Source organism: Mauremys reevesii, linkage group 7, assembly GCF_016161935.1.
Source record: "Mauremys reevesii isolate NIE-2019 linkage group 7, ASM1616193v1, whole genome shotgun sequence".
In the NCBI taxonomy this organism is placed as follows: Eukaryota; Metazoa; Chordata; order Testudines; family Geoemydidae; genus Mauremys; species Mauremys reevesii.
This window is the reverse complement of record NC_052629.1, coordinates 28,372,354-28,892,365: the sequence shown is the minus strand read 5'-3', so window position 1 is coordinate 28,892,365 and position 520,012 is coordinate 28,372,354. Positions and strand designations below refer to the sequence as shown.

Here is a 520,012-nt window from a genome sequence, read left to right as displayed (position 1 = left end):
TCTGATCAGGTGGAGAAAAAAGTTAAGAGAGAAAACTTTAAAAGTTGATTTTTTTAAATAATTTTGAAATTGACAACCTACATTAAGGCCTAAACTTGCTATATTCTATAAAAATCATTTAAATTAAATATACAAATAACATTAAGCAGTACATGTTTGCTGCTAAATTTTAAAGAGAGTCAGACCACTGAATGGGTGGAAGTCACTGGCTAAGCACCTGGATCCAGAATTTGTTGAAGTGTTAAACCAGCTTTTGATGTAGTATTTTTTTCATTTCACTTTATTCAGCTAGTTCACTTCAGTGGCTAGTTTATTCAAAGTTAAGTACACCTACTGGGAGCTGAAAAGCAGGAAAACTTGTTTTCTTCTAATCTATGAATAAAAACTAGGTGTGTGAGGACAAAGTCTACTAGCTCTAAAATCTGGAAAGACATGGCAACTAGAAACAAATTCAGTCAGTTCAATCCACCACCTACAGATAATACATCCTTTGTTTTAATAAATCAGTTAGTTTTATATGCACGTTTTGATCATTTTTTTTCTTTGTGTCCAGATGTAGTTTTATTTAATTTATTTAAAATGTTGTTTCTGCATTTTTAATTTAATATACATCTAAATAGAGCTTGAGATAAGTTACAAGTAAAGAACTAATCATCTATTAAAAAAGAAATGCATCATTATGTTTTCTAACATAAAAATGATAGAATAAGAATAAATGTAAATTAAGCTATATAATTGCTTAAGTAAGTGTATAGATCTCATATATCCTTCCAGTTAGAAAAAAAGAAGTACCAATTTAGCATGAAGACTATATTTAGTTGCAAATCAACATGTTTCAATAGTTACCAAATCAATGAGATTCAATCTTTTTTTAGGAAAACCTCCCACAATGATTTAAATAAAGATTTCCTGCTTGCCAACTTAAATTATGATTAAATTGATTTAAATCAATCTACCTTGTTTCTAATCTCATTATAGGTGGTTCAAGTCACAAAATATAGAGGAAAATATTTCCCACTCAAGCTTTATTTTACATAAATAAGCGAACCCGTACTCTCCTCTCTGAATATAGAATTCCTCTCTGAGGGGAAAATTCAGCTCAAGACCTATGCACCACTTAAGTCTTACCTAAAACCTCCAAATAGTGTGTAAGTGGATTTAAGTTGTGCCTTAAGCTAGCCCAATGCACAAGGAGGGCTCCCTCGAACCCTCTCCAGACCTCACTGCCAGCCCTTTATACTGTCCTTTCCCCCAGTTCTCAGCACATGAGGGGTTCTCCAAGTCAAGCAAACAGACAGAGAGGGGAGAGAACCTGTCTTTTCTTATGAGAGTGGAATCTGAATGAAAACAAAGAAAGGCAAAGGTGGTCTGTCTCTCAGGCAGTCTTTCTGGATTCAGTTCTTTGAGCTTGGTCAGTCAAGGTCTATTGCCCCTTAGTGGGGTTTACCCTCCCCTTGGAGAATAGTTCTTTGCTGCTAGGCCATGCAGCTTTGGGAGCAGTGCTTAATTTATGCCAGGATTTGCCAGGACTGAGCACTGACAGTTCTAAGCTTGGCAGCTTATAGCCCCAGCCCCTCTGGTCTTATCACATCAGTTATGAAAGTAACAAAATTGCTTGACCCCCGGCACCTCTCTCATTACAAATTAAACACTGGTTGTGAGGCTTGCAACTGTCTCCTTCTCAGCTGACCCATCTCTGTTGTCAGCAGCCTCTGAGTTTTGCCGCCCCAAGCAGTCATGCGGCGAGGCGCCCCGCCCGCGAGGAGGAGGACCTCTCCATGGGACATGACTGCAGAGGTCCCCGCTGGCTCTCCTCTGGACCTCGCGCGGCGCGGATGGCGGGCGCGTCCGGGGCTGCTCTGTGCCCTGCCGCATGGGCATGTGGGTCGGGAGGTCCCACGCGGCGCCCGCTCGCCTCTCCGCGGTCATGTCCGGTCCAGTCGCAGTGGGGCCTCCGGACCTCCCGCAGGCCGCAGGGCGCCGCCCCCCCCCCCGCCCCCCCCCCCTGCCGCCCGCCTTTGCCCACCACCCCACCCAGCTTGTGCCTTGGCCCTGGCCTGCCGCCCTCTGAGGTGGAGTAACTCTCCTTCTGTTTACCACCCTTTCCTGTGGCAGATTTTCTCCTTTTAAGCTCCTCCCCATCCAGGCAGAACAAGCCTTCCAGGGGCACCACATTAGAGGTGAATAGGCCCAAAAGAGTTTGTTAGTCTCGCCACCAAAGTGAGGACGTGTCCCTTCACACCCTAGTTTCTTAACTTTCAAGTGCTAGAATTTAAAAGGTCTTTAATTTCATGTAAGAGTGAAACTTTAGCTCTTAGCCCTTGGACATTTGTGTCTAGCTCTTTAGAGGTGGATAAGGGGTCAGTTCTCAATTTGGAGCACACAGTCAAAATCATGAATTAGCTTTTCAAATGCAATATTTGAACATTTACAAAGATTGTCAAAGAACCATAACAATATGATGCAAAGAGAAATATTTGAATAAAGAATGTTTAACATACACTATTACATTCAATTCAGTCTAAAACCTCAGGCAGGAAATCTTGCAAGACAGACGATGTAGAAATATATAGTACTTAGCTTTTTCACAGTCATACCCAGAGATCAGCTATGTTCCCTTTAACAGTCTCTGCCAGCTCAAACACATAGAAACAGACAAACACATTTTGGGTCTCTCTACCTGACTCTATGTCATTTGATGCACAGACACCGGAAGCATTCATACTCCTGTGTGATACTTCAGTCTCCATTTCTTTCCCTCCTACCCTAAGAAGCCTTCTCCTGTCAAAACTCTCCATTCAGAATTCTCTCCAAACATTTCCTGAGCATTTCAGATAGACTATACAAGGCATTCACTGGTCAGTGTAGTGTAGGGAAGATAAAGATAAACTAGATGACCTCATAAGTATCATGATGTTCTGACATTGATTTATTAAGCAAGGTTAAAATATTTTATATCACATTGTACTTAAGGGCTGGGGCTTGATCCAAACACATGTGGATTCTCTGAACCCGTTTACTAAGGGAAAATCATCACTGTCCCTTAAGGCCTCATCTGGTATATGCAAGTTCCCAGCAACAGGTCCCTTGCTCACTGCTTCTGGCTGTCCAGTGACTACCCAGTGGAATAGGTGCAATTCAAGGTGCTATGTGACTTGTTCAACCCCTGTTCAGTCTACATTGTGGGCACCGGGAAAAGAGCATGTGTTGAATGCCAGTGTCCAGGCTCAAGGGGAGATACTCAGCAGGACATGCCCCCATATTGGCCATTACCCCATTGTCATCAATGCAGGCTCTCTGATGTTCACTTTGGGGCTAATCTAGGTACCACATCACTCACACATTTCATTAAAGGTGAAATGGAAAGCAAAAGCATTGTTTTCACCCTTCCACGCTTCTACAAGCTGTAGTAAGAGGGCTGCAGATTTTTCACCTTTCCCCACCCCTTTTCTCAGAGTCCTTGGCATGGTCTTTGGGAGGCCTTCAGACAAAAAGGTGAAACTTACCATGCAGCTTTCCCAACTGCCAAACATGGGAGGAAGAGATGGTGTAGTGCAAGTATCAACTTGCAGAGTTCCCTTCTGATTCTTCTAACCAGATGTGAGGTTCAACACCCTGCCCATCCTTCACAGATGCTCCCTGGCCACTGCCCTCCCATCTCCCTGCAGCCTGTTGACAGCACAACTGCTATAGGAGTCGGTGAAGGAGGATGCTCACCACCTAGTGGTGGTGAGGGTGTGGCAGATTGTCTTCCCAAGCATCGCCCTTTTCTTACTGTGACTGTGCCCTACACTGGTCTGTCTTTCCAATGCCTCTGCCCTTCAGACAGGTTACATGTTCAAGTTTATCCCTTTCAGGGGATGTATCAAGAGTCCAACAATGGAGGAGCCTTTGGGATTAAGCAGGAGGCTTCAGGGCACCCCTCCCTCTTTGGGTCTAGATCTCACAGCCCGGACCCTTTTATCTTCTCCCCTCAACTACATTCCCTGCATCAGGGATAGGCCTCTATAGCTGTCCATGTTTAGGGGTTGGTAAGAAAGCCTGTCCCCACCACTCCACTAGACTCCAATCCAGGGCCCAATGTCCTGCATCCTGGGGTACTATATGGCTACTTCCCTGGATACCAGTCCCCTCTCCTCCCACACGGTGAAATAAACAACTAAAACACAAGGGTAAAGTCTCTAACCTTCAGAAAGCCACAGGTTAGGCTTGGTCAGGTCACTGTAGCCAGGCCACAGGCAGCAAGAGCTACTGCGGGGTTCTTCCTCAGGAGCTTATTGTGTAGGTCAGCTCACCTCCACTATCTGCCTTCCACTACTCTGGTCCCCCTTTTAAGCATCTCCTCTGGCCTGTGCAGGCTTTTCTGGTGCAGTGGAGCAAGACCATCAGGGCCTGGGGTAGGGCCCTTCCTTTCCAGGGTGGCATTTGTACACCCCATCACGGAGCCGCAGTGCCAGGGTTCCCTAATATAGCTACTGTAGGAACCCATGGACTGAAGTTCATGACATGGAAGGGGAAGCAGTGCATATATCCCTGCAGGCTTGAGACGAGGGAAGAGCACAGTGGACACCTGCCAGCCTGATCCTCCCCATACCAGTCACACCTACCCAACCCACCGGGGAGCACTCACAGAAGAAGTTCCATGGGGTTGGGGAAATGGTAAACATGGTATGGAAGCACCATTCCTCTTTTGTCTTCCCCACTCCCATCATCTGCAGCTCAGCTAACACCGGCAGAGGGAAGCATTAGGGGTCATGACTTTTATACTTGAATTAAAAAAATTAAAAAAAAAATCAGAGATTTGCTTTTGCTCCAGAAAAGTGATAATCGATAATGGCAACAATGAGGGAAAAAAGTTAACAGACCTTTTTAAAATGAAGAAACAACATGAGCAAAAGTGATGAGACATTATAAAGCTGAAATTAGCCACCAAAAAACGCTCATTTGATCCAATATGCTCAGTGGCAACTGTTACTTTGACGAAGACACAGACTAACTAAAATTGTTTACAGGAGCAAACAAGCTGTTGTTGAAATATTATGATGCAGTTGGCGGGGGGCAGGGAGGAGGAAGCTATGAAGAATTGTGTCTCTAAATATTTTACCAATAATGCAGAAAATTTACAAGAATAGCATCTGTGAGAGAGGAAAGCCGCTACTACAAAATGCCAGAAAACGCAAAACAAATGGAGCCCATCCCATAGGTGTTAGTGCAGCAGTGCAATAATAAATAAATAGAACAGATGAGGAAGACCACGAGCGCCAGTTTAAACATCTGCAACCTCAATTTCTTACTGAAATGGGGAGAAGAGCTAAAAGGTGATCCCATTCCTGGCAGTTCCAATGTGCAACCTCTGGGACTTTGCAAAGCTTGAATGGCAACTCCAAGCACAGCTCCCAAGGCATATGAAAATGGCTTTGAAATATAAGCCAAACATGGCATCCAATAGGCTAAAAGACTTTGGTTAACAGCACAGGGAAATATAAAAGTGACTTTTTAGTCACAAATAGAAATTAATGTCATTCCTGAGAATGATGAGGAAAACATTTTTAAAATGGATAAGCCTACTAAGGAAATATAGTATGTCCATTAGTCTAGTTAATGATATATCAGTGATACAAATCAATAGTCTAATGTTTTAAAACAAAGGCTCATGCTAGTGGTGACAATGCTGAGTTACTTGTAAAGATGGGTATAATGTTACCACTAGCATGGAAGGGGCAATGCAAATAATGGCATGTTTCTGTGGAGATAACTATTCTAATACCTGCATCAGGCATCTGAGCATTATCTTCTGTAAATTAGACATTTCTAGAAGCTTGAGCAGAGTCAGATTGCTCCTGGTTGTCACGCCATTAATCAAGTGGAGTGCCTTCTCTCCACCAACCTGACTCCTCTCAAGTGCTTTGCTAAATATCGAACAGCTGTGTAAATTGAAATGCTACGTAACATAGAAAGCTGCACCATGGCTGCCTCCTGAATACAGCAGAATGTTACAGTGAGAGTAAAGCACCCAGAAAAGAAATACATTTTCACAATTAAATCTCCTTGACAGAATTGTGGGACAACATGGCTCAGAGGAAAAGCCACAGAAGTTTACAACTGTTGTTTCTATAAAATGGCAGAAGGTAGGTCTGTGGGAGGATCCCTTTGGTGTGACATGGTCCCGAGAATGAAGAAACCCTGGTCTAAACATCAGATGGAATTAGGAAGAGTGAAAACAACTGTGCTTGAAAAATATCCTGGTCAGATTTATGGCTTTCTGAATAAAAATATGGACTCTAAGGAAAATGTGCTAAGGTGTTTTGTAACTTCCACTTGGTTATTTTTTTAAAATTCATTTGAAATATTTCCTACCAAAATACCAGCAGCAAGAACTTCAATTTTTCAACAATGAAAATCTAACTCCCAAACAGTCCAGAATTTTTTTAAAAAAAATCCAAATTAGAAAAAGAAGAATTCATTCCTGAAAAAAGTGATACGGTGCCTATAAAACTAGGTTATAGGCAAGTTAGAAATGTTTTGTTAGCTTCTTGAATTCTTAAGTTAACCAAGACACAATAAGGGGTAACTTGATTTTCCTTCATCAATTCATGACTCCTATTTATGTGTGGATTTATGAGCCCATAAGAGAGGGACAAATTAGCCCTAACTGTTCTGGCTGAATTCACCAAATCACTACATTGTGACAATTTAACAATAAAGATTTCAAAAGTTCTCGGTTGATATAGACTGAGACATTAGAGAGGGAGGAAAAGCCCTGTTAAGGGGTCCTCTGTCTAGTCTATCCCTGTCAGTTCAGGATTGTCCCTATCAGACATTTTTTAATGCTTTGTCCATTCTCCTTTACAACTATCTCCAGGGATGGCACTTATATCACTTTTCTTAGAAGATTATTCCATAATTTTATAGTTACAAGCAATGGCAGCATGAACCAGATAAGAACCAGTTCAAGCACTTGCTCATTCCCAGTGCTCAAATAAGGGGGATATCCCATCCCTTCTATCCTATCATCAGATTACACTAATGTATTGATTTTATTTAAGCAGAACTGCATTCCCCTTTCTTCCCTATCAGTTCAACCCTGGTCTCAACTGAATTAAACTCTTTGTAATGGTCCAGATGAATCTGGGTAAGTGTAGTGCCCCTCTCAAGAGTCCCTTCCCCCCCTCCCCATCATCCCCAATTATTTATTTACAGCAATGTCAGACACTCTGCTGGGTATGAATACCAATGGCTGGAATGCTTGTGGGTCCTGAATTGCAAAACATTCCATCAAGGGATGCCTTCGGATGCATTATGCTTTAATTCGGGAGCAATCTTGCTGACGTTGATGCTAATCTCCACAAATAAATCCCAAATGTAAGGAGACTTTGAGTGTCACTGGGAGTTGTGCTGAGCATGTTAGTGGAGGACAGGGAGGTGTATTCAGTTACTGGGAGCTTTCTGTGGAGGGAGGGTGTTACTGCAAATCTGTTTGTTGGGAGATTTTTACTAGGAGCCTGTTGGGAGTATTTTGGGGTAAAGTCACTTGGAGCGTTGTCCACGCTAGACTTTCCTCCTAACATTCCCCACTATTGCTATCAACTGGTGTGGCTTCATCAGTGGTAGGGGACAGGGTTGCCCGGAGGGGGGGCAAGTGGGGCAATTTACCCCGGGCCCAGCAGGGGCCCCCATGAGAATATAGTATTCTATAGTATTGCAACTTTTTTTTTTTATGGAAAGGGCCCCCGAAATTGCTTTGCCCCAGGCCCCCTGAATCCTCTGGGCAGCCCTGATAGGGGAGCTGCCTAGGGCATCAGAATTTTAATCTCTGTGCTGTCTAGTTCTGCTCTATGACAGTTGATGTAAGGCCTGGTGGTTTGAGTCACAGTCAAAAACAGGTACAAGGGTCAAAGCTGGCTGTAGAGTCAGGACCAGGCCAAGGGCAGCACTGAAACTGAGGCTGGTGACAAGCTGTGCGTCAGCGTCCGTAGACAAGCCAAATCAGGAGCCTAGAGTCCAGATGCAGGCCAAAGGTCAAAGCTGGTGGGAGTCAGTCCAAGGGCCTGCGGTGTCAGGAGCAAGTGCTGGGCTGGAGCATGGTCAGAATAGGGCTCAGGCGAGGCTGGAACAAGGTTTGGGGAAGAACTGGATCATGAACAGGCTGGAAACCTAAGGAGTCTGTACCACTGTGAGGCAGCAGGAGGGTTCCTGGCCAAGTACTGTTGTTGCACAGACACATGTGCAGCTCTGGTGGGGTCAGAATATTAGAGAGATGGATCTAAAATTTAATTTTCCGAAGGAGGTTTTGAACTGAAAATCTAATGTGCAGGTTCTCCTACAGCAGGGGTGGGCAAACTGCGGGCCAAATCCAGCCCGCCACCTGCTTTAACCCAGCCCTTGAGTGCCCGCTGGGGAGCGGGGTCTGGCACTTGCCCTGCTCTGGTGCTTCAGCCGGGGAGCAGGGTTGGGGGCTGCTCCACGCTGCTCCCAGAAGCATCAGCATGGTCCTACTCTGGCTCCTATGTGTAGGGGCAGCCAGGGGGCTCTGCTCTGCATGCTGCCCCTGCCCCAAGCGCCGCCCCTGCCGCTCCAATTGGCCGGGAGCTCCAGCGATGGCGCCTGCAGATGGGGCAGTGTGCAGAACCTGTACTCCCAGCTGGAGCCTGGATCTCTTCCCACACTCCAAACCCCTGCCTCAGCCATGATTGCCCTCCAAACCCCTCATCCCCAGCCCCATCCCAGAGCCTGCAGCCCCAGACAGCGCCCTCACCCCCCCCACACACACACAACGTACTCCCCTGCCCCAGCCTGGAACCCCCTCCTGCACCCTCAACTCCTCATTTCTGACTCCACCCTGGAGTCCGCACCCCCAGCCAGAGCACCCTAAACCCAATTTTGTGAGCATTCATGGCCCACCATACAATTTCTATTCCCAGATGTGACCCTCGGGCCAAAACATTTGCTCACCTCTATCCTACAGCAATAAGTAGCTAGAAAGCTGGAGACAGAGAGAGCGGAGATATGTATATGTGATATAAATCAGTATGGCGCGTAACCTTTGTGCCCATAAAGAACTCCCCTCACATGTTTTAGCAACATAGTTGGGTGAAAGAGCTCAAGTAGGAACAACAGTCAGTTCCATTTTAAAAAAAATTATCATCATCTAGCCTCAAGTCTTTTCTAAGGCAAAAGAAATAAATCTCCCTAATGTGTCCATTGTCCTATAGTAAATTAGTGGTGATCATCAAATTGCTCATTCTACTGAAGGCCATTTCCAATCCAGCTCATTAGCATAATTTTCAATCCAGTTAAAGCTGGGTCAAACTGAAGTGAGCAACTAATGGACTGAAACATTTAATTTTGGCAAAAAAAGTTTGCAAACTCAGAAAATGTAATGTCTCAAGTGCAAGATCAAATGTTATATGTGTTTATTTTGATTAGAAGAATTTAAAATGTGTATCAGCATGTATTTGTTCCAGATCCCCTCCGAAAATAATGTTGACAAAAATTTTGTCAATTATGTTGACAAAATACACCAGAGGCCAAAATCTTGCCTGATTTAAAACACAGGCTTTAACCGAGGACAGAATTTTTGCTTTTGAAAAGTATGAAGTGGAATAATTTAGATTTTTTTTTCTTTTCCCTGAACACCACAAAAATTTGCAAAAAGAAACAATCTCATTGACTACCATGAAGGTCAGAAATAGATGTAAGAGCAAAAGTACTTGACACAGTGTAGCTCAGAATGTTTATTTAAAAAAAAAATACAGTGAGTGTGTGTATTTATATATAAAGATATAGTGGAGAGGGATGTAATGTGTATGAAAAAGAAAAATGCTCAGTATTCAAACATGTGCAAGATAGTGTTAATAATTGCTATATATGCAATAACGTTTGAAGGTTCAGATTTTAAAAAAGAAGAGAGGCTCTGGGCCTCATAGAAAACATGTATCTAATTTGTTCAGGGATAACAACTGTGCATACAATACAAGTATTTATGCATGTAAGTGCCCAGTTAGGTTTCTACAGGCCCACTTGCATATTGAAGTATCCAGTCTGCACATACAATGACTGGAGTGCACAAATTGGGCACAGAAATTCACTCGCTGAGAATCTGCCCTGCTGAAAATCTAGCCACTAGTGTCTTTATATATTTAACATTTACAAATATAATTCTATGTAATGAGTAGTTATAAATCATCATGGTCTAATGCATGACATAATTAGATGGCCATATAATTGTCCATGTAATTCCTGATATTTGGAAACATCTACTTAATTATGCTCCAGTATCTAAGCTTTCCATTTTAAAAAGTCTCAAGTCCTTATTGTTGTGACGATAACCTTGAAAATGGAATTGATTCAAAACATAACGGATGCACTTATAGCTGCTGAGCATGCAGGCAGACTGGAGAAACAGCTGTGAAAGAGGAGTAACTTGCTCCAATTCATCTTAATGGAGTGTTAACTGTGAAACCTGAAAATGAAATGCAAACATTAGAATTGTTAACTGTTTCACTAGTAATAATTTTGGCAGAAGTATCTTTTGAATATGCCCATAGATTGTTGTTTGATGGGACAGATAGAGGGGTGAGGTGCAATGGGGTAGCTGGTTTATCTGAGTTATAATAAGGGTATGGAATGAAGAATTCAATCCCACTCCTCTCCAAATGTGAAGTTATCTCCACCTTTACTCAAACAGGGGAGGAAAGGAAAAGGTGCATAGATTATAAATCCAGAAAGGAACACTGTGATCATTGAGTCTGCTCTCCAGCATAACACAGGCTATAAGATTTCCCTGAATTAATTCCTGTTTGAACTAGAGCATATATTTTAGAAAAATATCCAGTCTAGATTAAAAAATTTCCACTGATGAAGAATCTACCTCAATACTTGATAAGTTGTTCCAATGGTTATTTACCCTCACTGTTAAAAATATATAATTTCTATTCTAAATTGTCTAGCTTCAATTTCCAATCATTGGATCTTGTTATAGCATTGTCTGATAGATTGAAGAGCCCTCAATTATCAGATATCTGTTTTCCATGTAAATCTTTATAGATTCACCTTTTCCTTGATAAGATAAATAGATCGAGCTCTTTGAATCTTTCACTATAAGGCATGTTTTACAATCCTCTAATCATTCTTGTGGCTGTTCTCAGAACCCTCTCCAATTTGTCAACATCCATTTTGAACTGTGGACACCAGAACTGGACATGGGTATTCAAATACCAAATGCAGAGTTAATATAGTGCTATGAGCGGGGTTAAACCTTGTTATAAGTTATGGTAAAACCTCATTGAGACAGAGAAGTGTGAACTCACCTTAATTAACATCGTTTTAAAGATAAGCCCCCACCTAAGTGAAAAAGGAGTAAATGATCCCACCTGTGACAGAGTGCTAGGAGCCTAGAGCTGACCCGGTACTTAGGTCATGGTCAATAAGGTACTAAACTATTTCCACTCTGGAGTGGACATAACTGGGGGATGGTTCTTAATGGATTAATTAGGCAGCAGGCTGATGAACTTGTCAAAGTTGATTCCGCCCTCTGAAACTTTGAGTGCAGAATGTGGCAACCCACAAGGATTCTAAAAATTAACACTGAACACTCCAGGTGTGTATTAAACTCTCAAGGTTACAGCTTTTCTCGACCTTGAATGGGTAGATGCTGCCACCACCCAAGTGCAAAACCCCTTTGAGAACCCAGAAAGGTTCACTGGGGAATTCCTTCCTATGAGGTACCCTCAAGCCCTTTCACCCGCCCCACCCCGCACCCAGAGAAGAGCTGAGAGGGAAAAAAAAATGGGGGGGGGAAGAATCAGCTGTTGCCACCAGCTAATTAAATAACATGTGCACAAACCTCTTAAGACACACAAATCCAATTCTGTTCTTAAAAAAGGTAAATTTTATTCATAAAAAAGGAAAAAATACATCTGGGCATTTAGGCTTTTGCTAGATTAAAAAAAACTACAAGAATTAAGCATCAAAAATAGCTCTCTTGAGGTCCAGCTTAAAGGTTACAAGCAAAACAAAAGCTCCTGGGGTTAGCACAGAGGAACCCACAAGCCATAAAGAAATAAAAGAGATTAACCTAATTACGTCTTCCTAAACGTTTCCTGATCTTGCATAGCTGGGGTTTTAGATGAGTGGTTTCTAGGTATGATACTGATGATTTTTCATACCTGGCCCAAGCTTCTCACAGCATAACTGCTCCCTGTCTGCCTCTCCCCAAGAACAACAACAGACAGACAAAAGGGGAGTCATTTCAATTTTAAAAAGTTCTAGCCTTCTGATTGGCTCTTTTGGCTAGGTGCCCACTCACCTCCATTTATCTATGCATAGCAGTGAGACTTTTTAACCCTTTACAAGTAGAGCAATTAGAGAACAGCTACTAAGAAGGATTTTTATAGCTACCGGCTAGCTGGGTGTCCAGAAAAGGGAACTACCCTCCCCCCCCCACCATTTATCACAGAGTTAATGAAAGCAATCAATCCATCTTCTGGGACCAGTTAAAGGACAGGAAGGAGATGCACAGGGGAGGCTGGCAGGGACTAGGGGATATGAGGGTCTCAAGATGAAGAGATCTTACCCTCTGCCTTTCTAGAGAATAGGCTTGGAGGAAGTTTACTTCCAATTGTATATGGCTGCACAAGGCTCTACTCCTGAACAGGGGAGGGAAAGCCCCATAAATAACACACTGGTATTTATAAATTCAAAAGCATTCAGCCTGTTTGTAGGAATTCAAAGAGTGGAGAAGGGAGCCCTGTCATGCCACTCAAGAGTTTTTGCTGAGTATTGTTTTGGATAGATGTGTGTGTGGCCAGAACAGAGGCAGAGGCAAAAAGCAAGAAAGATGGCAGTAGCCAGTGAGCCCAGTGTGACCCTGGAAAAAGCTTGAGAGAAAGCTTTTGGTCCGTAGGCTAAAGAGACTTGGGGGGTGTAAGCTAAGGGCTGGTCTACACTGGGAAAGTACATTGGCAAAATGGTCTCTTGGGAATGCAAAAAATCCACATGCCTGAGAGACATAGCCATGCCAACCTAACCCCCGGTGTAGACAGTGCTAGTCTGATGGAAGAATTCTTCTGTTGAAGAATATCAACTATCACAGGGGTGGATTAACTACAGTGATGGGAGAACCCTTCCTGTCACTATAGTGAATATCTATATAGAAGTGCTACAGCTGCCTCACTGTAGTTGTGCCGCTGTAGCATTTTAAGTGTAGACATACCCTATGAAACTGTTCCTTTTATCCTTGGTTCCTTCTGCATTGGGAGGAGCAGGACTTCGCACTTTCTTTGTAAATAAACAAAACTGCATAAAAAAAACCTAGACTCCATCAATTTCTGCTTGCAACTGGAACATTCCCAGGCCCTCAAACTTTGACTTCCCTCTTGGGTCAAAAGGAAGCAACAATAAACCTCCCTCTCTTCCCTACTTGGTATATCCCTGTTTATACAGCCAAAGATCTTATTAGCCCTTTTGGCCACAGCATTGCCTTGGGAGCTCATGTGTAGCTGTTTATCTTTTTCTGAGTCCCCACCCTAGTATCAAAAGCTTCTCCCTATCTCATTGAAAAATGAAGACAAATTGCAAATAAGAAAATCTAAGATGTAATTTCCTCCCCAAGAAATATGTTGACTGTGTGTTCAAATTATAACAGATGTCCTGGCTTTGTATACTGCAACTAGCATCAACAGAACTGCCCAAAACAGCCAAAATGCCCAAGAGAAACTGTCTGGAAGTTCTACAAACCAAATCTTTATCAAGCCATTTGATCGTTTGGATGATGGAGAAACTAGGATTTAGATTGCAATGAGATCACATGCCATTATAAATTGCTGTTCTCAGGAAGTAACAACTGGTCTGTACAAGTAGTTTACAGTTTGCTAAGATTGATCATAAAATGCTCAGAGCCTCAGAGGAAATGCTGTTATCCACAAGATATTTGGAAAAGACTGATGACTATTTTTAATTGTACAGCACACATAGTGTTAAAGGAAGAGTAAGCAGAACTTGGTTACGCTTTTTGGGGGGGACAGGTGCCATCTATATTTCATTTCCAAAATTTGTTTTACATTATTTCTTTTGCTCCTCTGATTAAAAAAACATCCTGGGTTTGTAATTTAAGGAAGCAATAAGGACAATTTGCACCTTTCTATGTCAATAAGGATAATTAGACCATAGCATTTATATTATGTACCACTCCAACAAGGACTTTGCCCACCATTAAGAAACATGGACCAACAGAATGGAGGCCTCTTTTAATGCTGGAAAACAGAGGGTTTGATTTTTCAGAGGGGTTCAGCACATACAATGCCTATTGACTTCCTCTGGAGTTGGTTTTGCTCAGGATTTCTGAATATTAGGCCCATAATAAGCTAAATTATGGCCTTCCTAGGATCTTTGAAAATACGAGGAACAATAATGTTATTGAACTGAACTGGAACCCAGCGGAGTGGATGGGCCTGGTTTTGCCTACCAACCCACCAAGGAACTTAAGAACAGAGTGGGATTTCAGATCCCTCTTGGATCTAGGAATTGATAGATAGGCCCACCAGACTGAGTGGAATCGGTTGCAATGCTCTGCCTGGCTAAAGGGGGGCACCATTGCACCGACACAGTGGCCCACATTTACCTTCAATCAACCAGAGATTTAATTATTCGTAGAACAATGACTTTCTTGATGCAAAACCTCTTTTGTGCTCTACAAAAATGATCTTATAATAATAAAAAACTTCAGAGGAGTGCCCCATATCTTTCAGAAGTAGAGCTGCATGGAAATTATTTTTTTCTGTGAAACCTTTCAATGAAAATGAAAATTTTTCTTCTAAACTTGTTGTTTTCATTGAAAACCCTAATACCAAAAAAAGTTCCCCTTTTCTTTGGCAAAAAATTCCATTTTGTCAAAAAGTTACTTTTTATTAGGAATTTTTTTAATGAAAAGTTTTGACCAACTCTATTTATAATATCAGTAGGAAAACTACAGAATAAATCTCCCACTTAATGGTATGGCTCAAGTTTAAAGTGTAAACAAGTTAGAAAATATCTCTCCTTCTGGTATCCATATTTCTGTCCATACTGTATCTGATTCCCTATACAATTTATCTCACTTGACATTCTTGGGAAAATTATTTACAGCGCTGAAGGATTAAAGTTGTGCCATTACTTAAACTCTTCTATTGGGTAAAATAAGCAAATCACTAGCCTGTCCTTCCAAAAAAATTCTTCATCCTGTTTTTGCCTCTAAGTTGTCAGGCATGAGCCTGTGCATGTTGGGGAAAGAGGGAGAAACAACAGCACTCTGCTATTGGCATAAGAACATTCTTTCTTTTTTCTTACATAGAGCCCTTAACATGGGGAAGGGGGGTGTCCCAAACACCAGTTACATAACTGACCCATTTGTATCAAACTTATCCAGCCTGTTTCTCTAGACTGAGATCTAGAAAAGATAAGTGCAAGAGGAACTTAGGGTAACTATAGCAGCTTTAGGAACAAGATCTTCCACACATGTAACCAAGTCTCTGTGAGCCAGCTGTGCAGTCTTATTCTTGAAATTCACTCAACTTTCTAAATGACCCAGCCCCCTGGCTGCTACACTAGCCCCTTTCACCCAACCCGAGAAAGCCACTTTTGTTTTAAACTCTGCTCACCATGTTCTGAAGCCTCCTGTCAAAAGTTTGAACTTTTCGTGCATTGCCATGAACGTGACCTTCCAGTGTGTTACAAATGACTAATAGTCCTTCAACTCTCTACTGCAGAACATAAGAACGGCCATAGTGGGTCAGACTTTAGGTCCATCTAGCGCAGTATCCTGTCTTCCAACAGTGGCCAATGCCAGGTGCCCCAGAGGGAATGAACAGAACAAGTAATCAGCAAGTGATACATTCCTTGTCACCCATTCCCAGCTTCTGGCAAAGAGAGGCTAGGGACACCATCCCGGCCCATACTGGCTAATAGCCATTGATGGAGGTATCCTCCATGCATTTATCTAGTTCTTTTTTGACCCCCATTATAGTCTTCACCTTCACAACATCCTCTGGCAAGAAGTTCCACAGGTTAGCTGTGCATTGTGTGGAAAAACATACTTCCTTTTCTTTGTTTTAAACCTGCTGCCTATTAATTTCATTTGGTGACCCTTAGTTCTTGTTATGAGAAGGAGTAAATAACTCTTCCTTATTTACTTTCGCCACACCAGTTATAATTTTATAGATCTCTATCATATCCCCCGCCTTAGTCGTCTCTTTTCCAAGCTGAAAAGTCCCAGTCTTATTAATCTCTCCTCATATGGCAGCCCCAATTAGTTTTGTTGCCCTTTTCTGAACCTTTTCCAATTCCAACATATCTTTTTTTGAGATAGGGCGACCACATCTGCACGCAGTATTCAAGATGTGAGCGTACCAAGGATTTATATAGAGGCAATATGATATTTTCTCTCTTATCTATCCCTTTCTTAATTATTCCTAACATTCTGTTCGCTTTTTTGACTGCTGCTGCACATTGAGTGGATGTTTTCAGATAACTATCCACACTGACTCCAAGATCTCTTTCTTGAGTGGTAACAGATAATTTAGACCCCATCATTGGGATTATGTTTTCCAATGTGCTTTACTTTGCATTTATCGACAGTTAATTTCATCTGCCATTTTGTTGCCCCCTCACCCAGTTTTGAGAGATCCTTTTGTAGCTCTTCACAGTCTGCCTGGGACTTAACTATCTTGAGTAGTTTTGTATCATCTGCAAATTTTTGCCACCTCACTCTTTACCCCTTTTTCCAGATCATTCATGTTAACTGTGTCTTTTCACCAATGAACCCAATACTTCAGTCCTTGCAAAGACATGCTCCCCTTGCAGACAATCAGAGTTTTGCCTCCATTAGGGTTGCAGCACTGGTCTCCTTTATTGTTAACCACTTCCTGGATTTTTCTTACTGAGGTTTGGTCTACACTAGAAAATAAGATTGGTTTAACTACATCTGTCAGGGGTGTGAAAAATCCTCCTGAGTCCTTGTGTAGACAGCATTAGGTCAATGGAAGAATTCTTCCATCAATCTAGTTTCTGCCTCTTGGGGAGGTGGATTACCTACACTGACGGAAGAATTCCTTCCATCGGCATTGGTAGTGTCTACGCAGAAATGCTATAGCAGCACAACTGCAGTGGCACGGCTGTAACATTTTAAGCATAAACAAGCCCTTAGTTACTGGAGAAAGTGAAGCTGAAGACAGAAATGGCAGCAGTCTACTGCAGAATAGCAACAAGCAGCAAGAGAGGGTTTGGGTGACTTACAGAGACGATCCTAGTAGATGAAAGACAGCCAAAAATTGGCCAATGCCAGCCATTTTACAAAATGATTAAGTAGGAACAAATGAACATACAATTTTATTAGGTATTTTACTTACCACACTCCACACCCTCGTGCATTATTCCCTATAACAGTAACCACCGGTGCTAGTGGATACTGACCTCTGTTATATTACAGGGCCATTGGCCTTAGCAATCCTGACCCAGATCAAGTAACTGAGACCAGGATGTAAAGTTCCTGGTCTCTTAGCAGTAGTCCTGTGAGCCAGGTTGTTATTACATTCCCCTTCTGGTGTTTGTAGTTTAAACCAAGTATTGAAAATGGTTCTGCCAAAACACTGCTTCTGCACGACCAAATTCACATCCAGGAAACAAATAAAAAGGAAAAAAAAACTGCACATCCAGGGCACCAGAAAAGGGATCTCTCTTCTTCCTTCAGTAGCCAGACTATTAAATTAGATTTAAAGCAGGAAGGAGGGGAGGGGGAAAGAGAGAGAGAGAAGTTGAACACATAATGTTAATTATTCTTCTCTACCACTTTGCACTTAACAAAATACCATTGATCACATCACTACTAAGGCATCAATAAAAGCACACATTCAACCCTCCCTGTAGTTTTATGAAACAGATGGTTCTGCATCTTAAATTATATCTTACTATTCAGCTGGGGCAACTTAGAAAAGGCCTCTCTTTTTAGTTTCGCTATCAACACAACCTGAATTAGAATTTCTTGGCAAATAAATCCCTACCAAATGACAGAGTAAGAGTTAAGATCCCAAAGTTGAAAAAATTATTTTGTCTTCTGTGTGGCATGCCACAGCAATGCAGAGCCTGTACCTCATATGCCATCATAGGTGATTCCTTATGGTCACAAATACTGAACCCGCTTTATGTGCATAGCAGAAAACAACCCTCCAAAACACAGCACAATAGGTTCTGTTGGTGAAGGGCAGCTTTCACTGATGATTTACTGGTGGGTGTCCAAGAAATATAACTTTTCTCCCCAGCCATCAGTTTCTTAGTTTTGAAGCTTTCCCAATGAATTCTGAATACCTGGCTTTTGGAAGATCAAGGTGGGCTCTCAGAGCAGGACAGCCCAGTTGGGAGCTGGCACAGTTAGCCCTGGGGTTTGAGAAGTGTGGTGCACTCTCGTGGTATAAATACTGGAAAACCCCAATGGTGCAGAGAGAGAGTGAATGAAGCCATGGTAGAAGGGTTATGGGTCCCGACATAGGTGGTGCCTGTGCTCCACCAATATTCAGAAACATGGTCCCGACTCCACCAATGTTTGGGCTTATATTTTCAGAGCCATCTTGTCCATAGTACAGACTGGGGCAATCACCCAAGGCCCCACACTTTGGGGGGGGACATGGGGTCCAGGGCAGCTCCGCTCTGCCTCTTCCCGCCCCTGCTCCGCCCCACCCCGCCTCTTCCCACCCCTGCTCCACCTCCTCCCTGCCCCCATTCCACCCCTTCCTCCAAGCCCCCGCTTCTGCCCTGCTTCTTTCCGGGTTCCACCCCCTCCCTCAAGCAATGCCAGGAGCCGGCGGGGAGGGGTGGGCTGAGGCCAGGTCACTCCCTGCTGCCAGTGCCAGGCCCCCCGCTAACCTCCATGCTGCCCTGAACTCCACATCCCCCTGAAAACGCAGGGTTCGGGGTGGTTGTCCTGGTCCGTCCGATGGAGGGGATGGCTCTGCTTGGACCCGTTCTGGGCACCACCAAAAATTATACAAACCTGGCACCCATGGGTCCTGATCCTGGACTAGGGAAGACCTTCCAAAAGGGGGGGAGGAAACCAGAAACCTTTTGGCATCCAGGAGGCATGGGAACCTTTCCCATACCTACATGATTTTTCAAGAGGAGGAGGTTATAAGGTCACCAGGTTGCATACCAAGAACTTGCGCTGGGATAAAGAAGTACCAAGCTTGTACCTGGACAGAGTGGTTAGGTTATTATTTTGCCTAAATTGGATTGCCCATCTCTACCACTAACTTGACAGACTCTAATAGCAGAGCTAATCGAGGTAGAGAGCATTAAAGGGTTATCACAGTTTATAGCCCTTGACATATAACATAGTAGAAGTTATTTTTTTGTATTGCATTGTTTATACTAATGAATCCTTGGACACTTCAGTGCCTCAAGGATCACTGGCACCTGCACTCAGTGTCTAAAATGCAGTTATGTGGTCACTTAATTTACCATTTTTTGGCAATTGCTAGATAATTGTGCTCCAGAATCGCAGCTTTCATTACAATCCCATGCCTCCTGGATGCCAAAAGCCCTAAATATCTGCTATCCCAGCTGTCAAAACCTACAGCTTTCCTTCGATAGCTTCTATACTGCACTTATGTAGTGTTGTACAACTGTTTGTTGCACACTGATCATTTGGGGGCAGAGTAAAATAAACTGAATTTAATAGCAAATGAATTAACTCAAGGGATAGTGTGCTGATTGTACTGGATAGAACTGGAGGTAGGAAAGAAAGTGGGAGGGTTGAGGAAGGATAATACTACATAGTTCCAGGATCCCTACTGCATAATTTAGGTCTAATGTGCCACTTAGGACCCAGGTCTTTGGCCATAGGGGACAATCCTGCAGTGGCTGGGTGCTGGGCTAGATGAGTAAACAGGGCTTTTTCATATACAGCTTCTACATTTCTATGTACTACAAGTAGGTTGTGAGATACATTTATAGGCTACCTGTAGGTGTGCTAGGGTTAGGGAGTGTCTCTTGATCTGGCAGAAGTCAATGACAAAACTCTTTATGCTATCAATGGGAGAAAGAGGAGGCACTAAGTGCTGTGCTGCAGACAAGTTGCTAGGTTGATAATTGTGCATAGGAAAACTGGAAGCTTGACATGGGACTAGAATTTTTATTGTATCTGTTTAATTAAACAGGCAAAAGAGAAGAATTGGAAGTCAAGTAAAGAGAAGCTGTAAATGATGGTGAGAATCACCCTGGGAAGATTTACTGTTCTTTGTGTAGACAGTGAAACAAGAAATGTTGTTTTGGTAGAGAATGAATTGGCCAAATCTGGCCATCCTTATTCAGGCTTCTCTGCTTATTATTCAGAGAGTTTTGCCAGGGCTAGAATTAGAATAAGTACTAAGGCTACTCTATGCCACTGGAGTGGAATAAAGCAGCCTTAGCAGGGACCAAGATCCAACCCTAAGAAACTATTAATTAAAATGGCTATTATTATATATTTACTATGCATGAGAATCATAATTGTTTGAATTATACTACAGAGTAAATATTCTATGCTTTAGAAATTCCAAAACAGTTATCAGCTGTTATGTAGTTGTAAAACCAATTTCCCATATTTTTTTTTTTTGCATAGAGACATTTTTAAAGAACCTCATGGAACAACGAAGCACACTAAACCAAATAAAAACTAGGTTAAAATAATGTTTATAATCTCCCAATACTTCCCAAAGCAAAAATAGTCAAAGATTTGTTTTAAAATCCATGCTGACTTTTTAGATTTATTTAGATTTTGACTAGGCAGATTCATGCTGTGTTGAAAGAATGATCATTACTGCTGCTTGGATCCCAATAACAGTGCATGTACATTTGTGGTTGTTTGTGCTTGGTGTCACTCCAAATAGTCCATAATCTGTATCCATTCTTATGAGAATCTTACCATCAAAAGAGAACCTTGATAAAGAAACCAGAAAAAATCATGTGACACTGTCATTTACTCAAACTGATTTATTTTGTTCAAGTACCAGCTCATGTACTGTCTCGGCCAGGGTTAAGGATTGAGCGTCAGCACAGATTTTATCCTTAACTTTAACTTTCCACAAAAGTTTGTCAAAATACTACTGTTTTCACTGAGAAGAAACTTCCGACTCTGAAATATTAACCGGACAAATATCATTGTAGGTTAGGTAACACTGCAAGGATTCCCATTACGATCACAGCAGCTAAAACTTTATTTTCCCTCCAAAAAATCTTGCAGGGTATGTTTGCAAAGTCTGCAAATTGCTGTGGAAAGCTCCTTTACAGTGAAATGACTGCTCTGCAGAACCTTGAAGAACTGTAAACAAGTCAGTCTTTAGCTGACATCTGAGTTCAGTTATAAAATTTGCATTACTACCATCCCTAGTGAGGTTTTTACACTGGTAATGTAGGTTGATATTTACTGAAAAAATAAAACTAAAAGCTGCTGACTAAACAAATAGGCTGGACAACCATGTCCCTCTGTCCTGGCAGCACGGATGCAATGAGTGTTTGTCAGCAAAGATAGCATTTACAGGTATTTCAGAGTCTTGTGAAAGACAAGATAGATCTCAAATGGACATAAATGGCTTTGCCTTAGGGAAATGTATCCTTTTGCTTTTATAGGGTGTATTTTTCACATGCCATTCAGCATATGCTCATGTGTGATGTTTATCCAACATGAAGTGTTTTTGTTATTTATATTTCATAATTTTTCAGGCCAGCATTTACTTTTCTTCCCCAGAGCCTTGGCTGAGCTGCTTGTTTGACTGCCTTAGAGCCCAAATCTAATTCCTAAGCTGAATGTTTTTTCTCACTGCTCCAATAAAGGACTTTAGCTTCAGAGTCGTGACTAGCATGGGGCTGGATATATACCCACCTTACATCATCACTGAGAGTCTAGATGACATGCTGACTCATCTATGAATGATCAAAGTACAAACTCATCATAACACACAGAACATAACTCAAAAATAACCTTCTCAATCCACAGCCCATCTCCCTGCCATGCCTTAATCACTGGCAACCTTAGGAAAAATGTGTCATGTTACTAGCTTTTCAAAATTAAGGTCTGATTCAAGACAGCATTCATAGTCAGGAAAGTACTCAAGCATGTGTTTAACTTTAAGCATGCGCTGAAATCTACCTGAAGTTACTTTTGTGGCATTTGAAGGGGCTTTAAGTGCTTTCCTGAATAGGGGATGGATTTAAGAACCTGTTCAGTGTATTCCTGATTTGGGTTTATGGGATTAAAAAGGCTGGCAATATTTTGTTCAACAGACAGATCTGGCTTTGGTTCTTAATTATTAAAATCTGCTATGTTGACTTACTTCTAGTCATAACACTAAAAGAAGAGGCAGAGAAACCTCGTTTGTACTGTTTTGCCTTTGACTTTAGCATAGTTTAAATCTGTTTTGGAAATTACTTTGCACAGGGGAAAGGCTTGCTTTCATTTTAGCTCCATTTGAAGGTGCACAATATTGTCAAGCAGTTAGGGTTATATACTTTTGACTCCGGTAAATCAGGTGCCAGGTCTTGCCAAGTTTGTAGGCATCAGCTGAGCTGACAAATTCATAGCTAGAAACCAGACCAGCTCACCTATATGCTGATATTGTTCAAAATACGTGTTAGATTTGTAAGGATGTGTTTAATGCTTAGACTCTATAAAACTGCTTGCAAGTTGCTGCATGCATTAACCTCACTTGTAAAGTCTGTATTACATGTTAGAAGGTAAAATATGAGTTTGTATTATAATTGTAAAGATGCCTGCTCTGAACTTATGAAGTCAGACAGGAAGGGTGGCTCCCCCTTGCCTACCCGGGAGGAATATCAACATTAAGTGGGTCATCATAGGACAACAGCTTTGTTAATTACACCATCCACCCATGGGGAAAACATGCTGAAGGCTTTGTCCCATTAGTTTGAATGCTGGAAGAGGGAAATGAAAATAGCTAACAAAGATTTTTCAACTCATTTTTTGGATTCTTACAAGGGCTAGAGCTAAGAAACAAAAAGCAGAGATATCCAGGGTCGACCTGGGTTAAGCCCTAAAAAGACATTCAGTGCACACAGATCACTCCATTTCTGTCAACTTTTGAATCACAGACTGAAGCTCATTTGTGTATATATACTTGTTTGCTATAACCTGTAAATAACCCTTATTTTCCCCCAGTTAATAAACCCTTAGTTAATTTATTACAGGATTGGCTACAACCATTAACTTCGGAGTGAGATCTAAGGTACAAATTAATCTGGTCTCTTGGGCCTAGAAGCAACCTGAACATTTGGTGATTTTTTATATAAGTGACCATTTATTCCTAAATCCAGCTTGCCTGGGTGGAAAGATAGATTGGAGTGCCCAAGGGAACTGCCTGTGACAGGGCCGCCCAGAGGATTCCGGGGGCCTGGGGTCTTCAGCGGCGGGGTGACCCCGCTTCAGCAGTAATTCGGCAGCGGGGGGTCCTTCCGCTCCGGGACCCGCCGCCGAAGTGCCCCGAAGACCCGCGGCGGGCCCCCCCCCCCCGCCGAAGTGCAGTCAGGTCTTCGGGAGACTCCGGCGATGGGTCCCGGAGTGGAAGGACACCCCGCTGCCGAATTACCGCTGAAGACCCGGCTGCACTTCAGCAGCGGGTCCCGCTTCGGTGGTAATTCGGCGGCGGGGGGGTCCTTCTGCCCTGGAGCAGAAGGACCCCCCGCCGGCAAAGACCGGGAGCGGAAGAAGCTCCGGGGGCCCCGCGAGAGTTTTCTGGGGTCCCCAGAGCAAGTGAAGGACCCTGCTCCAGGGGCCCCAAAAAACTTGTGGGGGCCCCTGCGGGGCCTGGGGCAAATTGCCCCACTTGCCCCTCCTTCTGGGCGATCCTGGCCTGTGACTCCTTGTGACTTACAGTGATGTAAGCGTTCACATTTGTTACTGATTGGTGAAATCTAATTATAGAACATACCACCAATTTGGGGTATCTGCCCTGCTTTTGACAGTCAGCCCTGAGGCTGGAACTCTCTGTCATGAGCTACTTCTGGAAGCATGACAGCACCCTTTCATCCAGACAGCAACTTCTCAGAGACTTGACCTGGGGCTCTGTTGGATTTATTCTCTCAAAACATAGGTACTCATGCAAGGGTCTGAACGTTTCCTCTGTTCCTCAGCTCCCATTGAATTCAATGAGCCGCTATCCTTTTTTTTTTTAAGTTGTGAAAAACTGATCTTTATTTTCCAGAAACAGACAAACTTATTCTCTTATTTCTCCATCTTCTTCTCCTACTCCTCTGATGTACAGCAGTGGTTCTCAAAGCCTGTCCGCCGCTTGTTCAGGGAAAGCCCCTGGTGGGCCTGGCCGGTTTGTTTACCTGCCGTGTCCGCAGGTTCAGCCGATCGTGCCTCCCACTGGCCGCAGTTCGCCGCTCCAGGCCAACGGGGGCTGCAGGAAGGGTGGCCAGCACATCCCTCGGCCTGGGCCACTTCCTGTAGCCCCCATTGGCCTGAAGCGGCAAACTGTGGCCATTGGGAGCCGCAATCGGCCAACCCTGCGGACGTGGCAGGTAAACAAACCAGCCCAGTCCGCCAGGGGTTTTCCCTGAACAAGCAGCAGACCAGCTTTGAGAACCACTGATGTACAGGAGGTTGTTACATCTTATCAAAACTTCACCAAGGTGTCCTGACAATGCACCATCTATGTATTCTTCTGTGTTTACAAACTACATGTTCATGTAGCTGTCAACAGACACCAGGTAGCCATTGCATTGTACTCCATCCCCGATTTCAGCTTCACCATCACCAGCTTTTCTGTCAGCCTGTTCAGGAAGGGCTTGGGTTAAGGGGCAAGGAAGCAGTAAAAACAAAAATTATTCGCCAGGCCGCACGTGTGCCTGCCGGAGTCTAAAGTCTAAGAGAAAGGCAGGAAGTGACATCTGCACCTTTGTTTTATGTGGGGCAGGTACCTTGGCCTGCCATTATTTCCCTTTACTGAGAAGGTCGGCAGCCAGTATTGTCTTCAGAATTGGATTTTGAGAACCCTTTCTGAGTTCCCAAAGGCACTAACAAAACAAGTCTAATGGAGTCTAGTTCTTGTTTCCGAAATTAATTACCAGATTTTGCTGCATTTCAAGCATTAACTGGTGCTCATTGTGTAACAGGAAACTGTAGTCCAACTGTACCTACGGCAGGACTGGTGTGTGTGCGTGGACTGTGGTACAGTTACTGAAATGTTAGGAATTATATTATTAGATTTCTAAAGTCTCTGTTGTTCCACAGAAATAAAGCAATCCATTCTTCTTCCTATCTCAGAGCCTTGGAAAATTCCATTAAATGCACCTTTCAGCTGACAGCAGTGAATACCAATCACTTCTCAACAATCCCTTGAAATAGAAATTGATGGTGGTGATGAAGAAATCTTCTAATAAATGAGTCCCTTTTACATTAACTTCAGCAATTCTCAGTTGCAAAGAACTCACTTTTGTACCAAAAGGACCAAATGAGCCCTTCACATTCATATGACAGTTTCTGTAATTTCAAACAATGTGGTAGGGTATAATCTCTTAAATACAGAGTGTAGTTTAAATAAGTTTGAAAAGACTCACTTTAATACATAATTTCTTATTGAGTAGAAAGCTTAGACATTGCCTGGTAATTGGGATAATGCTGAATGCACTTGGTAACTTTCCTAGGATAACAGTACTCTGATAGTACAGAAGAGCTGAGCATAGAAGTTATTTTTCTTTCTCAAGCTGCTCACCCAGTAGATTGAAGCCTGGTTTCCACAGAAAAGTTCTATTGGCTGAGCTACATTGGTCAAGGGTGTGAAAAAAATATACCCCTGAGTTCCCAAAGGCCACTTATGCCAACATGACCCCCAGTGTGGACACAGTTACAGAACAGGGCTTCCATCAACTTAACTACACCGACAGAAAATAGCTATGCCAACTCAACTACACCACTATAGTCTCTGTATTTAGAAGCACTCTGATTACTTTTATTTCTGTAATGTTTTTAAGTTCAGCATCCACATGGATGTTTTTATTGTATTATTAAATCACATATTTAACATCAGTCTGTAGAAAAATCACATGTCCGGACAATGTGTCCAATATTCATTAGCATTAAATGGAAAATTAGATAGAATATATGACCTCTTTAATAACAGAGTGGCATCAAAATGTCTCATTGACAGACACTTCTATGAGGCCTATTACACTATTGAATTTTGCCTCTGTTTTTTCCATCATTTACAAAAACAAAACAAAACAAAAACGAAGCAAGGTGACCTTTCATCACATAGACTGCAAAGAAGCTTAGGAGTGGCTTTGGGCACTGATATCAGCTGCACCTCAATTTAGTAATCTTATTGTCTCTCTCTGAAATAGGTCATCTGAAAGCCAATTCCTCACTCTTGCCTGAAGGGTATTGCTGTTGGTATTACATACCAGATATTTCTGTACAAAATGACTAAAATGGAACTCTTAACTCAGCATTGTGAGAATAGATTCAGATTAACAGAAATAAAATCAATGTTTTTGCAAATGCCATAAAATGCATCATTATACTGGATGCATTAATATAGTATCTGCCTTATACTGCAGGTCCATGCAGTGGCAATGTGTGGTCTTTGCAAAAACAAGAAAATTTTTTAAATTACTCAGCAACCCTCAAATTGTAGCATTTGTTTTGCTACTTAATAACCATGTTACCTATTTTATGAAAATTCGTGTGTACAAATGGTCATGTCATTATATGCAGCTATTAAAGACCTAGAGATCAAACAATGTGCTATTAACATGCAAATAATATGTTCTGTTCATAGTTAAATATTTGTACTCTTTTTGCCACATTTTAATCCCTTTTGATGCCAACTGTAACAGCTAAAATAGAACATTAAAAAATGTTATGATGCAGGGGCACAGATAGTTGCAATTCAGAGTGTCAAAATGTTTCATTTTCCCCCTAATGAATGGCAAATTGTGGGAGAAAATAGATCTTGTCAATAATACCCATAATCCCAGGTGTGAAAATGGTATTGGTTAGCTAACGAAGAATTATTTCAGATGAACATTCATAAAATGTTAGTTTGATGGAGGTCACATACATAAATAAAAGATCTGTGAGGTAATATCTTTGACTTGACCACGAGGTTGGCATATTGGGAAGCCATCTGAGTACCCATGGCTATTCCAATGGTTTGAACAAAGTGTTTATTGTTGGTGGGGTGAATATATGCATGTTGTGCATTGTCTTATAGATATTCAAGGCAGGCGGTGATGCTGTCATTGTGAGGGGTGTTCGTATACAGGGAAGTGATATCCATAATGGCAACATCTCTCACAATGATGGCATTGTCACCTGGCTCAAATATCTACAAGAAAATGGACAACACTCAGCCATCCACCCCAAACACATCTCCAAACTCATCCATTTCATTCTCACCTACAACAAATGTTTTGTTCAAACCATAGCAACAGCCATGGGTGCTAGTATGGCCTATGTCTTCATAAGCCACCATGAGGAAGAATTTCTGGATAAATGCATCATTCAACCAATGATATAGCAGAGATACATCAAAGATATTTTCATCATGTGGACAGATGACCGTGTCAAGCAAACTCACCACCTATCCATTAAACTCTTTCTAGAACACTCTCACACTAGGATCAATTTCTGGGACACACTGATCAGCTTCAGTAATGGAAGCCTACAGACAACTACATACAAGAAACTGCCTGGATCACCACCCCTCCACTGCCACTGCCCCCTTCTCCTCCTTGCTACACCTTTCAAGATCCTTGGGTACTAAACATGCCTATCACAACATGTAATGTACCTCATCCAGTGTGCTGAATGCCCTAACAACAACTATGTAGGTGAAATGAGACAATTGCTAATCTCTCAAATGAACGCACACAAAAAATGATAAAAGACAAAACACTATATCACCGCCAGTAGGTGAACACTTTTCACAAAACAATCACTCTATTTCTGACCTGTCAGTCCTCATCCTCAAAGGAAACCTGCACAATAGCTTCAAAAGATGAGTCTGGGAGCTTAAATTCATAACTTTGCTAGACACTAAAAATCACGAACTGCATAAAGACAATGGGTTTATGGCTTATTACACCAATCTACACCCACTCATCATCCCCCTACCCCCACTTTTCTCCCCTTTCCCCCACTGCAATTGGAGGTGTTAACTGGCCACTTCATCTTGAATGGTCTCCTGTGTTATACTAAAAAATCTGTTCCACCTTGTGTTTAGTTGTGACACAGAGTACATTTCCCAGACCAGAAGAAGAGTGCTGTGTAAGCTCGAAAGCTGGTCTCTCTCACCAACAGAAGTTGGTCCAATAAAAGATATTACTTCACCTACCTTGTCTCTCTAATATCCTAGGACCAACAACCCTGTCTCTCTAATATCCTAGCCACAACAACCTTGCATACAACACCCCTCCCCCCTGAAAGGTCTGTCCTATAGGTAAATTACTTTGGCCCAATTGATTTTCTGCATCTGAAGGGGACTCTCAAAACCACATTGAAATTTGCAGCCTCAGTTCTTTTGGGGGCTGAAAGGTACAGTTATTTCAAAAAGGCAGGACGGCTTTTTATGGGAGACAACACCTACTGAATGCAGTACAGACAATGAATGTGTTAAATCAACTATTCTCAGAAATGGACTAGTTTTAGAACAGGTAGAGTAGTTTGCAGATGCCATCTATCTATCTTCAGAAAAGTGTTTTGTGGAGAAACAAACTCAGAAATTAAAATAATGGGGGCAAATTCTGCCCACAGGCAACACCTGTGCAATCCTACTCTCCCATTGACATAATTAATCCACCCCAAGAGTGGCGGTAGCTATGTTGGCGGGAGAAGATCTTCTGCTGACATAGCGCTGTCCACACTGGTGCTTATGTCAGTGTAACTTATGTCACTCAGCACGGTGGTTTATTCACACCCTTGAGCAATATAAATTATGCTAACGTAAGTGGTAGTGTAGACATAGCCTAAATGTTCTGTCAAGGCCTCCCTTAGCTGTAAAGCTCCACAGTGAGCTCTTCTAACAGCCCTTGTGTCTGGCTGTTCAAATTCAGCAGACAGCTGCTCCACTTTTGCTAGGGTGACCAGATGTCCTGATTTTATAGGGATAGTCCTGATAGTTGGGGCTTTGTCTTATATAGGTGTCTATTACACCCCATCCCCTGTCCCGATTTTTCACACTTGCTGTCTGGTCACCCTAACCTTTGCCCGCCACACCTGTGGCAACTTTTCCCCCTTTGCCTCACAGATATCATGCAGGACACAGCAGGCAGCTATAACCTTTGGGATGTTTATCTCACTGAGATCCAATCTTCTGAGTAAATAATGCCATTGTTCCTTCAATCTACCAAAACCACATTCAACTGTCATTCTGCACCTGCTGAGCTGGTGGTTGAATCTTTTCTTGGTGCCATTGAGATGGCCAGTGTATGGCTTCAAGAGAGCAAGGGGTAGGCTGGGTCTAGTAGCATCACTACTGGCATTTCAACATCACCAATGGTAATTCATGGTTGTGAAAGAAAGTCCCTGCTTGCAGCTTTCTGAACGGTCCTGTGTTCTTAAAGATGCAAGCATCATGAACCTTCCCTGACCAGCCAACATTGATTCGGTGAAGCATCTCTGGTGATCCACCAAAGCTTGCATAACCATAGTAAAGTAATCCTTTCTATTGATATTCTCTGGAGTAAGATGGGCTGGTGCACAAACAGGGATATCTATCGGTGCCATCTATTGCTCCACTGCACTTTAGGAACCCCACTGGTGCAAATCCATCCACTATGTTCTGCACATTGCTAAGAGTGACAGTCCATGAGTAATGGCCCTCAACACTTACATGACAATGGCCCCCATAGTGGATTTTCCAATTCCCCTATGATTTCCCACTGACTAGCAACAATCCAGTGTTACTAGGTTTCACAGTCTGATTGCCACTTGCTTCTCCCATGAGTGCATCTCTCATTCTGTAGAAGCAGCAAAGAATCCTGTGGCACCTTACAAACTAACAGACGTTTTGCAGCATGAGCTTTCGTGGGTGAATACTCACTTCTTCGGATGCAAGTAGTTCCTGCACAGAAGGGCTGGGGTGAGCTCAGCACACTGATCCACGAATCTGGCCTTTAGCATCCAAAAGTTCTGCAGCCACCGCTCATCATCCCAAACCTGGATTACAATGCCATCCCACCAGTCAATGCTCATTTCTTGGGCCCAGAAGAGGTGCTCCACCATCTGCAGCTGCTCCATGAACACTACCAACAACCCTGAATTGGTTTTTCACCATGTCCCACACCAATCTGTCCTCCATGATGATGTGGTTCTTTTTGCAGCTCTACAAAAACTGGAGAAATTGTGCTTGCAACGCTCATTACAACAATGCAGAGCTGTGTGGGTTCCACACTTCTGTCAGAGATGGTGGACAGTGAGGAGGGCTGTGTGGCTTTATGGGATTTTTAAAAAAGGTGCTAAAATGATGGGATATGGTGATATTAGGGGATGGAGAAAGTTGCAGGCTGGAACTTGACCCCTTGCTCCCAGTCACTCCTGTGTGACTTGTTTCTGCCCAACTGTGCATTACCAACTCCTCCAACCCCCCTCCTCCCCCAAAAGGACAATGTGCTGGGCAGTGGAGAGTTGCACACTGGGATGCCTGCCCATGGTGCACTATACTGTACATGGACACAAGCACTTTTGATTCGTACATGCAGCACTGATGCAAGGAGCCAAGTATTCATGTGTACAAGTGATATACTAACTGCAGCAGCTTTATGCCAATGCAATTTGTGGCAGCCAAAATTTGTAATGTAGATATGGCCTGAGTGGAGAAAAGATATGAAAAGTAGATTTACTAGCAGAATCCAGGAGGCAGCAAGTTCATTTACATGACATTTTATCCCTCCAGGCAACTCCATAACCTACTGCTGCAGAGCTGGGGTTTTTGTCTTTTGCCATCTGCAGAAAGGCATCTTTTCTGCTGAATAGGCAGGATCATCTAGCTTCCCTGGTCTGTGCATCTCTGAAGACTCTGGATGTTTTTTGGCTTGAATGGGCCCCGCAAGACTAGAAAAACTGCTTCCATAGTAAAGAAAAAAACTGATCAGATCTAATCTCGGCTCCACAGTGCTCACTACCTCCATCTAAAACCACCTGACATTTCACCTTCAACAAAATGTGTATCTCAAAGAGCTGCTTTGCAGAGGTTTTTTTTTCTCTCTCTACTCAAAAGAAATGAAGTGCACTGAAATAACATCTCTACTTTACATAGCTATTAGGGCTGATTTTCTGCTCAGATAAAGTGTTCTGGGGAGATTTCATAGGAGTGACCTAAGGAAGGGAGGGGAGAACTAAAGGGAGATAAAATGCATGCAAAATACTTGGGACTAAAACCCAAAGTTCCTTTTCTTATATATCTGCTGGTTGAGCAAAAATGTATGAGCCACATCACCCTACACATTGAGGTGCCTTCAGAAGAGCTACAGAGGACCAGGAATATTTGTGAGACTGAATTTGACAAGTTCAAAGGGGAAACACTAGAAGTCCCCTATACTAGCATAGGTAAAGGTTGCAGACTCAGGATACTGCAGATATCCTAAGATTCATGAGGAAGGGAAATCCATCTACAGGAGCCATGCTCGCCAGAATCCTCACCCCATGCCTAGGCTCCCATGGCTATTGTGTGCTGTTGCAGCCATGAAGCTTACCGAGCAGGAAAGAATTCTGCCTTACATTCTGCTCTGATTTCCAGATGGAAAACCTAAGGTGAACAAGATATGAAGCAATGGAGAATGGCTGGACTACCAGCTCCAACCCAAGCCTAATCCCTAACTAAACAAAGGCAACCCCAGATTTTCAAGTTATGCAGGGATGTTAGAGCCACACAAGTTTTCAAGGAAACTTTTAGAGCTAAAATTCTTTAAAAATGGGGTCTTTAACACCACCCTTCTTAGCAAGGAAGCTGTGCCCTAAGAGAAGAGAGACATCTTTTGGGCCCCCGTGGTTCCATGACAGAATCCTGTACTGTTGACTTCCTCAGCAGCAGAAGGGAAGGGAAGGGGGACAGGACTCCTCCCTCCCACAAGTCACCCTGGCAACTCTTCTCCCTCACCCGATGGGCAGAAGACAGCTGGGCAGCCTGCAAACAGTCTCTGACCCTGGACAGAGCCCTGGGTGCCCAGGAAAGGAGCAGTGAGGCTATGAATAGCCCTGCTTTCCTCCACATGACAGATACCAGTCAGGAAGTGGAGGAGAAAGAAGGTTTCCCTATAGCTGGCCAACATAGCACTTCCAGGCCCAGCAACTGGCCTGTCTGGAGGGAACTGGCCTGTCAGGAGGGAACAAGCCACTACTCCTGCCCCTAGCCTGCCAGCAACAGAAGGAGACAGACCATCTCCCCTGCATGCCTTGCAGCCAGCCCACACCGGATCTGGGATTTTGGTTCCAGAGACCCAACCTGCTTACAAATGAATCTGCAGCTTCCAAGCATCAAAGACTTAGGACTGTTCCAGGTGGGATTGGATGGTTAGTTCCTCTCCAGTGATCCCCATGGAGGACCTGCGTGCTTGCACCAATCTCCTGACTGCTCAGCCAGAAAAGGAACCTGAGTGAGAACCCTGTATTACAGTTAGATTGGTAGTTAGGGTTTAATTTTGCACCATTAAAGCACATTGCATCTGCAAACGGGCTTTCATCTGCCTGCACTGCCAATTCCCAGTATAATAAAGTGTGCTTCTAACAGCATCTCCTTTCAGGCCTGTAACATGTCTCCACATGTACCACCTGGGTACCCCAAGATGTGGGGGACAGACAGAACTGAAGGGGCAGACATTTTTATTTAGAAACATTGGGGAGTGTGGGTCATGTGACCTAATGTGCTTGCCAGCATAGCTATTAGTAATGAAAAAGCGTTATTGATATCTATTGTCATTTTAATCCTCTAATATTTTTACTGATTGTATATTCCTCTCTAATCAAATCCTTACATACAGTTCCTAGTTATTGTTTTTAATTTGTTTGCTTGTGTGAGTGTGAATTATTTGCAAGCTCAAGTGTGGTAGCTGCTGCCCGAGTATGGTAAACTCCTTGTCTCACCGGGGTCACTACCAAGTAATTTTATACTTTAGCACACCAGAAGGAGGAGTCAGGCACCTTGAGCAGCACCATGAAATGATCCCAGGTGACAGAAACTTTGGAACTGTCCAAAGGCTATAAGGTACCCCTCTCTTGCACATCATACAGGTACTCAGCCAGTGCTGAAAAAGGAGTTACATGCCTTTGTCACACTTTTCTTTGCCATGAATGAACTTATTAAGAAAATTACATAGATTTAAAACTTTAAATCTTCTGCACAGGAAATGAGGTTATATTTAAGATAAAATTATTCATGACTGATATATCTGATAGTTATGATTATAAACTACAGACAGGTTCCAGTAACTCCAAAGTGGTGCCATTATGACATCAGAGCTAACTCAACTGATCAGCAGCCTTCATCTATAGATACTTTGCATGTAAGAATTCTATTGGTTGCAATGCCTCTGATATGAGAGAGTCTGGTCAGATGTTTCAAGAGTGCTCATTGGTAGATTAGTTGGCTCAGTTGGTGCTATTCTTTAAAATTCACAAGACTACATGCTGGCTTGGGTATCAGTACTTGAAAAGTGACCATGGCACCACAGCTCCTTAAACCAATAAGGTAATTGCAAATTAAGAGCTAGACACTTCAACTGCTTTCTGCTGCTTTGACAATGCAAGTCAGTCATAAACCCCAATTAACTGGCCAGGGTATTCTGGCAGCTTTGCGCTGCTCTGGTTTACTGGTTAATTTGCTCCTGCAAATTAAAAAATATGAAAACAATTTAAAGTTGATGCTACATATCTGCAAGGCATTACAAATATTGCATGGGAGCATTCCCATTGGGTTTCTTGTTTACTGTTTATGTAGGATATTTTTAAAAAAACGAAGGAAATTCACAGACAAACTAGGTGAAAAGGAAATTAAGGTTGGAAGGATGTATCAGTACTTTAAAACAATAATACGTCTGATTTTGTCAAACTTAACACAAAATGCTAGATTTCAATATCAACATTAAAAGCTGTAGTCTTCCTTCATACACATTTTTACACTAATGAACTCTCATATATTTCCACAGCGTTGTTTTAAACCAGTGTAAATGCCAGGCTATGTCTAAGCTATGAGCTAGGTGTGTGCTTCCCCTGCTTGTGTGCAAATAGTTGCAGTAGGTCAATGAGAGCTAGCACACATATAAATAGTACTGTACCGACAGTAGCACACGCAGTGGCAACAGAGATATTGCTGAGTACGTACCCACTGATTTCAGGGTTTTTTTTTTGTTTTGGTTTGGTTTTTTTTAACTTGGCATGATTCAGCCATGCCTCTCTGCCAGTGCTACTGCAGCTACACTACTATTTGTACCAGTGCTAGCTCTAATTGAGTTACCACTAATATGTGCACATAGAGCAGGGGAATCACATACCCCTAGACATAGCCAAAGAGGAATCAGGCATCTGACCTATCTGCTCATAGCAAAAACAGCTGAAGGCCAATACCATGAGCTAATTCTTGATTAAAGAGACAAGGTGGGTCAGAATATCTTTTTTTGGAGCAACTTCAACAATAAAAGATATTACCTCACCAACCTTGTCTCTCTAATATCCTGGGACTGACACAACTACAACTACACTTAATTCCTGCTGACAGAATTGGAATATCACAATTTACTTGGCAAATTGAACAGTGGGTGCAGTTTAAAACATCAAACTTTTGTTAGCAGTAAGATTTTACCACGGCTACCACTCTGAAACCCGTTACCAGTACTAGTGGTGTTCCTGTTCCAACTCAAACTAGGCAGGAAAGGGTTATTCTGTTACACATTGTTGCCTAAATATCTTAGCTCTGCACTGTGATGTAATCCTATCAGTACAAAGGCCAGCTCTGTTAAGTCAGTGCTGAAGTCAGCACTGTGCCTGAGTGGGCGATGAAGCCTAGCTTCTTTCCTAAATGGATTTTTTAAGGTCTACATCAGGAACAAAGCAGCTGGGTGCATCTCCTAGCCAGAGCAGCATATGGGGGAACACGAGAGAGAGAAAACAGAAATAAATAGAAAGGTACAAAATCCCAGTCTCCACTCCTCAGGCTTCATATCCCTGTCTCCTTGCCTAGCCAGTCTTAGTCTCCCCCTCCAGCTCACGGTCCAAGTCCCAGTTTTTCCCTCCCAGTCTTTGACCCTTCCCAGATGCACTCCCAGGTCAGTCCTTGCCCAGCCAATCCTAGGACCCCACTCCCAGCTCCACATCACCTAGGTCTCCCCCTCCCAGCTCCACATCACATCTCTCTTTCCCCTCCCTGACCACTGGATTCCAGTTCTAGTGTCCTCCCGGAGTTCATTATCCAATCTCAGTCTCTCTCCCATGCTGGCTCTTTGCTCCAGTCTCCTTTCTCCCTGTTTCCTTGTACCAGGCTCTTTGGCCAGCCAGTCCCAGTTCTCTCTCAGCACTCCAGCTCCTTGTCAGAGTTGTTGTTCTCTCCCCACAGTCCCCAGACTTCTGCCTAGCCCCAGTCTCCTTTTCTAGTCAGTCCCAGACTCTCCCCTTTTCCCAGTTCCCCAGCCGATCTCTGTTCCCCACCTCAGCTCACTTGCTCCCAATCTTCACACCATTTCCCTCACCAACTCCCAGTCCCAGTCTCCTTGCCCAACCAATTCCAGCCTCCCCTCACCATGCTGGCCCCTACTGCCAGTATCATTGCCCAGTGAATCTAGCCTCCACACCACCAACCACCAGCTTCCAGTCCCTTCTTCTACTCCCTCCCAGTCTCAGTCTCCTTTCCCAGCCAGTGACAGTCACAGTTTCTCCCCCTCCAGTCCTAGTCTCACTCTACTCCTTTGCCTCCCTCTAGTTCAGCCTTTATCCACTCTGCATTTGAATAGGACAGCTTCCTCTTCCATGCTGCATGGGCGCTTGCAAGGGGGTCATTGAGAGCACAAAAAAGACAGGCTCCCTGCTCTCAGTTCTGGTCCCTGGCCCCATCCCAGGCCAGAGCAACTGGAGGAGCCATTACATGGAAAGTGCTCCTGAACACGCATAGCCCTGGGCTGGAGCATGCTCAGTCACTCTGTGGGGATGACACATATGCAGTGATAGAAGCTGTGAGAGGCTGTAGTGTGCTCAGCGAGAATGGAATCTTTGGAGAATTTAGTTGCTAAAACTGAAGGTGTTGAAAATGTGTGACCTGCTATTTTTCAAAGACTTGGCCAAATTTGGGCAGATTCATGGGGATGGTAATTGGTAAAAGGCATTTCCTTGACACAAAGGCTACCCTCCTGCCAAATTTCAACTCTTTGCTCCAAAGCATGGGCGAAGCAGAGCTGTTCAGTGAAAAGATCACCAGAATTGTTTACCATGGGCAAAAAATAATGTTTGTCCCTAGCCTTATTTGTGGTAATGGCTGAGTGATTTTTGGATGAAATTTTCCAAATAAATTCAGGTTGAGGCAGATCATGGAAAACTTCAGCCAAAATGGTTAACATGTGGCAAAGTTACAAGCAACTGAAAACAGGGTCTTATAACAGGAAGTGTAAGGTAACCTTAAGAAATAGTGCTACCAGCTCCACCTATAATAGGATAAAAGATGGGTAATGAATGAGTGCATTCTGCTAGGAATGAGTACAATTCACAAACCTGAGATTATCATCTTCTCTTTTTCTCCCAAAGTAGCCCCCAAAGATTAGTTCTTCCCTTTTCCAGCTGCATCCTTCAGGTATTGCTTAGTCTCAGGGGGTAAGTGGATGGAGCCACCGATATGCTGAGCCAGATGACTTGTCCTCTACTTGCCAGACAGCTAGACAATGTACTGCAGGAGTGGAGGAGGAGCTACGACAGTTATAATGACCAGCCAATGAAAGAAGTTGGTTTTCTGCCTACCCAGAGCCCAAGAGTCTTAAGTGATAGATATCACAGTGATCGGTACCTTTAGAAATACATCAAAACAACCCCCAAAGCAGATAGTAGTTGGAAGAGTAGCCCCTACTGCTTGGCAGGGGGCATGCATTTAAAACAAACCTCTCTCTCTGACTTGGTATGCTGCATAGTCTTAAGGCATGAAATTTATCAGGGAGGATGGACAGCTCTAGAAACTGCAGAAGCTTGAAGGCCAAATCCTGACCTTTCCCATTAGACAGCAGTAAAAGCTGCTTTAGCACTTCAATTTCATTTATGCTGTCTGCCTGGATCAGACCAGTCCTGAGGACATTCAGGTTGTGTGGGAAGGTGGGGGTGAATTTATTCATTTTCACCTGGAGCTGCAGTAATTTCTGCAGAGAAGATATAGAGCAGGGAGAGAAGAGGGGACCAAAATATATGTCTTTTATTTTACGCGCACACACACACACACACACACACACACACACACACACACACACACACACACACACACACTTATACGTTGATAAGAATACAGCTGGCTTTGAGGAATCATAGGGGATTACGCCCTTCTACATCTTCCAGTCTCCAAGGCAAAGTGATTCACCAAAATGCTCCAGGTGACATCTCATTCTGGAACTTTTGAGTGGGTCAGGCCTTTTCTGTCAAAAAACCCATTCTGTTTTCAAAATCTGCTTAGACTTACCCAGACTGCCCCACTGATTGTCTGAAGGAAGGAACATGCTTCACTGTAGAAACAAAGAAGCACTGAGCACTAACAGGACGTCCACAACAACATCCTCAAGTGCTCACGGAGCACAGCATTATGGACTCCATCTCAGGGCATAGATCAAAGGGGGCCAACCATTGAGAAGATTTGTGGCTGAACCTCAGGGGGTGTTTCCCTCATGATATACTTATGCTTCTCTGACCGCATAGCTCTACTAGACTGTTTAGCGCCATCTGGACTCTGGATGCTCCTGGACCAGGATTTGTTCCTGAGTCTCAAAGTGAGCATGACTGTGTGAACACCTGGGAACAGCACACATGCCCCAGGCATAATTTTCAAACATTCATAATTTATTTCCATATTGAATTTCTTTACATGAGGTTAAGCAAGAATTCCTCATGCAAAACTGCATGTGTGCCATGACCCAAGTCTTAAAAGAAAGCCACTTTGGGGTGCCCAAATCTGAACTAATTAAAACTGGAAGCTGTGTACATACACAGAGTTAAGAATATATCCATCATAAGAAATTGGAGTAATAAATTTGATCCCTGTTAATTACCTTTATTTAGAGTTCAGTATGAATGTTAAAGTCAATGATTCACTGACTCTAAATGACAAAAAAAACAACAACAATGAAATTATCCCATTTATCTTGGAAAAAAAGTCAAAAGCACAGAAAGAATTTTGGTCAAATCTGATGTTATAAAACATTTTTTAATTTATTTAATATCATGTTCTCCTACTCTGTAGTTATATATTTCTGAAAAAATAATATGCAAACAGATTATTGCATAACACATCTTTTCCAAATTAGCCCCAAAATATTTACTAAATTAATATTTTAACACAATAAGAAAGGTGTTTTCATATTTAACGTTAATTTTCCAGAGAGTTTTATCACATAAGATATTCTGTGGAAAGCAGCACCTATTTTACTTTTTTGTAAGCCATTATGAAGATCATACACAAGCCTCTCAGACAAAACAACACGGGTGACAGAAACACAAGCTGAATAAAGAGCCTCACTGAGTGTGTTCTAGCAAAGTGAATATTTCACCTGGCCATGTGGGATATTTTGCATAATGGTCTAGACACCCTCTAGGATTCATCTATTACAGAATGAATATATAGTGCTGAGATACAGAGAAGTGGTATTTAGCATTATGTCTATGCTTGCTTAGGGCTCACTGTCTATGTGAAATGAGAATAAAATAATATTAAAATGAAAATAATTATTAAACAGAAAATATCGCATTATGCAAACAATGAAAATACTGTATTTTAGTTTTGAGACAGTTCAAGCACATACAGCATATACACAATAAAGCATAGGTTTTTTTAAATTCCCCCCATCATTTAAAGAAGCAGTCATGAAACGGTTGTATACTGGTTTAAAACTCAACAACCAACTAGTGCATTCTTCCTGCTCACCTTTTAACGACACACATAATACGAATGGATACATTACACTGCTGTAGTTTACAATATATATTTCAAATTTACAAAAATACAGAAAAACAAGATTTCTTGCACTCAGATACTGAGCATTAACCCTTTGAGTACTAATTCCCACCTGCAACACTGCAGAACACATTCATTTGACTTATGCACTTTTATAACATTGCAACAATTATAATTGTCATCTATATGTACACTGTTAGGAAATGTATTCCTACATAATTTAAAAAAAAGAGTAGGGACTAATAAACTGCAGCTAAAAGACAAATGATCGGCTGAAGCATGTATTTCTGCAAAATATACATTGTAAATTGATGCTCCATCAAGGGGCTTTTATTATTTGTTCTGTTCTCTATAGCAATGTATCAGCTACCCAAGCCTGTCTTAGAATATGACAGACTTGTTCACATGGCCATACAACATTGTGCTTTGTCTTTTTATTTATGGAATCACTTCTCTCCTTTCATTGCAGACATTTTTCTTCCAGCTATATGTTTCTATTCACATTATATAACTCATTCTTACTTTGCAGCCTTCTTATTTTAAAAAAACAGTTTCATTTCACATAAGGATAATTATAAATCAGCTCTATCCTGTGAGTTGACGCTTTGTGTACAGACGTTCATGGACAAAGAATTTCTTGCCAAAAGCCTTGTTAGCAGAGAATTTTACTGACCCTAAAATGCCCCATGGTTGAGCGGAATTAATGAACACAAGTAACTGCTTTTGAAGGTCAAATTTGCATTAAAGGATAAAGACAATCTGAAATTTGCTGGGACGGAAAGTGGCTTTCACATAAGATGTGAAATTAATAAATTAGTATCTGGAAAGTTATGTTTCTGGAAAATGATTAAACTTTCACTTTCCTGACAACTCGGGACTACGTTGTTCATATGATTAAACAGACAATATAGTATATACAGTCTCTCTGAACTAGATTAAGCTATTTTTAAGAAAATGACAGTAGTCCTCAAAGAGTTAATGATAAAACTGCTCTACCTAAACAGATTTTGAAAGGTTATTGTGAAACAGCTTACAGAGTTGTTCAAAAGGCATACTTTACAAAGAAGTGTAAAACTTGTTGAGACAATTGCTATTACACTGCACAGTGTCACATACAATGAGTAGTGCATGCTCTGTAAAGACATTAGAGTGGACCCTTATCAAAGCTATCATATAACCTTATACAAAGGATTGTGCCACTTAAACTAGTGCAGTAGTGATTTTTTGTAGATTCATAATGCTTTAGATTAATACCAACAGGGTTTCCACAGCCTTTTACAATACTTGTTTTTACACATGTAACACTACAACACAGCAAATGGTATATCCTGACATATGTCATGCAAAATACAATCAATACAGCACCATAGATGTAACAGACATTACCTAGTACTTCTCTCCAACAAGAAAAGAGACATAACGGAGACTGTACATTATATGATTTTACAGGCCATATGCTACAGAAGATCGTTAGAGGCAGTATCACTTTGTAGGGCTAAAAAGCTGTATCAATAATTTTATAAAATCCTGCTCCTCATTTTTATTATTGTAACTTCTGATTAAAATCCATGGCACAGTAATAATATTTTGCTACAAAAATAAATAAGTAAAAGATGCGGATATGTATATAAAAGAGTCTGAAGTTACCAGAGAGTTAAAAAAAAAACAAAATCATGAATTAAAAGTGATGTATTTCTAAAGAAATACAGTTCTTTGTAACAAAAGGATATTGCCTCTTATATTCAGTACTCTAGACTTCAGTTTCTAATTCTCTCCCAGAACAATTTTCTAACATTCTTTTAAAAATAACTTCACTTTTAAAACACTGCTGCTACTTCTCTCTTTTAGTCGCTCATTCAGAAAACAGAAATAAAGGTGGAAAACCTGTACAATTTGCTGATGTGCTACACAAACATGTAATCTTATTCAGTTTAGAATAAAAACAAAACTGAAGATGATCTGAGTTGAAAAAGACAATATAGTAGCTCATGAACTACACAGTAGTTTCATTCTTCCAAGGACCAGTTTTGATATTTCCTGTACTATCTGAACTGTATATCATGGCTTCATGCACATTTCCCTTGAGAATTCCATTGTGATTAGTTGTATTAAACGGTAATGATTGTGTTCGTGGATGCATCTCAAAATGAGCTGTATGGTGCACAGTGTCACTTTCTGGGATTTTAGCACAACTGTATATTACAGTACTTGCATCGCTACTTTCAGGCTGGTTGATAGTAGGATATGCATCACTTTTCGCACAGCAAGCCCGTCTGTGCCCCGACTGACTATCATGCGTACTGTGTGGACTGTCTGTATGTGAACTGTGGATGCTGCCATCAATGCTCGAAGGAATATGATAGGCATATTCTCTTTCTCCTGCAGATCTATGTCGACTGAAGTAACGTGGTTTAGTTCTGCTTTTCAGACATCTGTGAATGTGCATGTTGGGCCTGAAAGTTCCCTCGTTATGCACGTGTATATGAGCTTCATCATCCAAAAGTTGATCACAGTGCATTTTTGCACAACATGGTGTAACTGGTGAAAGGCAGTTAACATGGTTTTGAACAGCTTGTAGATTAGTAAGCTTGCAGTGATTAGCAGCTGGCTGATTAAAAACAGCTGATTTGTTAGGACATGGTGACTCTTGAAGACAAGGTGCATGAACCTGCGTGTCCCCATTGACATTAACCTTTGGGCGGACATTAACTTGTACAGAATATGTGCTTCTTCTAGATGGGCAACAGGACCACCAGCAATGCCATACATCATCTCGCTTTGCACAGTGATGGATGAGGATGAAAAGCCCCAAGGTCACACAAAATGCTCCATAGAGGCAACTAAATATCATATCCAAGAAATGTCCTTGAGATACAGCAAGTGCTCCAAAGGTCCAAGTGGCAGTAAACAAGAACAAAGTGAACGCCGCAGCTCGAAGCTGAGCCTTAAACGAGTGCTCGTTTTCCAACAACGAAGAAGAAATCATGGAGCATGTTGTCTGGGAAACTGACCCAGAGTCTGTAATATGACTATGGCCCACTTCAGTACTTGCCAACCTTTGCTGATCTTCTGTCCTTTCTTTTAATTCATACTTGCGTTCTGGATGACGCTTCAATTGCACATATGTGCAGAGAAAGTAAACGCAGGTGACTAGCACAATGAATGCTACTGGCCCATAAAATGCACCGAGGCTAGGTTCCCAAGCCATCCAACAACTGCAAACAAACAAACAAAAAAGTGAAAGTCAAATTAATTTTTAAACCCAAATTTGACATAATGGACAATAACGTCTCATATGTACAATACATTGGTTTTGCCTTAACAGCATGACATCCCCTTGATGTGTATGGAGAGCTCTCATTAATGTCAAACTATTAAATGTTAGCAGTGGGAGAGAGAGAATATGATAATTAAGGTTCATTATTTTGAGTCATCACCCTCAGTCCCATTAAACACGTATTTAGATTGAGATACTTTGGACTCTGGATTTACTGACTTTTTTTTGTTTGTTTTTTAAAGGAACGAATATATTGTAATATAGTATATTAAGGCTGGAGTTTTCTAAGGAGGTTAAGTGAGTTAGGCACCCAAATCCAATTGAAATTTAAGGACAATTAGCCACCAGATTCCTGCAGACTCTTTTAAAAATCCGAGCCTAAATAAATATCTTAAAGACCCAATGAAGATATTACGTCTTCATTGCAGGTACTGCATGAGAAACACAAATGAATAGGATTCACCTATTTGTATCATTACACTTTTCAGTTTTCCTTTTGGTAGGAGAGAGATAAAAAGTAACAGCAAACAGCAACAGCAAAATAAACAGGATGTAAGGGAAAGGAGAGAGCCACATTCCCAGCCATACATAAGCTCTGATCATCAGATCCTGCACTAAGCACAGCTCACTGGACTTAGTAGTTGGAAGATAAAGGTGGCTGCATATCACCTTTGAGCTCCCCCTGTTTTGGTTGCTAGGGGCTAGCTTGTTAAGTCTGAGCAGCCTTTTAGGGAATCTTTATGGACACTGTTGCTCAGGCAGTGCAAAATTGTTGTAGCATGGGACAATATCTGGCCACACTGTAAATAACACAACCGTATGTACTTTTAGAATATCAACTACATACTTATGGGTAAAATCCTAAAGATAATCTGCATGGCAGTATAGGCTGCAAATGCCTCATTTGGTTACATACACTGGCTGTAAACTGAGCAGAACTGTCCCGGGGATAAATGGAGCTTTGTGGAGATTAGGCACTGCAGGAAATGCCACCCAGAGGGTCCAGACTGACACCACTCTGCAGATTTCTGATTGGCCCCTGCTCATGATTTAACCCTGGAATGTGGCCCAGGAAGTTGTCTGGACAACCACACAGACTTCTGATCTGCTATTGTAATGCTGACAGACCCCGGTCATCGGGACCAAAACGGGAACCTCTGCAGCTTAGTGCATGAGCCTCTACAGCACGAGCTAAAAGCCAACTGGCTGTTAGCTAATGCTGTAGAGCAGACTCATTAATTGCTCTCTAAGTGGTCTCAGTGCCACTAGATGGGACAGAACACCTCACCCAGAAGGTGTGTGGGTTACACTATGACTCTAGACCTCACTTTGCTTTCTGACCTCCAGTCTCCAATCCCAGCCTGACTGACCCTGACTCAGTCCTCCTGATTCCTACCCGGTAACTGTCTCTGATATCCAGCCTCTGACCCCAGCCTGACTCTGACTCTTGTCTATGGATCCCAGGTTTAGCAATTACTCATTCCTGCTCACTAACTACCACCTTGTGGCTGTCCTTGACTTGCAGACACCAGCTCAGTTGTGACCACAAGGTCAGACCACTTATGCCCCCGGTCCTTTACACCGTGGTCATGAGGCAGCAGGAGTTACTTCTACCCTAGTGCTGTAGTCATTTAAGTATTGTGGAGAAAAGGTAACAGGACGGTGTTCCTTTTCTATTTATTTCAAACAAAACAGCAACACATGTTAGCTGAGAGAGGGAGAACGGATGAAGTCCCTTTCTGTTTGCCAATATGATTGCTATTTGGGGATTGCTATTTTCCCCCCGGATGACACTCTTCTATTTCTCTTTGACTGAGTCCCATTTCCGAAACATAAGAATTCTCTGAAACCTGCACTGACCCTTTTCAGTGTCTCTCCTGTGGCTCCCTGACATTTAAGCCAGGGAGGAGCCCACCATGAGAAAATGATCATTTCCATAGAAATGCAAACATTGAGATGGATAAGTGGTATAAGCAAGAAAGACCACATGAGGAATATGTTTGTTAGAGACAAGCTCAAAGTAACAGTCTAATGGAAAAATGAGAGCGTGCAGGCTCAGAGGATCTGGTCATGTAAAGCACAGTCCTGACAGCTATATGGGTAAGAGAGTCCAGCAGATCGAGATTGAAGACAAAGCCAGAGAGGCTGACCCAAGAATAGAGTGGTGGGATGTTATAACAGAAGACATCATCATGTGGTGTGATAGAGGATACGGTATTAAACAGAACACTTTGGAGCGAGAGGATTCAGAATGGATCCAGTTTGATGCAAGGAAGAAGAACAAGAAGGACCCACTCTCCTGCTGGGAGGTAGATGAGGTTCTACCTTCCCAGAGTCATTTTTCAGAGTTCATTATCTACATATGGTATTCAGAGTGAGAGGTAACTCAGACTATTTGATGTGGGCTCCATAATGCAAAAAAAAAATGCATGTTAACAATGGCCCCTTAGGGAAAAGAAAGTGGCATGGAAGAGGCATGATACTTTATTTACAATGCTTATTCACAGTCCACTAATAAAAAATAGGGTTAGTCATTTACAGCCAGAGGTGTGCATGATGCTTTACAGGAGAACAGAAGTCCCCAGTACTGCATGTGGTCCATCTAATAAAATGGTTCTGAAACTTTTCCATGCCAGGACTCCCTCTCACCACACTTTCATGTAGCCAGAATCCCCCTGACCATTTAGTAATATGAGTGGTTATACTCTCTGGGTTCAGAACCCCCATCATTTAACAAAATTCAGCTGTGGTGTGTTTTGGTCAGCTTGAGTAGCATTTACATTTGATTATTATATTAACATTTTTGATTCTGGACTCTGATCTTTAACAGATGCACACAATTTATTATTTATTTCCTAAGCACCTCAGGGGTTAAGTATTCTGCCCTCCTGACAAAAGACCAAGGTGATTTTACTCCCAAGGTCATAGGAAAACAGGTTAACACACCTACTTTTCATTTGATAAGGGTAAAGCATCAATATATGTGCATACATTAAATAAGTTCCAGTGTTGCACATTTGATGCAAAGTGAAAAGCGGAACATTCCCCAGTAGAACACTGTCTCAGGATGGTGTTGTTTCACGTGGAATCTCATCATGGATCACTTCAAAAATCAGTTCCCCAATTTCATAAAAAAACATGCTGAAGTTACTGCATCTATATATTTGTGTGTTAACATTATTAAAAATGAATCAGGCACATAACTCACTGTGCTGATGCTCAATTTGTATCTTTCCTAGACAATTTTATAACCATCCCTCACCTGCTTTCCGTTTTCTGTACAGATTTTGATATCTGGTATTGATTGTCTGTGATTAAAGTGATTAAAGAACTACAACCTCTGTAATTGTGCCAAAATAAAAAAATGTCTCAGAGATTTATGAACATAAATAATCAAGTCTTTAATATATTGTTGATTATAAGTGATTGTTTAATTGTACATGTTTGAATAAATATGTCTTGAATATATGACAGGGATGGTCTGAGTAGGTACCAGCTAAGCAGATTAAGTTGCCTAGGGTCTGTACTAATGTAGTCAGGTTTTACAATTTAATTCTCTCTGAAAATGATTTTGAAAGGTCAAATATTTAATTTTTATACCTTTCACTTTGTTTCCAGACAACTCTATATCTACTCATTTCCATGGCTGCTTTGAGATGTATCAAGATGCATTTTCAAAGCACCATAGCATTAATTGAAACTGAAGCCCTTCCAAGAATCAGTAACCCTGTATTGGCACAATGGACTGAAAGTTCCATTAGAGCACTGGTCACTGGCATGATGAATCATCTCCATGCAGCCAGTGTCAATTGCTATTCTAAACCACTTCCTGTTCAGCTCTTCTGGAAAAAGCCTAGTGGGGGCCTCCTTTGACACTCCCCACCCCCAGGCAACAAGAGCAACTAATGTAGCGAAGATGCCTGAAGCACCAACATGTGACAGCTGTACAGCCACCTTGGTCAGACTGGGTACTAAATGGTTGGGTCATAATTGCAAGACAATATTGCTGAGATGTTTCTGGGTTGATGAAAACCCAAGAATGTTTTTTTTAAGGGAAAAAATATAGACAGGGTTTTTTTTTTATTATAATTTTGTTGAAATTACATGAATGATTTCTTCATTTACAAAGAATAGTCTTTATTTCCTTTTAAGGTTGGGGGCTAAAAGTGTCAATAGCGCCCTTAAAAAATGCTCCGCATTAGGTATTTTGTAGCAGTCATAATGATACTAAGCAAAATATGGAGGGACAACATCTGGGCACCTGATAGGTGCATGCAATTGGGGGTTTCTGGTCAGCTCAGTGAAGTGTGGTACTTATTCCTCTGATACCAGCTGGTGTACGTGGGGGTGTCCTTTCATCATTGCCCCCTTTAGGGCTTCTCCGATGACAGTCAGACAGTCAGCACTGTGACTGTCCATTGCACAAGTGCGCAAGAAGTAGGGAAGGTCATGTTGAGCTATCACTCCCCACCCAGCACAAACCCAAGCAGAGCCAGTTATAGTCTGGTTGCACTGGTTTGAATAGGAGAATACATGGTAAATCAGACAGTAGTTAGAGACATAATTAAGATTTTGTTGTTTCTGATTGGCTAGTGTAGTCCTTTTTATACAATACATGCAACAATACATGATTACAGTGAATGTAAATCAAATGTAACTCCACTGATATCAGTGGAGTCAAGCTGGTATAAAACTGATGGTAAATGAGCAAAGCAGCAGACCCCAAAGTGAGACAATGGTCTTTCATAGCCATTATTCCATGCAAGCAAATATGAAATTTTATCTTAAACTTTTATGAAGACAGAAACATTTATCAGCATCTGACAGAGACATATTACTTATTTCTGAGAGTATTTTATTATAATGCTATATACTTACTATGGGGCATTGCTTTCAATTCCATAATTATTGATGTTGGTTGCTGCTGTAATCCCACATATAATAAAAGGAACACCTCCACTAATTAGATAAAATCTGTCAAGAGATAACAATAGATATTTTAATTTTCTTGGTTTGCAATTGCTAGACTTGTTTTAAAACAGTTTTTCTTTTTTGTAAAAAGATAACAATGCACAATATAGCCTGAAATATTAAATATCAGAAACATAAGATCAGAAAATCAAGAAAATAAAATGAAAGCCCTATATGAAGCAATAGCAGAGGGCTAATGTTTACATCGATCCATTTCAGAATTTCCTCACAATCTCTTGACTTGTAGTTTCAATATGTATAATTATACTCAAAAAATGACCTCAGTAATGAGAAAGTTATTACAACATCTCAAATAATAAGCTATTCCTCCTACTTAAATGTTTTTGCTTACACACACACACAATAAATTCAGAAAGTACAGCCAAGTCAGCTGTTTATGGTCTATATCCAACCTAAATTTTCTCAGCAGCTCCTGTTCTACAGAGTTTCTGGGGTAACAAAAACTGTTTCCTAGCTGACAACTCTGAAATGGAGGAGAAAAGAGGCAGTCCATTGGGCAGAGCTTGCCCTCCACACAGGGACACCCTGCTAACTGTGATGAGGGCCCTTTCCACTAAGGTATGGCAATCAGGATGATAAAACCTCCCTCTGGCTACTGCTCCTCACTAGTGAAGGGTGGTGGGACAGCACTCTCACTAACAATTTAATGCCCTCATCCTGCATCTGCATCCATGTGAGCAAACCTCTGAACCCCTGACCAAAGCCTCACAAATATCTAGCAAAATATACATTTTAATATCTTTCTTTGGTAACTAGTATGAAAAGATTGGAACACATAATTTCACACCCATTTAACTGGTTAAACACCACTTTACTTGGAACCAAATTAATCCCAATAACGGGAATTAATACTAATACTGTTCCAGTTAAGCAGCAGTCATTACCATTCACTATCATTAGGCTAAATCAGATTCCTAGGAGATATCCCTTTGAAGCAGCCATCCTATTTTATTATGTTTGAATTCAGCAGAGTGTACTGTAATATTATTTTACATTTGCATAGCACCTTCCCTTCCAAAGCAAACAGCAAATTATGCATATAATGCAGCACTGAACTGCTGTGACCTCTGAGATAGAGAGCAGCAGCCAACTGGTGCACAGGAGACTGCAGAATAGTTATGGTGGAAAGGAATTTTGTTCAGTGGCCCACGGAGAAAACTCAATTTTTTACAGACAGTGTTAGGCTCTTTAATATCCACACAGAAAACTTTAGTTTGTAGAGTGTTGTCTGAAAAATCCATGCAGTAAGCACTGGTGAACTCACTTTATCTACCTTTAGGATGAAGGCCTGAGATAACGCTGCTTAGCTTTGAACCTGTGGCTGCAAGGACACTACTCATTTCAAACCAGAGAACCAAGCCCCTCCTGCAGGCTCCTGGAAGCTCTGTTGTTGTTCTCTGTGGGCATCCTCCCTCATCTCCTATTTAAACCAGCTTTTCTCTCTGCAGAAAGAATTTCTTTCTCTTCTATCACCTCTCAACTGTGGAAGGCAGTAGAGTTAAATTATAGGAAGGGATATTTTTTCTTCCCCACCCAGTACTTTCTGCTCCTCCAAACAAAAGGGGAACCTCTTACTTATACAACACATTATTGTGTGAGGTTCTGATCTGAGATCAGAATCTGGTCCCTATATTTTCCAAAGCCCTGGTCAAACATTAAATAATCTCATAGTCATTGTAAGATAGTGCTTGGGCAGATCGGTGAAACAGACGCACAGTGAGTGGAAGTAACTGCCCCAAGATCACTCAGCAGGCTAATCAGAATCAGGGTTTTAATCCAGATTCTTTTGGTTCCCAGGCCCAAAGTTAGAGGTCACTTTGTAAACAGAAAGATTGCACAGCAAAGTTTATAGCACACTCTGCCCTAGGGTTCCAAGCTGTAAAAAAAAGCAAAGAAAATCACCCTGCATACACCTCTTTCATCTTTTATACCTCAAGCACAGTTCCTTCAAACTTGGCTTAACTAGATCTCAATGAGTGCTACAGAATAAGCTAAGTCCAGACAAAATCCATTCAGCCATTGCTACTTTATGATTATGTACTGTAATCATTTTGTGATCTCGGCAGATAGGACAAATGTAATGTAATGTAAAGTATCTTTTTTACACACACAATTCAAAACTGGATGAATGAAGTTTTCAGAAATGTTTAAAAAAATGACTCTGGGTAGAGACAAAGCATGAAACATTTCAGACCAATTTGTCTGAGAAAATTATAAGAAACACAAAAATAGGAATGTACAGATGTGTATAGGAAATCACATTTCAACCTTAAGTATAGTAGTCACAAAAATGTCACTATATTACATTCTATAATCTCACTTTCTAACTAGACACACATTTCTTCTATATTGAATATACACTCACACACGTATATCCTTAAACCCTATAAACACTTCTATTGTATATCTTTGAACACTATAAAATAATCTATTTTAGGTTTTCAAAATAAATACATCATGTCAATATCACAAAGGGTACTGTGCTGTACTGTATGCTGGTAATTCTCAGATGCCCTGGAAGCAGTTACCTACACGACGCTCCAGAAATGTGGCAATATCTAGCCAAATGTCTGTCCTGTCTCATTACTAAAGATAGGAAAATACATTCTAGAAGTGACATAAGGTGAAGTCAAATGCTTTCAATGCACCCGAGGTACACTGTACTGATATCCATAACAGCACAGTGCCTGCCCTGTCTCAATGCTATTTAAAAAAATAATAATAATAAACAAAAATCACAGGCTATAAATGATACTATGTACAAATGGTTCCTCAGCTATGGTATCAGGCCTCCTCAGGAATAGGAAATAACTCCCCAGAAAATATGAGGCTGAGAAATGAACCTGGGTGTCAAATGAATGGTACAAAGCAAAATGAAGACAAAATATGGAGAAACGAGAGTTAAAGAATAAGAGCTAGGTTATATGCACTTTGGGGCAGGAACCATGTATTCCTGTTTATCTGTATAGAGACTAGAACACTATGAGTGCCGTAAATATTATATTAATGAACAAACAATACGTATCTGATGATTGAACAGAGAGGAAGAGGCATTGTTCAGGATGGTCCAGAGGAATATAACTAGTAGTTTAAGAAATTTAGATCATTTTTAATGTGGTCTATGAAATATTAGAAGAGTCTGCCAAGAGAAGAAGTGGATGAAGGCTCAGTATTTGAGTCATTTAAAATGACTGGACAAAGGACTGGAGAAAATACTGCTGGGGACAATTTGTTAGGAGACTGGACTATGTGACATAATAGGTTTTTTCCAATCATTAGCGGTTATGCAATATTTTATTATTAAAAGGAGAACATTTATAAATGCAAATAATTTCTAAGAAGCAGTCAAGAACAGAATTCACAATGCAGAGGAAAGAAAAACTACAATAATGAATAAAAAAGAAGAACAGGTTGCTAACAATTAGTAACACTTAGTACTTATAGAGCACCTTTCATCTGAGGGAATTAAGGTGCTTTATAACATTAATTGATTTAACCTTACAAACCCGCTGTGTGGTCGATAAGCATTATTAACCTTGTCATACCGATGAGAAAACTAGCAAAGAGAGATAATGTGGTTTGTTCAAGGTCACACAGAAAGTCTCTCTCAGAACCAGACCTCTTGATTCCCAGTCCTGTGCTTTAAACACAAGACTATCTTTCCACCCTGTTAGAGTAAAATGAAGGGAATGGGTCACAACATGCCATCCAGGAAACAGTTTCCACATCAAGGAGCTTACAAGAAATGGGATTTGCCTCCCCTTGGAGAGAACAAGGGCATCGTCCTTCATAAAACTCTGACATCTCCTGGATTAGAAGCAGGACTGAGGATTCACAAGGAGGGCTGGGCAGCTCTGTGCTACTCCTGGGGCTTGTTGATGCCAGGGTGTCCCTGCTTATATCTGGCCATTACTCCCTGAAAGGGTTTGAAAGCATGGATGGAACCTGTGAGAGTTAAGCCGGACAGTGTTAGTACTAGCTTCCATTTGTATATCCTTCTTGGATTGCCAGGGAATGTCACAAGCGGCAGCTTCCCCCCCACTCAAATCAATGTCAGAATTTTGTCAGAGGTGGGGGGTGTTCCTCTGAGATCAGAGCAAGAAGCGCACTGATCAGGTTCAGCTCCTCTCCCTGCAGCATATTTTCTGCTATTTCAATAGATTTTCCGTTACTTTCATTTATACAGCAGGGAAAAATCAGGGGAAATATTCTTGCCCAATGACACACACACACACAATCCAGTACAGTAACCAATTCTGTGGTGTGAAATGCAACTTTTCCCCATAAACAAACACACGTCTCTCAATCACATTCTCGGCCCATGTTTACTTTCCCATTTTTTTATACCACCCGCCTTTTTTCATTCGCTTCTTCACAGTGTCCCTTAGCATTTATATACTCCCCTAAACTTACCTTATCTCCCTGTAGGTACATCTGGGTTTCAGAGCTTGGCTCTGTGCCCTTTGCCTTTTCACTTTCTAATGATCTTCTCCACCTTTGCATACATTCACTCAATTTTTTTACAATCCAGTTCTATTTGTGCTTCACCCTCTTTAACTAAGCCTGGCCTTAGCCAGTTTGTATACAAGGTTTACAGCCAAACCAGTGCCTCCACTTTGAATTTTTATTTCTCCTTTGTTTTACTAGCTCTACTTTTTATTTACTATGTGCACACTGACTCATCACCAGATTTATTTAAAGTGTCTGATCTATGGAATAGATGATGCTATAACATCTTAGCATTACTGAAAAATTGGCAGAGATATGGGCTAACTGTTAAGAGATGGATACATGACATTGGCTTGCCTAAACTTCAAACAACAGGTGAAGGTGCTTGCTGTTCAGATTGTGACTTTGTTGGATGCATACAAACTCAGCAGTTGTATCAGCTGAAGGAATGCAGATTGCTAGCTAGAAATAAGGATTCCTATGATCAGGCACTCTGCATACATTTGACATCTGCATACATTTATTTACTTGAATCATACACTCCTTCCATTTGAAGGAGCACCTATCCTTTGCTCCAGGACACACATACACACACACACAAAGTTATAAAAATAGACAAATCTTCTAACACCTTCTGTCCAATAATGCACGTATATAATAACCCATCAGCTGAAACCATATTTAAGGTCTTCCCAGTCCTTTGAAGACAGGGAAAATAAATGGCCCTTGCAACGTATCCTGCAGTTTGATAAAGGCCAATTTCAGAACCATATGAACCCATGAGAGTCTTGGTTCCATATCTGTGGCCTGGTGAAGATGGAGTTGTGCAGCTCATTAGGAGTTATTTTTCTTATCTTTCTCATTCCCAAACATAAGCTCTCTCTCTGTTTCTGCAGGAAAACATCCAGTAACATCAGAGATCAGAGCTAGTTTCACCAACTAGTGTGGCTATTTCAGAGCTCATGCAAGTTAAAGCTGATAACGTATGTTATCAGCAGTGAAACAAACCAGGAGGCAGTAAGATAGAAAAGCCATGCTAGTGGGTGAAGCCAGCCCTGGCATCACTGTGGAGTAGGCTAATGTGTGGGGTTTGGAGTGGGAATGATGCACATAAACATGCATGCTAGAAATTCTTAGCGTCTTAGAGGGGTCATTAAGAAAAAACAGAAAGCGTACCAGGAGTGGAAAATGGGAGGGATCAGCAAAGAAATCTACCTTATTGAGGAGGTGGGTGGGGGGGAGCAAAAGAAGAAAAAGGCAAGCGACGGGAGATGGACTCTAGGATTAAAATTAAAAAAAAACAATTTTTTTTTTTTTATATAAAAATAAAAAAAGAAAGAAGAAGAAGAGAAGTGGAAAAATTTAAACGGAAATGAGGATAGAGAGGATGGATATAATATACTATCTGACATATTTTGCCTTTGTATTTTTTAATGATTGGGCTAATGAAGGGGATAGAGGCTAAGGAATAGTGATAGAGGACCGATGGATGGGGGTATGGTAGGGTAGATGACGGTAGTAGAAAAACTGAACAAACTTGAACAAAACAACGGAAGTAAATCGGATCGGAAGAAAGAATATTCTAGAAATTTTAATATATTGAATTAATGATATTGATAATAATTAATTTAGCGATAATTTAAATAGTCTCTAAAAAGGGTTGATAAGTATGAATGACTGATTAGATTCCTAAAGTGTTATAAAAAGGGTGAAGGGGAAAAAGTGTGTTGTATGTTACAAATCTGTAGTAAAAGAAGTAAAAAAAAAAAAAATGGAAAAAGAGAAAAAAAAAGAGAGAGGGAATGATGGCATGGATTGGAGATCGGAGCAAATATTACAAAACCTATCGTGCCAAACCAACTGATCTTTCTCTTCTTTAGACTTTAGATGATTTTGTAACAGATTTTTTAGGAAGATAAAATATTGGATGATTATTATATCTTTGATAGTGTAAAGATTAATTACTAAAGAATAAAGAAAAAAAATTGTCCAGAGGGAAATGATGGGGAAAATGAAGGGAGAGGGGGAGGGTCAGGAGTAGGGAGACTTCAGAGGGAGGGTAGGGTTGGAGGGGAAACTGTCAGGTTGGAGGGGGTTTAGTTGGAGTTCGATTTTATTTTATTTGTTTTTTTTATTTATGACATGAGAGTTGACCTGGGCCTGGGAACCAAGAGTAGGGATGACAAGTTGGGCAGATGACAAAGAGGACAGGAAAAAGGAGATTGATATCGGACAGGATGAGATTTGGTATTTTTAAACTGGATTAAGTAGTAAACTGGAGTATTAGTATTATAAGTGTAAGATGATTAAATTTAATTGTAGTTTTATGATTTTTAGATGAGGTTTTAGTTATAAGTTGAGGTTGGGATTGGAGGGAGGAGAGGAGAGGAGGAGAGGAATGGATCGGGAGGATGAGAGATGTGGATGAATAGGCAATGTGATGTAAAATGTAAAAAGGAAAAAAAAAAAGCATTATTCAGTAGGGGGATTAGGGAGGAGTGGGAGGTGCTATGCTATATAATTAGTTTTTGGTGAGACTCATTTGGTTAGTGTTTTGTCAGTTTGAGTTTGATGAAGTGGATGAAGGAAACTGAAAGAAGTACAAGAAAAGAGACTAGAATGGAAAGGAGAAAGGAAAAGAAGGAAGAAAAGGAGAAAGGAAGAAGGGAGGAAGGAGGAGAGAGGAGGAGGAGAAGATTTAAAAGAGATAAAGGAGATAGAGGATATATATCAGAGATATAGGACAGAGGGAATAAATTAGGAGGAGAGGGATGGAGAGGAAGGAGGAATTTCAGCTCCACGAGATAAATTGGATATAAATCATCAGGAGTGAAATTCAGGTAGAGGGAAAAATTAAATTAACCGGTTAGGGTGAAATACTGGAACAAAGGACCGTGGGATACTGGAACAGAAGATGATGGATGTGATTAAGATGACTTTAAATATAAGTTTTAATAAGATTGTGTGATATATAAATAGTATGGTATGATAGGATAGGATTAGTCAATAAACTGTAAAAAATGTATGATGACAGAAATGATATGATTCCCTTTTGAGTGATGGCTATGGCTTGCCCGAGGAGTGCATGGGGCTCCAGGCCTTTTTATATTTGGGTGGGGGGGGGAATTTTTTGGCAGGGAAGGGGGGCGGGGCCCAGGGGTTTTTCGCGGTTTGGAGGTGGATCGTGGTGGGGCGGGTCGCTGGGATCAGTGGATCGTGCTATGATCCTGCATCTGGCAGGAGGGATGATCATAGATCTAGAGATGATCATAGATATGATTCTATGAAATGGCTTGAGACACAAGAAATGGCTTCACACACACAGAGGAAATGGCTTCACACACACACACACACACACACAATGGCTTGAGATTCAAGGAAAACTACAGAGAAGAAATAAGGATTTTATAGATAAAAACTGATCTTGACACACTGTAATATGCATCCGAAGAAATGAGCTGTAGCTTACGAAAGCTCATGCTGAAATAAATTTGTTAGTCTCTAAGGTGCCACAAGTACTTCTGTTCTTTTAGCGGATACAGACTAACACGGCTGCTACTCTGAACCTGTAATATTTTAGAATTGTTTTAAAGGGAATTTAATCCAGGGGGTAATTCACACATAAAGGCAATTGCCAAGCAATGTCTTCGGCAGTCCCTGAGGAATGCTTTTGAGTATTTGCACATTGTCGTTAGCATTGGGCCACATCCTTGCCATCAGTCCAACGAAGTGGGTATTCACCCACGAAAGCTCATGCTCCAATACATCTGTTAGTCTATAAGGTGCCACAGGACTCTCTGCTGCTTTCTTGGAGACAGTGAAACTGCACAGCCCCAGAAGGGCTCCAGGAGGTTCCTTTCCTGGAGCTTCCAGGAGTGCAGAGGTTGCACACTTGCTACTAGGGCCCTTTTTCGGGGTGCATCTTATATGCTACAACCCCATGGCGTAAGTCAGCTTTGTTGGCCCGTGCACGGGAAGGGCAGAGTCATGGCCCTGCCTCTTCCCCAGCCCCTTACAGACTCTATGACTCCCCACACTGCCCAAAACACAAGGGCTAGAGCAGATTCTAAGAATGGCAACTGCAACCTATGTGGTCCTTACAGGGACCATGTAAGTGGGGAAAGCTCTCCTCATGTAAGGGTCGTGAAGAATCTGGCCCAGAACGAGAGTAGCAACTGTAGAGATTTCCACTCAAGCTTAATGAATAATAACTAAGTAGCACAAATGAGTAAAGAACTAGTAATGCTGAAATAAGTAAATAAAATATTTCTACAGCCTGTTTGTGATCTGTAAAATATAAGGAAAGTAAATGCACAAAAATCATATTTTTTTAAGCAAAGGGCAAAAGTAAATGAATGCAAAATGAGGATTTAAATTACAGAGAAAAAATGATTGTGTCAATCCTTTGAGAAGAATTATATAATCTAAATAAATACCTCTTTCTCCCAAAATATTCACATTTGATCCTTACCCCACCCCTGCCCACATGCATTTTCACTGTCATCTTCTCCTTAGGAATCATAACAAGCTTGTCAATGCTGTTTAAAATGTTAATTTCTAGCAGTAAAATGGCTGATACTCTTGTCGTAAGCAATTCATTGCTTCCTCCTTCTTCCGGGCATTTGACTACATCAGTGTAGAGCTGTTATCTAAAATTCTATTGCAGCTCCAGTCTGCTGAATCAAACACAACTGCATTACCAGGCATCACAGAATACACCTTTAGAAAGTCAATTACCATCAAGATGTCCTTCTGCCTTTCAGTGAGGAGAAAAGAACCATTAACCTATCAACCCTCATCTAGGCAACAAATTCTGATAACTGCCTATTTATGACGATGCCATTTTATATCATACAAAGCTGAATGGAAAATAAAGCATACAAAGATAATGATAATAAGTTCTATGACCTTATATTCTGCACATTTAATACATGGTTCACATTATATTAGTATCAATGTTTTATAGCTGTCAATAGAATCAGCTTGCATTTTAAATAGAAAATATAGATTTATTTGGTACTGCTTGATGTAAGTTGCATTAAGTCTGCCAAAGGAACCAAATCAAACTATCACCAAAGGGAAGTGAATTGTACTTTTGATCAAGTATGCAAGCCCTTGACAATGGTTCCCAGTTTGTGTTCCTCTACAACTGAAATATGAAATAGTAGTTTTTAAAACTAATTTACTCTAATCCTGTAAGTCATTGGGGGATCAGCAGTGTAGTTCCCTGATTAGTAATAAAATTTATCTCCCATGCTACAGAGCTGCGTTTTTTTGGCCATTAAATAACATTTTGTATATTTGGCAGCAGTCTTTCTCCTCTAGGAATTCTCTTATTTAAAATCCAATGCACACATCTTAAAACACCTTTCCTCACTTGTACAAGAAGAAGCATTTGTACAATTCTTTCTGCAGTATTTTATTCACTGTTGGGGATTTTTCCTTACAATATGAAAGATGGCACCATAGATTCAACCAATTGTATTAAAAATAAATACTGTATCTGGCAATAATTACACCATGAGTTATACCACAAAATTAAGATTCCATTATCTGAATCATGGATTTCAAAGAAAATGTGTGGAACTGTTCATTTGCCATGACAAAAATGTAAAGTCTCTGAGAACAAATGAAATTTAACTTTCTGCCACTTTTCTCCTACTACACATGCATAGAGGGAAGCTGGGGAGCCCTGGAAGAGAGTGAGCAAGCAATCTAATTGAGTTACAGGCTTTACTAGTGGAGCCAGATGGTTTGTTCTTAGACTCCCACAGCGGAGCCTATAAATTAGAACTCTGAAAACAGCAGAGGAAGAATGGAAGACAACACACAGGAGGCTCAGGAGATAGGAGACCCACTTCTATTCTATTCCCTTCTCATAAGTTCATGACTCTTCTTTTCCCTCCTCTCTTACTGCAATCAATAGTTTAGCCTGAAGGGCGGGCTCCTTGTTCCAGCAGCCAGAGAGAATTAAGTCACTGAGAAGTGGGAGAGTGGAAAATATCTCAAGTCATTCAGAGAAAGGAGCCCTGACTTTCCATCCTAGCCTGCTATCAGTGTTCCAACTCTCAAAATCTGATTGCAAGTCTTGCGATATTTGATGTTTTTCTTAACCCCAGTTCTTGGAGTCAGATGATTATGTGAGAATCTCAGTTTTCATTAAAAAATCAAAGTTTCCAACACTGGTGGTTATGGAGAAAAGCTGGAAAATGGGAACCCTAGTGGTTCAAAAACCAGAAGACAAATCAAAGGAACCTCAAATTTATTATTTTTAAACCTCATGATTTTTGGCCAAGTCACGATTCTTGAATGATTCAGATTAGCAATGCTGCCTATTGGAAAAAATACTATTAGGCAAGTACAGCTCCAACAAGCTAAGAAGCACTTGGAAATTATTTTTATCTTTTTTTTTTTCAGGTACCAAAACATTTTTAGCACCCTATAAAGCCTTGTTTGATTGATACTGGCCAATAAAATAATGTAAATTAGGAAATTTAATGTTGCCCCAAGAAATTTGCCATTTTCTTCGTAAAAAAATGGGCCATTTTCAATTAAAACAAAAATTACAGTCTTACACATACTGTATATAAAATCAACTGAAATGCATCAGCTGGCTTCCTTTGCATAATGGTTAACAAATGGTACAAAGTATGGAGATTAACCTGTCACAAATATTTTAAAATTATATGCTCTACGACCATAATGTAAAACATTTTTGAGCTATCTAGCACTATACATTCCTATTTTCCAACCAAGCTCTATATTATGAAGTCACGTTTAAAGCAAAATGGTATATTTTGTCACTTTTATGGATTTGTTGTGCATGTCATATGCATATCTATTAATGAAGGCTTTTTTATACCCCAGACAAAATATCTGATTATATTATATGTGCATGTATATGGAGATATTTCCAGGGACTGTTAAAAGGTTAAAACATACCTACTGTTTCTGTGGGCATAATTCACAAGATACTAAGAAATAAATCTTTAAAATATTCCTAAAGCATAGTTGCTACATCGTCAAAATTAAATACATTTAGTATGTCAGGCTACTGCATCTTTTTTCTGCAATTATGTTCTAATCACATTTTACTTTTTCCTCCTATCTATTTAGATATTCAGATTTATTTTCAACTTCATGTATCTAAAAATCTAATCACACACAGCTACAGCAAGATGTGTCCTCAGGCAAAGTGAGAGAATAGCACTCTTTAAGGCAGGAAGTAAACCAAACAAATAAAAATATCATCATTGTATTAAGTCTAGTTGGTCTAATTGAGAAATTCAGTCACAAACCCAGAAGGCAATTCAAAATTGAGCCTTTATAGAAATGCTCCATGGATATCATCAAAACCCCAGCTGTTGAAGCTTACTAGCTGTCAGCTTTTGTCATGGACAAAGCCAGCATGCACTTTACAGAACAGATGAAACATTCTCCTGAAAAGAATGGCTTAATATCTGAAAGAAATAAGAGATAATAAATTCTTCTAAAGTCCACATTCAGTGCACCATACAGAAAGCAGTGTCGACCCCTATATTTAGGTTGCCTATCACTTCCCATTCTAAAAATGTTTCCAGTCTGTTTGGAAGGGCTCTAATGCTTCCATGGTTAGCAGTAGGAACTTGAAATTTGTCAGGGGGTAGTCTTGGGGGTGCGAGGTTCAAAAAAGTGCTTGAAACACCAAGGACATGATTTTCAGAGACGTTGGGCACTAAAAACTCCAGATGAAGTCAATAAGAAATGCAGCTGTTCAGCATCTCTGAAAAATAAGGTCCTAGCTGCCTCAACTCGGCCGCCTAATCATTGAGGCACTCCAAATTAGCGAAAAATTTGGTCTAAATGACTTGCCAAAGACCACACGATGTCATAGAAAATCATTACTATTCTCAAGGTATTTATAGGACTTAAATAGGACATCAGTTTTATTTCCCCCTTTTCATTTTCACTCTCCATTTTAATCTGTCCACTAACATTGGCTGAGCAAACATCTCAAGCTCAGGACTGAAATGAGAGAACAGTGTATCCTAGTTTGAGGAATTTCCTTACAGTATATGAAGGCTGGAAGTTTAAAAATCTTTGATGGAACAATTCTCTGTAAGAAAATGCAATTTCCTTTAACCATTTCAGGAGGACATGTTAATTTCAACAACATTTTCGATGGGAAAGTCAAAATGTTTTATTTAGACTTTCTTGTTTCATTTCAATAATGTTTAGATATTTCATTCAAATAATGTCAAAACCATTCATTTTAGTATCAACTTCTATATAACATTGATTTTATTATATTATATACACATTGCAATTAATATACAGTACATATTTTTTCTAATTTTTCTAATTTTGAAATTTCAAACTTTTGGTTTGATTTGGAAAAAAAACAAACTTTGAAATGTCAAAGTTTTCTGTGGAACAGAAATTCCATTTTCTAATCAGCCCTAGTTGGAAGATACAGAGATGATATCTGAAGTTGGAGGTCCAGATATGAAATGCTATTTGTGAGCAGACAGACACACCTATAAAGAATACAGCAGAAAGCCAAAACCTTATCTTGATTAACGATAATGTAAATGGCTACACTACTTGACCTGGTAACTTAGGTGCTATTTTAATGTTATGTCAAATGCACTTTATCATTTCCAGTCTCCCATGGTGAAGCATTAGGTGTAAATGCTCTTTATAGATACACTTGTAATGCCAACATCGCTGTGTGTTTTCCTGCAATTCAATACTATAGGCTTTAAGCCAGATTCAGTGTTTAAAACAGGACATTCTTTTATGAGCTTCCTTCTTTACATGTGCTAAGCGATGAGTGGACCAAGTCATTATTTAATACTCAAATATATAAATCCAGATGAATGTATTTTGATGGCTTTACTATGGAACAACAATGGCATCCAGTGGCCAGAACCCTTTATTGTCTAGCCTGTACGGAATATAATGCACCAGACAGTGATTGCACTATGGCATAAATTCCATACATTTAGGGTGTGTACATGTGGTGCCAAAACTGGCAAAAGTGAGTAAATTCTAAGCTTCATTGCTTACAAGGCCAGAAGGGACCATTATGATCAACTAGTCCAATCTCCTACATAATACAAGTCCAAGCTCAACGCAGGATCAATCCCCAACTAAATCATCCCAGCCAGGGCTTTGCCAAGCTTGACCTTAAAAACCTCTAAGGAAAGAGAATCCACCATCTCTCTAGATAGCCCATTCCAGTGCTTCACCACTCTCCTATTGAAAAAGTTTTTCTTAATATCTAACATAAGCCTCCCTAACTGCAACTTGAGACCATTACTCCTTGTTCTGTCATCTGCTATCACTGAGAACAGTCTAGATCCATCCTCTTTGGAACCCCCTTTCAGGTAGTTGAAAGCAGCTATCAAATCCCCATCCCCCTCATTCTTCTCTTCTGCAGACTAAATAATCCCAGTTCCCTCAGCCTCTCCTCGTAAGTCATGTGCTCCAGCCCTCTAATCATTTTTGTTGCCCTCTACTGGACTCTTTCCAATTTCCCCACATTCTTCTTGTAGTGTGGGGCCCAAAACTGGACACAGTACTCCAGATGAGGCTTCACCAATGCCGAATAGAGGGGAATGATCATGTCCCTTGATCTGCTGGCAATGCTCCTACTTATACAGCCCAAAATGCCATTAGCTTTCTTGGCAACAAGGGCACACTGTTGACTCATATCCAGCTTCTTGTTCACTGTAACCCCTTTTCCGCAGAACTGCTGCCTAGCCATTTGGTCCCTAGTCTGTAGCAGTGCATGGGATTCTTCTGTCCTAAGTGCAGGACTCTGCACTTGTCCTTGTTGAACTTCATCAGATTTCTTTTGGCCCAATCCTCTAATTTGGCTAGGTCCCTCTGTATCCTATCCCTACCCTCCAGCGTATCCACCACTCCTCCCAGTTTAGTGTCATTTGCAAACTTGCTGAGGGTGCAGTCCATGCCATCCTCCAGATCATTATTGAAGTTATTGAACAAAACCGGCCCCAGGACTGACCCTTGGGGCACTCCGCTTGATACTGGCTGCCAATTAGACATATTGGCAGTCAGTATCAAGTACAATGAAATCCAGAGTGTTATGTTCCCTCCACCTCCAGCAACACTCTTTGAGAGGCTCCAGTAACTCTATACAGTGTGTGATTTGGAAAGACATTCTGGTGGCTACAGACTCTCAGTGCAAGTCTCAGAGTAGGTCCTGTACAATGTATCATCTTATCAGCCTAGTTCTCTTTAGTTTTATTGTAGAATGATTTATTTACTTAGCGGTGGGCACATATGCACATATTGTGTTAATTGTACTCTATTACACTGCTTCACAATGCCAATAACAGATAGCATTGGGAGATTGGCCACAAAATGTAAATTGTCAGTGGCTTTATTTCAAACTGAACAGGCAACATCTTGTATTATAGCAAGCAACTATATACTCTCATATATCTAAATTTATGTGGTCAACATCAAAAAGTGGTGTTTTCCAATGGTTACCTCTTTAAAATTACCAGAATCTTCCTCTACTCTCACAATAAGAGATATCTACATGGTAACATTTGGCAAAAGGTGACTTTTTATGGTGACCACTGTAACTCATTTCCCATATCATTATATACCAAGTGATAATTTAAACGGAACCACAAGGGCTACAGATTTAAATCATTTGCTGCTAAAAACTTTATTATATGATTTTATTATTTGTTAGGCGATGACAGAGGTATGGTGCTGCTGTATTAGTCACAAAGTTAAGATTGTCCTTGCTTACAGGCTAAAAGACTAGGCTGAGTTCACTCAGAAATCCAGAAAGTGTGTTGCTTAACTTTTCTTTATTCCTTTTATTAATGAACTCATAATTTATAGGTATATAGGAGAAGTGAGTTTTATATTTCTTCCATATTCTGGCTTAGGTTTTTTCATATCTTTCTTGTTTGATTCTTGTTATCCTTTAAATCATGCCAGTTATCCCTCCTTATCAGCTGTTCCCTGTTCAATGCAGAGAGAAAGTCTCTTTAGTTCTACTCTTATTGTTCCTTTGTATGACAATGTAAATTGGAACTATGTACTATTCAGGAGACTAATGTATTTGACATACTAAGTTCAGATAAATATACATCAGTGTTTCATGTAGAAGCTATATATTAATCTTCCACTGCACAAAATTGAAAGAGGTCTTATATTACACCAGGTGGATCACAGACCTATAAGACATATCAGGCCAGATTCTTTTCTGCATTCCTACCCTTTGCGATGATTTGATAGTACAAGGGGTATGGAAAGCCACTGAATCCCCCCAGGAAGGGATCCTCCAAGTATCGGGGAATCTGTAGCTGGCACACATCTGGCAGAAGCAAATCTATAACACCTGCCATGAAACTATGAGCACAGAGGTCAGGTCAGGGCTACAGTGGGGGTCGGCAAAACTCTAGCTATTATTCTATGGTGTAATGGTCCCCCGGGACTACAGCCAGGGTGCATTAAAGTATTCCTGGGCTGGTGTTGAATTGTTCTCTGATGTGAGAAACCACAACCAACTTCTTTGAGACTCATCCCAGAAGATAATGCACACAGCTGAGTATGTAGCCTACAGCCTGTATACTTCTTGCACTAAAGGAAATGCTTCCTCTAAAGCCTATTTTTATCTGTGCTGTCTATAGAACCTCTCTGTTACAATACAGACGCAAATGTGGAACTGTTACTCATGCTGATGAATACATACTGTGACTCATGCAAGTAGTCACACTGACTTCAATCAAGCCCTATACAAGTGTAGTCTAGACACACAAAATTCAGTACTACAGACATGCATTGTTCATCATTGGGAACTCATTCATTCTGTGAAGAATGTTGGTGAGGTTTCATCAGTTTTCATGAAGAAAAACTAACTCTTCTAAGTTTGTTTTCATGGATAAAATCTCACTTTTTATTGCTGGTCCAATTTCACATTTTACAATTTATCACCCTAAAAGATAACTATAGATAACCAGCAACTCAAACCCTTACGCAGCTGCTAACTATTGAATACAATAAAGTAGTATATTTGAAGCACGAAAACATGATGGAAACCACTCTCCCTGCAGTTTCTCCTCCCTAGGTGTTCACACCTCAACTGCTAGAAGAGGGCCCCATCCTCCCTGATTAAACTAACCTCGTTATCTCTAGACTGATTCTTGCCTGCATATTTATACCTGCCTCCGGAAATTTCCACCACATGCATCTGATGAAGTGGGTATTCACCCACAAAAGCTTATGCTCCAATACATCTGTTAGTCTATAAGGTGCCACAGGACTCTGTTGCTTTTTACAGCTTTTTGCTTTTTTTTGCATTTAGCCATATGGAGTGGAAATACATCAACCTCATGAAGAAACTTGCACAAGTACAGACAGATGATATCTTCCTTTCCAAATGCAAACGGATGGACATCATACCAAATGGACTGAAGGTGAAAAAATCCATTACTATCTACATACTGCACAGACCACAATGAGAGATTATGCCATACACTATCAAAGAAACTGAGGAGCCACCTGATCAGCATCATATACAGCAAACGGGAAAATATCAAAAAAGAGCTCTCCAACCTGGAGACTTCCATAAATAACCAACCTTCCACATAGACGGGAATTACTAAAATAAGGCAGGAGATCTACATTACACACTTCACCTCTCTACAAAAGGAAAAAGGACCGTAAACTGTCTGAAAAACCTACCTGCCACATGGGGCCACAACAGTGGTATCCCTAACTCACCCAGCAATATCATCGATTTATCCAGCTACACACTCAACCTGACAGAGGAGTCTGTTCTATCTTGGGGACTCCCTGGACACACAATAGCAGATTTAAAGGTAGCCATCCTGCAGCAAAAAGACTTCAGGACCAGACTCCAAAGAGAAACTGCTGAACTTCAGTTCATTTTCAAATCTGACACCATCAGTTTAGGATTAAACAAACACTGTGAATGGCTAGCCAACTACAAAAGCAGTTTTTCCTCCCTAGGTGTTCATACCTCAACTGCTAGAAGAGGGCCTCATCCTCCCTCATTGACCTAACCTCGTTATCTCTAGACTGATTCTTGTCTGCATATTTATACCTGCCTGTGGAAAGTTCCACCACATGCGTCTGACGAAGAGGGTATTCACCCACGAAAGCTTATGCTCCAATACTTCTGTTAGTCTATAAGGTGCCATAGGACTCTCTGTCACTTTTTACACTCTCCCTGGTGACTTCTGACTTTTGACTTCTTCTTAGAGATCTCTCTCTTTCATTTCTGCTTTCTCCAGAGGGCACTGTTCAATCTGCTAATAAAGAGACAGCATAAAAGCATGCTCTTTTAAAGTTATACATGAAGGATCGATATTAGGGATTATAATGCTATTAAGTCACAGAGTAACTGTATTCAAGTAATGATTTGAATCCACAAAACCAAGGAGATTTAGAGTTAATGGCAAAAATTCAGGTTGACATATCATCCTTAGCTCACCCTACTGAAAAGTAAAAAACAAAGGTACAATGGCAGGAGTGTCAGCCCAGATTTTTAGCTTTAAGGTTGAATTCTTTTGCTATTGTCGGTTTAAGTTGGATACCTACATGGAGCTATGTGAAAACTTTCACATATACAATTAAATTCATGCATTCTGGCTTTCTGTTGTTTTTTAAAAACTGACCACACACATCTATTTTTGGTGGCTCCTGTCCCAGATTTTTAACCAGAAGCCAAAACAAAACTTTGCCATCATCTGTAAAAGTCAAAGGGTAAATTACAGAAAGTCACAAGATTGTGAAGGATGAATCCCCCCAGCATTCAGACCAACAATGATGAAAGACTTCAGAAAGAAAGAAGAGAGGAGGGAAAGAATATGGCTATTTTGATGTGTCTTGAGACACACACATCGGGTTAGAAATTAAAATTGGCTAAATTGCCTAAAAATGTTGGGCTAAATATCCAGTCAATGGGAGATTTGCTAGAAGAGGAATGAACAACTAGCACTGATATCATCAACAAAGCTGCCAGTCTCAAAGTGCGGTTTCTGCTCAGTTTCCCGTTCATTAGGCTGCTTAGTTTATAATCAAATGAATTTATTTTGGCCAGCACTCATGATCTTTTTGCATTCACTTTTCTTCATGAGATTGACTTTTACTGGCATAAATGTTCACAGAAAGCAAATTTCAAAGTGATATGCATAAACACTTGTGGAAAATAAATTTTGCTTGCATAGGTATTTGTGCTGGAAGTGCCTGCACACTCTATCCACTCAGGGAGCAGAAGCAATACCCTGTGACCTGTTTGACTGTCATGACCAACATATAAAGCAATATCAAATATTCATAGGACTTTCCATAATCAATTGGGAATTTTTGTTTTTTAAATCATGAAATAATTTAGGACAACAGATAAACCTGAGGAAATTATAATCTGCTCCTGGACATTCTGGGAGCAGAAACAGAAGCTATATTTACTAGGTCAATTATTAATTGAAAATTATATACTGTTGTACTGCTTATATACAATGAGTGTAGCTACAGATCGAGGCATCTCAGAAGAGAGAACTGTGCTGTATGCCTATAACTTCCTACACTTTCAATGTCTTTCACAATAAACAACAAAACCTTTGTAGGTAAACATATGCAGCAGTTTAGCATAGCCAGTTTTGCAGGCACTGTTGAAAAAAATCACAGGTACTAGCACAAATTATCTTATGGAACTACTATTGCACAGTACATCTATTTACAATCAGATGACTGGATCTGGATCTCACCTGGATCTCAAAAAAAAGGCCAATTTCCCTTCTTAGATGCACTGGTATAAATCTGGAGAGACTTCACTGATAGTGGTCCAATAAATATGGCATTACCCACCTAAAAAAGGAAGGGCCCAGTAGGGACATAAATTGTATACTGGACATTGACCAGTATTTTTGGAGCATGTGAGATATGTTAAATTGGTAGACTACTTGTATTTCAAACTATTTTAAACTGTACTGCTGATACTAATAAGTACAGGAATATGCAGGTAGTTACTTTTATTTATTGGCACTTGTAAAGGGGAAAAGATATGTGGATGAAATACTTCCCTGAGTTACACATGCGCAGCTGGCAATGGTTTCAGTGAGGGGTGTGCGTGTGTTTGTCTGACTCAGAGCAGAACTTGGCCTACATTTTTGTTTTGTATTGCAGAGCTCTACAGCAGTGTGGTACCTGAACAAAAATACCTGGAGGACCAGCAGCCAGCTTCTACTAGACTCACAACAAATATGCCTTCCAAACACTGCAGGCATATTTGGAACACATTAGTTTCAAAGTCTCCTCTGTCAGAGTTGGCTTACATAATAAAAGACAATAGGTTCCTACCAATTCCATAAAGCTGTAGGAATTCAGCAGGAAACGGGCTTTTGACAATAAGAACACGGTTAACAAAAATGCTTATTTTTAGATTCCTTATCCCATATTAATATACTTTCCAGAGAACATTTTTTGGCTTATTTAAAGATGCCCACAGCCATTCAATATTTTCTATCTGGCAGGGACTTGCCATCTCCTCGTTTTATTTCTGTCCTCCTTTCCCTCATTTTCTGAGTGCAAGACCTTCCTCCTTCTGCCTGCCCCTAACACCTCTACCTGCCCACTGACCCCATTACAAGCAGTCACTTGAGGGCTGAGATGGAAGAGAACTGAGGGCATAGTTCCTAAGACCAGTGGTGAGAGGCCCACACAGGCACTTAGGGACCCAATTGACCACCTCTTTCTGGAGGAAACCTCTATTCCTGTAATTGGACTGTTTTTCTTGGGGAAGGGATGCTTTGGATCCCCCTTCTCTTAACTATCACTACATCTACATTTGTAGCTGGTAGTGATATTTCCAGTTGAGCTGACATACTTGTGCTGGTGTAACGCTGACAGACCCTGGTCATCAGCGGGTGGGATCAAACCGGGCACCTCTGGAGCTTAGTGCATGAGCCTCTACGGCATGAGCTAAAAGCCAACTGATTCATTTGACTCTCTCTAAGTGGTCTTGGTGGCACTAGATGGGACAGAACACCACACCCAGGTGTGTGGGTTACACTAGCCCTAAGCAAGCTAGTGTGCTATAAATAGTAATATAGCCACATTAGCACGGGCAGTGGCCAGTGACAGCACAGTCTAGCTGCCCTGAGTATGTATGCACAGAGTGCAGGTGGGTTTGTAGTCGAGGCAGATATCTCAACACTTCCTATGGCACTGGGGCTACACTATTATTTTTTAGTATGCTAGCTCAATGAGCATCAGTGTGAGTTTGTCTACATAAGCTGGGAATCACCCCCCCCCCCCATGTAGATGTTGCCTCTATGTTGAGACAAGGTCTTTTAGCTTTCTTTTCCCTCCTATCCTCCACTATGCTCTCAATGACCTGGTCTGCAGACTCCTCTCTTAACGGCTTCCCCTTTGCTTCAACCTGCAGGGCCCAGTTCATGTGAACCTGCTCCAGCAGGGGGCCAGTTTTTCAACCTGCTCCCTATCTGGCTGTTCTAAGTAGGTGAGACCAAGCACTATCTAAATGTTAATCATAGTCATAATCTCTTGCCTTGATTTTTGCACCCCCCTAAATTCCGCCCCCGTTCTCCCTTATGTTGCTGCAGCTAACATTTTCTACCTCTTCTGTATTTCATTAGCATCATCCCATCCTCAAATCCCTTCAACTCTTCCTTCCATTTTCTGCATTATATTGTCATTATTACCTTTAAGGGTGTGGACAGTTCTCCCCGTGACCATGTCAGCCTTTGTTTCCACCTGCACCCTGTCTCAAGCCCAAGGCCTTCTCAGTTCTCTCTCCCTCTCTAAAGCTTTCTTTGCCCACTTTTGTACCTTTTTACACACTGGCCCTACACTTGAAACAGCTTCTTTTTTTCTGTGCCAAACTTCCTTCTCCCCATGTGCCTCTTCAAGCCCACTTTTTTCACTGGCTCTTTCATTTGCCCTCATTCCTGGCCCTTCAGTCCTCTGCATTGTGTCTGTCCCAATTACAATGTATGCTCCTCTGGATGGGGAACGTGTCTAAATGTGTTTGTAAAGTGCATATACTCCCATAGCATTGTATAATAAATATGGTAAGTAAAATCAATGTGAGATTATGGTTGAGAAATTCAAAAACGAATTCCATCATGTTGCACAAGATGTATAAGTTAAGGTGTACAGTTTATGGTACACAATACTATAAAAATTAAAATGTTAATGTAAACATTAAAAAACACATAGGGAAATACTACTATGAAAAACATCATGGAGTTAATGTTAAGAACACAAGAACTTTCATATTGGATCAGGCTCATCTACTCCAGTATCCTGTATGAGACAGTGGCCTGTATCAGCTGCTTCTAAGGAAGGAATAAAAAACAATGCTCTAGTCAGTTATGGAGTAATCTTCCCCCCAGATTTCCTCTTAGCACCCAATGGTCAGCGGTTGGCTTATGCGCTGAAGCATGAGGGTTTATATCCTCTCAGTACTTATGTTTTAATATTTACTATTATAAGTCTGGATATTGCATAAGAAATCTTCATTTGTCAAGGCCAGTGTTGCATTAACTTTAGTTACAGCATTTAGTTCTCCTATTTTTTAAAAGTTAAAAGAAAAGTGAATATAAATGCAAAAAGCAAGCTAAAATGCTTTAGATGTCTTTAGATGTCAAGTGCTTAAGGTAGATATGCACTAAAAGCAGTCTTAAATGCTCAGCCACCTTACACTTTAAGGCCTTAAGCACCTAGCTACCTAAAGGTGGTTTTGTTGTTTACAGCTTTAATGGTTTAAGGGCAATATAAAATGATTTGGTGCCTGCCCAGCATTTTAAATGGATTTACCTTTAGGGTGCCATGAAAATCAAATTAAAACACTCTATCATAGCTTTGTGCATATTCCAACTTGAAACATTCATAACTTTAAAACTACAGGTGCAATTTTAATTCAGATGTCTTGACATTTGGTGTCAAGGCTGATTCCCCACTCTGCACTTCGAGTGCAGAAGGTGGGGCCTGCAAGAATTCTAAAAATTAATACTGGTCGTTCCAGTCTGGTATTAAACTCCCAAGGTTACAGCTTTTCTCCGACCTTGGATGGGTAGATGCTGCCATCACCCAAGTGCAAAAAAACCCACAACACTTTGGGAACCCCTCCCTGTGGGGTACCCTCAAGCCCTTTCACTCCCCCTCTGGGGAAGAGCTGAGAAAGAAAAACAAAGGAAATCAGCTATTGCCACCAGCTAATTAAACAACATGTGAACAAACCTCTTAGGACACAAAAACCTGTTCTTAAAAAAGGTAAATTTTATTAAAAACAAAAAGAAAGAAAATACATCTGGAACTTAGGGTATTGCTAGATTTAAAAAGAGCAAATATAATAATTCAGCATGAAGAATGGTTATCTTGAGGTCCAGCTTAATGGTTACAAGCAAAACAAAAGCACCTGGGGTTAGCACAGAGGAGTCCACAAGCCATAAAGAAATAAAAGAGATAAACATAATCACATCTTCCTAGACATTTCCTGATCTACTTACATATCTGGGGTTTCAAATGAGTAGTTACTAGGTATAATTTGATGATTTTTCATACCTGGCTCAAAGCTTTTAACAGTAGTTCCTGTCCCTGCTTTCTGGGAGAACAGTACAGACAGACAAAGGGGGAGTTTTTTTCCCAATTTTAAAAAGTTCTAGCCTTCCCATTGGCTCTTTTGGTCAGTTGCCCACTCCCTCCCTTTTACTTATGGACTTTTTAACCCTTTACAGGTAAAGGAAGTAGAGAACAGCTACTAACAGGGATTTTATAGCTAACTGGCTGGCTATGTGTCCATAAAAGAGAGCTACCCCTCCTTCATTTATCACATTTGGATTCTTCAGTGAAGACTATAAAAAAGACAGATTTGCTAGCTTCAGCCACTTATAATGTACAAGCATAAAAATGCCATCTGGAACATATGGGGAAAAGTGTTTTTTCCCAAGCTCCTATAACTCAAAATCAATTGAGCTAATTTAATTCAAACCTTTTCCCCAAAACACCAAGACCAGTCAGCCAAATACACACACTTTTGGCTGGAGATTAAGCATGGAAAATTCCAGCCCCAAGTGAATTTGTCAGAGGAGGTTATGAACAACCAAATAAAAGGATGTTAAAATGGTAGATAGATTTCAACCTTAAGCATAGTATTTGCTTCCTGCCAATACAGACGTGCATACAATAGCACTTACAACAGTAACCACCACACGCTGCATAGTGTAATTAATAATCATGAAGTCCCATAATCTTCTCTGGTGACTATATGCAAGTTATGCTTTGGTTTGAATGCATTATAAGGCACCAGTGTGTAGCTATCTAATGATAATTCACATCTTCTGTGTGTTTACTTGTTCTTTAATTTTTAATTATAATTACTACTTGTGAAATGTCCTGAACTGACAGCACTTACAGACTGAAATGCTCTATTTACTCTGTTCTCAATGCAGATTATCACACAGGAAACTACACCATAAACCGCTCAACATCATTTCACCAATCTGCTTAATCCTTTTATGGAGGGAGGACCTCCACAGACTGAAAGGTAGCCAAAGTCTTCTGCCAATTTCAACTTTGGTCTCCTGGCAGAGACTGTCAAAAAGAGGCCAGTTAGCGCCAACTGTGATGTGACACCTGTCCATGTGGGATTGATCTAAAACCTCCAACTCATTTGAACTGGCAACAGACACTGAAGGAAATAAACATTTTACATGCTAGTTGTCCTCTATCCTCCTATTCACCTTGGGCCACATCCTCTGGGCTGCTAACTGTCTTAGCTGAGCAGCTGAGGATATTCCCCTCACTGGGAAATCCCTGAGTAGTGTAGAGTTGGCACAACTGTTTCTACATCATCCTCTCTCAGTCCCTCCATTAAAGGGGGCATGGCTGGTGGCAGCTGTGGCCAAGGGAAGTGGGCAATATCCAGCTGGTGTAAATACCTCTTGGAGGGTACTACCATCTGGCACAAGTTAGAACAGCCCTAAGACAGCCCTAACTTGTGCTGGAAACTGAACCAGCCTCTGATCGCATAAAGCCACCTTTGTTCCTCCAACCCAACTTGGGTTCTCAGCAGACTCCACCTGGACAGATAAAAAAACTGGGACATTTAAGTACAGTAGCACCTTACAGACAAGCATAGTATTATACAGAAATTGTGTATTAAACTGTGCCACCTAGGGAGTTGTACTATTTGCAATGATCCACCGGCCATATTAAAAGATACTGATGTTACTCCAAGTCACACTGGCTATAGCCACACATACTATAGCCATATACATATGACACTAGGGCACAGCATCAGAGTATTTTTTTTCCAGTGTATATCTCCTGACAATAGTACTATTTTCTTTTCTTGATAAAGCCAAGCAAAATATTTTTAAATATAATAGCATGTTTAAATCAATTATTGAAAAGGAAATTACATACATACACACACACACGCACACACACAACTACTTTTGATTGACAATGTATTTTTAAGATAACTCATTGTATACAATGCAGTATAAGGAACAAAAATTTCTCTTGGTATCTTATAACATCTTGAATCCACAAGTGCTTAACAAATTAACTGTAATGCATCATCAAAATACTATAATCTTTATGTATATTTATGTTATGCTACCACAAACATATAGTGCTTGCACTGTATTGGAATTATGATTGATTGCTGAATCCCATATTGTTAACTGCATTTGAAGTTTCTGAAATGTTGCAGCCTGTCAATTACATGTTATACTTAGTTCCTCGAATCACATTTTGCCACACTAATTCTTTAACCACTTCCCTGTTTAGCCCCTCCTCCCCTGCACACATACCCCTATACATACATACACAGTTGAAAATTTCTAATTGGACAATATATTGGGAAGTTTCTAACTGCATTATTCACAACATACCGGCTAGGGAGTTGTACCATCTTCTGTCACATATTCATAGTTTTCATAAGCAATACTTTTTATCCTATATTTCATTTAAAAAAACCAATATATTCATTTTCTAATTTCCTTAATAAATAGTATCTGTACTAATCACTGACAATGAATGTCAAAATGGTCTTTTCTGTAACTGTAGTGAATATTATTCCCTATAGAGAGGAATGGTTGATCATGTATGTCACAAATCTTTGTCTTTATTATGGCAATATCCGCCATATAAACATATGCAATGAATTCTTATGCATTTGTCCTTACAAATCTTTGCATAATGAAGTTTCTACCTATGCAACACTGCATTCATCACAGAAAATATCTAGAGCCTCCAAATCTGACAGGGTTTTCTACAAAGCCCCTGCTGACGTTTGAATATATTATCTTCAAGGATTTTCAGAACTTGGAACTTTTCCAATTACCCCTTTACATTTAGCCTGGAGCAGCACATTAAAGTTGTAATTTTATCTATCTTACTCTATCCTCTACAATTACATATATGACTAGATCAGAGTCTGGAAACTGTAGAGAGATGTGCCAGGATCACAAGAATTCTGAATTTCTAGGAAAAATCTAGATGTGGATTTGTGATAAAAGCACTGAAAACATCCACTCAAATCATAGTATTCCAGAGCAGCACTTTGTGGTTATGAGTCTATCCAACCTGATAAAATCACAACAGAAATTCCACTGAACCTATGTCATTTTGGTAGCATGAATTCGACTAACAACTGTTCTATACAATGATGATAGCTTTAATAGTTTCACGTTACAAGCATCCTAGGCCTAACCTTTTATCTTTTTGTTAGTAAAACGACTGTGTATCACCCATATGTTGCCTCATTTTTTCCCCTCTGCTAAAAAGTTTGTACAGATGCACTGAATGCCTTCAGAATTTGGGAGATTTTAAAGCATATCCTCCTTCAAGTCATCTGCATTCCCAACTGATAGCTCAAAGGGTCCCGGAGAGATATATACTTGACAAAGCAGTTAAGTAGCTTGTTAACAAGTAATGAATTTACCTACATAACTTTCTATTTGAAGTACCTGTAAACCATCTGTATAGATCTGTAGTAAGTAGTTTATTCACTGTTCTTCTAATACAGAGGACAAACCTCATTGTATATCCAAATTACCAATCATCTCATAAAGACATGGTATTATACCACCTTTTATTATTGCACATTATATGCATCATAAATACTGAATCTGAAGCTATTACTGAAAGGCATAATTTTGCTGAATACATTTATATCTGAGCTTTTCAAGTTTCTTTTGCTACTCTTTATTTTTTTATTTATTTATTGGTGGGGTGAGGTATTTTAGTTGGTTCTTCCACTCTTGTATTTCTAGCATGCCCATCCCCCATGATGTGAACTCCATTTGTGCTTTCAAACATAAAGTCGTGGCAGAAAAAAAATACTGTTTTACTTTGGTTATAACAACCATACTTGTAAAAATATAAATATATTATGGTGACACTGCAACATTGTGATGAATCCTCTCAGTTCTGAGAGGCCAGCCACTTATTCGATTTACTTGTTCTGTACCCCCATCTCTCGCTCTCTTTTTGCCCGAGGGACCTTTCATTTTCATTTTCTCAGCCTTTATCCTATGTCCCTGGCTAGCGATACAATGGTCCTAGGTGTATTCCAACCTCTACTGCCTATATCAGAATATACACCAGCTTTTTAAATGTGTGATCATGTGCCACATGCATGTTAAGTAGTTTGTAATATCAACAGATAACAGGGCCATTTCCTGACATCTCAGATGAGCCTAAGGATATCTTTGTTTCTGATATCCTGTCTCCCATTGCATCCACAATCAATATACTCATAAAGGTTTCAGAGTGGTACCCATGTGGGTCTGTATCAAGTACTCCTCGTTCTTTACACTCATAAAGCTGGACTCTGTCCTCTATTTGGTACCATCAGGCCTCTCTCTTTCCCTTCTTTCTTTCTTTTTCACCCTGTGCAACAGCCTCTTTTTGTCCCCCAAGATTCTGGCTATAAATCCCTCCCAGCGTGATTGGTTTTGGACTTGGTCATCATGATATAATCTCTCCGCTAAATTGCATGTTCTTATGATAACACTGCTTAACAAGAGAGGGAGGTATCTCCTAAGACAGCCATCATGAGAAAGTCAGCATTTTTGGTGGTGTCAATGTGGCACTAACCACATCATCTTTGTCTGTCTAAGCTGCTAAAAATTTGGTAGGGCTGCCTTCAAGAACGTGGAACTGTTCAAAGATTATGTTTGGTAAGTAAATTATTAACAACAAAAAATAAAAAAACAAAATACCTAAGTGGATTCAAATATAGTATCCTGGCAGATTTTCTTCTTCAATTTATATTGGTTGTTGTTGGCTACTGTAATTCATATTTCAATATATAATGGATTAATAGCAAAAAACCTTTCTTGTACAGTACTGTGCCTTCTATGATACATTTGCATCTACTGTGCTTTAGCCAGTGCAAAAATTTAAAAGGCCATATTATATTTCAGCAAACTGGCAAGGACTTTCTTGGCAAGCATATTAAGCTTCAAGGCAAGAGCTATAAGGGCTACCAAAATGTAGAGAATGTGTCTGAAAGTAGCTATTATGCATTGTGTCCTCTGAGAGGCTTCTGGGATTCAAGCAATGTGCAAGCCTGGGAATACATGAGAATTGCTAACATTTCCATTGTTCAATAATGAATTAACCCAATTACAACACAATTTGAAAATGATCTAAAAATATACATTACAATTACTGGAGAAAAAGAGACAAGTTTCTAGTATTAACTTCTTAAGATTTCCCACAGCTAACACGAGAAACATACTGTGGCATTAGTTATATTCCTTGCTTTACTACTGTACCAAACAAAAGTGGGAGTGGGAGAGACTAACTCTATTAACAACACTCCAGTTGAAGCCTAATCAGTGCGGAGTAAAGTGGAAGAATTGAGTGGGAGAGACTAACTCTACAAATGCTAGAATTCACGCTAATGGTCCAAACTATGTTGTCCTCTAAATAAAAGAGTGCACTTGGCTAGGACATGTGGTCAGGCAAAAGTCGTGCGGGAATAACATACCAGTATGCCTAGAAATTGGAAAAGTATTATAGACCATTCCTGAAAGGTGTTTGTCTAACCTGCTCTTAAAAATCTCCAATGATGGAGATTCCACAACCTCCCTAGGCAACTTATTCCAGTGCTTAGTCACCCTGATAGTTAGGATGCTTTCCCTAATGTCCATTGCTGCAACCTTCCCTTGCTGCAATTTAGGCCCATTGCTTCTTGTCCTATCCTCAGAGGTTAAGAAGATGATTTTTTCTCCCTCCTCCTTGTAACAACCTTTAATGTATTTGAAATCTTATCATGTCCCCTCTCTTTTCCAAACTAAACAAACCCAATTTTTTCAATCTTCCCTCCTAGGTCATGTTTTCTAGATCTTTAATAATTTTTGTTGCTCTTCTCTGGACTTTCTCCAATTTGCCCACAACTTTTGTGAAATGTGGTGCCCAGAAGTAGACACAACACTCCAGTTGAAGCCTAATCAGTGCGGAGTAAAGTGGAAGAATTAAGTCTTGAGCTTTCCTTACAACACTCCTGCTAATACATCCCAGAATGATGTTCACTTTGTTTTACACTGTACACTTATATTTAGCTTGTGGTGCACTATGACCGCCAGATCCCTTTCTGCAGTCATTTCCCATTTTGTATGTCTGCAAGTGATTGTTCCTTCCTAAGTGGAGTACTTTGCATTTGTCCTTCTTGAATTTCATCCTATTTACTTCAGACCATTTCTCCAGTTTGTCCAGATAATTTTGAATTTTAATCCTATCCTCCAAAGCACTTGCAACCCCTCCCAGCTTGGTATTGTCTGCAGACTTTATAAGTGTACTCTCTATGCCATTGTCTAAATCATTAATGAAGCTATTGAATAGAACTAATCCGTGCGGCACCCCACTCATTATGCCCTTCCAGCATGACTGTGAACCACTGATAACTACTCTCTTGGAATGTTTTTCAAACCATTTACGCACCCACCTTATAGTAGCTACATCTAGATTGCATTTCCCTAGTTTGTTTATGAGAAGGTCATGTGAGACAGTTTCAAAAGTCAAGATATACCATGTCTACCACTTCCCCCCTTCCTCAAGTCTAGTTACCCTGTCAAAGAAAGCTATCAGGTTGGTTTTACACTATTTGTTCTTGACAAATCCATGCTGACTGTTACTTATCACCTTATTATCTTCCAGATGTTTGCAAACTGATTGTTTAATTATTTGCTGCATTATCTTTCCGGGTACAGAAATTAAGCTGACTGGACTGTAATTCCCTGGGTTGTCTTTATTTCACTTTTTATAGATTGACACTATATTTGCCCTTTTCCAGTCCTCAGAAATCTCTCCCATTTTTCACAACTTTTCAAATATAATCGCTAATGGCTCAGATATCTCCTCAGTCAGCCCCTTGAGGATGCATTTCATCAGGCCTTGGTGACTTGAAGACATCTAATTTGTCTAAGTAATTTTTAACTTGTTCTTTCCCTATTTTAGTCTCTGATCCTACCTGCCAGTTTCACTGGCATTCACTATGTTAGATGTCCAATCATCACCAACCTTTTTTGGTGAAAACCGAAACAAAGAAATCATAAGCAACCTCTACCATTTCCACATTTTCTGTTATTGTTGCCCCCGCTCACTGAGGAACGGGCCTACCATATCCTTGCTCTTCCTCCTGCTTTGTGCAATGTTTTCTTATTACCCTTTATGTCCCTAGCTAGTTTGATCTCATTTTGTGCCTTGGCCTTTCTAATTTTGTCTCTACATACTTGTGTTATTTGTTTATATTCATCCTTTGTAATTTGACCTAGTTTCCACCTTTTGTAGGACTTTTTGATTTTTAGATCATTGAAGATCTCCTGGTTAAGCCAGGTGCTCTTTTATCATATTTCCTATCTTTCTTATGCAATGGGATAGTTTGCTCTTGTGTCTTTAATCATGTCTCTTTGAAAAACTGCCAGCTGTCTTCAATTATTTTTCCTCTTAGACTTGCTTCCCATGGGATCTTACCTTCCCAGTTAGGTAAGTTGTAGAGGGCTGGGAAGTCTTTGGGATAACCAGTCAAGGCTTTATAAATTAGGACTGGTATGGTCATTGTAGGATGAAAATGCGTTTCCATAAAGGAAGATTAGAGAAAATAATATTTAAGAACACAGAAGAAAGAGGAAAACAATAGGCAATAACTGATGCTTATCTGGTGACCCCGCTCCCTCTCAATCATTCTTTTACACTAGGGGACATAAATTCCTAAGGTTCATTTCTAATTCAAAATGCACTAGAACTTAACTGCATAAATTTCAGAGCTGCTGGTGCCAAGGGGCCTGTACAGTCTGTGTCTATCAGGGTGTGAATTATGCCACTTCATATGATTTGACCTGAAGATGGCAGGACTAAAGACGTGAACATGGCTGAGAAGATGATGTGACTCATTTGGAAAGTTCACACATCTTTGAAAGGATCCAAAATACAAAGTCTTGACATTTAGTAAAGGATTTGTCACCCTCAGCCAAAATTCACCCCAAAATAACTTCATTACATTGACTGGTATTACACTAGGGATGACTTTGCACCCATGAGCTATACATTGATAAGGGAAATTTCATTGACTCTGAGGTTAGTGACATCTCTTGCTAAAGGAACTTGCAACCCTGAGTATACTAGATATACTCGATGTACTAGATATATTGATAAGTGAGGGGTATTATTGTGCCTGAGAGAACTAACTATAAGACTCTTGAAAAGTTAAAGGAGAACCTTTTATGCGTATAGATGCTTTGACTCTTAGGCCTGGTCTACACTACACGTTTAAACCGGTTTAAGGAGCGTAAAACCGATTTAACGCCACACCCGTCCACACTAAGAGGCCCTTTATATCGATATAAAGGGCTCTTGAAACTGGTTTCTGTACTCCTCCCTAACGAGAGGAGTAGCGCTATTATCGGTATTACCATATCGGATTAGGGTTAGTGTGGCCACAAATCGACGGTATTGGCCTCCGGGCGGTATCCCACAGTGCACCACTGACCGCTCTGGAGAGGAATCTGAACTCGGATGCAGTGGCCAGGTAGACAGGAAAAGCCCCGCGAACTTTTGAATATTTCCTGTTTGCCCAGCATGGAGCTCCGACCAGCACGGGTGGCGATGCAGTCCGAAATCAAAATAAAAAAAAAGAGCTCCAGCATGGACCATGCGGATGTGATCGCAGTAAGGGCAGGCAAATCTGTTCTATCAGCACTCCGTTACAGAAGACGAAATTCAAAATCATTTTTAAAAAATCTCCACACAGACGCCATAGCAGGGGCTCAGCGCACTGCTGCGTGACAAGCGTAACGGAAAGCCAAATAATCACATGGACGCTCATGGACTGGAGGACTCAAGCTATCCCACAGTTCCTGCAGTCTCCGAAAAGCATTTGCATTCTTGGCTGAGCTCCAAACGCTTCTAGGGGGTCAAACACAGTGTCCGCGGTGGGTCAGGGCATAGCTCGGCAATTTACGCACTCCCCCACCCACCCCCAGAAGTGAAAGGGAAAACAATCCTCTCTTGACTCTTTTACATGTCACCCTATCTTTACTGAATGCTGCAGATAGACGCGATGCTGCAGCACTCAACACCAACATCCTCACTCTCCCCCCCGCCATGGGTGGCTGATGGTGAAATATGGCTGATATCCATCGTCATCATCAGCCTATTGGCACATGGGGCAGTGCAAAAGGACTGGTAACCATGCCGACTAGCATCAGTGAGGTCGATCAAGGGCGCCTGCTCCTAATTTTTCCTGGTAGATGGTGCAGTATGGCTGGTAACCGTCTTCATCATAGCAACAGGGGGCTGAGCTCCATCAGCCCCGACCCTTCATGTGTAAAGAAAAGATTCAATTGCCCTGGACTAGCAGCGGGATGCTGGGCTCCTCTCCTCCACACTGCTTAATGTCCTGTCTGGACTATCATAGCAGCTAGAGGCTGCCTTCCACTCATTTCTCACTAACAAGTCACTGTGTCTTATTCCTGCATTCTTTATTACTTCACCACACAAGTGGGGGGACAATGCTACGGTAGCCCAGGAAGGCTGGGGGAAGAACGGAATCAACAGGTGGGGTTGTTGCAGGAGCACCCCCTGTGAATAGCATACAGCTCATAATTTCTGCAGGATCTGACACAGAGCAGCTGTGCTCTCTGGTTCTATGATAGAGTGGTTCTCTAGTACACTTGCCCATATTCTAGGCAGGACTGATTCTATTTTTAGATACCAAAAAGGAGGGATTGACTCAGGAAGTCGTTCCCAATTTTGGCTTTTGCGCCCCTGGCTGATCTCAGCCAGGAGCACTTTTGACAGCAGCAAATGGTGCAGTGCAAAAGGACTGGTAACCATGATCATCTTATTACCAATTTATGGTATGGTAGATGGTACAGTATGGCTGGTAACCATCTCTGCTGTCATGCAAAAGCAAAAGCATGCTGCTGTGTAGCACTGCTGAATTGCCTCTGTCAGCGGCATCTAGTACACATACGGTGACAGTCACAAAAGGCAAAACAGGCTCCATGGTTGCCATGCTATGGCATCTGCCAGGGCAATCCAGGGAAAAAAGGCGTGAAATGCTTGTCTGCCATTGCTTTCCCAGAGGAAGGACTGACTGACGACATTTACCCAGAACCACCCGCGACAATGATTTTTGCCCCATCAAGCACTGGGATCTCAACCCGGAAATTCCAAGGGGCGGGGGAGGCTGCAGGAACTATGGGATAGCTACGGAATAGCTACCCACAGTGCAACGCTCCAGAAATCGACGCTAGCCTCGGACCGTGGACGCACACCACTGATTTAATGTGTTTAGTGTGGCCGCGCGCACTGGATTTTATACAATCTGTTTTGCTAAACTGGTTTATGTAAATTCGGAATAATCCCGTAGTGTAGACGTACCCTTAGTTACCAGAATTCTAAACATTCAACACCTTCCTTAGAGTCCAGAAAAATTGCACACTTGTGTTTTTATGATGTAGCTTAAACATACTGCATGCGGCCAAACTCAGGAGTGCCACAGGGTGGTATAAGGCAATTGTATGTAAGTCAATGTAAACAAATGTAATTTAAACAATAAAGGGTGAAACAGGAAGGGTGTAGAAGAAAAGAACAAAAGAGGGTTTAATAAGGTAAAAATAAATGAGATTCATGCATCATTCTGCATAATTAGATTCAGGTTCATCCTGCTTTATCTCAGAACCACTTCTTAGTTGCTTTTCTTGTTACTTGCTCCCCAAGTCCACTGAATTATACCCATTCACAACAATTCACTGGTGTGCAACTTACACAATATTTACCTCACTGCCCAATTTGGCTTTTTAAAAAAAAAAAACAAAAACCAACCACTTTGGCTCATAATTCTTGCTCATAAACTAGGATCTAGGGCAGCAGTAAGGTCAGGGAGCCGGCCTTCAGTATTCATAATTTGCAGTGAGTGGAGGGTTGATCCATAAGAAAGATGTGGTTTGCTCGTCATAAGGGTGGGCTCTTAGGGCACCCAGCCCTGATAGATGTGCCCTAGATGACCCACAATTTCTGCAGTGAGGTAATTACTATTGCACATTGTTCAAACTGAACAAAAAAGACTGTTCTATTGGTTTATTTGCTTATTCAATAAAAGTTGCAGCCAATTTGATTTCCATGCAGTCTCTCTGGATAGTCACATCTTGGCAAATGCCTTATAATATGGCTGTAAAACTTTAAACCCACTTGTGACAGTGGCTTAAATATTGTGCTTGTCAATATTCGAGCCATGCCTCCATTGCTTCATACGATTCACACTGAAACAAGCAGGGCTAAATCTATGGGACCAGAGGTTAAGTAAATGACCTGACCCCAATGGCATCATTTAAAGACTTGTGAAAAGAGCGGAGGTGCAAGGCCAGAGGTTTAGTGAAGGACTTGTTACAGGATGTCGAAGGGTGATTGGGGGAGATTTTTTAGACTTTGACACTCAGTAAGACTTCTCTCACTACAAAAGATAAATGCAGTAGACAAGTTTAAGTGCTAGATGGATACAGCTGGATACCAATGACTGACTTTAGGGTACCTGAGAGAACTAAAGATAACATTATATCCTCGAAAGGATTGAAGGAGCACTTATGCATATTAATGTATTTCATACGTGTGGGTTCTGGAAAAGAGTATCTGTAATTTAGTGATTTGATTAGAAATTGAGTAGGTTTTGTGGTTGATTTGCTTTAGAGTGATAATGATATGATGGGGAAAGCCCTTTTGCCTCATCTTTTAGATAAAACTGAAGAATCCAATGGAGTTTATGTAGGAACATAAAATCTAAAGTTATACTGTAACTTTTAATGAGCTTTCAGATTAGCTTTTCTCTTTGTGATCAATCCTATTTTCTAATGCATTATATGATTTCTGATAGCCTATTCCATGTCAGTCAATACTGTGAGTGTATATATTTTATATATATATCTATCTATATATCTATCTATCTATATATATATATATGCAAGCACATATGCGTGTACACAGACACACTACATATGTGAACCCATTCTCATGTATGGTAGTTTGAGTGACAGCTGGAATTAAAACTGCATAACCATTTCCATTCTAACCCACTGTTTTCAGTCATTCATAGTGTTCATTCAACTTTGATTTTTGAGTTGAAATTTTCCAGGCCTGCGCTGTGCCCAAAGGTGATTTTTTAAATGAAATGTTTATGTTCAATGTTTTAGTCATTTTCTTGGAAAGTGTGAAAATATGAACATTTCCCCATTAATTATTCTTAAATTATAAACTTATTATAAAATACACACTTATTTTGAAAATTTTAATTTGGCAGCTCAGTAGTGCTCACTGAGAAGTGCTTCTGAGTGTTCTGGTGAAAGCTGATTTAATTTGGGTGAGTTACAACCTAGGAACATAAGAATGGCCATATCGGGTCAGACCAAAGATCCATCCAGCCCAGTATCCTGTCTACCGACAGTGGCCAATGCCAGGTGCCCCAGAGGAAATGAACCTAACAAGTAATGATCGAGTGATTTCTCTCCTGCCATCCATCTCCACCCTCTGACAAACAGAGGCTAGGGACACCATTCCTTACCCATCCTGGCTAATAGCCATTAATGGACTTAACTTCCATGAATTTATCTAGTTCTCTTTTAAACCTTGTTATAGTCCTAGCCTTCACAACCTCCTCAGGCAAGGAGTTCCACAGGTTGACTGTGTGTTGTGTGAAGAAGATCTTCCTTTTATTTGTTTTAAACCTGCTGCCCATTAATTTCATTTGGTGGCCTCTAGTTCTTATATTATGGGAACAAGTAAATAGCTTTTCCTTATTCACTTTCTCCACACCACTCGTGATTTTATATACCTCTATCATATCCCCCGTTACGCCTGGTCTACACTAGTCCATTATTTTGGAATTAGCCGAGTTAATTAAAAAAATGATTCCGTCCACACAACCAAACCATTTTTTTTAATTTAAAGGGCTCTTTAATCTGATTTCTGTACTCCACCTCGGCAAGTAGAGTAGCACTTAAATCGAGATCGCAATCCTGGGTTAAAGGTAATGTGGATGCAATTCGATGTTATTGGCCTCCGGGAGCTATCCCAGAATGTTCCCTTGTGACCGCTCTGGACAACACTCAACTCCGATGCACTAGCCAGGTGGGCAGGAAAAGCCCTGGGAACTTTTGAATTTCATTTCCTGTTTGGTCACCATGAGCACAGATGACCATTCAGAGTCCACCATCACAAGAGATCACGCAGTCCCGATTCGCAGACGAGCTCCAGCACAGTCCAAATGGGAGGTACTGGATCTCACTGCATGTTGAGGAGACGAATCTGTTATGGCAGAACTACGTTCCAAAAAAAGGAATGCAAATATGTATGCTAAAGTCTCCAGGACCATGACGGAAAGATGCTACTCCAGGGACACAGAGCAGTGTCATACAAAAATCAAGGAGCTCAGGGAAGCGTACCAAAAAGCCAGGGAGGCAAACGGGTGCTCTGGGTCACAGCCTCATACATTCCGCTTCTACTGTGAGCTGCATGCAATTATGGGGGGTGACGCCACCACTACCCCACCACTGTCCGTGGACACCTGCAAGCGGGAAGTTGCATGGAGTGAGGAGGAAGAGTCATTGGAGGACGAAGAGGAGGAGGAGGAGGACAGTGCACAAGCGGCAAGTGAGGAATCCATTTCCCCCCCTAGCCAGGAACTATTCTTAACACTGGAGCCAATAGCCTCTCCCCACTCCCAAGGCGGGCTCCTGTACCATGACCCTGGAGAAGGTACTTCTGGTGAGTGAGAACCTGATCAGAGCCACGCATTGGGTGCGGGGGGGAAACCCAGCCATGCTGGGCTGTTCGTGTTTAGTTTAAAGGGCTCATCCCTGCTCAGAGCCTCATCGGAGCCAAGCAGTGGGTGCGTGAGGGGTGGGGGAGGGCGGTGTTGTGTGAAATGATCATCCCAGAGAGCCCGCAGGCCCTCCTTTTATATGGCAAACCCACCAGGCATTTGCTTGCTATGGGAAAAGGGGCCCAGCAGTTTGCAAGCATTGAAATGAATGTAGAAGAAGCAGAACCCCGCATGCCCCTAGGCTGCCTGCAAGCTGAATTCTGTTGCCCGTCCATGTGTGATGGCTTACTCACACCAAAGTGGCAGGCACTTCAGTATAAGAGGCAAAATGCTAACTTGTACAGAAAGAACATGTGCTGTGTGCTATGAATTGCCTGTTTTACTGAGAAGGAATGTCCCCTTTGTTCTCTGAAATGTATCTTTTAAAATACTACCTTCCCTTTTTCTTCTCCCGCAGGTGCAAATGTTTCAACACGGCCCCTATCTACTCCGTCCCAGAGGCTGGTCCAGATTAGAAGGCGGAAAAAACGAACTCGAGATGACATGTTTGCTGAGCTCATGGAGTCCTCCTGGACTGATAGGGCCCAGCTGAATGCATGGAGGCAAACAACTGTGGATTCCCATAAAGCATTACAGGAACACGAAGAGAGGAGGGACGTGCGCGATGAGAGCAGGTAGGATGCTATGGTCAAGCTCATGGGGGAGCAAACTGACATGCTCCGCGGTATGATGGATCTATTGCAGGAAAGGCAGCAAGACCACAGACTGCCGCTGCAGCCCCTGTATAACTGCCCTCCCTCCTCCCCAAGTTCCATAGCCTCCTTACCCAGATGCCCAAGAACACGAGGGGGGAGGCTACGGGGACCCACACACTCAACCCCAGAGGATCGCCCAAGCAGCAGAAAGCTGGCATATGCAAACTTTTGATTTGGTTTCTGTACTTGTCCTTCCCTCCTCCTCCACTCCCCTTACACAATACTTTCCCCTCCCCCCCAGTCTACATTCTGATTTCTCTCAATGTGTTGTGAAACAAATAATAAAGAACAGTTTTTAAACAATTTTGACTTTATTTCCTTTCATATATATATAGGAGGTGGGTAACTTCAAGAGAACAAACACAACTTTCACTCCATACCCTGGCCAATCATGAAACTGGCTTTCAAAGCTTCTCTGATGTGCAGTGCGTCCTGCTGCGCTCTTCTAATCGCCCTGTTGTGTGCCTGTGCGAAATTGGCCGCTTTACTCTCATAGATATTGTGGAGCACACAACAAGCAGCAATTACAGTTGGAATATTGATTGTGCTGAGATATAACCGATTCAGTAAACTGCACCAGCGCGCTTTCAAACGTCCAAAAGCACATTCTACCACCATTCTGCACTTGCTCAGCCTATAGTTGAACTGCTCCTTACTACTGTCCAGGCTGCCTGTGTACGGCTTCATGAGCCATGGTATTAAGGGCTAGGCTGGGTCCCTGAGGATAACTATAGGCATGTCAACATCCCCAACAGTAATTTTGTGGTCTGGGAAGTAAGTCCCGTCCTGCAGCTGTTCAAACAGACCAGAGTTCCTGAAGATGTGAGCGTCATGAATCTTTCCCGGCCATCCCACGTTGATGTCGGTGAAACGCCTCTTGTGATCCACCAGTGCTTGCAGCACCATGGAAAAATACCCCTTGCAGTTTACGTACTGGACGCCCCGGTGTCCTGGGGCCAAGATAGGTATATGCGTTCTGTCTGTCGCCCCACCGCAGTTAGGGAAATGCAGAGCATTAAAGCCATCCACAATGGTCTGCACATTTCCCTGAGTCACTACCCTTGATAGCAGCTGATCAATGATTGCGTTGGCTACTTGCAGCACAGCAGCCCCTACAGTAGATTTGCCCACTCCAAACTGATTCCCGACTGACTGGTAGCTGTTGGGCGTTGCAAGCTTCCACAGTGCTATGGACACTCATTCTCAGCTGTGAGGGCTGCTTTCATTTTGGTGTCTTTGCATTTCAGGGCAGGGGACAGAGTCACAGAGTTCCATGAAAGTGGCCCTACACATACTAAAGTTTTGTAGCCACTGGGAATCACCCCAGATATGCAACACTATGCAGTCCACTAGTCTGTGCTTGTTTCCCAGGCCCAGAATTGGCGTACCATGGCATGAACCTGGCCCAATGCCACCATGATGTCCCAAATGCCACATGCTGTGCTTCTAGGAATGTCTGTGTCCTTGTCCTCATCAGTATAGTAATTGCGCTGTTGTCGCTTCCGCGCCTGGTTTTGCAGGTACCGCACATACTGCTGGATAATGCGTGGGGTATCTACAATGGTCAAAACTGCAGCGGAGATCTGAGTGGACTCCATGCTTGCCACACTATGACACCTGCATGGGTAATCCTGGAAAAAGGGAGCGAAACATAGGAGAACTGTTCGGTTCAAGATGGCCAATAAAAGGCAATAAATGGTTGTCTTCTGTAGTTTTCACGGAGGGAGGAGCAAGTGACGACACACACCCAGAAACACCCGCAAGAATGTTTTTGCCCCATCATGTACTGGGAGCTTAACCCAGAATTCCAATGGGTGGCGGGGATTGAGGGAACTGTGGGATAGCTTCCCACAGTGCACTGCTCTGACATTCGATGCTAGCCTTGGTACTGTGGACGCATGCCGCCGAATTCACACGCTTTAGTGGGGACACACAACACTGAATGTATAAGTTAATTTCGTACTGTAGACAGACCCTTAGTCTCCTCTTTTCCAAGCTGAAAAGTCCTAGCCTCTTTAATATCTATTCATATGGGACCCGTTCCAAACCCCTAATCATTTTAGTTGCCCTTCTCTGAACCTTTTCTAGTGCCAGTATATCTTTTTTGAGATGAGGAGACCACATCTGAACGCAGTATTCAAGATGTAGGTGTACCATGGATTTATATAAGGACAATACGATATTCTCCATCTTATTCTCTATCCCTTTTTGAATGATTCCTAACTTCCTGTTTGCTTTTTTGACTGCTGCTGCACACTGCGTGGACATCTTCAGAGAACTATCAATGATGACTCCAAGATCTCTTTCCTGATTTGTTGTAGCTAAATTAGCCCCCATCATATTGTATGTATAGTTGGGGTTATTTTTTCCAATGTGCATTACTTTACATTTATCCACATTAAATTTCATTTGCCATTTTGTTGCCCAATCACTTAGTTTTGTGAGATCTTTTTGAAGTTCTTCATAGTCTGCTTTGGTCTTAACTATCTTGAGCAGTTTAGTATCATCTGCAAACTTTGCCACCGCACTATTTACCCCTTTCTCCAGATCATTTATGAATAAGTTGAATAGGATTGGTTCTAGGGCTGACCCTTGGGGAACACCACTAGTTACCCCTCTCCATTCTGAAAATTTACCATTTATTCTTACCCTTTGTTCCCTGTCTTTTAACCAGTTCTCAATCCATGAAAGGATCTTCCCTCTTATCCCATGACAACTTAATTTATGTAAGAGCCTTTGGCGAGGAACCTTGTCAAAGGCTTTCTGGAAATCTAAGTACACTATGTCCAGTGGATCCCCCTTGTACACATGTTTGTTGACCCCTTCAAAGAACTTTAAGAGATTAGTAAGACATGATTTCCCTTTACAGAAACCATGTTGACTTTTGCCCAACAATTGATGTTCTTCTATGTGTCTGACAATTTTATTCTTTTCTATTGTTTCAACTTATTTGCCCAGTACTGACATTAGACTTACCGGTCTGTAATTGTCGGGGTCACCTATAGAGCCCTTTTAAAATATTGGTGTTACATTAGCTATCTTCCAGTCATTGGGTACAGAAGTCGATTTAAAGGACAAATTACAAACCATAGTTAATCGTTCCGCAATTTCACATTTGAGTTCTTTCAGAACTCTTGGGTGAATGCCATCTGGTCCTGGTGACTTATTATTGTTAAGTTTATCAATTAATTCCAAAACCTCCTCTACTGACACTTCAATCTGTGACAATTCCTCACCTACAAAGGACGGCTCAGGTCCTCAGCCGTGAAGATGGAAGCAAAGAATTCATTTAGTTTCTCCGCAATGACTTTATTGTCTTTAAGTGCTCCTTTTGTATCTTGATTATCCAGGTGCCCCACTGGTTGTTTAGCAAGCTTCCTGCTTCTGATATACTTAAAAAACATTTTGCTATTACCTTTTGAGTTTTTGGCTAGCTGTTCTTCAAACTCCTTTTTGGCTTTTCTTACTACGTTTTTACACTTAATTTGGCAGTGGTTATGTTCCTTTTTATTTACCTTACTAGGATTTGACTTCCACTTTTTAAACATTGCCTTTTTATCTCTCACCACTTCTCGCACTGCAGAAAATTGCACATGTATATTTTTAATGACAATAATGCTAACCTTGATAAGATGTGTAGCAAAGGAAGGATATTGCCCATTCATAAAGAGCTATATACTGTAAAGTTCACTGTAGGAATGCAGTGTCTGAAGCAGCAATCCCTAGATGCCCTATTACATTCAGTGGGTATCCTGGAAGATGTGCATTTTGTACACTGCATAATGAACAAGACAAAGCTTCATGGTCTCATTCATTGAACAATTGGGGCCTGCGTAGCAAATAGGGTTGTATTTGATGACACAAGCAGCAATGGGACTATTTACGTGAGCTAGGGTTTGCAAGGTTAGCCCCCTGCCAGGCACCCAATGAATGAGGGGGAGGGAAGAAAACCAGGAGATCTATTTGTCTTGCAGATAATTCCCAAGTTTTTCCAAAAGGGGGTGAAGTCCTCTGGTCCTCTTCATTGTTTTATTTATTTGTTCAAATTTTTAAAATTCAACTATTGGTGCCCATCCTAGGTGCTTTAGGTAGCTACCCAATAAACTAAAATCCACACCATTAACAGAAGGACTGCCACCAAACATACATACTGAGCCCACACCCTCCCCAGCAGTCTTAAAAAAAGAAGTAAACAGATAGGCTTTGTAGTGTGCTCAGAAGGTTTACAAATCTGCAGAGGAAATAATAAATATGTCCGAGAGGAAAATAAAGCTAGCAAAAAATGGAATGAACTATATTTAATTACTAATGCAAAATAGATAAAGCTAATTCTCAGCTTTGCTATTAGTGATATGCTGCCCCTGTCGATTGTTGAAGGGAGTGGCTTTCACGCTTTACTTAAAAAAATGATTCCTAACGCCACTGTTATTTGTACAGAAACATTAAAACATAAGCTAATGGGACAATACAACTTGGATCTTGAAAAGAATTAAGAACAAATTGGCATCTGTGCCTTATATTGTCCATGAATTGTCTTCCTTTTTGGAAGTCAGCATGGGTGTTATCTGTCAGGGGACTGACCCAACTAACCTAACAGAATCAGCAGTCTTATGTTTCTCACGCTTCACTGGAACACATTCGTACAAGTTTGCTTCTCTATTGACTGAGATCCACTAACAGTTTGATCTGGACTCAATAAAAATAACCTATGTCCTCACAGACAATGGTAACAATTTTGTTAAAGCCTTCAAGCTGTTTTCAGATGTTGGAGAATGATGCTGGAAAGCAGGAGGAAGAGGATGCTGGTAAGGAAGTGGACTTACCAGATTCTGATTTATGTAGCCCTGTGAGTACTGATGAAGTTTTGTCAAGCAATATTGCTGACTGTTAGTGTATATTTTACTTGCCACCAAATAGGATCTGTTTTTCCTACACACTCAACATGGTAGCAACTACTGATGCTTACAGGGCTCTTGCCAAAAACGTCTTTTCAGAAGTGTGGCAGGTAAGTGCTCTGCACTGCAAACCAAAGCTCAAAGATTGCTGAGACTGTGAATGCCACACTTGGAAAAACAATCCCTAAAACTACCTCTACATGCTGGAACTCAGAATTTGATTGCTTTCCCCACATTTATGACATGAGTAACAGGATTTAAATTGTGATGCAGCATCTTCAGCTGCCAAAATTCCCCAACCCAAACCTGGAATTCTAGGTGGGTAGTTGGACACGATGTCCCCAATTTCTACTGCCCTTGACAAACTTCGGGAGGAGGAGAGCATAAAGTCTTTCTATGGGATGGTTCTGCCAACTGGGTTTGTGCTAAAATCCAAAACTTTACATGTTGTCTCCAAAATGCAGTTCTTCATTGGCAGATAATTTGAAGGAAGGACTTAGAAAATGGTTCAGGACTTAGAAAATGGTTTTGACCTTTGATGTGGTGGTGAGTAACAAAAGTGCTAAGTCATTTGTTATTAATCCTGTGTCACATCTATTTCTTAAGTTGCATTGGCTGCAGAATCAGGAAAAGAGAATAACTGAAGAGGAACTTAAAAAAAAAAGATCTGGTTTGTTGTGACACCTTATTGAAGCCTGTAGATCAAGCTACTACATCCAAAGCTGCCACGAATTTCTATGGCTTTGATGATTAATGGAGCATCTGCATCTGACTCTGATTTAAGAATTCTTGGGATGCAATTCCTCAATGATCCACTGCATGAACTGGCTCAACTGAAATAATATCCAACAGTTGCTATGCTTTTTAACAAATTTAATATCAAAGAGCCAAGCTCTGCTCCTAGGGCAAGAGTATCCAGTTGTACTGGACAAATCCTTTTGCCAAGAAGGAACCGTCTTCAGGATATGTTTGAGATTATGCTGTTATTGAAGAAAAATGCCCACTTCATGGAATGATATGCTGTACATAATATGTATATCTATACATATGTACATGCTGTACATGATATTCTTATATTATATACAGGAAAGGAAATGTATACATTTATTTAAAGATTTTTTTCATTGTTATTCCATGCTTATTTGTATATATGAATAAAACTTCACTGTTGCTCTTTTTCTTTCTCTTCCATTATGTACTCATATTATTTAGGTAGTAGTCCATATATTGACCAAACAATTGCAGGGAATACAGGAGCTGAAAGTACTTGAACTTATACTTGTACTTATAAATACATAAATACTATTTCCATGGAATATTTCCATTTGTATTTATAAGTGCTTCTGTAATAGTGTTCTTAGTTGCTTATACTTAAGCTCTTTTTATCAGTTCTTATGGGAACACTGCAAGCAGGGCCAGGGTAGAATAATGAAACAGAAAATTCACCAAGGCTGAATGGAACACAATCACCTTTGCTTGGCGTGTTTTTACTGCAGAGGTTCTATTTTAATGTAACCCGATACAAATTTAGCAACAGTCTCTAGCTACATGACCCTTCTATACATTTATAAATACGTCTGCCGTGTCAGTATAATTATACAGGTTAACACCTATATTTCCAGATATACTAACCCAGTTTATAGTAGTCTAATATTATTCTTCTCATCAAAAATCATTCTAACAGAGCTGTTTAATGATCAATTTTCTCCCACTCCTCCTATGAGTCTCTCTAAAATGTACCATGCAGTGTTCAAATTAAACTGATCAGTCCTAAGAGACCACACGTGAAGCCCATGTATGCACTATGTGCACAACCTGATCCTATCCACGCCTGACAGTGAGATGATGCCAAATTTCAAAGCCCAGAACCAACCAATAGAAGAGGACAAAGTCTGCCAGCTGAGTACTCCTCATGTTCCAGGACAGTGGTGGGCACTTTACAAATGCCATACATAGACAGAATAGATTTAGTTCCACTCACTCTGAAGCACATCACAAACTATGTTTATATAAACACATGAACAGCATTGACTTCATTTTTGCAGTGTTAATGGTCAGAATTTAATTGCACAAAATTCAGTGAAGCATTCATTTGATACATGTCTTGTAAGCATTCTAAAGCATTCATCTGAAGGGCAGTTTGGAAAATGCCAGAATTTTAAGAGCTAATGAGTTTCTTTCACTAAATAGTTATGGGCATGAGAGCTTGCATTTTATTTAATCATTGATCTATGCAGAAAAGAAGTCATTATACTCAAAATAATGTTGCCAAGGAGGAGTGAGTTTCAGTAAAAATGTACTAGTTTTATAGGCATGTCCTTTAAGTTCCTAAAGCATTTCAGTTTTGGTCACTGTACCTATACATATTAAGAAAATAATCTACAGATGGCCAGCATTTCTTTCAGCAACCGAACACCCATAGCCTCAGTCAAGAAGCAGAGAAAATCTGTGCTTTAAAAAAATAAAAAAATAAAAAGCCTGAGAAGGAAATACATCAAATACGATTTGTCATTTACTTTAATTCTTTAAAATTATTAAATGCTGTAGTAATAAAGCAGAAACCTTTTTGCAAGTCATATTTTAAAAAAGAATAGAATGAAAAGGAAGTCATAAAATTCAAGTCACAATAAAAGCAATAAAATGGTATTGCAAAATTTCAGAGTCTCATCTCCTGTAAAACTGACAAGAGAAAAACTTGATAAAAACCACAACAGGTCTACATTGATTTTTACATTGTTTGATTTAATAAACATGTCTTTCTGGGTCAAATGTATATTTATGAGTCATATTTTTTAAATGGCACAATTAGGCTAAAATATATACCTGTAATTGTGCACACAATTAGTATAAAACTGCATGCTCAAATGGTAAAATGTACATTCAAGTGGAAAGATAGACTCTGTCTTGATTATTTGCACATATAAATGCAGTAATTGTATGTGTAACCTCAAATGTCTTTTCACATACATAGGTAGAGTCTCCATTTTGAAAATTTGTCCCTTTGGTATTTATTCAATATTTTCCACTATTTCAACTGCTTTAAAAGGTGAATCAAGCTCTTTTAAAAATGCATTAGGTTTTTTTTTATTTCTTGGTAAATATTTGGTAAATGCTGTTCTACTGAGTTATTGTTTAATTTCCTGCAGTAGAATCCTCCAGTGAATCACAACAGATATCCTTGTCTCCTACAGCAAGAGTACATTAAGAGGGTTTATAAACATCCATATGCAAACTGGGAAGCCAGTCAATTCTACACATTCATTTTGAGGAAAGAAAAGTTTGTAGGAGAGCAGCAAACTGTGCAGTTTATGTGATATGCAGTCATAGACATGCTTGACAGAAGCAGAGATATTATATACATTTTACAAATGATAGCCCTTATATGTAATAGTAAAAAGGCCTCAACTCAGCCTCTCTTACGTGAGCATAATTATTTATGGGTGCTATAATCAAGGTAATTTGTTTTCATAATATTTCATACACACAAAGCAGCCAACGTCAGCTTTCAGGTCCAAAAAACTAACATTAGCTGGTTAAAACCTATTTCTTATTGATATACTAACAATTTAAGCATTACCAAGTAGATGTTATGGAAATATTTATGGATACATGATACAGAATACTTTAGGTATTAACTTCATTGAAATAACCAAATTAAAATGACGATGATATTATCTTTGCCTTTCCAAAAGAACAACAATTCCTAATTCTGGGTTTGAGCGTTCTCTGAATTAAAGGATTTTTCCCCACATAATATGCCCATTTTCTACATGAAATGAAATAGATCCTTCACTATTTTGAAACTAGTACTAGCCACTATGGAATCACATCAGATATTTTAGTGGTTGAATCTCTAGGACATATGATGCTCTGAGTGAGAAAACTAACTGTAGAATCATTTTAGTTAGCTATTAAACAATTATTTACATGTACTCTTACAGCTAAAAGTATCATTTCTATTACAACGTTTAAAATACCTACTATTTATTTTCACTGGCTGAGGAACTCCATACAATTGCCACAACAAAGGCTCTAATTAGAGTAATCTTTTCTGTAACCTGATTGTCTGTTGTTTTCTTCCAGCTCTAACAGGATTTGAATTTGAAGAACATACAATACACTGGCTCTGTGTAACCTGAAACAATTTTCTTCCTTAATAACCTCACTGCAGTACTTGAAAATTGACAATTATTCATTTCGCCATGAGCAAATAACTGAATGACTGAAATTCACATCTGTGAAGAATGGTATAGTAAAGCACAGTTTAGCACACTCAAGCTCTCTCAACAACGTTTCCCTTTGCTTATATCTAACACAAAGCCAGCCGTCAGTGTGAGTCTTCTCCTTTCCACCAGACAAATTTTATGTAAGTGTTAATTAATTTCATCTTTGGAAAGAAAATATTTTAAAAAGCAGAGAACTGATGACAGTAATAAAGATTTCGTTCAATGGGGTCTGGATTATAAAACACAAATCTTTTTACAGAACATGTGCACGGTGCATATTTCTATATAATGTTAACAGTCTGGCTCAGGTTCACACAGCACGGCCTATCAGGGCCATATAACAGATTTTATGTTCTCAGTAAAAATGCTGTTCTAAGCATTTTTGTACAGAATTGACTATTTTGGACTGAGTTCTCATGAAATTATGCCCCTTTGGTGAGAATTTTTTGAAATTACAGCTGCTGCAAACTCAGAAGAATTCTTTCCAGATGGCCTCCTCTACTGAGCATCTTGACAATCTTGATAGATCATCTCTGGTGTGGGGTGAGGTGGGTGGTGGGAGGACTGGCATGGAATCTCTATGGAATGAAGAGCAGGAGCAAGATTTGTGGGTCTGAGGGGAAAGTGAAGGTCATTATGGGCCAGTTTCTGATAATTGAATAGTACCTTACTCCACAAGTGGGCCACAGTATTTGGCTCAATAGGAAATCAACAGGATCCCTTGGGGAGGTAGCTGCTATCAGGCATAAATAAGGGAATCAGAATCTAGCTGTACATAACTTTTATATATTTCAATGTTTCGAGTGGAATTAGCCATAACCACCTCTGTAAAGTAGCAGATTTTTCCACATATTTAACAAACATTTCTGTAGTACTCTGAGGGATTCAGGTTTTCAGTGGCCTTACCTAAAGTTTGCACAACTGAAGAGGACATCAAATAATGCAACAGACTATTTAAAAGTTTTGAATTGTTAACAAATCTTAGGAACTCAGAAACAAAAATCAACCTTTAATGTTGTTAGTTCATACCTGAGCAATGGCTGTTTTGGATAAGAAGGTTGGTCACTATTTTGGCATGGCTGAGCTTTTTTTGTGACTTGCTTATAAATATTCCTTGCAGTTACTCCGATCCATAGCATAGTGGAGAGGGTGGAATAATGCAATACTATGCCAACCTAAAACAAGAGGGTGATAGTTACAGAAATCAGCAAATAGCCAGTAAAACAAAAATACTTTGTAACATAAGCCTATTGTACAAATGTACAAGTAAACCAGAATAATTTTATTTTAAATGAACTGAATTTATGATTGCCTTAACAACATTTTTGCATCTCTCTGGTTACTTCTAATCAGTGCAAGAGAATTAAAATGATTTAAAAAGCAGGTGGCATCTCTTACTTAAACTAATGTTTAAATTATAATTGCTAATATCTGAGACACCCAGTAAGATGTTATGAAATCAGAACACATAAAATGTGTTTTCTGAGAGCATCATTAGTGGCTACTCACTGAATCTGCAAATTTAAGTCTATGGAAGATTGGCTTGATTCTCGAAGCTTTGTTGGCAAGGAACCTGCCACTACTTTGCTAATTATTCTGCATATAATGCAAATTTCAAGTCTGGGGTCAATGAAAAGGCAAACGTTTTGTCTGAATTTGTACTATCAGTATTCATTTTAGTAAGTTTTGTAGGAGCAGTATATCTTATTTCCCTCTCAGCGAGGTACAGCCATGTATGACCTGATGAAATGAGGTTGGGATAAGATCCTAGCATCTCAGGCATGCTAAGAAAAAATTGGTGTCTTAAAAAAGTGGCCATTTTAGCCACACCAAGGCCAAAAGTAGGTGAAGAAGATCTGCATCTTTTAGAACAGTACTTAGTACACAAATAAAAGAAAAAGGAAGTACAAACCTAACAGTGTGGCTGTTCTGATCTTTCCAATAAAGTGCTGTGTATATCATTAAAAGTAAAACAAAAATACCAACACTAAAATGCTAACATCTGTACTATGCTCGTAAGTGTTATTCATTACTATGGAAACAGTAATTGGAATTTTATCCAATCTACAATGCTTTATTATATTAGCTAAGTCTCCATCTGATTATATAAAATGAGGTTACTTTTGAAGCAATAACTTGACATTTTGCTGTGACAAGTAAAATATTGCTATAATTGGAAAGCCCATAAATTTTTAAGGAATACAGAGAATTGCTGAATAAAGCTAACACAAATCTATTATAATGATTTATCTAAACTAGAGTTCCGTTTTTGCTTAATTGAAACAAAATAATTGATAGAAAAAGAAAAAAATGAATTTTGTTTAGGTTTAATAACACATCGTAATATTTATATATATACACAACAAATATTAATCAAGACAAAGGCTGTTGGAATTCTTTTCTTTTTCCTGGGCTTGTCTGACACATTAGACAGGGGAAAATATGAACTTCACAGGGGCTGTAGCTTGAGGTGAAAGAAGCAGAAATAAGAGAATGAGACATCTATGCACCATCAGCTAGCAGATGTTGCCAATTCAGTGGCTAGTGCCGTCTGGGTTTATTTTATGTGCAACTCACAGAAGAGTTTTGCAGGGACACAGTGAGTACTAGTATGAATCCAAGCGGGGAGGGAATGAGAAGGAAGAATCAGAAAAATATGAAGGACTAAATTAATAACATTGTTCTAGTTATTTCAGTGTAGGATTGAGGCTGTGCTTTGTATAATTATTCAGAAAATATATGAAGGGTTTAACAAATGCATGGGCATGAGAGATGAGTCTGGTGTCATTATACAAATGTGTGAAGTTCAGACAACATATGGGATGATAAAATTCCATTCCCTATCGATGTACCAACAGATATGACCAACAATATAAATTAATGTGGATCCTAATAAAATAGTACAATAAAATATTAATCGCAACAATTTCACTGCACTATCAAAGAAGCAACAGAAAAGGGGGACAGAACAGAATTTTTGTGTCACACGCTACCCACATGCCTTTTTGTTATACCATGCCCATCTTTCAGAGATTAGTCTCTTCAGTAACATGGGATAAAACATGTTAACAAGGAAGAGAGACGACAAATACTATTAGCTGTTGCACAACCTCTTAAATAATAAGACTATTTAATAACCTATTGGTATTTCCTGCCTTTAATAGAGGAGAACATGTTTTCAGGCCCTGAATGACTGGTACATTTGAAGGATGATGGTGGTTCTAGACTTCTTATTTAGCCAGACATATATGAAGGCATTCATAAAATAGTCTCAGTGCAGATTGGGTGAAATGCATTGGCCTTTATATTCAAGTCAAAGGGCAACAATGTCCTTTTTCTTCATAGAGTCTAAAGCCAGAAGGGACTATTGTCATAATCTAGCCTGACTGCCTGTTTGGGCCTTACTTCACTCCAGAAACACTGGATTAGAGGACAGATTTTTTTGATGTTAAATATTTATTCAATAGAACAGACGTGTTTGTCACACCGTGTTTTGGAATATGTCAAGTGTTTGTAAGGGTACCCTCACTCAAATCCAGATACAGGATATGGGAGTTCAAATGTACGTGGTGGGTACTGAAAGTCCTAATGGATTACATGTTTAAGGTGCTGAGTGGGGTTTGGGTTTATTTGTGTATACTGTGTTATTGGATTTGGGTCTAGGACACATGCATATAAAAATACAAACAAACATATTAAAAATTAAGTAGTTTCAACATGATGAAAATATGCTTGCAGTGGATGTGGTACTTGGGTTCATCATTGTGTACAGATGATGTTCATGCTTGCATGATGGGCCCTGTTTCCCGTATGGAGAAAAGGATAAAGATTGGGAATATTAGAGTAGTGATGTTTTATTACAAGAGAGTTTTGTGCTGACAGGCCTGTGTATATTTTCACCAAAAACTACAGGGCGATCAGCCAGGACTGTCTACATATGTTATAGCCAACATTTCTTATGTTGTCTAATAACTGCAGTTGCTAAAGCAAAACTCCTCATTTTTCCATAATAATTACATGGTCTCAGTCTTTTCAAGGCCTTTGTGTTCTTGGAACTGTATCAATGGAACATACACTGTTTAACTGAAAAGCTTATTACACTTTTTAAAGCAAAAATTTTGAGAAGATGATGTATTTATGTCCTCCTTTAAAAATTTGTTCAGTGTCTTAGAGGTAGCTTAAGAACCATGTGATGTTACAGTTGCTATGGTAATGACTAGTCTCTTATTGATTACCAGAACAAATACTTGGGTAAACCTATACAATACTGGTGTCTAATGCTCCCTTGGGCAGCCTTAACTTGCATTTCTTTCTTGTTGTCAATTTTTCCTTTTTAAAATGGCAGACATGTTCTGGAGAAGGTTGCCTTTAATTCACTTGCTTCTGTTTGGTTGTGGCTGCACATACCCCCTGAAGCCCCGGAGAGCTGGGAAATTGCTTTCAGTGAAATGAAGAAGTTGATTAATCTATTTTCGGTACCTATATGGTTGCCATCACCATAGTAGCTGAGTGCTTTACAATCTGTAATGTAATTACCCTCCAAATGCTGTTGCAAGGTAGGAAAGAACTATTATCCTCATTTGATCCACAAAACTTCCCCTTGGCTGTTGCCTAACCCTGTAGGCACCTACATTCACTTGGTGCCTAAGTTTTTGCAGTATAAGTTCCTAAGCATCTGTGTTACTGCCTCTGGGCATGCACACGACTGCTTCACTCTGGGTGCCCAGATACCTATCTCCAGGGCTGGCCTTACCATGAGGCAAACTGAGGCAGCCACCTCAGTGCCAGACTGAGGGGAAGGAGGTGTGCCACTAGGACTCAAAGTGTAGAAAATTGTGTCTGCTGCTGGTGCATATGTATTCTCTCTACTCTAGATGCAGAGATGGTGGAGTGCTGTGCTGGAAGAAGGAGGGCACAAGAGAAACAACAGGCAGGCAGGAGAAAAGGTGAGTGGGAATAACAGAAAGCAGTAGGAGCTACAGGAGAAAGAGAAGGAGGAGCCTTTTATGTACCTCTCTAGCACTGCCAGGAGCTTGGACTGATTAACACCAGCCTCTCATGGAGCTTCCTGTTTCCTGCTGCTTCCCTGAACCCACTTGAGGAGAACAGGCAGTCAACTGAAGTAGTAGGAGCCAGTTAAGCCCTTAAGATGCTGATATCTTCCCTCACTCAGGCTCTGCTACCAGCCTGCTTATCTGTCCCCTTCAATTGAGTGTTGAGAGCCGCTATAGCTGGCACAGAACAGCAGTCATGAATGAAAGAAGAAAACACCCCTCTGGGGCAGCATTCAGAAAAAGAAAGAAAGCAAAGGAAGCTTTTCTATCTAAACAGGAAGGAGCTCTCCTGAGATACATAGACACAAATGTTCACGATGAGCCTTCCGGCCCCAGTGAGGATGTGAGTGGTGAGGAGAAGCCTGATCTTCCAGTTAGTCAGCATGCAGGTGACCTGGCAGCTACTGCAGCATCCATATCTCCATCTCAAATGGATGTAATCATGCACATTCCTGAAGAAAACTGTAGATCAGAGACGAGTGTGGTGGAGGCACAAGAAACAGCTGCTGCTGAGTTTAGTTCCTTAAATCTAGATGATCCAGGACTGTGGACCCACTTGAGCAGTAGCCTGAGGGACTTCCTTGTACTGCATGGGCCACAGCAAGTGGAAAACTTCATGTTCCCCAAAGACAATGAAAATAGAAGTTTCCATCCAACACAATACTGGCATGAAATCCCCAATAGCAACAAAGTGGAGAGCCCATGGCTTATGTACTCAAAAACCCAGAATGCTGCATACCGTTTTTGTTGCAAACTCTTTCAGTCTAATGTTTCAGCCACATTAGGTTCTACAGGAACAAAGGACTGGAAAAATCTGGCTAGAAATCTGGCATCCCATGAGAAGGCAGCAAATCACTAGAAAGCATTCCATAGGTGGAAAGAACTTGAGATGAGACTAAGGTTAAAGGCCACCAGAGATGATCAGCATCAAGACAAGATTGCATCAGAGTCTCTTTACTGGCAAAATGTTCTGAAAAGGCTCATTGCTATTGTGAGAATGCTTGCTACCCAAAACCTAGCATGATGTGGCACTTCAGATCAGCTGTATGTTGCAAGCAATGGAAATGTCCTTAAAATTGTGGCGCTGATGGCTGAGCTTAATGCTGTACTCCAGGAGCATCGAAGAAGAGTCACCACTCAAGAAATGTACACACACCACTACCTTGGAAAAACAATTCAAAATGAGATCATACGGTTACCGGCAACAAAAGTCAAAGAGAAGATTGTGGCAGATCTGAAGTCAGCAAGTCTGTTATTCTGGACTGCCCACCTGACATCAGCCATACGGAACAAATTACTTTAATGGTGCTTTTTTTTAACAACAGAACCTAGTGAAAATGTCCCTGCAATGGTGACTGTCAAAGAGCATTTTCTAGAATTTATTGACATTGATGGTACTACAGGAGCTGGTATGACAAATGTGCTTCTTAAAAAGCTGGAAGATACGAGAATTGCGATAGCTGACATGAGAGGTCAGGGCTACGATAATGGTGCCAACATGAGGGGAAAGAACAGAGGAGTGCAGACACAGATCCGAAAGTTAAACCCTTGAGCTTTTTTGGTCCCTTACAGGTCTCATTCATTGAACTTGGTGGTCAGTGATGCAGCATCAGCTTCTAGTGAGGCTGCTGAATTTTTTAATGTAATTCAAAGCATCTATGTATTTTTCTCTGCATCAACTCACCGATGGCAAATTTTGAAGCAACATCTGGGAACATCCTCTCTGACACCGAGACCACTGAGTGCCACATGATGGACAAATCAAGTGGAGGCGATAAAGCCTATCAAACATTAAATTGGGAAGATAGATGATGCCATAGTTGCCATTATGGAGGATAATGCTATGACAGGAACTGTTTGTGGGAGAACAGTGGCAAAGGGAAATGGAATCACCAGAAACATATATAACTTCAAATTTCTATGTGGCTTAGTGTTGTGGCATGACATACTGTTTGAAATAAATGTTGTAAGCAGGAGACTCCGAGGTGTTGACCTTGTTATATCTGGAGCAATGGAACAACTGGACAAAGCAAAGTCATACCTACCACCTTACTGGTCAGATGAGGGATTTCAAAACATTCTGAAAAGTGCACAGAAGTTGGCAGAGGAACTTCACACTGAAGCTATTTTCCCACCCATTCAAGAATACAAGAGTCACCAAAGATTACGATTATGAGGCACAGGATAATCCCATAAGAGACCCCAAACAACAATTCAAAGTTGAATTCTTTAACCAGGTGCTAGATTGTGCAATACAGTCAGCTGAAGAATGTTTCATGCAGCTCAAGAAACACAGTAGTATATTTGGGATGTTGTATGATATTCCAAAACTCCTCACTATACCTGAGGAAGACCTACACCAGCAATGCAGGGCACTAGAGACAGTGATGACACGTGATGACATGCATGATATTGATACAACTGATTTAGGTGATGAACTGAAAGCCCTTTCAAGATACATTTCAGCAGGATCAACTCCAAAGGCTGTTCTGGAATATATGTGCACAAATAAGATGACCACCCTCTTTCCAAATGCTTTTGTTGCCCTGCGCATACTTCTAACACTTCCTGTAACAGTTGCCAGTGGAGAACACAGCTTCTCCAAGCTGAAGTTAATAAAAACACATCTATGCTCCACAATGACACAGGAGAGGCTGGTCAGTCTTCCAACCATCTCAATAGAGCATGAGCTGGCCGAGACTGTGGACCTTTAGGAAGCAGTTCAAATCTTTGCAACCAAGAAGGCACAGAAAGCACCACTTTGATTATTCAAACAGATAAAAATGTCAGTGTTTACTATGCAGACAAAAAAAGTTACATTTGCTGTGCAGGCATTTTAAAGTTAAGTGTTTCTTAAAATTTTTGAACAAGGCATTCTAAGCTGTTAGTTCTCCTTTATTGGGGTAGGTAGCAGAGCAGTACCATGAGAGGAGTAGATCAGGAACAAGGCAGAATTGAGACCTTTCAAAGTTTGGGCCCAAGCGAGGGGGCATGAGGGTATCATTTGAGCTCCCTGCCTCATGTGCCAAAATGTTGTGGGCCGGCCCTGCCTATCTCCTGCTTAAGTTCTAGTGTGCTCAATAACCAGGGGAAGAGAGGCACTCCTCTTCCTAAAGATGGGCGTGAAGCCCAAATCCAATAGGCAGCCTCTGAGGCTGCCTAGATATACACAAAACAGCAGGAGGGGAAGGGAGCCCTTCCTTATAACCTTTAGCCTAATGCTTAGAGCACTCACACAGGATGCAGGAGATCATGGGTTCAAGTCCCCCCTCTGACTGATAAGGAGAAGGAATTTGAAGAGGGATCTGTCACCTCTCAGGTGAGTGCTCTAACCACTGGACTATGGGATATACTGATGTGGGTGTCTCTCTCAATCTTTTCTATTGAAATTGTTCCCCTTCAATTAAATAATTGAATAATTAAGTATTAATTGGGCCTTAGAAAGAGTGAGAATGACTCTATAGCCTAGGACACGCACCTGAGAAACAGATCACTGGGAGAGATAGGCACTTCCCTGCTGCCTGGACTTAGGCACATATCTCTGAGAGGGGGTAGGGTTTAGGACACACCCATCTCTCATTGGTTATTTTAGGGGGCTCCCCACCTAGCATGCTGGCTTTGTAGATTGCATTTTAAGGTGCCTGTCTCTCCCCACTCATTGCATAGGGAACCTAGGTAAGAACATAAGAGCATAAGAACGGCTGTACTGGGTCAGACCAAAGGTCCATCTAGCCCAGTATCCTGTCTACTGACAGTGGCCAATACCAGGTGCCCCAGAGGGAGTGAACCTAACAGGCAATGATCAAGTGATCTCTCTCCTGCCATCCATCTCCACCCTCTGACAAACAGAGGCTAGGGACACCATTCCTTACCCATCATGGCTAATAGCCATTTATGGGCTTAACCTCCATGAATTTATCCAGTTCTCTTTTAAATGCTGTTATAGTCCTAGCCTTCACAACCTCCTCAGGCAAAGAGTTCCACAAGTTGACTGTGCGCTGTGTGAAGAAGAACTTCCTTTTATTTGTTTTAAACCTGCACATCACTCATGATTTTATATACCTCTATCATATCCCCCCGCCTTAGTCTCCTCTTTTCCAAGCTGAAAAGTCCTAGCCTCATTAATCTCTCCTCATATGGGACCCGTTCCAACCCCCTAATCATTTTAGTTGCCCTTCTCTGAACCTTTTCTAGTGCCAGTATATCTTTTTTGAGATGAGGAGATCACATCTGTACGCAGTATTCAAGATTTGGGCATACCATCGATTTATATAAGGACAATAATATATTCTCCTTCTTATTCTCTATCCCCTTTTTAATGATTCCTAACATCCTGTTTGCTTTTTGACCGCCTCTGCTTTTTTGACCACCTAACTCAGGCATTGTGGGTGACAGTCTTGTTCCTATGATTTTCTAGGTGCCTAAAAGTTATGCATAATGTTGCAATGCTTAAGTCCATTTGTAGATCAGGGTCAGAGAGACATGCTCAAATCACACCGCAAGACTGGGGTAGATTAGAATGCTGAATTCAGATCTCCCAAGTCCCAGGCCAGCACTCTAATCAGTAGACCATCCTTCCTCTCTTTATAAATGACAAATAATAAGCAGCGAATAGGTAGCAAAATGAGGAAAACTATTTGAATGGGATTTTCATGTCTGAAAGGAATTTTTAGACGTTTGGATTTCAGATTAAAATAAATACTGTACCATAGAAAGAAGTTGTTTTTTTTTAAATTTAGTTCAACTACTTGACATTCAAGGAGATAAAAAGGTGCATTAGTGGTCTAGTGCAGGAAACAACCCTTGTTCATATTATTAACACTTTCTCTCTAAACTCGGATCAATGTGAGACACTTAATTCTGGGGTAGAGCAACGGTTAAACTCAAATATTCTGCAAAGACACCTGTTGGCTAAGGAGGTAGCACCTGAAGGGAACTCAGTTTATTATTTCACGTAGGTGAAAGAGTTGTAATGAGGTTATGTCATGCAAAAGAAAGTGCTTGGGGTGTGAAGCTGAGAATGGTGAGAAAGCTAGAAAAAGATTCACTCCACAATACTCAGAGCAGTGACTCCAGGTTTACTCCATCAGAAAAGGCTGCATTTGGAATTTTCTACCAAGCATTGCACCATAAAACAGTGCAGGGCTGGACTTGTTTCAGGGCTGCATTTATGTTTACATTTGTAAAGCAGGGAGACACACTGAAGGTACTGTAACTGTATCCCCTATGGAATATATATTAACTTGTTTTGCTTCTTTGAGATAAATAATTTGAAATAGCATCTTTACGAAACGTATGATTAACAAGCAATGTTATGGTAACAGCTTCTTCAGATACATCCTATCTGAAAGACGACCAGATAGTTCTGTACCAGTGTTCTTTTCTTTCTGCCCAGGTCCAGTTGTGCCTGCCAGAATTTAAAAAGGGATCAGCCAATCCTCAGTCCTGCTTACACACTCCTGAGGGACACCTGAGCCAAATATGGCTATTTAAACAGGTTCTGCTCTGGCCTGACTGATCTTGACGATGTCTGTACTCATTGTGTGCACCCACTCCACAGGGCCTTGTGGGGAGCTGCTTGAGGGGCTATTGGGTATCATCATATAAATGAGCTCCCAGACACCCTGAGAAGCCATCTGCAGGTCCCCTTTCCTTCCAGCACTGGCCCCTTACAGGTTACTTCAATGCTGCTGCAGCAATAATACCCACAGAGCTGTCACAAGAGGAGACAGGTACCAGGACTGGGGGCTCTGTATGACTTTTTTACATGTGTATGTTGGCAGGCAAGGAGGTTAGGAAGGGTGGTGGTGGTGAAACAATGGCTGCAAATGGACAGTATGTTCTGCCTGTGGTATCAGCTGAAATATCCCCTTCATGGGTTGTCCAGTCCATTTGATATCCCCTGCTGTCAATCAGCTCCTCTCAGGGAATCAGAGAAGCAGTATGCATGTTCAGTGAGTCTGTGTCATCCCTGGACCCTAGGTGGAGTACGGTGCTGACATTGTCCTTAGACAGGGCATGGTCTTATGTGGGTGAGTAACCCTAATGCAGGTACCTTGGGGGGTATGTGTGTGGGCTCTCAGGATCTGTTTAGATTTCTCTATGCTTTACAATGGCTGAGGATTTGGCCTAATACCATGAGAGGAAATAACTACCATATGCACGCATTTTATGAAAATATTCCTATAGTTTATCATAGAATCATAGGACTGGAAGGGACCTCATGAGGTCATCTAGTCCAGTCCCCTGCACTCATGTTATGTATTACTCATAACAGAATTATTAATATCTCATTTAACAAAATCTATCTTTCATTATCATTTTTACTGTACAATCTGCAAGGTAAATAACCAGGCAAAAATTGTAACAACAGATGGTCATTTGTGACCATGTAATTACATGGCCATGGCTGTCCTACAAACTTTCAAACTACAGATAAAAAAAATTGTAAATTATATTTAGATTTGCTAGAACTTAGAGGTTAATTACCATGCAATTGGCTAGATATTAAGAGATATTTATCTCCGAATAATGAAATAGACAACCATGTCCTATAAAATAATGTCATGTAAGGCATATTTTACAACATAGTGTTTATTGCATCAGAGAAGCTTATAATATTTATGGGTGCTGTTTGCTGAAAGTCATACAAATGTAAATGTTCCACTTTCAGAACAGGTTACAGAAAATTAGAAACAGAATTCCTACAATTGGTTATGGGAGCTGTATGATATAAATTCCGGTACTCATTAAAGAAATCTAAATGTATAAAATGTTAAGGACATGCTTCAAACAATGTTAGAATTTTAAGTTGTGAAGAACAGGAGAATTCTAGCATGGAACTGTTGTCTTGTGGTTAGAACAAGAAAGTGTGAGTCAGGATTGCTGGGTTCTTCTTGTAGCCTTGTAATGTGACTTTCACTTAACCTCTCTGTGCCTTGGTTTATGCACCCGTGCAATGGATATAGTAGTAACAAACTCACTTGAGTGTTTTAAGGTTATTTCTGTTCATAAAGGGCTTTGACATCTTCCAGTTAAAGTATTATGTAAGTAGAAAGTATTACATCAGCAAGAACAGTCTTGCAAATCCTCATTGGTATATTACACAGATCCTAAATATTTTACCACCATTTTTAATTGGATTATATTTAAGAACTTCATAATACACTAAGCACTAACTGTACTAACTATGGGCCAAATACTGCCTTTATTTACACCCACACAGTGACATTCAATCCATTATAAAAATGGGGAGAATTGTGTGTCTTGTTTGCTTTCCTCAGACAGGAATAATTCAAAGTAAGATGTGAAACTTGCTGTCTATTTGTTCCCTGGGTCACTATTCTAACTGAGAGATTGCATCTCAATTAAAATTTTACTTTATAAATAAATTTGATCAGGAAATACAGAGGGAAATACATGCTGCTATTTTTAGTAAGCCTGCTGAGCAATCATGAGTGCTTAGAAGAACAATTGCAACGCTTTTTGATTCTCCTTGTTAGTAACAGAAATATTATAATACATGAATGAAAAAAAAATTTTTAATTAAAAGAGTGGGCAAAGAATAATTTATAAATTAGCTAAAAAAGGCAAGCAAGATTTATTACTGGTGATGTTTTTTTAACCTCTTGACTGCTAAAACCCCATGAAGCTCTGCTCACTTTTGAATTAAATGTGAGAACAGAACTTCTAATATACTAGAACTGTGGCTAGACCGTGCAGACTCAGTTTGATCATGAGTAATGGAAAGAGATCATTCACACATTCATTTTCAATGGACTGGGTTTCAAGACTATAGACTGTTTAAGTAAAGGAGAATACACATCTCATATTAGAGGTCTCAATGCTAATACCATTAGATAAAAGATGAGTGTTGCAGTCACAGATATTTTTGCTTAATGAAATTCTTTAGCAAAGGTCAGCAAAAATATCATTCATGAGAACAGGGGCATCTGTTGTAAAGAATTCCAGAAAAAAATATTAGAAATACAAGGCTGGATTTTAACTGGTCCTTGTGAGGTTTTGCTGAGAGGAGAGGACTGAAGCAGCCTTCTTCCCTTCCTCTCCTACCAAAGGACCAATCACAATCTCATTCCCTGTATCCAGGAGAGCACAGAGACTGCTCCCTCTGTGACTGTCTGGGGATGTACCTCCCCATATAAAAGGTTTCACAGGAGGAGGAGGTGGGGATAGTGCAGCCTGCACAACACCTACACCTGCATACCAGGAAGCTCAGTGAGGCTCCCTTACACACAAAAGCCCTTTCCTGGGAACAGGGTGGCATAAGCATTGCCTCCAAAGCCTGCGCTGAACTTAAAAGACATAATATATTATAAACATTAAGTTGCTAAAAAATATTCAGTGGTTGCACAGTGGGCATAAAGGGCCTACATTACAAAGCTGAAACAGGTAGTTTAGTATGATATTCTCATGGTAAGCAACCACAATAGTAATAATCCTAACTTTGCCCCTCTAATCCGAAGATCTCAAAGGGCATTACAAACATGAATAAATCATATTCCCCAACACTCCTGTAAAGAAGAGAAATAGTATTAACTCCATTTTGATTTTGGATAGGGAAATTGAGGATGGAGAAGTTAATATATTTGCCCAAGTTCACACAGCAACTCAGTGACACAGATGGAAATACAATTCAGAGTTCCTGACTCCCACTGCTGCACATTAGCCTTGACAATCCTCATAGTGATTATTAATTCTGGTACATATGCCTGAGAAAATATAGAATCTTTGATAAGAAAGAACATCATCAGTATTAAGTCAACATGTATAATTTCAGGGGCTTTTTTCTTTTTAAAATAACAATAAGGTAACAAAGGTACTTACAGCTTGACATATAATTGGGTATTTTATGCGATTGATTCCACCAGCAAAGACAGCAAAAGTAAGAGCAGTATGGAAACAGAAGTTGAGAAGCATGTGCCATCCTTTTCTACTGATTCGGATTGTGCTGTTTAAAATTAATATATTTTTTCAATTCACATCTTGATTGTAAAAATCTTAAAATGCATTCTTATATTTTTGGAAAAAATATATTTGACATATAGATTTCAAACTCTCAGATTCTTGACTACTAGACTACCTGCAGCATAAAGGGTCTGTTTTAAAGCTCATTGAAGTCAATGGGAGATTTAAAAATTTTTTTTACTGACTTCAATGGGCTTTTTAAACAGGTCCAGAATGAAGAGTGATTCATGTATTTAAAAGGCTTTCTGCCAGATGTCAAATATGCAGTAGTCTAACTATGACAACTCTGAAGGATTACATATAAGTTGAAGATCAAAATTCATTACATTAAATACATTCTTAATTAATGTTTATCAGCTTATACAGTAAAATACATTCCTGCTCTTTTAAGTAGCTAATGACTTTTAACTACTGTGTACACACACACACACACACACACTTAAAAATCTCATTCATATAAATGAAATCACAAAATATCTAAAACCAAACAAATTTAAAAGCAAGAAAACACCTTTCTGATAAGATATTTATCAAACCCTTTGTACAATGTTATTCTCTTATTCCAAAACAATTAGTGTATCCAAGAGGCTGCTGTGAAACTGTAAGCTAGCGTCCAGTAGTTTGATATCAAAGGTGGCCTTATATCACAGAGCTTTATATTGCAGTGTCAAATTATAAAGAATACAAGAAATTTTAGGAACAATATAAGACTATCTCTAGACACACATCTGCTTCTTTTTAGGGGAAGCTACAGCTTGGGAACAAGCCCACCATAATGTTTTATGAGTTTATAGTTTTCTAGTCCTTAAATTTTGTTTCTGTGTGAAACCAATATTTGAATGGATAATTTTTCCAAATGGAGTCAAGAAGGACACATTACCATAAATTACTGATTAGAAGAGTTTGTTTTGGTATGTGTTTTCACATGTAGAAAGGTTAATTATGAATGTTTTTGAGGGGAAAGTTCAATTTCCCTTTTCTCTCACAGAGCTTAGTATAAACAAAACAGATTATTTGACTTTGTATACATTTTTACTTATGAAGCACCATTTTCCATTTTTTTTACCACGTTATACTGTAAATTTTAGTATCCAGCAGTAATTAAAACATTTAAGCATTTTATCTTTGTGCAAAGAAAAGACAGAAAAGGACTGCTTCAGTTCTATTCTAACATGAATGTGTGTTTGCTGCTGTATTGAATTCTTACCTGTGATGCACAATGTAAGTGATAATGGACGCAAACAGGCACAATAACATGACTGCAGTACATGCATATACCACAGGGTGCAGGAACTCCCCTGGGTACTGGGGAAAGGAGAGCACTGTCTTCAAATCCTGCCAAGGAAGGAAAATAAAATTAGCTTTTCAAGAGGTGAGAATCTAAGACTTCGCTGCAATACTCCCATCATTCCCAATTAACCCCCTCTAGATTTTCACATGCTGCATTTTGAAACAGGAAAGTAAAATGATGAATTTATCTGCATAAAGTTAATGAATTTACAATTTCATCAAACTGCTCTCCATGATTCTGCATATACTTCTCAGGGGGAAATTAACTTTCTTCCACAGGTAAGTCTGTCCTGATTTAAAAAAAATAATCCAGAAAGAAAAATGTGCAAAATTCCACAGCAAGCAGACATCAGTAATGTCTGTGCTATCTGACAGCATGAACTTTATGCATCTCTTTTACTATGATAGTGAGTACAAAGTATCTATTTACCATGAAGGTCCCTAGATGGCACATATTCTACTTCCAACATACTCGTTTCTTCTTAAGGAAACAGAAATGTGACGAGAGACCCAAGATAGCTAACTGAGAGGATTCATTGTTAAGATACAACAGGAGTCTGATCCTCAGCTGCTGTAAATCAGCATAAATCCATGTGGGCCAATAGATTGGAGTAGAATGTCTTTCCATAAAGGAGTTAAATGCCACCTTTGATGCACAGGTGCATAGCTTCTGTTAATGTCAGTTGAACAGCAGCTGCACAATTACATCTAAGGGCAAAACCTAGGTGCAAGAGTTTTTTTTAGGGATGCTGGAGGTGTTGTCACAGTTATTCATGGAAACAGCATGTCAGTGAGAAGTGAGAATACTGACAAAGGACATTCTTTGGTGGACTCAACCATATCTGATTCCCATACCAACCTGTTGGATGCCCACCCTGGTTACACCTGGCATAAGGTCCCAAATACAAGTGAGACTACTGGAGATAACAGGAGAAGCTACCTCAGCATGTAAAGTGGATTGAAAGGCAAATGTAGCCTTTGTTATAAAGGAGGACGATGAGCCACTCTGGGTATAACTTGGGTATAACTTGAAAAAACAATAGATGTCCCACTAGGACTCACTAAAATGCACATCTGTTTGTGCACCTACATTTTTGCAAGCAACTACTACAATTGTGCATACAAATAATCACCTGAGCTAATGTACATTGCAATTTGCTGAAGTCGGTTTCCAAACACAGTTACATGAACTGTGCTTGCAAATATGCATGACCTCTGGAGCTGTAGTTATAAAAAGTGTAACCTTTTATATTTGTCAGTTAAAGGATGGAAGAAACTCATTAACAAAATGAACATTTCCCAGTACTCTTAATAAAATGAAACCTGTGTGGTAACACTCAGGAAAACTAGAGGGACTGGAAAATTGAAGTCACCTAAAAGGTACAATAAGCACATTTAATTTTTTTTTTACAGTTAAAACAATATGTAGAGACATATGGGAAAAACTGAAATACCTGCCGGTGAATATGGAGATATTTGGGCTAATAAGCACTTAAGGACAAAACATTAAAATTCTGAAAATGTCAAACTACAATGACTTGATGACTCCTCAGCTTAACAGTTAAGAGGGATTTATAATTATTAAGATTCATTAAAAGGAGTTTTTCTTATTTGTTGGTTCTAATTTTTGCCCTCTAAAGACAGTCAACCCACTTGTTGACTTGAGTGAAAGAGAGTAATCAGTGTCCTTTGCTGAGAAAACCAGGACTCTAATGCTGACGACTAAGTAAGTGGAACTTTAATCACACCTTGGCTTGGTTTATACCTAAACCTTAGATCAACCTAGCTACCACATTCAGTACTGTGAAAAATTCACACACAACCCCCCTCCAGAGAGATGCAATTAGCCAACATAAGCCCAAGTGTAAATGCCGCTAGGTCAATAGAAGAATTCCTCCACGGGGGAGGCTTCTACCTTTGGTCTGGCAGTTTTCTGGGTCTAGCGGCCTATCCTTCTGTACTTATTTATAACATAAATCCCATTTATAGTGAACTTGTTCCTTTAAATTAATTCTTAATATTGAAAGAATTTAAAAAAAACCCTGATTGGCTAAGAATTGTGTACACAGTTAGTCTGTGCTAGAACATACTTAATCCTAACTCATTATTCTCCTTCAAAACCATCCTTAAAATTCTCCTTTGCTGTGAGGCCTACAAAATCTTGATCACAGCTAGGCTGTTGGTGTGCCAAGACCATAGATTATCATGTTAACCAATATTGTTTCATTGTTTTCTTGTACTCCCTTGTCTCTCTATATCTGTCGGTTTTCTCTTGGCCTATACTTAGATCATAAGCTCTCTGGGGCAGGAATGTTTTTTTTTTTTGTTCTTTGTTTTGTCTTTTTGTTGACTGGGACTCGTAGTGCTACAATAATAGATCTAATTCAAAATAATAATAAAATAATAACAGCAACAACATCCTATTCTCCAACACATCTGTTTGTATCATTCACCTGCTATGGCTTATCTTTTAGATTGTAAGCTCTTTCAGGCATGGACTATCATTCACTACAAACATACAGTGCCTAGCAAAATGGGACTTGGGTGTTGGACAGACCTCAACTACTAAAATATACAAATAATAAAACTAGAAGTGCTTTGCTGAAAAATATAAAATAGTATCAGCTCTCAGTAATGTAGTCACATTTATGGTATATAAATACCAAAACCATGATTAGAATTTTGTTTTGAGACCCTTTATATTTCCAGAAATGTATATAACAACTACCATACCTGGAATAATAACAGCAATACAATTATTTAAACAAGTAACAAGAGATGAAAGCACCTTTCTGACATTGCTTTAACCTATTATTGAAAAAAAATTATAAAACCTAACAGAGTTGAAAACAGGAATAAAAACCCCCTCAATGTCCTACTTTAAGATATATATAGTATACCAAACGTAAAAGGATTTAACAGACATGGCATCGTTTCATATATTAAAGAGCTAGCCTTCAATCATGTGTAATAGTGTAGATGCAGGATTCTACCAATCCTTTACACTTGAGTGTTTACATGAAAGCAGATAACATATGTCTTGCAGGAATATAGCTATTTTTGCTTCCAGAAGAGTCATGGACAATCAGCCTTTTAAACCTATATCCAAGTTTAATCTTTATCGCTTTTCTGATCTTACACCAGGTCTGCTAAGGAGTGAAATTCTAAATAAAAGTAGCGTAATGTATTATTGCTACTGTAGCATATCCTTTTTTAGAGTTCTGAACACTGAAAACTGATTTCATTACAGATAAATGATAAATGTATCTTGTCTGCACTTTAATGATAATTAAAGCTTATTGATCTGTCAACCGCCCCTGAGTGATCTTCTGGGGAGACAGCATGAGAAGATAAAGTTAATTTTTTCATGCCTTATGCAAAGTAGTATAATTGTACATTATGTTGAAACAAGACTGTTTTGATTTTATTTCCTGGAGCAGATTCAAAGAATGATAATATTAAAAAATGGCAGGAAATATCTAAGGGAAAAATATATATGCGGTCAAACATTTTGACATTCTAAAGGAACCACCATCTAGAATTATACGGCCTGTAAAATGCTGCCGTAATCAGAAATCTCCAGTCACTCCCTCTAATAGTAAAGGTGTCAAGCTCACTTATCACAGGTGTAAATGGCTGCACCATATGGAAGGCAGTAGACAATCAGGCCCATAGAAACTAGAGATGGAAAAGACTTATTACAGCATCTAATTCATCCCACTACAGGATTTTTTTTTTTTATAAGTTTCACCACAAACAGGGTTTTCACCACTTTCCTGTTGGAACCCATATGAAAATAAGTTGTCTAAAGCAGATAAATCCATAAAGATGGCCTAGAGGGTAATATAAAAGTATAAAGAAGTGTTGATAAATTATATAACGATAGTCCAGAGATATCCAAGAGCAAACACTGAGAAAGGAGGGGGAGAAGTTATTTTGCTCTAGAAAACAGGTAGAGGCAACATTGTCTGTGCTTGTTCACAAAAATATATGAGTTATTAAACAAGACGGTGCAGTTTAGAAAGGTAAGTTTTTGTAATCTTGGTATTTATATTGGTAAATTCTGAATTTAGGATTCAAAGTCAGATAAAGTACTACGAATGAAGACAAATGTATAAAAATATAATTGGCTTAAGCTTTTAAAAAAATAAGTGCCTGAAATCATCCTTGTAAGGATGAGATTTTTTTAAACACCTAAGTGACATAGGAACACAAGTGCAATTTTAAGTCTATTGGACTTATGAACTTTTGGAAATCCCACTCCTGATTCCCTCTTAAAAGTAGTCTGATTTTCAACAATGCTGAACACCCAATAGCTCCCTTTGCCTTCCATTTCATACTAGAAAGGCCTATTTTCTCTGAAGAAAAGTCTGATACACCCTAATTACATTATCCTTCTAAATTACATCCCTAAAATAATCCCTTACTCTCAAAAGATTTAGAGGTTCAAATGAGTTTGGAGAAGAATCTCAAGTTCTAGAACTTTAGCTGATTCTTATTTTAACAATCTGAACTTTATTTGTTCACAAAACTGGATCACATGAATAGGCTTCATTAAATTTCTGGCACTTCCTGCTTCCACTCAGGATGAAAATATTGTGAGAGTACCCTCCCTTATAATATTGTGACACTTCTGGCAAATGAAATTCAATGTTGATAAATGCAAAGTAATGCACATTGGAAAACATAACCCCAACTATACATCTAAAACGATGAGGCCTAAATTAGCTGTTACCACTCAAGAAAGAGATCTTGGAATCATTGTGAGTAGTTCTCTGAAAACATCCATTCACTGTGCAGTGGCAGTCAAAGAAGCTAGCAGAATGTTGGGAAACATTAAGAAAGGGATAGATAATAAGACAGAAAATATCATATTGTCTCTATATAAATCCATGGTACGCCCACATCTTGAATATTGTGTGCCGATCTGGTTGCCCCATCTCAAAAAAAGATATACTGGAATTGGAAAAGGTACAGAAAAGGGAAACAAAAATGATTAGGGGTATGGAACAGCTGCCATATGAGGAGAGATTAATAAGACTGGGACTTTTCAGCTAGGAAAAGAGATAACTAAGGGGGGATATGATAGGTCTATAAAATGACGACTGGTGTGGAGAAAGTAAATAATGAAGTGTTATTTACTCCTACTCATAACACAAGAACTAGGAAGAACAGGAGTACCTGTGGCACCTTAGAGACTAACAAATTTATTTCAGAATAAGCTTTTGTGAGCTACAGCTCACTTCTTTGGATGCATAGAATGGAACACAGAAAGGAGATATTTATACATACAGAGAACATGAAAAGGTGGAAGTATGCATACCAACTGGAAGAGTCCAATCAATTGAGATGAGCTATCGTCAGCAGGAGAAAAAAAACCTTTGAAGTGATAATTGAGATGACCCATAGAAGGTGTGTTCCATTCTATGCATCCGAAGAAATGAGCTGTTGCCCACAAAAGCTTATGCTGAAATAAATTGTTAGTCTCTAAGGTGCCACAAGTACTCCTGTTCTTTTTGCGGATACAGACTAACACGGCTGCTACTCTGAAACAAGAACTAGGGGTCACCAACTGAAATTAATAGGCAGCAGGTTCAAAAGAAACAAAAGGAAGTATTTCTTCACACAATGCACAGTCAACCTGTGGAACTCTTTGCCAGAGGATGTGAAGGCCAAGACTATAACAGGATTCAAAAAAGAACAAGGTATGTTCATGGACGATAGGTCCTTAAATGACTATTAGCCTGGGTGGGCTGGGATGCCAAACCATGCTCTGAAGTGTCCCTAGCCATTATTTGCCAGATGCGGGGAATGGGTGACAGGGGCTGGATCATTTGATGATTACCTGTTCTGTTCATTCCCTCGGAAGCACCTGGCATTGGCCACTGTCAGAAGACACGATACGATACTAGGCTAGACAGAGAATTGGTTTGACCCAATATGGCTGTTCTTATGTTCTTCTCATCCTGGTCAGAATCAGAAGAGTCAAAGGATGTGTGGAAAACTCCCCCAGTTTCCCCCAAAAGAGAGTTCAGAGTTGTTCCAAGATTTATGTTGAGCAAAGATTCAGTTTGGTTCTATTGTTGTGAAATTGGCCTGGCCATGCCTAGTTATCAGGTACCAAATAGATGTCCCCGACTACGCCACTCTCCTGACCAAAGGAGAATTACTGACATTCATACAAAGAAAATTAACAATCATTTACATTATTTTTAAAAATTAGAGTGATACACTAAGTCCTGTTTTACGGTGATAAAATATAAGAAATGATAATTTCAGACTTCTCGTTTGGCAAAAATTCATTAAAAAGAAGAAGAAGGAATCCTAACAGCATTCATTAACACATTTTCTCTTCATTTAGAAGCATACTGTTTAGACAAATTGGGGGATTTCACTTCAATTTATTTACTAAATGTGTGGAAATTATTATGGACAAAACCAGTCTGATAGGGACAGGGGCGGCTCTATGTTTTTTACCGCCCGAAGCATGGCAGTCAGGGAGCCTTCGGCAGCATTTCTGTGGGAGGTCTGCCGGTCATGTGGATTTGGCGGTGGTTCTGCGCGTGATTTACCGGTCCCGCGCCTTCAGTGTACCCGCCGCCGAATTGCCACCGAAACCGCGAGACTGGCAGACCTCTCGCAGAAACGCCGTTGAATGCTCCCTGACTGCCGCCCTCACGACGATCGTCACGCTGTCCTCCCCTCCCCCCAGCTTGCCATCCTAGGCACGAGCTTGCTGTGCTGGTGCCTGGAGCGCCCCTGGATAGGGAAAGGAATGGACTGTACACAATTACAATAACATTTATCCCCATTAAATTGTGACTCTGTTCTAAGAAAAAAAGAAATAAAGAAAAACAAAGGAAAATGACAAAGATTTAATCACAGATTTCAGAGTTTCTCATTTTATCTCCTTAAGAGTTACAGTCCTCAGCTATATGCTATGATTGCAGGAAACTATAACTACTCAAAAAAAATAAATGCTGTTCTTGCAGAAATGAAAACATTAATATAACACTCATTTCGTAAGTGATGCACTCATATTTGTCTATACTTATTAAAAACTTCTGCTTGTTACAAAACAAACTTTGGTAATTAGATATACTAAGGCTTTAGAATTTGTTCATTTATAATGCTACAATAAATCAGAACAGTTTGCTTTATATAGGTGCATTTTTATGTGTATCTGAAGATCTAAAAGTGCTCTGCATAGAGTAAATAATAAAGCCTCACATCACCTCAGTGAGAAACTAAGTATTACTATACCCCTTTTATACACAGAAAAACTGAGGAAGGGAGAAGTTAAGAAGTCTTAACCAAACTCATGCAGCAAATCAATGGCTGACACAGGAATAAAACTCAAGGGTACTGTCTCACAGTCTTCAGTTCTAACCACTAGACTACACTTTTCAACAACTGATCAGGGGAAAATAATGCTATGCAAAAATCTTGATGTAACACGCTCCCCCCTTCTAGCCACTTGCCCAAGCAAAAACAGGGTACATTATACCCACTTGTATCTCACTCCCAATTCAAGCACTGAAACTTTCAAATTATATCACTTGAACAACATCATGGAGAGAAAAACAGCTAAACATAAATACCTACATAAACATATTACTCTCAGCTATTAATTATTATGGAGAAAAATCTCAAATTATATTTACTAAACAAAAACAGTATTAAAACAATCTTTCTGAAGAAGTCCTCCACTAAACCTAGATTTTAATACTTTGTGGTCATAGTCAGCAGCAACTCTAGAGAAATAACTCGATGGTCCTCTTATGATATTCCAAAAAGTCTCCCTGTCAAATACATAATAGCTATGATGAATCTGAACATGTGCTGTGCTAGCAGTACAATGCACAGCTGAATTAATTTAGGCATCTACTTCATCTTGTTCCACAGCAGGGTATACATTATCCTGATAGTAATGCAAACCTTCAGGATCACTGTTAACTTTATTGCTGCACTTCAGTTTACATGTATTAGTTCAATTCACTGATATTGGCCCACACCAGAATAGTGCTTTATTAATTTTGATTGTTCTATGTATTTTTGAATTGTACAGCAGGATTTAAAAAAAATATATCCCATACCAGTACATGGCATCCCATTCTACTGAGACACAAATACAATGCTACCTATTTTTAATTTACTGTTAGGGTAAAATACATTAGGTACTCAGGGGATCTGATTAGATGAAGCTATGTATTTTATTATTATAACTTAGTAGATCATTAGAATAATGCTTCACTATTCTGATATGAACAACAAAACACCTAGAAACACCTTAATCTAAATCAAACTCAACAAATCTCTCATTTTATTTCCCCCAAATGCCACATTAACAAATAAGACACTAACATTTACAACTATTAATACACTTAATTATGCTGCTCAAGTTTTCCATTGGTTCTTCCGGAGGATCTTGGAAGACATGTCTGGATAAACATTGCAAAAAAACATTATTTCTTTTCTTAACAGAGATTGAGAAACACAGAACAGGTGCCATATTACATTATTTAGAGCTGTACCAACTACTAAGGCAAAGTAGGATGTGAAAAATTTTATTTTGATGATGCTTTGCCCAGATCAAAAAGGAGATCCATATATAGGGAAAGAAAAGATGGAGTAATGAAACAAACAAAAAAACTAAATCAAAGTAACAAACATAAAAAGTCCTAGAAAACTCACCATGTTACATTTTACCAGATGATATAAGCATGGAATAAATTTGATACAAATGTCTAAAATAAAGATAAAATGAGTCAATCTTTAAATTAGTATATGATTTTTGTAAACAAAACAAGCAAATGAGTTACTTGTGAGTAAATGATTAGTAGCCACTTAATAACTAAGAAAACTTTAAGTATGGTAACTTGAACTGAAACAGTTCTAGAGAGAGACAGCCATTTTGGGTGTGGTACCTGCAAAGTCAACAGGTGTTTTCTTTAAAATATTTAGAAAAACCTCTTCAGAACAAAATTATGTTTCCTATTTGGGAAAAAAACCATAAATGTCCAGAAAAAATAAGTCCATATGAGCTATAAAAAGATAAGACATGTTTGACATCATCTCATCTTCAGCAACAGGATGCTAAATTCTGAGCCATTCAGGTATGTGTGAAAATATGATCAAATAACTCTGAGGGAAATCAGTTCTTATAAAGTAGACAATAATTCCGCATTTAACTACTCATTGTCACAGCTTCGTGCAATGATTGGCTGACATCTATGCTCCATCTGACAGCAGCAGATTGGTATTCTCTGCACACGTCTTCTCAATTCCTGTCGTCTATGTTTGCTGTCCTTTACAAATACACACAATGCATTATTTACTCAACTATAAACCTTTCAAAAACATTCATAAGCAGTACCAACCATGTACAAATGCACCAGCATTTAGGAAAAATTCAATATTAGGCATATACAAGTGACTAATCTATTTACAATCAGCTCACAATGACCCTTTTAAATGATGTAAAAGATTGTCAACGTGTTCTTCAATCAACAACTTTACATTTTTTCATTTGCTTTTCTTTTTCTCAGCCATTTATTATTGCATACGTGTGCCTTTTGTTTTCATTAAGGTAACTTTCTGTTAAGCGTGGTAGTTAAATAACTGCAGTGTGAACTGCAAGTGTGACTGAGAACAGATCAAAGCAGCCTGATGTGTTAGTATTGCACAGAAATATTTTTCTTCATGAACAGCAATTTAGCAAAAAGAATATTATCATCAGTATACAAACTAAAGCTCCCAGAACACCGGCAAGGACAAAAAAGTGCTTGTTTAAAAGAGCAACAGATTTTATTCACTTCCATTTATTAAATGATTCAACATTGCGGTATGCCTGCAACTAATTAGTATGATCAACACAGTGTGAGGCAGGAACAAAAGCAGATGAGCTTTCTGAGATATATTGATGTAAAAGCACACATGAGTATACAGTTAAAAAACCTTCTCCTGTAATTTATAACATTCACATACTGATCATTCCTTGATGGAACTTTCATCTGACAAGATTGACTTAAATGTCATTTACGATTGGGCCTCTCTCTAGATATTAGGCTGAGATGACCACCAGGCTTATTCACTTATTAGCAGTTAAATAATTTACTTTTCTTTAAGATTGTATTGTATAAAACATAATGAGAAATGAAACCTCAGTTACAGGCAAGCAAGGATGGTTTATGTACATATAAGAGGAATACATCTGTGTATATATAGATATATATTTATAGATATACTTGCTAAGTCATATACTCACCATTAGCACTGCAAAGTTACTGAAGTGTGTACTCTGAATGATGGTAATATTGCCTGCAGAGCTAATTATGTGGCACCCTTCTCCACACCAGCCTCCATGTCCATCCAGAAAGTCAAAATCCCAAAAGGCTGCAATGGGGTCTATACCCCTTGCAAAGTGTCTCAAACCTATAGTAAGAGGGGTGGTGAGGTTTCCAAAACTGCATCCATCTGCAAAAGCAACAAACTGAATCAGAGAAATAGAGTGGAAAATCCTTTACTGCTGAATGCTGTATATTCACAGATTCAAAAATGTACTGAACTATGGAAAACCAAGCAATAGCCACATATTCCTTTCTGTATGAATTAAAACAAATACAGAAAAGTTTACTACAATTTAAATGAATCTGAATGACTATTTCAGCCTGTTGAGGTGTCTGATTGATCTGATTATCATTAATAAAGCTGGATTTGTTGTGTAAGTCTTAAATTAAGACACGTTATACTATATACTCATGTAACAAAAAAAGAGCAGTCTCTTAGTATGATTAATAGCTAAGCAGTTTTGCACTTTTAAAGTTACATTAAAATGCTGTTTTAAAAGCAAATGTGAATAATATTCAGAATAAAATAAAACTATTAAAATTGCCTGGATGACTAATTAACATCATTAGTCACAGTTCTGTAAGATTAATCACATTGAGACAAAAGCCTCTAACAACACCTATTTTAGGTCCTTCATATCAAAAAGTATGCTGGTGAAGATTAAGATACATGCAACAGGGCATTAACACCCCCCCATCTTAATATTTATCTGAATCCAGAGTGGTGGTATTGCTTTTTTCCTTGTATAGATTAAAACAAGGTTCTTTTCTATTTCGCCTTGGTTTGAGATATAAGCTTCTGTCACAACAACATAAAGAAATTGTGAAACCTAATTTGCATTCTGTTCCTACAATAACTACACTTCTCTTATGGACAAATTAATTTGAATAAAATCATACATATATGAATAAATCCAAACACTTGTGTTAAAGAAACAGGCAGACCCCAGTCCTCAGCATACTGTACACTCTGCTGCTCCATTCTCTACATAATCAAGTATACCGTAGCTTTCAGATTAAAAGAAATAATGAATAACACTCCTCACCTATTTTAGCAAAGACAGCTGGTGTGGTAACCGTCCTACGTTTCCCGTCATCTGCAAGATTTGATGAGTTTCCCGTGCTAGGAAAGAGTTTTCCATTCCGAAAGACAATAAACTGTAGCTTGCAAGTGGAGTTATCAACAGATTGCAAGGCTGAAGACTGAGAGAAGACAGACTGTGGCAAATGAACTGAAGCTACTGCTACAGCATTCTGTACAATGAGAGGAAAAAAGAAAAATTTAAAATGCAAATCACAACAGGGTTGCTTTCAGTATGTTTTAAACTCCTGTACAAGAAATGTATGCTGCCTCCCTTTTCCAACAGAGTAGAAGCAACCAAACAAGCAGGAGCTGTAACCATGGGAATAGGATTGGTACAGCGCATATTAAAAGGAAAAACGTTTTGATTGAATGTGTGAGCCTATATGGTCAAGCTCCCTGCTGCAGAGGTGCAAATGGTTCTTACCATGCCTGCTAGAGGGTCCATCAACACTGCAGATCTGATTTAAAGAGACAACCTCTACCAGGTTTTCTCCTTCACTTAAAACAGAAACAGACAATTTACATGATTTTTTTTCTCTGAAAGGGTACTTAAAGAGTACTGGTATAATTTTATTAATACAAAAATTACATCAGTGGAGAATTCTAAAAAAGAATGCAGTGTAGTAAATATATTTTATGGGTAGTATTTCATTCTTGCTTCACATAAAGAAAATTATTCATCCAACTCCATGTTTTAGTAAATCTAGCATTATAAATATATCAAAGTACCAATGTAACAGAAGAAAGCAATGTTATTATGAAGTGAATACAAAGACTGTCAGATCACGATAATGGCTTTGACTTGTGAATGTGTTAAACACCATTATGTGAGTAGAGACTTCACTTACAAAATGAATATAAACACACCAAAATGAATGTTATGCTGATTTTTCTCATCATTCATTCCTCTTTCTCCTGCACAAGAGGGAACCTTATCAGTAAGTACTAAGATAAGTACAAGAAAAAACAAAAGGGGAGCAGAGGGTAAATAAACAGGACAAGAGATTGGCCTGAGTCTATTTATGTGAAGAGTCTATTTATTTAAAAACAAACAAATTGAAAAATGTTCCGAGTAATTTACATTCCCCCAAAGGCAAAGTACAGCTTCTGTGCACACAATTTGCATAGATTATCACACAATTTACGTATAGCACATGTGCAGTACCTCTTCGAAAATTAAAAAAGAATCATCTTCCCAATCATACAGACAAACATGACATTAATATATTTATATGTGCTGGGAAGGATACATGTGTGATAGATACATAATGCTACTCAGGTGAGTGAGCTGAAAGGCTACAATCATGTAACAGAGTTCTTGTGACATCATAGGTATGAGAGCAAAGATTGAGTGGCTTGTGATGTCATCACAACTTTTAGATGAGTGGGTATAGGCTTACTCACAATTCTCCTCTGTTGCAGTGCACATTCTGGAAGCGTATCAAGATTTTAACATGACAAAAGTGCTTAAAAATTACATAAAAGTCCTTCTGGACTGGATGGCATTTTCTTATCTGGAAAATGTCATTTGTTAAATAAAGACATATTGGAAAAACAGAACAAAAAACAACAGGAGAAAATCTTTTAGATATTTTTAATCTCACCATTAGATTTTAAAACAGCTGAGGAAGTAGCCATTGTTAGGATGCTGGAATTGTGACATTAGCAGTAACTCAGTTAATCATCATGCACTCAACTTCAGATAATTTTTATATTTCAGTCCCATTGATTATAACGCTGTAAAATTTCTCACTGGTTATTCCCTCATACTTTTAAAAAAAGTCATATTTCACTGTTATGATGTCATACAGTAGCTGTGAAAATATGAATCTCTGATGACATCACCTTAGTCACAAAACTGTTTTCAACAACTAGAAGTAAGGATTTTTACTAGGTCCATTCATCAAATTTCAGCAAGTACCTATGGAGGACTTCTCTAGGGTTGCATATGAGCGTGAGCGAGGTTATAATTTATTTATATTGTTCTTTTATTATTATTACTGTGGGCTGGAAGCAAGAAAAGCACTAAATTACACAAATTATTTAGTACATAAAAAGGAGCAAGCTAGCAGCTCTTGAATAAGATTATGATAATGAGACTGACGCCTAAAAGCATTGGGATAAATAATGATGTACATAGCTTGACAAAAGCAGCCGTGAATAAGCTGGATGAACACAAGGGGCTTTTATAGAGTATTGACTGAGCTAGAAAACTATTAAGCCAGTGTGATTCTCAAGCTCTTCCATACTGTGACTCCATGTTACAGAGGGGAAAAGAAGTTATGGATCCCCCTTTCCCAACGAGGTGTAAAGGAAAGTGGCAATAATGCCCTGGAGCTTGCTCAGAATCCCAATATTGAGAAGCCATGATCTAAGCCAATCAGACTTGGAATGCTGTCCATGTATTGCAAATGATTTGTGGAAATACCTACACTTGGCTGAGGAAGTCTGATGTACGTAACACTACAGAATGGTGAGTCAATCAGATAATAAACGAACAGACTAATTACATTGTTGTACACAGCATAATTGTAGCAGTGTTGGCCTCAGGATATTAGAAAGGGTGGGTGAGGTAATATCTTTTATTGGCCCAGGGCCGGCTCCAGGCACCAGCTGACCAAGCACATGCTTGGGGCGGCACCTTGTAAGGGGCGGCCAATCTTGGGATGGCAGGGCGGCGCTTGGAGGTTTTTTTTGTTTGTTTCCATGGGGCAGCACTCAGGGTTTTTTTTTGGTTTGGCGGGGCGGGGCAGCACTCAGGTTTTATTTTTTTTGGCAGGGCAGCGCTTGGTTTTTTTCTTTTTGTCGTTTCAGTGGGGCGGCACTCAGGGGGGTTGTTTTTGTTTTGGCGGGGTGGTGCTCATTTTTGGGGGGGGCAGGGCGGCTCTCCTTTTTTTTTTGTTTCGGCGGGGCAGCGCTCGGGGGGGTTGTTATGGTGGGGCGGTGCCCTTTTTTTTTTTTTTTTTTGCTTCGGGCGGCAAAAAAGTTAGAGCTGGCCCTGTATAGGACCAACCTCTGTTGGTGAGAGACACACACACACCTTGTCTCTGTAGGATTAATTACAGACAAATGAAATTTTGTCTTCATTAGTAGAGCTGAGAAAATAATCTGTAACAAGACACTTCATTGCTGAATTTTGTCTCTTTTTCTTTATAAAAAATGCCCACAAACAGATGGCAATTTTCAAAAATATAGCTATTATTTTGAAATTATCTACCAAAAAATCTCTGAATAATTCTTGATCTGTACTTCATTCATGAGCATTTCATTTTGAGCATTTAATATTTCAAAAAAAAGTTGTTTTGAGTGGATATACAGGGCATGTGCGTTTGGTTTTGTTGGGTTTTTTTTCCCTCCCTGATTGGAGATGTGTAAATCTAAAGAGCAAATACTCATGATTATGCATTCAAAATTTGCTTTCCATGGATATTCTGCAATGATAGATTAAAACTGGCTGTTTCAGCACACATTCCTGCCAATAAACTCATCTGCTAGAATATTCATGGAACACACACACACACATTGTGAGTGCCTACACATTCACATTGCTGTTTAAAAATATGAACAAATATTTGTGAACAATTTTTACATCTTAGCCAAGTGAGAAATTTTTTTTCAACAGCATTACTCATATGGGGAAGGTGTACTGTACATTAGAACGCTCTCTCTTCTGTAACAGAGAAGGCAGCAGAGTCTCATGGATAAAGCACTGGCCTAGTTGGAAGACTTGGCCTCTGTCCTTGGCTCTGACGTTAACCTTCTGTGTTAGTGCAGGCAAGTTATGTCACCTCTCTCCCTTAGTTTCCCCACTTGCAAAATGCAATAATGATATTCACTTCCTTTATAAGACATTTTGAGAGCTACATAGGGTGACCAGATGTCCCAATTTTAAGGGATAGTCTTGATTTTGGGGTCTTTTTCTTATATAGGCTCCTATTACCCTCCATCCCGTCATGATTTTTCACATTTGCTATCTGGTCACCCTAGAGCTACAGCTAAAAAGCATTATAGAAAAACAGTTTTAGTATTACTTATAATATTAATATTACATCTGGGGAGACTTATGACTGAATGAATCAAGTGCCAATTGCTGTACTATATGTAAAAATTGTTGTTATGGTTTAAATGAAGACATTTCCCGTTACAAATTTTATTTAATTACTATAGTATGAAACTGAATATATATGACACTTTACAAAATTCAACTAACGGTATTTATTATGAGAAGGAGCTCCACCGTTATGACAATTATAACACTGCCCTAAAAATGCCATCTGGTGTCTAGCAAGGGAACTGCAGCTTCACAATGATGTTCAGATTCAGCAATGACACCTGGCATTTGCTCAGCGAAAGGCAGGAAAAGCTGCCAGCTTGTGCAGTTTATTTAACCATTAGGATTTACACACTCGGTGGGGTTTTGCAAAATAATTATGTAGGTAATCCAGTCATGACAGCAGGGCTGTTTGCATTCCATTTCTCACGACTGTATTTAGACTAGACACACCCTTCAAAAGGGGAAATACTAGAGCGATTGGAACTAGTTCAACACAATGTTTTTCCAATGGAAACACTGATTGGTTGAAATCAAAATGTTCCATGGGAATGTGTCAACTTCGATGAAATTCTGATGGAACCGTGCCTGCCAGGAATGTTACAAAACCCACTTGGTTTCTTGCCAGCTCACCTACCTGGCTCCTCAGCAGACCACCAGAGGAGCTGAAAGCCTGCAAGCCCTGGCTCATGGCTTTTTGAAATCCAGAGTTCCTAGAGTTCCTGGCTCTTGCACAGCCTGCCAGGTAGACCCGTCCTGGAGCCAAGGCTCCCAGCCTCCTCATCAGCCTAGAAGCCCGTGAGCCCCAGCTTCCTGAGCTGCTTGGCTCCTTCATTGGCATGCTGCAACATTAGATAAGGATGAAACAAAATGCCATTTTGACATTTTCTAAACAAAATTTCAGAATTCCCATTTTGTGGAAAATTTTGACATTTCAATTTTGTTTTACTTAAGAATTTTATTTTGGAATTTCCCACAGAATAGGAATTCCAGTTACCACCCAACTCCAGAAACTCTAAAAGGGACATAGAAATCCAAGAGAACAATACTGAAATTAACAAGTTTGTCTGCAGTGTTGTTGTAGCCGTCTTGGTCCCAGGATGTTAGAGAGACAAGGTAGGCGAGGTAATGTCTTTTATTGGAGCGACTTCTGTTGGTGAAAGAACCAAGCTTTTGAACTAAACAGAGTTCTTCTTCAGACATCACCCACCTTGCCTATCAAAAAGTTTAAAATTTCTCATACCATAAAAAGTGAATGATCCTCAAAATGTTGAGTTATTGAATCTTGACTTTTTTGTAGCTCATGCATGTGTGACTCTTATTAAAAATATTTAAGGGAAAAAGTGAAAGATTTAAAGTGAATTTCTTCCCCCAGGCAATTTTACTATGGCCTGGAGCACACTTCCTCATAATTGATGCTAACATTCACAAGGAGTTTTTAAGTGTTTAGAGAACACATTGCTTAAGGTGCCTTTGTGATATAGTAACCCTCTTCCTGGTTGCCCTCTACTTTCATGACCTTTACTTCTTTAAAGAGGCCTGCTCCTGTCTTCAGCATTCGTTGCTGATTGTCCTGCTCTAGCTAAACGGAATTGGTACATTGTAAGGAAACTAAGCACCAATTATCAGAGGTTTGTTATTAACATATTTTACTGCTTGCCCTGTGCTGGAGTGACCATCCATTGGATGATCTGGTATACAAACTCTTCTTCTAGTGCTGCTTTTGCTGTTACCATTACTATATTGTGCTGCAAGAATATGAGGGTCTTTTTCCATTGTAGCTGGAGTGCTCCATCAGCTGTAGTGAGTCATGACACAACAGAAACCCTTCCCTCTGGCTGCATACATCTTGTAAGGAGTGCACTGAATGAGGCCAGGACTGTCACACACTATTTTTCAAATATTACAATAGAATATTATAAAATATTTTCTGCAACCAAGGTAATTGCAGCTTGTATGGTGAGGAGTGATTGAGGCAGAAACCTGCAAGAGCCATTGTCTTCTTCATTATGCATCTTGTATATAAATGGATTTCATGGAGCCCTGTTTGTGCTGTAAACACAGAGTAGTACACAGATCTACAAGACGACAAACACATATCTAAGAATGTATTTTATGATATTATATTACACTGCTTAAGAAACAGCATATGCTCATATAGTTAGAAATTGTGTGACAGATAATTCAAACACACAAAAGGAAAGATATAAGGCTGCCCATGCAACCTTAACTTTTGCATTTCCTGATTTTTAAGTGCTTCAACTTTGCTTGATTTAAATTCTTCTTCAACTAATTGGGAATCCACCACATCCCTAGATGAGCTGTTCCAATTGTTAATTTCCCTAACTTAAAAATTTGCACCTGAATAGGAGGTCAGAAGAAAACAATTTCTGGCAAAAATGAAACAAATATAGCCACCTCAATCCCACAATCTGAAAAAGAAGTTGGCAAAGAAATACAGAAAGTAGGTGCAGTGCTTCCAAACATTAAAGAATTTGATGATTGTCTAATGGATTGGGATGCATTAAGGATATAATACATCATACTGATACAGATCTGAGTGTGCCACCAGAAATACATGTACCACATAAAGTTGCATTAGCAGTAAGAGAGCAAGTAAAAACTGAACTTGGCTGGATGGTAATATCAGGTGTTACTGAACAAATACAGACACCAACTGACTGAGCTAGTTGCATGGTCCCCACAATAAAATCAAACAGAGGATTTATAAACAAATAGAGAATATCCAAAAGATGAAAACAAGGACCTAAAACGAGACTTCTACTCCATTAAAATTGCCGAGGAGGGCCTATAAAGACTTCAAAACAAAAGAGTATTTTCAGTTTGGGATGCATGCCAAGGGTTTAGGCAGACTGACTTGATACAAAAAGTGCAAAACTCTGCACTTTCAATTCCCCTTGTCGGCAGATATTTGTTGAAACAACTTCCCTTTGGGATTGTCTCAGCACATGAGACAGACTGAGGTATCAGATCCCCGATCCTTGTGGTTCTAGAGTGGGCAGAAGTAAATGTTGAGTTGCTGATTTGAGGCAAAAATAATTAACAATTAATGAGAGCCTTTGTAATATTCTTCAATGTGCCAATTAAAAAAGGGAAGGAGGAGGATCTGGGGAACTACAGGCCAGTCAGTCTCACCTTAGTCCCTAGAAAAATCATGGAGCAGGTCCTCAAGGAATCAATTCTGATGCATTTAGAGGAGAGGAAAGTGATCAGGAACAGTCATGCCTGACTAACCTAATTGCCTTCTATGATGAGATAACTGTCTCTGTGGATGAGGAGAAAGCAGTGGACATGTTATTCCTTGACTTTAGCAAAGCTTTTGATACCGTCTCCCACAAGTTAAAGAAGTATGGGCTGGACGAATGGACTATAAGGTGGATAGAAAGCTGGTTACATCGTCGGGCTCAACGGGTAGTGATCAATGGCTCCATGTGTAGTTGGCAGCTAGTATCAAGCGGAGTGCCCCAAGGGTCAGTCCTGGGGCCGGTTTTGTTCAATATCTTCATTAATGATCTGGAGGATAGTGGGGACTGCACCCTCAGCAAGTTTGCAGATGATACTAAACTGGGAGGAGTGGTAGATATGCTGGAGGGTAGGGATGGGAACTAGACAAATTAGAGGATTGGGCCAAAAGAAATCTGATGAGGTTCAACAAGGACAAGTGCAAAGTCCTGCACTTAGGACGGAAGAATCCCATGCACTGCTACAGACCAGGGACCGAATGGCTAGGAAGCAGTTCTGCAGAAAAGGACCTAGGGGTTACAGTGAATGCAAAGCTGGATATGAGTCAACAGTGTGCCCTTGTTGCCAAGAAGGCTAACAGCATTTTGGGCTGTATAACTAGAGGCATTGCCAGCAGATCGAGGGACATGATCATTCCCCTCTATTCGGTATTGGTGAAGCCTCATCTGGAGTACTGTGTCCAAAAATGATTAGAGGGCTGGAGCACATGATTTATGAGGAGAGGCTGAGGGAACTGGGATTGTTTAGTCTGCAGAAGAGAAGAATGAGGGGGGGATCTGATAGCTGCTTTCAACTACCTGAAAGGGGGTTCCAAAGAGGATGGATCTAGACTGTTGTCAGTGGTACCAGATGACAGAACAAGGAGTAATGGTCTCAAGTTGCAGTGGGGGAGGTTTAGGTTGGATATTAGGAAAAACTTTTTCACTAGGAGGGTGGTGAAGCACTGGAATGGGTTACCCGGGGGAGGTGGTGGAATCTCCTTCCTTAGAGGTTTTTAAGGTCAGGCTTGACAAAGCCCTGGCTGGGATGATTTAGTTGGGGATTGGTCCTGCTTTGAGCAGGGCATTGGACTAGATGACCTCCTGAGGTTCCTTCCAACCCTGATATTCTATGATTCTATGATCTTTAAGTCAAACAGAAGCAAATGACAATTTGAATAGAATGTAGTTAGTTATAAGCTTGGTGACAAAGTTTGACAGGACCTAAGAAAAGTAGAGCTAATTGTACAAATAGAAAGACCCCCATGTGAGGAAACTTTACAGAGTCATAGCCAAGAAAATTAGTCATAGTCAAATCCTCCACTTAGAATGCTGCTTGAACACAAGAGCAGAATGGTACAGGAATGATTGGCAATAAAATAAAGCTTAATTTTTTGTCAATTAAATGAGAAATATAAAATGACCTAACCTTACAACTGGTTGGGCAGTGAGAAAAAACTAGGTACCTCCAAGAATAAATATTTATTGAGACGACAGAGATGTAATTGTTGTATGACAGGATTATTGTGCACTATGGACATTATGTAACAATACTGCATAGCATGAGTTTGGAAATACTAAGCATAAATGCACATCCACCTATGTACTGAGAAATGTAAGATTAGAGTCCAAGAAGTCCCATTCTGGCCAGATATGCCATAGGGTATAGTGAAAGTGTGGAATCTACAGTAAATAAATACAGGAGATGCTATGCAAAATAACCCAACAACCCTGAAACCACATGAGAGTCCAGATCTCTTTTGTTTCAGTGCTGGTGCAAATGTACTTGAATTTAATAATAAATAATAATATATATATATATACACAATACACCAAGTAGCAATGTAAACCGTATTTCCTTCCATGAGATTCTAGAGAAGTTGCTAACAAAGAATGGCTCATTTCTCTTCGGTATATTACCTCAAACACACCAAGTCACATCCTTTTTATGCAGTCAAACATGTTAGCAGAAAAGTCAGTATGAACAGCAAAGAACTTTATTTAATTGTTCCTTTGTTTGGCTAGCTATCTAACAGTAAGACAGTCTAAACACTAGCTCAGTTCTGAAGCCCAGATAATTGTCATTTATTTTAAAATAAACCTGAAAATTCATCAGAATAAATGCACACAATCTTTCCAGAAGTGTAGGATTAGGAACCCCAGAACTGTGGTTTGTTTGGGAGTTTGCCTCCTTTTATTCATTATTAAAGGTGAGTATGTGTGCAATCCCATGTGCCTGTCCTAAGAGGGGATGTTGCAAAAGAGAAGGGGGGCAGTTGGGGAAGCTGAGAGGCCTTGCGCACTGCAGGAAAGGGGAGATCTGTCAATCGGGGTAAAGAGGTATCCAAAATGAAATATTTTTAAAATTTGAAATCTGGTTCTGTAACGGGAAAGGGCTGTAGTTTGGATTATTTCTTGTGCTCTCAAAACTAGTTTACCCATCCCAAATTGTAAGTCCAGCATAGCCTCATTGTGCTTGTCACAATGCAGTGGCCTGCTTACTGAGTGGAGTTTCACACTGAGAATGCATGTCACTGGTATTCCGGAGCTGTGCTGCCTGCTTATGAGTTTCAAAGTGGAATTGAAGGTGCTGTTTTTGACCTTTTAAAGGTTTGAGACATAGTTACCCGAGATGACATAATATCCCCATTATCGTTTGCCTCTGCAGAGAGCAGCAGAAATGCTCTCGCTGGAGCTCCCTTTCCATAATGGAAGGTAGCAGCTAGCAGTGTGTGCTCCAGAAAGCTCCAATCAGATCTAGAATCTGTTCCCCCCTTGGCCCCTTGCAGTCTGTATTTGTTAAACTCTGGGAATGATACATTTTTCCCCAAACATGTTGGGTGAAGGCTGCCTGAGGTGTGGAGATGTATTTCTATTTTATAGGAAATGTTATTTGCCATCTAAGGCATGTTGGAAGTGAAGATTTTATGGTGGAATGAGGAGACTATTTATTATTATGATATTGATGGGACTGTAACGTTAATTGTTACAAGGGCACTCAGAGGATAGGATGGGCATCTGTTGAATTCTTGGATTTTTTTTTATAAATCAAAATAAAGAAACAGACAAGTAAAGAAATATCATCAGTGGAGCTGTCTGGATGGCTCATTCAGCCACATTCCATGTTTTGCATCATGGGACATTGGAGATAAGAATCACAATTAGACCCAATAGCCACCCAGCCAATTGCCTCTGTGACTTATCATCCACAGAGTTGAATTATGGATGAGCACTGCCAATTTTGAACAAGGAGTCATGTGAATTCCAGCTCCAGTATATTAACAGATATTCTTTTTTGCACATGAACATATTTGATTTCCATTTACAACTACTTAAACCCTGTCAATACACATGCCTCATAAGCTTTTAGTTTTTATTTTCCACTCGGGTTCATAGCTTACTGACACAGACACAGAAGATTCTCAGTAAAACAAGGAAGTAGTACTTTTTATCAACCTTGACATCTTATTACTCCCACCACCCAAAAATAATAAAGTGCCACCCAAAGGTTTTACAGCATTAGGATCAAAATATTTGGGTTAAAAGAGGATGCTTATGATATGTACAAGAAAAAAATATTTAAGACTGAGACTATATTGAAAACTGTATTTGCATTTGGGTAGTATACAGAACATATAAGAAGGCACCGGTCAAACTTTTACTGAAGTCTTAAACAATTTAGATACATTTGCTTACTGAATCTAATGCAAACAGATTCAGCCATTAAGTGACTTATAAGGCCTTACTTGAACTGCAGGATAATTATCAAAAAATTGCAGCTAAGTTGAGGACAAGCCATGGAAAATTGAGGAAAATTAATAATGGACTTTATTATTTGCAGTAATAGAGTCCATTATTACTTTTCCGTGATTTTCCTCTGTCAGCCACCTGGGGCTGAGGGCAGAGGCTCGCACTGTCAGCCGCCCAGGGTTGAGAGCGGGGGCCCACATCGTCGGCCACCCCGAGCTGACAATGGGGATCCATGGCTGAGAGTGGCCACCAGGGCTGATAGCAGGGGATCCTGCTCTCAGCCCTGGAACGGCCAAGCCTCCCGCTGTCAAAACTGCGGTGGAAACCTAATATCGTGGACTCCACAACTTTTGCAATATTACAAGTTACAAAAGACCTTAGTGATGTAATAATTTAAATGACTGAATATTACAGCTCTTTAAGCATATTAGTTAATAAGATTCTAAATTTCACAGAACTGTATTCACACTTTAATTAGATAAATATAAAGTTCATCAAGGAACATGAATGGGAATTCAGTGCAAAACAAAATTCACAGAGCTCTCTCATGAAGTTTGTCATTAGAATGTTCAGACTGAAATATATAAAGAACATAGAGTGTACTGAAGTCTTGGTATTACATGATTTTTAGCATTCTTAATTATTTCATGTGGATAGAAGGGTGTTGATTACTGAAGTGAGATGCTGATATTACTACCCAATGGCTATAGAGAAATTGCTTTTTTTTGTTTAAGGAAGAACATAAAAAACTCATTTGATGCAGTCAATGGCAGCAATTCCAGTTATCTTTGTTTTTTCTGGAAGTGGGTTGAGGAAGTTCATATCAAAAAAACTCCACTCATCATTCTTCATATTTTAAATTTGATGGTGAACAATTCACAGACAGTATTAAATCAGTGTTCCCCAAGCTGCATGCACTGCCACAGTTGGGCGTGAGATTATCAAGGGTTGTAAAGGCATTTCAAGCTCCCTCTTCATGTGGTAAGAAGGGGATCTATAAAGGGAGAAGCAGTGAGGCTAATATTAAGCTTTGCCCCTATTCTAAGAGCCATATGTAGACCCATCCCCATCTTTTGCTGTACTCCAAGAAACAACAACGCTGCCACCGTCACACTACTAAGGGGCACACTCGTCCCCAAGGGGGTGGGGTCATATATTCTTTTCCCTGTTCCTGTCCCTCCCGCTTGAACCAATACAGACTCCCCATCCCAAAGATAGATAGATATCAGTCTCTCTTTTCGGAATTCCCAGAGATGACAAATAGCAGTCTCCTCTCTGGATCTCACTTAACACAGCTGATAGCTTCTAGAATGCAACTTGAAGGAATAAGTAATAGAGAGAATTGCCCTGGGGTCAAAAGGCTTCATTATCTTGTTAATGAAATTTAAATGTCACAAAGGTGGTGATTCTCACACTGGAAGGTAGATGGAGACCAAATCCTTAAGAAATGTCTTCACATTTGGGTGAACAAAAAGAGAAGACCATTGAACTGTGGGTTATATGATAATATAATTGATGAGTGGACTTTAACAGTAACAAGAGCTAGATCTGATTTTTCAGAGAAAACATGCTGTCCAAAACGTTGGTAATGGAGGAAGATAAAGACTCTGTTCTTGCTGGATGCCCATATTGTAAACCACCTTTATTTCACAACATGTGTCTTTTTGTAGTATTCTCATGAAATTCTTGAAGAACCAGTTGGATCTACTGTGAACACCGAGGAGGAAATTCTGACCCTATTGAAAGCAACAGGAGTTTTGCAATTGATTCATTTGGGCCAGGATTTCACTATAAAAAGCCTAAGGGCTTGTCTATACTACCGCTTAAGTTGATGTAATTTACAATCGCTCAGGGATGTGATGTAATTTACAATCGCTCAGGGATGTTACCTGCTGAACCATGACACAGGCCTGGGTGAAGGACCTAGCTTTGGGCTTGGGACAAGAGAACTGGAGATGCTATACTGGTAAGTGATACAGAGGTTCCAAGACTATGACTACAGGTTCCAATTATCAGCACTGTTGAGCCCAGGTTGGAAATATAAGGATGATGTGAGCCTTGCCCTTACTTTAGCTTTCTGAAGGCTTGTGGGTGATGTGGAAGAGAAGAGGATGCTTAGCTGTGCACCAGTCCATAAGATCCAGGGACAAATTTAGGAGCAGGTGACCCAGGCGACTGCCTGGAGTGCTGGGCTTGGAGGGCACTGGGCTCAGGGTGCTATTTTGGTTGTTAGTGACAAAAGGGAAAATAGAATGTTCGAAGTAAAATGTTTCATGTATTCTGTATGTGGAGTCATTTTTCACTAACTTCCTACAAGGTTCTGGACCTTTGTAGAATCTCGAGGAACCTTCGAGACTTTCTGAGAACTACATTGTCCTTGAACCTCCTGGAATGTTGTCGGCCTGCCCTCAGTTGTGTATAACGGGCCAGGCATCACCAGTCAGTCAGTGAACTATAAGAACAAAGTGAAGTGAAGTGAGAGCCCAGCTGTGATATTGTGAACCTTGTTTTATTGTGTACTTGTGTTTAAGACTTGAAGAGTGAAAGTTGTGACTAATAAAGGACATATTTAATGAGATGCTAGAGATATCTATCAAACCCCTATCTATGCAACAATATAAAAGAAATACTGTTACTTATTTTGCCATGCTTACCACATGTTTGATGACTTTCTAAGACTGCAGAACATAGACTTTTGCTCTCCCTAATACTGTCTGTTTTCCCCTGTAGAAAATACAAGATGCCCCCAAAGAAGCCTTCAGGAGCTCAGTATAGGAAGTGAAAAGCTCAATTGCAATCTAGTTTGCAGCAAGGGGCAAATTTGATGGGAAAACATCTGAAACAGAACAAAATAGAATGGACTTTAGGCAGTAGTGATCATCCTGGTGCAGAAGAAACTGAAGAGCGAAGCGTAAATGATGGAAGTCCTATTACTAAGGAATTAGCAGATTTACCTGGTGCACAGTTCAATTTATTGATGTTGATACATTTCAGTTATCCTTAACATTCAAAAGTTTCTATAGGCTTAGAGGAAACAATTTTTGTATTTGCTTATATATGGCATGAATAAATACAGATTTACAGATCCTAGCATGCAAATTTCCAGTCTTACATAACAGGGATAAATAAGGCATGTAAATCGTGCATCAGAGTCATGAAATGGGCTACAAATGCAATATAAAATAAGGTATTCAAAAGTTTAACAGATGGGGTGGTGGGGGGCGGGCACCAAAGCACTCCTCACCTGGGGCTCCATTCGGTCTTGGGCCAGTCCTGATAAGATCAATGTTCTTTAATAAACTCAGATTATATCCTTATTAACTTTTGAACAATGTAAAGGACACTTAGTATTGTCTTACAAGACAAACTTTGGGGTCCCCATTGTTAGAATCAGTCTTTAGTGACACTTGTGTTGATCCTGTTGTTTCAGGTCCTTTGTAAAGAAGTTATCTTTGTCTGCCAAATTTAGAATCACAGGGAAGCCTGGATGAATAAACTACTGCCAGAACCATGTGAACAGTGAGGAGTGAACCCTTCATGTGGTAGTACATTCTGACTGTGCTGTATGTCAGAATCCATGGTGTCAGACTCTTGATTCAAAGAAGAAAGACATTCCGAGCCACAAAATCCCTCACAGTTCAAACTCGTTCATTTGAAGTCTGGATTATCTGATCATAAATTGTTAATCAGTCTAGGTTAACTCCCTAGGTTAACTAGGCTGGATGCACAGCATTGATGGAGATGATTGACAAAATGGAAGCCACTCCTCACCCTGAATCAATCTAGCTAAGGTTTTTCTAAGGCTCTAACCACAGACATATCTAAACATCAAAGAACATTTGCTATCACTACCAACAAAGGCAATGACAAACATCCTGAGGCAACATATGCAAGATCTTAATGTTGCTTTTCTCACGCTGTGTTGCCACTTCACAAGGTGCTTTCAACTGACAGTATTTTGGGGGGAAAACAAAAGATATCTTGGGTAAAATTTCCAAAAGCACCTACGTGATTTAGGATCCTAACTGACTTTTGAAAATGGGACTTAGGTTTCTAAATCACATCAGTGCTATTGAAAATTTTACCCTGTTATTTTTGAAAAAATAAAAGGATAGTTTAAAATGCCACTTTGCTGGCTCTGTATTTTGCAAAAGTTGATTGTGAAAAATGGTAAATTTTTAACAGAGACAAAATCACCATTGAACATTCACCATTTTGCTCAAATACCATTAAAAGCTGGTGACATTTCATCCTATGTCAAATTTGAAAATAATCACAGACATCATCAATTTTCACCACAAATACTCATCATGTGAAAACTGATAGCTTAAAGTGAGGCGAGGGTAGCTAGATATTTGAGGGACAGTATGAGAGAAGATTGTGAAACAGCAGCTCCTGCCACAGACTTGCTGTATGGCCTTGTGCGAATCCCAACCTCTCTTCCCCATTTTCTAGATCTGTAAAAAGGGAAGAAGAAGAATATTGTGTAATCTTCCTCTTCATTCTTGTGGGTGGCTGATTGATTTGCAAGTGATAATATAAGGTTAAGTCATTACAGTATTCCAGAAGTGGATGGAAAGCGTTTGTCTTCTAGTTTCTTCCCTTGCTTATGAATTAATATGTTTTCACATACTAATGATGCAGGGCTCTTATCCTTCAGAGAAAAGCATTAATAACAAAAAAGCAGTTTATACACCATGCAGTACTTATTTTTTATTCTTGTATATGAGGAGCAAATTTGCAATTTAATAAGAAAAAAAAGAATTGTTTTACATTATTATATATAAGCATTTGCTATAACTTGAATATTTTTGGTCTTTCCATCTTGCTCTACTGATTTTCTAATTCCTTTCAGTAAAGGTCAAATTTTCTGGCAAAAGTATATTTAATGTGTTCACAAATTTGTACCAAAGGCCTTTAGACTAAAGGGCTTCATTTTATCAGTCAGACACATCAACATTGTGTATATTTCAGATTTACTCAAGGGCTTCCACTGCTAAATCTGACTAATCTTTATTTTTTTTTAAAAGGCAGCATTTTGTCATCCTTACTGCATCACTTCCAGTCTCCCATTAAATTGATATACCTTTTTCTATTCATTTTCTATCACAAAACCGTAATATGTTCACATTTACCCTATGCGTTACTTCCTCTTCTGGCGTCTCTAACTTTACTTTAAACAGTAGCGTCCTAAAAGAATGGGAGTGCTTTGGTAAGTTTGGTTCATGCATTTTTGCATTCTCACTACTATTACAAGAGGTTGGTATGAGGACCTGAGTGGAGGAATCAATAAGAGCCAGGAGCTGAGAAAGCATGTTGAGGGGCGGGGGAGGCAGCGGGGAATCAATAAAGAAAAAATTGGGTCTTTGATGCCAACTGAAGGGCCAGCACTGTGTACAAAATTAATAACATGCATTATTAGCTGAAAGACAGTAGATTTGAGAAAGTTTGGCAGATTCCTAAATTGCCTACCTCAGCAACTGGTCTTGGAAACTACACACCTAAGGTGATCACAAAATGCTCCTGACAAGGACACAGAGTAAACTAATGACTAACCTCCTATTGCTTTCTTCCTTTCTGACTCTGCAAGTCTATAGTATAACCTAGCAGGGAAAAAAATATCTGTCATGATGATTGTTGTGGTTAGATGAAACTAGACTTGACTAGGATCGCAAGGAAACCAGTCAATTTTGACACAGCTCCTAAAAAACGATGATTGAAGAGTGGTGCTGCACTTCCATGAAACATATAACATCTGCAAAAAAAATGAAGACAATGTCTTTCCTACAGTTTGCATTAAATAAATGGTTTAATTTTGATGAATGAAATATCATAGATTGAGGTCTCCTTCCCCTCCAGATGTAAAAACAAAAATTGAACACAATAAAAATTGATTGAGCTCTTTATGCTCCTCTGCTACTCAAAATGATGATGCTACTACATTCTTTCTATAGTACATACTAAAAATAAATTGACAAACATATTCAAAACAACACAAGACAAATTAGATTATAAATATTTTACATCTCATCTATGTATTTTACAACCATGTTAGGGCTCTTGAAAGAACCTTATTCAACACTCATTTTCTGGATTAGCTTGGGTACTCTTTAACTGGTTAGATTTTCAATGAAAATGTTCATTAACAATAGACCAAAGCGATGTGCTCTGGGGTATCTGTTTTTTTTTCTCTTTTTTCTTTTGTACCTTGACATGGAAAATGCAAGATACTTTTACTTGCTAAGCCATGGTCTATTCAGCATCATTGTGTTAGCATTACTCACCAAGTGGAATTAAAAACTGCACTACAGTTACCATGACAACCAGCTGTCTCCCACATACAGCATCAGTTTGAATTTGTGCAGACTATTTCTAAAAAAGATTTAAGTCAACAAATTCAGTCTTACCCTGAGGTAAAACCATGGTTTAAGGACAAATAAATAAAATTACTAAACTGAAAATATTTAAGATCAATACAGGTTTATCCTTTTCATATGACTTTGTTCTACAAATATCAGCAGTGACTTTTGTCAGAAATTAAAGGCAAACAGAAATCTCCCTGTTCAAACTATATCTGAGGGCCAGTGAAATTCTTGACCCAACATCTATCCAAGATTATTTAATGTGGCGAAGCTACAAGAAATTCTTGATATATTGTGCCCCCAGACATATTAAGCTTTTCCATTTAGCATTATTTTTGCAATTCAGTCACATAATAAATGAAATAAAATATAGCAACCCCAATGTTTACAACTGCATTTCAGGTCCTGAGGTTCTTGAAGCAATAGAACTATAAAGTTAGGTATTATGAATCCTTTGTGTTTCAACAAATCTGCAAATTAGCCACTGAACTGAGGAGTAGGGCTTGCATAACCAAATAAATAATTTAGGGAAAGCCAGGCAGAAAAGACAGCACTGTTCTCAATGGTCTAATATATTATACTCTAATATTTATCACCATCTGATTATGTTTTAAAACATTATACACCCTTTCCTCCAAGCAGGCTGTATTTCATTATCTATTCCGGAAAAACACTCCTACTAAATATAAATGTCCTTTTTAAGCTACCTTTTTAAAAAATGAAAGAAATTCAGAGATTAAGAACACATATAAATAATCTTTACTTAATGTGGGGGGGAGGGAAATCCTAACAAAATCAGACAATGCACAATTCAGGTTTGCACTCCCCTGGAAAAGTGTGACACTGTGACATGCAATTATGAAACAAAACAGGTAAAACACCAGAAGTTTAGCACAACTTTAGCTTTAAATGTTCTTGCTGTTGATGGTTTGTATGATAATTGCATTTAAACAGCATCAAAGTTTTGTTCTGATTAACAAAGGAGCAAAATAAAAGGAAAAGCTCTTTCACAGAAAGACATTAAATATATAGTATATTTGTATCACCTTCTCCATCCCTAACTTGTTTTCAGGTAAGAGTGTGTGTGTGTGTGTGTGTGTGTGTGTGTGTGTGTGTGTGTGTGTGTGTGTGTGTGTGTGTGTGTGTGTGTGTGTGTGTGTGTGTGCACGAGCGAGAGAGAGAGAGGGAACAAAGAATAATGTAAACAACCACTCTTCTGACCAGAATTTTTGGATAAATAAATTATTGATCTCAAACAAATCTGTAACCTCAAAGTATCTGGAAAACATACATTAATCAATCATACTAATTATTATAAAACATTTATATTGCACTATATATTTCCCATTTTGCTTTACAGAACATTAAAGACATTCCCTGTCTTGAAGAGCTTACTAACTAAGGCCTGGATGGACAAAAGGAGTTAGTCATTGTGATGCTAGGCATAGAAAAATCACTGTGATTCACAAAGCCTTAGTTAGGCACCTAGACTCCTAGAAAATGACTGAGGAAAGATATTTGCCTTTGAATATGATTCACAAAAGCCATTAGGCTAGGCATTGAGCTGCCTAAGATAGCCAATGGATGATGTTCCTTTGGTTCAGATAGATGCATAATAATGCCTTAAAAAGTGGCATATGAGATCTCTACCAATAGCCATCTTTGTAACCAAAGGGATGTGTCTAAGCCCTACCCAACTCATGGAAATAGGTGCCTAAGTCCAAACTGCAGGGAGGAACCTAGCTCAACTGGTGATTCTGAGCCGTGAACCTTCTTCTTGAGTTAGGCGCCTATGCTGATTTAGCAAGAACTGGGGGGGGAGGAGAAGGAGGAGGAGCTCCCTCATAACTTTTAGCCCAGTGGTCAGGGTATTCACCTGGGATGTGGGACACCTCTGGTTTAAATCCCCCTTTCACCTGAGGGGAAGAAGGGAATTGAAAGGGGGTCTGCCACCTCTAAAATGATTGCTCTAGTCATTGAGCTATGGGATGGGAGGCGGGTCCCTCAATCTCTCCGGTGGAAGCTGATGCACTCTGGATAAATAACTAAGGTGTCACTTTGGACAAAGTGAGAGAGTGAGAGAGCACAAGTGTAAGAATGACTCTGTAGCTCAGTGGTTAGAGCTCACTCAGGCAGCAGGAGAACCAGTATCCAGTCCCCCTACTCCACTGACACTTTCATTATTTATCCAGAGTGCAACAGCTTCAAAAGGAGAGACTGAGGGACACCTACATCAGAATATCTATAGCCCAATAGTTTGAGCACTTGTCTGAGAGGTGGCAGATCCCTGTTGAAATCCATCACTCCTCAGCTGGATGGGGGACTTGAACTGTGGGTCTCAGATATCCCAGGTGAGTACCCTGACACTGGGCTAAAAGTTATGAGAGAGCTGCCTCTCCTCTCTAACACTCTATCCCGGTGAACTCACCTGAGGGATCCAGTCTGGTAGGCATGCTCAGAAGGTGCTTATTGGATGGGGCTGTGCACATGACTCAGACAGTCAAACATCTATTTTGCCCTGGTTTGTAAATCTCCCTGAGACTAGAGGCAGGCAGCAAAATGCGTGCTGAGAGATAGAAACACAGGCATCTAGGAAACTTCTACTACAAAAACTTAGGTGCCAAATGAGTTTAGGTAGCTAAGGGATTCAGCGGGCATCTTGTGCATCGCATTGTTCCTGAAACTGGGACATATGCACCTAATTCCTTTTGTGCATCCAGGCCTAAACAAGAAGAAGGCAACAGATCCATTCGGAAGAGGCAGTGTCTCTTGGGTAGACTATTAACAGATCTTGGCCTCCATTTCCTAAGAGGTAAACTGGTAAGACTAATATTCCCTGTGCTTGCAAGGCCTCTCAAATCTTTATATATAGTTTTCTTGTTCTGTCAATTGCAAAACTCCCATTTTATAATTGGATAAACTGAGACACAGAAAGGTTGCAACACATCCACAGGAACACCTCAGGGAGAACGTAACTGCTCTGTGTTCTTAAGGTTCAAAGGTGATTGTGTGCATGTGCATGGTAAGAGTGAGATTTTACCCTGTTTCTTTCAAATCTACCGGTCTGCACACTTATTCATTTTGATAGCCTCTGATATTCACCACATTGCCCCAAACAGCTAGGTAGTGAGTGTATTTTTTTTTTTAAAACAAATTCAGTCGAAGAGACCACCTGCCCAAACCATCGACTCTTCATTGTTTTTGTGAATATAGACTAACACAGCTACCCCCGACACTCACTATACAAATTGTTCCAGTACCCCTGCTTCCACATGCACCTTCTTGTACCTAGACATCAGGGAAAAAAGCTACAAGTTACTCTGGTCAATATTACTCAAATCACTTTGCAGAAGGAAAAACAAACCCTAAAGAAAGGCACAGCCACAGCCAGGCCATTACATCAGCACTAGTGGGGGTGGAACAGCCAAGGGAGTGAGATGGAGTAGGGGCTGACTAACATTAATAAAAGTGTTTGACAAGGGGTAAGAGGGCCTAAGATGCAGAAGTTTGTAAGCCACAGGTCTAGAGGGTTAGACGTGGACTTTCTAGTCAGGGTCTTAATCTACTCAGCTCAAGTCATAACCATGGTTTCTGAAATGGTACTTCACACTGTGTCCTCTTGGTTACGCTTGCTGTTAAATCATGTTGCGCGCTGATTCAACTGCACCTGCTGGTGACATCCATTGTCAACAATGGGTAATTCTGGTAGTGAGGACAAAGCTTTATTACAGCTGAGATGACAACAGGCCCCCGAGACAAGGCTTCCATTTTATATTCTACTTTGTTATGTTTGTGCTTTGTATATGTCTGTATTTTCACATTTGAATACAAAAAAAGGGCAAACCTTGTGGAACTGGAGATAAGCAAACACTGAAGGTGTAATACAATTGCAAAAATATTTCATTTATTATTAATAAATAATAATAAACATTTATATTGTAGTAACCGCCACCGGCCCAATTGTGATTGGGCCCCATTGTGCTAGGAGGTGTACAAACTAAGGCCCTATTCCTGCAATGACTTATGCATGTGATTAGCTTTATCCAATGTGACTAGCCCCATTGATTTCAGTCAAGTTCAATATGTGTAAAGTTAAGCACACGCATAAATCTTTGCAGGAATAGAAAACGGACTCTCCCTGCCCTAGAGGGCTTCATTTCACAAGCTTCCCAGATAAGTTTGGGAACCTTTCTGTCCCTATAATGTAAACCCATGGGGTGATTCAAGTTAAAGGGAAGGCAAGAATCATCCAAAGAGAAGATCTGTTACTCTGCATTGGCTCTAGCCTATAACACCCTCCACTGCCCTGGGTTCCTGGCAGTATGTCTCCAATGGAGTCACACTACCAGGTATTCCCTCAGGCCTGCCAGTAAAAGGTGAGATGAACTCCTATGACTAATAATAAATCACCCCCACCCCCATGCCAACCTACAAAAACAAACAAAAAATGACTTAGGCTAGCATAAGTGGGCTATTTTTAATAGCACATATATACGTTATCTGTGATTCCCATTAGATTTTTTCCTCAGGTCTCCTCTCTGCTCCTTTTCCCACTGATTCTGGGTAAAACCTGCCCTTACCAAAATCAAAAGGAGTTTTAGCATGGCCAGGATTTCATTCACTGTATCTGGCTTTAAATCTGCTGATTTGCTCTATTTTTCATCCTTTCATTTTCTTTCTCTTGCTTCTTATTTCATTGTCTCCCCTGAGCACATCAGAAATACTACAACATTCCAAATCAAGCTGAATGTATGAACCCTTGGTCTCTAGGTGGGTTTGATATTAAAAGAAACAAGTTCATCTATTTCAAAATAATAATCCTTGGTGTATAAAAAGAAAAATACTTTAATTCACAGCCATCTGAGTGGCGACTGACTATTCACATAGTTTAAAAATAGGTTCTGGGTCTTTTGGTTTTACTTCTTGCTTTTCTGAAGGAAAAATGCATTTGCCTAACTCATCTACCACCCGCCACAAAACCTGAATAAACAGCATGTCTCTGTTGGCCTCATCCTGCCTGTATAGTGGCACAGACTGAGCACATAGAAGTGTGTGTCTGTGGACTTTCCCCTCTTCATGTGCCGTAGATCTACTACAATGGGACATGGAGGAAGAGGTAGGATTTGACCCTTTGTAAGTAGTGAAAGGAAAATACAGTGCTTTATTGTGAACTGAATTAAAGTACAGAAAGTACTTTTTAGAAAAAAAGAAAAATCCCTCTTTCGGTTTGTGAGATCTTCTCCCACAGTCTGCAACCAGAGATTATCTGCTCCTGGTTCTTACTTGCAGATGGAAGTGGTTAATTTCCCAAATACCATGCAAATAATGTTGCATTGTCATTTACACCTGTGCAAGATGGGCGATGGGCACCGGTGCCGCTACTAAAGCAGAGTTCTCTAGTTGATACCTCCTAAATGCAGGATACAATGTATGACAAAGATCCCAAACAAGAGCCACGAAGACATTATTCATGCAGGAAACTTAAAAGGGTGCAGGACTCATTTCTGTAGCATCAATAATGATTTCCATAACATGTTTCATGATTCTGTACTTCTACTGTAAATACTTTTCTACAATAAAAGTGCTGAGGACACACATTTTGCGTGGAACCAATGTGCATTTGGGACTAAAATAAGAGCTGTCCCTTAAAAAAGTTTGTTTGAAGCTACATCTACTCTATGAGCTAAAGATGCCATTCCTCTGCTCGTATTCACATACTCGAACTAGCTCTCATCAAGCTAGTGTAAGTATAAACATCAGTGTAGCTACGATAGCAATATAGTGGCAGCAGAGGCACAGCTTAGCTGTGCCAAGTATATACCCACCTGTTTCAGGCAACTTTTTACCCAGCACAGCTCAGCTATGTCTCTGCTGCCACTTCCATTCCTACCACAACTACAACACTATTTATACTTGCACTAGCTTGACCAGAGCTAGTGCGAATATACGACCATGAGAAGGGGAATTACATCCCTAGCTCATAGTATAGACATAGCCTGAGAGGTATGTTCTATTTGCACTAAAAGTAGGGTTTAACATCTAGTTTGTATGAATGTAAAGGACTATACAAAATTCAAAGCAGGGGAGAATCGAGATCCAGAACAAACTTTGGGATAATCCTACACAGTTCCCATATTCTGGTCAAAAGCATATAAAATTCCTCAGTTTATATCCAAAACTGTTTCTGAAAGTTCGTTGTGGAAAACGTGAAATGCATAATGAGGGCTGTGAGTCACAGTAATTTGTTCTAAGTTGCAGACATGAAAGTTGCAAATTTGTCTCTTTTGAAACATTTCTGAGCTTTGTGTTCATGAAGTGAACTAACATGCTCATTTACAATGAAAAGCTTTTCTAGTCATTCTTTGCCTCTTTTTGGATTTACATATCACCCCGCACATTTTGATTGAGGGTCTGGCTCATGATGTATAGAAAGGCTTTTGTATAAATTACACAAGAAAGGCATGTTGCTTGATTGTCTTTATAATTAATATAATATACCTTATTATGAAGCCCTACGTAAAACTAAAATATAAAAATATTAAGATTAAGATGCAGATAACTATAAAAATCAGACAAATAAGCTTGCAAAATAACTTTTATATTAGACAAGGCCAGGTCAGCAAAACATGTCCAAATGCTATCATCAAATTGTAAAACTTCGGGGTTTAGATTCTTTATTGACACATAAATGTCTTTTTAAAATAAAGTGGTCATGAATCTAATTTTTGCTGTGCTTTCCCTGTTGGATCCCAAGAGGAAATTCTTAACATCTGCTTCCTATTCAAAGGTGGTAAATTGAATTCAAAACTAGAAAAAGACTTTCTTCCCAAGAGTTGCATCACTGATTAAGATGTTGTCAAGAAGATAAGCCTTAAATAGTCCTGGCAAAGTAGTAGTTGAGAGGCATTTACATATTCTGGGACAACATCTTGAGGGTGATGGGTATTCTGATCACTGATGGGTATTTAAAAGCATCCTAACTTCTTATGTTGTACCATCAAATACCAAGTCACTGATTTCTATATGTATCACTGTACAAATGCATTATCTTCAGAGCTCTTGTTTAGCCTAGAAAGAATAATTGATAATGTGATATATATAGCTATGCAATTCCTTTCTTTGCACTGCATTTTTAATTGTCTAGGAGTTGGCTTTCTGCAAGACTAACTACCATTTGGCAAAGATGATGTGATGCAGAATGTGACATGAGAAAGTTACTACACTCTTTCATAGAGACATTTCTTTTATTCTAATGTATTTTACCACTCTTCTCAATCTAAGAGTCTTTAAAACAAAGCATATGATTACTCATTGCATATGGAAAACATAAGAGAATTGTATATTGTTCATAGCAGAGTTTGTGTGAACAAATTAATTTTAAAATCATCTTATTTAACAATTTTGTAAGTCTAGGTTTGAATCATTGTGTGTTGATTACATTAGAAAGCATAGCTAGTGTAGCCAAGCTCACCCAGTAAGGGAAGAATTTGCAATCCATGTTCATTTGAAGCATCACCAGGCAACAGCTACAGCATAGGTTAAAAAAAGTATTAGTTCCTGTAGTGGAAATTCTAAAATGGGATTTTTTTCCACTAAATCCGATGTGTTTCACTTGTAATCCAATAATGGGATTTCTACCATACTTTTCATATCTTAAACAATTTGCAAAAACAGTAGAACCTCAAAGTTATGAACTCCTCGGGAATGGATGTTGTTCATAACTCTGAACAAAATGTTATGGTTGTTGTTTCAAAAGTTTACAACTGAACATTGACTTAATACAACTTTGAAACTACTCTGCAAAATAAATATTCTGCATTCCCTTTTTGTTTTAGTTTACGTTTAACACAGTACTGTACTGTATTTGCTTTTTTCTGTGTGTCTCCGCTGCTTCCTGATTGCATACTTCCAGTTCCAAATGAGGTGTGTGGTTGACTGGACAGTTCGTAACTCTGGTGTTTGTAACTCTGAGGTGCCACTGTAAAGAGAAGGCAACTAACCCTGCCCCTTGCCACAGCTGAGCTAATGAAGAAGAGGGGGAAACAATGATTGTTTCCAGCATATCATCTTTATATTCTCTAGTGCAGTTGCAGTAAGATGAATGTCTGGTTATAGAATCATAGAATTCAAGATCAGAAGGGACCATTATGATCATCTAGTCTGACCTCCTGCAAGATGCAGGCCACATAAGCCGATCCACCCACTCCTGAACTAATTCACTTCCTTGACTCTGCTGTTGAATGCTCCAAATCATGATTTAAAGACTTCAAGTAGCAGATAATCCACCAGCAAGCGACCCCTGCCCCATGCTTCGGAGGAAGGCGAAAAACCTCCAGGGCCACTGCCAATCTATGCTGGAGGAAAATTCCTTCCCGACCCTAAATATGGCGATCAGCTGAACCCCGAGCATGTGGGCAAGACTCTCCAGCCAGACCCTCTGGAAAAGGCTAACAATATCCCAACATTGACCCTTTGTACTAATTACCAGTGTGGCACGTTATTGACCTATTGACTAAACCCATTATCCTATCATACCATCCCCTCCATAAACTTATCCAGCTTATTCTTAAAGTCATGGAGGTCCTTCGCCCCCACTGTTTCCCTCGGTAGGCTGTTCCAGAATTGCACTCCTCTGATGGTTAGAAACCTTCGTCTAATTTCAAGCCTAAATTTCCTGACTGACAATTTATATCCGTTAGTCCTCATGTCCACATTAGCACTGAGCTGAAATAATTCCTCTCCTTCCCTGGTATTTATCCCTCTGATATATTTAAAGAGTGCAATCATATCTCCTCTTAACCTTCTTTTGGTTAAGGAAAACAAACCGAGCTCCTCAAGTCTCCTTTCATAGGCTTTCCATTTCCTTGGCTTTCCATTCCTCGGATCATTCTAGTGGCCCTTCTTTGTACCTGTTCCACTTTGAATTCATCCTTCTTAAACATGGGAGACCAAAACTGCACACAATACTCCAAATGAGGTCTCACCAACGCCTTATATAACGTTATCTGTATGAGGTAGCAGTCCAGCACTCTTCAAACCCTGTTGATCACTGAATACACTTACAATAGGGAATGGATGGTTTTAATTGCCAGTACGTAAACATATAATGCAGCGACATCCCAAATCTGTTTGCAGGGGATTCGTCAATTTTGAAAAAAGAAAAACAAACTGAACAAAATCCCACCTCCAGAATACAAAACCCAGTTGATTTTGCTCAAAGGTAATATCAGCACAGGGGGCTGGAGCAAAGGGTTGGAAAACATTGAAATAATGACAGGAGAAATCAACAGTCTATTACCATTTTTTAAAATGCAATCTAATCACAGGGAATGAAATAATTTATTTTCATAAAGGAAACCATAACAAAAAAAAATCAAGGAGAAATTCTTAGGATGGAGAATTTGACAGTAGCTCCCAAAATTATTAATGGAAGTAGTAACAGTATGTGTTCAAGTCCACACATATTAATACTATATCTCCAACTCCTCACTCAGTGTTCTGCTAAGATAATGCCATGATTTAGGACATTACAGGTACCACTTTTCATCTCATGTTTAAAGTAGTAATTGAGGTGCTCCTGTTTTGGAGTCTGATATAGAACCAGTAGCATCACAGAACTTAAAATACACAACAAAAAAAGAAAACAGGTTGAAATCAATATAAAAAATTTAGCATTGTAAACACCAGAGACATTATAGGAGCAGATGCTGTTTGTGAGCAGTTGTAATCTGTGACTGAAGGCTATCAAAGCCTAACCCCTCAGCACAAAATATATTTTATCCACACTAAAGCTTCTGAGGAGTGCATACTATTGCTTGCAATTTCATATTACTTTTCTCTACTTGGAGCACTTGCCAGAGGATAAAGTTAGAAAAATAAATGAAATCTAGGAAGACTAAGGAAGGAAGTTGCACAAAAAAAGCATTTAGTCCTGGATCACTGTGGACACATTTTTATTGTGACAGGTAATGTGAAATGAAGCATAAACTGAAATCAAACCCATCTTTAAGGTTACACTAAACTGAACTGACAAGAACACTACATGGAAGGGGCGGGGGGGAAGAAATGGATTGCTCTATAGTGCTTTCATCTTCACAAATGACAGTGCACAGTTCTTAAATATAAAACCAGAAGAGGTGGAATTCAAGGTAGAGGAGAGATGGAAAACAAGAGGAGGTGTAATCTATAACCTGGAACTCCAACTCCCCAAGTCCAGTCAGATGCCAAGCTTTGTTGGTAAAGTAGATTGAGGGAAAAAAGGATTGTGCAGAAGGAGAAATAACAGAACCGGGTTACTGATATTTAACAGTGCTTTCAATATGTACTCAGTCCTATATTTAGCTTCAGCATAAGAACATAACAAAAACAAAGAATAGAGGAAAATCAAGTGGTAGCCTAGGCAGACATTGAGTTTACTCTGAGGCTGGGTTTGATTCCTGAGATTACAAATGCAGTTAAAGAGTAACATTGCTAAAAACAGCTAACAGATACTCTCTCAGGGCATTTTAGAAGACTATAGACAATGTCAGTCAAAGGAAACATTTTTCTATGTGGTTTATTGAATGTAGCAGCTCAAAAACAGGCCTCACAGATTGCTGTCTTGAAATGAGAAAAGAAAATTAAAATAGCAAGACAGGAAAATCAACCTGTTATGTTCAAACTTAATATTCCAGTACATATCTGCAAACATTCCCCACCAAAGCCAATTTCCAGAACTCCTATAAGGCCATCTGCAAAAACCAAAATGGGGAGTGGTGTTCTTTAGCAAGTCAGAACTTCAGGCATTTGCAGCTTGAGGTGGGCGGCTGAAACAGGTCTTGAATGAAATGAGTGCTGGTAGAGTGAAGTTGGTTCTGAAGTTATTTTAGACCAGATTCATTAGAATCCTTATTCCAGATTCACAATGGTGTAACTTTATTGAGTTACACCTAATATATACCAACACAAACAAGGCAGAATCAGTCATTTGTCTCTCCACAGAAAAAAACAACAGATCTTATAGAACTGGCAATGGAAAATAAAGCTAATTTCAGTCTTACCAACAGTACCTCTCTTGCATCCGACGAAGTAGGTATTCACCCACGAAAGCTCATGCTCCAAAACGTCTGTTAGTCTATAACGTGCCACAGGATTCTTTGCTGCTCTCTTAATGTGACAGCTTTGCATTTATTTCTGCGGTCCACATTCTCTTGAGCTTCCCCTGCAGGTAGAGGCGCTAGAGAGACTTGCAGTGCACTGCCGTCTCAGTACTATTCCTAGTACAACCATACAACAAAAACCACCTTAACATGGTATGTTTATAGACAGTCTAAGTCTGCAGAGACTTGGCCTACCCTTTTTATCTAGAGGTGGGCACTTCATCTGAGGATATAAATACATTAACAGAAATATCTTGGAATCTTTCAGTGCTGGAGACCAGCTGTAGATAAACTGAGTGCTTCATTTCTAGTGCTAGTCTAGTGTGCTTTAAAAAGCACAGAATTAAATATTTTTAACCAAAGATCTTGGTTTTGTGTTTTTATTTTAATCTAATAAACAAGAATTATTTTGAATTGTGAAGCATTACTTCATCCCCAGCAATGTAATGGCAGTAATCCATATGACTTGTCCAAAGATGCAAAAACAGAAAGGAGTTTTGATGTCTGACTTTCAGATTGGATCGAATCAATGAAAGAGCAAGTCAGGAATGTTTATTTTCTCCTGAACAATTTAACCTCTTCTCAGATATCTACAAAGAGAAATGCTGGATGAGATTTCAATTCCACTCACAGGAAGGAAATAACATTTTTGTTGTGCAGATAATCAAATAAGATATTTATAAGACTTGGCTGACTGAACCAATTATTCCAGTCCAAACTTTGTATTTCAGATAAATAAGTACATAATGAACAGCCTGTTCCTAAGAGAGGAGGCATGTGAACAGTAAAAATTAGTCTGAAAATGAGTATTCCTGCATTCATCAATTTCAATATCGACAGCAGTAATAATCCTACCTATCATCTTTGTCATTTCTTATATGGGTCCCAATACAAGGGAATGTTCAACAGATTTGTTTCCAGTCTATGCCCTTATTTATTCTGAATATTACTTACTACCTCATAATGTAAAGTCCTTAACTATCAGTAAAGATGTCAGAATTTGGCCCTATGTTCAAATGCACAATCAGTCACTATTATCCCATGTAGTTCATAGCCTGCTTCTGCTATTGACATGGTGACAAATATGGTTGTGATTACTCCTTTAACATCCCCACCATAATGTGGGATGCTACTATTTCAGTGCAACCCATGGACCTATCTCTATATTCTGTTATCTTACAGAGATCATCATCAAATAAATGTGCTGCAGGGAACGATGGAATATAGCCAAACTGAAGCTGAAATTGCTAGGCCATAGCCACAGATTGAAAAAAGATTGAGCAGCAACAGCCAGTGTAAACATGAGTGTGTCCCAGCTCTAAAAAGCATCATACCCAAATGTGTAGGCAAAATAACAACAAATCTTCTAAGATGCAGACAGTATTATTAAATTGATTAGAAGTTTAATGGAGTGTCTGTTTAAGAGGATATAATACTCTGCTGCTCAAAGTGAGAATCTCCTAAGAATAAGTATTCCATCCTTGACTTTGTTTTTCAGATATGATAAGAGACTATCAGATACTCCAATTCATTTAACTTATGAAGACAGGACATACATAAAAGGAATGTTGGGCGTGAAAACAGGCAGAATGCTGCTAGAGATTACTTATGTGGGCAGGATGAGGAAAACTTTTACAGAACTGGCAAAGATACCAAATAGGGTTACTTTGACAAAGAGGGTCAAATATATCAAGTGAAAAATGAACTGCATTAACACATTTAAGTAAATGTTCATAACCTAGGCTTTAGAGGAAGAACTACTTAACACTTCTCATTTACCCCTCTCAGCACACTCAGTAATCTCATTCTTCAAATATGAAATGTGAAAGCATAACAGACATATCTGCAAAATTATAACTGCCTATTCTACTTCATACCTTGAATTACTCAAATGTACTAGTATTCTTAATCCCTTTATATATATTTTTTTTTACAAAAAGGAAAGGAAAATGTCATAGCAAAATACTACTTTATGAAAGCTGTGGGCCTGATTTACAGTGGTATAGAGGACCCATAATTGCCAATGAGGTCACTGGGGGCCACAGGTACGCAGCACCTCTGAAAACAGGCCTATATCTGTACTTCATCAAAAAAGAACTTTAGGAAAATGTCAAGATCACATGGTTAAATGCTCAGTAGTAAAGAAATAAGCACACAACCTTAATTATGCCTTATAATAAATATACTTTATGATGCTGTCTTTAATTATATACTATTTCTCAAATTATACAATGTCATGCCATTTTTCTACACTCAAATATCTATGTGAAGAATATTTCATTATTTTCTACTTAAACTAACTTCCATAATAATCCTTCTAAATGTACTGATGTAAATATTTCATGTAATCTCAGTAATTCTATGATGTTTATTTCAATAATTTTGCCACGTGTTATGGAGTGTACCTTTTCTTTTCCATCAGCACTACAGATCTGTTTAGAAACAATTCAAAGAATAAAACAATTGGCTATGAAGTTAACTTAGCTACATACATAAAGCATGGATTTCCCAGCCTGCAATTTGGGAGATGAGATTGTTAGCTATGAAATCCTGCCCTGTTGCAATTTAGCCATAAAATAGCTAATACTAGTCAAGAATCTTTCTGGAATAAATGCCAAAGAAACGTATGGTCCTGTGTATACAAGGCATGCACAAAGTATCCTTTGCAATAACTGGCTTTCCTGTTTAAAAAAATGTATCATAGGTTTAGTTAGATTATACAATTGGATTTCACAAACAGGTAACTCAGGAAGAGTTGCAGAGTATAATTTTGGATTTAGTGGTATAACATTTATCCTTTTCATTGGGTATGAGGGAGAGTTAACAATTTCACATGCATACTGCTAACACTAATATCACTTAGCTGCATATACCACGTGGAAATAAATTTCTCTAACAAATGTGCAAATTTAAAATGAGAAAATGTGTATCGCTAGTAAATGTTTGCTCCAGTGAGGCTGATAAACTGCATCCAAACACTGAACGCTCAAGCTACAGTGAGGCAGATCCCCTTTTGGTGTAAACTGTCATTGTTCCATTGAAGTCTGTGGAGCCCTTACAAATTATACCAGCTACCGCCTCAGTGTCTCTCTTTTGCTTTTGACCAAAAAGGTTATAAAACAATTTAACCTTCCAGACAAACTTTATATTTCCATAACAACTTCTCGAGGGCCTCTTATCCTAAATGACTGGGGGCCTACTCCTGCTCCCAATGAATTAATAACAAACTCCCATTGATTTCAGTAGAAGCAGGATAGGACCCTGGGTGACAGAGCAACCTCCTCCCTGGTGCAAATAGCCTGTATAAATCTCAGCTCTATTTAATCCCTCAGCACCAAAAGACCAAATTTTGTCATCTTCACTTGGACAAAACAATCACTGAAACTTTTGCAAAGGGACTGCTACGTGCAAGAAAAAATAAGTCTACTCAGTGGACTGCAGACTGGGAACTTGCTGCTTTATTTAACTGCATCACAACAGAGTTGGGGGTGGGACTGACTAAACAGGAAGTAATGCAAGGGTAGAGCATGGCACCAACCTATAATACTCTAAGTAACCCAGCTGACCCTTTGATATCCACTTACTACAGAAACCAGTAGAAGTTTTGCCTGAATAAGGACTACAAGCATCACCCCAGTGATGCAAAGGGGTTTACACAGATAAGTTTACCCTCCAGATTTTATGTACATTTGCAAATCTCACTGTGATTTTAGCTTCATCCAGACACCTTCTTTGTCATATTGAATACCTGCATAAGTCTCTGCTATGCTTGACTTTGCATTGTACTTTGGTCTGGAATGTCATTAAACTGATTCAGCTTTATGAATGAACCATCGGGAATCTCTCTAGTATTACATAGGTTATAGTCTTCCTTAACGCCATGAAACACTCAAAAGAATCTGAACTTAATTGAAAAGTTCAAGAATGCATTTTTTAATTCCTTCTTAAAATCTCTGGTCCAGAAAACAAAATATTATTAAAATATTTATCAACTATTTGGTAACAGACCAATGTAAAGGGCAAAATTCTGCTCCCAGAGTTAGACATTGTTTCACTCTGGTATTCTGCTCTCTCTATACACACAGATCAAGGGATTGTCATCCATGTAGTGAGAGCACAATACTGGAATTGAAAATCACTGTGTGAATCTGAGAGCAAAATTTTGCTGATGCTTTGGTGGAGTATTTAATCAGTTGCATGGAAGGAGTATATGACAGGAGATAAAAAGACAGAGATCATCTCTATGGAAACCACTATGGTCTACTTCAGCAGTAAGGGATATCACAAGAATGAACTATTCTAACATTACAAGGAAGTCCAGTAATGGAGAAAGTGCGATTTGAAACCAATGTCTGCGTGGCCAAAATTATATAAAATTATTCACATAAATTGCATTTATGCAATTTTACCAGCAATTTCCACTAATGAAGTGATCAAAGATGAAGTGGTTCTGTTGTGCTATAGCAGAATCATGAGGTCCCTGAAGTTCCTGTCACTATTGCATATGTTTAAATGAGAAGAAGTAAAATACCGTGATAGCTGTTTTGGAAGATGGCTTAATCTTAGATCTAATTTAATACAATAGTAGTCATTGATGGACTTCAGTCTTACATAATAAAAGAAATGACCCCTCAACATGCGGTTTCACTCTGCAAAAATATCTGTGTAAAAATGGCACTGTCTTACTCAACAGATCTGCTCCCTATGTATATCTGAGATATAGTTGCTTACTTCAGTGACAACATGACATTTTTACAGATTTTTATTCTTAACCCAGATCTAATAGTTAAGGCACAGTGAACTAGATTCCGTTCTTCCTTGTGCATCATCAGCAGAATTGTTCACTGTGTTCCAATCAGTCACACCTGCACAAATCCATTGAAGGCATAAGTGTCAGTAATGGCCTAATTTGCTAGCTGCAAAATTTCAAAACTTCCAGTGTAAAATGGAAGATTTCTGTGGAAAACTCCCCCCACTTTTCAGCCAGATCTGACAGCTGGTGATGATGCTCAAGAAGGAAGGACCATAGTTTTTAGTATGATTATTATTATTATTAATTACCGGTACAGCACCAAAACATGCAATAAGCACCTTAGAGAACAGATAATTAGACTGGCTCCTGTGCCAAAGGGCTTACAGTCTAAGGAATAGCTAACATATATGAGGACTAGGGCAAGCAAGAAGAAATGGGTCAGGACAGGACAAGTTCATAAGATCATGCAAAGACTAAGTAGGTGCCAATATATTTCATGTGAACAGGTTTTATTTTCTTCCCAGTCACCTAAAGTATTAATTTGGTAAGTTTAATTGGTTCACTTCTAATAGGCTTTGTGTGAGGGACGGCACACCTCAAAGCAAGGCCTGCAAGTCCCAAGATGGTGCTCAGACCACAGCTGCCACTCAGCAGCTCACCTAACTCCCTGGAGAAGGAGGCCAATGAAGCTCTGGCTTACAAAGGACTCCACCCAACAAAGCTCCTGATTGGGGGAGACATCCTGCCTCACTAATTGGCTGGAAAGCTCTATTTAAACCAGAAAGAGACACAGGAAATTGTCTGAGCAACTGAATCCATGACTGGCTGCTATTATGCACCACACCTACTTGCCTGACTCCTGAGCCCTGCCTGTTACCAGTTCCTGCTTTCCGCCTTGCTCCAGGTCCCTGCTGATCTGTCTCTGACTCTTGGCTTGGCATTTGGCTCTGGTTCCAGGCTCTTGACTCTAACCATTAGACATGACCACCCATGCTCTGGTCTCTATTCTTTGCAGCAGTCAGCAGAGGAGCTGATTAGAAAGTAGACAAATAGCATAACTCCCAAACTGAGGTTACATTTGCAGGACTGAGTTTTAGAAAAAAAAATTTTACTTGTGAAATGAGCAAATCTAATAGGCAAAAATCACTAAAAGGGAAATATGGAACTTTACAACAGAGCCTCACAGTTTTTAGAACAGAACTTCACTTTAAACGTCTCGCCACAGTTAATTGGCTGTTGTTGTAAGTCTTTGACATTTATTATATAATTTCAGTAGTTAGGGTACTGTGGTGGGGGAGGCTCATATTAAGCCTTTTTTAAACATTTACAACTTTGGGAGAAAATTATCGCTTGGGCTAAAATTTCTAATGTTACTTTTCTCTCCTAAATATATATTTATTAAGTCTAGTAACATTCCATTTTGATAATTTTTACTAAACCAAGTATAGACGACCATGACTGAAATCCTGGTCCCATTGGGGTCAATAGAAGTTTTATCATGGACTTCGCTGGGGCCAGCATTTCACCCACTGTTTATTTCATGTTTAAGAATATCCACGTGTGCCTTTCTTGAACATGGGTGTGACGGACTGACACTATCTTGCAATATTTTGAAGGAATTTTATTGAATTAAGTTTATCATCTTTGGGATTTATTGTATTAAAAATGCAACTGTGTATGTGTGATCGCAGAATTGTACGTATGTACCTTCTCTAGGAGACTGACTAATGCAATTTCTGGAAGCTATTAGGAACTTCAAAGGACTTTTTGGGACAATATCTGTGAAGTGAATTTCATAGGAAATACCTAAGAAATGCAAAAGACCTACTTGAATCTACTCTTTTGAAGCTATGTCCTGGAGAGAAAAACCCATGGTTTACTAATTACCTGCTCCTGGAAACTCTAGTTCAAACACCCCTGAGCTGCATAAAGGATGGACTAACATGTTATGAATGTGTTTTTTCTGAACTGAAGCTGTGATGAACTTGTAGCCATATGGAATCCCCTTGGATGAGGATTTCAAGGACTTCTTCTGCCATGGTCCATATAGGATTAGGTGAACTCTGGTAAATTTATTAGCATGCAGGTTGATTCTTTTATTGTTTTTAATGTTTTCTCGGTAGTGCTTTTTACTTTAAAAATAAAGTAGAAAGAACTCTATGGTACTTATAACTGTTGCAATCGCTCTTATTAATCTCTGAACAGGAAGCAACCAGGTGTGCTTGGGTAACCTGCCCCTGCTGGGAATAACAGTGCCCAGTCAGAAGGAAGTGAGATATAGGTCTCCACCCAAGAAAGGCAATAGTTAGGGAGCTAGAAGTGTGCGAGTGGGTGCTTTGCTGGGCCACTGAGGGGAAATAGAGGTTCATTTGCCCTGAACTGTGACACAGGGATTCAAAACCAGCTACTCAAAATTTCAACTTTTCCATAGACCTAGTAAATGAGAACACATGCCATTGACATGTTCAAAGATAATTTAATATAGAAGTATTTGGAGTTCACAGAGTTTGTAAAAACATTTTCTCTAAAGGTGTTTGAAAAAAATAAAAATCTTTATGGTCACAGGTATGGTGATGTTGATATGTTCCCAAAGAGCGGTTTCTGCTTTAAGTCTATCCATCACTTGAGACATAATTGAATGTTTATTGGTTTTAGGCTAGACACAGATGAAAAGCCAGAGGATTTTGTAGCAATTAAAATAAGCTGAGCCAGTCCCCTGATAAAATTTATCTTTTAATACAGCTGAAAAATATATCTTCTGCTTTCTGACAGAGCTTCCAGTGCTTCTCTTCCAAAAATTGATAAGGAATATATTTGTTTATTTTGTATGAACATGGTATTAAGTTCCTTTAATATCCAAGAAGAATATGAAAAGGAAGTGTAAGATAAATCAAATTCAAAAGGTCCATCTAATCTGATCATCTTCCCATCAGAGAAATATAGTTATTTAATCAGAAATTGGAATATATGTTCCAAAATTAATAGTAGAAACCTTTTAAAAAAGACAGATGTTTTCTGTTACATATATGTAGAGGTTATGCTGATTCAGAGAGACACAAGTCTTTCTGAGGCAGGGATAGACTGGAGAGTTTGGAGACCCAGCTTTATATGATCTTGGAATGAGGTATGTTGTTACATTAAATCATGGCAAATAAATGGTTATGATGCAAAAATCAGTTGAAACTCAGTGGTTTAGAGTGAGTTTCATGTTGAGAGATTGAGCTCCTTCAATCAATGATCCAAAATTAAAGAGATACAAACCACTGTGGAATGAGTATTTGCATGACACGGAAGATGTGAAACAGCTAAGTTTTGAATCAGCTCTCATACTAGTAGACCTAGCTGACATATGGGGGTTAACGCAGAACAACATTTTATACTTGACAGGTATCTAGCAACTAAAAATCTATTTGTAGCATTACATTATGTTAACTATAGGAATAAAATGTCTTGGAAAAGAAATAATAAATAATAATAAAATAATAATAATAATAATAATAAGGCCTATCTGTGAGATTAGGAAGGTGTTTAGGGTTTTTTGTTTTGTAAAAGAGTTACAGTGTATCTTTTAATGTCAGTTTTGATAATGTGCAATTATTTTATTGTCACTGAACCACATCTAACAAATGTAAAACTAGACATTGTTGATTTCTTAAGTGTACCTCCCACTCCACCTCATACCAAGACTCTTGGAACCCTGCACCAAATTCAGTATAAAGTAGTAAATACTCCTAGGTTTCCAGCTGAAACAGACAAGATCGTAGGAGATTAAATACAAATTAAAAATGTAGTTTAACATTTTTGAAAATGGACAAAACCCTACACCAAACATACATGCATGCTTTCCTACTAATGCTTTGCATTTAAGCAATTGCTGTATTTGCCACATGGTGATGTGAGGGGGAAGGTATCCAATCTGAGCACACATGAATAGAAAGACAAAGCAAAAAGAGATGGTTTTGACCAAAGCAAGGACTCACACCACTAAGGGTTTTTACAAAAACAATAGAATCAATTGACCCCTATGGGGGGGGGGCAGTGGAAAGAAAGCAGGACAAGGGGGATGTGATCATGATACATAGTATGTTTTCCTTTGGATTTATCCCCACAGTGATTTGCTATAGTCAACAGAGAACTAAGGGGAGGTCTGTGTCTTTTTCACAAAGCACATACTGGATGATCCTATTTCAATAAGCTTGTGAAAGGTGGAAAAACCTCTAGGTGCCTATAGGATGGGGTAGAGAAATTCCTTCCTGACCCAAACTTCCACCAGTTCACAAGGCAATTTTACAAATGAGTTCTCAGTGATGTCAGCTAGAGGATTCTTTCTTCCATATAACAGTACGGTCTGGAAATGTGCCAAAATCAATAGGCTCTAATATTAGGAAAGGAAATTTCCAGGCCTTCTAATCTGTTGTTAGAAGCTATATCAGTGTGTGCCTAACTGGGGAAGGCTGGGAGGGGAAATGGGATAAAAATACTAGGATATAGGCCAGACTATTACCTATTTTTGGTTACCAGAAAAAAATCATTTAATTACGTTAGGTAAATTAGGTACATGGCATTTAAGATATAGAAGTTTAATAAAATAAGGCATCCTTTCATAGCACATTTTATAAGCCTGTTTGCAATATTATGCAAGATTGCTGCCATAGGATAAGTGGAGTTAATAAACTATGATGCCTTATATCTGTCTCTGTTTTTATCTGCCTTTGACTCCACTTTCAGGAGCATACAACCCTTCCTTGAACAGAAAGTACAGTGTTGTGCAGTTATGTCATGTCAATTTGGTTTGGTTTTACATTGCTATTTTGAACAATTACTCCCAGTAAGAGCATTCATGCTAATTCAGCCAAATGGAAAATGCTGTATGTGTGTCATACAGACAATGTTACATTTGCTGAATTATGCTGTTTTCAAAAATTTTATTAAAGAGAGAATTAAAAAAAGCTAGGTGAATTTGGTTGAGCTGATTAGCTAATGTCAGTCTTAAGCTTTGATTTTTACAAAGCAAAATTCAAAGGTCAGAATTTCATTAGTTTCAAGTGTTGAATTTTGTTATATTATATTCATTAGTCAGACCTAGAGAACCTCAACCTTATTTCACAATGGGATAAATCTTGAGAGGGGATGAGCACCTAAAACATCCCCTGGATTTAGGGCCACCTGTCAGGATTTGGCACAATATAGATGGTGTTTTGTAACGGTGAGTGTGATTTGTCAAGTCTGTATAAACTCTGGGACTCACTCACTTATTGCTGTATGGAAAGAAACCGCTGGCGGTAACACATGTGACCCCTCATAGAACTGAACATTCTTTCAGACTCAGGGATATTAGAAAGACTGTGGATCCAACACTATCTGTTCCCAACCACTCACTCATTCATTCATTCAAAGATCCAACATAGCTTTCGGAAGAAGTGGAGAACCTGCAGATGCAATATACATAAAGAACTGGTTTCTTTGAGTTAACCTTTCTTTCTCCTTCAAAAATTGCATCTGCAGAGCACCGCTCTGTGAGATTAATAAGCAGTACGACCCCCTAGGAGGAACAGGGATAAAGATTACTACTTGAATAAAGAATGTAGGAAAGGCTTCCTTGAGGAGTACGGGCTCTGATGAACCAGTCATTCAAGTAAAGGTAGACATACAATTCAAATCATCCACAGTGTGCAGCTGCCACAGATAAGCATTTTTTTAAAAAGACTCAACAAAGCCATAAGCAAGCCAAAGGAAAGGACTATTATACTGGTATTGGCTGCTCCTTGTTCAAAATCTGAAGTACTTGTCTTTCACTGAGCAGCCTTGATGGAACCATCAAAGATCTTCACACTGAGCAGGTAGGTGCCAGGAGTCCTATTTAAATAAAGACCGTAGATCTGCCCTACCAAACTGGGAATAAGACCTAATAGCTGCATCCAGTGAGTAGTGCTAAATAAAAGCATGCACTGGCTGCCCTTCAAATGTCTGATATAGGCTCACCTATTAGTGTTTCCTTCAGAAGTTACAATTAAATGGTGGAGGCAAATATCCCTGTCATGTCAGACCCTGTGGGCAAAACTAGCCAACAAAGAGCACAGCCTCAGTCTGAAAGTAGTGGGCATACAAGTCAGTCACAATATCTATCAATATTTAATACTTATATTGTAATAATGCTCAGATGTGCCAATCAGTATTAGATTCTCATTGTGCTGCGATGTATATGCACATAAGATGATGCATCTCTGCTTACAAGAGGCACAAAGCTTCTGGGGTTGACATTTACACGAAATTGGAAATCTCTGCCCCATAGATGGAATGCCAGTCATAGCAGACAATGAGGGAACAGAGACAACAATGGGATAGGACCCACATGGATAGGACCCAGAGTCATGCCTAGCTTTAACAAAACAAGAAATTATTAACTCACTTTGCTTCTACTTCAAACTAAAATTTCTTATTAAAGGAAAGGAAGCCCTAGATCATTTGAGAGTGTGTGTGTGTGTGGGGGGGCAGATATACATGAGCAAATGCTCCCCCACACACACACACTACTTTCCAGAAGATTCAGATCCAGTGGTGCTATGGGTGAATGCATTCCAGAATTGGAATCTGCAGAGACAATTCTCAAAGGAGAATAAGATAATCATAACAATACACCCCTTTGAGAGACATATATTCTTTCAATTCACACCTCCTTATGTTGAAGAGCATTTCACTTTCAGCCTCATGCTTACCTTCACACTAGGTTAAACTAATGCAAAACAATTCACACCCAGTCATATCTCACTACCTGAACATAACAATCTCATGTAACAGAATTCATATAAGACAAAAAAGAACAGGCCAAATCCATCTTTGGAGTAACTTCATGAACTTCAGCTGGGCTACTCTTGAGGACAAATTTAGTATAAAAATAGCATGAAAAAGTCTCCGATGCGACAAAGGACTAGTGATCTGAGAAAAGAATGCTACGACAGAAATATTAAATGCATTAGACAGTGGTTATCCTTAAAAGTTTGTCAGTTGCCTTTGAGATAGGTTTACCTCCTTATTTGGATCATTTTAGTTGTCTCGTCTAGTAAATATAGGAAAGTTTAGGTAGGACTGAAAATTCTGAGATAAAGTTATTTAATTAAGGCAAGATTGTCAAGTTTTTAAGAAGATCCCTGTAGATTTAATTTATTTAACTCACTCACTACTTTAACTGCTATTAACACATTGTTTTGCCCAATTTCATAATAAACTTAATTATTTTAACAAATGACTGTAATAAGTATTTAACATTAATGTGAACTCCCTCAACACAAGAAAATTAATGATAAATAATACAAATGCTTTCCATTTCTATAGCAGAAGATCTTAAAGTGCTATATAAATATTTAATATAGTTTCACAAGGGAGTTAAGAATTATTATCCCTTAATTTTACAGAATGCAGAACTGTATGGAGAGGTTAAATGATTTGCTCATAGTCACATAGCAAGTCTGTGGCACAGCCAGGAATAAATCCACCCGAGTCCCAGTCCACAAGACCATCCTCCCTTCTTATTCCTAGTTAAAGCATCACCACTCCTTTATCTCAATTCTACTGTTTCCAAGCATCATAGTCTGATAAAGTCTTGCATTGGATTAAATCACAATGAGTAAACTTGCATACAATGGGCCAAATTCTGCAGTCAGACATACTGGTAATACTTAAAGATCAGTATTAGCATCAGCCATCTGAAAACTGGAGATACCATTTCCTCCATTTTCTTTTCCAATCCACCACACAGACAAACAGCAATAGGGACAGGTGTGTCAGCTATTTTCACTCTGCCATACCTCGCCACACAACCCACCATTGGAGAGACCAAAAGCAGCAGCAACAAAGAGGGACATAGAACAAGCTTCTTCATGTATTTGTTGTTTTTTCCTTCTGCTCCTGACCTCTCTAAGCCTAGTCTACACCTAAGCTTAGGTCAACCTCACTATCTTGATCAAGAGTGTGAAAAAAAAATCACACCCCTGAGACACACAATTAAGCTGTTCTAAACCCCAGAATAGATACTGCTAGGTCAAAGGAAGAATTTTTTTTTTAATCAACCTAGCTATTCCCTCTCAAAACCCCCTTCCATCACTGTAGCAAGTGTCTATACTACGGCACTATAGTGGCACAGCTACAGTGCCATAACTGTGTTGATGTAGTATGTGTAATGTAGATATACCTTTAATCTCAGAACCTAGTTCTTCCCAGAGCAGGTCACATTGGCAGAGTGGAGTAGCTAGATTGATGGGCCTCCCATGCTCCCACGCAGCTCTCTATTTATTTTGTTCTGATACTAGCTAGACCTGCTGGAGTCGGGTGAATGCTATCAATAGCTTAAGTTTTTTTTTTTTGGAGGGACCAGCCAATCAGACATAGGAAAACCAGTAAGAAAACAGCACCAAATTAGAACACAAATGACAGATAAGATGACAATCACTGGAGCTGGGAGAGATGTGGGCACTGAGCTCTCCTTGTCTATAGATATTTTAACAATTACTAAAGGCACTGTGGATAATTCTGGAAGGAAACTCAATGACTCATTTGATGCTAAAATAGATGATGCTGTTGACTTTGAAACACTGGCTACTAAAGTTACAGTTAGGATTCAGGAGGCCCAGTTGTGCATTGTGATCATAGAAAGGCAGTTGGAAGAGTCTCCAATACTGCTAGACGTTGGAAAGGCTGTGGACTGAACAGTAACTATGTGTGCACCTGGTGGAGTTGTACTGTTGCACACGTGGTGGAATTGTTCTGTTGTTAAAACATTCTGGACAGCTGTTCATTCCAAGATCACCATACTGTTACAGACTGACTTGCCATTGGACCCTGCACCATTTCAATGGACTTTTAAAACGTTGAGTGTAGTCTGCTGAACATTAACAAATCACCTTATTCATGCAGCACTGTATAAAAAAGTCTCAGATAGCTTTCATATGATCATACTCAGCCAATCATCAAGAGGCTGGATGACTATACATTTACATGGAATCTGCTCAATTCTAGAACTTTGTGAGGCTCTAATCCTATATCTCTCATCCTTTCCTCACTCTGTTTACTAATGCTCACTTCTTGTTACCTAACTGCTGCTTCAACACGCTTGTCGATAGTGTTATAAGAGAAAATAATTGTGCATTCGAAAAGCACATAAGAAACATAAAAAAGAGAGGAGTGTCTCAGCCATTCAGAATATCAGCAATATCTGATGTATGTTAGGGACTTTACTTGTCATACTGTTTCACATGAATCTATTTTATGTTACATTTTCCCAAAGAGGCTTTAACTGGGTTAAAAAAACAAATGTATTAAAGACGATCTGAATGAAATTCTAGTATGAAATTTTCCATTTGGACTGAAAAGTTATCTCAGTGTATTTGGAAATGTCCAAGGGCTTGATCCTGCACTCTGGCCTCAATCCAGCAAAGTCCTTAACTTTAAGCACTTGAGCAGTTCCACTGAAGTCACTGAGTGGACAGCGATATGGAGTTGTGACCTCAATGACACAGCATGCTAAAGCGCAGGATGTCATCTCCTACAGAAAACTAATACTACTTACTCTAACTCCTCTAAATAGAAAAGGAGTTTGTGGGGAGTGGGAGGAGTGGGGGTATTCAAACCCTTTATAAAATTAGCTATGGTGTTCTTTATTCACAGAAAGAGTTAAGGAGCACAGAAATCTAGAAAGTGCTTTATAGGTCCAAAGGCCGAACGAATTCCATATACAGCATAACATACTGTTAGTAGTGGGCTGCCTTCATATTTATCTCCAGAGTTTATTTGTTTAATTACTGCTCCACAATCATTCAACAGTTAAGTAAGTACGGTTTCATAAAAAATAGTAGTAGTAAATATATTATGCAGTCAGCCAGGGGGCATGTTGTACATATACAAGATAATCCAACTCATAGGTTTGCATTCTTGAATTTCACATTTTGTGCAGTGATCCTTTGAAAAACTGTATAAAAATGTAAACTAGTACAAACATTTGGAATATTCTAATTTGATAAACCCAAGCAACCTTTAATTAACAATATTGTTAAAAGGCCCCATGATTCTTAGGAAACCCTTCAAAGCAGGTTATCACAGATTAATTTTATCATAATAATCCACATGCAATATTCAGTTTTTCCACCATCCCAAGAATACATGCCAACTTCAGGAAGATTAAATAAAACATCATTTCAACTCTAGGATTCCTCTGCTTAGTTTACTTTATTTTGAGACTGTTCCTTTGTGACTTTATAAAACAGACATTTACACTCACAAGGACACTAGTGGACAGACCAACCATCAAGATAACCCAATAAGTTATTTAAAGTGAGTACATGGACAATGCCCTGATTTTCTGTTCATTAAAAACATAAAAACAGCAGCATTTTTGTTAGGTCTTCATAGAAATGTGACAAATATTGTATTTGGATAACCATTTAGGACCAAATCCTGGATGGCTGTGCAAAAATCATGTAAATTAACTTCATGCAGTGCAGACTGAAGCAGAGCAAATTCTTCCCCCAGGGTGTGGCGCATCAGAGCAGATGTTCTGCAGCCATTACTACAGCCCATAGGCAGTGGGAGCCACAGCTGCTATGAATTACTCTAATCAGGAATTTGGGATAGTAGATCCATGTAGTACAGACCCAATGACCATGCCCCCATCTCAATAACTCCTCCTTACTGCCCAAAAACAAAAACAAAGAACCCAGAACCAAAAAACACCAGAGAATTGCTCCATAGAGAGCAAGGAGTGCAGAGTTCTCAGTATGGCCGTTCTGCAGTCTTCTCCTCAACAACAAAATTGTGCCATGCAGGAGGACAGGATTTGGCCTTCTGGAGCACATTTTAAAGTTATGACATCTTAACTGTACCCGTAAAGCATCTACTCCTCGTGCAAAAGACATATCTGCATATGCAAATGTATGTTTTGTGATTGTATCAGAGGCACAGATAATTTAAATGTGCCCCTAAAAGAAATCTCTTCAGCAGAAAAGATCCATTGATCTTATTCCCTCAAGCTTTGCTTCTCAATCCTGCTTCCCAGGAATAATCAACCACTTAGAGCTCTTGAGGGGCAGTGCACATTATCTTCATAGCACAGACCTTCTCTAATGTATATCACTACTAGGTATTTAATATTAAGTATAACCTTTATAACCTTTTCCCTTACTATTTACTGTCTTAGCTGTAAACCTCCTTTTCAAAATTTTGACATTTCCCCCCCACACTTATCTAACCACCTATTCCTAAAAAAGATCTCAATTATATTGCCACTCTGATGTCCATCCTTTTCACAGTGCAAAATTGTGATCCATTGTAAAGGGCACATGGCATCTGTGCTTACAAACTGGCAAGATTATATGATCAGGCTATAGTTGCCAAGCCAGAATATGGTTAGATGGGTAGAATTACAAATATTTAAAAGCACATCCTTGTTAACTAAGAAACACAAAGTACATGTGTTTATAAGAAAATATACATTGTCTTCATTAATTCTTGGAACGTTTTTGACTACACTATTCACAGGGAGATAAAAATAAGTAAAACACAGTATTTAGATTGATTAAGCAGAGAGTTTGACATGAAGATTCTGAAAAGAAAAAAACTGCACATGTTTACAATCAAAGACTATTAGGAAGAAATATTGCTGAGATTTAAGTGCATGGAACTCCTTTGTGAGCTCTCACAAAATAACCTGAAGAACATCCTTTAAGGGATGGAATAAGGGCATGTGTCAAACTGAGACATTCAAGAAGCTTTTGCTCAGGTTTGGGTTTGCTAGATAATCTGATGACCTTGAGAGCTCTCACAGACTCCATCTGAAGCAGTATGCAGTCATAACCTCATTAAAGGATTTTAACTTTATTTTCTGTTAGCTTTAGTCTGAAATCAGCCACTAAAAAAGGAACAGACAAATTCTGCAAACTTAGAACACAAAGGCTCTTACAACTGTATAGTTATCTTTCTGTGGTACAAATTAGGGGGAAATGTAAGCTTTATAAAATGACGAAAATTCTTTTCAAAAGCAACTGAAAATGCTTTGGAACTTTCACAGCACTCAAACATATAACTCACACTGACAGAAAAGAGCCTAAAAAAGGGAGGAACACTTCTTATGAAGAAAGAGGGGAAGGAATATGTCAGAATGAGCAAATAGTTTGCTATGTAATTCAAGAAAACACTTAGTAATTTTTATGCCTTCACAATGGGAAGTGCTCAGCACCCTCAACTAGTCAACAGAAGTAGCAGGCACTCAGCAGTATCAGGACCTTACAAATCTCCTGATGGAAAAAGCACATATCCAATTCCTAATATAGTAACTGACAGCATGCAATACATTTATCATCCTCATTCTAATTTAAAAGACACTAAATATCAGAAGCATTCTAGACACTTTGCAGAAAATTAAGAAGAGAAGGTCACCACTTCAAAAATCTTACAGATGCAGTACCATTACTCAAACTGTAATGTCTTCATATTGTACAATAGCATATTTCAAATTATTTTCCTGGCCTCAGTGTGTGTGTATGCACAGAAATAGAAAAATAAAAATCATAAAACCATAGAACCATAGACTACCAAGGTTGGAAGGGACCTCAGCACGTCATCTAGTCCAACCCGCTGCTCAAAGCAGGACCAATCCCAGGCAGAGCTTTGTCAAGCCTGACCTTAAAAACCTCTAAGGAAGGAGATTCCACCACCACGCTAGGTAACCCATTCTAGTGCTTCAGCACCCTCCTAGTGAAAAAGTTTTTCCTAATAGACAACCTAAAAATGACCTAGAGCAAAGACTATGTTAAGACTTACTTGTTTTAATGTGTTTTAGTTGATTAATAAATTATTTACAGCTAACTAAAAACATCTTAAGGTTTTAATGAATATACATCATGACAAGGTAGTTCTGGCTGCAAATAGTAAAGAGGTTTGTAATAGTCTCTTAGCTCTTTGAAAGAGCTTTCACTGCCCTGAGAATACATACAGTTCTGGTTCAATACATCTTTTATTTGTACTAACACTGCAGATTTCCTGTGTGCATTTTGCAACCTTGACGTTTCATCCTGAAACCCTTACTTTATGCAAATTATTCTAGGACTACTTGTCTGAGTACAGATTACTTACATAAGCATTTGCAGGAACAGGTCCTTGGTTTACGGTTATTGTCATAAGGTAATAATAGTCATAAGGTAAAATATAGCACATAAAAACTTTTGTTTCAGAAGCTACACTGAAGTTATACAATGCCTTTAAATACAAACAATATACTACTCATCATAAACTAGAGAATTAGAATTCCCCAACGTTTAAAAATTATTTTTTATATTCCTGGTATTAATATTTTTAATATGACAGATCTTTTCTTAAATCTTTGTTTATTCATGAGCATGGCTTCCTAAGACTAACGGTGCACTTAGTAATCTTTGATTAGAATGTTGGATTTGATTGCACATCACATTGGGGCCGTTCTTTCCATACATTAAAATCAAAGCTATTATTTTAAGGATTTCTGTCTAGTCACTGATATGAGGTTCTGGAGCAAAAGGACAGACTCTCTTTTCTATCGTTTAATTTTGCTGATGAACCAATATTTTCCTCTGGGCTCTTGTGACATTATATCTTACTTCAGTGAATTTCACTCAATATTTAATTGCTGATAGAGGCAAATTTGTTTTTCCTTGTAAATAATAGATCAGTAAAGGAGAATCCCTAATTATTTGCAATATTTATATAAATATATAAAATTTTGTCCTGGAAATGTGTATTTCTCAATTACTCTTCACATGATATTATGAAGAACAGTGGTCACCTTTGTGAATTGGCTTAGATCACAGGTTTTTAAACTATAGTAGGTGAGGAGGACTGTCCATCATCGCAAAAAATATGGGGTTACTAATCAGTTTAAAAAAAAAAATCTAATGGAACCCCACCAGCTCAAACATTACCTTAGAAGGTGAAGAATTGAGTCAATTCACATATATTGTCAGTAACATGCATGCCAGTGAGGCTATCCGGAAGGAAATAATGTCACAAATTGGCAAAGAGGCAGCTGCATTCACCAGCTTAAACAAGATTTAATCATCAAAAAAGTCTACAAGTAAAAGACCAAACTACAAATTTTTAAGTCAAATGTTATTTCCATCTTAATCCATGGACAAAAAGCCACCAAAAGTACAAACATATCAATACCTTTTGAAAAATGCTAGGTATTAAATGGAATAAATTTATAAGATATGCTAAGATTTTGTCAGAGAGCTCAACTGTTCCATCTCTCTAAAGTTATTCAGAAAAGAAAATAGAAATCTCTGGGAGCTATGTTAAGGATGAAGCCAGAGATTCTGCCATGGCAAGCATTGCCATTGGGCAACTGGATGAACAGGCAAAAGAATCTAATCCAAAGAATCCCTCCATCGAACACTGCTTAGAAAGGGAAAATATATGGAACTTAACAACATAGAGGACATGCAAAAAGCATCTCAGGATAGACAGGGATGGCATGATTTGTTCATGCCAGTGGCTCTCAATCCTTCCAAACTACTGTACCCCTTTCAAGAGTCTGGTTTGTCTTTGCATACCTCACAAATTTCATCTCACTTAAAAGCTACTTGCTTACAAAATCTTGCTTATGTGACATCTGATAGCACAGGAAGGATTCCAATTCTGAGTGCCTCATGGATGCTGAATGGTCACTAGGGTTGGTTGAAATTTTTCTGTCAAAACAGTTTGCTGACTGACATTTGGTTTGTTGTTGAAACAAAAGTTTGTGTGGAAAGTACCTGCTTTCTTCCAAAACTTATAATTTTTTTTGTCTGAAAATTGAAAACCTATTTTTTGTATCCAAAACTTGAACATGTTCAGGTTTTGTGTTTTTAACTAAAAAAATAATATTTCTGTGAAAATAAACCTTTCTGACCAGCTCTAGTGACCACAAATGGAAGCAGAGATGTCTGTGTGATTCCAGATAGGACGGGAAGTGTATCCATGAAATAGCATTTTTACAAAAATGTGATCCACCCTCTGAGAAAGTTTGAGGACCTTTGCAGTAGTTAACTAAATAATTCTACCTCAGCATTTGCAGTATTCTCCAAAGCATTCTTTATATTAAGTACTGGGAATACTTAGAAAATCTTTATATTAATTCAAGGTAAAATTGTCAAGTTTTTAAGGCTGTCAGACAAACATTTCTGTGTTAAAGAGAACTGTTGAGATTAATATTGTAGCATTATAGTATAGCTACATGACAAAGTGAAACAGGACTGAGCAGTTTGAACCCACTCATTGTCCAGCCTCTTTTATCATAGTGAAATACAGAATGAAAGTCATACAATCTGCAACCTCTTTCCCCATAATCCATGAGTGCAAAGGAAGTCTTCGCATATAATACACAGAGGTCATTATCACATTTGAATTGTGCTTTGTTAGCAGTTAGCACTGTATGGGATACTTCAGGTTTGAGAAATTTCAATATGAATGATAGCAGCAGGTTTCCAATACCAACCTTTACACATTTCAATTGAATGATTGCTGGCATTACATTAAAATAATGAATATACAATTGTGAAGCTGTCAAATAGTCTCCTTTTTCAATATTGTTTGGAGAAGATTCATGAGATAACAGCAAGTGAGAATATAGGATCTGCTGGTACAAAATGCCCAGTTCCTAGTTACCTCTTCGGAGCAAGAGTTTTATATATTGGTAAGAAGGATGGTTATTCTTTTTGACTACAGAAGATGATTTCCAGTGTACTGTAACTCAACACAAACTACTTATAGTCTACCAGAGTAAAAGGCAATATTTTGAAGTTGCTCGAAAAATGAATATGTCCAAAAGGTATAAAATATGTTTGATCCATTTCTAAGGAAAAACAGAGTGTTTTATTATATGTTGAAGCAAACATCTATCTGATCCAAAACATTTCACATTTTAAAAAGCCAAGTTAGAGAAAGAAAAGTTCTTCCATTTAAAAAGGTGACAGTTATAAAAGCTGTCATATTAGAAGAGGACTGTTTAAATGACTAAATCAAGATAAACACAACAAATAGAGCTAATTTGGTCCCTTCCTTGTGATTTGTCTTCTCTAGAGCTAAATACTGATAAAAATGTTATCACATAACTATCTGATATTATTTCTGACAACCTTATTTTTAGATGTCTGAAACTGAGGTGAACCATACCTCACACAGCAACCAAAAATTACTTTCTTAGGATATCAACATTTAAATACTTTTGCTTACGTTTCCCCTTGCCCTATTTCCTGGTCTACTAGAACAGGTAGGCAATTGCTTCTGGCAAAAATGCTATTTACAAAATCATTAAAAATAGAAATCACAAAATATTTGCTTCTGAAAGCATTTTGTGCATTTCATACATCTTAATTTAGAGGATTTCACTCTGAGATCTCCACTATACAGAATTAACAACTAGCTTCACAAAAGCACTACACAAATAAAACCTACTAATCGGAGTACCAGACATAACAAGAACTCACCATAGCCACTGTGCCAGAATGTACCTCTGTGGTCATGTACTACACATTATTGTAATAATCTTTGTATCAGGTATGCTTTGTGAGGTATTTGAAAACTCAATAACTTGCTGATCAGTAATATCATGGTAAAATGTATGTAACAACATTATGTGTAAAATTATGAACACAAGCTGAAATCATGACTGAATATTGTTTCCTAGATAAGTCTGGGGAGTGGCTAAACCAGTTTCTCAAAGAAAGTACAGTGTAACACCTCAGCCAGCTGTCAACAAAGCTGATGGGCCTTCACTTATCAAGTGGCTATTCTTTGGCAAGAAAGGGGCCAGGGACAAAGAGATCTGCATGTTATCAAATAAACGGCATGAGGTCCTGCACCAGACCCCCGTCTCTTGAGTCTCAACTGGAAATACATTTCAAAGAGGGACTGAAACTATAAAAAGAAGGGGAAAACACCCCAAAACACCCCCGTCTCTCTTCCTGACCATCTCATTCTCTGCATCTCAGATGATAAAGGAAACAGCCGTTGGACTCTGGGGGAGGGGTCCTGACCTGAAAATTTGGTCAGTAATGCTGTTGGATGCATGTGGCAAGAAACTTTGCTATGAATCTAATATAGTCCATTAGGATAGGCACTAGAAAGCGTTTTTCATCTTTTATTTCCTTGTAACCATTTCTGACTCCTATGCCTCATTCTTTGTACTCACTTAAAATCTCTATCTTTGTAGTTAATAAACTTGTTTTATTGTTTTATCTAATCCAGTGTGTTTAACTTAAAGTGTCTGGACAACTCTATTTAAGGTAATAAAGCTAGTGTATATTATTCCCTTCTAGGAATAATGGATTTAATATATTTGTACTATCTACACAAGGCTAGGCAGTACTGGACATACATTTCTGGGACTCAGAGTGGATTGGGGTCACTCTGCAGAAGTAACCAAGGCTAGTAAAAGCCAGAGTGTAACCCAAGTGTGGCTGGCAGGTTTCAGTTACACACAGACCCTCAGGGTATGGCTTGCACACTGTAGGGCTATTTCTGAGTGACCAAGGTGGGAAGTACTGCAGCAAGCCAGTATAAGGCATCCAAGGTAGCAGAGCAGGGGTCAAACAGCCCCTCACTGGTTTGCATTGCATGCCAGTATGTCATAAACACCAGCAAACCACAGCGAAGAACCAGAGAATCAAATGATTAATTCCAGCTTTCACCTATAAAATAAATTATTCAGAAATTAAAAAGCTATTAATTTAGCAACCTAGTTGTGAATAATGAACTAAGGTAAAACATGAACACTACTGCAGTTATCATGCTGCTTTAACATATTTAACCTCCAGGATGGAATTCTGCATAAAAGAAAGAGATTGTGCCATTTGAAAGCAAAATTATTTCCGCAATTATGGAACTCAGAATATACACTATAAATAAATACCTACTATACATTTGGGATTGGGAGTAAGTTTCATTTCAACTCTGTACTGCCTCTGGTGTCATTACGTTTTTTTAAAATTTTTATCCATATTTTTGGGTAGGTGCTCACATTCAAAAGCCCAGTAGAAATGAAAATATATGCTCCTTATTAATTGTCTGTGTTAAGAAATGAAACTATGGAAAGTTGCATACCACACAAGATGACCAACAGCACGACGGCATTAGCTCCTTGGATGCAACATCTGTCATGTGCAGGTCGATTTATTTCAGGGTATTGACACTGATGTATCAGGTCACACAGTGTGCTGCAAGTCCAGTGGGATATCAGTGATATTAGTCCAACACATTTTGACAGCAGTTTTACTATGCAGCAGTGAAAGTACTAGTAATTTCCACTAGTAATGGAATGGCTTTCACAAATCTTTCAAGATTCTGCCCTTGCAGATTTCTCATTTTCTAATTTATTGACACACAAAAGTTCAGTGAAGATGTGGGATCTGGTTTCCACTGGAGGCCAGCTTATTGCACAATTCCAGCTGGTTTAAGTGAGGCACAAGAAAGTTAAATGATTTGCCTAAGGTCACACATTAAGTGAGTGACTTACATGAGATGAGAAACCAGTTTTCTCCAAAGTCCCAATTCTGTCTTGTATACTGAACATTAGAATTCTTGAATAACAAACTGTTTTGAGGTACTATATGCTTAGTCAAAACTGTACAATTCCAATGCTGATGCAGCTTACAGATTTATAGGTAAGGACTTTTGTCCTTTCTCTCTTCTCAAAGCATCTCTGGAAGGTGCTCAGATACCATGGTGAGGGGTATAAGAGTGAGTAGAATCTATAAACTCAATTTTCCAGAGCCTCTACTGAGTTTAAGAAAATGCATGCACAATAAACCATGGCATAGGACTTTGGAGCGATTAATTGCTCCACAACTTTATTTTCAGTTTTAAAGAGCAAAACAACAGGCCTGAATAGCTACATGTGCTTTTATTAAACTTGTTTGACTAAATTTTGACACTGATATTTTTAAAAGCAGCATAATTTTGGAAGCTATTTGTCCAGTAATCTAGTTACTGTTGATATTATTGAAACAATACGAACAAAATCAGCAGTGTACCTGCTGTTTAAAATTTGGCTATAGCCCACTGCACACTACAGTTTTCACACAGCATATAACCCAAAACTCTACAGATACCAGTAAATTCAAACACAGTAAATAAATGTTTCATTTAAAATAATCCCCAGTTAAATCAGAAGTCTAATATCTCTTCTTGTAGTGTCTCTAAATCCCAATAAGATAATGGGGAGCCATACACATGAAACAGTATATCCAGAATACATTATAGATAAAACAATCTCCTTTGAGATAGGATACCTATTTTTCTCAGTGTAAATATTACTTGATATTTTTAGAGGTGCCCCAGAGTAATCAGTAATGTCCTTTCCATATAGCTGACTGTTCAATAAACAGTCCCTAAACACAGCCAGCCATATTCCATTAAAAGACAGTAAACCTTACCTTCACGGGTCAACATTTTTAACACGTTGGAAGAGTGAGTAGAACAACCAGGATTGGAAGAACTCTGAGGAAGATCTGTCTGTGGCCAGAGTACCACTTAGTTACTTTGCTAACTTGCCAGGAAACTAAAGGGTATGTTACAAGATTTTTCTCTGCATCTACAAGTAATGTTTATGTTGTTTTTCCTTCCCTTAAAAATACTTCAACAAAGGGCCATTACTCCAAGTAAAGTGCAGCAGACCTGCAAAATTCTGCATGAACTATTCTCAGGAGCAAATTACATAGCCAAGGATGATCGATTTTAATAGAATATGCATACATATGTATATTATATACATATATTTGAATACAAAGAAACTTAGTTGAGGTTGCAGGCTCTGCTTCCCTACACAAACCTAACCACTAAGGTCCTTGGGTTCTTAAAGGTCCCACAAACATGGTGTCCATAGAGTGGGATGGTTGGGGAGCCCCCAGTAATCCTAACTAACAACTACTGGAACTATATTCAACTGATAAAAAGTATGTACAAATGGCAGAAAACAGACAAGTTCACTTAGAAAAATTAAAAATAATAATAATAATAATTGGAGATATGCCTATCTCCCAGAACTGGAAGGGACCTTGAAAGGTCATTGAGTCCAGCCCCCTGCCTTCACTAGCAGGACCAAGTACTGATTTTTGCCCCAGATCCCTAAGTGGCCCCCTCAAGGATTGAACTCACAACCCTGGGTTTAGCAGGCCAATTAAGAGTAGTAAGGAACAGGAGATGCTAACTTTGGCCATGCAGCAATAAGAGGGAACTGGAACAGCATCATCCTGCACAGCCTCTTAAAGCCTTGGACGCACCACACAGTTGATGCATGTGTGGATCAACAGGCACTAGTACAAACAGTTCCAGCTGCAGTGCATGGCGCGCATGCGCACCCACATATGGAATCTATATAGGTAACATTACTTGAAGAAATATACATGGCTGCATCTACTCAAGGAAGAACTTCTACTTACATTCCAGAAAACCGGAAATCCTTATTGCTTCATTGTCTCTCTCTTAAAGGGCAACAAATCATCAAGTATCTTCCTCCTTTTACCTGACTTACAGCAAGATGCAAGTCCATATGATGCTCCTCTCTAAGCCCTGGATGATCATGTTAATCCTCTACTAAATGTGGTTGTTGAATGCTTCAAGGTCTATTTCTATGCTCAGATATCTCATGAGCCCATCGACCATTACATAGCTGCATTACATGAGTTGAGTGCAACCAGTGAATTTGCCAGTTTCACAGATGAAGTGATCAGATATCAAATTGTCATGAAGATGACTAGTTCCAAGATTTATGAATGACTCCTAATGATAAAAGACCTTACCTTGGAGAAAACTTAGAAACTGCCCAACAAGTGGAAAGCACCATTCACTATGCTAAGTGAACCACCTGCAACACCAGATGTCTTTCAACCTGCAGAAGTTAATGCAGTTTGATACAAGACTTCAACCCACAAAACTCCTGAGTCTACCTCTCACTCTGCTGCCAATGCTACAGATGCAGTGACTCAGGTCACAAGAGACTTTCAAGGATGTCCTGCCAAGAAATCAGTATGCAGGAAATGCAACAAAAAAGGACATTTTGCTAAAGTCTGAGAGTATGCTGTTAATGTTGTATCTGGAGTTCTCACAGATGAGGATGAATCTCAGTGGTGTTCTGAACATAACAGGAGATCACCACACCACTCCATACTGCCAAGTGAGAGTCAACGGCCATGAGATGAGGATGTTAGTAGATTCTGGTTTGCCTTACACTGTAATTCCTAACCAACCCTACACCATGCTATTTACCATCGCCCAACCTAAGTTGGGCTCTCCAGACATATACCCTGGAGGGTAAGGAGGATCTCCCATTCACATCAATGGTTATTTTACTGCTACTCTAAAGTACAAAGGCCATAATACCAAGGGAAAAGTCTATGTATCCCAGAAGGGAGCTTCTATTTTAGGATGGACTCAAAGTGATTTTAACATGCTTTTAGATCCAACTTGTCTTTGACTTACCAGAAGTTTTCACCAATACCACAGGTGTTGCAAAAAATGTCAAGCACAAGGTCCAGCTAAAAACCAACATGGTGAAATGTACCAACTGCACTGATACAACCACTGAAGGAGGAGATTCTGAAACTATGCATAGCAGATATAATTGAATCAGCTGATTAAACAGAATAGGTTTTTCCTATCATTCTCACCAGGAAGCCTAATGGTGCTATCTGCATGTGGACTTGAGAGATCTAAACTCCATCAGTGTTGTGGATTGTCATCCTCTACCCAAGATTAATGAAATGCTGCCAACCTTGAAGGAGACAAGAGTCTTTACAACCCTTAATTTATCCTTAGCTTACCACCAGATCCCCTTAATGAAAGAATCTTGTAAGTACACAGCTTTCATCACTCCAGAAAGGATGTTTCAATTCATACAGATGCCATTTGGATTAGCCTTTGCAGTGTTCATATTCCAGAGAATGATGTATCAGATTGTTGGCGAGAGAAGGGGTGTTACTTACTTTCAAGATGGCATTCTAATGTCTGACAAAGATGAATCTGAACATGATGTCAACCCAAAAAAAGGTTCTAGAAAAAGTGTCAATGTCATGGACTTACAACCAACCAAAAAGTATAAAATTGTGTACTGACTCAATGGCATATCTACAACGGAATGGCATACAACTAAAATCAGACCTAGTGCAAGCCATTCGTAATACACCAGAGTCTGACAACTATGACAAACTTCAGTCAGTCTTGGGATTGTACAAATACTGTTAAAACTTTGCTATGAAAGTACAGTAGAACCTCAGAGTTACGAATATCTAGGAAATGGAGGTTGTTTGTAACTGCAATGTTCGTAACTCTGAACAAAATGTTATGGTTGTTCTTTCAATGAGATAAACTCAATTTCCACCAGTCCTTTTGATTCTAAGGAGCAAACAACTACCACAACAGATGCTTGTGAGTATGGTCTTGGTGCTGTCTTGACTCAGCTAAAATGGCTGGGAAGTCACTATTGCATTCACCTCTAGAGTGACTAATAAAAAAAGTTCCTATTCTGTCATTAGGATAGAGGGCAGTGAATGGGTGGGTGAGGTTCTCTGGCCAACAATGTGCAGGAGGTCAGACTATATCGTGATTAAAGTTAAGATTGTGTTATTGTTATTTTTAGTAAAAGTCATGGAGAGGTTACAGGCAATAAACAAAAATTCAAGGAATCCCACAACCTGTCCATGAATTTTACTAAAAATAACCGGGGGAGGGAAGGGCTGACTGCCCAGGGGACTGACAGTCTGAGCCCAAACACTGGGTGGGGGACTGAAAGCCCCAACCACTGTCATCGGGGGACAGCTCCAACTCCAGCTCCAGCCACTGGGGTGGGGTGGTGGGCACTTCTGGCCACAGCCACTGGGGGAGGGACAGCTCTGGTCACAGCCTCTGGGGGAGGGGACAGACAGCTCCAGTCCTAGCCCTGGCTGCTGACAGCCCTGGCCCCAGCCATGGAGGAAGGGACAGCTCCAGCCCTAGCTGCTTGGGAGGCAAGGGACAACTCCATCTCCAGCCACTGGTGGGGGGACAGCTCCTGCCCCAGCCACTGACAGATCCTGCCCTGGCCCCTGACAGTTGTGGCTACAGCCCTGGCCCTGCTCTGGCCCCAGCACCAGCTGCTGACAGCTCTGGCCCTAGCCATTGGAGGGAGGGAACAGGGGGACAGCTCCAGCTCCTGCTGCTGACTGCTCCAGTCCTGGCCGCAGGCATAGCGGTGGGGGATGAAGCCAAAGAAGTACCATAGGTCCATTAAAGTCTTGGAATCCATGATCTCCATGGGCAAATAGTATCCTTAATCATGATGGCTCCTTCTGAATCTACAAGTAAGATACTTCAGAACCTACCTTTGGGGTAGATTTTTCTTAAGATCTGATCACAAACCTCTTTCAGCTTTATTCACTGCATGAGGTTCTGGATGAACACCACCAAGAATTGCCAAATGGGCCACCAAACTACTGGACTTTGTTTTCCAGTCAGTTTATTTTCCAGGTTCCAAGATCACAACTGCAGATTGTCTGTCTCGCTTGCCCATACCTTATCATGAGGGTGCAATACAGAAATAGATTATCATTTCACAAAATCACAGCTTCAGAGTTGGCAACAACCATGAGAGAAGACAAGGTACTTAAGGACATAGAGACTTACAGAGTCAATGGATGGCCTTACAAGATGACGAAACCAGAACACTTGCAACCATATAGACACATCACATGACTTGTCCCTTGCAAATGAATAGCTCTTAAGAATTGACCATCTTATTGTGCCTACATTTCTGAGAAAATGATTGATCCACGTGGCACACGAAGGACATCTTGGGGTGAGTTTAATCAAAAGTTGACTGTGACAAGATTTTTGATGGCCAGAGATGGACAAGAAGGTTGAGGAAATAATCAAGAATTGCATGGCTTGTGCTGCTAGTGATAAATCAAAGAAAACCTTCAGCATTCGTCTCACAACTGTCCATGGAAGAAATTGGCTCTCAACCTAATGGGACCATTTGAAGATCAGCCTGTTATGCAAAGGTTTGCAATAGTAGTGATAGACTATCATTCAATGTGGCCGGAAGTTACATTCATTGGAAAGGTTACCACTGAAATAGTAATTACCGGTACATCTTTGCTGAGAGGGCTTTCCCAGGAAAGTGGTAGTTGAAAATGGAATGCAATTGACCTCTACCAGAAATGAAACACCACCTCAGTAACAATGATATCAAGCACAAAATGGTGTCTCTATGCCATCTGAGAGCTAATGGTCTAGTTGAGAGAATGAACAGACTAGTGAAAGAAAGTTTGCAACTTAACAGTTTGCAAGCAAGACCATGGAATGAAGCTTTATGTGAAACACTGTTTGGTTAAAGGGCCACTCCACACTCAATGGGAGTATCACCTTTTGAACTGTTAAGAGGACTCTTTTATTGTTATATACATTTTAGGCCAGATCCTTGGCACCATTAGGGGTTTTTTTGTTTTGTTTTTTTTTAAACACACTGTTCCAGAAACACAAATCAGCCTTAGTGTTATTTTTATTAGCAACTGGAGGAGTCTCCCTACATCCCCCTGTGGTTCTATTGACAACACAATCTTGGCTCCAACATTTGCTTCAAGATGGCATGTTTTTACAGAATGTTCTTGAAGTTCAGTGGTACAAGAGGAGGGTACAGCCTACAAATGGAATAACAGAGGCTGCCTTGAAGAAGTAGCTTCCATTTTCAGCCCTACCAATGTCCATAGCACATACATATAGTATGACACAAGGCCTGAAAGGGAAATAGAGGGAGAAAATGATGTACAGAAACTCTATTGAGAATGCAGCTCTCAGGCTGTTCTTTCAGTGGTTCCTGGTGTGCATGACATGCAGATCTCACAGCTGTGACAGCCTGGCACACATGTGGTTCATGGCCATGATTACAATGTGTGGGATATAATTATGCAGGTGTAGATGCTACATGATCACATCACTTCTCACAAAACAAGCACAAACATACAGTGAAGAAACCATGGGACAGATTTAAATCAGTTGAATAACTCTGAATTTATGCCGCTGTAACTGAGATCAGAATATGGCCAGAAAGTGAAAGGGCAGTTAAAATATTTCTTAACTTTTTACTGTTAAAGATAAAGGGGATACCCACTTAAACTAGTAATATCTTATATACTGGTACAAAGATAAAATAATTTTTTTTACCTGTATCTACTCTCTCCCTCTCTCTGTGGTACAAGCACAAGTAGATATGAGTAAAAAGCTTTGACTTTCCCAATTCATTCTTTTGGAAACTGAACTAGTTTAAACCTTCAGTAAGGTGATAATTATAGTATACATTTAAGATCTGAACTAGTCATACAACAGAGTGAAGGTTGAGCTTATTACATTCTCTTCAGCACACATCAATTATACCCACCATTGAAGGTGATGTAACTATGATTCCAGCTAATTAAGTCTGTACTATTAAGATGGAGTGGTTTAATAAGGCTTAGCATGGGAGAATCAAGTTAACTGTCAATCTCCTTTGTAATAATATGTTTCATTTCTAAACAGTCAACATAGCTGTGATTTGCAATGTTGCCTAGTTCCAATGCATTTGGGTGCTTTTTGTACAAGTTTTAATAATAATAATTAGGATAGAAGCTCTTGGGGTGGCCAGATGTGTGTCTTTTGTGTTAACATCGTTATTGGTATTGTAACGAAAGATTCTCTAAAATCCAATAGGGAAAACACTTGTTTTGTATTCTACATTCTAAATCTTTCTCTGTGTTTTATTATCCATAAGAAGGAAAGCCAGAATAGTATATTGGAATAGAACTACTTTATCAGACCTCACTGAGTGATGTTACCCATTTAATGACTGATATGGTCTTGTAAGAATCACGTGAAGCCAAAACTTTTCAAAACAAACGTGAGTAGTTTTGTCTCCCGTTTTCTACTCACTATCACATCACAGTCCTCACTTACAAATACACATACAAACTCATGACTAATATTAAGCCTCTTAAACAGTAGGTTGATGCAGTATAGAGAACTCCACAGCAATTTTCTGATATCATTCAATCCTTTCATATAAAGATGCCAGGGCATAATGGATACTGATGATTACTTAATTTGGTAATAATGCAACAAACACATATTGTGCAATAGCAACAGTTTAGCTTAGACTAGAAATAGTTTACCTTAGGTAGGTCTGAAGGTCATTACATTGTTCACTTTTATTACGGATCCTATTTAAATTGAAATTTATAGTCTTTGACATTGGCTTCACTGGGAGTAGGATCTGAGTCGACAATAATGTCCATTCCAGTGTTCTCTGGCATTACAGTTTCTTAACTCTGAACGGCATAATTATTCTTGCTGTATTCATATTGACAATGAAATATATTTTAAAAAAGAGTTCCACTCTGACAAATCAGTGAGCAAAAAATGGTACCTCCTTTAGCACTGCACAGCCAATACAGCAGAGAGATAGAGAGAAAGAGAGAGTGCATGCATTAGATTCTGTTCCTTCGTGTACATCAACAGAATTGTTTATTAAGATCCGAGAAATTACACCTGAAGAAACACCCAATGAATGCTATTTGAAGACAATGGGCTTTCACAAATATAAGAGGGCCCAATTTGGCCTCAAGAACAACACTTTAAGTGAACATTGAGGGGACCAACAAAATTTGGTTCTTTTGACACACACAATCTTCTAATAGAGGTAAAGAAGAATTATTCTATGCCTAGATTTGCTCTCTTACACTGGTTTAAAGTTTGGAGTAACTCACTGAAGTTGTACTTATATGAAACATGTAAGAGAAAGAAGAATCAGATGCAACATGGTTAGGAATTCTTTGGGGAAATCTCTAGGAAGGGGTTAAATAAGAAGGGTCTTTTGTAAATTACTGTGATTTAAATCCTTAAGGCTGCATCCTTAGCTGGGGTAAAATGGTGAGCTCCACTGACGTCTGGGGTGCTATCCTCAGTTGGTGTAAATCAGGATGTGATACTAGTAATCTTCACTTTAATATCATCAATACACAGTGAATTACATTTGTATATTCATCTCTTTACTGAAAATGTCTTTATCATAAATCTCTTACATCCAGTAATCTTGGGGTTCTTTATGCATTTTTGTGAAGATTGTGTACACTTGCAGCCCTCTATTAAATATTATTTCAGTAACTTCTTACTGATAACATAGGATCCAGCATTGTCTTATTTATCTTGTGATTAATACATATGTTTTAGTATTATTCTAACTTATGTTTAATATGAACTAAATAAACTACCCTTCAAACATAAATGTAATGTTACAAAGGCATCCTGTTTAAAATACAGAGAATTCAAAAGCCTTCTATCAAGCTTCAGATGACAAATTAACATTCAACTCTTGTCACTAACAGAGTGACTAATTATGCCCAAGCAGGCACAACAGAGATAACAGGTGTCTGCAATAAGGTCATACAGAGGGCTTTATATTCAACTTGAATGAGAAAGTGATTGTTGTAACAGTCTGCATAGCAACACCCAGCCACAAGCAGCATGTGTATTTTGAAAATTGCTAATATTTCTAAACATGGGAAAAAAATCTTTATTTGATAGCACCAAGACTATCTTTGAGTTTCTGATTAGGATGCATACATAAAAATAAATGAACACAGATATTCCAAAAGAGAATCAGTATGAGCAATATTAAAACACTCTACATTATTTAATTTTGGTATTCCTTTAGGCACTCACCACTTGCTACTGGTCACATAAAGCCGACACTCAAAAGGATACATGATATGCTGTAAGTTATTTATTCTTCTGGTCAGAAGGTGCTAATGATATAAAAATAGTAACAGTAACAATACCGTATTATTTAAAAATTGAGATGGTCTTTGGTTTTGCTACTAAAGATGGAGTGGAGATGTATTTAAGTTGCCCAGGAACCATTAGCAATTATTTCCAAGAACTCACAGAAAACAGGTGAGGTCTCAGAGGACCGGAGAAGGGCAAACATAGTACCTATCAATAAAAACAGGAACAAAGAGGACCCGGGGAATTATAGATCAGTTAGCCTAACTTTGATACCTGGAAAGATAATTGAACAAATTATTAAATTATTAAATCAAGTTAATACATTAAATTAAATTATCAAATTAATAATAATTAAATTAATTAAACCGAGATGTTAAATTAAATTAATATTAAACAATCCATTAGTAAGCACCTAGAGGATAATAGGGTGATAAGGGATAGCCAGCAGAATGAATCTTGCCAAACCAACCTAATTTCCTTCTTTGACAGGGTTTCTGGCCTAGTGGATAGGGGGAAGTAGTAGATGTGATATATTCTGATTTTAGTAAGGCTTTTGACATTCCCACATGGCAGTCTCTTAAGCAAATTAGGGAAATGAAGTCTAGATGAATTTACTATAAGGAGGGTGCACCACTGGTTGAAAAGCAGTATTCATAGAGTAGTTATCAATGGTTCAGTAGCAAAATGGGATGATGTAGCTATTGAGTCCCATAGGGGTCTGTCCTGGGTTTGATACTATTAAAAATTTTCATTAATGACTTGGATAATGGAGTGAAGAGTTTGCTCATAAAATTTATGGTTGACTCTAAGTTGGGAGGTGTTGCAAGCACTTTAGAGGACAGGACTAGAATTCAAAATGACCATGACAAATTGGAGAATTGGTCTGAAATCAACAAGATGAAATTCAATAAAGAAAAGTGCAGAGCACTTTGCTTCAGAAGGAAAAAATTCAAATGCACAAATTACAAATGGAGAATTACTGGCTAGGTGGTAATACTATGGAAAAGAATCTGGGGGATATAGTGGATCACAAATTAAATCAGTCAATGATGTGATGCAGTTGTGGGTTGGACAAATACCTGTCAGGGATAGAAATACCTAAGATATGTGGCTAAGGTGCCTATTTCCTTGGTATTTAAGTACCCCTTATCCCAGGTACTGAGAGAGTGATACAGTATCTCAGTCATACGGTCACCTATATTCAAGAAGCATGCTTGTCATACAGTTTTATTAAAGCCTTCATATATTTAAAAAAAACAAACTATAAACTTTTATTATTTGACTTGGTCAGGATTAGTAATGTTCACTGTCTGCAAATAGAAGCTCTTGTTCTGGAGACTTGTAATTATTTCTACTGAGACAGCTCTATTACATTCTCCATTTCATTATCAAGATGCATGTTCTCATATTTTAATATCCATGTCAATGCTATGCTCCTGATTTTACACATTATATTTAATGTTAATGAGACCCACGGTATTATTTTAAAATGAACTATCAACACTCTTTTTAAACAACAGGATCAACATTATTCATACTTCATCTAGGAGCAAGTTGAGATTTCAGTTTCTTTCATGAGAAGAGCAAACAGAGGATAGACCAATTCCCTCCCTTCCACCCAACTGACTCTGCCAATAGAACAAAAGATACATCTGTTTAATTGAAATTCACTATATGTAAAATTCTTAAAAAACAAACAAACAAAAAACAAAAACAAAAAAACATGTGTTGTAGAGTTTATTGAAAGATATGTGTGAGTGTGCATAATGCTGAAATACTCAAGATGATAAGTGTGTGTGTGTGTATCTATATGTAAAATCCAGGGGGTTACCATTTGAATGTATAGATTTGTTTGAAAAGAGAACAGTGAATATAAGCATTCGATCTTCTTTTGCTTATTTGTATGCCAGAAACATCTGTGATGACTCTGACCATGGTTTCAAAAATTTTCCAAGCAGGGTAAACCTCTCCTGGGATTCTGACTCTGATTCCCTGTGTTCAAATTGAGACAGCTCTCCTTCTTCCTCTGAGAGTGGAGATGAGTCACAGGAATAGGAGGACTTTTGTTTCCTTTGAAATGTTTTCTTGGCATGTTTACATTTCTCCTCTTCTTTTGGGACTTATGCACTGTGATGCTGGACAGAGAAGAATGGTGATGTACCATTTTCCCTGACTGTATCCTTTTCAGAAGCACCTGGAATCCTGAACAGCTAAGCTGACCCTATTCATTTCAGAGTCAAAAAGGCTCATGGACCTGGAATAATTTTATAATTCTGATACGTCTTTGAAATCAACTTCTGAAAGAAAAATCTAATGAAGAACTCAATCCAACTCCCATTAAAGTCAATGAAAAGACTCAGATTACCTTCAATGGGTGCTGGATCCAATCATGTTATATTCATTCCAACAGTAATTTACTGTTGGAATAATTTTTGACAGAAAATCCCATTTCTGGAAAGTAAAAATTTTCCATAGGAAAATCTGATTTTGCTGAAGTTTTTCAATTTTTTTAAATCGGGAAAACCAACTAAATATTTCATTTCTTGTCAGTTCAAACAGCATCAAAATTAATGACTAAGTGGTGTGATGCTTCATGGGAGAGATTGCATTGCATCCTGAGAGATGTACTACAGCCAAAGAGTTGAGTTCATAAAAGAGAATGGGGTCATGAGGCCTGGAAACTGCAGTGAGGCAATGCACCACAATAGGGAAATGTATTTTAATGCTGAATTAACTCAAAATTAAATATTTCAGATCAAGTCAACAATCCTGTCTCCTGCTGATGAAGTTGTGTGGTGCATCATGGGAGATGTAGTCTGGCCTGGGAGTCTAGCCCTTGAGGAGAATGGGGGCAAGGAGAATACAAACTACAAAACCCAGGAGGCAATGTTACTCAATAGGGAAATGCAGTTTCATGTTGAATTGACTTGGAACAAAGTGTTTTGGGTCACTTCCACAAACGGAAATGAAACCTTTTGATTCAGGAATATTGGAACATTTAGTTTTGACTGAAAATGCAAAATTCAAACATTTTGCCCTTCTCAGCTCAAAGTTTTTTGGAATGTTTTGTTCCATAATTTTTTTTTTGATACTTCAGTTGTTTGTCCTGATTTGTGACAAAAACAAATGTTGGAATTTCCTCTGGGATGGAAATTCTGGTTTTTGTCCAGTTCCATTTATTATCATTCTAATATGTCATACTCTGTTAAATTTATTATTCTGATTGAAGACAAGTTAACATCCCATGGCTCTGATATTGCAAGATGTTCCATGGTAGTGGACCCACATGCCACTGATGTCTTCATTTTGGCTCCATGGTAAATGAGAGGAGAAGGAGCAGGGGCTATGTTGCTAACACAAGAATTTTTCAAAGTTGATACTTGTTTTGTAGGTATTGGACACCATTTCCCAATAGATATTTTCTCACTAAAATGTCTTTCCAGGGCTGGTGCAAGGATGTTTCGCGCCCTAGGCGAAACTTCCACTTTGCGCCCTCACCCCGTCCCCAAGCCCCCGCCCTGAGGCGCCCCACAGCAGCTCCCCACCCCCACCCTCTACCCTGAGGCACCCCTCCCCTGCCCCAGCTCACCCCTGCTCCGCACACGAGCACCCCAAGCATGCCATCACTGCTTCACTTCTCCCACCTCCCAGGCTTGCGGCGCCAATCAACTTAGGTGCCGCAAACCTGGGAGGCGGGAGAAGTGAAGCAGCCATGGCGTGCTCAGGGAGGAGGCGGGGCAAGGAGTTCCCCTGCGTGCCACCCCCTCCTTAATTGCTGCAGGCAGCCCTCCCCGCGCTCCCCTGCCCCAGCTCCCTCCGCCTAAATGCCAGCAGTGACTGGGGCGGCTGAAGATCCGGCCGCCACAGTTGCTGCCGAAGAAAATGGCGCCCCCCAAATCCTAGCACCCTAGGCGACCGCCTAGGTTGCCTAAATGGTTGCACCGGCCCTGTGTCTTTCCTTGGAGGGAAAGAGTTGGGAGTCAGCAGGTGCAGAGTTTTAATTTGGGCACTGCCACTGGCTAGCTGTATGTCTCTGTCTCCATTTCCCCATTTGTAAAAAAAGTTATTAAATAATATGTACCCACTAACCTCACAGAAGTATTGTGAGAGCTAATTAATTAATTTTTGAACAGTGCTTTGAGCAGCTACAGCAATATTATAACTGCTAAATATTAGTATTATCAGCAGTCAGTTTGGAAAAGGTCTTGCACTATAAAATTACCCAGATGCATCAGTGATCTCTTGAAGCTGAGATCAAATTCAATCAATTTTGTGGGAATAATCCCATTAATTTGCACTTTCAGCTATTTCTGTGCTTTACAAAATACTAAACGAAAACAAGAAAACATACAAACAATGCCTTAATATGAGGATTTGCATCAGTTTTGATAAAGAATTAGGTTGCAGCTCTATGATTTTCTCTTTTCCATAGATTTCATTTTAATCAGCCTCAGTCATAGGGTACATCTACACTGCAATGAAAACCCATGGCTGGCCCATGCCAGCCAACTTGGGCTCACGAGGCTGTGACTGCGGAACTGTTTCATTGCAGTGTAGACTTCTAGGCTCAAGCCCACAAGTCTACACAGCAATGAAACAGCCCTGCAGCCCGAGCCCAAGTCAGCTGGCACAGAACAGTTCAATAAGCTGAAGGAACAGATGGTCTCAGCCTTTGGGGAATTTTCTACTGCTAAACAGAAAGTTTTGCTTCTTCTAGGCAAGACAGATAACATGGGAAAGGGAATTGAACAGTGAAAATGTAAAGATTATTTATATTTCAAAGAGCTCCAAAGACTGATTTCTGATGAAAAACTAGAGAAGATATGGCCGCAGGGAGAAAACAAAAAGTAGTTTTCTTGATGACTCTTTTCCAAGAGTTTTTAGACACTAACATATTAAAAGGGTTAAGATTTTGACACCACTGTGTCTCATCTTAGTACATAAAAATTAAAGTTATCTTTCTATCTATGTACTGTTTAATAAACACTTAATTGCTAGAACAGAAATCAATCCCACATCAGCTGAAAAAGCAGAAACAGTTTTTCCCCTTTTGTCTGGATTTATTACTTACAATCATTTGATAAATAACTTACAAAAGTGATTAACGACTACAATGTCATTTTAGAAGGTTGAAACTTTAAAGATTCAAATTAATCAGTTATAGTACACTATTTCTTTAGTTCAGTAGCTGTGCTGATGGATGGATATATGACTAGGTGTAATTATTGCACATTTTTAAGTCTTTTGACAGGAAATTTTGCACAGTATGTTTCCTTTTCCATTTACTTACCAATTTATTTGAAAAAGCACATCAAACTTACTAGAGGGATATTGACTTTTTTTTTTCTTATAGATAAATTGTTTTTGTTCCCAATAGAGTACAACCTTCTGTTTGAATTGTTAAAATTACTATAATTTAATGAAAATTAAATTGTCCAGGAGGTAAAACCCTATGTTGCTTGGAAAATGTCAAAGATGCATTTATTCTTTTAAAAGAAATGTATCCTTTTATAAAGTAGTAACTCAGCTGCAGCTGGAGTCATTAAGCTATTTTTTCAGCTCCCTAGACTCAAAATGAGATCCTGACTGTAACTACTATAGCAGGGTGTTGAGACTTGGGATGCATGAGTGTATTATTATTATAATAATTATTATATCCCTTAGCCTCTTGGAAACAGGGAGCTGTATTTGCAGGACACATGAATAGGAGCAAGAATGTATCTAGATTCCTGTAGGTCACAAGGGAAAGAGCGAGGGTCAGAGACACTCTAATATGGCTACACAGTAGCCAGGAATGGCTCCTGAAGGGGAAGGATGTGTCCTCTCAGCTCTCAGAAGCTGGGCTACCATATAGTAAGGGTACATCCTTTTCCCTCTCAGGAAGCTGGGAAAGCCTCAAGTGGGTAAGTACCACATATTCTGAGATAATTTGCTCTCGATTTGGAACTACTACTTGTGTTCTGTAAAACTGTGCAAGCAAAGGCAGCGATAGGATATTTTAAAGTACGAGTTCTTTAAGTTGGCACTTCTACTCGCATCACCCTACAATTTTCCAATCAGTTTAACCAGAACTAGGCGAAGTTATTGACAGTGAATATTTTGAACCAAGCAAGAATACAGACTAAGAATGTTCTGTGGTGCTAATTCCAGTTTACCTGCAACAATTCAGTGTATTCTCACCATCTTGTGTGCCACATTCTTAGCACAGCCACAACAAATGCTAGAAAACAGCTCAAAATTAATGAGACTACCAGCATTAGGAAAGGGAATGACATCTGGTCAGTAGGAGCAAGGGTAAGAAAAGTAGGAGCTGTGGAGAAGACCCACCTTGCCTTCCACCGCACTCTGGAGCTCATGGTGCTTTAGAGAAGAGAACAAAGGTTGCTGACAGGGCAGGGAGTAGGGATTTCCACCACTTTCAGCATACCTATCAGTGGAGACCTGGAAAGTCTATTCTACAGTCTGGTACTATGACCAGGAAGTGCTGAGAAGTCAAGGAATAAAATAAAATTATTTCATGCCTCACCCTACTGACGGCCTGAGGAATGTTACAAGGGTGGCACATGATCCCAAATGGGTTCACTGGCAAGAAAGAATATCTATACCATACTGGAAGACATTATACATCAAAATGAAGGTAACCCAACAGATAATATCACGTCTGGATGTAAAATTTGACTGGTTAACAAGTAGTGCAGATAATACTGAAATTCAAACATGGAAACAAATGAACAGGTTGCAGTTAGTCTACAAAAGGCTTCACAACTTTTAAAACAGACATTGTAACAAGACTGGGGGTGCGGGCTCTAGGGTGGGGCTGGGAATGAGGAGTTTGGGGTATAGGAGGGTGCTCTGGGCTGGGATCGAGGGGTTCAGAGGGCAGGAGAGGGATCAGGCTTGGGCAGAGGGTTGGGGTGTGGGGAGAGGCTCAGGGGTATAGGCTCCGGGTGGCACTTACCTCAAGCAGCTCCCGGAAGTAGCGGCATGTCCCTTCTCCAGCTCCTATACAGAGATGCAGACAGGCAGCTCTGCATGGTGCTCCATCCACAGGCACCACCCCTGCAGCTCCCATTGGAGTGGGGGCCATTGAAGCATATAGAAGCCAGAGGGGAGCCATGCCATGGCTTCCTGGAGCTGCGTGGAATGGCCCCCAACCCTGCTCCCCAGTGGGAGCTTGAGGGCCAGCTTAAAATGGCTGGTGGGCTGGATCCAGCCCGCGGGCCGCAGTTTGCCCATGCCTGCATTACAGCAAGAGTTACAAAAGTCCAAATCAGACTAAGTTCAGAATTGCTCACCTGCTTATACTGTTCAAGATGCCTATATGCAGAGGTCCTCCTAGCCCAAGTTCCAGACATGATGTCCCTCCCTAGAACCAAGGACCCACTTCCCTAATGAAGCCTGGCAGTCAGTCCCTTCCTTACATGAACACTTAGTTGCCCTTTTATCCTCTTGGTAGGGCTGGTATATACATATTGTCATGTAATGCTACACGACAAAAACAACTCTACCCAATAGCAGGCTAACCTCATCTGCAAAATAAAAAATTCCTCATAGCAAAATGTGGAATCACCATTCATAAATCTGGTAATATTGTAGGTTTAACACCAGTGGGGAGAGGAAGGAAGGAGGAGAGGAGGGAGATGCAGCACATCCCAAAAGAAGTAGGAAATCTACTACAAACATTTGGGAGCGGAGATGTCAATAGCAGCCCCAAATGGGAAAAAAGTAAAATCAGAGAATGACAAAGTCTGAAAACAAATACATTGTATAGTAAAGACTACAGAACAGTGGGTATATAATAGATAGTTGTAAATTATTCTACTGTTGCTTTAAGATGCAACTCAGTAAATTGGGAGATTTTTTAATAAGATGTGATTTGATTGATTTTTATTTTGCTAGTATGTGTTAGTATTCTTCTGCACACTCTAGGTATACAGAGGCATGTGCTGGACAAATTAAAATTAATAAGGTGGGTTTTTTTTGGACCTCTTGTTCTTGCAAGCAATGAAGGGATTATATGCCTATTAAAAAGCCAATGGCTGCACAACAATATTTCTAAAAGCAGATGCCAATACTCCCACATCCTCCACCGCTGAATAGAGGTCAGACTTTGGAAAGCTGAGTTTTGATCATTTTTTCTTCTGTAAATGTTTTAAGATGGAAATTTGAATTCTCTATGTTAAAATTGACTAGAGGAATATATTTACAGTAGCTGCTGGTTTTTGTTCTTTTATACCAGTATGCTCCTTGTGACTTTTTGACATTGTATGATATTAAATGTTATATAAAAATCATTAAACATTAGAAAGAAAAAGTGAAATCACTCCAAACTGCCCAAAAATCTATGAAGTAACCTAAACATCTAGAAGAAATTATACAAGTAACATTTTTTTTCCTGTATTGGCCATTGGCCATAGTAACATGTTAATGTATGTTCAAGAATGCTACAATTTGCTATCACATAAATATTTCTCACTACAGTTATGCCAAAGACTAGAACTTGCTAAAGTATTTATAATAGACCAATTATTATGTATATTTAACTCCTTTTTTCCATCTATGAATTGTCCATTAACAGACTTTGATTTCTATTAAATATATTCATTATTTGAATTATTCAATCGGTGGTTTAAACTATTTCAAGGTATGTTGCTTAAGAGCTACTCCTACTAGAACTGTGTTGGAATCCTTGACATTCATAATTTACTAACTGTGCTGAGTGACTGGTAACCTAAATCACATGGTATTCTTTTTGCTCTTTGGTTGATGACTCCCAAGCCCACAAAGATCTTTTAGATAGCCACTAAAAGAAAAGCACTTCCAGCCCAAATATTTATATGCATACATATTTCCAAAGTATTTGCAAGACTATTTTTGTGCAAATGTTCTTGAGAACAAATATTTGCACACACAAATATTCAAAGAAAGCACATTGAAGGGGGTCACAAATACCACCTAGTGGTTCAAGTGCCCTGAAGGTGATGTAGCAGGTGACCTGAAGAATAGTTCTGTGGAGCTTGAAAGTGTCTCTCTTTCACCAACAGAAGTTGGTCCAATAAAAGTTATTACCACATCCACCTTATGTCTTTCCTATCCTGGAACCAACATGACTACAACAACACTGCAAACAACAATGGTTGATTCTTATAGGCCAGTGCAACATATGTTTGCCACTGCCAAGAAAACAGTTATTTGTTTCAGCCTCTCCACCCAAACTGAATGTATTGAATGTTTCAGCAAGAAAACAATTTGGCAAGTCAACAACTACATCAAGGTATACAACAAAATTCAATTTTCTACATGCTACAATGGTAACTGAAGCAGAAAGAAGCAGTGTTCAGTTACTGTTTGCTCTTGGTTCTGATGGAGTAAAGCTAGCATATCAAGAGTGGGCACTAATGGAACATATCTTCCTTATACTCAGTCCCTTTGCGACAGTCACTTGTGATATATTTTCTGATAATGCTGGTATAAGCCAGGTCATTCCTCTTATCAGACTCCTGAAACGCTACTTGAGCATGCTCAAAAAATCATTTAGGAAAAGTCAAGTTCTTAATGCTATATCTCTGATTGATTCCGTGCAAGAAAGATTCACATAAGTGAAAATCATTAGTTTGATATAATCTGAGCAATGTGTCTTGGATTGGCATCACTCAAAATCACACCTTGAAATATACAAACGTTGAGCAACCTCAGTTATAAACAATTATACCGAGAAGGAACGGTCTCAGCCACTCAGATGCTTTACAGGGGTTTACAGGTGCTATACAGGGGTTGACGAACAACGGAACAGCTTTGTTCACTGCTGTACAACTTCTGGACTCTGGTTGTGAAATCTGATTTACATAGCAACTGGATAGACGTATCTCAGTGACAGTATCTCAGTTCATGAGTTCTTGTATTGTAATTAGCTGCCAACACTTTGTTAGGCAGAATGTGATAGTTTACATGACCACTACCCAGTAATTTAATAATTTAGTAAAATGTACTGTGAATATGTAAATCTCTCTACTCTATTGGCTGCCATAATTCCTTTTTTTATTGGCTCCTGTACTCCGGAACAAATACTTTTATTATTAGAATACTGAACTACAATAAATAAATTTAATTTGACTTCTCTTAATTCATGTTAGAAGTAGTGGTTAATGTAATCAAAGTTTTTATTAATTCTAATGCTGCAGTTGCTGAGAGCTCTTTTTGTATGATTTATATTGTACTTGATTAAATACTGCAAAATCTTTTGTTGAGTAAAAAGGACCTACAAAAACTGAGTAATAAAAAGAATTGTGGGCTTTATCATGTATATGGCCCTCTGAATATAAATGCACCACTGTAGAGATAATCTATGAGAAAATGTGAATTCTGGCTAATAACCAAACATTGTATCAATTCTACTTTATTAGCTTGAAAGAAAATAATTAGAGCTGACAAAAAACCTCACTAGTGGCTTGAAGGCAAACAAACAGGTGGATAATTAACACATCAATTGCTAGTTGCTTAATATTGCACATAATGTATACATAATATTTTGACTGGTTTTCAAACATTTCTATTGGGCTTTAAGTACATGCTGAAGAATTTATTATAACTGCTCAACCTGAAAATGTTAGGTACACCATTGTTATCTGCTCGTATTTTTCAGAGAAATGCTGAAAAGAAGGAAAAGAGCAATGCTTCTGAACCATGGAACTGAGAAAGGATGTAAGAGTGAGAGTTCAATAACTTGTGACTGATCATTAGAACTGAAGTTATGCAAATATTCAGGTTGCTTTTGACAAATGTGAAAGCTGAATTCAAATTCAGCATAATTTGAGTGGTTTTGTTAATTTTATTTAAATCTTCTGATTTGTTTTATTACTGAATGTTATTAACTGCACAAACTGCTCCTACTTCTCAACTCTCTCTGTGTATATGACAGCAATATTTGCTCTTTACTGGAGCATTTCTCTATGAAGTTCCCACAAAGTTCAAGTAATGATACACAATAACAAACAATTTTTAATTTTATTTTACTAGTGGAGGGAACTGAGATAATAACTTGATCTGCCACTGTATTCTAATTCTACTGAAACAGCCACTAACAACGTTAGGCTCCTATCTCTTTGGGAAGGGGAAGGAGAAGGAGGGTGGGAGGAGATTGTGTTGAATCATTCCTACAAATGACATGAATCATCAAAGTGAACACCAGCTTGAAAAAAATGTCAGGGTGAAATCTTGGCTCCACTGAAGTCGATAGGAGTCTTACCGTTTACATCAATGGGGCCATGATGTATACAGGGGTTGATGTACAATGTCACACTATACCTTAAGAAAAATGGTTAAACTACCTTTGAGGAAAAGTCTGTATTATCATTTTTTAAATTTGGCTTATGTCATTAACTGCCAGCCACCGACATGTAAAATAACAATCCCCTCTTCTACCTCCCCAAAGATTTTATGTTTAACTTTGTTGTTCTTGTACAAAAGATAAGCTACTCAGAAAAAAGTTTATGTGAGGGTGACCAGCTAGCAACTGTGAAAAAACAGGACAGAGGTGGAGGGTAATAGGCTCCTATATAAGAAAAAGTCCCCCAAAATGGGACTGTCCCTTTAAAAACGGGACATCTGGTCACCCTATTTATGTAGCATGTTTAGCTACTCAAAGCCTTCCATTTAATTGGCTAAATGGGCTCATCCTCTTGAAACAGGTCATTTTCTTGTCTCCTATAGGTAGCACTAATTTTTATCTCAGAAATCTGTTCCCAAAAGTCTTGACAAAAAGAGTGCAAACTCACAGCCTTAACTAGGGTTTTTGCCACTCTGTCAAACACATCTTCTTGTACAACTTTTATAGACACATGGTAGTGAGTATAATATTATTTAAAGATGCTGTTGCACTGACAGCTAAATTGATTTTGTAGCTCAGCTTTCTGCAATAATAGAATTATATGTTTTTAACACTTTAATATATTTTTAATATCAGATGTTGTGCTGATATATGTACTGTAACTTACAATGAGATTTTAGTTGTGAACTTTTGCCATAAATTTAAAAAGAACTCCCCGCCCCTCAATATTGCATGTAATGACAGCTCCATACCCTGCTTTAAAAAAAACAAAAAACGATGAATTGAGATTAGAATCTATGATGTGCCTACAAGGCATAGTCATACCAACTTCAGAGCTCCATTGACTAACTGAAAAAGAAAATGGGCTTCAACATGCATAAGAAATGTGGGAGTGTTCTGTCAACAAACTTGCCAAAAAACCCATCGCTAATATTCAACAATAACAAAAACAAATATATAGGCTCAGGGAATCTAAATAGCATCAACAGCAGCTTTCAACAGACAGCAAAATGCAAAGCTGGAGCCTGGATAGAGTAATGGAGTCTGTTCACTACAATAGTTTTCACTAAATTAAAAATACAGCCAGGTTACTCCAATAGCACTTCTATTGAAAAGACAATAATGAAATGCCTATTATGTACTTTGAAATGAAACTTTCCACGGAGACACTTGCCAAAAGTAGCCAGTACCAATTGGCTACATCAACTGCACCAGAGAGTCCTAAAGGGTTGAACATATGGGTTAAACATGCTCTTACATCTCTATGGAGACTTGCAAAGAAATCCCTTCCAATGGATATTTGTCTGAGTTACTCTGTGTTGAGAGCAGCTGTCCGGAAGGGTAAATGTGCAGGCTCAGAGCTAATTCATGCTGAATACTGAGAACAATTAGCTCCATTGGGTCAAAAGCTGGTGACTTTGGGATGAGAGGTGTTCCAAGTGAGAGTACCAGGGAATGGATAGTGTACTGAGAAACAAGAAGACTAAAGGTGAGAAAGAGCTTTATTTCTGGCACCAATACTGGACACCCAGTTAAAAGTTTCTTTATGTGGCGGTAGTTATGTGTAGCTTTGCTGTTGTTATTGCCATCTCTTTTCAAGATAAACAGAAGCCATGTGCCTCTTGTGAATAAATCAAACTACGAAATATCTTGAGCCTCTGTGTTTGCTAAATTCGGTTCCAGTAAATAATCATTCTACCCCAGAGGTGTAATTGCTCAAAGGGACATCAGTATAAATTCATCATATACATTTATAGTGTGTTCTCTGCCTACCACTTTTGGATATCCATGAATCACTGGGGGTGGGAGGGATTTGATTTTAATGATTTAGCCAGTTACAATTACAATTCTCTGGGAATTGATTTTTGTTGACAAATTTTATTGGGCAATACAATGTTTTTTCTTTCAAGTTTTTTTTTAAAGTCTTTGGAAGCTTTGGGGGTTTCACTGTAAACCCCCCAAATAAGCTTTTTTGGTGCTCAGCACCAACAGCTCAAATTTTTCAGTTGTAGAAAATGGGTTAGTTTTTGCTTTTTTGATGAAAAACCTGAAATTTCCACACTGCAGGGGAAAACACCTTCTCTTTATTTATGGGGGAAAAAGGTTACTGGAAAATGTTTTGACCAACCCTAAATGCAATGTAATTATATAAGACATTTGGGCAGGGACAAAGCTAGGGCAGTAAGGTGGCTGAGCAGGCAATGCCATATCTAGATTTTTAAAAAGGACTGCCCCTGAAGTATAATAAGCTACTAACTCCCTGAAAATTCCTGCACTGAAAAATTGGGTGTGTTTAGTCAGCTACACAGTGCATCTTTGTCTTGAAGTGTGCTGTCTGCATTTCCTTCGGCTATGGAGCTGTGTGTCACCTTGTCTGCAGAGTATGAGCAGATGAGAGCACAAGCAGTCCAAAGGCAAGATATGCCTGACAGTTTCTGCCACAAAGAGAAAAAAGAAGAGAGAACCAGCAATGAAGGAGTAAAGAAGAGTCTAAAGGATAAACAATACTAATTTAAAGAGACAAATTACAGGGGCAAAAGTAGGAAATGCATAAGAAACTGAAGAAAATAAATTCTAAAGGAAAAAGAGAAAAAAGGAGCGAGGAAGAGAAAAGCAGAGAATTTAAAAATGGAGAATAAACTCATGCCAGAAAAGGAATAAGGAAAAAAAAAGATGGAAATGCTAAGAAGAGAGCGAGCGAAAGAGAGAAAATGAAAGATGACACTTTTCAGTGATTATTTTGAATTTGTTCTGTTGACAAGTACTTCCCCATGGCCATGTGTGAAACTTTGTTTTGAGTTTTAAAGAGCTCCCATGAGCTGACACAATGAGTATAGACCATTTTCTAGGACAGATTTTAAAACCTGGTGACAGGTAAGCCTCAGAATAAAAATGAGGGGGTTGAAGCCATTGGATCTGTCGACATGCAGAATCAACACATGTAGTGTCTTCTCTTAAAACAGAATATAAGCTCCTTGGGACAGGATCCATCTGTCAGTTGTTTGTTAGTATAGTTCTAGTACAATGAGGCCCAAATCAGGAGTGCTGGGCCTCTGGTTACTACTGTAATACAAATAATTAGAATAAGGCTTGCGAGTAGCAGGATCCACAACACTTATGCACCTCTACTCTTCCTTTGCCCCCATCCCTAATCTCCAAACCCCACAGCATGCTGGAGTGCCATGAGCCATTACAAAGGCACTGGAATCCTGCCTACTTAAGAAGTATAAGCACACCATTTTTGTTGCAGGCAATGTCCTCTGTGGCTATGGAGGAAGGAGCAACATTTTACCCCTATAAACAGTATTTTAACGAAAACCGCACTAAGTATTTCTCACGTTGCTTAATGGTTATAAAATGTTTGAACTACGAGAGAAATTCCTATAAGTCCAATATCAATACTGTAAGAAGAAAAATGGAAAGACGTAAGATGAAAAAAAGCTATGGGATATCTTGACATTGGTTGTCAGGGACACTATGAAAATTTGTTGTACCTCAGGAAAAGCTCATGATAGATAAGTTGTCCTTCATTGACATCTGTAGGCTTAGCTGCCTGTTTACCCTATCAAGATAAACTTTGAAGTACTAATATGTATTTTTGTTAGATACAACATTTGATTTATGTTTTCTCTGTTTTCCTCGTATTGTGTGTGTCACCTTTAAAATAAATACAGGTGTTCAGATTTTAGCTGCAAAAAAACAGTGACTCAACCTTTACTATCTATGTGCACAGTATTGGTTTGAGAGCTTAAGGTTTACTTCAGCATTTCTTGAAAAAAACAAAACCACCACCACCACATTTAGAAGAAAGGAAAGAAGGGTGAATTGCTTCCTGTTCAGTATTCCATTCAATTCTATGTAGTTTGTAAAATACCAAACTATGATTCAGCCTGACTTGACTTATTGACATTAAATAATCATAAGGATTGAGAAGTTTGCTTCTTTCTGGGTGAAATTAAGCTCTTTGCTTAGGTCCAACTCCAACACAATTTAAGGCCTTCCACTGGCCCTCTGCACTAGGGTGAATTCCACCTAAAACACAGAGTATTAATTTCTTTTGTAATTTATTTGGGCCAACATAAAATTCATGGATTACACAGTTTGAAGGTCTTTCTGCAATTTCTTTCTTCAAAATGTAAGTTTTCATTAAAAGAAATGTTTTTCCATAACAGAGAGCCTTAAAATATAAACAGATGCACAATTAATATAGGCTTGCAAAAACAATATTCAAAACTAAAATGGTACTCAAACAGCAGCAAAATGTGTAATGCTCCTTCACAAAATACAGATTCCTGTAGTACAAGTGAACAGTTACGTACACTTTAAAGGAAGCTTGCTGCATTTGCATCATATCACTGTCTACTAGTCTGATCTCTTGCATAACACAGGCCAAAGAACCTTATCCAGTATTTTCTACATGTAGCTCATAACTTCTGTTTGAGCTATAGCACATCTTTTAGAAAGATATCCAATCTTAAAGACTTCTAGAGATGGAGAACCCACCATGTTCCTAGGTAAGTGGTTGCAATATCTAATTACCATCAATTAGAATTTTTTTGCCTTATTTAAAATTTGAATTTGTCTAGCTTCAGCTTCCAATCATTAGATCTCATTATACCTTTCTGTGCTAGATTGAAGAGCCTCCTCTCAGGGGTGCTGGAATAATTTGTACAGTGGGGGTGTTGAGGGGCATTGAACCAAACTGTAAACCCTGGATATAATGAAAACCACTTCAAGCCAGCGGGGTGCAGCAGCACCACTAGCATCCCTAGTTCCAGTACCTATGCCTTCTCTATTATTAGAAATCTTCCCCCATGTATGTAGTTGTAGACTGTGAATCAGTCACCTCTTTACTCTCTCTTGGACAAATTAAACAAATTGAGCTTATTAAATTTCTCACTGTAAAAGCAGATTTTGCAAAATTTCAAATTAATCTTATTGCTCTTTTCTGAACCTTTTCCAATTTTTCAATATCCTTTTTGAAGTGATGACACCAGAACTGGATCTCACTACTGCTGTAAATAGAGGTAATACCACCTCCCTACTTTTACTTGTTATTCCCCTGCTCTTACATACGAGAATCATGTTCTTAGCTACACCAATGCACTAGTAGTTCTAGTTCAACAGGTCGAGTCAACCATGATCCCTAAATCCTTTTCAGTGTCCATGCATTTCAGGATATAATCCCCCAATTTGAGTGACCTTCATTCTCTGTACATGACCTTGCTTTTTGCTGTATTAAAATGCAGATTATTCAAATGAGCCTGTCTCTCTAAACAAGCTGGGTTGGTCTGTGTAAGTGACCTATTCCCATCATTACTAACTATACTACCAACTAGTGTATCATTGGCAAATTTTACTAGGAATGATTTTATATTTTCTTCCAAATCATTGATGAAGATACTGAATACCATCTGGTAAAGAACAGATCCCTTTGGCACAGAAACAGCCCCATTAAATGACGTTTTCCCACAATTGCTAATATTTTTATCAGAATGTCCTACAGGACTGACACCTTTGAGTAAGTTTCCCAGATCTGAAGAAGAGCTCTGTGCAAGCTTGAAAGCCTGTGTCTCTCACCAACAGAAGTTGGTCCAATAAAAGATATTACCTCACCCACCTTGTCTCTCACGCAGGACTAAGTAAAAAACCTTACAGAAATCCGAGCACGATGTCAACAATTACTGTTATCAACCAAATGTGATGCTTATGCACACTTCTTTGCATATGGCAAACCAAAGGAAATTAGTCATGTAAAGTCATTGGCCCTGACTCTGCTTTTAACTACAGTCCTGGTGACTTGAAATGCCTCCTTGTCCTCTCTTTTTTTTTTTTTTTTAAGATCAGTCAGCAGCAGGCAGCAGTAGGAGGCTGCTGAGAGAGGCTGTGCCTCTCTAAACAGCCTGGCGTGGCCCCACCCATGTTCCCCACCATCTCACCTTCCTGCTCCCCCTTCCATCCTTCCATTTTCTGGGGGGGGGTGCCCAGCTGACTTGGTGCTGCGGGGTGGGGTGGCTGGGCCTGGACTGCCCAGCGCTCCACTGGGGGGGGGGGGGGGGCTGGGGCTGGGGGCACTCAGGTGGTCTGGGGCTGGGGCAGGGGGGCCAGGGCTGTGGTGGGGGTGCAGAAGGGGTGTGTGAGGGGCAGGGCCCTGGGTAGAAGGGGAGGGCATGGGGGTTAGCCTCCCCCAATGGCCTGTTCATTGGCCGCTCATGATCTCAGTGTTACTCATTGAATTCATCATTGGGGCAAGCACTACATTGCAGGACACATGCAATTGTAAATGTTCAGTTCTGTGCATCAGTACTTGCCTATGCAATGAACTGGAGTTACTCCTGATTTACTCTGGCCCAGATTCTCTCCTCACTTACACCATCCCATGGGGAAAAAAATGACACATTCAGCCATAAGGGAGGGGAGAGAAATTTAGAAGTAGATAGATTTTCTCCCTGGTCTATTTTGTAGATTTGATTAGGCAGAGATATAAGGTTACTCTGTGTGGCAGACATGGCATAGGGTTAGGTTCTCACTCCAACACCGGTGAGACTATGAGAGGGAACAGAGAAGAAGCAAGTACTAGAGCAGAGTAGGGGAACAGAGAAGGTCCATGAAGACTCCTTTTTAACTGCTTCTACAATCTGTTCTATATATTCTGTGGCATTTACATGCTATGAAGTTACAAAATTTGCTTCTTAACTAAGGAAACTCAGTAGATGCCTTTGCATCTTGGTAGATTTCTAAGGCCCAAACAAATTCCCATAAATAACAGTGGAAAGACTCTCATTAACTTTTGCCAATCAGTGCAAAAGAGTCTAGGTCTAGGTTTGGCATTTCCACTTATTTCCTTATAGTTTTTTTCTGATTCTATTTGACCAACACATGCATTAACAAGCAGAAGGGTTCCTCCATGTCTATATTTAATTTCTACACAAAATGTCACGTTTGTCTCTGCTTTGCCTACAGGCTACAACATCGCCATGCTCAAAAAGACAAAAACTGAAAAGGAAAATTACATAATGAGGTTTAACTACAAAATGGTATTATTTCATGTTGTGTCCTTAACCTTAAATTTCAATTACTCTCTGGGAAAAACTCTCCCTTCAACATGGTATATAATTCCTGGGAATACTAATGGCACACACTGATGTGCAAATAGGAGAAAATATACCTCAAAATTTTGAAAATGCTTGATTATGTAAGATGAGATGCACTTACAATGTTTATAGGAACCAGCTCTATTCTTAATTAAGACATCCCAATTAAAGGATCTTAATGAAAAGAAGTGCATTTTCACCATATTCAACCTAAATGATGAATGGTTTGAAATAAGCAATAAAACGATAGTACCTTTCACTTAATGTTAAAATTTGAGGGACTCTCTAGGGCCTGATTTTGCAAACATTTTAAACAGTGAGAAACTCTATTTGCATGAGTATTCCCACTGCAGCCAGACCACACAAAGGAAGGTTTCTGGTGCCCTTCATGTCCTGAGCACCTACAAAAGGGTGAAACACAATCTGGCTATTATTTAATGATTATTAGGTGGGTAAAATGCTTTATCAATCCTTCCTCACAATAAAATAAATCACAATTGCTTGGATTTTTAAAATATGTCTAAAAACTATCATTATGCAGATTTTAGTTAGTAAATCCTTGTACAGAACAATTAAATAATTGCCTTGTACTCTGTTCTATATTGGCTCTAATATTACCCTTATCATGGTATCACCTGAATGCCTTCTGTATGTTTTGATTACTCATTTGACCTCTGAGTGACTTTCACCCTTGTGCAGAGAGTCAGCTGAGTCCCACTTACACCCTAAAACACTGAACAGGCCTTGTATCGGCCTGCTGTGAAAGGGTGAGTTTCACCTTTCTTGTAGAATATTTACTGAATGAATTAATAACATAGAAATTCTTGCTTTTCCTATGTGTCTATGGACAGTGATTTTATAATTATTTTTACATTATTTTAGATTTAGAAATCGTAGAATCATAGAATATCAGAATTAGAAGGGAACTCTAATGTTAAGATGTTATACGTTGATTTTGACTTGTCCTTTTTTTCTCATTTTCATAACTAGACATCATGCATAGAGTTGGTTAACTTATAGGTATAAAATATATGTCCTGCTAAAGCAATTATTTTCATTTCTGTTGTACAAAAATTTTCTTAAAATCATAAATACAAAGCACGGAATGTTTCAAGCAGCAAGTAGAGAATACTATAGTCAGATATTTGTTAAAATGTTAATTTACACTATTACATAATTTAATTTAAACAAGCGAGATAAATTTGCCAGTAGTCATCTGAAACTCATAAAAGTTATTTCCAGCATAACTTGGAATAATTTTACTTAAATTTAATGTATAATTATACCATAGCAGTTTCTTTAGGGGGAAAATTATTTGGCTCCTATCCAAAATCTGCATGTAAATTAAGATATATTCCTGATTCAGGCCTCCAAGCTGAAGTCAGCATGCTCTAATTAGTACACAGTTGTGGTAAATATTGAATACAAAACCAAGTTAACATACTCATTTATAAGAGAGAAAAAGCAATGAAAATCAGGATTATAACTGCTATCATGTTTTAAGGTGAGCTACATTTTTTTTTAAAGAAAAGCTCTTTTAAGATTTTAAGTCATTAAAAACATACAATTAAAAGTAGAGATAAATACAGTTAAAAGGGTTTGCAGCTTACTTTCCATCTGCCAGGATGTAAATTCCTAATCTTGCCAGCATTTACTGCTCTGACTTGTCATTTCAATGTGCTATTCACAGCAGTAAATATTAGGCCTGGCAGCAAATGTAGGCAGCATTTGAGCCATAGATTATAAAATTCCTCTCAGAAGTGCAGCACTGAACTTGCAACCTGAGTCAGGGAAGTAGGGAAAAAGGGGTGCCAGGGTGAAAGTTTCCACCATGTGGCCACGTCATTTTTTGCTGTGAGCTCACAGTTGGGTGAAGACATGAACAAAGCTGTGTATGAAATGTGTAGCCTGTTCCTTCTTTGTACTGCAGATGTTTATATTTGTGCCCTAACGTTAGGAAACCAGCTCCAACATTTGTTCAATGGGCTACACAGACATTTCTTCCCTGACTCTTCAGAGTTCTAGAACAAGTTCATGTAATAAATCTGTTTATCTCCTTGCCTTTAATCGGCATATTTCAAAGTTCAGTTGTCCCATCTATTGCATTACTTCAAAGGGGCCCTGTCACTTTTCAGGAAGTTTGTCCTCAGAGCATGATAGTGATAAAATGCTCCCGTCTCAGAGTTAATCCACCTAAGGTCAAGAATTTTTATTGTAATACTGCTCTTGGGAATATTGAGCAACATGTAAAATTTTACAGGTGAGAGCCTCTATCAGCTGCAGATGTTTCTGCTAATTGAGGACGTACTAGAGGTGATGATGCCACTCACCTCATGTTACTGGTAATGCTCTCTTAGGAGACTAAGGATTCCCAGGTCTTGTCTACTAAGCAGTGATTCAAAAGAGGCAAAGCCCAGTAGAAGATCAGAGGATCTCATAGAGTAACAGATGACTGCTATAGAGGCAATTTGTTCCATTTAATGTTTATGCAATCCCAATATGTATCACATAAACTACTTTCAATTCTGTTGAAATGCCTATTACATCAGTTTGAAGGTTATAGACTAAAGATTTTGCCATAATCACCTTTGGGAGGGACTGCACCTCTCCCTAACCCTAATCAGTTAACAGTTTTGGGGGATATCATCAACCTCAGAAAATATTTTCAGCAACTCACTTGTCAATAATTGCGCTGGCTGTGGACCAAGTTAATCACTGTTCAACTCCAGTTTTATGGTGGTCTAACTCCACTGGTTGCATACAAGCATAATATTGTGGAAACTCAGTGGTAACTCAGGGCCAGAAAGTGCAGCAGAATGGTCTCTGGGTAACTGTTTGGATAGTTAACTGTCATTAGATTTTAACACCACCTACTACTTCTCAGCTTGAGAGGTTCTATCTAACATGATCTTACAGCATGTACATTTACAATAGCAGGATGAGTAGGCCCTTTGGTTACTCTGGGGGGAAAAAAGAGCTGGCACCCCGAGGAAAATTCACAATTATCTTTATTTTAAATCATCCCTGACCATAGGAACTCAACCAACATTCTTCCCTGTTTCCTCATGATCTCCAAAGGGCCAGATCACTAAAAAGAATGAGCTAGGCTCAGTGTCGTCTGCTGAAAACCTTTTCTTAGTAATTACTAATTACTACAACTAAGATTTTCTTGTAAGAATAGTGTCTTGTTTGGGTTGTTTAATGATCCTCCCCAGGTCAAAGTGGGGATAGCTGTACACAGGGTAACATCCCTCAGTGCCTCATTTTCACCCTACCCACCCACACATAAGCAGCTGAACATAGAGTTGTTTCTGTGGTCCTATATAAAATCCGCAGAACTAGTAGTAACCAACTGAAAATTGACTGGTGAGAGGGCATGTGGTGGCTAGACCTGAACAGGTACTCCATGACAGTCCAAATTATGAAGTCCCTCTAACCCCATTTATCTGGATCTTCTGGGGTTATAATTTAACCGCCATTTGGTCAACAGATATTCCCGCTGTTTTTATAAGATGGAATCTGGGACAGAACAGGTTTGGGTCATGAAGGGGTTTTATTTTCTCTTACGCATATGCATACCTATCTACACTCTCTCTCTTCCTCTCTGTTTATATCTCCTCAACCATATGTACACACTCTCACACACAAAATCTGCTGAATAAGCTCTGATAGCTCATTGTGGCAGATGAAGCTTGTTAATGCCACGAGTGTTGGAAAATCATAGTGCTAATGAAGCCTTTCCGTATTAGGCCTGAGTAAACCAAAGTTATGTTATGCTTGTCCAAACTGTGTTGGAAAGCTTACAGAACTCATTAGACTGAAGGCCGTGTATCTACCTAAGTCAGCTATTTCGCTTATCAGTTTTGTTTGGCTCCCCAAGTATATGTTGGCTCCCCAAGTGTATGCAGCTGCGTTCACATGTATGCATCCAAAGTATCTAGTACAAAGGGTCAACGGATGTATCTTGTGTCCCTTTCAGAATGACAAATGTATCCTCAACAGCTGTATGTCTCTTGTAGCCCCCACAAAATGATATATGTATCCTGCGTACCCAATTATCCCCTAATAGATACATGTACAGGGTCTATAGGTCAACCAAATGACGTAGACAAACGTAGGCAAAGTTGTTTGTTTCGGGGTATAAAGGTAAGCCCATCTGGCCATGTAAGGTGTGTCTCTTTCTCTGGCACTAGCCGAGAGGAACACCCGCTCAGCTGACCGATCAATAAAGGGTGTGGTACTTGTCTTCCTGTCTCCGTGCCTCCTTGGTGTAATTAGGTAAGCTCCGGGGGGAAAACGAGCCCTTTTGGCTAACAAAATGGCGACTCCGCCGGGACTTCTCTCCCTGTTGGGGGCGCTGACCGGCGGCCGAGGACGGCTCAGGAGAGTGGCCACCTTGAGCTATTGGTTTGCTCGAGCTCCGGGTCGCCGCAATCGGCCGGGACGGCTACGCCCCCTCCACAGAGAACTCCAGCCGACACGGAAGCAAGACAGTACCAGAAGAGGGGAGTCCACCTGCCGGACGCGGCCACTCCGGGCGCGGTAAGTGCGTTTACCTCTTGGGTTTGAGGATTAACGCCCCCGAAGAGTGAGGGTTGGGACATTGGGCCCCTAATGGTGAAGGAACCCACAGATAGGAAGGTGTGTGGGTAAAAGTTTTCTGACTGAGGTACCTAGGTGCAGGCACGACAAATGAATAACTCCACTAACTCTACTGGTTCGTGGACCGTGCTGAATGAATATTGGAATGTAAATACTACCCTCTCTGCGTGTGTACACGGAAAATGGATAAGGGACAGTCTACACATTCCACCTCACCCCCTAAGGGTACCCCAGCATATTATATGTACGTACATTATGGTCCTAAAACCTGCAGGTATTTAGAGAATTGGAATCTTTATACGCGTGAAGATCCATCTAAACAATGCCCATTAAAAGGTACCTTTAATCTAGATAAGATCATATATCTCAGAGGAGCTTTTAATCACCAAAGAAAAGCCTCTGACACAGTGTGAGCAATTTGTCTAGAAACGGGTTAATTTAAAACTCAGCTTCGCCCAGAGATAAAAAGAGAAAGTTGTTTTATGCTCAAGGTCAAGCAAACCAAAGGCAGTACAAGTTACAGAACTGAGATTACATTTGCAAAGCTTAACTGTTTGGTGAGATCCAACAGTCTGACTTTGTGACGGATGCCGGTGCTGGTGTGGCTTGGTGACACTGGAGAAGCCAGAGGTAGCTGACCTGGACTAGAATCTCTGAAAGAGACACCGCAGGAGATTCCAGGGTGTAAAAGAACAGCCTTCCCAAGAGCGGAAGCATGTTGGAAATTCTGAACAAGCTATATACAGGATAATCTCCCGTCCACCTATTCCCCTTTTCTGAATGTTATATACAGACGTGGCCAGTCTGGATATGTGTAAGTATGGGGCATTCGTATTTTTTATGAGTGATGTGGAAGCGTTCCCAACGCTCTCCATTGTTGTTTTATCATTTTAATGAACCTTTAAAATTTGGTTATATGGTGTGCTTTCTCTATCCACCCCCCCCCCCAACCGTCCTGCAGTGTCAGTTTGATCACCTAACATGAGGGATAATTGTCACAGTTTGGTGAGCAATAGAGAATGGGGGAACCCTGTAGAATTTACACCATCTATTTGTTTTACCCTTGTTGTTTTATGTTTGTTTTATTTGGTTCTGTTGGTGTTATATGTTGAGGATTGCATAATTAAAGGTGTGCCCATTCTCAGCTGCAGTAAGTCTGAGAACTGGAGAAGGGTTTAGCATTCCTCTCTCCACCCTGGTTGACCAGGAAGGGTGGCAGGTGAATCTACCCCCAGTCGTAGCAGGACTGGGCAATAGAGTAGTTGGAGAAAAGGAAAAAAATGTGTATTTGATAACTAGAATTAAGCAATTAAGAGCATAGATCATGAACCAGGCAGCAACTCAAACCTGCGCCCAGGGCAAGTTGCAGGCCTTGAGACAGGACTTCCAGTTAGAAAAGGAAGCCCTGGCTAAGCAAGTACCAGTCCTTCAGGGACTTGTTAAAATGTAACCATTCGTGCTCAGCATATGCCGTAACAGCAGTGTGTTTGCTACAAGAGGCAATTAAATAGTTAACGCCAGTGGGCCATGCGTTTTGCCCAGGTGGCAAGCCTCACGAGGGAGGACTCGGGTCGTCTTGTGAATAAAATGTTTTAGGAAAAAAACCAGAAGGGTGGGGGCAGAAGCCCATGAAAGAAACGGTTCAGCGCAAAAAAAAAAAAAAAAAAAAAAAAGGATCGGGCCCAGGCGGGCAGGCAACAGACAGAGAGCTTGGAGAACAGGTTGGAAACTTTTGAGGGTCTAGTGGAAGGAAGAAGTAAGTGAGTGTAAGCATGGGGATTTCAAATACTCAGAAGGATATTTGGAATGGTGATTTGAATTGGTAAGTGGCTGTTGGGAGCCAAGCAAGTGATATAAGGAAAGAGCAAGTGATTTGAAGGAGAGTGAAAAGTTAACTCTGTAGTTGCTGGAGGGAATAGTAGTTGAACTTTGTAAAAATGCTAAAGAGAAAAGTTCTTGGTGTTTTTTTTTAAATGTTTGTAAATAAATTCAGGCAAAGAAATTATTAGATTGCAATCATTTGGCTATGAACAATTTTGTTGAATTAGCTGAAGAATGTATACAGTGCTATGTAAATGAAAATGTATTAGGCTCTAAGGCACTATAAGTGGTGATGTTTTCTTTCAGTGTTTAAAAGCAGGAGTTAAAAGTAAAAAGCAAGCCAGAAAGCATCTGTATTAATGCAAATTATCTAACTGATAAGGTAAAAGCCACTGAAACCTGGGCTGCCTATAAAACATATACAAGAAAATATGGGGTAATTCCCCTGTTTTGCCTAAAATCAACAAGGGTATTTGTATATTTTAAGCAATAATTGACTGCCCAGAAGGGGTAGACCTCTGTTTTTGTCTTTCAGATAATCAAAGAAAACTAATGCCAGCTAAACAGCATACAACATACCATGATTTACTGGCAGAGTAAAAATTATGTTTTGTGTTCTATGTTCTGTCTTGTGGTGTCTGTCTCGTGGTCAGAATTGTTGTGTTTAATATTTTCATGGGATGGTCTGGTTTAAAATAAAGCAAAAGGCTTGAATTGAAATGCAGATATTTGTTTTGTTCAACTTAAAATACAAAGTGTTTGGATACATCAGAAAAATGTGATATACTAAAGTCTTATGTATTTTCTTAAGTAAAAGAAAAAAACTGCATTGGCCAAATTGCATACTAACAGTCTTTGGAAGCAAGGACATCAAAAGTTAACCCACTCCCCATATTGTACATGGGATCCTTCTGGCTACCTCAGATTTCTAGCCAGAGGGCTGGGGATGGTGGGAAGCTATTGAACTAGAGCTTGTATTAAATGAACTCATCAAAGTGGGTGTGCTTGTCCTGGCTTGTTGTTCCAAAGCTCTCTAATAAGGTTATTTTAGTAGAAGGGTATATGTGGCATACATTAAATAATAAGACTAATGTACTGTATAACAGCAATGTGTATGTGTTCATTGTTAACAAAAGGTGTATAAGTAAAAAGTAAAAGTTTCCTTTGTAGGTTAAAAAAGGAAGCCAAAAAGGGGAAAAGGAAAAAGAACGAGTTAAATGAGAAAAACTTTAACTAGCAAGCTCAGTCCAAAAAAAAAAAAGAAAAAAAAAAAAAAAAGAAAAATACACTGACTTCGTTCAAGGACACTTGGCTAACAACCAGAAAAGGGGGGCTTGAATATGCCCAACCAGCTGTACAATCTGTAAAGACACTAATGCAATGTGTTAGGTTTCCTTTTTACACAGGTAAAGACGCACTACCCGAAGACCCTAGCAGCCCTGCCACTCCATGGAACCTGGAGACCGGATCAATGTACAGGTCCACCAACAAAAGACTGCTTTGGCTCCACGCTGGAAAGGCCCTTATTGAGTCCTGCTGATTACCAACACCGCTGTGAAGTGCCAAAGACTGACTGCTTGGACCCATGATTCTCACTGCAAAAAGACCCGTCCACATCAGGAGAACTCTCCTATATGATTAGCCTATTCCTTCTTCTAGCTCCACTGTGCCTTCTGGACAGCAGGGAAAAAGGACAAGGTGACGTGCTAGCTAACCTCTCCCTTGTCCGCTGACAGACCTACTGTGCCTTTGAACTTTTCTAGAAGAATCAAAAACCATTACAGGGTGATGTGCTGATAATCTCTCCCCTGTAGAATGCTAAACTACAATTGTTTTGGGAAAGGAGAAGGAACGCTCACTCCACTGACACTGCCAAAGTCCAGGAATTCCTGACTAAAAAGGACATTGAGAACTGACCCTGGTAAAGAATCAAAGACTTATACACTGGCAGGAACAAACTTGTGGGACCCCTGCTTGGGAATGTGGTATTAATTGAATGTTGGGGTTTATTCTACAGGCTGCGCCCTGTGTTTTGGATAAATCCTTTAGTATGTCTTGCCCTCCCTAATTGGATTTTAAATGACATTGCCTTTATCCAGTTTTCAGATCACTTTTACATACCCAGATTGCTCACAGGGGACTGCCATTAGATTAGCACAACAAAGAGCCTGGGTTATTTCCTCTGGAAAAAGGGGGAATGGACCTGATCCTTGTGGGCTGGGGCTAACACTGTAACAGCCATTTGGAATATTCTTAAAGGCCAAGAACATAATAAGAAATTGGGCCGACTAGAAAGGGCCACTAGCCTTATTTTTTTAAGCTCAGCTATCTTAAGTACAGGCTGGAGCTGGTGAGTTACATGTCATTTCCACCCTTAGTTCTATAACCCAGAAGTTACTGACAGAAATGGTGTTAAATATCACTAAGACTGGGAAGGCATTGCAGTGGGATCTAGTATGTTTAGAAATCCAGGATTTCCTGAATGACCAGCTGATGGCCATTTGGAGTAATCTTGAGTACCAGACTTGGCCCACTGCCCTTACAGACACATCTGAAGTGCCATCTGATCTGTGGTCATGGAAACATATTTGGACACTTTCTGGATGAAAGTGTGTACATTTACAGTGCTCCTTCCAAGCATATGGACCGGTTAGGGTGGATGTGGGCTCCCACATACCGAATCCTGCCGGGTCCATGGGGAGGATGCATATGGGACTAAATTATTCACCGAGGCATCTGGGAAATTAAACCATTGAGTATGCCTATCTGAGTTATAGTCAGTGCCCCGATCCCTTAGTTGTTAAATGAACAAGGTTCCACTCTTTTGTCCATGCATTCATTCCTGGGTTGGGGGTGACTAAGCTTAAAAGAGCAGTTGTAAATATTTCTGCAGAGCTTCATTGCTTTTTGGCCTCAAAGTGTGAGAAAACTCAGCCAAAAGGTTTGGTGAGTATTCTCAAAGGGGGGAGTTGTTGGAAAATCATAGTGCTAATGAAGCCTTTCCGTATTAGGCCTGAGTAAACCAAAGTTATGTTATGCTTGTCCAAACTGTGTTGGAAAGCTTACAGAACTCATTAGACTGAAGGCCGTGTATCTACCTAAGTCAGCTATTTCGCTTATCAGTTTTGTTTGGCTCCCCAAGTATATGTTGGCTCCCCAAGTGTATGCAGCTGCGTTCACATGTATGCATCCAAAGTATCTAGTACAAAGGGTCAACGGATGTATCTTGTGTCCCCTTCAGAATGACAAATGTATCCTCAACAGCTGTATGTCTCTTGTAGCCCCCACAAAATGATATATGTATCCTGCGTACCCAATTATCCCCTAATAGATACATGTACAGGGTCTATAGGTCAACCAAATGACGAAGACATACGTAGGCAAAGTTGTTTGTTTCGGGGTATAAAGGTAAGCCCATCTGGCCATGTAAGGTGTGTCTCTTTCTCTGACACTAGCCGAGAGGAACACCCGCTCAGCTGACCGATCAATAAAGGGTGTGGTACTTGTCTTCCTGTCTCCATGCCTCCTTGGTGTAATTAGGTAAGCTCCGGGGGGAAAACGAGCCCTTTTGGCTAACACGAGGATATGAGAGAGCCTCTGGTCAGAGGAAACTAAGGGCAGAGACAGGGATTAAAGAAAGGAAAGCCTAGGACTTTTGTTGATAAATTTTAGGCTGAAGTTCATATTTTGTTGTTATCTGAGTTACAGTGAAGACAAACTGCATGGATGGGGTGCATTTTACACCATTTATATACCATGTGTATATGTCATTTGGAATATACACAAAGATATATGTGCACATCCACTCACTCTCTCTAAAAGTTGTAGCCAGAAATTAATTAACACAAGGTGAGAGATAAGCCTTTGAAAAATAAACAATCTAAAAACAGATGGCAAATCAAATTAAGCATACTGCAAAAGCACGTCAAAAATGAAAATTTGAATGTTCTGTGTGTAGGCCTTATCCGCAACTATTAATTAAATAATTTTGCATATTAAATCCTATTTTTTCTTCAAACTAGAACATGTACATATTATAATTATTAGTATTGGTTAAATAGTATGTTTCTGACATCTCTCTAGAAGATATTGCTCTTTTCTGATTAGGAGTACTTAATGCTTAAAAGACAGATCATATCTGTAAATAACTATTCAGTTCAGTGAGTCTGATAATTACATTTGACTTTGGCAGGTTATATTTAGCAAGAGTGTCAACTCTGTTGAATATACAATACTGGTCACCAAAGTGAACTTATTAAATGCAGGATGTTTTTTGTGATGGACTCTCTTAAGGAGGTGGTGTTTTAAGTATCAATTCTTAGGCCTACTCTTTTCTTTTCCAGTCAGAATTGGAGCATATGTTGGTCAGTGAAGCATAAGCTAGACAGCTGTTAACCCTACTCTATGACCTGCACATACTGAATTAGCCATTGTGTTTTTCAATTCTGGTTCATCAAACTTTTGGTCTGAGAAGCTTTAATCTATATTTAGTAAAGGAACACAATTCAATGCTCTTTTGTCTATCCATAATTCATAGCCCCCAGTCTGCTTTATGTTTACAGCAATTGCTAAGGATTTTTTTGCAGTTACATTGGAAGTATAGAAAAATAATAAAGTACAAGGATGGATTGTAATAAACCTAAGAATAGTTCCTTTGTTAGCAGTTTTGATGAAGTAAATGCTTATGGAGTTATATATATGTACACACAGTGGTAATTAATAGATGTTTTTGGTGTCAATAACAATGAAGAAGGCCATCACTCCTATTCTTAGTTTTTACCATTTGCATGTTTTGTATATTAAGAATGATAATTTAGCACATAAATACCATACAATACAAAATAAAAAACAATAAGGGTAGAGCCCACTAAGACCAGAGGTGAAAGTGGGCTGGTACGGCGTACTGGAAAGAAGTGCCTGCCAGTACCAGCCCGTACACAGCCAATGTTAAAGTGCTGCCGTGGCAGCGCTTTAACGTTGATGGCCTTTTGCTCCCCCCACAGGGCCGCCGACAGGGGGAGAGGGAGGGACAGGGACAGCTGCCCCAGGGCCCGGCGATTTAAAAGGGCCCAGGGCTCCTGACCACCGTGGCCGGAGCCCCAGGTGGTGCAGGCTGGGCAGCGTGGAAGGGTTGCCTAGGGGAGGCCCCTTCTGCCCCTTGTGCCCGAGGCCCTGTCCCTTCCAGAGGTCTGGAGCCAGGCCCCTGTACCCTTCTTGTTACTCTGTATGTTGCTTTCATCCCTAGAATCATAGAGTATCAGGGTTGGAAGGGACCTCAAGAGGTCATCTAATCCAACCCCCTGCTCAAAGCAGGACCAATTCCCAACTAAATCATCCCAGCCAGGGCTTTGTCAAGCCTGACCTTAAAAACCTCTAAGGTCTGGTCTACACTGGGGGGGGGGGGGTTGGGTACGCAACTTCAGCTACGTGAATAACGTAGCTGAAGTCGAAGTACCTTAGCTCGAATTACTTACCGTCCTCACGGCGCGGGATCGACGTCCGCGGCTCCCCATGTCGACTCCGTACTGCCATTCGCGTTGGTGGAATTCCGGAGTTGACAGGAGCACGTTCGGGGTTCGCTCTATCGCGTCTAGATGAGACGCAATATATCGAACTCTGAGAAATTGATTACTACCCGCTGATCCGGCGGGTAGTGAAGACGTACCCTAAGGAAGGAGATTCCACCATCTCCCTAGGTAACCCATTCCAGTGCTTCACTACCCTCTTAGTGAAAAAGTTTTTCCTAATATCCAACCTAAACCTCCCTCACTGCAACTTGAGACCATTACTCCTTGTTCTGTCATCTGCTACCACTGACAACAGTTTAGATTCATCCTCTTTGGAACCCCATTTCAGGTAGTTGAAAGCAGCTATCAAATCCCCCCTCATTCTTCTCTTCTGCAGACTAAACAATCCCAGTTCCTTCAGCCTCTCCTCATAAGTCATGTGCTCCAGCCCCCTAATCATTTTTGTTGCCCTCAGCTGGAGTCTTTCCAATTTTTCCACATCCTTCTTGTAGTGGGGGCCCAAAACTGGAAACAGTACTCCAGATGAGGCCTCACCAAGGTCGAATAGAGGGGAATGATCATGTCCTTCAATCTGCTGGCAATGCCTCTACTTATACAGCCCAAAATGCTGTTAGCCTTCTTGGCAACAAGGGCACACTGTTGACTCATATCGAGCTTCTCGTCCACTGGGTCCTTTTCTGCAGAACTGCTTCCTAGCCATTCGGTCCCTAGTATGTAACAGTGAATGGGATTTTTCCGTCCTAAGTGCAGGACTCTGCACTTGGACTTGTTGAACCTCATCAGGTTTCTTTTGGCCCAATCCTCTAATTTGTCTAGGTCCCTCTGTATCCTATCCCTACCCTCCAGCGTATCTACCACTCCTCCCTGTTTAGTGTAATCTGCAAACTTGCTGAGAGTGCAGTCCACGCCATCCTCCAGATCATTAATGAAGATATTGAACAAAACCGGCCCCAGGACCAACCCTTGGGGCACTCCGCTTGAAACCGGCAGCCAACTAGACATGGAGCCATTGATCACTACCCGTTGAGCCCAATGATCTAGCCAGCTTTCTATCCACCTTATAGTCCATTCATCCAACCCATACTTCTTTAACTTGCCGGCAAGAATACTGTGGGAGACCGTATCAAAAGCTTTGCTAAAGTCAAGGAATAACACATCCACTGCTTTCCCCTCATCCACAGAGACAGTTATCTCCTCATAGAAGGCAATTAGGTCAGGCATGACTTGCCCTTGGTGAATCCGTGCTGACTGTTCCTGATCACTTTCCTCTCCTCTAAATGCTTCAGAATTGATTCCTTGAGGACCTGCTCCATGATTTTTCCAGGGACTGAGGAGAGTCTGACTGGCCTGTAGTTCCTTAGATCCTCCTCCTTCCCTTTTTAAAAGATGGGCACTACATTAGCTTTTTTCCAGTCATCCGGGTCCCTCCCCTGATCACCATGAGTTTTCAAAGATAATGGCCAATGGCTCTGCAGTCACATCCGCCAACTCCTTTAGCACCCTCGGATGCAGCGCATCTGGCCCTATGGACTTGTGCTCGTCCAGTCTTTCTAAATAGTCCCGAACCACTTCTTTCTCCACAGAGAGCTGGTCACCTCCTCCCCAAACTGTGCTGCCCAGTGCAGCAGTCTGGGAACTGACCTTGTTTGTGAAGACAGAGGCAAAAAAAGCATTGAGTACATTAGCTTTTTCCACATCCTCTGTCACTAGGTTGCCTCCCTCATTCAGTAAGGGGCCCAGACTTTCCTTGACTTTCTTCCTGTTGCTAACATACCTGAAAAAAACCCTTCTTGTTACTCCTAACATCTCTTGCTAGCTGCAACTCCAAGCATGATTTGGCCTTCCTGATTTCACTCCTGCATGCCTGAGCAATATTTTTATACTCCTCCCTGGTCATTTGTCCAGTCTTCCACTTCTTGTAAGCTTCTTTTTTGCATTTAAGATCAGCAAGGATTTCACTGTTAAGCCAAGCTGGTCACCTGCCATATTTACTATTCTTTCTACACATCGGGATTTTTTTTTCCTGCAACCTCAATAAAGATTCTTTAAAATACAGCCAGCTCTCCTGGTCTCCTTTCCCCCTCATGTTATTCTCTCAGGGGATCCTGCCCATCAGTTCCCTGAGGGAGTCAAAGTCTGCTTTTCTGAAGTCCAGGGTCCATATTCTGCTGCTCTCCTTTCTTCCTTGTGTCAGGATCCTGAACTCAACCATCTCATGGTTACTGCCTCCCACGTTCCCATCCACTTTTGCTTCCCCTACTAATTCTTCCCTATTTCTGAGCAGCAGGTCTAGAAGAGCTCTGCCCCTGGATGGTTCCTCTAGCACTTGCACCAGGAAATTGTCCCCTACACTTTCCAAAAACTTCCTGGATTGTCTGTGCACCGCTGTATTGCTCTCCCAGCAGATATCAGGGTGATTAAAGTCTCTCACGAGAACCAGGGCCTGCGATCTAGTAACTTCTGCTAGTTGTCAGAAGAAAGTCTCGTCCACCTCATCCCCCTGGTCTGGTGGTCTATAGCAGACTCCCACCACAGCATCAACCTTGTTGCTCACACTTCTAAACTTAATCCAAACACTCTCAGGTTTTTCTGCAGTTTCACACCAGAGCTCTGAGCAGTCATACTCCTCTCTTACATACAATGCAACTCCCCGACCTTTTCTGCCCTGCCTGTCACTGGGAGGAGTGGAGAAGCAGGAAGGGGAAGCAATCCCAGGGCTTGATGAGTCTCGGCAGTCTCTCCATCACATCGTGAATCCTAGCTCCTGGCAAGCAGCAGACCTCTCAGTTTTCTCGGTCAGGGCGGCAGATAGATGACTCAGTCCCCCTGAGAAGGGAGTCCCTGATCACCTCCACCCACCTCCTTCTCTTGGGAGCGGTGGTCGTGGAACCCCCATCCCTAGGACAGTGCATCCCTACTAAGACCTATTCCATTAAGACCTACCAGAACTTCAAATCTACCTGTCTGTCATGACTGGGATGTGGGCAGTCTGACCTAATGGTTGGAGCAGGAATCAGGCAGGGTCAGGTTACCAGGAGAGCAGGATCAGGTATTGCAGGGGAAATAGTCCAAAGCAGGGTGAAACCAGTTGTGTCAACAACTTCCTGTTTCTGTGCTGGGTTTAAATGGGAGCTGTGATCCAATTAGTTCCCAGGACTAGAGTCCTCTATCAGAGTTCAGCTGCTCTTCTGATGACAGTTAGCAGGTCACTGGATTGCAGGATGGAACTTACTAGTTCCACAGAACCCTTTGGACCAGGGTGGTCCCTGACATCTCTACCTCCCCCAGAGGCACTATTGAGGCGATGCGGGACCAGACTTTTCAGAGTGATTCCTATGGAATGCTTGTACAAGCGCAGGGGCATGGACTTTTTCGTCAGGTTCCTGAATCAACTCCTTAAGACCATATCTCTTCCAGTCAACAAGATACAAGAGCTTGCCACATTTATGTTTTGAGTTCAGGATTTCGTTAAACACATGTTTCTAATGGCCCTTTACCTGTATCAGTGGAAAAGGTGTCTGGCTTCTGTGAGGAAAAGGGGTTTCGATAGAGGGTTTCAAAAACGAGACATGAAACACCGAGTACACTAGTACATCTGCGATGCCTCATTCCAGTCAGTATTGGCATTGAGGCAGCGAATTGCATGGCATAGGAGGCTACAGTGCCCCTGTTGGAGCTTCCTTAGGGAAGCCTCTTCTGTTTGAGCTCAGTATTGTCAAATAGCACCGACGTGCCTTGGAGGAAGACCTCACAGGTGGACAATACTGGGCTGTGACACTCCATGCAGGGGGAAGCCCAGTCTAGTACTTCCCTGGACAGCAGGCTGATAGCCAGGCTCACCTGTGCACAATCAGTAATACAGGATCATGAGGGAGGATCATGAACAGAAGACAGCATTGGTTTATAAAAGCCTGGAATTGCTGGTGATTACTATCAAATCATTGCATCAGATATAGTGGGGAACAGGATTCTGTGAGCCATGTCTGGAGTTCAGCATATTCAGCGCACAACTGAATGAATTGCTCCTGCAAGAGTACATTCTCTGAGCAGGGGCGGCTCTAGGCACCAGCGGGCCAAGCGCCCGCTTGGGGCGGCATCCTGGGGAGGGCGTCATTTGGCTCCGGTGGAGCTCCCGCCGGCATGCCTGCGGCAGGTCCACCGGAGCCCGGGACGAGCGGACCTGCCGCAGTCATGCCGGCGGCGGGTCCCGCCTTCCCGCGGCGCCGGTGGAGCTCCCGCAGGCATGCCTGCGGCAGGTCCGCTCGTACCAGGCTACGGTGGACCTGCCGCAGGCATGCCGGCGGGAGCTCCACCGGAGCCAAATGACGCCCTCCCCAGGATGCCGGAGCCGTGGGAAGAGGGGACCCGCCGCGGGACTGGGGAAGGGCGGCGCAGCGCTCCGCGCTGCTTGGGGCAGCCTACTTTGTAGAGCCGCCCCTGTCTCTGAGGTCAGCTGGATGACACGGGCCAGCAGGGCTTGGTTGTCTGCCTGAAGGCAGGTGGCCCTCTTGAGTGGATCCGGTGCTCTCAAAGGGTTAGTCAGGTCCATTCTGCTGGTACCAGGACCAAGCCTGTGACCTAAGTGGTCCATGGAAACTGTGTAAACGATATCCAGTGTGCATGTGTAAATCAAATAGTTGCATGTACATGTGACCACTCAGCCTACAGACTCATTTTAAGATAATCTGTCTGAGTCTTTATTAAATCAGTTAGGTAAGTTCCCTTCATGCATTATTCAACACATATACATTATTGAGTAATTCCCCAAGATGCTATGAAAATAACATTCTAATCAGTCTATATTATAAACAAACTGGAAGTTTATCATCAGAAGCATAAATGATGAATCAACAGACTTACTTGTAGAAGGAATTCACTTTAAGTTCATGCAACAAATGTGTTTGGACTTTCAACTGTCTTCACAGACTATTTGTAGACATAGCATCTAGAAGTATTCTTGGAGTCAAAGAAAACTCATATATATGCATGGAGAATGAATATTTGTAGCTCCATTGTGGATTAATGATGATGGAAAGAATAAACTTCACAGTACTCTAACTCTGGGGAATATATGTAAAGTTGCATCCTGGATATATATCCTGAATTCTTAACTTTAAACTTAACTTTAAAATCAGATGTAAATGGTTCATTAGAACTATTGAGGCATTAAAACTAAGAAATATCTTAACAATATGGAAAGGTAATAAGAAAACTAGTTTAAAACAGTAGATTAATTCAGTGCCAGAAATATGGAATTTTGAAGATCATTTTTTATAAAATACATTCAGTAGATAGGCTATGATCATATCCGGGAGGACTTTTTTAGATCTCCACAATATGCACTAAATGAGAGATTGATTAATTTACAACCTCTCCTTCACATTTTATATATGATATGCCAACCATGCATAATTCAATAATGCAGGAAGTGCTCCCTATCCGAACATGAATCAGAAGATCAACATTTATTTAGATAAAATTACTTTCATTGAGATAGCCTTCTGAGATGCAGTGCGTATGTCTTCTTTGTGAGGGGCACAGGGGAATGGTAGTCATGCAATCTTCTTCATATGTTACAAACATTGTAATGTAAGAGTCTAAAACAGCAGAAAAAAAATGAGTCACAGTTTCAGTCAACTCTTTTTACTCTGACAAGGCTTCTTAAGATAATTAAAAAAAAACAATTCCTTGTTTTATTGAAAGAGACATTATTCCACCTCACTGGGGCTTTCACCCCACAAAAGATTGACTCTACAACATATTATCCTACTCTGATATCAGATCCTACTCTGATATCAGATCCTCCCCCCCCCTTTCTTGTTCATTTCTTTCTCTGTGCTTTTTTTGGTTTGGTTTTCTTGTTGTTGGTTTATATATCTATATCTATACACACAAGTTTACAATGTACTCATAACCCAAAAACTCATCATATATTCTATTTATATGGTAACTAATATTTCTTCAAAACTAACTTTGTAAAATATTGCCAGTTGAGTACTGCCAACTCCATGTATTCAAAAATAATAAGTCAAGATCCCAGAATTATGAGGGTTTTTTTTTAAATAATATTTTGGATTTTTTTATTTGCCTTGCATTTTCTGAGCCATTAAGATTTCCTCTGAAACAATGAGGGCTACAAACTTGCCCCGATTTTTAAATGAAAGCTCAGATTCTCGTGTTATTACTAGATTCCAGTACTGGGGCTTCAATAAAAAGAATTATCTCAAGATTCGTGATAAAATTGTGAGAGTCGGCAACTCTGCTAATTCCTGCCTCCATAGGGATTTACACTCTGTGTTTTGGAAAACACACAGGAATCCTGATTTGCAACCAACTGGGGCAGGAATATGCCATATATTACTTCTGGGGCTGGCAGGTGCTGATCCCACCTGTTCCAAGGAAATGTTTATATTGTGGCTGGACAAAGGAACAGAAGGTCACTTTAGAATGGTTCCATCCAGCCCTGGTTTTCCCAGTGATCTGAAAAGGAGAATGTGTAAAGAAGAAGAAAAAAAAATCACAAGGATTCAGACAGCCTCCAGAATTCCAATGAGTAACAACAACTACTGAAGTTACTAGATACTGAACCCTGTCACATGGCAGGGGCAATCAATCTTTTGCAGCCTTGACATATGTCATCATCTGACCAGGACCAAGAAATAAAGATCAGTCTCTCTTCTCAGCATGCTTCTTATTATTATTAAAACTGAAGAGCTGCCAAAAATATAACAAAAGGAAGCTGCCAATCTGAAAAGGAACTGGGCAGAATACAGGCAGAGCTAGATGAAGTATTTTCAGGTTCTCCTGGAAGTAAGGTGACCAGATAGCAAATGTGAAAAATTGGGACGGGGGTGAGGGCTAATAGGGGCCTATATAAGAAAAAGTCCCAAATATCGAGACTGTCCCTATAAAATCAGGACATCTGGTCACCCTACCTGGAAGCAACAGGCATTGAAGGCAAATCAGACAGGCTGAAATTCTCCACATAAACCCAGATGCATTGGAGATCTACAATGCATTCCAACTGGACTGCAAACAGCTAGAAAATGTCATTCAAAAATTTTAGCAATATTTTAATCCACACAAGGCAGTAACTTGGGAAAGGCCCATTCTCTTTACTTGAAATCAACAGTGAGGTGAGAAAACTGACCATTACATTTCAGACCTGTGTAATAAAGCTAAGTCCATGTGAATTTGAATATGTGTAACCCTTTGGAGGGGATGCGTCTTAAATACCACATTGAACGTTTCAGGGACTCACCCCTGGACTATAGCATTAATAGTGACAGAGGCTCAGGACTCTGTTTCCAGGTTGCCAAGAGTCCAGGACAGAGACAGAACTAGATAGCAACACTACCAGAACCAATCATAAGCCAGAACTCAAAGACAAAGGGTTTGGTTGTACTTTTGGTTTTAGCTGTATTTGGGGAGTGGAGCAGAGAGAGGAGCTACATACCTACCCTCCACATTCCTACCCAAGGGAAGACTTGGAACTCTTGGGATCCGGGAACATTGAGCAGTGTCATTTGAGCAGAGATCAGAAACCCAGGAGGCTGAGGAGAGACACAGTCAGGATACCAAGAGCCAGCCTAACTGTATGTGGGAATCCAGACCAGAGAAGCACAAAGACAGTCATACCATCTTTGGTATGGAGACTTTGGAAGAACACTCCTCTTTATTTATTTTGCTATTTTGTTCAAAGCTGGCCACTGATCTCAGTGCTGCACCATCGATCAAAGATCGAGCCTAACCTCACCATTTGCCTAGGCAGGTGCTAGGAGGGAGAACAGGGTGGTTTGTACTGGCTGTACATGTTAGAAGGGGTAGAGTTTATGTAATGTTGCTTTTGCCTTTTATTATCCTGATCCCTTTTTCCAGTGCCCCTATCCTGAGCTCCCCACACCTAATGAAGCCCCAGCTACTGTTTTATTACTCTGGGAATTGTGATTGCTATTTTTATTTATTTATTTTTGTTGTGCTCTGTCACGCCTCCGTAATAATTGTGTGTTAAATATTTTATCTAGAGACAAGCCCACTGTGTTCTCTGCACTAGGAAGGATGTCCTTGAGTGGAGGCACCAGGCAGTCTCATAGGTGAACCCAGGACCAAGGGCGGCTCTAGGCATTTTGCCGCCCCAAGCACGACAGGCAGGCTGCCTTTGGCGATTTGCCTGTGGAGGGTCCGCTGGTCCCGCAGCTTTGGCGGACCTCCCGCAGGTGGTCCTGCCAAAGCCGAGGGACCAGCGGACTCTCCGCAGGCAAGCTGCCGAAGGCAGCCTGCCTGCTGCCCTCGCAGCGACCACCAGAGCGCTCCCCAGTGGCTTGCCGGCCCAAGCACGTGCTTGGCGTGTTGGTGCCTGGAGCCGCCCCTGCCCAGGACCTATACCCCTGAAAAAGAAAAGGGAGAAGGCTGGATCCACACCGCAGGTATGGATGCAAGATGGACTATATAAAGTCAGAATTATTTAATAGTTAGTTAGTTATTGTGTGAAACTGACGTGACTCTCAATTATAAAGACAGCTGATATTTGTGGGACTAGAGAAAACTTCCCAATGAAAGACTTAGCAAACAATGAAAGAACTGTGATGCAATTAAAAGTGCACTTCACTTTATAATGTGAGCTGCCAAAAATTCATGCATCATGTAGTGCAATAAAGCTTTGATGTTTCCTGAACTTTTCTTCAAATAAATGTACATGAAAATTGTTCACTTTTTGACATTTAAATATATAAAATGTAATAAAAATATTCTCAAATGAGATGGATGGCTGATATTCAAACAGCCACTGTGCGCATATTTTCCAACTTGGTCACCTAAGTCCAATAACTGCATTTGGCCTCTCAATCTTCATTCACACCCCCAACCTATTTTAAGTTCTAATGTTCTGGTGTGAAGGTGTGAAGTTGGGCACCCTAAGTCAGTGATTTTCAACCTTTTTCATTTGTTGGCCCCTAAAAATTGTCCAATGGAGGTGCAGATCCTTTGGAAATCTTAGACATAGTTTGCGGTCCCCCAGGGGTCTGCAGACCATAGATTGAAAACCACTGCTCTAAGTCATCCAAATTTGAAAACTGAGCTTGCCTGTTGTAAATAGAAGTAGACAGCGTAGTGAAACTGCCGTGTAGAAGGAACACTTTGGATTAACTGTGACTATCCACTGGTTGCTACTGTTGTAATATATTCAGCATAAGTACATTTTGCTATTCGATATCGAGTATATTTTGATGACTGAAAATAAAGTGGGCTTTGGAAGCAAAAGCTTAGAAAGAGCAGTTGCAGTCATTCAGCTCATATATGGAACCATGATACAGCATGATATGGTATGTCTTCAAATGGGCTACAAATGAAAAACATCATTACTGCAGTAAATTGCTCCATTAGATTTAGGGTCTAGTTCTTGAGGAGCTGAGAGCTTCCTCAGAATCATGCCCTCAGGAAACTTGTACAGTACTCAGTGTTCTACTCGTTCTTCATTATAGTTAATACCATTAAGTTAACTTCAAATATATTCTAACAACTAAAATGCTATATTATTAACTGTTACAATGTCAGTGTGGTTTTATTATCAGATTTATCTTAATTAGCGTACATGCTACTATTTAACAGCACATTGCACATGAAAAAGTTTGGCAATTTTGCTTTCTTGGCTCATAATAATAATACTAACTTCTAATGCACTTTGGGAAATCATGAAAACAACTTCCCATAATAGGGGAGAACGCAAAGTGAATAGGAAGAATCTTTCTTATACACACCATTTTGAATTAGAAATAGATAGTTTGATCAATTTTTCAGATATGTCTGACAAGTCATGTAATATTTGTATGACGTTTGCATGTGCATGCATTGTATCTCATTTTACAAGATTCAAGAAAGTCAGAGGAGAGTGAAAGGAAAGAGTTTCTTGTGGGATACAATTTTACAGTGTTGTCAATCCTGTGTTTCTTATTTCTTTTTCCTACCCAAACTTCATAAATATCTATATTGGAAATGCAAACTCCACATATCTTTAATGGACAACCTAATATAAATTATACAACTAGATGAATAGATTTATTTTTGGTTTTGTGAACACTTTTGGGGAAACTGAACAATGCCAAATTTTGTTCAAATCTGGTATTTTTATCCAAAAATTTGTTGTTTTAAAGATAACTCATGCCTACAGAAACATCAGTCCAGAGCCAAACTTACAGATGTAACAACTGCTTAGCAACTGATACTACTATTTGCATAATGAACATTTTATTTGTTGCAAGAAGGCGACATAGGATGGTAAGAGGCAAGATGCAAGATTTCTGAAGGATACATTTTAAAGATGTTTCTATTATTACCATAAAAGCAAACAGAAGCCATGTATAAAGTATAGGAAAATGAGAAAATCCCTTTTCCTTTTTTATTTTTAATTTTAGAAGAATTCACGTGGAAGGATAATCAACTGCATAGCTAAAAATCTAAAAGCATACATGAAATAAACAATGAGACCATGGGAAGAGTGGGAACGATTAGTGTGTACATAATACATTACCCCTTTTGTTGTACATGTGAATCTATTATTATAGCACAATTTAATCTCCTTGGTGGTTTTGTTTGTTTGTTTGTTTTTAAAGACATTTGTAACAGGAGGGAAGCATTTATATTTAAAAGACTATAAAATAAAACTATGTTGAGGTATCATATATGAGGTGTCAAATTATCCATGTAGATGGGATCATTGTAGGAAGTATAGGTATTTACATAGATTATTTCGTTTTTTGGGCGGCAGGGCATGCATTCTGGCAATTTTTTAAAAAATGGAGGTGAGTAAATCTTCTTCTCATTAAAATGACCTGATCCATCAACTGAAAAAAGATGCTCAGTTTTCCCCACAACTGCTTCTTACTTCTCAAGGTAACTACAAACAAATTCATTCCTGTGAAGAGGACTAGCACAAGTCAATGCCCCACTCAAGTCCAATTGAAAATAGGTGATAGTTCACTCCAACTGACTATTCCCATTCTTAGTACTAGATATATTAAAGATTTAAGCCTAATTATGATTTCAGCTTGCATCATCGAATTGATAGTTGCAACAATACAACAATGACCCAGTGACTTCATTTTTAATATAGCAACTTTTCTATTTTTCCTAGATCTCCGTTCTTATAAAAAAGAATATTGCAAGTTGTCAGTACATATTTTGGCATTGATATGAATGGAATGATAAGTACGGTACATGTGTATACATTCTACTTACAACAAATCCCATTATATCATAAATCTAGAAATTGAAACCTTAATAGATTAAAAAAGCCAATCAAATGACACAGGGAGGGGAAAAAAGCGTGTAAACTGTCTATGGAATGTAACGATATCCCGGTGTGAAAGTAGCAACCAAGTACACACACACACACACACACACACAGAAAGAAGCAATAGATTCAGAAGAATTACAGTACAAACATAGGTGCAGACTATGTAGCATTTGAGCCAATTTCCTCATGAATACTCACAGTAAACATCCCAAAAGACATCACCATTTAATATTACAACAGCAGAATGCTTTTTGCACTTGGACATCACAGTGGTGGGTGATGAAAAGGTATAGAAGAACAAATTACAAAATTCTAGCCCGTAAACAGAACAATTATTACTCAATCTTGACTGAGGAAGTGCCTTGCAACACTTGGATAAGAAAATCTGAAACCAATGTAAATTACTGGTTATTGGTATATTATCTTCCCTTCTCTTTCTTATCAGCATTGAGCCTAATTGCCTCCAGATGATATACAGTACCTGTAAACTGGAAAAGTCAGTCCTCTGTTGTGTATCTGTTCTCTTGAAACAGCACAAACTAGAAAAGAAAATTTCTTACTAATCTTACCTATACTTGCATCTGGACATTTTATTTGGTGATACTGTAATAGTCCATCTGAAGCCAGCAAAATGTTTACTAGGGAACTGGTGTCAAATAATGTGGCTAAGAGCACCATATCTTCAATTACACCCTACACAGATCTATCAATTTACTAAATGTTACCATACTGCGGCATCAGAGATACTGCTGTTCTCCCTTCTTCTAAATATAGAACAGCCATCATGGTATCTCTAATACTACCGTTCATTAAAGGTTGACTTTTATGGCTATGATTGTGTTTGTGTGTGTATTTATACCCAAAGAGAATTATTAAAATCACATCACCTGTAACTGATGCATAGCCATCTCCTGACTGAAACATACATTTAATATATTATGATATTAAACAATGACTAAGTGAAGAAAATCAGTTCCAACTGAATTTACTGGGAGAATTTTATGTTGGCAGATTTGGCTAGGACAGTGTGGTTAAAGCACTCATAATCTTGTGAAAGTTGCCACGAAGTATTTATATGCCAGCAAGCAGAAAAAAATGTAATCTGAAATTCGATTCTACTAACGTTCACCATTTTTTTTCATTTTCCTATACTTCTGAATTCCCTTATCTGAATTTATCTTGCCTATATTTTATGGGTATCCAAATTTTGAGCAAAGCTGAACTGTATGTCTGTAATGGATGCACTTCCCATTACAGTCAATAGGCTTTAAACACATGCTTATCGTTATGTGCTTTCTTGATTCAGGTTGTTATGTAGTTAGAGCTTTAAGGACTCAGTTGTGCACACAAATCAGTTGTGGGCACAAATTGCAACCACAAAATGAAGGCCACTCTTTTGAAACTTTATCCACTGGAGAACTGGAAAAGCTGCTTCCAAATGCCTTCCCAGTCTTCAAAGTAATAGAGGAAGAGTTATTGTTCAAAAGCCAAGTCAAAACTGGCTGGTTTTATAAAAGTTCAGTATGAAAACTGTTTTGAAACCTATAGCTGTTTAGCCACACATGTGAAACATTCTGGGTTTTGACACTTTCAGTATAAATCATAATTATTTACAGAAGAACTAGCTTTTGCATTAATGGGAAAGTTAATTAGTGCACACTCTGCTAGGCAGCTTCTGAATAGATACAATTAATTATCCACAAAGATTCTGAAAATTTCACACATGCTGAATTATAGAGTAGAAGGCACTTTCATTATGAGACCTATTTTCTGGAGCTTATAACTTTCCCCTTCAAATTCCTCTTTGGGCTTTAATTTTCCAAGCTTGATCCTAGCTCAAAATTCCCCCCCCCCTTTTGTGGTGGAAGCAGTTGTATTATATTCCATTCTCCACTCCTTTAACTCAAGCACTTCTACTTAGTGATTTATCATCATCATCATCATCACCACCACCACCACCACCACCACATTTACTATATTACTATAATTTACACAGTATTTTTATAATTTGAAATTCAAAATTGATTCTGGGCAAAAGGAAAACTGCTTCTCACAAGATGATTGCATATTTTTCAATTTACAAGTCATTGTGGTAACAGTTCCATTTAATAATATTATTTAACATCTGAAAATATTATACCATGAACCAATAACCATAGGTTTTTGTCAAGGTACTTTAAAATACAGATATGTTTCTTCATGGTTGACATGTTTAAAGTTATAATACCAATTCAACTTTTAACAACCCAACCTACGGACATCTCCTGTAATGCAACCTGACAAATCAAAAGGCCAATCTTGCTCTGAAAACCGTAAGAAGTAAATAGAACTGAAAAGCTAATAGGAATGTGTGGAGTGCAATGAGCCTACCTTGAATTTTAAAATGAAAGGAATACATACAGGAAATGAATATTATTGTTGCATCTCTGAAGTGTTAACTCGATGATTCACTTCTCTGTGAGATGACCCACTAAAGGGAGGTAAGGCTTTTTATTGTGGTTTATACTCTGAAACAGCCATCACTTAAACCGAGAACCTGCAAGTAAAATGCTTTTCAAAGTCTATTTATGATGCTAACTCTAAGACCCTGTCTATATTACAAATTTGACTGTGATATTAAAAGTTTTTTTTTAAAAGGTTTCTGCTAACAGAATTTTAATGATAGTATAGAAGGGCTATATATTTAATGTACTGTACATGTTCAATATGAGTCATATTAAGATTAAACTGGATTTCAGGTCTGAGGATGAATCAATACTAGAATTTGGGTTCAGATTTGACAGGTCTGAAATTTCACAAGCTGTTCTCACAAGATCTGAACCCCAAATGCTGGAATATCACTTCTTGTGATAGCTTGATAGCAACCAATGCAGCCAGAGCAAGAGAGAATCAGCCCTAGTTGTGAGTTTTTAGGACAAGTGCCAACATATAAGAAGGATCAGAAGTCTGAAATTCTGGCAGTATATAATGAAGGTTAATTGATGTTCTTCAATCTCAAGCATTGTGGAAAAAAAAATCTAAACCAACTTTCCTTTTCTTGAACACACACACACACACACACACACACACACACACACTCTCCAGTATTTTTCCCTAAGCCTGAAGTCACACTAAAATACTTTATTATTATTGATTTGGTCTAATCAAATTGTATTGATTTTCTCTCTCCAGTAGTAAGAGGTTCGATGACAATAATGGGCTAAAGCTCTGTGTGCACACGTAGGGGGGAACTTCCATGGTGCCTACTTGCAATACATTTCACTCTCACTATTAGATACTCCCTTTCTTTTATTCACTCTCCATTGGATGCTGGACTTACTGCCTTGACTTACTTTATGGAAAACATCTTAAAGTTGAAATGAAAATTAAATTGAAAATCTGTGAATGAGACAGGAATGAACGGCGGGCTTTAGGACATCTTGAGAACATTACAAGTTATTCTCCCCAGAAGGGTCTTGCTGATAGTGGACTCAGAACTGGATGTTGAAATGTATTAAAAATTGTTTCCTAAACTTCTGTGAGTGACTATTCTCTCTCTCTCTCTGGTGCCGTTTTTGTAATTTAGTTTTACATTTTTTGTCCTTATTATAATTTGTTTTATTGTACCCGTTTAACTCTGTATTCAGTACATTATGCCCAGTTTGGTTTTTCTCCTTCCTGAAGGCTACAACTGGATGACCTATTCACAGCAAAGTATTTAATAATTTTGCCATATTTTTCTATTTATGAAAATAGAAATAACAGGCTCCAAATGTTAGTAGTTTATTATTCAAATGGCAATATATTTCACCCTACATCAGTAAATTGTTTTCAAACTACTTATTGTGGCTACTGCTTGAGTATTTATTACTCTTTTATTGTGTAATTGGTCGTCTACAATATGTGGGTTTTGTTTATGCTCCCTGAATTGGATGACTAAATATCTCATAAATAAATGACATGATGGTTATATATTTCCAGAACAAAATCATGCAAATATTTCTCTTTCCTCAAACATTTTTGAGGACAACAATAGTTAGTACTTATGTTGGTGGAAAGCAAATAACAGGGATTAGTAAGATTACTGTTGTAGTGATTTTGCGGCTGTTGCTTCTCCTTCCCCATCCATATTCACCCAGCTCAAATTAAGGAAATGCTAAAAGAATAATTAAAAATGGAAAAGTAGTCTTTGAAACTGAGACCAACAGCCTCCCATTACTGCCACTGATGGGCCTGATTCTCCATTTTCTTGCACCTTGTGTAGTCATTTACAACTGTACAATCACTATTGTCAACCAGTAAGGTTTGCACCGGTATAAATGTTTTTTACAAAGTGCAGGGCAGTGGGGAATCAGCGTGGATCAGATAGCTGGAATTCTCCAGCTCATTTTATTGTGAAAGAACAAAATATATAACAGGAGAAATATAGCTACTCAACTGTTTAAAAATAAATTAAAAGAGAACTGTTTAACTTACCCAGTGACTGAGAAAAGCCAGTCTATGGAAAACTCTCATGTCTCAGAATTAAGTTAAGGAATATACTTTGATGCGGCAAACTCATATCTTATATCTAAGCTCTGACTAATTTTTTAGTCAAGTAATAAACCCATGAAAATACAACAGAAACTGCCACTCAGCCTCATCTATAAACAGCAACAATGTGCTGATATAATATTTATAAATTCACATACACATTTCACATGATAGGCAATGATCCACTTAATGAAATCACCTCTTTCAAAATATCTCATATATTCCAAAATTGCTTTGCATGCTAAATAAGTAAAGCTTTCTTTTCAATTTCCATCTTCTTCCTTTGTGTACATTCAGTACTGATGGTTTCCCCTCAGTACTGCATATGGGTTTGAAAGCAAGCTTTGAGTTACCCTATAGCAGCATGGTAACAGAAGAAATGTTCTTAGACCCAGAGGAAAATAACTACCTAATTTCATACTTTCTCCTATTGACTAAGAGTTGGAGGTACAGATGAAACTTCAGACTAAAGCATAGAAATGCAATCTGAGGAAAGGCAGGGGAGAAATAGAAAAGGAGTCACTGGTGAAGCTCTTTAGTAACTGTAACGATGGCTGCCCAGTGCTCATGAGGGTGCATGGTCTGCACCATCCATCAGAACAGAGCTAATTGATCCTCCCAAACACATTCTAGTGTTAATGTCTCACATTCCTCTCTGACCCTTTCTGGATGATTGCTTATCAGGGGAGGAAGGGGTAAGAAATCCCATTTTCATAGGTAACCCTTGCACAGACAGGGAGAGGAGACTCTTTGCGTGCCTCCCCCACCCCAACACAAGGACCACTCACAATCGGGTCCATCAGTAATTTAAATTCTCTATGTTCCAAGGGCACATTTGTTTTTACACTGCTCTTGATTTGCAGAACTTAATAATTCTACATTTTCTAGATATAAAAGTGTGATGTACAAGTACTATAAAATTTAACGAGCTGAAAGAGATTGACTTGCATCTTGTTTGAAATTACATTGCAAACTCTTCTACACTGCGATCGTTTGTCTACTGCCTAGTACCATGGGACCCCCAAAACATTTGAGGCCTTTGGATGCTATGACAATAAAAATTGATAATAATGATGATAATGATAACAAAAATTAACAATAAGATGGAAGTGGAATCTTTTTTCTGCCAATGCCTGATACAAATGTATCAGATCAAACTTACAATCTTCTTTCAGGTAAATACCTTATTGACTTCAGTGCGGGTTTTGCCTGAATAAGGACTAAGGTCTGCAGGATTTGTCTCACTGTATCCATTTTACAAACGGAAGGGAAAAGTGTGTGTTTGAGCATTACTTTGTATGATTGCTATTAGAAGAAATGCATCAACTTCTTACAGAAACAGCATATGTGATCAGTCTGAGGGTACCTCTAGACTACCCGCCGTATCGGTGGGTAGCGATCGATTTATTGGGGATCGATATATCGTGTCTCATCGCAATATATTGATCCCCGAACGTGCTCCCCGTCGACTTCGGAACTCCACCAGAGCGAGCGGCGGTAGTGGAGTCGATGGGGGAGCCACGGCCATCAATCCCATACTGTGAGGACGGGAGGTAAGTCAAAATAAGATACGTCAACTTCAGCTACGGTATTCCCGTAGCTGAAGTTGCATATCTTACATTGACACCGCCCGCTACCCCCACAGTAGACCAGGACTGAGAATAAATTTCAAAACAGTTTAAAAAATGTTCTGCTTGAGACATGGAAACATTCTCACCTAACAAACACAGATCAAGAAAATGTGTCACCACTACAAAATTGTCTTTACTATGTTTAGTGGTGTTGTAGCCATGTAGGTCCCAGAATCTTAGAGAGAGACGTGGTGGGTGAGGTAATATCTTTTACTGGACCAACCTCTGTTGGAGAGAGAGACAAGCTTTCATAGAGCTCTTCTTCAAAGATATTTCCTCAGCCACCTTGTTTCTTTACTATATTTGGTATAGCTAAAAGAGAAGAAAAGACAGCTTACAATGTTTCAAGCTAAATCAGGCTTAGTTTCATTCTATTTTATTTTATTAAATTGAGAATGAAGGATGCTTACATGTACCTTTTTCAGTTCTAATATATCTTTTTTTGAGATGGGGTGATGAAAACTGCATGCAGTATTCAAGGTGTGAGAATACCATGGATTTATATATAGGCAATATGATTTTTTCTGTCTCATTATATATCCCTTTCTTAATGATTCCCAACATTGTTTGCTTTTTTGCCACTGCAAATTGAGTGGATGTTTTCAGAGAACTATCCACAATGACTCCAAAATCTCTTTCTTGACTGGTAATAGCTAATTTTGACCCCATCATTTTATATGTATAGTTGGGATGATGTCAAGTATCAGGAGGTAGCCATGTTAGTCTGTATCCACAAAAACAACAAGGAATCCGGTGGCACCTAAAGTGAGGTTTTTTTACCCAAAAAAGCTTATACCCAAATAAATCTGTTAGTCTTTAAGGTGCCGCCCAACTCCTTGTTGCTTTAGTTAGGATGATGTTTTCTAATGTGCACTACTTTGCACTTATCAACATTGAATTTCATCTGCCATTTTGTTGCCCAGTCACCCAGTTTTGTGAGATCCCTTTGTAACCCTTCACAGTCTGCTCTGGACCTAACTATCTTGAGTAATTTTGTACCATCTGCAAATTTTGCCACCTCACTGTTCACCCCCTTCCCCAGATCATTTATAAAGATGTTGAACACCACAGGTCCCAGTACAGATCCTTGGGGGACCCCGCAATTTATCTCTATTCACCGTGAAGTCTGACCATTTATTCCTACCCTGTGTTCCTTAACTTTTAACCAGTTACTGATCCATGAAGGGGCCTTCCCTCTTATCCTATGACTGCTTAGTTTGCTTAAGAGCCTTTGCTTAAGAGCTATGAAAGTCCAAGTACACTGTATCAACTGTATGACCCTTTCTCACATGCTTGTTGACTCCCTCAAAGAGTTCTAGTAGATTGGTGAGGCATGATTTCCCTTTACAAAAGCTGAGTTGACTCTTCCCAACATATTCTCTTCATCTATGTGTCTGACAACTCTGTTCTTTACTATAATTTCAGCCAATTTGCCTGGTACCGAAGTCAGACTTACTGACCTTTAATTGCTGGGATCACCGCTAGAGCCTTTTTTAAAAAATCGGTGTTACATTAGCTATATTCCACCCATCTGCTATGGAGGGTGATTTAAGTAATAGCTTACATAGCAAAGTTAGTAGTTCTGCAATTTCATATTTGAGTTTCTTCAGAACTCTTGGGAATAACATCTGGTCCTGGTGACTTATTACTGTTTAATTTATCAATTTGTTCCAAAACCTCCTCTATTGACACATCAATCTGAGACAATTCTTCAGATTTTTCACTTAAAAAAAATGAATCTCCCTCACATCCTCTGAGGTGAAGATTGATGCAAAGAATTTCATTTTGCTTCTCTGCAATGGCTTTGAGTGCTCCTTTAGCATCTTAATCACCCAGTGGCCCCACTGACTGTTTGGAAGGCTTCTGGCTCCTGAGGTATTTAAAAAAAATTTGCTGTTAGTTTTTGTGTCTTTTGCTATCTGCTCTTCAAATTTTTTTTTGGATTGCCTAATTACACTTTTACACTTGACTTTCCAGGGTTTATGCCCTTTTCTGTTTTCTGCAGTAGGATTTGACTTCCAATTGTCAAAGGATGCATTTTTGCACCTAATTGTATCTTTTACGCCGTTCTTTAGCCATGGTGGCATTATTTTTGTCCTATTACAATTTTTTTTATTTGGGGAATTAATTTAGTTTGAGCCTCTGTTATGATGTTTTAAAATAGTTTCTATACAGCTTGCAGGCATTTCACTTTTGTGGCTCTTCCATTTAATTTCTGTTTAATTAGCTTCCTCATTTTTTCATAGTTCCCCTTTCTAAAGTTAAATGCTACTATGGTGAGTTTCTTTGTTATTTAAGGATGTTAAATTTAATTACATTACGGTTGCTATTACCGAGTGGTTCAGCTATATTTACCTCTTGGACCAGATTCTGTGAATTACTTTGGACTAAATCAAGAATTGCCTCTCCCCTTGTGGGTTTCAGGACTAGCTGCTTCAAGAACAGTCATTAATGGTGTTTAGAAAGTTTATCTCCGTATCCCATCCTGAGGTGTACTCAGCCAACATGGGGATAGCTATAATTCCCCATTATTATTGCATTTTCTGGTTTTGTAACCTCTCTAATCTCCCAGAACATTTCACAATCACGGTCACCATCCTTGTCAGGTGGTTGGGAGTGGACTCCTGATGCTATATTCATTATTTAAGCATAGAATGTCTATCCCCAGAAATTACATGGAACTGTTTGAGTCATTTAAGATTTTTATTATATTGGACTCTGCTTTCTTTCACATATAGTGCCATGCTCTCTTTAGCATGACCTACTCACTCATTCCTATATATTTTGTTCCTTGGTATTATTGTGTCCTATTAATTACCATCATTCTGCCAAGTTTCTGTGATGCCTATTACATCAATATTTAATACCAGGCACTTAAGTTCATTCATCTTAGTATTTAGATTTCTAGCATTTGTATACAAGCACTTATATAATTTGTCAATATTTTGTTGTCTGTCTTTGTGTGATGTAATTAAATGGGACTCTTTCATTTGCCTGTTTCTCTTCATTTCCTACCAGTACTTTATCAACTTTCCTCTTTACTGGGATATAGAATATCCCCTTTAATAGGTCCTCCCCTAAAGAATGCATCTGTCTGAACCGTGTGCTTCACATCATCTTTCCCCCAGCCCTTAGTCATATAAAAAAGCATCCATGCATGGGACCCTGAGGCCACACAGATCCTTTTGCCTAAAATAGTATTATTAGTAAATTTTATGAAGAGATTTATGCATTTAAAAAAATACTTGCTTTCAACGTTCATTTTCTCTGATGAATTTTCTTTTGGTTTACTGATATTATTGAATAGATTTAATTTCTGTTCAATGTTCTGTAAAATCACAGATGACTTACTGCTGCATTAAGTTACAAATGCGTAAGGTATAAATAAAACAATAAAAGAACAGGAAGAATGTGATACTGAAATAACCTCTTGAGATGTCAAACCAAAATATGTAGGAGAGATTAGAGAAAAAATAAAAGAAAAAAGGTTAATTTTTTAAAGAATAATGAAACCTTGTATAGAATAATGTCCTTTTTCCTTTGGAAACTTGATGCCGTTTAGAATCGTTCATGTGTTTGACTATCCAAATCTTTCTTATTCTACACCTGTGCCTTTAAACACTTAAGCACTCATATACTTTACTGAAATAACTCAATACTACTAAAATTACACAAGTGTGTTTGAAACATCGCACTGAAGGATCACATTGTCACATAGCAGCCTGGTGGGGGCCGAGTACCTTCGCCCCAGGGCCAGTCCCTGTGCCTCATACTGTATGCATTTTAGTATGCTCTTCACTATATAGTTAAGTTAGTTATGATGATTCAAACCCTACTTAGTGATACAATTTACAAATTTAGCATAACTGCTATAGAATGTATTGCACATGATCAATTTGCACTTTTCAAAGGCTCATAACTTGGTCATATCAAACCAATGCACACTAGAACACTTACAGGCACTTTCTCCTCAATGAGGGCTATTTCTATGCCAAGTTTTAAGACTCAACCATTTTATATGTATCATTAGATCTGTTTTGATTTGATTTTTTAATATTGCTAGAATTTGTTTTTGATAATAATAAAAGGAAAACATTATCTCCTCCACTCCCTTGTATTCAAAAAACAGGTTTATTAAATCTTTGTAAACCAATTCACCTTTGAACAGTCACAAAGCCTGGAAAATTTCCACCGGAAAGGTGAAAGTTTTCAGTCATAATAATTTTTTAGAAATGGGTTAGAATGGAAAGCATAATTTAACCTTACCTACTATACAGAGGTCGCTTCTGTTCTCAGTATAAGAAGAACATAAGAACGGTCATACTGGGTCAGACCAAAGGTCCATCTAGCACAAACATTCAGTAAAGAAATGCTTGCCTCATGCCCAGCTATAATCTTTAAGCTTACCGATGCATAGGTTAAAGCAGGGGTTCCCAAACTGGGGGTCGGGACCCCTCCGGGGGTCGCAAGGTTATTACATGGGGGGGCCACGAGCTGTCAGCCTCCATCCTAAACCCCGCTTTGCCTTATAATAGTGTTAAATATATAAAAAAGTGTTTTTAATTGATAAGGGGGGGTCACACTCAGAGGCTTGCTATGTGAAAGGGGTCACCAGTACAAAAGTTTGAGAACCACTGGGTTAAAGGGACACTGTCAAATTTAATAGGGCAAAAATTTAACCTACTTTATTATTTTTATATCTGTTTACAGTGTCTCTGCCATTTTTGTAAAACAAATGCTTCAGTGCTCTTTTCTTCTCAAAAGGAATGATAGATTCCAGCAGCTCAGCACTCATGTGAAAAATACTTTTCACATGTGTTGGAAGGGAGAAATGTGTGTAAGGAAATGGTTTCATTTTCAAGGAGTTATTATAAATAAAGTGAAAAGAAAAATGAAGTATAAAGTTATGAAAAATAACTTAACAGTCTCCTTTGCAAGCCTTAGTTTGGTATCAAATTTAGCAGTACATTCCTGATAAAACCTTACATTTGGTTATAATTATAGAACAATGGGGTTCTAAAGAGCATTATGAAATACTCTATTGCACCTGCAGTTTCAAATATATTTTTATCCACTGAAACTAGATATGAAAACACAAATTTGGATGGAAATTTTGACTTGGCTGCTTTCTATAAACATGGCAAAATATGTAAGAAAAGATTATAATGACCCTTTACGCAGTGATGCACTGCCAACTTTCTATAAAAAGGGGCTTCAACCAAAATGTTCTGCCTTAGCCTGTGATAGATATTGCATGCCTGGCATGTGTGTGTTACAGACATGAAGGATGAGGGGCTGGGGAATCTATTCGTTTTCCTATTTAAACCAAAATGCTTTATCATAACCAAAGCAGGAGACATCACTTGGCAAACACACTTCTATGAACTGCATTTACTGGAAATGTTTATACTTTGTTCCTGAAAAATATACAAAGTACATTCATAGATTTATGTATTTTAGGGCCAGAAGGAACCATTATAATTGTCTTGTCTGACCTTCTGCATAAGATTGGCCAAAGACCCTTACCAGTAAAATCTGAATCAAGCTCACAACTTCTGCTTGAGTTATAGCACATTATATATATATGCTATAACTGTGCTATAGAGAGAGAGAGAGAGAGAGAGAGAGAGAGCGAGCGCACAGTGTTCAGCTTGTGTTGTTTGAAGTGTGTGTATATATCTATATTGATTGTTTTGTAGGAAGGCGCAGAAATATTAGTCCCTAGGGATCTTTCTTTTTTTTTTTCCTTTTTAATCTAATGTCAAGGATTACATTCTACCTTGTGGATTCCAAAGACTAAAAAGTTGCTCTTCAGAAGCATCTTTGTAAGTCATCCTAGGTATAGATGGTGTTCATCCCTCCCTGGATGCTGCTAAACTATCGAAGGGAGGAAAGCTACCCAATCCTTCCTTCAATTTGGTGACAGAATTTTTACAAAATTCTCCCAAGAGCTCCCTCCAGCACATCATTGCCATTACCTAAGTTACACAGAGGTTCAAAAGACAGAACTAGGAAAATAACTGCAATCAAAGTACTTTCAGAGTTCAGTAAGCTTGTAGTAGTATCCAGAACAGTATCATTTTGGAGTACTCAGCATTTCAAGGAATAAGCCTATTAAAATGAGATCCTGTTGGAGGATAACTAAAATTCAGCCCTAGTTCACTTAAATTTAATAACACGCTCAACCAAATGCAAAATTTCCATTTCTCGCTAGATAAAAATTTAATTGTTCCACTTCATTATTTGATAATAATACTGCATTCTATTAAGAGGCTTATTTATTATTGTTTTCCTTAGGCTGTTCCAAAACTCCAAGGTAATGCTCTTCTTTTCTATCAAGTTTTCGAGATAAGAACCGTAAAACAATTTAGTGGAAGTAAAGACAATTTTTCTGAAAATGTCACTATCCATGCAAGCTTAACTCATCTGAGAGATCCTGACTAAACTAAGTATTTCCCATTGACTTCAATGGGATTGCTCACATGTGTAGAAGTTTGTTGGATCAAGCCAATAGATTGTAATAGCAAAATATATACTCATTCCTGTTTATATGTTGAATTTTTACATCAAGCATGGAACACTTATGCAATATCTGTAAACACAGTACACTGGTATTGGAAGTAAAATATGCATTATAATCACACTTGAAGTTAAATATTTAAGACCAGTAACAAGTTACAATTACTTTTCTTATTAATCAATTTATATTAAATAAATATATGAGCTTTTAATCTTGTAATCAGTTTGAGTCCTGCAGTGGTAAAGTAGAAATCTGCTTTGAATACAAGATACAAATGAAATATATATATAGAGAGAGAGAGTCAGTTGTACACAACTGTTTATACCACTTACTTTGGTAGAAAAATTCATGAAAGAACCACTGAGACTCCCATCGTTGCACTTAAAATTCAAATGTTGGTCTGGGTGATAATCTGCTTCCCAGCTCCCCACATCATGGATCAGTGACCTGTCTGAATTTTCAGATATTTTCTGGAAGGCAGTGCAAGTCATTCCTATGAAGCTAGATGGCTTGATCATAAAGGCCTCCAGAGCAATATTAAGGGAAATCTGTCAAAACACATTGAGAAACTGGAATTTTGCTAAGATACTTTAAAGGGAATCCTCAGTACAAAATATGCATTTTGTATACATTGTATATTATATATATATGCACACATATGAAATGTGATAATAAACACATGAGAAGGTAAACTGATCAAAGAAGAAAAAAATAATTTCTGTAATAGTTCAGTGGTTTTGCTTGCACCTTTATTATGAATACAATAATGATAGAAGAAAAAACATCATATAAATGTACAAAAAGCCTGATGCTCCTTTCCCGTATACCAATTTTACAATAGTGTAGCTACCAACATCAGTGGAGTTAATCCAGATTTATAGCAGTGTAAATGCAAGGAGAATAGAGCACCTATTAGTAGTAGTAAATATGTTAAATAGAATCCAAGATTGTGCTCAGTTCCTCCTAACACAGATAATATAAATGGGGCAAGATCTTCATGCCTGGCCATTTGGCAACTGGCATTGTTCAGGTAGCTTTGCTGTTCCCTGATTGCTAATCCACCAAGCACCAGTCAAGTCCAAAGTAGTAACACAGAGCAGTCTGAGCATTGTTCTAAGCTACACGGGCTCCAGCAGCCCATAAAGGTCTTCTCTGGCAGCCAGAAATTGCTGAAGGGCACGTCTCTCGCCATGCCTGCTTTTCTTGGCTACTGCCTCTACATCAGGACCTAAAGATTCTCCTATGGCATCAGTTATTGGTCAGTAACTCTGAAGTCAACTCCCACCCACTAGGACTGGCTGAGACAACCCCATTTCAATAAAATGCCTAATACAGAAAATATGAAACATCCATACATATTAAATCTGATTTGTATAAAATCTTGAATGTATATATAGTAGAGCTAAGGACAGTGACAAGCTTTAGGTTTTGTTTGTAGTGAAGTTACTATTGACTGTCCTTATGTTTCTGTTCCACTCAGGAAACAATTAGACAGAACTCAGGAATGTTTAAGATACTTTCCCTACTAAAGCATATCCATGCTATGCTGTGCAGCAATAAAAGCTTAATAAAAGCTAATATGGCCATTAAGACATAGGCCTGGAAAACATGGGAAAATATTATCATTGGTGCAACTTCCCTCTCAAGTGCTGTTTTTGCACTTTCCATGTTCTGGTTCATACTATCAAAAATGGGTACATATGCATACTATAACTTCCATAGGTCAATCTAGGTCTGAAGTCATACAGGGCTGATTAGTGGGTTCACATTTGCTGAGTGCTGTCAATGGAAGAGCACAGACTTTACAAGACCTAGAGAGCAGACCTGTTTTATGTTTCATTATGCAAAGTGGTAATTAATGTTGATGGGAAAGTTTTAACAGCAGCACAGCTCAGAAGAATAGCACGTTTTCTACCCCTAGATTTTTGTCAATCAGGTATATTTGCTACTGCAAGAACACAGTTTTAATGATTTGTAGTGTAACAAACATGCACATGGCACTTTATAGATTCTTTTCATTTGTGGGGATGGGGTTGTCAGGGAAATTTTGTCCCTTGATTTGGAAAAGGAAGGGATTCTAGAGTTTATTAGGCTCTGAGCATTCCATGATATTCTTCAGCACCTCAGGCAATAGTGTTCCACAATAAGACTCAACTTCACTCAGTATTGATTAGAATGGGGTGAAATTGTCACATCAAACCCCAGAAAATTTGGAGCATGGTGCCAGTTCTGCTGAAGGTTTATTTTGCAGAAGATTTTCACATGACTTCACACTTGTGGAAAGTACTTTCTATCTGGCAGGGGAAAAAAACAAACATACAAGCAAACAGTTTAGAGCTGGCTGAGAAACTGTTTTTCTGTCCCAGGAAAATGTTTGAAAATTTGAATATATTTCCTGTCTTGATTGGAATAAAAAGCTGAAATTTTGAAGTTTTTTGCTGAATTGATATATCACAGTATTTCATTTTGGAAGCACTAAAATGTGGTACTTCTGAAGGGAAATGTATTAATCAGGATCCCTGACTTCCCACCCGGTGAGCTGCAATGGAGTTGGGAACCCTGGAAGCCCTAGCAGCTGCAGACTAAAGGTATGTTGACATGATTCTTGTCAGTTTCATGACTGCTCACCACTGAACAGCAAAGTGAAACTGACCAGACCCTGTTGTCATGTTAACAGAAGTCTGGTCAGTAACAGGGCTGCTGTTAGTGAGGACCACAATGAAACTGACAAGAATGTCAATTTCAGGCCCCTGTGGCCAGGTCTTTAAGGGTCTTCCAGAGCCCCCAGCTCCAAAGCAGCCAACCTGGTGGGGGATTCCAGGCTCCTGGTTTCCCCTCAGCCTGCATGGTGGGCTGAAGTGGAACTGTGAGCCTGGAAACACTGGCTCCTGTGTTCTGAGACTCCCAGCTCAGTGGACTGCCAAGAAGCTGGTCAAGCAAGCTGGAAGGAAACCAGGCAGGTTTATGATGGAAACCTGACTGGCAGGCAGGTTTTGAAACCTGGGGTCCACTGGAAGTTTGTAAAAATCCAACCATTCTCACAAAATGGTTTGATCTTAATGAACTGGCAAATTCCAAAAAAAAAGTTTTATCAGCATTTTTCTGATCAGCAGTTTACTCAGGATGTTGTAGGCTTGGAGCCAAAACACTAAAACCTCATTGTAAGGTGGGGAGGAAATATGGTGGCTTTGCTGCCCTTAGGTCCTGCCTTGTCAGTCTGGATTGTCTGGATTCTGTCATAAGCCAGTGAGTTGTCTCATAAGCCAGTGAGTTGTCTTCAGGGGCTGGTTTATCTGTGTGTGCTCAAAATGAAGCTATGAAGTACAGTAAATTCCCCTCGGCCACAAGTGCTGCCACCTCCAACACTCTATTTAGGCTAGCACTAATGGCTAATTATAGCAGGAGCTGCAGCTTCCACTACAGTTAAGGTTTCATAATATTTCCATTCTAAACCCTTGTTTAGTTGTTTTAGTTGTTGCTAATTTTTTAAAAACATTCACCTTTCCAGATTTTTTGAGTAAAAATGGCTGACCCAGTTTAGAACACAAGAAGCAGAACTCCCCCCCCCATTATAAAAAATATCCTGAGACTTTGTTTTGAACAGTCTAATAGCTGGAACAGCCAGACAGAAAAGCTTTAAAATTGAAACCAGGTTTTCCTGGATAGCTTGATGTACCCTACACACATAGGTTTCCATGCTGTGCACACAAATTTCACTGGCACAAGATATGCTTGTGGAAAAGTCAAAAGATGTGGGTTCAATCCCCAGCTCTGCCCAAGACTTCCGGTGTGACCTCAGGAAGTTACATAGTGTCCTTGTGCCTCAGATCGCTCTAAATAATCCCACTGAAATTGTCAGAGAATTTCAGGTTAATTGTTAATGAGGCTTTCCCTTTCTAGGCTTAGTCTTTGTGCCCTTTGGCATTGTCCTGAGCTGCACACCCAAGGAGCCATTTTTGCCATCCTCTTAAGTGTTGCCCCAAACTGCTGTTACATACATGGACACCATATTATTTTCTATATTTATAGCACTTGGAAACAAGAAGATTAGTTTGGTAGCTTTCCATAAAATGTTTGCTGTTCTGACTGTAACTTGCTATGATTGTACGAGTGGAGTAGAGGTGGCCACCTATTTTAGATATAATTTCTGAAAAATGTGCTGAGAAATTATCATAGAACATGTTATTCCATGGCAAAGAGATTGCCAACAATGTCACTATCTAGGTATAGATAGGCAGGATTATTTGCTTTTGAAAGCTAAACAATTACCATAGATAGATGATTAGATTAGATTAGATTACATAGACAGACAGACGTTCCCCTGGTGTTAGCTGGATTGGTGATCTGCTAGGTCACGCCAATCCTCGACTCTGGGAGCCAGTCTGCTGTGAGAACCGCCACTCCTGGGCTGTTCACGCACAGCCTCTGGCATATAAACTGCTTTTTGGATTGTGCAACCAAATGACACTAGCCAATATCTCCGGCCCCAGACACAAACCTAGGAACCTCCATCTTGCAGTGTCCAGTTATGCCCGCTGGATGCTGCAAGCTTATATGAGTTAGTCAATTTAACTAACAGGCTTGTGTACCAGGCTTGTTACCCCAAGTGGAGCCTCTGACACACTTCAAACCAAACACACTGCTTCAGGTAGAATAAACAAACAAATTTATCAACTACAAAGATGGATTTTAAGTGATTATAAATCAAAGAACAAGAAGTCGGATTTGGTCAAATGAAATAAAAGCAAAGTGGATTCTAAGCTGATCTTAACACTTTCAGTGCCCCTACAAACTTAGATGCTTTTCACAACAGGCTGGCTATTTGATCAGCCCTTCAGTCGCTTGGTGGTGATGTCTTTATATGGAGGTGGGAGAGGACGAGCAGGGCAAACGTCTCTCCCTTTTATCAGGTTCTTTCTTCCCTCTTCATCTCCACCCCCTTCAGAGTCAGGTGAGCATTACCTCATCGCAGTCCCAAACTGACCAAAGGAAGGGGGTGACGCAGAGCTTGTCTACACTACCAAGTTTTGTTGACAAAACTTATGTTGATACCCAAAGGTCAACAAAACAAAAATTGCTAAAGGGTGTTCACACTTGCTCCCTCTGTCGACTGATCATGTCCACATTGGGGACACCATCATCGACAGGGTGAGCAATGCACCGTGGGTACGTATCCCAGAATGCAGTGTTGTGGAAAGAAAGAGCTGATTGCTGTGCATCTTGGGATTTTCTCCGAGTTCTCCCACAGCTGCCTCAGCTGCTGAGAGCAGCAACATGAGTAGCTCTGTGAGCTCTCTGTGCTAAGGAATGGCAAAGCAGCACAGCAGCCTGTCCCCCTCCCCCTGCAGGAGCAGTCTGCCTGCTGCTGTGTTCCTAGTGCCGGGCAGAACAGGAGCAGTCCAATGATTTGCTCTTTGTTTGTTTCCCTAACAGACCCACACACAGATACTTCTCGGAGCTTTGAAAGGGGTGGGGCACATGCCTGCAGGGCAGCAGAGATCAAAACACTGAGCAGAGCAATCAGGGCAGGCATTGTGGGATACTGGCAGAAGCTAGTTCTGTGGACAAAACAATCAGCAATGTCTACATTGGCTCTTTGTCGACAATAAAGGGAGGGGAAAAGACAAAAGTCTGTCATAGGGGTGGAGGTTTTTTGTCACTCAAACTGGGCATTTTTCGTGACAGAAGTCCCACTGTAGCGTGTACACTCTTGCTGTTTTGTCGCCAAAAGGCAGGTTTTGGCGACAAAACTTGCCAGTGTAGACAAGCCCCCACTTGAGAGTCCAACAGATCCTTTGTTGTTGCCTAGGCCAGTGTCCTTTGTTCCTGTGAGGCTGGGCTGGGTTTGTTCCATACATGCCGTGGTGAGGTGTGAACTGCCCCTCTGCTCTTGGAGAGTTTTTGCCTGGGCTTGTTTTAAGCCATGAGGACACATTTTCAGCCTCATAACTATATACAGGAAATTACAACCTATAACATTACTATAATAACGATTACTATAACATTACCATAACAACAATTCTCAGAACATCATGCACCTTCTGAAAACCCCCAACATGACAAACTTTGCATTAGATATCACACAATCATAGTATAAGGATGAACATGGGGGTGTAGGACGTTCCCATGAGGTACAGAATGTCACAGATAGATACCATGAATGGAAAGGTATTGCAGACAACTCAGTAAATTTACACATGCATTAACAATGAAGTTGGTTTAATTCGAGTGTGTCAGGTTAGCACACTAAGGGTATGGCTACACTTACAAATCTGCAGCGCTGGTAGTTTGCAGCGCTGGTCGTCCAGCTGTGCAGGGCCAGCGCTGGTGTGTGGCCACACTCACAGCTACCAGCGCTGCAGTGTGGCCACATTTGCAGCATTTGCAGCGCTGTTGGGAGTGATGAATTATGGGCAGCTATCCCAGCGTTCAAGTGGCAGCAACATGCTTTTCAAAAGAAGGGGGTGGGGCAGTGTGACAGGGACCGGGGGGGGGGGAAAGAGAGAGTGGATTTTTGGAACCGACACTGTGCAAAATCAGAAAATTTTCCCACCCCCTTACTGTTAACTGCAAACAGCCTGCATCCAACATACTCTCTTTCCCCGCTCTGCTCCCTCCCCCCGTTTCTCTCAAGCAAAGCAAACACTCAACCCCTGTGAATGACTCCTTTTCTCGCTGCTGGTCAAGCAAAATGCATACTCAACTCCTGTGAATCACGCAGGGAGGAGGATCTCATTTGATTGTTCACAGATTGATCACAGCAAACAGGAGCTGATAAGCAGCTCCTGTAGAGCAGCTCCAGGAGCAACGGACCTCCGGAGGTTCACAACAAAACAAAGAGAGGCTGCATAACAAAACAAAGGGAGTAATTTAGTTAAAAGCATTCTGGGATACACCCTTATATCCTGGAGGCCAATAACAGCGCCGGTGTGTGGCCACACTTGATGACCAGCGCTGCAATCCTTATTCCCCATGCTGAGTGAGGTGTATGGCCAGCGCTGCAGCCAGGGAGTTGCAGCGCTGGAAGTGCCCTGCAGGTGTGGCCACTTACTAATTGCAGCGCTGGAAAGCCTCCACCAGCGCTGCAACTCGCAAGTGTAGCCATACCCCAAGAGCAAAAAATAGCAGCCTTTTCACTTGTTTCTGTCCCATCAGAATTTTGTGTTCACAGGAATTTATTCTTACTTTTTAATATAATATACAAAGAAGAGTTTCTTTTTCACTCTGCACGGTAATATTAATTTGAAGCTATATATAATTTCCTACCTTAAATGCATTATTATACATTGGATAAAATATCTGGAGTTTATACATTTGAGAAGATGTAACAGGCCATTCCTTATGTACAGAACAATATCTATATATACACACCACTCCAAACTCAGGGAGGCATGAGGAAATACAACTGATCTATTGCTCTATCTTTCAACTCAGGGGTTTGTTTGCCTTTGTGATAACCCATCCCATAGTGCATGAGAAAAACATGTCTGTCTTCCCCCCAAAAAAACATTGCCATTTAATGAAGTTTTCAATAGACTTAGAAAGAAAATGGCCAGGTTCATGTCATACAATTGACAGATTTAGTAGGAGCCTTAATTTTTCAGAAATTATATCTAAAACAGGTGACCACTTATCAAAGTTTGTGCAGTCTTACTCTGTTTAAAGAAACTAAAGCAATTTCTGTGAGCTAGTTAACTGACTAATTGCTTGCTGGCTGGTGTCCAAAAGGAACAGAAGTTGTTTAGTATTGCATGAGACTACACAAGAAAGTCCACAGATTTGTTTATTTACAAGCTGCACTCGACTGTGCACTGAATCTCCTACAGAAAACTGTAAGAAGAAAAAAGATAGAGCACAGCTAATAGGTTAGGGATACAGATCTACAGCTTGCATAAACAGAAAGAATTACTTTGGATAGGAATGTCAACATCCTCCCGAAGCAGTGACAAGAAAAATGACCTATGGAACTTGACATTTAAAATAAACCAGGAGTTTATACAAATAGAGCATCCCCTTAGCTGTTACATAAAAAGTCAGCCCTAGGAAGGCGCTTTACTGTCTATACGTATTCTAAATAGATACATACATAAAAATGGGCATTGAAAGTGATTCTTTTCTATATATAGAACAAAGAGTCCTGTGACACCTTATAGACTAACAGACATATTGGAGCATAAGCTTTCGTGGGTGAATACCCACTTCGTCAGACACATGTGCTCCAATACGTCTGTTAGTCTATAAGGTGCCACAGGACTCTGTCGCTTTTTACAGATCCAGACTAACACGGCTACCCCTCTGATACTTTTCTATATATAACCATTTAAATGAACAGCTTTTTTTCTTTAAAAACAGACAAATCAGTTCCTCACAGAGTATAATCTGCAAGTGAAAAAAGACTGGTCCGTCTAGGTCTTGCTTCTTTAAGGATATGTCTACACTGCAACTAAAAACCCAAAGCTGGCCTGTGCTAGCTGACTCGGGCTCGCAGGGCTTGGGCTAAAAGACTGTTTAATTGTGGTGTAGATGTTCGTGCTCAGGCTATAGCCCAAGCTCTAGGACCCTCCCACCTCACGTAAGTTGCATTGTTGAAGGGGCTAAGGATATAAGCAGGCCACCAATGTGTGTTTGCAAATACGCACTGGTCTGTAACTAAAATGAACAAGGAATTCACTTTCAAGCAATATCCCCAAACAAATTCTGTAGATAATGGACCAAAATATGCAAGGTTTGCAAGTTGTTATTGTTTTTTTTTTAAACATACCCAATAACTCTTTAAATATTTAATTTAAAATTGTAAAGGGTTTGGATTTAAGCTTCTGATTTTGGTCCATTCTACTATTTAAATGTTGAAAAATTGCTAAAAACATACTCAGTGTCCCAAGGGTGAACTCTTGTGAGCTGGAGGCTGGGCATTTTTGGTAGTAGGTCCAAGAATCTACAATTTGCTCCCCATAAAAATAAGATCAAACAGAAAACTAGCTGATATCTTTACCAAGAGCAACAAGATGCACCTTTTCAGCCAGGTCTTTCTCACCGGTTTATGCTATAATACCTAGAATGCTCTCTGACAGCCATATCAAAAGCTGCAGGCAACAACGGAGCATGTTGTCTTATCCTCTTATTGGAAATGTTGATTGACCCAATTTAAGCCTTCTAAAATGAACACATATACCAACAGCGAAGGGTAAACTGAAGTGAACAGCAATACCATATTTGAAGAACACGCCACAAACGAAACAATCCACTATAATAATAAATAGATAAATGTCAGTTATTGAGCCTATCAGTAATGTTAGATAAACCTACTGTATTTTTGCTTTTTCTGTCTTCCAACAGTACTTTAATGAATATAAAATGCTAATGCAAAAATTGATAGAAAAATGACAGCTCTTTCAAACAAACCCCAACAAAATATTTATAATTTTATTACATACCTTTGATATAACCTGAGTATGGCTGGTCAGTGTCTGATTTGTAATGTGCGCCACACATTGTACAATCCTGGTACAGGCTTTGTTTTCATTCTGGGCCATCCACAACACATGGTCATCTACCAGCATTATGTTGCTGGCAATTTCAACTATAGCATCTCCAAGCTGAAGGAAAAAGTAATTACATGGGAAACTATTATACCATTAAAACGGCAACAAAGAACACAAGAGTGCAATCAAAATTTGGCACCTTATCTCACCTAATGACAGTCATTTTAAGGAGACTAGTCATTCTGTTAGATCATTACATTTAAACAAACACAGAGACCAAGGAGAAGAGGAGACAAAAGTGCAAAGTGACATAAAAGAAAATACTTTTTTGTTCACTATTTAAGTGTAATATCCCCACAGTTTTTATTTTTTTATGTATTTATTTATTTATGTATTTCACCATTTTGAGTTAAAGCAGGTGTTATTGGTCATTTTTTTCCATTAACTAAAATAAATTAAAATAAAGTAACACAGCTCATTTTTGGTTTATTACAAATATGTTTATTGATCAGGGCTGCCCATAGGATTCGGGGGCCTACGGCAAAGCAATTTCAGGGGCCCCTTCCATAAAAAAAAAATTGCAATACTATAAAGTACTATATTCTTTATATAGTACCCTGTGGGGCCCGGGGCAAATTGCCCCACTTTCCCCCCCCTTCCCGGGCGGCCCTGTTATTGATCATTCCACTGGTTGATTTTGGTATTTTATTCTGCTCTGCTAATTTAATATGTTCAACTCTACTGTTTGTCTTATTAATGTGGGATATTTCCAAGTCTTTATTTTTAAAGAATTTCAGTTCTCCTCTTACTGTCTCAGCCACTAGATCTTCCCTATAACACCAAATATGAATTGCTTTTTTATGGATTTATCTTTTCCCAAATTATTTTTTTAAAACTAAATCTATTTGAGTTATATATGCCCAAGGAAGCATTCTGCTCAGATGAAGTATATTTTAACCAGGATTTTTAATCAGGATTAACCAGGCAAAAAGATCTCCTTCACAATTTATATAAAACCAAACCAAAATACCAGAATGAAAACCAAAACAAACACCCTCCCCCTCCAGAACTTCTTGTTTTCTGAATTACAATCCCTGTTTTCCCCCCCTTCATAAAACAAGAGACTATGATGGAAACAAGAATACAGCCATAACTGCTACAGTGCAACTTGCAATATCCCTTGATATTTTACAGCATTTTGTACAAGAAAGGAAATGCTCCATATGACTGAATACATGTCTAGCAACAGTCTGCATCAGAATTCTGGCAGTTTGTGAGAGTCTGACAAATTTCATCAGACAGCAGAGTGAACATTGCCCAAAACAAAGGTGTTCCTGAGATTAATAGTGTGGTACCCAAAAAACAATCATTTTATATTTTGATGGGTACAATGATTATTCAGAAAGTCTGAAAAGACAATCAACTTAAAAAACACATTTCCGTCTGAAAACCACTTTCCCTGGTATTGTTACAAGTAATACCTACACTTACTATAACTGAGAGAGTTTTAAGAAAACATATTTATTTTTTTATGCATTTGACAGCACTTTGTGTATAGTCAGTTTCACTCTCTCTCTATAGGGAGAGAAGGCCTAATTCTCAAAAGCGCGGAGAACTCACAACTCAATTTGAAATTAATGAGAGTTGCAGGTCCTCCATACCTCTGAAAATCAGGCTCATAGTCAGTTTACATTTTTGTTTGCTTGCTTCTATGTATGAGTACTGCAATAGTTCCAGGAAGCCCGTGAAGAGCCCCGCTGTCCTAGGTGCCTTAAATGAGTCCTTGCCCTAAATAGCGAAAGTTGAAGAGAAAAACATTTTAGAAAATGTGATTGTAATGATACTCCAAGGATTTCATCTTGAATTGAATTGAATGATGCAGTGGCTTCTTTCTTCACTTTTCACTTTGAAATGAAAATATTTTTTTTTTGTAAATTAAACTTAATTTAAATCAGATTACAAAGTAATATAGCCTTGTAAATGTATACAGCAGTTTTCAGAACCCACAGATATGGCATCCCAAAGAGTTTACTGATCATCTCACACAAAAATGATGCATAGAAGAGTGATTACATTCAGGGGCATAAAAATAACTAAAAAATGTTTCAACAGGGAAAGACATAACCTAATAGATCTGGCTATGTGGTTCAAAGTACAGATATTCAGCAGAAAGAAGAAACCCATAAAGCAATAATACTGAGACATCGCAGATGGCAGACATTAAGAAATTAAACTGGAGTTTGCAGTGCTAATGGTTGCTGAAAAAGTCAATGCAACTTTAAACTTTATATACAGCAGTCACACAACAATGGACAAAGGTATAATGTGTCCTCTCTATATGGCTCTTTTGCGACTACCTGAAATAATATATTAATTTCTGGTAATCTAATTACTAGAAGGTTATTGACAAATTGTGTTACTGATGCAGTGAAGAGTAAGAAAAATGATTAGGAGGCTGGAGGCAATGATTGATGGGAAAAGATTAAGACACACAGCTCAGCTAAGTGAGGGACAGGATAATAGCCTATAAATAAATAAGAGGTGGGAAAAGTAGGAAGAGGAAGCCATTCTTTAGCATAATAAAATGTGCTAACTAGGAGTAATAGCATGAAATCAAGAATATGAAAAATTGGGTGAATGTAAGCACATTTTCCTGGCAGCATGATGTACTAGACTGTGAAATTATGCCCCAGGAGAAGCCGTGAAAGCCCTATCATTTGGCACATTTGACACTAGATGGGACAATGCAAGAGTAAAATGTGCAGTAAGGAACCAACATGCATGATCAAATTGGTCTTTTTCTGCTTTAAGCACATCAACACAGAAGTTGCACAAATTTAACTAAAATCGGTTTAAAACAGTGCAAAACTGTTAACCCACTTATGTTAGTTTACAAGTGATTTATATCAGTTTAGCTTATGACACAAGTCAGTTGGAGATAGCTGCGTGTCCACACAGGGGTTTGCACTGTTTAACTAAATCAGTTTTAAACCACTTTTAGTTAAACCAGGGCAACTTCCAAGTGTAGAAAAGGCCGTAGATTCTATAATTCTATGGCAAAAGGAGAACAGTTCAGGTATCCACATTTTTTTTGTACATCACTAGTGAGATTAAAGTAAGAAACCAGTAGGTGTTAAGGATGGGTTTGAAGAAGAAGAGAGAAAGTGCTTAGTGAGGATGAAAGCTGGAAGCCATTCCAAGCACTGGAAGCAGCATGAAAGAAAAGGCATGTCTTCACTTCAAGTTACGGTGTGAAGGCAGGCATAGGTCTGATAGCTTTAATCTAGCAAGTGTGGATAGCAATAGTAGTGGAGATGTGGAGACAGGCTAGCAATCCAAATATGTATCAAGCACCTCCGGTGGGCTTGTCTTCAGGTGCCCAACCCAAGTACAAGTCTGTGCCACCACACCTTCACTATTCTTAGTACCCATGGTTCTCTTGATTACAGTCAGCACAGGTCTGCCTACCTGTGCAACAATCACATTTTCACTCGCAGTGAAGACATACCCAAAATGCGAAGCTGAAAGTGGAAGCAGTAAGGAGAGAAGGTGGAGCCAGTGAATGGTGTGAGGGATTATGAAAGAAACAGGTGGAGAAGTAACACGCAATGAGGGGTGGAGTTGTGTGGCTGCTTTGATAACATGGATCAGGAGTTTGAACATTACGTGGAAGGAGGGGCAAAAACAATTGGAGCTGATGCTAATTTATGTAATGAACAACACATAAGGTGCTAGTACCAAAACCAAAGAAGAATCAAAGAATTTTTTAGGAGAGCTATAACTGAATAAGGCTATTTTTTTTGTCAGAGAGAAAATTCTCACTTTTTTTTTTTTTGGTCAAAAAGCAACATCATCATATTGGGATTCTGAGCCAGGAGGTTGAAAAGCAATTGTAGCTTTGAAATATGACTATGGGAAGCACTTAGTATGCACTTTAGTTCTGGCATCTGATGATGAAATTAAAGTTGAAGGCACTCTCAAAGTGGCACTAAAACATTAACCATTACAAACCCCAAAGCCAGAATGAAATGAACAATACCAAACCAAAAGAAAACAAAATGTTTTAACTATAACTATCATGTATTCAAAAATTACAGATTATGAAATCTTTATGCAAGCAGCTACTCTGAAAATTAACAATGAAAACTTTTATGAGTATCATTGCTGTTGTCTATTAAAAGCTATTTTTTCCTTTGAGGTTTGCATAACTCTGATTACATTTCCTTGTAAAATGTCATCCCCTGTCCTAGAAGTTTCTTCAGAGAGTTATACTTAAAGAGGCATTTTGTCCTCTTCACATGAAGTGATTGATACACACACTCTTAATTCTTCAAAATGCAGTGAAAATATCCTCCATAGTTATTCTGTTGGTAATACAGAACAAACAAAATAAACATTTGTGACATTCAGATACTGTCATGGAAACATCCAGAAGGAAAGGCACCCTGGAGTTACTTCCAATACTTTAGCCACTGTATAATTTTAAAAGGCACAAAGTAAAGGAAATGTGTGTGCATGCTAAAATATTTTGTTCCAAAACAGCAATGGATCTATCAGGCAGATGAGAAGGCTCAATCCTCCTCTCAGACACTGAGCAACCCACTGCTTAATCTTTTGTACAGCGTATATGCATTCACAAGAGCAGGGAGCAATTTTAGAATCTATACTGCAATGTGTGCCTGCATATGTTAAAACAGGACCATGCCCTAAACGTACAAGTATGTGATTTCAGTTTTAAGTGGTAGATTATTCAGTATCTTACATCTTTGACGTCATCCGCGATGACTATTAATTTTTCCATTATGTAAGCCAAATATATAATATCCATCTTATCTGCAAAGTTGGAAGCACCTCTTGTGTAGGCTGTAAGTTGGCGGGAAAATTCAAGAGCATTGGTGGCGTTGACGTGCATCTGGAAATACATCAGAATTGTTATGTGTAATATCCGGCTTGGCTTTTATCACTCTTTTACAATTTCTGAGGCTATATACTTTGTTTAATGTGTATCAATTTAGGATCTGATCATAGAATCATAGAAGATTAGGGTTGGAAGAGACCTCAGGAGGTCATCTAGTCCAACCTCCAGCTCAAAGCAGGACCAACACCAACTAAATCATCCCAGCCAGGGCTTTGTCAAGCCGGGTAAAAACCTCTAAGGATGGAGATTCCACTACCTCCCTGGGTAACTCATTCCAGTGCTTCACTACCCTCCTAGTGAAATAGTGTTTCCTAAAATCCAACCTAGAAGTCCCCCACCTCAACTTAAGACCATTGCTACTTGTTCTGTCATCTGCCACCACTGAGAACAGCCTAGCTTCATCCTCTTTGGAACCCCCCTTCAGGTAGTTGAAGGCTGCTATCAAATCCCCCCCTCACTCTTCTCTTCTGCAGACTAAATAAGCCCAGTTCCTTCAGCCTCTCCTCATAAGTCAGGTGCCCCAGCCCCCTGATCATTTCCATTGCCCTCTGCTGGACTCTCTCCAATTTGTCCATATCCTTTCTATAGTGGGGCCCCCAAAACTGGATGCAATACTCCAGATGTGGCCTCACCAGTGCCAAACAGAGGGGAATAATCACTTCCCTCGATCCTGCAAAAGACTTACATATGTGAATAGTGCCACTGACCTAAAGTGAAGCATGTGTACAAGTCTTTGCAGGATAAGGGCTTTAGTCAAATGATTTTCACTAACATGGAACCATGCAGCTAAAAATCAACACCCTGCATGGAATCAGGACGCCCTAGGACCTGTGATTTTTATCTCATATACACGGCTGTGAATCTGAAATAACTTTTGACTTCAATGACATTTCTTTGGATTTACACTAACGTGAAGGTGACCAGGATACATGGCTCTTGGAGCCTTTATGTCATGAACATGTCCAGGGTTTCAGAATTGTAGCTACTGGAGTAAAAAAATCAGTTTAAAAGCAGAGAGGTATTTTTGTATTGACATTAATTTTTAGGTAGAAAAGCAAGTCCCAACTCTGAAGGTCTGGGAAGATTATAAGCAAGTGGTTATAATGGAAAGGGATTTTCATCCTTAACTATCCCATGCACTACACACATTCACTATACTCTTTCTGACATTGGCTAACTACACAGATGACTGCAATTCAAACAGACTAATAATGACTCTGTGCAGCTTGGCTCTCTAGCTTGGATTTGATAGTAACATCTGATTATTAAACAATTGTTTAATAAACTTTCTGCCTTGGCAACAGGCAGCATGATTTCTCTAGAGACCCAAGAGTCCTCCAAAAAGGGGAAGAGGTGAGACAGGAAACTAATTAATGGGGGGAAAAAAAGCAATAAAAAAAAAGTCCCATAAGCAGGGGCGGCTCTAGGAATTGCGCCGCCCCAAGCAGGGTGGCACGCCATGGGGTGCGCTCTGGCGGTCGCCGGTCCCGCGACTCCGGTGGACCTCCTGCAGACGTGCCTGCGGAGGGTCCGCTGGTCCCGCGGCTCCGGTAGGCCTCCCAGAGCGCACCTGCGGGAGGTACGTCTGCAGGAGGTCCACTGGAGCCGCGGGACCGGCGACCGCCAGAGCGCACCTGCCTGCAAGGAAAACTCACAAGTATGTGTGAGATAAAGATATTTTCCCAGGATAAAGCCAGAGTAAGGAAACAGAATGTCTGGATTCATTATCCGGAACCACTGAAACCACACAGACTAAACAGATGACCAGGCAAAAGAAAGGCATTGCTTTGCTGTAGCATTCCTGCAACCCAACCTTTTAATTTCTCTTTCCTGAGATGCTTTTCCTCAGATTAATCTTTGTTTTTGCTCACAAATAGAATTTTTTTTTTAAAATGACATTTGGCTTACCTGTCAACTGTTCTAGATTATTATAAATGGAAATAATATTTCCAGATTGAACTGTCTGGCTCGGTTATGAAAATATGCTCTGTTTATGTTTTAGTTTAACTCTGATATTTTAACTCATTGTATCTCTGATATAATTCATTTGAAGAAGTCCAAAGAGTAGAAGAGGCAAAAGATCAAAGAACAATTCTCTTCTTCCCCCTGTACCTTTTGATGGCACTGTTTGTGTGAAGTATCATTCCATCAAGACTTAATTTTTTAACAAGCTAGAATTAAAGGGGGAGTTTTGCAGGCAGTGGCTTTAACAGGCACAAGTTAAAAATACATATTTAAACTTTGCACTGAGAACAAGGGGGTGGAAACAGCTGCCTCTGTATATAATACTCCTAGTAACTTTTTCAGACTATTTATGCAGCATCGTAGGTCTGTATCAGGCGTTACAGAAATAAAAGTAGAAATGCTCCCTACTCCAGAAAACACATAATCTAAAGCCCCGATCCTGCTAATTGCTCAGTAACCTTAATTTCCAATGGAGTCTGGCGTTCAGCACCTCTGACCAGACTCTGCAATTTGCAGCATCAAATTAAGCAAACACAGGGAAAGAAAATGGACAAAGATGGTGGGAGAGAAAGGGGGATGAGGGTTTCAACAAACCAAGATAACGTGATCTGAACTGTTATGCTGCGTGCAGCCCATGAATGTATTTATTTCAAAGAGAAGCTTGTGAAAAAATGTGAAAGAGAAGCCCTAGGAGTGGAGGTATGGTAGAAATCTAGTGAACAGAAGCAATTTCAGGCTAGGTAGGGTAGATGGGTGCACTAGGAAAGGGAGGCTGTTGTCACACATTAGGGGCAATGTATGAAAGGAAGTGCATGGAAGGAGACAAAGAAGAAGAGTGGTGGCATGAAAAGAGTGAGCTGAGAACTGAGGCATGGGACTGAGATGGGAGGATGTGCAAGCAGGTACAAGCTGTGCAGTTCCAACCCCTGTCCTCCCTTCTATACACTTTCCTGCTCTCTCCCTATACCTCTTTCCCCATCTCACCCATTTTTTTGGACTATGATGCTATCCAGACAATGACTGGAAGTGGAGGAGGTGATGGCAGCTGCTTCCCTCTTACAACCTTTAGTCTAATGACTAGGGCACTCAGCTGGAATGGAAGAGACCCCAGTTCGAATCCCTGCTCTGGTGCCCTAACCACCATATGGGGTATTCTGGGGTGGGTCTTTCTCAATCTCTCCTGTTGAAGCTGTTCCACTTTGTAAATAATTAAATATTTATTGGAGCAGGGACTTCAGCTTGGGTCTCCCACTTCTCTGTGCTAATAACTAATCAAGGGAGTGCAAATGACTCTATAGCCTGGTGGTTACAACACTCACCTGGGAGGAGGGAGACTTGGACTCAAATCCCTGTTCCAGAGTGACTATTTGAACCTGTCTCCCTTACAGCCCAGATGAATGCCCTTCATGCCACGGTAAAGCTTGGGGGTGGGGGAAGGGAACACCACCTCCCATTCCCCGTTTTATGACTCTAGTCCTTTAAAAATGCTCAGAAACAAAACATTTTGGATTAATGAAACATTTTGTTCAACTCACAACAGACTTTTTTGAATTACTGAAATTAAAAAATAAATAAATCGGATTTACTTCAACCCAAACCAATTTTTTTTCTCCAGTTTTTTCAGAACTGCCACCAAACCAAAATAATCAGTTATTCACCCAGCTCTACCAAACCTTGCCTCCAGTAGGTGTTGAACACTCCTCATGCTAGTCTAAAACTTTCTCTCTTCCTGTTTCCTACAGCCTCTCTAGTCTGTGCCCTGCTTCTTACCCAACTGAAATGCTCACAGAACCAGGATCATAGCAATGAAGAGAGGCATTCCAGCTGGGGAGTCAAAGAGATAAGAATGCAAGAGAAACTAACACTACTGTGGCAAGAATGTGTGTGTGGAGGAGAAAAGACAAATTGAAGTGGTGCTCTGGTGTCTCATCGTCCTTGTCAGTGAGTACCAGCATATCACTCCATTACCAATGTTCATATAAGTTCCAGACACAGGGAGAAAAACCCATTGCAATAAAGATGCTGATATGCTGTACACACTCACATCCACAGCACAATTAAAGCACGGCATTATTCCAGTTTTACCTCAGTTTAAGTATGGTTACACTGAGATAAAATGGGAGTAAGATAGGGTATGTTTACACAGCAATAAAATACCTGTGGCTGGCCTGGATCAGCTGACTTGGGTTTGTGGGGTTATAAAATTGCAGTGCAGACATCCAGTCTTGGGCTGGAGCCCAGGTTCTGAGACCCCACAAGGCCCCGCAGCCTGAGCCCCATGAACCCAAGTCCACTGACCCGGGCCTGCCATGGCTGTGCTGTGGGTCTTTTATCACAACATAGATGTACCCATAGTGGTGAATTTGGCCCAAAACATTTTCCTATATATATATATATAATTTTTACTGTCTCTTTTGTGATAGAGAAAGCTAAGGAATAGGCCCTTTTCTTATTCTGAGAGTATCAGTTTCCACAAACTCTTCAAATGAGAATTGCCTCATTTAGATGAAGCACTTCATTTTGCCTTGCTAGAGTGTAGAAATCCCAAACTTGTGCCTAAACTCAGGTTTGCTTGCAAGCTGTGCAATAAATCAAAGCTACAGCAAGGTGGCCCCAGTTAGTGCTTTAAAGCACCATGATCATATTCCTCCATGGTATTTGGATCCTGACAGGAACCCAGTGTTGTATACCCTAGAAACAGACACACATTCTGTTTAGTGTGAAGTACCAACAACCACCTCACATATATATATGTGTAACCTAACAATAACTACAGTATATTCTATGAATAAGGACTTTGTAATATTACCTGACTAAAGGCATGAAGGACTTGAGTTACTTCTTGTGAATACGGACATTCAGAATAGTTTTCATCTGCCCAGCGTCCCGTCCGGTTACATTTACGCCATGCCTTTGACTCTTCTGCTCCATTGTGGAGAGAAATGGAGCTAAATGAATACTGAAGACAGGGGTGATAAGCAGTTATCCCAGCTAGAGTTCTGGGCCATCTATGAAGAGGATAATAAGCAATTTTAACTTGACATGCCTTATTTAGAACCAATTTACAATGTGGCAGCAATATGGCAGAACATTTAAAAAAACTGTCAGTACAAAGTAATAATTTAAAACATTTTATTTTCTAAAAATAGCTTCCTGTTTTTGTGCTTTGTGGTAAATTACTTTGTTTTCTTGGGAAATGCCAAAAATACACTAACCCAGAGTCTGGCAGTGATGAAAACTGGCAACTGATTTGTTCTAATGAGGCGTTTGGTTGTTAAAAAGTATATATATATAGATGGCATGTTTCCTCCATTTGTGTCTATACAGCTTTCTAAGAGCAGAGCTAAAGGGCACAGAGCTATCTGAAAATGCAACATCTGTTATTAAAAACCAAGTGGCAAATGCTCCAGAACGGGATGGCCATTTGTACTGTGGATTTTGGCCCAAAGCCACAGAAGGGAAGAGCATGAGTTCCCTTGCAAAGTCCACTTTCTGCCTCAAGCACATGGAAACCAATCTATTGGGGATCTGCAGAACGTGGGACCCATAGGTGAGGAGGGTGCTAGGCCCGAAGTGAAATGGGACAGTTATGCTCTAACAGGTTTCCCCTAAAAAGTATAATGGATAAGCCAGTGTAAGTTATACATGAGTTCCTCTGCTGTGCTGTCAAGTCACTCCTGGAAAGAGGACTCATAGGGCAACAGCAGTCAGCACAGCTAAATTAGGCTAGAGGGGACCAGTGGGCAATGCAATGTCTCTGTACTGCTACTGCACTCTCAAGAGGCTCACAAAACCCAGGGAATCTGAAACTGTTGGGGCTGAATCCTGTGCCTGGGGGGACAAAACATGTTCAAATGATTAAAAGGGGAAATTAGAAGGAAACATAAGTACAATCTCACAGAGTTTCAAATGCCTTCGTAAGTTTGGAGAGGATCAGGCCCTTTAGCATATGTCTAGACAGCATTTTGGAGTGAGCCGCCCAGTCTTGGTCAACAGACTCGGGCTGGCAAGGCTTAGATTTAATCATTACATCAGTATAATTTAAACTGAGGATACGTCTACAGCACATTTTGGAGCGAGTCTCCCAGCCTGGTTCGACAGCACTGTCTACACAGTTGTTGTTAGAGCACTAGTAAGAGCCACTAGTCTAAGACCATAAGAACGGCTGTACTGGGTCAGACCAAAGGTCCATCCAGCCCAGTATCCTGTCTACCGACAGTGGCCAATGTCAGGTGCCCCAGAGGGAGTGAACCTAACAGGTAATGATCAAGTGATCTCTCTCCTGCCAATCATCACCACCCCAAACAGAGGCTAGGGACACCATTCCTTACCCATCCTGGCTAATAGACATTAATGGACTTAACCTCCATGAATTTATCCAGTTCTCTTTTAAACCCTGTTATTGTCCTAGCCTTCACAACCTCCTCAGGGAAGGAGTTCCACAAGTTGACTGTGTGCTGTGTGAAGAAGAAATTCCTTTTATTTGTTTTAAACCTGCTGCCCATTAATTTCATTTTGTGGCCCCTAGTTCTTATATTATGGGAACAAGAAAACAACTTTTCCTTATTCACTTTCTCCACATCACTCATGATTTTATATACATCTATCATGTCCCCCTTAGTCTCCTCTTTTCCAAGCTGAAAAGTCCTAGCCTCTATAATCTCTCCTCATATGGGACCCGTTCTAAACCCCTAATCGGTTTAGTTGCCCTTCTCTAAACCTTTTCTAATGCCAGTATATCTTTTTTGAGATGAGGAGACCACATCTGTATGCAGTATTCAAGACGTGTGCGTACCATGGATTGTAAGGGCAATAATATATTCTTCTTATTCTCTATCTCCTTTTTAATGATTCCTAACATTCTGTTGCTTTTTTGACTGCCGCCGCACAGTGCGTGGACATCTTCAGAGAACTATCCACGACTCCAAGATCTTTTTTCTGATTAGTTGTAGCTAAATTAGCCCCTATCGTATTCTATGTATAGTTGGTGTTATTTTTCCCAATGTTCATTACTTTACATTTATCCACATTAAATTTCATTTGCCATTTTGTTGCCCAATCACTTAGTTCTGTGAGATCTTTTTGAAGTTCTTCACAGTCTGCTTTGGTCTTAACTATCTCGAGCAGTTTAGGATCATCTGCAAACTTATCACCTCACTTTTTACCCCTTTCTCCAGATCATTTATGAATAAGTTGAATAGGATTTGTCCTAGGACTGACTCTTGAGGAACACCACTAGTTACCCCTCTGCATTCTGAAAATTTACCATTTATTCCTACCCTTTGTTCCGTCTTTTGTTCTATGTCTTCTGGATCCCTCTTGTCCACATGTTTGTTGACCCCTTCAGAGAACTCTAATAGATTAGTAAGACACGATTTCCCTTTACAGAAACCATGTTGACTTTTGCCCAACAATTGATGTTCTTCCATAAAGAATAAAATTGTCAGACACATAGATTGTCTCAACTAATTTGCCCGGTACTGACATTAGACTTACCAGTCTGTAATTGCTGGGATCATCTCTAGAGCCCTTTTAAAATATTGGTGTTACATTAGCTATCTTCCAGTCATTGGGTACAGAAGTCGATTTAAAGGACAAGTTACAAACCATAGTTAATCGTTCCGCAATTTCACATTTGAGTTCTTTCAGAACTCTTGGGTGAATGTCATCTGGTCCCGGTGACTTATTACTGTTAAGTTTATCAATTATTCTAAAACCTCCTCTACTGACACCTCAATCTGTGACAATTCCTCAGATTTGTCACCTACAAAAGCTGGCTCAGGTTTGGGAATCTCCCTAACATCCTCAGCTGTGAAGACTGAAGCAAAGATTTCATTTAGTTTCTCCGCAATTACTTTATTGTCTTTAAGTACTCCTTTTGTATCTTGATTGTCCAGGGGCCTCACTGGCTGTTTAGCAGGCTTCCTGCTTCTGATGTACTTTAAAAACATTTTGTTATTACCTTTTATGTTTTTGGCTAGCTGTTCTTTAAACTCCTGGGTCTGTTGAACAGGCTGGGAGACTCACTCCAAAATGCAGTGTAGACATATCCTCAGTTTAAATTATACTGAAGTAATGATTAGACCTAAGCAGTCATACAAGTACTCAGCTTGCCAGTGATGCATGTAGCACACCTCGATTATTAACGTTTAGATTAAACATGTAAATTAACCCTTTTCACTTTTGCTCTGAAGGTTGATTTGAATGCTAGTACATAATACGCTGACAGGTTCTGAGCCATCTACATCTTTTCAATTCCAAAGAAAGCTAAGCCAAGAAGAAAAATTATCTTCCTTTTCCATAGCTAACTAACTAATGAAATAATTCATCAAATGGAGCAAAAACATTGGATTCAAAATGAAACATCAACAGAGTTTGGAAAAAAAAGAAAAAGAAAATACCACATATTTTCCTCCTTGCATTTGAACTGAATGTTACCTTTAGTGAAAGGTAGTGTACTGTATTAGCTAAAAGCCCAATTCTTACCTCAAACATAAAATCAATGAGGCTCCTCAGAAAAGTAAGCAAGGCTATCAGAATCTAACCCTTTAGGATAGGAATAATGCAACATAAGAACAGACTTACAGTGAGTGGAAAGCAAAGTACAGCATCACACAGAATATTATGCAGTTCATAGGATCAGTTCTCTCTGATTCACAATGCATAATATTCTTATTGCAATTATAAATACCACCTGGGCCTGCCAACTAAAAGGAGCAACCTTCCACCGCATTTATTGCTTCTCTGCCCGATAAAGAGGCAGTTCTTTTTAGTTTTGCTTTTGTGGATGATGTCTTTCTACCTACATATTTGCTATGATATCAAAACCTCAAAGATCTTTCCATTAAAAATTACTGGCGTGTTAGCTACATCTCAGAGGAGAAACCTTTGAAACAAGCTTCATGTGTTAATGCTAAGTTTGCTCAAAAGAAGTTCTCTATAATTTTACATTAATTCCCTTCAAATGCCAAAAGAATCCATGGATTCAAGATACTTTTGATCTATGCTTCAAAACTAAATTTGTCTGGACTTTCTGAAAGATGATCAATAAGGAGAGAAACATGCATTCCTGTTCCTTTGATTTATATAAAAAGGCAAAATGCCCTTGGAGCTAGTTTGAGACACTATGTAGGAATTTATATATCTTTTATTTATAAATAAAAGGATGACATTTACTGGCAAGTGTATAATGGGCTTCTTAAAGTTGCCATTTGAAAGCTGCATTGTGTGGCACTCAGTACTATTTTATATAATCTATTTAAAAATGGTTCATTAAAAAGCACCCAAAATTCACCCTTATGGGGCTAGGCAGAAAGGTAGTTTTGCCAGTAACAAATAAACCCAACAAGCTCTGGTTGAGACTTTTAAAGGAATCAAAGGGATTTAGCTATGTGTCTTGCATTAATTTCAACATTTTCCTTGAAATTTGTGGTGAAGCAATAATATGTTTTGGGGTGGGTTTTTTTTTTGTTTTTTTTTTTTGTAGAATTGTGAAAACAATCTTTGGTGGTAGTAAGTTCTCCTTCTCCCTCCCCCCGCCCCACTCTATCTATGCTGTACCATAAGTGAAAGCTAGAAGTGAAGTCCCAAGAAAAATGAGTCATTCGCACAGTTTAAGGATAAATTAAAGGAGAAGATATTTAGTCCAGTTGGAAGCTTGTACAGAGAGCGCTTAGCTCCCACAGGGAAAAGTCCCTGCCCACCTTACTTTTCTTTTAATTAATTATGCAACATCAACTGTTATTATAATCAACCTGGCAACAAGTTACCTTCTTGCTCTTTGGGGACTGTTACACACTGGTGTTACTGCAGGACAGGTTAAAATAACTTATCTTAGAGTTTTATACTCATCACCACCATATTTCAACTTCTCCCACTTAAAATCTCTAGCAATATAGTGGAATCCCTAGCTGATTTCATGAAGTCTCTGGTTCTCCTTCATTTTGGGAGTTAAAAACTTTTAAAAACATATCATGTGATTAAACTGGAGATAAATCATAAGTTACATTTGGTCACCACTTAGTGCAGACTATAGGATTAATATGTAATTTTAGAGGAAAAGTCTACCCAAATGCAACTAATATATTTAATCTCTTTCTAAATACAATTTGTGGGTAATACTCATATTTATTTAAAAGAACAAGTTTTTCAGAAGGCAGGTTTAAGTATTCTATTATTATTTTTTTCAAATTTTACTATACATTACCAGGTATTTTCGTAACTTGGGTGCTATATTCATAAAAAGTCATCTCAAGCAATCTGTTTGTTTATCTGAACAATTTTCACTTTACATTTTTAGTACCTCCAGTGGAGTATTCCGTAACAGTTGTAATGCTATTTATTGCTCCTACTAGCACCTGAACAAAACAATTTGAACTCGAATGGATTCAGAAGTGTATTGAAGATCATATCCTTTAATGTTTTAGTGCAGTGGTTATTGACTTATTCTTTACTACGATTCTGTGTTACAACAGAGAAAGGAGTCCCAGAAGTTTTCAGATCCTCCTCCCATTTAGCCATAATGAAAAGAAAGACAGTCACAACCCCCCTAAACCTTCCATGACCTCAGGTTGAGAACCCATACTATACTGCAAGCATTATAACAGAGTTTCTCATAATGCATTCTATAGACCACGGAGCACTTGCTGGTGGTCCTCAGACATCTGGCTAGTCAAAGGGTGTTGGTTCTTCGTCCTACTAAAGCACATTAAAAACACAGCAAAAACTAAGTGAGATACTTTCCTAATGTTCCTTTTCCACACGAGCACTTGTTGCCATAAGGATATTTATATAAACCATGGATGAGAAGGAAAATAGTCCACAGGTCAGTTTCTTGTATTAATATGAGGTCCATGCTGAGAAAATGTTTGAGAACCTGTTGTAAGTAATGTGTTCAGGATGAATGTATAGATCCATTTTATAGAGGACAAAGGCCTTTGCTTTCTTCATGTTTGTATATTTTAAACTTAGACAAAATCATACCTGAAATCTCCTTTATTATTAATTATTCTTTCTTCAGGGCAGTAGGGTGCTGCTGTTTCTAATACCACAATTTCTACGTGCTTAGTACTAGTTCCAAAGGAGTTGTTGATCAGACACTCCCAATCTCCAGTTGCACCAATGTCAATGCTGGACAAGATAAGCTCACTATATGTATATATAAAAAAAATAAAATACAAATTATTGACCACAGCTAATCTATGCATAGGTAGACATTTGTTACTTGAAAAATATGAAGTTATCTTTTAGGGATTTACTACGAAAATACAAAACATTTGTGTGTGTGTATTGCGACAGACAGAGAAACATGGTGATTTGGTATGAAGTTTTCATCAACAGGAATTTGGATTAGCTGTCCTGACCATGAGTGACAAAGCCACATATATTTGTACAGGTCATCCCAAATGAGTATCAGTTACATACAAAAAGCTACATGAAAAGAATGTTATTTACACTGCAAAGTCAAACAACGGAAAGTTAGAAAATGCCAGATTTACAGTTGCCACTGCAACCTTAATTTGGCCATGATGTTCTCCACCCCACAGATGTTTTAGCAACTCCAAGGCATTCTCAGTCCAGTGTCTAGTACTGCTGCAGCATCTGCAGGGGCCTGGATCTTTACAATTTTCAGTGGTTTTAGCAAACTGTCAACAGTTTCCTGAGTAATGCAAGCAAGAAGATGCACAATACTAAAACAATTATCATTTTCAACTCAGGGACATCTGAATGGCATTTCGAGAAAAAAAGAAAATACATTTGGATAGCCAGGGAGTTCTCATTGTTGCTGTTTCTGCAAACAGTGGAGGTGTTACTACTTGTCCCCCTCCCCCAAAACCCCCCCACAAACCCTTAGAATGGAGTGTTAAGAAACCTAAATATAGAGGTTACTATCAAGTCCCCAATACTGAAACTTATGTGCAGTACCACACCATACTAACATGTTGACTCTGTATGCCAAATATTCTACAAGGTTTGGGGAATTATTTTAGACCCATTTCTAAATTTTATTAATACTATTTTTCATAGACTTCAACATGTCAGCCCTGCTTCCCTTAGTATAATGAGTGAACCCTTTACCCCATTGAAGTCAAAGGAAATTTTACCATTGACTTCAATAGGACCAGGATTTCACCCAATGAGTGCAATTCCATAGATCTAACTATTGAATTTCTGGAAGCAAATTCAACATTTAAGTCCTTATTAAAGATGCACTTCTGCTGTGCTACATACAGCAAATATTCTTCGTTTGAGTCCTACCTACAACAAATCTACTTGGAAACAAACAAATATTGTTCCCCTTCCTTTAACTTGTGTATCTGTCCTTAGACTGGGAGATTCTTGTGTCATGGCTCATCCCTTTCAGAATTTCTGGGAGGTGCCTTGTTAACTGTAATCACAAACAAACAATGAGACACCTTTAAAAGGTACCTAAACACTTTTATTTACATAATTCATGTTGATACTTAAAGGTGTAAAGTGTCACGCTCTACCATGAAAAATTTACACCATTGAAAAAAGCTTGCTTTCTAATAAACAAATTGCAAAATATTAGACCGCAAATCTGTCACTGATCCAGAACCGAATATTGCTCATTCTGATCCTCAAGGAAGTGCATTTCTAGGAAGAAATTCTAGATTTCAAAAGGAGTTGGCAGGGTGGGAAAGACAACATCTCCCTGAAAATTTTTATTGTTTTACAAAAATGGTAGCTGTTCAAATCTGCTCAGTGACTTGGAATGTTAGTTGTTCTGGAAGAAATGGATTATGGGCAGAATGCAGGGCAGGTGATAAATATGCATGATAAAACAATATCACATAGTTCAGTAACTGTCAAAATGATATCAAAACAAAATTTGAGGTATTTAAAACAAGACAACATCGGCAAGTGTTTGGAGGTCCTTCAAGCTATCTGTAATGAGTCTGACAATTTTTAAAGGTAATGTGTAGTAAAAAGAATTATACCAGAGTTATTGCATTTTGTCATCTTAAGGTTCTTGACAAATTTCTATGCTCTTTCAACTTAAATCATGATGAATAAATTAAACAACAACACAGCTGCATGAAGACGTCCAATTTCCTCACATATAAACTAGTTGAACCAATGCTTTCATCTATATCAAAATGGACTACAACTGATTGATTCACTCAGCAACTTATATTTCCGTTTTTTTTCTCCATAAACAATGGAGGACGACCTCCTCAGCTAGTCACTTCAATACTATTAACCAGTTGATAATGATTCCTAAATTAAATTTACTCTTTCAGACCACCACAGATACTTTCACATCACCTTCACAGTCAGCTGGGGACAAAAAATTCTATCTAGTTGAAAAATGTCCATTGAAACTGTTTTTCAATAAAACGTTTTTTGAAAAAAATGACCTCGCAGTGGCATTGAGGTAGAATAACTTCTGAAATGCGTGAAATATGGGACAGATGAGCTAACCTATTGATATAATTGATAAAAAAGCATATAAGATAACTGTTAAGGTTTTGCATTTGAGTACAAATTTGATGAAGTTGCTTTTGGGTATCTGCTGGATACAGATGTGAAAGCTTTATGGAGGTACCCGACTGCATTATCAACAGATTGTGGGGAATCTGAAGCTGGAAAGGAATGTACATGTCTTTCCCCTTAACTTCTTATTTGCATTCTTTTAAAGTTCGGATTACATGAAGTTTTGCCATAATCTTAACTACTATTAAATGTAATTTTTGTTTGCTAATTAAGTTAACTTAATTTTTACACAGCTCCACAGGCAAATATTTACTAGCATAACATTAGCCCTTACATTAGAAGTACAAGAGATCAGCGTTCCCTGAGATCATATGAGGAAGCTGACATTCAGATTCATTTAGCCTTCTATGAGCCTTGACTAATGGTGGACAAAATAAAAGGCCAGATCCAGCGTTAAGCAATGCAGAAGACCCTGCATAATGACCTGGGTATGAATTACCATCTGGCCATGGCAAATTAAGAATTAATTTATATTCCTCTAGGAACATTTTGGGTAGTGAGCCCAATGGTGAAATTGTTCATTTTCTTACCATCTGGATATGACAAATGATTAACTGATTTTATTCCCTCCTGGAGGCTTTTTGGGGACTGGTCAAGTACAGAAACCTTTTACATTCTTAAAAAGAGAAGTCTGTAAATTGTCCTGCCACTCAACTTGATGCCTTAAACATTTTTTCACCTATAATCCTTAGCAACTTCAGGTTTCTGGAAGACTTTAAAGAAAGCACGGGTCTGTATAGAATTTTAAACTCCTTTGTAAATCTTTCCAGGAGATGCTGTGTCTTGGCATTATTACAGTAGACTTCTCAAAGGTTCCAATAATAATAGTGGTTTTTGGCTCCTAATAACAGGCTGCTCTTGAGCTTCCTTGAGGATGGTGGGGAGTCTTGGCAAGGGGTAGAAACTCTCAGTCTCCACATGAGCCTAGAAGAATGCTGAATTTAGGGAGCTTGATCAGAGTGGAATCAAGACATGAGGAGGATGGAGGCTCCTGGTCCCTCCTGTTCACATGAGATGCATTTACTTGTGCCTCTGGCTGCCACCTCTCCTTCAGGGACCTGGCTTATCCCACAAAGGCTGAGGATCATCCCCATGAGTTCACTCAGCAGACCTCGTGGCAGTAGTGAGGTTTCCAAGGGGTGAAGCAGAGGACAGAAAGAGCCCACTGCAGCGGGCATCATGCCTTTCCTAAAATTGGAATGTTTTTTCTCTCTCTTCTTGAGAGGTGCAGTAGTTGCCATTTCCAGTAGAAGCTCGTGACTTGCCAAGAGGTACAGTGGAGGAAAGTCTGGGTGTTCACAAGAGGGGATTACTGCAATTTGGAACTGAAGTGTTCTGACTGGAGAGCTGCCTGATGAGGTCAAAGGGCCGAGTAGCACAAATTTTGTTCATTTAGATTTCACTGTCAATTTATCATGCACCTTATATTATAACACAGAACCTTGAAAGCAAGGAAGAGGATTGTAGTGGGGTTCACTCAGAGGCCAGCTGGCACAGTGGGCATGCTGTGGCATAACAGTCTCCAAAGTCTGGAGGGACTGGGGGCCTTGTCAGGCAGGGGCGGCTGGCTCCAGGCACCAGCACGCTAAGTGCGTGCCTGGGGCGGCAAGCCCCGGGAGGCACTCTGCCGGTGCCAGGAGGGCGGCAGGCAGGCTGCTTTCGGCAGCTTGCCTGCGGAGGGTCCACTGGTACCACGGCTTTGGCGGACCTCCTGCAGGCGTGCCGCCGAATCCGCGGGACCGGGGACCTCCCGCAGGCAAGCCGCCGAAAGCAGCCTGCCTGCCGTGCTTGGGGCGGCAAAATACCTAGAGCCGCCCCTGTTGTCAGGCAATCTCAGGGTCTGGCAGCCAAGTTACAGTCTGTCCTTCTCTATGTTGGACTAGGGGCAGAGGGAAGGGTAAGGAGACCTGGGTGATCCCTCTCCACATGGTCCCAGCCCAGAGCCCAAGGGATGTGTCTGTTCCCACTGGCTGATACACCAGACCAGCCTCCTCTGGGCCACTTCCAATCCCCCCCCCCCGCCCAGGTCTCTCTTTGTTTGGGGAATGGTCACAGACCTCTGCTTGCCTCCTCACAAAAGGTCGTTCAAGCAGTCTCAATGAATCAGATAGTCAGTTGGGGCTTCCCAGCTCGCTTCGCAGTGTTCAATGATTTCCTCCTTGTCAGGGAAAAGGGGCGAGAAAAAGAGGCCAGGTCACTGGCTGACTGGTTGGGCCTTACCCACAGTCCTTCCCCTGTGTATTCCTCTTTCCTAGAAGGTACTAACTGTCTTCCTCCCTGTATACAGCCTCTCTTTCACTCTCCCTGCAGCTTGTTTGCCAGAGTCCCATTTCTAACAGGTCCCCTATTTGGAGCACACTCTGCAGCTGCTGAGGGGAAGGGCCTTCTTGGCCCAGTACTGCTCCATCACCCCTTTAGTCTTAGTGAGGGGTCTGCAAACCCCATCAGAAGGATATACATATATTCTCCTTTTTGTGCTGGGAGAACTTATGCATGATAGGAGTCCTCTCTCAAATGTAATGATTGACATGCTGGAAAATTAACCACAATATACAACTGAAACTATTCCATGAAAAGTCATTATAATACTCTACAACAGCCTGCAGCATTGGTCATTGCTAAGTGAGGAAGCTTAATACAGGCAGAAAGCATATCCATTTAATCAGTTAACCTATGGCAAAAGATTTTCATTTGAAGCATAGATTTTCTTCGTTATAGCTATGCATAACTAATTAGGCAGATCAGAACTAGGTCATGTTGTGTAGAGTTACTCATTTCTTGTCCCCAAGTAATACCTTAGCAACATTTATCTTACATTCTGATAGTCATTTACATGTCTGAAAAAATAACAACCATGGGAAGGCTACAGCAGCCTATTTTGATAATCTTTCCTTCAGAAAGGTTTTAGAATCTGACCTAATTTCCTGTATAACGCTGGAAGAACCAATCTCTGTACAGGAGAGAAACAAAAATAAATGATTGGAACACGAACAGTTTTTTTTTAACTTTGTGGCACTCTTCTTCAGGCAGGCAGACACAGAAAATTGTTTTCCACAATTTAGGCAAAAAGCCTGCATAGCCTATATCTAATCCAAGCCTCCATAAATTATTAATACTAACAAAGAATTTAAAAAATGATGATCCCTGGAGCCTGCTGCTGCTTAGAATGCGGACTTTCACAGAGGATAAAAGGTTAAAGCATGGAAAATCGAAAGAGAATGTGCAAGTCTAGGCATTTAAAACTAACATATTGCTAGCCTGATCTCTCTGACAAATTGTCAGAATTGCCCATGAGATAAATATCTTTAGAGAACTGATGGATTTTTAAAGAAAATTTGTGTCAGACAGCAGCAAGAAAAAGGGAAGATACTTATTCAGAGTCTTTATGCAACACAGAAGAGGTCTAGCAAATATATTCCAGGTGTAATCAAATTTGTCAAAGTCATAGCAAATTCAATACACTGGATGTTCTATTTCTTCTGATCAAATATATACAACACATAACTAATCATTTAATTCAATCTATGTGTTGAAAAACCAGACACTCAAAATATTTAATATATTAAACATTAAGTTTCATTGTGATTTAAATAGTGCCTAACTTGCTCATCTTTGCTTTATGTACTAAGAGGACCGGGCTACCCTGTGGATTACCCAACTATCTTGGAATCCACTCGATTGCCACAGCAGTCATTTGGTACAATGCAGTTAGACCTGTTGTACATCTTCCATTTGCTCTCAGAGAAGTAGTATTCTAGACTGGAATATTGTATCCAAAGAAAGTTTTATTCCATTTGCATAGTTCTTGTACACTAGCAGAGGTTATCAGACAAAAATATCATTGTGACAATCAGTCCAACAGAGTCAAAATTGCATAAAAAGCTTTTAAAGTAAAAACATTTCCCAGATGATTCATGAGAAGTGTTAACCTCTTTTTGATGATTCTTGATTACTTGATTACAGGCCTTTGGGACTAGCCAGAAAAAGGTAATGCTCAGTTCACTACATTAACTAATTTTTTAATTTGAAATTATTTCTCTCTCATGTTTTTCGTTCAAATGCTTGTACAGCAGTGTGGCTGAAGTGGGGCTGCTATCTAATCACTTGTAATTATGAATATTGAAATGTAACAATTTATGAATACTGTATGAAACCTGGTCAGTGAGGGTTACTGGGGTCAGAAGACTTGCATTTGTGAATGCATTGATTTAGCAAGAGAAGGCTATGGGAATAACAAACAGGGAAGCAATACTATGACTTCCCAGATAAGAACATCCAGGTAGACACTTGAAAGACAATGTGGCAAACTGTTGACTTCAAAGGTCCTGTCTCCAACATGTTATACATCTTGTTTTGCCAAAGTGGGGAGTTGACAGATCAAACGGCTATAAAAACAGTCAAAAAGTGTCTTGATTCCTGCCAGGGTCATGAGTTGCCAAGGGCTGCTCAGGATGTTCTCAATGAGGCCTGACAGGCTCAGATAGAGAGACAGAGAGGGACCATGTGGCAGCTGGTTAAATACCTGGCAAGATAGATGTATGTGACATATGACAATAGCCCGGACAGACCTTATTGAATGAAGTTAAACCCTACTGGATTAATTCACTGTATTAAAAATGCAAATGGTTATGTGTTATTGTGGGATTGTATGTAACGCCTCTAGAGAGGTGTCCTGACTAATGGAAACCCTGAGCCTCAAATGATTATTTTTTTAAACAACATGAACTTTTAAAAGTTAAGTGGGTTTCCCAGGAAATCTTTAGGGGGAAGTGAGTAAAAATGTAATTCTTCCAAGTAGGCAAGAACTCAGCCTTTTGAAGCTGACCCTTCCACCATTCCATGCTGGAAGATTCACTAAATACATAGCTAACAGTACCTATTTTCTTTAGGAAACATGATTTTTTTTTTTTAGCCTTTCAGCCAAAACTTTACAGTTAACAATACTTGTTTTGATTAATGTTCTTATCTCGTAACAATATTTCAGTATTCTCAAAATTAAGCCGTCAGATAGTATATCACAAGACAAATTTTTTCAGTTGCCTTTATTCCATCAAACAAGTAGAATGTACCATATCTGCCCCTACTGTTTTCCACGGGATTTGTACATTTAGTTCACCGATTTATTTTAAAACTATTCCCACGTCTTTAATAAGTTACAAATGGTAAATCGTCTCCCTTGTCGCTGGATTTTATTTAATCAATTCAGATTATTTCAGAAAAATCCTAACATTACTCTTCCAATTAATTAATGTGAAAACTTTCCTGTTCTTTTCAGATAATTAAGCCTTAAGTCTGTGTCCTTCCAAAAAAACGGCACTGATTTTTTAACAATATTGTTTACAGTCTAAAAATACTGTCTGAGATGAGATTCTTTTCTAAAAGTTTTAGCAATATGGACTTTTCGTGCTTTCAGTATCCTTTGTTGCACAGTCTGAAGTTTAAAGTAACCTCAAAACAGTAGAGGAGCATTAATTTACACGTTAAACGGGTTTTTGCTTTGCTAAGTCACTTTACCTAGCTGTTCAGCAATTAAGCATCAAATAGAACCCAAGATTGCTGCTCAAATGATGCACAAATAAAATATCAGCACTATACAATTTCTGCTGATTACCACTTGCCTCTCAATATGCCCTTTAGTTGCTCATCCATCAACAAGAGGTCACTGACAGCAGTACATAAAGTCCTTCTAAAAAAATCTATGGGATGAATCAGATTTCTTGGTCTCTCTTATCCTCACAACTGTTGTCTTTTTGTCTTGCCTAGATTAAGTCTCCCATCACTTTACACTCATACAGCCTCATCTAATCATTCATCCGGTTTGCAATCTATTTATCTCTAGAACGCAACTCTCAAAATACTCCTATCATATCAGCACCACCACAAGTTCACTCACATCTCTTCCACTGGATCTCAAAATTGCCATGAAACTGACAGCCTACCTCTTGGTATGTCTTGATGCCCACTGTGTGTTCTCTCCCAACAGCCACACCTTGTCCTATCCTCATTTTGTCAGCATGCTTTTGCAACTCTTCCTCTCACCCAATGAAATTCTTTTTCCAACAGCAGTATTGCCAATCCCGACAATTTATAAATAATGAGTCAGATACTAAAAACACATGAGATTGATTTTAAGATCATGATGTATTTTGTAAAAAGTGTTGAGCTTTTTATTTGCCTTCTGGTTTTTGAGTCTTTGTGGGTCCTGTTTTTGAACTTTCCTCTGCAACCACAATGATTATAAATTTACTTTAAAAAAATAAATCAAAGCTGAGATTTACATCTAATCACTTTCCTTCAGGAACAGGTGCTTTAAGGAATATGCTTTTAGCACTTTGCAGAATTTTATTTCACTCCTTTTTTCTCCTATCCTTGCATTTCTTGAAGGTTTATCAGTGGTGATTTTGTTCTGCATTGTCTCAAACAGGTGTTTCCTGTTTCCTTAATCATTAACACTCAGCCCAAGACAGCTCATCACAACATACGTAGAGGACTCTGCTGGGAAAGCATGAGGAAATACTATGTGCATGAAACGCTCAGATTCCTACTCGTATTTCCTTTTGGTAATGTATTCTAAATACTCTCAATGTACATCTATGGCAGCTCATAGCTCTATACTTTGAACACATTTTAAAATGAAAACTATCAATTGCAATGGTTCATGGTTGGGACATAGCAGCATAAATTCCAGGTGGCATTTGGATCTACATAGCATGATGATCAAATACTTAGATGATGTGAATAGTATGTCTTCTAATAGCACCTACTATCTCAGCTTCAGTTAAGGGCATGCTAGTTTTCCCGTTAACACCTACTTTCATGGGTTCTTAACCTACTGCACAAGTCACTGTTTTCAAAAAGAGCCTCACAAATCATAATAGCCCCACAGCAACTATTAAAGCCTCAATGAAATAAGTGCTTCTAAACACTGCCTAAATAAGTATTTACAGGATAGAACAAAGAATCTCTAAAGTAGTCATTAGAGTCTATTGGGTAAATAGTGCAATTATCTGGGGGAAAAAACCTCTCACTGCTGAGGAGCTGGTGGATTCTTGACAGCTACAATATTTTCTCTGAACAGAAAATCTAAAAATGATAAATGCTAATATATAATTGTAGTACCTGCATACTGGCAACCCCTCAGAACAACAAAGTAAAAAAATAGATTCAAGTTTGAGGAGATAGTTGTTGTTTGCTGTACATAACTCTTCTGTTAGCAGAAAAGGTGCTTTTACCTGGAAGTAAAACTGTCCTGAGCTGGAAGAGAATTTTTTTTTTTTGTAAAAAATAACATCTGCCCAGCTAATGGAAAACAAAACAAAAAGAACAGTTTTAGAAAAGTTCTGGTAATATGTAGAATAATGTGTAGTCTCCTAGAATTCCTATAATTTATCATAAACTGTTATCAAACCTAACACCTAAGTGTTACCAAGCCATTTCATAAGCTATAATCCTGAAATATTTACACATGTAAATCACTTTACATATGCAAATAGCCCTCAATTTTACTTGTGCGCCTAAGGGTTTGCAGGATTGGAGTCCATATGTGTAATCTCAAAGGACAGCAAATAGAATGGGACAAAAATGAGACAACACCATAAATCAGAGTGTTAATGTCTTCACTGTCTATATATCAATCCTGCTCTTTATTTTACACCTTTACTTAAAATTATCTTCTCAGTTTCATTTAATGTCCCAATTTTAAAAAAGTCCTTAAATTCTAAAAAACCCCAGTAACTAAGTCATCAGTAAAAGGGTGGCTACTATAACAAACCACTGGATTTATTTTCTCTACAAACTACGGGGCAGATTGTGGCCCACCTTGCATGTGTAAGGGGACTGTTGCCCCCTTATTAACATTCAGTGGGGGTGTTTTGGTTGGCTAGCTCCCAGCACTAAAAAATTGGGGAGAGGCCAATGCTACAGGTCAGCCTCAGCCTCTGAGCCTGATTGACAGGGCGGGCAGGCTAATCAGGGAATCAGGAGACCAGGGGGGTCCTGTCCTCCTTGTGAGCTGGAATTGCCTGGGTCAGACAGAGTGGGGCCGAGCTGATAAGGAGAAAGCAGGGGCCCAAGCTGAGCTGGGGAGTAGAGCTGTGCCAGATCCAGAGGGGCCAGAAAAGCAGCTCAGGAAGCAGGTCAGAGTTGGGAGCAGAGTCACAGAGACAAGTATCAGAGGGGTAGCCGTGTTAGTCTGGATCTGTAAAAGCAGCAAAGAGTCCTGTGGCACCTTATAGACTAACAGAAGTTTTGGAGCATGAGCTTTCGTGGGTGAATACCCACTTCGTCAGATGCATGTAGTGGAAATTTCCAGGGGCAGGTATTTATATGCAAGCAAGAAGCAGGCTGGAGTTAACGATGTTAGTTCAATCAGGGAGGATGAGGCCCTCTTCTAGCAGTTGAGGTGTGAAAACCAAGGGAGGAGAAACTGGTTTTGTAGTTGGCAAGAGACAGAGACAGAGACAGCCCAGAGAGAGCAGATCCTGTGCTGGGAGCAGAGCTGCAGCCACGGAGCCAGAGACACCCCAGGGAGAGCAGATCCTGTGCTGGGAGCAGAGCTGCAGGCATGGAGCCAGGTGTGGTGAGCAACTGGGGCCAGCCAAGGGGAAACCTTGGGCAAAGGGCCCAGCACAGAAAGACACCCCCAGCCAAGAGTCCTTGCAGGCCAGACTGGTAGGGGGATCTTAACCCAACTGGGGGCTGACCAGGGCCGCCCAAAGGAGAGGGCAAGTGGGGCAGTTTGCCCCAGGCCCCACAGGGGCCCCCACGAGAATATAGTATTCTATAGTATTGCAACTTTTTTTTTTATGGAAGGGCCCCCTGAAATTGCTTTGCCCCAGGCCCCCGAATCCTCTGGGCAGCACTGGGGCTGACACTGGGAAGAAGGGTCCCACCACCCAAAGCCCAGAGGTGTGTGGCCACCACTATTGCAAGTGTCCAACCCGCAGCATCCCTGCAGCAGAGCCAGGGCCTGAGAAAGAGACCTGAGACCTACAAGAAACAGACTGTGAAGTGCCCTGATGTCCAGAGACACTGTTTGTAATGTTCCCTGCCACAGAGCAGGGTGATGTGTTTTCCTTTAACCTTTCCCATTTTTCCTTATTCTTTTTTTAAATTAATTGTTAATTAAACAACTTGTATTTGCTTTAAATTGTATGAAGTGGGTTAGGGAGATGCCCAGTGCAGAGAGTGTACCCCGGAGTGGGTACACCCTAGCCCCTGTCCCAGGCGACCACAGCAGCCCCACAGGAATTCTGGGCCCAGACTTATTGGGGTTACGAGGACTCTGCCAGACAGGAGAGTGGAAGGGGAGCGAGGACTCAGATCCTTTCGCTAACCCACTTCACTGGGGTAGTACAGCAGCCAGAAAAGTTCCCCGCAATAGTGGGACCATTCCCCCGCTTACACATTCAAGCATCAGGGAATACGAGTATCAGTTATCTCCCTTACTCCCTTGTGCTAATGAACTGTATTATAGCTTCCTGTGAAAATGGGAAGCAGACTACATTTCCCACCCTCACCCCAAAGGTGGGTGGGAAGTGTTGAAGGGAATAGCTGGAGCCTAGACTCCACACACACCTGTAAGTTTTAGTTACGCCAGTGTATCAGTGTAACTAAATACTGTGACACCCTCCCCAGAAAAGTGAGGAGATCAGGAGAATGATGGTGCTCAAGTGAGTTAGTCTCTCTTCTGGGCTGCTCCAGAGATCGCGTGTTATTGTGCTGCCTCTTACCATGAGCTAGGTCCCAATCTAATGGTTTAGCCCTAAGAAACTAGCACTGACTTGGTACAAACACAAGTCAATTTCTCCTACATCAGTTCACTGATGATAGGAAATTAGTTCCGTATTACAGTTACATTTTCATGTACGGATATGACATATGTATATATACACATATAGGAATAATGACAGAAAGTTCAACATGAGCACAATCAAATACTATTATTGTTGGCAAGAAATGGTAAATGTGAGCTAGCAGCAGAATTGAAAACACCCTTTTGAATATCCCATAAGGAAATGCCCTTTGCCAAGAAAAATATCACAAGACAGAATATGGTTTCAAAAATCTATAATTAACACAAGAAAAAGTGTTTATTTTATTCTGCTTTACCATAGGAGACATAAATATGCATTTGGATATTCTATCTTTGCATGTTGTCAATTAATAAAATGGAAAGATTTAGTAGGATATTTGTGTTACAAATCCATGTCTACAAATATCTGAAAATCTGGAGCTACTAAATAAAATAATAATCTACAACTGTTTAAATAAGTTGCTTTTGGAGCATCACCTCTTTGTTCAAGTAGAACCATAAGCTGCTAAGCATTATGGGTCAAATTCTGCCCTCAGTGCAATCAGAGAAATGGAATGGATTTCAATGGGAGCTGAACGCACAGGAAGGCAGTATGTAGTAAGAACTACTGGAAGGAGTAGTTTTATTTATGTATTGATACTATGTGAGCTCCCCAGGGGAGGGACTTTTTGTTTAGAGTTGTACAATGCCTATCAAAAGTGGTAGTTTATGGCTGGGGACCCTAAGCACTACAGTAATACACAGTAATAATAACTGCAGCAAATATATATAAAACCATTCAATACAGCGTGCATGAAAATGACATAAAAACTTAGAAAATGCTGTCAAGTGATTTTAGGACCAAACTTTTACTAATGTATTTTTAGTACAGTAACTCCTCACTTAACTTTGTGGTTATGTTCCTGAAAAATGCGACTTTAAGTGAAAGTCCCTTTGCAAGGTCCAACTCCACATGGCTTTTGGCCTTTCTAACTTTATCCCTACATGTTCTGACCTCAATAAGGTGGATTTCCTTGCTGATCTGCCATTCCTTGTAGGCTTTCTGCTTTTTCTTAATCACCTCTCTGAGATGCTTGCTCTTCCAGCTTGGTCTACAACTCCTGCCTATGATTTTTTTCCCATTTCTTGGGATGCAGGCTTCTGATAGTTTCTGCAACTTTGACTTGAAATAATTCCAAGCTTCCTCCATCTTTAGATCCCCAAGTTCTTCAGTCCAATCCACTTCCCTAACTAATTTCCTTAATTCTTTAAAGTTAGCCCTTTTGAAATAAAAAACCCTAGTCCCAGATCTATTTTTGTTTATCCATCCATTTAGTTTAAACTGAATTAGCTCATAATCGCTCGAACCAAGGTTCAAAGCATCTGTTTAAGAGCACTCTTTAAAGTGATAGACAGAAGCTCAGTAATCTTTATTAAAATATTACTATAGGCATAGATTTGTATTTTATGATTGGACAAAAAGCTAGCAATCATAAATAAATTCAGTTTGTTTGCTCCATAAACTAACTTTTTAAAGAGGAAGCAGTAGCAATTTTGCAGACCCTAATATGATCAGACAATTTAATACTTCAGTGTACTATGACCCTCTTCCTTCCTACAAATTGCTCATATAGTATAAGATATAATTTGGTTGAAGAGTGTAATGATGGTAATTAACAGTATGTCTCTTAATTCTGATATCATGGAAATAAGGAGCACATGCTTAAATTGAAATGATTTAGCAACACTATACCAGCTCCTACACTTGGCATTACCATATTAATTGGTATAATATTCTTGTTCATTATCCATTACACCCCTTGACATTGCTATTACAAGTTAATAGATGAAAGAATAGATCACTTCCACACCTCTCCATCTATCAAAAACCAAATGGGGTCAAATCACCAATAAGGAGACCCAGCAAAAATCACTAAAGCAGGAAAGCGCCCAATGGTTTGGAAGCAATTTATTAGATACAAAACAACCCTTCCATAACCTTAGTTTGACAGTTCAAGAAGCATTTTGGGTAAATTACATTATAGAAAGTGGTTGAGGTGGAAATAAATTAATGATGTTACAAAAAGTAATTAGTATGGTTACTTTCACTGTTTTTTAGACAGAGAAAGGTGGTGGTAAAGAATACAAATAGCCTTGAAGGATTGATTCTTCCTGATCACATAGGGAAACTGGCCAGGGATCTGCTGAAAGGATATTTGCAATAGTTTAGCTTCTTTCAGAGCTAGTTTTTGCCATCATGATGGGAACCAAAAATAAATATATGAATAAAAATATATGAGGGAAAAACTAAAAGACAAAACAGAGGCATAAGCCAACACGGTAGGTTCACTATTAGGCAACCTTTTTATTAGTTGCTATTTTTAAAATGTTTTTTATGCAATCAACCTTTTACTTGAATTATATGCTACTCTATTCTTTCAACATTTTTTCACATCTAAAACACCTGAGGATATCCAAGGATGGTCATATCTAAGATTGTAGAGACCTGTAAAGACAGGTACTAGTCAGATGCAAAAGACAAGATTATCTAACTAAAATAACTATAAGACACCAAACATAATAGTATATAATGTGCTGGATCCTAAATAAATGAATCCAATCTCTTCTATTTATAGTGCTTTGTAGCTGGATCCCACTTTGCTGTTTCCGGTTGTCTCAGCAAAAAGTGGTTTGGCTAAGATTTGTACATTTAGTTCACCGATTTATTTTAAAACTATTCCCACGTCTTTAATAAGTTACAAATGGTAAATCGTCTCCCTTGTCACTGGATTTTATTTAATCAATTCAGATTATTTCAGAAAAATCCTAACATTACTCTTCCAATTAATTAATGTGAAAACTTTCCTGTTCTTTTCAGATAATTAAGCTTTAAGTCTGTGTCCTTCCAAAAAAACGGCACTGATTTTTTAACAATATTGTTTACAGTCTAAAAATACTGTCTGAGATGAGATTCTTTTCTAAAAGTTTTAGCAATATGGACTTTTCGTGCTTTCAGTATCCTTTGTTGCACAGTCTGAAGTTTAAAGTAACCTCAGAACGGTAGAGGAGCATTAATTTACACGTTAAACGGGTTTTTGCTTTGCTAAGTCACTTTACCTAGCTGTTCAGCAATTAAGCATCAAATAGAACCCAAGATTGCTGCTCAAATGATGCACAAATAAAATATCAGCACTATACAATTTCTGGCTATGTGTCAGAACCACCAATCACTACCTTGGAGTTTTCTCTAGCTCCCAATTCCAGAGCAAGTCAGAGACACCAACATTTTCTCAGTGATTCTTCAAGTTCTAATCTGAATATTGCAGCATGTAGACTAGAAAAATGAGGGTTAGAATATGCATCCACATATAGATATGGAGATTCCATGCCTCTATCTCTCAAGGTTCAACACCATGCATATGGAACACTCCATTTCACCAAATCAAACTAATCTTTCTGCACTTTCCTGTTAGGCTTGTTACTTATTTTGCATTTGTTCACACTGCCTGCAGTACTGTATATCACTAAAATGTGTATACATTACCGTGTAATTAAACAGCAGTCGTGTATTATGCTGTCCTCCACAAATATGCCACTCTCTTCATCACTTTCAATAAGATGACCATCATGGTACCAGTATACTTGGGTAGTGTTGTCAACATATGTTGCAGTGCACTGAAATGGCAAGCGGTCTCCATGAAAAACCACCTGCCTTTGTGATGGTATCAGTTCAAAAAGAGGCAGTTCCAAAGGTCCAGCTGTAGAAAAAAATATTTTCCTGTTATTTAAGGAATGGCAAACAGTCCACAGTGTGCTTTTTAAAAAGTGCTTGGATTTTGTTAATAGCTATTATTTCTACAAGTGTCAGCATGCATTGTAGAAGAAATCAAGTGTTCTATAATTTAATGCTTTCAGATAAGATCAAACATTTTTCATGCACAGGACAAAATATGCAATAAAATATCTACTCTACATATACTACTGCTTTTCTTGCATAAAACAATAAAAATACAACACTGGCTACACACCATGTATAATACTGCACCCATCATGCACAGAATTTCATTTGATCAATTTCATTGATTGGAGTTCTCTGAAGTTAATTCATTCATTGCCTCTGCAGGAAGCAATGGCACAATGGCTGCCCAAGGTGACTTTTGTGCCTCATGTGCATTGTGAAGATGGGCTCTGCACCATCCTAAAATATGCTGAGGCAGAGGGAACTGATGAGGGTGAGTTGGGGAAGGAGCTATTGGATCTGCTTACATAGATGCGGTGTTCCTCACAATTAAGGTGGATGTGGAGGGGCTGAAGCGGCTTCTCAAACCCATAGCTAGGGATAGCACCTTCTAAGGAACTGAACTTCAGCTTCATCATGATTTGCCCCACTACTTAGTTCATAGCATGAATAATCAGGTTTTTTTGTGGGGAAAGTATATTTTCTCTACAACTAGCGAAACACACAGCGTACAGCTATGTTTAAGGTCACATCTTAGACTTAAAGTTGTTGTCTATCAAGGACCATCTATAATCAGACCTGCTGAACTGTTTGTTAGCTGATGATTGTCTATGTCTGCTGGAGCTAACTTTAAAAGACATGCTCCCTAAGACAACTCACTTCCAATGTAAACTCTCCTATAGGTTAACCATAACTTGGAGCAAAAGGTAAATTTGTTTTCTTCACAGTTCACCTATGCGATCAGTTGGCAACCACAATGGCTAAATCCACAGATTGTTATAGCCACCCACGGACAGTATAAAAAGTTAGTGCTGATGTACAATAGTTGTTATTGGTGATTATTAAAGCAAAACAGGACAAATGAGAAAGTTTTTATTTAAATATGTAAATTATTACTCTTGCAAAGCTGTATTGAAAAAAGAATTAACAAAACTTTAACAAAAATTAAAGACATACAATGGTTGCCACAACCACTGAGGAGGAGGAAGAGCAAAGAAAGGAATTAAGTAGTATTTAGCTGGAGTTTCAACAAATAAGAACGCTGGGTTTTGGATTCAGTTCCATTTTCTGAAAAATGTTGCCACATATTTGAGTTAAAAGGATACATTCAAAGTAATCTGGTCATCTGAAATTCTCAAATGCTTGAAAAAAGTTTACCATCTTGGAGACTACCAGATGGAAATTTACCCAGACTAAAACAAAATTCCTCTTTTGCCCAGTAAATTGTCCTCCTATGCAATGATTTTTTTTTACCATGAATACTGTAGACTGTATGTTTGAGTGATTAGTGGAAAAGCCAATAAAACTATTCTAGAGAACCTTAGTCAGTGGGGCAATTATGGTCCAGACACCCTAAGGATGGAACAGAAGGTTTTAACTCCCAAAATGATCAGTTAAACCAACCGATTGTATATTGTGTTATTGTACAATAAAAACATATTAATGAAGGTCTTTAATGAAAGCCTGTAATGGTCTGAACTTGATGGTCAAGACTGATTATGAATGTATGTATTTTTGTATATAGAAAATTGTGCTCATAATCTCTGGCACAGATTCAGCTACACCTCACAGCAGGACGGTGAGCAGCTAAGCAGAGAGGGGCACCTGTCAAGCCAGTTAGTTACTTGAAGCCTGTTGCATGTAAACATCTATTGTCCAGTCCAGGAAAGGACAATGGTGGACCACTACAGTTCATGGAAAGAAATTTAGACAACTCAAAATTGAAAAGAATATCTTGACTCCTGGACATCAAATCAGGAGGGAATTTCCCCCATTCTGATTAACTGTGAGTCACGGTGGACTCGGGGAGAGAGAAGAGAAGGAAAAAAGCCTTTTAAAAAGCAGATTTGAGATTGAAGCTTTTTTCCAGAACTTGGGGGACAGTCTTGAGAAAGGAGGATGCTCATGAACTGTGGATCCCTCCTACAACTAGGGAACATGCCGAGAAATTGTGTTAAGGCAATAGGTAACTCTTATTAGAAAAGACATTTTATCTAAGACAGTGTAAAGCCTAAGGTTGTCTCTTTATCTTGGTTTTCCGTGCAACTTTTATGTTTGCTTTCCCTTACGGTCTCACCTTTCAATCTGTGGTTTTTTTCTATTATATAAACTTTTTGTTTATTTTTATCCCAAGCAGGTTTCTGGTGTGCAAACTGTGTGCAGTGTGCAGGGTCAGGGTTTCACACCTTCTGGGGTGATGAACCAAAGGGGAACGGCCTGAGGTCTGGTAGTTAAGAACTCACAGAAGAAATATTTGAGCAGACTAGGGACTGGAAGGGCTGTTGGAGTCACCCTGCAAAGAGTAACTGGGCTGGTGAGCACCAGGGTGTGACTTTTTGCTTGTGGATGGCTACTACTGGTGTCAGGGATCCGAACCATAACAAACAAACAAAGGCTCTCAGGGTTACAGGGCAGGCAGTGACAATTCCTTGTTGATCTGAGTAGTCCGCAAAACATCACAGTCAGCAAACCTCATTTACTGTGAGAAATAAACCACATCGCAGAGATGATTCACCAACCTGTATCCAGTACTTTGACATTTGTGTCTTTTACAGTACAAACAGGACATCTAACAACCTAAAAACAAGGTTTCAGTGCATTTAAAATGTTTTTTAAAAATATTACATAGACTGCCAAAAATGAAACCATGTTCATTTGCTGTAGCACATCTTTAAATATATTTTGGTCAATGATAAAACTACCTATGGAATGCTTCAGAATATTGGTTGTTCAAACTGCAAGCCTGCTGCCCACTAAAAGCCCCACAATCAGTGGGTTGCTGTGGAGTAGTTATTCATCTGATTAAACTAATAGATTTGCTAAATCTTTAAATGTGCCTAACTGTTTTAGTCTGGTTAATATATTGCAAATTGAACAAAGTGTATAAAATTCTAGCTTCCACCAACCCCAATATTGAAAGCACTCAAATAAATATATGCCTATAAACTACCCACATATTTTCAGTTTTGGCAGCTCAAATATCTTTAAATAGACTGAGGCAAGATTATTATATGATTATTGGAAAATACTACAGTAAATAAAATGTTCATTTCACAGCCAGGCACATACAAAGGAGATGAGAGGCCAATAATATAGAATCATAGGGTTAAAAGAGAGCACAATGGTCATCTAGTCTAACCCCTTGCCAAGATGCAGGATTTGAGTATCTAAACCATCCAAGATGGATGGCTATCCAGCCTCCTTTTGAAAACCTCCAGTGAATAGGCTTTCACAACCTCCTGAGGCAGTCAGTCCCATTGTCCTACTGTTCTTACAGTTAGGAAGTTTTTCGTGAGATTTAATCTAAATCTGCTATGCCGTAGTTTGAACCCATTGCTTCTTGTCCTGGCTTCTGTGGCAAAAGAGAACAACTTTACTCTTTTTTTTTATAGCAGCCTTTCAAGTATTTGAAGACTGCTATCATGTCCTCACTTAATCTCTTTTCCAAACTAAACATCCCCAGTTCCTTCAGCCTTTGCTCATATGGCTTTCATTCCATCCCTTTGATCATCTTTGTCGCTCACCTCTGGATCCTGTCCAGTTTCTCTACATCCTTTCCACATATTAGTGACCAAAATTGGACACAGTTCTCCAGCTGAGGCCTAACCAGCGCCAAATAGAGTGTTACTATCACTTCCTGTGACTTGCATGCTATGCCTCTGTTAATGCAACCTACAATTGCATTCGCTTTTTTTGGAACAGCATTGCATTTCTGACTCATGTTGAGGCTGCGATCCGCCACAACTCCCAGATCCTTCTCAGTAGTGCTGCTGCCAAGCCAGTTTCCCCCCATTCTGTATTTGTGCATTTGTTTTTTTTCCCCTTAAGTGTAGCACCTTACATTTGTCTTTCTTGAATTTCATTTTGTTGTCTATAGCCCAGTTCTCTAATTTATCAAGATCCCGCTGAATTTTAGCTCTATTCTCCACAGTACTGGCAACCCCACTCTAGCTTTATCTCATCTGCAAACTTGATCAGTGTGTTCTCTATACCTACATCCAGGTAATTAATAAAGATGTTAAACACCACCAGACACAGAACAGCTCCCTGTGGAACCCCACTTGAGATCTCCCTCCAATCCAACAGCATTCCATTAATAGCCACTCTTTGTTTGCAGTTTTTTAACCAATTATATCCACTCATTGGTAGCTCTGTCAAACCTGCATTTCTTCAGCTTACTTATCAGAATGTCTAGTGGAACTGTGTCAAAAGCCTTGTTGAAGTCCACGTACATTATGTCCACCTCATTCCCCCATCTACCAAACTAGTTACACTGTTAAAGAAGAAAATCAAGCTGATTTGGTATGATTTGTTCTTAGTACCAGCCATGCTGGCTGCTAAAGATTACCCCATTCATCCACCAGGTATTCACAAATTGAATGTTTTATACATTGCTCTAGTAGCTTCACAGCTAACAAAGTCAGGCTGACTGGTCTATAGTTCCCGGCTCCGCCTTTTTGCCCCTCTCTAAAGATGGGCAGTAGGTTAGCCCTTCTACCGTCTTCCAGGACCTCTCCTATCATCCATGAGTTTGTAAATATTCTTGCCAATGACTCAGATTTCTTCAGCTAATTCCTTCAGTATCCTGGGGTGAATAGCATCCAGACCCGCTGATTTGAATTCATTCAAATTCATCAGAAGATATTTGATGTGTTCTTTACTTATTCCGATCTCCATCCCTTTCCCTTTATTGCCTATGATAATTTCGCTAGTTGTCCAGTCACATATCATTTTTTGTGAGAAGACAAACAAAATAGGCACTCAGCAGCTCTGCCTTCCTATCATCTTCTCTTATCAGCTCACCTTCTCTATTGAGCAACAGATTCACACCATCCACGATCCATTTCTTTGTCTGACATATTTGAAGAATCCTCTCCTGTTGTCTCTAACATTTCTTGCCAGCTGTAACTCGTTTGCCTTAGCTTTCCTGATTTTGTCTCTACTCACTTGCACTATTACCATGTATACTTCCTTGGTGACATGCCCCTCCTTCCATTTCCTGTAGGTATCCCTTTTGGTTTTTAGATAGCTTAGAAAGCTCCTTTTGCAGCCACATTGGCCTCCTGTGGCTCTTCTTATCTTTCCTCTACATTGGAATAGCTTGATGTTGAGCCTCTAGTATTACATCTTTTAAAAACTGCCACTCCCCTTCAACTCCTTTTCTTCATCATTGGTCTTTCCATGGGACCTTTCCTCCTATTTCATTGAGTCAGTTGAACTCTAACTTTCTGAAGTCCAGTGTCCTTGTTTTGCTGTTCTCATGTCCTACTTTCCATAGGATTTTGAAATCTATCAGATCATGATCACTTTCACCCAAGTTCCACCTCCCAAGACCACCTTCAAGTTTGCAACTAACTCATCCCTAAAAGCAGCAAAGAGTCCTGTGGCACCTTATAGACTAACAGAAGTTTTGGAGCATGAGCTTTCATAGGTGAATACCCACTTCATTGGATGCATCCGACGAATTGGGTATTCACCCACAAAAGCTCATGCTCCAAAACTTCTGTTAGTCTATAAGGTGCCACAGGACTCTTTGCTGCTTTTACAGATCCAGACTAACACAGCTACCCCTCTGATAATTCATCCCTGTTGGTCAAAACCAGATCCAAAAACAGTGCTCTAGTGGTTTCCTCAACTTTCTGAATCAAAAAGCTGTCCCCTACATATTCTAGGAATTTTCAGGACGTATTATGTTTTGCTGCCATAGTCTTCCAACAGAAATGAGGGAAGTTAAAATATCCCATGAATACCAACTCATGTGTGTTAGCTAATCTTGTTACCTGCTAGTAGAATGACTCATCCACTTCCTCTTCCTGATTTGGTGGTCTTTAATGGACCCCCAACATAACATTACTACTTCTTTTTCCTTGTTATCCTCCCCAGAGATTCTCAGTAGGTCTGTCGCTCACTTCCCCTTAGACCTCGAAGCAAGTGTACACATTCTTGATGTACAATGGAACACCTCCTCCTTTCCCCCATATCTATCCTTTTGGAACAAGCTGTATCCCTCAGTCCTGGTACTCCAATTATGGGAGTTTTCCCTCCAAGTTTATGTGATGCCAATGAAGTCATAATTTTCTTCATATACCATGGCTTCCCATTCATCCTGGTTGTTCCCCACACTCCTTGGATTTGTATCCAGGCATCAAAGACTTGTTGCAGCCTGCCCTCTTGCTTTTCTTTTTGCCTTTATAATGCAGTTGTGATTCCTACAACCTTCTCCAGAAATTAGCTCCCTCCTCTTGTCTTTGATAGTTTAGCCTAGATGCGCTTTGGCTGGATTTTTGTCACCATCCCCCATAGGACCTAGTTTAAACCTCTCCTTATCAGGTTAACCAGACAACATCCAAAGATGCTCTTCTGAGTATTTGATAAATGGAGTCCATCTCAGTACAGTAATCCCCTTTCTTGGAACATCAGCTTGTTGTTGAAGAAGCCAAAGCCCTCTTGCCAACACCACCTGCATAACCACGCACTCCCTTTCACAATTCAACAGTCCCTGCCAGGGCCTTTTCCTTCAACAAGGTGGATGTACGAGAACACCATTTGCAAACTCTGTTATCCTTCTTCCCAGAGCCACATAGTCTGTAGTGATCTGCTCAAGGTCATTCTTGGCAGTATCATTGGTGACCACATGGATAAATAGCAAGGGGTAGCAGTCCAAGGGCTAAAATCACTTTAGCTTGTGTTTAACATTTTTTCTACTCTCTCTGAGTACAAAACAGAATTCAGTCTCACAGTTCAAAGATCAGATCCTGCCACACTTCATCAGGTTGAGTAGTACCAATCCATTGACCACATCCCATGCTGTGCTTCCTGAACCCTCTTCCTCTTGTTACACAGTAATAAATCAAGTGCAGGTTTGAGGCCAATGAGTAACATTACTAGAACTTCCTGTTCATCTAATTTTGAAAGCACACTTAAAATATACTTCAACTACCAAAGATATAATGCACAACCTGCTCTATGCAGCTTTTGACAGATAACTTAGATCACTCCTGATCTTATTCCATCAATGGTAATGGGATAATTTTCAATGCAATTTGAAGAGAAGGAGATGTGGAATTCCTATTAACATGGAAAATGTACCACATTGTGGCATTAGATTGTGGTGTGTCAATCTCATGAATATGTAAGTACTTTTTGTAACGTATGATGGTCTGGGTGTCAAAAATGATTTAAACTTTAACTTGCCAGTTAATCCCTTAATGCTAATAAAACAATGTCATTCATAATAATTTCCATGTTGTTGATCATGATGTTATTCATAACTTGCTATGCACTATGCATAGACCTCACACATTCTCGTCAATTATAATTCCTTCCAAAATAAATGCAAATGGTTTTATTTATTGGCAGCATTCTACAGAATTTACCACGTCAAGTGAGTTTACTAGTAATGCATCAGCACCATACTGAAAGGATTAATCATTTCACTGAGATCTTCCATGAAGCAAAAAAAGATCCTTCATATGTTTGGCAATAGTCTCTTGACATATAATTATGTAATTGAGGATATTTTCTATTTTTATATTTCTAGACAAATTCACTTAAACTTTGGAAGCAGAAAATCATCAAAATTATTCCACACCTATTTTCAGCTGACAAACCCTTTCCTTCACATTCTAATATATGCCCTTCCATCATGTTAACAGTCCTCTCACCTATGGTTCCTATCTCCCCCAAACCAGCACACTTCCACTACCTTTATTTAATACTATCCCCATCTCTCCCAGGTGTTCTCTTTTCCACCTTATTTCTCACCCTTCAGGTTCAACTGTTTTCCCCAAGACATGGCCTGGTAATAAATGCTGCACATGCTTACTCAGGTAAATGGGCTTTTGCATATAACTATACTTCACAGTTTCTTCTAAGTTTTTGTCATGCAGATCCTTAAAATTAATAAGAATTTTTATTTTTTGAGTTTGCCTCTTGAGATCAACAGTTAAACTCCTGAAGGTAAATTATATTAATTTACTGAACTTCAATTTATGCTAAAAACCATGCCCAATCACACTTGAATCTCTGCATTGGTTTCCCCTTTTTCCTCATATACTTTTAAGCTCTCTACTGTTGTACATCAGCGTATTCTATGTATAATAATTTGTACATACTCATTATATAGCTCTCGTATGCCTCTCTATTCTATGCAGAACATAGGGCCCTCATCACCACTTTCCATCTTTGTCTGTCTCCTACTATAATCTTCCCATGTCATTCTGATAGCTTTCAATTATCCTTCTATTGTGCATTTCCATGTTATTCTTGGTCTATCTCATCACCTTTTACCCTGGGGGTTCCAGTCCAACACTTGTCTTGTTATGTGTTATGAGAATATATGTACTGTTGCTTTAAATTTGTAACAGGAAGCTAGGCAGTAATGGGGAAGAGGAATGGGGAAAGTAATTTAGGCAGAAGCTCTGCAGTGAACCAGAGAGAGGCAGAGGTACTTAATTTTTCTAATATTAATTCTCATTAGGTGTTAGAAGAAAGTGACTCTCTCTACCTGTGATGCTGCTCCCGTGAATAGGGAAAGGACCCAGTCAAATCTGTAAAACCACCATCTTATCCCTGATCTCCCTCCTCAAAATTCACTTCTGCCAAAATGCATACAGAAAACGACAATCTAAGAATTCCTAAGCCAGTAGTCAGTCACGGTCACTGCTACTTGGATGGCTAAGAACTGTGCACATTCTGTTATAGTTGCTACCTTGTCTCCCCTTGCCCGCACCCTGACCTGTTGATTTATGTCATCCACCTGTTGTCTTGTCATTTGGATTATAAATTCTTTGGGGCAGGGACTGTCATTGTTATATGTTTGCACAGCACCCAGCACAACGAGGCCAGACCCAATTGTGGATTTAAGGCGCTTCCACAATATAAGCATTAAATAATAATAAGTTTAAAGCGTATCTTAAACAGGCAGCAAGAAGGACAGATACTGCTTAAAATGACACAACTTTCTTTTACATAGTACCTTTCATACTCAAGGTAGATCAAAACTCTTTATAGCGTAATGGATTAAATTCTTGTAGTAGAGGAACAGTATAAGTAAACAGAAGCCATTGTACTCTCGGTAATAACTCATATATTGCCTTTGTAATTAGAACTTGTCTTATGTACTTAGCCATTGTAATACACAGGATGTGCATGAATGTATGATATTGCTTTCTGGGGATTGGCCTGCAGGGGATTAATGGATCTGCTGATATTATCTGGTAAAATAGTAGAGGTCTATTTTGGCCATTATAGACAAGGGTTTAGTCCCCACTCCCTGTGCAGACATGTCTGTGAAATGCGATTTATGTAGTAATGGTGTCTGTTGTGTGCAGACATGAATTTTTTACACTAGGTTGCTTGGAATATACCCCAGAGTTTTAAAAAAAAGGATTGTGTGATTTTTAACATACAGCTGAACAGCTAAAAGAGATATTAGAAAGGAAGCCAATTTAACAACTTAAAGGATAGCACTGCTACTACTAAGAGGATATTGCATGCTTGCATGGTGTCAAGCAGTACATATTAGCAGAAGTCATGGCATGGGAGGAGATCGGCGGCCTGGCTGAATGAAATGACAGCTTAGCAAAATGTAAGTATCCATGATCAGAGAACATGGAAAAGTAACCTAAGAGAATCCACACAAGTTAAACATACCATCACTACAGTAACAGGAATTCATTAAACTAGCATCCTTAATTCATAAAGTGCTTTCTGTGAACGCGATCACTGTTTACTGAGGGTACATTGTACTGCTGAATTTAAGGATTCATTAGTGTAGTGACCTATTGTGTCAAAAGGCACTGAGTAGAGCATGAAATATAACACCAGTATGTCATAAATCAAGCTAAATAACTTGCATGGAGTATGGATTTAGAGTAATGTCAGAACAGCAATACTTTGAATTTACTTCTCCCTTCACAACTGGTCTTAGATGCTCTTTTCTATCAGTGTCTTGGTATTCAGCCTTGGGAATCAGACCAAAATGAGAAATTAAATAAGCACCAAATATTCTGAACAAATTTTTTAAGTTAAAGACCACAAACAAACTAAACCTTTGTTTACAGCTGGATGTCAAAAAAAGGAGAAAACAATCTTTTGTTCAACATCAAACATGCCGTGTTCATTTTCCTGTTATTTACAAACCCTGGAAAGCATTAGGAGACATGCTAAATGATGCTGAATGGAACCTGCTACTGGTTTACCACTAATTTCTAGGACAGCCTTGTAACCTTATGAACTCTTGCAGAATGTAGATGGTTTGACCAACCTGACAAAAAAATTGTGCACACCCATTTTTGAACTGAAACTGATTTAATCACTTATGAATGTCATTTGCAGTGCATGGAAGAAACATTTTAGTACTGCTTTACAACATCTGTTTTTCATTCTTACGTCTCTGGAAAAATGATTGGTATCTTTAATCCTCAACTGTCTGTTGGCGATAATCTTGATTCAAATGACTGAGCCCAATCTTGCAACTATTTGTCTCCAAGCAGAGAAAGCAGGGAAGGGAGAGGGAAGTGAAAGGAATCTTTCTCCCTCTGTGATTTGATCTGTGCTTCCCCAGGAAAGTCTCTGGAAGGAGGAGGGGGGAACAGAGGGGTGTCTCGATTCACCGAATCAATCGAGTGGTGGCAGCGAGAAGGAAACCTACCCTAAGGGTTAGGGTGGGGGGAGAATACATGCAGGTCCCCATCTTTGAACCCACAAGCTCAAAGTGGGGGTGAGACCCTATGACCAAAAAGTCTCATTGACTTCAAAGAGACTAATCACAGATGCAAGGATTATTCACCATGAAAGAGTGTCTCAGGATTAGATACTATATACTGAGTCGTAAAACGTCTGCATAGCAATAGGAGCGGTGCAGATGGAGACACTTGTTTCTAAAACTATAATCTGTCAATCCCTCAATTTTGGAAATGTGTATAATTTAAAGAGTTTATTTACTGATAGAATACCCACATTTTCAAATTGTACACTTTAAGCAAAGCACAGAATACAAAAGAATTTATTCAGAAGCTGTTTAAGGGTTTATTCTTAGTTATTTTCCAGTTATCTTTGTACAGTGCTTGGCTAGCACTTAATATAACTACAAAAATGCTAGGATAATCATATCCTGGCACTACCACAATTTATTCATTGATTAAATAATTATTGAAGACACAGATAAGTATATAATAAAAAAATCTGTTAAGCTAGTATTATGAAGACGTTGTGCCAAACTGTTACAGCCCCACTGCTGAGTTTTATAAGGCAAATGAGATTTAAAAATATTTACAGATAAACTACCAAAGAAGAGATTTTTTTAACCAATCATTAAAAAAAAGTTCTGCTTCGTAGGCTTTCCTTCCAAACAAACCCGCCCACCTTGCAAAAATTCAGGAAAAGAGAAATGTGATTCTGCTACAGGCATTTAGATCAAGAGTTGTTAAAGTATTTTAATCTCCTATCTTGTCTCTTCTGACAGCACTAAACCATGATTGCAGCGCAGCACCACAGGAATCGCTGATTACACAATGCATTCAAATATCTAACCCATCATTATAATAATTACATCTTTTTCTTTATTTCTCTACCTGATTTCAGTGTAAAACTTTTTTTGTTGTTGACTGAAGCTGTATTCTTTATATTAAAAATGACCATTATCAAATCCTAAATTCCAGATTAGCTATGGTTTAGAACACAGAGCAAAGATGGAACAGAAATTAGCCAGGTTCTACATTAAATGCAGTGGTGGTGATTTTGAATACTGCTAAAGGACCCTTCTATAATAGTACATGATGACAAGGTGCATGTACGATAGCAAAATAGAAATGATATGACATACAAGATCTTATGAATTGTATCTGAAATATGAACAGCATATTTGGAATAGCATGGACGATTCATTGCAGAGCTCTAGGGCAACAGAAATTTGGTCCCAATTTACACACACACACAAACTCTTACCTTATAATATGATTCAGAACACAAATACTTTAAATAATTTATTACTCGTACCCTTAAACCTCAATTTTGACTTAACACTTATAATATTCAAATTATAGTTCTCACTTGGTTTCCTTTTTAAATTTCTATTTTAAAAGATGGGTAAGGGAAGAATGTATGGGACATAAAGGAAAACTCTAACCTATCTTTATGCATAAAAGAAACACATGAATGTATGTGACAGACGTCACCTAGAATACATCTATAACTCTGAATTTTAATTACATTTTAAATATAGCTCTTTGTATTTGAGTAAATTAAGCATTAATGTACTTTTAATGGACAAATACTCTTTCCTGCTGGGTAAGTGGTGAAAAACAAATGTTCAAGCTCAGCAGCTGTCCCACCGAGTAGACGTACTGGGACACGTTCTAAACATTGCTCTTTGTCATTCTTTGGCGAGGCTGACCTACGCGGCATGTGGGAGCATGATCAGAGCGGGTGTAGGCATGTCCCAACACAACCTAACTCCTTCCATGCTGACTTCCACACACACACACACGCTACTACAGCATGAACAAGATAACTTCTCACAGCCAAAGAGTTGGCGAGTATACTTCGGGGTTACCACTCTATAGCATTTTCGTTGTTCAGTTTGCCATTCATTGCTATGATTCTTTTATAAAATTTAGTGAGCCACATAATATAAGAACTAGGGGCCACCAAACGAAATTAATGGGCAGCAGATTTACAACAAAAAAGGAAGTTCTTCTTCACACAGTGCACAGTCAACCTGTGGTACTCCTTGCCTGAGGAGGTTGTGAAGGCAAGTATTATAACAGGGTTTAAAAGAGAGCTAGAGGTTAAGTCCATTAATGGCTATTAGCCAGGATGGGTAAGGAATGGTGTCCCTAGCCTCTGTTTGTCAGAGGGTGGAGATGGATGGCAGGAGAGAGATCACTTGATCATTACCTGTTAGGTTAACTCCCTCTGGGACACCTGGCATTGGTCACTGTCGGCAGACAGGATACTGGCCTGGATGGTCCTTTGGTCTGACCCAGTATGGCCATTCTTATGTTCTTATGTCACATTAGCTTATTTTGCCAGTTTGGAGTGGGTGGGTATAGTAGCGTTAAAGAGAAGAAAATCCAGTTTTTGTAGGTGGCTTACCATGCTTTCCATACATGCAACTGTTATGATGCTTATGCCTCAGAATAAAACAGTGAACTTGGGCCTCTCTTTGTGTATATTATTCAGCTCATTATAGCCTACTGTGAGCTTGGGGGGCATGAAAACCAGAGTTTGGCATTTTATTTCTTGTTAATCAATTGATTTGTTGTACTGTCAATGGGCCTTTCTAGTTAAACTGCATATGCACATTGAGTGTAGCATGTACTGATGACGAAAGCTCTACTATTTGTATACAGTCTCTGTGGGAAAGAAATATGCATGGCAGAGTTCAGTGGGAAGAAACTGGAAGCCATGACAAAGTAAAGTAACATGTCCAATAATGAAGATAAATGAAAAACTGGAGGAGGACTGGAAAAAAATCAACTTTGAAAATGTTTTAAAAATTGTATTGCTGATAAAGCAAATTATCTCTAGTGACACTGACTACACAGAACCAAAGAAAATAGAAAAAACTGGAATGCTGTGAATGCAGGGTCTGCCAAGTATGGAAAGTGTTAGTAAAACAATGCCAATTTATGTACTGGAAAACATTGCTGAGAATGACACAGGATTCTGTGCAGAAGGTCAAAGACAGCACCACAGCATGAGAAACCAGAATGAATAGAGAAGTGGAGCCAAGTTTCAGTTGAATGAAATCCTATCCAGTCTCTGATTTCAACATAATTATAGAAAATGTACCAGACAAGATGTATAAAATAAGAACAAGTCAAATTTTACTGGGCTGAGGGTAAAGACATTGTGAACCACACCCGTACTGCTCACTAGAGAAGAGGAAGAGCCTCCATTCAAGTAATGGCTTCTCATTTCTACCAAACTTCATGCTACCAGCAAGGGAAATCGGGATTCCAAATCATCGTAACAACCTCTGCTTCCTTAATACAAATTCTCTAGTCAGTAATATAAAACGGAAGTTGTTTTCACAGCATCTCAAAATTAAATCACAGCTTTATGTTTGTTTCTCAATGTGCAGCTGTACTCTGAAAAGTGATTGTATAAAAATGGCAGATTTTTACTTAAGAGAGGCTCCCTGTGTGAATGCAGAGTCATACTGGCTGTCTGTAGAACCAAAGTTTTATATTTACTCCTGTTATCTCTGCAGAGCTAAACAGCTGTGCACGTGAGAGAGAGAGAGAGAGAGAGAGAGAGAGATGGACTCTAGAACTTCTTGGTTAAATTGCAGTTGGTTACATGTGTGCAAAAAACATTGAATGTAGCAAAGTTACAAATAAGGGCTTAATTTGACCTGCATAATTTTTATTGCTGGAGTTGATGTATAAAGTCAGTCTCACCCAGAGAAACACATTCTAACACTGGCTTACTGTGTGGCCTTTGGCTGGTCACTTCACATTTCAGTTTGTTTTCCATCTGTAAAATGGGGATGTTACTTATAGGGATGTTGTGAGGATGAACTAATTCTGTACAGTACTCCAAACAGAGAAAACACTATGTGAATGTGAAATCTTATCATTAAAAAGATGAAAAGAACCCAGTGTGAGTTGTAGACCCTAAATTCAGTATGCAGGGCTGGGAGTAAAGTCAAGTCTTCTCTAGCAACATTGAGACACCATCAATATTGCACCCTGCATTATCATTTTCAGAATAGAATTGCACTCTTCAGGAAGATCTGTCATTCTATTTTACTGAAGGAAATGTGTACTGTGCAGTACTTTTCATGTCTACAATGTGACAGAAAGGCCCCAGAAGAGTTAATCCCCCACTGGATTCCCTCAGGAGTTGGGAGAACTACTGCATGTCTCTCTCCATCTCTCCAAGTCTGCGCCCTATTTACACATTAGGGCTCTCTGCATATTCATCCTGGGTGAACAATTTTCCATGTTGCCCATGAGCTTTTATTTACAACTCTGTATGTAGTATTGGGAAGTAACAAGGCATTACAAAACCCTCCCTCCACCCTCCAAAAATATAGTATGTGTAAAGACACTCCCACACTATGGCAGGATTTTACTTACCTCGCACAATATGGACATGCCTCATACTACAAAATGCTGTGAAATATGGCCGTTGTAGTAAATGAGAGCCATCAGAATATCATCTAACTGGAAGAAAAACTGATTGAGGGCTTTGGATTTACAGGGGAGTAAAAGACTAATAAGAAATTCCTTCTAGATCAGAGGCATTCCACACAATACAATTAACAAGGTATTTTAGTCTAATGTGGAACTATGACTCTGGTAATGGCGTCTTGTATGATAACTGCCTGAAGCATTTTTATTTTCTGTTTTGGTTCTCTCATTTTTTTAATTTAAAAAAATGTATGTCAAAGCTACTTATTTTATTAGACCTGAGCAGAAGGTATAGTTAAGGTTCCAATGCAGTGTCCATAATAATCCACTGTTTCCAGTCACTTAGCTTGTTTCAGCTTACACCTTTTGTACTGACATTTTCCAAGCTTGGTCTCCTCACATGTGATTTTGTTTTTAAGTTGGAGCAGAACTCTTCAAACTGGTAGATGAATCAACAATAAACTGCAGGAGAAAAATCTCTCGGTGTAATTTAAACCAAGTTATCACTAACAAATCAAACTTAACATCCAGCCCTCCACAGCTGGGTGTGGAGTCGTTCCTTGCCACACACATTCTCCTGCTTTCAGTTCTCCAACAGTCTCTCCTATAGCCCTGAGCATCTGTGTAAGGGAGTTGGAAACATAGCTGGAGTTTCCCCAGAGTGAGGCCGTGCCTCTCCCTGCGCCAGACCCTTCAGCCAGTTTTGAGTAAGGCAAGAGTGAAAATATGCTTTCCCATCTAACAAAAATATGTCATCTTTATTTTCTGGGAGGGGCAAGGAACAGTTGTAACAGCTAACTCTTGAAATTTGACATGAATATAGTTCTCAGGGTATAATACATGCTCTGCTGAATTTCAGAAAAATCAGTTGTAAAATAGCTGTAGCTGTCTGAAGAATCTGCATGGATGTATGTATAATATGAAATGGTAAATTTTAACCATTTTAATCCCAAGTGTGATCTGAAATTAAGGCATTGATTAAGGGGCTCAAACAGGACCGGGGTCTCTGAAGGGACGATAGAGCAAAGGTGGCTTTATGCCACTCTTGTCACCCCCCAACTCTTGGCTTTTACATTGCCAGACCAATCTCCTGCCACACATTAAAGAAGCTGGGGATTAGCAAGTTGCAAGGATGTTCTGAGGTATGTGGCAACACATCTTTACACCATCAGAGGATTCCCCAGTAGATGAAGACTCCTCCACTGGTCAGATCAACCAGGTTTAGGATATATTTAAACTGGGAGTCTAGCGCAAATTTTCCCTGACTCACCATAGAATCTGTCCTTTAACCTTCATGTAGCCATTCACTCAGAAATAATCAGAATGACTCACAGTTTTATTTTTAAGGCAAACAAGCTAAGGCTCTCTCGGTGGTGTGTGGATATTTCAGTTTATGGTCAACAACAGTGATCAAGCAATGGCAGAGATTAGGACATGAAGCTGCACAAAAAGCTGTATCTGGGGTACTGGTGGGTGTCTGGGTTGGTGAGTGCTGAAGGATGCCAAGGTTGCTGTGGATGTCAGTGTTCTCTCTGGTTGGAACTGGATAGTGTTGGAGTGTCTAGGACAAAAACTGGAGTTCGTCCTGGGTGCTGTCTGGGAGAGAAACTGAGGTCTCTCACTGGGCTGTGATCTGGCTAGGTACTGTTTGAAAAGGTAGCTGGAGTCTGGTTGGGAAGTCTGGAGGTAATATTGATCGCCACTACCTTATGTCACTACTAGCCAGCTGCCCACTGCCACCATTGCTTCTGACTCCTTCCATGCAGAGATCCAATTGGGGGATCAGCAAGAGGGGAAACAGAAAGGCACCAACCCCCTTTGCCTGCAGTCCAGTTGGCTGCATGAGGATCCAGCTGGGCTGCTGGAATGAATGCCTTACAGGGCTGCCATATGCATTAATATCATGTGAGATGTGTAACACTTGACAGTCCTATCAGAGTAAGAATTTGCCCTTTCTCATGCTGCAGTACTTTGAGCACGGATGGCTACCATGTCAGATACTGCAGTTCCATGGAGCTGTGTAATTATATTTTTATAGATACATTAAAGAAAGTACTTTGAGATGAAAGGTGCTACATAAGTGTAAAATATCATTAAAGCATATTTTACGTAATTGGGGGACAGGATGGCTGCTCCATTGCAATGTCTCTCAATAAACTAATTCAGGCTACTGAAAGTGAACAACAACAACAGCTGCTTATCGGGCTAAATAGTACAAATTTAGCTAAGGAGTTTGAGGTATTTTAAACCAGTGTAATATGTGTGAAATTCTGAACTCTAGTCTTAAAAGCACAGGTTGCCAAATTAAGATTAAAGGACACATTTTCTTGGGTACTCAACAGGCCTCATTTAAGTGTGGCTGTGTTCTCATTGTCAATTTTCTCCTCTCCTTCCCTGCAACCCCATCTATTTCTTTCTTCTAGAAAGAGAAGGAGGAGGGACTGTAGGAAATTAGATACAAAACTAAACTAACAACCATTATGATAGTTTGAAGTTAGGTCACATGAAAAATACAAATTAGATATGCTTCCAAATACCATACATGCTAAAAGATGAAATCTAAAAAAAACAAAAACAAAAAATATCACCCCACATACACAACCTTTAAATCTCTCTGTGCATTTCTCTGAGGAACAGTATGAGATATCACAATAATGAAATTGTTATGCATGCACAATTCATTGAGCTCAATGAGAGTTGCAGGTTGTAGCTGAAGGCAGACTTTGGATTTAAGTCAAAAATACATTCTGGAAAAACATGACAATGAAATTAACGTATACAAAAATGAAAACAATATATTCCAAGACGCTACAAGTGTACAGCTGTAGAAAAAATAACGATATTGAATTACACAATATACTGGATTTCAGGAATTATGTGAGATCATTTAAGTAAAGGCTATTGCAATACACATGCACAGGGGGAAAGGTCAACCTAACTTTGGTACTTCCTGACATTTGATGGTTTAACCATACAGTCTTGATGGTACATTATGGGTTTTTTTTTAATCAATCATATTTACACTGAATAATTAATTACTTTCTTTTTCAAAAACAGACTAGCCAGTTTGGGAGGGGGTATCATTTTCAGGATCATTTCATTTTCTAGTATTCACACATTATCACAGCTGCAAGAAAGTATTTAAATAAAAGCTTTCATTTACATTTCTAAAAAGATTAACATTTAATAGAAATGCCTGATCTGATAAATGCGTGTAATCAGAGATTTCAATTAAAAAAAATCACTAGAAACAGCATGCCATGGGTAGGGTAAAGGCGCTCCCTTTGTAATGTGGTAACACACTGTTAAATAGAGAGTTCTGATGATTGTTACTTTATATTTCTCTGAATAAAGGCTCCTTGTTTTAATGATTATTGTCCTGTTTCTGATATTTACAAGCAAGGATTTGTAAACCTGTTAAAACTTCATAAATTTTTTTTTTAAGTTTCTATTAATGTTAGATTTTGGTAGACTTTTTATGTTTTTACTATTAATGTTTTGGTAGACTTTTTATGGTAGACTATTAATGATAGACTTTGTTAGATTTTAATAAGTTTTAGGACCAAAGATTGGCAGTTTTGTTTTCTACTAGTACAAAATGAATTAAAATAACAATTTCCCTGAACTATCACATGGACAGCACATTATTGTTTTATTTTCCAGCTAAAAATGCCCAACTTTGGATGAGAAACATAGGGTTTGTAGCCAGAGCTAGTTCAACACCATTGGCCTCATATTCTCACTGAGTTATCTATTGCAAAGTTTGACATATACAATGAACCACTTAGCCTTGGCAAGAAACTAGAACCCACAACCCCCCACTTTAAAAGACATCCAAAAACTTGCAACTGCATTAGTTGATTTATACATAAATCTGTTACGAGGCATATATTATAGCTACAAAATCTTGGTTTGCTAAAAATTTAACACAAATCAAATACCACAGGATATATTTTTTTTACTCATTATTGGTAAATGTATCACAGTTCATCTCTTCTAAAACCTGAAGCATCTATTAAATAATGGTCAGATCCTGAAAAACATTACTCGTGTATATTCCCATTTAATTAGAGCTATTCACAAGAATTCCCCACAGGATCGGGCCCCAAGTCCTTGATCCTGCTGCTTTGTAAAGTCAGTGGAGCTCTGTGAGGGTGCAGCAGTCCATCTGCATGCAAAACATTGCATGATTGGAACCTTAATTAGGATCATCAAACCATCCCTACTTTGTACTTATGAGTCTCAGTTCAGCAAAATATTTTTAAAAAACCACCAATGTTTACACTGTGCCAGATTTATTGTAGAGTAGAAAGAGCAGCCTGAATGAAGAACTTGTATGACGAATGTCCTGCCTTGAGTACAAGGGACTGGACTAGAAGACCTTTCATGGCCCTTCCGGTGCTACAATTCTATGATTCTAAGAATGAAGTTATCTGTGTGCTAACCCTGGAGAATTTTACTATAAAAAGTACCAAACAACAGGGGTTGATACATTAAAAGGGAACATTGAATGCCATTACTATATAAGAAAGTTATCATTAATTTTGAGCTAGTTTTTACTACTGTAGAATGGGAAGCATAATTTTCCAGAAGGGGCACCTAAATCTACATGTAGGCAACTAAAACTGTTGTTTAGTTGCCCAAGTGCCAATACGGGCAACTAATTTGTGGCACTTATTAGAAACATTTTAAACCACCACTTCCAACCAATGGTTGGCACATACTATCTAACAGTAGTCCTTAAAGCAGCTGATTTGACAAGGTGCCGAATGCCCTCAATTCTTATTAAGTTCAGGATTGAAGCTCAATGCTGAAAAGGCTCTATTCAAAAGTCAACTTTTCCATCATCAATCGCTCTCTATTTTTGTCATTTTAAAAGTACATGCCCTCTGAGGAGCTTCTAATTATAAAGCCAGGTTGTTTCAGTTGGCCGTGTCAGGGACGAAGGTGAAGTTACATGCATGCATGTCAAGTAAAAAATCACGGCTACCTCAACACATCTAGGACATGAGAATCATCAATCAACCACAGTTATGAAAAGAGCTAGTGCCATATTAGAAATACATCATTGGAGAAAAAGACGACATTTCTAAATAGGTGAATACTTCATGACAGAATAATACTTAGAAGGAAATTCTCTTCTTTATAAAATTCCAGAGCTGTAATTGACAGATGTCCTGCATTTTCTGCATTGCTGTAGCATTATCTGTACAATTGCAGTGCACACTTCTTATGAAGAGAAGTTAGGAAGCTGAGTACTGACCTGACAGAAATATGCCTTCGTGTGTTGCTTACACTAAAGGAGTGGAACATAGATTGGAAAATGTCATAGTGGATAAGGAATGATGAAAAGACATGGTGTCCTTCTCACATATAACAAAACAAGTCTTAAAATGATTAAGAATTCTGTGAGACTGAAAGTGGAAGAAGAATGTGAACATGTTCTTCTTTTCTTGCTCAGAGTCAATTTTAGTGTGAATAAGCAGAGTGCATCAGAGCATAAAGTGCTTACTTCTTTACCTGACTGTGCTCCTCCTGGGGATGAATACTTTTGATATTCAGTGAAGTGAGGGCAACTGCAAAAGACAAGCTGGTGAACTGTCTCACAAATAATTCCCTAACAAATGTGTGTTTTTCCTAAGAAAATGGCACAAAGATTTAATTGAAATGTCATATGAAACTTTTAATTAATTGGATCCTAAAACACATAGCAGAAAATAAGGCATCTTTTGAAAATTCCTTCAGAGGCATCTTATTAGACCAAAAAAAAAAAATTCAGATAACATTTTGTGTCACTACTTGCTAATTTCACTTATGACTTAACACTTAAAATTAAAAAGAACAGGAGTACTTGTGGCATCTTAGAGACTAACAAATTGCTGTAGCCCACGAAAGCTTATGCTGAAATAAATTTGTTAGTCTCTAAGGTGTCACAAGTACTCCTGTTCTTTTTGCGGATACAGACTAACACGGCTGCTACTCTGAAACTTATAATTAAGGTAGTTTGCAAACTATACAGACAGGAAAATCATTCAAATGCTGGTGGTTTAAAAATGATTCTCCACCACTTAGGATAGGTACATTCTTTCACTCTTTTCACCCTGAGCCTTAATAAGAGAATTTTTTTTCTTTAGTATTGACACATTTCAAAATATATTCTACTTTAATGCCCACTACAGACCAAATTCTACAGACCTTACACAGACCAAACTCCCATTTGCTTCTGTAAGGTCTGCAGGATAGGGCTGTAAATCGCCAAGAGTAATATATCCCAAGCACTTACTCCATGAAAAAAGAAAGTGTGATTTACTAGCAGTTAAAGCTATATGTAAATTACCAGGGCCGTCCCTAGGGGCGTGCGGGGCCAGGACAAATCAGCCCTGCCAGCGTAGGGGCCCCACTCTGCATCAGCACCGGGACTATTGTTGGCTATAGAGCCATGGCGGTTCAGGGCTCCAGCCGGGGCAGGGGACTCGCTGCACTGAAATGTGGGCAGCAGAGCTCCAGGCGCACGGGGCCAGCAGCCAGGACCCCGGATGTGGGGGGCCGGCAGCCAGGAGCCCCGGGGTGCTGCAGCACCTCCTGCACCCTTAGTTCCCGAGTCTGCGTCTTCTGGGACCAACCACGCCAGCTAATTGCATGGGCCCACAGAGCCCCCGAAAGAGCAGGGCAGGGAGTGGTTGCCCCAATTTGCCCTATGCAAAGGACAGCTCTGTAAATTACAAACCAATCAATAAGTAAATTCACAACACAAATTTAATGCAATCAGTTGCCCTATTATTCAAATCCAGTATGGACTTGCTAACCGATGAGTCTCTTTTGTACAGTTTGTACATGCTGCTAACAACACTACTTACCACTGTTCTTGCCATTTACAGCCACTGAAATGTAAACACCATAAATTGGAGTATACAACTTTTTCATTTAACATATTTTTGTCCATGTATAACATCCCCAGTGGAGTTGGTTGAAATACATTGGGTCCAATTTTCAGAAGCACTGAGCACCCACCCAGAATTCTGGTTAAAGTCAATGGGAGTTGTGGACACTCAGCACCTATGAAAATTAAGCTCTAATTACATATAGCTGAGAGACATCCTCACACAGCAGCTTGACCATCTTTATGAAAGAGTAGACTTTTTATTAATATTAATTAATTATTATTAATAATAATTAAGGGGAAAAAGAAAGCTGTTCTATGTTGTGGAAAGTACATTAATAGTCATTGGCGCTGGGATATGCACTTGGGTCTCCCATGTTGCAGGTGAGTGTCCTAACCACCAGGCTATAAAGTCATTCGCACTCTCTGACCCAATGTATATTTAATATTATTTATATTAAGTGGAACAGCTTCAGCAGCCCCACTCAAGAATCTCCCTATAGCCCAAAGGTTAGGGCACTCCTCTAACATCTCTGAATTAGGCAGAGTGGTGACTTGAAGCCAGGTCTCCCACATGCCCAGTAAGCACTCTAATCACGGTGTTCTACAGTACCTCCTCCTTCTGCCTCCATGAATGGTATTTCCAAATGTCCTTTGCTTTTAATGAAAAAAAAAAGTGGTTAAAATGCCCAGAACTGAAATAATAATAATAATAAAACCCATTCTATATCAGATCATATTAAACATTTTATTTGACCCAAAATGAAATTTTTGTTTGTTTCACCAAGAGAAGTCAACCTGATTTTTTTCTGATTTTTTTGGGTTGGCCAGCAAACAGAAATCAATTATTCACACAATTCTAATTAGACCCAACTATCAAATAGAAACAGTCCATGTACCATATCATTTTTTAATGAAGTCAAGACACTGCCATGAGTATGAGTCAAAATATGTTAAATAAATTAATGTATAATCTTTATATTTAAGATGCAATTTCTTAGTGCTTTATTCATGAAATTCTCAGGGCTTCTTCTCATAGCCACCAACCTTCTAGCTGTCAGGCACCATAGGTCTTGAACACAGCGGACAAGGTTGCCAGCTGAAAGACTTATCCTCTGCACCACTGCACTGCAGGAGCAGATGAGGGAACTGCAGCTAATGCCCCACTACCAGAGGCTGTACCCCTGACTAGCACTGTCAGGATAATTAGCAGCAGACTCGTGAATGGACCCCATCGGCTATAATGGTTCCTGCCTCGTCCCACCCTTTGTCTGAGCAGCTAGTTGCTATGCCTGCTGCTGGCCAGACCTCTGAGACAAAGTTCCTTTCTACTGACCTGGTTCCTGCTCTTTGCTCCTGTTATCAGACTTTGTTCTGAGTTTCTGTTTCCTCATCCTAACTCTGGTTACTGACTCTGGCTTGACCCTTGCTCTCGCATCTGTCTCCAACTCTGGCTTAATCCTTGGTGTAGTTTACAACTCTGGCTCTGACCCTTGGTATGGCTTCTGACACTGATTCAGGCTTGACCGTTGGCTTGGATTCAGACTTGGCTTTGATCTTTGATGGGACTTCCAACGGCAACTCCTGACTCCAACCCTGGTTCTGGCCACTAGGTCAGAAAACCCCCTTACTACCCTGACACTACTAGAGGATAACTGAATAAGAACAACTGGAGAATCCTGTAAGATTCTGCACTGTAAGATACTCCCTTTCATAGGTGCCTTGAATGCTCCCTCAAGAGATGCCCTATTACCCCAACAAACAGGAGACCAGAAGCAAAAACCTAACTAGTGCTTTCCACAGAGAAGTGCAGAATATTACCACCAAGTTTTAAGGTCACCCCAAATTATAAAAGGATGTCACTTGTGCTCTTTATTGCACATTTATTTTAATAAATATTACATATTTTTATGTATCTCAACAGTTCCCTTGTTTTGTGAAGGGTGGATATGGAAAGAACATGAATCACCTTAGGAAAGCATTAAATTAGTGCAAGTCTACAATAGCCCGGACAACAAGAAAATAATTAAACACATTCCTTGTCTCCACATCTGGTAAAGAAAAATATGCTTAAACAATGTAGACTGAAATTTTAAGTTAGTGCCTCCACATACAGGGAAAGCATTAGCAAAAAATGCATAATATTGTCACTTTCTACCTCTTAAGTAGGAATCTGTGAAACACAAATCAAGGTGATATCATGAAATAAGCACATCTCCAAGAAAAATGAAAGCATTCAGCCTCATTGTTCAGCCGGCTGAAACAGGGGCAAAATTAATGTTAATTAATTACTCATTAATGAGGAAACCCCAAATAAAAGCTATGATTTTTTTTTAAAATAGCAAAAATAATAGTATATTTTTATTAAGTATGTGAATCCACTACAGAATTCTGCTCTACTCCTATAAGAAGTCAAAACCATTAAGGCTAAATTAATAGTGAATTAGTGGGCTGGTACCTCAGGGAGACCCAGACTCAAATCGACTGATTTGAACTAAAGTCAGTGCCATGATTATAACTTAGTTCCTAGCAGATGTTGTGCACATCACAAAACAACTTTACAATCACCCAAAATTCAGGATTCTTTACACAAGAGAAGAATAGAATTTGGAAAAGCTGAATTTGAAGCTGAGACAAAGTGGCAAATCTATTGTCTGTGAGAGAAACTTGCCCAATGGCTAACTATTTCTACCGGTAGCTTCGGCCATTGCTAGCAGTCCCTTATTTTAATTAAATTATAAGAATGGCCATACTGGGTCAGACCAAAGGTCCATGTCTAGCCCAGTATCCTGTCTTCCGACAATGGCCAATGCCAGGTGCTTCAAACGGAATGAACAGAGCAGGTAATTAATCATCGGATGATCCATCCTATTGCCCATTCTCAACTTCTGGCAAAAAAAAAATAAAAAAAATCAATCTATGAAAATATAGGGCCAAATTACTCAAGCCCTGAAGTCAACGGAGTTTCATCTGGTGACAACAGATTTTAATTTGGTTCATAAAGTGTTATATTGCTCTACCCTAAAAAAATGACTCTGTAAAAATGATACCTTCTTAATCAACAACTGCCCCAAATGTGTCCTGTGCTATGAGGCGTTTTCATGATTTTGAAAATTTTTCCTTTCCTGAATTGGGACAAAGTCAAAATCTAAAAAATGTTTGCAAACCAATAAACCATAATTTTTTTTGGATCAGATCAAAATGTCTTATATCAATAATTTTGAAACATTTAGTTTTGATTTTGATCTTTTTTAACATAACCAGAATTTCTAAATGAGTCATTATGATTTAAAAAAAGAAACTGTTTCAAAAATTCAGAATGAGACATTCAGAGAATTCTGAAACATTTTTCAATTTTTTGAATGATCAAAACTGACCCTTTCCCGGGAACAATTTTGGCTTTGATAAATCAACACTTTTGGATGAAAAAAAATGTTTCAATGGAAATTCCCAACCAGTTTTAATCTGCAGGCTTTCAGAACAAATACGCTTTTATTATTTTGTACTGTTAGCTTGATAGAGCCCACACAGCTTTGTTGAACTTGTTCACTCAATATAGTCAACTAAGCCTCAATTGCAGCACCACTCACTTTCACTTGTGTAATTCCATTTAAGACAAATGTCAGGTCTACCTGAAAAGTTAGGTTAACCCAGTGATTTCACTCAATAGTCTGAAAAATCAACACTCTTGATTGATGTAGTTAAGTTGACCTAAACCCCGATGTAGTCAGAGCTAGCTTGACAGAAGAATTCTTCTGCCAGCCGAGCGACCAACTCTCAAGGAAGTGGACTAACTATGCTGACAGGAGAACCCTGAAACGCAAGATTGAAGCACTACAGTGGTGCAGCTGCAGCGGTGCCACTGTACTGTTTCAAGTGTAGATAAGGCCAAAGGGCTTACACAGGTGTAACTGAAGGCACAATTTAGCCTGCAGAATCTTTATTGCTAGTGATGATGTATGAAAAGGGGGAAAAAAAACAAACAGTCTGATTTTCAGACCTCAGGTTGAGTTTCCAAGGCTGGTATTCAGAAAAAAGTCACCTTTTTGTTAATAACTTGAGCAAGTTATATCTAGAGCAGGGTTTCTCAAACAGGGGTCACCGCTTGTGTTGGGAAAGCCCCTGGCGGGCTGGGCCAGAGTGTTTACCTGCCCCGTCCGCAGGTCCGGCCGATCGCGGCTCCCATTGGGCTGGAGCAGCGATCCGCGGCCAGTGAGGGCGCGATTGGCCGGATCTGCGGAGAGTGCAGGTAAACACACTGGCCCGGCCCACCAGAGGCTTTCCCTACACAAGCAGCGACCCCTGTTTGAGAAACCTTGATCTAGAGTCAGAGAGAGTAACATGGAATCTTATCATGCCATTTTCAGACACTTTTCAGAGCAATAATGTTCCTAAACTGTTATAAAACCACTGTAGTATCCTGTAGCAGTTTGGTCTGTAACACTATTTTCGTTAAAAGAACGAGGAGTACCTGTGGCACCTTAGAGACTTAGGGTATGTCTTCACTACCCGCCATATCAGCGGGCAGCGATCGATCCAGCGGGGATCGATTTATAGCGTCTAGTCTAGTCCAGCCAAGATATGTATCCGGGTCTCTGAAATCCCAGACCACTGCTATCTGACCATATGTCTACACTGCAATTAGAACGTGTGATTATACCACAGGTAGGCATACCTGAGCTGGTTTTGACTGAACTAGGTCACTAAAAATAGCAGTGAAGCCACGGCAGTATGGGTGGTGGCACAGGCTAGCAGACTGAGTACGTACCCAAGTCCCAGGAGGTCTTGCACTTGGGAATCTGCCTCATAATGTTGAGGCGTTGCTATATTTTTAGCAAGCTAGTTTGATCAAAGGTAGCTTGGGTGTGCCTACATGTGCTGCAATCACACCATCATTTGCAGTACTGACATAGCCTTAGTTGGGAGACTCTTTCCTCTACTATTTGTGACAGCTGCTGCATGATATTCTATTTTGGTGGCAGTTTTGCCAGTTTAGTTGCAACCTGCTGCTATTTTGTACTTTCTGACATTTCTCCTCTCTGCCCTCCCTCCAACAAGGCAGATTTCTGTTTTCAGTGGACAGATTACACAACTAGATAGAATTTTCCACCTGATCCATTGGAAGGCTCTTCTCAGGAAGAACCATCAAAGACAGTATTTTCCCTTATATCAAAATAAGTAACAAAAGAAAAAAAAATCACTCTACAAAGTGCTTCAGAGGCCTTTTTATTAAACCCAAGTACAAATTAAATGATTGAAAATTAAATTTCTCAGTGTTGTGAGCACCATGGGCTGCATAGAACCATGAAGTACCTGGAAGACATTATAAAGATTGTGAACCACTCAGCAATTATTATAATCGTTGTGAAGCTGTCAGAGGATATTAAAAACAGTATCAAGTTATGGGCAGACATGGTAAAAAAGTGTTCGATGGACATATTAAACAGCATTTTATTAATGCTACAAGTATATCAGTGGTGTCCTAAAGAGTGTTATCAGAATATGACTTTCTGAGAAATCACTGTTTCACTTCCTTTATAAAACATTCACTGAACATAAGAACGGCCCTACTGTGTCAGACCAAAGGTCCATCTAGCCCAGTATCCTGTCTTCCGACAGTGGCCAGTTCCAGGTGCCCCAGAGGGAATGAACAGAGCAGGTAATCATCAAGTGATCCATCCCCTGTTGCTCATTCCCAGCTTCTGGCAAACAGAGTCTAGAGACACCATTCCTGCCCATCCTGGCTAATAGCCATTGATGGAGCTATCCTCCATGAATTTATCTAGTTCTTTTTTGAATCCTGTTATGGTCTTGGCCTTTACAACATCCGCTGGTAAGGAGTTCCACAGGTTGATTTTGCATTGTGTGAAAAAATATTTCCTTTTATGTGTTTTAAACCTGCTGCCTATTAATTTCATTGGTGACCCCTTCTTGTGTTATGAGAAGTAGTAAACAACACTTCCTTATCTACTTTCTCCACACCAGTCATGATTTTATAGACCTCAATCGTATCTCCCCTTAGCTGTCTCTTTTCCAAGCTGAAAAGTCCCAGTCTTATTAATCTCTCCTCATATGGAAGCCATTCATACCCCTAATATTTTTTGTTGCCCTTTTCTGAACCTTTTCCAATTCCAATATATCTTTTTTGAGATGGGGTGACCACATCTGCACACAGTCAATATGGGGATAATTGAAATCCCACATTATTATTATTATTATTATTATTGAGTTTTTTACTTTAATAGCCTCTCTAATCTCCCTGAGCATTTCACAGTCACTATAACCATCCTGGTCAGGTGGTCGGTAATCTATCCCTACCGCTATATTCTTATTATTAGAGGATGGAATTTTTATCCATAGATATTCTATGGTAGAGTTTGATTCATTTACGATTTTTACTTCATTTGATTCTATGCTTTCTTTCACGTATAAATGCCACTCCCCCACCAGCAGGACCTGATATATTTTGTACCCTGGTATTACTGTATCCCATTAATTATCCTCATTCCACCAAGTTTCTGTGATGTCTATTATATCAATATCCTCATTTAATACGAACTCTAGGAAGTTCATGTTAGCTAAGAGCCTAAAAATAGCAGTTCAAAGCCTTCTTTGAGACTTCTCTGGCTTCTCCAGAATTTTCAATAGCCAGGAGACACTTCTTCCCACCTGCACTTTATTCTCTATACTGGATTGCTATAAAGTGGCAGACGGACCATGAATGGTATTGCAAGTTTTAAAGTACTTAATAATGTAGGGTGTGGAATTATGAGGCAGTTCCTTCTTGAGTTTTATCCTGATGGGTATCTGCACTCTCTACTGACCCGTTATTTAAGATTCTATCCTCATGACTTTAGGGCTAAAGATCATCTCACAAGTAGGGCTGTCAAGTGATTAAAAAAATTAATCATGATTAATCGTGCAATTAAAAAAATTGTGATGAATCACACCGTTAAACAACAATAGTATACCATTTATTTAAATATGTTTGGATGTTTTCTACATTTTCAAATATATTCATATCAATTACAACACAGAATACAAAGTGTACAGTTGCTCTCTTTATGTTTATTTTTTATTACAAGTATTTGCACTGTAAAAAAACAAAAGAAATAGTATTTTTCAGTTCACTTAATACAAATACTGTAGTGCAATCTCTTTATCATGAAAGTTCAACTTACAAATGTAGAATTATGTACAAAAAAACCAGCATTCAAAAATAAAACAATGTAAAAGTTTAGAGCCTGCAAGTGCACTCATTCAGTCCTACTTCTTGTTCAGCCAATCGCTAAGACAAACAAGTTTGTTTACATTTGTGGAAGATAATGCTGCCCACTTCGTGTTTACGTCACCTTAAAGTTAGAACAGGTGTTCTCATGGCACTGTTGTAGCCAGCCTCGCAAGATATTTACGTGCCAGATGCACTAAAGATTCAAATGTCCCTTAATGCTTCAACCACCATTCCAGGGGACGTGTGCATGCTGATGACGGGTTCTGCTGGATAATAATCCAAAGCAGTGCAGACTGATGCATGTTCATTTTCATTATCTGAGTCAGATGCCACCAGCAGAAGGTTGATTTTCTTTTTGGGTTGTTCAAATTCTGTAGTTTCCGCATCGGAGTGTTGCTCTTTTAAGACTTCTGAAAGCATGCTCCATACCTCGTGCCTCTCAGATTTTGGAAGGTACTTCAGATTCTTAAACGTTGGGCTGAGTTCTGTAGCTATCTTTAGAAATCTCACAATCTCATCTTCTTTGCATTTTGACAAATCTGCAGTGAAAGTGTTCTTAAAATGAACAACATGTGCTGGGTCATCATCCAAGACTACTATAACATGAAATATATGGCAGAATGTGGGAAAAACAAAGCAGGGGACATACAATTCTCCCCCCCCCAAGTAGTTCAGTCACAAATATAATTAATGCATTATTTTTTTAACGAGCATCATCAGCATGAAAGCACGTCCTCTGGAATGGTGGCTGAAGTGTGAAGGGGAATATGAATGTTTAGCACATCTGGCATGTAAATACCTTGCAATGCCAGCTACAAAAGTGCCATGCAAATGCCTGTTCTCACTTTTAGTTGACACTGTAAATAAGAGGGCAGCATTATCTCCTGTAAATGTAAACAAACTTGTTTGTCTTAGCAATTGGCTGAACAAGGAGTAGGACTGAGTGGACTTGTAGGCTCTGAAGTTTTACATTGTTTTGTTTTTGAATGCAGTTATGTAACAAAAATTCGATGTTTCTAAGTTGCATTTACACAATAAAGAGATTGCACTACAGTACTTGTGTGTGGGTGAATTGAAAAATACTATTTCTTTTGTTTATCACTTTTAGAGTGCAAATATTTATAATAAAAAACAATATACACTGATTTCAATTACAACACAGAATACAATGTATATGAAAATGTAGAAAAACATCCAAAATATTTAATAGATTTCAATTGGTATTCTATTGTTTAACAGTGCAATTAAAACTGCAATTCATTGTGATTATTTTTTTTTAAATTAACCGCGTCAGCTAACTGATTAATTGACAGCCCTATTCACAATCACACCTTTCGCTGCAGAGGAAGGTGCTCACTCCCCTTGCTATCTCTCCCAACTTCCAAATACCTGAAAATTATTGTTAAAACCAGAATTTGTATTAGGATCATTGTTGGGTCCCATCTCTCTACTTCCACTATGGTATTAGCATTGCCTACTCTTTGCTTTTATAGTTTTTAGTATAAGGGTATGTCTACTCTGCAGCTGGGAGCTTACTTCCCTGTGTGAGTAGACAGACACATGCCAGCTCTGCTTGAGCTAGCATGTTAAAAATAACAAGGTAGATGAAGGTAGCGCCAGTGGCTCACATTAGCCCCCCCCGTCCCCGTCCCCGAGTGTGTACCCAGGGGACGTGGACAGGTTTGTATTAGCTCTCAGCTGCAGAGTAGTACACATAGAATGCAATTAGTACACTGGTCTTTGTATTGTGTTTTTAGAATATATTTAACATGCATCCCAGCAACCTATTGTAATTCAAGAAAGTCCTCATGAAAATCATATTAATATTGAAGGGTCTGTGAAGTGATACTTCTATCTGTGTTAGGGTTTTCTATTGAGATCATCACTGTGGTATCTGAGCACTTCTGATGTACTTTTTTGCCCTTACTGAAGTATAACACACTCGCTTTGAGTCATCTGTTTTAGTCTCTTCCTTGCTATAAGAGGCTCAGCTTGATATATCTTTTATTTATTCATTCATATTCTTCTCTCTCAGCTCCTGCTTTCCCCATCACTTTGGTTATGGTGGGAAAGCTTTTTCAAAGAGCTATTTCCTTTATACATTTTCAAATAATGAATTTTGCATAACTTGAACTCTTCTCAATGTAAAAATTCTATTCTTCTCCAGTGCACAGTGGTAAAGAATACTGTACAGTTTCATAAATGTGAGAGATGAAGCAATGTGGCTTCACATTTATGCCATGCTATTAAGAGTACAACCTAAAACAATATTGTTTTAATCCCTGCTGGAATACACTGCTTCATGTAGAACTACCATACAGATTGATGTTTATTTTATACCATAATTAAATATTATTTCATATATGGGACATGACAGTTATGTTTCTGTGATTTACAAATTCCATTTTATATGAAACTGTATTTTTTCCAAAGTTGTATTCTCTTTCAATGTTAGTGCTCTTTTCTCTGCGCTGTACCTTGGTTTTCTTGCACTCATGAGAAGGCTAGACATCAGCACATTCTGTTTGGCATCTATTCATCAGTTTACACCTTTTCCTGGGAAATCCACTTCAATTTATAATGTTAAATTAGTGTGCAACTCACCACATATCAGCTGGTTTTCCTTCAGGTTATGAAATGCCAGTCCTCGTAAAGTACTGGGATAAGCACAAACTGTTTCTTCTGCTATTCGAACTGAAGCATTTCTAGCCCACTGCAAAACCCATTTTAAATTACAGTCACAGATGAGCGAATCAGTGTTGAAATGTCTAGGAAAACAAAAAAAGTAACACTGAAGGAATAAAATGCACTTGTGCAAAATAAATTAATATATGCAGCACAAGATTAGACTGATGCATCTAAACATAAAGACAAGCATCACTTGACAAATAATATACATTCTCCTCACTCATGGATTCCAAGATACTACGACCAATTCTACTCTTAGGTACAATGCAACACCCTTTGACTTCAATGAGAATTGGGCCCACCATATCCCATATGCATGTAATTACAGTGATACTGTTTGGCCACTAGACTGATTAATTTTGCGTCATTGTTTGCACTGAAAGCTAAAACCTGTATAAGCATACTGAACAAAATGATCCTAAGCTATTACTTTGTATATTAAAAATTCCTCTTAGGGGGTATGTCTACATTGCAATGAAAGACCCATGGTATGGCTAGGCTATGGCTAGCCTGGGGCAGCTGATTCAGGCTCACTGGGCTAGGGCTGCGAGGCTAAAACTTTCAGTGTGGATGTTTGTACTCAGACTGGAGCTTAGCTCTGAAGCCCTGCCAGGGAAAATGGTGGCCTGGGGGCGGGTCTCAGAGCCCAGGCTCCAGCCCAAGCCTGAATGTGTACACTGCGATGTTTAACCCTGCAGCCCAAGCCCTGCGAGCCTGTGCTGTGGGTTTGTTATTGAGGTGTAGATATACCCTCTGTCTCTAACACCATACAAACAATATTTACCCATTTAAAAAACCTTCTAATATGTGTATTTAATACATTCAGTAATGAATTATTGGAAATTTTCAAATGAAAATTATTTGGTATTAGTTTGTTTTTCCTCTTTTTTTCCTGTTACCATAAAAAACAAAGGAAAATTATTGCAAAAGGCAGTACATTAAGTAATTAGAAACTGACAAAAGCAAGCCACTGAAATTAATACTGCAGTTCTGCCACTCAGGTTCTGAGGAGTTCTCAAATTAGGGGAAAAAGTAACACTATATAGTCTATGGTATCAACAGAAGGAGTTAATATGAACAGTAGTTTTAGCCTTGATTATTAAACCTCTACGCTTTTGACATGTAAAAACTAGATAACTCTGCTACAATATTGTACACATATATGGTAACAACAGAGTTGTATGATATCCAAATCGAATTTTACATATTGAAGCCATACTTACAAGGCTTTCAGAGCTAATAGCTCAGAAAAAAGTCCGTTCATGAGACTTGAAAAAATATTCCCTGATAAATTCCTAGAAAAGAAACAATATATAGTTACTATAACAAATAAAAGATGCAAACCAGTTATGTTATATGGCAGAATTTTGCTGCTGTTAATTAAAAAAAGGTTACTTCAAGGTAATCCAGACTAAATTGATTAATTTAATATTGAGAAGAGTTTAGAGAACATACTGAATATGTTTTATGTGTAAAATGAGACTAACTATACGGCAAGTTAGTTTCATATTCTAAGGCTGAATTACATTATACCTTCATGAAAATAATATTTTCATATTAAGCTTCTAGGAAATGTAAACTTTTTCTATAAACTACAAAATGATCCAGCTTCATGGGATCAGTCAAGAGAACAGCTTATTTTAAAGTCTGTGGTAAGAGGATTTGTCCATGTATTTGCTTTGAAAATTTACTACTGTCTTTAAGGAACTAGTCTGAATAGCTCAGTTCTAAATAACTCTAATTGTCTCTGGTAATTTATTCCTGAATGGCTTTTAACTCCATGACTACAAATATATCAATGTCCTTTTGCATTGTCTAACCATATTGTTGCACTCAATGCATGTTAACATCAATGGCAAATGCCCAAATGTCAAGTCATATTCTCCACTGCTATACCAGTTAAATAAAAATTGGTGTAGCATCTATGATTAAGGTTTCCTTTCAGATAAGGCACATATTTTTGGATTGCTGACAAATGTTTTTTTCTATCTAGGCAAATAAGTAAATGCCTGACACCTTCTGAATTTACATGACTGAATTGAAGACGGCTGCAAAATTTCATGTCTCAGAGGATTGTTCAGCAGAAAATGTGTTGTTACCAAGAAGAAAATAAGTTGTATTGAAAAATAAAGATTCAAGCCTTTTTGACAGAAAAATTGATTTTTTACTGATTTATATTTCTGTTCTGTCTACAAAGTAAAGAACTCAAACTATATTGAAGGTAAGCATTAAGTTTAAAAGTACTGTTTAACGAATGAAGCCTTTGGCAAACTGTAAATACTGTAATCTGATAAAAATCTTTGCAGGGACTGCATTATATACAGGGACGTGTGCCCAGATGAGTTCCTGCCTGAAAGATGAGGAAGTATCATGGGTCAAAAAAAGTTTATGGAGTTCTTTTAAGAAAATAACTTATTTTTGAAAGATAATATTACTTTTAGGGTGTTCATTCGAGAAAAAACTGTACTGTGCATGAAGTCCAATGACAAAATATGCAGCTTGGATGATAATGTATGAAGCCATGAAGATAGATGTTGTAAAGATAGGAGATGCTAAAACCCATTTCCATCCTATTAGACATTTTGGTCCAATTTTGTGAAATACTTTGTACCTTGCATACACATCTATCATAGCGTAGCAGGAACTGCACCCTATTTAAGGCTCTATTACAGAGCTCAGATTAAACAAGAACTTTACATCTTTATTTAGTAATAATCTCATCAAAATGGCAAAAACCAAAACAGAATATAAACGGAATACTATATGCATTTTATCATGCTTTGATGAAAAATGAATTTATACAGAAAAAATAAATTGATATCTTATTTGCACTCTAAAGCAAACCCTCAACAGTGACCTCAGCAATGTTAAGGCAAAAGAACTTCCCAAGTGCATGGAACACGTGAGTCAGATTTGCTGATCTTTTGATACTTGATATGAAAGCAGATGAAGTCACTGATAAGGTTTTGTTTCACCCTCCAAGTCTGATGAAGCTGCAGTATGTATTGCTTTTAGGGATCTGCTAGAGATGGAAGTAAAAGCCTGATGGGGTGTTGCAGTGCATTACTGACTGTAGGAAATATGGAGATGTAAAGGAATGCACTAGACTTTCCCCATAAATTCTTATGTCTATGCTTTTAGCGTAACATAGCATGGATGGAGCTATGGAATTTGGAGCTCTGTGGAATTTTAACTCTAATTAAATATACTTTTTGTTTGCTGATATCAGTGGGAGTTGAGGGCACTCAGCATCATAGGGCTGGTCTACACTAAGGGGGAAAATCGATATAAGATACGCAACTTCAGCTACGTGAATAACGTAGCTGAAGTTGAAGTATCTTATATCGATCACTTACCCGTCCTCACGGCGCGGGATCGATGTCCGGGGCTCTCCATGTCGACTCCGCCACCGCCGTTCGCGGTGGTGGAGTTCCGGAATCGATAGGAGCGCGTTCGGGGATCGATATATCGCGTCTAGATGAGACGCGATATATCGATCCCTGAAAAATCGATCACTACCCGCCGATACGTAACTCTAAAGTCAGTGAGACCAGTGTTTACTTTTAGGCACATGCTTAAACACCTTGCTGAGGTCCTCAGGGTTTCTCAGGGTGAAATGGACTGATCAGGATTTGACCTACACTGTGGTAACCTAAATATTTCTGAATCATCTGCCATCAAGAGTTTTCTGTTTTTCTTATTTGCTGTAACAATGAAGGATGAGAATATTCTCTTCAGAGTTTTAATCAATGCTAAAGCTGCACAACTAACACTTCAAAAGATGTAAAACACACACACACACAGAATAATGATAATTTATAATCTTTTTCCTTCCCTTTTCTAGTTCCCCCCCCCCCTTCTTTCAAATGAGGGAGTGATCCCAGCATTTGACTGATGGGATGACTGTTTGTGGGTATCACAGAAGTGAAGTTTGAGGAGGGATTTAAGTGAAAATAGGGAGGACACACGGGGCATTTGAATAGGCATAAGAACAGCACTGAAGAAAGTATAAAGATGAAAACGATGAGTAGATAAAGGGAGAGGCAAGGAGAGACCAATTAAATGTGGGAAGAAGTTGGGGGTTGGAGGGGGGAATAAAAATGAGAGAAGAGGTGTAGGCTGGGGCAGGTTCCAGTGGATAGTTTCTTGATACCCCTGCAGGAATGTCAATTAGATTCCCTACATGTTACTTGTTTTGTACTTTATCTCTACAGTGTACAAAGTGATTAGCTGCTTCAATGACATTAACAAAGTCACAAGAGAATTTATTATATGATATTATCATAAAGATAACTACTGATGATGATTCAGAGTCAGGATGAAATATAAATCAGATGTACTTTAATCAAATAATTGCAAGTAAGCAGCAAGGTGTGTTTCATACTTTTAAAAGACAGATTCAGGAGTAACTGTTTGTCAAAGCATGTTTCAGGCTGGAACATTTTATAGTCTGAGGTGCTAATTTATCCAGGCTCATCAAAATAGACTCTGATGTATCATTAAAGTGAAAGCCATAATCTTCTGCTGCTCCTGATACTTAGTTCAGAGTAGAACAGGTGTTTAAATTATTAAGAGCCCCATTCAACACCAGAAATCCATTTGCATACCTGGTTCCTGGAACATAGCATTGAAACATGACCCTTGAGAAGGCCAAAAGGAGATATGAAAGACTTGTTACATTCAATTATGTCACTTACAATCATGTTTAGAATATAAAAAGCTCACCAAATAGAAGCATGGCCAAAGGATAATATACAAGCCAGGAAAGCCAAGCCAATAGATTAGCGAGTCATAACAAAGCATCTTTTGAACCACCTGGATTGCAGTCAGTTATACCTGTCATATAACATGTATATATGCTCTAGGATCATTTTGGTACTATTCCATTTTGGCAAATTCATCAGCTCCAAGTAAGTGTAAAACTTGGATTAATCTCAAGGAAAATAATCACAAATCATTGACAGAGAGTGATAAATTCCTGGAACAGTGTGAAAACTTTGGATTTCAATACTAACCAAAAGTTCAACTCCTATTTATTGCAAGGTCTGAGACCTTTTTTTGGCACAAGCTTTGGGCAAAATCTTCCCTCATCAAGGGGTTTATGTTTTTATGTGGATTCAGTGGTTGCACTTGAAACCCAAATGAACTTAAACATGGCAGTTATCGATGAATTTATTAATCAAACTTCCTGCAAATTAAATAAAAGAGTAACAACTCTTAAAAGACCTTGCATTATGTTAATCTAAATGAAATATATTCCAATTTCCTTTGTTTCACCTGATATTTATGCTTTTAAACAGTGTAAGAAACCTAATCTCTCTAGTTAGCAGAAGATAACTAGAGATATATCTGCCTTGCTCTTTCCAGTAGACTTATGGCTCTCTCTACTGGTTCTAATAATATGGCCTACAAATGATGGCTTATACTTTGTCATGCTAAGGTAGTAAGAGAGCTTAGAAGAGTTTCTACAATAAGTAGTTGCAGCATTCAAAGAGCATGTATGTGATTTCCACTTTGCTGCTTCAGTTACCTGGACCACGCTTGATTGCTTTATCAGTGCCAGTTACTAATTTAAGAACTTGTCACCTTCGCATCACTGGCTCATTTTTACTGCTTCAGTGCTTTCAAAAATGTGTATATCAGCACTACGGTTATGCTAAATAAATGTTTCTACACAACTCTTCTACAATTTAGCTGTCTCATGCTCCTCAGTTGACTAGTAAACATGCTTCCAATTATATCAATGGCAAATGCATTATTACCAGACAATTTTCTGTATTTCAAACAGGTGCTAAACAAGTGAGAGTCTGGGAAGTATTTGTTCATGAACCACCAAGAAAACCCCAAGGTGCTGCTATCCAGATTCAAAATATGGCACTAGCATGGAATTAGGAGGCAGTGCATTGTTACCACCTTTTGGACAAGAGATAAAACTAAGGTCCTGACCATTTGTGATAATTAAAAAATACCCTGACACTTTCCACAAGAGTAGGGTATTAACCCCAGTGCTCCTGGCTAAATTCCAACTTCATTCTACTTATGTAAATAGCCTTGATAGTTTCAAATAGATCCAACATTCCTCACTTATACAATATTGCTGTATATTGCTAGAAACTGCCACATGCTACCTCAAAAGGTGGCTTCCTTTTCTTGGTGAGTGAGGAGAATTCTATATATCCTATAAACGTGTTTACTTGAATTAGGCCCATGGATCATATTCTCAAGCTTACTGAAATCAAAGTGCTAATTGGTGGATCCATTTGTAGAATTTAAGAACTTTGGTTCTGTTTGTTTGACAGGTACTATACAAGTGTAATATATAGTTTTATGTTCAGAATATACTACATATTCTCACATAAGCACTAAAACTTGAGAATAAACTACTTATTTCCTATTGGCTGATCAAGACAGCAAACTTCCAAAGGTTCCTTCTGCACATGGATAAACTTTTACCATCTGTTAGATGCAATGACACACTCCTTTCAACTTCAGAATGCTTCAGTTCTACTACTAAATCAATAGCTTTTATAAGAAGTGATTCTTCATTAAATGCACCACTTGTTCTGAGTTTCAACATCCTTGTTGCACTAACATATCATTACATACAAATGCCAAGAAATTCAGGACTGAATGATCCACATGTACAATGAAGCAATTATGCAAGTTAAATTAATGGCAGATAGGATGCTGACTGCTTTCATAAAATTGAGCTGCCTAAGTTAATGTTTCCACAAACAACCCAATTTGAAGTACCCTGGCTTTCTAAATCTCCCCTAATTTGATAGTCTATGGACTACTTTTTCTCAACTACCATTTTGAGTTTTCACTGTAATATGTTATTGCACATTTAAGATTATAAAATATTATGCAATCTGTACCAAATATAAACAGGTGATTTTTTTTTTTACCATTATGAATACCAACATTTGGGATTATCATTAGTAAGTTTGATCTGAGCTGAGTTTTCAAGCTATGCAAAATGAAAGACATTTTATCTTCTGCCTCTTCTTGGTATGAAAATTAAACTTTCATTTGCATTCTTTGTAGAATATAGTCTTGATAGGTAACTTGGCTTATACCATAATTATATATAGAAACTATAGTAGAAGAATGGTAAGCAAAGTTAAGCCCTCAAAAGCAGAATAGGGCTTGAATAGGGGGGGGAAAGTGAGGAGAAAGGAAAGAAAGGAGGGAAAAAAATAGATCTACTCCCATGTTTCAAAACCAAATTTTCACCAAAAAAGGGGATCCTTTTGAAAATGATTTTGATTTTTTTCGAAATTTTTAATGAAAAAAGTCTTATTTTTTTGATAAGCTCTATTCAAATGTAGGAAGTGCCAAAATTAAGGTTGTCCACGTAAACTTTAATCTTGCCCCAAATCTGTGACAGAACTAAGAAAAAATCCATTTATTCCACATCCCAATCCAGTGTTGTGGGACTTAAACACAGAGAATGCCTTTAGCTTTTAGTATTGAAGGGAGGCAGGGGTCTTGTAGTACAAATTATATAATCGTGTAATTGAAGACTTCACCATAATGCATAAGGAGAAAGAGTAAAGGTTTATTTTTGCATTTAAAATGAGTTTAGACGCTTTAAAAATAAATCTGCAGGCTTTCCCTCATTCTGCATGCCCCAATGTTTTCCATACATAACATACCAAACAAATCAGATAATGGCTGGTTTACTATTATGTTCTTCGGCTTCACTCTTGTCCTAGCAGACTTGAGTGACAGGATCCCATTCTCTGTTTGTCATTAAGTGTCCAGGGGAAATCCACCGAAAAAACTTAGATTTCTCTAGTTTAAAATGTACAGACATGCCTTATTTTAAAATCCTTTGCAGATAGTTCAGTCAACATGAGTGACATACAATGTCTCGTTCTCCTAGTTGTAATGTGCTAAAGGCTTTTTAAAAATGATTATTACAAAATGGTATTGTACTCACAATTTGTGAAGATTGTTAAGGCCCACAAATATTTCTGGGGTCAGACATCCAATTCTATTATTGGAAAGATCCCTGAAACACACACACACACAAAATCAAACACATTAGTTGTGTACTACTGGTGTATACACCTACATAGCCACAAACAGCCTTGTTAGTTTTGATGTTAAGGAATTAAAAATACTATAAATGAAAGAATATATATATATATATTTTGTAATGTAACGTATTTGAATTTAACTGATTTTATAGCTTGTTTATTTTGATTATATGAACATAGTTATGTATCACTCTTAACAGTTAAACCTTCCTGTAACATATTGGATTGAATTTTTCCTTAATTGCTTTGTAAACGAGTGTCATGTCTCTAGAGGCCTCAAACAAAGTAAAATCAGTCTTCATCTCGTAGCAATAATTTTTAGCAAAATGTATTTAATAATGAGAAAATAACATGTATTTTATGATTTGCTGCATACAATAGTTTCTGCAGCCTGGACTGAACCCTAAGTATCATCAATTTTTCCCCTTATTAAGTTGCTCCACGCTCAAGGCCTCAAATCATTGCCAACCAGGATGGATTTGATTTAAATCAAATTGATTTAAATCATGATTTGAATAACTAGACAGGAAGATGTGATTTAATCATGGATTTCTACATAAAAGTGCATTCTTGTTGGTTGTTATAACCTTAATACATATTCTTCACAACTCAGAGATAGATGTAGGTTTCATTTTTAGAAGGTACATACTATACACTTTTATTTTGAAAACTTTTCAGATTAGTTTTACAGCTATATCAGAAAATGAATGATTGTTTGGTTATTTCATTTACCAAAAGTAATTGAAGCAGGTATTTATGAAGTCACTGGGAGATGAACTATCTCCAATTCAACAGGCATTTCAACAACATTAGCCTTTATTTCTGGAACACTGAAGTTTTTGGCTAGGAGGTGCACCAAATAAGCACTGCGACCATATGTTGGGACTCTTCACCCTCTTCTAAATAATTTCTTTTAATCTTGGATACATTTGCAGCATTGTCTGTGACCAAGATGCATACTAGACATTTGAATTTTTATTCAGTTTGTTATAGCTTTTACTGCTACTTCTCGTAAATATTCTGCTGTGTGTGCGCGCATTTCCTGATGTATCAATTGTTTCGGTAAGGAAGACATTCCCTTCTTCCCTTTTTCATACAAGCACATACAACAGGATCATTGTGGACATTGCTCCACCCATCAAGACTCAGGTTAACAATTTTACCCTGTAGACCTTTTGCACATTGCTCAATTTCTCTTTCTTGCACTTTATCCAGCAATTTCCCTGCAACATCTGCTCTGTTGGGTGGACTGTATCCTGGTCTTAATGACTGAACCATTTTAATGAAGTGTGGGTTCTCAATCATATGGAAAGGAGAGCTTGTTACATAAGCAAACCGGCAATTTTTTTCATCTATTACCTCTTTTTGTAATTTGCCGGTTGTGTCTGGATGATGGAGTTTTTTTTTCTTTTTGCAGCAGGTGAGAGGAGAGGGATAGCTCAGTGGTTTGAGCATTGGCCTGCTAAACACAGGGTTGTGAGTTCAATCCTTGAGGGGGCCACTTAGGGATCTGGGGCAAAAATCAGTACTTGGTCCTGCTAGTGAAGGCAGGGGGCTGGACTCAATGACCTTTCAGCATCCCTTCCAGTTCTAGGAGATAAATAAATAATTGGAGATATACCTATTTTGGGGGAAGGGGGGATAGCTCAGTGGTTTGAGCATTGGCTTGCTAAACCCAGGGTTGTGAGTTCAATCCTAGAGGGGGCCATTTAGAGAACTAGGGTAAAAATCTGTCTGGGGATTGGTCCTGCTTTGAGCAGGGGGTTGGACTAAATCTCCTCCTGAGGTCCCTTCCAACCCTGATATTCTATGATTCTACTGTGGCTATATGACATACATGATGTGACTGAAACACTATCAGTGGCAGATAACTCTGAAACTATAGAAAATGATGGTGATTTCAAAGGTGAATAGTCTTCAGAATCCTGTATGCTGAGGATGGATTCTCCTAAACAAAATAAGTCAATGCAGTTATTTAATTATTATTATTACCATACTGCTCATTTAGTATTACTCATTGCATTCACTGACACTCAGTACTACTTTAAAGGTGAAACTGTAAAATGTGCCTATTTCAGCTGTTTATTTTTTATCACAACTGCATCTAAAATGATAGTACCATAGAGTAACAGCTATATTTTTTGTTCAATCATGAGAATTCAAGAATATCCAGAAGAAAGACAGGCAGTCCTTAAGAAAGAAGTATGAAATGAAAAAGTTTACTGAAGATTCTGCATGTTCAGACACATTCCTTTCATCATCTTCAACACAGCTTCCTCAGAAGGAACACTTCTCATGATGTTGTTTTATTCGGACAACCAGGCCTTGTGTTTCTTTGTTGCACTGTTTGCATTTTGCACGCATGCCTGTCTTACCCACAGGTAGAGGAACTTCATTAAAATATTCCCAAACTGTGTCTCTTTTACAGCCTGCTGCCATTATAGGTTTTCCCCTCTAATGAGAGAATGGTATGGTAGATCTCAAATCAATGAAGGCTACATTCAGAAAGGCCTCAAGACTTCTGGAATATGCTACTCAAACAGTTTCACTTTTGTTTCTACTGCCTATCCCTCCCTTCTCACATTTATCTCCAGACTTCTTTTTCTTGTCCAGAGCTATTGAGCCTCCAACAACCTTCTATTCATTGAACTTTTTGAAACTTTGCACTTTTAGAGAGGTAAGGGATGGACTCTGTGTGCACAAATTTGCAGAGGAGTAATAGGGTTGAGGTCTGTTATCTCTCATCTCTATATATTATTTATTGATTTAAAAACATTTTTGCTGTTAACAAGCATGTTATCTCTGGAGACACAGATCCACAGTTTGAGAACTGCAAAACTAAGCATCTCTGATGGGATCTTCTAGACTGAGCACTGAGTCCCATTAGGTAGATAGAAAGATTAACCTAAATAATCTATACAGAAGCCCCCTGGAACTCCATAAAATTGGGTCCCCAATCCATGAACTATTGGAACTCATTTACAAAACTTTTCTTAAACATTACATGAATATATTGTCTCATACTATAGAATTTAGAATCCCTATTCCATGATCAGATATCTTTGAGCTACAATGTATCTTAATTAAAACTACTTTTAGATAGGATTTTTCCTCAAAAAGCATTTTATCAAAATACTCCAATTTAAATAAAAAAAATCCTATTTTTTAATTTTTCTTTTTAAATCATTGATTTTTATCCACCCTGTTGCCAACATTCTTCCAACTGAGGAAGACTGGATGAGAGTTTTGAAGCCATCAATACCACTTTTTAACTCACCAGAAATGTAACTCTTGAGAAATGAAAACAGTGTGTTGCTGCCTCTGCAGAATGCCTAGTGTCTGCAGACCAAAATTTAGAGAGACTGGCCCAAACCATAAATTTTGGATCTAGATTGCAAACATCCCCAAAATTCAGGGATGTTTATATCCAGGAGTTTGTGTTGAGACCTTGGGTCTCAAGGAGAAAACAGATTAGGACTGCAAAACTGAACACCCATCTCCCATGTGATATTAACACATAAACCATAAATGTCTTATTGGAGGTCTGTATTAAGAGTTCTAAAATGGAAAAGAAAAAAAGAAAAAAATATATTAGCCTTGAGTAAGCTTTCATTATGATGCCCATTTATACTCTAATTTCAAAGCTAACTTCTATATAGCTGACTGATAGCCATAATAGAAAGCTTAAAGCACTAATTAATAGTGGTCATAAAACCAATTTGTATTGTAGCTTATAAAACCAGGGTGGGGGCTGTTAGGGAAGCAGAGTGAGTGGCACCAATGGGGTATTTCTTCTGCGTTTTGTGTCATTGGTTTTCTTCATCTCCTTTTCCTTATATTCCAGTGTGCTTCTGACAAACATACAAAAGATAGATGCAGTAGGGGCAGGATATGAGCAGCTAGGACAGAAAATTCACAGAAGGCCCAGGTGAAGGAAAGGGGATAAAATCAACTTTTCTTGTTCAAGCAAAATAACATAATTCAGCAAAGTTTCTGGCTACATTGCTTGCAGTTTAACCGTCTAAACTCTACAAATAATACTAATCTGACCAAAGTAACAAACAGGGCAGCTGTTATGTCTCTAGAGCACCACGTAAGGGGTGTTTGGCCCTCCCACAAGAGTATACGAGCCACTTCATAAAACACTAATCCTCACTAGGTTTTCAACTTAACCTGAATGCCTCCTGCTCAAGGAGACACTCGTAGCAAGGACTCCAAATAAAACCATCATGGTATAACCCCAACTCCCTCCCCCCGCTAAAAAAAACCTCTCCCCAAACACAGTCTGTCATAGCAGTGTCTGTTCCTAAAGGTACAGATGGGATGGGCTGTAGCAGGTGTGTGAGACTCTCTCAACAGTACCCAAAGATTGGTACAACCCAACACACCAGAGTGATAACATGAGGCATAAAGAGTGTATGCAAGATTACATTCTATGTAATTCATAACTGTGAGAGCGTACAATTTCAAGAGGCAGCTACCAGGGCTCTCCCACCTTTACAAAATGACAGCTGCTAGTAAGGAAGCCTTTGCTGCATAATTCCAGATTTTCTACTGTATGTGTATTCTCAACTATAACCTAATTTCCTTATTTTCAAATGTTTGGTTTGTAATTTTAACTTAAATTTCTTCAACTATGTTTTTTGTGATAACTCAATGATCTAATTATCTTTCAAATGAACAGATAACCTTTTACAACATTAAATCTACTCTGTTTGGGAAACAGATTGCTATTGCTTCACATATTGTGCCACCTTTCTCTGCCACCCTGTTTTCTCCTATTATCCTCTGCATCTGTCAACACGCATGTCCTAAATAAGAAAGCAAGAGTAATAATTTGAGGAATGAAGTTGCCATCTTGTAACTAAATCCTCAGAATTTTGGAGAACCTCCCCCTCCCACTAAAAAATATTGAAGGAACAGGGCATCTTTTAAATCTCACTGTGTTTCATGTAATACTTAAAAAAATTAAAGTTTTGGATAACCAAATATTACTGTCTTTTTACTAGACATGAAAATATTATTGTGTAGCTAAACATTTTTAAGTAATTTTTAAATATAGCATACATTTTTCTTATACATGTCTCAATTATATTAGCTGGACTAGTCCAGAAAAAGAGTAGTTTGTGCAGCAATATTAAAAATGTTAATTTATATTTTTTCCTACCAAAAGGATCATTACCCCATAATGAACACAAGCATAAAACAGAAATATATCAGTACTTTTTCTAATATGTCAGTGTCACTGGATTGTCCAGGAAGTCTGTAGTTTAATTTAAAAAAACCAAACAAACAAAAAAAACCCAGCCAAATCCTAAGATTGTTACATGGTAAAACTGTATCTGAAATCAATAGGAATTTTGCCTGAGCAAAGACTAAGCAGGGATTTTAGAATATGGATCACAGTATGTGGCAAAACTGCAACAAAGTAGATTTCAGCCAAAAGAGAAAAAAAATCACAAAACTAAAAACTATCTTGTCATCCTATTCATGTAGTTCTCAAGAAGAGATGTGCAGTAACAGGCTATTTCTAACAAGCTACAGCCCATGTATCCTCTTCTCAGCCTCTAAAATAACAAATGCTATTTTCACAATATGTTGCATATGCTGGCAGTAACTGAAATCTGTTCATTGTAAACCATTTTTCCTAATGAAACATTAGCAAAGAGAAGTGACAGCTCGCACCAGCTTGCTGCACATACCTCTCAACTGATCCTTATTATTTTAGGCCCAATTTGCTGCATGTTACAAAAATCTGGTGTTCATTTTTAGTTGTAAAATATTTACATCAGAAATGTTGACTCATGAAATTGATCTTACAGAAAACAAATACTCCTCTGTTAAAGAAATCAGTCCCACATTTTTGTGCTTCCCAAAATTTCATTTTTTATGTATCCATCATCATTTTGTGTTAACCCATATGATAATGCAGTTTGCCATTGTAAATACTGTTCTCACAATACAATCAGTTCTCAGAAAGGGTTATACACAGGAGAAATTGTTAATTTTTATAGGACCCTGACAGCCTGCAATTTACCCAGCTCAGACACTATAACTATGTCTCCTTCAGTGGCCTATGTTACACTAGCTTCAGCTGCTTGCTGTATTACTCATGGGACATACGTGAAACAATAGTAAATGAATGCAAGTACAGTCAAAGTAATTACAGCATTCAGACTTCAGTAAAGTTTTTTATTTAGAGATAGCTCTGGTTGATATTGTGTAGTGATCTTCTACTACCCAAGAACATTCTCCTAGTGAATAAGCGTGGAACATATCAGTACCAAACACAGACTACATCTTTTTAAAGTCTGGCGTGGTATATCTCAGGATTTCCGTGGGTGACTAGAGCTCCTGCTGAGCAGTCTTTTTGCTAGCTGTCCCATCTCCTAATACCTTTTGCCTTCTTTGACTTCTCTTTTGCTGTCAACCTTTTACTTCCTCAAAATGTTTCTTTCCCGTGACTCAAAGATTAAATCATGGTTTTTACAGGTTACCCATTCTTCCCACAAGAGGTCAGGGTTGTGTTATTAGATTATATGGCCGCATCAGTAATTAACATTCATTCTCATCATTGCACTACAATGTAATTATCTGTGTGTGCAATACAGAAAAAATTCAAATATAGAGATAATAACTAAACAGCAAATGTGTATGATTATATATCATCTATTTTTCATAAAATTGCCATCCACAAGCTCTAAATGAAGAATTTACGCAGTATAGGGCTTTACTTATAAACATAACTGCATTCACCATTTTTGATGTTTATTAACACTGCTATTTACAAGACATTGTAAAATTAGCAGATATCAAAGTCCTTTACTAAAGCCAAAAGAATGTTAATTGAAAATGTTGTTAGGGAATTAATGAGTTAAGAATATAAAGGTATATGCCAAAAAGTACTATTTGAAATTTGATCCCATTATTTTGTATCAAATTAATAGAGAAGTAATATTTTAAAACCGGACTTAAAAAATACAGTTATCACATGATCACCAGTATTCAGAAGGATATGGTGTACAGTACGACCAAATAGATTAAACTACAAAAAACAAAAGACAGAGTAGAGTGGACTTAATAGACAAGAAATTGGTGAACTTAACTTCTTCAGCATGCAGAATCTTCCTTCCAAGGAAAGTGTTTTATAAATCTGACCTATTGCGCCTATGAGTAAAAGTGGATCTCATAACAAAAGAAGTTAGTATGCAGAATTTTTTTTTCAATATACTAGTTAAGTCATTAGTTACACATTTTTTAAAAAAGTATCAACTACAGACTTATTTATTTAGACATTTAATAAGGTGTTTATTTGCTAGAAGACAAAAAGATATTTTTAAATACTCTAAAACAAGCCCCAAAATAGAGCAGAAAATGTAGAAGAAAAAAAGATTAAAAGAATCCAAGTACAGTATATGGTTTTATGTCCTTTTCCTGAAGTCCTTCTGTTATTATTGCTTGGTGGCATACTCAAGTTCCCCAAGGACAGAAATGTCGATATGAACACAATTTGCAGGGTAATTCAATTGGAATTAATACTTACAAGCGCTTCAGTTCTGAAAGTCCATGGAAGGCTCCAGGCTCAATAGTGCTAATCAAGTTATTCTTCAGATCTCTGGAGATATATAGGAGGAGCAATTAATTATCACTTTATCTAGAATACTTTTCTTATATATGAACAGAAGAAAAAAAAAAGATAACATACTAAGGCTTATCCTAATCTTTATTTGGCTTAACTCAAAATGCACGCATTTTAAATAGCAAAAATGAAAAATATTAACAAGTTCACAGTTTGGAAATCAATGGGGAGATTTTGCAATGAAAAAAGTTGGTTAAGATTGGGGGAAAACATATGTGGCTAAAAAAAAATATTGCCCAAACAACTTTGGCAGCCTATGGAAAATGCATAGTCAACAGAACATTTTAAAGTGAGTGAAACAATTAGATCGACCTATTGGTTTGTTATTCATTGTGCTGTGCCCCTTTACACTCAAAATATTCTTCCTTCCCACCTACGGAAAGCAAAGCAACTGACATTTGGTATATTGTGTAGATAGATCAGCACAGTGCATTGGCACACACACATATTTGGCAGACAGGTGCTTCATTTTGTACTTGGCAACTATCCAGATACCAACTATCCAGGGGATCAGACGTTGTAGAGATAAAGAATATTTTACTAGCATTAGTAACCTCATCTGCTACTGGCACAGTACTTGAGGCAGTGACACTGCTCTCAATTCAGTCTTTACTATGAGATTTTCTGAGGCTCTCCAGGATTCGGAAGCTGAAGGGCATTTTGGGGGTAATTAGAAAGACAGGCATAGGAAGTATCTGCTGTAAATTCTTGAAGACTCCTGGTGTTCATCTTTTAAACAGTATGAAACGCATAGTGGATGGCTGGCATTCAATAATATTAGTGATGTTTTTCTCAGGGCAAGTCTATATTACAGCACTAGATTGGTGCAGCTGCGCCATTGTAGTGCATCTGGTGAAGACGCACTACGCCGATGGTAGAGCACTCTCCTGTCGGCATAATTACTCCAACTCCAAAAGAAGCGGAAGCTATGTCAGCAGGCGAGTGTCTCCCGCCAACATAGTACTGCTATGGACAGCATAAAATTTGCATTGCTTGGGAGAAGGGGGAGCTTTCACACCCTTGAGTGACGTAAGTTACATTGAGTTAGGCTATAGTTTAGGCCTGCCCTCAGACTGGCGAAAACCAACCATCTACAATGGATGCACTGCTTCTGATACTACCACAGTGTAGATATGTCAGCACCAGTATGAGTCACCCTAGCTATGGCTTTCTATTTTATTGCAAATACAATACATACCAAGTGAAATCCTGGTCCAGTTGAAGTCAACAAGAGTTTTGCCATTGACTTCAATGGGGCCAGATTTCAACTTTTTGTATCTTTTGCTAACTATGTAGGCGGACCTTTACATTCACTGTTTCAATAAGGTGTTGTGTATTAATGTTGCTTAGCTTTAATGCTGGTGGGCCATTAATGCTCTGTCTCCCTTATATTCCTCAGTCACGTGTTGAGTGAAAGCTCGCTTCACATAACTTCCCCCAGTTCCATTAAGAAGGAGATCATGACCACTTACATATAAGGAGTTCCAGTAACTTCTACATTTGTGAACATTTGAATTTTTCCTATTGACTTGATGCAAAAACTGTTATCATTATGCAATAAAGAGCAAAGCTATCAGGCAAACAACAGTAATATTCAGACCTTACTGGAGGAGACTGAAGGAGGAGTGAATGCCTCACAGCATTTCTACTATTCATCCCTCATTTCAGCCAGAAGAGCATATTTAGGTAGTCACTTGTTGAAGTTATAAATATAAACCTGGGCCAGGATAATCATACTGTGATTATTACTGCAGCTAATAAAAAAAGCCTAGCCAGCTCAAAGATTCTGCAACAGCTCAATCTACAAATGCACGTAAGCAAGAACTGAATACTCCAATATTCACATTTACTCCTATATTCATACTGTCAAAGATACCGTTAATGGATACCCACAGTTCATTTGTATCGATGATTTATGTATATGCACATAGCAATAATGTGACAAAACCTAGATCTACCTACAAATAAATATGAAAATAATGTGAAAACCAGACTTTTAAAAATGAGTATGAACTGGTATTGCTTATGTTTAATCCAATATGAAAAAAACAGCAAGTTATTAAGTTATTTAACTTAATGTCATTTGTGGTTAAATTGCACTGTATACTGAGGGATTTGTAATGTTTTAAAATAAACCATTCATAGTGTATTCCCCCGTTGCTTCTACCACAAAGATCATGTATCATAAAAATCAACTACTCTATTGTTCTTAAATCAACTTTTGTTCTTTACGTCAACTTGTTCTACCGGGGCTGAGTTTTCATAATGAAGACATGTCATATTTTCTCATCTTGTGACATCATTAGAACTAAACACATGAGAAAGATGAGAAGGGAGCTGCATTTTTAAAGCTGAGCTAAAATCCTCTTAAATGAAATATAGGTAGTGCAAGTAGTCCAGGTTTACTTAATCCCTATAATTAAATTCTTAATCTAAAAAAGAGAAGATTTAAGAAGAAAGAGTAATATATTGGCAATTTTTTTCTCCCTGCCACCGCAGATATTGCAAGTATAGGTTTGATTTTTTTTTAAATATTTCAGTTGCTATTCTCCAGTCCTAATTTTCACCAATATCATCAGACATACATTGATGATTGTCTTATGCAAACATAAATAAGAGTTACTCATAAGAATAGGTTAAACTTATTTTAACAAAAATAACTTGAACATTATGATGACATGTTGGCAAATATTAATATACTTCAATTAAGCTAATATTGATATAACTTTTTAAATAAATATGCATACACGCACATGTGTACATCCAACATTAGAGGTTTATTGTATTTTCATATATTTGGGTATGGTCCATCAGCCCATTTCCTTGGACCATGACGACTCCTCATGCATACTCTCTTGCTGGCTGCTAGGTAGGCAGGAAGCAAGCATCAGGCCCAGAGACTTCCTCTTTCCCTTCTCCAGCGCAGTCACTCTTCAGGAAGTGAGTGTGCTGGGGGTTGGCTGAGTAAGGGAGAGAATCAGTGCTTCCCTTCCTTCACTGTGGAATCCCAAAAACCTGGGAAAGTTGGCCACTGACAGGTTGAGTAGAAGAGGTGCAGGAGGCAAACAGAAAAGTGGGGAAAGCAATTGAGCTGCAGGACAAGGTGGAGCAGCCAGAAAGGGGTAAAGGGCTTGAGAGAGGAAACTTGACGGTGATTCTGAGACATAAGGGGACAGGAACAAAGGGAACTGAGATAAAGAGAGGAAGAAATATGAAATACAGAGGAAGAAAGAGACAGTGACTCTGCCTCACAGTGGACAAGAGGTGCTGTGGATAACAGACCCATTATCTACCCCTAAAGATGCAAATTTTGTCAGGCTTTTTATGGGCCCAAAATAGACATGTCCTATGGTCAGTTTCCACATAAAGCTCAATGACTGAATAACCATAAATCTAAACTATCTTCTCATGCTTGGAGGTCGTCTCTCTTCAAGTTTGTAGTTGGACAGTCTAACTGCCATGACCATTGATGCATGGACCTCTAGTAGTCCTCCTCTCATTCCCTCAGTCATAGTAGTTTGCCAAAAGTGTGCAGCAGATAAAGTGGGATGGAAGGATAATGGAAGGCAATCACTAGTTACTAAAGTGATAGGAGAAATACATATGCACAGACTTGACTGGAGAAAGACTTGAGCAGATTCTGATCAACTGCAGCATAGTCCTCCTCTTGCTCAAAGTGTATGTGAAACCGCACAGCAAAGGCTGTGATCTTATCTTCTTCTTTTTGGCAAGGTGGTTTGCAGACTAGGGATAAAATGGATTCATCTGCCGTCCTAGGACTACAAGAAAGCAGCAGTGGCCAGAAGTGCCATTTTTCTCCTTCCTTATCTTTTAGGTAAGAACCTCACTGTTTATATAGTAAGAGTGGCATTTATATATATATATATATATATTTTCATTCCTCCAGACTATACTATTGCAATGCATTTGTAGATCTCTTGAATAGTGTCCCAGGCCTTTCAGAAGACATACTTGAGCCTTTGGTTAAGGTTAACCAGCAGAGTTTATTTTCTTTTGGTGATCCTGGGTATTCACCCTGTATAATCTTCAGCCACAACTCAATTCCCTTAACTCTCCGAAATCCAAAATAAAACCTTGCAGCCTGCTGGACTCTGTCCACAAATAACATCAGGAGTTAGTCTTCTCCAGTCAAGACAACTGAAAAATACCTCAGCTACTTAAAGGTGTAACCTTTTACCTGCTTAGTATATTCAATCTATACCATCACAGCACTCTACATGCAGATAAATTTGAAGACCACTTATCAGCTTCATCTAGTGCAGATGTCCACGTTTAGACAGGTTAAACTAATAAGAACACATTACAACAATGATCCATATTCTACATTGGTTGCCAATTAATTTCAATGTGAAATTCAAGCTGTTGATTATAATCTGTAAAGCCATAAATGATATGCAAATTAGCTAACTATTTGAAGAGATCCTCTCTGATAGTTAACAGTACCAATGGCTAGTGACAAATCTAAAAGAATCAGAATGGAGAGAACATTGTTGATGGGTGCATTTTAATGTATGTCAAAATGGAAAAGTTGACACCAGGTTTTAGACTTATTGAAATTTGCTGTGTATTTGCCCATGGAAACTATGTTCTATTTCTAGGTAACTTGTGAAAGCCCATAGGAAAAAGAAGCATGATCCGGAATTATCATCTGCAGGAATTAAAAAGCACAGCCTAATGTTAGTAAAAAACAGACCATTTCCACGAAAACTGTCTATCAATTGGATGGCCAAGCTAGGCCATCTGCTCTCCTTATTTTAGAAATGATACTAGAATTTGGTAGGTCATTTTAGTGACAGCTTTCCCCAGAAAACTGTAGATATACTACCCACAGCCCTGGCATCATATCAGTAAGTATGTTCTTCTTGTGATTATTCCATAATGTGCCAGTACACTGTTAACTTAATCTTTTCTGATCTAGAACCCACTGTAGACTACAATACTGTCAAAATAAATGTGAAAATTACCACAATTACCAGTTATATTTCTTATTTCTGCAATAAGAATGTTACTTGATTATTATTACTTCCTTACCTTTAACTGGTATTTTTGTTTCAAACAGAATGACTTTTGCCAAAATATTAAACACAGGCCTGCCATTTTCTAATTTAGCTAAAGCAGCTAGTTACATTGAAGCTTTATAGTAAGTATCAACTTTCACTGAGTTAAATAAAGAAACCAGGCTAATTTGGTTGTATGTTTACACTTCCTCCCAAGAAGATATTCCTGAGATTTGGCAATAGGCTTGATCCTAAACATGTCAAGCAGCAGCCCAGGCTGGGCCACACACACGCACACATATACTCCATGCAAGCAACTTTAGCACTAGCCAACTGTAGGAAATGAGCAAAAAGACCTACTACTGTAATACTCAATGGCTGGAGTATGACCCAGTTAAAGTGACCAAAAATGCATTTTATAACTAATAGTTATGGTTTTATGACAGTGAATTTTAACTTCTAAGTTGCTGTACTTAGTCTAAATGATGTGTCATTTGTGGTATGGGTGTATACATCCGGTGGCACAACCTGAAAATAAATCGAAACTAAGCTGCTGTTACAATTACAGATACATGAAGCTACATGAAGTCCATTCTAGTTGTAAAAATTGAAATGTTTATATCAAGGTTGTACAGTTGTAAAAATATTACTAGTATATTTATTGGAAAGTCATGTCTTGCATCATTTTATATTACTGTTATTAGAGGTATTTATGGTGTGGTACCATGATCTTGACTAAATATGAATGGGAAAAATAATAACAGGGTGGACTTACTTAGTAGGAATTGCCTTGTCATAACAGAAAACATTTTTTGAAAGAGTTAGAAAAAGTTACCAGAAGACAGTTTCCTTTCTATTTACAAATTAGAACATACGTAGAACAGGGGACCACAAACAAGGGAGTTTAGAGGGGGAGAAGGAGACACTCCTGATGAACGAACGAGGTGAGAGTACTAATTATGGGGTGAGTGAGTTTATTTGGCTGTTTGTATTTTTCTTTCTCTTTCAGATTATTTCAGTTACGGGGTCAATTGGGATTGAGAGTCTGGAGACTATTTGAGCCTTTGTTCCCTGGATCATCCTTGATCATCCTCAATCAGCTTTGTGATCACCCTCCCCCTGTGTGATTAATGAGGGTGTAGGGCTGACCTAGGAGAGAAGGCCTTAAAAGCCAGAGGCTAAGTGATCAAGGGGGGCTAGCGAACAGGGGACCGCAAACAGGGGAGTTTGGGGGAGGAAGATGTAATATAATTGCTATGGTTAGGAAGGGTCCCATTGCCAGTGCCAATGCTGCTCTTGTGTCCTCCACTTGCGCCTGTATCCAGACTGACAACCTGCCCATGGATGCCTCTACCCAGAACCTGGTGTGGATTTGCAGACTGTGGCCTGCATTTCCCACTCACAGAAAGCCAGGCTGAGGAAAACATCCAGTGTGAAAGGTGCCTGCTGGTGGAATCTCTCAGGAAGCAGGTGGGAGATCTACAAGAGGAGGTGGTTAGGCAGAGGAGTGTCCGTGCCCATGAGGAATCCCTTGAGAATATTCGTATGGACACATCCAAGGCTGAGGAAGCTATCCAGCTACAGAGAATGGCTGTCACATCACCAGGGGAGGAGGATATGGCCCTGTCACAGGGAGGAGAGTGGCTGCTGGTTACTTCTGGCAGCAGACAGTGCTCCACTCCTACTTCCAATCCACCCACCATGCTGATGGAAAAGAGTTATACTGCCCTGGCAACGAGCGATGAGGAATCACCCAAAGATGGAGGAGGAGAACCCATGTACCCCCAAAGCTAGGAGGATCGCAGCCACCACTCGCAGGAAGAAACATAGGATACTGATGGTTGGTGACTCTCTTCTGAGGGTGACAGAGGCACCCATCTGTCACCCTGACATAGCATCCTGGGAGGTATGTCTCGGATACAGGCCCCTGGCAGGCAGCATTATGGAGGGATTGTCATGGATCATCTGGCCCACTGACTACTACCCCATGCTACTCATCCATGTGGGCACTAATGATACTCCAAGGTATGACCCTCAGCAGATCAGAAGTGACTACAGGGCTCTGGGAGTATGGGTGAAGTTGTTGGGAGTGCAGGTGGTGTTATCTTCAATCCTTCCGGTCAAGGGCAGTGGCCCAGGCAGGCACAGATGCATCCTGGAGGTGAATGCCCGGTGAATGCAAGGATGGTGTTGCCAGGAGGGCTTTGGCTTCCTTGACTATGGGATGCCGTTCAAGGAAGAAGGACAGCTAAGCAGAGATGGGGTCCACCTATCGAGGAAGGGGAAGAGCATATTTGAATACAGACTGGCTAACCTAGTGAGGAGGGAGCAGGTGACCAAAGCCCACAGGTAAGTCAAAAACATGGAAACCTGGGGGGGGGGAGAGAGTTGGCATTTAGGGGTCGGAGGGGTGCATGGGCTGTTATAGCAGGGATAAAGGAGAGACAAGTCAGAACTTGAGGGTGGGTGGAGATCATATCAGTATCTTAGATGTCTGTATACAGTGATGAGCTGCCAAAATCTTAGGAACCGGTTCCCTACTGGGTCTTCGGCGGCACGGCTCTGGCGGCTGAAGGACCCACCACCGAAGACCCGGTAGGAAACCGCCTAGTGAGTACACCCCCCACCCACGTCCTGCCCCCCCTCAGAAACCACAACCCATAACCCCCCTGCCCTGCTCCTTGTCCCCTGACCACTCCTTCCCAAGACCCCCAACCCTAACTCCCCCCCAGGACCCCACCCCTGCCAAACTTGCCCCGCCTCCTGTCCCCTGACTGCCCCGACTCCATCCACCACCATCCCAACAGACCCCAGGAACTCCCATGCGGCGCCTACCCAACCCCCCCTTCCCCATCCCCGTCTGCCCCCCCAGAACTTCTGCCCGATCCAACCCCTCCTCCCCCACCCCAGTCCTGGCCCTGAAGTTTGCTTTCTTGAAATCCACTGTCTTTATTTTGTTGTTCTCTCTCCTACCATTTCATGATCACTTTTCACCCAAGCTGCCTTCCACTTTGAAATTCTCAACCACTTCCTCCTTATTTGTCAAAATCAAATCTAGAACAGTCTCTCCTCAGTAGCTTTTTCCACCTTCTGAAATAAAAAATAGTCTCCAAGTTCTTAGAATGTATTGGATAATCTGTGCCCTGCAGTGTTATTTTCCCAACAGGCGGGGCTTGGGAGGTGGGGACTTGGGCGGCACGACGCTCGGCGGGGGCGGGCTTCAGCGGCACAGCACTCGGGGGCGGGGACTTGGGTGACGCGACACGACGCTTGGGGGCGGGGACTTGGGCAACGCGACGCTCGGGGGGGCGGGGGCGGCGCTCTTTGTTTTTGCTTGGGGCGGCAAAAATGTTAGAGCCGGCCCTGCAGGGATCAGTTCTGGGTCCGGTTCTGTTCAATATCTTCATTAACGATTTAGATAATGGCATAGAGAGTACACTTATAAAGTTTGCGGATGATACCAAGATGGGAGGGGTTGCAAATGCTTTGGAGTATGGGATTATAATTCAAAACAATCTGGACAAACTGGAGAAATGGTCTGAAATAAATAGGATGAAATTCAATAAGGACAAATGCAAAGTACTCCATGTAGGAACAATCAAATGCACACATACAAAATGTGGAATGACTGCTTAGGAAGGAGTACTGCAAAAAAGGGATCTGAGGGTCATAGTGGACCACAAGCTAAATGAGACAACAGTGTAACACAGTTGCAAAAAAAGCAAACATCATTCTGGGATGTATTAGCAAGAGTGTTGTAAGCAAGACACAAGAAGTAATTCTTCTGTTCTACTCCGCACTGATTAGGCTTCAACTGGAGTATTGTGTTCAGCTCTGGGTGCCACATTTCAGGAAAAATGTGGACAAATTGGAGAAAGTCCAGAGAAGAGCAACAAAAATGATTAAAAGTCTAGAAAACATGACCTATGAGGGAAGACTGAAAAAATTAGGTTTGTTTAGTCTGGAAAAGAGAAGACTGAGAGGGGACAAGATAACAGTTTCCAAGTACATAAAACATTGTTACAAGGAGGTGGAAGAAAAATTGTTGTTCTTAACCTCTGAGGATAAGACAAGAAGTAATGGGCTTCAATTGCAGCAAGGCAGGTTTAGGTTGGACATTAGGAAAAATTTCCCAACTGTCAGGGTGGTTAAGCACTGGAATAAATTGCCTAGGGAGGTTGTGGAATATTGGAGATTTTTAAGCGCAGATTAGACAAACACCTGTCAGGGATGGTCTAGATAATACTTAGTCCTGCCATGAGTGCAGGGGACTGGACTAGATGATCTCTCGAGGGCCCCTCCAGTCCTATGATTCTATGAACATGTACAAAATGTGATATAACAAGCAACCCATCTCAGACACACCCATGCAGACTAATAGTCCCTCACATTTAAAAATACAACCATTTTACAGAGTAACACAGGGTGCTTAGACTAGAGCTGGTTAGAAATTTTTCATTAAATAGGTTTATCCAACTAAAAATGCTGATTTTGACAAAGTTTTATTTGTCAAAATGTCTCATTATATTTTCATAACAGAACACTTTGATTTTTCATTTGAAATAAAAACTCATTGTTTTTAACCAAAAATGTTAAAGTTTTAAAAGGTTGAAATTGAAACAATACCTTTTGATTTTATCTAAACAAAACTCAAAGTGTTGTGGGTTTTTTTTGTTTTTTTGTTGTTGTTATTTAGGAATTTTGCTTCATGGGTAATTTTTAGTTTTTGGTCTGTTTCAAAACTGATCTTCTTTTTCAAAATAACAGAATTTCCCATTAAATTAAAAATTTGGTTTCTGCCCCACTCTAGCTGAGAGTTTATCACCTTGAGCCTCTGATCTTTGAACTGGTTCCCATTTACTTACTGGATAATTACAGTTCAGCTAAATGGAGATAACTGACTAAACTCAGGGAGAACTCTGTATTTGAATGGTCAACTTCCCAAAGGCCTTATGGTGGTAGAAAAGAGATGGGGACAGAAACTACTAATGAGCCTTTATAGGTAGAAACTTTAACGGGCACAAAATAGCTGCTTACTTCTTCCCTCTCAACCATCCAGCTTCCCTGTCTAATTGAACCTCTGATTATCCAAAGATGTCCTTGAGACTTTTGATGATTCATGTTTACTATATGCATTCATATAATACAATGAATTATGGTGAAATAGCTATATTTAATCCTAAATCTCATTAATAAAAAAACATATTTCCCTTGACAAGTTAGATGATGACAAAGTGGGCATACTGTTTTAGATTATTGGTGGTTCTATCTTCAGATACCATGGAACTTGCTTCCACTTAAAATGTATGCACTGAAAATATTTTGAATACATATTTATAACAAATATGTTTGGTCTTTGTTCAAGTTCTTAACATTGATACATCTTTCATAAAAATTATTGGTTGTACAAAAAGGACATCTGTGTTTGGAAAGTTGTCATTGTGGTACTACAGACATTACAAAAAATGATCTGAGAAATGTAATCAGTCATGGAGCAGATGCCAAATTCCAGTGAAATATGACTGACATTGCTTTTTGCATTTTGTCTGTTACTATGAAACAAAACACACACACAGAGGTCAAATCCTCCACTCCTTACTCTTACAAAAGTCCAACTGAACTATATGGGACTTATACCCAATTGTGACTATAGGATCATGTACCTAAAAGAACGATGTGCTTTTACAACATGGTTATAATTAGTGGTGGTTGTGGAAGGCCACAGGACAGACAGGACCAAGCTGAGAACCTCTAATGCATATCATGCTAAGATAATCACTTTTCATCAGGTGGCAACAGAGACCAAGAACTAAGGTGAGTTGGCAAATCTATGTGAAGACATTTCAGGAGGATCTGACCATATTATGCCTGTCTTGAGCCAATGATTCAGCGCCCACCTTTCCTTTGATTGGGTGGATATTGTGAAGCATACTCTCACCTCCCACTGCATAGCTATTTTTGTTAACTATTTCAGAGAGAGAGAGAGAGAGAGAGAGAGAGAGAGAGAAACTGTGTATAAGCCAATTCTCTATTAACCAAAAGCTGTTAACACCCTCACAACACAGCACACAATGCTTCTCTGAAACTCTTGGGGTTTGCACTTTTTGGAGCGGGAGGCGGTCATGAAGAGTAAGGTTGTTTACACCATTTTTCAGAAAAGTCAAGGTTGCACTGAATGTAAATGTCAAGAGAGAAGAATACATCCATGCTTATCTTAAGAATTCCCCCAAGAGATATTTCTATTTGACCGCACTCCTGTCCCTGTTCTTTTATTAGTTGTCCCCCGAAATTAGTGGGTTTCTGAGGTCCTGTAGATCCTCGCCTTAGGCTGCGGGGCGGATCCTTTAGCATTCAGCGGGCTTCCACCCGCCCAGTTTCCCGGAAACCCAATAGAAACACCTTCTCATAACACAAGAATGAAATCAGATAGAGAGCAATTACTTCTTTGGAGTGACTACAGTGTTTTAGGTTAAAACTAATTCACTTTTAAATATTTATGTCTTCCTTGTTTAATTTCCTTTATTAAATAATTACAAATCATAGAATGTCGCACACACACACTTTATGTTTCAATTCATGATACTTACTAGTAGAGCTCCCTATGCCAATAGACCTGAGGACAGGAGCAAAAAAAAAAAAATACCTCCCACCTCTATACAATACTAGGAATTGTCAGCAGTTCCTACCCTGCCATATTCAATTGCTATAATGAGAAATAAAACAACAAAGCCTCTCACATAAACGGAACCTATTTTATTTAAGGATGACAACTCACATCAAATGTGCTGCAATAGCTAGGCACCTAGTTGCAATTTAGAGACAAGTTTAAAAATACTAAATAAAGACCATCTATATAGCTGAAACAAAACAGAATTTGACGCATTATGGCATACTTTGAATATGAAAACTACAAAAGCATTTTTAAGATAATTAGTTTTAACGATAATAGCACAGTGACTGTTACAATACCTTGTAATGGAACACTATCTCCCACAGCCCATTTAGATTTTTTTTCTTTTCTTTTAATTGTAGAAGCGTTATGTTGGCCAAGACATATGGGTTCTTCTCTGACCTCTACAGAAAGTGCAGTGGGATGTTTCACTTTCACATCCGCTGCCATCAGAGATACCACAGTTATAACATTTCTTCTGAAGGACAATACCTCCAACAGTGTAATAATTCCCAGCATACTTTGCAGTGCTATCATTTGGTATGACCTTACATCCTGGCAGGGCTCTGAACTTAAACTTCTAGTCCAGATGTGAAAGTGCAACTTAGCCACATTAACACTTTATTAGTTTTGAAGTAGACTTTTGTTAGACTCTCTTTTTTGCTTCTTAGTATAAATAATCTAAATGTAATTGTGTGGAATAGTGTTTTGGTCTGTGCATTCCATGTACAGAGAGAAAATCTAGGCTAACTATTTGGCATGGGTGATTGTCCAATGTTTCCTCTGCTATTGTCCCATCTTGCTTGCTCTAACTTACTCTTGTAAATGCTGGTCACATAACATTGCCTGATGCTATGCGAGTTTCCGACACTGTTTGTACATGTTGGTTTATTGTCATTATTTTCATGATAAGCCCAGAGTTCCCTTATATATCTTGTGATCTACACACCTTGTTCTTTCCTTATATTCCTAATTGCAAACCTGATGATCTATTCACCAGCACCCAGTAACCAAAAGGAATTAATTTCATGTGTATAGTTTACACAAAAACAGCCGCATGTGAGTGCTACACACCACACACTGCTCAGTGTAAAGACAATTAAAGAAACAGAATGGGAACTGTAGTTAAAAAAACACCACCACACTTGGTAAGTAAAGATAGCTGTCCTAAATGGGTGGGGAGGGGGGATTGGGGCTTGTTTTGTTTAAATATATTTTGGAAGATTGCATTTTTGCTCATTTGGAATTTTAAAAAATATTAACTTATGGCATGCTGGCTTCAGAGAGTGACTTTGACTAGGTACAAGTTCTAATCTAAGTTTAAACATGATGCCAACCAATGAGAAATTGGAGTGCAGATGCACAGAAATTAAAATCTGTCAATCACAGATGTAGTTTAACTTAGGTTTGGTGTTTTATTACTGTATATAAATAATATAGAGAAAGTCATCATGGCTGCATCTAATCTGGAGCAGAAAACCCAAGTTGAGCACTACATGCAGCTTTGAGTTCATATATCCCCATGGGATAGATACAGTAATACACTGTTAAAAATGAAAAAAAAGGAATATACTCCAGATTGTTACTAATTAAAAAGTAAAATTTAAATGCAGATATTTACTGCTTTCCTCTCATTCAACTCCTACATGCCGAGATCTCCAAGAACACAAATTATGCTCCTGTTACATAATAAACAAACCACAGTTTTAAACAAATCCATGCATACACTAAAATGTCCACTAATTAAATTAACACGTAGTATCCCACCTTTGAATCACAAGCGTCTTCTGAGCCCCAGCTGGTCCACTGCAAAGAGAAATCAGTTGAAGGCAAAGGCAACAGCCACTCTGGCTGCAGACATAAGCCTTGTCTTTACTACAAAATGTTTAAACACAGTTGTGATTGATCGTGTTAACTGAACATAGTTTAACCATCAGTGTAAACTTGGATCAATCATCTTCAGCACTAGATCAGCCAATTGTGATTAAACTCCAATCTCAGCAGAACTTAATCATGGCTAGCCATATTATTTGTGCTGGGTTTACACTGACTGTTAAACTGTGTTCAGTTAGGCCGACCATTCACAACAGTACTCAAACACAGTAACATTTTGTAGACTAGACAAGGGCACAGAAGTTGCTGGCAGCAAAGGGTGATAGAGGGAGTAGTATATGAGGGAGCTTAGGGCAGAAGCTGAATTGTCATGTTTCAGAGAAGAGAAAGTAGCTGAAGCAAAAGCTTCTGCAGGGCATGGATCCAGGAGTCAGGTCCAGAAATTATATCAAATAAGACTATTTTGAATTAGGAAGCTGTCATTCCAATAAGGATTCCAGTGACTATATAAACTACTCAAGCTTTTGTCTCATGGTTTGTGGAGTGACTAGAATTCCTTGATGGAATTATAGCCTCTACATGCATAGTTACCTATTTACAAGTTTTATTTTTAACATCTTATTGAAATGGAGCTTTTCTGTTAAAACTTATGACAATAACACGCACATGCGCCTATTAGCATCTCAACCTTTACCAATTTTTACATTATTTGAGGCTGACCCAGAAGTCACAGGCTAGCAATAAATACAATCTCCAACCAGGCAGATGAATAATTTTATCCTTCCTACACAGAATTAATGAGGTAGTAGCCAAGCATCTGACAGATGTTTAGGTTTTTACTAGTGAACTTACTTAACCTTTCATTTTCTAACCGCACAATTCCTTCTCCACAAACAGAACAGCCACATATTATTAATATCCTTACCCTAGGTCTTTCCCTCACTATCTGTTAAAGACCAACAATGAACAGATACAGAATAGATGAGAACAGGGGTATACACCACGGTCAGCTAAGGTCTGTGAATTAGTGGCTCTAATTGTTGCAAAAGACACTGCCACATGTGGCTGGAAGTAATAACAGAGAACCAGCCAGGAGACTATGAATTAGTGCCTCAGGAAACCAGCAGGAATGAATGGATGGAGCAATGAATGCCAAGGGAGGCATACAGAATGGAGGAGCTCAGCCTACACCAATGTGTGGATGACGCATTGGAAACAGGATTTTGAGCACTAGGTATCAGCACTGTACTGACATACAGTGAGATGTCGTACATGCTAAATCCTGTTCTCTGCTGATTACCACCACTGATGGCTGTTTGTCTGTCCATAACTGGTTCTCCATGGCCCATAGGTTTGTTATAACCAGCTTTTAGAGAGCCACACTGCATTCGTCTGGCATCTTTTCCTCTACTGCCCTGCATGTGCTGTCTCCACATCTACATGTGACTAGACATGGAACCTTCCAGGAGTCTAGCTATTTCCATGGAGACACTGATGAGCATGAAGAGTCTGGTAGCTGAAAGTAGCTTGAGGCTTCTTTAATATGTACACCCATTGGGACCCCTCTGAGCATGTATGCCCAGAGGGTAATTCTGGGTAGACTAGGTTTCCTTAGACATACTCGATCCTTTTTGTAACTGGCTAACTCACACGTTTGCTTTCTGGGCACAAATTCAGAGCACAATAGCAGCAAATGAACAAGCTGCCTATAGAGAAGATTGGGAAATGTACGCCGGACCTTTTAAAAAAAATCTGATAGAAAACTATACTTTCACATTTATATGCTGCTATGTGTTCCAGGGCCACCAGTACTCACTGCACCCTAAGCATACAGAACAAATTAAACAAAATAAAGTCTGTGAAAATGAAATACAATATAATAATTGCTGTTTGTGTGGCAGATTTCAGGTCTGTTATCAGAATGGTTATTCTCTGTTCTAACTGCATTTATTTATGTACAAAGTTCCAACATTATCAATATAATATTCTCAGAGATCAAATTCCAGTCACTCTTCTGAAGTTACTGGTTAACAACAGAAATATACACTTTTGATACAGTATATTAAATATCTTATGCCTGTATTTCAGAAGTATATTTAAATTCAATTTCTATACTAAATTAGAGAAGTGGCATTTTTACACTGAATTAATAAATACATTTGGTAAGTGAGCATGTACTTTGTTTACTATTTGAGAACTATAATGAATGAATTACTGAAACATGGAAATAATATTTAAAAGGGAAACACATGTTTGATTCTTACTTCTGTTCTGCTGTGAAAGATTATCCCAGACTGACATTGAAGAACACACACAATATGTCATTAAATTTAATTTAGAACTTTGTAAGCTATGTCGCTTACAGTGGATTAAAAGTCAGACTTGGCTATACTAAAAATGGGAGAAATTCAGCCCTCAAATGTGTGTGTTTGCACACAATTCCAAATATTTATTTGAGATCAGATTTGAGCCAAAAATGAAGGAATTTACTATCCTGTAGAAATAAAATTTGATAATGAATCTATCTTTCCAGACATTTTTAGGTTACTCTAAAAACATCTTAAAGAGGATCTTAAAAATGTCTAAAAATTACTAATTAATAGTTTTAGAATCCAAAACCCCACAGAAGGGAATCTGGCTTCCAGTCCACTCCCTTGGTCAGTATAATTCTGCAAGAAGAATTGAGAGTTAATGTGGATAAATAGTGTTACAAAGAACCCCATCAATTTGTTAAATTAATCCAAAATGAGTTTTTGGCCTAGTTACGTCCTGTCAAAGTTCTCATGTTTCCTCCTATAACTGTCTAGTTGTTTTCTGCTTATTTAGAAAAATTTTTTAACTCTGTACAAGTACCTCGCAGAACTTCAGCAAGAACTATATTCTAAGCTGTTCTTCCTATTTACGTGAGCAGTTTAATATCCACAATCAGTAACTGAGGCTGGATAAATTCTAGCTATCTTAAACTAGAACTGGAAGCAGTTTCCAGAAAATATAATTTTAAATTCAGTTTTACTCTTCTGAACAGCACAGAGGCAGTTTTAATGCTGTAGAGAGACTTTTAATTAACTCTCAAATTACAGGTATTTATCAGGGAAATTAGAAGTGGTATTTGAACTGAGGATAGAGTGGAACCATTTGTCTGCAGTACTACTCACAGGAATTAAAATCAGCTAAAAAGGTGTCCCAGGAACTCTTCCCCTGGAAACATTTGTAGATGTAAAACAGTAGCTTTTGAAAATAATTTCAAAACAGTTCATGCATGCAAATGACAGAGCATGCAGAGTAGTTTTAGACTGAGTAGCTGTGATTAATAATCTCCCTTTTCATACAAATAGAAAAGAGTTCACCCGGATTTTCACTGTACAATCTCCATAGATAAACACGGAAGAAAGCGACATCTCTAGCCACCCAGGTACTTGTTAGAAAATTTTATTATTTCTTACTCAAATTTCTTAATCAATACAGATAAGTACAGCACACTAAAAAGTTTGCAAAGCAAGGAGTTAGTAAGGGTGCTGTGATCCGTTGTTCTGTTATGCTCCGTATCAGATATTTTGCTTGTTACATCATCTGTACCCTTGTGCCATTTCTAGGGAAACAGCTTTTTTTTTTTTTATTTTATTTTTTTAAATTTTACCCACATTGGTGAAATGCCCTTTAAACCATTCTTCACTTTGTCATTCATAACTACAATGCATGGCAATTCACGCACACCCTTATTTCATAAGTGGTTATGTCATTCATAGCTTTAACACATGGCAATCCCTCCCCCTCCCCCATTTCATAAGCAGTCAGATAATTCACAGCTACAATGCATTGCAATCCACCACCCTATGCCATTTCACTGTATGATGTGACAGTACCTCATTTATGATTGTACAAGCACATCAACAGATATGCTATTCTTCCTCTTCCAATGGCCCATACAAGCCCAAGTGGCATGGACGCTTTAGCCCCAGCTTTGGAGCCTGGGTCCAGAAATGCTAAAATTAGGGTAAATATGCAGTGTGGATGCTCAAGCTCTAGGCTTATGACCCACAAGGGTCCACAGACTCAAGTCCCACTAATCCTGGGTTTATATTGCAGTTTAGACATACCCTTAAACAAAGTGACTAGATTTGAAAAGAGCACAGAAGCTCTCATTGAGAACAACATGCTCACTGCAACCTTCATGTGGCTAGCTTGAAGAAAAGGGACGCACCCTTACAAGAGGTGGGGAAAGGAGAAAGTTTACAGGGATAGACAGGAAGGACAGAAGACAAGTGGGGTCAGGTTCTTGTAGCAGGTTCTTAGTCCAAAGGATTTTAGCGAAGTCGTCTTGGAAGATGTGCCCTAGAGAGGATCCACATCATCCCATCACTGTTAAAAAAGCTTAGAAATTTGGTGAAAGTACTCTATCAAATATGTAGAAGCTGACAGGAGGTGGTCTTGGTCAAGGCTGCATTCCTAATGGTGTTTTTTCCAGCTTTTAGAGTCAGCAAGCTAGTGCTTGGGTAAGCAAGAGATACTTTGGGAAGCACTTTGGAGTGGAGGAGTTTACAATGGGAAGAGTAATTGGTCATCCCTAACCCTGAGGATCTTGAAAACCAAATTGAGGATGGTGAGGCGAATTCTTAATGCTACAGGAGGGTGGAGGGACAAGGCAACAATTGGCCCAATAAGGGCAGTGAGGACATAGACAGTAAAAAGACTTGTTGGAGAAGGGCCCCCTCTTTATTCATGGTGATGGAAATCCCTTCATAACTTACCAATTTGTTACAGTTTTAAAAAATGGGCTTACAAAGTTACAAAACACAGGCATAAAGAGTCATTTTTCACAGTGGAGGGGTAAATAGTGGAGTCCCTCCAGGATCTGCACTGAGACCAGTGCTGTTCAACACATTCATAAATGAAATTGCAAAAAGGATAAACCACGAGGTGGCGAAGTTTGCAGATGTTACAAAATTACTGAAGATAGTTAAGCCCAAAGCAGACTGCAAAGAGTTACAAGGGGATCTTACTGAACTGGGTGACTGGCCAAATAAATAAATAAATAAATAAATAGCAGATGAAATTCAATGTTAATAAATGCAAAGTAATGCACACTGGAAAACTACCTCAAGTATACATACAAAATGATGGGGTCTCAATTAGCTGTTCTACTCAGAGAGATCTTGCAGTCATCATGGATAGTTCTCTGAAAATATCTGTTCATTGTGCAGTGGCAGTCAAAAAAGCTAACAATGTTAGGAACCAATAGGAAAGAGATCATAGAATCATAGAACTGGAAGGGAGGTCATCTAGTCCAGTCCCCTGAACTCATGGCAGGACTAAGTATTATCTAGACCATTCCTGACAGATATTTGTCCAACCTGCTCTTAAAAATCTCCAGTGATGCAGATTCCACAACCTCCCTAGGCAATTTATTCCAGTGCTTAACCACCCTGACAATTAGGAAGTTTTTCCTAATGTCCAACTTAAAATGCCTTTGCTGCAATTTAAGCCCATTGCTTCTTGTCCTATTCTCAGAAGTTAAGAAGAACAATTCTTCTCCCTCCTCCTTGTAACCTTTTATGTACTTGAAAACCGTTATCATGTTCCCTCTCAGTCTCCTCTTTTCCATACTAAACAGTCCATAGATAACAACATAGAAAATATCAGAATGCCATTATATAAATCCTTGAATACGGTGTGCAGTTCTGGTCACCCCATCTCAAAAACAATATATTAGAATTGAAAAAGGTACAGAGGAGGGCAACAAAAATGATCAGGGGTATATAACAGCTTCATATGACGAGAGATTAAAAAGTGGAACTGTTCAGCTTGGAAAAGAGATAACTCAGGAGGGGTATGATAGAGTCTATAAAATCATAAATGGAGAAAGTGAATAAGGAAGTGTTATTTACCCTTTCACAGAACACACGAACCAGGGGTCACTCAATGAAATTAATAGGCAGCAGGTTGAAAGCAAACAATAGGAAGTACTACTTCACACAATGCACAGTTAAGCTGTGGTACTGGTTGCCAGTGGATGTTGTGAAGGCCAAAAGTATAACTGAGTTAAAAAAATTAGATAAGTTCATGGATGAAAGATCCATCAGTGGCTATTGCTCAAGATCGTCAGGGATGGAACCACATACTCTGGGTGTTCTTAAACCTGTGGCTGCTAGAAGCTGGGACTGGATGTCAAGGGGTGTACCATATGATAAATTGTCCTGTTCTGTTCATTCCTCTGAAACATTTGGCAACAGCCTCTGTTGGAAAACAGGATACTGGGCTAGATGGCTCATTTGACCATACTGAGTTGAAACATTCTTATGTTTTTATGTTCTAAAGTTTGGGCTACTATTTGGTTCCCACTCTTTCCAGATGGGGGCTGCAAGACTGTGGCCCAGCTAGAGCTAGACACCGCAGCCATTCCGGCAATTGGGCAATGGCATTCAAGTACACAGACAGGACATATGTGAGACCCTCCCATTAGAGAATTGGAGCAGATTTTCTACTTGCAGAACCATGCAGAGAGACTAGTGGTGTGGACTTGTGGACACTGTATTGTAGACTAAGTGCACAAGCAGGGTTTCCAGATTGTTGTGCAGTTCACATCTGGACCCAGGGAGTGAGGCAATTCTGAGCTGGCATGAAAAGAGGGGCATGCTATGGAACCAGCTGATGCCCCTCGTATACTCTTGGCAGCCTAGGAGAGGACACCAGACGCAAATATAGTTCACCAGATGCCTGAATCACTGCAGTGTCTAGCTCTAGTTGGGCACAGTCTTGCAGCCCCTGTCTGGAAAGAGTGGCAACCAAATAGTAGCCCAAACTTTAGAACATAAAAACATAAGAATGTTTTCACTTAAAGAGGGAGGCCAGGAGCTGGGGATGGTGTGGGGAAGAATCAGTGAATATCTGGGAGCTTTGCAGAGGTGTGGTGGAGACAGCCAAGCATTTTGCTGGCACCTCCTTGCAGCAGATGTCCAGTGCAGTCACTCTGTATGGAAGGGATACAGTTATCATACAGAATGTATTGGAAAAGGATTTGAAGGAAAGCATCAATTAAAGGATCTGAGTTAGGGGGATTAGGGCTCCTGAATCTCTTACAACAAGGAGCCAATCCCCATCTTTTTCCTAGGCCCTTTAAGGGAGCTTGGGAAGGGAGGTTGGGGCTCCTACATATGGAACAGTGGGGAGCCTCCCCCTTCTTTTTTCAGCCCCCTTTCACCTCAGACGAGGGGAAGGCAGCGGGGTCCCAGTAGCAGGATGTTGGGGTTATGTAGAAATGATTAAAGAAAGGACGATGATCTGCACTGTACAATTTGTTGCTGGCTACTGCCAGATATTTTCAGAGAATAAAGTTGGAGCCTAATTAAACCACATCCATTGCCTCCTATCTTTTTTGCAGTGCACCCTGCTAACAACAGTGTGCTGTTGACATCAAGAGCTGCCATCTTTAATAGTTAATCTAACCCACAATGGTTTAGGGGAACCCTAATGTGGATGCAGCAAAAAAATCTTCTACCAGGTGCATGCAGATACACTGATTTATTTGAGCTTCACTCTATGCAAATCAATCAAGGCACAATCACTTGGATGTGATCAAGACCAAGATTTAAAGGTGTGATGTTAGCAAACATTATTTAAGTCTAGTGTAGACAAAGCACATTGCCTTTAACATGTTAAACTTGACCAATTTAAGCTAGTGTGCTTTGTGCACACCAAGCTTTTAAATGTGTTACTCAGGACATGTTAGCTAACTAACGCCTTTAAATCTTAGTCCAGGTAAGGTCTTCAAGCCTGTAGTGTAGACAAGTCCAAAGTCAGGAGAAATATACATAGACATCATCCTCAAACTGTATAATACTTGCCTTCACTGAAGAAATGGAGATTGCGTGGCACAAACTAGTTCACAGTGACACCTGACCATGCAAAGTAAAAGTTACTGTATATACTTGTTCATTAGTCCATTCGTTTATAAGCTGACCCCTCAAGATAGTTAGGTAAAAATAGTGAAAACTGAATGACCCTTTCATAAGCCGATCCTATATTTCAGGGGTTGGCAAACTTTGGCTCCTGGCCCATTAGGGTAAGCCTCTAGAGGGCCTGGACGTTTTGTTTACCTGGAGCGTTCACAGGCACGGAACCCCTCAGCTCCCTCTGGCTGCGGTTTGTAGACCTGTTTATAAGTCGACCCCTGCTCTTTCATGCGTCACTTTTTTACCAAAAATATTCAGCTTATGAACGAGTATATAGGGTATTATCTTAATGCTAGAGCCCTGCAAATCTGTGGATATCTGCTTTATATCTGCTGACCATTTTGGGGGATCGTGGACCAGATCGTAGATACAAATTTTACATCCACGCAGGGCTCTACTTAAAGCTGTCTTATGACTTCATTCCCTTTCGTATTCCTTTTTGTCTTACTCTTCACGTGTCTCTATTTCCTCCTCTACTGTTTAGCATTCTCTCATGCATTTATGTATTCCCCCTCTCTTGTTGAAATAATTTATTTTCTCATATAATGGAGCATCATCCCTGTGTCCTACACATTTAAGGGCCTAATTTTCTCCCCACTCCAGCCCTTGGAGTTGCTCTGGTGGCACAAAGGGGCAGGAATCAGGTTAAATGAGAATTCTCCATGCACAAGGGAGCTCTCCACTGGCCCTGTGATAGAGCGTGTGCTGGGGGCATAGGTGGAACGTTGATGTACTCCAGCTATTCTCATTTGATGCACGGTTACTTTAAGATCCTTGTCAACTGACTTAGGTTGGAGTCCAAAGGCTGAGGACCAGCTGGGCAGAAAAAAAACCCTCCCTTCTGTGCTGAACTACCTCAGTGACAGTAGAGAATCTGGCCTTTTGTGTTCGTCAATTAAAATTACTGCTGAATGCAGACAGTGTACTCTGTGCTGCACATGACCCAGATAAGGATACAGTCCCTTCCTCAGGGAGTTCACAATCTGAGAAATAAATTTTCTCTTCACAGTTTCTCCCCCACATCCCCACTTTCATCTCCCAGCTTCCCTCCACACCACCCAAAGGCGCAGGAACTAGCAGTGTGTGTCTGTGGTGGGGGGGGAGGGTGGTGCTGCAGCTGGCCCCAGGGTCCCGGCAGCCAGCCCCATGGCCCCAGGGTCTTGGCCCCATGCCTGGGGCTCCTATCCTCAGCTCTGGGGGCAGGGAGGGATGGATAAGGATAAGGGGGCTGGCTTTCAGCACCCCCACTATTAAAAATGTTCCAGCACCACTGCCACTACCATCAGTTAGCTAGTGTTTGAGCTTTAATTCAGTCCACCCCTCCATTTCTTAAACGCTCCCTTCAGGCCTTAGATTCATCCAATCTGGTGCTCAAAAAGGTCAGCTTTTATGTCAGAAACAGCCGATACAAGCCTGCAGCACACGGGGAAGCAGCAATCTGCTTTCTTTTCTCCTTGCAAGGCCTGATGGGTACTATAGCATTAATAAGCAGGGAGTCAAATTGGAGGCGGAGGAGAGTATTCTAACATGTACTGTCCCTCCTCAGACTTGTGACCAGGTCCTATCCTGCTCCTACTCCACAGTTAGAGGTATCAGTGAGGAAACACTTGTGGAAGCAGAGGTACATAATCACTATTTTAAATGCCAATTTAGCATGGTAAAAGATTTTAGTTTGTTTGTAGTTTGTAAAATCAGGGTACATTTTCAAGGCACACCAAAAGTATATTTTACATGATGTAAATTTAAAAATCTGTACTTGATAAATCTTTTCTAAAAGATGACAGCATCCAATACAAATCATTTTTGTCACCTTAATGACATCATTGTTTAAAATGTCAGATGCATATTTCATTTAATTGAGATGGTAGACGGCATGTCAAACTAATTTGACTATTTGCACAGGGTTACTGAGGAACAGAAGACTGGATGTTCATAAATCCAATTATGTGACTTTCTGAAATACCGCAACATTTGTTAAAAACCTATTATATTGATTTTTAAAGATCATATTGTCCGTGATTAAAACAGCTCTATAAATTAACTGTATAGGATATTTTATTTTATATTTTTGCCATTTTGAATGCTAATATTGGAATTTGATATGTAACACATGCTATATATATTTGTTTTGGTGCACTATACACAATAAATTGTTAGTTTAATGGTGTCCAATGTTATTTTAAATCTGTTTATGAAAACCATTGTAATGTGAAATGGAATCAGTATATATTTGTTCAACTATATACATCATGAATAATAGTTCAAAGCAATACAACTTTTAAATAGTGACTGAAAAACAGGACTGCTAGGGATACTCTGTATTTGTCTGTTTAATAAACAGTATGTATTCAAAGTTACAGCTGCTTTTTAAGCCTCATTTAAAAACAATGCCCTAAAGAATATCCCACAAAGCCCTGTGCCTGCAAGAATATATTGCTATAATATACCCTAAAACAGAAACAGTCCAGTAAAGGTAAATGTAAATGAAATAATACAGTACTTATTTTGTATAAGTAATACTTATCACATAGCATACAAGCACCAGATTCCACACCAAAACATGTTATTTAATTCCAAATTTACAACAAAGAATTTCCTTTTGGGAAAATACTACCAGTAGTTTAATTGCTCCCATTTTTTTCTAGAAATGGCAAAGTTTTCAACAAAACAACATTTATGCCAAACTGAAATTGTGTGTGTGTGTGTATATATATTTATATATATATATGCACGCGCACACACAGACAAATTCTTATTTACACAGAAATCCAAATTATGAATCCTAGCCTTTTGCCCCTGCTTACAGCTATCTAATACATAAATATGAATTAAATCCTTCCCCAACCCCCGAACAAGAGAAGTCAAAACTTACCCCAACTCATTGTTTCAATAGCAAGTGAATAATTTATTGCCCTTTGATTGCATGAATTGCCACTGAATTTCAAGCTGACTAGATAAAGTACCTATTTTCTGTCATGTATTGTATATCCTGTCTTCTTGCATCATTGGTACATCTTCAAAAAAAATTCAAAGATACCAAATGCTATGTCCACTTTCCCATTTTAGAGGAGTACATCTATTTTGCTGAATAATTTAAAGTTAAAAGAAACTTACAGTATGTTTTTCTCCTTTAGGATGGTAAATCCACATCTGATTTTACCTATTCATAACATGTACTATAGAGCAAGGTCCATTACCAAACAATTTTAGACCAAAAGAAATTAAGTAGAATTGTGAACTTTCCTTTTAATATGTCCAGACTTTGAAACAAATTAATCATGCCCTATTTCAGGAAAATTCACCTCCAACACAACCATCCTCTTCTCTCTTCCCCTCCCCCCCCTCCGCCCCATAAGATTAATAAAATAATTAAAGGAATAAACTCTACTTTTTATGAAGCACTTAAGGTACTATAGTGATGAATGCTACTGAAATCCCTATGTGCAAAAACAAAATTTTCCTGGCTACCTAAGAGACATAAGTACCTTATAGGATAACAGTACAAACATAAATACAGCCAACCCATTAAATCATTATGATATACAGCATTTTTCTACCCACTTCCTTTGAATTTGCTACATGCTATTTGAAATGGTTAGCAAAGGACTAAGTAGGTGAAACAGAACTTATGTGCAAAGTGTCTTCTGCCTCTGTTCATAAAATAACACACTTTTCAGATAGAAGTAAACTGGGATTTACGTTAGAATAAGCATTGGGGAGTGTACTTTGACCTTTTAAAATATTTTTTTCAGAGAGTTATAAACAATGTGACCAACAGCCAGAACAGTTTCCATCTAAAGAAAGAAGTCAGGGCGAAATGTCTCATTCACTAAATATTATATCTTACACTGGAGTTCACAAAGGAAGTTTCTGCAGCTGATCTTTCACAGAAACATTCTGAAGCAGTTAACTCATTTGATGGAAAGATGACCTTCTGCATCTGTCTTCTTTATTAAAAACATAAAAATATTGCCTCTTCTAGAATAGATTAAGGGAAAAATGGTATTTCAAGCTAGGATTTTTCCTTTTCGGGAGGAGTATTTTGCTAAACTATCTCATAAAATGCATTGGCTTCCACAACTGATTCAATATTTAAGTAATTGTGCATTAAAAGAAGTGCATTGTAATTATTTGTGAATATAAAGAGTGGAGGAATCTGACCTTTGCTTCTTTCTCCAAATAAGTCTCTCCAGCTCTGTGTAATAGATGGCCTAATGTGAACCTGGTTTATACGGGAGCAGGTCACTGATTCTCCTCTAAAGTTGATCTTAGATCTCATCATTTCTCTTGGGGACTACACAGCACGTACAGATGACTTTATAAGCTCTGAAAATAATTCATCTCACCAAGATCAGCAATTGTCCAACCATGCCAGAAAAAACACAGGAGGCAATGGATGTGGTTTAATGAGGCTGCAACTTTATTCACTGAAAATAACTTGGAATACCTGGCAATATATTGTATGCGGCAACTCATCACTATTTACTTAATTGTTTCTACCTATTTGGAAGGGCTGCGACCAGCTCTCCCCTTTCTTAACCTGGTCCCAGCCAGCCGGTTGCTGGGACCCCACTGCTCTCTCCCCACATGAACGTTAAGGAACCTTAAAAAGGGGGCAGAGGCCGACTCCCCGCTATACCAAATGTTAGGAGCCCTGAACCCACTTTTCCCAACTTCGTTAACGAATGCTTTCCTCTAAATCCATGTTATCTTATAACCATATTCCTTCCATAAGAAGTCCCTGCATTGGACATCTGACACATTTTTAGTTATTAAGTTGTAGCATTTTAACCTAACCTCCCTGCTCACCCCACCAGGTCCCTAACCCACTGTGGGGGGAAAAACCACCCACCCCCCCCCGCCTAGGTCACTGTGGCACTGAGGGAAAAATTCCTCCCCAGCCCCCAAGCACAAAGGCAACTAGCGTAATGCCCACAACAGATCATGAAGAGACCCAGTACTAGTCTGATTCCATAGGTGGGAGGGTGGGTGTTGCCAACCCAATCACAGTGAGAGGACTTCTTTAGAATTACCTGAGGTGTAAATACCCATTTCCCCTCCTTCAGTCATGTGGAAAAGCATTACCTCCCCATCTGGTAGAGCCACTTCTTGTTCCTCCCTGTTCTATTCAGGTAAATTTTTCCCTTCTTCTGCTCCACCACCAGTCGCAGAGGGAGCCCCATATGGGGCAACATTTCTTTTCTTCTGGCCTGCCAGACAAAGGACCTAGCACATACAGTTGTGGTGATGACATTGTTTCCAGAGAGCTCAATAGTAAATCTACTATTTTGGCAGTTTCAGAAAAGAAGTTTGTGACATAAGCCATCCTGAGATGTCTTGCTCATGTAAACATTTTAGATGCTGGATTATAATTGGAGCCAGATATAAAGCAAAATGAGCTAAACCTACCTTTAATCAATGCACCATGAGTGACAGAGAAACTCTTTTCAACACCTTTCAATAGCCAGAAACATATCAAAACCAAGAATCAAGTTAGAACCACCTGGGACCACAACATCATCCAAAAAATGTACTCTGAAGGAAAACACCACAACCACCATACTAGAGACTCCTTTACCCAGCAAGGAGCAAACATGAAGCTTGGTTTCATTCCAGCTGGTTAAAGTTTTTCTAGATTGGTTACTGCCAGTTGTGTACAGTTTAAATTTGTTTAAATCATCTGTAAAATGCTAGAAACCTGTTTCTGACAACAAGAACTAGGTCAAGTCTAGGGTGCAACTTCACATTCAAATTAACCAGTAGGGAATACATGGCTGTGGTGCTGCCGGCCTCTTTTCCCAGAGTAGAGTATAACCAATGTGACATTGCTCCCTAGCAGTCCAGGGAGCAAAGGAATGCAACTGGGGAGTGCAATTTAGATCTCTAAATAATAATGGCACAGTGTGATATCCCTAATCCACCAGAAATGTCATGGATAGCACTTTAAAAATACAGAATTCCCTTTAATTGAGAGAAGTCCTAGTTATCTCCAACATAAAACTAAACTCAAATAGAATGCATCAAACCAACTTTATACTCAGTTTCCCACATCTCATATAGGCTGTTTTAGAAAGGGGTAGTCTCTGAGGATAGTCTTTTCCAGCCATACAATACATTTTATGCACCCTCATCCCCTCTCCTCTGCTGATAAGTGATGAGAAAGGGCAGCTCAGAAACAATGTCCTGCCATATATGGCTCCCTCTCAGTACACACTAACCCCATTCTCCAAAATCTCACCACAGCGTTACAGCTCATTAAATTCAACTCAAGGATGAGAACTGAGCTGTGGTACTAAATCTGCACAGTTTGTGTTTACCAGCAAGAACACTGCATGTAGTGTTGCTTACAACATAGTCTTGTAATATGGAAGCACTCTTGTTGGCAGCTTTGACAATTTATCTATTCATAGCAAAGTGAAACAGTGGCTGCTTTAAAACTGTTGCTCCTTGTACTAATGGGAAAAAAGAGGAATATTAAAAACTATCACAGTGAAATCTCTATTGCCATCAAAAGGTCGTTGATCCAAAAGACAAACAACCTAGTGTTAATGATTTAACCAAACATTTTTCACACAGATTACATGCTCATTCATCAATGTATAATATTTTTCACATCATGAAAATAATGGCCATTTCCTTCCAAATGCCAATTACAATGAGTTGTACACAAATCAAATACAGATTAGAAATCATCAGGTTTTTAATCTAAGGAAATGCATTACCAGACACACAAAAATAGAAAGGAAAAATTTTGCCATTGTTTGAAATCTAGACAATTCTCTGGTCAATGAATCTAAACGGGAAAAACAGCATGGTAATGGTGAATATTTTCTTCATTGACCTATTTTCAAATAAGAAAGCAATCTCCAGGACATGATAAAGTGATTCCTACCCTTGTGAGACCCACTAACATGCCCTTTTTCTAATGGAAAGTCCATTTTTCAAAGAAAAACTGAGGAACAGATGTTATGACATTAGCATATCAGGTAGCACATAAAGACCTTAGTCAGATTCAGAGCCATTGGGTAAGCACTGTGTGAAATAAAATAACACCATGCATACTGTATAAGGGTGAGGGAGAGAGGAAGAGAGTCTTACCACTTGCCAAAGGTTACATATGAAATTTGTGGCAGAAGTCGAAGAAAACTGAGAAATTCCAAAAGCAAAAACAAAATAAAATGTATAAAAGAATTAAGGTTGCTTAGCTGACAGCCTATAACCTAATACATCATTTGTAAAACCCAAGCTTTTAAAAGCAACTAAAAGAATGTTAATGATATCTTAATTCTTCACTAGTTCACATAGCACACACAGATTTTTTCCCACCACTTATAAAGAGATGCATACACAAACACAACACAATAAGCTTAACTCTGACCCTTAAATCAGTAATCTCAGAATAAACCAGCCACAAAACCCTTCTGGGAAAGCAACAAAGATTATATGTGTACAAGTCCTCAAGTATTTTTACCATTAAATTAACAGTGCTATGCCCTTTTTCTACTAATTTACATATTCAGCATTGTTCTCAAGGAACTTAAAATATAAGTACTTTATCAAAAGATATGTCAATTGATAAATATATATTTGTGTAATAAATTTATCATATTACATAATATATATTTAAATAATATTTAGGTTCCACAGAGAAAATAATACATTTTATAACCCCAACAAAATTCATCATAATCAGTAAGCGGTAAAGTTGTATTGTCATTGTGGTTGCATTTCTTCATAATTAAAACAATATATTTATTATGCAGGCATTGTAAGATTTATGATGTCTTTAACTATTCATTGTCCTGCTTTTAACTGCTTATATTTTTGAATTGCTGTTATTTAACTACCTTAACTGATGACTAAAAAAGTTTTTTTTGTTTTTTAATTAAAAGGCACCAGTCCTGCAAAATTTCTCTATGTGGAGGTAAGGCCAAATTCAGATCATACTATCTATAAATAAAATAATAATGTTCAGATAATATCTGTACTTGTGTAATGTAAATGTATTAGAAACACAACTGAGAAGCATATTTGGAACAACAACTTCCCTATTACAAATGTAAAGCATTAGTAGTTATGAGTGTTTTGTTATGCAGCAAGATTACCTATTTAGATTATGAAATACAATTTTCTTTCATTAATGGGTTCTGGAATGGGTGGGGTTGAATTTTTTAACCGTTTCAGCACTGGATCTAAATTGTTTGTCTGTGGGCAACATGCTTGAAATTTTCCAATTCGAACAGTGATTTGTTCCACATCCCATATTTACCTGGCTGTACAAAATAAAGAACAGGAGACATTTGACATGGGTTTAATCAGGCCGCAACTTTATTATTAGATGTCTGGGACTACTCGGCAGATAAAAGTGTACAGTGCAGGTAAACCCATGTTTATTCAATAATTACCCGGAGAATTTCTGCCAGTTTCCCCTCTTTTTCCATCCAGGTCCCTCCAGTAAATCCATTGCCGGGACCTTACCATCTACCGCCCTTGTAGGAAGACTATAAGAATGGGGGCGGTTCTCCCTGCCATACTAATCATAGGAGTCCCCAACCGCCCGTCTTTTTTTTCCCCTTTACTGACACCTCTTTTTAAGGAGAGTAATATCAGTGATTATGTCAAGTTTTTGAACACGTTATATTTCTTCACTTTGTATATTTTTAGTTCAATAATTTGTTGCCAGAAAAAATAACTTATGAAAATAGTTCATATTTATATTGTGCAAGTGCCCAGGGGTCCAAATCAAGACCGGAGCCCTACTGGGTTAGGCATCTAGACCCCCAAAGCTGCAAACCTACAAGGATTCACTTGCATAATCATTTATAGCACTGGAGCCATAGACCTAGATATAGTCCATCCCCCAAAGAGCTTGGGGTGAAATCCTGACCCTCTAGAAGTAAATGAGAGCTTTTTCAGTCAAAATTTCACCCTTGAAATCTAAGATGTGTTTGTGTTACAGATGTTGCAATTAACAGTTTTAAAGAATCCAATACAAAATAGTACTTGAAACTAAACTTCACCTAAAACAAGATTTATTTAAAAAAAATTATCCAAACTACTCTAGTTTGGGAACGGGTAGGAAGACAATTTTAACTAGCAAATGTTCTGGCCTCTGAGCATTAGGCTCAAACACAGACTACACGTTACTGATTCTACTCAAAATTTACCTTCCCAACGAGTTTGCACATCCTTACCTAGGAAATGTATTTATGAGACATATTTTTAAGGAGCCACACAAGATTTATAGGCTACCACAGTGTGAGCACTTGTCAGTAAAGACTATTACTTTCAGAGGAATGTGGAATATAATGATCATATTTATTTTTATAATCCTTTTTTTTCCCCTTCTGACTTAATCAAATGTCGTTTAGATAACTCCCACTGGACAAAATGTTCTTCAATAATTAGTGCACTGGAGTGATTTTTTGAAAGTATTAGAATTTCATACTTTTTCAGTAGCAAACGGTCTGTCTCCACTTAAGAGAAAAAATAACCTGGCACATCTTGATGTTCCTAGCATTCATAAATATTCACTGTGCAACCCAGAAAACAGATAGCTACTGTACTAAGATTCTTGGTCCATCTGGTGTATTTTTGCCTCAACTTTAAAATCTGTTTCCAAAAATACAAAGCATTTTTTTTCTAATGGATTTGGATTTCAATGGTCCCTTTCTTCTTTTATACATAAAATCACCCAGCAGAAGGACATTTCCCTGCAAACAATCTGCTATCCAGGCCCACCCTCTCACCCATGTCCTTTGGAGCGGTTCCCAAACCGTCCCCAAAGCACCAGCATTTCAATAACTGGAATGGCAATTTATTTTTAATTGTTTGAGATCTTGCAGTCTATCTGAAAACAAAGCATGCACATACACCACATTCTATGGCTATGATTCAAGTCCTTCTGAAAATAACTGATATATTATAACAATGCCATTTTACGTAAAACAGTGTAGCTCTCATGGGGCACTCAGCAATATACCTAATCATAGGAAGGTTCATTTCATAACCATCTAATAGATTATTTTAGGGATTTAATGACAGTTACATAAATTTAATCTTAAAAAAAATAGTTTTAGCTAGTAGATGCATTAACAGTTTAAACCTAGTTTAAATTATGTTTAACTCATGTAAATAAATTACAGAATTAAGCTAAATAGCATAAAGTAAGGATTCAACTGGTTTAAATTTGTATATTAAAATAGGTGTCAAAGATAGAGCACCTACTATATGGGACAACCCTTCACCTCCCTGTCCTACAAACATATTTTGGTACCAGTTTTCTAATCCATTCCCATTTATTTCATGGGTGAAATGGCTCAAATGTAACAATGTAAACTTGGTGACAACTGATTTTGCAATTTAGATTAAGTCCTCTTCCCTCCCAGCCCCCAGATTTAAAAGTTGGCATGTGTTTCACGGACAATATAGATATCACATGTATTAAATTAAGCCTTGGGCCTTTAGAAAACTTTGCAAAAGGTTATGTTTGTAATCTTCAGTGTTTATTTTACTATGAAATGAATACATTCAGCAATAAGTCAGATTTATTGTGAAAATAAACACATTAGGGTCTTATAAATAGCTGTTAGAAAAGTTCCGTATGGTATGCCAAAAGTTGAAAATGATTGGTTCGTGAACTTTTCCACTTCTGCTCTAAAGCTTGGAAAAAAATGTTTATTTTTGACTAGTTATGAAGAAATGAGGATTATATTTCATCTGCAGCCTCCATTAAAGTAACTGGATTTTGAAAACTTTTCCCAAACTTTTAGGGAACGCATATGCAAAAAATGGTTGACAACAGATATGTTTTAATATGTTTAATGAAAGTGCAGAGAGGAGTGTTATTTTAAATGTAAATTTACAAAATGAGTTTCTCAGTTCACCCCATTGTATCACCTAAAAAGAAAAAATAAATCAATGCTCCGAAGTTACTGAGAGACTTTCCAGGGATCTAGCCAACCATACTTAATGCATATCACTGCTGCAGCAACAGGGTTGATATGCATTTCAGATACAGAACTGCCCATATTTCACCAAAGAGGACACTTTATCCTGGGCCTCTAACTGAAGCATATAGATGAGGTACTTACCGCAGTGGTGACCAATTTAAAAAATAACCTAGAGCGATTATTTTAAGAGCATAGCTGTCATTTGGTTTGTCAGATGGGTGCCTAAAAACGTAATGTGTTGTAGTATAAGGCTTAGCCTTGGTATGAGCAGATAAGAAGTACTGTGAGGTATAGAGAACTCTGAAAGTGAGACTCGGGGAGAGGGAGATCTTCTGTTGGAAAAATTACATCTGCTCTGAAGTTTAACTTTCTGTGTCTGAAATGTTTCGTTCAAGGCAAACCTTCCCATTCACAGGCATGGAGGCACAAATCGATAGCAAAACCTGCAGAGTTTTACGTGCAGGAAGAGGAAGTCAAGCTCACAGTTGCTTGTGCATCACAGAACATAGGTCCACACAGGCTTCCTGAGCATGGACTCCCTCCCCCCAGAGTTAAGTAAATGCTTTGGAGTAGTGCAAAGGTACTTGAATAAGAGGCATATTTAATTCCTCCTCAAAGAACTGTAAAATATAAAAATACAGTGACCAGACAGACCTCCCTCTCACTGTCTCTTCCATGACTTTCTACGCCTCTTTTTTCAGGACCTCATCCCTCCTTTTGTCTGCCCTCTGGAGCTCCATCCCCAAGCCTAGTTTAGGGTACCCTATATCCGTAGGGCATTCTTTTCTTGGGTCTCTATCTTTGCTACAGAGATTCCAGGGTCTCTGCTGTAAGAAGGATACTTGCTTCTACAGATCCCTGCACTTGTCTATGTGACTCTATCACTTCCCTCCAAGACCTTTTCTGATTCACGGCCTCCGATTGCAAGTCTTCACATCATCTTGTGAGACAAAGGGCGTACATCATCTTTGTCTCTGTCGTTCATGAAATAAATACCAATGCCAGGCAACAGGAGGAAACTACTACTAAATGAGATTCAGAAACTGTTATGATTTTCAGTGGAATCAAAGATTTAATGCTACCTGATAAAGCCACATTGAAACAATTTGTTCACAACACACTGTATTTCCAAATATAAGTTCCCAAAATTAAGGGGGTTGTTATTTGAGTAATACGGTTTATTATTTTATTTCTAATTTCTAGATCAGTAGGCAAGGTTTCATGAGAATACCATTACAGAATATGCATATTTCAATTTTAATATTGCCAATATTAATGGCTGAGCTTTTCTATAAATATGGAGAATATGCAGCCAATGACCCCAGCTACATCTTAGCATAATTCAGGTTTAGGTGCAGATCCTTTTCTGAACACACAGAACAAACATGTTCCATACAAGTAAGAAAAAACAATAGATAAGTAATCATGCAAAACAAAGATTTTGTTCCCTTCTGGAGGTCTGCTGGTTTAATCACCAGAATCCTGAGCAAGGCCTTGCATTAGACTGTTGAAAATAAATCTCTCTATATAAAACAGGGTTATATACATTATGTCCATATGCTTGGGTAACTTCTGATTCAACTTCCTGTTTATATTGCTTCATCTAGAAAATTCTATGAACCAAAATCAGCACTCTCTTATTTGAAGTCTTAAAAATCAGTACAGAATCTGACCCTTTATTATTACTGAGGTAATACTGTCCTATCAATAATGAAATGATTTTTCCAAGTTGTCCTGCCTGCTGGATTATAGCAATTCTCAGGAACTCTACAGGGGTACTCCTTAAAAAACAGAATGGATCTAGAAAAAAAATGAATAATACACTTTTTAAAAATACTATATACAGTGTCAAATATGTATGCAGCAAATCTGTGGACAAGTTTATTTATTACTTTTACCTGCCTGCTTACCTGATTTATATGGGCAAAGTCTTATTTTAGGAAAAATGAAATGGAAAAGCGTCAGCACAACATTGATTTATTTATAGGCAATTATCTGCTAGACAGAATATTTACAAAAGCCAAATTATTGTACCCTGTTGGTCTGAAGTCTAGCTTGCTATCCTTGATTCCATATAGTAGCAGAGAGTATTTTAAGGTAAAATATTGCACTATGAATCAATTATGATAGAATATCTTACAGTGGAGGAATCTCATTCCCCTTTTACAGGTATTTCCCCAATTCCTAGAAGAGAAAAAGTTTGAGCCATCTTTACTTTCGTTGGCAAGTACATCTGGGTTTTTTATATTCTGAATTCCTGTTTTAGTTTAAAAACAACTATTTGGTTCTGAGAAATTTCTTCTTGATTTGTCCACATTTTTGAACAGTGGAAAAATTAAAGGTAATATACAAGAAAGATCAATGAGAGAGGGTATTAGACTATTGTGGTCCATTGAAAAGAATTTAACACAGTAACAAAAATAAAAAGTATAACTAATATCGACATCAGGGATCATAATGTATCCCTGAAAACCAGAAAGATCCCTGTTTCCAGATGTTTTTAAAAGATGTTTTCTCCTGGTTTTTGTATACTCCTGCAGACTGAAGGAACCATCAATCAGCTGAGCATCTACATGGGAGGGTGTATTATTTGTGTGTCAATAGGCCTTTGAGAGTGAGGAGAAACATGTAAAGAGGAAACCATACAGAAATCATGAAAAAAAATCATACAGCACATGCAACTTAAAAATAAATCACCTATACATGAATATATATGCATAGGAGAGAGAGTATGCATTGATAAACATGGAGATAAGGAATAATCATTCCACTTTTAAGAGCAGATTAATTAAATGATAATAGATAGTCAAATAATATTTCCATTTCCCAGATAGGAAAACAAGAATAGAAAGAGAGGGGAAGTGATTTTCTGGAGGAAACAGTATGTCAGAGAACAGATTTAATGAACCAATCTTACATGTTTAGCTAGAAAGATGCTTGAAGAAGCTCTGTGCAATCATTCTATTTAGTGTTGTATACAGGGTATAACTAGAAGTACTGAAACTGAATTCAGAAAGGTAAAATTTAGGCTGAAAAAAAATCAGAGAAAGCCTGTCAAGGAGATGCATCAGGCCTGTGGAATAGCTCTCAAAGTAAGTGGAGGAAACCAAACTAAGAGTGCTAGCAGATTGGCTTTGATAGTGGGCGGAAAGTCAAGATCTGTCAGAGCAGGTTGTTGTGGAATTTCATTGAGGACATTATTATTCACGGTTGATGGTCTATTGAGAAGGTTGCTAAAGTGTTCTCGCCATCTTTCGTTGATGCCTTCTTTATCTTTAATCAGCGTTGTGTTGTCTGATGAGAGCAATGGGGTGGTCCTTGGTTTAGAAGGTCCATAGACAGTCTTAATAGCACTGAAGAACATCTTTGAGTTGTGAGTCTCAGCATAGTGCTCAATTTCTTTGGCTTTGCTCTCCCACCAGTTGTCTTGTATCTGACGGAGGTCTTTCTGTGTTTTGCTCTGAAGGTACTTGAAATGGTCCCGTTTAGAGACTGAGGAGGGGTCATTCTGCCATTTGATAAAGGCTTTTCTCTTTACTTCCAGTGCTGAGCATATTTCTTCTTGGTTCTCATCAAACCAATCCTGATGTGTTCTTTTCTTTGGTCCAAGAGATGTTATTGCTGTGTCAGTCACTATCAGCTTGAACTGGTCCCACTTTTCGGTTACAGTAACGATCAATTGTCCGTGGGATGTCAGTTTGTCATCAAGACTCCTCTGTAAATCGTTGAAACACTGAGCATCCTTCAGTTTGGCTATGTTGAAAGCAGGTCGCACATACTTAGGGTGTTTATGTCGAGAGGGAGCGATGTGAAGTTGAAGAGACATCCTGACTAATCTGTGATCTGTCCAGCACTCTGCGCCTTGCATTACTCTGGTGATCAGTACGTCTCGGATGTCTCGCCTTCTGACAATGGCATAATCTATCAGATGCCACTGTTTGGACCTAGGGTGCATCCACATCGTTTTGTATTTGTCCGCTTGTCAGAACAGAGTGTTGGTAATGCCCAGGTCATTTTCAGAACAAAGGCTCAAAAGGAGTAGTCCATTGCTGTTCATTTTGCCTACACCATGTGGCCCGGTTATTCCTTTCCAGTTCTCGCTGTCAGCCCCAACTCGGGCGTTGAAATCTCCAAGTAGGAGTAGTTTGTCTGTTACAGGTGTGGCCTTGATCAGTCTGTCAAGATCTCCTTTGAGTTGTCAGAGCATGTTAGAGTGGGTGCATATGCACTGATGATGGTGGCATGACGTTTGGCATTTAGTGGGAAGCGTAGTTTCAGCAATCTTTCATTGATACCCACTGGAAGGTCTGGGAGTCGATGCATCAATGAGGTTTTTATTGCCAGACCAACTCCACGTATTCTGTCCTCTGTCTCAGTCTTACCCTTCCAGAAGAAGGTGCAACCACTTCCTGGTTCGCTCAAGGAACATTCCCCAGGCAATCTTGTTTCACTTAATGCCGCTATATTGATGTTGTAGTGGGCTAGTTCTCGAGCAATGAGAGCTGTCCTTCTCTCAGGTCTTGCAACAGCTTCTCGATCCATGAGGGTACGAACATTCCATACACCAATGGTAAATTTCCTCAAATTTTTCTTTTGGTTTCGGCCGCAGGTTGGGTTAAACTGCCAGCCACGGCTTGCTGGCCAGTTGTTGTAGGGCAGACAATTTTTAGGCCACCTTTTCTAGGCCCCTCCCTTACTAGGGTGAGCAGTGCTGTCCTGAAGAGGGCTGCTCAGACGCCTGGGATGCTGCCGGGCAACTCTGCTGCCCCAGGTACAGAGCTGGACGACCACCTATCCACAGGCCGCCTGCGTGCAGGATTGGGACTACGACTCCCAGTGGTAACCTCCACCTGTCGCTTTGCCCCTCCCCCATCGCCGCAGGACTTGGGTGGTATGATGATGATGTTTGATGATTTGCACAGGACCTGTGCGTGAAAGCTTTTTAAGTGGTAGAGCCGTTGCACGGGAGCAATCCCACTCTCTCGACCTTAGAAGCCAGACACCAATGGTACGAAAAATCGTCACGACTGGTAACTTCTTTAGTTGCAGTGGATGGCCTTGACATCTTTCGTGCCTCATCAAGCCCTTCGCTGTCCACAAAGCATTGCAGAACCGCCTTCTTGGCCGTTGGATCTTAGTGATCTCTTTCACCCAGTCCGCCGGAGCTGATGTTGCATGCAGTATAGGCATATCCCTAATTCACTGAGGGTTTGAGTCCCATCAGTTACACTCACCTGGTTTAGCTGGCCTGTCGAAGCCGTTGCCCGGGGTGTGGCCACTGCATATGCTGCAGCTACTTGAAGCCACAAGTGAGAGCTGAGTGACAGGTGGGGACCAAAGTGGACGGACCACCCCGAAGGGGTACGACAAGTCCCCCCATCAGAGGTACTACCCCTCCCTGGGCACCCCATACACCCCAATATGATATTTTCTGTCTTATTATCTATCCCTTTCTTGATGATTCCCAACATTCTGTTCACTTTTTTGACTGCCACTGCACATTGAGTGGATGATTTCAGAGAATTATCCACGACTCCAAGATCTTTCTTGAGTGGTAACCATTAATATAGACCTCATCATTGTATATGTATAGTTAGGATTATGTTTTCCAATGTGCATTATTTTGCATTTATCAATATTAAATTTCATCTGCCATTTTGTTGCCCAGTCACCCAGTTTTGTGAGACCTTTTTGTAGGCCTTCACAGTCTGCCTGGGACTTAGCTATCTTGTATTTTTGTATCATCTGCAAATTTTGCCACCTCACTGTTTACCCCTTTTTCCAGATCGTTTATGAAGATGTTAGATAGGACTAGGCCCAATACAGATCCCTGGGGGACACCACTATTTACCTCTCTCCATTCTGAAAACTGACCATTTATTTCTACCCTTTGTTTCCTATCTTTTAATCAGTTACCAATCCATGAGAGAACCTTCCCTCTTATCCCATGACTACTTATTTTGCTTAAGAGCTTTTGGTGAGGGACCTTGTCAAAAGCTTCCTGAAAATCTAAATACACTATATCCACTGGATCTCCTTTGTCCACATGCTTGTTGACCTCTCAAAAAATTCTAGTAAATTGGTGAGGCATGATTCCCTTTACAAAAACCATGTTGACTACTTCCCAACAAATTATGTTCATCTATGTGTCTGACAATTTTGTTCTTTTCAATAGTTTTAACCAATTTTCCCAGTACTAAAGTGAGGCTTACTGGCCTGTAGTTGCCAGGGTCACCTTTGGAGCCCTTTTTAAAAATTGGCATCACATTAGCTATCCTCCAGTCATTTGGTACAGAAGCTGATTTAAATGATAGGTTACAGATGACAATTAGTAGTCCTGCAGTATCACATTTGAGTTCCTTCAGAACTCTTGGGTGAATACCATCAGGTCCTGAAGACTTATTACTGTTTAGTTTATCAATTTGTTCCAAAACCTCCTCTAATGCCACCACAATTTGGGACAGTTCCCCAGATCTGTTACCCCCCAAAAATGGCTCAGGTTTGGGACTCTCTCTCACATCCTCAACAGTGAAGACCTATGCTAAGAATTCATTTAGTTTCTCCGCAATGGCCTTATCTTTGAGTGCTCCCCCCTCCAGCCTTATACACCACTCTGAGCACCTCTTCTCAGGACTTAGCATTCCTCAGAACCAACCCCACCAGAAATCACAAACTCCATTGCCCAAAAATCTACCAACAATGGTTTCATTACATGATTCCAACATTACAAAGGACAGAGATTTGAGAGGTCATGACAAGAAATCACAGATGATGTTAACCGTTAGGAAAGGGATAGATAATAAGACAGCAAATATACTGCCACTAAATAAGTCCATTGTATGCCCATACCTTGAATATTGCAGTTCTGGTGGCCCCATCTCAAAAAAGATATATTAGAAATGGAAAAAAGTACAGCGAAGGGCAACAAAAATTATTAGCAGTATGGAACAGCTTCCATAGGAGGAGAGATTAAAAAGAGTGAGACTCAGCTTGGAAAAGAGATGACTTGGAGGAATATGAAAGAGGTCTATAAAATCATGAATGGAGTGGAGAAATTGAATAAGGAAGTGTTATTTACCCTTTCACATAACACAAGAACCAGGGGTCACCCAATAAAATTAATAGGCAGCACGTTGAAAACAAACATAAGGAAGTACTTCTTCACACACCACGCAGTAACCAGAGGAACTTGTTGCCAGGGGATGTCGTGCAGGCCAAAAATATAATGTGGAGCCAAAAAAGATAAGTTCATTGAAAATAGGTCCATCAATGGCTATTAGCCAAGATGATTAGGAATGTAACCCCATTCTCTGTGTGACCTGAAGCTTCTGACTGCCATATGCTCGGAGTGGACGATAGGGGATGGACCACTAGAAAATTACTCTGTTAATTTTCTCTACGGCATCTGGCATTGGCTACTGTCAAAAGACAGGGCAATGGGCTAGATGGATCACTAGCCTGACCCAGTATGGCCATTCTTATGACTTATGTTGTCTTATGAGTCCCAGGCTGGAAAATAAATTGAGAAATGCTGTCTAGACTAAGGTCCTACTCAGTCCCAGAATTTTTTTAAGAGCCTTTAAGCCATCACCTGCTACCCTTCAAGGGTCAGTTGATAATCCCAGTGTGAAATATAATGTGCCATAATTCCTGTTAAATGAGCAAAATTAACTATTTTAATCACAGGTAATCTTGTTTTTAAAGTAAGTTTTGTGTGCTGTAGTAGATGCACTGCATAGTTTTGCTTTCTGCTTGAATGACTAATGGAGATGTGAGCACTTATATAAACAAGGAAAGGGATTTAATGAACATACTGTACAGACTAAAATGGATGCTTTGCTTTGGAAAAGCACAGAATGCATTCTTCCAAGTGTATAAAAATCCTATATAAATGATGCATGCGTTTCCTATGAACTGGGCTAGTCAAAAATTGTCAACTGCACTTACAAGACTAAATTAAGTATGGTAATTGTTCACTTTGATTTGATGTAAAAAAAATAAAGCAGGGAAATTTTCTAAAATGATAGTACTGTTTTTATGTTGCTTTTCATTAGAGACCATTTGAAGATTCAAGCCTGTTGGTTTCAGATGAATGTGTTTTTCTGGAGCAGCAATTTCACTTATTGTATTTCCATTAATTCTCATTCTTGTATGTGAACAGTGACATTTCCAAAACAAGAAGGACACAGCAGTAGATACATTTATAGAATCCTGGCATGTTGGTCACAATTTTATGAAAATTATTAGAATTTCAAGAGACTGTGTCCCAAAGAAAGAAAAACTTTTGTTCAAAAGAATTACAACAGGAGGATGTCTCTTTTCTTGATTGCTCTTTCATCATTCTATTTACTGCAGATGCAATCTTCCCACATCCTATATGAGGATGCATAAAAGGATGATAGATGGTCTTCTGTTAAGCATGGGCCTTGGATTTGGTTTCTATGGCCAGCTGTGCCACAAGCTTCCTGTGTAACCTTAGACAAATCATTTTATTGCTCTAGCATCTCATTTCTAAAATAAAAATAATAAATAAGAAGTCTGTATTTAACAACAACTCTAGCTCCCTACAATTTTAAATTTACTCTCTGCATCTACCTAAAGGGGAAAGGAAATAGGACAATGTTTTCTGGTACAAAAACATTAACTGTCATGTATGTCAAAAAACAAAGTTACGTTCATTCACCTTCTTGGGCGCCAAAAGCCCCCTAGCACCACCAATGTCTTCCAGTGACAGTTTCTACAAGGCTATAAAATAATTAAATGAAAAATATATTGTGTTTCTAGCCATGATTGCAAAGAAAACCATAACAATATGGCCCAAGTTTAACTGACATTGTGTCTTCCCGAGTCTGCTCACAGCCTGAAAAAAAAACAAACCTCTGTAAGATGTGCCCCATTCACTACAAAGGAGCATTAACTCTGAAACAGTAAGAAGGAAAGGTAAATCTCAGGAAAATATTTTCATTATTTAATTGCCAAACATTTGGCAATGGAATTTTTATTATAAATTACTAGCATCATTATTAATTATTATTATTATTATTATTAAAGGCACAACAGCAATTATCCTGATTTAAAGGAAATGTAGAAAAAATAGCAAGAGACCAATATGGATGTATCAGGAGCTCTTTAATGACCTGCAAAATATAAAAAAGAATCCCACAAAAAGTGGAAACAAAGACAAATTGCTAGGATGAGTACAAAAGAACAGCACAAGCATGTAGGGATGAATTCAGAAAGGCTAAGGCACAAAATTAATTACACCTAGCAACAGACATAAAAGACAACAAGAAGAGGTTCTATCAATACATTAGGAGGAAGAGAAAGACAAAGGACTACTTAGTGGAAAGGTAAAGCTAGTAATGGATGACACCAAGAAGACTGACGTATTTAATGCCTATTTTGCTCCAGTTTTCACTAAAAAGATTAGTTGTGACAAGATGCTTAATAGAATTAATTCTAACAACAAGGGGGAAGGAACACAAGTCAGACTAGGGAAAGAACAGGTTAAAGAATATTTAGATAAATCAGATGTATAAAAGTCATCAGGATCTGATGAAGTTCACTTTAGGGTACTTAAGAACTAGCTGAAGCAATCTTGGAACAATTAGCTATCATCTTTGAGAACTCATGGACTATGGATGATGTTCCAGAGGACTGGAGAAAAGCCAACATAGTTCCTATCTTTAGAAATGGAGGAAAAAAGAGGACTCAGGGAATTATAGACTAGTCAGCCAGATTTCAATAGCAGTCCAGTACTATTCAACATTTGCACTAATAACTCTGTAGTGGAGAGTATACTTATAAAATCTGCAGATGACATCAGGGATTCCAAGCACTTTGGAGGCCAGGATTAGAATTCAAACAGCTAGACAAATTTGAGAATTGGTCTGAAATCAACAAGATGAAATTCAATAAAGGCAAGTGCAAAGCATACACTGAGGAAGGAAAATAAAATGCACAAATACAAAAAGGGGAGTAACTGCCTAGGCACTAGTAGTGCTGAAAAGGATCTGGGGGTTATAGTGGATCATAAACTGAATGAGAGTCAATAATACGATGCAGTTGTGAATAAGGTTAATATTCTGTGGTGTATTAACAGGAATATCATATGTAAGATATGGGAGGTAATTGTTCCTGTCTATGTGCACTGGTAAGGCCACAGCTAGAATACTGTCTCCAGTTTAGGGTACCACACTTTGAGAGAGATGTGGGCAAACTGGAGAGATCCCAGAGGAGAGTGATAAAGAAGATAAAAAGTTAAGAAAACCTGACCTATCAGGTAAAGTTACAAAAATAAGATTATTTAATCTTGAGGGAGGACCGGATAACATACTTCAAATATGCTTATAAAGAGGATAGCAATCAACTGTTCTCCATGTCCACTGAAGGTAGGACAAGTAAGTAGCTTTATCTGCAGCATCAGAGATTTAGGTTAGATATTAGGAAAACTTTCCAACTGTAAGGATAATTAAGTACTGGAATGTACTTCCAAGAAACATTGTGGAAAACTCATCATTATAGGTTTAAGAACAGGTTAGGCAAACACTTGCCAGGGATAGTTTAGTTATACTTGGTCCTGCCTCAGTACCGGGGACTGGACAAGATGACTCCTCATGGCCCCTTCTAGCCCTCCATTTCTATCATTATATGATTCTATAATTTTAGCAGAAACATCCAATACATGGGTTATCCCATACCCAGATTACCAAGCGACTAATTTGGTATCAAAATAAACACAGCTCTTGTAATGGTATACAGCCCTGCACCAGCATGAAAGAGAGATTAAGGATATGCTTTGTGCTAGAGTGGCCCCACTTCTCCATACCTGTGAATCAGGACAAGAGGAGGAGTTAAAAGAAAGAAACTCACTCAGGTGGGGGTAACTCTGGGAAAGGAACAAGCTGTTGAGCTCCTCAGCTCCCAGAGAGAGGTCTGACAGCCAACAGAGCCTCTACCCTCACAGAAAGGAGAACACAAATTCCCTGAGATAAGAAAGAAAAAGAGACTGAGACCTGTACTGCAGACCCAGTGAACTCTGGGTAGACTGATGCTTCCAGGGCCCTCTGAAGTAAGAAAGGCCAATATTCTCACTAAAGCTGCCTACAGGTTTTTCTTTCTTTTCCTTTATGCTTTTATTTAACCTCACTTGCTTTCTGTGGACTGTTTTGTTTGCGTCACCTGGGACCCTGAGAAGAAAAGAAACAGTCAGCAGGCTTTGGCTGGAGGTTCAGAGCATCAGCCTCACTAAACTAACACAAACCACAGCACCTGCTAGTGTAGGGCAGTTGCATGCTATCCACCTCATGTAGCTCCTAAAGGGGGCACTTTGCTGAGTGACAGCACTGTGTTGTTTTCCTATTTCATTGATTAAAACCTACTTTTTAAAACATTAGAGGAAGCTGCTGCAAAATTTGCAATCTGCCATACTAGATTTAGTGGTAGAATCCAGTATCTTGCCACAAAAATTAGGTCCAATTTGCTGCAGAATAAAGATCCTTGCCTAAAGCAAAATGTGGTTAACAAAAGAGGTCACAGCTTGGAGTGCCCCAAACGAAACACATGCTTGGTGATCAAGAAGAGGAAAACACTCTAGAATATATAACAAGAGCTGCTAGTAACTATTTAAAATAAAAAGAATTGTTTGGACTCTTGAACACTTATTTAAATGTGACCTAGTAGAAAGCTATTTGGACTAGCAGGATAGAAATTAAAGTAGCAATATGACATATCTGACAATGTCAATGCAGCATAGGTATAGCCCTATTGGTCCCAGGATATTTCAGAGATAAAGTGGGTGAGGTGATATCTTTTATTGGACCAACTTCTGTTGGTGTGCTGTGTGTGGCTCAAAAGCTTGTCTCTCTCACCAACAGAAGTCAGTCCAATAAAAGATACCACCTTGTCTCTCTAATGTAAGACATTTTTGGCAATATGTTGGAAGTGTTATAAAGATAACAGAATCATTTTTAACATCCCTGTGGCAGGGAAAACACCACAGCAGCCCAACACTGTAGAATTAATTTCAGAAAGTACAACTACACAAAAATGAGGAATTTAGTTAAACAGAAATTAAAAGGTACAGTGCCAAAAGTGAAATCCGTGTGAGCTGTATGGAAATTTTTTTAAGACACCATAATAGAAGCTCAAACTCTGGAAAATGAAGTGTAAAAACATAGAATCATAGAATCTCAGGGTTGGAAGGGACCTCAGGAGGTCATCTAGTCCAACCCTCTGCTCAAAGCAGGACCAAACCCAACTAAATCATCCCAGTCAGGGCTTTGTCAAGCCTGACCTTAAAAACCTCTAAGGAAGGAGATTCCACCACCTCCCTAGGTAACCCATTCCAGTGCTTCACCACCCTACTAGTGAAAAAGTTTTTCCTAATGTCAAACCTAAACCTCCCCCTCTGCAACTTGAGACCATTACTCCTTGTTCTGTCATCTTCTACCACTGAGAACAGTCTAGATCCATCCTCTTTGGAACCCCCTTTCAGGTAGGGGAAAGCAGCTATCAAATCCCCCCTCATTCTTCTCTTCTTCAGGCTAAACAATCCCAGTTCCCTCAGCCTCTCCTCATAAGTCATGTGCTCCAGCCCCCTAATCATTTTTGTTGCCCTCCGCTGGACTCTCTCCAATTTATCCACATCCTTCTTGTAGTGTGGGGCCCAAAACTGGACACAGTACTCCAAATGAGGCCTCACCAGTGCTGAATAGAGGGGAATGATCACATCCCTCGATCTGCTGGAAATGCCCCTACTTATACAACCCAAAATGCCATTAGCCTTCTTGGCAACAAGGGCACACTGTTGACTCATATTCAGCTTTTTGTCCACCGTAACCCCTAGGTCCTTTTCTGCAGAACTGCTGCCCAGCCATTCGGTCCCTAGTCTGTAGCAGTGCATGGGATTCTTCCGTCCTAAGTGCAGGACTCTGCACTTGTCCTTGTTGAACCTCATCATATTCCTTTTGGCCCAATCCTCTAATTTGTCTAGGTCCCTCTGTATCCTATCCCTACCCTCTAGCTTATCAACCACTCCTCCCAGTTTAGTGTCATCTGCAAACTTGCTAAGGGTGCAGTCCACACCATCCTCCAGATCATTAATGAAGATATTGAACAAAACTGGCCCCAGCACCGACCCTTGGGGCACTCCACTTGATACCGGCTGCCAACTAGACATGGAACCATTGATCACTACCCGTTGAGCCCGACCATCTAGCCAGTTTTCTATCCACCTTACTGTCCATTCATCCAGCCCATACTTCTTTAACTTGCTAGCAAGAATACTGTGGGAGACTGTATCAAAAGCTTTGCTAAAGTCCAGAAATAGCACATCCACTGCTTTCCCCTCATCCACAGAACCGGTTATCTCCTCATAGAAGGCAATTAGGTTAGTCAGGCATGACTTGCCCTTGGTGAATCCATGCTGACTGTTCCTGATCACTTTCCCCTCCTTTAAGTGGTTCAGAATTGATTCCTTGAGGACCTGTTCCATGATTTTTCCAGGGACTGAGGTGAGACTGACTGGCCAGTAATTCCCTGGATCTTCCTTCTTCCCTTTTTTAAAGATGGGCACTACATTAGCTTTTTTCCAGTCATCCGGGAAGTTGAATGGCCAAAAAAGAATTTAAAGAACAACTAGCCAAAGACTCAAAAAGTAATAGCAAATATTTATTAAAGTACATCGGAAGCAGGAAGCTTAACAACCAATGGGACCACTGGACGATCGAGATGCTAAAGGAGCATTCAAGGACCATAAGGCCATTGCAGATAAACTAAATGGATTCTTTGCATCAGTCTTCATAGATAAGGATGTGAGGGAGATTCCCAAACCTGAGCAATTCTTTTTAGGTGATAAATCTGAGGAACTGTCCCAGATTGAGGTGTCAGAGGAGGTTTTGGAACAAACTGATAAACTAAACAGTAATAAGTCACCAGGACCAGATGGTATTCACCCAAGAGTTCTGAAGGAGCTCAAATGTGAAATTGCAGAACTATTAACTGTAGTTTGTAACCTACCATTTAAATCTGCTTCTGACAGCAAATGACTGGAGGATAGATAATGTAAAGCCAATTTTTAGAAAGGGTTCCAGAGGTGAAACTATGGTAAAGAACAAAATGGTCAGACACACAGATCGACATAATTTGTTGTGGAAGAATCAACATGTTTTTTGTAAAGGGAAATCATGCCTCACCAATCTACTAGAATTCTTTGAGGTGGTCAACAAACTGTGTGGACAAGGATATGTACAGTAGATATAGTGTACTTAGATTTTCAGAAAGCCTTTAACAATGTCCCTCACCAAAGGCTTTTAAGCAAAGTAAGCGGTAATGGGATAAGAGGGAAGGTACTCTCATGGATTGGTAACTGTTTAAAAGATAGGAAAGAAAGAGTAGGAATAAATGGCCAGTTTTCAGAATGGAAAGCGGTAAATAGTGGTGTCCCTCAGGGGTCTGTACTGGGACCAGTCCTATTCAACATATTCATAAATGATCCAGAAAAAGGGGTAAACAGCGAGGTGGCAAAATTTGCAGATGATACAAAATTACTCAAGATAGTTAAGTCCCAGGCAGACTGCGAAGAGCTACAAAAGGGTCTCACAAAACTGGGTGACTGGGCAACAAAATGGCAGATGAAATTCAATGTTGATAAATGCAAAGTAATGCACATCGGAAAACTATATATATAAAATGATGGGGTCTAAATTAGCTGTTACCACCCAAGAAAGATCTTGAAGTCATTGTGGATAGTTCTCCGAAAACATCCACTCAATATGCAGCAGCAGCCAAAAAAGCAAACAGAATGTTGGGAATCATTAAGAAAAAGATAGATAATATGACATAAAATATCATACTGCCTCTATATAAATCCATGGTATGCCCACATCTTGAATACTGTGTGCAGATGTGGTCGCCACATCTCAAAAAAGATATATTGGAATTAGAAAAGGTCCAGAAAAGGGCAAAAAAATGATTAGGGGTATGGAAGAGCTTCTATATGAGGAGAACATAACATAAAATAAGAACGGCCATAGTGGGTCAGACCAAAGGTCCATCTAGCCTAGTATCCTGTGTTCCAACAGTGACCAATGCCAGGTGCCCTAGAGGGAATGAACAGAACAGGTAATAATCAAGTGATCCATCCCCTGTCACCAATTCCCAGCTTCTGGCAAAGAGATTAATAAAACAGGGACTTTTCAGCTTGGAAAAGAGACGACTAACGGGGGACACGAATGACAGAGGTCTATAAAATCATGACTGGTGTGGAAAAAGTAAATAAGGAAGTGTTATTTACTCCTCGTAACACAAGAACTAGGAGTCACCAAATGAAATTAATAGGCAGAAGGTTTAAAAACACACAAAAGTAGTATTTTAGGCCAAGAATATAACAGGGTTCAAAAAAGAACTAGATAAGTTCATGGAGGATAGGTCCATCAACGGTTATTAGCCAGGATGGGCAGGGATGGTGTCCCTAGCCTCTGTTTGCCAGAAGCTGGGAATGTTCGACAGAGAATGGGTCACTTGATGATTGCCTGTTCTGTTCATTCCTTCTGGGCCACCTGACATTGGCCACTATTGGAAGACAGGATACTGAACTAGATGGACCTTTGGCCTAGATGACCCAGTATGGCCATTCTTATGTTCTTATACATTACCAGCTAAATCAGAACTCTTGTTTTCTATAAGATAAAATACACGGTATTTGATGTTTTAGCTATAAATACATGCTATATGATATGTGGCTGGCAATTACCCTTTGTTGTACAACGAATGATTGAATCTTAGTAGTAGAAAACCTGTTTTGCCACACTTTTGAAAGAATCTCATTGATATGGAAGAAGTTACTTTCAATGAGCATCTTGTTTATGATGCTGAGTATGGAGAACTGTATATAATATCAGAAAACAAATGTATATGCGATAATTATATGAGATCCCTATAGAGTGATGTCACTTAAACAAAATTTTGTTTTAATGAAGGGTTGTTTGCTGCCTCTTCCTTGTTTTTTTAGTTATTCTCATTGGTAGATTTTATAGTTGTTTAAAAATCAACAAAAACAATTATTTTTAAAAAAGCAGCCCTGTAATGGTTATAATCATTACTGTGACCTAGATAAGAGAGGGAAAAGACTACATCACCCTAATTAGCATATTTAAAAAAAATCAGAGATATTATTGGAAAGAATAGGGTTCAGTTCCTCGGTCACAGAGGCAATGTTTAGGAAACCTATTGCTGGAAGCCAATTAACCAAACAGTTACAAAAGGGAGAGCTTGGCCTTTTATTTCCAAGCATTTTAAAAAAAAACCAATATTTTAAAAAACTGAATAAGAAATGCAACATATAAAGTAAGTGGGCGAGGGTTTGTGTCCACATTACCATATTACCAAATATCCTTTATTAATATGTTGCTAGTCTTTTATTGCCAGTTGTTGGCACCCAAATGGGAATAAAGAGACTCAGGTCATTAAACTAAAATCCACTTTGATTAAATTGATCCCATTAAAATAAACACACAGGAATAGAAGGCCATTTTTCTTGGTCCTCTCTAATCAGTGATGGGAGAACAAGAGAAGAGACTCATTGATCGATCTCTACTCTAATCTGTATGTTTTGTGGAAGGCACCCACAGAACTCTTGCAGTGGTACTGCTTCATGGACAAACATTCATCTAGTTATCAGAAAACAAAGATACTAACTTTCTACAGAAGAGACCACTTATCAACATCAGGATTAACCTGATAATGGTAACCTCTCTCTACACGCCTCAGTGGCTTATGCAGGTAATTAAAGAAGATCTATTAGGTCAAACTGATTAGTAACATTACAATTGATTCTAAACTGCAGCTGGTCAGGTGTGACTAAATGTTAAATATTGATTGTTAAGATACCATTAAAACAGATTTCTTTCCTTTCAAACTTCACTTTCAGCTTCATGAGTTAATGGATTGAGTAATCATTTTAAATTCTGGATTTAGAATTAGTCATTCTCTTGTACCTAGAAATCTTAGACAGTTACAGAGGAGGCATACATCAGTACTACAAAATGATTTACTCAGCTGCTCCCTTTAGCGGTTCTGCCTTGGGAAGTGCAATTTAATGCTTGAACTTCTTTCCTAGACTCACACACTATAGTGCAGTACATCTGAGTCATCTTAAATGAGTAACAGTTAAACAACTGAACCGTAAAACCCATATAACTTCTAAGTACCAAATGGCGGAAAATGAAAGTCTCCACTAGGAAAGGAAACAAATTGGCTTTTTAAAAATGCGCAGCAATTCATGATGCTCAACTTTTCAATTCTATTTAATTTTTAATAGTTATTTAACTTACCGTACATTGTAGAAATGGGTTGTTTACACAATGAGTTTGACATACATATGCTAAATAGTTAGTGGGTGTTTTCACAGTAAGACTGCTGAAGAAGGTACCAAAAGTATTGTTGTTTCAGCCAATTTTATAGGCAGTGAATGACGGAAAGGGCTACACCCTGTAGACCATTGAAAATTGCACAGATGTTCCTATGTCTTCCTATTTAATCAGGCCAAACCTATTACTTAGTTAAAAAAAAAACACCACCTTTAGGAGAAACGATTTTCATGTCTTATTCGCCTAAACTGAGCTACAAATGAACTGGTATCTTCAGACACTATGTTCAGCCACAGACATATAAGGCCTTTTTTGGAAGAACCCATCACACTATTTACAACCAAGTATGAAAAACTAACTGGAATATAAACTAATGATGCTAAATTGTTTTACACACACTATTAAATTAGCACCCAGATAATCCAGGATACCTGCTACATTACGGTAACTGCCAGGGTACAAATTCAGAATAATGCTTTTCACTAATGGTTTTCTATGGATAAATGGGATATTTACTGTATTAGTCTGGTGTAGGCTATATCCCTATTCACAGTAGTTATAGATGTAAATTAATGTTTTGTTTACTTCACACTGTTTGAACACTTTGTTATGGGTGATAAGAGTCACTTGCTTTAGTATATTTTAATACTTTGGAGAATACTTATTTTTAAAGCAATTCACAAAAATATCTAGCAGCACGGTGTTTAATTTAATTGCCTGAGAACTGGCCAGGTACAGCAGGTTAAATCGACACTTTTTTCCTCTCTAGGGTGTGCCATTTAAGATTATACTATAGCACAGGGCCGCCCAGAGGGGGGGCAAGAGGGGCAATTTGCCCCAGGCCCCGAGCCCCACGGGGGCCCCCACCAGAGTTTGTCGGGGCCCCTGGAGTGGGGTCCCTCACTCGCTCCGGGGTGCCCAGCAAACTCTTGTGCGGCCGGGCGCAGGAGCTTCTGCCGCTCCCGGTCTTCGCCGGCGGAGGGTCCTTCCACTCCGGGGCGGAACGACCCCCCGCTGGCGAATTACCGCCGAAGACGGAGCGGGACCCGCCGCCGAAGTTCAGCCCGGTCTTTGGCGGTAATTCGGCGGCGGGGGGCCCTTCCGTTCCGGGACCCGCCGCCGAAGTGCCCCGAAGACCCGCGGCGGGGCCCCCCTCCGCCGAATTACCGCCGAAGACCGGGCTGTGCTTCGGCGGCGGGTCCCGCTTCGGCGGTAATTCGGCGGCGGGGGGGCCCCCCGCGGGTCTTCGGGGCACTTCGGCGGCGGGTCCCGGAACGGAAGGGCCCCCCGCCGCCGAAGACCCCGGGCCCCCAGAATCCTCTGGGCGGCCCTGCTATAGCAATTTGTAGAAGTGAGGCACCAACAAAGGCTGTAACCACATGATGCCAAACACTCCGCTTAACTCCCCCTCAACCATGGTTTAACACAAGGTAGACATAGACAAGGTCAAAAAGTTTTCAATGCCTGATGCAGAAAATATGCTTGCCCATCCTCTCAAAGAGGGAGCAATGTTTGAGATTGGGTTTCAAGCACAATTCATTTTGGAGTTTGGACACAGGCAGAGAGAAAAAGAAACACTAAAATCCAAATGAAAGTGAATTTGGTCTGAGCTGGACTTTTAGGTGGGTGTATAGAGATGAATGATTATCTGAGATTAACAACAGTGGCAAACAAGTGAAGTCTTGGGCAAATTGGAGCAGGTGGGAACTAAAAAGAGAGGTGACAGAGTGCCTAGATCCTCACATCACTACAGGTGAGAAGCATTAACTGGAATACAGAATACTGATGGCTACCAGGGGCAGCTCTAGCCATTTCGCCGCCCCACGCATGGCGGCACGCCGAGGGGGGCGCTCTGCTGGTCGCCGGTCCCGCGGCTCTAGTGGACCTCCCGCAGACGTACCTGCGGAGGGTCCGCTGGTCCCGCGGCTTCGGTGAAGCATCCGCAGGCACGCCTGCGGGAGGTCCACCGGAGCCGCGGGACCAGCGGACCCTCCGCAGGTACGTCTGCGGGAGGTCCACCGGAGCCACCTGTCACCCTCCCGGCGACCGGCAGAGCGCCCCCCGCAGCATGCTGCCCCAAGCACAAGCTTGGCGTGCTGGGGCCTGGAGCCGCCCCTGATGGCTACCAAAGAATCAAGGCAGGATGCAGAAGAGGTACAATGTTTCCGCATCCTCTGCGAAAACATTTCCATTCTGGTAGATAAACTGCAGGGATTAACACTGCAGTTGAAATCACTACCAGTAAAGAAAGACGTCAAATCAGAGAGATCAAAGACATTGCAGGAAGGACACTGCCTCTTCAGATGATATTTGGGCAAACATGCAGAAGGATCAAGGAAGATGGAAGACCTTACAGTCGCAAAAAGGAAGGGGAAAAAGGGCATGTATCAGTCAATGAACAGATATTCCACTCAGTGAATTGAAAGCACAAACTGAGAAACAGAGAGACTACACTATGCTCTAAACATGGGTAAACAGGTAATAATTAAATTAGAAGTGTTAGAAAGGAAGAGGCAGCAAGCGATGTGGACTGATGACTTGATAGTGAGGAATGTACAGTACCCCCAAAAGCGTTAGACAGACAAACATGTGAGGCTAATCTCCATCAGGGTGCCAGAAGAGAAGACCTGACAAGAAAGAGAGACAGAGAGATCATGCATGTGATTTTTAGGCCTATCCCAAATAAATATAAAGATAACATCACCGTAAAAATTATTCCAAAATGCCCAAGGTCTGCTACCTAGCAATAGGGGTTTTCTTTCTCTTGCTGTACATTCTCTTCTTACAGCTTGCTTTAATACCCCTTGGCCTATAGACATTTTCCAGCTACACAGAAAATCATTTTAGATTTTAGGTTTTCGGGTTTTTTTGGCACACAGTTTAGCCAAAGTCAAACTTCCACTTCAATCTGTTGAAATTCATTGCTTGGCTGAACATTTTAAAATGCAGCAGGATTCTTTAAGCTACCATGTGATTATCTTAAAATATATATGTAAGAGTATAGCCATTATACTCAGGGTACATTAATCCCAATAATGTGAAAATGGATACTAAATTTTTGTAACCATGGATTCTTGTCAGGCAACTGATGCCAGAAAATAAAGACCAATCTATTACCTTCACTCTTTGATGTTACATTTATTATACCAGATACCATAAATTATTTTTCATTAACAAAATATTATTTCTATACTTTTGAGAACTTTATATATACCCAAACTCCTCCTTTGCTCAACTTAATCTAAAAATAGTATTTTGCCTAGCACAAGTAGAAACACAAGTGAATATTGTAGCTCCACTGAAGGGCTTGTCTGTGAATGGCAACTCTTAAGATGTTCCAGATGCTTCAAGCTACTGTAATTATGGTATAACTATAGACCAATTAGAGAAGTACATGCAACTTTAAAAGTATGCCAGATGTGTTATGCAGAATTATGACAGCTGTCCTGAAAGCAACCCAAACTGGGACTTACTATCCTTAGTGGCAAAGTTAAGGTCTGCTTCTATTAAGATACATACATTTCTCATCAAGCCCAGTTACACAACAGTTTGTTGAAAAAGTGCATGAAAATGTGACAGAGAAGAGAGCTCATAAGGAAACTTGAGTGTTGGGAACAACCTCACCACCAGCAGTCTACAGCACATTGTGATGGGATATATGTATCCTGTCCACAGCAAAGGAGCAAGGGGTAATTGAGCTTCTCTGAAAGGAAGGAAAAAACCTGTCCCTTCCCAGAGGGAGTGCACAAGCTGTCATTTCTGGAGGGAGGGCCTGGCCAAACTGTCTCATTAGGGAAACTGTCTTTTAAAAAGAATTATTTGGGTTATTGGAGTGGTTCTTGGCTCTAGCCAGGAGCCTGGGACAAGAGGATGCATTATGAAAGGCAAAGAGACAGGCAAATCTTCTGTGGCCTCTCAGGATAGTTGGTAGAGTGTCTCCTGGAGTAACAGAGACCCAGAATGAAATCCTGTTCAATTACGACCGCAGTGCTGTGCCTCACCATGTGAGCCTTGAAGTCATGTGGTCCTACTGATCTCACCAGGGTTCCCATGCACCCAATTCCCCAACCTTGTGGCAATGGAGTGATGCATAACAACCAACATAAAATAATGTATAACCGTAAAACTACATTTTTCACAATAAAACCATGTCATAAATCTGCTCTCATAAAACTAAGTACTGACTGGGTGCATTTACACTTCTTTTAAAAATAGCCCTAAATAGTGATTTATGATAAAAAAAAGTTGTATGTCAACACTGACAAGACTTACTAAAGATTTAATGGCTACAAAATGAGGGATATAAAAGCTGAACTTTTTTATCTTCCCCCACTCCGTATATTTTGCAGTCTTTAAAAACCCAATTTTACATAAAGAAACACTCTTTTAAACTAATACATTTCCCAGAGTGAAAACACATTAATATTAGAGCTGTCAAGCGATTAAAAAACTAATTGCAATTAATTGAGCTGTTAAACAATGATAGAATACAATTTAAATATTCTGGATGTTTTCTACATTTTCAAATATATTGATTCCAATTACAACACAGAATACAAAGCGTACACTGCTCACTTTTATATATATATATATATATATATATATATATATATATATATATATATATATATATATATATATATATATAAAAAAAAACAGATATTTGCATGGTAAAAAAAACACATATTTTTCAATTTCCCCATTACAAGTATTGTAGTGCAATCTCTTTAACATGAAAGTTGAACTTACAAATGTAAAATTATGTATATAAAAACCTGCATCCAAAAAAAATCAAACAATGTAAAACCTTTGAGCCTACAAGTCCACTCGGTCCTATTTCTTGTTCAGCCAATCTCTCAGATTGGCTGAACAAGTTTGTTTACATTTACAGCAGATAACGCTGCCTGCTTCTTGTTTACAACGTTACCTAAAAGTGAGAAAAGGTGTTCACGTGGCACTGTTGTAGCTGACGTCCCAGGATGTGCTGACAATTCATATGTCCCTTCATTCTTCAACCACCATTCCAGAGGATAATGCTGATGATGGGGTCTGCTTGCTCCAAAGCAGTGCAGACTGATGCATGTTCATTTTCATCATCTGAGTCAGATGCCACAAGCAAAAGGTCAATTTTCTTTTTTGGTGGTTCGAGTTCTATAGTTTCCACATCAGAGTGTTGCTCTTTTAAGACTTCTGAAAGCATGTTCCACACCTCGTCCCTCTCAGATTTTGGAAGGTACTTCAGATTCTTAAACCTTGGATCGAGTGCTGTAGCTATCTTTAGAAATCTCACATTTGTACCATCTTTGCATTTTGTCAAATCTGCAGTGAAAGCGTTCTCAAAACGAACATTTGCTAGGTCATCATCCGAGACTGCTATTACATGAAATATATGGCAGAAGGTGGGAAAATCAGAGCAGGAGACATACAATTCTCACCCAAGGAGTTCAGTCACAAATTTAATTAACGCTTTTTTTTTTTTTTTTAAACGAGCATCATCAGCATGAAGGATGTCCTCTGGAATGGTGGCCAGAGCATGAAGGGGCATACAAATGTTTACCATATCTGGCACGTAAATACCACATGGCTACAAAAATGCCATGTGAACACCTGTTCTTATTTACAATGCCACTTGAAAGTGAGATGTGGGCAGCATTATCTCCCACAAACATAAACAAACTTGTTTGTCTTAGCGATTGGCTGAACAAGAAGTAGGACCGAGTGGACTTGTAGGCTCAAAAGTTTTACATTGATTTTTTTTGAATGCAGTTTTGTAACCATTGTAAATTGCACTTTCAGAATAAAGAGATTGCAGTACAACTTGTATGACGTGAATTGAAAAATACTATTTCTTTTGTTTATCATTTTATAGTGCAAATATTTGTAATAAAATAATATGAAGCAAGCACTGTACTCTTTGTATTCTGAATTATAACTGAAATCAATATATTTGAAAATTTAGAAAAACATCCAAAAATATTTAATACATTTCAATTGGTGTTCTATTGTTTAACAGTGCAACTAAAACAGATACATTTTTTTAATCACGATTAATTTTCTGAGTTAATCTCAAGAATTACTGTAATTAATCAAGAGCCCTAATTAATATGCCTCCTCCTCTGCAGAAAGGGCAGGAAGAGCAGGAAATCCCCCACAGAAATAGGAAGCTCAGAGTGCTGTTATTGTGCTTTATATGCTTCTGATCAGTTAGAGTTATTACACACATACTTAGCTTTACTACCACGAGTAGTCTCATTTAAATCAATGAGGCTTCTCATGCAATTAAACTAACCACACCTGTAAATGTTTTCAGGAACTAGATCATAGTCTCTCTGTGCTCAGTTCACCACCTGTAAAATGGGGATAGTAGTACTTCACTACCAGGGCCGGTGCAACCCATTAGGGCGCTAGCATTTGGGGGGCGGCATTTTGGGCCCTTCGGCGGCAACCAGATCTTTGGCCACCCCAGTCGTCATCGGCATTTAGACGGAGGGACCTGGGGCAGGGGGACACGGGGAGGGCCACCTGCAGCAAGTAAGGGGCGGGGCGGGGCGCAGCACACAGGGGAACTGCTCCCCGCCCCAGCTCACCTCTGCTCTGCCTCCTCCCCTGAGCACGCCACCCCGCTCTCCTTCTCTCCCTCCCAGGCTTGCGGCGCCAAACAGTTGATTGGCACCGCAAGCCTGGGAGGCGGGAGAAGTGGAGTGGCGATGGCGTGCTCGGGGAGGAGGCAGAGCAGAGGTGAGCTGGGGCGAGGAGCTGCTGCATGGCTCCCCGGGCCAGGGGGAGCTGCCACAGGGCTCGGGGGGGGGGGGGGCGGGGGGCGCAAGGTGGAAGTTTCGCCTAGGGCACGAAACATCCTTGCACCTGCCCTGTTCACTACCCTCAAAGAGTTGTTGTAAAGATAAACACGTTAAAGGTTCTGATGTGATCAGATAGCATATATATAGCTAAAATAGTCAGATTAGCAACTGGTCTGAATAATTTTTACAGTTAGGATGTTTACAAAACTAACTTCAGTCTAAAATATTTGTATACCATGTGATAATACTTCTGATTTGATAGTCTGATCTGATACCTTGCTATATATCATGTGAAAACAGCTACAGCTATACTGATTTATGCATGAATTAAGTATTAATTGTAGGCCAAGGGGGAAAAGATTTTTTTTCTATCTTCAACAAGTGTTATACAAATAAGGTAATAAAAATAAAGGAAAATGCAAGATGGTGAAAATGTCTATATTAATAATACAAGACAGAATGACAATTTTCTTCTTTTTTTAAAAATCACTCAATGAATAATTCTTAAATAATACAGTCAAGGTAATAAAAATAGACTTAAGAGAATTCTATTAAGAGAAACTCTCTCTATAGGGGAAGGCTAGTCTATTAAGAGTATTCTATAACTTGCTGTTTAAATACGAAGTTCAAGCTATCTTGCTTAATCAGAATTGGTGACGTCGCATGATATTTCCAATCCATGATTGGACAAATTAAAATCTTATTAGGTTTCTGTGAATATTTGTAGAAAACCGATTTAAAATTTGCTTTCCACAAAGTTTCAAGTGATAAATGCTTAATTTTAAAACACAAAGTATTTAAATCAAACCAATCTGTACACAGAACACAAGACTGTGCCGGGATAGTAGATTTCATTCATAGTATGTATATTTATGATTTTCTGCCATGTTGGGATTTCATCCTTATCTCAAGTGTCTCACATCTGTCTATCCATAAACATTTAAGAAAATCCAAAAACTAAATGGTGAACAGATGACTCCAGGATAATGTATTTTGGCATTTTTTCTTCTAGTGGTATAAAAGCCATATTTAGAGAAGTATAAATGTAGGAACTACAAAGCGGACATACAAAACTTCTTGCACTGTGAGATGTTCTATTTGTATAAGAAAAAAGAGTCACTGCACCAGTGAATGGGTGGGGAATACTGCCACAACTGGGAGACAGTGTCAAAAAAGAAAAAGCTTTAAGTACTTCCACTGTATTATGAGAATTGTTTGTGGTTTTTTGTTTGTGGTCAAAAATTCTCAGAGCATCATTCAGCTATCGATTATGTGGAAAATAGCAGATGTTCAGTTATATGAAAACTAAACCTGCAGTAGAGATTAAGTATGCAAATATGGTATTCTTCCATCATTAACATGAACAGCTTGGCTCCTTTTATATTTACAAAAACAAGTATCTGTAGCCATTAATAATAGTGCCCTACCAAATTCATGGCCATGAAAAATGTGTCATGGACTGTGAAATCTGGTCTTTTGTGTGCTTTTACCCCATACTAGACAGCTTTCACAGGGGAGACCAGTGTTTCTCAAGTTGGGGGTCCTGACCCAAAAGGGAGTTTCAGGGAGCCACCAGGTTATCGTAAAAGCAGCAAAGAGTCCTGTGGCACCATAGACTAACAGACGTATTGGAGCATGAGCTTTCATGGGTGAATACCCACTTCGTCGGATGCATGTCCAACAAAGTGGGTATTCACCCACGAAAGCTCATGCTCCAATACATCTGTTAGTCTATAAGGTGCCACAGGACTCTTTGCTGATTTTACAGATCCAGATTAACAGGGCTACCCCTCTGATACTTGACAGGTTATTGTAGGGGAGCTGTGGTATTGCCACTCTTACTTCTGTATTGCTGCCCTTCAGAGCTGGGTAGCTGGAGAGAGGTGGCTGCTAACTGAAGGCCCAGCTCTGCATGCAGCAGCACAGAGGTAAGGGATGGCAATACCATACCATGCCATCCTTGCTTCTGCACGGCTGGTAGTGGCGGCTTTGCCTTCAGAGCTGGGCTCCCAGCCAGCAGCCATCAGTCTCCAGCTGCCCACTCTGAAGGCAGTGCCGCTGTCAGCAGCAGCACAGAAGGGTACCAGTACTGCAATCCCCACTTCAATAATCTTACAATACCCACCACCACCACCTCCTCCTTTTTGGGTCAGAAACCCTGTAATTACAACACCATGAAATTTCAAATTTAAATAGCTGAAATCATGAAATTCATTATTTTAAAAATCCTATGACCATGAAATTGACCGTGAATTTGGTAGGGCCTTAACTATTAAAGACTGTGCCAAAAGAAGTAGAAATATCCCACTTAGTAAGTTTTCAGTGTTTTTTTTAAATATGAGAATGTTAAAGATTCAATCGTGTACGTTAAAGTAACACACATAATTAAATCAAAATTGGCCCAAGAAGTAGATTGTGTAAAGAGAGGCTTTTACCAATAAAACTAGGATAAAAAGAAATATTGATATATGTTTAAAAAATTCTAATAGACAGCCATTTTAAAACAAAGAAACATTCATCACCACTGTTACAACACTGTAGTAGTATTGTGCTGGTGAATTTGATTCTTAAAGTTAAATTAACTAGAAACAGAAGCAAAAATGGGTAGTTTATTTTCTTTGTCCTGCAGTGTTAAATATGTGGGGAGCAGAGAGGATAGTGGGAGAGAAGAAAAAAGTCTGAACTATCCAGCTTCCAAACACTGGAAGTCCTTAATTAAGTACACCACAGCTGTCCTAGGCTTGCTACCTGAGCTAGAATTATTTATATTGTCAGCTTAAACTGTAATATTTCTATATATAAGGTGGTTTGCTAGGTCTTGTAATGATTTATTACTTACCTGTTTTTACTACCAGTTACAATTTTGAGCCTAACCAATGTGTTTCATAATTGTCAAATAAAAATAATCCTAAAGATCATATGTAAAACCTCACAAAACATAACTAAAAATGCTCAAGCCATATGAACAAAAACAATCCGCCTTTTACAAAAGAAAAATAAATTTCAAAAATTAACTAGGAACCAGAAAAAGAGAGATCTGACAGGTTTGATTATTCTTAAGAATAACTAGCACAGAAGCAAAAAGCTGCAAGTGTAGTATTTTGAGTTATTGTTTACTGTGTGCCACTGCATCTTTCATTGTTTACCAACCTGCCCTGAAAAAATATGCAAATTATGTTAAACACAGTGAGCAATCCAGTTATAAACATACTAAGGGAGTTGAACATCTAAAGGATGTTCCTGGTGTATTGGGGTTTATGCTGTTTGAGTTAGCATCCTGATCATCAACCACATTTTTCACACATCTTCATCATACACAACTCCTACAGTATATTCCATATGTAACACACATTGAGGGTAAATTATTTACAGCTACTGTTATACTCTTTCTTGCTGGCAGCATTCACTCCTTTGGTCAATAGGTAACTTGCTCTCCTCAGGTTGTGCTCAAACCAGAAAACTGTATCCAACTGTACTATATGGCACCACTACCACAAAAAGAAAAGCTCTGAAAAGTTCACCATCTAGTCCTGCTTGTTGCCACCATCCTTCTAGCTAATGAGCATCACCACTGGGGGCAGTTAAAATGGGAAACATTTTCAGGACTCAGGGAGATATGCAGTTCCAGTTCCAAAGAAGGAGGAGGGGGAAAATAGAGTTCTAGCAGAAGAGTGTTCATGCTGAAGTTAAAATTGGAAAGTTAAACTGCAACTATTTTCTCATCTTTTTAATATGTGCACAGTATTTGTTTGGATTAGTGCTTCTTGCAAATCCGGGCAGTCAAATATATCTTTTATGTTAAAAGCAGAACTATTCATTATACATAAAACCCCAGTCCACCGAACAGGGTATATAATACTCTACTATCAGTGAAATACTATCACTCTGTTTCCTTACAGTAATGGGGAGCCATACCTTACAGCAATACTTGGAGCATTTTTTCAGCTTAGGCTTTTGCAATACACTAATCATTTTCAGTAAGCTGACATTTTATTTAAGTAGAGACAGTTCTCAGGGAATGGAAGTATATCATCATAGCAGAAGGTTATTTCTTTGGGAAAAGGTTGTTTCAATACCAAAGAAAACTAATATGGATTTCATAACTTTGCTGAGACGAGCTTAAAATGAATCTGTTTTTCCTCATACAAAATTAAACTTATATAACCAAATACTGTATCAACAACCAGTTGAGACAAACAGTACTTAAAGATTAAGAGAGCTCTACTACCATCAGTGCTAATTAAAATTAATAGGATTCTGATGTGTAATTCCTTGGTGCATCACTGGCAGAGTAGGCCCCAAGGAATTTATTAAACAATACCTATCTTTAGCAGGAAAAAAAAAAAAAGAAGAGACAGAAAAAGAAAGGAAAGTTATTCGAAAGAGCTGGCACTCCAGCAGTTCTTATTAACATACTATAAGAAGCTGTTTCTCTATTTTTCTCTCATTAAATCCTTGCTCAGAAGAGTATGTATGCAGTTATTCAGGAAGGTAAGGGGAACCGTTTTCCTGTTAACAGCATGCTACTGCATTTTATTTTGAATGCATGATACTGAGAAAGCTGACTATCTGCAAAACATGCTTAATATGGATTATACATAATGTTTAAGTGAATGATGTTCCTACAGCATCACTATGGTTAATATACAGGAACCAGATGATGCAATGTCATCAATACCTATGATGACATACAACCACTAGAATTAGTGGTTTATTTTCACCACTGGTTCTAGCTATCAAAGCAGTAGTTCTTCACCCATTTGGTGTGACCCATAAATGCTTTATGAAGGAGCCAGGAAAAAAAAATTAAGCTACGTCAAGTAGTTGCTAAGACTCAAAGTTGGAGCCTAGAGAGGTCAGATAGGGAGCAACTCACTCCCATTTCTGGCTCTCACCTGGTCTTCTCTGAACTTCTCCAAACTCAATCACTTTGGAGCCCATTCTCTCAACCTGTCCAGCACTCAGCTCTATGGCAGGAGAAATAAAGCTCAGCACCACATCTGCAGACAGAGATGAAGGAGAAAGAAGAAAAGCACCCTCAGCAACCTAAATCAGCTCCCCTACCTATTTCCATCCAGCCACCAACTAAGCCCCAGCATCTTTAAGCACCACAATCACCAGGTAACTGGCAAAAATAAACCCAGCTCCAGCTACCCCTACTACCCTTACAGCTGCCCCCAGCATCGCTATCTAACTCCCCCCACACATACATGCCTCACAGCATCAGCCATCCCACCTCACGGCAGCATCAGCAACCTTTGCACAAATCACCACACAAAATCATCCCATTGTTTCTTACTGAAACCCAAACCTCACAGTTCTTCATAGCTGGGACACATTTTGCTGCTGGATGATTTTTTTTTTGACCATTTTATGGGCCACAGAACAAATGACACTTTGAAGACCATTGCAACACAAAGCAGTCATACACATAACAGAAGAAAAACCTGTATCACACCACATCTCTGCTTACAGGATTATGCACACCTATTCCTTGCAGCAATAGAATGGGCTATAAATTGTCAAATACGAGGCCAAATACAGAGGTATCATAAATGGTGAGCCCCACATACTTCATCACTACTGGGTAAATTAGATGGGTGGACAGAAATTTTCTACTATTGTCAAGACCTCTTGTGTCAGAGGTCAACATTTTACAGAAGTATGACTTACTCATTCAAAACCTTCTTTAAGAAGGGCAAGTCCAGCACTAAAAGAAGTAACGTGGATTAAATGCTCCCTCACCCAATGGAGCAAACTTTGCTACACAGAACACTGTGTGAGATGTATATGACTTCTAACAGAGATTTGAGAGTACAGTTATCCCAAGAAGATGAATAAAACACTTTTCCCACCCCACAAAAAACACACATACATAAATTTCTGTGCTTTCTGAAGAAGACCTGCAGGACTAAACCTGGGAGTTAGACTATGAAGGCAGATTTGTGTGGAGTTCAGCAGATTAGTATAGAATAACTAGAAGATCTTAGACACTCTCCTGTCCCAACAGTGGATGGGAGGAGCAAGATAAAATGACCCCTGAATTACTGCAGTTCCAAGCTGGAATAAGTCTGATCTCTTATGTTCCTTGTTCTGGGCATGAAATTTTGCTCCTGAGCCAGGTCTGATTTACAAACCTACTGCAGGCTACCAGAATTTATTCTAGTAGAGTCTATCAGGATTTTTTTTTCTGTCTTTGCTTACAAGCTGAAAAGCTCTGGCCCATTAATAGAAAGGAATGATTTTACTATAGTAAGCTCAATGAATAGCTTGCTACAAAAAGCTGGACAAAAACAATACAATAAAAATGAGTGCAGCTTTTGTATCTACTGATTGTATTTAAATTCTGAAAATTATTGCATAAGCAGTTGACGTTTGGTTTTGAAGTTAATAGCTGTCAATGGAAGAAGATTTTTTTTTTAATGAACTGAGGAAATGTGCTCATATATATTTAATCATCATTGATATTGATTTAGCATCTTATCTCTTACTATTTGGAAGTTTTTGCCTCATAATTAGTGTATTTATAATACATTTTTTCTTAGCATTATATTATATATTCTACACATCCAATTTAATACCATCATGGATATTTTTTATTCCCAATTTGATCAGCTTTTTTTCTTCAAATATCACATATAGGCATAATTAAAAAAAAATCCCAAACTAATTAATTACGCAGACTTTTTTTTTGGCATTTTAACTTTACATCTATAGATGCAAATAAGAAAAAATAAGCTGAATACTGTATACATTAATACAATTCAAAATGTAGTCATGACTCGTACATTAAACACAAATGAAATCAGATTTAAAGCCACCCACTGAGCTGAAAATATTTAGAATTACAACTATTGTACACTGTAACAAAGAATTTTACAAGCTTTACATTCTCACTAGCAGACAGCTTGTACATTAAACATCTGAAGATGTGAGAAAAACGGAACACACTTTATGTGCAAGATCCTTCTGTCTAACACAGCAACAAAAATAAATATTTCATCAAAAACAAACCTGTAAGTGAGGCTACTTTTATTAGTCATACAGTATCTGTTTTATCTCTTGGGTGGCCAAATATGAACTGGTCAGAAAAAAATGGCGAAGTTCTGAGAAAAGCAACTTTTGCACTATTCTTATTTTAATACTGGCAATATTAAACTTTCCCTGAAAAATCGGTGTTATACTTCAGAAATCTCACAAACTCCACAAATAACCTCACATAACATATATTCAAGAGGGTTTGTCACAACCCAACCTCTTTGATATGTCAAATAATTTAAAAGGCAACCTACTGACATATTTCCATGGACAGCAGCAGCTGCATGGCCTGGTGCTGTTGCCACTATTAACCTCAGTTACAATTTGAAGGCTGAATTAAGTTGTCTGCCAGCAGTTCCAGCTGGCATAATACATTACTATAAGGTGTCATGCTGTTTAGCCATGGTCAGTGTTGTGACATGCTGAGCTCCATTTATTTATTCATTCTCATTTATAGATAAAGCATAAATACCAAGATCTCCTAGAAAGTGCCAACTTCTTTAAGGACTGGATAGGACAAGATTAGATACATTTAGAACTGGTAAAAGTACACTGATACCAGCTAAGCTACAGAACTAAACTGTATCCCCCCTCATTTACACACTACAGCAATGATTCTGTGAGAGCCATGGAACCGAAGATACACCTCAGAGGGAACTGGGGAAAATATGATTTTATATAACCTAAGTCTAAACTTGTTATAGGGGCTGAAACAGCCTCTGGCATAAATTAAAGCAGCCACTGGATTGTGCTAATTTATGGCAGCCTCTTTAGGGCTGCATATGTACTGCACTGCAGCCCGCAATCCTTTATCGTGGCACATCCCTTCCTTCCCCAACCCCTATATTTGCTTTGTCTTAAATGATTATTGTCTTAGTAGAAATGTAAGAATACCAGAAAGAAATGGGTTGGTCTGAAGGCAACCTATACATGTGATGGTACTTGTGGCCAGCAGCCCTCTTAGATCTGAAAGGTTCTAAATCATCTCACTTGTATCACCATCAGCAATTCCAGATTCTGAAGCAAATAAAGAACCTTTCCAGCTAAAATTAGCCTATGGAGTGGTTGATCCTCAAATTCTACAGGCTTCGTTGGCTCTGCAACAATGAAGGCTGAGCACAGTTCTAAGGGGAAGCCTTGTTTTCAGTAGCTACAGAATCTCTAGAGTAGAGTTTTCAGATTCAGGCCAAACTAAACTGTATTACTACAACTGTATGACTGAAAAATGATATTGGATGATTCCAGTGAACATGGTCTGGTTCTCTCCCAATTAGTGTAACGTAATGATAAGTTCCTTATTTGGGGCTCAATGCCATGATCACAAGCTGTGATTTCTGTCTGACTCCAAGAATACATTAGTTAGGGAGAAAAGAGCCATGGATAGTCCAGATATCCCAGGAATAAAAAAGGGTGGTGGAATACTAACCTTCCTATGGTTTCCTAGTTATAACCAGAAAATCATTTATAAAAAGCAAACAGGAACCACTTCGGAATGGACTTCAAAGTGCATTTCTATTATCAACACCCTGGCATTCAGGCAAAAGCATATATTTTTAAGAACAACTTTCTGAAATGTACACTCTGAATTTTAAGCACCTTCTTTGGCAAAGTAGATCACAGTTAAGAAAAAAAGGTTGAAATTTTCATCTTACAGGTATTGATTAAATTATGTAACTTTGAGGATAAGCCACAGATTAATTTTGAATTATTTATTTTGATACTAATTTTTTGTGACCATTGTGTTAGTTAAGCTTTTTTATTCCAATGCTATTTTTAATGGCATTGACCTTTATTATTCCTAATATTGAAACAAAACAATGAAGCTGTTAATTGTGGTTCCATGTGGAGTCAACAGGAAACAGCCTTGCCTCTGCCATTTCAGTGACCTCTCAAGATGTGCCTGGACTCATTGCTGCTGTCTGCTCTGACACGGGGCCTGTTTTCCTCCCTAATTATAGCAGCAACTATAATAAAACATAACAGTTCTAGCTAGCACCTCTTCATTTCAGAGTACGATAATTTCTATTATCCCACTATTTTGTGGTAATAAAAATTCACTTTGGGCTGACCCCGTGCCATACGAAAACCTCAAAGAATGCTCAAAGAAACCACTTTTCTGTTTTGAGATCAAAATGGGTTTGATTTTTCTGATGCCCCTCAAATGATGTGAATGAGAGTTCTCCCTGAGCAAGCAGCGGATAATGAGTGCAGAACAAGGTCCTTGATATATATATGGGGGATGGTGAAGGAAAAACAATTAAACTGAGGTGCTTCGGTTAAACACATCTACTTTGCACGCACACAGACATTTTCTCATTAAAAGTTTCATAAGAATGTTACTGCTTTGATAGGCAGTGTTACAATGCAATTGCCAGAATGTTCAAAGAGAAGGGGAGAAAAGGAAGATGCTTCCTTTCGAACTATCTTTCTAAAGTACCAATATGGCCCTAGCACTATAGTGTCTGAATGCCTCACAATCTTTAACCTAGCTATCCTAACAACATCCCTGTGAGCTAGGGCACAGAGACACTAAGGGTTTCTCTACACTGACTTAACTTAAGTCAACCTAATTTTGTAATCAACAGCCACTCAGTAATCCAATTGGCTGTTGGTGTCCACCCTACCCTTCTTCTGCTGGTGGTGCGTGTCCTCACTAGGAGTGCTTGCATAGACTGAAGTGCAGGCATTGTGGGGCACTGACAGCCACACTGGGCTCACACCCGGAGCCCCCCTCCCCACTTTCCCTGGGGTGACAGCACTAGCTGTGAATCCCAGGCGGGCTCAGTTTCACAGCAGGGACTCTACTCTACTAGCAGCGAAATTGACATTCTTGACAATTTCACAGCTCCAGCTGTGAGCCAGGGCTGCTGATGGAATGACAGCTAATAGTCAATGTAAGTAGTGCTGTATCTACATAGACACAGCGTTGCCCTAACTACTCCAATATAAGCTCTATGCCTTTTGTGGAGCTGGAGTTATGATGTTGGTGTAGAAGGCCACTTACTTCAGCAGAAGCAGCATTCTAGTGTAGACACTGACATAATAAGATCAACATAAGGCAGCTTACGTCAACATAATTCTGTAGTGTAGACCAAATTTAAGTGATTTGCCCAAGATCACACAAAGACTGTGGCAGAGCAGGTCTCCCAATTTCTAGGCTACTGCTGTAACCACTGGACAATCCTCCCTCTGTGATTTCCCCATTCATAAGAGAGCCCATACCTCCTTTTTCAAGTACCCAGGCTCAGCCCTGCATAATTCTAATACTGCATGAAAGGCCCTAAGCGGTGTGGAGGGTGATTACTTGCTATGCAAGTGTAATTGATCAGATGCACATTCCCAATCACTGCCCATTTTCTACTTCCACCTTCCTAGTTTATCACACCCACTTCTTCCTGTTCCTTCACATGGCTTTTCTACCATCAACAAACTAATCAATCATACTACAAGGAAGATCTGAGGTAGGGTCTCACATACAGTTCATATTATGAAGTTTAATAAGGGGTGAGATGGCATTAAGCAGGGGAAGAACAGCCCAAGACAAATCTAGAAGCTGGTACAGAGAAAGCTTCAGCACTGAGCTCCTGCAGTTAGGAGTCAGACAATCATACCTCACAAGGACTCTCCCCACAACTGCCTCCCCTCAGTTAAGCACCCTGAAATTCTTTACCACTATCTGCCTGGCAACAAGTTACCCTCTATACCCACCTAGTGGATAGAAAGGATTGTGGGATTTCAAAGATAGAGACACCAATGCTTAAGACTAACCGCTTTATTCTTCTGAAATGTGTTTCAAAGGAATGATTGTTCAGGTCTTGAATATCATTGATAAGTGAAAGTGGGATGGGAGCTTTTGATTTTGCTCCGGCAATGCTGTAATCTATCCTATTGCCTCTCATTGTCTCAACAATTGCTGAGAAGTAGGTGGTGTATCAAGTATTCAATTGTTAATTCTCTCCCTGTTTTCTGTAGTCGTCCAATTTATCCTCAGGGCCTCCATTTCCCCCTCTCTTTCCTTCACAGACTCCATAAGAGCGGTAACCAGCATCACCTTTACATAGAAGCCAGACCAGTGTGGCATCAGCAAATCTCCACCAGATCTCTCACTCTCATGTTGGGGCAGGAAGGGAAGATTGGATTACATATAGCTTCATCTCTGCTAATAGAAGTGAAAGGAAAGCCTTACAAAAGAACAAGCAACTGCATAGGAACCTCTGTGTATCTTGAGCAACTCTTACAACAGGAGTTTTTCTTTAGGCTTTCACAAATCATTAGGCTGGTTTTCCAGTCACCATCCAACCACATGAATCAGGGGCAGCTCTAGACATTTTGCCACCCCAAGGACGGAGGGTCCGATGAAGCTGTGGGATCAGCGGACCCTCTGCAGGCACGCCTGTGGGAGGTCCACCGGAGCCGCGGGACCAGTGGACCCGCTGCAGGCACCCTGCCTGCCGCCCTAGTGGCGGCCAGCAGAGCGTCCCCCACGGCTTGCCACCCCAGGCACGCGCTTGGAGCGCTGGTGCCTGTAGCTGCCCCTGACATGAATGGACAGAATTCCCTCCGGAGCCCAACAATGCAATTTCTGGAGGTGGGTCACTGTTTAGCAATATGAGCTACATCCTTATCCACAGTGAAACTGAATGGCCACACACACACACGGATTTCCCATTAGCTTACCAGGCCTTTCTGAGCCCGATCACTCATAACATTTGCCACACATCTATGTTTTACACAAATTCAGACTGGGATTTTCACCAGTTTCCGGTCTCACTTACCCTATTCCATCTATTCCCAATCTATTTCCACTCCCCTACAATTCCATGTAATTTCTACTGCCTCTGCTTTTTATATCCTGTTTTCCATCTTTCTATAACATTGTTCTCTTCTCCTTTTCCACCAGCCTACTTAAAGGCAGAACCTCTACCTTATTTAATGGTGTTTTTATGTCTGAACAACATTAACTTTTATTAACATAACTTTAATTTGCTCTCAATGAAGTAGATATGGTTAACCCTGTGTGGGTTCCAGAGAAAGAATTTTAATGTTCTAACTATCAGAGGGGTAGCCGTGTTAGTCTGGTTCTGTAGAAGCAGCAAAGAATCCTGTGGCACCTTATAGACTAACAGATGTTTTGCTGCAAAACATCTGTTAGTCTATAAGGTGCCACAGGATTCTTTGCTGAATGTTCTAACTGATTTTGTGTTGTAACATCGCAACACAGATGATGTGCTCCAAGGTTATAGATCCCTGCTACATGTACAAAATGTAAATGCCTGGTATACTAAATGGTTTAAGCAGTCTTCCTTTATTCTGACTTCTAAAATTTTGTGTACACCCTTTGTTATAAACACACAAAATGTCAGTCTCCCAGGGCCAGGATTATTTAAAAAATATTTAGTGCCTTATGTTTGACTTCCATTCTCTGGAATTAAAACATTGTCAAGTTTCCCATATCCCAAGATAATTATCTCACTATTGGCCTCAGGAAGACAGAATATTTCTGTAGCAAATGACTCTACATCTGCAGTTCGTCAAGTTTAGTTAGACTCCAATAATGGGTACTACTACTTCTTACCCATAAATGTTCATGCTCACAATATCTTACATCTACATTAAGAGTGACAGATTGTACAGTATAATTTACAACAAATGTCAGCCATAAAAGCATATAAACTTAGCTGGCAGAAGCAATAAACTTTTGGGAGGGCAGCAAAAACCTACCTCAAAATTTAATTTTTATGTTGAATAGCATCAGTCCAAACTTCAGCTTACTAGAAAAGTTATACTTCGTTGTTAATAATACCTCATGTACTTCTAGAATGTTTCCTCCAGAAGCACACCAAAGTACCACATAAACTTTATTCAAACACTTATATCCACCTCTGGGAAGAAAAGGGCAGCAGACAAAAGGACAAGTGACATATGGCACATTGTAAACTGAAGAAATAGTTCTGACCAAGACACTTACGTCTTAGGAAAAGGACAATGGTATATTTAATATTAATGCAGAAGATCAGACAGCACCTCTTTCTGAAATCAATATACAGCTCAATAAGTGACACTTCGGGGATCCTTCTGATTTCATTCCAGAACTTCCACACTGCAGGTTATTATAGGCTTAGGAGAATGCTTTATATATTTTGGCCCCAAGTAAACATGCTCACAGAAAAGTACATTTGATTAAAAAAAAAAAACCACCTTATAAATTCAAGTAAAATCAAAATTAATTGACACAGGTTTCCTGTTTGTCACTATAGTGTTATAATGAAAAATATTTATATTTTATGTTTCACTCTTCTGTATATAAAACATATTAAGCTTTACACTTCTCTGGGATGGAACTGTTTTAATTGTTTAAGCTACCTATAGCTTTGTTTGCCAATAACCTTACAAGTCCCTGAACTACTTGAGTGCCAGCTGCCCCTCTACCTCTCACCTTGTGTGAGATTCATAGAGTTCATGGCCAGAACTGACCATTATCATCATCTAGTCTGATGTTCTGTATAACAATTTTACCTTCTGTGGTCTCGTGTCTTATATTTAGATTGTAAGGTCCTTGGGACAAGGCCTATTTTTAATTGTGTGTTTGCACAACATCTAACACAATAGGCTCCTTGTCCATAACTGGGGCTCCTAGGCACTATGATAATTTTAATTACTAATCATCATCATCATCATCCACATTGTGTGAAGTAATGAGGCTTCAGCTTGACTCCATCAGTGTGGTCCCTCCACATACATAACATGCCATACTATCTATCTATCTATATATCTTACAATTACTTTCCCAGTTTTGTCATGCATGCATGTGTAAATCCAACTTGAAGTTATGAGAGTCCCTTTACAAAGGAGATTTCCACTCCATTTATATATGATACATATGCGTGCAGTGTCCCAAATGCATGTTGGCAGATATTAATTGTATTGTTTAACAGAGGCCTTTGTGCAAGTATGAAGAATATTGTTTAAACCCTTACAACTTAGCCAAATGAAAACAAATCACTGGGCCATGAAAAGCACATCTGCAACTGCCAAATTTTAAGTTTGAACTTAGAAGTGTTAAAAAAATAAATCAGTTTGCAATTATTTTTTGATATTGGCCAAAGAATTTTTTCCACTCTTTTCTTCAAAATCACCCAGTCACTTTCGATCAAAACTTTCCAGGAAATTAACTCCTAAACTGACTTTGAATGTGCCAAATTACAACCAAAATCAAAACGGTTAGCATCTGAAATTGAAAGTACAGAATTAGAACATATCTGGGCATCCTTAACTATAATCAAACACACACAAATTATATATAGTGAGAGGCAAGGAAAAGAGGATGAAAGATGAATTTCTGTGCATGAATTAACAGTAAAAATGACTGTATAGATAGTTTCTCTCTCTCTCTCTAGTATAATGATGCCTTTTCAAAGTTAATTGAAAAATCGAACCATACATGCCAAAATTTTTATACTAAGAAAATTCTGACTGATAAGTCCCCTTTTTGAAATAAATGTTTATTAAAAAGATATTTCTGAGAATATTCCCAGTTATTTTTTCTTTTAATTGTGCAACATGATACACTGCAGAATTACATTCTGCACAAATATAGAAAGTGCCACTTATCAGAGAAAAAAAACAGTAAGTTCTTTAAAGGGAGTTGTATATTCTTTCAAATTTCACAAGAAAAGTGTACAAAAGTGTACTTTAGTGTAGCACATTAAAAGTTGCTCAGCAAGGAGTCTTCTTTTTTTGTAAGTTAATAGATCTGAAATCCATTCAAGGGCTGCAGAAGATGCAGAGTGCAACTTTGCAATACCTCCTGGAAATGAAAAGAGGGAGCACTTGTTCACAATGTGTTTGATAGTTTGACCATCTCTGCATTTGCACTGTGGCAAATCCTGAATTCTCCATTTATGCATCAGGTGTTGCGCATCATCCTAATACAGTTGGTCACAGACTGGGAGCTTTTGGATGATATTGACACAACTCTTCATTTTATGGCTCACCTGCTTCAAATGTTGTTAATAAGTAAGGCTACAACTGAGAAGGACTTCTAGGTAGCAGGGGTTAGGATCACACGTATCTGCCTTGCCACAGAAGTTTACATTCACCATCATCTTAACTTGATAACTGCTGAGATGGAAAGCTAATTACACCATTTTTGATGGATTGGGATTAAGCCACCAATACCAAAAGTAGTTTTCCTTCCTCTTCAGATCAGCAGTATCTTCTGCTTCCCTGAGGGTTGTGGCTTGTGTTGTTAGTGCCAGGTTGTTGGCGTAACTTGCAGCATGTCATTTCAGGTACATAATTTATACACGTCAGTTCCACATGGGAGGCCATTGTATAGACTCTACTTTTTCTAACCTGACATCTGATATACACGGACCATTCTGTCCGAAATCATTGATTTAAGGAGTCAAAAAGTCCAGTTGCACTGAAGTGGGTTGGATAAACTTCAGCTGTAGGCCCTTGGGCTAGACAGTGTCATAGGCTGATGACAAATCAAAAAGAGCTGTGACTGTTTTAAGCTTCTGCTGGAAGATGGCCTCAGTATGTGTGGTCAGTGCAAGCACTTGGTCTTAGCAGCCTCACCCTGCTCTGAAACCTGCCTATTCTGTGGAATAGTGGCCTACAGGTAGGGGGTCAGCCTCACCAGGATCGCACACTCCAATAATTTTTGGTTGTACAAAGGAGAGGTATAGGGCAGCAGCTTTTGGGGTCATTGGGCCACTTTCCAGGTTTTAAAATGACAATGACCTTCGATAATCTCCAAGTTACAGGGAGTTTGCTGGTGGTGCTGACTTCTGTGAACAGTGCTGCCATCCAGTCATGCCCTCTCAGCCCAAGATATTAAAGTAAGTCCAGAACGATGCTATTAATGCCAGCTACTTTTCCTGCTTTGGTATCAGAGAGGACAGTGCCAATGTTGGTCCTGGGAAGGATTGACAAAGATTTGACGAAGTGGGCACTACTCGCGCAGGATTCCTTAAGAGCTGTTTTCATCTCTTTTCATTTGTTGGCTTACAGTTGTCTTTAAATTTTTTAGTAGGAGGCTAGCAATGCTGTTAGCAGTGACTCACCGTGTTTATGTGTGTGAGGGCGTGGCTCCACTTAGGAGTTAATGCGCTATATTCATAGCAGGATAGCATGACCCATAGCATCAGGATGGGCCACAAGAATGTGTCTTGATCTCTAACTAATGTGTATCCCAATTACATAAATAAAACAAAACTAAGATGTTTCTTGGTGGGGGGAGGGGAGGGAGACGGGAAGCACAGCAATAGCACTAAGGAACTCTGCTCTAAGCAGCAGCCATACAGGACCAAACTGACCTCTGACACAGAACTCAATTTACGTCACTGGAGTTATTAGTGATGAATTTGGCATAATGTGCCCACTCCAGAAAAGAGACCCGTCTAAACTAAGAAAGAACAGAGACCAAATCAAGAAATGATAGGGACCAAAATAAAGAGTCAGTGTTTAGACTCAAGTTAGTACCTCTCAAGTGCACCCCTTGGACAGGTTTCACTATCTTCACCCCTCTCTGGGTGGAACCACATGGTCCTACAACTTCTAGACTAGATTGCTGGGTTGAAGTCCTCTTTCCCAACTGTGTTAACCCAACAGACCCAACAGTGTTTGGCATCTGTAAATCCTTTTTGATCAGGAGCTTGCATCAGTGGCTGATTAGAATGACTCAAACAGCTGCTTCAAAACAAAGCATCATTTATTCATTCACCCAAACGTACATAGCACACAAAGCAAAGAGTAAAAGCAATAAATGTCTATACACATACTTCCCCTTTCTTTACAAGCTTTTAGTAAATTGCATTCATCCTAGTTTACCTCCATCTCTGGGGTGGGAGAAGCAGATTACCCTGTGCATCTTCTGTCTCTTTTTCAGTGCATCTCTGTCAAGGACACTATCTGCATCTGGTGAGGAGAAAACTGTTACATCAATCAACTTGGTGATTGCATCTTTCATAGTGGAAATATAAGTTCCCTCCGTACTGCTTCATAGAATCTCTTAGGTTTAGGCTGATATAGATATGCTTTTTTTTTTTAATCCACAATAGGCACTATAGAGCATGCCACTCTGTTTCAGTAATATGATTTAAATTTTTTTATTAAAGCTAACATTAAAATTGTCTAATACGCAAGTGAGGGAAAGAGTAAGAAGTCTCCTGAGTCAGCATGGGGAAAGGTCTATGGAGAAGGACAAACTACAGGTGGAAGGTACTGGGAGGCAGCAACACAGATCCTGAGGGAGAAGGGGCTGAGCCAAACTGAAGCTGGGATGAGGACTGAGAGTTTGTATTTATTTTGAAAGACTTATTTTGGATTATCAGGAGAGAGACACTGAATTACTGTTGAGGCCTGGAGGGCCAGTGGACCTGAGGACTGAATAAATTGGACCACAGGTAGGGGATGTTTAATTTCCTTTGCCCAGTGAAGCCCAGAAGAAGGGGGAAACAGAGGCAGGGCACTGCAGAGACATCACAGCCAAAAGGGGGCACTCTGGAGGCAGTTGACTATTATACTTCAATATACTCACCAGTGATTTTGCTGTAAGGAATCCATGTTCACATCCTCTTTTGCATTTGGTGGTCATATCTCATAATGACTGTATTTTAGTCTAAGAACATTTTAGAACTCAAGTTAATTTTACCACCAGATTATTAGCCCCAATTATTATTATTTATATAGTGCCATAAATGAGCATAGAGTGTTAAACAAATAAAGAAAAGCATCTGTCCTGAAGAGTTCACAGTCTGAGTAAGAACAAAATACAACATGAGGATGTGGATAAACACTGTGGGGACAGTAGGAGGATGGTAAGGAGAAGAGCTAACAGGGATAACAAAATGACCATGTGTAAGCTTAGGCGAGCAGAATACATATCTTGAGGATTTCATCTTTTTTAAAAAATGGAGAGGGGGAGATGAAGTATCGAAGAAGGGACTTGAAGAGAGAAAGAGCATGGGAACAGGGTAGGAGTTACCAAGCATGAATATGTGCATGCAGGAAGGTACAGTACAGAGGGGAGCACAAAGGTCTATTTAAAGAAGTTAAAGCCTATTATGAGTTGTGCCTTATAGGAGTCTGGGGCTGCTGGGTTTTGGAAACACCCCTCCCCCTGAAATAGGAATAATCGAGAAGCCCACAATACCCTGAGACCTGAGTGCTCTGGTCACATCCACTCCTTTCCCCCACACCTCCTATAATGATGGCTGTGAAGGAGGGTAGCACAGAGCTGTTATGGTTGCCCTGTGTAACCACCCCTCCTGCTTTGTAATTTCAGCGGGGGTGGAGAGAAGGAGACAATAGCAGTCCATTGCAGCATAAAGGAGCCAGAGTGCAGCACAGAATTAGGCATATGGTGTTACAAAACAGCATATCTGATAAACCTATCCTGTGCTTTGGTGTTTGTATGGGACAGAGTCAACTTGAAATATAGACCATTTCAAAACAAAGTTAAGTAGTTTCAGATACTCCACCTGGGTTCCCTGCCAATTTTTATGGCTCCGTAATCCCATTTGTGTTAAATGTTTTCCCCTTATAGTTGCTCTGTAACAGATCCACAAAAACAGCAGGACAAAGCAGGTAAGGTTAGGGTAGAGAGACAAGCAGGACAAACCATAGCGGAGCTGTTACTAAAACGAGTTTCTCCTCTCATGCAATGGAGATGTTGTGTGTGACAGAATACCAGACAGATTTGTCTGAACCTAAGAGCAGCTATTGTGTGATGGACCAAGAGACCTAATATGAACAAATAAGTTGAAGGACTTTCTTGGCTGTATTTTATTTGATTTACACTGAATTATGCAGGAAATGCCACTGACAGCTAACGAGGCTCCTGAATTCAAGGAAATCAAAAGAGAAGGCGCAGGACAAAAGGTCTCAGAGCTGTACTCTAGACACATGTACAATGTGATTGACAGTTTGAATAAATAAAAAGACTAGTTTATTGAATGTGTGATTCTGGCGACAAAATGGAGTACCCTGTATTGTTAATGCTGGTCCTAAAGAAGGGGCCACATGCCTCCAAAGCAGGAGAGTCAATTAAACTTCATTATTGTGGAAGCTCTCCATTTTGTCTACATTCCTCTAACTTTTTCTGGTTAGTGTTGGCTAGTGTGACATGGGTCCTGAAGAAGTTTCTTTATACAGCTGTGACAGTGGACACCCTGGATTCAATGCCCCAGGCTTTTCCAGAGAGGGTCTATTACATCTATTATGTACACAGCTTAATACAAAAGCTATTGAACATTAGACAAAGTCAAACTTGTTTTACATATTCAGTAAACCAGATTTGAACCCAGTCCTCAAGAATTAAAAGAAATACTGTACCAACACTCTGTGTAAGATAAATATTTGCAGATAAATTATCTTATTGCAGGTAAAATATCTGAAAGTAAGCTATATGTTCACAGGCTGTGTGTCTGTGGAGCTCTCTTTTAAGGATATATAATTTTTTTTAAATGTATTGTACTTTTCATGAAGTCACAAGCAAAAGTCTGAAACAAAGATTCCCTATATTGAACACCATATGCAGCAAACATTTATACAAGCAGACCCTGCTCTGTGCAGTGGGAATGCTTAATACAGTACTTAAACTACAGCCTAATGGAACAATTGTCCCTAGTGAGGTACTTGCACTTTGGGGGGAAAATTGCAAGCAATTAGTTGTACAAAGAAAGAAATGCTATCAACTGTCTGAATTTAGCTGCCTACATAGTTCAGAAAAACATTCTTTTGTCTGAACATGATGTACCTTAAATTCTTATTTCAGCTGACAAGCTTCTTCTTAAGGACATATTTTAAGGACATTATTCACTTAGTTTTGTGAAGAAACAAATGTGAATATTGAACATTAGAAAATAAAATGAGTACTTGCGGAAAGTAATTAATTCACTGTGTCTATAGAGGGTACATCTGCTATAAAAAATTCTTTCACTTGACAGTAATTATAGCATCACAGCAACAATGCTATATTTGAGAAGGCACTTTTTAAAAAAAAGAAGCTCTCATTTTCAGGTGCTTTTAATTTTAAAAAAATCTTTTTGGATTAGAATTTCTCATGCTTGTTCACAGCCAGACGTGAATTGATTTGAAAAGTTTCAAACAATTCTATCAGGCCATTTTTTTAGTTGTACAAAATGATAAAAAAATGTTTTCCCATGTTTTAAGAAGCCTTTTCATTATAACTCTAACAGCTTATTTTTAAGAGATCGGCATCCCAATCATTACATCTAGCCATCTCACTTTACACATTCGAGTAAATAAACACGCTGAACTGTAGCATGTTTTTCTCTCTATTCCTCCCCATCTCATTTTAAAATAGAGTGCCAAAGAAATTCCATTAAAAAAAAACAAACAAACACACACACACACAAAATGTTGTGTCACTGTTGATGAGAATTTAAACCCATAAAATACAGCACATGCCAGAGCTCACCTAGAAACAATAACTAAGCTATTTGCAGCAATTCCCTAGTTCATAGTAAAATTTATAGGCCTAGATCCTCAACTATGCTAAGCATGAACCACATGCAAGATGTTTCTTTTTTCCCCAATACCCTTTCTACCCCTGACATATCTCATTCCTACCTCTGACATACCTCTTGTGGTGGCATAAAGCCTGCATTCAGGGAATCTTCAGCTACCTGTTTGAGATGGCTTTAGTGCCCTTGCTATGGTATATAAGGGAACATTAACTGAAGTCAAGAGAAATCCACATACACAGAGTAGGTCTACACTGCAATTTGAGGTAGCTTTGATCTAGCTAGCTTGAATAATAATAGCAGTGAAACCATGGTTCCATAGACCATCCAAGCCACCCCTTGGTATTTACTCAAGAGGTTAGCCCATGCTGCAGCCTGCACTGCTGGGGTTTCTCTGCTATTGTTAGTCAAGCTAGCTAGATATAACCTACCTCAGGTACATCCACACTTACTGCAGTCACACTTTTGACTGCAGTGTAGACATAAGAATCTCAGGGTAAGAGAAAACTTCATGTTAGGAATAGACTACCAAAAGCAGCAATAAAAGCAACAACAATGCTTTTTTTTCCCCGTCAAAATTACAAGCACTTGGCATATATGTGAGAGATAGCTCAGTAGGCAAATTGAACTAAATGAACCATTTACCTTTTGTCCTGAAATGCTACCATACTGTACGCTTCAATGGAAATGGGCACATTTATTGTGCACCAGAGGAAAAAAGGGACTCATTCACAAGTGAAAATAAAATTTTTATCATTACAAAGAAAAACCCTGGGTATTTTATTCCTGGATTGTAGACGAAATCTCAGCACACAGCATATAAGAGCACAAAGAATACGTGAAACTGGGACCACGGATATATAAAATGTCTATACAATTTTCTGTGAAGAATATGCATTGGAACATTCAGATAAACAAAAAAATTCCTTACTCTCAGAGAACTGTTACCTTGGAGTGCCTCATGCAAGAAAGTTCACTTTATTCTATTTGGCACCCTGTTGAAAGAGTACATTCTCCAAAAACATATGAGACTGTTCAATGCATGGACTAGTGAATATTAGCTTTTAACATTAAAGAAACCAACAGAATTATTAGTTACTAAAAGTTATAGCAGTTCTTAAATATTAACATGGCAATGTGAGGAAAAATGCTTTCATGGAGTGATACTTCCTAGCAACAAGTACGGGGGCAGCAGTCAAACACTTCTGACAACCAGTTCATGCTGGACCAACCCATGTACAAGAAGATCTATGGGTGTCTAAATGAGTGTAAGGGTGTCTAACTTATACCACTCTATGCATCACTTCTAAATGTGACTTGTAGCATCAAGCTCTTAGAGTATGAAAGTGGAAGATTAGTGTTTAGACTGTAAACTCTTCAGGGTAGAGATTAGGGTGACCAGATGAGAGGGAGAAAATATCGAGATACATGGGGGGTCGGGGCGGGGGGTGGGGTCTGCCGGCAGAGGGGGGGAAAAAAAGAAAAAAAAAAGGCGAGTGCTGCTGGCGGAGCAGCGAATGGAAAAAAACAAACAAACCAACCAACCAAAAAGGCGAGTGCTGCCGGAGAAGCGGGTGGGGGGAAGGAGGCAAGTGCTGCCGGCGGAATGAAATCTCGGGACTCAGGACAAACACCTAAATATCGGGATGGTCCCGATTTTATCAGGACGTCTGGTCACCTAGTAGAGACCATCTCTTATTCTGTTTGCGGAGTGGCTAGCACACTGGGGCAGTGTCTCCATTGGGGCCCCTAAGTGCTACCAGAATATAAATACTGTAAACAACACACAACCTGGAACCAGTAGAATACAGGTTACCTATATTTATAGCACAATTATTTTACTGTTACTAATTGACATTCTTTCAGTAAGTTTGCTATTTGGATTACGGTAAATAAAAGTTCATAGTCTGTAAATACTCAGTATACCATTGCCTTATTTGCTTACAAGATGTGGAGGTACAATTTAAGGCAGCAACACAACATGCAATAAAAACATATGCTTATATATGTAGCAGCCAGAACCCTTCCATTTCTTAACATACGCAGTAAAAGTGTGCAGAGACACAGATACAGTATTCTGGAATGGAGCCACCAAATTTCCTTCACATGGCAGAGAGTATGCAGCTGACTGGGTAGTGGCACCTGACCAGGCCCCAATGAAGCTAGACACTCATCATAGCTGGTCAAAACTTGGAAGTTCCATCTGGTGGGAAATTTCAACATTTCAAAATTTCCTTTCATCCCAGAATCAGAATGAAAAGTCACGTTTTTAAAAAAATTCCACAAAATAAAGTTTTGGAAAGTGATATTTTAGAAATGACAAAACCTTACAAAAGTGCTCTGTTTTTATACTATTATAGTAATAGAATAAAGTCAAAATAAAAAAAAGTTGAAATGAAGGATTTTGATTATTCCAATGCTGATGCATTCCAGCAAAATATTTTGATTTCATCCAATCAGTATTTTCCTATGAAAAACAGTTCTGTCAGAAAATTTCTCAATCACAGCTCTAGCCAAAACACAGATGGGGAGCTTAGTAGTCACAAAAGCCTTAAATATCATGACTAGTACTACATATGTACAAGTAGTTGGCAGCAACTGCCCTAGATTAAGCAGTTTTGCCATGCCAGAATTGGAGGAACATAATCCCAGCAGCACATTCAGAATGACAGAATATTCCCCCCACATAAATGAGCAATGTCTATGAGGGAACACAGTGCTGGCAAGTGCTAGTATATATAGAAACATGGCAAGAAAAGCAGTAAGATTGGATTGGCAGCTAGAGAGCTGGGTTGGGTGGGGGGATACACTACTGGAAGGAGAGAGAATAGTAATGGCTTCAAGGAGAACAAAGAAACAAGGGCCATTGAGTAGAAAGACAAGTGTAAAAGCATAGAAGAGTGCATGTAGTAAACAGAACAAAAGCAACAGGGCCAAGGGTGAATGGACAGGGTGGGTGGAGATTAAGAGTATTTCTGATTATTATAGATCCATAAACATTCAGAGAAGCTATGATACAGAACTTTCTGATTTTCTTTTCCAAAGTGTCTATTATTGCTAGATTTAAAGAACTGCGTTGTAATCTGGAAAGCAGTGTCTTCGCTTCTTTTAGACTTTGTTTTATTGAACATTACAGTATAGAAGTCTTACAGCAGTTAAAACATAGGGGATTTAGCAGTTCTCTTATCCACTAGAACATGAAGTGTATGACCTCTAACAGCTTATGTAGTGACTTTGCACTGGAAAATAGCAAATGACTAGAGGGGGAAAAAATACATTAGCTTTCTGTCAGATTACATTACAAGTGCGTTGACAATTACTTTGTGCTTGTAAAACACATTACCTACGCTGATTAGAAAGAAAGTAATGTAATCTTCTCTTTAATTTCCAAGTCTTGTGTTTCTGACAGAGAAACAATGGTTTCATAATTCCCAGTATAATATTGCTGAATTTTCTCCTCCATCACCACACACTGGAGCATATTAGTTATGTAACAGTTGAAAATATCTTCTGAGCCTCTGCTTTACTAAATCACCACAGAAGCAATACATGTGTCAGTCACAGGGTGGGAAGGAGGAAGGACAATGAATATAAAGGCAATAGTGACTTAAGATCTTGCCCAATCTTGTGTCCGACTCTGCTGCTGCCTCCATTTCTCTTTCTTGGGCTTCTCAGAAACTTCAAGCAGTTGTTTGCAAGTCAAGCACCACCCTTTTCATGGGGTTTGGTTTAATACAACATCATAGTTCAAATGTGAACTTAAATCTAGACAAGTCATTCCCCCATTCCAGTTTCTTCTGCCTTACATTGGGCTCAACATTCTTTCCCCAAAATCCACTACCTGCACCTTAGAGTTTCCCCAAGTTTCTTCAGGCTTCTATTCACACCCCTCACTGCAGATAGCTCCAGACAGGCCTTTCCATCTTGCTGGTCTAGAGAACTCTTTCCACAATCTTCACTGGGTCCAAGCCAGACTCTCCTCTTCCTCACTGCGAGACCCTCCCTTTTACAGAAGTCTCACCTCTAGACCACTTTCAGAGGATCCTGGTCACTGGACCCAATAACCAACCCAAGCCCAAGTCCATCCCCTGATGCCAGATAATGAGGCACAGGTGGGACTGAGCCTAAGTTCTTTAACTGGCCAGCACATCCTATGATATGACCCTTGGAGTAAACAGATTTGTAATTTATTTACAATCCACTAAAATTCATCTTTGTATGTCACAATATCCAACCACTACATTGTATCATTAATAAACCTGAACAAGATTCAAGTTCTCAATCCAAACCAAAAACATTACATCAAAAACTCCTAAAGGCAAGAGACAATGAGGAGGTAGAGAGCAGGAAGGAAGCCTAAGAGGACACACAAACAGAAATGCAAAAAAGCAAGAGAAGCAGCAAGCTGGAAAAAGGAGAAATTTGTTCTTCCTCCCTTTCAATTTTTAATTCAGCACCAACTCTCGTCTTTTTCCTAGTTCCAACCTCTATCCTTCCTTTCTATTGTCCTTTCAAAGCCGGGCATTCTGATGAATTTTGAGTTAAAGTTTTTCCTAGAAGGGATTGAGGAGAGGAAATTATCCCCGTCCCCCCAAACTCACCAGAAAGCAATTTAAACACTTCAGAGACTCCCAACCTTGTGTGGATTTGAAAAATCATTCTTTGAAAGCTGGAATGGCTACAACCTATAGTTTGGTAACCATTGTATTAATTATAGCAGACTCACTTTAAACTATGGGCCTAATCGCATTGCCACTGAGAGTTTGAGAGAGTATTACCAGGATTGGCTTTTCGGCACTGGGTGGTTTTTTTATCATCAACTTCTTTTATGTCATATTTCTGTTAGACGCACTATGCTCATTACCTTTCTTAATATTATTTTTAACATGATGTGCTGAAATAGTATCATTAATAAAGTCTAATGTTAAAGCTTTCCAATTTTTTCTTTGACTTTAACCTCTACAATATACTAAAATTATTTCCTCTATTTAACTAGTAGTGACCCTGGTGGACCACAACATGACACATGGTAATGCCAACTAAGTAGAAGTGATGGGTGGATAAGTTTTGAAGCTCAAAAATCACTTTTCTGTGAGCAATGCCATTGTCCTGATATTTTGATATAATATTTCAAACTGCTATATGGGAAATACAAAGAACAGATTTTTGTATTTACACTAACTCCTGCACTTTTTTTTGATGGGGGTAAGGGACTGGGAGAATGTGAGCTTCACAAATGCAAAGGCCAGCTCTGATCCCAAAAACTTATTTTCTTATGTAAATATGCATACTCTTGCTGAGTAGAATTGTGATTTTATACATTGTTCAAAAATAAAGATAAAAATTATTTAGCCATAACTGCTGATTTTAATTCACTCTAAGAATGATGTGCACAAATTTGATGTTTACACAGGGTCATTTGCAAGTGAGATTATCTACATTCCCACCCCCACCCATGATAATATATTAACTAATAAAAAGGCTTTATATTTTATCCATCTTGCACTAATTTTCCCCATGAAATTTGACTAAAGTTAGAGTATGTTGTCTTGGAAGAACAGAAGAAATAACATTTGGTGTCAAAGCTTCATCAACATGGGCATCAGCAGAGCAACTAAGTGTCATGTATTTATGCAATCGTATCACATCTCTCAAGCCCAGCAGACATTTGACAGATTCAGCTGAACTCCAGGTATGCCTGCATGTGTTCTTCCTAGCCAGTAGGGGAAGCTGTGGCACCAAAGCAGTAAGACACTCTGCCTCCCTGTCTCACTGTTCCCATGCTGGATCCAAGCAGGGAAGAAGCGGCTGGAGATGGTGCTAGTAGCAGACCCAGAATGTGAGAGACAGGGGCCCAGTGCTGGCTCCAGTCCCAGCCAGTCTTCAGGCACACCCAATTCAACCCCCGCCCCCGACACTCAAAACACTAAATCCAGCAGTGCCTGACACTCACACCCACTCAGCTATCCCAGCCACAGTTGCCAAGTTTTCTGTAACTACCTTTCTGCCCCTGCCACTGTTTAGACAGAGTATATTGATCATAAACTGAAGATTATGGTTATATGCAAATTAGCTAGATAACTGGCATGAAGTGCTACACATGGAGTTGTAAAAAGCACATCAGTTATGCATCAATTTATTTTCTCATCCATTCACTTACACCCAATAATGTTGCCTACCAATCAGGATGGGAGCATGTAGTTATAAGGAAGTGACCCATGCCAAATCAGGTGAAGTTGGGAGAAAACAAAAAAAAAGAATCTGTGTAAGACAATCCATTATCACAATCATCATAATATTGTGCTCTTGTAACTCCTTCCCTCTGAGCATCTAAACTCATATGAACACTAAAGTGTCTACTTGTGTCAGGTAGGTATCTCTTTTACAGATGGGGAAACTGAGGGCACAGAGACATTAAGAGATTTGCTAAAAAACTACACTAAAAGTCTGTGGCAAAGTTCAGAATAGAATTTAAAATCTCATATTTCCCCATCCTCGAACTCAAGCAGAAGACTATCCTTCTTCCAAAAAGTTACCTTATAATTACTAATGATAATTGCTTTGTTTTAAACCCACATATAAGTGAGTGAAAGGGACAAAATCCAGCACATTTGCTACAGTAAGTCATGTAAATCTCTTTTCACAAAAGCATTTTTATGATTGAAATACAATTGATAAATCTGCAGCTATTAACACCTGTTAAACATAAGTCACAGTGGCTATAAAAATAGATTTTTCTTGCTGTAACATGTCTCAAGATTTTTGCTGCCTTTGTGAAATCTTACAGGATCGTTTGGTAACAACTATTTATTTGTGAATAAACACTGAACTTCACAATCATTAACAGGCAGTGTGCAATTTATATACTGTATCAGACAAAAAAAATTGGTTCCTTAAGGTAACAGTGAAAACCTCTTATTGAATAATATTTCCACTTAATTTTATTAATTGAAATATTTATCTGTGTTTTCCACAATTCACAAAAAGAGAGACACTAAAGTGTTCCTGAAGTGCTAGAGAAGTGTTGTGTACTTTGGGCACAATCAATTCATAAGCTGAAGATATTATATTGAAACGTAGCAAGGTTCTAACAGAATTCTGGTGACCTTTCTGTGTTACAAGAGGTAACCTTTGTATCTCATTGAAACTTGACAACAGACTTGTATCAATCTGACCAATCTAAGTCTGATTATGTAATCAGAATTATGTGGCACTACAATGCCTCCACAATGTTTTAATGGGACAGAATATTAAAGATTTTAAATTCTGTCATGCATTGCATTAATTTAACCATTCATTTAAAAGCTACAACCCTCATTGATAAATACATAAAGGTTAGTATTTAAACATATTCATTTAAATATCTGTATTTAATGAACTTCACTACATTGTTTTAGTAATAAGCTATAAAGCTTTTCATCTCTAAATCGCTGGATGAGAAAATAAATTGATGCATAACTGATGTGCTTTATACAACTCCATGTCCCCTTGTGCCTCACATTCAAGATTTTGTGCTGATAATTCTTCAGAAACTACCCCAATCCAGGTCAGAAACGGCCTTCTCCTAGCTAGACTTAAGGGGCTCTTCTTTATCCTCACTCTTTATCTCTCTGCTGCCTTCTCTTCTGCTCTCTCTCTTCTCTGGCTTCCCTGATTCTCTTCTAACCTCTACAGTGGATGTGCATGAGGTGGCAGTCCTTTAAAATGGATGTGTACAAGGTGCTAAAGTTAATGTGGCATATGCAACCTTAACTTCAGCTTTTCAAGGTTTTCTAGTGTTTTAATTTCTGACCTTAATGTTTAACATTGATGGTGTGTATGTAACCCTTCTGCCCCTCTGAGTTGGCAGCAACAAGGGCCGGGTTCAGTATCCAGGGGTTCCATTTCAATAACTCAATGCAAAACCGGCTTGAGCCCCCACCCAGTGACCTGGGACAATTACATACCACCCCCCCGGGCGCCTCTAGGAGGCAATACTTCCCGTCTTGCAAGCACAGAGTCTGAGTGTAGCAAAATCCTTTTAATAAAGGAGAGAAACAATGTGGCATCACCACAAACAGGATTCATAACATAAACCATGAGCAAGAGACCCACCAAATAAGTTTTGGCAATGTCATTTTCCCCTTAGGTCTTCAGTCCACTCATCCCAAAGTCCAACAACCCAAAAGTCTCTGTCCCTAATCAGTGCCACCCCAGAGTTCAAAAGTTTATCTGCAGAGTTTCACCCCCACCCCAGCCTGGGTGGAAATGGAGGGGGGCACACAAGGTGTTAAGAGGCACCTTACGTGGGCCAGGGCCAACTGCTCTGCCTCTCCGTGGAGTTCTGCTGCAGCCTTCACCACGACCAGCTTCACACACACAGCTGCTGCTCCCCATCCCATCCCCCCGCCTCACTCACTCCACTCTGCTCTGTTGCTGGGGCACCACCAACTGCACTGTGCTGCCTCTCTCTGCCGCCCGCCAGATAGATAGATCTTCAGGCCCCCACTAGTTAACAACAGCACAGAGATCTCAGTCAAGTCAGTTTAGTTTTTAGTTTTTTTTTTTCATAGTAGGGGGGCCCCAGTGCTGGTGCACCATTAGCCCAAAGTGAATTCAGCTCAGCAGCCTCTAGATGAGCTCCTAATGGAATCAAAATTAGCTCTGCTCTAGCTCTGTGGCAAAGAGAGAGGGAGGGAGGGGGTATCCAGGCCCTCAAAAGGGGGCCATACCCATCAGGTACACACACACACCAGTCCCCCTCTCTCTCCATTCATTGGGTTTGGCACCCCTGTGTCCCTTGTGCTACTTAATTGATGGTGATGAGACTCTTCTCTCTCAAGTCTCTCTCATAGTCATCATCATCATCAGATCATTGCACTTTTATCACTCCTGCCCCAATAAAACAAAAAAATAACAAAAAAGGGCTGTCAGAATAACCCCAGGCTGCTGCGCCATCTATGCTAGCTATGGATGTGTGGGATGGCAAACACCTGAAATTCCTTCTCACACTCCCTAACATTCACCACAGATGTCAGGTAGAGCTCAGGTGACTCAATCTGGTAATATATATATATATATATATACACATATATATACATACACTACAAAGCTTAATCCAAAGAGGACTTGAGCGCTACTAGGGTTTTATATGTCTCTGTCCCCACACCAGAAGTGGCATAGGGATCTATACTAGGGCATACAAACTGTAGTCTCCAATGGGTAGATAGCTTTCTTCTCCAGTGTTTAGGCAGGAAGGTGAGGCAACACTGCTACCCAGGATTTCAGAATGGGTCAGGACACAAAGCCATTCCCTGATGTGTTTTATTTTCTGGCTAGCTCAGAGAGAGAACATAAAGTAGAGTGTCTCCCTCTGAGAAACTGATTCCAAATGGATATTCCTAACCCTCCTTACTACATGGAGCAGGCCCAACCAACCACGAACCAAAACAGCACAATGTGACTTTTAACCAAACACAAACAACTGTCCTGACAAAAAAAATTTAAAGTGAAAATATGCTTCAAATTTTACTAGTATTCTTAGGCACATTTCCAGAAAAAAAATTAGAAAAATTTTGATTGGTTATTAAAATTGATTTTATTTTGAGGATATTTTGCAACAATTCCCCCCTCCCGCTCTTGTTACAACAGTTAGCTAGAACTAGAGGAGGTGTAGTGAAGAGCTACATCCATGTATTCTATTGTTAAACATCAGAGGGTAGCCGTGTTAGTTTGTATCCATGAAAACAACAAGGAGTTTGGTGGCACCTTAAAGACTAACAGATGTATTTGGGCATAAGCTATCGTGGATAAGAGGAAGTGAGGTTTTTTTACCCACGAAAGCTTATGCCCAAATAAATCTGTTAGTCTTTAAGGTGCCACCAGACTCTTTGTTGTTTCTATTGTTAAACCTATCACAAATGTGGAAAGAAGTGGCAAGAAGCATTTAGATGTTTCATATTTCTCCTACTTTTCTCTCTCTGACTATCTCAATGGTTTTCCAAATTGTTACTGTCTAATTGTGAGCTGGCCAACACATCTGAATTAGACGTTTTTGTAATAAAATTACAATCTGTTTACATAGACTACTATCCTGATTCACGTGGATTACAGATTGAGTGTGAAATGTTAGACAGGCTGGCCATTCGTTACAGGAGCAACCAATATACAGAATTATAGGTGTAGCACAGGCAATTATTAGCTTGAACTAAAAAGACAAATTGTTACACTTTTTGAACTGACCTCTTAACACACCGAAGAACAATAAAGTGACCTGACACTTTCCACCTTATAGATGTGCTGAACTACTATTATTGTTTGCAACTAATGTCATCAATCTATAACAAACCAGAGAAGAGGGAAGACTAGCTGAAAGACTGCAAGGAAAGCTGAACTGGTGTACTTTCAACAGTGACATGAATTACTGATTTACATCGGAGCTGGGTTAGCATTTTTGGGGTAGGACTATGGAACAATTTTTTTCAGTCCCCTGGCCCAGCCTAAATGACACCTGTATGACATTATCAGACCTCTACACATGGCTGTCTGGGAAGGTTAACATGATTCTTTGAGAAACCCCCAAGCGTAACTGACTTGTTCTATGTGAAAAATGTATGTGCACACACAGGAGTGGGGTCTTGAAGTCTCCTGCTGCACAAGTACATCCCAGATGTTTGTTATTTTCACCTCTCATGATTGGTTTATATTAGCTATTAGTTTATGTTTCCAAGGCGATCTTCACATGAAAGAGCATGAAATTTTATCTTTAAGTGTCAGACATCCAAGACTTCTAACTCCCCAAAGCAAAGGGGCCACAGCCACAAGCTCTGATTTAAACTTTTCAGGCATTTTGTCAAGCCTCAGAAGTTTTAGGTTTCAACCAAAAGTTACCATTCCACTCCTATTTTTGGATGTCTAAAGAGAGAGAAGATAATAAAAATAGTATGTACTAGAAGCATATGGAAATGTAAACCTTTAACAGCTTAAGCTTTCAACTAGGCTGAGAAGATGCCAAGTGCAAAACAAGAATGTGATTCTTCTATGGCCTAATTAGTTAATGTGCCTATCTTCCTGCCCCTTCTGGTCCATACAAATTTGAGAGTGTGATACCATCTTGATTTTATAATATATTATGTAGTCACAGAATTCAATTATGAAACTGTATAGCTTTATGTAATACCTTTAATAGTAGTTAAGGACTGCTGATGCATTTTAACTACAATGGGATTTCTCCATAGCTAGCACCCTAACTACAAAGATGCAGGTTTCAAAAGGGGTAGCCATGTTAGTCTGCATCAGCAAAAACAATGAGGAATCCTTGTGGCACCTTAGAGACTAAAATTTATTTTGACATAAGCTTTCATGGGTTATAACCCACTCCATCAGATCCATGGAGTACTGTATTTTCTACTCCATCCATCTGATGAAGTGGGTTATAGCCCACGAAAGCTTATGCCAAAATAAATTTGTTAGTCTCTAAGGTGCCACAAGGACTCCTCATTGTTTTTACAAAGATGCAGTAAGCAGAGGTGCCTGGTCAGATGTGCAGTACAAGACACACTCCATGGAGCCAAGATTTTAGGGATACAGGGCCCCACAGCCTCTATCCCTCTCCTCTCCTCCTCCTAGGAACACCAGGCTCTGCTGTTCTCTCTGACATTTCCCAGGAAAAGTGGTCCTTGCAGGTTTCAGGGACTTTTTGAAATATGAAGAAACTCAACGGCATCCACTGCCAACAACATTCAGTCATTGCATGTTGTTCTTAATTAGACTTTAAGCTCTTTCAAGCAAGGGCTATCTTGTGCTGCACTTGACACAATGGAACCCAATCCTGACTGGGGCATTTGGATGCTACGATAATAAAATAATTATTAATAATTTGGTGAAAGTGATCTGTGCTGGCCTACTGGTCAACAAAAGCACAATAGCAGTAGCTCTGGTTGTTGCTGCTGTACTTAACTGAGAAACAGCTAAATCTGTAGCTTCAATTTATGGTTTAATTAATTATAGAAGTTTTATATTTTCAATTATTCAGATCTTACAAATTGTCATTTAATTAAATGATAATTTCTGGACTGTTGAGATCTACTCCCCAAAGGATTTTATGACTGTTCTGCGATTTCAGAAACCCATTCTACATCTGTATTGCAGCTGGGCCATGTGAGAGATCTGTGATAAGCCCTGTCCTGTGCAGTCCAACATCTCTCTCAAGGACACAAACATTAATGTGAAAAGGGAATTAGAGCTGGGAAACAATACAAAACCTCAAGCCTGATCACTTCTGATCCAGAGGTTTCAAAATCCATATTGAAATCTGTCAATTTCTTTCCAAATGTCAAGCAGTTGACATTTGGTGCAACACAAAGATAGTTTCAAGCTGCAAACTCTGATCTGGTGGTTTTGGCACACATTAACTATAGTTTAAGTCTGTCAAAGTTGTACTATTTTTAAATAGCATCCCCCCCACCCTCCTCAAAAAGAGGATTTCTAGTAAGTTTCCACTTAGATTCGTACTTGTCCCTTGATTTTTAGTCCAAGCTGCTGGAGTAGTCAAGGATCGTAATTCAAACAAGGAAAAAATGCAAGTTTACAGAAAGTTTTTACCCCTCACAAAGCAGTCAAGTGACAAAATCTGTTTGTTAATACCCCTAGATAGCACTACATAGCAGACCCAGTGGCACAGAAGCAATGGATTATGATCCAGATGTCATAACAAATTTGTGATTAAATCTAGTGACAGGCAGTAATTCTTGGTCTGGAGAGACAGTGAATTGCCATTTCTACAGAGCACCCTTGTGACTCACTGTTCACATATCTTACAGGAATATAGTTCATACAGAATCAGCACCTTCAATAATCAGCATCTTCCAAAGTGTCCCAAATGTCAATATTTCATAAACACCATCATTTATGTTGTCCTGTTACAATCTTTATAAAATATTTTAGCTTTGCATCTAATAGTTCTTAGTGAAGGAACTGTACCTTCCCAAAACTGCATTTTACTTAGCAGGGTTGGCTAGGTGCTGAATGTGTGTTACTTGCCTACGTATCAGAGCAGTAATAGAATGTAAAGAAATGTGAATATTGAAAACATTATAGCACTAATATTTACGAGGCAAACAACTTTATGAAAAGTATGCACAAACAAAATGTAATTACTAAGGGAATTCAAATACACCAAGTTACATAAATTTAAACAACACTGCTTTAAGAGTTCTTCTACATGATTAATAATTTAAAAGGTAGAGTCAACCTTAATCTGACAATAGGCATTTTACTGAGAAATTATTTCAGCATCTAGATTCATTTGAGAAAAGTTGCAATGAATGCGGAGGAGGAGGAGGAGGAAGCTTTTGGTTAAGTGATAGCAACTGCACAACGAGCTGGTGATTCTTTCTTGGGTGCTGTCATGGGGTGTATGTACCCCATACTGGTCCAGCAACCAAAGAGTTAACACAAGCACAGCAGGTCACTACTGATGGGCAGCCTCACAGGAGCTAGGAGGATAAAAGGACTGGGAAACTGAAGGGTGGAACTATGGGGTGCTACCAGAGGAGTGAGCAGGCTGGAGAAAGGAGCTCCTGCCAGCAAGCTACTGAAGAGCTGCTCAGAGAGAACAGCCCAGAAGGGTATGAACTGACTGACAGACTGGAGAGCCTGCAGAGACCCAGTGGCAAGTAGGAAGGAGCTCAGGGCATGGTCAGAATCAAAGAACCTTGGTCCTGCTTATCTAGCTCAAGGGCCCTAAGCTGGAACCCCGTAGAGTGGAAGGGCCTGGATTCCCCTACCAACCCCTGATGGACTTAGGAGTGAGGAAAGGTTTTCAGACTCCTGGGCACCAGGAATAGACTGACAGCCCCACTAGGCCATGTGAGCCTGGGGGCTGCACCACACTTGGCCAGAAGGGGCCCTGTTGCACTGATACATTGCCTCACACATGCCAAGTTACTCAGAAAGTGCTGTGAGCTGAAAACATGGATGAAGTTTCTGAATTTCAATTCCTGTTGTGACAAGCATGGGAAGACAAGACAGCAGAAACCTCAGTGCTCCAATTTCTCTTCCACTGCTTTTGCCTGGGGTTTCATTTTTGGAGCACATGATTTTGGCAGACTATTAGGTGCTGACATTGCATTAATCAGCTTCCAAAGATTTAAACTTAGGTGAGATTCCCATTTGTGAGAGACCTAGTATATGAGTCAGTTGGTCTTCTGGTTAGCTTCTTTCTCTACATACATGACATATGTAACATGAGCCCAGGGCGGAAGGAATAAGCGTTGGCATCTCAAGAGGTTGTTTGGCTCCAAGGATGGATTAATTTGAGAGTGCTAGGGTAGGATTAATTTGGGAATAGCCATAATGTACAGATCACTCCATTGCACTTCAGAGCTCCCTTCTACATTAAACAGATTTCTATTCCATTCTGGCATTGGAGTCACCAAGGCTTACTGCCTTCAGTGACTTCACTGTTCACGTGGCTAATAGCTCAATTTGTCCTAGGATCTTATGGCTGCTATAAAAGAACACTACAGGTATAGCCCAAGTGATTTCTTGTTCTACACAGATGGTGTCTTGTAGCCCATAGAACTTGATTAGACTTTTATTTATCCTTAGCAGTAATGCAAGGAATTTGTATCCTGTTAGACATTGGCTTAAGCAAATATGCATGAGTAAAGTGTGCCTGTGATGCTTAGCATATATAAAATGGTTTGACAACATTACCTTAGATTTTGGGGAACCGGGAATAGCTTGCTCAAGGGAGTGAATTGGTACAGAACGATACCAGACAACTGCAGGAACAATGAACTGATACTGGGTTTGGATATTTTAGGATAGAATCACTGGCAGATGTTTAATCACAAACTTGCTTTAGCAATGATGATGACTGTGATAATAAGCTAAAAGGCATTAATATATTAACTTTTAGTTGATAAGGGCACACCAATATTACAAGACTGAGGAAGTTAGATTTGAACATGGGAGGCTGGGCATCTGAATTAATATTCATGATACTACCCAGGCCCTATAATAGGCCAAGGCAACGTGTAGCGGGGGCCAGCTTTCCATCACTGACCCTACAGCTCTTCATTGTTATTTGTCTACCATTGACCTTTGGGCACTGGGTGTATGGACCAGGGACAGGACTGTGTCTCTCACCTCCAGGTCCCCAAGGAAGGGTATGAGTATATAAACTGATGTCATGCTCTGCATATGCTCATATAAGATATCCCTAATACTATAATACTGCTATTTGTTTATGTGGTTTGGAGTTTTCTTGTCTGTACTGATTGTTTAACTAAAAGTAGCTAAGGCTTTGCTTTGCCTTTAGTGTGAGTATCTTTGTCTTATGCCTCAGGATAACCCTACAAGTTATTGATTGTTAGTTTTAATTCTGTGGAGCTTGATTCTGGGATAGAAACCCTATAACCCACAGCTCAATAAATTAATATCAATTGGCAATCAATATATTTTAATTATATATAATTTTTAATATAATTATTAACCATTAAAGGCATCAGGCTACAATCCACAACATTCCCAGCTCTTTTCCTCAACAGGAGAGCAAAATGTGTATCATAGTGCACCGAGGGCAGAATTAGGATTATATAGGTAACCTTAATCCTGTCATGACATAAAATTTCAAGTGTTTGAGTTTAGACACTTAATATTGTTAACTTAATTTTTTTGGGGGAAAAGGGGGAATTGATATGGAACTTCCTAGGCATTTTAAAAATTGTTTAAAAGAAAAGCAAATGAAAAAAATTCCATTATATGCAACTGTAATATCCCTCATCATCACGGTTTACATCTGGGACCTTTAAACCTGTAGCAAGACTTCTGCTGCTTGAGCTAAAAGAGTAGCTTAGGGTATGTTTACACAACCCGCTGGATTGGCGGGCGGCGATCAATCCAGCGGCGATCGCTTTATCATGTCTAGTCTAGACATGATAAATTGATCCCCAAATGCTCTCCCGTCGACTCCTGTACTCCCGCACTGCAAGAGGCACAGGCAGAGTAGACGGGGAAGCAGCAGCAGTCAACTCACTGTGGTGAAGACATCACGGTAAGTCAATCTAAGTATGTCGACTTCAGCTACATTATTCACGTAGCTGAAGTTGTGCAACTTAGATCGATCCCGCCCCCTAGTGTAGACCAGGTCTTAGGTAGCAGCAGCAGACCAGCCAGTAAATATCTGAATTTAGTAGGGGCTCCTTCTGAGCATCTGAAGTCTGCCAAAATTCTCCTCAGGAGGCACATTTATAAAATCCCTCTGCATAAATCATCAGTAAGGCTAGAAATGTAGGATATTTACCACTTCCCCAAAGACACCTAATGACTTGAGCTACAGGAGTAACTATTAGTTAGCAGCAGCAGTAGGCCATTAACCACTGTGGACTAGCCATTAGACGATAAACACAACACACTGCACAGTGCCTAACATGCAAGAGTAGCAGATTTACAGACAGCATACCCAAGTGCACAGATTTGGCAGATTCTCTCTGAGGTGTATCATGGCTAAGACTTGAGTTTGGCATATTACAAATCTGGGGTCAAGGCCAAAGTCTGCCAGAGTGAGCTTGTGCAATCTTTTAGTTACTCCTGTAAAATGGAGAAGGTTGTAGGCAGCATGCTGGGGGATGGGGAGAAGAGTATGAAGATACTTGCGTGCCCCATAGGTTAGGGATAAGGTCTTGCTCAATAATAAGATGATCAATGGCACAAAATTAATAACTACTTTGTAGAAGAGGTGAGATCAGAACTCACAATCTTTTGTCTTCTGTGCTAGTACCTACTCCCATAGGCCTAATAGTATTTTGCTAGAGGAAAGTGGCAGGAGTAAGATCTATTATGCCTGTGTCTCATACAGAGATTCAGTTCTGTGTGGCTACTTCAGAACAATTCAGAAATCTCAGTGGGGCCTAGGATCATGCATGACCTCTCAAGGGCCCTTCCAGTCCCACGACCCTATGATAGTACAGTTGGAATGTTCAGAAAATTAAGCAGCAGAAAATGTCTGGAAATGTGCAAATAGCAATTTTCCACAGCTTATAATTTAGCCAACTCTAGGCAGAGTTAAATGTCTCTGACCTCAGGAATCACTATTCCCCCTGCCAAACTTAAAGTCACTGCTCCAAACAACAGAAATGCTTTAGCAGTTTAAAGAAGTCAAAACAATTTTTCAACATAAAGAGGCCCATTCCTGACTTAACTGGGGCCAGGATGTGCATTTCGAAATTGCCCCATGCTGGGTCCTGGTTGGAGTGCGTGGGGGGATTCCCTCTGGCACCAGTGTCAGTGGAGCAGAGATCTGCTCCCTCCCCTCAAGCTACTCACTCAATTCAGTGGAGCGAGAGAAATGATGGACTCCCAGAGAAGCCATTCTTGCTATTGAAAGCCATGCTGCCCTTTAAGCAGTGTAGCTGTCAGAGCTGGGTTTCTCTATGATACATTGTTAATTAGGAAATTTAGAAAATCAGATGCCAGGAATCACACTTTGGCTATGAATAATAATAGTTTAATTGCCCTTTATTTTTTCATTAATAGGGGATTTTTTTCAAGTAATAGTTTACTAATGGAAAATTAACAGATATATTTTACTTTTGGTATATAGATTAATGGCTTTCTGTTGAAACTGTTTCATTATCTTGGAAATGTTTCATCAGTTTTAGACATTATTCTTTTAGCACACAGACATTTCTGTTCCACCTCAAAAAAATTTGAAAAGAAAAAAAAATGTCAATTATTGCTCCACTGTTGTGATTCAAGCTGACATATTGGGATGTGATAGCAAAATTTTAAAAATCAGTTAGGTGCTCAGATGCCATGGTAATGAGCAGAGCATAGATTAGCTATAGTAACTTATTTTAGAGCAATTTGGAGACAGAACTAAAATACATGATGAATGTCAAAGAATGTCTCAGTATATTTTAAGCATCTATACTAATATTTTTCATACATGGACTATTTTAGTGGAAAAAGATTGTCAGCACATGTGAAAGCAAGGCATCTCAACTAGTGCTAGGAACCAGTCACAAAATCATAGAAACTAAAAACTAGAAGGGATCACCCATTTGACTTCTTGTATATCAAAGGCCTCCAATACAACCCAGCACCTGCACACTAAACCTAACAGCCAAAATTTGACCAAAGTATTACAGCCCACAGAAGATTAGGTTATCATGTGGGGCACAAAATAAAAGGGACTGAGGTGCACCAGTACCTGAGGCCCCCCTCAACGGCAGGTAGTGATATATGCCCAGCTCACGGTGGTTATCTTATTTAAATAAATAAAAGTGTTCACACATAAAACAACTCCCTAATTAATGGTCTCAAACATTTCCCCTTCCCAAGCCCTTCCTACTTCCTAAAGTAGAAGCCTTTTCCTCTCCGACGTCTGACATCAAATCATTTTGTCTGTTTTTCACACTACATTCAATGGGAACCTTTATTCCCCATTGCTGTTTCAGGACAATTTGCCTAAGGAAGTTGATATCCCAGCACCTGGCAGGCGCCTTCAGCATTGCAGTTAAGAGTCCCTTTGAGTCCCTAGGGACCAATAGAGATCAGAGTGTTGAAGTACAGCATGCTGGATCAGAGCAGAAATCAGAGAAATTTCAATGCATCAAGTTATAAGAGATCTTACAAAAAAAAAATCCTTAAATAATTTCCCCTTTCCTTTGTGTTTACACATTTCAAAAAAACCTCTAGCTCTTATAGAACTTTTCACCTTTATTTCAAGGCACCTTATGAAGAATGGAAATTATCCCCAATTTACAGATGAAGTAACTGACACTTAAAGAGGTTGAGGGTCTACATTACAGAGACTACACTGACATCCCTGTGTCGACATAGTCCTGAGAGTAGAAGCAGCCTACTCGCTCACCAACAGAAGGGGGTTTTCTTTCAATGTGAATCACTTCCCCAAACAACGTTTGCTAAATTGACAGAAGCTCTTTTCTCTAGACATAGTTGCACCTATGCTGGGGAGTATGTCGGCATATCTGTGTCACTCAGGGGTGTGGGTTTTTCCACAGCCCTGACCGACCTATGCCAATATAACTTTTCTGTGTAGACTAGGCCTAAGTGACTGCCCATTGGGTCACTATATAGTTTTAAGAAAGAGAACCTAGGCTCTGACTCCTACTCCAGCACCTTCCCCACTGGTCCACTTTGCCTCTGATAAACACTTTAAACCACAGAAGACCTTAGTAATTTCTTAGCAAAGCGATACATTTAGCTCTTATTCTCTCTTCATAAATCAGTATCTTTAGAAAAAAATGATTAAGAGCCAATTTCCAAACTCTTCCAATTTTTCAGATTCTTTCTGGGGAAGCAGTGAGTGTAAGATTTCACTATACAAGATGTTTTACATAAGAATGTAAGAATGGCCATACTGAGTCAGATCTCAGGTCCATCTAGCCCAGGGGCCAATGCCAGCTGCCCCAAAAGGAATGAACAGAACAGATAACCATCAAGTGATCCATCCCCTGTCACCCACTCCCAGGTTCTGGCAAACAGAGGCTAGGAATACCATCCCTGCCAATCCTGGCTAATAGCCACTGATGGACCTATCCTCCATGAATTTATCTAGTTCTTTTTTGATCCCTATTATAGTCTTTGCCTTCACAACATCCTCTGGCAAGGAGTTCCACAGGTTGACTGTGCATTGTGTGAAAAAAATTTCATTTTATGTATTTTAAACCTACTGTTTCATTTGGCGACCCCCTAGTTTTTGTTTTATGAGGAGTAAACAACACTTCCTTATTTACTTTCTCCACACCAGTCATCATTTTATAGACCTCAATCATATCCCCCCTTAGTTGTCTCTTTTCCAAGATGAAAAGTTCCAGTCTTATTAATCTCTCCTCAGATGGCAGCCGTTCCATATCCCTAATCATTTTTGCTGCCCTTTTCTGAACCTTTTCCAATTCCAATATATCTTTGAGATGTGGCGACCACATCTGCATGCAGTATTCAAGATGCAGGCATACCATGGATTTACATAGAGGCAATATAATATTTTCTGTTTTATTATCTATCCCTTTCTTAATGATGCCCAACATTCTGTTTGCTTTTTTGACTGCCACTGCACAGTGAGTGGATGTTTTCAGAGAATTATCCACATTGACTCCAAGATCTCTTTCTTGAGTGGAAACAGCTAATTTAAACTCCACTATTTTATGTGTATAGTTGGGATATTTTCCCCATGTGCATTATTTTGTATTTATCAACATTAAATTTCTTCTGCCATTTTGTTGCCCAGTCACCCAGTTTTGAGAGATCCTTTTGTAGCTCTTCGCAGTCTGCCTAGAACTTAACTATCTTGAGTAGTTTTGTATCTGCAAATTTTGCTATCTTACTATTTACCCCTTTTTCTGGATCATTTATGAATATGTTGAATAAGACTGAGCCCAGTAAAGACCCCTAGGGGACATCACTATTTACCTCTCTCCATTCTGAAAACTGACCATTTATTCTTATCCTTTGTTTCCTATCTTTTCACCAGTTACCAATCTAGGAGAGGACCTTCCCTCTTATCCCATGACTGCTTACTAAAATCCAAATATATTAGGTTTACTGCTTTCCCTTCACCCACTATTTCTGTAATTCTAGGAGGCAGGGGGAGGGGGAAAGCAACAATCAAGTTTGTATGAAAGAATTTCGAACTTTTTATCTTTATATTCCAATGCAGTGATTTGTTATAGTTTAGAGAGCTAAGCAACTGTTCATTTATACATCACAGCTATTCCCCATTTAACCCATAATAATTAAAACTAACAATATTAAAAGTATTTATTAGCTCTAATGACATATAGCAAAGCGTTTATATGTTTTGGCACATACTAGTTTCCTAAGTTAGGCCCTGGTCCATCAGGATACTTAAGCAAATGCCTACATTTAAGGACTTGAGTAGTCCCACTGACAACAGCTGGATTACTCACATGTTTAAGTACCTCAGTGACGCACCTGAACACAAAACTATAACAAATTTTAAATGTAAACAACATTATTCATGCAGATTTCAACTGTACTTACTGATCAATGAGATTTTATATAGAATTTTTTATTCTGAACAATCCTAAAAATCTCAGTAGAGATTGCATATAAAAACATTATCCATCCATCACTGAAATGCAGCTCTGAGGATGAATACATGCAGCTACTTTTTGACAATAACTCCTTATTGCAGTTATTTTTAGGAGGGGCTGTGAAAGATAACTTCAGATGAAAGTACACTGGATATTTTTAGACAGGCATTTATTCTTACCAATTTAGATACCTTGACAAAATTAGTTGCCCAGGGATATTGAAAACAAATAACTCTGTAGACTAGTTTCTAACTCTGTAGATTATTTTCAAGTGATTTATCTAAATATGAACAGAAAACAAACAGTTGTATTTCACTATACAAAGTGAGATTATTTACCTGTTCTGTAACCTGAGTACTTCTAGATGCACTGGTCCCCATTTGTATTCCACTGTGGAGTATGCATATGCACCATGTACCTGAGATTGGAAATTTGTGCAGCAGTGGCCACTGTTCCACACCTGTGCCTTTTGCCGCCTCATGCTCCAAACCAAGGGCATAAGGGGTGGTACAGACTGACCATCGCTCCAGTTCATTCTTTATGGCTAATAAAATCATGAGCTGAAGTAGAGGGAACAGAGGGCAGGTAGTGGAATACAGACAGGGACCACATGTCTTAAAAAATAGTGAGCAGGAGGCCAATGGTTTTCATGAGTACCACTAGGACAAGATTAATATCCCACATTGAAGCTGACTTGCTTACAGGAGGAAAGATCCAAAGTAAGCTTCTAGGAAGTGGATCGTTATTGGATGGGCAAAATTGGAGTAGTCAGTGGGGGATGGCAGGTGCAGATAGCTGCCAAATGAACATGTACTGAGTTGAAAGTGTATCCTGAAGTCTTTAGGGACAGGAGGTAGATCAGGATAGCAGAGATGTCTGATTCTTCTGGATAAGTGTAGTGGTTATGAGCCCTGATGGAAAATCTTTTCCACTGGGCAGCACAACAATTGTTTAGTAGACTCCCTTCTATTATTGTTGAGAATAGACTGGACAGCTCCTGAGCGCACAGTATCCAGCTTGATGCCCATCCAAATACCAAGCTGTCAGATGTAGTGAAGTCTGTATTGGAATGCTTGATACTGCCTTTGTGCTGCATCAGCAGGTTCTGGAAAGTGACATGCAGATGAGCTGACAACTGAAGGAGGCTGGGAAACCAGAATTGTCTGGGCCAAATGGGAGTGATCAGTATGACCCATGTTTTGGCCTGCCAGATTTTCCTCAAGACTCGAGGTAATAAGGAGATGGGGGGGCACAGGGGGAGGAAGGCATACATTATTTGCCCTGACCAGGGACCAGAAGCACATCTCCGATGAAGTTCTGACCCAAAGTCCCCCAGAGCAATAATTCACACACTTTTTGTTCTTGTAGGATGCTAAGAGGTTGCAGGACAAGGAGTCCCAAAGATGGAATATGATCTACTGAGTCATGAAGCGGTCACTCGTGGTCCTGAGAGAAGCACCTGCCGAGGAGGTCTGCCTGGGTGTTGGGCACTCTCAGTATGTGCACTGCTGACAGAATTATCTGATGTCAAATACACCAATTCCAGAGTTCTACAGCTTTTGTATCGGGTGGGGGGGAAAGAGATTTCACTCCTCCCTGTTAGTTTACATAGAATAGCACGGTGATGTTGGCCCACATCACTAGAATGTGGTGAGACCTCATGATGGGGAAAAACTGTTTGGAAGCCTCTCAGACCACTCTGAGTTCAAGCTGGTTTACGGGCATTGTGGCTTCTTTCACTGAGTAAATGCCTTGTGCTGAACGTTCACCCAGGTGGGCATCCCAGCCAAAAACAAAGGTATACCCAATGAGAGAATTCTGTGGTAAAGTCAGAATGAACAGAACTTTGTTGGTCCTTGCTCTCCCACTAATTCAGGGAGACCCTCACTTCTTGAGGGAGGGAGATTAGTTTGTTTATACTGTCTGAGCAAAGCCAGCCTGAAGACAGTCTCCCAAATGAGGTTACGTAAGTATAAGACACTGTTACCCAGGAGGGTGAGACAGGAGTACATTTGCAACTGTGGGCTCTCTCAGTTGCATGGGAAGATGTTTGACACCTGGAGCTCGTCCTGTGGGAGGAATGCCTTGGCTGCGATCAAGGTCAGGGTTGTTCCTATAAAATCTACAGACTGGGTTGGCATGAAAGAACTTCTCAATAATTTTACACAATCCTAGAGACTGCAGGATATTGTCCTTGGCTGCTGACAGCACCTCTTGGTAGGACTTCCCGGTCAGTAACCAGTCCTCTAGGTAGAAGACGACTGATGATGATTGGCAAGAGAAGTGAGCTGCTGCAACTGAGATAACTTTGGTAATCCCTTGGAACCATTGCCAGGCTAAACAGAAGCACCTTGTATTGGAAATGTGAATCACAAAGTGAATTACAGGAACCATCTGTGAGATGGGTGGATGTCCATGGGAAAATGGGCATCCTTCATATCTACAGCTGTAAACCCATCCCCTCTGTACAATGACTGGATCATAGATGCCAAAGGAAGCATTCTGAATCTCAGCTTGCAAATAAAAACCAAACAAAAAAAACACACATTGTCTTAGATCTGCAGCCTCCTTTCTTCTTTGATCTGAGGGAGAAATTATAGTAGAACCTCTTCCCTTGGTGTTATAGAGGTATTGGTTCTATGGCTCTTTGAATGAGGAGGGAGACTAAATAAATAAATAAAATAAATTAAGGGAGATATCCTATCTCCTAGAACTGGAAGGGACCTTGAAAGGTCATCAAGTCCAGCCCCCTGCCTTCACTAGCAGGACCAAGTACTTATTTTGCCCCAGATCCCTAAGTGGCCCCCTCAAGGATTGAACTCACAACCCTGAATTTAGCAGGCCAATGCTCAAACCACTGAGCTATTCCTCCCTTCCTCCCTCCCTACTACTTGGACAAGTCTCCTCCTATGAGAGGAATCCCTGAACAGAGACAGGGAAGCAAGGTTTGGAGGAGGAAGAGAGAGGAATTTGGTGTACCCTGATAATATTATATCAAGTCTCCATCTGTCTGTTGTGATGTCCTGCCCACTATGGAAAAAGTGAAGAAACTGAAGAAGAGAAGACTTGGGTAGCATGGATGGCATCTGTTGATCATGGCTCCCAAAAGGTCGCATCAAAAGTATTTCTTGACCTGGGGTTGAGGCTGGAAAGGTGTTGTTGGAAGAGCCACTTGTTAACTATGGTGTATCACAGGGATCGGCAACCTTTGGCACGTGGTCTGCCAGGATAAGCAACCTGGCGGGCCGGGCCAGTTTGTTTACCTGCCGCGTCTGCAGGTTCGGCCGATCGCGGCTCTCACTGGCCTCGGTTTGCCATTCCAAGCCAATGGGGGCGGCAGGAAGCAGCAGCCAGCACATCCCTCGGCCTGAACTGCTTCCCGCCGCCCCCATTGGCCTGGAGTGGCAAACCGTGGCCAGTGGGAGCCGCGATCGGCTGAACCTGCAGACGCGGCAGGTAAACAAACTGGGCCGGTGCCAAAGGTTGCCGATCCCTGGTGTATCATCTGCCTCTTTCATGGAGGCTTATGAGGGCTGGGGCACTGTATGAGGTCTATAGGATATGGTTTTGTGGTACTTTCTTTTCAGGCCAATTTCAAGGAGGGATGCTCTTGAGTCTTTTAATGAGCGCAAAGACTTCATCTGGCTTGTTTGCTAAAGAGATTATTCCATTCAAAGGGCAGGTCCTCCCTGGATTGTACATCATGAGGAAATCCCGAACAGTGAAGCCATAATGTCCTGTGCATAGCTATTGCTAAAGCCATGGCTCACGATGCTGCATCAGCTGCATCTGCAGAAGACTTCCAGGATGATCCAACTATCAGCTTTCCTTCCATATCCTATACCAAGCTTGGTGGCATGTTTCTTGGTGTATGTGGGGGCCGGGGGAGGAGGGGTCTGATCAGTCTGGGTCAGACTGTGGCCTCAGAGCATATTCCATAAAGTGTTTCTTGAGTCTGTCTTCCCGTGCCTGTTTAGTTCATCTGGGAAAGGATTGGTAGGTGTTGCACCTGGAGACAATGTGGGCTTCTCTAGATACAAACACCAGAGTTATGGACTGACCGGTTAACCGGACACCATGTGAAACTGGAAGTAATCAGTTAAGCAGCAGCAGAGACAACCACAAAAAAGCAAAATATTGTACTGTGTCTGTATTGCCTCTTAAAAATAGGCACATCTGGGTTGCCTGTCCCCACCCCCACTTACAGGAAGCCACGGTGTGCACCACTTTCACCCCTCACCACCCCACACTGGGAGGGAGAGGCATTGTTCACACACACACACACACACACACACACACACACACACACGGGGACAAGCTGGCAAACTCATTCTGATCCAAGGAAAGAACCTGCCTGCAAGGATGCTGTCGGCACTGAGGAGGAAGCTCAGATGATGCTGAAGCCTGTCCTGGAGTGTCAGCTGCCCGAACTGTAACTTTGTTCAGAGTTACAAACATTTCAGTGTCACTGACAACCTCCATTCCCAAGGAGTCCGTAACTCTGAGGTTCTACTGTAACTAACACTAATACTAAACTAAACTAATGGAAACTATTTAAGTGATTTAAAATGATATATTTACTCATTCAAAAAGGAGAAGCTTTGGAAACACTGGAGAAGTTCCATCTCAGATCATGCAACAGTAAGATGGAACTGGAGCAGCACTTGGTCCACACTGCCCCTTATGCCCTCAGCTTGGAGAGCAAAGGGGCAAATGGCAAAGATGCCGACCAACAGACACTGCTAAAAAATTCTGATTGCAGGCTCATGGTGCACATGCATTCCCCACAATGGAATACACATAGGGACCAGCACTCAAAGAACTATTTTATTGCTGATTTATTCATGGAAGGTTCTTAGATTCTTTTTCTAAACTCATGTGAATAAATGAACCAGAGTAAGCAATGCATCTTTTTTTTTTTAAATCTGTGAGTTACAAATACTCTGTAATGGAGCTTTACCAAATTTCATGACCCACTCAAGAAATAAATGCTGTCCAATTTCTTTGCACAGGAAATTACTCAAAACAGAAAGAAGTGTTGGGAACTATAAAGTTAAATAAGCCAGTCTATATATCAGGTACATTACCATTACATATGCCAGTCTTCACTTTGATTGGGTATGCAGTGCAATACAAGCCTCTCTCTTCATGTTTATTTTAGTTCCAAATTGATGGTAGTGCTTTCCTGCATGTTTCCTCTCCATTCAAGTTCACTCATTTCTCTTGCTTATTAACTTGATGATTGCCTAAAAACCCTATTCTAATATATATCTAAGAACTTCTGAATTTTATTACCTGTTTGTTTTACATTTCAAATATGAGAAACATTTTGAATGGAAAGTGAACAGAGGCTGAACAGTTACTCACAGTCTCTCCAGGGATCTCAGTCCAAAGAAAGAGCCATTCTTTAACCACAAGATCTTGTTGTTACTCAGAATTCTGCAAAAAGTCATAAAAGAATCTGGTTAACAGATCATGATAATTTCACTGATTAAGAACATGTAATTACAGTAAATGATGTCACTGTAAAATACTAATCATAAAATTCTCTGCTTCATTTGCATTTTCCTTTATAGCAGTAAATATAATAATCATTTTCACAAGTAGAAAGTTACATCATCAACATTCTCCTGTTTAACAAGCAAGTAAGTCAACAAGTGCAGCGTGGTTCCATGTGAAAACTGTGAAATTAATAGACATCTGCACAGCACTCATTTGAAGAACAGCTGGTGAATGTTAATTTTTATGCTTGCATAAGTCAACAAGCTGGGTGTGTGGATGAGGGTGAGGGGAAGGTGGGGATATATGAAGAAACCTCTTTCTCCAGGCAACAAGACAATGGTGGAATTACTTGGGAACTGCTAAAACAGCGATGAACCCTTCCCCCATCTCCCCATTTTCAGATCCATACACCCAAAAGCCAGGGCCGGCGCAACCCATTAGGCGATATAGGCAGTCGCCTAGGGCGCTAATATTTGGGGGGCGGCGAGTGAGGCAGCTGGACCTTTCGCCACCTCTGTCGGGGGCACCATTTCAGGGGCGGGACCTTCTGCCACCTAGGGCGGCAAAAAAGCTGGCAGCGCTCCTGCCAACAGCAATAACCTGCTCCCTATTGCATTGAACTGGAGCTAAAGGGAAGTACCTCCCCACACAGTTCTAGGTTTTGCAGGAGACTCAATTCTATTTTTCTAAAGTAGCAGAACAAAAACCTTTCCACATTTATCAGAGAAAAAAAGATTTACTTTTTTTCCCCTTTCATATAGCATGTTATTTTAAACCTATCAGATGCTAATTTACCTAGTAGTAATTTATCTCCTAGTATTTCCTACTATAATTAAAATTTAATGAACACTTATTTTGAGAATGCAGAACAGACTGCTGCTGGAGATGTGGGTGTCTTGGAGCCATATTGGCTCACATACGTTGGGATTGTCCCAGAATACAATCTTTTTGTCTAGAAGCAAGCAGGATGATTAATATAATGGATACCTCCTTAAAAATTACATCAAGAACTGTGTTTTGGAATCTAGCCCATCACCTTGAAAACGCTACAACTTACGGAAAGTTTGGTTCTCTATAGCAGTGCTTGTAGCCAAACAATTCATATTGCTTAGACTGAAGAACAGACTGCTTCCAGGGGTAGGAGCTTGGCACAGTGACTTGGCTGAGCTGGCAGCTAAAGAGTGGGTAAAATTTTGGAGAAAAGGGACTGCAGACAAATTTGAAAAGATTTGGTCTGACTTTTTAGAAATTTTTGATTGATGCCTAGTGGATGGACACTAAGATGTCGCTCTCCTTTCCCCTTCCTACCCCCCTTTATTCCTTTCCTTTCCCTCCCTTTACCTTCCCCCACCCCACCCTTCACCCCATCCCTGATTTTTTCAAGGGGGTGAATCAATAAAATATTAATATAAAACATTTTGATGTTGTGCACCAGCATATTTTGCATAGACATAATCTCTCAACCTGCCAAGGCCCAAACGTAGAACACAGTGTGTGACAAACTCCCAAAATGAGGGACACAAAAATAATTATCTAGGCAGGAAAACTTAATATGCTGTGGAATTCAATCCTGTCACATAAAGAACTCTTGATGAGTTCCAAGATTTTTTTTTTTAAGACTAATGTAAATAATTTTCAACAATAAAAATGAGGCGATGCCCAATTTGTGTACAACTTTAGGACTATGTTGAGTGACAGCCCTCAAAATAAGGAACACATTAGAAGTATGTATCAGTGCAATGCATCTCATTTAAATAGATTCCATAAACAAGAAGTTAGTTTAAAAGGAATTAAGGCTGGTTAAGTGTGACACTTGCCGCCCCTCCCTCCCAACTCAAATCCTTAAAAGCAAGGAAATCCTTAGGTATGTAGCAACCCTTAGCTGTATCCTTACATCCTCAGAGAACATTTCTACTGACAGTGACTCCCCATCTTCACCAGATCTCCACCAGATAAGGAAACATACTACACACAACACATCAACTCTTCCACAGTATAACACAAAATCTTAAACATAACCTAAGCAACATTAGCAAATAAACACCACAGATTAAGCATGTGCTCTGTTATGGGATTGTTAAATAAAGTTCAAAGTCAAAACAGTGCTAGTGTTTGTTCTGATTTTGTTTTATAATCTCCTGAACATCTTGCATCCGAAGAAGTGGGCATTCACCCACGAAAGCTCATGCTGCAAAACGTCTGTTAGTCTATAAGGTGCCACAGGATTCTTTGTTGCTTTTACTGAACATCTAAGGCAGCCATATTTGATGCATATTGGTTGAATAGTTTTAAAATTGAGCATTTAAACTGAATATTTGATACATATACTGTTGAATTTTGCTGCTCTTTTAGGTTTTAGAGGTTTTTTGGTGTTTTTTAATTCTTTCCTTCCTTTTTATGGATCTAAACTTTTAAGACCAGGCGAGTTTGAACCAGCCCATGGAAAATGAAGTCCCCAAGGTAAGACTGGCTTGGCTTTGGAGGCTCAAAACATGAAATTCATGTTATTCATATTATACATTGTGTCATTTGGCTATATATTGTGTTATGAAGAGATTGTATTTTGAGGTATATTGTTATGGCAGGGAGTATAAATATTACACTTGGACTGTTCAGTATGACCCAGATTTACAAAGATCTGTGTACCTTAGAACTCCCATCTCACTTCAGTATAATACATGCATTCCTGTCTTCAGATATTTGCCCTTATATATATATATATCATTTGGTTTTTCCAGTTTTCTAATAATTATATTCTGGATATAGAGACAAGATTTAACTCTGCTGACAAACTCCATTTGTAAATATAATGTGTGTTTCATATTGTTCACCACCTGAATTTGCTTCTGTTTGGCCCTAATAGCATAGATACAATACAATATTAAATTATCTGCATAAGGCAATTTCCTTGGACTGGGAATATAGTGAAGAAAAATATCTTCATGATGCTAATAAAACATGGTTGGTTTAAGTTAAACAATGTGGTCACATCCAGTCACTATGTTTGCCTATTTTATTTTTTCTTAAACAGCATTCTTTTGGTCTTCAAAATTCTCATTTTTAAAAGACCAATGTAAACCCCCCAAAAAAGTTTAAAAATTAGAACTAATTAATTTTGCGTTCCTAAACTTAACCTTAAATTGTATACAGACCTTTGCATAATGACTAGGTTTCCAACAGTTAATTTTTCTTTACTCCCTCATCCTGTATACATCAACTGCCAAGAAGGTTTTATAAACATGATAATGTAAAGACAGCAAATGCTTACTTAATTAGGTATAGTTAAAATATGCAATTCAAGCCAAAAATGCAAAAACTTTGGTGGGTGGAATATTAATAAGTCATGGCTTCAGAAAAGTGTAATATCATGATAGAGCAGATGAAAATGGTTTCCTCATAATCAAAGAAAGTCACTTAGTTAGACTGTTCTGTTAATAATATGAACTTCAGCACTGGCAACATTTAAGTTACATTATATTGTATCGTACAATATTGCTAGATATTACATACTTAATCTTCTTTTCTAAGGATATTCACTGTGGGGATAGGAAAGAGTTGTGTGGCCATATTCTGGAGTATATTGATATGGAATAAGAATTTTAAATGCAAAAGTTTAAACAAACCCTTCCATGTAACAGAAGTCTGGCCTGCGGTCTGTACTCAAAGTTCAGTTTATTCTGAAAACTTCAGTACATTTTTACCAAAGCACCTGAAAGAATGGAAGATGTACCACATGAGTAGAAGAATGCTATATTTTTCTCACCCCTTTGTTTTTTTTGTAAATATGCTTCTAGCCAAATGCAGCATTGTGTTTGTAAATAGAGACAAAATCTAGAAGTGATGTAGAAAAATAAACACAAAAGCATCTTTTTAAAATGTAGTTATCTATAGGATTCTTGTTTTTATGTACCTAGTTACTTAATTATAATTGGCAGCTGTAACATATGCTGTGTTTTTATAATATCAGAAATTGATGCACTTGTGATTATTTTGATAAGAGAACATTAACCTTTAACATGAGGGGTTTTTTTCTCCTTATAAATCACAGCAGAACACAACATGTTAAATATTTCACACTTACTATCTACTATCTCAGCATTTTCACTTGTCCTATATTTTCAGATGTGTTAGTTGATTTCAGTGATAAAACACATAGTGCTAAAACAGCTGCCTACTTGCTATGTTAAAGTAATTATCAGTCTCCAGCTGTGTGCTAGGAGCCTTGCATTTTTAATATTTTATTCAAATGAGACAAACATTTAGAAGATAAACCTTTTATTTCTTCAAGTGCCACTTCCAAAAGAGTTTGTGTTTAAATGTTTAACTTTTTCTAAATAGTTTCCTGGCAAATTTTCTCTGTTGCCCTACCTGCATTTTCCCTCTACCTCCAAAAAAGATACTTTCCAGCATTCCAACCTTTTTTCCCCCAAAAAAGTTACCTTTAAGTAATATTCATGTGTACTGATCCAGCATTCATGGGTCAGTGACAGACACATACTAGCGGGCTGAAACACTAAACCTATCAGATATTTTAGTACTAAGGATTCTAGGCCTCTTGATATGGAATAGGACTTTTAAATGTTTTACCCAGGTAAAGATTCCACCACAATTAGGAGGAAAATGGGAAGTTATGATGGGGACTCATACCAATTATATTAATATAAAAACACCCTTAAGTCATAAGGTCAAAATATAAAAAGAATAGCTGTAGCCCTCATAAGGGAATGCCAGGGTTATATCTATCCGCACCCTGTCCCTTTACAGAGTGGGGATCTAATAAGGAGGCCAAAGGAGACAGCTCTGGGGAGCACTGTGTGGTTTCAGGAGAAGTGTTTTTTGGTGCTTGCTCCAGACAGACTCAGCAGGAGTAGGGCTTGCTAAGCTGTGCTAGTTTTTTGGATACAAAGTTCAGTGAAACTCCTGTTTTAAAATAGTCCTTGGTCTGGGAATATAAGAGCCTAAACATTAAATCAATAACCAATGGTAGGTTAAAGAAAAAAAATCAGTGACAAGATCATGGGGAGTCTTTGATACTGGTATATCTTGAGATAATGGAATTTTATTTGCAGATAAAGATTTAGTATCTGCATAGATTTTGTGCTACAGAAGTGTAGAGGAATTTGTCAGGTAGTCCTTCACTCAGAGACAACTGTTCTCAGCACTCTGACACAAAGACCCATGTTGAGGCAAATGTGTTAGTCTTATTGGATCTGGTGAAGGAGTAGAGAGATCAGACTGTACCTTTCCATCTCTTTAACTGAGCATCTCTGACTCTTAACAAAGTAGCAGCTACAGAATGAGTGGAATAACCCTGATGCTCAGGAAACATGGGCTTTCAAAGCAACAATTCATTCTGGTAGAATATATATCAATGTATGTGCATTGAGCTCAGCCATTTGATGGCGTCATCATGAGCCAGGTGGAGGGCCAGTAGCCCACTGTCAAAATAAGTCAGTGGGCACTCAAAGATATGCTAGAGTCTCAAGTTGACAGCAGCTGAATCACAGGTCATTAGAAAAACCCCATTTAAAGAGACTGGCCGCATAGCTGCCCTGTCCTATTAAAAATCGGTTCAGAGATGACCACAGGGACCTTGGTAGATCAAAACCTGATGAACAGATGGTTGGGTCAGTGATGAAAGAGTGATCAATGACTGTCGCCACTGATCACTCATTGCATCAAGCAGATTCCACTGTCATGTCCTGTGGTTCCATAAGTGACCATAAAAGGCATCTAGAAAACAGGCAAGCTGGCCGGTGGTTGAAGAGTTCTGCATAGAAAGGCAGGTTGCTATTCTCACAGATCTTGGCCAGCAGCATGACAGAGGCCTTCTCACAGTGAATATGGGACGGCGTTATGTTATTAAATATCAGTAGCCGTGGCAACAGAGTTGCCTGTAAAGTCATGGTAACTATACTCATAGCTTTGTTAAGCTTTACATCAGGCCTGCACAACTTGTAAAGTAGTGAGGGCCATATTACTCCAAAGGAAACAGCTAAGGGCTGAAACCCCCCGGTCCCTGCTGAAACACACCCCCAGTGCCACCCAGTCCCCCCCGAAACACACACCCTCCCCCCCCAGCACCGCCTGCCCCATGGAAACAAACCCTCCTTCCCCAGAGCTGTTCTGCCGAAACAGCAGTATTGAACTTTGGTAATATGTTATAGCAAGCCCTAAGGTAGTAGGGCTCACCGCTGGCTCACCTGCTCCTCTGCCACTGCCCGCCCGCTCGCCTACTCACCCCCCGCCACCCACTCGCCTACTCACCCCCAGCCACCACCGCTGCCGCCAACTCACCTGCCTGTCCGCCGCTGGCGTGCCTGCTCCCCCCACTGCCAGCTCACCTGCCTGCCCGCCGCTGGCCTCTTACCTTCTACCGCTGCCCCTACCCCCTGCCACTGGCTCACCCTCACTCCCCCGCCTGCCACTGGCCTCTTCAAACACCCCGCCCACCCGCCGGCTGGCCAGCCAGCCGGCCGTTGGCTTACCCCACCCTGCCGCTTGTCTACTCACCCCCCGCAGGCTGCACAGTGAGCCCATGCAAGCCACATGCGGCCCACGGGCCGTATTTGTACAGGCCTGCTTTACATTGAGCAGCCTCGTGTGAGATGAGCAACACCAGAAAGAAGCACAGTACTCTGCTGTTGAATAGCAGAGGGCAAGGACTGATGTTCTAAGTGTCCAGGCACTCACACTCCAGGTTGAAACCAGCCAATTTTATGGCAAATTGTTCCGAGTGTTGACTTTGGATGCAGTACATTAATGACCTTAATTAATGTCACATTGAGGTAAACCAGATTTGGATCATGCTGAAGGTGTTGGCCACTGAGGAAAATGTTTAATTCATGACTTGTACTTGCATTACACAGATGAAATACAAGAAACGATCATGGAAAAGCTCAGCAGCAGATGCCATCGACTATAATAGTCTGCCATGAGCTTCATACCATCATTCAAGGCCTTGTTAATTTCTGAGAAGGACTGAGCTTGGTAGCTGCAGCAGATGTTGTTGGCATAGATAATCTTGCGTGAGAGTGTAGTTGGCAGGTCTCTGATGTTCACATTGAACAATAATTGGTGAAAGAACTGAGCCTTAAGGAAGGCTGTTGATCTGACACCTCCAAGAGCTACAGCAGTTGCCCACACATACTCTAAACTGCCCGCTTTGGAGAAAGAGCTCTACTAGTTCGACCACCCAATGTGAGGCAATGCAAGAGAGTTTAAACAAAAGGCCTCCATGTCAAACGAGGTCAGAGGCAGCGGTCAAATCCAGGAAGACAGCTCCTGTCTTTAGATTTTGTTGAAAACCATTTTTGATAAAGGCGGTCAAGGCCAGGATCAGTGTTCATGTCACACTCCCCATCAGTACCTGGCCCAGACAAATTAATGATCCAACCAGTGGACCAAATTCAGTGATGAATCCTGATTATGTGCCATCTGACTGTGACCCTAATGTATTGCCATCCTTCAATTTTCTGATGGAAGGAGTTTAAATGTACAGGCCTACACATCCCTTATAGATTCCAAGACCAGATGGGACCCTGTATAACGCAGGCCATAGAGTCTCACCAATTTAATTACTAGAGCATATCTTTTAGAAACATATCCAGTCTTGATTTTAAAATGGTCAGTGATGGCAAATCCACTACAACTCTTGGTAAATGGTTCCAGGGTTAAATACTCTGATCATTAAAAATGTACACCATATTTTCAGTCTGAATGTGTCTAGCTTGAGCTTCCAGCCATTGATCACGTTATATCTTTCTCTGCTAGACTGAAGAGCCCATTATTAAATATTTGTTTCCCATGCAGGTACTCAGGGAATGTAATGCAGTCACCCCCATCCTTCTCTTTGCTAAGCTAAATAGATTGAGCTCTTTGAATTTATTACTATCAGGCATGTTTTCTAATCCTTTAAACATTCTCACAACGCTTTTCTGAATCGTCTCCAATTCATCAGCATCCTTCTTGCATTATAAGCACTGGAACTGGACACAGTACTCCAGCAACGGTCACACCAGTGCCAAATAGAGAGCTTATTTTACCTCTCTAACTCCTTCTCAAGATTCCCCTGTTTATGCATCCAAGGATCACATTAGCTCTTCTGGCCACTGCATCATTCCAGGAGCTCATGTTCAGCTGATTACCACTACAACCACCAATTCATTTTTAAAATCACTCCTTCCCAGGAGAGAAAGCTAATAGGAAGTCAGTTCTGTCATTAGACAGAGTGTTACAAGCATTTCTTATGTTACTATGTATTGGTGTTGAACACAGATATGAGAATGTAGCAAGTCCATAGGCTCACTGCTTAGGTTACAATCTGAAAAGATTCCATTTCAAATCTTGTGCATGACAAGCTGACAAAACTATTTCAATTCCAGGATAGAATGGTTGCCCTCTTTTATTGGGTTTGTTTAAACTTTTGCATTTAAAATTCTTATTCCATATCAATATACTCCAGAATATGGCCACACAACTCTTTCCTATTCCCACAGTGAATATCCTTAGAAAAGAAGATTAAGTATGTAATATCTAGCAATATTGTATGATAAAATATAATTAACTTAAATGTTGCCAGTACTGAAGTTCATATTATTAACAGAACAGTCTAACTAAGTGACTGGCTTTGATTATGAGGAAACCATTTTCATCTGCTCTATCATGATATTACACTTTTCTGAAGCCATGACTTATTAATATTCCACCCACCAAAGTTTTTGCATTTTTGGCTTGAGTTGCATATTTTAACTATACCTAATTAAGTAAGCATTTGCTGTCTTTACATTATCATGTTTATAAAACCTTCTTGGCAGTTGATGTATACAGGATGAGGGAGTAAAGAAAAATTAACTGTTGGAAACCTAGTCATTATGCAAAGGTCTGTATACAATTTTATTGGAACAAAATTACAGCAATAAATATCAATGAATCTTTCTTTGGAAGACTAATAATGGACTGGATGTGTCATGTTCTAAGTTGTTTCTTCTCTTTGCATTAAAACTGCAGAGATAGGACTATTAGGCAGAGAGAAGGTGAGGGGCAGAACCGGGTACCCCATAAATCAGCAATTGGAAGAAGTGTGGGAGGTGAGAGTGACATTTAAAAATATCTTTGCTGAATTGGCATAAACTGGGATGGAGGACATTTACATTGAGATGCTGTGGTATAAAATGACAGACTATTTTTAAGGTTTATAATCCTTCTTCCAAGTAAACAACATATAATGTTTATCCCCACAGTATGCATAATTCATTTTACAGTTGTAGTACAACAACTTAGAATAGAACTTGCAACACAAAATAGCAGGGGGTAAAAAAAGCCATTGCAATTGTGGGCTACATACGCAGAGATAAACATCATTGTCATGGATGAGGACAACAACAGTCCCATTCTTTAAGATGCTGATGATACCAAAACTAAAATAGTGCACATAGCTTGGGTAGCTGAATACCAGAAGGATATTAATCTTAACCAGTTGGAAGGGATTTAGAGAGCTATAACAAAATTATTAAAGATCCAGACAGACTGACTTACAAGGGAAGAATGAAGTATTGACAGCTTCCCTAAATGAATAAATAGGATTGCTAGCCAGCTACAGATATTGATGTCTGAACAGGATAGAGAGGGAACTGGTGTTTGAGGTATTCTAAGGAGAATTGGGAGTATTTTTATATACACACAATTTTTTTTGTCTATATGGCAATTTACAAAGAAAGTAAATCATGGTGTCTACCCAGATGAGTTTGAGCAGAAGGAAAACAAACAATTTCAATAAATATTTTTCTAAAAGCAATGTCTATTAGACTATCATAAGTGTGGAAAACATTTCCTAAACAAGTAAGTGTCAGTACTCCTCCTGGAGGAGTTCACAACCTAAGAAAGCATTTTACGAGCTAAATTATGTAATCATCTATATTCTTACACTCCCAATCCTCACTCCACCTATAGTACCTCCCTATTCTTTTACCAAACTCCCATCTCTTGACAAAATTATTTTTTCCACTAGCAATATAGCCAATCCCAAACATTCAAAAGCCACGAGTCGGACACAAATTCACTAGAATGGCTTAAAATGGGGGTGGGGGTGGGGTGCAGTAATTATACATTTAGGAATTTTTTTTGCCTTCTGCTTGAGTCTTTTGGGTGCTCTTGGCTCAAGTTCAAGATTTTTTCTGCAACCAGAAAAGCTAGAAACTTACTTCTTAAAAAAAAAAAAATTCTCACCCAACCCCATGCCTCCAGGTGCTGGGGCTTAAAATTAAACACCAAAGAGCTTGTGACTCATACTGAAATTGTGAGAAGTGACAACACTGCACTGGGAAAATTATGTGACATGAACCCTCCCTTGCGCAGCCCAGTTCTCCTCCTTTCCTCTTTGAGAGCTCTGAGAAGTGAGGGTATTGACTTTCTGGTTGCTCAAGGGCTAAAAAGAGAATATTTGTGAAAGATTGACACTGCATGTGCTTCCATAGCTCTGGGCATGCTCCTACGGCTGTATTTCATGCAGAGGGAGTGCAGAAGGGCCTTAAAGAGCTCTTTGCCATCAGTGCAGATGAGGAAGGATAGCTTCTTTCCAAGAGTAAGAAGGATCATTTCAGGGACAGAAATGTTGATTCCTGTTGCTTCACTCCTTTCCCTGCAGTAGCCCTCCGCAGCTCTGTCCCCTTTGGCAAGAAGCAATGTGAGTGAGTGTTTGCTTAAATGTGTAATGGAGCAGTGAGGAGAACAAAGGGCATTTGAAGAATGGCTTCACGTAAATCCCCTCCACCACATCTCCACCTGAGACCCAAACCCTAATCTTAGAGCTAGTTAATGTTACATTGAATAGAGAGAGAATGTAACTTTTTCTGAATCACCTTATGTCACAGCAGGGTAAGGTATGGAGAATCCAAGTACTCCACAACCTTAATGATTCCTTCTTGAGACAGCCAAACCTCAAGCACACCAGAAGAGGCACTGTTCTCAATTTAGGGCTTATCTACACTTGAAATTCATTACTCCACCACAGACTTCCCATGTCACCTCAGACAAGTCACTTAGCTTCTTAGTTCCCCAGTCATAAATTGGGGATAATAGCACTGCCCTAGCTCACAGGGGTTTTGTGAGTATAAATAGATTAAACGTTGTTTCAGATTAACTTGATTTTTTTCCAAGATAAAATGCCTTGCATCCACATACAGAATATTCTCTCCCTCTCTCCCACCCCAAATTATCTGGTGTCTCAACTGGAATTAATTTTTCCATGCTGAAAATGAATTTACTGATATTCAGGATGAGCTTTTTTACAACAAAGTGTGGATGCAGCCCCATTTTAAATCAACTGTTCTGCCTCTGGAAGTCCTCCCACTGATATCCCACATTGCTTTGCTGCACACCAGCATTGGCCTGTCTGTTAATCTGTGACCCCTCAACTCCCTAGGATCACCGTGACCAGTTGCAACCTGTCCATTTAAATGCTGATGCACAGCCAGGTGTGCTCCTTTTGCAATTCTAACTCATGGCATGTTCACATAACCGAAGTAACATACTGATTACATAGCAGCCACATACAGCAGCCATGCCCTATGATTTTTATGGTCCATTGCTGAGGTCCTGGACTTCCTTGCCTTCTAGGCAGAGGAGACAGTCCAGTTCCATCTTATCAGCAGTCACCAGAACACCAAGATATGCATAAGGATAACCAAGCCACATGAAAGAGAGGGGGCACTTCCAGGGCACACTCCAGTGCCGTAACAAAGGTTATAAACCTTAACCAACAGGGTTATAAAAGCAACAGGAACAAAACCAGGATTTCTGGTAGAACTCAGGTCGTCTGTGCCTACCATGAGGAGCTGGAACACATAGTCTATGAAGGAGACTACCACCAAACCCCAGCATGTTGAGGACACCACCGAAAACACACCAAACACAACCCTGAGCAGGAGAAGACCTGGGAAGACAGGATCTCTTTGACCCACAAACCCCTGACATACAGACAGTGTCAGAGAGCCCAAGGCAGAAACCCAACCTGACAGTGCTGGGGAGGGGACTTCTTGCAGTAAGTATCATGACCCATAGTATGATACAACTGTAGACGGGGATTTAAAAATTTTTCTTCCAAGTAACATCAGGGTGCTGCTGTGAGTTAGGAGTCTCTCCAAGTAATTAAACAGGCCTTGCAATACAACTGTCAATGCATGTGCAGCAGCCAGTTTGTATTAATGACCACCACAAACACAGCACTTCATAGTATTTACTCCTTGCTGCCTGACATCGGTTTGAAAATGGCACTGGTTTGCAAATCAGATGAATTGTGGGATGCATGGAGAGGAATCATGTAGGGATTAAGTATTGTTTATAAATTGTTTTGAGTTATTTGAATGAAAGGGCCTTTAAACATTCTTTGCACTTTTGATCGTTTCACTGCACATATAGTATTTAAGATGAAAATGAGACATTTAATTATAATTGATGATAATACCACATAAGTTTGTAGAAGGATCTTTTGGTGTGAAAGACAATCGAAACCTTCAGTTGAAACTTATTGGAAAATAAAACTCTAGGGTTAAAACCTAGACACAGTATTTTCTTTGGAACAAAAGTATATTGTTCTCTCACTATCCTTGCTGGATGCTTTTCCCCAACACTCCTTCTGGGTGGTATGAGAGACTGTTAGGTCACATTAAAAATAACAAGAGCAGAGAATTCTTGCATAAATCATTGCAAATCTGCTTTAATTATCTAAAACACATTTGAGAGCATGTTTATTCAAGCAACACCACAGTCCAGACAGTGAAACTGAACATTCACATCACTAGCAGAACACAGAACTCTAGTCTTAATCCAGATTTTGGTTCATTTGAATTAAATCTTCAAAACAAAAACAAAAAAAACCTAGCTCATTGTCTGTCTTGCACACGGTGTCGGATCTTAGCATGATTCCTTAACAGTGGGGAAGTTCTAGTTCACAGCTTTTGAAACAAGCTCCGTCAGCCACAGGGCCACATTCATTAACTGAACAGGACGAAAAGCAGCAGGAATCAAAGCATTACTAATGGAACTGTAAGTACTTCAGAAAAGCAATATGATTGGCTCTTTTACTGTATTTGTCAAGCACTGGCAAACCTTTAAACCAGACTGATCCACTTAAGTAAAGCATATTATTTTCTCTTTGTTTGTAAACAAATGAATTTGACTGTCCAAATACCGTCAGACCTAAAGGCTTTCCAGTCATGACAGGAAACACTACAGAGAGCTTCAAAAATGCAATCAACTGTATCCAAGAAATTCAACACCTGGAAAATCTATTGCATTAGTGGTTGACTATGGAAACAAATCTGATAGTATAAACAGTGGCTAAAGAAATCCAGACAGCACAAAAAATGTGCAATCACATTTCACTAACGCTCATACAACCTTACAATGCTAAAAGCCTAAAACTAGAGCCTTGCACGGATACAAAATTTGTGTCTGCATCCATCTACGATCCGCAAACATGGTCTGCAGATATCTGCAGATTTGCAGGCCACTGCCTAAAACATCTCTACTATATATTTCACATTTTAATGTAGCATTTGTATGGATTTGTAGAATCCTCATAATATGCAGATTAATTTTGCCCCCCAAAATTCATGACACTAAATTCATGACAGCTTTTTAAGGTCTTCTCTTAAAAATTTAACCATGATCTGAAATGTTCCTTGAGGAGACTATGCTACTAGGAACACAAATCTCACTTCAAAAGTTACCAAATTATACATTTTTAAAATGTGTAAGATATGAGTAGCATTGAGCCTCTGGGCTGTGCTATCACACCTATTGTAATGTTTTCCTGTGTATGGTCCCGTTCCTGTGCTTAACTTTATATGACTACCCTACTGATTTCAGTAGAACTACCTATCTGCATGAAGTTAAGCATGAGAATAAGTAAAAAGAACGAGGAGTACTTGTGGCACCTTAGAGACTAACACATTTATTTGGGCGTAAGCTTTCGCGGGCTAAAGCCCACTTCTGTATTTTCCACTGCACGCTTCTGATGAAGTGGGCTTTAGCCCACAAAAGCTTATGCCCAAATAAATGTGTTAGTCTCTAAGGTGCCACAAGTACTCCGTTCTTTTTGCTGATACAGACTAACACAGCTACCACTCTGAAACCTGTCACCATGAGAATAAGTTTTTGTAGATCAGGGCTTATATCATGTGTTCTTTAGAATAAAGAAATATTCCAGTTTACCACTATAAGGCAAATTAAATCTCAATAGCCTGATTCTCAATAGCAATTGTGTGGTGGTTTACTGATTGGGGACTGGGTCAGGACATCTGGGTTCTAGTCTCAGCTTTGCATCTGACTCATTGTATGACCCTGACTAAATCACTTGCGTGTCTCTATGCTTCAGTATACCTATTTGTAAAATGGATGTCGTAATACTTGATTCTTATGGGAGTTGTAAGAATGTTTGAAAAGTGCTTTAAGAGCTTTTGAGAGGAAAGGTGCTATAAACTGTAAATGGATATGTACTTTTTAAAAAGGTTATTCATGCATTCAGAGTACTAGATGGGTGCATTTTTATCTTAAAAAAGGATTTATATGAAAGATTAACAATGCAGTAAATAAATATAGACATGGAAGTCAGCTTAAGGGATGGGGATGTAAAGGGATTGTTGAGGGGTATGCTATTAAAAACTAGTTTTTGTTTTGTTTGTCTGGCAATCCAGTTGAATTTGAGTTAAGGTTTTAGTTGTTGTATGAAATGCAGACACTTCCACAATTCAGTGCTCACCTATGGTGCAGAAGATAGAAGGAGGAATGAAACCACTAGCTGAGAGTGGGACAATAGCCACCAGCAGATGGTGGCAGTGCTGTTGAGTTGTTTATAGGCTTAACACTTACCACACTGCCTTGAGCCAGAGGGTGAAATCTTGACTCCATTGAAATCAATGTAAGTTTTCCCAATGATTTCAGCGGGTCCAGGATTTCACCTAGAGTCCAACTCCTTACACAACCCATTCTTTATGAGCATGAGGGTTGGCTTGAGATTACTTGCAGAGAATGGTAAGGTGACGGTAACAACATGCTAAGTGATAGAAGACAGGGAGTTTCCAGAAGCAAACACATACGCGCTCAGCTAACCTAAGCCAACCTCCAGGGCTTAGCTGACCAGCAGCTCTTTCTATAACTGGCCAGAATCTACAACAGTTCACAAAGACTGTTTTTGTAAAACAAGCCTTGACAGGACCCAGGGGGAAAAAAACAAACAAACAACAAAAAAACCTGATATTCCCCTTTTTCAAGGCCATGTGGTCAATCATAGTACATTCAGGTTGGAAGAGACCTCGGGAGGTCATCTAGTCCAATCCCCTGCTCAAAGCAGGGCCAACACCAACTAAATCATCCCAGCCAAGGCTCTGTCAAGCTGGGCCTTAAAGACCTCTAAGGATGGAGATTCCACCATCTCCTTTACAAGGTAAACAATCCCAGTTTTTCCAGACTCTCTTCATACAGTTGTTTTTCCATGCCACATGGCCCTTAACTGAACTCCCTCAAATTCTGCAGGATCCTTTCTTTCTCTGCGGTCTTACCAGTTTCAATTACTTACAGTTTATCATGCCATACATTTCTCAGTGTCTCTAAGAAATATGTACTCAGAATTTTCTCTCAAATACTCATGTGTCTCAGCTCCTATAGCAGACATACGCACAATACATCTGAAATACTTAAAGAAAGAACAGGGAACAACAGTCAAATTCTTCATCAACATAGGCATTTATCTTATTGGCTTGCTTTTATAGCTACCATATTTTAACCCAAAGGTACTATTAGGAGATTGGATTTTGCTGAAGTGAAGCCTGCAATGGCATTTCTCCCCCTCATGATGGTATATATTAGCTACTATTAATTCACTAAATACTTGCCAATCCCCATGGGAAATTGAAGGGCTGGCCGTTGCATGACAAAACACACATTTCTTTCTGGCTGATCTATATGAGAAAATACTTTATCCTAAGGAACATTAAAATCTTTGATTTGAAAGAGCAGGATTATCACATCTAAATTCTGTTTGTTCTTTATTCCTTGGGCCATTTGGCAGGGCGGTATGGGTGTCAATAAGAACCTAATATTCAGAGCTCAGCAGTCCAGTGGTTTTTCTTAAGATTACATGGAATTGCACAGATTTAAAAAAGGAATGGAGCTTTAAGAACAAATAGGAAGTGGCGAAAAAAGTTTCTCCAAAATAAACACACCAGTGAAAGCTTGAAAAGAGATCAGCTCCTGGTTCTATATTGTTCAAGTAAATTAAACTACAAGTTTATCAGACAATAATACCAAGTAGCAAATTACTAGCATACAATTACTATTATCTCTTTTACTTGAAGTTACTGAAATTTTCATAAAATATTGTATTGTATTTTAGAGATGGTGTGTACGAGGTCCTTTATGTTTGAAGCATAGTAGTGATATTGGTAATTAGAAAAAATATTTTTCCAGTTATATCTGAATACCAATTTAGAATGTAAATTAACAAAGACTGTTCTTTGCAACTCAATTGAAAAAAAGATTGATAGTTAATATTTTTCTATGAGAATATAAATTTACCCCCAAAAATATTTGCATATGCATATCATAGGAGTAGATGGATCAGAAAAGGAGATTAAAAGTTGATACTTGAATCTACAGTATTCTTGTAATCAAAAATATAAGAATGTGGAATAGAACACAGGGACATTTAAAAGCTACTTATTACTGGAAGACTAGATTTTTAAAAAAAAATCATAACAGCACAGTAATACTGTCCCACATCTATCAATGACTTACATTTGCTATCATGAGGGCCATATGAAATAATCTACAAAAAGCAGTCCCAACATAATACTGTACTTTCAGCTCCAAATTTTAAAAACCCACATGAGAAATTGCAAATGGATATTTGGCTTGTAATTGTGCTCTAACTTTCCAATCTGACAATTGATGAGAGTGCATACACAAAATTTGCTTATATAAATGCGGAAGATCAGTTTGAGGTCAGTTTGAAAGTGTGGCCCTTTTACTCACTGGTTGACAATAGAACATTTTATTTATGCATTTTAAATAATCCACAGTACATGCTGATACAAAGTCTAAAAGGAGAGGCAACATATAAATATAGCTTTTCATGGAGGTCCCTCTATTGATGAAGTATAAATTCAGCTTTCCGACCTGGATTCACGAAAGCACCATCACTTTTAAGGCCTGAATTTAAGGCCCCTTTAAGGGATGCTTTCCTGAATTGGGGCCTTACAGAGAAATTTCAGTGACTAATACGAAAGACTCACCAGGTCAGATATGAATCTAATTGTTAACAGGACATAGCTAAGATGCTATCCAGTTTATGGTGAAAATCAGAACATTTGACAGTTTGAGTCCAAAAGGAATATGAAAAGCTAAAACAATTCGTATGGTATTTAATTCCTCCTCACTCTTTGCCTAAAAATATAAACACTAATAAATGAAGTGAGAGGTTTCCTATAGCTCTCTAGCGACACAATAACCTCAAAGTACATATTTTGGAAAGAGTTTCTGTTATTTCAGTCTTACAATTAACATATATCAAGTTCTTCTGTCAAAAATGGGTGTTATTACATAAAATGTTCCATTTCAATTAATATTCAAGTTTTCATCACATAAACCTTGAAAAATCTAAATTTTATCCCATACCTCAACTTTGCTTTTCAGTCAGTGAAAACTAACAAATGTTGGTTTTCAGTCTTAAATATGAAAACCCAAATTTTGTCATAAATTCCTCAAAAAATGTTTTGTTTTTTTTTGCATTTTTGTGAAAAAAGTTTTCAAGAGGAATTAATCACTTCCTGACCAGCTCTATTCTACTTAATGGTTTAGAACCATGAAACTCCCTCTGTATTATTTTAATGAAAATAATCGGTTTTGATTCTATTTCGGGAATTTTGTGCTTCAAACCACTATGGAGTCAATGAAGAGTTAAGGTAGTTCAAGGTTTATTTTATTTATTCTCTTAGAACAGCCTAAATAGTTGTGCTCAATGGGAACCAAACCTAGCCCAAAGAGCTACACCTATGCTTACAACATTTATTTCAAACAGTATGTCATGCCACAACTCTAAGCCACACAGAAATTTGAAGTTATGTATGTTTCTTGTGATTCCATTTCCCTCTGCCACTGTTCTCCCACAAACAGTTCCTGTCATAGCATTATCCTCCAGAATGGCAACTATGGCATCATCTATCTTCCCAATTTGGTGTTTGATAGGCTTTATTGCTTCCACCTGACTTTTCCATAGTGTGGCACTCAGTGGTTTCAGTGTCAGAGAGGATGATCCCAGATGTTGCTTCAAAATTTGCCATTGATGAGTTGATGGAGGGAAAAATACATAGATGCTTTGAATTACATTAAAAAATTCAGCAGCCTCACTAGAAACTGATGCTGCATCACTGACCACCAAGTTCAAAGAATGAGAACTGCAGGGGACAAAAAAAGCTCAAGGGTTTAACTCTCAGATGCGTGTCTGCACTCCTCTGTTCTTTCTCCCTCATGTTGGCACCATTATCATAGCCCTGATCTCTCATGTCAGCTATCGCAATTCCTGTATCTTCCAGCTTTTTAAGAAGCACATTTGTCATACCAGCTCCTGTAGTATCATTAATGTCAAATTCTAGAAAATGCTCTCTGACAATCACCATTGCAGGGACATTTTCACTAGGTTCTGTTGTTATAAAATACACAATTAAAGTCATTTGTTCCGTATGGCTGATGTCAGGTGTGCAGTCCAGAATAACAGACTAATATCTTGCTGACTTCAGATCTGCCACAATCTTCTGTTTGACTTTTGTTGCCAGTAACTATCATAGAATATCAAGGTTGGAAGGGACCTCTGGAGATCATCTAGTCTAACCCCCTGCTCAAAGCAGGACCAATCCCTGACAGATTTTTGCCCCAAATCCCTAAATCTCCCCTTCAAAGATTGAACTCACAACCCTGGGTTTAGCAGGCCAATGCTCAAACCACTGAGCTATCCCTTCCTCCTCAACTATATGATCTCATTTTGAATTGTTTTTCCAAGGTAGTGGTGTGTGTACATTTCTTGGGTGCTGACTCTTAGATGCTCCTGGAGTACAGCATCAAACTCAGCCATCTGCTCCACAATTTTAAGGAAGTTTCCATTGTTTGGCACATACAGCTGATCTGAAGTGCCACACCGTGCTAGGTTTTGGGTAGCAAGCATTCTCACAATAGCAAGGAGCCTTTTCAGAACATTTGGCCAGTAAAGAGACTCTAATGCACTCGTCTCTTGATGCTCATCATCTACGGTGGCATTTAACCTTAGTCTCATCTCAAGTTCTTTCCACCTATGGAATGCTCTCTGGTGATTTGCTGCCTTCTCATGGCATGTCAGATTTCTAGCCAGATTTTTCCAGTCCTTTGTTCCTGTAGAACCCAATGTGGATGGAACATTAGACTGCAAGAGTTTGTAACAAAAACAGTAGGCAGCATTCTGGGGTTTTGAGTACATAAGCCATGGCCTCCAATTTGTCACCATTGGGGATTTCATGCCAGTAATGTGTTGGATGGAAACATCTGTTTTAATTGTCTTTGGAGAACATGAAGTTTTCCACTTGCTGTGGCCCAGGCAGTACAAGGAAGTCCCTCAGGCTACTGCTCAAGTGGGTCCACAGTCCTGGATCATCTAGACTTAAGGAACTAAACTCAACAGCAGCTGTTTCTTGTGGCTGCCCCACACTCTTCTCTGATCTACACTTTTCTTCAGGAATACGCATGGTTAAATCCGTTTGAGATGGAGATATGGATGTTGCAGTAGCTGCCAGGTCACCTGCACTCTGACTAACTGGAAGATCAGGCATCTCCTTACCACTCACATCCTCACTGGGGCTGGAAGGCTCACCATGAACATTTGTGTCTATGTATCTCAGGTGAGTTCCTTCCTGCATAGACAGAAAGCAAAGGAAGCTTTTCTTTCTTTTTCTGAATGCCGCTCTAGTGGGGCGTTTTTTTCTTTCACTCATGACTACTGTTCTGTGCCAGCTATAGTGACTCTCAACACTCAGTTGAAGAGGACAGATAAGCAGGCTGGTAGCAGGGCCTGAGTGAGGGAAGATGTCAGCGTCTTAAGGGCCTAACTGGCTCCTACTACTTCAGTTGACTGCCTGTTCTCCTAAAGTTGGTTCAGGGAAGCAACAGGAAACAGGAAGCTCCCTGAGAAGCTGGTGTTAACCAGTCCAAGATCCTGGGAGTGCTAGAGAGGTACATAAGAGGCTCCTCCTCCTCTCTCTCTCCCTGCAGCTCCTGCTGCTTTCTGTTATTCCCTCTCACCTTTTCTCCTGGCTGCCTGTTGTCTTGTGCCCTCCTTCCTCCAGCACAGCACTCCACCATCTCTGTGCATCTAGAGCAGAAAGAATACATATGCACCAACAGCAGACACAGCTTTTTACACTCTGGGTCCTAGTGGCGCTCCCCCCTGCCCCCAGACTGGAACCTGAGGCGGCTGCCTCAGTTTGCCTCATGGTGAGGCCAGCCCTGACCAGCACAGCAGGGAATGTGCCAATGCACCCATAAAAACACATTTGCTTCCCCCTGTGCACTGGAGAGCTCTGACAGGCAACCTGACTTCCTTAAGGAGTATTGCTCCTGCTACTCCCTCTATGGGCAATCTAACTTTGCAGCACTTCCAACTCAGAGCAGAGACTAACCAGCATCAGCTAGCCCAAAACTGCTTTAGTATTTTCAGTAATGGAAAACAGGCACTCACTCAGCACCCACCTGGCCCTTCAACACCAAATTACATGCAGTCCCCCTCTTGTGAAAGGAAAGTTTTGTTCTCTTGCCATAGGAAGCACTGCAATAACTCTTCACTGTTTCTTTGACTTTATAAAATAATATCCTCAAATATTATAAAATATTAATAGATCACTAGGTCAATCGGACAGCAGGGGCCACTGATCTTTCTGCGTGCATTCTGCTAGTAGTACTAATGGTCTCATTCAGCTAGATCATGATTTATAATTTGAAACAGTATTACTAATTCAAAGGAAGCTGAATACTTAATAAGAAACCTAAGGATCAAAGCCTATGAAAGCCTTTTTATCCTGATAGATTAGAGCAGTCTTTAGTTAACAGCTACTGATTATTAGAGATGCCACAAAAATTGAAGCCTGCTGCTTTGGGAACAGAAACATTCTAATGGATTTCATCCACACTTTGTACAAAAAGAGAGGACAAATGGAAGCTGCAGTGATAGCAATCAATATTTGTATATTTTAAAGGAGGAATTAATGATGTGTACTAATTAATTTACAGTGCTGTCAGAGCATGTTCTTCAGTTCCATTTGTTTGATTCATGGTTGGAGGGAGGGATAGCTCAGTGGTTTGAGCATTCGCCTGCTAAACCGAGGGTTGAGAGTTCAATCCTTGAGAGAGTCACCTAGGAATCTGGGGCAAAATCAGTACTTGGTCCTGCTAGTGAAGGCAGAGGCTGAACTCAATGACCTGTTAGGGTCCCTTCCAGTTCTAGGAGATAGGTATATCTCTATATATTGGTTGGGAATGTCTGCTCTTGACTACATAATAGCAAAAAAAATTAATGACAAAAAGAGGTTGCTGTGCCCATCATACTGGCATATTGTGCTTTCCTTGTTACACAAAGCATTCTTCAGTTACAGTATTCATTTTTGTTTGAAGTGTTGTTGTAGCCATGCTGTTGCCAGGTTGAGTAAAGAGATGACAAGATGGGCAAGTTGATATCCTTTATTGGACCAACTTCTGTATATAAAAGAGACAAGCTTTCAAGCTTGCACAGTCAGACCTGAAAAATAGTTCTGTGTAAGAGCAAGTCTGCACTACAAAATTAAGTTGACCTAAGTTACATCAATGTACAGCCCTTGCAGTAATTGAATTGGTTTTGCACATCCACACTATGCTCCTTGTGTCAGTGATGCATGTATGCACCAGGAGCGCTTGCACCAATTTAACAGCCAATATGGGACATTGTGGGACAGTTTCTGAAAGGCAGCAACAATTGGAGGTAAGCAATTCAGTGTGTACACTGACACTGCGTCAACCTAACTGCATCGACTTAAGTGCTACACCTCTCACAGAGGTGGAGTTATTAAGTCAGTGCAGTGGGCAAGTTACATCGGTGGGAGCTACATTTTAGTGTAGATGCTTACAGAGTTAAGTTGACTTAAGCTGCCTTATGTTGACCTAACTCTGTAGTGCACAGGGCTGGCTCCAGGCACCAGCTGAGCAAGCAGATGCTTGGGGCAGCGAAGGGGAAGGGGAGACACGTCAGGCTCTTCGGCAGCAATTCGGGGGTGGGTCCTGCCACCAAAGAAGAAAGTGGCGCAGTGGAGCTACCACTGAATTGCTGCCGATCGCGGCTTCCCCCCCCCTCCATCTTTCCTCCTTCCCCACCACTTGGGGCAGCAAAAACCCTGGAGCCAGCCCTGGTAGTGCAGACCAGGCCTAAGCTTGAAAGCTTGTCTCTTTCACCCACAGAAGTTAGTCCAATTAAAGATATTACCTCATCCATCTTGTTTCTTGAATATTCATTTGTTATAGTGGGGTTGTGACTTCCTATCATTAAGGTTGCATAACAGGGTATCTTATAAACAGTGTATATTATAAACAATGTTCAGTTGCTCATAACTATCTGAAAAACTTTCACTATTTAGGCTGAATACGCCTGACAATTTTCCACAAGGCAGATAGAGGTTTGAGAACAAATGTCCCAGCTGTTCCTGACTGGAGGAAAAGAGGAAAAGCTGGGGAGGGGAGAGGAGAGAAAAGATAATTGCTCCAGCCAAACTTTTTTTTTTTTTTTTAAATGAAAACACCTGACCTTTTAAAATTGCTCTTCAGGATACTGCCATAAAAATGGTTTCAGATTTGATGAACTGCAACCTTAATTCTGCCCACTTCTATGTATCTATTACAACAGAAGTTTGAATAATGTAATCACAGATTCTCTCTCAATTAATATTACACATTTTTACAACCTATTATGTATGCCATCTTGTAGTGCTGTGTACAGTTCGCTGAATGCCAGACAATTAATCCATGAAAGTCATTTATCTGACTAAATTGAATATGTGGAGGCTTAAAATTTAATGAAATAAACACTGAGGTAATGTAATTTAAGGCTCTGACTGTTAATACATTATTAATATTCAGAGCACACCTGGAAATACACATTTGCATGTCACCTTCTAGAAAATATCAAGTTTTCAGTTTATTTGTACTTTTCCAAATAGAAATACGCTGAGGAATTTGAAATCAGTTGAAGAAATTATTAATTCTGATCACAAATTATTGCTTATTAAAGAAACACTAACCATTTAAAAAGAATTACAGCCCGTGCTCAGGAAATTAACATCCAAATGTAAAGATAGTTGATGGATAGGTAAATACAAGATAGCTACATTTTCCATAAGATACATATTCAAATGAGAAACCATAATAAATATATTACTTTGTATCAGAACATTTTTTATCCTAGAAACACTTGGGATAATATACTAATAATTTGTTCTCACAAGTGTACTTTTTGCAAAAGAAAAGACAATTGATTTAATAAACTGCAACTTTGCAGAACAGATCATGTAAGAAATCTAAAGTCAAATCCTCAGAGATGCTCTTGATCAGTGGTTCTCAACCAGGGGTCCAAGGTGCACGGGGGGCGAGGGGTGCATGAGTAGGTTTCAGGGGGGCCGCCAAGCAGTGCTGGCAGACTTTCTGGGGCCCAAGGAAGAAAGCTCCACTGCACAGAGCTGAAGCCCAGGGCCCTGAGCCCTGCCACCCTGGCCTGAAGCCAAAGCCTGGGCGACTTAGCTGTGTGGGGCCCCCTGTGGCATGGGGCCCTTGGCAATTGCCCTGCTTGCTACCCCCTAATGCCAGCCCTGGCTTTTATATGCAGAAAAACAACTGTTGTGGCACAGCTGGGCCATGGAGTTATTATAGCATGTTGGGGGGCCTCAGACAAAAAAGTTGAGAATCCCTGCAGTCTTGATCACTAATATAGTCAGCATTGCTCAGGATTTGGCTCTGAGCCAAGAAAGGGTTACTCTGACTTCATTACAACTATTCACATTCTTATTAGACTCTCATGACAATGCAGATGCAGAAGGTAGTGAGGGGAAGAGAGGACACTCAGCCCAGTTACTTTAGTGCTACCTAGAACTTGGGTCCGGCTCCTGAGTGAATTTAGGTTTTGGGTTTTTTTGTTTTGTTTTTAAAGGTGACAGATACTTTCAGAGACAGAAGTCTACTGTTCTCCACAGTCCAAACATGGAACATACAGTTAAGTCTATCTCCAAGTCCATCCAGTCCCCAATATTTCTGCCAAGACAGAGTTTGAGGAAAGAAAAAAGAACAAACTATTTCCAACTGCATTTGCCATCTATCAACTCAGATACTTAAATGCTCTTTCGGAGGCTATGTTGTTCAATATTTGATGTTCTTTCCATTTTAGCAATGTCTGCAACCTTAGAAACTATGCTTTCAACACCACTGTTCAGCCATTTATATAATTAACACAAAGTACCTACCACTTGATCCTACTTTCAGCCCAAAGGTTTCTTTCTCGCTTGAGAATGTTTGATTCATGCTTTGTCCTTGTTTCCTTCATATTAGCCAATGGTCAATCCATTCAATCATTTCATGTATTCCATGACTATTAAGCATTACTTTACCATTTAGATTCCTGTAAAATACCTCCAAAAACACTTAAACGCATGGTTACTATAATTTGTTGCATTGCTTTAACAATAATGAACTCTGGCAATAATATCCACAAGGGATATTATTCTAGGGAATCATGTCCTGAAGCTCTACTAAATGAAGTTCAGTTATTCCAAATGTCTCCCAGTTCTTGATCTTTAGTGTTTTTTAGAACTTTTTTAAAATAACCAGAAAGACACAAGATGAGTGAGGTAATATCTTTTATTGGACCAACTTCTGTTGGTGAGAGAGACAAGTTTTCATTAGACTCACAGAACTCTTCTTCAGGTCTGGGAAATACATTTCCAGCATCACAGCAAAATGCAAGCTTGTTTAGAAGTAGTTAGCACATACTGTAAGGGACCATTAATTAAACCTCAGCATTTCAACTGAAGAGCGAGAATATAACAAGTATGGGCCAATAATATCTAAAGAAAATTGGTTGTTGTACTAGCTAAAGAAGATTAAGATCCAGCTGGGTCAATATCAACAGGTTGCCTTTCCAGAAACAGGCGTCAGACTCATCCTATTTCCAAAATACTATCAAGAAAGTCTATACAAGTCCAAAGGAGGAATATAAAACATGGCTATCAATATCACTGCAACCCATCTGAATGAACCCTTTACAAAAAGATGTCCTATTCCTACAACATAACAAATAGCTAGCTGAATAGATGCATAAAACTTCTCTCAGCAGGTTCAAATGCTCAGGCATTTTATTCTGTCCTCTTAAGGTTAATAGATGTTATTGGACTTCTAGATATTAGTATCTTGGAAGCTGGGAATGAGCATCATTGCTAATTAAGATAATGTTTCAGATGGCCTATTATAAGCTGGACTGAGATCAGCAATTGTCTTCATAGACTGCCAAGTCCCTACCAGAAGATAATACCATATATACTTGTTCATAAGCCGATTTATTTTAGTAAAAAAGGGAAGCACCAGAGAAGGGGGTCGGCTTCTGAATGGGTATAGATAGGGAGAAGTGGGACACAGCCCCTCACCCCAACAGAGAGCAAGGAGAGACAGCACAGCCAGCAGAGACAGAAGGGAAGAGGTAGGGCCAGAGTCTCTCCACTTTTGGCCACACTGCTCTCCCCCCAGCCTCCAAAGCAGCTGCAGCTCCGGAGCAGGCTGCGACCGTTCCCCGGCCCCGGCCCGCCGGAGCAGGCTGCAGCCAGGTCAGAGACATCCTCCTCTGGCCCTCCCCAGATAAGGTGGGAAGGGAAGGGATGGTATGGGGAGAGTTTGGGGGTCCCGGGCTGGGGTGGGGTTACGTGGGGGGTGGTCACAGAGGTTACTCTCCTGACCTCCAGCTTCTCCCTCCCAAAAAATTTCCCCACCAGTTGCTGTCCCGGCCCGTCAGGGTAAGCAGGTGGCGTGCCGAGACACTGTTTACTTAGGTTTACCTCTGTGCCTGCAGACACTCGAGGTAAACAAACCATCTCTGTCCCCCAGCGGCTTATCCTGATGGCCCAGGAGCCAAAGTTTGCCAACCCCTGAATTATAGGGTCAGCTTATGAACGGGTTATAAGAAATTTCCATTTTTACTTATCCACCTTGTGTGGTGGGGGTCAGCTTATAAATGAACCGGCTTATGATCAAGTATATACAGTGTACTTTATTTTCAGGTGCTCCTACCTAGGGCTAGAAAGTAATGGTACCACAATATAGAATCTCTCTTTACTGCATCCAGTACAGTTACAGCATATGCCCAGTATGTTGTGTATCTACACACTAGTGAGTTTTCACAGTTAAGGGGACTCTGTTAACAGATAAAAAAATGGGATATCTCCCTAAAGTTTAGATTAATGGGAGATTTCTCTTAAACACCTACTTCTGCTGTGCTTCCTAGAGTGAATCTAGCCAAATCTATCCCAATTTGTTGGTCTCCCTCCTCTAACTGTTGCCTACTTGTCGGTCTGTCTTTAGATAATGAGTTCTTCAGAGCAGGATACTGTGTCTTTTCTAGAGTGACTCCAAAGTACCTGGTAGAGATCATAGGTGCTACCTCAAAGTAAGTAAGTAAGTAAATGTTTTAGCCCAGCAAAAGAAATGCCACAACAACTATTTAAAAAATTAAGGGAAAAAAATACTAAAAAGAGACCTCTTCTACAAAGCAGACGAATGATCTACATAATTTAATCTAAGTAACTGTATGCAATTCTGATGAAAAGTAAAAGCAAAAACACATGAAACCAGCTATATTCAGCTTTTTTGTTAATTAGTAAATGGATAACCAGATTTAGTTGGGGAAAAAATGTTCCATTGAGATTAAAATTTAAGACTCTGCCCATACAAACTAGAAATTGTCCTAGTTAGAAATCCTTCAAAAGCCTCATGTTGAACCAATTATAACCATATACAAGGAGTTGCTCCTGTGCACATGCAAACTGACAAAATCAGTGGTATTAAATAGGTACAAGAACAGAAAATTATATATGGGGTTTACCTAAATGCCTTAAATTAATCAAATACTTCACTTATACATGAATTTGGTTTTACTAATTTTAACATCTCTGGTGAACTGTATAAGAATCCTTGACCACTTCAAAGCCTTCTATGTTAGGAAAATATGAACACATATTCCTACAGCAATGTTTTTTTCCTATAAAAACCAAATTTAAGCCAAGCACATAGGGTATTCACCTACAGCAACATTATTTTCTGTTTAATGCTAAAAATTTCCTTTCAATCCAGTAACCTAAAAAAATTAACTCAGAGATGCAACTTGTTTCAGTGTTGACAACTCTCATGGTCTGATTGTAAGTCTCACTATATTTGGTATTTTTCTTAAATCTCTAGCTCCTGGACTACAGTGACTGAAGTTCAGCTTTTTTAAAAAAGCAAGTTTCTATCCCTCACCATTTTGGAGAAAAAGCTTGAAAATGCGACCTAGCTATACCCTATGGGTTTAAAAAAACTCAAAGGCAAATAAGAGAACCCATTTAAAAAACAAACAAACAAAAAAAACCCTCAATTTGAAGATCTCCTTTTAGAGGAGCTGGCTCATGATTTTTGGACCCTTGCTTTCCCTCACAGTTTTTGCTGCAGTATGAACACCGTAAAAAATGTATAATAGACCAGAACTTGACATCCTGATATTCAGTGGAAATTTGCCTTAACAGGAAGGCTTCTCCCCCAACACCACCAATATTAGTAATGTAGTCCCTGTATAGCAACTAGATCCTGCATGGAACAAGCAAGGATGACCTTGCTCACCTTTGTAGCACTCCTCTGGCCCTATAGGAGCACTTCTGAAGAGATGAATCCTTTGCTAGGGGAGGGATGCCAGAGGTGAGAGAGGGAGAGCCAGGCCTGGGGGACACGTGCAGTCATATGGGCCTTAATGGAAAAACTGACAGGCACCTACTGAAAACTGGGGAAATGCTCTTGTAGGGCAGGGTCCCAGAGGCAGCAGAGCTGGACTGTCAGAGCTAGGATGGGGAGGACAGCAATCCAAGAATGCACAAAGCCTGTGTGTGGATGGACCTTGAATCCACATAGTCCAAGAATGAAATATCCTCTCCCACCTCCCCAACTGGAAAAACTAGTGAAAACTAGGAGGACAGCCTCACAGTGTTATGCAAACACAGGTTGGTTTTTGGTTTTTTTTGCGCAAGAGGCAGCCATCAAGGCCACAGTGAGAACCTCAGGATGTGTTCTTCTGAGGAATTTTATTTTGAGAATTGCCTATGGAGATTGTTGTGGTACTAACTATTGCTTGGATTTATTTAGCTCAGAAACAGAGAGCACAGATTCTAAAGACGCACACACACACAAAATCACTAATCTGACAAGTGTATAAGATGTTTTTAATTATAGTAAACAGCTGCTATGATGTAATCTGAAATTCAGTACAGCCAAGAGATTTTTTTTTAAAAGTGCTGTAAATCTTTGTGTGGAAAGAATAAGTAATAAACTGTTAATATACATTTCCCAGATGGTACTTTTTCAGATCAATTATTTATAAACTGAAGTAAATTTCTGAATAACCTCATTGTAGTGGTAAGGTTTACAACACCACAGTTCATATTACTTTGCGTTAATCTAATCATTACCTAATGGCAAGCAAAGATCATTTGGGCTTTTAAGTCACTGCAATGAAAACGTTCATATTTTTTCACAGTATCATTCCTCAATTGTTTTGTTATATCCAACTGTACCTGGGTATTATCACATTACTAATGAACAATTTTATAGTACTGTAATTCAAGAAATTACTTGAATTTTGGTCCATAGACATTATTATTACTCTAATTCAGTAGTATGGCTAGCTCAAGTAATTTTCTGTGTTAAAGTGTTAACTTGTCATCCTGTTCTCTGGGCACTGAAAACCCAGGTCTGAACTCATGGACCAAAAGCAATTAATGAAAACAACTAAGAACAGCCAGTTTCTTAGTTTGTTCAGATGTCCTCTAATACACATTGTAGAACCATAACATTAGTAGTCCTTGCTATAGAAGAATAAAATTGTATTAGGTCAAACAGAAGTTTAGCCTTCATCATAGGTGTTGAAATTAGGGGTGCTTGGGGTGCAGCAGCACTCCTTGGCTGGAAGTGGTTTCCATCATATACAGGGTTTACAGTTTGGTTCGGTGGCTCTCAGCACCTCCCCCATACAAATTGTTCCGGCACCCGTCATCTTTGTTGGCTTTATAGATAAGAAACTCATCTGCATTTTGTCATTCAGAGAAAGCTCCACAATGAAAAATAAAACCTTACAGTTCACAAAAGAAAGTGATTTTGTTTAGATTCTACCATAATAACAATAATTTGTCTGGATAAACAAATTCTGTAGGACACAAATAGTTTCATGGACACTGGTAAAAGAATTCTTCAGTTAAACTGTCTGTCTGAATCCTGTACAATAATGATTAAACATTATATTGTCCTATGCTGCACACTTATTTGAAATTTGAAGGGACCTCAAGATGTATTCTATTCCAGTCCCCTGCACTCAAGACAGGACTAGGTATTATCTAGACCAACGGTCCCCGAACTTTAGCAACCCAAGGACCCCCATTTTGATTTAAAAATATTCAGGGACCCCCAAGTTCCCCCATTCAGCCCTTGCCCTGCCCTCTTCTCAAGGCCATGCCCCTGCCCTGCCCCCTTCCCCAAGGTCATGCCCCCACTCACTCCATTCCCCCTCCCTCTATCACTTGCTCTCCCCCACCCGCACTCACTTTCACTACCCTGGGGCAGGGAGTTGGGGTGCAGGAGGAGGTGTGAGCTCTGGGCTGGGAGTTTGAGTGAGGGAGGGGGTGAAGGATATGGGAGGGAATTTGGGTGTGGGCTTTGGACTGGGGTGTGGGAGGGGAGCAGTGCTTACCTCAGGTAGCTCCCAAAAGCAACTGGCACATCTCTGGCAGTGACTCCTAGGAGGGGAGCCAGGGGGTCTCTGCGCACTGCTCCTGTCTGCAGGCATTGTACCTGCAGTGCCCATTGGACCTGTACCCATACCTGCAGTTCCCAGCCGATGGGAGCTGTGGAGTGGGCGCTCGGGCTGGGGGCAGTGCATGGAGACCCCCCTACCCCCAGCTGCAGGGACGTGCTGGCCGCTTCCGGGAGCGGCACAGACCATCTCCACTCCTCCCCCTCCCTCCCAGCACCTCCTTCATGCCAGGGAACAGTTCCCCCGCATAAAGGAGGCACTGGGAGGGAGGGGGAGAAGTTGAGGGAGGGAGAGGGAAGGAGTTGCTCAGCGGGGCCCGCGGACCCCCTAGAGTACCCTCGGTGGTCCCCAGTCCGAGAAACGCTGATATCAGGGTAAAAGTAAGGTGGTACGGGCTGGTACGGTGTACTGGCAAAAAGTACCCGCCAGTACCGGCCTGTACCGCTGACTTTAAAGTGCTGCCTCACTGCAATTTACGCCCATTGCTTCTTGTCCTATCCTCAGGGGTTAACAAGGACAATTTTTCTCCCTCTTCCTTGTAACAACCTTTTATATACTTGAAAACTGTTATGTCCCCCTTCAGTCTTCACTTTTCCGGACTAAACAAACCCAATTTTTTTTCATTCTCTCATAGTTCATGTTTTCTAGACTTTCATCATTTTTGTTGCTCTCCTCTGGACTTTCTCCAATTTGTCCACATCTTTCTTGAAATGTGGTGCTAGAACTAGACACAATACTCCAGTTGAGGCTGTATCAGTGCAGAATAGAGTGGAAGAATTACTTCTCATGCCTCCTTACAACACTCCTGCTAATACATCTCAGAATGATGTTCAGTTATTTTGCAACAGTGTTATACCGTTGACTCATCTAAGCAAGATCTTGCAACTGACAAGAGAACATTAAGATTACAGAAAAAATATATTGTCTGATGAAACACAAAAAGGATAGACAATATAATCATGCTGGCATTCTTTGGGCCAAATATTCCAATGATTTACGTGCACACAGGGCAATCCCACAAAAGCCATTGAGAATGCACAGAGCACAAATCAGCACAGAATGTTCATCTTTCTTTCTGCACACACAATGCACAACTGTGTAGACACTAGCCAGAATTTGGCCCAATGTTAATAGGGTCAAGTGATCTCTCTCCTGCCATCCATCTCCACCCTCTATCAAACAGAGGCTAGGGACACCCTTCCTTACCCATCCTGGCTAATATCCATTAACAGACTTAACCTCCATGAATTTATCCAGTTCTCTGTCAAATGCTGTTATAGTCCTAGCCTTCACAACCTCCTCAGGCAAGGAGTTCCACAAGTTGACTGTGTGCCATGTGAAGGAGAACTTCCTTTTATTTGTTTTAAACCTGCTGCCAATTAATTTCATTTGGTGGCCCCTAGTTCTTGTATTATGGGAACAAGTAAAATTGGAAAGTTGTTTTAATCCCATAGTTTTTAAGCTTCAAACTAGCTGGATTTTGTCATTCATCACAAAAACGAATGAAATAGTGGGTGGGTGGGAGGGAAACAGAGGAAAATGTGAGCTGATCTTTACTGCATCTTTGCTGTTGCACCACTGAAGTCAAAAGGAGTTTTGCCACTCTCTCTATAGAATCTATGTAGTTACTTATATGCCAATCGTCACTATTTCATCTGAGCACCTGATATTTAATGGATTTTGTCCTTATACCACAGTCCCTGTGAGATAGGGAAACACTATTAACCTCATTTTACAGATGGCGAACTTGAGCTCAGGGTAGATTAAATGTCTTGCTCAAGATCACACAGGGAGCCTGCAGCTGGACTGGAAATTGAACCAAGGTCTCAAGACCCAGTCCAGTGATCTGTACAGTAGTCTCTCCTGCCTCCCACATTGACTTCAAATGCAGCATGACACAGAGTTAGCTGCCCTCTGGAAACTACTATCCACCACAGAAATGCTATTTTTCAATTGTGGGAATAATCTTACTGAAAATCAGGTGGCATACAAATCAGAAATGAAAGTTCATCAGGCTTTTGAAAGAAATATTAATAGAATACAGGTCGTACCTTAAGTATATAGTTTTGGTTTGAATAAGGCATGAGAACACCTTATTGTTTGTATTACAATAGGGACTGGATGCTACCATCAGGGATCAGTGTCCCATTGTGCTAGGCACTTCACAAACTCAGTAAGAAGACACTTCCTGACCACAAGAGTTTATATAATCTGGTTTTATGACAAGATCCAGCAAGTGGATAAAACAGAAAAACTGCAGGAAGGATGGGGTAATTGAGGGGCGAGAAAAGTGAGGAAATAGTAAAACAAGCACAGTTTTGCATGATTAGCTATAGTCCCAACTCCTTGCCTGCCTCCCCATTGGCAGACACCAGTGTTCAGTAGGCATCAAAGCAGAAATGAAACGTAAGAGATTGGAAGGGGAAAAGGCTGGTTTGGACATGCGCTTCGGATAGGTGGTTTCCTCCCCCACAGTTAAGGTACATTAGGGAGAAGTGGACTGCCAGATGGATGAAGACTGGCCTCCACAGCAGATCAAAGATTATGTATAAAACCAGCCCGAGCCTATAGCTATAAACTGAGAAGTTAACAGAGGCCTATAGTGACTATTAAACAGCCTTAAAATAGAATACAAAATCTGATCTGCCATCTTTCTTCTATTTAGAGAAAGACAGACTCTGAATGAATTAAAAACTACTTTAATTGAACAGGTTTCCTGAACTCATGTACAGGGAGAATGCATTACAAAAATGCAGAAGCCTGATTCTGCCTTTCCGTCTTTATCACCACTGCTGATGTATTAAAATGATGAACATGTGGCACTTTGTTGCACTCACATAACACACTTTAGAAAAGTTATAGATAAATCTTGCATCTGATCTATGAACCATAGGGGGATACAAATGCTAATATGCAGCAGAAGGATGCAATCTTGGTTATTTCAAAAGACATCTTAAATTAGATTTACATTTTCAAGAACCATTCAGCATATGCCCTTAAGCTGCAAATTAGCTTTCTATTTTTGGAATGTAGTGATAATTATACAGAAACTAACTGTTAAAGTTAAGAGTTCACTTTGCACCTACATGGATAATTTTAGCCCCAGTGAAAGCAGGAGAAATGCATCTGTTTAAACCAGAGCTGAAAATGGCTCCTAATATCAAACTCCTTACCGCATCATAATCATGACAAATTAAAAAAAGATAGATATTTATTTAAGAGTTCATTAAACCAATTGTGTTCCATTAAAAGTATATTATATTTTTTTAAATATCTGGATTTCCTTTGTGCTATCTATTCATAAAATAGTGATGTTAGAAGGTGGAAAGCAAGATATAAAATATGGAATCCTGAGGTTAAGATTATTTGAACAACCTCAGTATTTTATGACTGAACATGTAATAGAAACCCTTAGAAATGCTTCACATCTGAGTATAAAGAAACAGAGGAGACAGATAGTTGGGAAAGTTCTAATACTATTGAATAGTATCATATTGTTTCTTGTTCTGTTTCATTTTAGGACTTTGTCTCAAATAGATAACTGTTTATTTTGTTGTATATTTACAGACTCAATGTTTATACTAGAAATTCCAGTTTCTAGCTATATATAGAAGTTAGAGTCTAGAATCAGAAGTAATTTAAAGTCTGATTCTGCCATTCTCTCAGGGTGAGCAGTACCTGACAAAGTAGTCCCACTGAAATCAAGAAGGCCAGGTTGTAAACCCCTTTTTCACACTGGTGAGCAGCAACTCACACAAGTAGTCCCTTTCAAGAGTGTCAGAAAACTAGTGACTAATCAATATGAACGAGGGTGTATGAATCTGGGACTTTAGAGAATGGACCAGAAAGGCACTTGTCTTATTTGGCTCAGCATAGGAGTAAGCCGCCCCCCCGCCACCCCATTACCTTCTTGCTCAGCTTCTCCAGATCTTGGTTTAGTACAGAACACAGGCTAAAAGGTAATAAAAGGGTAATAATTGGAGATATACCAATCTCCTAGAACTGGAAGGGACCTTGAAAGGTCATTGAGTCCAGCCCCGTGCCTTTGCTAGCAGGACCAATTTTTGCCCCAGATCCCTAAGTGGCCCCCTTAAGGATTGAACTCACAACCCTTAAGGATTGAACTCACAACCCTGGGTTTAGCAGGCCAATGCTCAAACCACTGAGCTATCCCCCCCTATAGGTGATGGGGTAGTATCTGCTCTATAGATACTACCCCATCACCTAATGGGCAGGGGGGGGAATGTTCCAAATAGCATTGCATGCCAGATAAAATATCGCTTCAGATGCAAATACTTACTTATATATACAGTCTTAAAACATGCCTTTGAGAGAGTAAAACTAAAACCAAAATGGGTGCGAAAATGACCAAACTGAATTCATTTATACAAAATTTAAGTATTTGCCCTGCACAAATGAGGAAGGAATTTAGTTATAAAGAGATCTTACTCTAAGAACCCTACTGTAACTACTTGATTGCACTTCCTCTGAACCACCACCATATGGTAACAGTTTTATATTATGATATACCTGAGGTATATAGGAAATAGATCTAGAAGCAAAAAGCTCCATGACCTATCACCTAAGCTAAGCTATCTTCCATCCCATCCGTTAATTGTTGTGTAACCATTACCTAGTCAGCTACCCATTTTAAATATCAGTTACAAAAACATTTTATTGCTAGGTCTTATTTTTTACTGCAAGCTTTAAGAGATGTAAGAAATGTACTAATCTCACTATTTAGTTAGTTTATTGCCTAGAATGTGATGTTAAATCTGCAACCAGCAAGCTTGTTAGAGAATATAAAGTACATGTACTATTATTTTATTTATATTTCCCCAAGCCTGCAGCTAAAGTTATTACTTGAACTAACCCAAAAATATATATAAAACTTATGAAATGAGGACAAATACTAGCTTGAAAGTTCCTTTCACATTATTTAAGTTGTATCATTTCAGAAAAAAACTGAACTGTAAAAAGCCAACCCCAAAACACTACCCTCAATCACAACCATGTTGTTCTCATACAGATTATCACTTAAATATAAATTATAATTTCTTACTTTAAAATAACACTATTTATTTTAATATGCAGGTAAATATCTTTTCAAAGATAACTTTGTACCTCACAAAATTCACTCTGTTCCTCAGAGGGGGCGAACAAGAGCTCCTATTAATTTCATAAGCTCAGAATAAAAAGGAGTTATTTTCCATACCTCTTTGGAATGTTAAGTCTAAAATACTTAAAACGAAGTATTTTAAATTCTTAGGGGTGTTTTCCCTTCCATAATAAAGTGTTTTTAAATTCATAATGCCTATGCTGATATTATGAAGCTTCGAGACAGCGTGGCTTTATCTTTAAAAACATAGTAAGAAAGCAGAAGGATTTAAAAGAGAAAAAACTTTTATAAGGCTGATTAAAATATTTCTAAACTATATAGTTTCATAAATGTTTTAATAAAGAAAGAAGAGCTCTTGAACTTGAAATGGGCAGCTTTGAAATCTAGAAATTCAATTTCCTCAGAGAATAGCTGAAAACCACATTACAGGAAGCTATGGTTCCTGACTTAAGGGAAGTGGATGGAAAGAAAAAAGTAAAATAACAAAATGTGCAGCCAACCTGAACATGCCAAAAAACAAAAATAAATATTACACTGATTATTTTGTCCTAAACTCAGGTTATATTAAAATAGCAGCATACAACTGTTTATAAATAAATCAGGAAAGAAAAACTTTTCTTTTAAAAAAGTCAAAACTCAGCAGACTAAACAAACATAAGCAGCACAAGCTAACTGCTTTTTTGCAGTTTTCAGGAGTTACTGGGTTGTTTGGGGGGGGGTTGCATTTGATGAACATTTGTAAATTAGACTATTGAAGGTTGGTTTATAATTTACTTCTGATTGTTTTGGGTAATGAACACTGAACAAAGAAATTGTCACACTGGAATGGAGAGGACTGGTCCATCTATTTCAGTATCCTGAATCTGACCATGAGCAATACCAGATATTTCAAAACGAAGATTCAAGAAACCTACTAGTTGAGAGTTATGGAATAATCAGCACACATGGGTTCTTCCTAACTCCACCAATTAATGGATATAGTGTTTATAGCCTAAAGCATGAGGACCTATATCCCTTTTAGGGTGATCTAATGTAACTGGATTTTCTCATTATACAGAAAGGATTTAAAAAAAAAAAAAGCCACCACATCTAGAAACCTAGCAGGTTTCCTTGATATATTTTTTGTCAGTGAGTTTCATACATTAAACATACTTTGTGTATCTCACACACACTTCTTTTTATCAATTTTAAAATTTGTTGTGTTTCACAGAATGTCCTCTTGTTCTTATATTCTCACAAGGCTGAACAGAAGTGCCCATTTTCCCTTCTCTGTACGATTCATTATTGTGTATGTAGGAATATAGGAATTGCCAGACTCAATCAGACCCCAGGTCCCTCTAATCCCATATCCTGCCTCTGATAGTGGCCATCAGCAGAACTTTGTATGAAGTTGTAAGAACCTCACAGTAGGCTTATGTGGGATAATATGTTTCCAGTATACTTACTTAGTTTTTAAACACTTTTAGCCATTTGCTCTTCAAATCCATTTTGCCCTCTCTACATTCCCCTGTTATTAATTGCATCCATAATTTATGCTCCTGTTTACTGGCTTCACTGGGGTAAGATTTCCAAATTTTGAAGGATTTCTGTTCAGCTCAAATAGCCTCTCAAACCTCTCCATTTAGGCCTTGGTTTACTTCTTGCCATTCCGGCTCTCTTTAGGTTCAGCAGTACTCGTGCCATCTGAATCTCTTATAAAAATAATAAGTAACATCCCTGCCACCTTTAATGATTTTATTCTCTTTACTTTTCACTTTAGGTTGTCTATGATTAACCACTTCATTTCATTGAGTGCTCCTTTCCTAATGTTGAGTGTAATGAATACACAAGTAAGTAGGGATGTGATAGAAGTAACACACTAACACTTAAGTCTCAATCTTTCCATTCTCTCTTCTTCTAAAAGTTAAAAGCCTCTGTAATGAGGTGCTTCCTCCACACACAAAACATGAAGAGGTTAATATGGGCCTGAGGGTATGTCTAGGGTAGCGGTTAGAGCTTGGGCTCTAGTTATATTACTGGCATCCCCATAAAGCATAAGGGGGGCAGTGAATCAAGCACAGAATCCCCTAGAATTTTACCGCTCGCTTATCCAAGGAGCAACAGATATTCTTTCAGGGACTCAGGCAAAGGAAGCTCCTTCACTGCATCCAGCAGGAACTGGACTCCCAGGCTACCAGAGCCCTGGAACCCTGCTTCTGGAACCCAGAGCTTCAGCCTGAGCCCAAAATGTCTAAACAGGTTTTTTTTAAATCCCTGCGTGGACATACCCTGAGATGCCAATTACCCAACCTATATGCACCTGGAGGGTGGGCCAGGTCTAACCAGAAATAAAACCCAGCGATGGGGGCAGCTGGGTTTTCTCCTCATAAAGAGCTAGGTTGAAGGGGGCGTGGGGGAAGACTCATAGAAGAGGAGGTGGAGAGTTTCCCCTGTCTCTCTGGAAAGCAGCCTGAGAGAAGGCTGAGAAGGAAGAAGCAGACTAGACAGGCTACTCTAGAGGTGAGTGGGATTCCTGAGTGGAGACAGGAGCCCTGAGGACCTGTAGCCAGCCTGAACCGCTGAGTGAGGGGAGAAGCATTCCAGACCCCCTGGACAGTGGAGTTTCTGAAGGTACAGAGTACAAACTGTAGTGGATGAGGCACACTTGTGAGAAAGAGATGGCCAACTGAGCTCAGCCATGCTGAAAGTTTGTTTTGTTTACATTTCTGTTGGACTTTAGTAATGGACCTTGTGGCCCCTGAAGGGGGAGGACTCTGCAAAGCAGTCTGGCCATAGAGTCAGGACAGTCTTCTGCCCAGAGATGGCCAAAAGACATTGGGGGAAACTGAGGAAAAGTTGTTGAAGGCCATGTTGGGACAGCAACTCTGCCACAGCCTCGAATCATTGTTGTCCCAAGTGTGTTCATTTTCAAAAGTTTGTTTCCTTGTTTGTTTTTTGTTTTGGCAAAGAGGAGAAAGGTTTTTCCCTGTAGAGAGTTTTACCTATAAATCCTGTTTTAAACTAATTCACCAGGCAAGTGTTTTTAATCAAATTCCAAAACCTTAAAACAGGCTTGCAGCCCATATAACTGGAAAATATGTTTAACAGATGTTTTCTTGTTTAACTGATAGGATAATATGCTTTAATTGAAGAACTGCTTGATTTAAGAGAGGCGCTTTGATATATCAAAATTAGCGTAAAGAAAACTAAGTAAAAGTAGAGCTTCAGAAGATGGTTAAAACCAAGAGTGTCTAGAGGCTAGTACTGATTTTTCATGAGTCATCAATAACAGGAGTGCAAATTAGAGCAGGGTTTAAAAATCCCAAATTTAGACCAAATCCTTCAATCCTCAAACTTAATAAGTCTAAAATTCTTCCCAATACACTGTTGTTTTTTAGGAAACTCAACCAAAACTACTACCTTTTCTGATGCTAAAGTCTGGGTTCAGTAAATGCTCTTGCACTGAAAGTATCCAAAACATAATATTTGATAGTGACTTGTATATATTCATAAATAGTCCTGGCACTTAAAAGGTGTCTTTCATTTCTCTCTCATCTCATAATTTAGATAATCTAAATATTTTATAACAGAACTGTAGACAGCTTCTATTTAAAAAAAATTAACATATGCAAAGTTTCTGATTTTGCCCTAATCAAGTTTGCAATTTCTTCTTGAGGGCTATAGTACCTTAGAATTGTTGAGGTTACTCCCTGGGGTCAGGGATCAAATTCTTCCTATACTTTTTCTAGAACCTTGTGAGCAGCCTTAAGATGTCGTTGCTAAATCCACATGCACATAGTCCTTGAATGTTTGGCATTTCTATGCTACCTTTTCTATTCTGCATTTCAAGGTTAATTAAGCAATAAAAGGTAGGGATAGTACTAAAAAGACATGAGTTACCTCCCCCCCACACACACACCCCACCACGCTTAGAATATTATCATGGGAAAAGGAAACTAGTAACCATCTTTGACACATTTGGTATTATCTTACCATAATGGAATTTTGTTATACAGAAAGTCTTTAAAACTGATAAGGCAAGTACTCCAGAAAGCTTGTCTGTGTACTGATACAACTACTACAGTTCAGTGCTTTGTTGTTTTGACCAGATTTTGACCAGACGATCTTTTCTCAAAGAGCGTGCTCCATATCGAATTATAAGAGCTATTCTCCTCTAGGGTGATGAATGACAGTGAAGAAGTTCAGGAGCTATCACCAAAGTAGATTTTTTTTCAAATACCTCCTGGCAGTATGCCAGCTTCACAGAAAGAATCAGTTGTTATGCCTTTTCTCAAAAATCATCTCAGCTCTGAATTTCAGATGTCCTTTCTCAAATCTTCATTCCTCAGAAGATACCCTCAGCATCTGATCTATTTTCCACAAGAAATGGACCACACCCAGAATCATTATCTGAAACCATCTGTTCTCCAAAATAATGTTTGGAGTATGCAAAAAAAATAGGGAACAGATCAGAACCACCACTAGTTTGGGATATGCAAAGCCAAAGTTCAAACACAATTATTCTCTGTTTTTGGACGCTCTTCTTCATGCATAACCAGAGAAAAAAATTGCAGCTTAAAATGCATGAGGAGCTCTAAGAAACCACAATAAGCAAATACATTGTAGACCATTTGGGAGCCTGAGGTAAGGTTGTGGGCTTGTATAAGTTAGGAAAAAAGAAGTTCCATGCAGAAAGGGTAGAAATATGAACTTTGTGGCAATAGAGTAAAATCTGGAAAAGGACTGACTGTATAGAGAAAAAGGAACAGAGCAAGATTAACTGATTCAAGACCAAAACTAGGTACAGCAATTTGGTGTCATTAGATACTATGCATGAGAAAGAAGTTTGTCTCATCAATGTGGATAGATATTTATGTTTTAGCATGGGTAGTAAAATATTATATATTGTTTTACATACTGAGAGATGAATTTGTGCTATCACCCTGATCTCCCTGGATACATCCCATATGTACATTTTTCCATGTGTTATACACTGATTATCAGTAACCTCCAGGTTGTAATACCTTGTCCAAAATATATTAAAACCTTAAACAGTGTATTCTTGCTTCAGAGAGATTTCATTTCCAGTCAGTCTCATTTTAAGGTCACCTTAGTTCTTCACCTCAGACACTTCTATTTGTCAACTCAGTTGCTTCCCCCTTACACTTCCAGTTTCACTTGAACACAAGCATGATGTTCTATCCAAAATGAACCCATTTCTGTTTATATCTCCAAACTCTCTGAGCAGACTATTTGCCCATTTCTTTCCTCTTTTCCACACTATTCCCTCCAGTCTGGTTTCCACCCTTTCCACTGCACTGAAACGACCTTCATAAAATTCCCCAATAACCTTTCCTTTCTAGCTCTATGGGTCTCTTTATCTTAGTCTCCAATGCCTTTGACCCTGTTGACTACCAACTTCTTAATGAGACTCTTTTCTTTAGATTTCCATTATGCTCTATTTATCCTGATTATACTCCTACCTTGTTGACTGCTATTTCATGGGTATCTTTAGTGGATCCTCTCCTGCCCCTTCCCCATGCCACCCAACTATTAAATTTCCTTGTGAAGTACAAAACACGGTATTATCAAACAAACAACACTGAGTACTCACTTGGGAATAGTCTAATCCCCCTGTGATGTATGGTCTAGATACATTGCCCTCATTCGACATTGTAACCACTGCTTTGAATAATTTAACCCACATTTTGAGTATGTAATTGTAACTGCCCAAAGTTGTCAAGAACATATAAAGGGTATCTTATTGTAATATCTGACACCTCCCTGAGGACTAACCCAAGAGCCATCAACTGTGACTGTCTTCGAAACAAATGGGTCTGTGCCTAGATCAATGGTTTTGCGACAAATAGTGGCAGGGCTGAAAAAAATTGTTTTTCCATGCTTGGATTCCATAGGGGCTGGGCCTAACCACCCAACTGGAATTCTGACATTAATGACAAAGAACAGAAACCTTATTTATAGGCATACTCTCTCTCCTCATCTCTCCCTTCTCCCTAACGGTTGACTATTGGCAAACAACAGAGACTGCAGCAGGCAGGAAAAGCCCACCCACCTGACACCAGGATGTCCCTAGGACTCACAAGAACTGGAAGGGTGAGCGTAGACTTAAGGGAGAGAGCATCTAGGTTTTGTTTTATTTCTACATTTCTAACTCCTATGCAAAGCTTATGTTGTTCCTTACTTTACCTGCCATTTGGACCCTGAAAAGTTAAACTATAAACCAGAGCACCCACAGCAAGGTGTAACCTGGGGTGGTCGGAGAGCACACATAAGCAACTGGGGTGGGTTTGGAGGGCTCATGACTGGCTTCAGGGCCTAATTTAGTTGGATTGTGTAGTCCCAAATCCCAAGGAAGGGTGCCAGAAGGGGGGAGTCTACACCGGGGACTGTGCTTTAGAGACCCAGAGCTAGAAAGAGTATCTGGAACCTGTCCAGACCCATTTGGCTTGGAAGCATGTCAGATCCTCCAAAAGTAGGGTGCAATTACAACAGACTGGTGATTATCTGCTAGGGGGAAGTCAGTTAGGTTGTTAGAAATACGTTACAGACCTAACATATAGAATATCAGTAAACTAAGGATGAATTTTAAGGAGACTAATCTGTGAGCTGGCAGCTCTATTTCCAGAAGCACTTTATTGACAGATATTAGATTAGAATTGCACTGGTTTGTGCTGGCTAAAACTAAGAGACCCTCTGGAAGTAACTAAGGGTTGAGTTTCAACTGAAACCATTCCACCTGAAGAGAGGAGAGGAGCAACAGGACTTAAAAAACAGACTTGAAAATGGTTTCATGTTGAAAAAAAATAAAATAAACGATCTTACCCTGCAAGTCTCGTTATTGGTTTGCAGATCAGTTGCGTATGTGTCTTGTAGGATTCCCATGTTTGTTACATTCTCAGCTTCTGCGAATTACACAGTACTTTTTGTAAAGAGCCAGAGAAATATTCCCATTTGCCTAATGAGGTCTTACCCCAAATCAGAGTTTAGCCTGACGCCTTCAGGATACAAATAGAGAGTTAATTTCTCCATGCAGCAATGACTGTGATGAGCTATCACGCTGGCTAATGCAATTTTTTTTAATATATTAGAACTGAACTTAATTTTGGTGTTTTAGATACTATCTAATTCTTGTGTCTGATAACATGAAATTACAATTAAGATGAATTCATTGCAGCAAGTCAAGTTACTGTAAAGTGTTCTGTCTTGGGATTCCTTTAAGTGGGGAAGCACAGAGATTTTCAGATGGTTTCAAGTTACAGCTTCAGTTAATGAGCTATCATGCTGTCGGGCTGCTCCAGGTTGTGCTTTTTGTGCCCTCAACCTTTATATTTATTCAATATCATCTTGCTCAAAATCTGAAATAACTGTTGCTGGGAATTTAAAAGGCCCAAAGCATTCTGCAGCTGGAATAAGCTCAGTTCCCAGATAACTTGATGTAGTAATTTTAGACTGCAGTATTGCCAATACTGAAGCAAAAATAAATCATCAGAGATCTTAAACACTTCTTCAGGAGGGGAATGGATATCACTGCATCAGTGCTCATCACCATCAGTGTTCATTGATATTGAATAAGTCTGAGAGAGTTCAACAGCTCAGAATCATTCCCACAGAGTTTCCAAAAAGCAGCTTATTACAGGCACTTGCAAGTAAGCCATGATGGTCAGGCCACTTCTGATAGTTCAATTATAGTCTTTAAATTTCACTAAGGCAAGCACGTACACTAACTACTATACAGTCTACCACTGCGCTCAGAAATGCCAACTCAGAATGTATTGAGTTAAAGTATCTGTGTGTACACATAAAACAGAATTTCTTAACAGAGAATGATTATCTACTATTAAACAGGCTTCTTTTTTATTAAGGTCTCCAGTATTTTACTTTGAGTAATTATATAATGGGTTGGAATGTCATTTATCTTCACTTGTGTGATTTTTTTTTTATTATTTTATTTTTTCACCTTAATAATTCACTGGTGATTTTACACAGTGAGAGAACAGACAGCTAAAGTGGCAACATGATCTACTGGAGGTATTAACAAGAATTTTAAAATGCTATGCGCAAAAAAAAAAGCAGTGAAAAATAATTCCAGATATTTGTTTTCATTTCAAGAAATCTATCTGTACTGAGCAGTGCATGTGGTGTAATGTGCATGATACACAGTACCGTGTTTGGAGGTCTAGTCACCGTTGAATTTAGGTCTGGGCAATAGTCAGTGGTGAAATAAGGTATTATGGAACAGATTGGTTGATATAAGTACCGTGATATAAAGACACGAACACACACTCCTGTGGATTTGGTTCTGGAGTATTTCTCTCAGTCCTTGTAGATTTTTTCCACTACTAAACTGAGCTCTGACTCTCACACAGATTCTCAAATTGTTTTACAGCTTCACTACCAGCCGGGCAAGTCTCTGGAGTCCTATGTTTTTAAATCAATTCAAGTCACACTTACCCTTAATCTATCCTCATCTAATTAGAGTTTAGACATATTCCCACTGGGAGGGAATTACATAGATGCAATCCCACTACCAAAAGACACTGGCCATATTTTATTTAAACAAAAGCATATTGTGGATAGCCATCGAAATCCATCTTTGGCTTTGATATACTAATCATGATTATGTTAGGGATCACTGCAGAAACTTTTGAGAATTAAATGTATTACACTGCCAACTGTTTCACAGAGATGTTCAAAATACAAAGTGCAGTAGCACACCCTGCCCACCTGCCACTGCAGTCCTAGTACCAGGGTACCAGCTCCAGCAATGATCATTGGACACATGATACTTCAGGGTGGGGAGCACTGAGCACCCTGGCCTCCTGCTCCTGGGCTTGATTCTGCCGGGGGCTGACACCACTGGGCCTGATCCTGCTGGGGAGGCCTATCACTGCTGGGCCTGATCCTGTGTTGCCCCATTTTTGCACCCACACACCCCCACCAGGTCTGAGCCCGCGGCAGGTGCCCCTCCCACCCTGCCCCAGTTACGGCCCTGAGGAGGTCACGTGGGCCGCAGCTGTGTGCCGACTGGGCCACATGTTGAGAACCACTGGACTAGACAGTTGGTGTGTTGACATTTCTACTTATTAAGCTAATCAGGGATTACCCTCCTCCACTAATTTGTTGTATCCTCCTGGCTTTGTGGTCTCATATATACAGATTGTACATTCGTTGAACACGTACTTCATTATAGGTGAGCAAGGCACCTAGCACATAATAAATGAGGCATATAGGTGCTATTCTAATAAAAGTTAATGGTAATAATGTGGTAAGTGGAAGTGAAGATGAAAAGGGACTGAAAGGAAATACAAATGCACCATGAAGAATGGCACCCAACAACATATTTTTGGTTTATTCATGGCAGTAGTTCACCACCACTGTTGCAAATACCCACCTGGGCATTATTATTTTTAACCAGTTTTCAGCATTGCTAAAATTTCTGACAAAGTTCAAAAAGGTATATGATGCTCCTGCAAAACTGAAAGATTCTTGTAGCTGCTCCCTTTACAGGATTTTTCTTCTACTCATTTCTTCTCATGAGGAAATGAATTACAGCCTCAAGACTTTATTCATCCTATTTAACCAACAGAGCTATTAACCACTCATTTCTGACCAAACTTCAAGTATTTATTGGCACAGAAGTGTGGCCATGCTACTTCTAAGTGTCTTGATCTTTTCAAAACACAATGCAGATCATTCCAAAAGTAATTTATACCATGTTTGTTTATATATATTTTACACACACATACACACCATGCTGGGTGGTGCCTCCTTCTGGCAATTCTAGGGATTAGTTCCCTCTGGCTCAGTGCCTCCTTTCTCCCCCTCTACGTTTGCAGCTCTCCTCTTGCTTACAGAGTTGCAGTGTGGCTAGTTTTAACCTGGCTGGAGGGCCAAGTCACACACTGTGATTCCCCTTCCAGAGAAGTCTTTCAAAGTCTCTCTCAACAAGCAGCATCAGGCAGTCCTCATGCCTGCTGCCCTGACTATTGAACTCCCACAGTGATTTCAGCAGTCTTTCTATTCACTGCCCCTAGCAATACCACTCTACAGTGGACGGTACAGGAATGCAGGCCTGTCCCCTACTCTGGATTCCAGTCCAGGGCCCTACAGCAAGCAGTTACGGTCTGCAGCTATACCTACTTCCCTCTTCCCTGGACTACTTCCTACCATGCTTCTGCAAGCTTTTCATTCTCCAACCTTCATAGTCTCTTTGTCCTCCTAGATAAACCCTTTCTCATGGGTTCCCTTCCTTCCTTATCTCATGCAGAGACTGCAGGCTTCCCCTCTGCAAAATGGTTGCCAAACTCCTGGCTTTATAGAAGCCCCACCTGCTCCCTCATAGATGAGCCTCCTTCTAATTAGCAGCCTCCCCACTGCCTAAATTTCCCCCAATGCAGCTCAGTCAGCTGAGTGGGCCCACCTGGCCGATTTCAACTCTCTCAGTGCTGGTGTGGGGAGCACAACCCATCACACATGCATATGACAAATTTGAAAAGCCTGTTGAATTTTTCTTAGATTTATACCTGAAAACATACAGAAACAGGTGAGTAAATAGCATATTTCAGAGTTTCTGGCCAGACACAAAATTTCTAAAACCAAAATAAATGCTTTAAGGGAAACTACTAATATAACATTTGAAGGATAACAGGCCACAAGCTATTACTTTCATTTATTTTGGGCAAGTCAACATCTGTATTTTAAATATGTACAAAAGCATAAAACATTCAAGAATATGTGGCTCTTGGATATGAAAACTGGACCATTGATGCCTACAGAATATAAGAACATTCTACCATGGTCAAACTACTCAGCTTCCCATACAGAAAGTGGGAATTTTGAATCTATCAGGTGCAGGATTAAGGCTGATCAACAACTACCAGGGTATCATCCTACAGCAAAGGAATGTGTCCAGTATCTGTCTTAGAATGGTACTGCCAAGCTTCTCCTTCTGAATCAATGCATCATACCTGACTTGAGAGCTCACTATTAAAATGATGTATGTTGTTCTTTACCTTGAGAACACTGAATACAGAAAATACGCTGTGCACTTCAAACTTTGGTCCATATCCTGCAGACATTTCACACATATATCACTGAAGTCAGTCAATGGCAATTTTATGTCCTGAAGGACTGCAAAACCATCCCCACAAATATGTAGCATAATTAAAGCATTGTACAATCTATGGGCCTTTTGGGAAGAAGTATATACTGAAGTTATTGTCAATGAATTACATCATGAGTTATCTTTATAAGTTATTAGAAATCCCAAATGAAAATCCATCCAACTCTGTGTGGCAGTTTCTACTTTCTCAGTTAATGTGTATTCTGTTCAGCCAGTTGTCAAGATAATGACAATACATCATCTGTTTCCCCAAAATGCTATGTAAATTTATATTTTGCCTTTCAGTGTCATGTGCAATGGTTACAATCTTTGAGCACGTGCTATACACTAAAAATGCCATGCAACATTCCCCATACAGACTGTTAACACTGCCTTAAAAAAAAAAAAAAAAGCCCAACACTGCCATTCTAAGAAATACTGACAGCGTGTAGTCATTCCTACATACAGTTTTCCAATTGCAGAAGGGAATGAGCAACTTCTCTTTTCAGCTAAAGAGCCCTATCCAGCTATTCAGAAAAACTCCAAATGAAGTAAATGGAGAGTGCTGGACAGAGCCAGTGAATAGAAGCTTCCTATAGATGCTACAAAAATGTTTCAAGATTCTGCTACTGAATTCTGGCAAAGAAGTTTACTTTTGATTATAATGTTTTGCACATTGTCTTAAAAAAAGTCAGTCATGGAGGAAAGAAAAAAATGTAGATGCTACTGATTTCAAATACGTTTTCTGGTGTGCCTGTAACAGATTTTTTTCAATTGAAGTTATACAGCAGATTAAAATGTAATTCCTCTTATCAACTGTGATGTTCTGTGAAAGAGAAAGTTGAATAACTAAGCTCCTTAAAATATATATATATTTTTTATATATATATGGATCTTTAGGGATATATATATATATATATATATATATATATATATATATATATATTATATATATATATATATATATATATCCTAAAGATCCATAGTTCATAAATGGCAGCCACATTTTTCAAAAGAAGTATCTTCTATAGCAGTGGTTCTCAAACTTTTTGGGCTAAGGACTCATCTGTAAATGTTGTGACCCAAGAAATAGTCTGGGGGTGGAGGCCCTGAGGTGGTTTCAGTTGGGTCCCACACCCAGGGGAGCTGGGTCCAGCCTGGCAGTGACCCCATAGTCAGAGCTCCTGCGCTGTGGGGCTGGCTGGGCTTGGCTCTCGGCTCTGGGCATTGCAACCTGCAGCTTGTGACCTGGCTCAGGGGGTAGTAGTGCCACTCACTCAAATTTGGCCTACCCAGACTCCCTTCATCATTATGACTCGGCCAAACCTATGTGGCGCTGGGATCCCAGAGGCTGCAGTGCCTGGAGCAGGGAGGCGAGCCTAGCCAGCCCTTTGGAACCAGTGCCCTTTGAAACATTCTGGCCACACAACTTTGGATCCCAACCCACAGGCTGAGAAACCCTGTTCCATAGTTCATAAATGGTACACAGTTGTCAGAGGAAGTGTCAAAGTTAGATTTTTTTCTTCCTTTGATATCTTAAATTACACCCTTAGTGTTAAAGTTTCTGTTTTATATTATTCTTTATATAGAACACATTTATATAGATTTCCACACATGAACAATACTAAATCTTAGTGTGTGTATGTATATATTATACACACACACACACACGTATCAATAAACGGTTCAGATATTAAGACTGTTATGTAAATATTTATTAAGACAGTTAATTAAAACATTTCAGACAAACTTGATTTTCCAATTAACTATGAGCTTAATTTATTGAAAAACAAAAGCAGCAAGAAGAACAAGCTGAAAACAGACACTAAAAATTATGAAACTGTGTTTAGCATGGTTATTTATAAGTTACAGAATGTCACTTCTATTGCAAAATATTATATATAAACAGACTGAAGGAAATCTTAATATGGTCAAAAGGTCACACTTCCTAGTACAGGAAATAGACTATGCCAAATTACAGCAGTCACTTAAAAAAAATTAAAGGGGTTGGAGAGGACTTGCACTAACCACCAAGAAGTTTCACAAGTAAAGATCAAAGACACATAACATTCAAATCATAAAGCTGCCCATGACTTCCATCTCCACAGTAAAGCTACTATGCATTGACTTAGAGCTACACTGGATTTTAATAGCACCCTTTTCCCTATTCTCACCATGCACAAATGCTGCCAGTAAAGTTTGTATTATAAGCCTCGGGGTGGGGGGGGATCCTAACCACGGTCCAGTAAATAAACATGTAACAATCTGATTATTTTGAAACCCAAGTTCTCATACTGATATTGTTATCCATCTTTAGATTTCTGCTTTCTTGAAGTAAGGATTAAAGTTGATGAAGTTGATGAAGAAAGCAAAGCAGCAAGGTAACATCAACAATAAACACCATTAAAATTATTGTCTCGAGCGCAAATTCGAGCCAGAGGTTTTGGCAGAATTTGAAGCAGGGGAATTATTCAGAGATGAAATATGCCTGGTGAAGATGTTTGTCAAGAATCAATCCCGATGACACTTGGAAGCAATCCAGTGTTGAACATTTCTAAATGCACTGAATATCTAAATCAAGCACGTTGTTGCTAGTCTGATCATAATTCTGTATTTAAAATTATATATATCTCACATGTACATTCATAAGTATTAAATTGTCAATTTCAATCAATCATGGAAGAATATGTATGTTAAGATGTATGTGTACAAATAAGAAACAATGATTATCACAAATATAATGAAAGGCCATTTTTAGTAGGGTTTACTGTGACTAAATGCCTGAAAGTAGTTATTTTACAGTAAATGTGTTTTAAGGCTGAAGATCCTCAAGGCAGGCCAAAGAATCCTACCCCAACCCAGCAATCTGCATCTAGCCCATAACTTCTGCTTGAGCTATAAGTAGAGCTTCTGATCTTAGGTTTTAACCAATAAACAGTGTGATAAAGACACCCTAGATACAAAAAAAACACATGTAAATGTGTGTGATTTCTAAAGCACACTATGTTGCAGATTAACTGGGCCATGTAGACCCTGCTGGTGCACACAAAAGGTTCCCTAATGCACTTCAAAATAGTGCTGTTCTGAAACACTACTATGTTAAATTCACTAGGGAATATTACGCATATTACTCATTACAGTATAGAAAAAGAAAGTCCTGAAAACCCTGATTTTTGAACAGCTATATAAAACTACAAAACTGCTAAAAATAACACCCCACAAACAGAACAGGAGTACTTGTGGCACCTTAGAGACTAACAAATTTATTTGAGCATAAGCTTTCGTGGGCTACAGCCCACTTCATTGGATGCATAGAATGGAACATACAGTAAGGAGATACACACACACACAGAGAGAACATGAAAAGGTGGGAGTTGCCCTACGAACTCTAAGAGGCTAATTAATTAAGATGAGCAATTATCAGCAGGAGAACAAAAAAAACCGTTTGTAGTAATAATCAAGATGGCCCATTTCAGACAGTTTGACAAGAAGGTGAGGGGATACTTAACATGGGGAAATAGATTCAATGTGTGTAATGGCTCAGCCATTCCTAGTCTCTATTCAAGCCCACATTGGTGGTATCTAGTTTGCATATTAATTCAAGTTCCACAGTTTCTCATTGGAGTCTGTTTTTGAAGCTTTTCTACTGCAAGATTGCCACCTTTAAGTCTGTTACTGAGTGACCAGAGAGGCTGAATATATATATCCTTACTATATGTTCCATTCTATGCATCCGATGAAGTGGGCTGCAGCCCACGAAAGCTTATGCTCAAATGTATTTGTTAGTCTCTAAGGTGCCACAAGTACCCCTGTTCTTTTTGCGGATATAGACTAACACAGCTGCTACTCTGAAACCCCACAAAATGAAATTAATAAACCCTTATAAAAAGTAGCCCTAGCGATAGGGTATCTTTTAGAAAGATATCCAGTCTTGATTTAAAGACTTCAAGCAATGAAGCATCCACCACAACCTTTGAAGAAGTTATACCAATGGTTAATTATGCTGACTGTTAAAATTTTCCATCTTATTTCTAGCTTCACTAGTTCTCAATATTCCATTTTCTCCTAGGTTTCAGAAACCTCATCGCCATGCAGGTACTCTTAGATTATGATAAAGTCACCTCTTAGTTTATCCCAGAGAAAGTTAAGCAGCATGAACTTAAGTTTCTTACTAGAAAGGCCTATTTTCCAGACCTTGAATCTTTCTTGTAGCTCTTTTTTTAACCCTTTCCAATTAATCAACATGCTTTCTGAAGTGAGGACACCAGGACTGGGCACAGTATGCCAGTCAAGATCTCTCTAGAGCTATACGCAGAAATAATGCCACCTCCCTATTCCCACTTGATATCTCTTGTTCATATATCCTAGAATGTTTGCTCTCTTAGCTACATCACCACACTGGGAGTTCTTGTTCAACTGATTGTCTAGCATTACAGCTAAATCCTCTGCATTCCAGGAAACAGTCAGCCGACCTGTAAGCGTGACCGATATTCTTTGTTCATGGATAAGGACCCTGCATTTGGCGGTGTTAAAATGCTTGTCTGTTGTTTGTTCAAATAAGCCCACCTTCCCTCGTGACCTGATCTGTTATTATTTACCACTCCACCAATTTGTGTGCCTTCTGCAGATTTTTATATTTCCTTCCAGCTCATTGATAATGATACTGAATAGCACTGGGTCAAGAACAAAGCCGTACGGACCCCACTAGAAACACTCAGTGAATGATGACTCCCCATTCACAATTATTTTGAGACTTATCAGTTAGCCAGTTTTTAGCCCACTTAATCTTAGTGATTTTGTGCAGAGCTTTTAAAAAAAAATCAGAATATCATGCAGAGCTCAAATAGCTAAGTGAAGTGCAAATATACTATGCCAAACACACTTTCCCTTTATCAACCAAACTCGTGATCTTAACAAATGAACTTGTTTGACAAGCCTCATCTTCCATAAACCTTCACAACATTTTGATAAAAAAAACCCCACTCCCCAGAAGGTAAAAAATTGGATTCAAGGGCATTAAAACCTGGCTTTGCTGACAGGTCTCAAAATGGGGAATATTACCATTGAGCAGGTGTGTTTCTAGTAGCATATCGCAGGAATTGGCTCTTGGTCCTACTCTGTTTAACATTTCTATCAATGACCTGGAAGAAAACATAAAATCAACACTGAAAGTTTACAGATAACGAAGACATAGCAAGTGGTAAATAATGAAGACGACAGTATTACTGATCATTATTTAGACTGGTTAGTAAACTGGGTGCAAACAAACAATATGCATTTTAATACAGCCAAATGTAAAGTTATACCTCTAGGAACAAGGAACATAGACCATGCTGTTACAGAATGGGGGACTCCTGAGAAGCAGTGACTCTGACGACAACTTGGGGATTATGATGCATAATCAGCTGAAAATGAGGTCCCAGTGCAAAAGGGCTAGTGTGATCCTTGGATGTATAAATCAGGGAATCTCAGACAGGAACAGGGAGATAATATTACTTTTGTATTTAACATTGGTATGACCGCTGCTGGAATACTGTGTCAACTTCCAGTGCCAGCAATTCAAAGATGTTGATAAATTGGAGAGGGTTTAGAGTTGAACCACAAGAACGATTAAGGGATTGAAAAAACAGGCCTTATATGCCCAAGAAACAAACTATTTAGCTTAACAAAGAGAAAGTTAAGGGGTGACTTGATCACAGTATAGAAGTACTTACATGAGAAACAAAAATTTGATTATAGCCTCTTCAGTTTGGCAGACTATGGTATAACAAATCCAAGCTGAAGCTAAACAAATTCAGACTGGAAATAAAGTGGTTTTTTGTTTGTTTTTTTAAAAACAGTGATGGTAATTATCCACAGGAAAAAACGTAACAAGGGTTGTGATAGATTCTCCATCCCCAGCAATTTTAAAATCAAGATTGAATGTTTTTCCTAAAAAACACATGCTGTAGTTCAAAACAGGAATTAATTCAGGGAAATCTTATGGCCTGCATTATACAGGAGCTAGACTAAATTATGACTGTGGTCCCTTCAGACCTTATAAACTAGGAATTTAAGATTGGCATAAATTACACTACCATCCTTTAATTATTTACCAACTGTATTCCATCAGCCTTTGCATTATTTTGCCTGGGATTAAAACCAGGCCAAGTAGTCCATAGTTACCTGGATCATTCTCCTTATCTTTTTAAAATATTGACACTGATAATCAGAAATGAGACTTGAAGCAGAATTCCTGCTGCAGCTCACCCTTCACCCAAGAAAGGTATTGGACAAGCTCAACAGGCAATGTTGTTTCCTTTCTCTTACTTCTCTTTTGAGATACATGGCAAACTAACAATAAAAGATTGATTAGAGATCATACCCAAGTTTTTAACTAGTTTATCACCACCAAGTCAGAGGTGTCTATTTTTAGCAAATATACTCATTCAAATCTTGGTTTTGAATATCTCAATGTGCTATAGTCATATTTCTGTTAAATAAAGAGTTACGCAAAGTGACTAAATCTCATCTACATTTTTCCTATACTCCACGTTAGCAGACCATTCAACTCATTTTTGCCAGAACTCTTAGAATAAAACAGTTCTCCCTCTATGCATTATGTTATATCCATATATCACTGACTATAATGAATGTGTTGTTCTATCCTGAAAACTGACAGTGTAGAAATGGCATAGTTTTGTTCAAACCCGCTTCCTGTGTGCTTTCGGAGTTAGATATTCTCACTTACGTTATAAGAAGTTTTTAATGCTTTTCTCTCAGTTTAGCTGAGATTTATTTTAGTCTTTCTTTTTATATCATTAAACAGAATAGTTTAGATTTCGGGAGAAACCAGAGTAATCAGCTAACCTTGTTTTGTAGTTTAACAGCAGCAATTAATTGGATAATAACAAGAAGAATATAAAGTAACAAAAAGTTACGCTAGCCCAGTGAGTGAATCTCTTGTTTATAAGCTATCTTCTTAGTGTACGTGAAACGTGCCTCCAATGGCACATGACCAGGATTTGATCCGCTGGTTTGCTCATTAGCTTTCCCAGTCCAGGCCACGTAAGGACAGGAAATGCGACATGAATACTGATCCTGGGTTCAATCTGCAACCCAGCTCTCGTTGCAAAAACTTCCAGTGATAAGCCCATTTAACTCTGCCAGCCCAGAACACTCCAGACTGCAGAAGGTACCATAACAAGACACGGACGTCACAGTTCGTAAAGCTCCATATACCACGTTCAGCAAGTTCCAAGCAGGATCAGTAACTATGCAAACCCATTGAAGGCAATGCAGTGACATCTGTGGCAATTCATAACCCACGCTGGCCAACAGAACCTTTATTTTTAGTCACTTTTCACAGAAAGACTCCACTTTAATCACTTCTAAATATAGGACTTTAGATGTTTTTTTCCCTGTAAAACACTCGCTCTACATAATCTGAAATAGTGCTTTGGAAAGTTATAATTTAACACACCAAAAGAGGTAATTTATTCAAAATCTGATCCTGGCCTTTGATTCATTTTCATTACCAAAAATCTTTGAAACCAAGTATTAGGTGCCATAATGATATCAACTAGTAACATTGGGCTGGGATTTTCAAAGGAGCCTAAGAGAGTTAGTCACTTAAATACTGGTAAATTTCAGTGGGATTTGGGAAACTAATTTTCTTAGACTCCTTTAAATATTTCCATCTTATTTTTAATATATTATAAAGAAGCATTCTACACAAGTTACTGATGCTACTGTAATGCTTGAGTAAATCAAAGAAATGCTTAAAAATCAAGATGTCTTAATGAGCAATTTACATTTAAACCGTATAAAATGTTGCTGTGAACACTATTTTATGACACGATTATCTAATGAACCAATAATTACATGGGGGCACAAATTAATCAATCAGGAATTGTTTCTGGAAGAATAGCCAATTAGAAACAAGTTTATAATGATAATCTGATGAGCATGAAGTATTCAAAAACAATGACTTCACTTACCCTGAAGTATTCAAGGTGATAAACAGCTGATGTGTATCTGTACCAAATATGAATCTCTCCTTTATTTACTGCTTATTGTTATTTTTTGTTCATAAAAAGTTTTTTTTTACATTTGTTTTAATGAACAATCTTGCACAGAATGGAGACAAAATAAATGCTCGCTTCTGCATTTTCCTGCATATTTGATATTACCAAAGGGTTTACCTATGCATCATGTTTATTGTGAAATTATTTAGGATTTTTAAAAACATATTAAAATGACAGAGGAAAAAAATTAGTGTACTTGCTGGTCTGGAAAATGTTCTCACTTCTTTGCTTTCATAACGCAAAGAGCTTAGTTCTAGATGTTCAAGTTTTTCCTTGACATTGACCTTGAAGATTAGTGATACAAGAGAGATCTTTAATAAGATCTAATTTTAATAAGCAATTAGTATTAATTCAATACATTGTCTGGGTTAGCTCATACACATTTTATAATTTTATGAAATATTGGTAAGGCAAGGCATCTGAGATTGAATCTTCTGACATTTCTGTCCCAAGCCTTGAAGTCCTGTACTGGGTACTCTGGAGTACCTAGAAGGTGCTCTCACTCCAAATTCTAAGTGGACAGCAGTGGGACTAGCATGAGTGCCCATGCTGCTGAAGAGAAGATGATGGGAGTGAAGTAAGGTCACAGAATCATCCTTTGAAGATTGTCACCTGCCAGTGTCCTTAAGAGCCCAAATCTTCCAGCCACTGAAGGGAAAAGGCTCTGGAGCAGAGGTGGGCAAACTATGGCCTGCGGGCCATATCCAGCCCGCAGAACCGTCCTGCCCGGCCCTTGAGCTCCCGGCCAGGGAGGCTAGCCCCCAGCCCATCCCCTGCCCCGCAGCCTCAGCTCGCCATGCCCAGCCCATCTCCGGTGAGGACGCCACGGCCAGCTGCTTGCTGGGGCACAAGGAGCTCCTGACTGAGGGCAGGTACTGTGGCATGCTATGGACCTGGAGAGCCCACCTGGCACTGCTGTGAGCAGGGCACAGACTGCCAGCCAGGCTCATTGTTTGCTGAGGACAGGGGCACCTGAACGGGCACCTCTCCCTGCCCTGGATCTGCAACTTCCCCGCGTGGGCCAGGTCTTCCACAACTTCTCGGTGCCGGCTGGAGGCCGTGTGACGTTCCCCTGCACTGCAGCTCCTCTCCTCGGGCTGTGGTTCCCCCTGCTCCCTGATGGCCCCCAGAGACCCTCTGCCCCTTATCCAACCCCTCGGCCCCAGCCTGGCACCCTTAACACGCCTCTCAGAGCAGCGTATCTGACTACCCCGATCCCGCCTGCCTCTTTGCTCCCATCTCTGCCTTCTCCAGTTCCTCTATTCTCCACTGCCAACTGCTGGTTCATAAACTCCATCTGCCCAGTAGAAGACCAAAGCATCCTACTGTCATCACTGCAGTCCCTCCTGTCTTCCCAGTTTATCACCTAAACAATGGCCAGGAAATGGGAGGAGAATTCTAAGTGTGGTTTTACTGAGCAGTAGCATCATGGTGACTCCGTTGCCTCCCCTCCAATTGTCAGCTGGAAGGGATAGACACTGCAATCTTCCTTGCTCACCCCCACACCCAGGGCTGGGTGTTGATAGCATGCAAGGGTGGGGGTGGGGATAGGGTGGCCAGGTGCCTGGTTTTCGAGGAAAGTTCGGTCAAAAAGGGAGATGAAAGTATCCGGTCAGATCTACTGACTGGACATGCAAAGTCCTGTTACTGTGGGCAGGGGTGGCAGGGAGGTGCGGGGTCATCACCTGTGTCAGCCCCTACTATGATCACCAGATAGAAAGTGTGAAAAATTGGGACAGGAGGTGGGGGACTAATAGGTACCTATATAAGAAAAAAGCCCCCAAAATCAGGACATCTGGTCACCCTAGTCCCTACTCAGCCGGGGCCACCTCCTACTTGCATTGGGTGGCTGCAACTCCCAGCCAAGAATCCGCAAGCAAGTCCCTCCCAACCCGGGCAGAGAAGAGAGAGAGGGGAATAGCCAGAAAACTAAACTTGTCTATATGTAAAACAAATTTAAGTTTAAGAGACCATTTTCCTCCTTTCTGTGGGATTGCTGGTATCATTTCCAGCCTTTTTACAAGCTTATCATGTCATTTCACCTTAAATCACATTAATGAATTATTCTCAGATATGGGGGCTGCGGCTGACAAATCCATACCACTATTGCAAAAGCCACCATTTCCCATTTATACTGCAGTTGGTGTATAGGAAAGAAAGCACAGTTGATATATCTACTAGTGTTACATTCATTGATCAGAAATGTGTGAGCATTTTAACGAGCTAGATTCTGAACTTCAGGTCTGTGACTAGCATCCTAAAGGGAGGATGAAAAAAGGAGAAGGAACTGGGAATGCATGAGGGTAGAGGTGGGTATGTCTATACTACCCGCCAACCCAGGTTTGATGTATCGGGGATCGATTTATCGCATCTTGTCTGGACACAATAAATTGATCTGCTAATCGACGCCCGTACTCGACCTCAGCAGGAGGAGTAAGCGGAGTCAACGGGGGAGCCGCGGAAGTCGACTCGCTGCCGTGAGGACAGCCAGGTAAGTCGAACTAAGATACTTCGACCTCAGCTGCGTAACAGAATGTGTATACTTGTCCTCAGAAGCTCAATACTGCATTCCCCAGGTAACTTTTAGGTACTATTCCAAGGAAACTCAGTTTGTGTCCTAGTACGTCTGAGTGTTAAAAGCTGAAACTGGTTTTTGTTATGCTGTTGATAAGTCACCATAATGGAGAGAAAGTTTCACACGCTCCTTAGGGTGCATTCTTCCCATCATTTTTCCTATATTTGTCCAAAATGCTATAAATAGAGCTTGGTGAATAGTGGCCCTTTTCGGTTCATTAGCAATTTTGAAAAGGAAACTTTTTTGGGGGAGGGAGGGTGGGGGGGATTAAAGGTAATTCCAAAACAAGTATTTCAAAACAGAAAAATCAAAATGTTTCATTTCAGTTTTTTCAGATTTTTGTCACCCCCAAAAGTGAACAATTTGGCAAATGAGATACAAATGCATAAAATGTTTTGGTGTCGCTGATTCTACAGTCACCAAAAAATGTTTTGTCCAAAAAAAAAAAAAATTCACACAGCTCTAGCTGCAAGGCCTGCCACAGTGTTCAGGTTTGAGGTTTGGGAATCTAACCCTCATTTCTTGTATTGGAAGGTATAAGGTCACTTGCTGGTTTGATCTAGGGTAAATGGTGGACTCTCTGTAACTTGAAGCCTTTAAATCATGATTTGAGGACTTCAGTAACTCAGCCAGATGTTATGGGTTTATTACAGGAGTGGGTGGGTGAAGTTTTGCAGCTTGCAAATGTGTAGGTCAGCCTAGATCAGTGTTTCCCAAACTTGGGACACCGCTTGTGCAGGGAAAGCTCCTGGCGGGCCGGGCGGGTTTCTTTACCTGCCGCATCTGCAGGTTCGGCCAAACACGGCTCCCGGCCAATGGGAGCTGCTGGAAGCGGCGGCCAGTATGTCCCTCGGCCCGCGCCACTTCCAGCAGCTCCTATGGGCCTGGAGCAGTCAACTGCGGCCAGTGGGAGCCGTGATTGGCCGAACCTGTGGACATGGAAGGTAAACAAACCGGCCCGGCCCACCAGGGGCTTTCCCTACGCAAGTGGTGTCCCAAGTTTGGGAAAACACTGGACTAGATGATTGTGATGGTCCTTTCAAGCCTGGAAGTCTATGAGCTTTTCCAGTGAGTTTGTAGCATATTTGTTCTGCCCTCATACAAAATGCTAGAGTTACTGTTAATTTTCAATTAATATCTACTGTCAGGGAGCTAATAATGTATAGCAATTTGACAAACTGTTTAGCTCCTCCGATGGTGGATTCTGTTTCCAGTTTTTCAGGTCCAGTTTTAGGATATCATCAGGTTTAGGTTTATTTTCCCATTTTATTATTTAGGTTGGTGCTTACTTTAATTCCAATATATATAATCCCTTTATTTTTCCACTTACAATTCCAGTCTATGAAACAATCATTGATGCACCTATTTTGAATTGGAATTGGTTCATCTTTACATAAAAGAAGCTATTTATAAGAGGGTCACCTCTGCTACCTTGATTCTGTGGTTCCTTCCTTTTGCAGCAAACTCCTCACTAGCCAGGGAAAACCACGAAGGTCCATATCCTAGTAGCTCTAAAGGCTCTAGGCCATCAAAGTTTTGCAAAGCTACAATGCTGCATTAATAACGAAGAAAATCTCAGCAAGCTTGATTCTCAGTTATGCTGAGGCCCCTCTACATTGCCAGAAGGGCCTTAGTGTAATGGGGAATTCAAGACAGTATATTCAGAGCTCTAGAAGGTAAAATACAGCCAACCCCAACGCCTCAGGATTTACCAAGGGACAACTTTTAAAAAAGAAAAAAAGGTTTAAAAGGACATTCTTATTTATGTGCTACCTGACAGCAAGAGCTAAATTTTATCAGACCCAGAGGTAAATCTCAGAGTTTTTCCACAGGTTTTTATAAGAAGACTGCCACAGTATAATAATACAGCAACAAATCCCACAAGTCTTCACCTGCCTGTGTTTTGTTACTGACAGAACAGTTTACACAGTGGACATAATCTTATCTGAAAAAGAATAAGCCCAATTTAATACAGACAAGTAACTATCATCAGTGTTATTAGACTATAATAAAAACATCAGAAGTGGAGCAAAGGCATGAAGTACATTCACTATTTGGAGATAAATCTCTCAGCTCAGTCTCAGGCATAAGAACACAGTAGGAAGTACTAAAAAGGACAACAGTAGCATGTTACCTCAAAAACAAAAAACTTTAAGTGAATATTCTCTATATTAAGAAAAGACAGGGTATGTGAGGGGGTGGGATTCAGAAGAGCAGGAAAGTGTTTGAGAAATCTACAACTCCGCATTAACTCGCAAAAACTTGAAAGTAAATTTATGGAACACGTGCTGTCTTGACTAACCTTTATTTCGTTGGTCAAGTATGACTAGGGAGGCAGATAGAAATACATAAAATAGTCTGCTTGCTCATGCTGTAGAATTACTCATCAGGGACAATGAAAATGAAGGAGAGCTAAGAAATGAAGTAGCAGTTGTACACAAAATTAGAGACAGAAGGCACAAGTACAGATGCTTGAAAACATTCAGAATTAAACTAGCAGTGAAAGTCAAGTCAGGACAGTGCTCTAAATCTCAGGTGTGAGGCTTACTCATTTCTCTCATGTACAAATACTTCTTAGGGGTTGTTAAAGCAGAATAGCTGTCTCAGTGGAGAAAATCTGCCCTTTTAGCTTCCGGATTTATGCTACAAAACAGCTGTGTATAACAGAAGCAGGGCAAAACACAGTCTGAGAAAAGAAGGATGGATTATTTGGAACAGGGACGGTTTGAGCAGCTGTGACAAGGCCCCCACAGAAGAAAACAGTGTTATGTCTACAGAAATTTTGCTCAGGAAGCTGCTGGGCCCTTCGGTGGAGGCAGCTGCAGAGAAGTGTTCTTTTTGGAAAGGGGGGAAACATAGGGGGCAGAGTAACTGGAGAAACCACTACATGCGTCACAGGATAGGAAGGAGACAGAGAAGGAGCAGAACAACCCTAAGTTGCATTTTTTTCACAAGATGGGAGGCAGGACGCATAGTGGCCTCAGAGCTGCTGCTCCTTTAAGAAGGAGAGGGAGCAACGAGCAGAGTGTCCTGGCAGAAGGAAAAGCAGCAGAGCCCTACAAAAAGATACTTGAAGCAGAAATGATGATCTGATTGGGAAGGGCACAATTAATAAGAGCATAATTGACTCAGAGGAGGGAAGAAGTGACAATGGAAAAATCAAATATACATTAACTTTGGGGGTAGTATTTTTCAGTTGGGATAGTAGGTATAAATTTTGGAGGCCCAGATTCTCACTCTCTCTCCAGGTCACATGAACACTGAGTGTACAAGCTGTGCCTCATGATGACCAGCGAAGACAGTGAGCCCCTGACTATCCCCATCTACACCATATATATTGATCACTCTTTAAAAACGTGTGGAAGATACCAAGATTTCCAGCATGCTGTACACGTGTCAATGTTACTTCTGAGCGTCACTTTCATCACCTGCTTCTTAGGGTAAAGTCCTTTCAGTGGCTGGAAAAACATACTATGATCCCCGAGAGGCATGAACTCCTAGAGTCTCCTTTAAGGAAAACTTCCACATGCATAAGTTACGTGTGAGAGCTGGAATAAGACATATAACCAGCTGGTGGGCAGGACTTCAGCTAGTGACCGAGGGTGGGATCCACAAAGGTACTTAGGGCTTGTCTACACTACAGGACTAATTTGTGGATTCTGTATCCATACTAAATACACAAATTCAACTTCTGAGTCCCACATTCACGCCAGCCAGCTTTGGGAAGCGTGCATGCACTGGAAGCTATCCCACAGTTCCCGCACTCCCGCTGCCCATTGATTTCCCCAATGCATGCTGGGGAAAAATGTGTCGTCATTGAACCGTCAATCCCGCCCTCCTCTCTTCCTTGAATCTGTTCGCGCCCTTCTCTGGTCGGTTACAGCCATGGAGCCGCTGCGATCATCGCTGCACTTATGGCCGTTGTCAACTCCACCTCTTCCACAGTCAGATGCTGAGAAACCACCTCTCAGAAAGCAGCAGTGGAGATCATGGTGGCAATGGGTCAAGTTCATGGTGTGGACGATTCTGGGCCGGGAAACAAGCACAGACTGGTGGGACCGCATAGTGCTGCAGGTCTGGGATGACACAGAGTGGCTGCGAAACTTCAGGATACACTTTCCTTGAACTGTGTGACTTGCTGTCCCCTGCCCTGAAGCGCCAGGACACAAGGATGCGAGCAGCCCTGACTGTGCAGAAGCGAGTGGCCATAGCCCTCTGGAAACTTGCCACGCCAGACAGCTACCGGTCAGTAGCGAACCACTTTGGCGTGGGCAAATCTACGGGGATTGCTGTCATTCAAGTAGCCCACGCAATCGTTGAGCAACTGCTCTCAAAGGTAGTGACTGTCGGAAATGTCCAGGTCATCATAGATGGCTTCGCGCGATGGGATTCCCAAACTGCGGTGGGGCTATAGATGGGACTCACATCCCTATCCTGGCACCAGCCCACCAGGCCAGCGAGTACATTAAGGCTACTTTTCAATGGTGCTGCAAGCTGTGGTGGACCATAGGGACGTTTTACCAACATCAGTGTTCAGGAACTCTGGTCTGTTTAGACGCCCAGGCAGGCACTTTCTTCCCGGACCACAAAATAACGGTTGGGGATGTGCAGATGCCTACAGTGATCCTCAATGCCCTGGCTCATGAAGCCCTATACAGGCGCCTTGGACACTGAAAAGGAACTCTTCAACTACCGGCTGAGCAAGTGCAGAATGGTGGTGGAGTGTGGGAGATGGCGGACCTTACTGACTCGCTCGGACATCAGCGAAAAGAATATCCCGTAGTTATTGCTGCTTGCTGTGTGCTCCACAATCTCTGTGAGAGCAAGAGGTTGAGGCAAATCGCCTGGCTGCTGTTTATGATCAGCCAGACACCCGTGCTGAGAGAATATCCCAGCGGGAAGCGATATGCATCAGGAGGCTTTGGCAGGGTAACCTGTGACTGTCCACTTGATTTTAAGAGAGCCTGATCATAAACCAAGTTTTCCCCACTTCCCAAGGACGTTTTAAAACTAAGGACATGTTTTAGTAATTAATAATAAATCTTTCGTTGACTTTGCATTTCTGTTTCTTCGTTGAAACATGGAAGCATTCTGTGCTGGTTAAGGTGTGCACTGATGGGTGGGTTTGCAGGAACCTTGGATAGGGGTTACCATGCGGCTGTGGGTTTGGGCGTTGGAAGGGGTGAGGGTGTGGGGAAGGGTGAGTATCTGCCCCTGGATGAGGTCTCTTTTGGGGCTCGGGGCACCGGGAGGATCGTGACTACGGTCCAAATGCATGTGAAGGGAAGCCTGCCTTTACATTCGGGATGTCAGGCACCAGGACCCTGCACAAGCATACACATCAAGGAAAGACCGGGCAGCATACACCACACAGACTGTCCCTGGTGCCTAGTGACTGCAGTCTGTGTGTGCCCTGCAGTTGACCCTGCAGCCAAGTCTGTAGCATGGCACTGTGGGCTATGCAGTGACATTACAATTCCCCACAGAACAACAGAAAGTCTTCTGACACCAGAAACGTACAGTCAGTAACACCAAACCGCTTTTAATAATGTAATACACAGTGGGGTTTGAACTTGGAGTTGGGACTGGTTGATGCTGTAAAGAAAGAGCTTGTACAAATTTACAACAGTTGTCTCTAACATTATCGGTGTGCTGCGTGCAGGGACAGTTCTCACGGCCCCTACCGCCTCCGTCTTGTCACTTTGGGTGAGGGGGACAGGACTTCTTGGCGTTGGAGGGCGGTTGCAGATGCACTGCATCTCCTCCTGACTGCGGTCTTGCAGAACATCTACAAGGCGCCGAGCGTGTCCGTTTGCTCCTCATTAGACCAAGCAGCGTTTGAGTCGCCTGCTGGTCTTCCTGCCGCCACCTATCCTCCCGTTCCAGGTGTGTGCGATGCTGCTGACACAGGCTCTCCTCGACTGTCTCTGCTCTGCCGCCTCCGCTCTGGAGCTGGCCATCAGTTCCTGGAACATGTCGTCCCTTGTCTTTTCTTTCAATCTGAGCCAGCCTCTGGGCAGTCCGTGAAGGGCTGTGTGATGCGAAAAGTAGGTGATTTCCTTGAACAAATACATGTTTGCCAACAGTAAACACAGTCTAGTCATTTTCAGTTAAGAAGACCAAAAAGGGAACCAAGGCGCAGGAGATCGCGGAACTAGGCCGAGATTTGAATACGCTCTCATTGGCCACTGGATAGCGAGACAGCTGCATCCTCTTGCACAAAGTCCTGGTAAGCCTTACAGTACAGACTGCTTATCAGATAGTGCTTAGCTGTGCTCTCCTGCTGGAGGCAATGTGCAAAGCAGAAAAGATGAGCGTTATGCGGCATCTCCCGCCAGTGAACGGGAAAGACCCTGTATGCTTTTCCTCTGAGGCCTGCAACACGTGGCTGTTGTCATTCTTATGCAAAGTAAAACTCTGTTGTCATTCTTATGCAAAGTAAAACTCTGTTAAGCGAGGGTCATTCTTATGCAAAGTAAAAGTCTACCATGCACAATAGTAACAGTACACTAATTCCACTAATTAGATGCAGCACTTCCACAACGACATCACCCTGAGGCGTGTCAGGCGCACACAGAGAGCGGATGTTAATAGAAGCCCTGCACAGACCAGGACCCTACGCTGCCATGCTCGTAGGCGATGGTCCCCTGTACCTGAGGATGGCATGGCGACCCAATAAAGCACCTCTCCCAAGAAACCTCTTGCTGAGGCTTTTCCAGCTGCTCTCTGAGAGCTTTTTTGAACTATCCCCAGAGGACTATTGCTCCATTCCTATATGTGTAGACCTGCTGTTTGTATAGTTTCATATTTAAAAATTTTTATATAGTATTTCTATTTTTATATATATCCCTGTTTCTTAAAATAAATGTTTCCCTGTTTGTAGCACTTACGCCTGATCCTTCCCTGATTCCGAGTCCGGATCTCTGTGAGGGTGATGAAGAGATCCTGGCTGTCAGGGAAAGCGGGAGTGGGTTCGATGTCGCCTGCGCCGTCCTCAAAAGACCCTTCCTCATCTTCCCCATCACAGGAGGGGAACTGTCACACTATTCCGTCCTCGGAGTCCACCGTCACTGGTGGGGCACTGGTGGCAGACCCACCTAGAATGGCATGCAGTGCCTCGTAGAAGCGGCATGTCTGGGGCTCGCTCTGACTTTTTGATACCCTTGTCTTAGGTCCTTCACTTTCACGGCACTGCATCGCATCCCGGCTGTATCCTTTCTCTTTCATGGCTTTCGAGACCTTCTCGCTTGTTGGAGCGCAGCTCGCGCCCACACAGCGATCAGATCCTGGACTTCCCGGTCAGTCCATGCTGGGGACCTCTTTCTATTCTGGGATTGCCGGACTCCTCTGCTGGAGAGCTCTGCATCGTTGCAGGTGCCGATGTGCAACCAGAACGTCAGATTCAAACCGCCCAGACAGGAAAATGAATTCAAATTTTCGCGGGTCATTTCCTGTGTGGCTGGCCAGAGAATCCAAGCTCGGACTGCTGTCCAGAGCGGTGCACTGTGGGATAGCTGTTCGATTAGCATCCACACCAAGCCTCCACCTGCCGGGTGGAGTAAAGCTGATAAATTCGAATTAAAGTCCTAGTGTAGACCAGGCCTGAGGCACCACTGCAATTCACAAAACTCCCACTTGGCTGCCACCTAACACTGTAGGAGCCTAAAGTTTTTTCCTCTGGGCACACACACTGCAACTTCATTCTAGGTGCCTGGATACCTATCCGCTGCCTGAGCACATGCACTGCTGCCTCATGCTAGGTGTCCAGACATCTCCTGCCTAAGTCACAGAGTGTTTCCCAAACCAGAAATACAGGAATTCAGATGGCCAAGTTATGTATGTGGGCCCAGTCCAGTATGTGATCTCTGAGTATGCCTACCATAATCAGGCCCCTCGTGCAAGCTCACACAACTGTGTGCTCAGGGGGGAAAGGAAAAACCTCCCATTTAATCTTTAGCCTAGTGGATAGGGTACTCAGCCAGGAAGTGAGAAATCTCCAGTTCAAGTCCCCACTCCTACAGAGAAGGAGAAAGGATTTCAACAGGGATCTGCTAACTCTCATGGGAATGCCCTAACCTCTGGGCTATAGAGTTATTCTTGCACTCTCTCTCTCTGGCCCAATTATTATTGTTTAATTAAAGTGGAACAGCTTCAATAGGAGAGATTGAAGGTGCCCACATTAGAATATTCTATAGCCCAGTGATTAGCATTCTCACCCAAGAGGTAGGGGACTCCTGCTCAAATCCCTTCTAACCTCAGGTGGAATACTTGACTTGTGAGTATGCCACATCTTGGATGAGTACCCTATCCACTAAGCTGTAGATTAGACAGGAGAGCCTCCCGCCTCCCTCCCCTCCCCCCAGCTGTTTTGATTAGAATTCTACGTGCAACTAAGGCAGCTGAATACCTATGTTCCCTTATTTCATGGATCACTAGCAGAGTTAGACACCTAAGTTTGGGCTCCATGGAGGAGCTCATGTTTGAGAGAGGGGCAGTGCTTAACACTCACCCCTCTGGTTGGGGTCTCCCATTAGCTATTCTAGGCAGCTTCCCACCTGTGCAGCATATATTGGCCTAACTTAGCAAAGCATGCAGTGGCATTTACCAAATCTCTTCCTGTTTGACAATCAACTAAGGTCAATAATGGATCAACTGGCAAATTATCCCATATGGCAGAAACCCACATGAGGGAGGAAATTCGCAACATAACACTTTACCTAGGCCTATATTCCCTGTTAAAGGTATATACATACATGTTTACATACACATTTTTTTCCTAAGCAGTCTTAAGTCTTTTGTCCCTCTAGAAAGAGCCTACCCCAAAATTAGAAAGTCAGCGATATGCAAGTTGCCTAGGCTCTGATATATATTCCATGTTGTAGGTGAAATGAACAAATAGATAAGTGATCCAAATAAAAATACAGTCCTGGGCCTCTAAAGAGTCACCTGTTTAGAAGAAGAGGGATAGAATGTTTAGGCTGTGGAACTGCAATGATCAATTATTACCCTTAGATTAGTAAGAATGAAAAAGACAAAGAAAGAGACTATTATATATTTAAGAATTTATTATGAAAAAACAAATCTAAGTTATACTGTATTACGAAGTAATATAATAGCTCCCCTATTGCTTCTTTGGCATGTAAAACTGGTATTAGCAATTTGAACACCAAAATGTCAGGATTTAGTTATTCTATTAGGTACTGCCAAATTAAATAGAGAATTTAGGGCTACTTTTCCCCTCCCCAGAAATAACCTCACCCAGGATGACTGTCTAATGGAGAAAATAAAACATTTAAATTCATGGTATTTTGTACTCATTCTGGGTATGTCTAGACCAAGAAAAACAGTCAGTCAGTCAATTTTAGGCTGACCTACAATGCCCTACACAATCTCATCCTGCCTGACATCTCTACGCTCTTTTCCTCCTGTTTCCCAGTCACCTCTCCCTATCACTCACTTCATCTTTCTCACATCTTCGTCAGTTTGCCCTTATGCTTGGAATTTCTTTCACCATGGCTGATTGTCCCTCCACCAATTTTTTGGGAGGCTGCATGGTCCAGCACATGGATAGGAAGCCAGAAGACCTGGCTTTCTATTCCTGTCTCTGAAAATGATCTGTTGTATGACCAGGGGCAAGTCACTTAGCTCTCTTCACCTTAGTTTTCCCACCTGTTTAATGAGCATAACAGCTTGTCTGTCTTTATACGGTGCCTTATGAATGATCTAGAGATTACAAGTGTTATGCAAGGGCTAAGTATTAAAACATTTTTGAAACTCATTCCCAGGAACCTTCTTTTTCCATTATTTCCTCACCAATAATCTTCTTTTGTTCATCCCTGCCTTCCGAAAATATTGTCTTGCATTTGCTTGCCTTGGGTAACTTAGATTGTAGGCTTTTGTGGACATGAAATGTGTTTTATACTGTAAAAGTACAGTGCAGTAAAATTTGCTATATTATTTATTAATAACAACCATTATGAACCACAGCAGCATAGAACAGGCAGAGACAAGACTGGGCATGAAACAAATGTAGTTTGTTTTTTTTAAAAAGTATATAAAGCAAGTGCTGATGTGACATAACATTGAAGTAATTTGGGGACAGGGAAAATGGGGTAAATTCAACCTTTAGAGAATTGTGCTTTGATGATGAAAAAACTATGTATCATCATTATAGCAACCAAGCATCTCTGAAATTAAATATCTGAGGCTCACAACTGCCACTGATCTATGAAAATGTGGGTCTTCAGTTCAGCACATCCACTGCATTTGTGAGAGTTATTTACTATTGTCCAAGTTCTACCTTTTCTGAAATCTGTGTAACCCCTTTTAAGACAACAGAGTTGCATAGGGATAACTGAGGGAGAATTTGTCCATTAAAAGGGAGCTGGTGTGAGAAGAGTGCTAGGTTTTCTTTCAAAGGAAAAAGTAAGTTAATCAGATACCACTATCAGAAACAGGTAGATTTTAGTAATATTTTGTAACTATATCACCTTCCAGTCTAGGGTACCACGGCATTTAATAAAAAGAGTCACAAGCCAAAAGGAAGACGGTATTATCCTCATTTTACAGAGCAAACAAACAAAAACACCAGAGGCACAGACAAGGTAAATGACTTTCTCTGATTTGTAATAAGGTGACAGCAACTCTGTGGTAGAGCTGAGAACAGAGCCTAGATCTCTTAATGACCTAGAGCTTCTTTAGCCTCTAGACCACAGTGCTTTGCAATGAATGTGTTGCCTGTGTATATCTGAGGTCAACAGGACCAACTATCATGTTATGCAGCCAACTATAACTGGAATGACTCCAGAGCCACTTCAGCGCTTGCAAAGACCTTTCCGATTGTGTCTCTACACATTTTTTATTTGCATCGGAGATCCAAATGCAAAACCAAGCAGTCTACTGTGTCATAAGGATTTTCATTAATCCACGGGCATTATGTAGGTCCGCAAGTCAGTGAGGGCTGATCCAGCAATCCATATTTATCCAAAATTCCCTACTGACTTCTAAAAGCAATAACATGTGCATCCAAGGAGTGTGAGGTCCTGAATGGATCACTGTAATTCACTTACCAATAAATCTTTACATCTAGAATACCCATTTTCATAATGACTGGAGATTTTTTTATAATCCTATCAGTATTTCTCGGCATATGTTTAATTTAAACAAATAAAATTTAATACATGTAATCTCAACGCTTTTAGAGCACCTTTTTATGAGACAATGAAACAAGTGGTTATTACCCAAAAAGTTGCAATACATATTGTTTAATAATATTGTGAGAGTTTGGACCATCAGCTCAAGAGCAAACTCCTACATCAACCAGAATTTAGAGTACTCATGAGGGAGAGAGAATCTCATCTGTTGCACACTCTCATGAGCTGCAGGCACACTCAAGAAATAGCATGGACAGGATCTGAAAGGGCAGTTCCTCAGCCAGATGGAAGATCACCACAAAGCAAAGTCTTTGTGATTGGAAGGAAGTATGGAAGAATACTGGAGTGCTCAGAAGGGTACTGTCCCATTAGGGAAAAAGAGTACTATGGAGTAGACAGCCAAAACAAGTTATATGGCAGGCAAGTGCTTCCAAGACGTAGATGGACAGGGTCATAGGATGATCTTGTTTGACAATAGAAAAAAAAATATATAGAAACTCACTCATATTCAAAGCTGAAGGGAAATCAAAAGACAGATCTGCCTAAACTTTAAGTTAAGTTTAGACACAACAGTAACAATAAAAAAAAAAAATCAGATCATTGGTCCTTTTCATTTAGTGTCTTGTCTCAGAAAGTGGACAATACCTTAACCAATTGCAGACTGATCTGCACAGATTTGAAGTAGGATCAGACTTTTGCTGACCCCTGTGGACACTCAAACATGAGATTGGATTACCCACATCATTAGTTTACATAACTACAACTGTCTTGAATAATATTTTGTCCCTTTTATAATCCAGCCAGATATTTGTCTTTATTACCTTCCATGGCAATGAATAAATTCTCTCTCTCTTTAAAAACAAACACTCATCCACCAACATGGTTATACCAACTCTATTGTACAGAAGTAAAATGTGGGCACTGAGGAAGGCTGAACACCACCAGACTGTGGTGTTCAATTCTCATCTTATTTTTCAAGATCAATCTTCTTCTCCATAAGTTCACTTTAAAGGCCGATACAGCAAAAAATAATAAGAATAAAGTATGCAAGCCAAATACACAATTTAAGAAAATATAAACCACCAAGAAAAGTGAACACATGATATAAAAATCCCATTAAGATCCACTTTAAACCCAAATTAATGAAATATGCCAAAAGCAAAATGAAAGAAACGCTACATTATGTTACTTCTACTCATTGGGTCTACACATCAGTAGATATTTGTATCAGTGTGGAAATAGCAGATGCCGTGATTTAACGCCGCTTTGTGACAATGGTATACTGCTGTAGAAAGAGGAAAAGTAATCCCTCTGCTACAGAAGGCACATAAGTCTCTGTTGCAAGTCACTGAGGAGTATCACTGTAGATCAGAACAAACTCATTTCAACAGAAGATACACACTTACTTTCAGAAGCGATAGTAAAATTAGGCAGCGGTTTTATCCATTTACAGTTCCTATTTCAAAGGCAGTGAGATAAATATTGAATACAGAAAAACAGCACATCCAGAAAATTTTAACAAATTTCTTTTTTAAAAAATTAGGATGGTATAGCTGACAGATCAGCTCATTTTCTTAATTTTTCTTCGAGTAAAATTCCCTTAATTTGTTGGGACCATCTGACATTTTATAGTGCAGATATTACTGAATGTAAAGTTTTTGAAAACTATATGAGCCCAGTTAGTGACAATCTCTCCCACCACTCAAACTGAAGATAATTGGTTAATACACCATCCAAAGCCCACTGAAGTCAATGGGAGTCTTTCTATTAACATTAGATCAAACCCTAAATTAGCAAGATATTTAGTAAAATTTATGTCAAATCCTGCCAAATCTGCCCATCACAACCAACTCCAATAGTTAATCAATTTAAAATACTTTAAAACAAACTCTCTTCCCTCACAAAACATATATTGTGTTAAATTAGTTGATAAACTGCATCATATAGCATATATGTACATATGTACCTAAAGGATACAGTATGCACTATAACTTAATCTTATTGATTTAAGAGATATTTATTACTTCTCAATGGTGGTAATTTTTCATAACTGCCCACTAGGGTTATCAGAATATTGTAACAATTTGTCTTAGATCTGCCCTTCCAATAAAATAGCACCAAAAAGAAAAAGCAACTATTATTGAATGAAGTATTAAAATCATAGCAAATTATTATAAAATTTCATACACTTGTGTGTTGCAGATGCAGTAACATTTAATAAAACATGACCTTTATTCACATCTATATTTCCTAACTGTTAAAGCAATCCAAGACTTCGTATTCCATATGTTACAGCTTTCTCTGTAGGCCAATAAAACTGAGTGGAAATAGGCAGCGTGTTTTTACTAGATCTTTTTACACCTCAAGTTTTAAGTCTTGTTTTACCTTCAAGCATTAGCTTCTAATTATAGATTCAAGTCTTGGAAAAAATTTAATCTCTTTAAACTACATGTAATTTAAAAGAGAGGCATTTAGCAGGCATAAGACATTGCAGTCACTTAAATAGAGCAATTTTGAGCATAAGAAATGGAAAACTTCTAAAACACACATTCAGTTTTGAAGTCAGCAGAAGTTGGCCCAATAACAGGTATTACCTCACCCACCATGTCTCTCACAGTTTTGGTCAGTTAGCTATAAATAACAAGTTACCTATTAAGATTAAGTGGCTTTCATATGTCACTTTCAAAAGTGTAGCATAGTGTATTTCTGATACTTGAACAAGTGTGTTTGGGTGTCCTCTGAACTATATGGTATTATCTACCTTGAGACTAGTGCCTTAAATCTTAGATATTAGTGGGCAGATCCTCAGCTGGTGCAAATTGTCACTTTGGAGTTATGACAACTTGCATCAGCTGACAATCTGCCTGTATATATTCCCCCCCCCCCCCCGGCACTACCATCTTTCAATAGTACACTCCTATTTGAAACACTTTCACTGTTAATCCTATATTAAGTATGCTGAATTCACTTTCTGGTACAGTTTAAAAGTATAAATGGCTATAAAAGAAGTGTCTCCAAAAAGTCTGGAGAATTTTTTGCAAATAAATATTTAAAAATAAAGCACAAAGAAACACCTTGTAGACATGCACAATTAGTGAGTTTCTAGAAATTTCTTAAGCAATGGAGAAAAGTAGTTAAGTCTGCACAAAATCTTTTTGGAAAGTTAGAATGCTTTATGTTCTTAAAGAAAATTATAAGCCATGGAAGTAACATTGCATTTATATGGTAGTTACAAACGTATGTTGATTTAATAAAGTTCAATTCTTTGAAAAGTGTAGTTATCACATCTATATATTAAGCACAAGCTTCCCAGATGAAAGATCAGCATAATCAGTTTTAGCAAAACCTGGACTGGATCACACTCAGCACATCTGCACATTTACAAACACAAATTCCCCAGATGTCATAAATTACTATCTTTACCACTTGTCTCCTAAAAGCATTGACTTAAAGAAAGTGCTGTGAACAGTGGAGATGTTCACAGCATGAGTTGTCAAATGAACTAAATTCAATTCCATAGGATCAGTTGGATATATGCATCATCTAAAAGGAAAAAATGTCAACAATGTTAATGCTTGGGTCCCTTATAGGAACATTACTGTAACCTCTCAGTGACAGAGGTACAAAATAGCATTAGTTATGTTTACTTACAATGAATATCATATATTCAAGTTTGTGTGTACAGCAAGCAACACCATATTTGTTGTCCATTTCCAAGACACATGCAAGTAAACAATGCACAAATTAAGAATCATTTCACCACTACTGGATTACTTAAATAACCAAAAAGGTATGCAGACAAACATATAGACATCTCAGCTTCCAAATTTTAATTAGAGAAGAAAATATCAATTTCAGGTAATTTGTTAAATAACCCTTAAAATGCAGCTCAGCAGTACAGATGGCATGTTTTATCATCCTTAGGGTTGGAAATTATCCTGTTTCAAGTTTAAAGATGCATCAGCTGGTCTAATCAGTTTTGCTACCACTAACATTTTCAAAATCACCCTACATGGTAGTATGCAATTTACATTGTAGTAAATTCTGCTTCCCAAAACCCAAACAAAATACCAACAAGAGTTTCTAAACTAGAAGTGAAAACAAACTCAAATATTGTTTAAAAGTAGGGCCAGAGTCCCAACTGCCCCTCCAGGTTGATTAGAGAAACAAGGTGGGGGAGTAATATCTTGCATAGGAGCAACTTTTATAGTTGAGAAAAACAAGTTTTCCAGCTACACAGCTCTTCTTCAGGTTTCCTCACTCACCTGGTCTCTCTAATATCCTGGGCCCGACAGGGCTACAACTACACTGCGTACACCAACTTTAATCTCAGTTTCTACTCCCTTTTTGACTGTGATTAAGTTGTTTGATGTATATTTCATATTCCTTATGTTTTGTTATGCACAATGAACCATTTCCTCTTTTGGCACGGAGAAGTAGCTTTCTTTCAAACTTTTACACACAGGAGAAGGTTTGAGACCGATACTGCACAAACTATTAGTTTTTTCCTAGGTGGGCTTCCTTGGTCCATTACTGTCATTTCTCTCCCAGAACGGAAACAACACGCTCTTTAGAGTCCAAGCTCCTCCATCCCCTTAGAAGCTGTGACAGCTGCCTGGAAACACCAGTGACTAGATTACTGCCCATAGTTTGCATCGGGATGTGTGCGCGCTTTGGAAGAGGAGATGTATCCCCGCCTGGAGTCAGTGAGCAGCTCAGCGAGGTATTAGTCATTAAGCTCCCACACCTCAACTTCCAAGCGCCCAAAGTGTCCTCCAATGTGGGCTCTCTCCCAGGCACGCCCCGCTGCCTGCCTCCTGCATTAGCCAGAGGCTTGCATCTCTGATCCTACCTCCAGCCCTATCCGACCCCCTCCCGCCGGCACGGAGAGCAGCAAAGCCAGACCCTTGACAGCTGGATTTCCTTTCACACGCTCGCCTGGCCGGCTCCATTCACCCCCCCGCACACACCGGCTGTTTATCCGAGGCAGGTTCCACACGTGCACCCGCAGCCCAGCCGGGCTGTACTTACAGAGACACCGTGCGGCTCGGCAGCAGAGAAGGCTGCAAAGTTTCGACCAACTCCCCCCCGCTGCAGACAACTTTGATGCGGACGGTTTGGCGGCCGGGCCCCTTGGAGCGCTCGGCGGTGCAGAGGCAGCTGTCAACGATCAGGTCCGGGCAGTTCCTGCTAGCCCAGGAGAGCGCGGCCAGCGCGGCCGCCAGGCAGAGGCAGCGGCAGAGCCCGTGCATGCTGGAGGAGCGGACGCCGCGGCTCTGCGCCGCTCATGGCAAGCTCCGCGCACAGCCCGCTGCGAGGGCGGCTCGGTGCCCGCCCCGCCTCCTGCACTGACCCGCTGCCGGGTCCCGCGGCGGGGAGGGGGTCCCCCGCCTCCTCGCGGCAGCCACACCGGGCGGACCCGCGGCTGGTCACTCCCAGCAGGAGCCTGGGCGCCGCCCTCCGCTCACCGGAATAAAACTCCCCCCGGGGAGGGGAGAGCGCCTCCCCCCCGCCGCCGCGGCCTGTCAGCGCCACCCGCCCACAGCCAGGCTCCGCCAGCAGCCCCGGGCTGAGCGGGCGAGCCGGGCTGCAGCTCGCTCGGACCGCGGGGCTCGCTGCCTTCTGTCCCCACCCACCCCCAAGGGATAGGGCCAGCGCTGAGCCTGGGCTGGTGCTGCACAGGGCGAGCCCCTCCGGGGCAGGGACAGCGTGAGGCTGAGGGGCACCGTGGGAACCCAGTTTGCAGCCAGCCTCCTCCTCCCCCTCACAGATGTGGGTTTGGAGACCGGAACTGAGTGGGGAGATGCCATTGGGAGTATCCTGACCATGAGTTTGCGGTTAAGGAATTGGACTAGGACTTTGGAGATCTGGCTTCATTTCCCAGCCCTGCCACTAATTTCCCTTGCGACTTTAGGCAATTGGCTTCATCTCTCCATGCCTAGTTTTCTATCTGTGAAATGGAGAGAATAGTCAATTTTAAGTTAAGTTCAGTTTCGCTTCATCAATGTTACTAGCTACTGCAAGCGCTGCCACGGAGAAGTTTACCGGTGTTGCTGCATTAGGGCAGCATAGCAAAAATACACAGAAGCTCAAACAACAAGAGACTCTGCAAGATATAATGTTTACTTTCAATATACATGTACTCCAGAAAGCCATGCGGAGCTGAACAAACTGGGCTGGGGTTTATTCAAATGGTGTTCCAAATCTACTCCTGTTAGTTTGGCCAGCCTCACATGCTCTTTCATTCCCTTTTTGTGAATACTCATGTACATTTGTTTGCTCACAAACGGCCAAGGTTAGGTCGCTAGCAAAGATTAATTTAAATCAAGAAACAAAGATCCCAATCCTGCCCTGATCTCTGTATGGGCAGACCTGCCCACAGTCCCACTGACTTCAATGGGGCTCCATGCAGAGGTGTCTTGGGTGTGGTTCACTGGCTCATTCCCCATACGCATGTGTAATGTATATTTAACCTAGGCTGAAAATTGTTCACAATATGAGCAGTCATGATCTATTTGCAGACAATTCAGGAACAGAAAAGAAGGCTAACTTCTCAGCATAAATTACAACCAACAATTCATCTAGTTCTAGCTAAGAATGAATGAAAAGACAGTTTGTAAAGAAACCCCAATCCTGCAATGAACTGTATTCTGACAGACTTTGGTGCTCACAAAGAGCCTTATTTAAATCAATGGGGGTCTATGGCCTGGAACTCCTTGCAGGAGCTGGGTTACATATTGTAACTTTATAGCATTTGGTACAGTAATATTCCCTAAAGGCAAGGGCTGTTTCTTGTGTGTGTACAGCTACTAGTACAATGTACCCTTAATTCCTAATCTGGGGTTCTTGGTATTAATATATTAAAAAAAATCCATAATAGAAAAGTTACTGCTATTGTGAAATATCATGATCAAGGTAACTTATCCCTAGAGAAATATCTTTCATAGAGTTTTTGCTTTAAAGGAGTCATTAATGTTGCGCTTCTTTTTAAAAGCAAAGTGTTGTAAATCTTACTTAGAGAATAAAATGGGATGTGTGTGTTACATGAGGCATCTCAGCATTCTAATGGTTGTGCCCCTTTTTTTTCTTTTTTAAGATAAAGAAAGCCTTAAAAGTATTTAAATTCATACATTTTAGAAATTCAAGTCCACCATCCACTTTTTTTTTTTTTTTTTTTTTTTACATCTCTTGGGACAACTAGAGAAGTAAAACTGTGTGTATAAACCTGATTGAAAGGGAAGTGATTTTGTTAGTGTGTTAAAACTCTGCTTTGCTTGTTTTTAATCACTAATCTAACTCACAGGCCCTGCAAAATATTGGATGGAAAGATCTTCAGTTAAGGGACAAGAATGTTCACAGAGTACATCCTAGCTGTCTGCAAAGTCCTGCAATAAGAACAGACTTGACATTCCTAATATTTAAGGTAGAAAATAACAGGTAAGTTCCTCTGGAACCCCCAAACAAACCAACCAACCTTTCAGGCCATTCTTATTGATCATAAAGCAGCAAAAACAAGACACAAATCCACTTTGTCTGTTGCCATTAAACATTTATATAAAGTCTGATGCATATGATAAAATGTTTCCTGCCCCAGAGAGCTCACAGTCTAGACAAACAGAACACAAGGTTACTGCACATGTACTCAAAGAAAGCATACCTAGGTTTATCTTCCTGGCTATAGTTTTCACACTGAGCTGCCAGGATTTTGCATGTGTCATCTGTAGGAAATGCTTGAGGGTGTTGTTAAAACGAAGGTGGTGCCTCCTGTACAGCAGCATGAACTTCTAGCACAATTTGAGAAGCATTCAGAGGGTTAGAACAATGTGGGCCCAGCCCAATTCAGATTAATTTCCTGGAGCACAGAAGCAAGCTCTGTTAGCTTTGCCTGAATACTTGAGCTCTGGAGACTTACATGAGACATGGGAGCCTAAAACCATCTGGTTTAATATAATTTCTTTGCAGTCTAAATATGTGCATTAGGTATTGGACAAAATAATTATCTGCATAATAGGGTAGACTTTCATGTGACAAACAGGCCAGGCCAGTATGGGTGTAGACAATAGACAAACAAATAAATGTGAATGTTTTCTATTTATTCTTTTTGCTGACCAGATTTTTGTTTTGTTTTTATGTGCACTGAAGTAATCCCGAAACATACAAGTCTTATTCTGTGGCAGAAAGTATGAGTTAAAAAGGGACATTTATAAATATCAAGTAAAGTCATGGATAATCCTAAATACTGAAATGCTGCTAACATGAATGAGGGCAGAAACAATTTAAAAAATGAATCAGAAGGTAGCAAAATAGGCATTTCTCTGACTTGCAAGGTTACATTATACTTGGATTAGTTCACCAATCACAGACACACGTACCTGTTTAACATGTGTAACTTGGGACACTGCACAAGAGTTAAGTAACAAGAAGTGAAGAATGTTTCATACAATAGATATGAAATGTAGAGAGGCACAATGTAATGATCTGAATTAGAATTTTGACAGGATTTCCAAGGAGTATATTACTACTGGAAAAGAGCAATGGAAACTTTAATAGCTAAAAGTTTGTTCTACCTCTTGTCCCTCCAGCAACCCTCTAACTGCTAGGGCATTGGTTCTATGCCAATCAGAGTGAAGCAGTCAGTTACCTACATCACTGTCTGCAGCACCTAGGTATTTCATTACTGTTTCCCACCCAGGTACCAACCAGATTTGATGCTGTTTACTATAGCTTGTGAGTTCAGACACAATCATACCACACAGTTGTATGGCTACAAGCCATAACAAAGGAAAAGGGCAGAAGATAACTAAATGAGATTAAATTTAGAAAAAATGATGGGTAAGTATCGGGGAGGGAGGGAAGGAGGAATAATCCAGAACAGATTTTGAATGGGTTGAAAATACTTGAATGCTGAAAAGATATCAGGAAGAGTGACAGGGAAAATGTAGAATGAACATGATCCTACAATAAAGTGTTTGGTGTGGCAAAAAATCCCAAATAAAACAAACAAAACTCACACACATACCAACACACACATGATTTTTAGCTTAATATATAATGACTTCATGTCACAAATGAGGGATGTGATAGACCCTGTCCATAAACACCTAGTATAGAGCATTGCACACAGTAAGAATGATAGAATCATGGAAATGTAGATCTGGAAGGGACCTCAAGAGGTCATATAATACAGTCTCCTGTGCTGAGGCAAAACCAAGTGTCTGTACACATCCCTTACATGTGTTTGTCTAGCTTGTTCTTAAAAACCTCTGCTGTCAGGGATTCCACAACCTCCCTTTGTAACCTATTGTAGTACTTAACTACCCGTATAGTTAGAAAGATTTTCCTAATATCTAAACTAAATCTCCCTTGCAGTAGATAACGCTGATTACTTCTTGTCCTACCTTCAGTGGACACAGAACAATTGATCACCATCCTCTTTATAACAACCCTTTACAAATTTGAAAACTGTTCTCAGGTCCCCTATCAGTCTTCTTTTCTCACAGCTAAATGTGCCCAGTTTTTTTAACCTTTCCTCATAGGTTAGGTTTTCTAACCTTTTTCATTTTTGTTGCTCTACTCTAGACTCTCCAATTTGTTCACATCTTTTCTAAAGCATAGCGCTCAGAATTGGACACAGTATTCCAGATGAGACCTCATCTGTGCTGAGTAGACTACATATGACACTACTATTAATACACCCCAGGGTATTAGCTCTTTTTGCAACTGCATCATATAGTTGACTCATATTCAATCTGTGATCCACTAAAACCACCAGATCCTTTTCAGCAGTACCACCACATAGCCAGTTATTGTCAATTTTGTTGTTTTGCATTTGATTTTTCCTTCCTAAGTAAAATACTTTGCATTTATATTTATTGAATTTCACCTTGTTAAATTCAGACCAATTCTCCAATTTTTCAAGGTCATATTGAATTTGAATCCTGTCCTCCAGAGTGTTTGCAATCCATCAAGCTTGGTGTTTTCTGCAAATTTTATCAGCATACTCTCCACTCTCTTAGCCAAGTCTTTAATGAAAATATTGAATAGTATTGAACTCAGGACAGACCCCTGCGGGATCCTATTAGTTTCCACTAGCAAACCATTGTTAACTGCTCTTTGAGTCTTTCAAGCAATTGTGCACCCACCTTAAAGTCATCTTACTTAGACCACATTTCCCTAGCTTGCTTATAAGAATGTCATATAGGACTTTGTCAAAAGCCATACTGATATAAAGATATAGCACGTCTACTGCTTCCACCTACCCGCAATCCTCCAGGCCAGTAACCCTGTCAGAGAAGGAAATGAGATTGGTTTGGCATAATTTGTTCTTGACAAATCCATGATGCCTATTCCTTATCACTATATTATTCTCTCAGTGCTTACAAATTGATTGTTTAATAATTGGTTCCAGTATCTTTCCAGGTATTGAAGTTAAGCTGACTGGTTTGTAGTTGTCCTTTTTAAAGATAGGTACTGTGTTTGCCCTTCTCCAGTCCTCTGGGGCTTCACCCATCCTGCATGAATTCTCAAAGATAATTGCTTCATCAGGCCCTGCTGACTTTAATACATCCACTTATCTAAATATTCTTTAACCTGTTCTTTCCCTATTGTGGCTTGTGTTCTTTCCCCCTTGTTAATATTAATTGTGTTGAGCATCTGGTTACCATTAATCTTTTTTGTGAAGACTGACGCAAAATAGGCATTAAACATCTCAGCCTTCTTGATGTTGTCAGTTATTATCTCTCTTTCACGCCTAAGCAGAAAAACTTGCTCTTAAAGTATTTAAAGAACTTCTTATTGCCTTTTATGTCTTTTAAGCACAGATACATGTCTGAAAGCACAATATGCTTTTCTGTCTTTAAAAAGTGATTTATCACAAAAATTGGTGTTTCAATAAAGTTCAGTAAATGTGCTGCTGAGGTGAGAGTTCTTCTAGGAAAAAATGCTATTCCATTTGTTATGTAGCAGAATAGAGACCAATATATTGATTACATTTGAAATTGTGATTGTAGCTGGGCAATTATACACTACCAGAGGGATAAATACAAATTCAGAAATATTTGGAGAAAAAACAGGATCAGGAGTTGATTCCCAAGAATGAACTGAGCTTTTCCATGAAGCCATTAGAGTTATTGCAAAAAGTCAAATATAGATATCATTAAAATCTTAACACTGACTTTTACTTGCTAAATGAACCTCAGCTATCAATAAGATCCCTTGCAGTGTGCACCACAAAAACCTGGAATAACATTTCTTCATATTTTATTACAAAGTAATTCATTCCATAACTTTCAACATTCAAAGTAAAAAGCTTTTTTTTTAATTTTCTCTCTTACTTGCATATTATTTATTTGTAACAGAGGAACAACTCTCCTGCATGTCCTAGGAGCTGCCCAGGAGAGCAGACTTCTTGGACTATGCACTTATTGGGGAATAGGAGGGACTGGGGTCGTATAACATCATGAAGGACAAAAGAAGCTGAAGCACTTGTAAGAGAAATGGGAGACGTTAGAAGCTTGGCAAAGTGAGACCACTGCCACCTAGGAATCCTAAACCACATAGGAGAAGAAGTTCACTGAATTAGGAGATTTCATTATAGCCACCTTACATGTCGGACACAGTTTCTAAGATCCATGAGATCAGGGTACATTCTTTTTCCACTTCAATGCCCAACATGGCAGGTACTTTCCTATGCTGTGTAGTTCCTACACAGTCTATATTAGAATCGCTACTGTGGCGCAGTTGTGCCGCTGTAGCACATCTGGTGAATATGCTCTATGCCAATAGGAGAGCTCTCCCATTGGCATAATAAAACCACCTCTATGAGAGGCGGTAGCTATGTCGGCGGGAGAAGCTCTCCCGCTGACATAGCGCTGTCCACACTGGCGCTTAGGTGGGTGTAACTGACGTTGCTCTGGGGGTTGGCTTATTCACACCCTGACTGATATAAATTAATGACAAAATGTATAGTGTAGACAAACCCTTGGACAGACAAGGCTCCCGCGTGGCTTAGTACTGTAGCTGCACAGCAAGACAAGGTACATGTCATAGAGAGTACTTAACACTTCAGTGGTAGAGCTGTGCTCCTGTATTGTTCCCCCCCGAAAACAATGCTGCACCGCTTTCTACCTCCTCTTCTCCCTCACCTCCACCACCACAGAGAACTACTGGGGCAGATTATTCTTGTCCTTATTGTCCTGACTTGTGAAGATTTCCCTGTCTCCACTTCCTGCTTTATCCTGTTAGGGGCAGCAAAGGGGGAGGATGTGCAGAAAATTGGCAAAATGTCAGGAGGACAATCTGGGTACATGGAAGAGGGCAAGAAAATGCTACAAAAATGACAAAGCAAATTTATGTGAGGGAAAAATGTAAATCACATGAATGTTGTACAGCAGTAAAACTGAATTTTAGACAAGAATCTGGCTAAACACATTTTTATAGTAATCAATAATAGGCGTTGGGTTTTTTGGAATGATGGTACTTGTGATCATGTATTAACATTGCTACATAAGAATAGTTTGTGTTCTATTACTTCCTATTTTAGTCGAGTGAGTACCAGAAGATTGTGTCAAGAACATTTAGTGAATTTCTAGGTTACTGTGATAATGCATTCAGTGAGACACAATGACATTACTAACTCAAGCTGTACTTTGCTGCGTGTTATTTTTTCTTTGCTTTTAACTAAAAATTGCTGTGTATGGAAAGAGAATATTTTATACTTTGAAGAGAAAGTTGAAAAGAGGGATATCCTTGTACAATGGATGTTTGAATATGTCCAAGTGTTAAGCAGCCTCTGTTCTAACATTCTTCTCTAATAAAAGATGACACTACCTTCCCACCCAATTATATTGAATTCCATTTTAAATGCTAAGGATGGCATTATAAAGAGCGTTCAGTACATTATTGATGGTTCAAATAATTAATTTGTTTTATTCTATGTATGCTGGTCAAAAATTAGCATGACTGTATGGGAGACACAAAATGATTTAGAAATGAACAAACATAGTTTTAAAAGTTATAGACTATTGCACTGAGGCTAAAATTTTCTTTAATCAAGGATTTAACCAGAATCACATTTTGCACCCAAATGAGAAATTTCATGAAATAGAAATCTCGCTTGTATGTGCTGACATATTTAATTATAACAATGTGAACAGCCATGCAACAGTCCTACCAATTACAGTAACCTCGCCTCCAGGCTCTTACTGCCACTTCTTCCTTTATTATATTTTTAAATGTATCATTTGCTCTAAACCCCACTGCCAAGGCACAAGCTAGTTATCTTTCAACATGACAACTGGAATGCTCTTCTTGGGACCCCCCCTAAAACTTTCCTATCTTTCCCCACTCCTGTCCACTCAAAACCGTTGCCACCAAATTTTCTTTCCCACAGTTCTGGCTATACCTTTTCTCTTTCAAGCCTTTTCAAAAAGATTTTTCTTTCATGCAAGATTCTCCTCCTCAGTTTTAAGGCATTTCACCTTCTTGTGCCTCATCTCAGACACTTCCTCTCCTGTGTTCTAATATCATAGAATATCAGGGTTGGAAGGGACCTCAAAAGGTCATCTAGTCCAACCCCCTGCTCAAAGCAGAACCAATCCCCAACTAAATCCCCAAATGGTCCCCTTGGAATTGAACTCACAATCCTGGGTTTAACAGGCCAATGCTCAAACCACTCAGCTATCCCTCCCTGCCTCCTGCAGTCCTACTTGCTCATTCTCTCCTTCCTCCTCCACATGCTGGAACTAGTCAAATGCTTTCTTAATGGTCTCCTTCAAAAGACCAAGACCCTTAGCCGACCTTCTCCATGACATATTTCAACCACACACCACTCTTTCTGTATTGTCTGGCTTTATTTTAGATTTTCCTGCTTGCCCTTACAAAGGAAACACTTCAGCCTTAGGGATCTGTTAATTTTTTTTAGCAAAGCATTATTTTACATATACACATACAGCACAATAGGCCTATTAGCAAAGAAACACAGAAGTACTTACAATACCAGTTACTTCAAGTAAAATCAGAGATTTCAGAAAACCTTAATGTCCACTATTAGTATAGTGATGATCTCAGTATATAAATATCAGCTTTCCTAAAGGATCCCTATCCCTCTACCTATAGCCAAGTTTTATGGTATAAAAACTAGATGTCATGGATAAGATTTAGCCTGTATTTTCTTGAAACCAAAAATACTTATATCCACAGTTAGCTGAATTGCATATGATTAATTTCAGAGAAACATTTTCTAAGTTTTCCCCAGCTACTTGATTTTACCTCATGAGTTGAAAAGCACCAGCCTCCTCCATTCCAACATAATTAGGCTGGAAGTAAAGATGTCCTACTACATATGATAATTTGATGCCGAGGAGGGTGCATATGAAATTAGAAGAAAAATGGGTGAAGAATACAGAATACTGTGCAAAGAAATTTGTGTGAAGATCAAAGAAGACTATGAAGACTTTAGAAAGAAAACATTGAGAGAGGCAACTGAAAAGAATGAGAGTCTGAGGAAGTTAGAAAGGGATTTTAGACTGAAACAGATTATCCTGGCAGCACTGAAAGATGAAAATGGTGAAAGGACACTGGAAAGGAGCAAGATGAATGAAATATGTACAAAATTCTGGAATGACCTCTACTCCTCGAAAGTCTATGTCCAGCGTACACCGTCAAGGCAGCAGGTTACAGAAGAAGGCAGGTTACAGACGTTATGTGGGAAGAAATTGAATACACAGTTCATAACATAAAGAGAGGGAAGAGTCTGGGAGTAGACAATGTTTGACCAGAATATCTCAAAGCAGGGCAAGATACTCTCTTCAAAGTGTTGGCGCAATGGTTCACCATTTACATCAATAGCAAGCATGTTCCAGATGCATGGAAGAAATCAAAAACAATACTATTGATGAAGAAAGGCGATCCAGAAGAACCGAGCAACTACTGTCGATCACACTCCTCTCACAAGCATATAAAAGTCTTCACCTGCATCAGACTCAATTGGATTAAGAAGGATTTTGAAATGCATGAAAGCAGAGAACAAGCTGGTTTCTGCTCAAGGTATTTGACAATTGATCACATCCACTCAGTTCGGCAGCTCATCAAAAAATGCAAGGAATACAAAATAACATTGTGTATTGCATTTGTCGACTACAGAAAAGCATTTGACTCAGTAGAGATTAACACTGTACTCAATGCGCTCAATGAAATTGGAATCAACCCGAGGTACATCGACCTGCTGGAAGAAATTAACTGCAATTCCTTGATAACATTATTCAGTGTCCCCTGCATTATTACTATATGCAGAGGAGTCAGACAAGGCAACACAATATCACTGAAGCTGTTTACAGCAGTACTGGAGTCGCTGTTCAAGCAATTGAACTGGGAAGAAGGAATCAGAATTGATGGAAAACAGTTAATGCATCTTTTCTTCACTGACAACTGTGTAATATTGGCAAAGGACACAGCAGAACTGGAGAACAAATTACAGCAACTGCAAACACTTTCAGATGATATTGGGTTGGAAGTGAACACATCGAAGACAAAGTGGATGCAGAATGAGCTTTGTGCAGAAGGAATCCTCACTGTAAATGGGAAAGAAATCGAGGAGGTCAACAAATATATTTACCTGGGTCAGCAGCTGAGCAGAGACAACTCATTCGAAGGGATTGCAGTAGGAGGCAAAAGGCGGGGTGGGCAAGTTTCAACAAAATAAAGATGTCTCTAATGGATGATGAACTGAAAAGGAAAGAACTGTTTAACTCCACTGTTCTGCCAGCAATGATATACGGAGCAGAAAGCTGGTCAACGACACAAGCAGAGGAAGAAAAATTTGCTGTCACCCATAGAGCAATAGAAAGGCAAATGTGTAAGATATCGCTCTGTGATCATATACCAAATGAGGAGATCAGAAGGCGTACAGAAGTGACCGATGTAGTGCAGCAATGTACAATGCAAAGCGAAGATGGGTGGGTCGTGTAGTCTGCAGGCAAGACAATAGGTGGACAACCCACATCAGTGACTGGATCCTCAGAGACCACAAGCGACCTCTAGGCAGGCCAAAAACACGCTGGGCTGATCCTATGACAAAATTCTTTGGTCAGAAATGGAAAGAACGTGCTCACAACAAAATAGAATGGTGTGGCATCGACTTGCGTTCATGGAGGGACAGATGAGGGCAAGCCAGACAAAGGCAACAAAGGTGACTACTTATGAAGTTTTCAACAACTCCATAATGTTCAAGTAAACTTGACTGTAAAGACTGTGGTGAGTTAAAAAAGGACAAATTGCAGCCTAATGTGAAAATGAAGCTTGCCAATGTTGTGAGGAAGATGATTAGAACCAAATTAAAGAATTGCATTTAAAATGAATCTAGAAATACATTGCATGGGTAAAAATAATGTTCAGGAGAGCCAAACTGCAGTTGTATAGGGATTATTGAAACAATTGTAATTGCTGATTTATAACTGTGCTGCACAATGTATTATAAAACTGCTCCAAAATGTCTGTTAGTCTATAAGGTGCCACAGGATTCTTTGCTGCTTTTATAAAACTGGTTATCAGTGTGCTAACACTACAATAATGCACGAAGTTTAGGATCAGTTTTAAATGACAGCCATCAGCTACTGATAATTTCTAAAAAGCTATTGTTCCTTATTTATTTCACTCTAAATGTACCATTTTCCCACCCCTTTTGCAATTGTGCTCTCTTAACATGTGAGAGTGCATTTGGAATTGGAATAAAATGAATCACCCTCCACAATGATAGCAATTGGTATGCATAAGATGTTAACTGAAACAGGAAATGATTTTTACTAGACTGATATGGATTTTTGGGAATGTGTAATAACTCTTTAAGAAGCTCAATATAAAAATATGAAATGGGGGCCTCTTGCAGATGACCTTCTGAGGCAACATTGCTAAAAGCAGATAAATAGTTCAGATATTTGGACATGTATTTCAACACACATCATGAGCAGAGGACTAGAATCCAGGCCTCCTGATTTCCAGCCAATGCCCTCTGCCAGTACACTGCACTATTGCTTATCAAGCCTAATGAAAGATACTGAAGGAAGTTCTCATGAATTTCTTGCACTGGACCATCCGCACATTCTTCATTATCTGTTTTCTTTATTTATATTTTCAGTACTGCTTTGTAGACTGCATATGCTTTTCTCATAATTGCTTGTGACCTTTGTTTGTTTATACTAAAAAAAGTCCTGACTACTTCCAGACACTATTAAAAATAAACCATTTTAATTGTTCTGATGTTTTATGCCCTCCTCCCCTTTCCAGCCCAGTTTGAGAGGATGGAACATTGTTTCTGCTTGGGATATAACTATTTCTGCTGGAGGAGAGAGAGCTAGGGGGAATCAGCAAATGGATAGTAATCGGAGTTCCAGTCAAGTGAATGTACTTTGTCTAGGAGCTGTCAGGTATCCGGTTACAGGCATATACATTTGCTTAATACATTCACTCCTCATAGTTTCTTTACCAGATAAGCCATAAAATATATGTACTTTTTCATATGACTATGAATCTCACTACCTTCAGTTAAAACTTTATGACTCACCTCTGCCCTTGCTTTCTCATTACACCATTAAAATTTACATAATTTTAAAAGATGTGCACACTCTCCTCCCTACAGGAAGAGAGGCAAGTAAAACAAGACAACCTCTAAAGGTTCCTGATGGTCCCATGTAAGGCACTCACCATAGTGGTGAGTATGAAATGGTTACATAGATCTAAGGGACTCTCACAGCCCCTTTTGATTATTATACCACATCCCTGATTTTGAACTCTAGTTAATCAAGACTCCCAGTTTACTGAATACCCCCTAGAGCAGTGTTTTCCAAACTTGGGATGCCGCTTGTGTAGGGAAAGCTCCTGGCAGGCCGGGCCGGTTTGTTTACCTGCCGCCTCCTCAGGTCCAGCCGATCGCGGCTCCCACTGGCCGTGGTTCGCTGCTCCAGGCAACGGGGGCTGCTGGAAGCGGCGGCCAGTATGTCCCTTGGCCTGTGCCGCTTCCAGCAGTTCCCATTGGCCTGGAGCAGTGAACCGCAGCCAGTGGGAGCCGCGATCAGCCGGACCTGCAGACACGGCAGGTAAACAAAGCGGCCCGGCCCGCCAGGGGCTTTCCCTACCCAAACGGTGTCCCAAGTTTGGGAAACACTACTGTAGATGATGCAAAACCAATACCACATGGGAGAATTATTCAAGCTGAGAGTCCGCTTTCTTCTACAGAAAGATCTCTCCCCCTTGCTGGTTCTCCAGCCCCTTCAGGGAGACAGAAGGAAAGAGACAAACTGCCCCTTCAATAGGAAAATGGAAATACTGTCACATGCTTCCCACGACTAGTGAAAATCCATGGGAAACAGAATGGCCCTGTGAGTTTTCTGTCCCCTTCTGGCCATCCATGGTGTGGGTGGGGAGTGAGCCGAGTGTATGAATTGGGGGCAACCCTATATAGTTTCATGCTATGCACACACAAGAACACACACACACTTTTGTCTGGTTGCCCATGGCCTGCCTGGGAACATGTATTTCTTTTTCCTTTGTCCCCTTTCACTTCCTGATGTCATGTCCCCTCACACAAGATGCTGCAAATCAAATACATGACAATATAAGTTCATGAGAATTGTTGATCTTCCCATACCTATTTTCATCTACTTTAATCCGTAGTGCTAAGTCAGTAACAGAGGCCTGTGCCATGGCTTGAGAAGTAAAATGTGCTTTGCCAGTGAGCTGAGTCCATTCCTTGAACTGAGTCTGGCAAGTTACAGGTGCTGATACAATGACTTTGGAGGCCTATTCCTGGGCCTTGGGCCAGCAGGTGATAGGCCCTGGTGAGAGATACTGGATCAGAATCTGAACTTCAACCTTGATCTACTAGGACAAGGGTTTAACCAGATGACACTAAGTTGACTATGACTTAACCTTGCCTACACTAACTGCAAAATCATAGTCAATATAATGCTAGTGAACATGACACCTTATGGTCATATTCAATAGCAAGTTATATTGAATTAGAAGACCAGCCTTCAATAACTTTCACATTAACTAATTTAGTTCAAGTAAATATAAGATGTTTCCAACTGCGAGTGTTGCTATTTACATCTGCTGTCTGAAAAGTGCTGTCAGCTTTCTGCTTTATATCAACCTAACAAAACATAGTTTTCCTGAGAAGGGAAAACATTATTGAGCTTGTTTTTCTACAGCTAGTGTTGCACAAGGCTTTCTTGTGCTTATTATTCTGATATTGCTAAGATGATACACTAGTGGCAAATTGGTAGTAGCAAGACGACATTTATCTAACCCTAGATGTGCATAACCTGTTTTAGGGTGCATGTGTTGCAATAAGACAACAAATTCTACATTGTTTTTCACCCAGAAAGCCAGTGGTAGAGGCTGAATGATGAAGTAACTTGCAGAGAACAGGGTCTTGTTTAGTTATTAATTCTACAGTAGCTTTGGATACTTAGAACTTCAGTAAAGATGTAACAAAGTGGCTCAATTTAAAATTAATAGCTAAATTCATATTGACTTCAATGAGGCCAAGATTTCACCCAGGAAATTCTGCTGCAGCAACTGAACATTTCATTGATTAAAAAGGCCAGAGGGGACAATTATGATAATCATTTCTGAACTGCTGTGTGACAGAAGCCTTGAGACTTCCCTGAATTAATTTCTAGCTCCCAAAGTATATCTTAATACTTGATTTTAAAATCTGCACTTTTTTTTTTTAAAGGATGGAGAATGCACCAAAACCCTTGCTGGGTTGTTCCAATGGTAAATTACCCTTTGTTAAAAATCTGCACTTTTTTTCTAGTTTGACTAGCTTCAGCTATCAGCAGTTGATCTTGTTATACCTTTGATCTTGTGTTCCCCACCTGAATACTGTTAGCGTGATCAAGGTTATGTCTAATGGTACAAGCTACAGGTGTGATTCCTAGCTCCTGTAAACATACTTGTGCTAGCTCAATGTGAGCAAGTGTGAGTATAAATAGTAGTGCAGTCATGGTAGCACAGGCAAAGGCACAGCTTAGTCGTGCCAAGTATGTACACACAGGATTCAGATGGGTATGTATGTATGCATCATGGTGCATGCATGCAGCAGCTCAGCCATATTGCCACTGCCTATGGTACCAGCATCTATATTACTCTTTACACTTGCAGGAGCTCTCATTGAGCTAATGTGAGGATGTTTATACGAGTAAGGAATCACTGCCCTACCTTGTAGTATAGATATAGCCCAAGTCATCCCATAACCTTCTGTTTGTTAAGCTTAATAGATTGAGTTCCTCGAGTCTTCCACTATAAAGGTGTGTTTTCCAATCCTTTAATCGTTCTCTGGGCTCTTCTCTGAATCCTCTCCAATTTTTCCTTCTTGAATTATGACACCATAAATGGACATTGTGCTCCCATATAGGTTACACCAGTACCAAACAGAGAGATAAAATAATTCTTTATACTGTGAGTCGGGTCAGGGTTGAAATTGACTATTCCCTTCTACATTGAATGAAGGCTTTTAAGAACTCTCCTTTGAATGCCTGTAATTGGATGAGATCTAGTCCTAGAAATAAATCTGAGTACTTACAACTGAAAACAAAAGGCAAGAGAAGCTCATTGTGCTTTAATGGAAAGTATTATAGCAATAGGACCTACCTAAAATGATACTAACATATCAATAGCAAATTGGAGGTGATATTAAACTGAGATGGTACATCCCAAAAGATATATACAGTTAGAGGAAGATAGAAAACAGTTCTACAAAATACAGGACTAGGCCAATAAGTAGTCTTGTAATCCTAAAGACTGGGAGCCAAAGTTTCTTCTTGTTCACACTGGTGTGAATCAGGAGTAATTCCATGCAAATTGAGTTATACAACAAACTTGGTGGAAATAGATAATGAGGGATATACATTTATTTATGGATCCTTATAACTAAGTCAGAGATTTCACAATAGATCTGGGTGTATGCACCTCTTTTTATCATTATTGGCAGTTATACATACATCAACAGGAAAACATGTAGCTTATAATGATCATCTAATGAACAAGCTTTGGAGTTGTACACATTGGTTTTTAGAGACAGACTTTTAGAGAAGTCCTCCAATTTATTTATAGGAAGGTGGGGAGAGACAAGGATATCCTCTGAATTACTACAGCTCAGAACTTGGAGAATGCTTCCTCCTTCCAGCTGTGTAACTAGGAAACAGGAAAAGAAAAAAAAAAGATAAGATTCCCTCTGATTGGCCATGTTAAATCTAACTATTATTACTGGACTTGAAATTAATAATAAAAACATCTTACACAACAAGACCTGAAAGGACTTTAATACCTCTTATACTACAGACTCGTGTTATGCGTTTGAAATCATGGTCTACACCAATAGAGTTCTACTGTGTTCAGAATGCATTCATAGGCTGGGAATAGCTGTAGTCCACAGAGGAAATAAACCCAAGGGATGAGAGGGCAAGCAAATTAAAAACATATCCCCAAATAACCCAAGAATGTAGACCTCTGATTAAATTAGTTTTGGTTTAAATGCATCTCCTATAAAAAGGTAATATTTATAGCTGGTCAATCATAACATATTGATTATAAACTTATTGGGGCCTGAAAAGTATTTTTTTTAATTTACACCAAGCTTAGCCACAGAGTATTGGATGGGGATGGGAATGAGGGAGGCAAAGAGGCTTACTAATGAATTTTCCACTCCCCAATGAGTGTTAATCCTGACTAATCCAAATTTGAATGGCACCCTACAGTCCAAAAAATTTGTTTTAAATTATCACAACAACAAATAGCAAAGAAGTTTCCCAGAATTAGAGGTTTCCTGATGCCATTACCAAATGTCACATTAAGGTCCCAAGTGCAGGGAAATCCACCCCATACGCTAGATATGGGACCCAGGTGGAGCTGAAGACTTAGTAGATATTGTATGGGTGTGATCATCTGCATTTTCCAGCAACAGAATCAGGATTATCCTTGCAGGTACTCAGCTATAGACAGGGACAATTTTTTGCTTAGTTCAGGCCTTGGCAGCATAAAAGACTTTAAAGACGACTTTTGTGAAATGTAACATACCAATTAGATTCCACATTTGCTTTTTCCATTTGTAGAAGTGAGTATTCTGCTCTGCAGCAGTGGCAGGCAGGCACTTTGATTTAAAACTGCTGGATTCAGGTATTGTAATAAATGTATACCTTTGCAAAAGACTTAAAATTCCACATCTAGGAAGGTGTTTCTTTCATGCCTCAAACCAGGTATTGGACAACATTCTATTGCCTTCAGTATTTACACCTCAAACTCATTCAGGGTGTTGATCATTCGTGGCCAGCATTCCAGTACAGTGAAGTTATAATGTATGTGGTGTGTACCAAGTCTATCTATAAGCTGATTTCAGTCTAGCTTTAAAGGATAAATCACCATTTTTTTGCATATCAGTTTATGGTAGGCAAAGGAAAAAAAACAAAACCTGTTTTCCATTTAAAATCAATTGGATGTGTATGATAAAACAGCTGTCTAAGAATGTTTTAAAGAAACAAATGAGGAGGTTCAGGTAATGTCATAACTCATCATAGCTAAGACCATTCAGACCATAAAATTGCACTGCTGACTTGTAATACAATTCTTTGTACAGCTCACTTCTTAAATAATTGATATTATTTTAAAATGTTTGCTCTGAGC

The 520,012-nt window shown here is 39.6% G+C and overlaps 1 protein-coding gene, 3 long non-coding RNA genes and 1 pseudogene across 13 annotated transcripts in view; 2 read left to right on the top strand and 3 right to left on the bottom strand.

Annotated features, from left to right (window-relative positions):
- Window positions 1-24,230: 24,230 nt before the first annotated feature.
- On the bottom strand, window positions 24,231-26,917 carry LOC120409475 (annotated as a pseudogene).
- A 6,725-nt stretch (window positions 26,918-33,642) lies between these two features.
- On the top strand, window positions 33,643-71,552 carry LOC120368993. Of its 2 annotated transcripts, none has more exons than XR_005582879.1 (3): window positions 33,643-33,704; window positions 68,297-68,371; window positions 71,325-71,552. It is a non-coding gene; the product is annotated as an uncharacterized LOC120368993 (long non-coding RNA). The 2 variants fall into 2 exon arrangements; XR_005582880.1 differs by lacking the exon at window positions 33,643-33,704 and adding an exon at window positions 35,026-35,137 and having other exon boundaries at window positions 68,297-68,367.
- On the bottom strand, window positions 38,934-502,899 carry ADGRA1 (adhesion G protein-coupled receptor A1). Of its 8 annotated transcripts, none has more exons than XM_039481827.1 (19): window positions 502,689-502,899; window positions 429,066-429,137; window positions 325,413-325,484; window positions 317,770-317,841; window positions 311,048-311,119; window positions 309,741-309,904; window positions 277,469-277,682; window positions 261,597-261,761; window positions 255,424-255,622; window positions 250,494-250,643; window positions 245,684-245,845; window positions 236,582-236,797; window positions 120,809-121,016; window positions 119,681-119,889; window positions 109,331-109,458; window positions 107,983-108,106; window positions 95,114-95,259; window positions 47,296-47,391; window positions 38,934-42,355 (listed from the first exon to the last, which is right to left on the bottom strand). In XM_039481827.1, the coding sequence occupies exons 5-19, from the start codon at window positions 311,086-311,088 to the stop codon at window positions 41,134-41,136; spliced, it is 3,444 nt and encodes a 1,147-aa protein (XP_039337761.1). In that variant the 5' UTR covers window positions 311,089-311,119; window positions 317,770-317,841; window positions 325,413-325,484; window positions 429,066-429,137; window positions 502,689-502,899; the 3' UTR covers window positions 38,934-41,133. The 8 variants fall into 8 exon arrangements, with proteins under 8 accessions (XP_039337761.1, XP_039337758.1, XP_039337762.1 ...); XM_039481824.1 differs by having other exon boundaries at window positions 502,367-502,896; XM_039481828.1 differs by lacking the exon at window positions 502,689-502,899 and adding an exon at window positions 449,523-449,548.
- Window positions 424,818-426,225, top strand: LOC120368992. Of its 2 annotated transcripts, none has more exons than XR_005582878.1 (3): window positions 424,818-424,928; window positions 425,067-425,168; window positions 425,874-426,225. It is a non-coding gene; the product is annotated as an uncharacterized LOC120368992 (long non-coding RNA). The 2 variants fall into 2 exon arrangements; XR_005582877.1 differs by having other exon boundaries at window positions 425,067-425,194.
- Window positions 502,900-517,937: 15,038 nt separating the features above from the next.
- Window positions 517,938-520,012, bottom strand: part of LOC120369208 — a 13,806-nt gene continuing 11,731 nt past the window's right edge. The window contains exon 2 of the long non-coding RNA XR_005582998.1: window positions 517,938-518,527. This is a non-coding gene — a long non-coding RNA (uncharacterized LOC120369208). The remainder of the gene's footprint in view (window positions 518,528-520,012) is intronic.

Coding starts and splice junctions, on each gene's coding strand:
- ADGRA1 (XM_039481824.1), bottom strand. CDS start 502,587: ATGCACGGGCTCTGCCGCTGCCTCTGCCTGGCGGCCGCGCTGGCCGCG. Junction 250,644..255,423: donor TCCTTCATGCCTTTAGTCAG/GTAATATTACAA, acceptor ATGTATTTCCAG/ATGCACGTCAACGCCACCAA. Junction 109,459..119,680: donor GTAACTTTGCAGTGCTAATG/GTGAGTATATGA, acceptor CTTCCTTGGCAG/GATTTGAAGACAGTGCTCTC.